We start from the raw sequence: 576,716 nt of genomic DNA on the forward strand, positions 1-576,716 counted from the left end.
ATCTAGCTACATGGTAGAAGGAAATAGAGTGTCTGGATATGCAATAGTGGATGATGAAAGAGTGGTAGAAAGTGGCCCCCTAGGAAAAGGACATAGCGCACAAGTAGCTGAGCTGTGGGCATTAATAAGAGCATTGGAACGGGCCGCAGGTGAATCCTTAAATGTGTGGACTGATAGCAAATATGCTTTTCTAACCTTGCATGCTCATGGAGCAGTGTATAAAGAGAGAGGATTTAGAGATTCATCTGGAAAATACATCTTGCATGGGCATTTGATAAGTCGTTTACTTGATGCTGTACAGAGGCCAAAGAAAGTGGCAGTCATGCATTGGAAAGGACACCAAAGAGGAGATGATAGGATAACTATGGGAAATAGGGCGGCTGACTTAGAAGCAAGAGAAGCTGCCAAGCGTCACGGGCCAACCCCCGACTTATCAATATGTGTAGCTATGGATATGGGAGTGATACCACCTGAAATAAAACCTACCTATACCCAACAAGAGAGTGTAAAAGCAGTAACTGATTTACAGGCTACGGTGAAAAGTGGATGGTATGTGTTGCCAGATCAGAGAGTGTATGTGCCATCGTCCGTAGCTTGGACTCTGGCGCAATTAGCCCATGGGACTACTCATATGGGAAAAACAGCTCTGGAAGCAGCTTTAAAAAGAGACTATTACATTGATGGACTAGCAGGCATTGCTGCAGGGGTGGTGGCCAAGTGCATCACCTGTGCAAGGGTTAATCCTAGACAAGGACCCTTATTGCCCCCTGGAGCAATACCACGTGCATACATTCCTATGGATTACATTATGATTGATTTCACTGATATGCCAAGGTGTGGACTGTTTAAGGCTATGTTGGTTATTGTGGATATATATACTGGGTGGCCAGAGGCGTTTCCTACGAAAACCAAACAGGCGAGGGAAGTAGCAAGGCTATTGCTAAAAGAGATTATACCCAGGTTTGGGATGCCTACCAATATTTCTTCTGATAATGGTCCTGAGTTTGTTCATCATGTTAATCAGGCAGTAACTCAAGCTGTGGGGATTAGGTGGCGGTTTCACAGTGCTTTTCATCCACAGTCAGGAAGCGCTATAGAGAGATTGAACAGAACCCTGAAAGAAAGAATTACTAAGATTTGTACCGAAAGTCATTTGAAATGGCCTGATGCTTTACCACTGGCTTTGTACGCAATTCGAAGCTCTCCAAGAGGACAACACAAGTTGTCTCCCTATGAATTGATGTTCGGGCGACCTCCAAACCTTTTGAGACGACACCTAGCGGGATGGCCGGATTTGGGTCATAAGGGGGGCGTTTGGAACATGGAAATGGTGCAAGAACTGAGCAAACAGGTTGAAAAACTACAAAAATATGTGATGGAACAGGTACCCCCTAGATTAGTAACTCGCTGTCATCCCTTTAAGCCTGGAGATCGAGGGTGGGTTAAGCATTGGAAGAAAGAACAGTTAGAGGGAAGATGGAAAGGACCTTTCACTGTTGTTATGTCTTCCCCACTCGCTGTTAAGATTGCAGAGTCCAAATCGTGGATCCATTGGACACGAGTCAAAGCGGCAGCAGACAAAAGCTGGAGAGTGTCCATGGACCCGAGAAATCCAACCAAGCTTACCTTTAGACGCAACTAAATGATGTCTCACATATGTATATAGGTTATTTGGAGTGAATGCTGTATCCAGGTATGTCTGAGTGGCTGTAAGAAGGAAAGAACGTCTTGCCCTGCCGGAGCACACCGGAAGCTGCTTCCCAGCGCACGGCTGAAGATTGGCATCACTTCATGTGGGAGTGAAGAGGTTAAATCTAAGGTACATGAACATTCTTTGGTCTAAACCCAAAGCCTCAATAAACAGGCCTGAAACTTTGGTCAAGGTTAAATATTTTCTTTATGCCAGTAAGGAGTTGCTGAGATGACAGAGGGTATTTTTATCTGAAAAGAGCAGACTGACCCAGACAGATGCATCCGGTTGCTGACTTCTGTATTTCACCCCAAATGTCATGTATAACGTGTGCTATGTATACTTATACCCCAATATATTCATGTGATTTCCTCTTTGCTGTTATCTATTACTAAATGTCTGGACTAGGCATCTTTCGTTTCCTCTAAGACCAAATATGTCTTAATGCAACCTAGACAATGTATACGTAGTCTAAAAGTATAAAAGCAACACCTCTGTACACCCTTCGGGGTTCAGACAATTTGCTGTGTTAACTGCTGTTTGAACCTTTATGCATAAATAAACCTTTCCTGCATTGAAGAGCTTGGTCTGGTCCCGTGATTTTCCTACAACATAGGCTCCTGGTAGAGTAAATTAGAACTTTTTTCTGTATAGTCCATGTCAGATAATGACATACATTTCTCTTTTGACCAAAACAGAACTCAGAATAGATTTTAGAAGCTGCAGACTTATGGAAGGAACAAGGTGCATGTCACAAGTAAATGCCTTATTCTCCAATATGTAAATAGTATATGAACGGGATATCAGGGGTTAATTTATTCTTCACTTCTTAATGTATTCATACTTCACCACTCCCATATCTAGCTCCACCCATTGTATATATAAGGAGCTGCACGCACTCATTCCTCGCTTCTATCTGTGAATATTCAGTGAATATAGAATGCCTTGTGTAAATAAAGAGAGATATATTTGAACTATTAATTCTTAAATGATTTATTGAGTCTGATCCTGAAAACATTGCCACAGTGCATGCGAAGAAAGGCTTGACACATCATTTCCCTTTAGCTGTTTTCTGCTCAACCTGGACTCCTTCAGATGCTGTGTAGGCAGATGGGAGATGGGAAATAAGATCGTATACCTTCTCTTTAGATGCTGGAAAGCAAAGCGAGGGAACGCAGGATTTAGAGTTAAGATAGAGCAAGAGAAAAAATCACTTCTCAGATATTCCTTTATCAAAATATAAGACAGACGAAGTTTGCTTTCAGTTAGAAAGAAGCAAATGAAACATAGATTCTGTATGTTTTTAAAATTCCCTTTTCTTATGATTATTCTTATGAAAATCAATGCAAAGATAATTTAAAAGGTGCAGTGGATGTGGTCCTTGAAATGGTATTGTAGGAAGTCTTCCCACTCCCAGTTTAAAATATTAATCTGGGGGTGTTACTTGGAACCCTGATACTTTATTTTTAATATTAAAAAGAGGCAGGATAGAATATTTCCCCAAAGGAGAAAGGGAGAAAAATCTTAACAAAGGCAGAAAGCAGCCCCAGTCTTCCTGCCATAGAAAACAGCTTCAAAGAAGCTTGAAGTGGCTGACCTTTAGAAATGCAAATTTTATATCCATTCAGAAAGATTGGGCCAATCTATTCATAAACCAAATACCTTCAGCCACTGCTCCAGCCTTCTGTGGGAGCTGATGGGATTAAGGATTTACATTCCATCACCCAAATTCTAAGGACAGGACATGACCTTTAGGACATAATAGGATTAACCCACCACCATTGAAATAGTAAAAGACACAAGGCTGATTACATTGCACAATCCCCTGGAGCATCTCAATCACAAAACCCCAGAATCCTATAAAGATCCATCCACACACTCAGCCATTTTGTCAGCCACCCCAGAAACACGCTGCTGTCACTGAAGTTTCTGGAAACCAAATAAATAGAGACCTTCTTTCCTCGTAGCCAGCCTCCATTGACTTTTTTAAAAAATGTATTTATTTCTCCTGGACTGGATTTTTCTTCCAACAATATGCAGGAGCATTTAAATATATCTAGTCTTATATTTTAATGCTATTTTTTTCCATTCAAAATACCCTAAAAACTATAGTGACTGGGTGACCTTGGGCCCATCGCTCTTTCTCAGTTCAACCCATCTCATAGTTGTTGTGAAGAAAATAGGGGGAAGAAAGAGTACAGGTAGTCCTCAACTTACAGCAGTTCATTTAGTGACCACGCAAAGTTGCAACAGCATTGAAAAATGACTTATGCCCATTTTTCACAGTTACAACCTTTGCAGCATCCCCATGATCATGTGATGAAAATTCAGATGCTTGGCAACTAGTTCATATATATGAACATTGCAGTGCCCCAAGGTCATGTGATCACCTTTTGTGACCTGACAAACAAAGTCAATGGGAATCCAGATTCACATCACAGCCAGATTATTAGTGTATCAGCTGAGGGATTCACTTAACAATTATGGCAAAAAAATTGTGGTAAAATGGGGTAAAACTCACTTAAATATCTCACTTAGCAACAGAAACCTGGGGCTCAATTGTGGTCATAAGTCGAGGACTACCTATATTTAGCAGAAAATCTTCATTTCAAAGCCTCAAAGAGAAACACTATGTAATTCAGAATACTGTGAATATTTTATGTCTCACCCTCCCTCTCTCCCTCCCAGAAATAAAAAAAACCCTATCAGGTGGCTTTTCAAACCTGGCATTCAGAAGATTTTTAATATCCTTTAGATCACGGCAGTGGTGGGTTGCCCCCGGTTCGCACCAGATCTATTGTCTGCTGGTACTGAAATGGGTGGGGGAATCACTGTCCTGCAATCTCCTCATGAGAAGCAACCCTCCAGAGCACACATGGGTGATCTCATATCCTCTCCTTGTCCAGAGAGCTTCCGAAGAACCGGTCTAGTCACCAGACAGGCAACATATTAAACATAAGATAAGGTGCCACCTTCATCAACCAGAGAGCCCAGCATGAGGCAGACGCAAACTTTCTGGTGTGGAGATTAATATTTAAGAATGTGGTTTCAGTCGGCCTCATCTCCTGGTGTTTGACTTGGCCTGCCTCTTACTTGGTGAGGGATCAGATGGTCACCTGTACTTCCCCAAACAGAGGTACATGCAGTATGTATTGGTGCTGTGGACAATTTGGTAAGGAGCAGTGGTGGGATTCAAAAATTGTTACTACCGATTCTGTGGGCGTGGCTTGGTGGGTGTGGCGTGGCTTGGTTGGCATGGCTTGGTGGGCGTGGCAGGGAAGGATACTGCAAAATCCCCATTTCCACCCCACTCCAGGGGAAGGATACTGTAAAATCTCCATTTCCATCCCACTCCAGGGGAAGGATACTATAAAATCTCCATTCCCTCCCCAACCCACTAACCTGCTTTCCAGGTCTGTATGCAGGGCAACAAACGAAAACCCAGCTGATCAGCTGGGACTCAATCAGCTGGGACTTGGGAGGCAGAGAGTAGATTGGGGCAGAGCCAGTCAGAGGTGGTATTTGCAGGTTCTCTGAACTACTCAAAATTTCCCCTACTGGTTCTCCAGAACTGGTCAGAACCGGCTGAATACCACCTCTGGTAAGGAGGTTTAGTGAGGTGCCCGAATTTTCACCCCATGAACAGGTCAAAAATAATTCATTTCTTTTTCAACTTATCTATTTGTACTTGTACTTGTCCCAGTGTAGGAAACTGACCCAAAGCTGAATCGTCTACCTAATATTAAGATGCTCCCCAAAAGTAAATCTACAAAGACTCAGACATACCCAGATAATGATGTTCTTGTCATTTGGACTAAGGGAAAATGCATGATCAAAACAAAATATAAAAGTCAGTCAAGGACACCTGCAGATTGGGAAGGAGGGGTTAAGCGTAGAATGAGTTAGAAGGTTCTTCATTTAATTGGACCAGCTGGGGGTTGCCTTCTGCCTCAGTGGAGCCTCTGGCAGTAGAATGATTGAATATGTGCCATCAAGCCATTTTCAACTCCTAGTGACTACATAGATAGATTTTTCTCCATGATCTGGCATTAGAATGAGTATGTATTTGGCTGATATTTCCCTTATACTTCTCTGTGAGTACTTTAAGTTTTGTAGCAAATAAACATCCTGTCAGATGTAAATGCCTTATTCTCTAATGTGTAAATAGTATATGAACGGGGTATCAGGGGTTAACTTATTCTCCACTTCTTAATGTATTCATAATTCACCACTCCCACATATAGCTCCACCCATTGTATATATAAGGAGCTACATGCACCCTTTTCCTTGCTTCTATCTGTGAATATTCAGTGAATATAGAATGCCTATTGTAAATAAAAGGAAATATATTTAAACCTTTAACTCTTACTAATCTTATTGAGTCTGATCCTGAAAATATTGCAACAAGCTGGTAGCAGAGGATGGTTAATTGACTCAATAAAAACTTAAAAATGTCTAAGAAAGATAGGCCCAACACCAGGGCCTACAGCAAAGAAATGGAAACAGAACAAAAATAATCAACGAATCCACAAACGCAATTTCGAGAGAATCCGAAGAATACACCACTGAAGACGAAGAAATAATAAATGAAAATGATGACCAGGAGGAAATCGAGATAGAGAATAACGAACTCAGGTCAGAGATATTAAAATTATTAAAGAGCCAGAAGAATGATGAAAGCCTCATCGCGAACCTCCAAGATATGCTGAAGAACAGCGGAGCAGCGAGAGAGAAAAACATCACTAATGAAAAGTCTAAAGACCCAAAAATAGTGAGTGATATGACTGCAGAGAAAATCATTGCGAAGAAGAAAAACGGTGATCCCGCGCGAAATTTTGAATGGCAGCCATCTTGGTTTCAACAGGCCTCCAAGATGAGCGAAGCAGAGCCAATCAAAAAGCTCAATTCAAAATTTCTGGCGCGAAAAACATTACCAGACAACGAAAATGAAAAAGAAGATTCAAACACCTCAGAAGAATCAGAATCAGAAAGTGAAGGTGATTCAACAAACTACCAAATAAAATCAGCAATGAAAACGCTTTTTGCCGCATTTGGGCCAAAACTAAAAATTACTAAAAAGCTAACGAAGAAGCGAGCGAGCAAGCCAATGCCTCAAGACCTGCCCGCTCCCATCCTGACTACGAGAGCGCTGACGCCCGAACCCAGAGACCCTTGCCGATACCGCCCTACGCCACAGACCGAAGCAAGCACCAACGCCCTCAAAAGAAGAGGAAGAACAGCCGCCGTCGTCAGGACTCCCAAAACCGAACCAGAGACCAATTCGTCCGAGGAGGAGCAGAACGAGCGAGCCGCAATGGGGAGAACCTTCCACGACGACTCCAAAGAAGAAATGGACAACGCGCATGCGCAAGACTACGCAGACGGCCCGGGAAGACATGAACTGACGAGAAGACCGCGCAGACTCGTTGCGAGCATCCCCACGCCGTTTTGCAATTTTCTGCATTTACGAGATCACGGACTACCTCAGGTTGTAAGTAATGGACCCAATAATGTCGGAAATTTACCCAGTGACTTCCCGAAGCTAAGGGTTGATGGCATTAACTTGCAAGAATGGTATCAACAGCTCCAGGTTGTCTTTATGAAGGAAAGCTTACTATTTTTTATCACTAGTCCCCCAAAAAGACCTTGGACTATAAAAATAGATTGTTTACACCATAGAGCGTTTTTCTTAATAATATCTAGTGTGTCTCCTGCAATGTATCACAGCATTAAGCCAAATCTGACTGTTTCAGAAATTATTCAATGCATGTTTAATTTGTTTCACAGTGATAGTGTAGCTACCACCACAAGGATGTCTAAAGATTTCTTTTCATCTAGGATAAAACCAGGGGTTTCCATAAGTGAGCATTTAATATCTTTAAACAAAATAAGAGCTGAGCTGCATTTGAGGGGGGAGGTGATTTCAGACCAAACAATGAAAAGTGTTATTATCAACTCACTTGATCCATCATGGGACAATTTTATGTCACATTTAGACACAATCAATCTAGGATACTTATCCATAGAAAGTCTATCCAATAAATTGATAGCAGAAGACAATTCAAGAAGAAATCGTTCTAACAATCACACAGAACACAAACCATATAGGAAAGTAGCTTTCCAAGAAAAATATAATGAAACATTTAAATGTCACAATTGTGGATCCAGGGAACACAATAGAAGAGATTGCCCCAAGATTTCAAAGGAAAGACATAGGTCAGAATATAGGAACAAATACAATTATAGACAGTCTTCCATAGATAGACATAGATATAGAAGCCCACCAAATTACAAAGAGAATAGAGGGGGCAGAGATAATTCAAAGGATAGAAAATCTGGCTCACTGAATGGGTTAAATAAACAAGACAACACTAACATACAGCAAAATGAGAACAATAATTGGCTTATTGATTCTGGAGCAACTAATCACACCACTAATAACAAAAATATATTGTCTTCATTTACAGAAGATAAATTTGTAATAAAGGTAGCTAACCAAGAAAAGGTTCAAGTGTTAGGTAGAGGGAATGTAACCCTGCCTGGTCTAGGAAAAATAGAGGGGGTATTGCTAATACCTGAAATACCTCATAACATACTAAGTGCCATAAAACTAAGTAGAGATTCTGACATTAACATTGTTTTTTCAAAAGGAAAAGCGACTTTAGAGAAGAATAAAATAAATATAGGCACTGTGATGATTAAAGGAGGCCTACCTTATCTGATAACAAAGGAAAAATGGCTGCATAACATTGATTCAAATATGGGAGATTGTATTGAAGTAGATGATGAAAATATTAGCAACAGTGATAATGATGAATGTAAAATATCTCATGATCACATAGATGCACACAATGAAAAAAAACCAAAAATAGGTAAGCCAATTCATGATGAGTGTGCTCACATCTTACATAGGAAGTTAGGACATGCCAGTTTTCCTGTAGTACAAAAAATGACTGAACACGCAGAAGGTGTTAAAATAAAAAATTGTGAAAACTATTTGGAATGCTCAGTATGTAAATCTACAAAACTAAAAACTAGTCCCAGGCCAAGAAAATCTACTAGATCAACTAACAAAATTTTTGATTTAGTACACATGGACTTAGTTGGTCCATTAACTCCATCAATCACTTATAGAAAACGTTACTTCTTGACAATAGTAGACGATTATAGCCGCTATGGATTTGTTTATACATTAAAACACAAAGATGAAACCTTTCAAAAATTTAAAGAATTTTACAGACGCATAGAAACACAACACAATATCAAAATAAAACAAATCATGACAGATAGGGGATGTGAATTCATGTCTAAAGAATTCTCCCAATGGTTAAAAGACAAAGGAATGTTACATTACACATCTAGTCCATTTTCTGCGTTCCAGAACGGGATTGCAGAGAGGAAGAATTCAACATTACAAACCATGATTAGATGCACATTGGAAGATGCTGGCTTAAGCAAACAATTCTGGTCAGAAGCCTTACATTATTCAAATTACACACAAAATAGAACCTGGTCCAGCATTGTAAATAAGACACCATATGAAGTGATGTATAATAGGAAACCAAAATTAGCACACATGCACATATTCGGAGTCACTGCAGACGTACACATACCTAAGCAATTAAGAAGAAAGGGAGAAAACGTATCCAGAAGACTCAGATTTATGGGATATGAGACTGGCACTAAAGGGTACAGATTCATTGATAATAATAACAAATTTATAGTCTCCAGAACAGCTGTGTTCCATGAACAGGCCAACTGGTCTAAATTACATCTTAATGAAATATTTCCAAATAAATACAAAGATACAAAATCTCATGAGAAAGGGACCATAGAAAAGCAAAATATCAACAAATATAAAAACAAAACCAAAACTTGGACAAATAGCCAACACAAAATAAAGACAGACACACTAACAAAAAAGGAAGCAAGATATTTGCATGATAACGATAGTAAACCTGAAAAAACTATTAGAAACACCAGAAATCAAATGCCAAATAAATACAAGGATTATATAATGCACATGGATGGTGAGCCAACAACACCTAATACATATGAGGAAGTGTTAAAACTCCCTCATGAAGAAAAAGAAAAATGGGAATTAGCGATGAAAAAGGAGATGGAAAGTTTACAAGGATTAAATGTATTTACACCTGCAATTGCACCTAAAGATAAAACAATTATTGGTACCAGGTGGATATATAAAATTAAGAACTTAGAGGGAGGCAATACTCTATACAAAGCCAGACTAGTTGCACAAGGTTATGCACAGAAATATCCGGAGGACTATACTGACACGTATTCCCCCACAGTAAGAACAGAGAGTGTCAAAACAGCTCTAGTGGTAGCATCAGCACTCAATCTTGATGTATTTCAATATGACATACAGACTGCGTATCTACACGCAAAACTAGATAAGGAAATATACGTAAGAGCACCTCACAGTCAATACACAAACAAAAATGAGATTTGGTTGTTAAACAAGAGTTTATACGGGTTAAAACAATCTGGTAAACGATGGTATGATTGTTTAGTAAAAGTACTTAAAACCATGGACTTCAACGCTACCACTGCTGATAACTGTTTCTTTGTCAAAAAGGGTGATGATTACATTGAATTTGTATTGATTTATGTGGATGACATTTTATACATAGGAAAACATAAAGAGAGAAGAGAAACTTTTGTAACTAAGCTAAATGAACATTTCTCGTTAAAATCCCTAGGCAAAGTAAACAAATATCTTGGTGTTCAAATTAATAAGACTAGAAGGGGATTCAAACTTACTCAGAGAGATAAGATCATAGAACTTTTAAATAAATGCAATTTAAACAATGCCAAACCTTGTGATACTCCTATGCAAACTGATTTTCTAAGAAATACTGATGAATCTTCCCCCGAATTCAAGGATAACACATTTTATAGATCAATCATAGGTTCACTTCTTTATATATCTAATTGGACAAGACCAGATATCGCCTTACCACTCAATTTATTATCCAGACATGTCAGCAAACCAACAATGTATCACTGGGAAGCTGTTAAAAGAATTTTAAGATATCTGAAAAGTACACTAGACTTTTGTTTAATGTTAGAACCTAATGACAATAAAGAACCAAAGCTTACATGTTACGCAGATGCGGACTGGGCTGGAGACACCTCATGTAGAAAAAGTACATCTGGTTATATATTCCTCTTAAATGACTGTCCAGTTTACTGGTACACTGGTAAACAGGAACTAGTGGCCACTTCAACGACAGAAGCGGAATATGTTTGTTTATCCAAAGCTGCAAATAACCTTGTATGGTTTAATGATTTAATTTCAGATGTTTGGAAAAAACCTGCTTTGCCTTTTGTTATGCATGAAGACAATAAAGCAGCCATTGAAATATCTAGATCTGATGCTATTGGACAAAGGTCCAGACACATAGATATAAAATTTAAACATGTGAGACAGTTATCTCAGGATGGATTTATCAAAGCAGTGCATTGTGATACTTCAGAACAATTAGCTGACATATTGACAAAGCCTTTACCTTCTAAGCAACATAAATATTTAACTTCTAAGTTGTATGTTTTGTATTGTCCTGAATCTGAATGTAATTGGTGTTGCATAACGAATCGGCATTTAGAGGGGGATTTGTCAGATGTAAATGCCTTATTCTCTAATGTGTAAATAGTATATGAACGGGGTATCAGGGGTTAACTTATTCTCCACTTCTTAATGTATTCATAATTCACCACTCCCACATATAGCTCCACCCATTGTATATATAAGGAGCTACATGCACCCTTTTCCTTGCTTCTATCTGTGAATATTCAGTGAATATAGAATGCCTATTGTAAATAAAAGGAAATATATTTAAACCTTTAACTCTTACTAATCTTATTGAGTCTGATCCTGAAAATATTGCAACACATCCTAGTAGTGAATCCTCAAAGAACCTCTTAGCTTTGGTTGGACACGATGTACAGGCATACTATAAATAAAATATTACACCAATACAAAAAAGCTAAATATATCACTTTTTGCTTTCTCAACCCTACTTCACAAGCACAATAGTTAGCTCCAGGTTTTCCCTGTGATTGGAAGAGGCAGTATTTATTCCATAGCAACCAGCTTGTTAAAATAGCAGGTGAAGCCTATAGGTTGTGCTTTCATCCCATCCCATGCTGATGGATAAACGGAATGAATCTCAGCTTCTATTTATAACCCAAGCGGAACTGTACTCACAGTTTAAGCAAAGATGAAAAAAAATATATACAGATTCAAAGCAGCACTGTAATTTCCCCACTGTACCGTCAAAGGAAAGAATGGGTATGAATCAGAGATGTAATGACAATGCAAAATATGCTGCTGTAGTATTGTTTATTTCAACAAAGCTAAGACATGTGCATGATTTTGCAGTGAGGCTGTAGGGACTGACTTTGAGAACTTTTTATTTTGTTATTTTTGTTTCATATGGCATTTTGCATGATCTACTCCTGGGATGTCAAACTCAAGGCCTGGGGGCTGAATCCAGCCTGCGGGGTGCTTAGATTTGGCCCATAGGGCTGCCCTGGAAACAGCGAATGACGGGCCCGCAGTGCCTCTGCCAGCAAAAATGGAGCTCGGGAGGGCTGCATACGGCCCTCCCGAGCTCTATTTTCACTGGCAGACGGTTGCAGGAGGCCATCACAACTGGAAATGGAGCTTGTGAGCCTGTTTTTGCTGGCAGAGTGCTCGGGCCACCCCAAGCACCCCTGACATGAGTGATGTCAAGCTGGCCATGCCCACCCTGGCCACGCCCATCCCAGCCCCCCAAGGTCAAACACAACCCTGATGCGGCCCTCAATGAAATCGAGTTTGACACCTCTGATCTACTCTATACTGTATTTCTCTGTGATGCATTATATTAAGGCAGGGGTCAGCAACCTGCGGCTCTGGAGCTGCATGTGGCTTTTTCATCCCACTGCTGCGGCTCCCTGTTGCTGGTCGGCTCCACAATTATTAGGGCTTTCGGTTAGGATAGGTAGAGGAAAAAGGATGCCACGCTAGGAAGAGACTATGATGGGGGAACCAGACTTCCAGTCGGCTCCAGAATTGAATGGAGGTTTCCGATTAGGACCTTTGTGGCTCTTTGAGTGTTTAAGGTTGCCAATCCCTGTATTAAGGACTGGCTTGATGATATGTTGTGAATTAGCTAACATATTTACTTTCATAAGGAGGAAGCAAGGGGAACATGATATATGGTCAAACAAAGTATAACTGGTATCTTAGATAAGTGGCTGAAGATCAAGATTGTAAACACCTGCAAGGATGAAGCCGCCATGGGCAATATCATGAGATGGACTATCTTGAGGGCCTATGATAAAGGCTTGAACCAAGACTTCTTCCCTTTGCATCTAAGGACCTTCATTAAGATTATGTGAAGGGTGTTGTCTAAAAGGAAGGAAGGTTGCATAATTTGTGTGACGTGATTTTGAGATAAATAAGGGAGTGTGTGTATGTGGATCAATCTGGAGCAGGAAAAGCCTAGCTGAAGGAAGTAAGCACCAGTAGGAAAACCCAATTCCAAGGATGTGGTTAAATTGCTTGAATAACAAGAAAAGGCAACAAGACTTTGTAGGGTAGGGTGACACTGAGAGGTTCTTCAACACTGTCGTAATGTAAAATCTTGTCTAGCAATCTCCTGCTTCCTGCATCTTTAGCCTATCTCCTTGACAGACCAGAGGAAATTAAACATAGCATTGCAGAATCATGGATCTTATGGATTATGGATCATGGAACCATTTAAAATGTACCAAACCTGGTAAGACCATTCATCCAATGCAGGGGTGGGTTCTTCTTACCTTTACTACCGGTTTGCAATGGGAGCGCATGCACTTCTGAACATGTTCAGATCACCCATGATGACATTGTGGTGGGTGGGCGGAGCCTCCCGCTGGTTTTACTACCGGTTCTATATAACCGGACCGAACCAGGAGCAACCCACCACTGATCCAATGCTTTATTGGAGTGTTTAGCAGAGAGGAATCCTGAACAGATGCTCTGAATCAGGAATGAATGCAGGCTAATCCTGTTCTCTGCCAGGAATTCAATCCTGACCATTTCAAGGTTGACTCAGCCTTCCAAGGTTGGTAAAACGAGGATCCAAATTGTTGGGGGCAATAGGCTGGCTTAGAGTGTTGTAAAGCAGTATGAAGCAGTATACATCTAAATGCTATTGCTATCTGATACTATAAATTACTCATAAATTTAAAGGGATACAGAATGAGAACCAGATGTTGGGGTTTTAGTAAGGGAGCTCTTTGACCGAGATGTTGGCTTGACCATCTGGGCTTGTTTATTCACCATTTGTGGGGAAGCAGTAGATCTGTTGAGTTGTCCATTGTAATGGCAAATTATGTAATAAGCACAGGAATAAATAAACCTTTGGGATTATTAGACTCAAAAATAATGAAGGTTTTCTGAGTGTGTAATTCAGGATTGGGAATATTCCTGCGATCTAACAGGAAACACCTTTGGAAATGAAAGAGAAGAAGTCATGTGGCTAAAAAAGAAGGCATCTTATGAAGAGACTGATATGGCACTGGGAAACAAATCTTCTCAAAGCAAAACATCATGTTTTATGATGGCATAAATACTGAAAGTCACTCTGTTTTCCGTTTTCTACTCTCCTTTTAATATTTCCCTTAGAAATAACATCACCTTTGGCATTTCTGACTTTGCAGAACGTAGAACAAAAATAGAACACCGCTTTGAAGTTGATCAGATTAAGTAGGCCTAAACAATATGCCATGTTACTTATAATTGCATAGAACATAAGAACTTCCATGATGGATCAGGTTGAGACTCATCTTACTAGTACAGCATCTCCTTCTCATAGGGGCCAAAGCAGTGGTAGAATTCAAATATTTTACTACCGGTTCTGTGGGTGTGGCTTGGTGGGCATGGGGTGACTTGGTGGGCGTGGCAGGGGAAGGATACTGCAAAATCTGCATTCCCACCCCATTCCAGGGAAGGATACTGCAAAATCTGCATTCCCACCCCACTCCAGGGGAAGGATCATGCAAAATCTCCATTCCCACCCCACTCCAGGGGAAGGATCATGCAAAATCTCCATTCCCACCCTACTCCAGGGGAAGGATACTACAAAATCCCCATTCCCTTCCCACTTCTGGGGGAAAGGATACTGCAAAATCTCCATTCCCACCCCACTCTGGGGCCAGCCAGAGGTGGTATTTCTCCGAACTACTCAAAATTTCCGCTATTGGTTCTCCAGAACCTGTCAGAACCTGATGAATAGCACCCCTGGGCCAAAGATATCTCATGGTGCTTGTAAGCAAGAGATGCATCCTTTCCCTCGTTTGTTTTCCTGCATCTGGAATTCGGAGGCATCTTTGCTTCTAACCCAGAGGATACATTGAGTCTTTTAAGACCAGCAGCACTTCTTGGATTGTTCTTCAAGAGTTTATCCAAGTGCATTTGACAAGCATCCAAGTTAGTGACCAGAATCTTCCTTTATGGTAATGAATTCCAGAGATTAATTTTGCACTGTATGAAAAAAAAATGCTTTGTTTCTTTTAAATGTTCTCCCAGACAGACAGCTTTAAGATTTTGACAGAGAAAAAAAACCTTCATGACCATTTTGTCTATGTCATATGCATGATTTTTTTAAATGTTTCGATCATGTCTCCCTTCAACTATCTTATTATTAAGCTAGGAAATTCCTGCCATTCTAATCTTTTCTCCTAAGGAAAATATTCAGGCTGGCTGATAATTTTAGTAGCCCTTTTCTGTGCTTCCCTCCGCTCCACTTTTTTACATGTAGCCATCAAAACTATACACAGTATTCCAGATGTGGATGGTCTCCCATTGTAAGGGCATTACAAGGTTGGCATTTTAATTTTCATGCCCTTTCCTAAAAATCTCCAGCATGGAATTCACTTCCTTTTCCACAATTTGCTTTCTTTCTTATGTATTCCAGGACAGGATACACCCCTAGCATTCATCACTATATAGTTTGTTAAACTGTGGCTTGTGGGGAAAAAAAATCCCAATGGTTGAGTTCACACAACCCCACCAAGCCCAAATCAATCATATTAGGGCTCAGCAGATTGCAAACCCTGTCCATGCCTCAACTGCCATCTTGGGCAGGGTGCTTTGTCCTGCGATTTATTCAAATAAGGAGGACCTATTATATGGGGGGGGGATGGGCCTGACCAGGTAAGGAAACACCTGGATCCTCTCCATCCTCTTAGTGATAGGTTGAACACCTACACAGGTTCCTTCTTGGAACAGGATTCTGAAACGAGGGGGCAGAAAGCTGGAATAGAGGACCGCAGCCTTTCTCCACCTGCTCCTTTGGTTACAAGTGCGGAAAGAAAGATGCCCTGAAGAGGAGGAGGAAAAGGCGTCGCCGTCATTGGTCCCGCTGTCCTTTCACCCAGCCGTGCGTAGAAGAGGGAGGAAGAGGCCGGCGAGGCAACCAGAGGGGTTCTTGGATGGTCGCTTCCCTGCCTGCGCAGCTCTGTTTGGTAATAGGTTATCTCTCTCTCTCCTTCCTTCCTTCCTTCCTTCCTTTCCTCCCTCCCTCCATTCCCCTTTTCTTTCTTTCTTTCCTTCCTTCCCCCCTCCCTCCCTCCCTTCCCCCTTTCCTTCCTTCCTTCCTTCCTTCCTTCTCCTTTTCCTTCCTTCCCCTTCCTCCCTTCCTCCTTCTTTCCTCTCTCCCTTCCCCCTTCCTCTTCCCTCCCTCCCTCCTCCCTCCCTCCCTCCCTTCCCCTTTTCCTTCCTTCCCCCTTCCCCCTTCCTCCCTTCCCCCTTCCTTCCTTCCTCCCTCCCTCCCTCCCTCCTCCTTCTTTCCTTCCTCCCTTCCCCTTTCCCTCCCTTCCCCCTTCCTTCCTTCTTTCTTTCCTTCCTTTCCTCCCTTCCTCCCTCTATTCCCCTTTTCTTTCCTTCCTTTCTTCCTTCTCCCCTTCCTCCCTCTATTCCCCTTTTCCTTCCTTCCTTCCTTCCTTCCTTCCTTCCTTCCTTCCTTCCTTCCTTCCTTCCTTCCTTCCTTCCCACTCGATTTCGTGGGGACTAGGAGGCTGAAGCTGCACCATATATAGCCAGGGCTGCTGCTTTATTGATTGACTTGCATTTCCAGCATCTCCCCCGCCCCCTTTGGCGCTGCAGCGGCGGCGGCAGCAACAGCAGCAGCAGCCGGGAGAGGGAGAGAGGGAGAGAGGGAGGGAGGGAGAGCGAGAGCAGGTGGACGGCTGAGAGAGAGAGAGAGACTGCGGTGAAGCTGCCCTGGAGACATGGCGGACCGGTGCCTCTGAATAAGCAAAAATTGAGCGCGGGGGTGGGGTGGGGGAGGGCGGCGAAAGAGGCGCCCTCCCGATTTCTCCTTCTCCTCCTTCCACAGCGCAATTATGCTGTCCCTCTGTGGAGCGGCCGAAGGACAAATGGTGCAGCAGCCTTGGGGGGCCTCGGACTCCTTCCCCTTACACCTTCTTCTTCATCTTGCATCCCATCCTCTCCCTTGGCCTTGAGCTGAGGTAGCTGGCCGCTTCCCAACAGCATCCCAGGGCGAATTGCTGTCCATCCATCCATCCATCCATCCATCCATCCATCCTGTGGCTGCCTTCATCCCTCCCTCCCTCTTCTTCCCATCTGTCTCCATCCTTCTTTCTTCCTCTCATTCCCTATCTCTTTTCTCCTTTTCCTCCCTTCCCCCACGCCTCCCCCTCCCCCTCCCCCTCCCTGCTGCCACCACCCTCCAAAGCTATGGCTGCAGAAAAGATCTTGGAGACCCTGGATCACTATAAATCGGAGATCGAGCGGTTGACCAAAGAGCTGACCGAGACCACCCATGAAAAGATCCAGGCGGCTGAATATGGGCTGGTGGTCTTGGAAGAGAAGCTGACCCTTAAACAGCAGTACGATGAGCTGGAAACGGAATATGATGTCCTCAAACAGGAGCTGGAGCAGCTGAGAGAGGTGAGTTGGCTTGGAAAACCCGGCTGATCTCATCCTTCATTTTCCCCCATCTCAGTATGGTACCATCTTTTTTTCCTTGTTTTTTTTCTGTCTTGATTCCTGGTACATGTCATGTGTGGCTTAAAGAAAAGAAAGGGAAGGAAAATATCCTTCAGATCTCCATGCTTTGTGGTATGTTCTGAACCATTTCGTCTAAAAAGAAGCGTCTTGTAGGCCAAATGTAGTTCCTGAATCTGGATCTGTAAATGTGTGCTAAGACTGAAATGGCAGTGATTCATGCAAGATACAAGGACCAGCACTGGTCAACAAAGTTGTTAGGAATCTGATACTTTAAACGTATTACTGATCAAAATATGGCAATACACGCACTGCTTAATTATGTGTAGGCTCGACTTTGGTTTTTTGATATTTGAGGGTAAACATGTATATTGCTTGGTTTATATTCAGGAAAATAAACATTTAAAAAGAAACATGAACATCTTTACATTTTTAAAAAACCGACAATTCTTTGTTTGTTTTCTACATTTGTTTTCATCCTTTTATAATTTACCTGTCAATGGGATCCACCATAGGCAGCCATTTCTGCCTAGGAAGATGTATTTGATCTGGGTCAATCAAGTTTGCCTTAAAAAAAAAAATCTAATATGTATGTAATCTGTGCATGTCACTGAGCAATCTGTATTTTTGTTTTGGATATTATTGAAAAGATACAAGCAAAGATTAATAATCCCATAATGCAGATTGCTGATAAGTATTTATGATAAATTAATCAAATGGTGAATTCTAAATTCATATTTATTTGTGTTCATATATTCTATTTTACAAATAGTAGAAACCTAACGTGAATTCTGGTATGTATGAGTATGGGAATAAATATAGCACAATGAAATATATGGGCTCAATTTTGACAGAAGTGCCCATAGAAAACATAAGTAGTGACTGAAATGGCTGGTTTCTTCTCTGAATATTTATTTATTTAATTGATGTTTTTTTAATCCTGCCTTTATTACTTTATAAGTAACTCATGGCAGTGAACATATATAATACTCCTTTCTCCATCTGTTTTCCCCACAAGAACAACCCTGTGAGGTGGATTGGGCTAAAAGAGAGCGGTTGACCTGAAGTCACCTAACTGCCTTCATGGCTAACGCAGGACTAGAACTCACAGTCTCCTGGTTTCTCGGCCAGCACCTTCACCACTATACCAAACTGGCAATATTCTTTGGGTTGTGGACTCAAGTGAAAATTTGACCTTGTTCCCTGAAACCTTCTGGGTCCTGGCTTTAAAGTTTAGTAGAAATTCCTGTATGTGTCAGATATGTTGGACTACAACTCATAATTCCCACTGAAGATAGTGAACTTGTTGAAGAAAGTAACTATTGCTGATAGGAACAGAAATTCACCCACAGGGCTGTTGTAGGGAAAATAGAAGGAATAAAGCCTATTAGTCATGTTCGCTGGTTTTTTACTTCTTTATAAAAATAATAAAAGTGGGATTAAAAAAAAATCTTTAAAAAAGATCTAATATACATCTATGCCATGAAGCCAGCTAAATGACAGCATCAACCATATGGCTGATCTTGAACATTTAGCAGGATTGGCTTTGATCAGTACTTGATTTGGAGACCGCCTGGAAATACTAGGATCATAGGTGAAGCTGGAAGCTGAAAAACATTTTGCACATGATCAGTGGAAATGACTTCCCCACCGTGGCCAGGAAAGCTACATACATGGATTGTCCATGAAGTCATCATGAGTTGAGTTAGACTTGAAGGAGACTTTATGAAATAAAAGTGACATCGACGTTAGTTTCTATGGTGAAATGTATTAGTAGGATATCAAAGGATGGAGGGTTTTTTTTTTTTGCATACTTGCTTGGCAGAGTGTAGTCTGGATGAGAAAAGGATGAAGAAGATAAGTCCTACTACTAGGCATATGATAGCTCCAGGGAAAAACAAGGCCTTGCTGAGTAGCTCATCAGGAGCAAGAGAATGACTAGGCAGGTTGGCATGGAGGAGGATGACATATACAGTATTCATAAACCAGGAAGTGAAGATAAAGGAAGATCATTTCCAGTAGCCACCTGAGTATGTGAGTAATAAAGAAACTTCTCAATTGCTTGGAAGAGAGGTAAATCCAATGTGTTCACTGCTGATGTCCAAATATTCTAGCTGTAGCAATATATACTTCATTTGCATTCACGAAGAAGCATCAGGGTGGTGCTTGGAAGCCGTTACATAAAGAGATCTCATTGCTCCTTTTTTAGAAATGGCAGTGGTAATTTTATAATTTTACAGATAATTCTCAGCATTTTCATAAAATAGTACAGATAGTCCTCGACGTATGATCACAATTAACCCCAAAATTTATGTTGCTAAGCGAGACAGTTGTTAAGTAAATTTTGCCTCATTTTACGACCTTTCTTGCCGCAGTTGTTAAGTGAATCACCGCAGTTGTTAAGTTATCAGCACAGTTGTTAAGTGAATCTGGCTTCCCCATTGACTTTGCTCGTCAGAAGTCGCAAAAGGTGATCACATGACCACCGGAACACTGCAACCGTCATAAATAGGAGTGTTAAGGATGTTGTTGTGTTACCAACCAGCAGAATAAGTGCACAAAGAAACGGTACTGAGAGCAATGAATACAATACATACAAACTGGTTTAACAAAGCTTTTACTTTGTAGTGAAAAACAATTGCATAGTCTTTTAGTCAATCCAAGTCTTTAGCCATTCAAATCAATCCGAAGTTACAGATATCTTCTTACCAGACAAACAGCAGTCGGTAATAAACAGCAATTCACGCTAGTAACAAATCCAGCATATGGATATGGTAGCATATCCATCCACGTCTTCACACACGACAGTAACAGTTCCAATCAACAGTTCCAGTCAAGCAGCAAGTCAAGCAATGATGAGAGCAGGCCCAACAATGACAGTTCCAATCATGGAGTCAGTTGTCAAGCATCTGAATTTTGATCATGGGAAAGATGCAATGGTTGTAAGTGTGAAAAATGGTCATAAGTAACTTTTTTCCACGCCACTGTAACTTTGAATGAACAATTCACTGAAGAATTGTAAATCATGAACTACCTGTAAATTCTGATATTAAAATCCATCATAGCAAAATAATGTATATAAATAGGATAGACCATGAGTCAGCAACCTGCAACTCTGGAGCCACATGTGGCTCTTTCACCCCTCTGCTGCGGCTCCCTGTCACTCAAAATAAACATCACAACTGCCAATGTGTAATACCCGCAGGCACACGATTTAATAAGCTTTTCGACCCCCAGTAGGCCAACCATGGATAAATCCAAGAAAAGAAAAGTTTCAGAAGAAAACAGAATGTTTAATTCAACTACATATGCTAGTTCTGTGGCCGCTCAGGAAATAGTCAGGCATGGGAAAGGTTTTGTGGCTCCCGGTGTTTTCTTTTCTGTGGGAAATGGGTCCAAATGGCTCTTTGAGTGTTTAAGGTTGCCAACTCCTGGGATAGACCAACTAATGTTTTGCTTAAAACATGCCCACAGTAAAGAGACATGCAAGAGACTCAGCCTTCCATCCTTTCGAGGTAGGTAAAATGAGGACCCGGATTGTGGGGGCAATAAGCTGACTTTGTATAAAAAAAGAACACCGCTTAGGGGGGACCGAAAGCCCTACTAAGCAGGTATATACAAAAGTATGAAGGCTATTGCTTAACGCATTGTAAGCCGCCCTGAGTCTCCAGAGAAGGGCGGCATATAAATCAAACCAATAAATAAATAATAAATAAATAAATTGGTTCAGTGCAAAGTGCAAAAGAAAAGTTACTGAGCCTATTTTGTAAAGTGACACTCATATTTCTTCTAAAACATTTTCTCTAAACACAACAGCATCTCTTAAAACAAAGTGCTTTCTTCATGTCTTTGGGTAAATCCCATGCAGATACATTTACATTTACTCAAGTGATTTGCTTAAAGCCCGTAAGATTTCTTTAACTAACTGATAGCCTTATTTATATACACTAAAAAAAAAAGCAATGTGCTATTTTTTTAGTTGAATTGATTGTGTTAAAAATTAACTGGTCTGAAATACAACCAAATAAAATGAGTTTGAATTAATAGCTCGATAAACCTTATCAGTTTTGGAAGTAATCTCCTAATTGGATTTACCCTGCGATAATCCAGTCTTAGCATTGCGTCTATACAATGTACAATACACACAAACCCTGTAAAGAGTGCAGGGAGAATTTGTACAGCTTTTTAGTTTTCTACCGCTTGTAGGTTTTCTATTGGGTGAAGTACTTCTGAATATATAAAGCAAGGATGTCCAATCTTGGCGATTTTAGGAATTGTGGACTTCATCAACTCCCAGAATTCCCCAGCCAGCCATCTCCTGAGACTATATTTGCATGTGTATGTTTGCACAGCCACTTTGTACACACTGCAGAGGCAGCTAGAAGTAATTTAAGAAGCAGCTACATTAACCAGGAAAAAAAAAAAGATACAGCTTATTTTTATTGGCGTGAAGTAATTCTGGTATTGTTGCCATAAGGCTGTTCACTTATTTATTCATTCATATGTTTTGTAAGACTGCCCAACTCAAACAATGAGGCTCTGGGTGATACCTTTTTTTTAGGATAATCTTCTCTTCACCTGCTGCATTCTTGTGTCTATTTATTTGTATACTTACAGTCCATCACGAGAATCCTGGGGCCTTCCTGGATCTGTTACTTCCTTGAGGCTGCATTCTTCAGCCCCAGTGAATTCAGCAGGACCTCATTTTGTATAGAAACATCTACAAACATCATTTTTTAAGCTTTCTGGGGAAAGCAGAGCAAAGGGCTGCTGGTGCTGTGTCAGCATCTATGTCATTTTGTACGGGGATAGAAAGTGGTTGATTTTATTGGGTGCACTGTGGCTTGCTGATTGAGCCTCGACACAGTGAACTCCGGTTGTTGAGTTGGTCTTATAGTTAGTGGTTGCCATTTAGCCTTGGTACAACAAAGTCCTCAATTTTGTTGCCATTCCTTTTTTTTCTGATCAACATGAAACTCAGCAGTGTCAACACACTCGTGTTATATCAATGTTGTTATGATAGAATTTTACTCTTATATCATACATACATATACAGATGTATATATACATACATATGTATATAGGGATGAAATCCAGCAGGTTCTGACAGGTAGTGGAAATTTTGAGTAGTTCAGAGAACCGGTAACAGAAATTTTGAGTAGTTCGGAGAACCTGCAAATGCCACCTCTGGCTGGCCCCAGAGTGGGGTGGGAATGGAGATTTTGCAATATCCTTCACCCCTGGAGTGGGGTGAAACTGGAGATTTTGCAGTATCCTTCCCCTGCCACGCCCACCAAGCCACGCCCACCAAGCCACACCATGCCATGCCCACAGAGCCAGGAGCAAAAAAATTTGAATTTCACCACTGATATAGACATGCACACGCACATATAGATACACACAAAGACATATACACCACACACATATTGATTGATTGATTCATTCATTCATTCATTCTTAGACTTTTAATGATTATACTTAGCAAAATTCTTCATAAAAGTTGTGCTTTGAATGAAGAAAGCATCCACCTTAGCCTGCATAGAAAGTTTAACTTCAAGTAACCTCAAGGATATATACCTACTCCCTAAACCACAACTTCTGTTAGAAATGTTTAAGCAGGGAGTATGCAGAAGCTTCATATTGTGATAAGGAACACCCAAGTTACTCGAATGTGCGTATGTTCTAAATGGAAAACTGCCAAGCTATATATGGTAACATATACTGTATATTAGCAAGCTAATGAATATGGATCTCTCTCTTTCCTTCCCTCCCTCCCCCCTCCCCCCCAACACAAGCAAAAACATACAAACATACAGACACATTATTCATTGTTCAGGACACTTTGCGGGATGTGCCTCAAATCATAATGTAATAAAGTTTATAACACTCTGCTCAGCATGTTAACCATTTCCAATATGTTTTGACCTCTGGCATTTCAGTGTCCGGAGAGGTCTCCCCTATTGATGTACTACGCACAACTTGTAATACTGTCCTCGTGTATGGGTCTCCATACTCAGACTACGGGATAATTTTGAAGCAACACGACTGGTTGCCAGTACAGAACAAGTTTATGGCTGTAGGAAAAATACTATGCAACATCTAATTCCAGTAGTTAGGTCAATTTAAGACAACACCAATTAAAAATACATGAAAATATAAACGCATCCAAATAATTTGGGATGAAAATGATAGCATAGTAATTAAGGTAAAGTTCCCCTCTCACATATGTGCTAATTGTTCCCGACTCTAGGGAGCGGTGATCATCTCTGTTTCAAAGCCGAAGAGCCAGCACTGTCCGAAGACCACATCTCCGTGGTCATGTGGCCGGCATGACTAAATGCCGAAGGGGCACGGAACGCTGTTACCTTCCCACCCTATTTTTCTACTTGCATTTTTACGTGCTTTCGAACTGCTAGGTTGGCAGAAGCTGGGACAAGTAATGGGAGCTCACCCTGTTACGTGGCACTAGGGATTTGAACCGCTGAACTGCTGACCTTTCGATCGACAAGCTCAGCGTCTTAGCCACTGAGTCACCGCGTCCCTTCAGCATAGTAATACTTCCCCTTTAAAAAGTCATCACAGGTCACCATGGCTTAATGATGATAACTGGGACTTCTTTGTTAAGCTATGTGGTCATAAAGAGAAAAATCACACAACCATGCCCACTTACAATGGCAATCCCACCAACTTTGGGGACAGTCCCTTTGTCTGATCCTGTTGTAACTTTGAATGGTCATTGAATTAATGATGTTAAGTGAAGATTTCCAGGAAAAAATCTTTTACAGATTGGAAGGTCCTGAAAGTAACTAGAACATACTGTAGCATGTATTGAGGCTAAACTAGGTCTGATGTTATATGCATTGATTAAATTAGTATGCATATTAAAATGCAGCCTGTAGGGGTTTTCTCCCCCCCTTTTGCAAATAGGATTTTCAGGATTTGCCAGAATTTGCTGTAGGAAAAGTTAACTCCACCTTTTAACCTAATGCTGTTTTGTCCTTCTTTTAATTGCCACTTATATTTTTAAAACTTCAGCTTTGGTTCTAGTCATATGGTTGACATGTTTAGTTTTGCTTTGGATTTTTTCAAAAATATCTGTTATTCAAGAATGGATACTTCCTCCTTATGCCTATTTATCTAGGAGGTATGGTTGTGTTTTTCTTAAGTCTATAACAGGGGTGGTATTAACTTACCTTCGCTACCAGTCCGCAGATGTGAGCACGCACGTGTGCACACTTCGCTCACATGTGCCACCTGCGTGCATGTGCAGAGCATCAAAAATGGGATGTGATGACTAGTGGTGGGCTGCTCCCGGTTCAGACCGGTTCACAAGAACCGGAAGTAAAACCAGCGGGAGGCTTCGGCCACTGACCCGGACGTCATCATAGCTTCTGCGCATCTGCATAAGAGTGTGCGTTGTCACGATGCGAACTGGTAGTAAAGGTAAGTAGAACCCACCCCTGGTGATGACGTCCGGGCGGGTGGGCAGAGCCTCCCACAGCCGTCGCTACCAGTTCACTAGAACTGGCTGAATAACACCACTGGTCTATAAATGATATCCCCCCTCCCTCTCAAATCATACAGCTTCAGGGACCTTTCTTCTATTTTTGGTTTCTATTATTCCTTGCATCAGAGACTGGAGTATACAGGTAGACCAAGTTTAGTGATCACAATTGGGACCAGCAACTTCATTGTTAAGCAAAGCAGTTGCTAAATGAAACCACAACTGTGCTTGCAATCTTATTTCAGCTTTCCTTAGCTTTGCAGACCTGCAAAAGTATAAATGCAAGGCTTGATAACAAAGTTGCGTTTTCATCACCATCGTAACTGTGTAGGTCATCAAATGAGGCAGTCGCTAAAGGAGGACTACATAGAAGAAATCTGGATGCAGAGGGCAAAATATGCAGTGCAGATGGCCACATGCATAGCACCTACCTGGAACACCTGAAATTAAATATGTGTTTCCCCAGGATTTTACAGGAACTGCAGAAGACAGCTGCATAGGAATAGATTAGCTGTTTTAAACTGTTCCTGCTAAATGTTATGGGCATACCCACAAATCACATTTTGTCCTTCAAATCTGGATTACTGCACAGCCCTACAGAAAAATATCTAAATAAAGCTAGATATGTGTCAGCAGTTCTCTGAACTAAAATTGTTGACTTGGGAGGCAATATATTTAGACTGTGGAATGCCATTTACTACACAGCTTTGGGTTTCTGTATAATGAGGCAACTGATGTATTCAGCCTTTTCCCTTGAAGCCTAAGGAATGTTCTGTTTTAAATGAAAGGATGCAGTTTCTAATTTTTCAGGGGCAAAATCTTCAAAATTGTGTAAGATTTATGATTGGGAGCAAAACTGCAGTAATTCTGCCAAATTCCTGCAATTTCAGGCAGGAAAATACTTTATTGTGCGCTGCCTCTGTGTGATGTTTTCAAAACTGAATTACATAAAAGGAAAGTGAGTTTTTAAAAATCCTGAACATTTTAAAAAGGATTTAGATTACCTTATGGAGGTGGTTTTGTGCAAAGATTACATGTACATATAAATCTAGTCAAATTTAAGGAGGTTTCTCTGAATAAATGCTTTAATGCTTTTAGCTTATTATAGCATCTGCAGCAAATGGCAGCATACTTGATCTTTGTTCATTAAAAAAAAAAAAAGCTAAGTCGGATCATATGTGGCTAATTTTTGGGTGGGTGACTACCAGCAATTCCAGCTCTGCAGTATTTGGATCTTGAAGCAAGAATGCTTAACATTTTGCATAGCAGATTTTCCTTAAAGTTGCAGCTTCTTTATAAAACAGCTGACTGATAGAGAGGATGCTCACACTGGATTCAGAGTATTAGGCTTACCTCAATTAACAATATAAAAGAACTCTTCACAAATAGATTACCAAGGACACAGCCTCAATTGGCCAATTAGTCAATTTATTTTGTTCATTGACCAGCAAAACAGGTCTTTGAAAAAAGAGTCAGATTTAACTCACTGAATATCAACCTATAGGCTATATATAGTACAGAAACCTAGTCTAAATTCTAATAAACCTCTGGATCCTAAAGTGAAATGCTTTGTGGCATGTTGTCTGTTCAATTTCTACTGATTGCAGCTTTGTTGCTAATAAATTTGGATTTTCCCCTGACTGTTATCTTCTTTAGCCATTATCTTTTAGAAGCTCCTGGCCTAACAACAATATATATCTTATCTAAATTTGTCTAATAATCCTTTAAAGATCTTCAGATTACAGGCCATCAATACATTTGGTTGAGTAGGCATAACTTCTTTTTTACTTTATCCTAATTATTTTATCATTCCGTTTCAGAGTTTATCCTATGCCATGCAATGGTGGGTTTCAAATTTTTTGAATTCTGTGGGTGTGGCTTGGTGGGTGTGGCATGGCTTGGTGGGCTTGGCAGGGGAAGGATACTGTAATCTCCATTCCCTCCCCACTCCAGAGGAAGGTTACTGCAAAATCCCCATTTCTTCCCAATCAGCTGGGACTTGGGAAGCAGAGAATAGATGGGGGCGGGGCCAGTCAGAGGTGGTATTTACCAGTTCTCCAATCTACTCAAAATTTCCGCTACCGGTTCTCCAGAACTGGTTAGAACCCGCTGAATTCTACCTCTGGTGCCATGGTATTATGATAAATATTTTTCTGTCCTTTGCTTTATTTCTATTAAATTGAATCATTTTTCTATAACTTTTGTTGTCTTCTATATCCTTTCTAGCAATCTCTTTTTTTGAGAGATTGATTGACTACAACTCTCTACATTCTTCTCATATGATGTTTAGGCTTCTATTCTTCAATCAATCCTCCTTTTTTTCAGTGATATGAACTTTTCCAGTTTCCCATTCATGTTGGGATGGTACATGAAAAAAATAAACGTGAAAGAAAGAAATATGAAAAAACTTCACCAAACCTAGTAAAATATCTATGTTTTGAGTACCAAACAGCTATTATGAATATATTCATTGATAATTAGTTTCATAACTAGTCGTAGCTTAATAAAAGAGTTATGCTAAAACGATCCATTTGTTTGTAAACATCAATAAGGAGTCATGTCTCAATGAGCAGGAAAATACTCCATTCTATACCAGTGATTTATTTTATTTGGTTATTTGGTTATTTATATCCTGCTTTTATTATTTTTACAAATAACCTAAGGCGACTAATATATCTAACACACCTTCCTCCTCTTATTTTCCCCACAACAACAACCTTGTCTGGTGGGTATGGCCTAAGGTCATCCAACTGGCTTTCATGGCTAAGATGGGACTTGAACCAGAGGTGGGTTTCAGCAGGTTCTGACCAGTTCTGGAGAACCGGTAGTGGAAATTTTGAGTAGTTTGGAGAACCGGTAGTAAAAATTCTGACTGACCCCACCACCATCTATTCTCTGCCTCCCAAGTCCCAGCTGATAAGGGAGGAAATGGGGATTTTGCAGTAACCTTCCCCTGGATCGGGGAGGGAATGGAGATTTTACAGTATCCTTCCCCTGCCACGCCCACCAAGTCACACCCACCAAACCATGCCACGCCCACCAAGCCACCCAAAGAACCGGTATTACAATTTTTTGAAACCCACCACTGACTTGAATTCATGGTCTCTTGCTTTCTAGCCTGGTGCCTTAACCACTAGACCAAACTGGTGCTCTCAGTGATGCCCCATCAAAAGTGGCTGGGAGGACATGAGAAATTAAAAGTTTATTTCATTCTGTTGTTTTATTAGACTAAACCTATCAACTTCAAGTACACTTGGACTGTCCAGAAAAACACAGGATAGGATGATAGACATGCTTAGTTGTCTCATTGTCTTGTATAGTTAGTACCAGGATAGAACGGAGTACTAGATTTCATGTGTTACTATATGTAGCAACATATGGCCATATGTAGAGACCCACAGTTGCATAACTGTGATTTACGGCATTTTTGCTGAAAACCAGTGGTTATGCTCCATAGCAAATAATGGGTTTGCTTAATGACTGCGAATTCACTTAATGACTATTAAGTGATAGACTTAATGGTGATAGACTTAACAACCAACACAAAAAATCGGCTTGGTTATGTAATAACCTGCTTTGCATTTGGGAATATTTTGACATTTTGGGAATATTTTGACTATGTATTACATAGTATGGTAATATATTATCATTGTTGGTCTTGTATTCTCATTCATTGCTTTTATTGTTCATATTTTGTTTTTTTGAAAGCATTTGACCCTTGAAGAAATGAGATGCAGTTCTTAATTACATTGCTAATGTCTACTTTAATTTCTACCATTTGAGGGTTTCAATGAACTTTTCCTAGTAATTAGGATCTATTTTCATCTGACTCATGAATCACAGTTACAAAAACTTGATCAAAAATTCTGTTTTGGCAACTGGCATTTCTTTATGATACTTATTTGATACGAGAGACATCTCATATTGAGGTCATCATGTTTCAGGAACTATGATCTGGCTCAGTGTGCGAAAATTATATGATTAAAGATCAGTAAATCAGTAGTGAGTCTTAAAAATCTATGACCTGGGAGGTTTATTTAGAGAGCTTTTTGCTTTTTTAAAATAATGAATGACAGTAAAACATAATAATTTGCATTTACTGTGGGTTTTTTTTTAAAAAAATTGGGTTAATATCCTGTTTCCTCCAAAATAAGACATCCCCTGATAATAAGCCTAATTGGGCTTTTGAGTGCATGGCAATAAGGCCAAGCGCTTATTTCAGAGTTCAAAAAAATATAAGACAGGGTCTTATTTTTGGAGAAACACGGTATTAAAAACAAAGCATAAGAATACATAGATTACATTCAAAAAAATTGCTAAAATGTTCCCACCATAGATGCATGGCTGCAAAAATTGATGGATTTAGCAGAGATGGCTAAATTGACTGTTTTGATCAAAAAAAGTACTTTTGTTTCTACTTGGAAACCACTTCTGGACTTTCTGCTTGAGGCGGGAAAAAAATGAAACTTTGATTTTGGGTTTTACTAATTAGACTGATTTGTTGTTATAGACATGGCTAGATTGTACTATTATGGAAAAGTAAAAACTTGAGGTTCGATGTTAATGTCTTATTCTACTGCAATAGAGAGAGTTGGGAGTCAATGCCTTTTTTTTTCTTTTCTCCCTCTCTTCCACACTTCTCTCTTCTCTTCTCTTCTCCTTTCTTTCCCTTTTGTTTCTTACTACTTGCTTTTGTATTTTTGTATTTTATATTATAAGCTAATAAAGAAAATGCATTCTAAAGAAAAATAAATAAATAAATAAAAAAATTTAAAAAATTGCTAAAGTGGAAATCAATGAGAAAATGGCTGTTAATACATGCCCACAGGTACTTATGCTCTTCTTAGCAGTTTTCATAGTTCATTGACTATTTATTTATGTTTATTTAATTTATTTTTATCCTGCCTTGATTATTTTATAATTAACTCAACGTGGCAAATGGAGATAATACAGGTAGTCCTCGATTTATAACCACAATTGAGCCCAAAATTTCTGATGTTAAGTGAGACATTTGTTAAGTGATTTTTGCCCCATTTTACAACCTTTCTTAGATTGTAAACAACAATTCAGTTGTTAAGTGAATCCCTGTAGTTGATAAGTTAGTAACTTGGTTGTTAAGTGAATCTGGCTTCCCCATTCTCAAAAGGTGATCACATGACCCCAGGACCGTGCAACAGTCATAAGTATGAATCAGTTGCAAGCCTCTGAATTTTGATCACATGATCATGAGGATTCTGCAGAGGTTGTAACTGTGAAAAACTGTCATAAGTCACGTTTTTGTAATTTTGAACAGTCACTAAGTGAACTGTTGTATGTTGAGGATTACTCTAGTAGTGGAATTCAATTTTTTTTACTATCGGTTCTGTGGGCGTGGCTTGGTGGGCGTGATGTGGCTTGGTGGGCGTGGCAGGAGAAGGATACTGCAAAATTCCATTCCCACCCCACTCCAGGGGAAGGATACTGCAAAATCCCCATTCCCTCCCCACTTCTGGGAGAAGGATACTGCAAAATCCCCATTCCCTCCCCACTCCAGGGGAAGGATACTGCAAAATCCCCATTCCACCCCACTCCAGGGGAAGGATACTGCAAAATCTCCATTCCCCCCACTCCTGGGGGAAAGATATTGCAAAATCTCCATTCCCACCCCACTCTGGGGCCAGCCAGAAGTGGCATTTGCTGGTTCTCCGAACTACTCAAAATTTCCGCTACCAGTTCTCCAGAACCTGCTGAATTTCACCCCTGCTGTACTCCTTCTTCCCCTATTTTCTTTACTACAACAACCCTGTGAGGTGGGTTGAACTGAGAGAGAGTGATTGGCTCAAGGTCACTATAGTTTTTAGGGTATTCTGAATGAAAAAAATAGCATTATAATATAAGACTAAATATATTTAAATGCTCCTTTTATCAGAAAATGTAAAACAACAAATGGCAAAGCTGAATATTTTAGAGTTTTTGTGAGTACAAAATGTGGGGTCATATTGACTTATTGAAGCATCTGCAGCTCCTAACATGAAAAATAACAGTGGATGAAGGGGAATCTACTTCAGGAACATCCAGAGGGCTAAGTGATTTGTAAGAAGAAAGATCTGCAGTATTTAATGGCCTTTTAAATGGAAATCTAAGTCTTGAAGAATGTGGGGGATTTTAGAATGAATTATTGTCTCTTCTGGAATCCATCACACTGTCTTCCTCCTCTGTGTCTACATTTCTATTTTGATGTCCTCATTTTTGCTTTGGTATTTGTCTGAAATTCTTCTGTAGTTGATTCTGACTACAAATCTTTCATTGCCTACGCATACATACGTGCAAAAATGATTAAAATTCTGGTGGCTTCATAGAGCAGGGAAACAATCTATTTCTGATCTTAGCGCACATTGGTATTAGCATCTCTTAAAGTAATAGAGATAGTTATGTAAATTAGTATGGAGTCCTCTGTCTTTATGAAGGTCTGAAGTAAACCTGGACTTCCAGACAGTATTTATTTATTTATTACTGTATGTCTTTTTTTAGCTTAGTCATCTGACTCTACAGGCAATAACATACAAATCTACAATATAATGTGAGAAGACACCCTTTCTAGAAGAATGAAATATTTTAAGGGGTATTTAAAAAAAGGCAGGATAAAATATTTCCCTTAAAAGAGAAATAAAAAATCTTAAGGGAGACAGAAACTCAGAGCCCCAGCTCCCTGCCCCCAGCAGATATTTTGTGCCCATTAAGAAAGACTGGGCCAGTTTATCTACAAAACAAAAAGACCTTCAGCTCCAGGGTGAAGGGTTTAAGACATCACCCTCCAGGACATATTAGGATTAACCCACTAAGACACAGAGCTCACTACACTGCACAATCTCCTAAGGACATTGCATCACCCTCAGAAACATCAAACTTAGCTCAGACAAACTCCTAGGACTGTGATGGCGAACCTATGGCATGTGTGCCAGAGGTGGCACACAGAGCCCTGTCTGTGGGAACATGTGCCATCGCCAGCTGCTCTTCTGGGTTCCATCGTGTGCAGTAACCAGGAAGAGAGCAGCTGGCCGGTGCACATACGCACCGGCTAGCTGCTCTCTTCCGGGTTCTGCTGCTCCAGAAATTGTGGAAAACCACAATTTCCTACTCAATTTATGGGTCTAATTATCTGATCCATCTGACGCCCCTCCTGTCGATACTTTTTCAGATAGTATCACAGTGAAATTGATCAATCTTTGACCTCCACTCTCTGGAACATGAGTTGGGTAGGAAGAAATCAGCAACCTGTATAGAAATTGTGGAGAATATTTGTAGCTCAGGTTTGTCCTCCGAGTTTGCTGCTTGGCTCCCGGATGTTTCATTACCAAACTCGGTAACATCTTCAGCCGTGGTTTTTTTTGTGTGGGGGAGGTGAAGAGTCTTGCTCATTTATATAGGTCCTGGGCAGGGATGGGCTTCAAAAATTTTAGCAAGGGGTTCTCTGCCCGGTTGCTGGGTGGGCGTGGCCACGGTGCGTGGCCTAAGTCGGCCTCCTGCAGCACAGTGGGAGGGGAGCATTTTTGCCCTCCCTGGGCTCTGGAGGCTTTCCAGGAGCCTCCGGGAGGGCAAAAACAGCTTCCCCAGGCTCCGGAGGTCTTCTGGAGGCCAGAAACAGGCCCGTTTCCGGTCTTCCCGAACTTCTGGTAGGCTCGTTTTTTTTGCCCTCCCCGAGCCTCCGTGCACGACCTGCACTTACCTGCATCCAAAATGGGCCACGTGGGGACTCCTGGGAGGGGTGGGGTGGGGTGGGAGGAGCCAGCCAGGAGTGGGATTTGGGAGTTCTCCGAACTGCACAGAATCTTAGCCACAGGTTCTCCCCAACCCCTGTGAACCTCCAGCAGCCCACCCCTGGTCCTGGGTAATCGGTTGATCTTGTGACTGGATCTACCAAGGGGTCCATCAACAAACGTATTGACGTAGAACCAGTGTATGAACCAATAAGGAAGCGGACCATCCGAATCACCAGTCGATGACAGAACCAACCACCCCCTTCACCAGCTGAATTTCGCACCTCACAGCAAGCAGTCACAAGTCATAAGACCAGAACCAGCCTTGTGAATCAACCAGCCTTGTGTTTCAGTCAGTCTAGTGATTCAATCAGTCCTGTGATTCAACCAGTCGCAAGGCCAACCACCCACCCAGGTCCTATATAAATGAACAAGACACTTCACACCCCCTCCAAAACAGAACAACCCCCCCTTCTCCGCTGAAGTTGATACCTAGTTTGGTAATGAAACGTCTGGGAGCCAAGCAGCAAGCTCAGAGGACAAACCTCTGCCTAAATCAGCAACCAGTATTTCTTAATTAACATGCTAATTATATCGCATGAGGTAATTCTCCGCGGGTTGGTGTTTGTCCTCTCCATTCACGTTAGCTCAGATGGGCTTAATCTCTCTTCTCCATGGAAACAGTTGCCTAGGCCAAGGCTTCTGTGTTTTCATTTTTTTTTTTTTTAGAGTACATGTAAGAGGCACTTTCAGTTTTGAAGAGGATTTGATGTGTGCCTCATTATCTGCCCAATTTATAGTCAATATAAATGGGGTTCAATTCTGGTATACAAGTGGTCTTTTTAGAGAAGCATCTGAAAGATTATCTTGAACTTAAATGAAGCTATAGCTTATTTCTCCAGAAAATGACCATGTAAAGAGGTTGGTAAATATACTAAGTAAAAAGAATTATACATTGCTCAAGCATGATTTTTTTTTTTAATAGACCTTTGGGAGGCTTCAAGATATTCCATGACCAATAATGAGTAATACAGTAGTGAGTGAATGACCTCATTCAAAATATTTACCTTTCTCATTGGCATATATAAAAACTAGATAGAAACCAGATTACTGGGTCTTTATATCACTAGTTGGGGCAGGACTGAGGATGTCTATTGTTAGCCAGGAAAACTTTTAATTGCATGGTGAGTTATTACTGTGTCAGCCCCCAGCAATCTGCTGATAGCCAGTCTTCAGTATTCAAAACACGGCCAGTCTTGAAATAATATAACTCATTAATGTCAATAATGGGAAAACAGGAACTTCTCAAGGTCTTTCTCACTGATGTTCTCCCATGGCACGCTGGGTCCTTTGCACTGGCATGCAAAGCCAATTAAGCACGCGAGACCGGAAATCTCTTTAAAAACTTTATTCTGAAGAATAAAGGATATTCCTTTCCAAATCAAGCATCCGATTTGTTTTAAGGCAAGGGTTTTAAAAGGTTTACAGTAAGAAATCACATTATTGACAACTGCAGTTTCGTCAGCTAAAGGTAGATACTATTAATCAGAAGACGGGCAAATGGTTGCTAAGGAAATATGATCTGACTGGTTGGGAGTGTCTTGTTTATTCTGTTGCTGGCACAGTTAACTCTTGTCTCATTCTGTTCTGCGGGGGAGATTTCTACTGTCCTTCGGGTTTCAACTTCCACTAATTAAACTTCTCACTTGGTATAATTTGTACTGATAAGGTGCTCTGGGAAAGGAATTTGGCCACTGAATTATCCGCTTTCATCCCAGCAACCCGTGAAGGTCAGCGGGACCATGCGTAACATTTCTGAAAACAAAGGAATGTGATGTATGGTCCCACATTGACCTTCACTATCTAATTTTATATCCCCCTCCCTATTCCATCACTGATAAACGTGATTGTTTATAGAATAGAATAGAATAGAATAGAATAGAATAGAATAGAATAGAATAGAATAGAATAGAATAGAATAGAATAGAATAGAATTATGGTGGGACAGGTAACAAATAAAATAAAATAAAATAAATAAAAACACGGATCCAGTTAGATAGTCACTGAAGGGCCCTCTTTGTTCTTATTATTGTAAGAGAGAAATTGCTTGCAATTATATTCAGAACACAGGCAAGGACATTCTTTGCCAGGATGCTTACTTCAAGGCCTCTCAGTTGTCACAGATAAGAACAGTCTACGTGATTTACACCTTGAGGTTAAAGTGACAGAGATGTCCACTTTGTTGTTTCAACAAAAGATAAAAGATATGCTTCAGTAATCTACAAAAAGAATTATGACTGTTTTGCAAAGAAACTCTGTAATGTCAACTAAAATTGATAAATGTATAGGACCATATGAACTGCTGACTTCAAAGAATCCTTTGTTTGAAAATGTATAAAACTGGAGTCTCAGGATCATAACTTGGTTCAGATCTTGAGGTATCAATACCTATCTGATCCTTTATTGCAATAAATAATTAAACTGATTCTGTCTGCCCTAATTGGGATGTTTTCTTAATTCCTCATCTCCACAAAACATCTCTACAACAGAATAGAATAGAATAAAATAGAATAGAATAGAATAGAATAGAATAGAATAGAATAGAATAGAATAGAATAGAATTCTTTATTGGCCAAGTGTGATTGGACACACAAGGAATTTGTCTTTGGTGTATATGCTCTCAGTGTACATAGGGAGAATAAAATGCATTCATTGAGAATAAAAAGATACAATACTTAGTGATAGTCAAGATTACTAATAAGCTATCTAATTGTACTAGGAAACAAGTAAAAACAATATAAATTGAAAGATAAAAGCACATGGTTATAGTAATAACTGGGAAGAGATAGATACTAGTAAGGAAGAGAAGATTTATAGTAGTGCAGACTTAGTAAATAGTTTGACAGTGTTGAGGGAATTATTTGTTTAGCAGAGTGATGGCGTTCGGGAAAAAATGTTCTGGTGTCTAGTTGTTCTGGTGTGCAGTGCTCTATAGCATCGTTTTGAGGGTAGGAGTTGAAACAGTTTATGTCCAGGATGTGAGGGGTGTGTAGATATTTTCACAGCCCTCTTTTTGACTCGTGCAGTATACAGGTTCTCAATGGAAGGCCGGTTGGTAGCAATTGTTTTTTCTGCAGTTCTAATGAAGTCTGTGTCTGTCTTGTTTGGTTGCAGAGCCAAACCAGACAGTTATGGAGGTGCAGATGACAGACTCAATAATTCCTCTGCTGTATGATAAATTATCCTCTATCTATATCTATCTATCTATCTATCTATCTATCTATCTATCTATCTATCTATCTATGATAAATTATCATCTATCATTTAATTCTTTCTAATTCTCCACACAAAATAAACTTAGTTATGTTTCACAGCAGCAATGGGTGGGTGCTCACAAGTTAAAGTATCCCAAACAAATTATATTGCGGCTCCTGAAATGAACGAATAAAGGTTCTTCAACAGGAGATTGTGAGTCCAAGTTCTGCGTTAGACATGAAAGCGGATTGGGGACCTTTGGAACAATCACTTTCTTTCAGCCCAACAGGGTGATTATTGTGGGGAAAATAGGAGGAGGAAGGTCTGTTGCATATGTTTGCCACCCCCAGTTATTTTTAAAAATAGCAATAGCAATTAGACTTATATATTGCTTCACAGTGCTTTACAGCCCTCTCTAAGCGGTTTTACAGAGTCAGCATATTGCCCCCAATAATCTGGGTCTTCATTTTACCCACCTTGGAAGGATGGAAGGCTGAATCAACCTTGAGCCAGTGAGACTTGAACTGCCGAATTGCAGCCGGCAGTCAGCAGAAGTAGCTTGCAGTGCTGCATTCTAACCACTGCACCACCACGCTCAAAAAAATAAAGGTGAGATTACAAACAAGCAAACAAGATCAGAAAGCATCTAATATGGTTTTATGCATCACCTGCTGTTGTGGCTCCGTTGCCTGAGCCTGGGCTATCGACAGATGCAGACTCTGAGAGTGAGGAAGAGGAGTTGGCAAGGCCTCCCTCTCCAGGACCCTCCTCTCTGGCAATGCCTCCGGAGGACACCGAAGGCCAAACGTTAGACTCAGAGCCAAGCATGTCCCTGCAGCCACAGGTGGACAGCGACGAAGAAGATAAGTGCTGGCTGGACCTGCGACAAAGGCGCAGGGAGAAGCGTGTACAGCAGAAGGGAAGGCGTGCCAGAGATTAGCTGAGTCACTGGACCACACCCCACAGGGTATAAATGTGGGTGTGGTGGCCGGTTCAGTTTGTGACAAGCAAAAACTGGAAATACTCCATGATCTCTGCGTTACTGGACTTTGCCTGCTTTATCGGACTGCATTTGGATTAATCCTTGTATTGTTGACACTCTGCCTGTTTTATTGGAATGCTTGAAGTCTAATCTTTGTTTTGTGTGAGTAAAGTCTGAATTGGCAGCTAGCCACTGTGTTGCTGCCAGCTTTATCTTCAAAGAGTTTTGTTGTGTGGCTTATTAACTCCAGGCCGTCTGTGGGGGTGCGTGTGGGGTACGGGATCAGAACACCTGCAATCTAATTCTTTTGAACAGGCCTCTGCCACTGAAGCATGACCTCCATCACCCTGCTATGGTCCTTTCTATGTTCTTTAAATGCTTACATTTAAAGTAAAAATGTAATTAAATGAAATTAGCCATTAACTGACCATAACTTCTAGGCCAGTTTTTCCATCCCTGTCTGGAAATTTCAGGGATTGCATTTTGAATATTCTGCATGCAAAACGCACGGTCCATCAGTGTTCCTAAAATATAGAGAATATGGAACAAGCGTTTAGTAGTGATAGCCCAATCTGGCCCTAAATTCTGCCTCGGTTTACCTTCCCAATAAGCAACTGAGTTGGAAGATCATTTGAAGGCAGTTTATTAGGATACCCTGATAAAGTGGGATCTCTCTATGAAAAAGGAGCGAGAGAACCTCAAGCTCCATGTTTCACTCCTTTTTATAGTTAACACAACAAAGAAAATGCAAGAGGAAAGTTGATTGGACAGGATAAAAGTAACCTCCCCTTTGCATAGGAAATCAGTTACATGTAGTCAAACCTGTTACAAATTTGCATCCCATAATATCACACATGTTCATTAAAATGAGGTCTGACGTCAGAAGAGGCGTAAATTGTAAGGAAAAAGGTTGGTTGGAGTTCACAAAAGAGATAAACCAGACTCCAATCTGAACTAACAAACCGTTTTCTTATCTGGAGCTAATCTCCAGCCTGTTTATCAGTTTAGGAATGTTAAAAGCCGATAAACCTGGACATCTTTTTAAAAGAGAGTGTTAGAGGAAATGTGCATCTGGGTTCAGTTCCAAGTGGGGAGAAAGACACTGGAAACATGGAGACTGCTTGGAAGGTGGACAGGACCACATGGGTTTTTTGGATCCTGTGCAAAATGAGCACATGGGTGAGAGAGAGAGAGAGATTTATACTCTCTCTTGTGCCCTGCCTTAGAGCTTCCTGTTCCTGTGTAAGGGCAGGTATCCTGATTGGTTGTCAGACTCCCATGGGGCCATGCAGGGGTAACTTTTTAGGTTGTCTTGAGTCCCAGGCTTGGTTGAATCTTGCTGGGTGATGATGTAATGAAGAGGGTTTTGGGCAATTCCTATTATGGCTGAGGGCTAATCCTACCTTTGTTGGATCTTGGGTGAGGGTATTTGCTTATGAATAGACCTAGCCATCTCTTTATCTCTTAAGTGCTGACATCTGCTGTGGGCTATTGAGGAGGGTGGGGCTATTAAGAGTGAGTCTGCTTTCTGCCTTAAAAAGACATGTTTCTCCATTTCTCATCCAGGGAGGTAATAATATTCTGCCTTTTTAATATTTCCTAGAATATTTCATTCTTCTAGGAGAGTGGTGGGTACTAACTTCCTACAATCCCCCCTTTTTGCCAAAATATGTGAGTGGAACAAACATGTTATTGTTAAAAGATTAAAAATTGATCAGATAAGGAAGACTTGATGGGTGCTTTTAATTTTTCGGATGCAAAGGGGAAGGCATTGATAGAGGCAGCAGAAAAGGTTTCCTTCAGTGGCTCCCAAAAGGAGAGCTTTCAACCATGAAGGTCTAGCAGCTAGGGCAAAAATTCTGGAAAGAAATTTACAGTATCCAATTTTCCATGCCAATTATTTTATGATGTTAGATATCCCTTTCTGCAAGCTTCCAGTCAGGTTTCAAGCAAGCACAAGTCCCAAAATTCTTCACAGCCATGGTTTTCTTTTAAATAACTACAGGCCAGGGGTGAAATCTAAAACTTTTTGCTACTGGTTCTGTGGGCGTGGCTTAATTAGTGGGCAGGGCTTGGTGGTAAGGTGACTGGGTGGGCGTGGCCAAGTCAATGTCACTTCTTTGCCCTTTTTTAACCTACAAAACAAACACAACACAACTGGCTCACCCCCAATGTAAAAGCAGCTGTGCTAGACTTACAATGGCCCCGCAACAAGCAGGAACCTCACACAGCCACAAAAAGCCCCAAAAAACAACTTTCACACTTTACATATACACAACACAACACAACACAACTGGCTCACCGACAATGTAAAAGCAGCTGTGCTAGACCCAAAATGGCCCCTGCAACAAGCAGGAACCTCACACAGCCACAAAAAACAACTTTCACACTTTACACACATAAAATTCCACATACAGTTTTGTGAGATTTTGTGTGTTTGTGCAGTTAGAGTGAAACACTACAGAAACACACTAAATCTCAGAAAGCTGCACAAATATTATTTTATTTTAATTTATTTTTATTTTTATATAAAAGCAGCTAAATTTAAAACTTCCTAAACTTTAAATGGCTAGGTCTAAAAAAAGAACAACTAAAAAAAACCCCAATTAACTATTTTTTTAAAGCTCCCAAAGGGAAAAAAACTTATCCAATAGAACTGAGGTCTCCAACCTTGGCAACTTTAAGACTTGTGGACTTCAACTCCCAGAATTCCTCAGCCAGCTTTGCTGGGAGTTGAAGTCCACAAGTCTAGGCAGGAAGGCAGGCAGGCAGAAAGAGCTGCTCATCGATGAGCTTGATTGCAGGCAGGGAGATTCAGTTGCTTGCTGATGCATGGATTGCGATCGTCATGCGATCAGCAGCTAAGGTAAGCAAGCTGGAGGCTGGAGGGGGGGAGAAAAAAAGAAACTTTTTTTCTTTTACATGGCTCTGGCAATCCAAGCTGAGTTGCCTGATTAGCAGGCAACTCAGCTGGGATGTCAGAGCTTGGCTGGTCAGAGCCATTTAAAAGAAAAAAAAATCTGATGATCGCGGGGCTCAGCTGGGCATGGGGGGCGGGGGCAGGGATTTTTTCTACCGGTTCTCCGAACTGCCCACCGCCATCGCTACCTACTCGCCCGAGCTGATCCGAACCGGGAGCATTTCACCCCTGCTTCACAGGCTGCCCATTTCCAAGAGTTGGTTACTGAACCTGCCTTAGTTCTTACTTTAGTGCATCCAAGATTTGTGAGTCCAAATTGAGGTTAGCCATTGTGCAATCCAGGTTATTTAGTATTTTTAAAATTACACACAATGAGCCTTGGGACTCCTACTAATGAGATCATCAGTGCAACATATCCTGCTTTTACTGGGTAGCTGGGCAGCATCATTTGTGAGGCACAATCAGGGCTTGGGGTTTGGAGATCTTTTTTCTGCTACTTCTTCAGTGAGGGAATTTCCTGAAGGGGATCCCCCCCCCCGTGGAATTAGCAGGGAGATATGACTGTTTGGGCCTTAGTGCTACAGAGCAAAAAAAACAAAAAAACAAAAACAAGCTAGGAGAAGCTTTGTATGGGGATAGGTGAAGGGGATAGCCTCAGTCTAATTCTGAATGGAGTGTGTCTCTGTGTCTCTGTGTGTGTTGTGGCTCCGTTACCTGAGCCTGTGTCATCTGCAGGAGAGGACTCCGAGAGTGAAGGAGAGGAGTTGGCAAGGCCTCCCTCTCTAGGACCCTCCTCTCTGGCAATGCCTTCGGTGTCCGCCGAAGGGCAAGAGATAGGGCTGGGGCCAAGCATGTCCACGCAGCCACAGATGGACAGTGATGAGGGTAATGAGTCTTGGCTGGATCCACGCCAGTGTCGCAGAGATAAGCGCACGCAACAGAAGAAAAGGCGTGCCCGAGATTAGGCTGAGTCACTGGACCACATCCCACAGGATTTAAAAGGGAGCGGGTGGCCAGTCAAACCTTGTGACGAACAAAGCTGAAAGCTTCCATGCCATTCTGCATTGCTGGACTTTTTGCTATAGACTTTGCTGGATTATCTCGGGACTTGATTGACTCCATAATTATTGAGCTGTTTCTTTTGATGTACCAGGAGTAGGGAGAAGTTATCTCTCCTCTTTGTAAATAATAAACTCTTGGCAGGCAGCCACTAGGTTGTTGCCAAGTTCCGTTATCATAAGGAAAAGGATTTTGCCGGCTGGTTTGGTCTTTAACTCTTGAACGTCTGTTGGTGTGTGTGCATATATGTAGCCACTTTTACAATACAGGCAATACGAACATGCTGGACAAATTTCCCTCCCACCAGACAGAAGTTGAAGGTGTTGCCACAGAACTTGCTGTGGCAACCACTCCCAAATACAATTCCTACATGAGTCCATTTAACTGATTACAATATACTTTTTTTCTTTTTCTTTTTTCCTAACAATTTAAAATTCTTGTCTCTAGAGATCAAATACATTTAACAGTTGCAAGTATCTTAAGGACACACAAAGCCTTAGACACACATATACACACAAAGACAAGAGAAACAAAACAGAAAAGGAAAACAGAACCCTCAGGTTCACACACACCGGCCATTCCCACCATAAATCTTAGTTAAATTAGAGACGGCACAAATCTTAACAAACATATCATATGGTTGCATGGAAGACAGAGAGGAAAAGAGAGAAACAAACAAACAAACAAACAAACCCCCCAACATTCCTATTTATATATTTCCCTTTTCTTTTAAGTACCTTTATTTAGCCAAATTGCTTTTCCAGCCTCATCCCTGAGCAAAGCCCACTCTTTACACAATTTGCTCACAACCTTTTCCTAAATCTCCTAGGGGGGTTCCTGTCACTACCCTTGAGCTACAGCTTCCCATGTTCCCTCTCAGATGTGGGGTTCACTTTGACTTATCCGGGCTTGCCGCCATCAGTTTTCAGACAAAAAAGGTCTGCGAGGACTCTGGTTCCCTCGCAGAATACGGGCACCTCATTTGTAGGGAACACTGCCATTGGTTTTTGGACAAAAAGGGGCCCGGGAGGACCTGCTGCTTTTCCTAAGCAGTCAAGTATGGGCACCTCTTATCCGCCGTCAGTTTTCAGACCCTTGAGGGTCTGGGAGGACCAGCTGCTTTTAAGCAGTCAAGTACGGGCACCTCCTAACGCACAGGGCTTTGTTCAGTGACTTCCCAGCTGGTTACCCAAAGTTCAACTCTCTCATTCATTTTTTTCCCCATTCCATTTTCACACACTCTACCCTTTCCCTAACAGAAGGTCCTGTGTTCTGGCAAATCCCCCATGCTCTCCAGACTCTGTTGGTAGACCACAGCATTTCTGTAGTTAGGAAATGCACAGAGGGAACAAAATGCAGCTGTGATTGGGAGAAGGGCCCTCTCTCTCTCACACATACACAGGCCTACACACATTTCCCACGCTTTTCTGGGCTTTAAAAATTAAAATTTAGAGGTACTCACCTTTTTTTCCAAGCAGCCTTTAAGATCAACACTCAAAACCCCTTCAAAACCTTTGTTCCAAATGGCCAAGGTCCAAGAAAACTCACCCACAGACTCAATGGGTCTGCTGCCGGCAAGGGAGGCTTACCTGGACCAGGTCCATTGGTCAGGGTAGCTTGGAGTCCCATCTTTGGGTACCAAATTGTTGGAAGAAATGTCCATCTGGGTTCAGTTCCAAGTGGGGAGAAAGACACTGGAAACATGGAGACTGCTTGGAAAGATGCTTTAATGATGAACAGGACCACATGGGTTTTTTAGGTCCTGGGCAAAATGAGCACATGGGTGTGAGAAAGATTTATATCCTATCTTGGGCCCCGCCTTAGATACTGTTCCTGTGTATTCTGATTGGTTGTCAGACTCCCATGCAGGGGTAACTTTGTAGGTTGTCTTGAGTTCCAGGCTTGGTTGAATCTTGCTGGGTGATGATGTAATCAAGAGAGTTTGGGGCAATTCCTATTATGGCTGAGGGCTAATCCTATCTTAAAAAAAACTTAAAAAAAACATGTTTCTCCATTTCTCATCCAGGGAGGTATAATATTCTGCCTTTTTAATATTTCCTAGAATATTTCATTCTTCTAGGAGAGTGGTGGGTGCTAACTTCCTACAAGAGAAAATAAATCAAATTAAAATAAAAGTAACTAAGTTAGTTAGCAAGTTACAAAATCCATATCATGTACTCCTCAGTAGGTAGGCATTCTCTTTGTTGCTGTACTATTCTATGCTTTAAAGATATCCTCTGTTTTATATATATGTCTGCTAGATAAGATGGAATTATTTATTAAACCTCCTCTGACTTATCTACAACTCTGCCATCAAGATTGTTGATCTCATGATTTGAATGATACGAGCCTAAAACTCCTGACCCAACCACTTAGTTCGATTTCTGGTAAAGGTATTAGCTCTTTAGAATGGACCTATTTTAATAGGACTGTCTGTATTAAGAATATGGATAGCACCATCTAGTGGTTGGAGTCTTGCTTATTTATACATCATTTTACAATTAAGCACATGCCACATTTTTAGAAGGATACATAATATACCTAGCAGAAAGGTTTTATAAATATTTATAAATATATTATTATAAATTATACACAGCAAAAGTATTTGTCACTGATAAGTGGAACTGGGTCATGAGAATACCCTGTGTCCATTCTTTGTGGAAGAATTTTTGTCACTTCCCAGTGGAATCATCTGAGGTTTTCCAGGCAGTTTGTCCCCCCAAATTGTATTCACTTGAAGGGCATAAATGCGTGGTACAATATCCTCTCCATCTCTTCCTCTCTGGGCAGTTTCCTTTTAGTTTTCATAAATCGATGCATCAATTCAGCATCAGCTCTCCGTACTACAAAAAATCTTCTCTGTTCATTATCGCCATGTTTGGTTGCAAGATTTTGTAACCCTTGTATAAGGCTATCCTCAAAAAACCTCTTCTTGTCAAACGGATGGATGGACACAAGGGGACATAATAGATAAAGATTCTAATTCTTATTATGCAAACTCCATTATTAGCAAACGAGAGTAGTGCAAATAGTTGAAGGGAATAACAGGAATTTTTTGCAGGTTCAAGGAAGTGCTTCAATTATGTAGCTAACTGTTATAAAATATCTGCTTCTGAAATATAAAACTAGGGCAATCACAAGGGAACAGAGCAGCTTAAATATCACATAGAATAGTATAAGGAGTTAGGCACATATTGTACAAAAACACCGGTGCTACCAACAGGAAGGGTGTAAAAACCTGCTAATTTCTGTTATTACTCACTGCATATTGTAACAAAATTGCTTGCCAGTTGGTTCTATAAAAAGGTAAAGGTTCCCCTTGCACATACTGTATGTGCTAGTTGCTCCGGACTCTAGGGGTCATCTCATCTCTGTTTCAAAGCCGAAGAGCCAGCGCTGTCTAAAGATGTCTCTGTGGTCATGTGGCCGGCATGACTAAACGCCAAAGGCACACGGAACGCTGTTCCCTTCCTACCAAAGGTGGTCCTTATTTTTCTACTTGCAATTTTTACTTTCGAACTGCTTTCGAACTGCTAGGTTGGCAGAAGCTGGGACAAGTAACCATTACGCGGCAGTAGGGATTTGAACTGCTGAACTGCCGACCTTTCGATCGACAAGCTCAGCGTCTTAGCCACTGAGCCACCATGTTCCTTTTAGTTGGTTCTATAAAAACTTCATATATACTGAGCTGCGGGGTGGCTTCCATTATTTGTAGAATGTAATTTTATTGCCATAAGAGAATAAAGGAACTAAATTTACCAAATTTAGTCTGGTTCATTCTCCAGGCTAATGGGCCAACTGGCAAAACTAGAGTTAGCTGCTCCCCTCACTCAAAGCTAGGAGAAATCTGATTACTGGGACAGCAGGGGGCCTGTCTTTTTCTTCCAGGGGAGAATCCCATTCAGGTTTCCTAGATAAATATACAGATAGTCCTTGACTTACAACAGTTTGTTTGGTGACCGTTGAAAGTTACAGCGGAACTGAAGAAATGAACTTATGACTGTTTTTCACATTTACAACTGTTGCAGCATCCCTGTGATCATGTGATCAAAATTTAGATGCTTGGCAACTGGCATATATTTATGACAGTTGCAGTGTTTGGGGCCATGTGATCACCTGACAAGCAAAGTCAATGGGGAAGCTTGATTTGTTATAGAAGAGAGACCACACCAGCTCTTTGTTGAAGGGAAAGGTTTATTGCGCAAGGTTCAGCAGCGATAGCTCAAGCGAAGTCTGAACCCCGAAGGTTTGTTACATACAAGCTTTTATACTTTTTCAACCAGGATGTAAGTTCACTATCATGAGTACCATACAAGGATATAACATACCAGTTTCTTTGTTCCTGCCTGGTGAAGCAGATAAGGTAATCTGTTTTATGCCACGTAGTTAACCCGGGTAGGTGTGGTCACCTTGGTTTCTTTTATCTTATTGTGCCTTTCTGACTTTTCTCTAAATAATGACACAAGTAATAACTTATGTTTATTGAACATGGTGCTGTTCAGGGGTGAAATTCCTTATTTCTCTACTTTAGATTCACTTAACAATCATGTTACCAATTTAACAGTTGCAGTGATTGACTTAACAACTGTGGCAAGAAAGGTCATAAAATGGACAGAACTCACTTAACAACTGTCTCACTTAACAACATAAATTTTGGACTCAATTGTGATCGTAAGATGAGGACTACTTGTATGCTTTCTTTAACCTTGTGATTGACAAAGCCTAGTGGTTAAGGCAGCGAGCTCTATTCCCACTTTAGCCACAAAGCCAACTGGTTGACCTTGTCACTTTCTCTCTCAGCCCTAGAAAGAAGGTGATGGGAAGCTGTGGGCTGGCCTCTAAGTAGAAATAATGGCAGTAAACAAATAAATACTTGTTTTATGGCTAGCGCTTTAATTTTATCAAATGACTATTTGTTCCTTGCATGCTGATGTTAATTCTTTGGTAGTTCTATTCTGACTTTGAATCATTGTAGAACCCCATTGTAGAGCCCATCAAATATTTATTCCATGTTTTATGAATGCAATATAATGTAAATAGGTATATATTACTCCTCCTCTTCCATTTTTAAACAGTTTAATGAAACAATTACTAGCTCTGAAGAATGTGAAGAGCATTCATAAACCCAAGAAGTGTTTAGCAGCATTGAAACATTCAAGCAAATGTGGCAAACATTTTTTCCTTGTAGTTTAGCTCCTCTTAAATTTGGTGTTGTCCTGATGGAAGTTCATAGCTATTAATAGATGATGCGCCTCATATCTTATTCTACATGTCTACTGTAGTGGTAAACAGCTGCCTTAAACTCTCATTTCTTTAGTCTTATGTAGTAAATGCATGTCCTCATATATCCATTCTTTACAATTCATTCCAGAATTCCAGAGCAATACAGAATAGAATACTCCATCAATTTATTTTTCTAGATGTGGCTGGAGATGTTAGTATATAGTAATTGTTTCAATATGAATTATTCTCTTTATTTCCAGTGGCCCTTATGATATCTGAGCATATCTTTTATATCTTTGTCCTCTCATAAACAGCTACTGTCCTTTTTGAAAGCAATGAAACATCATTTATTTTTCCTTAATTCTTTTTCAAAGGAAAACAACCATTTTTTTTTTTAAAAAAAATCAAGATGCTGATGAGCATAGGTCCAGTTGAGCCTGAAAGAAAGGTCAAATGTGATATGTTATTTGTGACATTGAGCCTAAGACTGTAATGGCGAACCTAAGGTCATATTTCTGGGCACGTGAGCCATCACCCATTGCTCTTCCGGGTTCCGGTGCGCCAGCCAGCTGATCTTCACACATGCGGGAGCACTGGAAACCAGAAGAGCAGCCGCCCAGTGTGCATGCATGCGCCGGGAAGATGATCTTCCGGTTTCCAGTGCGCATTACGCACTGGCCACCTGGTCTTTCAGTTTCTGGTGCGCATGTGCATGTGAAGACCAGCTGGCTGGCACACTGGAGCCCGGAAGAGCAATGGGCGGCAGCTCGTGTGCCTAAAGATATGGAAAGGGGCTTCCCTCCCTCCCTGCCTGGAGGGCTTCTTGCATGGCCCCAGCCCTACAGCCCATGACACTGATGCATGTCTGCGGTCCAGACTGCCTGGCACCCCAGAAGAGCAGCAGCAGCAGTGGCAGTCGCAGGGTGAGGGGCAGGAGCGACCGGCCGACCCCTGCAGCCGCTCCCCCACCAGCGAGCCGGGCCCTCGGTGGCGTCTCCATGCGTGAGGAGCTGCGCTCTCCTCCGGCCCTCCTAGGACAGCTTGCCTCCCCGACGGTGGTTCCTCAGCCTCCAGCATCCCAGTCGGAAGTGACAGCGTGAGAACCACCGCCACCCCCTCGCCCCCGGCGGTGGCAGGAGCAGCAGGTAGGGCGGCTGGGCCTTGAGTTTGACACCCCTGATTTATTCCTTCTTTGTGGACCAAGTGAAATTTAGCTCAGGATTTCATGGCTTGTCCCACGTCTTCAGTGTCTAATTCATATAGAAGGCCTTTGACTTGATATCTCCGAGCAATCTGATGTGATGGAGACAGGAACATTGTAATCAGCTGTTTATCATGAACAGATCACTTTCTGGTAACTATAGATTTGCTGGCATCACCAAATACAACATGGAGACCAAACCCATTATGATGGTCCATCTTTAGAAACTGGATACTTGGTTTGGAATCCTCCTCTTTGTGTAAGCTTTTCACATCATTAATAAGTCATTCTGAGCATAAAGTTCAGAATAAATTCTCTTGCTGAATTACAGTGTCCAGTTACATTAAGCATTACCTTGTATGAACTGGAATACTGCTTAATAAACAGGGATATTCTACTCTCAAATGACAGTACGGAAACACATTAGTAGAATCAATATTCCATTAGCAATAAAGACTCCATCTATAATACATCATTATGATAAATTATTTCCCATCAGTGCTCCTTCGCAGTTCATATTATTGGATACATCATCTCCATGCACAAATTGTTTCTTTTATGGTGCAGAGAAGAGGCAGAATCATCTGATCTTCATTTTCCATCACTATCCTTCTATTGTTACAAAAGGGCTAAGGTTGGAATAACAAAAGGTCACCCTATTTGGTATTGTCCATGGTAATTACCCACAGTGCTATTTCCAGTGGTTTTGTGGAGCAGGGATCGGGTGTGGCTCGATGCAAACAAAGAGATGGAATCCAGATCTTTTTTGATAAAGGGATACATTTATTCAACTGAACAAAAGTAGGTCCTCCCATAAGATTTGGAAGAACCCCAAATGCAACTGGAAGCAAGTGTATATAGTGTCAGGCTTCGATGCTATCTCAGAATAAATGAACTTCCAAACTGCCAATCCTTAAGGAAATTTTCTCTTTATTTGAGTACGGCAACCGGATCATGACTCTGCGCGGTCAGTACTGACCTTTGCCCCCTAATCCCTCCCTTTCCGATCCCCAATTTTCTGCTTCTCATTGGCTATCTTCCAAGTCACTCTCCTGATTCCTTTTCCTGTCAGTTCACAGGAATGTTCCCACCCCCCTCTTCATCTCCAAGGAGACCGAAACTTCAAAGGGATTTAGCAGGCAAAAGTTCAAGCTTCATCCTCCCTTTTCTATGTCAGCGCTGAGACGCTGACATATAGATTTCTTACTTTTGCTTGGTTACATAAGAAGTAGTCAGCACACAGTAGATAAGGTATAAATTTATAAAAAATACTCATGTATGCCTTCTGTGGTTTCAATAACATGTTTAACCCACAGCTTTGTGGTTTCTTATGAAACTTTCCACAACTCTAAAGTCTGGCTAAGGCCTGATCTTTAGTTTTGTCATTTCAACATGAGAATCTTTTGATCAATTGTCAGAATGATCAGAATCCTGATCCACAGTTCTGGAAAGTTCCGTGATTTGAGATAGATCAATGATAGATTGATGATAGATAGATGATAGATAGATAGATAGATAGATAGATAGATAGATAGATAGATAGATCAATAGATAGATAGATATTAATCAAATTTATATGGTTGCCTATCTCGCTGAAAATGATTGTGGACAGTGTACAACAATCCAATAAAAGTCAGCTGGGTGACTATGGGCCAGTCACGCCTCACAGAGTTCTTGTTGTGGGGGAAAATAGGAGGAGGAAGGTATGTTGGATATGTTTGCCGCCTTGAGTTATTTGTAAAAGTAATACAGGCGGGATACAAAAAAACCAAATCAATAAAATAAAGCCAGCTGGGTGACCTTGGACCCATCACTCTCTTTCAGCCCAACTCGTCTCACAGGGTTATTGATATGAGGGAAAAAGGAGGAGGATGGATTATTAGGAATGTTTGTCACTTTGAGTTAACTGCAGGGATTGCCACAGCACATTGCTGCTGATTGCCGCCTCTGCACGTTACGTTTTCTGCCTCTGCGCATTGCGTTTTCAGCCTCCCCACGCCCTGTTTTTGGCCTCCGCGCATTGCGCTTTTGGCTGGTTCCATGCAGCGGGGATCGAAACGTCTTAACTACCTGTACATCAGTTACCTCACCATTATAGTTCTCATAAACTCCCCCTCTCCCAGTGAAAAATGGAAATGATTAGAAGGACTGAACAAAAGGAGGAAAAAATTGACAAAGTCATTGAGCAGGAACAATCTGATAAAATGTGGTGACATTCGGACATGCAGTACAAGAATGCAGTCGTTTGAATGAAAGCTTCATCTCAAGATCATCTTCAGCACTAAGAGCTACAGTCCAATGATCATTATCCCAATTAGCAGGTGGAAAGAGGTCTTCAGGTGGTTGCATTGGATGCAAGTCTGGATGCCAGCAACTGTGACTATGGTGTGTGTGATAAGAAGAATGAAATAGGGGGCCTTCTCAGAAAGCACATTGTCAGTAGCCCAATAGTCTACTAATACCCAGTCTCCAGGGAAGAATGAATGTTAATGGATGATCTAAACCTAGAGGATGGACAATCTGAACAGCATCAAGGTAAATGAGGAAAGAAAAAAACTTTACAATGAGTTTCCAACCCCCCCCGTCTTTCCCGCTGTCTTCTGACACTTTGAAAAGAGTCATTCAGCCTCCACTTGTCCATCTCAGGGTCTTTTCAAGTCTGCTGGATGGCGTTAGACTTGGCTTGGTGGTAAGGCTGGTCAGTCAGGCTTGGGAAGCTCTGTTCCACTCTGGTTGCAGTAATGACTCTTTTGTTAACTGGATCCAAATTCAATTCCCTTGGTTCGAATGGGACGGAGGGTCTCTTCTGGAGGCAGCATCTGGATCAGTGTGCTCCGTTTCCAAAGGTTACAGAATTGTCTGTGCAGGGCTGAAAGACATAAGGCCAAGAGCACCTCCCTCCTTTGTGGGTGACCCTCCCAGGAAAGGCATTGTTGGAGGATAAGAGATGGAGAGGGAGAGTGGGGGTGGATAGTAGCTTGCAGGCAGAGTTTGAAAAAACATTAAAAAACAGATGTTAAATAGATAGATAAAACCCACTTGAACACATAGAGTAAACTGTATATATTTCCCAAAAATATTTCATTCTTCTGGGGGGAGAGTCTTCCCACAAAACAAACAAACAAACAAACAAATACAAAACCCCGTACCAAAACATGCAGTACAAGTTACTGTATATAAATATGGAGCAAACCCTGATGTTGCTTCCTTAGGTAATGGAAGCATATGCAAGCAAACAACCGATCTCGAAGAGGACCTAAAACTAATGAAATCATTTAATACTAATGCATTTTCTTGCTTCTATAAAAATATTGAGGGTGATCCCTCTCAGAGTTTTTATTGTTGAGCCAAGTACTGCCTGTTCTGTATCTGTGCATTTGTTTTTTCCTGCCCAAGTGCAGGACCGTTACTTTTTTCACCAATGAACTGCATCCTGTTGGATAGGATCCAACACTAAAATCTGTCAAGATCCTTCTGACTCCTGAGTTTGTCTTCCAAAGCGTTAGCAATGCTACCGAGCTTGGTGTCATCTACAAATTTGATGAGTGCCTCTTTTATCCCCTCATCTAAGTCATTTATGAAGCTGTTGAAGAGCCCAAGACTGAACTTTGAGATATCCAGCTGCATGCTTCTCTCCACCTAGTTGTAGCTTCATTAAAGACCACATGCCAACTGCAGATCTATCTGGTGGTGGTACTTCTACCCCACATTGTTTATCTTACCAAGAAGTAGACTGTGGTCTACTTTTATCAAGTGCCTTACTATAGTCTAAGTATATTACACTCACAGCATTTCCTTGATCCACTAATTTAATCACTTTATCGAAGAAAGTAATAAGTTTTGTTTGGTAAGACCTGCTTTTAACAAACTCGTACAGGCTTTTAGTAATCATCTTGTTCATTGATAAGTGCTCACAGATCTGCTACTTGATTATCTTTTCCAGAATTGATATCAGGCTGATTGATCTGTAGTTTCCTGGATCCGTTTCCCCTCTTTTTGAAGACTGGAACCACATCAGCTCTTTTCCAGTCTTCTGGCAGTTCCCCATGCTCCAAGACCTCTGAAAGATTTCATTCAGTGGTTCCAAGATCACATCTGCCACATCACTTCAGAACAATGTAATGTAAATGGTTTGTTCTGGTGATTTGAATTCGTCTAAAGTAGAGAGATGATCTCTTATCAAATTTTTATCTATTTTGACCTATTTTCCTACTGTTTCCTACAGTGATGTCTTTTCTTATGTCTAATCTAATCTTTACTCTAACATCAACCATCCTAACCAGTCTATATTAATGGCCATTTGCAGAGCCTTGCAGACACATGACTGCAATTTATGACAGTTTTCCTGGAAACTGGTATTTACTCCTGGTTTACTGCAAAAAACAACTCATACTGAACAATATGTTTGCTTAATAACCCCAGTCTCTGCTTTAAGATCGCCGTGTTTGCTTTAAGACCACATACTTAATGATTGTTGCAAAAAAAAATTCATAAAATAGGTTCGGTCATGTGATGTCCTGCTTTACGACTATCATAACTTATGGCTCTAATTACAAGGCTCAATTATCGTTATAAGCAGGGGTGAGTTCTACTTACCTTTACTACCGGTTCGCAACGGGATCGCACACTTGCTTCACTCGCATGCACGCCTAGCTTCTGCCCATGCGCAGATCACTGATGATGACATCCGGGGCTGTGGGCGGGGCCTCCCACCGGTTTTATTACTAGTTCTTGCGAACTGGTCCGAACCAGGGGCAACCCACCACTGGTTATAAGTCAAGGACTGTCTACTGCTTGGAAATAGTCAATAAAACCATTTAAAAATCTGCTACATATTACGTCCTATAGGCCTATTTCCCTTTTACTTCTTACAATTTTTCCCACCCTAAATTGGAAATAGATGGTAATTATTGAGAAGCTGATTCATATAGATCAAACTGATTTAATTTGAAATAGAAATTTGACTGATTTGATACGTCTATATAGATTGGGAGTTTTGAATAATATTCTTAAGAAATTTCAATTTGACCTTGCATTTTTAAACAGGAGAGTGGTGTTGGATAATTTTCCTTATATGTTTACAATAAGTTTAAATTGAGTATCGATGAAATATTGTAAAGGCAGTAGTATTGTCATTCTATAAAAGGAAAAGGGTGGATCCTGCCATTAGTAACAAACAATCACATAGTAAAGCCTATGTAAGGGTATTCATATAGCTTATGCATAAAAAAGCATAAGTAATACATATTATGTATGGAAAAGATAAAATGCCCATTAATGCCTTTCTGTTTTAACTCTCGATAAGGAGCCATCTGTTTTGATGATAAATCAGGAAGCTTCTAGTTTAACTCTAGATAAGGAAACATTTGTTTGTAAGTGTCAAGAGTACGCACAGTGTGACTATTTTGAGGCAACCCCGGAGCAAAACACAGTAAACAGAGGTTTGTCTTTCAAATAGTGGTTTATCCACAAGGAATATATACATACATGTACTAGGCAAAGTTAGGCAATCTTATTTATTTATTTATTTATTTATTTACTTATTTATTTGAGATTCAGGGTAGCTTACAATGCGTTAAGCAATAGCCTCCATACTTTTGTATATACCTGCTTAGTAGGGCTTTCGGGCCCCCCTAAGTGGTGTTCTTTTTATACAAAGTCAGCTTATTGCCCCCACAATCCGGGTCCTCATTTTACCTACCTCGAAAGGATGGAAGGCTGAGTCAACCTTGAGCCTGGTGAGATTTGAACTTGCAGTAATTGCAGGCAGCTGGCAGCTAAGTGCTACTTAACAGCACTTTAATCTGCTGCGCCACCATGGCTCCTTTGGTCAATCAATCATCAACTATAGCACAGAAGCACACACGGAGAAACAGAATGCCCTGACTGGGCCTCTCTTATAAAACAGCCTCTTAAAGTGATAACAGTTGAATAACCCTGCTGACTCATTCTCATTGCATCATCATTTCAGTACTACAGCCTTACAGCAGCTGTTCAGCTATTAAATCATTACCTTAACAGTAATAAATGGTATTTGACTCCATTAAGATTGTCATTGATGGATAAAAAAATTAGTAAACAATGTTGGAGATGTGATATGGAATTAGGGACTTATGAACATATGTGGTACAAATGTGATAAAGTTAAAAAGTTTTGGCAACAATTGGAGGAAATGATATTTGAAATGATGGGGAAAGCAATAATATTGAGACCAGAAACTATATTACTGTTGATAATTAAGGAAATAGAACCAACAAAATATGAGAAAGAATTGATTAGAATTATGATTATAATGGGTAGAATTATAATAGTCAGATATTGGAAATTAGATGTGAATTTTAGAATAGAAGAATGGTATTGTGAAATGTGGAAATTAGCTTTAAATGATAAAATGACATGTGATATTAAAATTAGAAATGGTGACTATAAAGAAGACATTTTCTGGAAAATTTGGAAACCATTTGTGGACTATGCGCTGGGAAAATTGGATGCTTCGGTACCTGTACCCCGAGAACGTGGATTTTGGCGATCATGAGGATATATCCGAAGAACCAAATCTTCCTTTCTTATGTATAGCACAGGGTGAAATATTGTACATGTTGTTTGTAATGTTAGTAATTTAAAATATAAAATGTTAAAATTAAAAAAATATATAAAAAAAACAGTAATAAATTAGCACATTCCATTCTAAAAGCATTCCATTTTCAATGGTTCCCCAATAATGGGGTTATATGGGTTCCTTAAGAGCTTTTACAATCTCATTCTGATAGCTTTTACTGTCTACAATTATTTCATGCTGGTATTTTTGCTTATAGTTAATGGGTACTTAGTTTTCCAAGCAGAACTATATATTTCCATTTATTTCTTTTTCCTCTGGGAGAGAGTGGTGGTCAGGGAAGCCTGGTGTGCTGTGGTCCATGGGGTCATGAAGAGTCGGACTGAACAGCAACAAAAAATCATTTTCATGGAATAAAGACTTTCAATTGAACAGAGACTTCTGTGCTTTTGTGAATGTGTGATCCTACGTATGGGAGATGGCAACCAGTCAAATGGAACCCTCTAAAACAGGGCTGTCAAACATGCAGTCCGCGGGCTGGATGTGTCATGCACTGGCCACGGCCACGCCCAGTTTAGCAAAGGGAGAAAGGTCACAATATGTCACGTAACACTGCCGTGATGCCCCGAGTTTGACACCCCTGTTCTAAAACATGAAAAAAGATTGCCGGAATTGGGTATAGCTAGTCTAGTGAAAAGAAGGACTAGGGCTGGCATGATAGAAATGTTCCAATATTTGAGGGGCGGCCTCAGAGAAGAAGGAGTCAACCTATTTTCAAAGCGTTAGAAGGCAAGATATGAAGCAATGGATGGAAACTAATCAATGACAGAAACAACTTAGAACTAAGGAGAAATTTCCTGACAGTGAGAAAAATCAACCAATGGAGCTGCTTGCCTTCAGAAATTGTGGTTGCTTCATCACCGAAGGTTTTTAAGAAGAAATTGGACGGCCATTTTCCTGAAATGATATAGGGTCGCCTGCTTGAGGAGAGGATGTTGTCCAGAAGGTCCCTTCCAACTCTGATGTTCCGAAGTTTTTTACTCTAGCCTGTCTACAAGCTGAGGAAATTTTAGGCCTTCTATTATTGGATTATGTTTACAACAAGGAAAGGAAGATCTGTATCTTATATAATAATGACGCTTCCTGTCAGTAACTGGCTCCTGATTAGACAAATGAGTGTGTCATGTAACAACGGAATGCATGTAGAGGAAGGGTAAAATGCCTGTTCGTGTTTTTGCTATAGATAAGAGACTCTGCTAACCATAAATAAGGAAGTTCAGTGTAATTTTGAGGTAAGAAAACATTTAAACAGGATACCCAAAAAAATGTCCATGCTAAGAGAAACAGGATATGCAGACCAAGTGTTCATGCTGATAGAACAAAAAGTATTGAGATAAGCGATGCATTCTGATTGGCTAAATTTTTACTAAAAGATATAAAAGAATGGGGGAAACTATTTCTTGGAGCAGCCTCCAATTCAAAGAAACTTCAGGCAGTGGTGGGTTGCTCCACCATTTCGGTCTAGTTCTATAGAACCGGTAGTAAAACCAGCGGGAGGCTCCGCCCACCCGCCACAACATCATGGGTGATCCACGCATGCGCAGAAGCGTGTGCACGTGCTCCCGTTGCAAACCAGTAGTAAAGATAAGTAGAACCCACCCCATTTATTCGGGTGAATAAATATATTATTTATTCTCTCTACTGATTGTCTGTTGATTTCTATTAGATTTCCAGCTTTGGAACGAACAGAGAAAAGAATAGAATCTCATCCTTCTAACACAAGTATAAGGCCTATAGCCATGAGGCGAACCTATGGCATCGTAGCCATATCAGTGGGCACGTGAGCTCAGCTCCGGTGGGACCGGAAGTTGTCAAAGGGCCCATTTTTGGCCTCCGGAGGACCTCCAGGGGGGGTGGGGAAGGCCGTTTTCGTTCTCCCCAGGCTCCTAGAGTGGCCCTGGAGCCAGGTGAGAAAGAAAAACAGGCCTACCAGGCCATCGCATGCCAGGAGCGGGGGGAGGGGGTCACGCACGCATGCGTGGGGGCGGGGCACATAGAATTATGGGTGTGGGCACGTGTGTGCGCGACCCCCCCCTTCCTGGCACGCGATGGCAAAAAGGTTAGCCATCACTGGCCTATAGGATCTTTTTTAAATCTGATTTCTTTTGATGAGAAACTTTTCTGTTTTATAATTATTCAGTCAACAGTGTCTGGGTATTGAACAAATGATGTCATTCATTCTAAACCATGCATATTGTGGGACTCCCTTTGATCATACTGAAAGTCTTATCCATATGCAAATAACCAAGATGTTTATGCTTTATAATGGTTTCATCTTAATTACCTTTTATGCTTCTTGTTCAATTGTTAGTTTTACTGTGGCTTTATGTGCTGTACATTAAAATAAAATGTATTATTTTTATTGGTTTTATTGAGCTATTATGGTGTCGCTTTTTATTTGTTTTCAGTTGTATTTTATAAAATCGATGACAGAACTTTGTTTAGATAATAAACAATGCCATAAAGTTTATTTAATTATACTCAATCATGAAATAAAATGCAGCTCATCAGTATTTTGTGTCGCCAGATAGCCAGATTGTCCCAACCATTTGGGACAACAATGACCTAGATGACTGAGAATCACCATAGACATATAACCTGATGTTTTGCTGGAGAAACAATTAATATTTTTTTAAAATTTAAAATGGCATATGTTGTTTTAAAATTAACATCCAGCATACTTGCTGACATTGGATATTTTAGCAGTCCTTATCTCGGGGGTGTCAAACCCAAGGCCCCCAGGCCAGATCTGGCCCACGGGGCCGACCTGAAAACAGTGAAGGACCGGCCCGTAAGCAAAAACGGAGCTCGGGAGGGCCACATGCAGCCCCCCTGAGCTCCGTTTTCACTGGCAGATGGTTGCAGGAGGTTGTCGCAGCCGGAAACGGAGCTTGGGACCCCTTTTTCGCTGGCAGAATGCTTGGCCAGCACAGGCGCCCCCAACATAAGTGATGTTGAGCTGGCCACACCCACCCTGGCCACACCCACTCCAGCTCTCCGAGGTCAAACACAACCCTGATGCGGCCCTCAATGAAATCGAGTTTGACACCCCTGCCTTATCGGAATCTAGTTGCTGTGTGTGATTTAAAGTTTGGGGGGTTGAATTCCAAGATTCTAGGAGGATCACACCAATGAAGTCAATGATTAGGATTTGTTGCTTCTCTGTAGACCTTGATGGCAGAAAAAGGTTTCAAATTCCTAGTGTAATTTAAGCAGAAGCAACGTACAAGATTAACTTGCTCTTGTCAGCAACAAAGCACAAGGATAAATGTAAGAGACTACATGAGACAGAATGATGAAGTTGTGGCCCTGTGGATTTTTATTGTTAGTTCTTACATCCAGTTGATATGGCCAGTCACGGAAATAAGAGCCGCGGTGGTGGCACAGTGGTTAGAGTGCAGTACTGCAGGCTACTTCTGCTGACTGCCAGCTGCCTGCAATTTGGCAGTTCGAATCTCACCAGGCTCAAGGTTGACTCAGCCTTCCATCCTTCTGAGGTTGGTAAAATGAGGATCCAGATTGTTGGGGGCAATATGCTGACTCTGTAAATTGCTTAGAGAGGGCTATAAAGCACTGTGAAGCGATATATAAGTCTAAGTGCTATTATTGCTGACTTGCCCAAATTTAAAGGAATTTGGTCAGTGAAACTGTTGCTAATATTCAGCATATTTTTTTGCTCTGGTCTTAATAGCTCCCACAGTTCATGAATACATTATTTACTTTCTTTTAAAATAGTCAACATGAGTCTAAGGCAGGGGTGTCAAACTCACGTCGTCATGGTGGCATCATGTGACGTATCAGGAATTTCCCCCTCTTTGCTAAACTGGGCGTGGGCATGGCCAGCGCATGATGCATTCAGCCCACGGGTCAGGACTTTGACAGCCCTGGTCTAAGGAGTAAAGATAGTCCTTGACTACAACCATTCCAAGTTACAACTGAGTAAAAAGTGACTTACGACTAATCCTTGCACTTATGACTACCAGCATCCCCATATGATCAAAAATTTGGATGCTTGGCAATTGGCATGTATTTATGACAGTTGCAGAGTTCCAGGCTCTCATGATCACTATTTGAGACCTTACCAGTTGGCTTCCAACAAGCAACACCAATGAAGGAAGCCACATTCCCTTAATGACTTTATGATTCATTTAACTGCAGTGATTCACTTAAGAATGGTGGCAAAAAAAAAAAGGCTATAAAATCAGGTGCCGCTCACTTAACGACTTCATTGCTTAGCAACAGAAACTCATAAATCGAGGACTAGCAGTTTGCTTGTAGGTTTACTTATTTATTTAACAGGCTCTTATTTTAACCTTGCAGGCATTTGGACACTCATTCTCAGTCCACCGTAAAGTAGCTGAAGATGGTGAGACCAGGGAAGAGACGCTCCTTCAGGAGTCAGCATCCAAGGAAGCTTATTACCTTGGGAAGATTTTGGAAATGCAGAACGAGCTGAAGCAAAGTAGAACTGTGGTTACCAACGTTCAAGCAGAGAATGAACGACTGACAGCAATTTTGCAGGACTTGAAAGAGGTAAATCAGATTAAGAACATGTGACAAGGGAAACAGATTTTAATTTAATGTAATTTGGAAATACATGATTGAAAGATAGGATCAGTGGTGGGCTGCTGCCGGTTCAGACCGGTTCTAGCACATCGGTAGTTCCGACGATCAGGTGGCCCCGGCCACTCATCCCTGCTCTATATTGTCCTATATTTCCTTCTTTCCGGCTCAGCTGATTCGTGCGGCACAGCTGATTTCTGTACCTCCGCTTTTCTGTATGCTGTACTGGGGCTGCCATAGAAGGTAAGCAGCTGAGCTTCAAATTGCTGTATTTTGAACATTGCCTGCACGCGCGTTAGGCGTACAAGTGCGTTAGGCGTCTGTGCGTGTTAGGCATGCATGCATATGAAGCGTGCATGTGTGCGTGAGTGAATCACGCCGTCACAGAACTGGTTGTTAAACCAATTGCAGCCCACCACTGGATAGGATGCAGACGTTGTCTGAACTGGATTTACTCACATATTCTTGTTTCTCAAAAAGTAGCTACAGCTTGACATAGTGACCATTGGGGGGACAATGGATCCCCCCAAAATATACTTATAACCCAGTTCCAAGGTTTGATGGCCACCTACAGTCATGTGACTGTACTTTGGTCACTTGTCATGTGGCCTGCATTTATAGTTTGACACATCCTGTGGTCACAGGATAACGATTTATGATGTTTTTGCAGAAGTTTGGTGTTTTATGGTAAAAAAATGCACCATAGCAAACAATGGGTGAGCTTTCTTGAATATTTTGGTCAAGCTGACACATAATAATTAACTTTTTTCCGTTTGTGGCTTTTCCCTTTGCCTTGTTACTGAGGCTTTGCAATAGAGCCTTTATAATTTCTTTTATGCAATTAATACATTCTATAAAAGAGTAACTTTTTATCTTTTCTTACACGTACATAATCATGTTTCAAACATCCCTTATTGTCTTCTTGTTGTCACACAGATAATTTTGCTTTTAAATCTACAGACAATAAACTGGAGAAGGACCAGAAACTAATTAATTTCTTGCTTTTAAATGACCTAATTTTTCAATGTACATAAAATGAATGGGTCAGAGAAGCTAAAGTTGTCCAAAGGAGGCAGGTTTAATTAATTATTTTAAAATGATGTGAAGGCTGAAGTACCCAGTTTGGACAAAATGAGAACTTCTGGTTTGATTAAAATGGAAGTAAATTCTTCAATCTTTTTTTCCAATCTTTGCCTAGAGGTTTTTTGGTATTTTTCCATAACAGTAAATCATGTTTAAACCGGGCAATTAAGAATGCCTCTAACTGATAAGATTATAAGAATTCCTCTGGCCTGGTCCACAAAAGAAAACATTTCAGGTTACACACAAAGCAACTGTATTTTTTGAGGAAGGTTAAAAATACAGAGAGGAAAGTTGTATCTCCCTTGCTCCACGGCGGCTGGTACTGACAGCATACTGCTATCAATTTGGACATCACATCCTATCATTAAACTGTCTAGCTGCTTGAATTTATCTAGTTCTTTTTTAAAACCATTTAAATTTATGATCAGGAGCATTTCTGCTGGCAGCTAATTCCACAGTTAACTATGTGTAGTATTTCTTTTATTCATCCCGAATCTCCATATTTAGTGTTAATTGATGGTTTTGAGTTCCAACATGTATATGAGACATAGATTTCTGTTTAGTCACATATCTGTATTATGCATGGTTTTATCTGTGAAAAGACATTATTCAGTGATCTTTTGTGGAAGAAGGAAAAACAGTGTCAAGCCTGAATTTGATTGGGGTGTGGGATTGTTTGTATCGTTGGGCATCCTAGCATGAATTGAGTTTGACACAGCTTGGAACTGGAGGGGGATGGAGCCTTCAGTCAAAACATCATTCCTAGCTGATGAGTCAACCACATTCCACCTCTGGCTGAGAGATGTCGCTGAGCAACCAGTTCCTATCTTGGTTGGACAATGTGACAGTTGTTTTGGAAACTTGAGAAACTGAAACTTATATGGGGCGAAAAGCCTGGGAACTTTAGTACTGGCTTTTCACCAGTAGCACCAAGATGATGTATCTAAATAAATTTATTCTTTGAGGAGAAGCAATGCCTTGGAGTTCGATTTGTGATGGGTGCATTACTTGGAGCCTGACAAACAGTAGTTGGTAATCATGGAAAAATACAAATAAAAGCATGTTGAAGAAATTGTCCAACATTTTTTGTTAATTAGATATTAATCATCCAATTAAAATATCTTATTGGGACTTAAAAGTAAGAAACATCTCAATCCTAATAAAATAACCCGAACCAATTTTATAAGGATTTCTATTTATCTTCTGATAATCTTATCTGCATCCAGCAGATCTGGCCTCATGTCCTAATTACACCCAGAGTAGGCTACAGCAGGGGTCCCCAACCTGTGGGCTGTGGCTGTGAGGAGTTTGCAACTGGGCTGTGGAAACTGCTGGCGAGCACATACGCGTACACACGCATTCTCACTTCCGCAAGCAGCGAGTGAGCCCGTGTGCGCATGCTCCATTTGTGGGAGCAGCAGGTGCACATTCACAACACTTGTGCAAATGGAGCCTGTATGCATGCCTTTGCTGACCACTTGCATGAACCATCCCTCTCCCCCCGCCGCCAGTCCACAAAGCCAGAAATGTTGGGGAACTCTAAGCTACAGTACTGAATCTTTGTTTAAAAGGCTTCCTACTAGGTTAAGTTTCAGATGTTCCAACCACTTACAAAATGTCAGTTATAAGATAGGTGAAGGAAATGTTATACCTATTTATTGCTCGGTTGAGTCACTGCCCTATCATCTCAAAATATTGAGTTTTAAAACTCAATAGCACTAAAGCTCATTTGAATGAGCACCTATGATTAAGGCATCGGGATAGAAGGGCCTGGTGGCTCAGCAGACTGATAGCATTGTGATTAACACCAGCTGTCTGCAATTACTGTAAGTTCGAATCTCACCAGGCTCAAGGTTGACTCAGCCTTCCATCCTTTCTAAGGTAGGTAAATTGAGAACCCAGTTTGTGGGGGCAAAAAGCTGACTTTGTATAAATATACAAAAGTATGAAGGCTATTGCTTAACGCATTGTAAGCCGCCCTGAGTCTCCGGAGAAGGGCGGCATATAAATCAAATTTAAAAAAAATAGAAACTGGGAGACAGGGAGTTCTAGTCTCATCTTAGGCACAAAGCCAACTGGGGGATCTTAGGCTAGTCACTTTCTCTCACTCCTAGGAAGGAGGCATTGGCAAACCACTTCTGAAAAATCTTGCCAAAAAAACTTCAGGGACTTACCCAGGCAGCTTCCAAGAATTGGACACGACTGAACAGAGGTTAAAAGTACAAACTGCACTGTTAGTGAACTATTACAAATTTATGAAAATAACTTTACTTGCTTGCATTGATAACATACAATGAAGTATGCAGTTCATAACATTTTCAGTGATGACCTTTGTCTTCTGGAATTTTCTCTGATTCTTATCACTTTCAATTTTCAAGTTTGGCCTTTGAAGACTTTTGTTAAAGAGAATATCAGTCCATTAAGTTGATGTTGGAAGAAATATCCATCTGGTTCAGTTCCAAGCCGGGAGAAAGGCACTGGAGCCAAAACGGAGGCTGGAGGCTGATTGGAAAGAGGATCCATTTATTGATGAAGCAGAAGTACATGGGTGGTTCTGGGCAGCTGACCACATGGAGTTGAGAGTGAGGGGTTTTTATACCTTCTCTTGCGCTTTGCACTTGAACTTTATGTTCTTGTGCAAGAACATGTATTCTATTAGCTGTTGTAGTGGTCATAGCTAGCTCTGTAGGTAGTCTGAGAAGGTTGGTTGAAGTTTGGACTCTGATGCAATGTCATTAAGAGATTGTGCAATGTAGTGAGCTCTGCTGCTAGTTGTTGTTGTTGTTAGTTGCAAAGTCGTGTCCGACCCATCGTGACCCCATGGACAACGTTCCTCCAGGCCTTCCTGTCCTCTACCATCCTCTGGAGTCCATTTAAACTCACGCCTACTGCTTCAGTGACTCATCCAGCCACCTCTTTCTCTGCCATCCCCTTCTTCTTTTGCCCTCAATCTTTCCCAGCATTAGGCTCTTCTCCAGTGAGTCCTTCCTTCTCATTAGGTGGCCAAAGTATTTGAGTTCTGCTAGTGGGTTAATCCTATTATGTCCTGGAGGGTCATGTCTTAATCCCTTCATCCTGGAGCTGAAGGTCTTGTTTTGTAGATAGGCTGGCCCAATCTTTCTCAATGGGCAAAAAAATCTGCTGGGGGGAGGGAGATTGAGTCTGCTTTCTGTCTTTTAAAAAAACCATGTTTCTCCACTTCTCATCCAGGGAAATATAATATTCTGCCTTTTAATATTTCTCAAAATATTTCATTTTTCTAGGAGAGGGGTGGGTGCTAACTTTCTACACTGAGTTTATTTTTTGAATTTTTTTAATGGAATGTTTTAAACATTATGTTTTTATTATCACTATGCTGCTGATTTCAATATTGTGTTAACTATAATTTTTTTTACAATCTAATTGGCTTTAGATAATTTTATTTTACAAATTAAATGATAAATTGGTTTTCCTAAATTGAAAATATAGATTTAATCTTGCCTATTCTTTTGGCTACCTTTATGTCACTTTATTGAAGAGAAAATAATCATCTGAAAAGACATACAATGGAGATCATGCTATGCATTATAATGAATGCCTTTACTTATCTACTTGTTTCCCTGGAGGTTAATTTTGAACCTTAATTCTCTTTTTGACTAAAATCCCAAACCTCATTATTAGTGCAAACAAGTTCTTGGCTCTGGTTTTCTGATTTAATGGGTTCTTCTGTGACTTGCCCTACCAGTCTTCAGAGAAAAGGAGAATATGGAAAGGAGGTGACAGTTACTTTAATTGCATTATTCTGTGCTAGGCAATCTGTTTATTTATAGTAATTCTCAACAGTCTTCCTGTCATCATTCAGGAAGGGGATACAAAGGTTATTTGGAGGTCAAACAGCAGTATGACTTTTTCATTGTAATGGTCAAACCCACTGTTAAGCTTTAGGATTGTGGGTGTTTGGTTCTTTTAGCTGACCAGTGCTTTAAATGCTTCAGATATGTAGGAGCTTATCTTTAATTGCAACTTGCCTATGTGCTTCTTTAATCAAAGAAATAATACTGAATGGACATCATTGAATTGTTTTGTTAATCTTAGCTTATAAATATGCATATTCTTCCTTGAGGCCAACATATTACCGTATTTTTCGGACTATAAGATGCTCTGGACTATAAGACACACCAGCTTTTGGGGAGGAAAACAAGAAAAAAAAATCTGCCTCTGCCTCCCAGCATCCATCCGGTATTCATCTGACTCATTTGCCACTGCCGCTGCGGCCCATTCTAGAACAGCTGATCAGCGCCGCACCAACTCCCCTCTCCCCCCATGCCACAATATTCGCTGTATAAGACGCACAGACTTTTCCAACCACTTTTTTGGAGGGGAAAAGTGCATCTTAGACTCTGAAAAATATAGTACATATGTTCTTTTCAATAATATGTTAATTGTTCATTTGATTTTTATAAAATTATTATTGTTCGTCGCACAATCAGCCAGATGTTCAGACCAGATTTGGCATTTTTGTCCACCTATCGAGTCCTTCCCAAGGACCCGGGATAGGCATTATTATTATTTTTATTATACACTACAGTGTGAAATCACACTGCCAATCAATTCTTTGGCAGCTGATGTTGGCCTTCATTTTCATCAAGGTCTTCCCCAAAATCTAGAATATTGTAATGTATCGGTCTGTCTGTTCGGATCCAAGTGCTAGCCCAGCCCAAGACTGTTTCTGTTACACGGCACAGTATGCCAATCAGAGGTGGGTTTCAGCAGGTTCTGACCAGTTCTGGAGAACCGGTAGCGGAAATTTTGAGTAGTTCGGAGAACCGGTAGTAAAAATTCTGACTGGCCCCAGCCCCATCTATTCTCTGCCTTCCAAGTCTCAGCTGATTGGGAGGAAATGGGGATTTTAAAGTAACCTTTCCCTGGATTGGGGAGGGAATGGAGATTTTACAGTATCCTTCCCCTGCCACGCCCAAGCTACGCCCACCAAGCCACGCCCACAGAACCAGTAGTAAAAAATGTTGAAACCCACCACTGATACCAATGAATTAACACAGGATAGAGAAAAGTAGCGTTTAAACACTTTATTTCTGCATAGAACCAAATGTCACATTTGGGACTAAAGTCCAAATCAAATGTGCCAAAATACAGCCTGGTACAGACGTTTATACTGTTTTGAAATAAAACAATTTTATTGGTACATGTAAGCAGGTTCCTTACACAATTGCTTACTAAAATCCTACTGCCCATAATGTGTATAAGGGTGTATTTCATTAATTAAGCTCTCCATCTCTGGATATGCTTTTTAATTTGTTAATGATAAAAGTTTATCACACTTCCAGACTCATGCCCAGATGTCATTAATCACAGTTTAAGCTAAATGTCACTTTACCTTCCTGTATCCTAATAACGGGTAAGTTTTTAAGCAAGATAGCAAGACCTGCATTCCTGTAGGCTTGTAAGATCATATCTCCTTATCTTAACCAACAGTTCTAGCTTGTGGTCTCCACTGGTGAGCAGCTGAGTTTATCTAATCTTAACAGCTAATCTTAACAACATTTATCAAGGGCACAAATAGAATAAATAATATAGAATAGTTTTAACTGCAGCGGATTCATGATTTATTGGGAAAGGCCCTTTATAATTTGTTTATAGGTTAATAGATTCATAGGTCAGTCCTCAGTCCCTCACAAGCATTGTGGTCTTTTGTATGGAAATGTTGTCAATATAGAGGTTTTCCAAGTGTCATTCAAGACTTTTTGGTATGGCACCCAGTGTGTTGATGACCACTGGGACCATCATTGCCAATTTATGCCATACATTTCAATTTTTAGATCTTGATACGTTGTCCCTAATTCTTTGTCTTCTATTCCTTCCAGAGTTGTTTGGATAGTGAGATGGGGAGCATATAAATTTAATAAAAATAAATTAATTGAAAATATTCTGCTATCTCCTGATGGGGGCAGCGTGGTGGCTCAGCGGTTAAGATGCTATTTTAAGATTGTATCAAACTCTGGTATGGTAAATTATAGTTTACTGAATAAAATGTAATTGGCTGTCTTGACTCAGTGCACCAAGATGCAAGCTAGGGTTTACAAATAGCCAAGGAAGGCTAGGTTCCTACTTTATACTAAGCCATTATCTTGTCGGCTGGAAAGACGGCAGCCCAGGTTCAGGACTCAAGCACCACATGATGGGTTAAGCTCCCATCCTCATCTCAGCATGTGCATGCATGAAAGCATGCAAATTCGAGTAGATAAATAGGTATCACTTTAGTGGGAAGGTAACAGCACTCCATGATTTCATGCTGGCCGCATGACTGCGGAAATGTCTTTGGACAGCACTGGTTCAATGGCTTTGAAACAGATATGAGCACCGCCCCTAAAGTCAGCAATGACTAGCGGAGTAAAATCCATAGGGATTCCTTTTTTTTTTTTTACTATCTCCTGATATTGCCACATCAATTATCTACATTTTCTTCTCAACCACAATTAAATCTTGTGAATTATGCACCAAGACTTTATCAGTTTGTATTTGGAAATATTTTAACCTGCTCATTTTCAACTACTTTTTCAACTATATGTTCCCACCAATTTTTCTTTACTAACAAATGATATTTTTCATAGTTGTTCAGTGAATCATTTTGATGACAGTGTATGATCTGCTATTTCTTCTGCTTTTTTCCACAATCTGCACTTTGAATCATTCCATGGTTTTGTTTTTTTTTTCAATTCTGGTCTTCATTGCATTTGTTTGGATAGCCTTCTCTTGAGTAGCCAAAAATCAAGCCTTCACTTTCTTTTTTTAATATTCCAATTGTAAAACCTTGCCAAATATTATCTTTATTTACCTTCCCTTCAAACTCATTATTGTTCATCACATAGTCAGCCAGGTGGCATTTTTGTACACCTATCAAGTCCTTTCCAAGGACCTGGGTTAGGCAGATGTGGATGTTTGATGGTTTACAGATCTCATCACAGGATGTAAGCTATTCCAAGTAAAGCTACCTTTTGCAATTGACTGAATTTTTCAATGACAGTGGTGTTCCAATGATGTTCCAATTGTTTTGGGATTGCACCCAGGTACCTATTATTATTATTTGAAATTAATTGGTTGCCCAACTCTAATTTTAACATTAGTCCATGAGCTCTAAGTGAATAATAAAAATACAAGATAAAATTCCAATGTAATGGTATACACTGTAACAAAATGTTAATGACACAAACATTATTTTAGTTGCTTAATTGTTTAAAAGTCCTTTTAGAAAATCTAAATTTAACATGTTATCCAAAAAGCCTTAAGAGTGAGGGTCAAGGTCTTTGCAGAACTCATCAAGTTAGTAGAGATTTTCTTAATGACATATTTGGATCATAGCCAGTTTTAATAACATGGTTTCAAGGAGAAAATACATTCTTTAAATAGAAGATGAGTGACAGGTTGTTACTCCAAGAAAGCATATTACAAAATGTAAAAAAGTATTTTTAAAAAAAATAAATGCAACTTCAGGAATGTCAGAAAAAAACCATATACTAAAACTTTTATGAAAGGGATTCTTATGAAGTTTGCAATCATTCAGACGAAAGACTATAACGGGCTTAAATTACAATTGGAATTTAAAAAAAAGAATTAGAACAAATTCATAAAACTAATCCAAAGTCCACAGACAGGTTCTGAGAGAACTGAATAAACAGCAATTAGATTTACTAAAAATGGAAGAACTCCAAAAGAAGATAAAATGCATCATTTTGAGTATGCAAATCAGGAAAAAATGGTGTATGAAATTAGAAAAAAAAAGGAAAAAATGCAATAATAGTAATAAAGAAAGGGAACAAATTGTTATATATGAAATTGGAAATCATGGAAAACTTGTAGAATTAAGAAGAAAAACCAAGCACAATATTAACAAAGAAGGTTTGGATGCATATATTGATGATTCAGTTTCCAAGAATTTAGTGAACAAAACAACATAAACACTAAGAAAATCCAGGAGACTAAAGAAGCAAAAAAATAAAAAATAAAAATGAAATAAAACCGACAGGACTGACAACCCAATATTAAAAAAACATTTTGTTTCTCATCCAAGAAGCTTTTTTCAGTTCTGGCTGATTGATGGGGGAATTGAAGGTTTTATATTCTTTGCAGTCATATGGTTGTTAGTTATCTGAGATTTTGAAAGAGGAGTAAAAGAGGCCATCTATGTTAAAATTGAACAGCTCTCTCACAATTGAAATTAAAATTGAACAGCCTTCCCACAACAGAGGTGGAGTAATATGATATACTTATCTCCTGTTTACAAAGCAGTCCTTTCAACAGTTCCAAGAAGGTCCCACACTCATTTGCACTCTGATTCGGGTGACTCTTGGGACACGCATAACTCCCCAAGAGACCCCAGTGACTCTCAGAGTGCTAATGACCAAATGACTCCAAAGAATATAAATCCTTCCATTCCCCACCAGTCAGTTAGAACTGAAGAAGCTTCTTGGATGAGAAGTGAACCAATCATAGAAACCCACATCATTATAAACCAATCATTAAGAGCAGCATTATGTATACATCATAGTATAGGCTAGGACTTTTCTCTTATTAGTAACATTCTACCGTACTTAAAAAAAATCTTTGAATTCAACTCCAACTGTTTTGGAGGGAAACTTAGAACATTCATATTTGGGCAGGCTTTTTCAAGGATTATGATTGATTAAGGCCCTGTGAGCCTAGAGTATAAATTACAGGCATTTGCCTGCTGTTCCTCAGTTCCAGTTTTGAGTCAATAAATGCTGTTGTGGCTATGCTGGTTTGCTTCTTGCCTACTGAAGCCCACTACACAATATGGATCTTGTCCATCTCCTTAATGGCCATCTCTGCCGAACCAAGCAGTTCATACCAATAGATACAAGGCGTCATGGCCATAACAAATAGTCAATCAGCACATAAATAAAATTGAGCTAAATGAAGTTTAGCCTAGATTTACAGTAAAGGTATTGTTGACAGGGGTGAAAATGGTGTTAAATAACCACTTGTACTAAATAAGGCCATAACTAACTGATTCCTATGACACAAGGGGACAAGTAAGCATGGTCTGCTACAGGGGTGGGTTCTACTTACCTTTACTACCAGTTTGCAACAGGAGCGCATGCGTGTGTCGCTTCGCTCTCGCACGTGTGCTTCTGCACATGCGCAGATCACCCATGATGATGTCGTGGTGGGTGGGCGGAGCCTCCCACCAGTTTTACTACCGGTTCTATAGAACCGGACCGAACCGGGAGCAACCCACCACTGGTCTGCTATCTTATGACATCAACAAGCAGTGTTTCACAAAAGAGGGTTAGCAGTGGGATCTGAGCAGGCAAACAGCATATCCTTGTGAACGCAAAAGACTGACAAAAATGGTGGTGGGACAGAGTAATATGGGCAAAGTAACTCTTGTTGGGATCCAAAGGATTTTGTAAGCCCTGGACCCAAAAATCAGGCCTAGTAGGCACATGTTTATAATACATTAGCAAGCACACTAATAATAGAAATGGGGATGGGAAGTGAGCAACACATGGCTGGCAAGACCTTCCCTGCTGATTTGGCAGACAAAGAAGGAACAGTTGGGGAGGGACTTGCTAAACAAAAGAGTTGATGGAAGCCTCAGGCTATTTCTCAGGCGTAGACCCAATTACAACAGAAGCAAGAACAAATGCGTTAAATAATGCTTAGACAAAGAGAATTCTCTATCTTGAATGAACACTCTGCTTTTTAAAAAAAATACTGTGTCTTCAAGAACATAGACTATAATCAAAACATCCCCAGGCAGTTTGAGTTGTCAGCTGACCAGAATGAACCATGAACTGCTTCTTAGAAAAGTAACTCTAACTTTTGACAATGATTTATTGAAGTCGCAGTTGCAAGATGCAGGTTTTTAAACAATTATTTCTTAGATTAAATTATCTATTAACTTTTTGAGCCCTCACCCTTCATAATAATTCATTGTTTTCAGCATTGTTTTCAGCAGCATGCACAGTCAATATCTTGCTAAGTACTAAGGTTTATTTTGATTACTTGTGGAAACATGTCTTCAAGGTTGTCCCTGTATGGTATTGATTTTTTTAAAAAAATCCAAAACGAATGCCTTGGCATTCATTTTGGTACTTTAAAAAAAATTGCTTTCTCTACATTGGGTGTAGAATTGTTGTTCTTTAAATCAGTAAAATAAAAGCTGAAGTATTAGTTTGGTATTCTAAAATAACTGATGGCCGTGTTGCTCATGAGGTAAAATGTAGGGGTTTTTTCTCTCGTTGCCATCTATGGAACTGTTCGGAATGACTCACTAGACATATTTAATAATATGTGTGTGCATGAATGTGTTCTTGAGGCAGACACAGTACTGAAAAAGGAAATGCTATACATTTATTTATTCAGAAAATTTATATGGCCGCCCAACTCATTCATGGTAACTCCAAGTGGCTTACAAAAATAAAACCCCAATACAAAAGCCAGCCCCTCTGGCAACAACAATCAAACTAGCCACTTGGTGGTTCTGGCCAATGTTTTTTCCACAGGGTTGATGTTCCTGTTGTGGCCCGCCAGCTGGCGGCAGAATCGGACAATGAGGATGTTGGGGAGGAACTTGGGCCAGTTCTGGAGTCTGGGGAAGGCTCTCACGCATTGGACGCAGAGATAGAGCCAGGGCCGTCTGACATTCCCCAGCCACCGGAGAGGCAGCTGTCTAAGTTTGGAGGCTGATATGAGTGAGGAGGAAGAACAGCTGGGGCCTGTTCCAGATGCACATATGCGCAGAGCTGTTAGGAAAGGTGAATAACGGAGGACAACGAATCGACTCGGGAAGCAAAGTACACGTGGATGCTGAATGGCCCCTCCCTGGCTGGGGAATAAATAGAAGGAAAGGGGAGTGGTTGTTGTAGAACACAACAGTTCATATTTCTGAAGATTTTGCTCATTGTGTTTCATGCCACAGAGACTGCTTGCCAGAACTTAATTTGCAACCTTGCAAGGAACTGATAAGGTCTGTTACTGCAGTTAACTCTTTGAAGGACTATTCCCTGGACTTTTCGGTGGGTGAATGCAATTAATTCACAAGAGGTAAATAAAGAGGGGGGGTTTGTGATAAGGAGTCTGTTTCTTGCTTCTGCTAAGGCTGGGTCAGAACAGTTCCACAGAGAGAGAGAGCCCCTACAAAGAAGGCCCATCCAGAACACTCAGGGCTGACGGGGCCTGCAGCATGCCTCCTCTGCAAGCATGGGTTGGACAGGCCAATCCCATTGGGATGAGAAGTATTTGATCCACATCCATTTGGCACTCATACATTATTGATCCTCTCGCTTCTTGTTCCACAGCATACAGTCCTTTCTCACGCGATTGTCCCTGCACTTAACTTACAAGCATAGCCAATCATATTAATGACTAGAAAATTCCCATCTAGCTTAGGTGCTTTCCTTGATGACTAGACTGGAGCCAAGTAGCAGAGTGATCCACTTCTCCTTTCTTCAGTCATCTTTTGAAAATATCTAACTTTATGTTAAATGCTTTTAGAGTCTCCTGACATACGGCATTCTTGCATGGTATGGGAGCAGCTTTGTAACGGACAAAAAAGCTCTTCAGAGAATCATTAAAACTGCCCAGAATATCATTGGGCTCCAGCTACCAGCCCTGGACGACATCTTCGAATCTCACTGTTTGAGGGAGTTGCATAACATTCTCAGAGACTCTTCTCATCCTGCTTACAATCTTTTTGGACTGTTGCCTTCTGGCAGAACATACAGAACAATTAAAACTTGGACCGCACGTCTTCTGAATAGTTTTTATCCCAGAGTTATAATTGCACTCAACAATGAACTAAAGGGCCACCATCAGTGAGCTGTTGGACAGCATTCCTTGGTCTGTTGTGTGGATGTTTGGGTGATTTAGGGGTGGGGAATTGGGGTGGGTGGGAGTGTGTTTGGGGATTGTTATGTGTGTTGGACCTGGTCTTTGGATGTTAAGTGAATTTCGTTGTATGGGTATAGAGTGTACACACGTACAATGACAATAAAGTTAAAGTTAAATTACTGAATTATACATTTTAAAGATTAGGTGATCTTTTCCTTGAAGTTGCAGAGTCACATTAGTTAGGTGATATTTAAAAAGAAAATTCTTCCATTTTTCATCTTTGAGCTCTTTGAATTTTAATAATATAATAACAGAGTTGGAAGGGATCTTGGAGGTTTTCTAGTCCAACCCTCTGCTTAGGCAGGAAACCTTACACCACTTCAGACAAATGGTTATCCAACATCTTCTTAAAAACTTGCAGTGTTGGAGCATTCACAACTTCTGGAGGCAAGTTGTTCCACTGATTAATTGTTCTAACTGTCAGGAAATTTCTCCTTAGTTCTAAGTTGCTTCTCTCCTTGATTAGTTTCCACCCATTGCTTCTTGTCCTGCCCTCAGGTGCTTTGGAGAATAGCTTGACTCCCTCTTCTTTGTGGCAGCCTCTGAGATATTGAAACACTGCTATCATGTCTCCCCTAGTCCTTCTCTTCATTAAACTAGACATACCCATTTCCTGCAACTGTTCTTCATATGTTTTAGCCTCCAGTCCCCTAATCATCTTTGTTACTCTTCTCTGCAGTCTTTCTAGAGTCTCAACATCTTTTTTTACATCGTTGCGACCAAAACTGAATGCAGTATTCCAAATGTGGCTTTACCAAGGCATTAAAAAGTGGTATTAACACTTCACGTGATCTTGATTTTATCCCTTTGTTTATGCTTATTATTAGAAATTTATTTATTATAGAAATATAGAAATTTATTATTAGAAATTAGAAAATTAGCATATTAGAAATAGGTTTGTTTCTTGGTTCATATACAAGAAATTTTGTCTTTTAGTATAACAAAATACTGAAGCACCTGACCTTGACTCAACGGTTTTTCTTTCCATTCTATTCGATTTCTCTTGAAGAAATGTTTGGAATATCTTGCTGTGTTTTAGTCTACCACTGTGCAGATAAGTTAACTGTGGAGGTGTGGGAAGAAAATCAAACCTTCCCTGTCAAAATCAAGTAGTTTCCCTTGTTTCTCAGGCAAGGGTGCCTCACACTCATTTCCAGGAAAAAAAAGGGGAGAAATTATACAAAAGCAACAAAAGGCAACAAACGTGACAAAGAGATTGAAGTTGGCCAAAGGTGATAGCTCATTCAGGTGAAATGGCCAGAGATTCTTCCCATTATTAAAGGAAATCTCCTTTCTTTCATGAAATTGGCCATTGCTTTTTATAATGCTAATCAATGGGAAATTAGCAAAAAAATAAAGCTCAGCAGGGTAACTAACCTTAGAGGTTACCTGATCTAGAGTGTCCCCTTTTGGAGAACTGATCAATTACACTTTTTAAGCATTCCTAACGAAAAATGCAGTAGCCACATGTTATGCAGGCTTGGACAAGACATACAAGGAAAGGAGAATGGAGGGAAAAGTCAACCACTTCATGATAAGATGAAAGAATGTTTTGTTGAATTGCTGAGTTTATGAACATTTGCCATCTCTGCCAAGTGCAATTTCCGGCCTCATAATGCATAAAAGGTTATGCCTTTGTATTCCTCTTTGGAAACGATCCAAAGGGAGAGTCTGTGTATTCTTGGCTCTTGGGAACAACTGCTGGCCAATAAGTCAATCAAACCGAGTTGAATTGAAGCATTTTTCTTCCACACCTGGAGGAGATGGTGGGGTCTGCCAGGAGGTATGACATTCCAGCCAAAGATGAGCCCTGTTGCACTTCCCTTCCCTTCCTTTCCCTTGTTCCCAGGGTACCCAACGAGCAAAGTTCCCTGATAGGGAGGAAAAATTAAGATGTATTTTTACTTTACAGTAAATTAATAATCATGGTCTTTCAATTTATAGAACATGTTTTGTTTAATTGAAGTAGCATTGCTTATAGTAACTCTGAAAGATAGGTCAATATTATTTATTGGAAGAGATGGGGATCCCATAATAGCCTGCTAAAAGCTGTAACTCTTATCACTTTATATAGTCAAGAAGGTCAAGTGGAAATGATGTGGCTACAGATCTTTGGCAGTTTGGCGTACAGGTAGTCCTCGACGTACGACCACAGTTGAACCTCAAATTTCTGTTTCTAAGTGAAACAATTGTTAAGTGAATTTTTGCCCCATTTTATGACGTTTCTCGTTAGTGTTGTTAATCGCTCCAGTTGTTAAGTTAGGAAGGCAGTTGTAAAGTGAATCTGGCTTCCTCACTGACTTTGCTTGTCAGAAGGTTGCAAAAGGGGATCACATGACCCAGGAACACTGCAACCGTCATAAATAGGAACTGGTTGCTAAGCGCCTGTAAGAAGAAATATCCTTCTGGGTTCAGCTCCAAGTGGGGAAAAAGACACTGGAAACATGGAGACTGCTTGGAAAGATGGTTTAATGGTGGACAGGATCACATGGCTTGAGTTCCTGAACAGAAAAGGGGGCGAGACACAGTGAGTCCCCGGATTTTATGCCCTCTCTGGCTTTGAACTTCCTGGGGCCCAGAAAGAGTATCCTGATTGGTTGTCAGACTCCCAAGGGGTGGGGGTCTTAGCTAGCCTTGCTGGCTGATGTAATCTTCCCAGGTGCCATGTGGTGAGTTTCTGTTGCTAGATGGGTCCTATTGTGTTGCAGATGATGGTCCATTGACAAAGACTGAGTTTCTGCCTCTGGCCCATTAACAAAGGGTGGGGGCAGGAAGATGGGAGCTGCTTCGTCTTTAAAACATGCTTCTCCATTTCTCATCCAGGGAAACATAATATTCTGCCTTTTTAATATTTTCCAAAATATTTCATTCCTCTAGGAAAGGGGTGGGTGCTAACTTCCTACACGCCTGAATTTTGATCATGTGTGTCCATGGGATACTGCAATGGTTGTAAATTGAAAAGTGGTCATAAGTAATTTTTTTCAGTACCGCTGTAACTTTGAATGCTCATTAAACAAATAGTTGTTAATGAAGGACTATCTGTATTGATTAAGTACCAGGCTAGAAACCAGCAGACTATGAAACCTTGGGTAGAAAGCCAGCTGGAGACCTTGGGCTACTTATTCTCAGCCATAGGAAGGATAAACCATTTCCAAAAATATTGCCCCCAAAAATTTAGGGACTTGTTTGCCTTGAAATTTTGCTACCAAATTGTAACAGGAAATCAAAAATTATTCATGCCACATGACTACATATGTGTGTTCAAGGGAAAAATTAAGCTTGCAGTTATTTTCCACATGTGATATATCACTGATTTAATTCAGTGATATAATAAATAGTAGCAATGGAAATGGCATTTTGATTACATATTTGAAACAGATTTTGTTTTTGTGTCTTTTTTGTTTCTTTCTTTCTTTGAATGGTTGAATGGAAGTGGAAAAACTAATACGTGGAATTGTTTCCTGTTTTTCAGAACAATGAAATGACAGAGCTGCAGAGAATTAGGATGAAAGATGAAATCCGAGAGTATAAATTTAGGGAGGCGCGGCTTCTTCAGGATTATACTGAACTTGAAGAAGAAAACATTACTTTGCAGAAGCTGGTTTCCACACTGAAGCAGAATCAGGTGAGCAGAAGTGGAATTTTCAATAAAAGGTTTAAAAAGTAGTAATGTCAAATTCTCAGATGCAGTATGTATCCTATTACAACAGAGGTGCTGTTTCAGGAAATTTTCTAGCATTCAGGAACTATTGTAAGACAAAAAACCCATGTGCCACCTGGGTCACCCCCTTGCCATCCATTTCACAGGCGAAAGCCTCTCACAAACCTAACAAGCCCACATATAAACTTACAAAAAACCCACTTACAGCCCTTTCATCCTATGTAGGCTAAAACTGACAAAGTGCCTGTCCCCAGGGAGCCAGCCCGCAAATCATGTAGCAAAATCTTCTCAAGATAGAGAAATCTCTTAATCACAATATTACACACACACACACCCATGCTAGACCCCTTCTCTCAAATCCCAGACCCCAGATTAAGGTAATCTGCAGGGTGAGAGAAAACATTTCCTCGATACATGGTTTAAATACATTTTCAGGCAATCAGGAAAACAATTAAAACACCCCCGCTTGTCATTGTTTTTCGGATGTTGCATAACATTTTAGTTTTCTCAGCAACATTTGTTCCAACTTGGAATTCCCTTCCAGAAATACCCTTTCAATATGTCCTTAACTAAAACAATTAATTGGAACAGGTATCTTCCTTCCTTCCAATTGAGTCAGCCTGGCCCAACTCAGAATGTACTAACACATTATTTCCTCAGAACAGGCGTCATACACACTTCCCTTTCTAAATGTCTTACTCAGCTTAATAGCTTAGGGTTAGCTCAGGTTACATGAAGGGTAAATATGGAGTCACTCAGGTTATATTCTTTACAGGAATAATTCCATTTCTCTCAGACCCACTTAGATCTAAACCAGAGGTGGGTTTCAGCAGGTTGTGACCAGTTCTGGAGAACCGGTAGCAGAAATTTTGAGTAGTTTGGAGAACCGGTAGTAAAAATTCTGACTGGCCCCACCCCATCTATTCTCTACCTCCCAAGTCCCAGCTGATTGGGAGGAAATGGGGATTTTGCAGTAACCTTCCCCTGGAGTGGGGTGGGAATGGAGATTTTAAAGTATCCTTCCCCTGTGACGCCAACCAAGCCACGCCCACCAAGCCATGCCATGCCCACCAAGCCACACCCACAGAACTGGTAATAAAAAATTTGAAACCCACCACTGATCTGAACCCAGAACTTTCTGACAATATGTTGACCCTTAAAAAGCATACTTAATGAGGGTAAAATAGGTTTGTAAAACATTATTTACTGACCTCAGAAGGATGGAAGGCTGAGTAAAACTTGAGCCGGTCAGGATCGAACTGCTAGCTGTCCGGAGAATTAGGCTGCAGTACTGGATTCTAACCAGGGGTGGGCTTCAAAAATTTTAGCAAGGGGTTCTCTGGTTACTGGGTGGGCATGGACATGGTGGACGTGGCCTAGTCGACCTCCTGCACCATGGCGGGGAAGGCATTTTTGCCCTTCCTGGGCTCTGGAGGCTTTCCTCGAGTCTCTGGGAGGGTGAAAATGGCCTCCCCAGGCTCTTGAGGCCCTCTTACGGCCTTCCCAAACTTCTGGTAGGCCCATTTTTTGCCCACTCTGAGCCTCCGTGCACGGTCTGCACTTACCTGCATCCACAATGGGCCGCGTGGGGCCTCCTGGGAGAGGCGGGGCAGGGTGGGCGGGCCCAGCCAGGAGTGGGATTTGGGGGTTCTCCAAACTTCACAGAATCTTAGCTAGAGGTTCTCCCGAACCCCTGTGAACCCCCAGCAGCCCACCTCTGATTCTAATCAGTCCACCTCCACAGTTCCTTATGCATTCATCTTTTATATTTTTAAAATATAAAATGTTTCCATCTTTTTTTTTAAAATATACTTTATTAAGTTTTATATATATACAAGACAAAAATTTCATTTCTGTTAACATCGGATCTGCAGTGTTTATACATATATACATAAAATGTCTCTGGTATCACTTAGTCAGTTTGTCACTACTTATTTATCATACCTTATACTCCCCCTTTAATTCTGTTGTTCAACCATTCGTACCACCTTTCCCACACAGTATAATACTCGGAGTTCTCATCGTTGTTTATTTCATACATTAATTTACTCATCTCTGCGCACTCCAGTATTTTCCTAATTATAAGTTCTTCTGGTGGCCGAGTTTTCTCTTTCCAGAGTTGTGCATACGCCAGTCTAGCAGCTGTGGTTATATGTATTATCAGATGACTCTCTTTCTTTCCATACCCCTTCTTTACTATTCCCAGGAGAAATATTTCCGGTGTCAATTCTGTATCTTCTCCAATTATTTCTTGTATCCATCTCCAAATTCTGTTCCAGTATCTTTTCACTTCGGGCCATGTCCACCACATATGAAAGAAGGTGCCCTGACCATGGCCGCATTTCCAACAGTTGGGGTGCATATTGGGAATGTTTCCATCTTTCATTCATCTTTTATATTTTTCTCAGTTACAGTCATCCCTGGTAATTCTGACTGCTTATATTTTCACACTTTGTTCTGGCCTTGTTTCTTTCTTTCTTTCTGTTTGATATATTTAGTTTCTTTTTCAAGGAAATAAAGCAATAACGGCTTTTGTTTATTTGTACTAGCCATGCAATTCACATTAGACAAATGTTTCCTTTAGTGTCTGTTATCAGCCCTGAAGGGTGCTAATTGAGGTTACATCTGCATTCTTCAACTGTTTTATCTTTCCTCTTTCTCCTTTCCTTTCCTTTTGGCACAGCCAGTGTCAGAAAACACATAAAATAAATCATGCAGGGAACAGAATGTAAAAAATAAAGGTACTGTGTAGAGAATGGAGGAAATCTAAATTGTTAAGAATGGACAACAACTTGATGGCACATAACCATTTTATCAAATGCAGAGAATACAAAAGCTAGGGCTGTTCTGCTATAAAGAATCAAGAGGCAAAGTCAAAATTAGGCAGTGTTGTAGTTAAAATGCAAGAAAGCAAACAACAAAGAAGAGTGAGCTTTTGTCCTTATGCCAGAAAAGGGATTAGGAACTCTCAGCAAGCACTTTTTATAGGTGCATCCCTGAATATACTCTTCTTATGCAAGGATCATCTTGGTCCTCCTTTTAAAAATCTGTAATTTAAGCTTTGGCCTGAACAGCACAATTAGAAGCACTTGAACTATTTGTTTTTTTTTAAAAAACGTCTTCCTATTGAATGTGATGGGTATACTTAAAGGTCAGTTCATTTTACTGAGAAGTGTGCATCATGAAATGGGCTTGATAATGTTCATTTCGGTGACGAGAAAGGTGCAAATCTCGGTTATTCTTACAAGTTATGTTTTATTAGATAAAATATAGTGTATAAAATTGTCATATACTAGTGGAGACAAAATTTAGTGCCAGAATTGCCATATATTAGCAGAGATAAAATGTAACAGAATAACAGAGTTGGAAGGTACCTTGGAGGTCTTCTAGTCCAACCTCCTATACCAGGGGTTTCCCGACCTCCGAGCCATGGACCGATATCAGTCCGTGGGCTGTTAGGAACTGCATCACAGATCTGGAGATGGACGGCCAGCGATTGAGGGAAGCTTCATCTGTAGTTGCAGCCACTCCCTAGTGTTAGCATCACATCAGCTCTACCTCAGATCATCAGGCATTATATTCTCATAGGAGTACAAACCCTATTGTAAACTGCACACACAAGTGATCTAGGTTGCATGTTCATCCTCCACACACACACACACACACACTCCACACACACACACACATATACGGTCCATGGAAAAGTTGTCTTCCATAAAACTGGTCACTGGTGCCAAAGGGTTGGGGATCTCTGCCTTATACCATTCCAGATGAGAGATTGACTAGTCTGTCTGAATAGCTCTAATAATGGAGCACTCTCAACTTCTGGAGGCAAGTTGTTCCACTGGTTAATTGTTCTTACTGTTAGGAAATTTCTCCTTAGTTCTAGGTTGCTTCTCTCCTTGATTAATTTCGTCATTTCTTGTCTTGCTTTCTCGTGCTTTGGAAAATAGATTGACCCCCTAATTCTACTAATACATTTTAACTCTGCTAATATATGGCAGTTCTGTGGTGATACAATTACCACAGAACGTCTACCACATAGCTCCCAGCGACCGGTAAGATCCTACAGAGTTGGTCTCCTCAGGGTCCCGTCAGCTAAACAATGCCGGCTGGTGGGCCCGCAGGGGAGGGCCTTCTCTGAGGCTGCCCCAGCTCTCTGGAACCAGTTACCTGCTGAGGTCTGGACCATCCCCACCCTATTGGCCTTCCGAAAAGCGGTGAAGACCTGGCTCTTCCAGCAGGCCTGGGGCCGTTGATCTCGCTGTTGCGATCTGGAGAGATCCGGCCATCAATGGTGTGAATGAGTTTTAATTGTTTTTAATGGTTTAACTTTTAATGTTTTATATATGGTTTTTAAATGCATTGTAAGCCGCCTTGAGTCTTCAGAGAAAGGCGGCATACAAGTTGAACAAATAAATAAATAAATAAATTATTAATTATTCACAGAGATAAACTATAACAATAGAATTACCATGACTTCACGGTGCTAAGTTCATTCAATTTGTAATGTCTCCTTTGCTTAACCCTTTGTACAATGCCTCATTTGTAGATGTTTATTTGAAGACAAGCGGCAAATGGCAGATTGTGTATAAATCCAACTTTTAGCATTATGAATCTTCTTTATTTTATTTAATTCAGGTTGAGTATGAAGGCTTGAAACATGAGATAAAACGATTTGAGGAAGAGACGGTGTTGCTTAATAGCCAGCTAGAAGACGCCATCAGGTTGAAGGAGATTGCAGAACATCAACTAGAAGAGGCTTTGGAGACCTTAAAGAATGAAAGGGAGCAGAAGAACAATCTGAGGAAGGAACTGTCTCAGTATATCAATTTAAATGATAGCATGTATAATAATCACATTAATATCTCAGTAGATGGATTAAAGTTTGGAGAAGATGGGAATGAACCTAATAATGATGACAAGATGAATGGACATATTCATGGACCTCACATGAAACTGAATGGGGATTTTCGGACTCCCGGCGTTAGGAAAGGAGAATCTATGCACCCGGTCTCTGATCTCTTCAGTGAGCTGAACATCTCCGAAATGCAGAAACTGAAGCAGCAGCTCATGCAGGTAACATGGAAGATTCATCTTACTTACAAATGTTCATATGGTGTGGAAAGATACCAAAAGCATTTGGTATCTTTTTCTTCTTTTTTTAAAAAGTTTTTTTATTTTTATTTTTCATAAACATATTTAAATGTACAGTCTCTTATCCCTCATTGATCATTAATCCTTCATCTTGTCCTTCAACTTTCATTTTTTAATTATTTGGGACTGCTCTTTTACCATTTCCTCTCCTTTATTTTACCACAACTGTAGGCATATGTATACGTGCAGGAATGTTCCTATCTTGGATGGCAAACCTCAGATAAGGAAGGTTAAATACACGGTAGTAGGTGCCAGGAAATGGCATTAGAAAATAAGACCCTAAATTTGTAGATAAGAGGAACAGGAGAAGAGGAAGTAGGACATATGTTAGACTTTAACTAAAGATAAACATTATAAGCGCTTAAGCAAGCAGTAGTAATGGTCAACCAAGGATCTTATGGCTTTAGTGTTGTGGCTCCGTTGCCTGAGCCTGGGCTATCGACAGATGCAGACTCTGAGAGTGAGGGGGAGGAGTTGGCAAGGCCTCCCTCTCCAGGACCCTCCTCTCTGGCAATGCCTCCGGAGGACACCGAAGGCCAAACGATAGGCTCAGAGCCAAGCACGTCCCCGCAGCCACAGGTGGACAGCGACGAGGAAAATAAGTGCTGGCTGGACCCTCGCCAGAGGCGCAGGGAGAAGCGTGCACAGCAGAGGGGAAGGCGTGCCAGAGATTAGCTGAGTCACTGGACCACACCCCACAGGCTATAAAAGGGAGTGTGGTGGCCATTCGGACTCTGAGATGGACAAAACTAATCTCTGGCGAGGCACTTTGCACCTTCGGACACAACACCTATTTGCTGTGGATTTAATTACAAACTGGACTATTCAAACTGTGTGTATTTTTGTCTGTGTTATCGGAGTAAAAGCTCTTGGCAGGCAGCCACGGAGTTGCTGCCAAGTTCCTTATCACTGACGTTGAGTGTTTGAAGAGTTTATTTAACCCTCGGCTGGCTGGTTGGGTGTGTGCGTGGTACAGGGACAGAACATTTAGTTGTTTGAAAGACTTTGTGAACCAATAAGATGCTGACAAGTACGCTGTGGCTGAAGGTAACAAACTATATAATGTCACTCTGTAAAGCAATAAACACCACATATATCCTCAACCTTTCTGTGTGTGGTCATTTGATTACAACACACAACCTTTTCTCTTCCTCTTCCCTTCCTTCTTCTGTTTCTTTCTATTTTCTTCGTTCCTCCTCTCCTTCCCTTTCCTACTTCCCCCCATCCCCTACTTCTCTCTTCTTCCTCCCTTTCTAACCCTCTCTCCTACTCTTCTTTCCCCTCCCTTTTCTTTCTCTCCTTTTCCCTCTCTTCTATCCCTCTCTTTTTTTAAAAAAAATAATTTTTATTTACATTTTCTATTAAAAACAAAGGAAGAACAACATATCATATAAATAACAAACAAGACAACACAACAGCAACAAACAAAAAAAGAAAACAAAACAAAAAAAGCAAGCATACCTATAAGCAGTACCTTAATAACCTAGTATTCGGTACTGTATATCTATATCATAATCCGGAGAAGACAGAACATCTTGCATATCTTTATAAAACAATTAGGTCTATCTGACCTCACTTTACTTGTATAATATAAATTTCTTGATAGATATAATTCCTCATCTAATTTGGGTTATATTTTTTCTTCTCTAGCCACTTATAGAATTTTTCCCAAGATAAACATATTTGTGTTCGGTCTCTGTCTTTTAATTTTTTAGTCAATTTATCTGCTTCCACACAGTCTAAAATCTTCTTTATAATAGCTTCCTCTGATGGGATATTTTGATTTTTCCAAAGTTGAGCATACGCCAATCACGCTGCTGTGATGATGTGTAATGCAAGATACCATAAGTCTCTTTTAATACTTTCTGGTTTGGAGCCGAGCAGGCATGCCTCTGGTCGCCATTCGATCTTTTGATTTAAAATCTCATTCAGCCATTTTTTAATTTTCCCCCAGAATTCTACTGCTTTCGGGCACATCCACCACTGATGGTAATAGGTGCCATGCTCAAACCCACATTTCCAGCATTCCGCAGACTGTCCATTGAACATTTTAGCTAGTCTATCGGGGGGAAGATGCCACCTGTATATCATCTTGTAGGTGTTTTCTTTGTATGCTGTAGAGACTACTAATTTCATATTCTCCCACCAGATCTCTTGCCATTTCTCTAAATGAATTGAATATCCAAAGTTTTTCCCCCAGGCGATCATTGTATCCTTAATTATCTCATCACCTATCTCTATTTTCATCAACAATTTATAAGTTTTCGAAATCATGCCTTTTTCTTGGCCCATCAAAATTTTGTCTTTTGTAACTCACCGTTAATATCTTTCCTATCTCTTGTCTTTTTTGTATTTAGATTGGATCTGTAGATAGGTCCACCAGTCCACTTGTGCCCCTTGGGAGTTCAATTCCTGTTTAGATTTTAATTTCCCTTGTACATTCAGCAAATCCTTATATGTAAATTTTTTCGCATAGTTAAAGAGTTTGGGGTATGTCAATGCTTCTAAAGGTGATATCCAGCACGGTGTTTTAATATAATATTTTTTACTAACTTTTTCCCAATTTCGAATTTAATTTAATTTATTTAATTTAATTTCGAATTTATATACCGCCCTTCTCCCTGAGGACTCAGGGCGGTGTACAGCCAAGATAAAAAACATAGAATACAAATATTAAAACATTTAAAAATATATATAAAATTTGGCCCAAAAAATTAAAAATCACAGACTAATTAAAAGGATTTAAAAGTTTTAAAATTTCTTCTTAAGCCAACCCGGCTTGCTGGAAAAGATAGGTTTTCAGGGAACGACGGAAGGCATTGAGGTCCTGGATTCTTCTTATCTCCGGGGGCAACTGATTCCAGAGGGTGGGAGCCCCCACAGAGAAAGCCCTCCCCCTGGGGGCCACCAGCCTACATTGTTTGGCTGATGGCACCCTGAGGAGGCCCTCTCTGTGGGAGCGCACGGGTCGATGGGAGGTCATCGGTAGCAGTAGGCGGTCTCGGAGATAGCTAGGCCCTATGCCATGGAGCGCTTTAAAGGTGATAACCAACACCTTGAAGCGCACCCGGAAGACCACCGGGAGCCAGTGCAGCTCGCGCAGGAGTGGTGTTACATGGGAGCGCCATGTTGCTCCCATCACTACCCGCGCTGCTGCATTCTGGACCAGCTGGAGCCTCCGGGTGCTCTTCAAGGGGAGCCCCATGTAGAGAGCGTTACAATAGTCAAGGCGAGAGGTGACGAGGGCATGAGTGACTGTGCACAGGGAATCCCGATCAAGAAAGGGCCGCAACTGGCGAATCAGGCGAACCTGATAAAAGGTCCCCCTGGTAACAGCCGTCAGATGTTCCTCCAAAGACAGCTGCCTATCCAGGAGGACTCCCAGATTGCGAGCCCTTTCAGTGGGGGCCAAAGACTCGCCCCCAATAGTCAGTGATGGAGTCAACTGACTATATCGGGATGCCGGGAGCCACAGCCACTCAGTCTTGGAAGGGTTGAGCCTGAGCCTGTTCCTCCCCATCCAGATCCGCACAGCCTCCAGGCACTGGGACATCACTTCAAGGGCATTGTTGGGGTGGCCTGGGGTGGAGATGTACAGCTGGGTGTCATCAGCGTACTGGTGGTATCTCACCCCAAAGCCACGGATGATCTCGCCCAGCGGCTTCACATAAATGTTGAACAGAAGGGGCGAGAGGACCGATCCCTGCGGCACTCCACAAATGAGAGGCCTCGAGGTCGACCTCTGCCCCCCTGCCAACACAAACTGCGACCGGTCGGAGAGAAAGGAGGAGAACCACCGTAACACGGTGCCTCCCACCCCCAACTCTTCCAGCCGGTGCAGCATGATACCATGGTCGATGGTATCAAAAGCCGCTGAGAGATCTAATAGGACCAGAACAGAGGAATAATCCCTGTCCCGAGCCCTCCAGAGATCATCAACCAGCGCGACCAATGCCGTTTCCGTGCTGTGCCCAGACCTGAAACCTGACTGGAACGGATCCAGATAGGATGTTTCCTCCAGGAATTGTGGAAACTGTTGCGCGACCACACTCTCAACAACCTTCGCAATGAAGCGAAGGTTGGAGACAGGACGATAGTTAGCCAATATTGCTGGGTCCAGGGACGGCTTCTTGAGGAGAGGCCTCACCACCGCCTCTTTCAGGGCAGCGGGGAAGTGACCCTCACTCAAGGAAGCATTAATAACGCCCTGGAGCCAGCCTCGTGTAACCTCCCGGGAAGCCAGTACCAACCAGGAGGGACACGGGTCCAGTAAACATGTGGCCGCACTAAGTCTCCCCAAAATCCTGTCCACATCATCGGGAGTCACAGCATCAAACTCCTCCCAGATAACATTCTCAAGACTGTTCCTCGTCACCCTGCCCTGATCTACCCAGTCAGAGTCCAAATCCCCCCGGATCTGAGCGATTTTGTCATACAGGTATTGTCCGAAATCCTCCGCCCTGCCTTCTAAGGGATCCTCCCGCACTCCCAGATGGAGCAGGGCGCGGGTCACCCTAAACAGGGCGGCCGGACGATTCCCTGATGACGCAATAGAGGCGGAAAAGTAGTTAGACTTTGCCGTCTTTATCGCCACTAGGTAGGTCTTAATATGCGACCTTACCAGTGTTCGATCAGATTCAGCGAGACTGGCCCTCCCACCGCTCTCCAGGCGTCTTTTCCGGCGCTTCATTTCCCTCAGCTCCTCAGTAAACCAAGGAGCCACCCGGGATCGGCATCGGGTCAGAGGCCGCAAAGGCACAACTCGGTCCAAGGCCCCACCAGCCGCCCGATCCCAGGCGGCTACCAGGTCCTCGGCCGAGTCATGTGCTAGATCCTCAGGAAATGGCCCAAGCTCCGTCTGGAACCTATCAGGATCCATCAGGCGCCTGGGGCGGATCCATCTAATTGGATCCGCCTCCCTGCGGCGAGGGGTCGCGGTTCGAAGATCTAGGCGAAGGAGTGAGTGGTCAGTCCATGACAAGGGTTCCATGTCTATATCCCCTATAACAAGACCACTCAACCACTGGCCAGAGACAAAAATCAGATCCAGAGTGTGACCTCCCCTGTGAGTAGGGCCATGAACTAACTGGGTCAGGTCCATGGCCGTCATGGAAGCCATGAACTCCCGAGCCACCTCAGACGTTTCACCGACAGATGGCAAGTTGAAATCACCCATGACTAAAAGCCTGGGTGTATCTACTGCCACCGTGGCTATCACGTCGAGTAGCTCAGGAAGGGCTGTTGCCACGCGGCAGGGAGCCAGGTACGTAAGCAACAAGCCCATCTGAACCCCACGGCCCCACCTCACAAGGAGGGACTCACATCCGGCTATCTGAGGCACAGTGGTCTCCCTCGGATCCAGATCCTCGTTAATAATAACCGCCACCCCCCCGCCCCTCCCCTGGGCCCTCGGCTGATGGAATGCTCTGAAGCCTGGTGGGCACATTTCAACCAGAGGGACGCCACCCTCCGGGCCCAACCAGGTCTCCGTAATACCCGCCAGGTCCGCTCCTCCCTCCTGTATAAGATCGTGAATGAGGGGGGCCTTATTAACCACGGACCTGGCATTGCATAACATCAGCCGAAGGCCCAGATCCTGAGTATCTAAGCCACCTAGTCTCCAAGAGGAGCCATGGGGACCGGGGCAAGCAATTGCTCTCAAACAGCGAATTCTATCCCTCTCTCTCTTTTCCTCCCTTCTTCCCTCCCTGTACTCCTCTCTCCTTTTCTACTCCCTTGTTGTTTCCATTTTCAATTCAATCCTATCTAGAATGGTATTCAAGCAGCCCCGATTTTCTATTTACATGCATCTTCATTTCAAATTCTTTTTTGTTTTGTGATTACATCTATTTTATCATTCCTGTACATCATTAATCAATCCGTGTATCATCTGGGTACAACATTTTTGTGTCATCATCGTCAACATTTCTCATCATTTTCTTAATGTATACATTTATCTTTCCAAAAGCATTTATTTCTCTGAGAAAAATTATTTGGAAAAAAGAAGTAAACATGCCTTTAAAAAAAAAAAAAGCTGTTGCATCTCCATTTCAAATGTACTTTTATCTTAACAGCGTGGTTTCTTGTTTTGTGTATTTTTCACTTTGGGGTCCTTAGTGGTCCCTGAGATTAGTGGTTTTCTTGCAGACATTTCATTACCAAACTCGGTAATGTCATCAGGACTGTTGACGTTACCTAGTTTTTTAGCGAAAAGTGAGCAAGAAAACCACAAAGCTCAGAGACCGCTAAGGACTCCACAGTTCAACCATCAGCTACACATATTCTCTTCTATCAATTACTTCCTTTGTCAGATTCAGTTTTGAATTGCTACTGCCATTTACTTCTTCTTTTTTTTTGGTAGCCCACCTAACATAAAAATAATCCTGCTTCATTGAGCTAAGGTCCACCTAAGCCTAGCATTTGCTTTTCATAATGGCCAGTAGAGAGATCATGAGCTGGAGAAGGTGACATACCTTCTCCCACACTTATTCCCTGCAGCTGATATTTAGAGGTAAGTTGTTCCCAACCAAAGAGGCCCCAAGAACTGCTCGCATTGCCTCACTCTGCAGTAGTTGTAGCTTCCGAAATATTCTCCAAGAGAAGCCCCATGTAGACCACATTGAAATAGTCCAAGCATGAGATGACGAGGGCTTGAATGACTCAGCATGTATTAAAGTTGGCCATTTTATTTGTATTAGTGTTACATTTATATCTATCTTAATACTTCATAACTTTATATTTAATACCGCCCCATTCATTTGGGAAAGGGAAGGGAGGTCACTTGTAGGTTGTTAACCAAACTGAATGGACAAGTGCCCAAGTTATGGCTTCCTGATGCTAACAAAGATCATTGCTGGTTTTGCTTTGTTTACTGGAAGAAGACAATTGTCATATTGCCCTCTATCGCCATCTGAATGGGTTGCCCTCCTTCAAGAGAAAGCAAGAGCTTATTTACTTCCTGTTTAACAGAGATTTTGATTAACATTGTCTTGTTTTTCTGATGTTCTTTACTGAACCTAATTGTCTTTCTAATGGAATACTTTACGGGTCTATTTTGCACTATAATACAATTTATCCTGTCCCATCTTCTGCCCTTCTGTTTTCTGCCCCATAATTTACATGACTAAATATAGGATTTTCTGTACCTGCTGGGAGTAGGCAGGCCCAGTACTGTGAACCAATGAGATTTTATGTTTTCCTACTGTCCGAATGTATAAATTGTGATGCTGAAAGTATTGCGAAATTATTCCCGAGCATCCTTTTCTTCCATATGGAATGAATTGGGAAAAGAGCTCTATGTCTTTTGTGTTCTGATTGGGTGTGGGAACGGCAGGCTAAGATGCCAGACTTCCTGGTATAACAGGTTCCCTTGTACAGATAATCAGTTTAGTGGCAATTGCCATGTCTTATGTTAATGCATTCCTCAAGTTAATTGCTTGTTCCAGCCAGATTCATTGAATGACTTGTGGTCTCAGTATTTGCACAGGGAAAGAAAAAAAAATCTTCCTGTTGATTTTCTCCATACCATGTACAGTAGTGGCCAAAATTGTGGAAACCTTTTGAGAAAAGTGTATTTTTGAGGTTTGATGGTTAATAACACCACTTTTTTTTTTTAGAGTTTCAAGATAATCATAGTCTACTGCTGGAACGGGCTGGGAATAGCCCAGACCTGAACCCAATTGAAAATCTATGGAGCTGACTCCATAAACTTGTTAGTCAGAAGCGACCCAACAATAAAACCCAGTTAATAGAAGCAATCATTCAATTTGGTTTCACAGCTGCAGAACTAAAAGACTTGGTTCACTCTAATGTGAATAAAGTAGGAATCATACAGGGTCAGTTACATGAACACTAAAGGACCCTCTCTATTCACATTATTATAAGGGAGAAATGTGCTTGTTTGGAGATTAGATTAAAAATCAGCTAAATTATTGGTAATATATCTTCTGATGAGGTTTAGCTGTCACAGAAGGACAGCCATATAGAAAACATCTGAGGGGCCTCACTATCAAAGACACAAGGACATGTATGTTACAAAGAGTGACTTATTGCCTAAGGACAGCAATAAATCTCCCGTATTAGTAATTACAGAACTAATTGTCTGGCTAAAGATAATCTTATAAACTAGACAATAATGGTTTAATAATTAGGAAATGTCAATTATCATATAACAAGTGTATGTTAACCATATATGGAAAAATGCATGTGCTCACCAAACCCTTTGTCTTGGAAACATATGTAAGCAGTTGTATCAGAGCTTTCCGGGGTTCAGAATTTCAGGTACAAATCTGGCTCTGAACTTGCGCAATAAACTGTATCTGGCTGACCCAGGAATGTTTTTCAGTCTTTCGTTCCATAACAACTCCATGGGAAGCCGTTGTAAGGGCGTAATTCATGCTAAAGGTTACCCAACTAAGTATTAACTGACGTGATAATTTTTGTATATCTCATTTTTTCTATGGTGATAATTTTTGTATATCTCGTTTTTTCTACGTGTTTCATTTTTCTTCTTTATACTGTAACTGTTATTCTAATAGCAAATCCTTCAAAAAAGTTATTGCATTACATTCTTAATTAAATTATCTTTCCATTGATATATAATTTTATGGTACTACTCCCCCAAAAAGCTATGTTATTAGCTAGTTTTAGAAAATACACTTTTCTCCCCCTGAAAGGTTTCCACAATTTTGGCCACTACTGTATAATTCTTATACTTTGAACATGCAGTCCCTCAATAACTATTTTTCAAACCTAAAAAATCACAATCATTCTTTTTTCTTGTAGGCGAAGGGTCCAGCCCCTCTATTGACTTTGGTTGCCCTCTTTTAGACTTTTTCCAGCACTGTTTTATCCTGAAACCAGAATTGTACATCAAGTTCTAGAGATAACTATAGCACAGATTTTATAACGGCATCTATGATCTTGGTGGTTTGATTTTCAATCTCTTTCTTAGGATGGGCTTCACAGATTTCACACATGCTGCATACTAAGTGGCCATTACGAGATTGCTGCAGGATATAAATTGAATCACTCAATCTTCAGCTGTGTGCTAATTATATTTCCATTAAATGTTTTCATAAATTATTTTGTATGCATCAAGAGGTTTGAAATAGTAATGACTATACAGCAGTGAACTAAGTTTAGCTTCATATCACTCATCAAACAAGTTAAAATGTTTACATTTGAAATGATTGGTTTTTGTCACTCTAAATTTTATAGTTAAATTGTTAGATTTTTTTTTTTTAAATGCACAAAAATATGCATTTGAAATTGTACATTGAAGTTTTTCAAGTTTGGAAAAATCATAGGCAATGTTTGATACCCCTTAGTCTGATTTTAATAGCTAACTGTATTCACGAGGAGGTAAGGTAGTCCTCGATTTACAACAGTCTGTTCAAAGTTACAACGGCATTGAAAAAGTGACTTATAACCATTTTTCACACTTACGACCGTTGCATCATCCCCATGGTCATATGATCGAAATTCAGATGCTTGGCAACTGATTCACACTTATGACGGTTGCAATATCCTGGGATCAGGCGATCACATTCTGTGACCTTCTGACAAGCAAAGTCAATGGGGAAACCAGATTCACTTAACAAACATGTTACTAATTTAACAACTGCAGGGATTCACTTAAGAATTGTGGCAAGAAAAGTTATAAAATGGGGCAAATTCACTTAAGAAGTTTCTCACTTAGCAACATAAATTTCTAGCTCAATTGTGGTTATAAATTGAGGACTATCTGTATTAGAGGGTCCCTAGCTCTTGCAAATCATCCCAGATTCTTTCTTGAGATATTTACATCCTTTTTCTGGGTTATTGCAGGTGGAGCGTGAGAAAGCTATTCTGTTGGCTAATCTTCAGGAATCTCAGACCCAGCTGGAGCACACCAAAGGGGCTCTTACCGAGCAGCACGAACGGGTCCACAGGCTCACCGAACACGTCAACGCAATGAGGGGTCTGCAAAGCCACAAAGAGCTGAAAGAAGTTGACTTTGAGAAAGGCCGAGATTCTGGGGAAGAAACCCATGATTATGAAGTGGACATCAATGGCTTAGAGATCCTAGAGTGTAAATACAAGGTAGCTGTTACCGAGGTGATTGACCTCAAAGCTGAAATCAAAGCCTTAAAAGAGAAGTACAATAAGTGTGTTGAAAACTACACCGAGGAAAAGGACAAGTACGAGAGCAAGATCCAAATCTATGACGAGCAGGTCTCCAGCTTGGAAAAGTCAATGAAGGAAAGCCACGAGAAAATGGTACAGATGGAAAAGGAACTGCAAAGGATTACAGGCGTTGCCAATGAGAACCATAATACCCTCAATGCCGCTCAGGATGAGCTGGTGACTTTCAGCGAAGAGCTGGCTCAACTCTATCATCATGTCTGTCTCTGTAACAATGAGACTCCGAATAGGGTTATGCTGGATTATTACAGGCAAAGTCGAGTTACTAGAAGTGGGAGCTTGAAGGGACCGGATGATCCAAGAGGACTCCTATCTCCACGCCTTGCCAGGAGAGGAACGGCACTCCCCGTAGAAATCAGGGTGCCAACTGAACAGGGTTCAAAAGAGAGCACAGAAGCCAACAAAGAGCCAAGTCCAACAAAGACCCCCACCATTTCTCCTGTCATTACAGCCCCTCCTTCCTCCCCGGTTTCTGATACCAGTGACATTCGGAAAGAGCCCATGAATATTTACAACCTCAATGCCATAATACGGGACCAAATCAAGCACTTGCAGAAAGCGGTAGATCGGTCACTGCAGCTGTCCCGACAGCGTGCAGCGGCCCGTGAACTGGCACCTCTGATTGATAAGGACAAGGAGGCTTTAATGGAAGAAATAATGAAATTAAAGTCCCTGCTGAGTACGAAACGGGAACAGATAGCAACCCTCAGGGCAGTGTTGAAAGCCAACAAGCAGGTAATTTGGAAAGTGTAATTTCCTTTTTTTTAATGAGGTGTATAATTTATGGGTTTTAAAATTGCTTAAAGGGCAATTTTACAATTGATTTTACATCTGTTATTGCTGTGTTTACTTTTGAGCTTCTTGTAAAATTAAACAGCAGGATATTCTTAGGTTTGTATGAAATCCCAGAAGACAAAAAACAAGTACATTTTGCTAATTACTTTTCAAATCAACTTGGATTAAATTTGTACCCTTATTCTGATACTGTTAGAAAATTCTGGTCCGGTTTCAAGCTGGATCATGAAAGAAATATGGTATAGGGTCTCCTGCTTGAGCAGGAGGCTAGACGAGAAGACCTCGAAAGTCCCTTTCAGCTCTAATCTGATTGATTGATTGATTGATTGATTGATTGATTGATTGATTGAAATGCACTGGATGAGGCTGCTTGAAAAGAAAGTACAGGTATACGACCACAAATGAGTCCACAATTTCTGTTGTCAAGTAAAACATTTACTAAGTGAACCTTGCCTCATTTTACAACTTTTCTTGTCACAGTTAAGTGAATCACTGCAGTTGCTCAGTTAATAACACGGTTGTTAAGTGAATCTGGCTTCCCCATTGACTTTGCTTGTCAGAAAGTCGCAAAAAGATGATCCCATGACCCCGGGACACTGCAACTGTCATAAATATGAGTCAGTTGCCAAGCATCTGAATTTTGATCATGGTGTGACCATGGGGATGCCGAAATGGTCAGAAGTGTGAAAAATGGTCATAATTCACTTTTTTTTCCAATGCCCTTGTAACTTTGAATGGTCACTAAATGAACTGTTGTAAATTGAGGACTAGCTGTAGTTTATTTGAGAGCATAGAATTCAACAATTGAGGTAGCTACAAATTTGGGGTGTTGAGATGGGTCATATTATAGGAAAATTGGTCCTTTGTGAGGTATGTGAATGTGTCATTTGAAATCTTTATTCTGGTGGCCTTGCAACTCCAGTGGAGGAAAATGTCCTTATCTTATTTCACTGTGTATATAGATCTTTTCCCTTTTATGTGCACCTATAAGCTAATCTTGGGGCACCACATTTGTGTATCCATGAAAACTCTGTACATTAAAGGGATTTTACCTGTTTGCTGTTCTTTATGTGAGAGACGGTTTTATCAGTTTCAGCCTGGCTGAAAGTATCTGGCTGTTAAATATTGGCCGAAAGAAGTTTCTCTTTTCATTATTTCTTCTTGCAATCTGGTACGATCCGGCTTCAGGTGAGGCTGTGAGTTTCATGAATAGAGAGATTGACAGGGCTGGCATATGAATATGATATTTCATCCTATAATACTATTTCATGAAGTTCCTGATTATGGGATTGTTCATATTTAAAAGGTCTTACATTTCAGACATTAGAACTCTATAGTTTACAGTAGTGGCCAAAATTGTGGAAACCTTTTGGGAAAAGTGTATTTTTGATGGCTAATAACACCACTTCTTTTGGGAGTTTCAAGATAATCATATTCCACTCAGGGGTGGGTTCTAAATTTTTTTACTACCGGTTCTGTGGGCATGGCTTATTTTGTGGGCGTGGTTTGATGGTCATGTGACAATTCTTTAGGATTTAGCAGAGGTACTGGTCTACCAGGCTTTAACTGCTTACAGAGCTGTACCGGTCTACCCATTTGTTTTTCGAGCACACTGGTCTACCACCACACTGTCTTTTAACACTGATCAGCTGTAGGGTGGCCCTTTGAAGCCCCGCGGCAAGAGTTTAAACAGTTTTTTTCCTTCTAGCTGATCAGCTGGGACTCAGGAGGCAGTGAAAAATTGGGGGCGGGGCCAAATAAAAGGTAAGAATAATGGGGGGGGCAGGAGGGCCGAGCTCCCGAACAAAGAGAACTGATTCGGTGACGTCATATCGTCACTGCTACCGGCTCGGCCGAACCAGGAGGAACCCACCACTGATTCCATTGCTGGAATGGCCTGGGAATAGCCCAGACCTTAACCCAATTGAAAATCTATGGAGCCAACTAAAGAAACTTGTTAGTCAGAAGCTACCCAGCAATAAAACCCAGTTAATAGAAGCAATCATTCAAACTTGGTTTCACATTATAACAGCTGCAGAACTAAAAGACTTGGTTCACTCCGTGGGAAGATGTTGTAAGGCCGTAATTCATGCTAAAGATTAGCCAACTAAGTATTAAGTTCAGAGGTGGGTTTCAGCAGGTTTTGACTAGTTCTGGAGAACCGGTAGCGGAAATATTGAGTAGTTCGGAGAACCAGTAAATACTATCTCTGACTGACCCCGCCTCCATCTATTCTCTGCCTCCTGAGTCCCAGCTGATCAGGAGGAAATGGGGATTTTGCAGTATCCTTCCCCTGCCACGCCCACCAAGTCACACCCACCTAGCCATGCCACGTCCACCAAGCCACACCCACAGAACCGGTAGAAATTTTTTTTGAAACCCACCACTGATTAAGTGACTGTTGTGGCCCCGCCCTCTGAGCCTATCTCATCGGAGGAAGAAAGCTCCGAACATGAGGAAGAGGAGTCAGCCAGGCCTCCCTCTCCAGGTCCCTCCCCTCTGGCACTGTCTCAGGTGCCGGCCGAGGGAGAGGAGGTTAGCCAGGAGCCAGGTGTCTCGGATAGGAGCGAAGGAGAGCCGTCATTCCTGGATGCACGCCAACGAAGGCATGATAAACAGTTGCAGCAGTTAAGGAGGCGTGCTAGGGATTAGAACTGAGTCACTGGACCACACCCCAGAGACTATATAAGAGAGGGTGGTGGCTGGTAAAACTCCGTGACGAACAAAAACGAACTCTGGCTAGTTACTTGAACAACGTCTGAAGCTGCCGAAAGGAATATTGTTTTGCTGGACTATTTGCAATGCGTATGTAATTTTATGTTATCTGTTGCAGTAAAAGCTCTTGGCAGACGGTGATTATATTGCTGCCAAGTTTGAGATAACGACCTGTGTGCGTGCCAAGTACTTTCTTAACCCTCGGCTGGCTGTGTGTGTGTGTGTGGACGGGGACAGATCAGTGACTTGATAATTTTTGTATATCCCGTTTTTTCTATGGTGATAATTTTTGTATATCTCATTTTTTCTACGTTTCACTTTTCTTCTTTATACTATAACTGCTATTCTAGTAGCAAATTTTTGCATTATATTCTTGATTAAATTATCTTTCCGTTGATATATAATTTTATGGTACTACTCCCAAAAAAAAGTGGTGTTATTAGCTAGTTTTAGAAAATAAACTTTTCCCAAAAGGTTTCCACAGTTTTGGCCACTACTGTAGATATTTTGAGATATTGTGACACAATTTGATTTTTTTTAACACGTCATGGATTGTTGATCGTTGAAATATGTCTTGGATATTTGTTGAGATATTTCTCAGGAACCTTATATTAATTTCCAATATGAAAATAATGCATGGATGTTAAAATTGAAAAGATAGCGTCTCTTAGTGAAAAAGAACCAATGTTGCAGCCAAATATACAGTTCTATGATTAACTGGAAAAATTTACAGAGCTGCCAACTCGAAAGTAAAATCTAAGAATCAAAACGAGTCACCTTATGCTATCTAGTGGCCAGTAGAAGTGAAAACTCGGTATTGCTTTTGCCAAAAGAAATCAGAAAATAATGCTTTGATATTAATTTTTAATCAGTATTTCTCATCTATTTTATGCTTAGTTCATCTGGTTTAAAGCTATACACAGCATATATATATATAATTAATATGATTAATTATGCAGATTGACCTTCAGAACTCCTGGTGTTGTATAATAAGCAAATGCTCAAATATTTAGTATACTTGTAGTTGTATTCTGATCAGAAAGGTTTACCCCTGATCTTGTAGTGCCAATTCTACTCAGAGTGGGTAGTCCTTGACTTATGACAATTGAGCTCAACATTTCTGTTGTTAAGTGAAACATTAGTTAAATAAGTTTTACCTCATTTTATAACCTTTCTTGCCATAGTTGTTAAGTGAACCACTGCAGTTAAGTTAATAACACGATTGTTAAGTGAATCTGGTTTCCCCATTGACTTCGCTTGTCAGAACACAGCAATGGTCATAAATATGAATCATTTGCCAAGCATCTGAATTTTGATCACGTGACCATGGGGATGTTGCAATGGCTGTGTGAAAAACGGTCATAAATCACTTTTTTCATTGCTGTTGTAAGATTGGATGGTCACTAAAATGAACTGGTGTAAGTCGAATCATCTATAATAGCGTGATTTAATGAAAAGGAGTATCAATTTATTTCTTTTATCCAAATATATGGCTAGTTGCTGATCAGCTTAAATTCTGGGCTGATCTATATTTTGCATACGTTTATACTGTCATAGGATAAATTGTTTTAATTTTCTCTTTCTTCAATGACAAATTTGTCTATTTTTAAAAATATTTTTTTATCTTAATATCATAGGTAAAACATTTCAGAAAGCATATAACTTACTTTTTCCTGTATTACTCAATATTGTCCTAATCCCATAATTATGAAGGCCTAAATACATACCTCAATCCAACACATTAGCACATATTATGTATTGAATGTTGGTGTAATTCTTACAGTATAGAGGTTTCCATAAAACAGCTTTCCCAGCCTGATGCCCTCCAGATGTGATGGGAGAGAAGGCTAACTTAAAATTATCTTCCTTTTAACTGTAGTATATTGTTATGGAATGATGGGACCAAACAACATTCCTGGGTCAGCCAGAGACAGTTTTATTGCACAGTTTCAGAACCAGATTTGTATCTGCAATTCTGAACAAAGAAGAGCTCTGATACAACTGCTTTTATACATCTCCAAGACAAAGGATTTTGCGAGCACAGCAGTTTTCCATATATGGTTAACATACATTTGTTACATGATAATTGACACTTTCTAATTACTAAATTCTTTCATTATTTTCTAATTCATAAGATTATTTTAGCTAAACAACCTTCCTCAATTCTGTGTTTGCTGATGCGTAGATTCATGACTGCTTTTGGATAATAATTAACTTCTAGTTTCAGATGGATGTCTTTGCATCCTTGACAGCTAGGCCCCTCAGAAGATATATATTTACCAAGAATGGAATTTAGCTGACCTAGTGTAATTTCTAAACAAGCACATTTCTTTCTTATAATAATGTGAATAAAGAGGGCCCTTCAGTGTTCATATAGCTGACCCTGTACTATTCCTACATCATTCACATTAATATGTCCTTCAAATTCTCCATTCCAATACATAAAATATTTTCCTAAAATCTTCTACTGTAATCACAAGTCACTAAAAAGTTCCTTCCATTTGAAATTTCTAAACTTTATTCTCCCTCCCAACCTTTTAATCTCTTAATGGAGAAAAAAAAGAAGGAGATTTTCTCAACATTTGTCTCCTTCTAAATCAGTGTTTTTCAAACCTGGCAACTTTAAGATGTGTGGCCTTCAACTCCCAGAATTCCTTACCCAGCCGGCATGCTGAGGTATTCTGGGAGTTCAAGTCCATGCATCTTAAGGTTGTCAAGATTGAAAAACACTGTTCTGTATTGTTCAGTTAAGGAAGTCTTCTTGCTTCCTTTTAGGCACTATATGATGAATTATATTAGGGTTACATTTCTTTCCAGCCAAGAAAAAAAAATCCAAGTTTTCTTTTAAGTGCAATCCTGTACTTGTATCAACCGGATGAAAATAAATGCATGTATTTAATGCCTGTATTTTTGTTTCAGACAGCAGAAGTGGCCCTGGCGAACCTGAAGAATAAATATGAGAATGAGAAAGCCATGGTAACAGAAACGATGACTAAACTGCGCAACGAATTAAAAGCTTTGAAAGAAGATGCAGCAACCTTCTCATCCTTGAGGGCCATGTTTGCAACGAGGTACAGAAACCAACTGTTAAGGCAGGAGTTTAGCTGGTTAAAGCAGGAGTTTAGGTTTGGCTCAGCGCGGACAAAGAGGCAAGGACCAAGCCTCCCCGAGTCACACTTTTATTCAGATTTGAACAAAGATGGGTCTTCTCATAATTGGAAGAACCCAGAATGATTTCAACGGCAAGCTTTTATTCTTTACTGGGTGCCATAAAAAGGAAAGGGATAAGTGGTATAAGTGGTTAGAACAGAGAAACAAAAATGTATAGAAATAAATGTAGATAACTGTAAGAGGCACATGACATAGTACTGTTAAAAATGCTTATTGTTATGTAAATTAGAAAAATGGGAAATAATTTTTTTTTAAAAAAGGAAAGGGATGCGGTGGCTCAGTGGCTAAGACGCTGAGCTTGTCGATCGAAAGGTTAGCAGTTCAGCGTTTTGAATCCCTAGTGCCACGTAACGGAGTGAGCTCCCGTTACTTGTCCCAGCTTCTGCCAACCTAGCAGTTGGAAAGCACCTTAAAAATGCAAGTAGAAAAATAGGGACCTCCTTTGGTGGGAAGGTAACAGTGTTCCGTGTGCCTTTGGCACATGGAACTAACAAAAAAATAATTTTAAAAAAGGAACTAACAAAAGTCTACTCAGCAGTAGGTAAGCAAAGTATCCAGAGGCCCAAACACTCTCCTCCTAGCAATCAGCATTTAAAGAATGTTTTTCTAAGAATTCCTGTGGTTTTGCTTATCAGTCTTCTCTCCATACCCAGGACAAATGCTTCCCATTTCAGCCAATTAAAACATACAACCTTTCCTCATCAAAATCCTGGTCAACAAGATGGAGGGGAAAGGCATTGCATTGGGGGTGCTGACCTACAAGCTCTCTGTGTATGCAATGCCACTCCATGGGAGCAGAATTTCTGGGACATGTTTATGAGGTATTTTATGTTCCTAGCAGTATTCAAACCATTGTCTCAGCCAACTAGCAAATATTCTTCAGAGCTTCAGGCAAGGGTTGATTTTAACTTTATCTGCAGAAAACTCCTCCAGAACGATCGGTTCCTAATTATATATTAACTCTATAGATCCGTATCCCTAAATAATTTGTCCACGAGATTCTGGTCTGTTCATAGTATTAATTTGGGAAAGTCACAGTAACGTCAGTAGGCATGATTCCTTTCCCTTCTGTTTTTTTTTTTTTAAAGAATAATAGAATTGTTAAAATATATTCATTAGACATTTATTTAGAAGATTAAAAATGAGCATAACTTGGACTCATGAAGCTGATAAGAAATTGACTTCAAAATGCATTGGTGGAGAAAAAAAATCATTTAAGAATACACTAGCGATTGGAAATGATCCAAGAATTATTTTATTAAAACTAGCAAGTTACAATGAGTCTTTGTTCTTCAGCTATCAAGAGAGAACAACACCAACCAAAGAGTTGCAGAGATTGAGCATATTACACATTTGGCTATTGACAAATAATTGTTTTAGCCCTGATAAGGAAGACAGATAAGGGTACAAAGGAATCTGAGTATTCCTGTGAGAAAGAACAGTTTGTTATGCTGAATACTTAGCCTGTGAGAACTTGAAATACCAATTAAATTGATGGTTAGTCTAATGATCTGACTCTCTCCCACTTTGAATATGGGAAGCTGTAAACACACAGATAGGCGCCTACAGAATAATAAAGATATCCTCCACAATATTTAAATGTTAGGATTTCTTAGTTTAGAACGAAGACGAAACATATGATTTTTTTAAAATCCTCAAAAATGTCAACTTCTTTTAACCTGATACTTTATAGAATTAAACAAGTAATTTTTTAAAAAAAATGTTATTTCTTTTCTTGGTTCATTGTTAACTTTAAACAAGCTTTACGAGCTCCATGTGGCAGCTTATAAAAGAAGCCGCTGCCCTTTGCTTTTAGTGAAAGGAAGTCATAAAAAATGTAAATTAAGCTTTCAGAAGAAAGCCTTCACTTATACTATTTAGTATTATTTTCCAATTCGGTTGATTCTGTATGTTGTGTGCACAAAACTACCATTCTTATTTCTCATTAGTTTTATTTTATAACCTCTTGCTTAAATTATCCATCAAAACATTTATAGAATTAAGTTTGAACCCTTGATAATATATAATGGGGTCAGACTTCACTTAAATGCAGCATAATGTGATTTTCTAAAACTTGGCTTGTACACGATATACATTTCTGTAAGCAAACAGGCTCTATTTTCAATAAAATTACAGATGCTTCACTCAGTGACTAAAACAATAACACAATATTTGACTCTCTGGAAAAATGCTGTTTTGGTTTCATGGATAATTTTTGCTTTAATTCGTAAATAATCATTATATCAGACATTAAGATATAATTTTTTTAAAATAGTCATCCTCCTATCCGGAAGACAGCCTATGTTAATGTAGCAGCAGAAGTCACTTTCATAGTAAGAACTATAGTAGCAGCAAAAACCAAGAAAAGAAAATTACTTTCAGTAGCTAGCTGGTCTATGAATACAAGGAAACATGGAGAATACTTTTAAATAACAGAATAACAGAAATAAATAAATAGAAATAGAAATAAATAAATACCATAAATAGAAATAGTGCAAAATATCTCTAGGCTTCATTTCACAATTGCATTTCAGAATAGTTCTTTTTAAATATTTTGCACACCAGTGTCTTGTTTTAAGAAGCACCTCTTGATGTGTCTTGTCCATTCTGGTAGTTTCTGACCTGTTGCAGAAGCTAATGTCTAATATAGAACAATTCTTTGGCCTTTATGGACTGCTTTGAGATGGTCTTGCACATTCCATATTCATAAATGTTAATTGTGAAGTTTCCGAAAGATGCCCTAATTAATTCATGAGCCATGAGCCGAACTTCAAAAGAAATAGTGTCATTTATTAGGAGCACCATTTCGGCAATATTCGGATGCAGTTAGAACTAATCCCACGTATATTTACGTTCCCCTATGACCCTGTCTCTCCCCTCCTCTCTGGCCATGTCATAAATCACATTCTCCAATTAACCACTTTGGCTGGCTATGAAATCCAACACCCTCCTGATTGCGGTCAGGAAGAATGTATGGAATGCACTTCAGTTAGGGAAATCAATCAGCTCTATCAGTTCTCCCTCCCTCCTGCTCATGGCAACTTGAAAGCTTTGCAAGTTGACATTAATACTTTCACATTAATACATGACGCAGAGGGAGAAGAGAGGGCAAAACACTTATTAGTCACAATATATAATATATAGTATATTGGTAGCAACATGACAAAATGTTAAGAGTACAGATAGCCCTGACTTAGTGACTGCAATTAGGACCGGCAATTCCATGTCTGAGCACCACAGTCACTAAGCGAAGGATCATGTGACAGCAACAGATTTATGATCTCACATCCCCTTTGACCATGAAGTAAATCATCATGGTCCTTAAGTAGTACTTAAAATGATTTTACTTTTGCTTTATCTATTAACTGCTTGCTGCAAGCCAGTTGCAAAGCACACCAATGCAATCATGTGGCTGTGGGATGCTGCAACAGTCATAAATACAAGGTTGCAAAGCTTTTCTGTTAGGGTTCTAAGTAATAAATCCATGACAAGCAAGACTCCCAGGCAACTAAATTCCTCAAAGAATATTTTTACTGGAAATATCATATTGGCACATATCTGGTGAAGGCCGACTCTGAAAACTCCTGCGGTTTTCACCTAATTAAAAGTAAAAGATTTTCTACTTTCTCAAAACAATCAGTCACATGGTGCAATCACTGTGCAGTCTGATAACTGGATAACATATCTCTGCCTTCCTCCGACCAGGTGTGAGAATGTCCTTGGTTCCCAAGAGAAAGTATTTTGTTTTGGCTACAAAATCCCATCTATCTCAAATCCTCCCTCCCTATCCCTTAGCTCCAATGTGGCAACACTGAAGCAGTCAAAATGGCTTCAATCAGGCCCGCTTCAGGATTGACTTTTTTTTTTTTTTTTACACACTGTCATAATTTCAAACAGTTCTTAAAGGACACAATTGGTAATCAAGGACTATATTTTATTACAGTGGGTCTCCCGGTGTGCTCTGCCTTAGGCAGCTCTTACTGTTATGGATCTGTGTCCCCAAGTTATTGTTAGTTCAGTTGCTTTGAAAGAAGACTAGATAGATTATCTCCTAGGTAGAGATTAGGCAGAAGCTGTGCCAGAAAGAACAAAAGCTGCTCTAGAATGTGTGGAGGTGTAAAGCACTCTTAAAGAAATGTCCAGTTCAGGGGTGGGTTCTACTTACCTTTACTACCAGTTTGCATCGTGCCCGCGCCTTTGCTTCGCTCGTGTGCATGCACGCTCTTCTGTGCATGCACAGAAGCTTCTGTGCATGCACAGATCAACTTTGATGACGTCCGGGTCAGTGGGCAGAGCCTCTCGCCGATTTTACTACCGGTTCTTGCGAACCGGTCCGAACCGGGGGCAATCCACCCCTGGTCCAGCTGCTTTAAAGAGTTGCTGACAAATGGCAGGTTTGCAACTTTCGCCACTAGGAAGCTCCTTTTTATCTTGAATCTGAAGTGCCTCAAAGGAATGTTGATGCTGCTGAAACCCAGAGGAACTACTTTTGAAGACCCCTCTCCCCACTTAGAAAGGGTTGGTGCTGATGTCCACATGGTTCATGTTTGCAAAAGAAAAAAACAACAACCCAAGGCTGGCCAGGACAGTTGCGTAGACAGCTTGATCTGTTCCTCTTTCCTTCTTTCCCTCCAGATGTGATGAGTATGTCACCCAGTTGGATGAGATGCAGAGGCAATTGGCAGCTGCAGAAGATGAGAAAAAGACCTTAGATTCTTTGCTGCGGATGGCTATCCAGCAAAAACTCGCCCTGACTCAACGCTTGGAAGACTTAGAGTTTGATCACGAGCAGTCCCGGCGGAGCAAAGGCAAATTTGGAAAAACCAAGATCGGCAGCCCTAAAGTAAGTGAGGAGGCATCAGCCACCGTGTCAACCATAGACACTTTCCTCCTGCATAGTCAGGGCCCACAACCACCAAACATACTGGTCAGCAGTGGCACCCAGAGGAAAAGGTATGCATGCAGTCCTATTTATAGTACAGTGCAATGGCCTGACTTGACTTAAGGTCATCCACTGAATTGCAAATACATTATATATTTTATGAGAAGAGGTTGGGGATGGGGAGGAGAGAAGGAATGGCTTTTCAAACTGTAAACGTGGGCTGTTAATTCCATCTGCCATGGTATTTTCTTGTCCCTTTTGATACGGTCGTGGTTCATGCCTTCTTAGCATTTTCAGCATATTCTGTATGTCTTGAATGCCTCTGTTTGGATAGAACTGACTACCTCAGGTGCAGGGCTGAGCCTGTGTTGAAAAAAAGCACATCCACCAAAAAGGGAACATTCTAATAAACTTTGGTGCTAATATATTTCCCTCAGTGGGTAGAGGTGTTTTCATTCCCATGTGTCAAAAAAGCACAAAGAACGAACGAACCTCCAAGACAAACCCATATATGTCTACCCTGCTAAAGGCCACACCACTGTAAGGCACCATTTCCAAGAACCACTTCAAGTGTGTATAGGTTTAGTTCTGTTCGGTGTAACTGTTAACTACAACTATGTAAATATGTGTGAAGTCTACATTCTAAGCAAAGAACAGCCGGTGACCCACCAAGCCATACACGACAATATATTTATGATGTTGATTTGTAGTAAATTTATGTTGCTATGGAATTATGTTGATTCCTGGCAACATTCACAAACCATCTCTAGCGATGGAGGGGCAGATGCTGTCCCTGATGTGACGAGTGGCAGCAAGAATAGATGGTATTGAATGCATGCCGAGACATCACAATATTGACTTGGCTTGATTGATCACTCAAGTTGAACCCTTTACCTATTATTTTTCCTCAGAATATACACACACCCCCACCTATGGGGTGGTAGCACACTATTACGGGGGTGACAGCAATTGTAGAAGATGTTAGCAATATTTTGGGTGATTTCTCAGGAGGGTGGGTGATGTGTGATATTTAATTCCAAAGGGGCCATTGCTCAGTAATTAAAGTAAAAACTCTTTTGTTTCCGTATGTATTTTTTTCTTGGATCTCCTGCAAGACAATTCTCACCTTCCCCTTGTGATCAGAGCCATTCCAGGACTTCAGGGACCTATCTACTGCCTTTATTAAGAACCCCCCCAGATCACACCTCCACAGAGTCATTTCTTCTGAGGGGCCCCATTTCCATGAATGAATCCTTCCATGGGCACCGTCTCAGCAAGGAAAAAAGGTTAACCGTAGCCATCCCAGGTAAACATTTTTTCCTTGGGCGCACGTAGTGCAAAATGATTAGCTTAGGTAGAAGGGGAATCCTCTCCAAGTTGCTCTACATGCCATCTTTAATTTGGACATATGCTCACCTCTTTAGAGATAAGTCATCTTCAAACTACTTTCCCAAAGCTCATTTTTGACTAAGCAGATGGAGGGTTTAATAGAAAGGGTGTTCTGCTTATTTAAATTTCTACTAAACAAAAGATATAATGGTTCATATTTCTCTCTGGTGAAGGGTTAGATCAGTGTTTCTCAACCTTCGCAACTTTAAGGTATGTGGTGGAATTCTAGGAGTTGAAGTCCACGTAGCTTAAAGTTGTCAGGGTTGAGAAACACTGAGTTAGATAGTGATATAAAAGCATCTCAGTGAAATAAGCTTCCCTGGCCCTTCTTCTCTCATTATGAACTAAGTAAATTGTAGCTTTCTAGCTCATATTAAGCCAAAGTTATGTGTTTTGCCTGGATTAAATAGCAAACATTAAAACAGATCCCCTCCCCGCTCCCAGTTCAGAGGTAAAAAATACTCTCTGGATAAATACTGAAGGCTGTCAACCATAGGAAAAATGACAGATAAGATCTTCTGCCCCAACATTGTTTCAAAATTTGTAAAAATGGTTTATGACGTCTCATGTAATGTGACCAGTGCTCATAATACTTTAGCCACTATCTTTTAAATTTCCTTTATATATGTTCGTGTATATAACATATGGGCAAAGCAAAAGAGAAATACAGAAAAAAATAAATCTTTTGCATACATAAACAGATAGAATATGATGGATATATTTTTATACAGAAATTAGTGTTAGCCTTTTTCTCAAATTGCATTCTGTAGGAATGTTTTGATAAGAATAAGTCCTTTCTTTCCCGGTGAATCATGATTAAAAATGCACATTTACAGAAACTTAGGAAAGTACTGCACACACAAGGCAGAACCTAAATTATTAGCTCTAAAAGAAATATCTTTTTCTTGAACTGATATTTGGAGGGCTTTGGCTGTTCTATACCTATAATCAGCTTTGCTAGTTCAAAGAGGGTGAAAATATAATCAGTCTTTAAACATTAGTGTAAATATTCAATGAAGCCATGGATTTACCGTCAGAAATTACTGACTCCCAAACAAAATCTTCCTATATTTTTTTTTGCAATTATTCCCAATCTGTAGCCATGATTTAAACTTAGTTTAAAATGTCAGTGTCCTATGTTTTATTATGTCCAAGATTATAATCCTATCTTATTTCTAATTGGTTTTCAAGTCTTGACCCTTGCTAATTTGTAAAACTATGAGAATAGAAAAGATAAAAACAGGAAAAAAATGTTGCTTAGGCTAAATTGCTTTTTATTGCTTCTCTCATCCCCATTTCCCCCCTTTTCATCCTCTCTCAACATTCAAGTTTCCTTGCTCAACCCTCTCCTTATCTAGCATTTTGGCAATGTTGGAATGCTCCTGCCTTTTTTTCTCTTTTGCTGTTGCTTTTCATAGAAAAAAAGACTATTGTTTTGAAAACGTAGATAGTACTCATTTAGTGCAAAATGAAAAATTCTTAAAGGGAGCAAGTGTTGATACCAAGTATTGATTGCAGATTGTTTAGGATGGGTTAGATTTTTACCAGACCAATTTATTTAATATCAACAAAATTGGGATTCCTCATCCTTTTTGACCTGGAGTGCATTAATCAGTTAGATAAAATACCAGAAACATTTTCATAAAGCGACTGCCAGGCCAATCAGAAAATGAACTGCTGTCTACAGAAATATCTGTAGTGATACATAGACAGTCAAAATATAAAACAGATTTCTCGTTTCAACAGAACCAGTTTTTTTTAAAATAAAAAAAATGGTTTAGTTACAGAACATAAATAAAAGACAGGGCTGAAGTCTGTTTTCTCTCCTTGTTCCGCAAAGCATAACAAATACCATTTTCACAAAAGAGAACTTTGTAGTACTTAAGCCACCCTCCTGTACAACTTTAAACTGTTGCGTGGGAATGCTGAAGAGGAGCCATTTTATGATACAAAGCTGCCCTACTCCATCTTGGAACTCAATGGAATTCACTTTGTGATAGAACTACAGTCTAAACTACTGTATCGGATATGAAACTGAATAATATCAACTTGTCTGTTTTTCAACAGTCTCAAAGAACCCAGGTTAAAAATTGTCTAAATATCTTCTAGGTGGAGACCACAAAGAACAAGATTAAATATAGTTGTAGGTGCTTGCTTTAAAGAAAAATCTTGCCGTAGATTTCCAGATCAAAGCATAGTTTCAGAGAATACTGGATGTGGAGCTCAAGAATAATTAGTTTAGAACAAAGATAGATGTTAACTAATTAGTATAAGTAAAAGCTGAAAACTCATATTGGCATAGTTCCTTAATCGGAGAATCTTGACACATTTCAACCAACCACAGTGGTGTCACTCAACCTTTTTATAATTTCCACATTTGAAAGGAAGTTCCCGCTCCTTGACTGTTGATTACAGATTTATTATTATATTATATTTTGTACTGTGTTTGATTTTGTATACTTCTAAGAATATGAGGCAGTTTATAAATCTTAAACAAACTATAACCCAATATATAATTTTATGGCTGGGATTGTACTCCAGAAAATTCCACAAGCATCACCTTTATGAGCTGGTGAGTCAGACTTGACTCTTGGGGTCTAAATGCAAACATCCATGTTAGTGTTTTGGTTTTATGCAAGCAGTTTGCCATTGCCTTTAAAAAACAAAAACAGCTGTAGATTTCCTATCTTGTCTGACTGTTCAGATAATCCTCGACTTACAACAGTTCATTTAATAACCATTCAAAGTTACAGCAGCACTTTAAAAAGTGACTTATGACTGTTTTTCAAACTTACAACCATTCCAGCATCCCCATGGTCATGTGATTAAGATTCGGACACTTGGCAAAGGACTCTTATGTATGATGGTTGCAGTGTCCAAGGGTCATGCGATTACCTTTTGCAACCTTTTTACAAGCAAAGTCAATAGGGAAACCAGATTCACTTAACTACCATGTTGCTAACTTAACATCTGCAGTGATTCACTTAACAACTGTGGTAAGAAAGGTCGTAAACTGGGGCAAATTTCATTTAGCAAATATTTTCCTTAGCAACAGAAATTTTGAGCTCAGTTGTGGTCATAAATTGAAGTCTACCTGTACTTGGTTTTTTCAACTAGATGCTGCCATTTGCTGTGTCCTTCCAGAACCTACTACTATGATTCCCCCAAAATAAGACCCATTTGGAAAATAAGCCCTAGCATGATTTTTCAGAATGCTCATAATATAATAAGCTTTAGTTAAGATCGTCAGCCAGACAGATGCATTTAGAACCGTATTTCCTCAAAAATAAGACCTAACCGGAAAGTAAGCTGTAATGTGTCCTTTGGAACAAAAATTAATATAAGACTCAGTCTTATTTTCAGGAAAACACGGTATCTCTATAGAACCTAGCAGATATGTACTGCAAAAAGTCCTTCAAAAAAAATCTCCCATAACTTTCGAAGCATTCAGGAAAAATATTCTTTTATGACTACAGTCCTGGCTGAAAAATGGAAGAAAAATAAATCATAAATTGATCAGCCTACCTTTGATGATGTTACTTGATCGAGGTTCTAGTGAACAAGATAAGATGAAAACAAATGGCATAGCATTGCTCAACTCCCAAACCACTGTATGATTTCACATCTAGTTGTGAGAGGCAATCAAAATAAATCATTGTTAATGTTACCTTGACAAAACCATCTCTCTTGTACCTTATTTATTACTTACAAGTTCCTCTCTTCTACCTCTCTAAAGTCGTGGCTCCAGTGGAACGTTTCCAAGTACAGGACATCTCTCCTGAGGAACACTTGAGAGCCATTTTGATGGATTTGGCATCTAGGCCCAAAACATGTTACCAAAAACAAGGTGGGGGTATTTTTAATCCTATAAATAATTCTACCACCACTAATAATTACTTTGTTGGATGTTTGGCTAAAGTTGGTCCCAAAATACTGTGTCTTTGGTGGAAATAGGTTAAACTGGTAAATATTTTTAATGTTAAATGCAAGAGACTAATAGCCCAACAACACCCCTTTTCCAAGACCCTCTTGTAATTTCTTATAGTCCATATTTTTCCTTTGTTGTTCCACTCAAAGGTAGAGAGGTTTGTTTGAATACCCTTTTAATGTCTCTCTTATGGAATGAAAGACTGAAAAACATTCCTGGGTCAGCCAGATACAGTTTATTGCGCAGGTTCAGAGCCAGATTTGTACCTGAAATTCTGAACCCCGGAAAGCTCTGATAAAACTGCTTATATATGTTTCCAAGACAAAGGGTTTGGTGAGCACATGCATTTTTCCATATATGGTTAACATACACTTGTTATATGATAATTGACACTTCCTAATTACTAAACCATTATTGTCTAGTTTATAAGATTATCTTTAGCTAGACAACCTTCCTTAGTTCTGTAATTACTAATACGGGAGATTTATTGCTGTCCTTAGGTAATAAGTAACTCTTTATAACATACATGTCCTTGTCTTTGACAGTGATGTTTTCCATATAGCTGTCCTTCTGTGACAGCTAGGCCTCATCAGATATATTACCAATAATGGGATTTAGCTGATTTTTAATCTAATCTCCAAACAAGCACATTTCTCCCTTATAATAATGTGAATAAAGAGGGTCCTTTAGTGTTCATGTAACTGACCCTGGATGATTCCTACTTTATTCACATTATCTCAAAGCAACTTAACATAGAATAAAATGTTCCAGGGAAATATTATCTATACTATTTTTCTTTATGAAGGAAAATAAAGGAGAAACAGCCTTTTCCTTATTGCTGTCCATTAAAAATGCCTGTAGGAACAAAGAAAATGAAATACAGCGATTCTTCCAGAGAGATAGAGAATCGAAAATAACATCTTTTACAACACTGGCATCACAATCTCTGAGACTGATTCATTTGCTCATTTTTCCTTTTCTAAATTACAGATGCAAGCATCAGCCAAGAAAAACAAATTACAAATATGAAAGAAATCAGACTATTCCAGCATTTTTCAATCTCACCAAATTTAAGATTTGTGGACTGCAACTCCCAGAATTCCCCAGCCAGTATGGGAGTACTTCAGTTCTGGGAGTTGACTTTACACATCCTACAAGTTGCTACGGTTGAGATACTCTGCTCTATTCAGTTACACTCTACACAGAATAGATATGGGGAAGCAGCAGCAATAGCAACACCAACATTTTTTTTCCTTCTTTCAGATTGTGTGGGAGGACCATCTTTCCCCTAAAGAGTGGCCGTTGCAGTAATTGGGGTCAATAGCTTTAAGATGACCTCATAATCCCCATACAAGACTATGATGCTAAAAACACTCAGCGTATATGTTCACAGCAAAGTCTTACACAAGAACTCCTGACTTATTCCAGTTTGTCTGTCTCTTTATTGAGGCTGTTATCCAGAAGGCTCAGGTTGTTCACCCTGTTCCCAGGCTGATAGCCAAATCTGGCCCTAGGTTCTGCCTCACTTTACCTTCCCAAATGATCGGAAGATCATTTAAAAGCAGTTTGTTAAGGTACCCTGATAAAGTGGGATCTCTCTATGAAAAAGGAGGTAGAGTAATTCAAGTCCCATGTTTCACTCCTTTTTATAGTTAACACAACAAAGAAAACGCAAGAGGAAAATTGATTGGGCAGGATAAAAGTAATCTCCCCTTTGCATAGAAAATCAGTTACATGTTAGTCAAACATGTTACCTGTTTGCATCCCATAATATCACACATGTTCATTAAAAGTCTGAGGTCAGAAGGGGCTTAAATTGTAAAGAAAAAGGTTGGTTGGAGTTCACAAAAGAGTTAAGCCAGACCCCAATTTGTACTAACAACCTTTTTCCTATCTGGAGCTAGTCTCCAGCTTGTTTATCAGTTAAAGGGTAATAAACCTGAACATCATTTTAAAAGAGAGAAAATACATCAAATTAAAAGACAAAGTATCTGTGTTAGTTAGCAAGTTACAAAATCTATGCCATGTGCTCCTCAAAGCCCAAATAAATCACACCACATAGGTGGAAAGGATTAAGATTTTTATTTGAAAATAAAAGGAAGTTTCAAAGTGAGCACAACTCTCTTCATTCATTCTTTAGTGGAATGAACCATTTTTATGAAATTTTGAACAGTGTACATATTGTAGTTATAAATCAATCATGAAAACCAACTTCATACATACATTCTCAGCAATCATAGTAACATACTATAGGTCAACTAAAGGTTGAAGGTAAGAAACATTCCTAAGTAACTTGGTGCTAAGGTGTAATTTATCACCTTCGCAAGCAGGCATTAACCAGTGGAATAGATACAAAATACCATGGCCACAGTTATGTAACAAATAATAAGTAATACATGATTAAACATGATTTATCAATACATGAATACATGAATAAAAACATAAATAGGTTAAAATGGGCTGTCTCACTAAGGCCAATCAAATTAAGCTCAAATTATATATTAAGCTAAATTTGATTTTACAAAAGGAGGCTTAACCAGATCATATGTTTTAATGGAGAAACACATATATAGGAATTCCTTATAATTCTCCCTTTTTTGCAAAATTAACTCCAGTTATCACAACATACTGTACATTTTAAAGTGTGTGTGTGACCTGAATTTTAGCTCATGCAGCACAAAGCTATTTACACTTAGTATATTATTTAATTTCTTTTATATGGTTTTCAATGTAGAAAGCCAGTTTGCTATAGTGATTAAGGTTCTGGCATAGAAACCAAGGCACCGTGAATTAAAGCCCCATTTTAGGCAGGAAAACTGGCTGGGTGACTTTGGGCCAGTTACTTTCTTTCAGTCCAACTCACCTCGCAGAATTGTTGTGGGGAAAATAGGAGACGATGTACATCACCTTGTGAGAAACGCACTCACTACTCAGAGATTTGACAGAGTCATAAAGTGAAGCAGCAAACAGTTTATTTTCAAATATGTTCTTGCAAGAGGGGTGACACAACAAGCAAGCACATCGAATAATAGATTCCAGCAACATTTTATTCTCTAGCCCTGAGCGCAGCTCCCTCCCTCGTCCAATTTTTTTCGGCAGTCCTTTCAGCTGCTTCAGTGGTCAGCAACACTTGGAAAGGATCTTCCCACCCAGGTTGTACTCCAGGATTTGATCAAGACCCATTCTCTAGGCTGGATGCTGTGGACTGCAAACTCTAATAGTGGCCGCTGAGCAAGAAGTCCTTGGTTTATGGGAAGAGACAAAGAAGAGGACAGCCCCTGTGTATAAATCTTAAGAAAGACATATTTGATCTCAAAGTGGGGTATTTCTCCTGTCGTAAAAATATTCCAATAAAAGAAGCAGGAGACAGCAATACAATAAACAATTCTTTCTTTAAGATTCAGAAGTTTATTTCATGAGCAATTTGGAACATGAACAGCCATCCTAACATTACTTAAATAATCCATTGCAGTGAGGTCCAGAGACGATAGCTATGTCCAGCAAGGAATAGCTATGGTCAGTGGCCCTGATCTGAGACCCATCTTCCTTTATACCAGTAATGGGTTGCAAATCCTGTTGCTACCGGTTCACTCATGGCTGTACGCGAACTTGCACACGCACACGAACTTGCGAGTGTGCGCAATGCTTCACATGCACAGAAGCTTCTGCACATGTGCAGAAGCTTCCAGGCAGGTGGGCGGAGCCTCCCGCTCCCGCCATTACTGGTTCACCGGATCCGGGGTGAACCGGTAGCAACCCATCATTGTTTTATACCCTTATTCTGACAGTCCCTCAGTAAATGGAATTTTATTGAAGTTACTTCCTTGTACTCCCATACTGACTGTCAGTTAGCACATTCTTGCGTGTACATGTGAAATCTCCTGACATCTGCTACTTTCAGTTTCTTATTTCCCAACAGTTTTAATGTTCCTAGTCCAAAGTAGCTTCTGAAACTATCTACTTTGCAAATACATGTTATAAATTTGCTCTAGCACAGCAGATTACAAATACCACGTTATTCTTAGGAAATCATTCTAGCTGGCACTCTGATATATAGTAATTTATTTGAGGCCTAGTATCATTTTGAGGCCTATATAAGTTCGGCAAAAATCACAACCCAATTTTCCTTTTCTCACACTCCAGTTCCATCTGTGAAAGGTAGGTCAAATAACCTTTCATAGGGAGATACTTCCAAGTCTTTTGTGGGAGCACATCAAAGAAGCAACAGGACAGTTGAGAAAACAAACAATTGCCTCCCCCAAACCTGGCAGAGTAAAAATAGTTTATACAAAATCCTTGCTTTTAGAGAACTAAAACAACCCTAGCATAAAACAGGAGCATAAAAGCATAAAACAGGAGGAAAATTGCCATAACGCTTACAGAAGTGGCTTACCAAAGCCTCTCTCCTAGGGCTGAGGAGAAAAAATGACCAGCCCAAAATCACTCATCTGATTCTCATGGCCAAAGCAGGATTTGAACTCACAGTTTTGCAGCCTTGTAGCCTGTGGCTGCAACCACAAAACCAAATTGGTTCTCCATAAAGATTTCCCTTCTCCTCCTTGGCTCCAAGGAAAAGGATAACAAATTGAGCACACACATTAAGCAGCAACTAATTACCACTTTTGCAGTAGCAAGGAGTCCCAAAGACACCTGATGTCTTTGTCTGATGTTAAACAAAACTTCATAGGATTGTTCCTTCGACTAGAATGCCCTCAAATGCATTATTAAGAATATATCCAGTCTGAAATGCAAATGAAAATCACTGAAGCATGTCACACACACAAAAACAGAATATCAGAATTAGATGGGATCTCCAAGATCCTTTAGTCCCATCCCCCTATTGAAGCAGAAAACTTTAAGGTTTATCGGGGGTTCTTGAAAAGCTGGACCAGAAAACAAGCGCATCCCAGAGACCCCTAATACTCGAAATCCATCAGTTTAACTAATTCTTCCCCCTCCTTCTTCTTAGGGCACTCATTTTTCCAGTGCCCTCTTTCTTTACAGGTGGCATATTGATCCCATCCTAACTGAGCCATCATTTTGACTTTTCTCTTGTCTCTCGCCTCTTCTCATTTGGAGTATACTTTTTAAGCTTCTCCGAGGAGATCCTCCATAGTTTTGGTCTCCCACTCAGCCAATTTCTACAATTTATGCCTAATGTCCTCCCATGCTTTTCCCACAAATTGATGCTTTAAAATCATCTGGTGCCCTGGATTGTCAGGGTCCATTTGTCCATATATCTATTTTTTATAGTTGACTGTTTAACCTATCTAACCATTCAATTGGTGTTTCTTCCTTCCCTTGTTCTAAAGCCAAAGCCTTCTGGATATTCAGACTTTGGGATATTGCTGTTTTAATAACCTCTATCAAATACCCTCTATAGTCTGCCATATCCTTCCTGTCCCTGGTCCGATTATCATCACACCTAGGGTCTACCTCTGGGACTTCTAATGTTTCATCCCTTTGGGGAAATCTTTTCTTACACTGTGTTCTGGCAGCCTGTTTAATCATGCCATTCTCTGGGGTAAACATTTCCTTCTAATAAATTCCTGGTTTCTAGCTCATTATGGTATCCTGAGATCACGGTCAGTTGGAGGAGCTGGACTACCACTAGCGGCACTTGGGACTGTTGAAATCAATGGGATGCAACTTCCCAAGTCCGGCGTGGACATCCTCACTCCCAATGATGTTAAATCCAGGACAAGCCCCCAATTGTGACAAATGCACTCTCCGCTCAGAGATTTGACAGAATCATAAAGTGAAGCAGCAAACAGTTTATTTTAAAATATGTTCTTGCAAGAGTGAATGACCAATTTCCTAAAACTTCCTTTCCATTTGTATAGCATGTTGGGGGGAATTTTTTTTCCCCCTTTACTATTGATTTTTGTATTGTTTTTCTTTTTTCTTTTTTCTGTTATTCTTTAACAATAAAAATACAATAAAAAAAAAAGAGTGAATGACCAACAAGTAGGCAGATCCAATAATAAATTTCAGCAACATTTTATTCCCTAGCCCCGAGTTCAGTTCCCATTTGTCAAGGACCACAAGGTTTACAGCATATCCGAAATGCCTAATTACCCCATGTGAATCTCCACCCGTTTACATCTCCCCTCAACCTTTATTCAGCACCCCTTCCCCTTATTTGCTTTTGCCCTTTTTAGGCTAGTTTCTTATTTACAGTGAGTGCATGAAGCTTGGCAAAAACCCCAGGGTCTGTTTCCTGTTATTTGTTAGCTGTTCTGTCCCCCGTACCACGCACAGACCCCCACAGACGGCCCGGAGTTAATAAGCCACACGACAAAACTCTTTGATGATAAAGCTGGCAGCAACCCAGTGGCTAGCTGCCAATTCAAACTTTACTCACACAAAACAAAGATTAATCCAAATGCAGTCCAATAAAGCAGGCAAAGTAAAGCAGAGATCATGGAGTATTTCCAGTTTTTGCTCGTCACAAACTGAACCGGCCACCACACCCATATTTATACCCTGTGGGGTGTGGTCTAGTGACTCAGCTAATCTCTGGCACGCCTTCCCCTCTGCTGTGCACGCTTCTCCCTGCGCCTCTGTCGAGGGTCCAGCCAGCACTTATCTTCCTCATCGCTGTCCACCTGTGGCTGCGGGGATGTGCTTGGCTCTGAGCCTATTGTTTGGCCTTCGGTGTCCTCCAGAGGCATTGCCAGAGAGGAGGGTCCTGGAGAGGGAGGCCTTGCCAACTCCTCCCCCTCACTCTCAGAGTCTGCATCTGTCGATAGCCCAGGCTCAGGCAACGGAGCCACAACATTAGCATAGACAGAAGAAGATAAGATAAGCAGATAATATCTTTACTATGTGTGCTTTCCTACAAGCTAATGTGGTTAAACCACCCATTCTTAGGGCTACAGGTGTTTCCTGTTGCTTAACCTTTGTTCTTTTAATTGCTCTTGGTCATGTACATGTTCCTAAAGGGTGTCAGACATCCTTGGTGCAAAAACAATACTTTACTATTTTCCACCACCATGAGTAATTTATAAAGTAATAAAGGTAGGATAAAACAAACAATGCAAAAGGCATCGCAAAGCAAATGAACTCTAAAAATTGGATTATGTATGCAAAGCATACATATTCGCAATAAGTAAAGCATTTACTGCAAAATGTTTTAAAAGAGTTGAGAGTGGGGGAAAAAGCTAGCATTTATAAAAGTGCTCACACAAGGTAAGACCAGGTAGGATTGGATGAAGGGATGACTTTTAGCATTCCAAAATAAGTGCCTTGTAAATGTCAGCAGAAAAAACAACAATATCCCCTAGCTGATGCATACCTCCACTGGTGTGTAAATCCACTTGTGTGTAATTGTTGCAGGAGATCTGCAGAATCTGTAGCAAGGATATTTGTGATTGTTCAGATCTGTATAAAGCGAAAGAAGATTGTAGGCAGCTTAGACAACGTTGTTTAGAATGTTATTCGCGCTGCTAATAAATGAATGGATTTGGTTTGTGTGCACGTGTCTTTTCCCATTTATGATTGTAGAGCAGTATTTTAAACATAGGTACAGCTTCATAGTTAAAACTGTTGCCTCTTTCATGTGATCCATAGGATAGAGGAGAACGTAAATAAAACACACAGGCTTACAGTATTTAATGCAGTTATCATTTTCTTAGGCAGGAAGTGCTAAATGCATTTTTAAAATGCAATTTGACATCTTTACACGAACATTTAAATTGCTTTGTACTTTATTAAATAAATACAAGTTTTTGTTTCATTCAATGTGCTGTGAAAGGACAGCAATGTATTAAAGGAACTCGTAGAACAAGCTAATACAATCGGCCAGGGGCACAGAAGGGTTGATGCAGCTACTAAATCAGTGGAGGAACATTTCTCAATCTTGGCAACTTTTAAGATATGTGGACTTCCACTCCCAGAATTCCCTATCCAACATGATGAGCCCTGGAGTTGCATGGTCACATGAACTATATCTTTCAGAGAAATATATGTGGAAAGCACACACTGAGTGACTGAAAGTATGAAATACTGAATAAATAAGTGTATGTGACATAATTGAAGGAACAGAGGGAGTAGTGTCGCCCAAGTATTCATCCATGTTCACGGGTCCATTTCACGCAACAGAAATTGTAGGGAGTGTATTTGATTGTTCCTCCTTGGGAATTATAGTCCTTCCTTGCTCCTCTCTGACCTATGAGAATTAATTTTCACACTGCCAGTAATAAAAATAAAACAAGATATGAGTAAATCTGACCACTGTAAAAACAAGGAGCAGATGGAAACAGGCCAGTCTGCTTAAAAGAAGAGGCCATGTAGTCCTTATAAAGAACAGAAGGAAAATGAAATGCAAGAAGATTACAGGGTTGTTAAAGGGAAAAAAAAGTGCCATTACTAAAAATGGCTAACTTGCTTAGGCGTGCTAAAATTCATGTTATTCTTTTGGTACCTGGGATATGAAATGTACATCTTATCTTCCTAACTAATTTATTTTCTGACTATAATCCCTTTTATGTCAGTCTAACAGTATATGGTTTTGCCATCTGCAACCATTAATCATGTCTGACTGACTTAGAGGAATGTGTTTTCAGCAAATAGTTTTATTATGATTAAAATTACTAGTAGTATTGTCATCATTTTCTGATCATTAGATATGATCATACGATATTAAGGTTTTATGGGCCAGCAAATTAGCAGCTTTATGAATGAATTTCAAAACAAATTTATCAACCTGTTGCTGAAGATGGATGAAGGTAATTTATCTATGCCACCTGGTATTTTGTTTCCTCTAATGCTGGGGTGTCAAACTCAATTTCATTGAGGGCTGCATCAGGATTGTGTTTGACCTCGGAGGGCTGGGGTGGGCAGGGCCAGGTTGGGTGTGGCCAGCTCGATGTCACTCATGTTGGGGGTGCCTGTGGTGGCCTGAGCGCTCTGCCAGCGAAAATGGGCTCTCGAGTTCCATTTTTGCCTGCGACGGCTTCCTGCAATCCTCTACCAACGAAAAAGGTGCTTGGGAGGGCTGCCTGCATTTTTCGATGGCAGAGGCACCGTGGGCCGATCCTTTGCTGTTTCCAGGGCAGCCCCGCAGGCCAGATCTAAGCATTTGATCACTTTAAGCTTACTTGAGATAAACTAAGTTCTTTTTTCATGGATGTTCATAATGGAGATGAAGAGATGTCCCAAAGAAGATGACACAACAAAAAATTATTAGAAAATTGCCAGTAGTTTCTTTGATACTACTTTGAAAACAAATATTACATACATATTAAGGGGGACTTAATTAGAATAAGTTATGTAACAGTTGCCAGCAAATCATGCATCTGGAAAGAAACTCAAATGTTGCCCCTTCATTTCAACACTATATTTGACCAGCAATCCAGAATAGAATATGATAGCAAATAAGGTTTCTAAACCAAGCCATGCTATAAATTGGCTTACAGACTTATGCTACATACTGCTATGACTGGATTAATACTTCTTCAAGTCCCATCATCAGAAAACTCCAATGATACATTTGTTTTATTAACAGAGTCAGGAGAACCAGAGGGTATTGAGATTTTTGTGCACCAATTTGGATTTGGGTTTCTATACTTGTTCTCTTCACTGATACTGCCTATCAAATGAAGCTCCTTGATACCATCTTTAATGACTCTCCACAGACACATCTCAAACTGATTATCATTGCCATAGCATTACAATGAATTACTCTGATTTACCAGGGAATAGAATATGTGATAGCCATAAGCATATAATACTATACATGTTCTGCAAAGAAGTACAAGGCCTACCCTGGGATTAAAACCAGTAGTGGGTTTCAATTTCGTTTGCTACAGGTTCGCTCGTGGGCGCGTGCGTGCGACACTTTTATGCATGTGCGGAAGCTTCTGTGCATGCGCAGAGATGTCCGGGCGGGTGGGCGGAGCCACCCACCCCAACCACTACCGGTTCGCCCGGTAGTACAAACTGGTAGCAACCCATCACTGATTAAAACCTGTCAACTTTAGGAACTATGGGACAGGTTTCCTTCTGTTATGAACTCCTGGCTACTTTCCTTTGCAACCAGTGGCAAATTTGCCTGACCAATGACCAGCCAAGACACAGTGAAGACCTTTTGTTTCATTTATTGCAATAAATGGAGAAGCTTTCAAAGCTTGGTTCTCTCCAAAGTTCATCATCTCAAATCAACATCTTTATATATTCCTTGCACTGGCTGCCCATCCATCCTCATTCCCCATTGGCGGAGGTACTATGAGGTTACATTCTTTCTGACCACATTCTATATATTTCCTGCTACTGTCCCCAATCACACAAAAACATACATCGCATGTGCATTTAAATGAGCAGATAATATATGCAAGGTGTGTCAGTTAATATTCAATACTATATTGAGCATGCTCTTTTAACCTGTTTTCGAGTTCTTAGTTATTTTATGGATTCTTAGAACAATAGGTTATTTCTTTATTCAGTATGTTTAGTTTCGTCTTTCCTATTTTTCAATTCATTTTGCTTTGTCTTTAAGCTTTCCTCTTGCAGCTACTTCCTCTTACAGTTACTTCCTCTTACAATTTTAAATTTTGAAGATCTTTCACTTACTCCTATCACTTCCATCCAAACATTGTTTAAAGTTGCCTACAAATGGTTGGGTTAAGCTGCCACCCAGTGTCTAGAACAAATTCTTGAAAGAATTAACTCATTCTCACATCAATCAGTCAAGCCTGTCCATGCTACCTAGATGTCCAGATTCACTTCTATGACCTTTTAAGTAAAATACATAAGATATTATTATGGTTTGTTGCAGTCAGGCAGAGATTTAGACAGAATTTAGCATTTTTGTCTACCTATTGAATCCTTCCTAAGGACCTAGGCTAGGCAGTTGTTGTTTAATAGTATTAGAAGTGTCATTGAAATGTATTTGAATATTAGTAGCTCGGGTTACTTGTTAGGCTGTTGTTCTGAGCTGCAAGCTTGGCAATTTGGTTGCAAACATTTCATCATCATTCGAGGAGACATTATCAATGCGCTTTGAATTGTGTTTGTCTATCAGAACACTGCAGTGTCATTGCAGGATATAAATTGTTCCAAGTACAGCTGCCTTCTGATGGTGACTGATGGTGTTTAAGTGGTGATCTAAATGTTTTGGAATTGCACCCAAAATGTCTATTACCACTGATACCATTGTTATGGAATGATGGGACCAAACAACATTCCTGGGTCAGCCAGAGACAGTTTTATTGCGCAGTTTCAGAACCAGATTTGTATCTGCAATTCTGAACAAAGAAGAGCTCTGATACAACTGCTTTTATACATCTCCAAGACAAAGGATTTTGCGAGCACAGCAATTTTCCATATATGGTTAACATACATTTGTTACATGATAATTGACACTTTCTAATTACTAAATTCTTTCATTATTTTCTAGTTCATAAGATTATTTTAGCTAAACAACCTTCCTCAATTCTGTGTTTGCTGATGCGTAGATTCATGACTGCTTTTGGATAATAATTAACTTCTAGTTTCAGATGGATATCTTTGCATCCTTGACAGCTAGGCCCCTCAGAAGATATATATTACATATGGAAGTTAGCTGACTTATTGAAATCTCTAAACAAGCACATTTCTTTCTTATAATAATGTGAATAAAGAGGGTCCTTCAGTGTTCATATAGCTGACCCTGTACTATTCCTACACCATTCACATTACCATCTGTGCTTTCTTTTGCCTCAGTCATTCTACCTCTATTTCCAGGTTATTTTTATTATATTTATATATTTTGTTATTTTCTCCAGATCTTTCTCTTCTATTCTGCTGTCTCCAGGTATTGCAATGTCCAATGTTCAGATTTTTTAAAAAAATCTTTCTTATTAAGAATTGTTACAACTGGAGTGTTGTGATTGTGGTAGTCATATATTCAGCCAGATGTTTAGACTGGATTTGGCATTTTTATCCACCTATCAAATTCTTCCCAAGGATCTAGGATAGACAGATTTTAATTTTTTAATTAAACATTAAATTAAAGTTTTAATTATCTTGCATGCTGCCTTAGTGTCAACAACAGCTCACAACACAACACAATCAACGAAAGGAGTTTCAGTCAAATCAGATTAGGTGCTTTATACTAAATTGATTCTTTACAATGGTAGTTACAAATTCACATCTCCTAATCCAAAGAAGAATCCAAATTCACATCTCCTAATCCAAAGAAGAATGGTGTAGGTAGGCTTAAGCTAGAAACCAGCTAGTGTAAATTCTACTTTGGCCTTAGGCATGAAGTCAGTTGGGTGATTTTGGGCCAGGATCTCTTATCTCAACTCTAGAAATTTCTGAAAATATTGGCAATCAACTGCAAGGACTTGTCCAGTTGCTAGGAATCAATCCTGACTTGAAGACACAAAATTAATTTAAAGAATGGAATTAAGAGAAAGGGTAGGAAGAGACAGAATGACAAAGTTAAATCCTACTAGAATCATAGTAACCACGGGGTGTATTCTTCTACATTTCCCAGCCTCTTAACTTTTCGTTTTAAGGCTGTTGACCTCTAATTTATGACAAAGGCCAGGCTCAGGCAAAAAGAGGAAGCAGAGGGTGGGCTAGAAACTTAAAAGGCTGGTACAAGGTTCTTTCATCTTTTGAATTCTTCCCATCTCTTCCTTTTATCCCTGCTTTGAATTCCACCTTCCATCACACCTTCCATCACAATGGATCCATTCCCTTTATTCTTTATTTGTAAATAATCTATGTTTCTGAAGGCTTTAATTCTATAGTTTGAAGTTTTTTTTTCCTTTTTATGACCCTTGAATATTCATTGCTAAGCTAAACTCCTTATTATTAACCCTTCGAACTTAATGGTTTTAACTAGCATGTTCATTGCTAACCTGCCTAACATTTTCAACTGGTATTTTAGGTAGCACCAAATGCATCTTCAGGGTATCCCTAATTATCAATTTCCTCACAAAGCCATAGAGAGGAAACTTATGGCAGGAATGATAAAGGTGGACCCATATATATGCTAATATACAATATATGATAAAAAAAAAAACATCTAATACACCATTTATATGTGACCCAGAAGTACCTCCTTCGTATCCTTACCCAGGCCCACTGCTGACATACACAGCACCCTTGTGCAGAATTCCACTTTGTGTAATCTCCCATGCCCCCTCCCCAAGTTATAAAGCATCAAAAAATTTTAAAAAGTTAAAAAGTCCCCTTCCATGTCCTCCTCCTCTTTTTATATAACTGTGTCATTTAGCTTTTGATATTTTTGTTTTTAAAAATGCAACTGGTGCCACCAGTCATGTGGTACTCTTATATGGTGCACAATCTCCATACCATTTTGTGGCAGACCTGTTCCCAACATGCCTCTAACACAGGCAAAGATCTACAGCAGAGGTGGGGAACGATGCCCCCATTATGACTTGTGGATTTCAACTCCCAGAATTTGTGAGCCAGGCTGAAGAATTCTGGGAGTTGAAGTCCACAGGTCATAAAAGGGCCGTAGTTCCCCACCCCTGATCTACAGTAATTCTGGAGCTCTGTAGTAAAATACTTGTTATTCTAGTTAAAGAGAGGATGGGACAATTAAGGTCCTTTCACTGGCTCTGCAGTTTTCATAACTCCTGCTCTGGCCATGGAACACAACAACAAGCCAGCCAACTTTCCCACAGACCTGCCATATGTTCAGTATTTTCACATGCAGCTTGTATATATATATATATATGCCTTTCAGGCAACAGCTAGATAATTGTTTTAGCGGAGTTTGATTATTCAAGGGAGTGAAAATTTCAGAGCTTGGGTTTAATCAAGAATGCAAGAACGCACTCCCACCCTTCATTCTTTTATTGCAGCTGCCCCTGTGTATCATAATAATAATGTTCTAGCAGTCATAATTATAGCTAAGAAAGGCTGAATTTGATTGCACTATGTAGTTCAAACAAGAAGACATTATAAAGGTGTCCTGGTTGATATTTGATAGCTAACGGGAATGTGATTATGGCTTATGTATGCCCCGTTCATTACAGTATACAGAAAAAAACTTGAAAAGAGCGTGGCATCAGATAAAAGTAGGGAATCTTATTTGCACATGGAATTCACCAAAGTAGATGGATAGGAAAACTAGAAACATCTGCATTCTGGTTTTAGGCAATTAATTCTGCTGGGAAATGAAAAACAGTATTCCTTATCAAACCTATTTCCATTTCCTTAAAGTATTCCTTTGTTTCCGTGATTCCTTGTTTTCTATTTAATATACCTTGTCTTTTTCTGTGTCTGTTTCATCATTATTTTAGATCAACCACGTTTGGATAATATGCACTGAACTAATTCAATGAGCATTGTATATGCACAGAATCATTCCAGAGGCGGTACAATTTTATGTGAATCCTATTCCAAATCTGGAAATAATTTCCCCTCAAGGGAAGGGGAAGGAATTCAAGGATATTATTTGATTTAATCTATTTAACAAACTAACTAATTAATCACACTTTACCTCTTGGTGCCACTGCTTTGAGCTGTTTACTAAGGTCTGCTTATATTTTTGTGTCCTTTAGTCAAGTCTGAGAAGTTACATTCCATAATAAGAAATATGTTGTAAGCATTTGTGATACTACAAATTATTTTTTCACGTATTTTCTTCAAATCTTTTTATCTTGCATGTGGCAAAGTGCATGATGTTCCCAATTGCAGTGATTTCAACCAGAGCAAAGAAGCTTTTGATTCATAAAGCATTCCGCATAAAACTGCTGTTGCACTGTCTCCACAATTTTTTAAATATTTATTGAAATCTTTTAGGAATTCCAGAAATGAACATTACATGATGATATACACATTATGGTCACAGACCAGCAAATTAAGCAGTTGACATGCTCAAAGAATAAAAAACAAAGTGCGTGAAACCATGACAAAAAGAAGAAAGTATATACATTCTTTAACATTTTCAAAGCTATCAATGCATATATTTAGAAGGTTTTTTCTGAAAGGCTTAATGAGAGCTCTATGTGTAGCCTGTTGTTTCTTAACCCCATTTGAGCAAATTATATTGAGTTATTTATTTGTGGCTCTAGATATAACGGTATATTTATCAGAAAAACAGTTTCACATGAGGTTGCTCTCTTTTTCATCCTAAAATAATACAAATGTTAGCATTTGCAATTACAAAATAGTCAAATAGCCAGTTGTACCCATCTTTACAGGTGGAAAATAACCATACATTTTTTTAAAAAAACATTTGTATGGGAAGATCAAAAATGACAGATAAAAAACTTTGAGGAGCTGTGCTTACTTTTTCTCAAATCTGGATAATTGTTATAACTGCTATATAAATTGCTATATATCTGCTAGTAGCTATAGTGCTAAAACAGGGCCTCTGGAATCCAGAACTTGGTGTAAATGTAAACATAAACTTGGGGAAAATCTGTGGAGAGACCCCAGAATTGGTCAATTATAGACCAATGAGCATGAATGCAGCAGTTGGGTATTAGTTCAGTCATCAGGAGCTATGGCTTTTTTACAACCGGTAGACTTCAACTCCCAGAATTCCTGAATCAACATGGCTGGCAGGTCATGTCCGCAGGTCACAAAGTGGGCCATAGTTGCCCATTCCTGTTTTAGTTGGAGGTTGTGACTGAGAATAGAAAAAGAAGAATGAAGAAAAGAAGAAAGAAATGAAGAGGCAGGATTGTCTAGATCCTAGACCAGTGATGGCGAACCTTTTCGGCACCAAGTGCCCAAATTGGAATGCGTGTGCATATGTGTGGACGTGTGCGCACTGGAGCACCGGAAACTTGAAGACCAGCTGGCATGTGGCTGTTTTTGGCCATTTTTTGGCCGTTTTTCGGGCTTGTTTTGGCCTGAAAAATGGCCTGAGTTTTGGCTGTTTTCAGGCTGTTTTCAGGTACTCTGGCACCTGCGAAGACCAGCTGGCTGACGGACATGTGTGCGCCGGAAACCAGAAGAGCAGCTGGCAATGGCGCGCGTGCCCACAGAGAGGGCTCTGCGTGCCACCTCTGGCACGCATGCCATAGGTTCACCATCACAGTCCTAAACAATCTCCTAGACTCTAGGAGAAACCCTAATCGTTCCCCGATATTTTGTGAGAATGCACTGCAACATTGCAGCTGTAACATACTGATTCCAATCTTCCTTGCAGACCCTCTCTACCTTGCCACAAAATGTCAGGTTTCCGCACCATGTAGTTTTAAAGGTTTCATTAAAACAAATTGCAATTGGATAGAAAGCGTTTCGTCTGCATTGAGCAGATTTACATTCATTTCTGAAATTGTGCTCACATCTGAATGGTGATCCGTTTGGCACACGCACCGTTGCAGTGAGAGCTGCAAAGAAACAACTGTCACATACACAATGAACGTACTTTCTCTTTTTAACTATCTAGATTTTTTTTGCTGTAAAGTGTTACTGTCTCACTTAGTCGGATTGTGTCCGCAGTTACTGTAATTTTGCAGAACATCCTGCCATTTTGAGAAATATTCAAAAGCTGCAGGGTAAGCCTTGAGGTAAGATGAATGTAGTTCAAAAAATTCAGAGACAAGCTCCCCTCAAAATGCTCTCTTCTGGAAAATGCTGCTCCCATCCTCTTAGCATGATTACCCTTATTCCCATCACCTAAAGGTTACCCACACCTACCGGTGTATTACTGAATTTATTATGGGAACAATTTTGGAGTTGTCTTTAAATTTTGGTCCTTAGACATTGTAAAAATATAGTAAACAAGAGCAGCAAGCTATCTCTTTCTTCAGAGTTATGTTCTGCAAAATGATACCTTGACAGTTTTTTTCCTGTTGAATCTTAAATTTACATGCTATGTATTTAAATGAGCAGGTACAGTACACTAATTTAAGTGTTGCCCATTATTTCTATGTTCTGTATGACTGAAGGAAAGAAAGTGGGGAAAATGTTACTATTTCTGTCTTTCTGTGTCTGCTACTTCACTAACCTGCTGGCTAATCTTTCAGCTGATTTAGTGAGGAATGACTAAAGTATTTTTGCAGAATATCTCATTCAGTATTTAAAAAAATTAAGCGTAGAATCCCATGTTGTAATCTGCATTCAGTGTCAACATATGCGTTGTTTAGTCTATTACAGTGTTTCTCAATTATAACAACTTCAAGGCACACAGCTTTAACTCTCAGAATTTCTCAGCCGGCATGGGAGTTGAAATCCACATATCTTGAAGTAGGCAAGATTGAGAAACACTGGTCTATGATATTGTTTAATTGTAACATAAGAACATTTGTATATATTAAATGTAAGAGTTGAATGCTTGTTTTCTTGCTTCTGAGCAAGCCAGAATGTCAGCTGTTCTGTAGGGGAGTTACACAAACACTACAGCTTCCCAACAGATGCCGTCCCATTTTTACTAGAATTTACAGTGCAAAATCCAAGATTCAAAAATATGTGTTTGTTAAAATTGGACCCCTTTTCGTACAATGGTAAGGAGACAAAAGTCTCCAAAAAGTCCATGGTGATGCTTACAAATAGGATGTGAAGGCAAAAATCTTCTTCATTCTTTAAATTCTAGGGCCTATTTCAATGATATAATGTCTTTGAATACAGAAACTCTATTTAAACACCGCATGATGTGTTTAATACCCTTTTTAAAGTTAGCTAAATCAATGAAAATTTCCACATCTTGAGGCCTGATAGGTATATATATGAAAAACTATTTTGCTTTTCCCAAATCTGCTTGAGATACTTAACCCAAATTTACCCTAGATTTTAACCATATTCTAAAATGTTAATAATAAGCACATCTATATTATTATATCAAGCATTAGCAGAATGTGATCCCACTTCTTGCTGTTATTTATAAATGAAGATTAGGTGGTTGCCCCATGGAGCAATAGCTAAAATGGAGTAAATACAGACAGATATATTCCTTATGAAATTGTTTAGTTCTGAAAGCAAATTGATAGAGGCACAAATAATATGCTGTAGTCTTATTCTGATACTTCTGATACAAGAGAATATTCTTTAAAATCTATTAAACAGATTTTAACACAATCTGCATAATTCAAATCTCCACATTTGTAGGAAAACAGAGATATGGATAACTTCAAAAGATACTTCGATATATATATATATATAATTATATATATATAATTTACTTATATATTTGGAACAAGAACAGTTTAATTCATGTTGATAGCAAATGAAATTTGAGAACCAATGCTCAATTCTACTGGTATCTCAAGATCAATTTAGAAAGTTTTGATTTGCATCACAGTTTTCAGCAGATTGGTGTATAGTCACTGTAGTCACTACTATCTCTAAGCATAAGAAAAAATTGTTTACTTCACAGACTTTGGATCTGCATATGTATGATACCGTGTTTTCCCAAAAATAAGACCCTGTCTTATATTTTTTTGAACTCTGAAATAAGCGCTTGGCCTTTTTGCCATGCGCTCAAAAGCCCGATTGGGCTTATTATCAGGGGAGGTCTTATTTTGGGGGGGGAACAGGGTACATTGATAATCACTATCTTGATGGTTCATTAATTACAAATTTATGTAGGACAAAATTTTCATTACTTACTAGCTTTGACTCCTAAGCCGAACATCATGTTCAAAAGAAGTATAAATATTTACATGCCAGATATTAGTGATACATCATAAAAGATAAGCTTTGTGGCCATGCTACTATTATGGTGACTGCTGTTAATGCAGTTTGGCTGCTAGTCAGGATTTTATTTATTTGATTCTTTGTTTATTCATTAAATTTAGAAACCACTCATCTCCTTCAATTGAAGGTGTTGTATTAGGTGGATTTTTGCCTTAATATGACTTGATATTTTAAGCAATAAACTGAGGTGACCATTGCTAGGTCTATCAAGAAACAGGAGGAAAAGTATCAACTGTTCATAAAACATTCAAATTTGCATCCTCAGGGACCTTTAGAAGTCATAGAAGCTGTACAGCTTAGCTGTAACAAACAAACAAAAATAGAAAGATAAGTAGACTATCCTGTTTATCCTTCCAGGTTAAGAGAAGACTGACTATGAGCAAACTAGTTAGATGATGAGAAGACACAGTGCAACCTTTCATTGTAAGCCTGAAGTCTTTCTCGTGTTTGTGCATCACATGTGGCCTTAATGCATGATGACTTAGTCATGCAACCTGATCTTGACATCCAACTATATAGGATAGCAATCTGTGTGTTAGGAATGGAAATGAAGCAAGTGTAAAAGCATACAATATTTTACAGAACGTGCTTCAACGTATTTTCTTTGAATAGCATTATTAGATCATGTACTGTAATGACTTCCAGCATAATTGAGCTAAGTGTTAAAAACATTGCGAACGACATCACAGTTTGACTCTTAACTCTGTAAAAGAAAATAGGAATAATGCAGGAAGGAACTCTGACTTGTTCTGAGAAAGGATTTTGCACCTCCTCATCTCGGTCATTTTTCTTCTGCTGTGATCTCAGCATGTTATTAATTGTTAGTGCCAATATTTGCTGTGGTTTGGAGACATAAATAGCATCTGTTGGGATGCTTTGTTTGAGAGGGTTTTAATTATTCAAGATACAAGATTTAATGAAGAAGCAGATGAACCTAATCACCTGTCCTTCACCAAGAAGAACATAGTGGCATTTCCATCCGTTCTAATGAAGAAGTAGAATTATTGGGAAAAAATGATACATGGCAAATATGGGGAAAAACAGAAAGAAAATGGAATCCTGAACAATAGTCTTTTAGTGCTACTACAATGGAACATGGCGTGTGCTACTACTCCCTGATCCTTACTGTTAACGTTAAGGAACGTTGCTGCCATGCTGGTTAGACTGAACAAATAAATGTTCAGCAAATAGATATGGCTCATTTAAATTTCTTCAGATTCACACTTTCATGTGAGAAACTGGGCAGTGAAGATAAACTCCTAAAACCACTGGCTACTTAACAAATGCATGTCAGGCTGAAGTCAGAAGGTGATCCAAGGTACTTGATGTACAATGGAGCTATCTGTCAACATACGTATGGAGTGATTCCTTGGTTATCCCCCCAGAGCCACCTTGAGACACTGATGTGGATGAAATGTCAGGTATAAGATTTAAGATTTAAGCTGGTTTGCACAACACATTATAATATGGTTTGTCTGACTTTAGTTTTGCATGTTGTGTGAACCTGCCAATTATGGGTTATTGTAATTCCTTAATCCTTGATTAAAGTACAGTATCACATATGCAAGGGTGGGATTCAGCCGGTTCGGACCAGTTCGAGTGAACCAGTAGTTACGGCCAGCGGCTGGGCCCACCCACCCGCCCTGGCCCTATCCTGTCCTATACAATCGCCGTGTTTTTGACACAGCACGCATGAGCGCACTCACATTTTCAATTCTGGGTGAACCGGTTGTTAAATTATGTGAAGCCCACCTCTGCACATATGTGTGAACCCAGTTTATAAAATTATACACATACTCACTGGGTTCATATATTGTATTAAGACTTACTTTAGAACTTTTCACAATAAGGCAAAACCAAATACAACACATATTATTTTGTCCAGTGTGTCAATCCACAAAAGTGAAAGGATGAATTTGATGGAAGGTGCTGGGAAAATTAGGAACATCTTTAAATTACACACACGCACACTTACAAATCACACACCTATCACAAAGATGCACACACATAAATTATATACACACATATTTAAATTGCATACATTAAATTGTACACACACAAACGTTTATTAAACACAAGTACATAGTCCAATTCATTGTATTTTGATTCAACAAATTGGAGTAGTATGAAGTAGCTAGAAAATTACCCAGAATGTAAAACTTTAGCTTTGTTGACAGCAGAAATAAAGACACACCCATCTTTCAGGCATCGAGATATAATCCATGGAGGCAAGTTTTAATGCCTTTTGTATGTATACATGCCTTTCCTCTGGTTTGTGGGAGGGCGGAAATGGTTTCAAATTATACTGAACCAAAGTTAAAGAAACAGGGAACTTCAGACAAGTTTATAAGTGATAGGTTCTTAGAAGAAGAGGTCCATATTTTATTTATTAAATTTCTAGGCCACCTATCTCACTAGTAAAGCAATTCTGGGTGGCTTACAAGATAATTAAAATTTAAAAATCCTAAAAAAAAAAAAAGAATAAAAAAATTAAAAGTGAAGAACCAAGAAGATCGGCAGCCTGGGGGTGAGCATCTTCACCCATCAGCCACCCCCAAATGTAACACCAGAAGATGGCTTCCAGGCCTGACATCTGTCTTGGGACCCTAGGCCAAGCAGCAGATTAAAATTTTAGGCTGTTCCAGATGGGGTAGATCTCATCTCTGACAGGAGAACATTCCAGAATTTTTCCTTATTTGACAGCTGGGATCTAGGTTCCAAGATGCAGGTTGATGCTTATTCATAGGTTTCAAAATAACTTGGTGGCTCCATTGAAAAAAACACCCCATAACTTTAGCGATAATCCCTGGCATTATGAGAATGTAAGAATTCCACTACTTTGTCTTTAATATGTATTAATATATTATATGAAAGAGGATTATTGGTGTTTCATATATATATTCATATATAAATTCATCATTTGTATCAGTTTACAAATTCAAATAATCTTCCAGCAATCAAATTATAAGAAAATCCTAAAATCACGAAATCCTTTCTAAAAACCTTCTCACATCACTTGATGGAGTCCTAATATATATAAAATGCCACTATTTATATATTTTCTTAAAACACTGGAGCTTGCTTTTAAATGCTTCTTTAAAAAAAAAAAGTAGAAATAATCATAAATGAATTGCCTCTTGTACTCCATGTAGGTTATTCTCCAACTACTCTAGAACTTATTGAGATAAAGGTGGTTGAACACATCCATCTAAATTCTTGAATGCAATTATACTTTTTAAAGTAACCAGCAAGATTTTTTCTGAGGGAAATTCTCCCATTTCCCTTAACTGAGCACTGAGTTCAGACAATGAAACATTTTTATCATTTTAAATGTGCCGTGTTTTTTTCCCCAGGCATTCAGTATATAATTATAAGTACAGTTACAAATCTTAAATGACTTTTCTCAAGAGAATTATTCACCTTTTTTCCTTAAGGTCATTTAAAACTCCACTGCATCCTATTTTACCATCATAATTTGCTTTAACAGGCATACCACATATTTACCATTGGAGGGCAGTGTAGATCTTCACAGAATATGACAGTGTTCAGATATGCTTAAAATATATATATATTTATGGCTAACTGAGATATTGGATTAGGAACCTGGAACCTGGAAGAAATTGATAGCCTGATTCAAGTATAGTTGAAATTAATCCCAGTCCCTTTGCCCCTAATATAATCATGGTGTTTTTTTTTTCCAATCCAAATATAGCCATTTTTCTACTAGATTTTGCAACGAGTAGCAAAACCAGTTTCTAAACTGAAGTCACTACCCAAATGATCATAGTCAAGGAGCAATCTTCTTTTCCTTCTGTATCCCATACCTATTTGAGGACCCCAAAATATGACAAGAGTAGACACCATTTAGATTAGCAAGTGATCTTTTGCGAATACACTGTGAACCTACCCAATGGTTTTAGGCTGTTAACTCAGATCAAGTCAGGGATACTTTTAAAATAAGACTTTGAAACAATTGAGTGTTTCTGTCAGCATTTATCAATGCTTCAACCGTTAACCCTCTTGACTTAGAGCAGGCATTCCTCACTAAATCTCTTCCACCACCTGCCTTGTGTGTTTATTACTTACTAACCTTTTGTGTCATCTCTTTGTATATATGCCTAATTTATCAGTCTCTTGTAGATTGTCAGCAGCCTGCTGCCTCACTACCGCCACACGGCTCACAACTAAGCAGGAGGCAACGCTGTCAGACTGTCAGGTAATGTTCTGCTAAATCTCCTTTCTTCACCTTTTGGCTTTCTTTGCATGCTATAGTCGGTTTCTCATCACCCCACTTCCTTTGTATCTGTCATCCCCAACCCTAATTTCTACTCTGTCCTCCAACTGGCTGCTACCCGTATGTCTGGCAGACCCTTATCTGCCTTTAAAACAAACAAACAAACAGAAAAAGCAAATTAAAATTGAATCAAATTTAAACTTTTGTAATCGATGTGGAAAGATTCCCTGTATCCAAGCAGTTAATCGTATCTGCATGACTGCAGGAATCATGCAACAATATTAATATGTCATATTTAAAGAAGATAGTACCACTGGACAATAGATATAACATTGCAAAACTTAACCCATTTCTTCTGTAGATCTGCCTGCACCACTACCACAATCCCATGCAGATTATCAGATCCAAAGATTATAACAAACAAATTATAGGCAGTCATCAATTTATGACCAAATTGGGACCAGAATTTCTTTTTGCTAAGCAAAGTGAGTTGCACCCTATTTTATGAGCTTTTTTTTTTTTGCCACAGTTGTTAAATGAATCACTGCAGTTGTTAAATGAATCACATGGTCTTTAAGTGAATCTGGATTTCCCCAGGGACTTTGCTTAACAGTAGCCAACTAGAAAGGTCTCAAATGCTGATCACATGACCCTGGAATGCGGCAACTGTTGTAAATACATGCAGGTTGCCAAGCAACTGAATTTTGATCACATGATCGTGGGGATGCGAAGACCAGTCATCAGTCACTTTTTTCAGTGCCTTTGTAACTTTGAACAGTCGCTAGATGAATGGTTGTAAGTTGAGGACTACCTGTAAAGCTTAGGGCCCTAGGCAAAAGTGTTTTTTTTTAAAGAAACAAGCACTGCTAAGTAAGCAAATAGGAATCTTACAGGGATTAGATCCATGTTTCTCAACCTTGACCATTTTCAGATGTGTGGACTTCAACTCCCAGAATTCCACAGCAAGGCTGCCTGGAGAATTCTGGGAGTTGAAGTCCACAGATGTGACCAAAGTTGGTCAAAGTTGAGAAACACTGGATTAGATCATTAAATAAACGTTTAGTTTAAGAAACTATTTAAGTAGCATCTGTGGTGAATCTGGAACTGAGCTGAGTTGAGGAGTGAAAAAGTTGGCTAGCCTTGAATTGCTGATGGGGAAGAAAATGGCAGAAAAATTATCTTTTCAAAGTTTCTCAGGGTGTATCTAGCAGTTCTGTAGAAAATACATTTGTCTGGCAAGATTCCTATCAATAGGTAATAAATACCACTCTGATCAGCTCCTTGAGTCGCCTCTGACAGCATCTTTCAGATTTCGTATATTTTCTTCTTCCTTTATAGGAAGGGCTGTAACAGAATGGAAAAGGAGATGCTGTGCCAATAAAGGAGAATATTTGTAGCTCAGGGTTGAACTGTGTGGTCCTTGGTGCTCTCTGAGCTTGTTTGTTTCCTTGCAGATGTTTCATTACCCAAACATCAGGTAACATCATCAGCATGTCGGCAAAAAAACAACCAAGGATCCCTCAAGATGCTATGCGTGAGAAGGCTCTAAGTTCTAGGCTCATCCTTTCCCGATAGAGCTGAGCCAGTGAAATTGTGAAAAGCTATTGAGAGTCAGAACAGGTATGGTTTAGATTAGATGGACCAGTTTGAGGTGGTATTAGGCAGATTCCTATTTGCATAACACAAAGCAAACGTGGAAAGAGTCGGGTAGGGATTGCACCATGAGAAAGGATGTTGGCTTTTCCAGTTGCCCTGGCCAAAATAAAGAACTGATAAAAATCCTCAAGGGCTTGTTTGTTCCCAAATAACATGGGATGAAAAGATTAATCCAATTGCTTCTGTCCCCTCTGGGCTATAATTTTAACTGGAACTGGACTCCTTGTGACTGCTTTAAATTGGTAGGCACACCTAGATCCAGTGGTGGGATTCAAGTAATTTAACAACCGGTTCTCTGCCCTAATAATTTCTCCCAACAAACAGTTTGCCAAACTGCTCAGAAAGTTAACAACCGGTTCTACTGAAGTGGTGCAAACTGGCTGAATCCCACCACTGCCTAGATCGGAGCATGACATTTAAATGTACTACAGGTAGTAATCGACTTACAACAGTTCATTTAGTGACCGTTCAAAGTTACAAGGCCATTGAAAAATGTGACTTATGACCATTTTTCAAAGTTGCAACCTTCGCAGCCTCCCCATGATCGTGTGATCAAAATTCAGACGCTTGGCAACTGGTTTGTATTTATGACTGTTGCTGTGTCCCAAGGTCACGTGATCACCTTGTGTGACTTTCTGACAAGCAAAATCAGTGGGGAAGCCAGATTCACTTAACAACCGGGGTACTAACTTATCAACTGCAACGATTCACTTAACAACTGTGGCAGGAAAGGCCGTAAAAAGGGGAAAATCTCACTTAACAAATGTCTCACTTTTGGGTAATACGTTATCCTTTTGCCTAATAGATGCATGAGACAGATCTTTTTAAAATTCACGGAGAGTTCTGTAACTTACCTGCCGGACATAATTGGCTTGAAAGGAACACAGGTGCACCAACCTGTGAGTTAGAATGTTAGAATTAGTTAGAATGATCTGTTCCTGTTTACAACAGACCAAAAGGGAAGGAAGGCAAAGCCCAGTCCATTGGTTTCCACCCATCATTAATCTTAAGAAATAACCTCATGCCAGAAAAAAAAAATCTCCAATCTTTAGACAATAGACACTGTCCTTAGTGATCCATTAACTTCACTGCTTTATATATTTTCATAACAATTAAATTAGAAAGAATGCACTGATGATATTATCTAGTTTGGTAACGAAACGTCTCCAAGAAAACCACCAAGCTCAGAGAGCACCAAAGATTCCACAGATCAACCCTGAGTCACAAATATTTATTTCTATAAGCAAAAATAATTAATTTGTTAAATGTTCTAACAAATCATAAATTCTCTCTCTCTCTCTCTCTCTCTCTCTCTCTCTCTCTCTCTCTCTCTCTCTCTCTCTCTCTCTCTCTCTCTCCGTCTGTCTCTCCCTCCCTACCTCTCCCCCCTCTCTCTCTCACACACACAAATTAAACACTGCAGTCACAACAAACTCATTTTGTTTGGCAGAGCTTGCTAGGAGAATTACAATGGTACCCAAGGAAATGAATACCAGGCCAGAACTGTTCGATTCATGCCACAACATCAAGCATAATTCCACACATATTCAAACATGGAACGGTGGTATTATACAAAAATGGATTCTAGCTGAAAATTAAGGGGGGGGGGAAATCTAATAATATGGAACCAGTGACAGAAAAGTGGTGGGTTCCTCTTCACTGGATAAATTCAAACTGAAGCTGGAAAAGCCATCCGGGATAGTATTCCAGAGCAGGATTAAAATAAAAAATAAAAAAAATCATTATGTCAGAATGGGAAATTAGTATTGCTCTTCTCTATTTCCAGCTACCTGATCAGCTAATCAAAAAAGCCACAAATTTTGTAATCTAAAAATTCAGTTATCTTTATTCTTATTTATTAATTCAAATATTAAAAGTAAAAATAAGAATATGGTGTTTAGATGAGCTACACAGCAGTCTTCAATCTATTGTACTTATTTCTTAACACCATACTAATTTTTACCTAGAGATTATGGAAGTTGAAATTCAAAACATCCGGAATGCATTGGTTGAGAAATACTATAAGATGTATCTTCTAGTGTTCTCTCCCTGGCCAGAGTTTATGTTTCTTCTAACTTTGTAAATAAATGATACAAATTAGGTGCAACTTCAGGGTACAGTACTAGTTAAACATTTTATTGCTTACTCACTTTTATGAACTTGTTTTCAAAGATGCAGTGAAAATGATATTTTTTTTGTACATTCTCTAGTTAATGAGTTGGAAATCTTGTTTAGAAATACTTGGTTCTTTTCTAAGATAAAGTAGTCCCATCATAATCCTTGAAGGGAATTGGACTGATGCATTCCTTTCCTTTTGTAGTGAATCAGATTGTTTTGTGCAATGTTCTTGTTTAATGGTGGGATAGGAGATACTTTATGGATAGTGACTCTTAACTATTTCCATGCTTATACACCATTCCATAAATGGGATTGATTGATTATACCCCATTAAGTTGTTGTTGACTCTTGAAAACCACATAATTAGATTTTCTCCATTATGATCTGTCCCTAACCTGATTTTTTTTCAGGTCTTCCCATACATGTAAAATTCTAGAATACTTCAAAGGATTATCTTATTTATTTATTTATTTATTGGTTCGATTTATATGCCGCCCTTTTCCGGAGACTCAGGGCGGCTTACAATGCGTTAAGCAATAGCCTTCATAATTTTGTCTATACCTGCTTAGTAGGGCTTTCGGGGGCCCCCCAAGCGGTGTTCTTTTTTATACAAAGTCAGCTTATTGCCCCCACAAACCAGGTTCTCATTTTACCTACCTCGAAAGGATGGAAGGCTGAGTCAACTTTGAGCCTGGTGAGATTTGAACTTGCAGTAATTGCAGGCATCTGGTGTTACTTAACAGTGCTTTAGTCTGCTGCGCTACCAAGCTTTTGTTAGTGCATTTGCTTTGAAATGTGATTTTCTAGCATGAGCTATTTCCTGCAATTTTGCATGAATGCTCAGGGAAGTTTATTGCTCCAAACGTGGACAATATTGCTGCTTCCAAAATGTACCATACTTATTTATTAGATAAATGGCACTGATAGAACTCCAAGCATGATACTGAACTGCAGTCTCATTTGAGAATTTCAAAACAGTAGATTGTAAAACTGTGATGGCGAACCTATGGAACGCGTGCTGGAAGTGGCACACAGAGCCATCTCTCTGGGCATGCATGCTGTCGCCCGTTGCTCTTCTGGGTTCCGGTGCACTGGCTAGTTGGTCTTCACACGCGCATGCATGCCAGAAACCGGAAGACCAGGTGATCGGTGCACATGCACGTGTTGGAAACCGGAAGATCATCTTCCCGGCGCATGCATGCACACTGGGCGGCTGCTCTTCCAGGTTTTGGCACACATGGGCGAACACGCGCATGTTCCTGTTTCAGCACTTGGTGCTGAAAAGGTTCGCCAACACTTAGAATAGAATAACAGAGTTGGAAGGGAGGTCTTCTAGTCCAATCCCCTGCCCAGGCAGGAAACCCTACACCACTTCAGACAAATGGTTATCCAACATCTTAAAAACTTCCAGTGTTGGAGCATTCACAACTTCTGGAGGCAAGTTGTTCCACTGATTAATTGTTCTGTCAGGAAATTTCTCCCTTAGTTCTAAGTTGCTTCTCTCCTTGATTAGTTTTTCACCCATTGCTTCTTGTTCTACCCTCAGGTGCTTTGAAGAATAGTTTGACTCCCTCTTCTTTGTGGCAACCCCTGAGATCTTGGAACACTGCTATCATGTCTCCCCTAGTCCTTCTTTTCATTAAACTAGACATACCCAGTTCCTGCAACCGTTCTTCATATGTTTTAGCCTCCAGCCCCCTAATCATCTTTGTTGCTGTTCTCTGCACTCTTTCTAGAGTCTCCACATCTTTTTCACATCGTGGCGACCAAAACTGGATGCAGTATTCCAAGTGTGGCCTTACCAAGGCATTATAAAGTGGTATTAACACTTCACGTGACCTTGATTCTATCCCTCTGTTTATGCAGCCGAGAACTGTGTTGGCTTTTTTGGCAGCTGCTGCACACTGCTGGCTCATATCTAAATGGTTGTCCACTAGACAACCATTTTTGTGATGTCCACTGTTGTAAGACATCCTATTGCTTGGCAAATGCTTTTTATTTTTATCTGCACAATAGCTATATGATTGTATTCCATAATTAAACTTCCAGAATCTTAGCTGTTATATAGGCTCAATCTGAGTCAGTCACCAGACCAAAGGTTTATTCTTCCAAGCTTTTAGGCTCGTGATGGAGCCCAATCTCAGAAAACTTCTCTCTCCAGAATGTGTGCACTGTGCTGTTCTACACATTGTATTTATATGGTGCCTGGTTGTATATGGCTTTTTAGCTGTTATGTTTATTATTTCAAGATATTTGTTCAAAATATTCTAAGGAACTACAAACTAGGTTTTTTAGCCTATCTTGGATATGATATGACCTACTGAGAGAAGACTATGTTCCTTCAAAATAACTTTTGCTTCAATAAGGAATGGGCAGAGCCTCTTTCAATTGTTCGGCGAGATGGCTATTGCTCTGGAGTCACTCACCAAGTAGCTAAAATATTAAACATTGATGGACATTTCATCACTGTAATTCCATCCTTTAACACTGTATATCTGTATTTGAGAAAACCATATTTCTGCACATTGCACGGTTGTTAAGGGACAAAAATGTACGTTGTGGGAAAAACTGGAAGATGCATTTTGAAAAGAATTTTATTTTGCACTGTAAAATTGTTAATTGGTTATGTTGTTCTTGATAACTATCCTAAATTTTTATCTTCATCCAGTTGATTTAGATTATCCATTAGATCATCCTTAGATAGCCATTAGATCATCCTTTTATCATTTGGACAAAAGCAAACTGTTACACTAATGCATTTTTAATTTTTCCTCTCTATTCCTTTAAACTTGCAACTTTATGGCATGATAATTTTAGCTCTGCTAATTGTTATGTTTGTGCTTTAAAAATATTAAATCAGTGGGAGCTTGCTCCAGACTGCTAGTTCTCTATTGATACTAGCTACTAAGAAGCAGCAATCTATTTCCATCCTCCAGTGATGGGCTAATCATAGAAAAATAATGGGCAGGGGTCTCACCTTGGGAAGAAACAAGGGTCAAATGCAGCCTGGGGATTGTTTACCTGAGTCTTAAAATGGTGTGATCCATGATGTCAACTGGTCTTTCTAATGGTTAGATTTCCTTGAAGCAAGTTTTGCTGCAATAGATCTATGTATTTGTATTGTTTTTACTATGTAAGCAAGAAAAGAAAAAGGAAAGACAAAGGAGGGAGAAAACAGTCCACAAAAATATGCTAAACAATATTTCAGATATATTATTGTCATGTTGCAGGATTAACATTTTGATGTTTTTCTGTAATAGAAAAAAAGAAATTAAGTTTTTAAACTCAGACATACAGTCTACACTCCAAAAATGCTCTAAATAGAAGTCCTGGTGGCAAAATGCTTGTTGAAATATAAAAGAGAGTTTGTCAGATCACTGGATTAATCATTGAGAATTTGTTTCATTTCAACTTTGTAGTGAAGATAGTTTTGTAGTCATAAATTATCTATTTCTGCAATCCTGTTAGTTCCTAACCCATTGATACACAGTTCAGAATTATAAAATTAGGCTTGGAAATCAATGAATTTTGCAGAACAAAATTAATATGTGACTTAATTGCTTCCAGAAGATATTCCTGCACCCATAAATGTCCTTCTGAAAAGCTATGCCCAATAAATCCAAAATAATGCGAATAATTTAAAATGCCTAGAAGTATAACATACAGATCTGAAGCAGACATTTCATTTCCATGCATCTTTGTACCTTTAACATCTAATTTAAAATGTTTTAATTGTCTCCAAAAATAAAAACGTTACAGCTATATTTTTTTGTGAAGAACACGCTAAATCTTTTAGGGTAGAGCAGGGTCTGAAGAGTTCTGCCCAAAATCTATACGTCAACAGGTGTTTCAAATAAAGCTATTGCCACTTCATAATTTTTGGCAATAAATGATTCTTGATTGCAATATATTGATAATAGATTTCAAAATTGTTGATACTCCTTGGAATTCTTGGAACAGCAAGAACAATAAAAACGCTTATTTACAAACAACTAATTTTGAATGTTTGGGCTAAGTGACGGGTGTCAAACTCGCTGTGTCATGTTGCCGTCACGTGATGTTTTGCACTGTTTTCCCCATTCGCAGAGATGGGGTGGGTGTGGCCTGTACATAATGCATCCAGCCTGCGGGTCGTCAGTTTGACATCCCTGGGCTAAGTCAACCTTCCCATCTATCCCAAGATGGTTTAAATTAAGTTTACAACATATAATTTCTTCTGGTTTCATTGTAAATATGGCGCTGATGGCTTGGTGTTTGTCTTCTACCATATTTTCCCGAAAATAAGACTCTGTCTTACATTTTTTGAACCCTGAAATAAGCGCTTGGCCTTATTTTCAGGGAGGTCTTATTATTTTGGGGCGCGTGGAGCAAGACAGGGCTCCTGTTGCCATCTTATCTGATTTCCAGCTCTGTCTCCCTAACCCTAACCAGAGGAAATGGCGGGGACCGGCTGCACATGCAGTTAAATATTTTCGGGAAGAGTTTATTTTCAGGGGGGTGCTTATTTTAGTGCATGCGCTCAAAAGCCCGATTGGGCTTATTATCTGGGGAGGTCTTATTTTCGGGGAAACAGGGTATGTGCACGTATGGTTACTTCCATATAATTTAAGAATTACAGCTATATGCAGAATAATTAAAATACCAGGAAGGTGCAGAGCATCAGCTGTCTCCATGAAAAGAGTTTTCTTCTTTGCACCTTTCTTACTTTGACGTGTATTTTAAATAGCTACTTTTTCATTCCAGTCCTGATGTAGCTCTTCCAGAAGAACAGCCACATTCCAGCTCTCAATATACCCCTCCTGTCAGCTGTCTACTTAAGCCTCCTCCTTAACATCATGCTTCATATGCAACCTAAGAGTTTGGGGGAAATCTCACCACATGGACTGAATTCGAGTTCTTACAGCAAAGGAACAGTTTGTATCGAGCATGACTGCCTTGTTGCTGCTGCTGAGTCCAAACACCATCTAAAGGAAGGCATGTGGAAACGCTTTAAAGCACAGTGCCCAGACTGCTGAAAAATCTTCAAGGTTCCTCTGTGTGCATCATCTGATCAAAACTACACAACGGAAGTCAGACTTGTTCCTTCCAGTTGTTTGGCTAGGACTACTAATGTGCTGGGAACCTAGACTCCTACCGAAGCAAAGCAAAGAAAGTATGCTACCAATCTTATTTTGCCCATTCAGCTCAAGCTACTGACTCCATATTTCTTTCTGTGGTTTAAATGGCATTATATATATTTTTTTTTCTGACATATTTGCACCAAAAAGTATGGTTATTAGAAATGATGCGTGGATGGGTTGTTCCACTTTTCTTTTTAAAGTAATACAGAGATAATTTACCTTTGAGATTTTGTTTTGTTCAGTTATGATTTGTTTTTATTTTTTTTAAATTTAAAAATGTATATATATATATATTATTTGGAGATAGCTCGCCTTGGGCAAAATGCAGCCTGGTGTTTTGTTTTATTGCACAACATTGTAGAAGATACATTGAAATGAATGTGTACTGGGGGGTGGGGGGGAATTGCAGAGGAAGTTGGGTGTGCCAAAATTGCATCAAATTAAATAGGCACACAGTGAAGCACTTAAATTGCATTGATTTCAAGAGAATTCTGGCATGCCTGATTTTCTCTGAACTGTGTCTTTTTGACTGGTGGTACAGAACTCTGCTGCACTGGTATTGTTTACACAGTTGTTTTATACAATACTGTATTAGCTGCTGGTTCCTTTATACCTTCAACCTGATTAAGCCTGAAAAAAGGGTTTTATTGAATAATATATGCATAATTATTTCCTTGTGCTTATTTTTGTGTTTCAGGGTATCGTTTTGTTTTAAGGATCTTTTCCTTTTTTTTTTTCTGGGCAAGCTAATGACTTGGTGCTTTTGTTTCAGTTTTACTGTTTGGTATCCAGACCAAAAAAAAAAAATCAAATGAACTTGAAGTAAACATACTGAATTTTATGATAATTGAAAAAAAATGCAGGATACGTTTCACTTTACTCCCAAATCCAGTATTATCAGACTAGGGCCTTCCTTTGGTAAAACCAAGTGGTGGTAGGATATCAGATGATCAAAATTAGTGCATTTACTGGGGAATTAAGCAAAGGAAGTGGGATTGATATGTTGGATTGAAGAACATAGGTTTAAATTCTTGCTTTAAGGGATTGTCTGAACTGTCAGCTGTTTTTATTCTAGCCCATTCCATAACAAATAACTCAGGTCAGGGTACACAGGTTGTTCCTGCATTGCTTGGCATTCTTCGTTCAAGAATTTTCCCAATAAATTTTGAGAAATGCTGGGTATGAAAGAAAATGAAGGATAATTACATTGTTTTGCACAATGCTCAGAAGCAAGATGGCTTACTTGCAAGATTTCAAGTTATTATTTTGGGCTTTCTGCTGGGTCTCTCAGTTATACTGTTAACCATTTTTCTCCTGTTAGTGGAATTCTTATTCTGAGTCAGATAGCCTTAATACATTATAATAAGGAACAGCGGAGTAGATCCAGGTCCCTTGGTTCCATCTCTGCAGTGGTGATATGAATTACAAGACAGAAATTGTAAGATATCTGGGGAAATTATCCATTCTGAAAGATATCAGATCAGCTGGAATAACTTGACATCATCCCCCCTGAATATTAAAGAAAATGACCCTTCTTAGAATAAATACCAAAAAGAGGAAGGAGGAAGGGGGGGGGATCCTCAGCCAAGGAAACCATGAAGTTTAAGTGGTCATCTTTGTGCCTAATAATAAGTATCATTGAAAAACAAGGTGCTAAAAACAGGACAAGCCTAATCAGCAATCGATTTAATGTGGAACAGCTGATGTTTTGCCAAGAAACAGTGGTTTAAGTTACCAATGAAATCCACAAACTTGAAAGCAACCACCAGTGTCCTAGTGACAAGTAGTGTGGTAGGGAATTGATTAGATGGAAATAACCATTGAGTTTAAATGACCTCTATGTGACAGTCCAAATCATATATAGCTCTGTTGCTAGAACCGTAGGAGCTAATGGCTCTCGTTTAATGTGTTTCCATGTTGCTTATCTTGTGCTATACTGAACATTTCAATGCTTCACTTCATATTCATATCTAGCGAGGGAATATTTCTGCAGCTCCTAGGGTTGCTGTTGCTAACTTTACATTGGGTTACATTGACCGTTAGCCGTCATGCAGACGTTTCTGGCTGAATTGAGTGTTCCTCAAGAGTGCCAGGAACTTCAACCATTCATCTCATTTTAACAGTCATTCTAAACTCAATAATGTTGTTTTTGAACTGGTGGGATCTCCATCCAGGAGTAGAAGTTGCAGCTAATGTGGGTGAACAATGAAAAGAGTCCTGTGGAGAGTTTCGTGGTGGTTTTGCTTGTGGATAATGTAAATTAATTGATGCATATTGTTTTGCAAGAGAGAAGCACATGATTTCTTAGCCAGTGAAATCAAAAGGCCTTAAAAGTGCTTAGAAATGATTGGATCATACCTTCGCTTTGATTTGTATTCTATTAACAAATGGTTTCAACTGACCTAATGTATACCTCAGAATATCTGTTAAATCAAACTGTCTGTGTAACTGAGCTGTGACTATATAGGTCTTACAACATATGCTATGCTACAGTGGCAAATCTCATTCTTGCCATTTTTGGTACTAATTTTGCAAAAAAAAAAAATTTAAATAATTTCAGGCTGCAGTCCTATGAATGCTGACTTCGGGAAAAGTTGTGCTGAACAGTAAATAAATAAATATGGAATTGCTTGGACATAAATTTCACTTACCGCTGTACAGATTGTGGGCTCATACCTGAGTAACTGTGCTAAAATTTCACATTTTTTAAAATATAGGTTATACTTCATAGCTGGAAACAACACCTCTATTATCTTAATGAAATGTCCACAGTATTCAAAATACTGGAATATACAGTACAGTCAGCCATGTCTCCCAAGCCTTTCTTTTTTAAATTTTGGTGAATAATTTTAAACATTTGAGTATCAAAAGTATGGGTCTAGTCCAGACACAGACAAGCATGCGTTTTCCCACTTAAATCTAAAAACAAATGAGAAAGAATGTACACAGTACATTCACAATACGAAGAATAATGAGGGGAGAGAGTCTGCTCTGTATTTTGCACATATGTGCACATATTTAAATTGGCTTAGCTGGACATGGAAACATCCAACATCAATCTTCACATTTAAGATGTGGTTTTTTGTACAGCTTCACTTTTTTTTCCTGTCTGTAGCAGTGGTGAATTTGTGTATTAAAAAAAAGAAACATCCAGATTTTTACTATATGTCAAGTGATGAATTGCTTAAAACTCAAGATCTAGAAATTCCTTAAACTAAATGAGAAAAATGACAGAATATTACAAAGAAAATAATGGTATTCAGAAGGCCTTTTAGTAAAAAAAAATCATAGTTATTCATTCTTTGGAAAGAACCTTTTAGCAATGAAAAAGTCCAAAAGGGAATGTTTTCTAAACACGATTATACTCTACCCAACCTTTTTTTGATTAATTGAATTTTACTGGAATTAATAACATAGGACTAAGCCTAACTGCACAACTGGAGAAGAGTGAATCTTTTATTGTTAGGGTCTAATATTATCCTTTTATCAGTAAAGCCAATAAAGCCTCAAGTTGTTATCTAATCTCTAACAAAGGTACATATGATTCTAAAATTGGTTCTTATATTTCATGATTTGTACAGCTATTCCATTTTGAATTATTTTTCCTTCGTTATGAAATATTTGTTTTAATGTTCCAAGTGCTGAGATGCTACATTAAAAGCACAGTGATTTCCCTCCTTATATCTTGTCTTAAAAATCGTGTTTCGTTCTTCAGCTTTTTCTCCAGTTTTCTATCTGTTAAAGCTACATGAGGCAGAATATTCAGAAATTTTCTGGAATTTTACTTTTTTTTTTTTTTTTTTTGAATAATCCTGTGTGTAAAATTTTAAAAAAGCAATTAATTGCATTGGCCTCAGGGCAGAATGCATCTGAATATGCAATATAATAAAAAGCTTGCATGACATAATTTCATATACCCTTTTCAATCATCTATAAACTAGAGGATTTTTATTTCATGAAGATTCCTCTTTCCCTTTGGAAATGCAAGGCCAGTATAACTTCATCAAGAGCCATATTACCTAAGACTTCCGTCTATTTTAATTTCCCTTGTACAGCTCTTGAAAATCCTCTCTATTAAATTTGAAGGCAACATGGTGATAACTGACAATATAGAAATGAGGGGGGGGGAAATGTGTATTACTGTGATTGTTATGTTAATTTGCTATAAGACTCTGGATGTATAGGGGCCTTGTTTTTCAGATAGCATCTTTACCTGAAAATATATCTGCTGCTCATTATTATGAGGCGGTGCGATGACTCAGCAATTAGGACACTGGGCTTGTCGGCTGGAAAGCCAACAGCCCAGGTTCGAGACCCGAGCATCGTGCAATGGGGTGAGCTCCCATCTTCGCCTAGCTCCTGCCTACCTAGCAGTTCGAAAGCATGCAAATGCGAGTAGATAAATAGGTACCACTTTGGTGGGGAGGAAATAATGCTCTGCGATCTCATGCTAGTCTTTGGACAGCACTGGGTCAACAGCCCTTGAAATGGAGATGACCACCAACCCCTATAGTCAGTTATGACTAAGGGAGTAAAGTCCGCAGGGACTCCTTTCCTTTCCACTATTATGCACTAAAAAACAGCAGTGGCAGTTTTTATATTTTGCAACATAAATAATTTGTTTTGTTGAAACTTTGACTTCATTATTAAAACTGTTTTGAAATTTGTCACAAGTGTTTGATACAAGTGGAATAATTCTGCTAACCAGCTATGTGAGTTTGGTGAGGGCGAGAAATAAAAATAATCTAGCTTTTAAAACTTTATTGATGGATATGGCTTTGTGTACCATGTCTCTGAATAAATACAAATGCACCTCACTAGTTTTGGATCTTGTGTTTCAAACCTTTTGGTTTGACTGTTAAAGGATTAATTCATCTGATCCTTTGTTCAAAATACTTTAAATCCTGATGTTTTGTGACTTTTGTAATCTCTGAATGTTTCCCTTTGCATGAATGTTTCCTTAACTAATCAACCACAAAAAAAAATGTCTTGTGTTATATTCCAAATGGTTTTGAAATGCCGGTGAAGTTTGTGTTAAACATGATTGTATACTTACATCTGCCTGCTGTAAAGGTTGGCTATTTCTAAACGGAACTGAAACTGTTATAAAATTTTGAGGTTGAATGATTATTTCTAGATGGTGAAGACAATAGATGTGCTCAACGATTTAAAGACTGAATGTTAGGAATTCTTGTGTTGCAACCACTGGTTTTAAGGAAAGTATATTGACTAATTCTCAATTCCAGAACCATGTGATTATGAAACCTCTAAAATAATTACCATGTTAAACCCTCTTCCATTCTAGTCTTTATATCTCTAGACAATCCTAGATGAATTGTTCTGAGAGACAGTCATATGCTTGTACATGTTTGATATAATTCAGCTTGAACGGTTGGAAATTAAGACACTCCAGAACAGAATAAATTAAATTAGGAACTTATGACTCTTACTTACATCATTATGTCCAATTAAAATTATGATGTAATGCATAATTATCCCACTAAATAAATGGGCCATCTTTTGTTCACTGAACTGTGCTGTCCCTGCTTTAATGAGTTCCTACATATTCATGAACTAGCTCTCTGCCAACAAAGAAAGGGAAGGAACATCTATGCAAAATCCATGGGACATCAGAATTCACAATATATTTGCAATACCTCACTAGATTATTTTATGTAACCAGAAAAATATATAGCATATATTTAATTGCTGGATTTTTCAGCTGATAGACCGATAAATCAAGCAGGGCTCTCCAACCTTGGCAACTTTAAGCCTGGCGGACTTCAACTCCCAGAATGCCACAGCCAACGGAATTGAAGTCCGCCAGGCTTAGAATTGCCAAGGTTGGAGACCCCTGGTTTACAGAGTCAGCATATTACCCCAACAATCTGGGCCCTCATATATTCTTAACTGGTGAATTACAGAGCAATCAGCAAACATGGAAAAATATGGACATATAAAGCAAGACATTAAAATGTTAAACTGCACCCATTCAAAATCAGTGAGAGTTTATGTATCAAAAGGATTGGAGTGAAAAACTGACTCTATCATCAGTAATTGGTGAACTGCTGACAAGGCAGGTCCCACCTCCAAGGGCAGAGAATTCCTGCTGAGTCTGCAAAAACTGAGAAGGTTCTTCGAAGGTAAATATTTCTGGGACCTTACCTGCTGGTGTTATTATATGAGAGGTGATGGTGATGGATACTTGACATTTATAAGGCCATTTAGAACCTTACAAATAAAAAAAGGTACTATTATGAGTACTTTAATTCAAAATATTTCAGATTACTAAAGTATATGGCTTATTTTATGCCACAAGATTGTAGATTTGCATTTAAAAGGAACAGAATGGGATGGAAACAGAAAAATAAAATAGTGATGGTTATTAGGTTAGCTATGGATCAGTGTATTCGGAAAACTGAATTATTTGAATAGAACAAATCATTGTGTTCAATGTAATTTAAAACCAAATAAAGCCACAGCCGATGCATTCACACAATATGCTAAGCCTGTGTTAATGTTAACTTTGGATAGCTTTCATTTAACATGTATGAAACCAACAGTTTTGTTAGTTTATGATTCAGTAGCCTCATTCCATAACCATCTTAACTCACAACTAATGAATCTTCCCCTTATCATAAAGACAAACAATGCATGTATCTATACTTATTGTTTTAGTTGATGTAGATGAAATTATGTCACACCATGTTTCTGTCTACTCTGGAAGGCAGGAAACTCTCCAAGAATTGTTCAAGTATGAATATTATACCAAAGATTTCAGGTAAGGAACGAGTTCTAAACAAGGGTTTGTGAAGACAGAATCTATATTTAAAATAAGAAGAAAGCCAATAATGGGGGAAAACACTATGAGACCGGGGTTGGGAAAATGAATTATTATCTTTTATTTGGGTGTGTCCCACAAAAGTTTAACAGGTTGAAGCATTATTAGAATGCTAGCAATAACCTGGTAGCACAGTCATTATGTGCATATTTCAGGTAAACTCTGCTTCAATCCTGAGGAAGCGTAAAATTAATTCAGCCTTCCATCTTTCGGAAGTCGGTAAAATAAGGACTCCGACTGTTGGGGGCGATATGCAAATAATGCCGACATTGTACACCACCCAGAGTGTGCTGTAAAAATGCTATGGGACAGTATATAAGGCAACATGTTATTGTTGTTACTATTCTAATAAATTTCCTAAATTAAAAAACCAGTAATCCATCCCAAGGGACGTGGTGGCTCAGTAGCTAAGATGCTGAGCTTGTTGATCAAAAGGTTGGCAGTTCAGTGGTTCGAATCCCTAGTGCCGCATAACAGGGTGAGCTCCCATTACTAGTCCCAGCTTCTGCCAACCTAGCAGTTCGAAAGCACGTAGAAAATGCAAGTAGAAAAATAGGGACCACCTTTGGTGGGAAGGTCACAGCGTTCCGTGTGCTTTGGCATTTAGTCATGCCGGCCACATGACCACGGAGACATCTTCGGACAGCGCTGGCTCTTCGGCTTTGAAACGGAGATAAGCACTGCCCCCTAGAGTCAGGAACGACTAGCACATATGTGCGAGGGAAACCTTTACCTTTACCTTTAATCCATCCCCGAATCATGTTCTTAAGCTTCAGAGTTAGAATTGATTTCTCCAATTTATGAGGTACATTCTGAAATTCTGCTAATGAACATTCTCTTCATTGTCTCTTCAATGCATTTATAAACTCAGTAAAAATTCCATGCTGTAGAACAGGGATCCACAAGCCCCAGGCTGCAGCCCACTACCAGGCCGAGGCCTGTTCGGAATTGGGCTGTCCAGTTGGGCTGGCTGGAGCACGCATGAGCGGTGGGCTGGTGGGCACTTGGTGCGCACACGCCGGCCTGCCATTCACACAAGTCAAGCTCGTGCACACTGGCCCGCCACTGGCGCAAGTCGAGCTGCATACATGCCGGCCCACCACTCACGCAAGGACTAGGGGCCACTGCTGTAGAATATTGAATGTGTGCATATTACATTTATTAAACATATCTGCATATTTTTAATTTCATACTTCCATTGTTGTAAGCTACTTTTGGAATCACAATGATAGAAAAGCAAAGTATAAATTCAATAAACAAATACATATACGTAAAATATTCTGCTAATTAGAATTAAAGATTCAAAGACTATTAGAAAGCATAAAGAACAACAGTCTAGGAATTTTGCTTAATTACCATTTTGGCTTTTGAAATGTCACTTCCAGAGTAGGAAATCAGAGACAGCCCTAGAATGGAAAAATCAATGAGACACACCACGAATTCAGCAAAAAGGTATTTACAGGTATCATGAAATAGTTGTTCTATTGGGTGAGAATTTATCCTAGGATGCAAACATAATTGTCATGTAGTTTTCTTGTTTTGGCCAGTGCCAGATTGAATAAATTTGGTTTACTGGTTTACAGATCTAATTTTGGCTTACTGTTTCATAAATAACTTTTACAAAACTTTTATGACATTGATTCTTTATCCCAATATTTCTGTTCCATCATAAAAGATTTCTTCTAGGCAATGACACAAGTAGAAGTGTAGCTCTGCTAATATAGGAAGTCCTCGTCTTATGACCACAATTGAGCCCAAAATTTCTATTGCTGAGACATTTGTTAAGTGAGCTTTGCCCCATTTTACAACCTTTCTTGCCACAGTAGTTACTGTATTTTTCGGACTATAAGATGTACCTTTTTTTCCCCCTAAAAGGGGGTGAAAATTTAGGTGCGTCTTATACACCGAATGTAGCCCCGCCCACCCACTGGCCACACCCTTTGGCCTCTGCCTCCCAGCAATTTACCTCCTTGCAGCAAGCAGCAAGAAGAAACAGCCCGTTTCAGCTTCAGCACAGCCTAATTAGCACAACTTGATTGTCCCTTGGATTGGCCTCTGAGCTGTTGCGCAGGCCTTTGCTGCTTGCTGCAAGGAGGTAAATTGCTGGGAGCAAATTTTTTTTTTCTTGTGCTAATCAAGCTATGCTGAAAACGAAAATGAAAGTAAAGCAGGCTATTTGCTCTTTGCTGCAAAGAGGCAAAATTGCTGGAAGGCAGAGGCAGATTTCTTTTTCTTGTTTTCCTCACCAAAAAAGGTAGGTGCGTCTTATAGTCCGAAGCGTCTTATATTCCAAAAAATACGGTAAATGAGTCATTGCAGTTGCTACATTAGTAACATGGTTAAGTGAATCTGGTTTCCCCATTGACTTTGCTTGTCAGGAGGTCGTAAAAGAGGACAACATGACTCTGGGACACTGCAACCGTCGTAAATATGAACCAGTTGCCACGCATCTGATTTTTGATCATATGACCATGGAGTTGCTGCAACGGTCATAAGTGTGAAAAATGGTCATAAGTCACTTTTTTCAGTGCTGTTGTAACTTTGAACAGTCACTAAATGAACTGACTACCTGTAATATGTGAAATCTTTTTGAAACTGCATTTAACTATGGCTTACCGAATAAAATTAGCTAATCTAAACTATAATAATTAGGCTGAATAGATGAAGTTAAACTGATATTAATGTGACATTCCAATATATTGTAAATTTTGTCATAGTCATGATTATGGATGTGGAGTAGTAATATTCATCATTCTAAAGAGAGATGATAAAAATGTTTTCAATTATACATTTATTAATTTCTGAGTACAGAAAATAATACAGTATGCTGTTGAAAAATTACAGCTTAAGTCATTTCCATAAGACCCTTAAATATTCCTGCCATAATTTTGGGAATATTTATACAAGTATGGGTAAAAACTCCCTCTCTATAGAACAAGACCTGCGTGGACAACAAATTTGAATCTAGCTAAGTTTTCCCTACTACTCATGAAATATACTGAGTATAACTTATGAAATTGTGTGTTTGGCACGAGAAAACCAACCAACCAAAGTTTATTGCACTAATTATTTTGGTTAGAATTCTCACCATCTGTATCAGTGTTTTTCAACTTCAGCAACTTTAAGATAACCTTGATACATACTTAGTGGTGAATTCTGGTAGTTGAAGTCCATACATCTTAAAACTTGCTGAGGTTGGGAAACACTGATCTATATGATTATTATGATTTGTCTTTTCCTCACTCTTTTGTTTTGCCCCATCATATTATGCCTCAGCTGGTGGATTTGAACAACATAGCAAGTCTTTACATGACCTGGGCTTTACATCAATCAGGCCTCCCTTTCTCTGGGCCTCTGTGACACTTGGACAGAATCAGGCTGGGAAGGGTTGAAGGAAAAGATGGGGGATGTACTACTGTGGGATTCTAGAAGAAAGTGAAGCAATAAACACTTGAGAACCATTTTTCTGTAAGGCATTAGGCTAGAAACCAGGAGACTTGTGAGTTCTAGTCCTACCTTAGATACAAAGCCATTTGGGTTGACCCTTGGGCCAGTCACTTTCTCTCAGCCCTAGTTAGGAAGCAATGGCAAACCACTGTTGAAAAACCTTGCCAAGAAAATAGCAAGGACTTCTGTAACTTATAGTTTGGTACATTTTATCAGCTCAGCTAATTGTGGATTAGTTGATAAACCAACATTAAACTATCATGGCTTAACATAAAAGTACACAGCTTTTGCCAATTCAAGAACTATCTCTGGCTTTGCTTACACTGAAAGTGGGTTTAAGACTACAAATTAACTCCTTAATTCCCAACTGTGCAACTCTGCCCCATTCCACTTTTTTTTTTTTTTTAAATAGGACAGTGTGAACCCAGGCAGAAAATCCCTGTCAGTAAATGTATACCGCTCCTCCCTCAAGCAGGATAAAGTAAATACCTAACCCTATTAAATACTTAACCAGTAATCTCATTGCACAACTTCCCAATAAACGTCAGCCTTTCTTAGAGCTGATGACTACTATTAAATTTAAAAACTGTGTTCCAATGACACATTCGGCTAAAGTACAGGTAGTCCTTGACTTAAAACAGTTCATTTAGTGACTATTCAAAGGTACAACAGCCCTGGAAAAACTGACTTATGATTGTTTTTCACACTTACGACCATTGCAGCATCCCCCTGGTCCCATGATTAAAATTCAGGTGCTTGGCAGCTGGTTCATATTTATGAATTTATGATGGTTGCAGGCACTTAGGGGTTCAAATGATCCCTGCGCAAATCAACAGGTGGAGGGAAGCAAAGCCAAGTAAAACTTTCCTAAGTTGAGGTGGGGAAGCAGCGGGGCCGGCTTTGACCCAACCTCCCCCATGCCAAACTGAGAACCCTTAGGAAGTCTGTAGAGATTCTCAGACATCCAGGTCAAGAGGCAACTGGAATTTCCTGTTTTTTCTTTTGAAGATGTTTTGCTTCTCATCCAAGAAGCTTCTTCAGCTCTGACAGGATAGAATTTTTTATTGGCCAAGTGTGATTGGACACACAAGGAATTTGTCTTGGTGCATATGCTCTCTGTGTACATAAAAGAAAAGATACGTTCATCAAGAATCAATAGATAGTGGGGAATGGAAGGATTTATATTCCTTGCAGACAGCTGGTCATTTGCATTCTTTTAGAGCGGGGGTCTCCAAACTTGGGAACTTTTAAGTTTTGTGGACTTCAACTCCCAGAATGGGCAACTCCCCAGGTGGCTGGGGAATTCTGGGAGTTGAAATCCACAAGGCTTAAAGTTCCCAGATTTGGAGACCCCTGTTTTAAAGGGTCCTTGAAGCACTTGGAGATTTATCTGTGTCCTCAGGGTCACCTGAGTAGTGCTCCTGGGTTCCTGTAGTCTGCAATTTCCCCCCCCCTCTGCAAATCCATTCCTATTCCCACACCATTCAAAGGGTGTTCATCCCAAATTGTCTAGCTAAAAGTCTGTAGAGATTCTCAGTCAATATAAACCAGGGGTGAAATCCAACAGGTTCTGACACGTTCTAGAGAACTGATAGCGGAAATTTTGTGTAGTGTGGAGAACCAGTAAATGCCACCTCTGGCTGGCCCCAGAGTGGGGAGGTGAATGGAGATTTTGCAGTATCCTTCCCCTGGAATGGGATGGGAATGGAGATTTTGCAGTATCCTTCCCCTGCCACGCCCACCAAGCCACGCCCACAGAACCGGTAGTAAAAATAATTTGGATTTCACCACTGATATAAACCCTTCCTTCCCCCACTATCCCGTCAGAGCTGAAGAAGCTTCTTGGATAAGAAGCGAAACGTCTTCAAAAGTTAAAAAGAAAAAACCAAGAAAGTCCAAGTTGCCTCCTGAAAAAAAAGCGCCTTTGGGACAACCCTCCGGAAGGCTTAGAGCATGCGCGCAGGTAACCCCCAGCCAGGTACGCGCTTACCTTTGGCGCAGGCGGCAACTCCGAAGCGCCCGCCCCGCTTCCACCACCCGCCGGGAGGGCGGGATCTCTCCCTCCCCCCACCTCTCTCTCTAGGGCAGAGTCGCTCAGCTCAAGGAGACTTCGCGGATGACCGACGCCAGGCGGGGCAAAGAGCCGTCTGCGGGCGTTGAGGGGAGGGGAGGGGAGTTAAAGCGAGCTCAGTCAGCCGGCCAAGCGCGCGTTGCTGGGCGCCGGTAGGATGCGGTCCGAGTAGGGGCTGAGAGGAACGGGGACTTTCTGCGCGGGGAGAGAGAAGGCAAGATGAACGGGGCCGAAAGCATCAATTTCAGGCGGATGGCCATCCGCAGGAAATCCAGCCCCACCTTGCACAGTTCGGCCTTCGTCTTCCAGAGCCCCGCCGCCGCCGCTGCTTCGCGCCTTCAGTCCCCCTCGGCGCCCCCGAGGGAAGTGGGACAGGCGGAGGCGGCAGCAGCAGGTACCTTCCTCAGCTTTCCCGCTGGCTCTCCGCCAGGTTTTTCTCCTTTGCTCTCCCCTGGAGTCCTGCCCTGCACTTGGCGGGTTTTAAGGTCGCTTTGCGATAAGAAAAGAAAAGTCGCTGAGGAGGAGAAAGCGGCCCCGGGGCGAAATGCCATCGAAGTCTTTTTTCCTCCTTGGCTTCCTCCCCCCCCCCCCCCACTGCCTTTTAAAAGCGGCTGCAAACAGTCGGAGCGAGCGCCTTCTTGTAGCAACTCCGAGGATAAGTTCCGCCGTAGTTTTAAAAACCAAGCGAGGTATTGTATCAGGGATGGAAATAAGGACGGTTACATAAGAGGGCTTTAAGGAGCTGCACCGAAAAGCACGCAGGGATTGTTTTGTCACCTTCGAGTGAGGATCGTGTTGGCGTTTAGGCAGCCAGGTGCGTTTTGCTGCAGTGGGTAGCAAAAGGTGACCGTCAAACTTGTTTAAATTTGTGTGTGTGTGTGTGTGTTTTGCTACACTTCAAGCAATAAAATGAAGGGCACTAAACTGCCAATCTGCTTCTTCCTTCCCTTGATCCTGTCCATTTGGATCAACCTGCTGGCTGGCTTCAATGGGAGAGGCCTTTTGAAAGATGACGATCTCGGCAAGTAATGTAGTGTAAACAACCAAAAAATGCTTTGTTAAGACTTCCTCATGCTCGGTATTTTTATATATATATATATATATATATATAACTCTGGATAACACTCTGGATCACAGTGTGTACTTTTGACAGAATGGATTAGGGGACCTTTGAAAGTTTAACAGTAACAGAGTAACAGAGTTGGAAGGGACCTTGGAGGTCATCTAGTCCAACCCTCCCCCTGCTCACTCAGGAGACACCTGTACTAGGGATTCGAACTGCCGGCTTTTCTGATCGACAAGCTCAGTGTCTTAGCTACTGAGCTACCTTAAGTTAATGGATAGGATTAGTATTGTTTTAGTGTTTCTCCAGTACCACCAAATTTTATTTTAATCATAGGGTTAAAATGGCTCTCTGGTGCATTCTATTATATGAGATTCTTCCTACACTTGTCATCTCAAAGAACATTTTTTTTTCCTGATTCTGTAGGATTTACCTTTCTTAGTAAGGAATGCTGTTTAAAGTTTTTAAAAACTTCCTCCTACACTTTGGTGATCAAACTAATGGTAACCTAAACCAGTGTTCCTTAAATTACTTGACCCAATTATTCCTTTCTCCGGATCTGGAATAATACCCTTATCCCTACAAACCAAAAACCAGCCTCTTGTTGTTTTATATAGGTGTCTTAGCAGCAACAGTAATTCCAAACTGGATCATCAACTCACAAATGAGCAGATACAAATTACAAGCAAGCAAATTGCTCCATTACCTACAGGATATGCCCAACTTACTCCCAATTTAAATAGCACTGATCTGAGCCAGTTGAAAATAAGGATGCATAACCCACCCATCCATCTCCCTGGTCTCACTTGTTCTTAAAGAAATAGGGATTTAATTTCTGTGCCAAGCTTTAACAGGTGTGTCCCATCAAACTTACAGATAGTGAACTTATGCAAGAAAGGTGAAAGTTGGAAACTGCCCTAGGTTGGTTCTAAGTTTCCAACAATTATCTAAATGTATCACAGAGAATAGCACAGGCTTATACAGGTAGTCTTCGACTTATAACCATTCATTTAGTGACCATTTGAAGTTGCAATGGAATGAAAAAGTGACTTATGACCGTTTTTGACACTTATGACCGTTGCTGCATCCCATAGTCATGTGATCAAAATTCAGATGTTTGGCAACTGGCATACAGTAGTGGCCAAATTTGTGGAAACCTTTTGGGAAAAGTGTATTTTCTAAAACTAGGTAATAACACCACTTTTTTTTGGGAGTAGTACCATAAAATTATATATCAATGGAAAGATAATTTAATCAATGTAATGCAATAACTTTTATGAAGGATTTGCTATTAGAATAGCACTTACAGTATAAAGAAGAAAAGTGAAACACACAGAAAAAATGAGATATACAAAAATTATCACGTCAGTTAATAGTTGGGTAACCTTTAGCATGAATTGCAGTTTATGTCTTCCCATGGAGTGAACCACATTTTTTAGTTCTGCAGCTGTTATAATGTGAAATCAAGATTGAATGATTCTTCTTCTATTAATTGGGTTTTATTGCTGGGTGGATCTGACTAACAAGTTTCTTTAGTCAGCTCCATAGATTTTCAATTGGGTTCAGCTCTGGGCTATTCCCAGGCCATTCCAGCAGTGGAATATGATTATCTTGAAACTCCAAAAAAAAAAAAAAAGTGACGTTATTAACCATCAAACCTCAAAAATACACTTTTCCCAAAATGTTTCCATAATTTTGGCCACTATTGTATGTTTATGAGGGGTTGCAGTGCAGGACACATATGTTCACCTTTTGCAACCTCCTGACAACCAAAGTCAATGGGAAAGCCAGTCAATGGGAAACATTTAACAAGTTACTAACTTAACAACTGCAGTGATTCATTTAATTATGTCAAGGAACGTTGTAAAATGGGACAAGACTCATTTAAACAACTGTCTTAGTAACAGAAATTTTGGGCTCAATTGTGGTTGTAAGTCGATGACTACCTGTAAAAAACTGAGGCAATGGAAATTAAGACTAACCAGCTGTGCTTCAATTGATTTATAACTGTGTTATGAAAAACTCCTAATATGGGAGAGAAGTAATTGTAAAATAAGATTGTAGAATTGTATGTAGAACAAAAATGTAGAACAAAAATATCTATTTTTAGATGTGGGAAAAATAATTTTCTTTGAAAGGCACTTTATAGAATTGCTAAATTCCGTTGTGCTAGAAAGTACTTCCCCAAAATCTCTTCTTAGTAGTTGCTAAACATCAGTTTTAGTCTGTAATTATTTCTTGTATGGTTAGTTGGGTTATATTGGATGAGGTCTATACAGCTTGTACAAATCTTGATTTGTTGAACAAATCATAATTGTTTATTTAGTTTGAGCAGAACTGTAAGCTCAGTGAGAGAATTTACATCTTAAACTAAACCAAACAAATGATGTGGAATTTGCAATTAATATGGCTGAATTAAGGGATATTTTGACTAACTGCTGGTTTCTAATAAATCAAAGATGCTTGTAAGATAAAAAAGCATTTGATCAATTTTATCAGGTTGAAAGAGAAATTGATTTTTTTAAAAAAGAAATGCACACATCAGAATTTTAGGATGTGCTAGTGGATGTGAACATTTTATTATTAATCCAGTGTATGAATATTAAAGATTCTGCGTACCCATAGAGATAAAATATATATCTAGTAACAAATGGAAATATAGTCATGTTAGAACTGATATTTATGGTATTTATTATACTTTTATTATACAAGACCCATGGAAAGATCAGAAAATATTGTATTTTACTTAATAAGAACTTTTTAAAAAAGTTGTAAGGATTCTTATCTCACTGATTTACAAAAGATTATTGGAAATTATAGCTTACTCAGAGAGTTACAAGTAGTTCTTGCTTTGTGATAGATCGTTCGGCAACCAAAGTTGTGACGGCGCTGAACAAGGAGACTTACTGCAGGTTCTCAAAATTGCAGTTGTTGCAGCATCATTGGGGGTCATCTAATTGTGATTTGGATGCTTGCCAACGGGCTCGCAATTCCAGTTATGACAGTTGCGGCATTCCACCATCATATGATTGGCATTTGCAATCTTCATTGCTGGCTTCCACCAAGCAAAGTAAAAAAAGTCGACAAAAAGTTGCAAGTTGTAGTCATGTGACATTGCCCTTAATGACCAGAACTGAGTCGCTTAATGACTGCAACTGGAAGTGCTATCATAAGTTGGTACAGTCACATGGTTTTTTTGCTTTTACAACCATGTTGCTTAGCAACAGTGTTCCCAGTTCAGCTATAGTGCAACTTTCTGCAGTATATTTTCCTTTGGGAGAGTAATTCAAGAGTTGACTAAATCTAGTTGATTAGCTATAGGAACATTGGCCATGAGAAATATTCTAAGTGCTTCATGCAACACTTTTAGCCATCATTGCAGTTGCTTTGAGTTTAGCATGTTGTGTGATTTTAGTAATTTAGTAATTGTGGTTTATAAATAGCATCTTACGGATCAGCATTTTGTATGAACCCAGCCCAACCATGAGTTGTTCAATAAGCTAAGAGCTGATTGTGGCATGTGAACATGTGACATGTAAAAGGTTGAAAACAAAAACAGTATCAATTAAGGTTGTATCCTAGTGAGCTCAGATTTCTGATGCGAGGGAAATCTGGAATCGCAGGAGGGAAGGGCTCTTTCCAAGAGGGCAAAGAGACAGTGGAACTTGGAAGGTTTATGTCAAGCGCTGGGGAAATCTAAAGATTCAGGCAGTTCAAATGAGCATAAAAGTTTATTGCAAGCTTAAGATCTCTACAAGAATCTGAGCTACTAATGGTCAAGGGAAATTAGCAGGAGTTAAGAAAGGAATTCAAGGTGGGCTGGACTTAATAGCTCTTGTGGACAAGTAGGGACTCATGACTGATGACATGTTTGACCCCTCCCTCATCTCCTGCAGTCTGGTTGTCAGAAAGAGGGTTAAAAGAGGGTTGCCTCTCCCTAGCAATTCAAAAGTATACCTAATAATTATGCAGATAAACTGCTTTAGTCTGGCAAGATTTCTGTTTTGTAGGTGAACAGCTACTCAGAAGGAACTTCACGTGTGGTTCTTGGTTCTTTGGGCCTGACTATTTCTGAGTATTGTACATGCTGTTTTTCATTTGGGAAAGGTGAACAAGACCTTGGGAATGTCGCCCGATTTCACTGCTTTCTCCCTTTGTGCTCACTCACTTGCTGAACATAAATCATGTAAGGCGTTTGGAAATATGTTAGCTATTTGAATTATGGCTGCAGGGAGAGAATTTTTACAACTGCAGCATTATTGGATAGATAGCCATTATTCTGCTTCCTTCTTAAATATTCGAGTTGATCTGTAGTTTTTAAAAAAATTCAGCACATTTTTATAGCATGGGGTTGATTGTGACACTTTGCATTGCAACGAAAAGGAGTATGGAAGGCTTGTTGACACAGTTGAAAATGTTAGGAAGAATTCTAATATACTCCCACAATATAAAGCACTGTTACCATAAACAGGAAATGGGTGGTCTCCAGAAAAAAAAAATATCTTGATAAATAAGCTCTGGAGATACCTATCTTGGAGCATGATTGCCATGGTGTCAGGGTATTTATTATATTTTATACACATTTTTTACAATTATACAGGATTATTTCTTACGCAGGTAATGTACCTGTCTTTATCTATTTTCTAAACCAGGTCAGGATCCAAGAGAGAATATAAATAGAGACAAATGTATTCCTGAATAGGAATCAGAAATACCTTCCAACCAATTTTCCCATTTTTTGCTTTTCCAAGAAGGCACAAGAAGAAGGGAGTTTGGTCTTAGTTGTCACATGTGATCAGGTTCTTTTTTGAACTGGTCAGGTGTATTTTGCTTTGCAAGGTTGGCAACTGACGCAGAAAAAAACCTGCTTTTTTACTATTTACAATAAAGTTATTACAGAAGTTATTTACAACAGGTGCATACAATACAACACAACCCTAGTCTTCACCTGGAATCAGGTTTCTTTCTGTCTCCCTTCCAGAGAAAAATCTAGCTCTCCTGCTTCCTCCCTCTTTCTTGGCTTATTAAGAGTGAAAAGAAAAGACCGGGCTGGATTTATTGTGCTCAGCACACTTTCTTCTGGACTTGGTCAGCAAACACCTGCTGCTTCTCCATTGTGGAAAAAAACTCTCTCAAGGTTTTTTCTTTCTTCTGGCATGGAGATGTCCTCTGTCTGGGTTTTGATCTTTTGTCTCTCCAGGGAAGCCATGGCTGAACTTCATTTTTCCTCCTCCCTAACCAAGAATGGTCAACTGATCTGCATAGTCATATGTAAGGTCCAATAATAATATAATAAACAATAATAATATAATAAACAAGAAACTTAAACAGAGGCTTGAGTAAAATAGCATTTAATCTTGATCAAGCTTAAATGTTTAGCTGTTCCAAACACATACAAGACACATGCTGGTAACAACTACAAACAAGGAAGGAGATGTGAATCCTTTTTATATTGTTCAGAAACGTCATAAATCTCCAATTCTGGCATCTTTGATTTGTTTGTTTATCCCTGGAATTTGGTTTGTGTATCCCCCCTCCCCAACAGGGTAGAGCCTCTTAATGAGCATCATTAGCGTTATCTCTTCCTGATCATCTTCTTTGTGTTCACACTTGGCTATTTAGCCCCCTGGAGTGGAGGGAACTCAAAAGATCAAAGATGAGATAGGTACTTAGGCAGGAGGGGGATTGATAAGGCTCTGATCAAAAGGTGGAACATATAGTTTGACAAATGCCAGATACTTCACAACAGACCCCAATAACAGTCCAGGAAGTTAGTCAATGTGGCATGTTTGTATTATAACTACAAAGGGCATAATATATATGTCAGTGTCACAGGAAACAAATATTTACAGCATGCAGGTATATAAAGACATCATATATCGTACATATATATATATGTTGCAGGAAACAACAAGTTTCTACTAATTCTACTATTTCAGTATATCTATTTCCTTACAGTCACATAACTTTAATCTCCAATTTTTCTCTCCAGCCACTCTTCTTTGCACCATCTTTTTCTGTCCTCTCCTTCTCTCTTCTCCTCCTCTCTTTTATTTTCCAACTTTGAGCAGACTATCAGCCTATCCCGCAGTCACTAAGGAATTGTTTGACCCTCACTCTCACTCCTCAGTCCCCAGCACCTATATACTAGGCTGGACAATGGGATTGCTGTGTCTACAATTGCTCCACAACGGCTAAGAGTCAAATCATCTTATCAACCTTATTTGTGGCCAGAATTGAGCTTTTTCTCAAAGTTCTCATTCCATTTGCTGCCTCGTGCCAGCAGACTTCTAGCTACACCAGGCCACTAAAATCCACATGCCACATTAGGTGAGAACCAACTGGAAATAGAGGTCAGGGCAGTTTAGTTAATCACTAACTAATGAACTGCGTACAATAGAACAGTTCCAAAGTACAAAAATTTTCTGTTCACGAAGATCAGAACTTTAATGTAGTAAGTTTTTTTAAAAAAATTTTTTTTTAAAAAAATCCATTTATATATACTCTGGTTTTATTCCAGGAAGCAGACGATTCAATGTATGTTGTTCTCCTTTCCTTAATTTTCCATTGCTTCAGTCTTTTAAGACTGAAAGCAGTCAACTAATGTGCTTTATGAGTGAATAGGGATTTCAACCAAAGTGTTCTGGGTTTTGAGAGTTTCAGAAAGGCCTCTAGCTATGTAAAATTAATTTCCCTGCTATCTGTTGACCCATTTGTTTTACCTGAAATGAATTCTCTATACATTACTTTCTAAATTCTAGTTATTACAACTACTCAGGGAATAGAAAGTGACTAGTGTACCTTGAAACATAGAAATGTTACACCAAAAGATGTTTCTTATTTACTACTACTGGCAGCCCTTGTTTGCTTTATGGTTATATATTATTCTTTCTGCATCCTTTATTATTATGTTCTTTCTGAATCCTGCAGTGATCTGGTGGACTAAACGCTGTCTTCAGTGGTACAGTACAGGGTGCTTTATCATACGTTAATTAAAAAGTCTTCTGAACTCAGTAAATGATGCTGTCAGCCCCAGCCCTGTGACGGTACTTGGGGCCGCCATTCGTGTGGGGATCGCCATTCTGCTGCTGCACGCCTTCGCCGACGACCCTTACTGTGTGCCTGCTCTCCTGGGTCATCAGCCCTGAGGCATGCCTCTCACTTCGACTCTCCAGTCGCATGCTAGATGACGTCAGGATCATGCACTGAAGCAGTTTATCAACCTTATCACTTTAAGGAAAGACGGAGCAGCCAGAACAACTGAAGTGGCTTGTGATGGATTGGGGACGGAAAGGGAGGATACGGGTAATTGCATAATTGAGTGATTGCACTGGGGTGGAGCTGTATGCTGATTAAAAGGTGATGGGAGCACAGAGCATCAGCTCCAACAAAGATTCCTTTCTGTAACAATTTAAGGTGGTCAGTTAGTACCGATATCAGGATAAACAGACTTGGTTACTTCTTTTGCGTTCTGAGGTTTATTTTTCCAGTCTTTACGGAACCTGACAGATACTGTGACTGAATAGTTTCTTCTCTATATTGAATGGAATAAAAAACTTTGTAAGTTATTCAGTTGGGAAGAAATGCCATCCTCTTCAATATTATTAACTGAAGCAAAGGTGATTAATAATTTTGCTTGTACAATAGGCTGTATTGAAGATTCTTTTCTGGTGATGTGCCTTTGCGTATAAAATATAGGGTAGCCCTTGTTGATAGAACAAGCAACAGAAAGAAATGTCTATATTTAGCAGTCAAGTGTATGAATACAATAAAATTAAAGTCATGCTTAAATCCAACAAGGAACTTACAGAAATGCCCATTTTCTGATTCATTCTGAGATGAACATCAAATTGAACATGTAACTTCAAATGTGGATTGGCTATGACCACTGAGATAAAAGGGTCCTTAGTGCTGTCTGAACTTGATTGTTTTCTTGCAGACATTTCATTACCCAAACTAGTAACATCATCAGTGTTAGTAGGGAGTGGAGTTTGCTCTCATTTTATATTTTAGTGGCTTGTCCTCTTCAGTGTTGGTGGGTGTGGTCTTGGTGGTTCTTTAGTTAGTTCTTTAACTGGGCTGTTTGCTCATTTCAACCCTGAGCTACTGAGATAAGCCTGTGGTTGTCTTGGTGGCCATGAAATCCTTACCTGCTTCACAATGGAGAAGAATGTGAAGAAGTTGAATAGCACAATACTCTCTTCTTTCTCCTAAATGCATGTTGTTGTTGCGAAGTCGTGTCCGAGCCATCGTGACCCCATGGACAACATTCCTCCAGGCCTTCCTGTCCTCTACCATCCTCTGGAGTCCATTTAAGCTCACGCCAATGGCTTCAGTGACTCCATCCAGCCACCTCATTCTCTGTCGTCCCCTTCTTCTTTTGCCCTCAATCTTTCCCACCATTAGGCTCTTCTCCAGTGAGTCCTTCCTTCTCATTAGGTGGCCAAAATATTTGAGTTTCATCTTCAGGATCTGGACTTCTAAAGAGCAGTCAGGGTTGCTCTCCTCTAAGACTGACCAGTTTGATCGCCTTGCAGTCCAAGGGACTCAGCAGGAGTCCTAAATGCATATGAATTGATTTAAAATCACACCGTTAAAAGTTGCTTTTGAATTTAGGTAAAGCAGAAAAAAAAATTCTACGTGAAACAAAATCATATTAGATTCTGTCTTTAAAGCAGCAACTTTTTCTATTGGTTAACATGTAGTTTATTGCTGGATAAAAGTTAGGCCAAAGGACAAGGTCTGAAAAATTATCTGTGTTTCCCCCTTTACCCCTTAGCCTACTCTCTATATTAGCAGGTGAAAGAACCAATGCTTTTTGATGTCTTTCTGCCTAATTCTTCTTGGACATCCTCCAGATTTGTTGGTAGTGCAGTGTTAAGGCTCCCAGTTAAAAGAGTATGCTTACTAAGATTTTATGGATGATGTGGGCCCAATATATTTGAAGGATACCAGGTTTGGAAGGCTGCTGTAGGGAAGTGAGTTGCTCCCAGGGTGCTAAAGTTTAAGAGCTTTGATTGATTCACATCTTTCTTGGACCTTTCTTGATCCACATTCCTGGGTGGCTTTAAGCTGTCATGAGAAACAGTCTGTGCTTGTTTTGGTTAGCCATGACAATTCCCTTTCTTGGTAGGTTTAAAGCTATTTCTTTAAATCCACTCTGGCATGAGAAATGAGTATATAATTATGCAGCCATTTTTTGAACTCTTTGATGGGAGACCCAAGATAGGTCTGGTATCTACTGATGACAGTTTTCATGTATGGGTGTCTGTTACATATGGGGTTCAGAGCTTAAAATACACATGCACTTTTAATTCAACTTCCTAGCTCCCAAATGATCTTTTACGTTCTATTTAAAAGAAAACACAGCAAGCCAGTTCATTTATTTCAGCCATCTATGCTCCCGATCCTGTCTGTGCATGGTGTTGCTCCCAAGGATTCCAGTTTCGAGAATTGGTGTAATAGATATTTTCAGTCTTTAACATTATTATGTAAAACTACCTGATACAACCTCTGCATAACTTAATAAAAGTAATAAGTAATTCAATGCACATGCTGCCTGAATTTAGAACCACGGGTACTATATAATGACCTTTATAATTGAAGGGTATTTTTAAATAACAATAGCATTTAGACTTACAGTATATACCGCTTCACAGTGCTTTACAGCCCTCTCTAAGCAGTTTACAGAGTCAGCATATTACCCCCAACAATCTGGGTCCTCATTTTTCCGACCTCGGAAGGATAGAAGGCTTAGTCAACTTTGAGCCTGGTAAGATTCGAACTGCCAAATTGCAGGCAGCTGGCAGACAGCAGAAATAGCCTGCAGTACTGCATTCTAACCACTGCGCCACCGTGGCTCTTAAAGAATTAAAAATCTGTGAGTCATATCATAAAATCAATAGAAGCAAACTCAAAAATATCCCAGAAGTTCCTTATGCTTTTCCTAAACAATTTTTTTTTGCTAGAGACCTTTTATTATTTACCATATTAATTGCAGATTATCAAACTTCCCTTCTATACAACCCAGTTAACCAGCCAGATTAAAGGATCATAAGATTTGCCTATTATGTGTACATTTCACTTTTGTTGAATTTAAGTTCAGTTGATACAGATTACATTTCACCTTGAAACAAGTACTTGTCTTGGCTTACTCCAGGTAAGGTAAAATGAGGTCTGTTAGGAAAATCCTACTGTCCTGCATCTAGAATTGTGCGTGGTCAAGCCACATTTTCTACAGCTGTAGCTTTAGGAATAGGAACATCCAGTTCTCAAATATAGCAATAATTCTATAACTTCAAATATTTTGGTAGAATTTTCAATAGGGTGCCAAATTTCTTAGCTTTTCTGGCCAAAAGATTTGACAATCTGATAGTGTTTAGTTTTCAGATTGAAAAAAGAGGATTAAATAGTGCTGACATCTGATCTTTATTTCAATTGTACCCCCACCACTGCCTGTATATGTACTGTGTATCTATTTGGTCCAAATCTTATAATAGATTCTTATATGTAACTTGTACCATTCTTCTTTATCCTAGTAGCCTTGTAGATCTTGAAAGTTTTTGCATTAAGATTTGTCTAATGCAGTCAGAGTACCAAAACAATGTGCATTGGTCCAAAAGTGTCATTCTGAACACTTAATTTAAGAGTTGAACCCTAGAAGGTATGGTGGTAACACATCTTTTTAAAAAAAAATTGTCAGAAAAGAGGTGTTTATTTTGTTTAAATAGTTAAAACATCCTCAGCTGTGAGCATAATGTAAATAAAAGGATTGGAAAATATAATTGCATGCCTTTGGATTTGTAAGAACTCCTGTTATGCAACATTGTTTTCGAACCTCAGCAGGCACTGACTTGTTGGTAAATTTGCTTTCCCCTCTATAATATTCTTGAAATTTTAACTGTTTTGAGTTTATAAATATTGGCTTTTCCCCCCTCTTCTACTATAGAAGATTGTACGGAAAAGAAGATCTAGGAAGGTCCCTCTTGGTTTGGTTATATTTTTCTCTTTATCAAAACTTTATCACACTCTCTTCAGCTTGTTCGTTTTGTCTCAGTTTAAGCCGCATTGTGTCACGATAGGCTATGATACTCTACAGCAGTAATTTTAAACATGTTTTTCTCAGAACCCTTTTAAAAGTTATAGAGGACCCTAACAGAGCTTCTGTTTGTAAGGGTTATAGCTTATTTCCCAAAAATAAGACCCTGTCTTATATTTTTTTGAACCCTGAAATAAGCGCTTGGCCTTATTGCCATGCTCTCAAAAGCCTGATTGGGTTTATTATCAGGGGAATGTCTTATTTTGGGGGAAACAGGGTAATGTTTTATGGAAGTAAAGATGACACTGAAGCTGGAACTTGAATTTGTAAGAGGCAGCTTCTATTTAATTGTGTATTGCACAGATGTCAAACTCGATTGTGTCTTATGATGTAGTGGGGCGTTTTTTGCCTTTGTGGAGCCAAGATGGACGTGGCATGCATGTGTGGCATCTGGTCCGCAGGCCGCCATTTTGACAGGCCTGGTCTATTGGATTAGGAACCCTGGCTGACACCAAGCAAATGGTAAATGCACAACCTGGTTCCCAGAACCCAGACAGTGCTCACCCCAACTGAAACTTTTCTGGTTACAGTCCATTGTATTACAAAGAATAATATGAAAGCATGAATATATTACTCTAGATAGTATCTTTAAGGTGCCCTAAAATATTTGTGTGTGCTACACAAACAAACAGACAATGCTCTTGGAAACTGTTAAAACAGGCTGTCTGTACAAACCCTCTTCCTTTTTTATTGGAAAAAAGTACAAGACGAAACAAGCTGGATGTTAAGATAAATATTTACGGTACTTTTTACTATATTTGAACAATGTAGGAAGATGTTTTCTTCTTCTTCCTTTTTTAAAAAAAATACTTGCATTATACCATTTCACCCAATAGAGGTCACTGGAGGAAATGCTTAGGAAATTCCTTATTGCCTGTTTTACTTTTTACCTTGTGCAATTGCTCCAATAATAATAAAAAAACTCATATTTTTCTTTCTTCTTAGTATCTACTTGTATTTGACAATGGAAACATCTAGTAATTAGAGAAGCCAATATAAAATTATTCTGCCCGTTTGAGTTAAGTATGAAAAATGAACCCATTATAACAGAAACTTCTTGTTTTGGCTCCAGACTGTGGAAATATATTCTACAATTTAATAATTATTTCTTCTTCCAGTCCTTGCAGGTTTTGTTGATTATATTCCTGCTTGATTACAGATTGGCAACTTTTCTCTGTGGCTTGGTAGCTTTTGATTCCTGCTCCAAGGGATGGAATGCAGAAGTTTGCTATAAACACAGCTTTGTAGCTGAATTAGCCCGCTATAAGTTTACATGTAATTTCTGAAGGAGCTTCTGACGTGCACTGTGACATCATTCTCACAGATGGATAATATTTAGACTGATAACATGCTGCTGTGTTGGTTAGCATTGATTTTGCATTAGATGTAAGAATAGGATCCTGGAAAAAGCATATTAATTTTAGAAAGAAGGAGAATTTAGAAAGGAGAACATACTTGTTGCTTTGCCTAAGATTAAGTACATTTCTGATTTTTTTCCCCCATAAATATTGCAGCACAAATGAATACAGATAAAGATAGATAAATATGAAGGGAATATTCTTATCGTTGTTTTCCCTCCTTTTCCAAGATGGGTAAGAATTGCACAATTGAGCTTGTATTTATGTGACTGTAAATAGGAAGCCCTTGCATCATATCCTGCGGCAGAGATGGTTGGTATCTCTTTGACTTCACTACACTAAAGAGATGAACAGTTCAATATAAGAAATATCCCACTTTGTCACTTGGCTGTTTGTCTGTTTTCTGCTGAAGTGATCAAGCTATTGAGCTTCAGCTGGCTACATCATTTCAACTACCAGAATTCCCAACCCCCTCTCAATTTTTGGGTGTTTATTACCATGTTTCCCGGAAAATAAGACCCTGTCTTATGTATTTTTTTTTTTGCCTTCAAAAAAGGCACAAGGTCTTATTTTGGGGGGATGTAATCCACTGACATCCACTCATCCAGTGGTGAAATCCAATTTTTTTTACTACCAGTTCTGTGGGCGTGGCTTGGTGGGCATGGCTTGGTGGGCATGGCAGGGGAAGGATACTGCAAAATCTCAATTCTCTCCCCACTCTTGAGCGAAGGATATTGCAAAAATCTCCATTCCCACCCTACTCTGGGGTCAGCCAGAGGTAGTATTTGCCGGTTCCACTACTGGTTCTCCAAACTATTCAAAATTTCCACTACCAGTTCTCCAGAACCTGTCAGAACCTGCTGGATTTCACCCCTGCACTCACTTCACTTGTGTGTGTCGCCCCCAGCCTCCTTTTCACTGTCACAGGCCTTCAGGAACTTTTTCTTCTGTGGCCTGCAAAGCCAGCAAGGCTTTCCTGAAAGCTCTGCAGCCAATAACAGAGCTCCAGATCGACCCAGAGCTCTGTTATTGTCTGCAGAGGCCTTCAGGAAAGCCTTGCCGGCTGCAGAAGGAATGGGCCAGCAAGGCAGGTGTTGGGGTTTGTGAAACCTGCTGCAAAGGTAAGTAGTAGGGCAGCTCCACCCCCTAGCTTAATTTTTACCTGGAGTGGGCGGGGTTTTAATTAGGGCTTATTTTGGGGGTAGGGCCTATATTGGCTGCACGTGTAAAAAGCTAGGACTTACTTTCAGGGTAGGTCGTATTTTCAGGGAAACACGGTATTTATTAAATTTATGTAGCTTGCCACTTCACGCATGCAGCTTTGGATGATGCTTTGCGTTGAAGTCAACTCATCTTAACAGTTGCCAAGATTGAGAAACAAAGCATTAAATATTGCCCCAGCAAGGTACCAGACATTCAGACGTGTTCTGATGAGCTTAGAGTGCTTGAATGGCCACTCCTAATATTCCAATGGAGGCAGTTTCATATTACAAGCACTACATTTGAGACGAGGCACTTATAGGGAGTCCTCAACTTACAACTGTAATTGAGCCTGAAATTATAGTCTTAAATGATGCTGGTTGTTAGGCAGGTAACATGTGACTGCCCGATTATACAATGTTTTTTGTGGGGGTAGTTTTCGTGTGTGTGTTTGTGTTAATAGCTTTTTATTAGTTTATAATATAGCATACAAAGAAAATACAAAAATAGAGAAAATAATGAAGGGAAAGGGAAAGTGATAGATTAGATCAGGGGTCTGCAACCTTAAATGCTCAAAAGAGCCATTTAGACCCATTTCCCACAGAAAAAAAAACAAAAAACACCAGGAGCCACAATACCCTTCCCGTGCCTGACTATTTCTTGAGCGACCACAAAACTAGCATATGTAGTTGAAATTAAACATTCTGTTTTCTTCTGAAATTTTTCTTTTCTTGGATTTATCCATGGTTAGCCTACCAGGGCTTGAAAAGCTCAATAAATCGCATGCCGGCAGGTGTCACACATTGGCAGTTGTGATGCATGTTTTGAGTGACGGAGCCGCAGCAGAGGGGTGAAAGAGCCACATGCGGCTCCAGAGCTGCAGGTTGCTGACCCCTGGATTAGATAGATCTAAACCTATTAGATAGATAGATTTAGTGCTGCTGTGGTGCAGTGGTTAGAATGCAGTACTGCAGGCTACTTCTGCTGACTGCTGGCTGCCTGCAATTTGGCAGTTCAAATCTCACCAGGCTCAAGGTTGACTAAGCCTTTCATCCTTCCGAGGTGGATAAAATGAGGACCTAGATTGTTGAGGGCAATATGCTGCCTCTGTAAACGGCTTAGAGAGGGCTGTAAAGCACTGTGAAGCGGTATATAAGTCTAAGTGCCATTGCTATTGCTATCTAATCGGTAAAACCCAAAATCAAAGTTTCATTTTTTTCCCACCTCAAGCCCAAAGCCCAAAAGCGGTTTCCAAGCAGAAATAAAAGTATTTGTATTTTATTCCTTGATCAAAATAGTTAATTTAGCCATCTCTGCTAACTCCCATCGGTTTTTGCAGCCATTCATCCATTGTGGGGAACAAGGTGACCTTCCATTTCTGTGCATAAACTAATCTTTCTGTCATCAACATATATAACATCAAAGTTCTGAATTTTTTCTGCAAGTCTTTTTCCATTAAAACCATTAAAATTAATGGTAATGGTAGTAGTTAAGTGAATATGGCAGTCTTTCAATGAATCTAGTGTCCTCAATGACTTTGATTCTGGGTCGTAATTAGTCCTGGGGAGGTCCATTGTAACTCTGAAAGGTCATAAGTTGGATTGGTCTGGGTAGAAGTGTGGGAACTTCAGTCTAATACACACTGTGGACATCAGGCTGCATTCGTTTCACAGGGTTGTAAGGGCAGATGGCATAATGGCGTATAACAGCTGGACAGTTCATACTTTTGACTCAAAGGGAGTCTGGGAACATTACTTCATTCTCTTACTCCATCAAGCTCCATGCTCAGATTTTCCCATTGCTAACGTTGCTACTAATTTCTCTTGAACCTTTAAAGCCACAAAGGAAGTGAGATATTGTTAGCCCTTCAATATAGAACTTCTGTCTGTCCTCTGTATACTGGGGTTGAATATATAAACAGGAAGTTCACCCAACTAAGGAAACAAATTGAGGTTAATACAACAACGTGAACTCATATTTTTCTAAGCCAAAGTCCTTATGTTGGCTTCACTGGTGAGTTTTAAATACCTTACTTTGAACAGATAGTATGTATGATATCACATTTGCTTTTTACTTAGATTGTATGGTTCTGACAATTCTAAAAAAAAAGAGAGAATTGTACAAGTGATTATATTGGTGACTGTCCTCCTCGAGTTTCTTCAAGATTTGGATGTTCCAGCTACTTCAAGAAATAAAACTTATATTTAGGCCCTTCATTAATTGTGCACTTCAAAAAAAAAAAACTTTGCTTGGAAGTAAATTACATAACAGAGGATACACAACTGTGAAACTTTTGTCTGCAAACAAGAACTGGTGGGACCATAAAATATAGAAAAGTAATAGGAAATGAGGAACTAACTTGCTCTGGGACTTTAGAATTCAGACTGATAGGCACCTGTCACATAATAGTGCATATTTAACAATTGTCGATATAAAAGACAAAAAAAGTCTGGATAGTGGATATGGCAGTATCTGGAGAAGAGAGGGAACTGTAGAAGATAACAAAATAAGAAACAAATAGAAACAAAACAACTGTGGCAAAAGCAAGCAAAGTTAGTATCAATAGTAATAGACACCTTGCGTTCAATCCCAAAACATCTGGGATTGATATTCTTGAACTTGAACACCAGCATTTACAGAGTCACCATTAGTCAATTACAAAAGGCAGTTTTACTCGGAACAACTTACATCAGGGGTGTCAAACTCAATTTCATTGAAGGCCGCATCAGGGTTGTGTTTGACCTTGGGGGGCTGGGGTGGGCATGGATGGAGTGGGCATGGCCAGCTTGACATGACTCCTGTCGGGGGCACCTGTGGTGGCCTGACCGCTCTGCCGGTGAACACAGGCTCTCGAGCTCCATTTTTGGCTGCCACAGCCTCCTGCAACCCTCTGCCAGTGAAAATGAAGCTCGGGAGGGCTGCGTGCAGTGAAAATAGAGCTGCCAGTGAAAATGAAGCTCGGGAGCCTGTTTTCACTGGCAGAAGCACCGTGGGTCAGTCCACTGTTTCCAGGGTGGCCCCATGGGCCAGTTAGTACCCTGTGGGCTGGATCCGGGCCCCGGGCCTTAAGTTTGACAACCCTGACTTACGTCGTACAACAATACCTTTAATATCATCAAACATCCTCATCTCTCTATTCCAGATTGTTGGGAAGAAGCTGATAGGTGGACAAAAATTCCAAATCCAATCTGAACATCTGGCAGACTGTACTATGAACTATAGTAACCTACCAGTGAGGTACTAACTTGACCTGGTTGTGGGTCTTGTGTGCTCTGAGAATGATTAGAACATTTCAGTTAGAAGTATAAATAGAAACTAGACTAGACTAGACTAAATTAGACTAGGAATAGAATAGAATAGGAATAGGAATAGGAATAGGAATAGGAATAGAATAGAATAGAATAGAATAGAATAGAATAGAATAGAATAGAATAGAATAGAATAGAGAATCGAGCAGAGTAGAATAGAATAACAAGGTTCAAGGGACCTTGGAGGTCTTCTAGTCCAACCCTCTGCTTAGGCAGGAAACCCTGTACCGTTTCAGACAAAGGGTTATCCAATCTGTTCATAAAAACTTCCAGTGTTGGAGCATTTACAACTTCTGGAGGCAAGTTGTTCCACTGATTAATTGTTCTGTCTGTCAGGAAATTTCTCCTGAATTTAAACATAGGGAGGGAGCTATGGGGTGAGGCTAGAGGCTTTCAAACTTTTTCAGGCTTCAAAATCTGTTATTAAAGGTAGACAGATCTACTGAAACCACTCAAGAGGCAAAGCTCTGGAGATAGATCTTGGTTGTTTGAACTATTTCCTTTTAACTTTCACAGAAAGTCTTTAAATTCTTGTAAAACCTTAGGGCAGTGTTTCTTAATCTCAGCAACTTTAAAATGTTGGACTTTAATTCCCAGAGTTCTCCAGCTGTGGAATTCTGGGAGTTATAGTCCACACTTCTTAAAGTTGCTGGAGCTTGAGAATTCTGCCCTAGGCTACTGCAGAAACGTACAGTTTGAAAAGTAAAGTTTATCTGCTAATGAGATCACTTTGGTTTCTGTCTCTGTCTATACCAGTGATGGCGAACCTTTTTGCTGTCGTGTACCAAAGGGGGAGCGCAGGGGGGTCGTGCACGTGCCCAAACCCATAATTCAATGTGCCCTGCCCCCGTGCATGCATCCAATTGGCTGTGAGCAGAATTTGCCTGCAATATTGCATTTGAACCAGTGGTGAGTTGCTCCCGGTTCTGTCTGGTTCTTTCGAACTGGTAGTAAAGGCGAGAGGCTCCGCCCACCTGCCCGAATATCATAATTGACGATCTGTGTATGAGCAGAAGCTTCTGCGTGTGTGCTCCTGTTGCAAACCAGTAGTAAAGGTAAATAGAACCACCCCTGATTCGAACCCCTGTGCCACCAAGGCTTAAGACCTTTCTTTCTTAGAACTTTCTTTAGCCTTTATGCTAAACTGCTGCTAAACCAGTAAACACAATTTACTCAATAAGCTATTATTGACTAAATTCACACATTAGGTTAATCTATGAACTGCTAATTGGATCACAAATTATAAAGAGATGATAGTTCTGCTGTCTTCTCTGCAGATTTTTCTCTTGGTTTTCTTTATAGGCTCCAGTATTTGTTTTAAGGGATTCATTTGATTTGCTTTCAGTTGCTATGGCTACTGCTTATAATCATTTTGCCTGGGCTGTAATAAGCCACGTGTGCATCTTCATCTGGTTTATCTGTTCACACATGCTACAACAGGATGTAATGTTTACATGTAGATGGGACTTGCTGTAAGTAGATACTGTTCCTATTTGGCACTACAAATAAACCAATCATTGTCTGAATTTTATAAATATCCCAAATCTGTACCCAAATCATCATCGTCTTTTAATGATCTCATAATCCCTTGTGGGGTGGAGTCTGGGCAACTGAATGGAGCTGAATGTTTCCTGGCCGGATGCCCTTCCTGTCGCCAATGCAAAGTTATATTCAGCAGATAAATTCTCAGCGTGCCCAGAGAGAGAAATATCTGCCTGTACTTAGGATCGAACTCACAGCCTCCTGACTGTGAAGCGAGAGCTCCACCTCTAGGCCATCACACCACTCAAAACCTATTTCCAAATGGATGGAAAAAAAGTGACATGATCATTTTTCACACATATGAACATTGCATCATGGTCATGTGAACAAAATTTGGATGCTTGGCAAGAGGCATGTATTAATAGTAGTTGCACTGTCCTGGCAGCATGTGATCACTAAAGTCAATGGGGAAGCCAAATTCACTTAATGACCACATGATTCACTTAAGAACTGCAGTGTCCTGCTTAACAACTGTGGCAAAAAAGGTCATAAAATGGGGCAAAACAATTGTTACAAGTTGAGGACTACCTGAAGTAGTTTTATTACTATGTACATAGCTAAGCGGTATGCAAACATAGAATAAAACAGCAAACTGTCTAGTTTACAGGTTTCTTATTTTAAATTATAAAGTCCAATACCTATATAAATGTTATTATATACATTCAAGGTGACAGGTAAAAAAATTATATTTTTTTAACCAATTTTACAGAACTTAAGCAAAAGAAGAGCTTATAGTGCTATAGTATCTTTTTAAAGTTTTAAGTGATGCAATTCCAATTAATAATTTAAAAAAGTTTCAGGTGAAATGCAGAAAAGACAAAGAAACACATACTGCGAAATATATTTATTAAGAAATGTATTTATTGCCATCACCAGCAAAAGCCTTTTCCTACTCTTTTTTCCCCTCTAGTTAGTATATTGAATTTAGATATCAAGGAGGAATTACTGTTTACCAGGCTTAATTTTTAAAACATTTACTTTCTTTTTACTTCTGTACTTAGACTGTATCATTTGTTTTTTAAAAAATAACCTTTTTTCTTAATGTGATTTCCTTCGAGATTAGATTTACTAATTGGCCCAATTATTGTAAGTAAGAATTATTAGAGTCATTGACAAAGAGCAACTTATAAATCAAATAAATGTCCTCTTTTAAGTGAATTCAATTTAGTGAAATCTTGTAAAATAATATTTATTATTATTCAATTAAGTATCAAACATATCCACTATTCTGGAATATTAATCTGTTCTTTCTTCCATTATTCAGATATGGCTTATGTGTTTAGAACAGGTGCAGTTAGTGCAGTGTTTATGAGCTTCGTTGTGCTTCTAGACCGGGGTGTCAAACTCAATTTCATTAAGGGCTGCATCAAGGTTGTGTTTGACCTCAGAGGGCTGAGTGGGTGTGACCAGCTCAACATCCTGCAGTGAAGGATGCCCTCGTGAGCTCCATTTTCGCTGGCAGAGGCACTGCGGATCAGTTCTTTGCTGTTTCCAGGGTGGTCCCACAAGCCAGATCTAAGCATCCTGATCTGGCCCGTGGGCCTTGAGTTTGACACCCCTGTTCTAGACGCCTCTCTATGGAGTCCTATCTCAATCCTGAAAACATATTTTAATATATTAAACATTAAATAGGCTAGTTTCTAGTATCAGCTTGTTGCAGGAATACTTTTGGATCCCGTGCAATTCCAGAGGGAAGTTAGAGAGCATCTTAAGGATTGAGTTTAACTTCTTCTATCAGGTATCTTTGTCACTTGCCATGTCCACTATTTCTCCAAAATGTCTAATAAAATAACTGCCCCCCCCCCCCCAGATTTATAAAGGTAGAACTTGACTTGTTGCATCTATTGCAAAATTAAAATGCAGGCATGCCATTCTAATAACTGAAATGTCATTACTGAGAACAGCCTTATGCACTTTATGCAGAGGAGTAATAAGCAGTGAGCAAAATAATTAGAGGCATGAGAAATACAGCTAAAACTAATTTATACCAATGCAACTTACTATATATTTTTCTATACTTCTATTTTTGTTTCAACTGTATGGATTTACTGTTTTGAAGTTAGCATGTTTAAAATGTTTTTAAAAAACCATTTGTTTCGTTTTTAAGATCTCATCAATTCTATTTAATCATGACATTCTCAGTCTTCCTTCAGTTCATTTATTTTTCCTTCATAGATTTGTTTTGTGATTTGATCCTCAATTATTCTATCTACAAGATCACAACATTTCAGTGTACATCTCTTGTAACTGCTGACATATTTTTGTATTCAAGGCACACTTTTTCATCACCCATTCGTGCCTAAATCTATCTTTTCTTGATTGAGCACAATTACATCTGAAATTTCCCAGGCCCACTGCATTCAACTTCTATATTTTTCTATATTTTTCCTGGCATATTCAGTTCTCATATCCATAAAAGAACTTAGGCAGCAGCCTGGTCTTATCCACAGCCATTTTTGCTTCTTTTATAAATTTTTTTTATATATTCACTACTTCTCTACCAATATTTGCATCTCTTTAAATGCTTCCATGCATTTGTGAGCCTATAGTAAGCATTCTATCTGACTATACAAATCCATCTATTTGCTCTAGCTTTAAAAAAAAGCTACTTATGTATAACTTGCAATTACTCACTCTACTTTCCTTCCAAACATAAGTAATTGGGATATTTCATAGAGTAATTTTCAGATCCATACTTCTTGTTGCATCATACAATTTACTGTAGATTTAACAGGTTATTAGGCAATACTGTAGCCTCATCTCAAATACAAAACCTCATCTATGTTCTCAAGGAAACACTGCCAATGTTACCCAACCATTCCTTGTATGACTATCCATAAATACATTTAAACATCAAAGAGTTGTTTATACATCTTTGTCTTGCTTCATTGATGCTGAATTAGTGGCTAAGCATTGCATTCTCATGTACTACATGCCTTATCTATACCATATACAGTTAAAACAGTTCATTTAGTGACCATTCAAAGTTACAACAGCACTGAAAAAAGTGACTTATGACCATTTTTCATACTTATGACCATTGCAGCATCCCCATGGTCAGTCACTTGGCAACTGACTCATATTTATGATGGTCGCAGTGTCCTGTGGTCATATGGTGACCTTTTGTGACCTTCTGACAAGCAAAGTCAATGGGGAAGCCCAATTCACTTAACAACCATGTTACTAACTTAACAACGACAGTGATTCACTTAACAAATGTGGCAAGAAAAGTCGTAAAATGGGGCAAAACTCACTTAACAAATTTCTCACTTACCAATATAAGTTCTGGGCTTAATTGTGGTTGTAAGTCAAGGACTACCTGAGGTGATGTTAACAACCATTAACTACAGATTCCTCCAAAACATCCCATGATTCACTTCGTCATTTTGTTTTTCTAAGTCAATGTGCATTTTTCAGAAGAATAAAATCTGGCCTGCACACCTTGTACCCAACATAAATTCATTGTACTTCTAATATTTTGCAGTTGTCATCTCTTCTGTCCTTTTTGATCAGGATTCTGCCAGACGCCTTCCCAGCCATATTTCTGTTGTTTGAACAGAACAGAACAGAACAGAACACCCTTATTGTTCTGTTATGCAGGGGATCATAATACTTTTCCTCCAATTATCAGCACAAATGTTATCTTCTTACAGCATCCTTAACAAGTCACAAATGTCAGCAAACATCACTAACGTTTTAATATTTCTCAATTTATATGAAATATATCTGCACCCTTCCTGATTCTCATGGTATTTATGAGGGTTTCTTCTTCTTCTTTTTTCTTAGTCACTAATTGATAGCCTTCATTTTATTTCCACTTTCACTAGTGTTCTCCTGTAAATCTGCAAGGTGTTCCTTTCAGCACTGCTTCATTTAATCGGTATTATCCCGAATAATTTTTTCACTTTCATTTTTAATTCCATTCACTCTGCTGGAGGTGTTTCATTGTTCTCTCTTGCTTCCAGAGCGTATCTTTATGTTCATCCCAAATCACTCTCTGTTTCTCTTCTCTTTTAATCTTAACTTTTCCTTGCTCTCTCTGGCTTCATTTTAACTCTTTTTTTGTCTGTACATATTGCACAGTATCTGTTATTTGTTTCAAAATAGATAACTTTGTGGTCTGCAACTGAATGCCCTGGGAGGATGAAATGCTTTGATATTATTTTGTCCTTGATTTGAGTCCTGATGTCACTCTTGTGTTCATTAATTCTTTTCTGCAGTTTGATTTCTTTTCCTTATGTAGAATCCAGAGAAGCATTGTTGGTAGATGTATTTACTTACTCTACATGAAACAGTAGATGGCATATCTTTTTTAAATATTTGTAGAATAGAATATAATTCTTCATTGGCCAAGTGTGATTGGACACACAAGGAATCTGTACCCGGTGCATAAACTCACAGTGTACAAATGAACAGCAAGTAATAGATCATAGATCATAAATCATAGTTACAATCATTAATCATAAATTACAAACAACAATTGATAAATCATGAGAAACCAATAAGAAAAGATAGGAAAGATGAGAAGATGAGAAATGCGACAGTGCTGTGGGAATTAAGTGTTCAGCAGAGTGATGGCACGAGGGATAAAACCTTCTTTGTGTCTAGTTGTTTTGGCATGCAATGCTCCATAGCAGTGTCCTGAGGGGAGAAGTTGAAACAGTTTATGTCCAGGATGTGAGGGGTCTGTAAATATTTTCTCAGCCCTCTTTTCTAATCTGTACAGTATACACATCCTCAATGGAAGGCAGGCTAGTTGTAATTGTTTTTTTCTGCAGTCCTAACTATCTGTTGATGTCTGTACCTCTCCTGTTTGGTTGCTGTGCCAAACCAGACAGTTATTGAGGTACAAATGACAGACTTAATACATTGTATTGAGGATCCCTACATTCATGTAAGCCTCATATAGTTTTCATGTAGGAGTAGTAGTTTCTGTTCCTGAAGTTGAAGCAGTCTAATCCTCCCCCGTGTCAAAAAATTGGATCCGATCACATGAACCCTTGACTTATGACTACAACGTCTTATGACATTAATTCTGGGCTCAATACAGACATGTTCTAGACAGAACTTAAATACATAAGAGGTACATACCTTTTTAGGGTTCACCTAAATAGTGGAATTGAATGTTATGGTTAAGGAAATACAGGTGCAATCTAGACATAATTTAAGATGAATTTAAATAGATGGGTTTACATTTACATTTACAGTTTACATTCCAATTCCAAAGAAAGGCAATGTCAAAGAATGTTCAAACTATTGCACCATTGCACTCATTTCACATGCTAGTAAAGTTATGCTTAAAATCCTACAAGCTAGGCTCCAACAGTATGTGGATTGAAAACTACCAGAAGTACAGGCAGGATTTTGAAGAGGCAGAGGAACTAGAGATCAAATTGCCAACATATGCTGGATCATGGAGAAAACTAGGGAGTTTCAGAAAAAACGTCTATTTCTGCTTCATTGACTATGCTAAAGCCTTTGATTGTGTGGATCACAACAAATTCTGGCAAGTTCTGGGAGTACTTATTTGTCTCTTGAGAAACCTATATGCGAGTCAAGAAGCAATAGTGAGAACTGGACACGGAACTACTGATTGGTTCAAAATTGGGAAAGGAGTCTGGCAAGGCTGTATACTGTTACCCTGCCTATTTAACTTATGCAGAGCACATCATGAAAAAGGCAGGGCTAGATGAATCAAAAGTTGGAATTAAGATTGCTGGGAGAAATATCAACAACCTCAGATATGCAGATGATACCACTCTAATGGCAGAAAGTGAAGAGGAACTAAAGAGCCTCTTGATGTGGGTGAAGAAGGAGAGTGAAAAAGTTGGCTTAAAACTCAACATTAAGAAAACTAAGATCATGGCATACGTCCCTTTCAATTCCTGGCAAATAGATGGGAAAGAAATGGAGGTAGTGACAGATTTTATTTTCCTGGGCTCCAAGATCACCGCAGATGGGGACTGCAGCCAAGAAGTTAAAAGACGCTCCTGGGGAGGAAAGCTATGGCAAATCTAGATAGCATACTAAAAAGCAGAGACATCATCCTGCCAACAAAAGTGCTTATAGTCAAGGCTATGGTTTTCCCAGTTGCATTGTATGGCTGTGAAAGTTGGACCATAAGGAAGGCTGAGCATCAAAGAATTGAGGCCTTTGAACTATGATGCTGGAGAAGACTCCTGCGAGTCCCTTGGACTTCAAGGCGATCAGACCAATCAGTCCTAGAGGAGATCAACCCTGACTGCTCTTTAGAAGGCCACATTCTGAAGATGAAACTCAAATACTTTGGCCACCTAATGAGAAGGAAGGACTCATTGGAGAAGAGCCTAATGCTGGGAAAGACTGAGGGCAAAAGAAGAAGGGGACAACAGAGAATGAGGTGGCTGGATGGAGTCACTGAAGCAATAGGTGTGAGCTTAAATGGACTCCAGATGATGGTAGAAGACAGGAAGGCCTGGAGGAATGTTGTTCATGGGGTTGCGATGGGTCGGACATGACAAATAGATGGGGCCCTTGATTTTCAGCAAAAAGTGAAATATATGTTTGAATCAATTCTAAAATCAGAAATATTTGTCTGAATTTTGCCTTACAATCACTATAGCATTTATTCTTTCAGAATAAATACCTAGCATTCATTTTCCTTTTTCTAAAACAGCTGGTAGTTTTAAAATTCTTGCATGTTTCCTGACGCAAATCACACATGGTAATAATGATGAAAGTCAGCACTTCCTTTTTTGAAACTGCAGTAAGCGATTCTCATGCAAAGAAAAAAGCTGCAGTGAACTATGTGAAGAAAAGGATTAACAGCTTAGAAATGTCGTGGATACCTTCCTAGATGTGCATCAAGTTGAAATATGTTCAGGTATACTTGTAAGTAAATCTAGCCTGTTACTAATCTGGATAACTGTAACTGTCTTTGTTTTGAGTGATTGTTCTTTTGCTCTTACTTTGAAATTGGATAGTTAAGGACATAGTAGTACTGTGCAGGGGCAAAACACATCCTGGGAACAATGCACAGTTTTTTAAATGCAGTTATTTGCATTTCTGGAGGAATAATTTCATGCAGATTTATCATTAAAAGTTTTTACAGGCTGCATTTTCCTATCTTTAGTCTGCCATGTCATTTTTGTGTAAAAATATGCAGAAAAGCAGAATTAAGATTTCTAAGGTTCACATTGGAACATTATTGTTTTGGAAAGTTTGCTATTGTTATTTCAGTGGTTTATAACTATAATTAACCTCTAAAGGGTAAAAGAAGGGTAAAAGGAGACATGTGGGACAAAAACTGAAGTTCTGGGGGTGGGAGGTGGAAGCTGGTGATATGAGTTACATTTCTTGCTGTTGGGTTGATATTATGCAGAATCCATATATTCAGTTCATATTAGTGGTCAAAAAGGTTGATGATTTAAAGTTTCTATCTTGCTAAGGTCTAATTGGGATTTACCTTGGGGGGAAATGAATATTTATTCATTGTATTGCTTTATGAATTATCTTACGGGACATTAGAGCCATTCAGATGGTCTGCTAAATTTCATAAAAATGCAGTAGCAATAATGAATTTGATCATTGGATCACAATCCGATTCACATAATACTTTTCTGAAAGTGGAGCAATTGCACTTAATATAAAAGCATTTGATAAACGTATCAGTTGTTAAAGCAAAAAAAATAATGCAGTTTTTCTTTTTAAAAAATTAAAAGGTGAACTCCTCCTGATTTGCTGGCGTTTCCATATACATATTTAAACTTTTACATACTTGACAAAAACTATAGGCTTATTGCAACATTTCGGAAACAGTTTTGAAATGTCCAGGTCGTGTTTAGCAATAATTATTCTTGTTGTAAGAGTTTCTGTACCAGAAACCTCTACTAATTGTTCATAAGAAATCATACTTAATTGTAACATGATGGCTGCCTATCACAAGAAATCTGAATGCTGAGAGGAGGGCACTTCTTATTATTCCTAAAACCCTTGGGTGAAGTTCATTTCAGATCTAAATGATGCTCTAATTCTGTTATAACAATATTTTTCACCGTTGGGTGCTTCCAGATGGATAGACTCTCTAATGTTCTTAGCTAAAAGCCATTGCGTGGTTAATTGAAAATGACAGAAGTGTTGGGAAAAAACAATGTATATCCATCTTGATCAGTGGTGAAATCCACATTTTTTTACTACCGGTTCTGTGGGCGTGGCTTGGTGGGCTTGGTGGGCGTGGCAGGGGAAGGATACTGCAAAATCTCTATTCCCACCCCACTCCAGGGGAAGGATACTGCAAAATCTCCATTCCCACCCTACTTTGGGGCCAGCCAGAGGTGGCATTTCCGGTTCTCCGAACTACTCAACATTTCTGCTACCGGTTCTCCAGAACCTGTGAGAACCTGCTGGATTTCACCCCTGATCTCGATCCGTCCAGAAAAGTCCTCGAAGCAAGCAGGATGATTGCCCCATAAGAACCTTGTCTAAAAGCAGATTTAGAACGTTTTATTAAACTTTGGACAGTTTATTTATTTGGGTTCTATGGTAGCATGCAAAGAGGTTTAAATGCATCATAATAAGAAGACTAAACCAAAAAGAAAACCATTGCAAGCATCAAAAGACAGAAACTTCAATCATATCATATTCCAGTGAGTTCACAAATTGTCCTGGCCCAGTGCCTGCCTGGAGATTCAGATTTTTGAGACCTTCCTGAAGGCAGCAGCGCCAGAATCATAGAGATCTTGGGAGAACGCTGCTCCTGAGGCTAGTTACAGCATAGAGAAGACTAATCTTTTGAGCCCTATAAGATGACGTTATTTAGTTGATGGGACCCAGAGCATGCGGATCCTGACTGAGCTTACACTGTATATGCAGACTCAGTAAACTCATTAAAAAACAATCCTTTTAGATCATGTAAATGACTCATCTATTCAAGCGCTCTATGTATCCTAGTGACCAAACATCTGTATTCAGAAACTTCCCAACAGTGACAGGAGAACAATGGCCCACCTCCATTGTTACTGTGTCACAGCAGGCATTCACAATGCCCTTTGAAGGTTATCCCCACATCTAATGGCAACCAATTCCATATATTAATGATGCAACTGTTTGATCTCATCTAAACTATTAGTTTCACTCTGTGTACTTTTAATGCGTCCCTTTGCTTCTCTTTCAAACACCCCTTGGAGATAGTCCTAATATGCCATCTATAACCAGGCTTGACGGTAGCCTTGAGCATGTAGCCCTTCCAAGACAATAGATTAGATAAGAAGAAAGGGTTGCTGGGTGACATACTTCCATCAAAAGTGTGCATCTGAGTGCATTGATTATACACAGAGACACAGATTGCTTTAGGCAAGTATTAGTCCTTTCAGAATACTCCCTTTCACTGTGAATTGGATAGCTCACTCCTACAGAGATCAGTCACTGCAGAATAAATATTCCAGCTTTATTTCTTGGCAAACAAAACCTTATTGGTGAGGAATAAAGCCTTATAGTTGTGCTGGTGAACATTTGTTTAATTTGAGTTCACAATGTCCAGAAAAATACCATATAAGTATACTGCTAATGAAATAAAACAAATCCTCAACTTACAATGATTCATTTAGTGACCATTTGAAGTTACAGCACCACTGAGACTTTCAAATTTACAATGTTGTAGCCACTGGTGGGTTGCTACCGGTTCACCCCAGATCGGGCAAACTGGTAGTGGCAGGAGGGTCCGCCCACCCGCCCGGACACTTCTGTGCATGCGCAGAAGTGTTGCATGCACGCACAAGCGCCCATGAGCAAACCAGTAGTGACAGGTTTTGAAACCCACTACTGGTTGTAGCATTCCCATGGTCACATGATCAAAATTCGTCCACTAACATGTATTTATGAAAGTTGCCCTGTCCTGGAGTCATGTGATCACCATTGGTAACCTTCCCAGCCGGCTTATTAGAAGCAAAGTCAATTAGGAAAGCCAGATTTGCTTAATGACCGCATGATTCATTTAACACGGCAATGATTCACTTAATAACTGTGGCAAAAAAGGTCATAAAATGGGGCAAAACTTGCTTAACCACTGCCTTGCTTAGCAGTGGAAATGTTGGGCTCAATTGCGGTCATAAATCAAGAACTAACTGTATATTTTTACTCCAATGGTGGGATGGCAGTCAGGTCAATGTATAAAGGCATTTGACTGAGTAGATCAGTATACTTAAGCATGAAATTAGCTAGCACTTTTGTTTCACTTCGTGATTTAGAAATGAGTTCATTATTAATATTTTGCTATGTCCACCCCCCACTTCCCATGTTTCTATAAGATTGTCTCTTAAGAGAAATGCCTACTGAGAATCATTAACTGTAGTGTACAACAACGTGCCAGATATTAATTGGTTAATATTTAGTATGTAGATATTTTGTGCATCCGCCCCCCCACATGGTGTTCTGGTGGGTGGCTTTGATGCAGTTTCAGTTTTGCTGTAATCCCGCTGAGTTCCTTTTCCCTTCCCCTTTCTTTTGTACTGTGTGGGAACAACTTCCTCTTTAGACTGAATTGACTTGGCTCTTGCTATTAAACTCCAAAGCAGAATTTGTTTTGTGTTGACAATATGATGCAAATCTAAGAAAAGGGACTCTAAAACCAAGAAGAAGTGATTGGAACCGATTCCATATGCCAGGAACATTGAACTTCACTGTTCGCTCTCTTTCTCTCCTCCTGCCCCCCAAGTCCAAACAATTTATTGCACGAGCAAACTAGGTAAAGCACAGAGTTATGGTCATCAATATGCACCAACCACAATGCAATTTTGTTATTGACTGAACTGAAATCTGGGTGGCTACAGAGGGAGGTATTTCTCTCTCAGAAATGTGTTCATCTGAATTTTGGTTTGGAATCAGCCAAGGGAGATAGATAACTCTTGGTACTTGGGAGGCTCCTCTGGCAGAGACACTGCAGTGCAGATAACCAATAGCAATAGCAATAGCACTTAGACTTACATACTGCTTCACAGTGCTTTATAGCCATCTCTAAGCGGTTTACAGAGTCAGCCTATTGCCCCTAACAATCTGGGTCCTCATTTTACCCACCTCGGAAGGATGGAAGGCTGAGTGAACCTTGAGCCTGGTGAGATTCGAACTGCCAAACTGCTGGCAGCCGGTGATCAGCAGAAGTAGCCTGCAGTACTGCACTCTTAACCACTGCGCCACCGCGGTTCAACCAGATATGAGACTTAACTTTCTGACAAGAAAAGGCACTAAGCACCAGATACATAGAAGCAGGGGACTACTATGCTAGTAGGCGGGATACATGGTGCAGCCTATGAAGAGACATTTCAGAGATAATCCAACAAATAGTGTCAGGGTACAAGATGCAGGCAGGAGCTGTGTACGCTGAACAGCACAATCAAGTACCTGCCATTGTTTGCAGGAACATCTGCACAATGTATGGACTAGATTCTCCTATGTCCAGAAGGGAAGGTTGTGGAGAACAGCAGAGCTAAGACCTTGTGAGACTTCCAGACTGACTGACAGGCAAACATTGGCCAGTCAGCCAGATATTGTGGTAGTAGACAAGGAGCAGAAGACAGTGGTGGTGATATAGTGGTGCTAAGTGAAGCAGCATCAAGTAGGAGGAGTATGAGAAATTGGAGAAATACTGGAGAAGTACTAAGTACTAAAAGCTGAAGGAGAAACTAGAGAGGATACGGAAAGTAAAGGCCAAAATGGTTAGTAGGAGCACTGAGGTTGTGACTCTTAAACTGGGAGAGGGGCTCCAATATCAGAGCTCTCTCTCCAGAAGACTGCAGGGCTAGGAATACCTAAGGTACTGCACACAACCCTCAAATTCCCAGGCTTCTGAGATGGAGGAAGACACATAACACCCATGGGGTGAGAAGGGATTTATAAACACACACAAAAACTCACTACTTACTCACTCACTCACTCACTCACTTGCAAATAAACACAAAAACACACAAAACTAGATCACATCGTTCCATAAATATTTAAGGCTGACTAAAATGTAAAGTGATTGATGTAGAATCTCTTCAGTGCATAATAGTTTGATTGCTTATGTATTAAGATAAGGATATGAGTTTATGTGAAATCCATAAATCAGTTCATCTGGAGACCTGAACAATCCCAAAGAGTGCAAAGGAGAGCATTACAAAGGTAGCTGCTATTTATCACTATATAAATAAATAATAAAGGTATCAAGATGCAGTATTGAGAAACTTGGCAGCAGCTTTTATACAAATGAAAATTCTGGATAATTCCAAACATAGTTTGTCAACACATGTAGAAGAAAACCTAGTGTCTAAACTCAGTAATCCATGACCTCTAAATAAACATCTTAAACTCTCTATATAAACCACAGTTGGTTGGTTGAGCTGCTGAACACTGAGCATGACAGAGAATCCTTAATAGGTAGAATAATATTGTTATAGTCTTGTAAAACACCTAGAGTCATTTGCTTGTGAGGTGGACAGTTGTATTGATAGACAGTCAGACAGGCAGGCAGACAAACAGATGATAGACAGAGGTATATGACAGACAGACAGATGATAGATAGATAGATAGATAGATAGATAGATAGATAGATAGATAAATAGATATTGTAGATAGATGTAGCAATAGCACTTAGACTTATAGACCGCTTCACAGTGCTTTACAGCCCTCTCTAAGTGGTTTCCAGAGTCAGCCTATTGCCCCCAACTATCTGGGTCCTCATTTTACCCACCTCGGAAGGATGGAAGACTGAATCAACCTTGTAGATCTAGACGATAGATGGATGATAGATAAATAGACAGACAAGATGAACTGACTGACTTATAAAGTATGAAGTGAACTTTATTTATTTATTTATTTATTTATTTATTTTGTCAACAAGTACAAGGAAACAAGTAACAGTATAGACATAGACACATTTAAAAGAAAATACACAAAACATAGCCATAAACACATAAAATGAGTACATATAAATGGGAACAGTAGGACAGGGACGGTAGACACGCTGGTGTGCTTTTGCATGGCCCCTTAGGGACCTCTTAAGAAGTGTGAAAAGTCCACGGTAGACGGTAAAAGGTATGGGGGTTAGAGAGACTAACAACATCAGGTAGAGTGTTCCAGACATTTACTACTCTATTGCAGAAGTCATATTTCCTACAATCAAGATTAGAGCGAATTACATTGAGTTTGAATCTATTGATAGCCCTTGTGTTATTGTGGTTGAAATTAAAGTACTCATTTATAGGTAGGACATTATGGTAGATAATCTTGTGTACTAAGCTTAGGTCGGAAGGTAGACGGCGTAGTTCGAGACCTATCGAGGCCTAAAATTTCAAGCCTGGTGGTATAGGGAATTTTATTTCGAGCAGAGGATTTGAGTACTCTTCTAGTAAAATATCACTGGACCCTCTCTAATCTATTGATGTCTGAAATACAGTGAGAGTTTACTATGTCCCAGATTGAATTGTCAGGATTTATGCCCAATCAGATATATATTGTATGCAAGTTTGTTGCAGGCAAGAAGTTTCTTGTTCTTCAGGAGGATGTCACTGATGGGGCCAATGGTGGCTTTGATCTTGCTCTGCCAGTTGCTTCCTGTCATCTGCCCATGCATGTCCAGCCAGGCTTTGGAGTTTGTCTGAGACCTGCAGGACTGAAGCAACAAAATTATACTTCATCAAATCTCCACGTTGTTAGCTGCTGTAAAACAAGCAGTGCAATTCATGGTAGTTTTCCCTCCACCTCATGTTATAAAGAATGAGCATTTATTTCTCTGAGGCCATCAGCATGTGCGTGAACAACAGTGCTGTACATATGAAACTATTCTATTTTTAGAGCAGTATTTCTAATTAAAGCTGAAGACAACTGGGTGTAGCTGCTAAAACGTGCTTGAATATAATCTATAGATACCAGATTTATTCCAGAGTTCAAACTGTAACATAATTCTAGTACAAAACCATTGATGTATGTATGTATCATTTCATTAATTTATATCTATAAGGGTTGCAAACAAAAAACATTATTTAAAGTAAGCATGGCGTGGGTGTCATGAAAATAAAAGCAGATCACTTTTTAAGTCTGTAGCAAACATAACCTCAAAGGGAACTGAATATTATTTTAAAGTGCTGTTGTCTAACTGGGAAGAATAGCAATAGCAATAGCACTTAGACTTATATAGCGCTTCACAGTGCTTTACAGCCCTCCCTAAGCGGTTTACAAATCAGCATATTGACCCCAACAATCTGGGTCCTCATTTTACCCGCCTCGGAAGGATAGAAGGCTTAGTCAACCTTGAGACTGGTGAGATTTGAACTGCTGAATTGCAGGCAGCAGGCAGGCAGCAGAAGTAGCCTGTAGTACTGCATTTTAACCACTGCACCACAGCGGCACTAAATCTATCTATCTAATAGATTTAGATCTATCTAATCCAGGGGTCAGCAACCTGCAGCTCTGGAGCCGCATGTGGCTCTTTCACCCCTCTGCTGCGGCTCCGTCGCTCAAAACAAGCGTCACAACCGCCAATGTGTGACACCTGCCGGCACGTGATTTATTGAGCTTTTCAACCCCCGGTAGGTTGGTTTTCTGTAGTAATCTTCACATTTTTTGGACACTGTTCTGAGCTTTTCAGGTAGGTTTTTCACTGCTGATCTATCCAGTGCAGGGGTGTCAAACTGGTGGCCCATAGGCCGGATGCATCACGCACAGGCCACACCCACCCCAGCTCTGCAAATGGGAAAAACATTGCAAAACATCACATGACGGCAACATGACTCCATGAGTTTGATACCCGTGATCCAGTGGAAATCACTAGTGAGTTATTACGTATTTGATGTCTACCAAGAATTTGTAGAATTAGACTTGTAATGTGAAAGGAACAGGAGCATTTCCAGACTATAAAGACATAAGCATAAATAGCAAAACAAAAAAACCCCAAATATATGTGAATACAGATAGTCCTTCTTTAATGACTGCTCACTTAGCAACCGTTTGATATTATGATGGATCCTCAAAAAAGGGTACTATGACTTAATTTTCAAGTTCTGACTGCTGCAGGCACCTCCTGGTGATTGCATGAACACATTTTGTGTGCTTGGCAACAGCTTGCATTAATAGTCATTTGTAGCATGTGTGGTCATGTAACCACCATATTTGGCATTTTTTATTAATTTCCAATATACTTTCAGTTTCCAGCCAAAAACATTCACTGGGTATAATGTATTTGTTTAACAACTGCCCTGTTCACTTAACAACTACTGCAAAAAAAAAGTCATAAAATCAACAGCAGTTAAATGGTGACACACCTGAAGACTTGTCACAATTTACAATTGTAATTCTGGACTCAATTACAGTCATAAATAAATAATAATAAATAAATAAACTTTATTGTCTTTGTATGTGTATACACAGTATACACATACAACGAAATTCACTTAACACCCAAAGACCAGGTCCATAAGTATATATGTATGCATGCACTATCAATTAGGCCTCAATTCAGGGGTGAAATGCTTCCAGTTCGGACCAGATCCCCCGATCCGGTAGCGATGGAGGCGGGTGGTTTGGAGAACCGGTAGCAAAAATCCCTGCCCCCCCCATGCCCACTGAGCCGCGCAATCATCAGAGGCTTTTTTTTTATTTTTAAAAGCATTTTTTCTACAACCTCTTCGGCCAAAAATGCTTTTAAAAGTAAAAAAAAAAGAAGCCTCTGATGATCGTGTGGCTCAGCTGGGATCGTCAGAGGCTTTTAAAAGCATTTTTTCTACAACCTCCTCGGCCGAAGAGGTCTCCATTGCATGAGGGTATAAAACAGACATGCTTTGATTAGGCCAGCAGCCCCTCCAATCTGATGTTCTATCTCACAGTGGCCAGACAGATGCATCCAGGAAGCTTACAAATGGGGTGTGAAAGCAAGAGCTCTTGCCCATTGTTCCTTCCCAGCAGCTGGCAATTAAAATATATTGCCTGTGGCCACAGGTAGAATGCAACCATCAAGAATAGTAGCCATGAAAACACATCCTGTCATAAGAGTAACCATGAAAATACACCCTATTGTCAAAACATTGCTTGGTTGTCTTCAAAGACTGTCTAAATGTGTAACTGTCAATATACTGGACAGCATTGTATTCTGTCATTGAACTATGCGTGGTGTGAAGAATTATTCCCATTTATGGTTCAGAGCAAGAGGGAGAAAAAACCCCTATCCCAGTGGTGGCGAACCTGTGGGCATGTGAGCAGTCACCCCAGCTCAGGTCTGCCGCGCATGTGCGCATGCCTCCCACCAGCCAGCTGGTTTTTGGGTCTCCGCCATGCATGTGGGGGGGCACATGCAGGGGCTGTATGCATGTGTGGGGCGCATGGTTCATGCAGAGGTGCATGTGAAGGGGGCAGAGCACATGCGGGGGCGCACATGCATACACAGGTGGGGGCATGCAGGGGTCACATGCAGATGCATGGGAGGGCAGGACACATGCAGGGAGTGCATACACATGTGCGGGTGGGTGCATTGTATTTGGGGGGTTCGCACATGCGCGCTTTGGCCACTCAGTCCGGAAAAGGTTAGCCATTACTGCCCTATCCCCAAAGTTCTACAACTGCTAAGTGTAGAAAAAGTTGGTAATCAGAAACCCATGGTATTTACAGGAGGCAAAGAGCATAGGTTGTCTGAATTAAGGTCCTGGGTATTGACACTTTAATGAGCTAATTAATGGTTTGGTTTCCTTGATTTATAACAACAGATAGTTTATCTCTGGTTCAGCTGTTTTCACTTACTTAGAAAGTGCTTGCTTCAAATAGTTTTTAACACTCTTGTCCCGTAAACAAACAGCTCTGCTAAGAAAGGTAGTTGCTTCAAGGATAAATATTAGGTACATCAGACAAGACTATGAGCGTCATCAAAAGCAGAACTTTCCAAAACTCTTTTGGATCTTAGTCCACCAAACCCTTCCTTCTGTAACCCGATGACTGGAGATCTACATTAATGGTGACCGAGTCCTGGCATCGGAGTTCCCACATGGGAAAAGGAACTGAAAGTTTTGGGACCTCTTATAAGTCTTTCTTTCGAGAAGTAAGGGAATCACGTTTTGTTTCTTTGCAACAGTTTGTAATTATTTCTAGCTTCAACACCCTACTGTGACTTCAAGGTTTTTGCCTCTTAGACCTTGCTCTACAAATGTTGCAAAACAGCATTTTGTATAGCATTCAAACCCAAACCCTTGAGTCAAGGCTTAACACTGTAACCACACTTTTGTTCCTTCCCTGTTTCTTCAAAGCTGAAGAAGAGAGTTTCTATGCTAGAAGGTTCACAAAAATGGGACTTCAATTGTACTGTGGTTTATATTTCCATGGTTACATCAGGGTAGCCTTGGAGTAAAAATTGCTTGAAAAAGATGAGAAGTGGTAGCAGAAAATGACTAATCAGAATTTCCTTAGTCTACAAAAAGGTCTTAAGCAGGGGTGAAATCCAGCAGGTTCTAACAGGTTCTGGAGAACCGGTAGCGGAAATTTTGAGTAGTTCGGAGAACCGGCAAATCCCACTTCTGGCTGGCCCCAGAGTGGGGTGGGAATGGAGATTTTGCAATATCCTTTCCCCAGGATGGGAGGGAATGGAGATTTTGCAGTATCCTTCTCCTGGAGTGGGGTGGGAATGGAGATTTTGCAATATGCTTCTCCTGCCACGCCCACCAAGCCACGCCCACAGAACTGGTAGGGAAAAATTTTGGATTTCACCCCTGGTCTTAGGCAACGTCTTAATGAATCCTTAGTTAACGAAATGAGCAATTATTGCTTTGATTGTATGTACAACCCATGCAAGAGCCTATATTTATTCACATTTTATAAATATGCGTAAGTACTCAAATTGCCTTTTTTTTTTGCTAAACTGCTTTTAATTAGTAGTGTATCTAAATGTACTTCTACTTAAAAGTATTAGTGGATTGTTATGCAGCAATTCCATACATTATAGGTTTTTTTTCATTCTGTTAGGTGATATTCTCTGCTTTAAGAATACCCCTGAGCAATGTACAGGTAGTTCCCAATTTACAACCACAGCTGAGCTCAACATTTTCCATTGCTAAGTAAGACAGTTGTTAAGTGAGTTTTGCCCCATTTTAAGACATTTCTTGCCACGGTTGTTAAGTAAATCACAGGTTAAGATAGCAACACAGGTTCACATGAGCCCAGGACACTTCAACCATTGTAAACACATGCCAGTTAGCAAGCGTCCGTGTTTTGGTCACATGACTACAGGGATGCTGCGACAGTCGTAAGTGTGAAACAGTCATAAGCCGCTTTTTTCCAATGCCATTTTAACTTCGAACAGTCACTAAATGAATGGTTATAAGTCGAGTATAGACTTTCTCAAGATGATTTCCCCTTGAAAATTGAAACACAAAAATCCTGCAGAAATTCTGAGGATAATTCTACACCATCACTGTTGCCATCATAAATCCCTTCAAAGCATTTCAGACCGAATTGACAATCATCTTTAGTTTCATTGATGTTAAAATCCTAAAACATCAGAATCATCAAGAGTCAATTCCTTTTCCTATAGCCAAGCAAATGCAAAAATGATAATGGGAAAAGAGTATAAAATAAATGGCCAGCAAGTAACCAGCCCTTCCACATTGTCATGGTGGGAAGTAAATCATTTGTGAATATAAAGATGCAGTCCTCAATTTATGACCACAATTGAGCCCAAAATTTGTTGTTAAGGGAGACATTTGGTGAGTTTTGTCCCATTTTACGACCTTTCTTGCCTTGGTTGTTAAGTGAATCACTGCAGTTATAAGTTGATAAGTGAACCTGGCTTCCCCATTGACTTTGCTTGTCAGGAGGTCGCGAAACGGAATCACATGATCCGGGGACACAGCAAAGGTCATAAATAGGAACCAGTTGCCAAGCATCTAAATTTTGATCCTATGATCATGGGATCATGTAAAAGTCGTAACTCTGAAAACATGTAGTTTCCCAGAGCTGCAAGTTTTGCAAAGAGTTTGCCAGTTCTGCTTTGGTTGGTTTCAACTCCACTTTAAAAGATGCCAAATTATTATGAAGACTAGCCAGGAACATACATTCCCAAGTAGAAACCTGGGGTGGACGGGGGAGGGGATAACAACTGCAATTGTATAAAATAAATCCTTTAATTAGAAAATTGCACCCTTCTTCAGAAAAACATAATAAGAAATATCTTCAGAAACTATATTAATCTTCCCCCAAATAGTGGACTCTTAAGATATATTTTCATATATATCTAGATCAATGATGGCTAACCTTTTGGCTGTCATGTGCCAAAAGCGCAGGGGGGGGGGGGTTCGCGCACATGCGTGTCCACACCCATAATGCAGTGCGCCCCACCTGCCGTGCATGCACACAGACCCCCCCATGCAACTCCCGCTTTTGGCATGGTGGGCTCGGTAGGCCCGTTTTTCGCCCTCCCCAGGCTCTAGAGGCTTTCTTAGAGCCTGAGGAGGGCAAAAATGGCCTTCCCCACCCCTCCGGACGCCCTCCGGAGGTCAGAAACAGACATTTCCTGACTTCCGGTGGGCCCAGATGGCCTGAAAATCAGCTGGCCAGCGCATGCATGCATGCTGGAGCTGAGCTAGGGCAATGGGAATATAGAAATAGCATTTGAAATAAGCCTTTGGAGAGTACGAAGATGAGAAAGGCTGTATTAAAAGAATGAACATGACCACGTAATGTAAGCTGTCTTTTTAAATTAATTAATTTTGCCTATTACCTTGGAAACTAAGTGCTTTGTGCATTGGGCACAGAGTCTTTTCAACGGAAATGTTGGTTTTATATCTTGGGCTTTCTCATTTTCCCTTTTCTAGTACAGAAATGCATAGCCACGCTACAGGTGGCCCTCAATTTATGCCTACAACTGAGCCCTAAATTTATGTTGCTAAGCGAGACATTTGTTAAATGAGTTTTTGCCCCATTTTATCACCTTTCTTGTCACAGTTGTTAAGTGAATCATTTCAGTTGTTAAATTAGTAATCTGGTTGTTAAGTGAATTTGGCTTCCTATTGACTTTGCTTGTCAGAAGGTCGCAAAAACTGATCATGTGACCCCTGGACACTGCAATCGTCATAAATATGAGCCAGTTACTAAGCATCTGGATTTTGATTATGTGATTGTGAGGATGCTGCAACGGTCATAAGTGTGAAAAATGGTCATAAGTCACTGGTGTAAGTTATTGACTACCTGTATATTATATATTTACACGATGGCTCAGTGGCTAAGATGATCAAAAGGTTGGCAGTTCAGCGGTTCGAATCCCTAGCGCCACGTAATGGAGTGAGCTCCCATTACTTGTCCCAGCTTCTGCCAACCTAGCAGTTTGAAAGCCCGTAAAAAATGCAAGTAGAAAAATAGGGACCATCTTTGATGGGAAGATAACAGTTTTCCGTGCGCCTTTGGCGTTTAGTCATGCCGGCCACATGACCAAGGAGACGTCTTCGGACAGCGCTGGCTCTTCGGCTTTGAAACGGAGATGAGCACCGCCCCCTAGAGTCGGGAACGATTAGCACATATGTGCGAGGGGAACCTTTACCTTTTTATATTATAAATGTGATTCTTCTTTCATTTTTCTGTAGTGTTTGGTCAATATATTTTTTTATTTACTTACGGCCATGTGGATCACATGTGTTTTCTACGGAAATGCAAGTTTAAGAAGCGCGCTCCCAACTGGGTCTTGAGATCTTGAGGTCTTGAGGCATGGCACAAGTTTACAAGTTCATATAAAAATGTGGAAGTGTGCTTCAAACTTCGCTTGGGTTTGCTTGGTTTTAATTCGGATTGTTGTTGTCCTGTTGTAGCTGCTTACCCTTGGTTAACCACTTCAAGCCTTTGAAGCAGGGTAGCCAAGACATGTAAAATAAATGAAGTGAGTTTTACACAGCCTTCTGTGGATTGTACATGTAATATGCTTGAACCTAGCTGGTTTTTTTTCTAATTGCAGTGTTGTTTAATGTGCCAAATCACCTGTTCCCCTTGCCTCACGCCTGCTAAAACCTTCTCCGCGGTCGTCCCGTCCTCTGTTCAAGATTTGCACAGCCGAAGCACAAAGAGGAATTGTTACCAAATAAGCAGTAGTCACACACTTCTACCAATAGCCTTTGGAGGGCTGGTTACCATGGAATCCACCATCTGTTCACTCCCCACTGGAATGTGATTATCCTTGGTGTGTTGGGAACTGGGAAAAGCAGGGGTGTGTGTGTGTATGCTGCCTGCAATTATCTGCAATGGAGTGTGTTAATAGGAGGCTTAGACCAGCTTGCTGGAGAAACATGTAAATGTCTTTATTTATTTTTTTTCCCAAAAACAAAAGCAAAAACCGCAATTTTGCCACCCAGAGGAGTGAATTTAGCCGGTGAAAGGTAAGTGCTTAAATGCAAAAGACGTTTGGGTTATCGGTGGCAGCGTGGCTGATATGATATTGATGTTTTTATCAATGAGCTTTCATTGTCAGCCATTCTTTCTATAGATGTTGATCAGCCTGGAGGTTGTGGTGTGGGTGTTTCTGTGGAACAGAGCAAGAGGGAGGAAGGCTCTTTTGTCTCCTTTCCAGCGGCTTAATTTCGTATTGTTTTAAAGGGACAGTCTCAGCGGCAAGCCGTACCTGAATTTGCCGTCTTTTAAATCTCTCCTCTCTCTCTCTTTTTGTGTCTAATGTCCCTTTCTGCAGAGATGGAATCTAAAGAATATATATGGCACATTCACACGTTGGCTTGCCTAGAATAATAATGACAAAATCCATATTATAAAAGACCGTATTTGATGTTTTAGAGGAGCTGGTTGTTTGTGGGGGTGTGAGGAAGACAATGGATATTTGGTTTTGGTAAAATTGTGCACAAAATGCAGATGTTGCTGGAAACAGGTGACTGGAGATTCATCTCTCTGGAAACAGACTCCAGACCATTAGGGATTATTGTGCATTGACTTTTTGGATAAGTTTTCAGAAGATGAGTGCATGTGGGGGGGAAAAAAGCAACATGATTTCCTTGGCATTTTTCTTTCTTTCTTTCTTTTTGATAAAAGCTACAGCAGATAAGCAATGTTTTTAGTATTTTTTCCATGCTGCTTATTATTTTTTTTTAAAAAAAATCTTTTATAAATGCTGCTGAAGATGAACTTGGGTAGGATCGATCCATATTTATGATTAAACGCGGTTAAGTTCTAATCCTACATAGATTGATCGGGTGGGCTTTTGCTTCTTAAAACCATTTGTGAATAAACACATTTATTTTAAGATGAGCCTTACGAGATTTATACAAGATGGATTTTTGGGGGGGGGGATTTTCTGCCCTTCCCCTTTGCATCTCATGTGCTCCATTCCTTTTCCTAAGGCTTATCATTTTCATTTTACGTGGAAAGATGAGTCCCTTTTAATGAAACTATATCAGTTGGTTAATTCTACCAGTTGCCTGTATATTTCTCATCTTAATAGATCAGAAATGGGCAGATGGCTCATGAATTTCTTAGACTATACAGATACACATCAGGTAAAAATTAAGTACATAACATTTTTTTAAAAACAGCAGTAAATCCTAATCAGAGTGATGGGATGTAAACCTAGCTGACATTGGCAACTGCCTTCTTGAGAAGGTCCTTTTTGATCTCTGTGATTGTTAAAAGGTGACCTTTCCTTAGGAGCTCTCTATAGAGCAAGTATGAATGGAATAGTTTTCTCAGTGTCTGCTCCTCAGCTTTTAACTCCCTTCCCAGAGGGCTCTGCCAGAACTCGAGCATCTTCTAGGAGAAATGCAAGATTGCTTGTGTTGCAAAATAGTCATAAGTGAGCAGTAGATTTGTGCTGAATGATGAATTGTCCTGTAGGACACAATGAGAGTTATGGGGGTCTTCTGAATTTTTTTCTAATTGTATTATCAGAGTAGATATCAGATCTTTAACTTTAATGCAGATTGGATCATACAGTTTAAAATGCTTCTTGCCTTTGCTATGCTTCTGTTTTTATCCAGGTAGTCCTCGACGTCCAAACACATTTGAGCCCAAAATTTCTGTTGCTAAGCGAGACAGTTGTTTAGTGAGCTTTGCCCCATTTTACATCGTTTCTTGACACAGTTAAATAAATCAGTGCTGTTGTTAAATTAGTAACATGGTTGTTAAGTGAATCTAGATTTCCCCATTGACTTTGCTTGTCAGAAGGTCACAAAAAGGTGATCACATGATCCTGGGACACTGCAACCGTCATAAATATGAGTCAGTTGCCAAGGATCATGTGAGCACGGGGAAGCTACAGTTATTGTGTGAAAACTGGTTATAAGTCACTTTTTATTAAACGCCATTGTAACTTCGAATGGTTACTAAATGAACTGTTGTAAATAGAGGACTATCTGTAATGTGTTTCGTTGCCTTGCTCTTTGCTACCCAATGGTATCCTGTTGTCCAAAGCCATTCCATTCTCCCTTGCTGTCCCATATCCTTGCCACTGTTCTTACAGTGCATTTATCTTTTGCTTATATATTTATTCAGCTTCACCTTTCTCTTTTTCCTTGAATATTTCTTTGTTATCTGCTATGGGTAGGAACACTCTAAAGCACTAGGCTCAGTGTTGGTGCTGCATTATTGTTGCATTTATCAAAGCCTTGTGTTTGTCTAAATCGGAGGTGGGGAACTATGGCCCCTTTATGACCTGTGAACTTCGACTCCCAGAATTCTGGGAGTTGAAGTCCACAAGTCATAAAAGGGCCAAAGTTTCCTACCCTGGTCTAGATCATGAATTTCGAAACGTTTGGTTTGCCTGGATTTACATTGAGTGAGGAGGAATTGTCTTGGGCTACATATAAAATATACAATATAATTAATGTATATAAATCACATAATAATTTGCAATCTTGTGGAGCCGGATTAGTAGCTGTTCGGGACCGTATGAGGCCCGTGGGCCATGGGTTGGACATGCCTGATCTACATCAAGAATTCATACCATACTATGCTGATAGACCCTTTTTGGAATTACTTTTTAAAAAAATAGATTTGTACAGTGCTGCAATCAAAAAAGCTCCTGCAGGGGTTTTTATGTACCCTGTTTCCCCAAAATAAGACCCAACTGGAAAATAAGCCCTAGCATGAGTTTTCAGGATGCTCGTAATATAAGCCCTACCCCCCAAAATAAGCCTCCAGTTAATATTGCCAGACTGACGGGTGCATTTAGTACTGTATTTCTCTGAAAATAAGACATAACTGGAAAATAAGCCCTAATGCATTTTTTGGAGCAAAAATTAATATAAGACCTAGTTTTATTTTTGGGGAAACACAGGTATCAGTGGAAATACAAGTATACAAGTTATATTAAAAATAATAAAAAGCATTATCATCGATCAATCTGATGGTGCCAACTCTTCCCCTAAGACATCCCCCAAATAATTTAGGTTTTTAATAGCTAGTGGAACATAATAGAGGAGGATAGATTAAATTCCTTAGGGAAGGCTTTTCCAGAGTTTAGATGCATTTACAGAAAAGGCATATCGACAAGGCTGCACCTCCATTTGGGGGAGGAGCAGAAGAAGTTTCTTCTGGGATATCCACATCAGATAGGTTGAAAATATTCCTGTAAGTACTTCAAGATCAAGCTATATAGTGCTTTAAAGGTGAAAACAAGTACTTAGAAGAACTTGAAAGTTAATAGAGCCTGAGTGGTATAGGAGGCTAATGCCTCCTACTAAGGCAGCATTTAACATCCAGCTGCCTGCAATTATTGCGAGTTCAATTCTCACCAGGCTCAAGGTCGACTCAGCCTTCCATCCTTTCTAAGGTGGGTAAAATGAGGACCCAGTTTATGGGGGCAATAAGCTGACTTTGTATAAAATATACAAAAGTATGAAGGCTATTGCTTAACGCATTGTAAGCCGCCGTGAGTCTCCGGAGAAGGGCGGCATATAAAAAAAAAAAAATAGGGAGCCATTGGAAGGCCTGAAGCGTTCAGGATGGCATAGTAATGAATTACAGTCTTAGGCAAGAGTAGTAACATGAGTTATTGTCCTGTCACTCCATCTAGGCTGTCAATGGGACACTAGCAAATTGTGAGAATGTGTTATGCATAGTCTTATCACTATGAATTCCCAACTAGAATTAGTGGTATTAGTGACATTTCCCACTTCCTGGTATATTTACTCACAATTCAGTCTCTATTTGCTTATGGGAGATTAATACCTATAAAATATCTGCCCCCAGAGATAAGGAGAATCCAAGACCTCAGTGCCTTCCGCCGTGCCCTTAAAACCCACTTTTTCCAGCAAGCCGGGCTGGCTTAGGAAGAAATTTTTTCAATTTTTTAAATGTTTAATTGGTTTGTGGTTTTTTCAATTTTTGGGCCAAATTTATATAGATTTTAATTGTTTTTAATATTTGTATTTCATGTTTTTAATTCTGGCTGTGCACCGCCCTGAGTCCTCAGGGAGAAGGGTGGTATATAAATTGAAAATAAAATAAAAATAAAATAAAATAAAAAATAAAGGTAAGGTTATAAATATAGATACATGCATCCAACTAAATGTTATTTCCTTGGAAAACTGGAGGATGTGATGATAATGGAGGAAGCTATAGAAATGAATGGGCTTTGGTAAGAAGAGGTCAGGAGCAGTAGCTCTCTGAAATCACACTTTACTATCATTGATTAAAAGATTATATTACTGTTGTATTCTCCCAAGTAAATAGAAAAGAGACACTGGATCTTGGTCCAGTTGCAATTTTCTTTTGCAATACAATGGTGGTAGTAGCTTCTTGAATCATATTCCTCAGAAATGAGAATTGTTTCCCTGTTATTTCCACTTAGAACACAGGTATAAGTCAGAAACGTGTTTTAGGGCCAGAGATCTTGTACAGAAGAACTCTGTGTAGGATTGTTTACTAAATCAAATAAAATAAGAGATGTGTACTCTTCCTCTGAAATTAGACTGTTGCCTTGGGTAGTTAACGAACCATTCCCCAACATGCCATTTTCTTGATGAAACAAAATGCAGTACCTAAATGCCATTTTCCCATGAGGCTAACTATTCTCCATAATAGTAAGAATTGCCCAACTGGATCAGATTAGAAGACCCGTTACTCAAACATCCTTATTTAATTTATATTTGTTTAGAGTTAGTGGCAACTTTGACCCATGTTGGCCATTCTCTTAACTGCCATTCTTATATGAAACTTCTCTGGTGATCAAGAAATTCCATGTATTTTATCCCAAAAAGACATTAGCCCCCCCCCCAGTGTTAATTTATTGCATATTTCCATTTATTTTATTTTATTTTTACAAAAAATGAACAGTGTTAAGTATTTCAGAAACTGGAACCTGAGAAACCTGTATTTAAGATACAATATATACATGCAAATACCAACCTTCTGTTACATGGGGTTGAAGCATCAACTGACTTCATTATCTCAGACTAGTAAAATCTGTAGTACATTTATATTCACATACTTTAGTTAACTTATTGCATCTTGTACATTCACCTCTTCTTTTTACTAATGATGGTATGTATTATAATTCCCCTATTTCTTTATGCTCAAATGTATGCTATTTGTGTAGATGCTTCCTACTGTAGCTTTTGTATACTGTATAACTTTTGTTTTATCTGGTCATTAACTGAAATAAACATGAGCATAAGCTGATTTTGTGTGCTAGCTACCCAGTTGAATTCGGGCATTTAAATTTTTCATAAAGTTCAAATTTTGCTTTCTCAGTGTTACCTAGTTTGTGTAAACAATAGAAGATCTCAGAGGATCCAGTTGTTTAAATGAATGGAGATTGAGGCTTCATTCATGATTGTTGGATGGACCATTTCTGGAAGATGCGTTGCTAAATTTGTATCATCTTATGTTGTTTAATGGACCTGATTCTCATGCTAAAAGCAGTGCTTGTTTATATCTGTGTTATTGGAATCCCAGTTAGCTACAACTTATTTCACACCAGTGGTTAGAAATTTTGAGACAAGGTTGTCAGAATTCTCAAAGAAGGCCTACCATGGGGCAATGGGACCTCCAGTTGACTGCTAATGGTTGGCATGATATATAATGATGGGATTATCTCCAAGATATATTCTACTACTTCAATTTATCACTGTTTCCTTTTGTGGTCAGATGGGCACACATCTAGCATAGGGCTGAGATGCAATCATCCACCAACTCCTGTTTTCATATTGATGTGACCTATAACATAGCCATACAACGCAGACATGCAAGACAATACTAAAGTGTAGTGCAATAAGTCAGCTTCCTTTTTATAATCTTTAAAAAGTAAATATGGATAAAACATGGGGTGTATGTTTCTACATGGGCATCCCTTTTTTGTTGATCTTGCTCCGTATCTGTATTTATGTCGTTCAGAAGCAACTTGACTTAGGAAATTCCGTCTGGGGATTGCTAGAGGGAAATCGGAATTGTATAGATATTGTGCATCCATGCTACAATAGATGCCAGACTGAATCTTCGATTGCTTTCTGAACAGAAGAAAACATTACCCTATTGCTTTTGTTCGGGAATCAGAATGGTCACATGGGGCTCCACCACAGATGTTGTGTTCCCATATAAGTGGTTGGAAAGGAAACCTGGTATGGAGTAATTAAGTTTGACTCAATGTATAGAAGTCTAGATGAATGGCAATCAACTGACCCAATTGTTTCCTTCAAACAGAAAAGTCATTCTGCTTCTCTCTTTGACACATTATTCTGGAATGTTGATGGGACTGACTTAGAGCTCTTTTTGGCATTCAAGCCGATGGCCTGTAGATTTCATTTCATTTTTGTTACATTTTCAAGGTTCTGGTAGTATAAAAGATACTGTTAAAAAATCGGTGAATTCTAGTTTAAGGGAGCATCCGTGCCTCAAGGTTAAATATTGTACATGATCCAAAACGTTCCTGTTTTCAATCCCTTGCATTCAACTACTGAATAGTGAAGAAATGCTAATAATACTGCATGTGGGAAGGCAAGCCAGCTGACAAGGTTTGGCTATTGCTGGGCAACCCCAAGAAGTCAAAATGTTTTTTATCTTTTTACAGAAAAAAAAATGTGGATGCCTCACATTGCCCTCCATCTTCCTGTAAAACCGAAACGTCCCTACTATATATTAGGAAATAATAGTGAGTTGTTTCTAGCATTGGATTTGTGTGTTTATAAAATACCTTCATGTAAGGCTAGGCATTCTGCTTTTGTTCAACCTTCCCTGTCTATTGCTGCCCCCCCCCCGCCCCGGTACCATATCACGTCCTGTTCCAGAGGGGCCATGATTGCATGAGTAGGGGTTACAGTGAATAGCGGTCCATGTGTCAGTCAGCTTAGTACCAGGCTGGAAAAATGGAGGGATCCCACTGAGTGTCGGTGTGAGGTTATTATCTTTATATCATAATGCTGGTTGTTCATTTAATTCAGTACCTCGTTTTTCTGGTATTGAAGTCGAGTAGCCTGATGAGAAATGTTTGCACCAGGCAGTTCGATTAATTATATGGTTGCTGAAGAGTGAGTCACTTTCTCTTTTTTAATGGTAGAATGACTAGTGTGGGAGACCAAAGGACTGCCTGCTATGGATATAGTGTACTTTTGATTGTAGGAAAGCTTTTGACAAGGAATGCCATGATATCCTTGTGGACAAGAAGTAAAAATACAGGCGAATGGATTTGAGGTTGGTTGGACACACCAACAGCAATAGCACTTAGACTTATATACTGCTTCACAGTGCTTTCCAGCTCTCTCTAAGCAGTTTAGAGTCAGCATATTGCCCCCAATAATCTGGATCCTCATTTTACCCACCTTGGAAGGATGGAAGGCTGAGTCAACCTTGAGCTGGTGAGAATCGAACTGTTGGTAGTCAGCAGAATTATCCTGCAATACTGCATTCTAATCATTGCACCAAGGGCGTGGCTCACCAAGCACCAAGAGTGCTTATAAATGATCCAAAAGTGAAGTATTGAGTGGGTTACCCCATAAGTCTTTTATTGTTTCAGCGATATTCTCCCTATCTATAAATACTGTAAGTAAGAGAATGAAAAATTTATCATATCCGCACATGGCATGCTCGTTACTGATTAACATCTTGGCAGAAACACCCACCACCACCAATTTGCCTTAACAGATGGAATGTTGGCTATACCCAACAAGACAATACTATTCAGTTGTGACTGTAGGAGATGACTGGGCTGAGCTCGAGGGTCAAGCACAACATTAGTCGTGAGTCCTTTTGTGCCTACAAGAATGCCTGTAGTCATTTGAACCTCTTTGCTTCCTGATTTCTTGCGCCTGACAGTGACAAATCTAAGGTTCTACTTATGGTAGGAAAAGATGTAGGAGTGCTAATGGACCCCCAGATGAGTGGGACCAAGCAGTGTGACGCAGCTTCTAAAAAGGACAGTGCAGATGGAGGCTGCATTAATTCTAAGCATTATGTTCAACTCATGGGAAGCGATAGTTTTGTGCTAGTGCACTTTGCAGTATTATGTCCAGTTTTTGTCCAGCTTTGGGATATTGAAGTGCTGGAACCAGTTCATATGATAATGGAATTGGAAGCCAGGATCTGTGAAGTGTGTTTGGCTTGCCAAAAGAAAATAGGGGAGATACAATGGCGATCTACAAATATATAAGAGGGGACAGTTTTAATTTTGGTTTAAACCAAACACAGGAGAAATAATTGCTGGGTTGAAATTAAAAAAGGTTTTGGTAAGAGCTGTTAAGCCTTGGTGCAATTTGCCTCAAAAGTGGTCTAGTACATTTCTGTGCTACCAGGGTGTTAGATTAAATGACCAATAAAGATAATTTAAACTCATTCATTCTAGAATTCCGTGATTCTACAAATTGAAACAAGCATTATCCTTTTTAGGTGGGACAAATTCAATGGATCTTGTACGCTTCATTGAGAATTGAAGTGTCCTAAACATTTCAAGATTTTAATAGAACTTCTGAATAGCTCTTCTTAGCTGTAGCACAAATCCATCTCTTAAGAGGGAGTTACAAGAGGGAAGAGATACATCTAAGATCATTTAAATACATATGCATTGGTGTATCTGTTTAGATAGGATAGTATAAATCTGCTTTGTTGTTGGATAAAGGAATTATTCGACTTAATTTTATAAATATGTATGGTAACTATATAAATGTATGCATCAGTAGTGGGTTCCACTTACCTTTGCTACTGGTTTGGAACTGTGAGTGTGCATGCGTGCTTGCTTCGCTCATGTATGGTGCTTCTGCGCATGCATAGAGCTTCCATGATGATGTCCGGGTGGGTAGGCAGAGCCTCCCACCGCTGCCACTACCGGTTCGCCCAAACCGGGGCGAACCGGTAGAAACCCACCACTGGTATGCATGTGATTGAAGTATGTGCATGTGTGTGGGCACACACACACACACACAAATGTTCCAGGGCCTAATTGTGGAATGTAATACCTTGCATATCATACTAAAACTGGCTATTTTAGATGCAAAACAGGAATTGTTTAATTTTAATAAATACATTGTGTTAGGAGAAGATAAGAAAATAGCAATTGTTTTGTGCTCCTGTGTTTCTATTTAAAGGGGGAAAAAATGGATGGGCTCATAATGTGCTGAACTAAACAGGGCTTTCCAAGATTTTGGGTCTCTGGAAATAAAATGCTGCCAAAGACTAGTCAATTAGGTTTTGAATTGAATACCAAAATGTCCATGTACATAGATCATCTTTTTTTCTCATTTTGATGTGGCATGCTTTCAAAAAAAAAAATCTTCGCTCTCTAGTAATTCATTTTTGCTGTGCTCAGCAGACTTCAGAGCAATTTTTGCTGCATATTCAGGGCAATAGGAATTGTCACTAAAGACCTTTCTTATCTGCTCTGCAATGATAGCATTGTAGCACACGAGTCTAAATTTAACCAAAGTTTAATTATGTATTTAATTAAAACCCTTACACGGCCGTCCACAAAAACAATAGTAAAAACATTAAAAATATATATAAGTTCAACATCAAAAAGTAACTTCTGGTGCCCCAAAACAACACTCTGCCCCATATGTTAATATTCATACCTATTGGGCTCCAGCCCATATATACAGAAATGCTTGAAAGAGGTATTATACTAAAGTGCAAATTAAGAGACCGGTTTGAATGGATAATCAATATAAGCAGTGGTGGGATTCAAATAATTTAACAACCGGTTCTCTGCCCTAATGATTTCTTCCAACAACCAGTTGACCAAGTTGCTCAGAAAGTTAACAACCGGTTCTCCCAAAGTGGTGTGAACTGGCTGAATCCCACCACTGAATATAAGTCTATAGTTAGGTTTGCCTCTTTTTGGTTAGGCTCAATTTTATTTAGCTTTATTACTTTGTTTGTAACTCTTCCTTTCTGTTTATCTTTTTGTTGCCTGGAGGTAGGAGAGGCTATTGAATCCGCTGTAATAAGGTTTCGAGGTTTCATTATCCAGTTTCAGTAATGATAGAAGGTTTGCTTTATAGGGTGCTTTCTTCCTCTGAATAGTCTCACTTTTTAGGTACAAAAGATATCACTGCGGAAAGGAAAAAAAATAAGCATAATTGAGTGTCAGAGAGCTAAAATAAAAGTTAGGCCCTCATGGTTAGGTATCTAAATGGTTAGGAAAGTGGTAGGTTCTGCAAATTAAAACCTTGAAGGCATAACTGTACATTACTTGCTTAGCTTTTTGTTAAAACAACAGCAAAAGAGAAAAATGAAAATTACATAAAGAAGCACTCGCACACACATACACACAAACTCAAAGAGATAGAGAGTTCAAGACCAGAAAAAGAACCAACCTCTTTGTGGAAATCTTTATAAATGATGGAGAGGTACAGTAGAATTGCTTAATTCCTCTTTTGTTCACTCTTTCGACTTGGAATAAATAGAACAAATGATGCAACAAGGAAGTTGGAGCACAAGATATTTTTAAAAGTGATTAAAGAGGACCCAGATGCTGAATAAAGTTTGTAATATCTGAAAAATTGAAGGAACGTTAAAAATAACAGAATGTTCCTTATGAACAATGTCCCATTCCTAAAAAAGCTGGATTTAAAAACTATACATTGAGGAACTTGATGAAAAATTCTAAAATACATCAGGGAGCTCCTTGTGAGCACTTTGAAAAGAATGTATTAATTAACAAGAATCAATCTGAATTTTTTCAACCAGGCTATGCTAAGTAAACTTTATCTTGTTAAGGTTATTAGTCTTGTAGATCATGGGAACACCATGGATATAATGTGTTTATATTTCTGGAAGATACTTGATGTTTTCTTCTATGGACAAATGGCATGGTATTATTCTGAGATGATTCCCCAATGAAGGATTCAATCAAGGATAACAACCATGATTTGTTTAACAAGCCAGAACAAAGCACTGAATGTGTATACAGTGTAAGTAGTGATCTACAAGCTATAATGGCTGGATTAACGTACATGCTACAACTTCCATCATTATTTCACTTGTTATGCTTCCTAGGAAGATTGACACATAGCAATATTGGCTGTCTTTCAAGAATACAGTGGTTGCTTTGCTTGCTGTCTTGTATTTTATCTAGCTTGTTCAGCAAAGAATCTCCAACTACAGCTGAAAAATTATTTTGTTAAACTCTATAATCTACATGTGTTACATGTGTTTTAATTGGATTAATAAAATCTGGGATCTATATTAAAGATAAAAGGTAAAGGTTCCCCTCGCAGATATGTGCTAGTTGTTCCCGACTCTAGAGGGTGGTGCTCATCTCCGTTTCAAAGCCAAAGAGCCAGCGCTGTCCGAAGACGTCTCCGTGGTCATGTGGTTAAACGCCAAAGATGCACGAAACGCTGTTACCTTCCCACCAAAGGTGGTCCCTATTTTTCTACTTGCATTTTTACATGCTTTTGAACTGCTAGGTTGGCAGAAGCTGGGACAAGTAATGGGAGCTCACCCCGTTATGCGGCACTAGGGATTTGAACTGCTGAACTGCCGACCTTTTGATTGACAAGCTCAGTGTCTTAGCCATTGAGCCACTGCTTCCCATCAGAGATCTATATTAGAAGCAGCTAATTCTGCCTGGATAGTAATATCTCACTGTTAGTATGAAATAACCTGTTGTGGTGTGTATTTTTTTAGAGAGCATGAAATAATCTAATGCATTAGATGTGCTTTAAGTAGATGATCTCTAATCCTAGCATCTGGTCTAAAATATCTGGTTTAGGGAACAGTTGATTGAGCAAAGAATCAGAGGCTATTTAGAGATTATTCCTTCATAGATGCAGAGATTATTTCTCTGCTAAAGGCAGACTTCTTATGGTTATAATTGCCAAGCAGACTTTTTATTTATTTATTAAATTTATATGCCATCCATCTCATTGTTAGGTGACTTTGACATAGGTTGAACACCTGGGTTCAGTTGCCAACCTTTTAAAAAAGCCAATGCAATCCTAAATTGCATTAACGGAGGGATACAATCAAGATCATGAGAGGTACTAATACCAGTCTATAAAGCCTTAGTAAGGCCACACCTAGAATACTGCATCCACTTTTGGTCACCACACTATAAAAAAGATGTTGAGAGTCTAGAAAGAGTGCAGAGGAGAGCAACAAAGATGATTATGGGATTGGAGGCTAAAACATATGAAGAACAGTTGCAGGAACTGGGCATGGCTGGTCTAATGAAGAGAAGGACCAGGGAAGACATGTTAGCAGTGTTCTAATATTTGAGGGGCTGTCACAGAGAGGAAGGGGTCAACCTATTTCCCAAAGCTCCTGAAGGCCAAACAGGGAATAATAGATGGAAACTGATCAAGGAGAGATTCAACCTAGAAATAAGGAGAAATTTTCTGACAGTGAGAACAATCAACCAATGGAACAGGTTGCCCTCAGAAGTTGTGGGAGTTACATCACTGGAGGCTTTCAAGAAGAGACTGGACTGCCATCTTTCAGAAATGGTACAGAGTCTCCTGCTTGAGCAGGGGGTTGGACAAGATGACCTAAAAGATCCTTTCCAACTCTGTTATTTTATTATTATTATTCTGTTTTATTTTCTTTCCTATTCCTATACAGACTGCTGTGGCATATCTAGTCTCTCCATGGGGCTGTTTTGGGATTTCCCCTTCAAGTGTTTTATTTTTTCCCCTCCAAAATCTCTTTTCTTTCAATGTTTTTGCTAATAACTAAAACCCCAAGTTCAGTGGTGGGTTTCAAATGTTGTTACTACCGGTTCTGTGGACATGGTGGGCATGGCATGGCTTGGTGGGTGTGGCTTGTGGGCATGGCAGGAGAAGGATACTGTAAAATCTCCATTTCCTCCCCACTCCAGGGGCAGGTTACTGCAAAATCCCCATTTCCTCCCGATCAGCTGGGACTTGGGAGGCAGAGAATAGATGGGGCGGGGTCAGTCAGAGGTGGTATTTACCAGTTCTCCAAACTACTCAAAATTTCCACTACCGGTTCTCCAGAACTGGTCAGAACCTGCTGAAACCCACCTCTGCCCAAGTTGTATGCAGTCTCTGACAGCTTTGGACATATTCATTAACGTCCACCAAATGTCACTAATAAAATAAGTTTTTAATGTGTCAGAAGGAAGAAATTATTAAAATAGGGACGATCTATATTTACTTGGTTTAACTATCTAACTTTTATTTGATTTAAATTACACTGAGTTTAGCTTTGTCCTAGATTTAGCCATTTTTAGCCCTGAAAAACGTGAAGACCCCTGATATATAAGATAATTATTCCTTACGGTCGTTGAATTGTCTCATTGTGATTTCTTGTTCTAATTGTATACATTAATTACTTGGTATCAGAAGAACAAGTTCCTTTTCTCTAGCATAAATTTACCAATGGTAAATGCTATTGTTTCTCAAGACTTATTTTAAAATAAGGCTTTTCATAAAATTTTGTTTTTCACAAAATTGGTTAAAAACAGGAAGAAGATAGACACAGAATTTTTTCCCGCTCACAATGAAGGGAAGAAAACAGTACAGATCCTTTACGGAATCTGTTTTTAAAACATATTTATAAACATATTTATAAACCTATTTAAGAGATTAATAGCAAAGTAGCCAAAGTTATAGATGACCCCAAAATATTGTACAATCACAAACAGAACTGTTAGACAGATGAAATCTTCTATTGTACACGTTTCATATGAGAAGCAACTCCAGTGATTCAGAATTTCAAATTACCCCAACAGCCAATAAAAGTTTATGCAAATGTTACTGCTGGGAATTTATTTATTTATTTATTGGTTCAATTTATATGCCACCCTTCTCCAGAGACTCAGGGTGGCTTACAATGCGTTAAGCAATAGCCTTCATACTTTTGTATATACCTGCTTAGTAGGGCTTTCCCCCCCCCCCCCAAGCAGTGTTCTTTGTTATACAAAGTCATCTTATTGCCCCCACAATCCGGGTCCTCATTTTACCTACCTCAAAGGATGGAAAGCTGAGTCAACCTTGAGCCTGGTGAGATTTGAACTTGCAGTAATTGCAGGCAGCTGGCAGCTAAGTGCTATTTAATAGCGCTTTAGTCCGCTGCTCCACCAAGGCTCCGTTCTGAAAGGGAAGGAGATACTGTTGACTAATTCATATTTCCATTCTCTACTTTTCAGGAAAGACAAGGAGTTGAGGAATTATACTCCAGAACAGTCTTTCAGTTCTTTCTTGTTTCCCTGCCTTCTTCAGAGTATTTCAGCGTTCTGGATGGTTGTGTTTCTGTTTGCATGATGGTGCAATTTTTAACTAAGTGTAGAGCAATGGGAATTGAAGTAAATCAAAATTTCACTCAGATGGGACACTGATCAGGCGATATAACTTTTAAAAAATTAAGTTTAGGATTATAGTGCATAGCTCACCACAACTATTGCCAGTTTAGGCATGGTTAAAAAAGGCTTTGAAAACAAGTTGAATACTCACCAAAATACTATTATACTATACAAATCTATAGTATTGTTGGAAATAGTCACCTTATAGAATCAACAAAAGGGAGTGCAGTGGCTCAGTGGTTAAAGATGCTGAGCTTGTCAAGTGAAAGGCTGATAGTGCCACGCAATGGGGTGAGCTCTCGTTACATGCTCTAGCTCCTGCCAAACTAGCAGCTTGAAAGCATGGAGTAGATAAATGGGTACCAGTTTGGTGGGAAGATAACAGCATTCCATGCGCCTCAGCATATAGTTATGCTGGCCACAAGGCTGGCTCCCTCGGCTAAGAAATAGAGATGAGCACCAGAAATGGGGTGTTACTCATCTCTTTCTTAGCGAGGGAGCCAGCATTGTCCAAAGACACTTCCGGACATGACTGGACATGGGAAACCTTTACCTTTAGAATCAGCAAAGGATTGTTTCCAAGTTATAACCCAAGCTACTGCTGACTTGAAATTGTCCTGAAGTCTTAAACCATCTTAAACACGCTATGTTGGATATCTGCATGCATGATATGAAACACAGTACAGAAGCTTTTCTTTGCAAATTACTTAATGTTATGAAGGTACATCTTCAGAGACATGGTGGTAGAAAACTGGTTTTTATTTGGGCAAAGTTTCCTCTCTCTAGGAAGTTGCTAAAACTCCAAAATCTAAAAGTTTAAAAATTGTGGTCAAGATGAAGCATTCCTTATTCCTGCTAAGGCCAGAAGCTTTTATCCCAACTTTTCTGATAATAGAACCCTGTCCTTCTAGATGACTTTTGAAAGCAGCAGTTAGCTGTTCTTATAAATGCTTTTTTTGTTAGAGTCTGGAATAGAGCGGTTGAAAATCTTGCAATCCTCTTCTCCTTTAAACCGATGGCTTGTGGAACTAAACAATGTATTATTCTCATTGGGCCCAACTTTGGGGAATATTGCCAGAAACTCCTAGTTATCTGCATACATTCTGCTCACTGTATCTGCTTGCTTTGTTCTGAGTTTGACCTTTTTGTTGTAACAAGAAATGATGTTGATAGCATTTTAATAAAAGTAATAAATATATAGAAAGATAGATGCATTTTTAAAGTGGGTATACCAGCTTCTTTTTTCAATTGTTTACTACCATTTCCCCCAAAATAAGACATCCCCTGATAATAAGCCCAAATGGGGCTTTTGAGTGCATGGCAATAAGGCCAAGCGCTTATTTCAGAGTTCAAAAAAAATATAAGACAGGGTCTTATTTTCAGGCAAACACAGTATTAAATTCTGTACTATCAATTTTTGATCAAGTCTTTATTTAATTTTTGAGACTGGATTGTATTTTTGCTTGTTGTGTACTTCATTATAATTTTAATAAGAAACTTATTTTAAAAGATTGTATGTTGGCTACTGTACACACATCAGTCCACCATCAGCAGATAAATACAAGATAAAATGTTAATACAGTAAACAAGTACTTTAAAAAAGTGAAACCAGCTACTAACTATGAACCTGAGAATCTGTTTGGTGCAGTGGTTAAAATGTTGGCCTAAAAACCAGGAGACTGTGAGTTCTAATCCTGTTTTAGGCATGGAAGCTGACTGGATGACCGTGGGTCAGTCATTTTCTCTCAGCTCAATTCCCCTCACAGGTTTGTTGTTGTGAGAGAAATAGGGGGAGGAAGGAGTATTATGTATGTGTGCCACCTTGGGTTGTTTATAAAACATAAAGATGGAATAAAAAATACTAAAATAGTACAATACAGATAACATCTATCAATAACAACAACAACAACTTTATTGTCATTGTACGTGTATACACAGTATACCCATATAACGAAATTCACTTAACACCCAAATACCAGGTCCAACACACACAACAATCCCCAAACACCCCCCACCCACCACAATTCCCCACCTCTAAACCACCCAAACATCCACAAAACAGACCAAGTAATACTGTCCAACAGCTCACTGATGGTGGCCCTTTAGTTCATTGTTGAGTGCAATTATAGCTCTGGGACAGGGGTGGGTTCTATTTACCTTTACTACCGGTTCACAACGGGGCCGCACACAAAAACATTTTCCGCATGCACAGAAGCATTTTCATGATGTCAGGGTCAGTGGGCGGGGCCTCCCGCCGGTTTTACTACCAGTTCTATAGAACCTGTGCGAACCGGGAGCATCCCACCACTGCTCTGGGATAAAAACTATTCAGAAAAATTATCAACAGTAATAAGATCTGTAATATAAAGAGAAACTTAAAAGATTATCAAGGCATGAATATCTAATGAATATCTAGTTGATATTCAGAAATAACAAACTAAAACTAAACTTTCACAAATTTATAAAAGGTTGTAATTGGAAAAGCCTATAAATCCCTATAAAATAAAAGCAAGAACAAACCTTTAGCAAATCAAAATTTTCAAACATTATGTGTGCTAAACTTTATCTAATCTGTAAGACTGAGAATTATCGTCACCAGCGTATCATTGGCTAACCACACAGCAAGTTTTTGTGCTTGAAATTCTGATTGACTGTTTTGATCCTTAGGAATGAGAATTAAAACAACTACAACCTTGATTCCAGTGGTGGCTTCTTTATTAGTGAAAAGGGATGCTATTGATCTTTTTATACTTGATAAGAGGAGTTGACTTGAATTTAAGTTGGCTTCCTCTTGTTCCCACATGACACTGGAACTATTTGTTATAACTCCTGAACTTGGCTTGAGATCTGTTTACCAGCTAAGCTATAACACCCATCACATGTTCTTGATTAAAAACTTTGTATCCAGAATGAATAGAAACTTGCTGTTTCTATTAAGAGAGTACAGCTTTATCTCTCTGGATTTCTCTCTGTTTTTCAGACCTCATCCCTCAATCCTTCGATTTATATTGATTGTTTCCGAGGATGATTTGATTGCTTATTTGTACCCTATGACTATCATTAAGTGTTGTACCTTATGATTCTTGATGAATGTACCTTGTCTATTTATGTACACCGAGAGCATATGCACCAAAGACAAATTCCTTGTGTGTCCAATCACATTTGGCCAATAAAGAGTTCTATTCTATTCTATTCTATTCTATTCTATTCTATTCTATTCTATTCTATTCTATTCTATTCTATTCTATTCTATTCTATTCTATTCTTTCCAAGCAGTTTATAGGATCCAAATCATGAGTTATCAAGGAGACAACATTCTTCCTGGCATTAGTTCTACTTCAGCCCTCCTCAGTTTTTCCTCTCCGTCTTCCTTTTATGCAATCTTAAAGGCTGATAAGAAAAACAAAGAGAGTGATGAAAACACAGCTCAACAGAGGAAGTTCAGTAAAGTATTGCATAGTACAGGTAGTCCTCGACCTATGACCACAATTGAGCCCAACATTTATGTTGCTGAGACATTTGTTAAGTGAGTTTTGTCCCATTTTGCAACCTTTCTTGCTATAACTGCTAAGTGAATTGCTGCAGTTGTTAAATTAGTAACACGGTTGTTAAGTGAATGTGGCTACCCCATTGACTTTGCTTGTCAGATGATCACAAAAGATGATCACATGACCTCAGGACACTCCAACTGTCATAAATTAATCAGTGGAACAACTTGGCTCCAGAAGTTGTGAATGCTCCAACACTGGAAGCTTTTAAGAAGAGATTGGATAGCCATTTGTCTGATATGGTATATTGTTTCCTGCCTAAGCACGGGGTTGGACTAGAAGACCTCCAAGGTTCCTTCCAACTCTGTTATTCTATCCCAGGGGTGGGCAAATGTGGCTCTTTTACAACCTGTGGACTTCAACTCCCAGAATTCCTGAGATAGCTTGGCTGTTCTATCCTACTCCTATTCCTATTCTATTCTAAATATGAGTCAGTTGCCAAGCATCTGAATTTTGATAATGTGAACATGGGGATGCCATAAAGGCCATAAGTGTGAAAAACGGTCATAATGGTCACTTTTTCAATCCCATTGTAACTTTGAATGGTCACTAAATAAACTGTTGTAAGTCAAAGACCTTACCTATACCATCTACTTCCAAATAGACACCTTGGATCATCCCTTCTCCTTCCATTCAACTGGTTGTGAGAGCCCCTTGGATTTCCTTCCCTTTTGTCTTTTTCGTGCTTACCCCCCTTTCCTTTCTCCATCCTCCCTTTCAGAGAAGTCTTCAGAATAAAAAAGACAAAACAAAAATGTAGGTTGCTGACTTTTTGAACAGCCTGGAGAGCAAAGGGGAACCACATGTGGTAGAAGAAATTGTACCTGCGAACAAAGACATTATTTCAATGGTTGCAGCAAGTGACACAAATCAAAGTGTTAAGAGGCAATGCAAATGTAATTAATCTTTCTCAAAATTACCGGTTATGGCTATACTGTAGAATAGGAAATGAATAAACTGTGCTGTTCAATTAACAGTGTTGTAAACTGCTGCTCCTCCCTTGAACATTTTGATATTGTTTTTCTTTCATGAATGGTGAAGTGAAGTGATCCTATTCCTTATCATGGACGTCACAAATAGCCAACTTCTCTGTGCTATGTAAGAGAATAGGATGCCAGTATAGATAGTCCTCGATTAAAGACTGTACAGTTATAACCCCAGTTGAGCCCAAAATTTATGTTGCTAAGTGAAACATTTGTTAAGTGAGTTTGTTCCATTTTACGACTTTTTTTGCCACAGTTGTTAAGTGAATCATTTATTAAAGTTACTAACATGGTTGTTAAATTAATCTGGATTCCCCATTGACTCTGCTTGTCAGAAGGTCGTAAAAGCGGATCACATGACCTCAGGACACAGCAACCGTCATAAGTATGAAGCAGGTGCCAACCATTGGAATTCTGATCATGTGACCAAAGGGATGCTGCAACGGTTGTAAGTGTGAAAAAACGGCCACGAGTCATTTTTTTCAGTGCTGTTGTAGCTGTCAGCAATCACTAAATGAACTGTTGTAAGTAGAGGACTACCTGTAATTGAACCTGGCAATTAGGTCATAGGACATGAAGGCCATAAAGCTGGTCTTCATGTGAGTGACCAATTTTATGACTTTTTTGCAGTGGTCATTAAGGCCAAGTATGTCTTAATATTTAATGTAAATTTCTTTTAGTAGTTACCTAATAGCTAATTTGATAAGTTTTTGTAGGACAGAGAAAATCTTTACAGATACTATAGCAGTGATGACTAACCTTTTCGGCACAGAGTGCCCAAAGTGTGCACGCGCACAAAGGCACTTGTGCACATGCAAACACTCATAAAGCAATGCGCTCACCCTGCGCCCCCGTGTGCCCCGCCCCTGCGCATGTGTGCACGCCCCCCACCCTTCACACATGCCGCATGACTCCCATCAGTGCGCATGACCCCACCCAGGTGCGCATGACCCCCCCACACACCCTGCACATATGCACGCATCTCCTGCGTGCACCCCGCACACTGCGTATGCATGGCAGAGACCCAAAAACCAGCTGGCTGGTGGGAGGCGTTTGCATGCATGGTGGAACTGAGCTGGGCGACGGCTCGCGTGCCTGCAGAGAGGGCTCTGCATGCCACTTGTGGCACGTGTGGCATAGGTTCGCCATCACGCTGCTATAGTCACTGTTTCCCCCTAAATTTGAAAATATTCTGGATAAACTATGAATTTTCTTTTACAATGACAACATACTCAATCCATGTTTCATTTAGGGGTGTGAGTAACATTCTGAATTGAAGTAGACAAAAGAGATTTAGTTAGGTATGCCACAAAATACCTAAGTCTTTTATATTTACCATGCTCTTGATATAGAACTATTTAGAAATGCCAGCCACTGAGCTGGGTTTTGTTTTTAAGAGTCTTTATGTGGATTAAACAGTCTCGAAGTAGTGTAGACATATTGGGCTGTGCATCTTCCATTCTGAGGCCAGATTACCTCAAATGCACCTTTACTCCACTATATCCTAGGGCTTTGCTGTATTATGTGTCCAGGAAACAGAATATAATACAGAAGCAGATTGTGAGGTACAGGATCAAAAAAAAAAAGTTGATTATCTGTCAGCTGGCCTTTGTTTTCCTTTCATGATGCACTACAGCTAGATTGAAGCATACATTGTGCGAATATTAGCAAACGCGGCATGTGACAGACCAGTATGAAAAATATATATTTTTTAATTTAACTAAGAATACAATATTTGGTTCTTATTTATTTTATTTATTTATTTATTGAATTTATATACCGCCCTTCTCCTCAGGACTCAGGTTGTAATGATTTTAGATTACCTAAAATCATTACAGATTTCATTAAACTAATTTCAATGAAACACATTTTAAAATTTTATTTGTCTTATTATTTGCAAGGAAAATTGGGATCTATTCCTGCTAATACTCAGTGCACATCCAGGAAGAAATTTACCCTGGAAATACATAATACGGCTCTTCTCTCCTTGCTAGTTACCCCGAGGTACAAGTGATAGCAATAGCAACAGCTCTTAGACTTACATATCTCTTCATAGGGCTTTACAGCTCTCTCTAAGAAGTTTACAGAATCAGCATATTGCCCCAACAATCTGCATCCTCATTTTACCGACCTGGGAAGCATGGAAGGCTGAGTCAACCTTGAACTAGTCAGGATCGAACCCCTGGCAGTGAGCAGATGTAGCCTGCAATACTGCATTCTAACCACTGCGCCATGACAGCTCTTCAGCCTTTGCTTCCAATGTTTAGAGTCATTCTAAAACATTCGTTGCTGCATATTCCAATAAAGAAACATCACAAGGGGCTGAATCACCCAACAATGTTTACTTATAGTCTTAGACTTCAAAACTATTTGTTAAAATTATTTCTTTTATGAATTCAGTTGTTCCCTACTTAAAAGAGGCGAGTATGGTTTGCACCTAAGTTACATCTTTTATTCTGAAGCCTCTTATGTATGGCATTAGATACATTTTTTAAAAAAATTAAAAAATGTCTTGAGTTGCAGAAAATCAAGTTTAGGATTGGTGAATTGGAAGGTGTAGAACTGCTCACTTTCGGGAAAAAAAATATTTGGAAATTAAAGGGCTCTTCACGACAAGGCCTTGCAAACGAGTCACCTCTGGTTTTGGTAGTTATTGCTAGAGAATCAGTTTGGTCTAGTGGTTAAGGCACCAGGCCAGAAAGCAAGGGATTATGAGTTCAAGTACTGCTTTAGCCACAAAAGCCAGCTGGGTAACTTTGGGCCAGCCGCACTGTTTCAGGCAGCCCTACTAACTTCATAACGTGGTGGTGTGGGGAAAATAGGAGGAGAAAGAAGTCTTAGATACTTTCGCCGTCTTAAATTATTTGTAAAAATAAGAAATATGGGATATAAATAAATAAATACTCCCTAATGCAGTGGTTCTCAACCTTCCTAATGCCACGACCCCTTAATACAGTTCCTCATGTTGTGGTGACCCCCAACCATAAAATTATTCCTAAAACTATTGAAAATATATGTTTTCCGATGGTCTTAGGCGACCCCTGTGAAAGGGTCATTCGACCCCCAAAGGGGTCCCGACCCACAGGTTGAGAACCACTGCCCTAATGGCTCCAGTAGTTGCTCTGCAGGGCACTGCACAGATAGCTCCATTCTTAGAAGGGAGGGCCCTCAAGATAGGCAGCAGTCTTCCAAGGCTGCATGATACCCCCATTAATTGTTAAAGTACATAATTCATAATACTAAAAACATTTAAACAGCACACTTGTAAAAAAAAACCTCCAAAAGTTATATTCTAGGCAAGCAATATGGCTGTCTTGCAATTATTTTATTGTGGTGAAATGGCTATATGTTTAGTCCAGTCCAATCCAGCACATTGTCACATGCCAACAGTTTTCTTTTCAGGCTTCACAACCATTTATGCTGTAATTAAGCTTTCCTACTAATTTGTGCATAGCCACCATTCCTGGTGCCATTCTTCTCTTTAAGTTTTCTATTCCTCTCTAATAAGCTCATAGAACAAGATTTGTATGTTAAATACTCATGGTGAAAGCTCAATAGAAGTGGCACCAAGAATGCGCCCAGCTTAAGAAGAGAGAGGGGAAAAAAATTATAACCGTTTACAAAAATGCCTATTGTATTAGGTAACCTTGCTTGGCTTTCTCTCTTAATACAGAGTTTGAAGAATTTAAACAGATGTAATAACTGTTGAAAACCTTTTAGCTTCCCCTTGCATTTTCCTTCAGTGGTTTGAAAGCTTAAACAACTAGTTTTCCCTTTCAGCTATTTTAACTGAAACAAAATCGATGCTTTTTCTGCCTTCCCACAATTTCGAGCTCATTGGTGTGCTTTGTGATGCGTTCTCTGCAGTGCAGAGCCCTTAGGGGAAGCCAGGCAATTTGCTTATGATGCTTTTGAATTATAAACTTGCCGAGTGCAGAGATGTGGAGCTCCTCCTAGGTCTGCTGGGCTGGAGAGAATCTAAGCCTATCATATGATCTTGCCATTGCAAAACTGAATTTTGTCAACACAACAGCATTAGATCGATGTGGGTACCAAATCCATGATTGCCATGGCATCTGATTTAGGTAAGGGGAAACCTGGTGCTGGTTGCTTCTGTTCAGAGGATTTACCACAGTCTTCTGAATTCAAATACTCTTTGCCTGCATGCTTTTCATAGTTTTGGGCATTATTCAAATTAATTTAAAATACGGATCTCTCTCTCTCTCTCTTTGGTAATTTAAAAATGTGCAAAATCCCCCTTGGAATGCTGTCATCTCCCCTCTTTGTTCCAAATTCGTGCTTTGTTTGGCAAGCAGAAAGTTTTGGCTAATGCCTCATTAAAAAAAACCACTGAATTAGTTTTGGTGTTCTTGTTCAATTGCTTTAATTTGCTTTCTGATTGAATTAGCTGTAATCTTAAGTGATTTTTTTTATTTCACGTTGTCTACCTTGCACTTGTACTGTTCTTGGTTCCTCTTGCTATAAATCATTGGAGATAGTGCTGAGTGATTCATTTATTTGTGCATTAACCCATACGTCTTGGAATCAAATGGTGAAGATGAAGTTTTCTTCCGAATATTATATTGCACAACAGCACCAGTCCTTAATTTAAGCAACACCTTTAAATACGTGTAGTAAACTGATGTGAATTGAAATGCACATTTGAATTCAAGCATCCAAGGTTTATAATAGCTGTCAGTTATATTTTAATTTAAAGGTACCTCAGAGCACCCATTTTACAAGCGCACATTGCAGGATGAAAGTCAAGAAATGTAGCTTAAGCATATTTTGATACAAAGCATATTTTATTTTAAAATGGGATTTCATATACATACCCAGTAACTTTTTTTTTAAGAGAAAGAAGCATAGAGAAGTATCGTTTGTGCATCTGTGTGTCTCTTTGCAGGCATGGGTGCAGTATGTGGGCATTTGGGTGAACCACCATAGATGATGCAAAGTGACTCATTTAGGAACAGCTAATGCTATTAGCTGTTTATGAATACTGCAGATATCAGCATTTAAGAAAATGCTTGATATGAATAGTATGCATCATATTTCTTTGTCCACTGTTACCAGCTTTTGTGCAGAAATTAAAAGACTTGGCTTACTCTGTGAGTAAAATCTGTTGCATTCTCTTTGATAGTTTTTCCCCCCTTCCTTTTAGTTTGCCATAGCATACTCCCCTATTACATTTATCAAGTTTTTTGCTTCTAAGAACTTGCTATAATTGGAGAGACTTCCTTTTTGGTTTCTGCTTTAAATCACTTCTTTCACTTCATTGCCTCTAAGTAGCAAAGAGACTGCAAGTAAATTGTGCCGTGTGTTTTTAGCAATTAATGTCTGATCTAATGGAATCCATCCAGGATTAGGCAAATCCTGGCAGGTCAGCCTCAGATGGGTACTGTAGTCCCTCTCCCCAAAGAAGAAAAGTATTTGTCCATTGTTGTGACTGATGGAAGTAATAAGCTTAGAGATTCAGTGGAAAGATGACTCAAAGATGAGTTAGGATATGGAGGCAGCAGATCAATGATAATCCTATTTATTCTTATACACAGCTGCTTATAGTAACAAGATGAGACAAAGTGTATATTCAAATATGTGTATAATAACAAATAGTGACTTTATCTTTCAGTGCCAACGTGAACCTTAACTGTTGTCTGTTGAGCTCTGACCATCTGGACTATATACATCGTGGTAATACTCAATCCAAGCCAATAATAATTATTTTCCTTGCAGTTTCTTTTTCTTCTAAACAATTTATGGTTCTAAATAGCACCCAAATGTGTCTTCGAGTCAATCTTGTCTCCTGGTGACTGCTTGGGCTAATCCTTGCAGTTTTCTTGGCAGGGTTTTTCAGAAGTAGTTTGCCATTGTCTTCTTTTTAGGGCTGAAAGAGAGTTACTGGCTCAAGGTCATTCAGCTGGCTTTGTGCCTAAGGTGGGACTAGAACTCACAGTCTCCTGATTTCTAGCCTGGTGGCTTAACCATTACACCAGACTGGCTTTATTCAGTGTAAATGTGCAAATCCAAAAAATAGTTTCTTCATTGACAAAGTTACGTTTGTTTTGTGAACAGTTAAAGTGTGCCTTGATTGGAGCAGGCACAGGGATACCCAATGTGGCCATTATAGAATACGTATAATTTCCATATGTGCTGAGTATGTCCAAACTCTGAAATGTAATGCAGAGTAGAAGTGATATGGTGGAGTGTCAGGACATAACCGGAGCTTAGAATTGGGTTAGTGGATTGCTGTTTGTTTGTTTGTTTGTTTGTTTGTTTGTTTGTTTATTTATTTATTTATTGGTTCGATTTATATGCCGTCCTTTTCCGGAGACTCAGGGCGGCTTACAATGCGTTAAGCAATAGCCTGCATACTTTTGTATATACCTGCTTAGTAGGGCTTTTGCCCCCCTCAAGCGGTGTTCTTTTTTATTCAAAGTCATCTTATTGCCCCCACAAACTGGGTCCTCATTTTATCTACTTCGAAAGGATGGAAGGCTGAGTCAACCTTGAGCCTGGTGAGATTTGAACTTGCAGTAATTGCAGGCAGCTAGTGTTACTTAACAGTGCTTTAGTCTGCTGCGCCACCAAGGCTCTTTCTGTTTCTTCCCTCTTCTCCTTGTGGATGCCAACAAAAGCCCCTTCTTTTCTGAAATGGAACATCCGGAGCCATGAGATACTTATGAAGTGAATATCCAATCTTTCAAGAAATCCACTTATATTTGCTCTGATAATATTTAAAATCTGTCATATAGTGGACTTTCTCTTCAGTTGAATTTTGTTACTCAAAAAAGTTATGAGTAAGGATCCAACCCATCTCAGCTTTGCCCAATACACACAAGGAAGGAAATCTTGTGTGTGCAAGTACAGGAGGTGGATGGTGTAGATGGGTGTCCATAAAGAAAGGTTGGAAAGATGATGTAGCGGGGTCGGATGCGAGTGGAGGAAGTTCAGAGGAACCAGAACAACTTGCAATCATTCCTGCTAGATTTCCCGTTGACTTTGTTTGTGGGAAGTAGGCAGAGAAAGTTGCAAATGGCAGTCTTGTTGCCATGGGGCAACACTACAACTGTTGTAAATGCAAGCAGTTTCCCAAGCACCCAAATCATGATACATGACTGTGGGGACGTGGCGATGGTTGGAACATCAAGAACTGGACATAAGTACCACTTGGTCAGTTCTGTCACAACTTCAAATGGTTGCTGAATGAGGTTGATAAGCATGAACCACATGTTTATCTAGTTTTTCTGAACTTGGGTCTATGACAATTCTCTGTGGCCAACGCTCCATGGCCAACTTGCCATGGCCAACCCGCTGCGGGACAACTTGCCACAACTTTAAGTGCCATTAAAATATTGATATTATTATTGTTGTGGTCCACCAGCAGTCTGCGGAGCTACTTGGGCCTAGGTCACAACAATTATTAAAAAGAAGCTAAACAAGAGTTTTGGATGTTATGAATAGTAGAGCTCTTGATATGATAACAGAGATGATAATAACTAGAAGTTTGGTGCACAATGAAGAAGTCAATTGTTGGCAAAGGGTCCATATTAATCTCTCTGGACCTTCATCCTTGCATCCTAAACTCCCCAGAGAACCAGGTATGACAAGGACAAGACAAATAATCCATAATACTGGAGGAACAATAAAGGTCATAATCTCCTGCATAAAAGAATCCGGTAGATTTATGTTAATATTTCTTAATTCTGTAGAATCCTTCTACGGTAGAAAAACAAGCAATGGCAAGTATTTCCTACAACCTCAACTATCGCAGGAATAGAAAACTGAAAAGTCCTGAAACATAATTTTGCTCTGACAAGAAGTCGGGGAATAACAAGGAAAAGGGAAAGAATACAAAATGATGGCCAGAATAATTGGTAAATTTATTTGGGGGATTAAAGTTGATTTAGCGTCACATACATGAAGCAATCAAGAGTTGCATGAATTCCCGGAGAATTGGTTAAAATATAGTTAATTCATGTTTGTCAGAATTCTACTCCCGCAGTATTAGTTCCGGCTTGGGTAAGATTGATGAGTGGATGTTTTTTCTAAATATTATTATTATTTAGTTACCATAATTTTTATTTCCATCTTAAGGGGATTAACAGGAGAAAAGAATGTTTAATGACTTCACAAGGCAGAGCTGGAATCTTTTCTGGCTTTGATTAAAGGCTATTGGACCTGTCCTAAAGAATTCCAAAGGGATTAGGAATAGGAAGTGCTGTTCCTCATAAAAAAGAAACTTTTTGAGTGAATATACAGGAGGAGATAGGCTGCTCTTTCCTCTGCACTTTATGAGCCTGAGGCTAAACTATAAAATGAAGTTGGTGAAGGTTGTCACACGGTGGAATATTGTAGATGATCTGCTGAAGTTTTCTTTTAAGCTCTAGCAATGCATTTCTCATTGTAAATTCATCATTCTCCTGTTCAAAAAAATCCAAGGGATTTTGAATTTCGCTTTAACACATCTATACGTTTGAAAAACATATCTAGCTTTCTTGGCAAGATTTTGCATACTATTAAGTAAATATAGAAAATGCTTTTTACAGTAAAGACACATACTAGAAACTAGGAAGCTAATATTTTTAGAAACAGGATGCAACAGCTCTGACAAATACCGAAAGTTTAAACTGCCCACAATATTACCTATAAGTTAATTATCTAAAGGTCATCATGAATGATACTGGGATACAATACTGCTGTCTCAAGTTTTCCCCATAAAGTACTGCAAAGCTTAATTATTATTCCTTGAAGATAGTGGAACTCAGAAGGCACAATATGTCTCCTTTCTACTCATTTCCAGAACATTTAGTATCCTTCCTTTTCCTAATTTTAACAGAGTAAAATTCCACCACCAAACTCATATAAGGGAAAACAAGGAGAATCCAAAAATATACTTAAAGCATTTTGTGTTAATTATCCCCTTAAGATAAATCTGCCAGACTGGTATAGCTTTTTTTCTGGCAAATGGTCTATCAGGTAATATCTATCAAAATACTAAATTAAAACAAAATCACAGTAGTGTTCAAAGAGAAAAATTGTGCATTACAGTAAAAATTGTGATGCAGAATAGGAAAATATCTATTTCTACTTCTACCTTCTCTATAGGTTGGAATTTAAAATAAATCCCCTCCCTTCCCCTTCCCTCTCCCTCTCCCTCCCCTCCCCTCCCTTCCCCTCCCCTCCCGTCCTGTCCCGTCCCTTCCCCTCCCCTCCCCTCTCCTCTTCTTTCCTCCCCTCTCCTCTCCTTTCTTTCCTTTCCTTTCTTTCTACATGCCTGTCACTATTATCAGTTTAAGCATGGTTTAGTCAGGGTAATATTTCCTTTGTGGCTAACTTTCTTACATTTTGAGGTTCCAATTTCAATATGACTAACATTTCATTTAATCTCCTTGCTGCCTATTCAGTTTTTATTATTAACTCATAGTCATTGACATGACACATTTTTTTGATGTCGCTGCTAGGAAATATGAGGTACATACTGCCCTGGCCTTTTGTGACTCTCATTAGCCAAATTCTGCAGCTGTAATCCCACAGCGTCACATGGCAAGTCTCATCTCTGCTTTCACAGCTGTATTTGTGTTTTGTTTTTTCCTTAATAACTGGCAGTCATTCGGACTTCTTAAAAAAATTAAGTCCTCCTCCTTAAATAATGTTAACCCAGCCAAATATACAATATTCCCTTGGCTGAACTGAGGTAATGGTTCCTTGGCTTGCTGTCTGAAAACCTTTGCAAGTTGTTATGTGTGGCTTTGGAGCCGAGACAAAAGGAAGTGAATAGTTTAGGATATAAGCAATTAAAATTGGAATTGGTGACTTTTAGTTATGCATTTAGATATTTAGAACAAAATTAAGACTGAAGTTTTTTTTACATCAAAATAATATTGATTACTGGGATTTGAAGGCATAAGTGTTAACTGTAGTAATGTTATATTAGTGTCATAAATTCATAAGTGGATAAACTTACTTCTGCTGGTAGCTCTGTATTTTTGCTCATCAGAATGTTTAGGCATGTTGTGGCCCGAAAGCGGCCTGCACGAATTGTTGCTGATCCTGACGACGAGGAGGCTGATGTGGTGCTGCGCCAGCAGCCTGTGCAGCCGGCGCTCGAGTCGGACAGCAAGGAGGCTGAAGAAGATGTGGTGCCAGAGGCAGGGATTCAGTCAGGGCCTTCAGAACCTCCAGAGGGTCCTTTAAGTATAAAGGATGAAGAGGAGGAGCCTCTTCTCAATGCATGGGCATGCAGAGCTGCCAAAAGGCAGGAGGAGTTCCTCAGGAGGAAGTCTCCTCGGGAGTAAGGCTTGGGGCTAATTGGCCACTTCCTTAGCCTATTTAAGAAAGAACACAGCTTGCAACAAGCTGCAGGAAACAACTTTAGTTCACTAATCATCGCATTGGGATGTCTCTGCAAACTTGCTTCTGGGCTTTTTGCCAACTCCAGTAAGACTCTGACTATCTTATCTGTGGAATTCTGGCAGGCTGTTAAGAAAGCTTATTAACAGCCGGCATTTGCTAAAACTGCGTTATTTGAGTAAATTAAGTTTTGTTCAGAGTTTGTGTGTGCTGTGTTCTTTGGGATCCATAGCTGGAGAAGAACAAGGCAAGAGAGAATTGCATTGATGATGATGATGATGAACACTTTGCTATGGACATCCCTGAATAGAAAACACACTTACCCAGTTGCACATTTGGTTTATGCAATGTATCAAAAAGATGGTCTTTATACTCAGCCATGTTTACATCGGCTTTTTCTATTTACAGGTGGCAGTAGGTGTCCAAAGATCTTAGTTGCTCCAACCTGCTCTTTAAACAGTACAATTCGGCTGTACAAGCCAAGCATCTGCAATGAAGTGGTTCAAGGAGTAAATGGAAACGATCCAGTTAAGTATTCTCCGTGGCCAGCTTCAAACTACAAGCCACAAGGTAAGTAGTATCTCAAACGTATACCTGACTTTCTATTTGAGGATCCTGTGTCAGTTCCTTGAATTAATAATACATCACATTTTGCAGCAATAAAACTGCTGGCTTGCTTGGCTGAATGAAGCTTTAGCCAGGAATTGTGGCATTATGAGCAGACTAGATTGAAAATATGAGAGATGAATATACTGTAGTTTGGTCTAGTGGTTACGGCACCTGGCTAGAAATCAGGAGTCTGGGAGTTCTAGTCTCTGCTTAGGCATGAAAGTCAGCTGGATGACCTTGGTCCAGTCACTTTCTTTAGTCCAACTCCACCTCACAGGGTTGTTGTGGGGAAAATAGAAGGAAGAAATATTGCGAGTGTTTGTGCCACCTTGAATTGTTTATAAAAATAATAAAAATGGGATAATAAATAAATAATGTCATTTTAGTATTAAAAGATTATTTTATTTAGCAGCTCAATAATTCTTTTTCTGACTGAAGCAATTCTATACTGCAAATCGGCTTCCAAAGTTCTTTAGAAGAAATTGAGGTAGAAATAATGAGTTGGGGGAAAAAAATGTGTTTCCTAGATGCTTAGTTCTGTTAATTGGGCCTTTTGCTGCTTAAAGATCACATGCCAAGTTTTTGGAATCGTTTCCACCCTTTTAACCAGAAGAGGCCTGAAGAGATATCTGTATATTTTCTGTGTGTATTTTCATGTTACTGTACATCTGTCTAGATTTCACTCTCCCCTTGTGTTGTGTTGGTGTGTGTGGTGCTTGTGCATTGGAAGGCATAGGATGGAATGGGTGTGATTGGAATAGAGCAGAGTTCCCCAATCTTTCCAGCTTTGTGGACCGGCAGGGGTGGGGGAGAGGGGATGGTTCAGTGTGAGCAGCCAGTGTACACATGCACAGCTCTATTTGCATGAGCTGCGTGCACACGTGCCCATCATTCACACAGATGGAGCATGCATACATGTGCTCGCCTGCTGCTCACGCAAGTGGGGATGCACATGCTTGCCCGCCATTTCCACGGCCCTGTTGCAAACACCCAGGGGTTGGGAACCCCTGGAATACGAGCACTTGCCAGCATTTTGAGCAGCTGCCAAAGTGCCTCTCTTACAGGGATTTATTGGGAGGATTTGGGGGAAATCCTCCTCAGCTTCCTCTAACATGAATCTTTTCATAAACTTTATTTTATTCATTTATCAAATTGATACACCACCCATCCAGAGGTGGGTTTCAGCAGGTTCTGACCAGTTCTGGGGAACCGGTAGCAGAAATTTTGAGTAGTTCGGAGAACTGGTAAATACCACCTCTAACTGGCCCCGCCCCATCTATTTTCTGCCTCCCGAGTCCCAGCTGATCAGGAGGAAATGGGGATTTTGCAGTAACCTTCCCCTGGAGTGAGGTGGGAATGGAGATTTTACAGTATCCTTCCCATGCCATGCCTTCCAAGCCACGCCCACCAAGCCACGCCCACAGAACCGGTAGTAAAAAAATTTGAATCCCACCACTGCACCCATCTCACATAAGTGGCTAGTTTACAACTAAAAGCCACACAGCTTTTAAAAGAGACATAGATAAAAACGAAGTTAAAACTGGAATAAAAAGTTAAAAAGGCGGAGGGAGCGCCCTCAAGTCATCAACTAGCCTTAGGGTTGCATCAGTGGTGGGTTGTCCCTGGTTCGGGCCGGTTTGCAAGAACCGGTAGTAAAACCGGCGGGAGGCCCCACCCACCACCCTGAATATCGTCATCGGCGATCTGCGCATGCACAATCCCGTTGCGAACCAGTAGTAAAGGTAAGTAGAACCCACCCCTGGATTGCATGCCACTTTTACATTCCCATGCCAGTTGGCAGAGCCAGGTCCTGATCCTCTTCCATAAAGTGAGCTGAGTGGGGGTCCACCTCACCACCAGGAACAAAATATTCCATAGGGCAGGAGAAACAGCTGAGAAGGCTCTCTTCTTAGATCCCAAGAATCAAAATGCTTTGATTGACAGGGTCTGCAACATGTCCTCCCTGCCTGATCAAGTGGAATGAGTTGATGTAATTAAAACAAGTCAGTTCCTCAAGTAACCTGTCCCATGCCATATAAGGCTTTAAAAGTAGTAACCAGCACCTTGAATTGGATCTGGAAGTAAACTGGCACTCAATACAGCTCGTATAGCAGAAATATTATATATATAACCCCAGATGAGCCCCAATACTGCCACATGTCAGAGTTTGTTGCAGAAATCACTTCCAGAAAGCACACACAGATAACTGATGCAGCAGGATTCATTAGCTTCTTTTTATATACAATAAAACACATGAAATGTGTACAATACCAATATACAATGCCAATGGCAGTTTCTTCCAACATGGTAGCAGTTACAAGCAAAATACAAGCAGAGTACAGCAGACTAGTTTTGATTCAGAGAGCAGACAAGACCAGACTTGTTTAGTTCTCAGCACAGACCTCGGAGCTAAAGAGCCACACCCAGGCTCCTTCCAGTCTCCGCTCCCAAACAGTCCTCATTGGCTGACTTAGTTGCTATGCATTGGCTGGCCTTGTTACCATGTCCTATTCCAGCCAGTCCCCAATGGCTGACCTGTTGCCATGTCTATCCCAGTTCATTAATATTCGGAAACCACATTCAGCACCTGCTGCTTCTTCCGGATATTCTTTAAAGATAGCTCCATGTAGAATGTGTTGCAATAACATACAGTACAACCCTATGGTATTGTTCACAGCTAGTACTCATGTGTATCAGTTAATCCTGAAACATCTCTACCTGTGGTAGCTGTTCTCATTTTCATATTGCTGGCTGACCTTAAAAGCTAAGCAGAGGGAGACATACCGTGTTTCCCTGAAAATAAGACCTTGTCTTATATTTTTTTGAACCCCGAAATAAGGGCTTGTCCTTATTATCGGGGGGGGTGTCTTATTATTCTGGGGGTACAGGAGACAATGAGCGTGGCCACCTCATGGCTTCTGATGTGTTGAGCTGCTGTGGCAGTGCAACACAGCTGCTTGTCAGCTGTTCGCTAGGGCAACCTAAGGTGAGAATCTCCCCAGTGTTCTCGGCACTTGCCTGCCTCCCATCCATCCATCCATCAATCCCCCTCGCCTGCAAACTCCCGCCCCGCTCCCACCTCTCTGCTGGGTGACCCCCCCGGCAGCCCCAGATGCCCAAAGCCTGCGCCCGCCTGGCTCCCTTTTCCACAGCACCCGGCTCTTTATTGAGGGGGTGCCATGTGAAGTGGGGGAGAAGCAAGACGCGTGGAGTGAGATGGGGCTCTCTCCTCTTGCTGTCTCTTCTCCTCCCCCATCACCAGGTTCCAGGGAGATACGAGACACGCATCATAACTGCCTTGCAGCTCTGTCGCATGTCTCGCTGTTGTCAACAGGCAAACATGTAGGGTAAAACCAAACTTCTAGCGAGTTTGAGAAGTTTGATTGAGCTCGCAAGGGTTTTTTTACCCTACGTGTTTGCCTGCAGACAATGTCGAGACACACGACGGAGCTGCAAGGCAGGTAAGACGGCTCCACGCACCCCAATGGTACTGTAACAGCAGCCTGGCTGCTGCCCTTCCCCGCCATCTCTTTGTCGAGGGGGGTGGCAGGTAGGGCAGGGGAGAAGCGAGATGTATGGAGTGTGACGGGGCTCCTCTTGCAGTCTCTTCTCCCTGTCTCACCGGGCATGGCAGGGCTTCCTGCCCCTGCCCAAATTGGATGCAATTTGGGGTGGCAGGTGGGGAGGGGTGGGGCCGGGGAGACACGAGATGCATGTCTTACCTGCCTTGCAGCTCTGTCGTGTGTCTCGCCGTTGTCTGCAAGCAAACACGTTGTAGCGTAAAACCAAACTTCTTGCTAGTTCAAGAAGTTTGATTGAACTTCTGAGGTTTTTTTACCCTACAACGTGTTTGCCTGCAGACAATGGCAAGGCACGCGATGGAGCTACAAAGCAGGTAAGACACATCTCACGTCTCCCCAGCCCCGCACCGCCCCACTTGCCACCCCCAAATTGCATCCAATTTGGGCAGGGCCAGGAAGCCCTGCCATGCCCAGCGAGAGGGGGAGAAGAGACGGCAAGAATAGCGAGCCCTATCTCGCTCCATGCATCTCGCTTCTCCCCCACCCCCCTCAATAAAGAGCCAGGCACTGTGGAAAAGGGAGCTGGGCGGGCACGGGCTTTGGGCGTCTGGGGCTGCCAGGAGTCACCCGGCGGAGAGGCGGGAGCAGGGCGGGAGTTTGCAAGCAATCGATTTCCCTTTGCCTTCTCTCCCAAAAGCGCTCCTCGGATGCAGCCACTTCTCCAGCAGGAGACTCGCACCTCGCAGTGGCCTACCGAAAGATACCATAGCAGCAGCAGGTATCCACAATTTGTTAACCCTTATTTCGTCCCGACCCACGTGGCCCAGTACGATCGGGATGAAATAAGGGTAAAAAAATTGTGGATAGCTGCTACTACAGTACCCTTTGGAAGGCTGCCGTGAGGCACATGGGGAGCATCGCTTGGTCTCCTGCTGCAGAAGTGACCGCAATCCATGGCAAAAACAGCCGCGCTTGCTGGAGGGCTTATTTTTGGGGGAGGGCGTATATTTACGCCCACCCCAAAAATCAGGCTTGGCCTTATTTTCAGGACATGTCCTATTTTGGGGGAAACACGGTAGTATTTGGGTAAGAGACCAACAGGAAATCCCAGGGATGTAAGCTAGACAGGGAAGTTGAAATAACTTCTCAGAAGAAGACAATGGGAAACCACTTCCATGTTATTGCCCAGAAAAATACATGGTTATGTCAATGCAATACAATCATCTGGAGTTGACCTCAGGTCAAAGAAGACTTTGTCTCTACTCGTTAGTCTTAATGGATTATTGCTGTTTAGTGTGAGAACAAAAAAAGTGTGTTCCCAGTAGGCACAATCACCACAGTGGCATCAGTTTATTGAATTAAAGTTGTTTTGTTAATATATTCCTCAGTTCCAGCACAACTAATTAGAAGAACACAGCATTGATCAGCATAGTTTTTCCAGGTCATGTAAGCAGAGGGGTTGTTTAAATTAGTGATCAGATGGTTATCAAAAGATGTAATTCCCTTGATGTAATTCCAAAATTTCTCCATGGTGGAGAAATTAGCAAGAGAAGTAGCAGCAAATAGAAACAATAGAATGGATAAACTCTCCCAGATATCCTTACACACTTCACATACTTCTCACAGTGTTCCTTTTCATCTCTTATTTTATAACATAAAAGTATTGGATTCTAAACAGCTGGTTTTCATCAGTCTCATCATGGAACATTTTTATAGTTTAGAGGACAATTTGGAAAGTGCCTAGGTTTTTTTGTCTTGATTTGCAGTATATTTATTCCTCAATCATACTTCGATTTTCTCCTGGTGTTTTGGCATATCATTGTTTTAGTTGAACCTAACATTTCCATGTATCTTTAGAGCCTTCCTTAGATTTGAGTCTTCATCATATAGCTCATTAAGTTCGTTATGCATCATGATTACTAGAAAATATTATTTGCTGGTCAAGTCTGCAGAGAGGTTATATTCCATTCAAACATGGATTCTATATTGTTCAGCTAGCCCTTGAAGTTCTCCTTGCCTCCTGTTACTTGGAAAAGTCAGAAGTGGCTTTGTTTTATTAAGTAAATTTTGTTAATTAAATAATGTAATACCCACAGCAAGCACTGGGTTTGAACTATGGTAGTTACAGAAGAGGCTAAACTCTTATTGTGGCACAGTGTAATAACCTATTTTAAGTGGAAATAAAGATAATTATTTTGCTTTGCTTTGTTGAATGTCTAAGTCATTTTAAAGAACAGAGCTAACATCATGGAACTTAGTTTCTAACTATGATCTTCACTGCTGTTTTCTGAATCTGTTTCAATTATTTCTCTAAATCCTTCCCACGGCTGGTGCCCATATGTGAACATAACAGTGGAGGTGGGGATAAAGCTAATGCAGAAAAAAATGGCTATATTTTTAAAAAATGTTTTGCAAATTATATTTCTATTAATTTTGTTTATGTTGATATTGCACGTTAGTTAATGTTTAATATGAGGGTCAGTCTTGCAATAAGATGGTATTGATTACGTGTTTATTGTAGTGCAATAAGTAGAAGGCATAGACTGTCGAATGACTCCTGCCTGGGTGAATTCTTTCCAACCCATTCTCTGCTAAAGACTGCTATTAGTACCATAGTCCTACATGGAGATGAATTCATTCTTTCAAGTTTCTCTTGATATCTTGAGGGTACAATATTACACTGAGAAATCTCATCTGCCTCTTAACTTGCTATTATAGCTGCCATAGCATCACGTGGTCCCAATAGTGCAGGGGTGTCAAATTCGCGGCCCATGGGCCAGATACGTCACGCGCTGGCCACACCCACACCCGGTTTAGCGAAGTCGTGATACGTCACATGATGCTGCCGTGATGACGTGAGTTTGACACCACTGCAGTAGAGCATCTCTGGAAATGTTCTTGGTCAGCGCACATGTGATTTTTTCTGAATTTGTTTCTTTCCAATACAAGGCAGCAGGGTGGATAAAAATCAATGATTTTTTTTAAAAAATCAAAAAAATCAGATTTTTTTGATTTAAATCCAATTTTTTTGATTTAAATCGGATTTTTTTTATTTTTATCATTTATTTTAATAAAAAACTTTTGGGGTAAAAATCTATCGTAAGATAGTTTTCTATTTAAGATACATAAATAATTTAGTTTATACAGCATGAAATGGAGCTTAGTTATGTAGCATGAGGCTGTATATTCTGCAACACTGGGACTATCGGTGAGTCAACAGTAGGTCAAAGGAGTAGCAGAGATGACAGTTGCTCTTTAAAAATTATGATTTAAATCAAGTTGATTTAAATCAAGCCTTTTTACTAGTGATTTAAATCATGATTTAAATTGTGATTTAAATCAACTCGATTTAAATCAAATCCACCCTGCAAGGCAGTGATTAATGGAGAATAACAGAGTGAACTTCACTGGCTGAATAATTTTGAACATTTAACCTCAGATCTTTACATTTATGCTATGTAAAGAGAAACCTTGCTCCTTGAATTTAATTGAGAATGATGTTTGCTTCTCCTATCATCTTTTGGGATATTTTGCTTTATCCCTTTCTTGAAGCTTTGAAGGTGAATTGTCTTTATTACAAACTGTGTAAGGCATTGATCTGTTGAAGAACATTCCTGTGCTGTTGGTTTTAGTTGGCTGCAGTTATTAAAAGAATGGATAAAAGAAGATAATAAAACTATGTATGATATTGATAAAGCACTTAGATCTTTTCCTTTATTTAGGTTGCTTACATGTGATCCAATAGAATAGAGATAGAATAGCCTAGAAGCATTATTAATATGGTTCAACATATTTATGATTTATGTTCTTACTACAATATGCTGCTTTGAATAATTAATTAAGCACATGAATTTCAAGATTTAAGTGGAGGTGTTATGACAAATGGTCTCATCATCTATTTTTTCATGCTAGATTCAGAATTTATCTAGATAGACCACAAGGTAATTGAGATTAAGACTTTAGCATTTATTATAGTTTGCAAATAAAACATAATAAAATGATAGTTTGAATGACAATGGTCCTAAATATTTTTAAGAGAAAATCCTTTTGTTTCTGTTCTGGATTACAGGACAGTGGTTTATGCATTTCAGATAAACCAGATACACAATAGCTATATATTTTCTGGAAATGGAAACAAATGTGTGAAGTTGTTTCAATTGAGATTAAATTTGATATAATAGCAATACAATGTACATTGTATAACTGCATAGTAGTAAAAATATTCTAATTCTGGTTAGTCACATAGTCATCCAGATGTTTAGACTGGATTTCATATTTTTATCCACCTATTGAGTCCTTCCCATGACCTGAGATAGGCAGATGTTATTCTTTGAAGGTGTTAAAGGTATTGTCCCTGGATGTAAGCTGTTCCAAGTAAAGCTGCCTTTTGGAATTGATTGAAGGTGATTTTGTTAATGCCGATGATGTTCATGTGGTGCTCCAGATGGTTTGGAATTTTACCCAAAGCCCCTATTACTATTGGTACTATTTTTTGTTTTCTTTTGCCACAGTCTTACTACTTCCATTTGCAGGTCTTAATATTTTGTGATATTCTCCAGTTGTTTCTCTTCTACTCTGCTGTCTCCAGGAACTGCAGTGTGCACTATCCAGACTTTTTTTGTCTTTCTTATCCAAAGTTGTTAAGTCTGGGGTGTTATGTGGCAATTAGTTGTTTGTTTGAATGCTAAAGTCCCAGAGCAATTTAGCTTCTTCGTTTTCTATTTGTCTATTTTGTGATCCCTTCAGTTCTTGCTTGCAGGCAAATAATTTTACAAATAATTCAGTGCACCATTGTTGCTATTTTCTCATGCCGTTGTTTATAGTCAGTCTGTATGATCTTCTTACAGCAGCTAACCAGGTAGTGCACATTTTGTTCAGTTTCTTTGCAGAGGAGACATTTGCAGAGGAGACTGTTTGCTGTCTTCTAAATTCTGGCTTTATATGCATTTGTTCTTAATGCTTGGTCTTGTGCAGCCAGAATTAGCCTATATCCATGATGGCGAGCCATCTCCATGGGCATGCAAACCGTCGCCCTAGATCAGCTTCACAGTGCATGCATGCATGCCTCCTGCCAGCCAGCTGATTTTCAGGTCTCTGCCGTGCATGTGGGAGATGTGCACACATGCGCAGGGGCCGGAGGGTGCGGTGTGCCCCCCCTGCAACCCGTTTTTGGTCCCGGGGGCTTCAGGGAGGTCTGCTAGGCCAAAAACAGGATTTGAGGGTGCATACGCACATGTGCACATGGGGGCGTGGGTCGCATGGGTGTGTGTCATGCACATGCGCATGCGCAGGAGGGCAGAATGTGCAGGGGGCATTGCATTATGGGTGTGCGCGCTTTCGGCACCCGAGGAAAAAAAGATTAGCTATCACTGGCCTCTATATCTTTCTTCAAAAAAAATGTACTAGCCATATAATACTTTGCCTTGCCATATCTCTTTTCTATTTTTCATTTGGCCTTTCTTGTAGGCCAGTTTAGCCTATATAGAGTACTCAGTAAACCTTCCTGGTATTCTAGCTTCGGTGAATCTACCTCACTGTCCTTCAGATATTTTTTCAACGGCCTTTTTATCACAATTATTAGCAGAATACTTTCCCTGGTGTACAGTGTGATTGTGCATTCAGAGATCTGTCTTGAAAGATGTCTGTCCTTAATGAAGTGGAAAATATTCGGTCTGTTTTTGCTGCTTCTGATTTGTATGCTGGCAGCCAGCAGTAGTCTCTGACCTGGTTTTCAACAAATGCTATTTGGTGCGTCCTTGCTTTCTGCAAAATTGCTTTAATTCAGGCAGTCCCTAATCATCTGGAGTGACATTTTGGGTAACATAGAAGAGTGGGGGTGGGGAGATGGAAAATGTTTTTCAGTATGCCTCACCTTAGTTTCAAGGCCTTTGTGTTCAACTTAAATATATATATAATGAGTGATTACTGTGTTGGCATAGCCTATAACTGGCTGAATATCATATCTAAGAAACTTGCTGGGAGCACTTCTGGTGCATTTAGTCTGTGCTGAAAAAAATTATTTAACCAAAATTCTAGAACAAGATGCACTTTCATATTGCATGTATGTAGCAATTACAGATAGTCCTTGATTTAGGATCACAATTGAGCTCAGAATTTATGTTGCTAAGTGAAACATTTGTTAAGTGAGTTGTGCCCCATTTTACAACTTTTTTTGGCACTGTTGTAAAGTGAATCATTGCAGTTATTAAGTTAGTAACACAGTTATTAAAGTGAATCTGGCTTCCCCATTAATTTTGCTGGTCAGAAGGTTGTAAAAGGTGATCACATGACCCCAGGACACTGCCACCGTCATAAATATGAACCAGTTGCCAAGTGTCTGAATTTTGATCACACTGCAACGGTCATAAGTCAATTTTTTCAGTATCGTTGTAACTTTGAACAGTCACTAAATAAACTGTTGTAAGTCGAGTACCACCTGCACTGTAAAGTACAGGAAATATAGGAAATAATATTGCTTGACCAATGAGGATGAAATCTATTTTAGAGCGGAAGGAGTCTTTGTGGAACAATGACATTAATGCAGGGGTGAAATGCTCCCGGTTCGGACCGGATTGCCCAATCTGGTAGCGATAGAGGCGGGTGGTTCGGAGAATCCGTAACAAAAATCCCTGCCCCCCCCATTGCCCAGCTGAGCCGCGCAATCAGAGGCTTTTTTTTAAAAAATTTTAAAAGCATTTTTTCTATAACCTCTTTGGCCGAAAAAAATGCTTTTAAAAGTAAAAAAAAAAGCCTCTGATGATCGCGCGGCTCAGCTGGGATCCTCAAAGGCTTTTAAAAGCATTTTTTCCACAACCTCTTCGGCCGAAGAGGTTATAGAAAAAATGTTTTTAAAAGGAAAGTCAGCTTGGATCGTCAGAGGCTTTAAAAAAAAAAAAAGAAAGCCTCTGCCAATCAGGCAACTCAGCTGGGATCGTCAGAGGCTTTTAAAAGCATTTTTTACAGAAAAAAAATTTTTTTGTAGAAAAAATGGTTTTAAAAGTAAAAAAAAAAAGCTGTTGATCGCGCGGCTCAGCTGGGATCCTCAAAGGCTTTTAAAAGCATTTTTTCTACAACCTCTTTGGCTGAAAAAATGCTTTTAAAAGTAAAAAAAAAAAGCCTCTGATGATCGCGTGGCTCAGCTGGGATCCTCAAAGGCTTTTAAAAGCATTTTTTCTACAACCTCTTCGGCCGAAGAGGTTATAGAAAAAATGTTTTTAAAAGGAAAGTCAGCTTGGATCGTCAGAGGCTTTAAAAAAAAAAAAAGAAAGCCTCTGCCAATCAGGCAACTCAGCTGGGATCGTCAGAGGCTTTTAAAAGCATTTTTTACAGAAAAAAAAATTTTTTGTAGAAAAAATGGTTTTAAAAGTAAAAAAAAAAAGTTGGCCATACCCACAAAGTCATATTACCTCCCCCCCACCAAGCCACGCCCACAGAACCAGTAGTAACAAATTTTACATTTCACCACTGCACTAATAGTTGTTTTACACAGAGCCAACTGATACTATTCCTTTATTGTCCCCGGTTATTTCCAAACAAAATGCTGGTGTGGTTTAGTATGCAGTGAGACATCAGTAGGAACACATGTGAGCTGTGTTTTTCCTCATAATTAATTATTGGAGTTCTGTCACTTTATTCTAAATCATACTCTCTAACCAGGAAGACACATTAGGAGCAGGGAACATCACAGCTGGGCTCCACTTAGAGTAGGTGGTACTTGTTCAGTGTTATTTGAGAAACACTGGTCCTCCCAAACTGGCAGTTTTATTTCCTTTCACCATCATTATACTTTCTGGCACAGCAATCTGGTTGCAGGGCTGCGTGTTTCTTGGCAAGGAAGCGAATCTTTAAACATGTACTATTTTTTCCACTTATTCAGACTAGTACTTCTGGCGTTTCTTATGGAAAGAGGCAGATACAGTATCTGATATTTGCCTTTTGGTTTTAAATGCGATCCGTTAATTCATTTAAGCTGCTTCTTCCTCTTCCTTTGGACATTTGAGTGCTTTCCTTTTGCCTTGCAAATTGGTCTCAGTTTCTCCCCTTCCCTTCAGAAGATTTATCATCTCTGTGAGTTGTATATTCCAAATTTCAACCATTGTCTGTTGTTCGTTGATCTAGATCAATGACCACCAACCTTTAGGGCACCAGGGACCTGTTCCGTGGAGAGAGTTTTTTCCGCGGAATGGAGGGGGCGTGGTTTTGCATGCTGCCTGCATCCCGCGGATGGGGCTTCGCTTGGTTGCGCAGCCTGGTTTCTGGCATGCTGCGGTCTGGTGCTGATCCACTGACTAGGGTTTGGGAACCCCTGGTCTAGATCTCCCAATCTGTTCTAGAGGAAAATTGAGAAAGTCGAGGGTAGTCCTCAACTTGTGGCTGTAATTGAGTCCACAGTTTCGTTTGTAAATCTTGATTATCATAAAGCGAGTCATCACGTGATTATGCCCAATTTATCACCTTTTCTGCAGTGTTAAGCAAATACCATTGTTTTCTATGGGGCGTTTTTTGTCAGACGCTGGAAATAAACATCAGTTTCGGGGGGGGGAACCCATTGTATATTACAGTCACATGACCACTAAGCAACCAGTCGTAACTCAGTTGTTATGGCAGTTCCAATAAAAATAGGGTAATTGTGAAAATTGCCCTTCCAGGAGTGATCCCATCGTTTCTGTTGGGAAGCACCCAAACTGGCAGCGGAATGGGACAACTTGCTCTTGCCAACTTGCCGCAGTAAACAGCAAGCTCACCATGGCCAACTTGCCAAGGGGCAATTCTACAATTTGATTTAATTATTTAAAATAATTAAAAATATTTTAATTTTTGTCTTTCACATTTCATTTTGCCCCTCCTTTGATATCCTTTCTTTTATTATTCTATTCCACCATTTAACAGATGAACAGAGTTAGAAGGGACCTTGTAGATCTTCTAGTCCAACCCCCTGCCCAAGCAGGAGACTCTACACCATTTCTGACAGATGGCAGTCCAATCTCTTCTTGAAAATCTCAAGTGATGAAGCTCCCACAACTTCTGAAGGCAACTTCTGTTCCATTGGTTGATTGTTCTCACTGTCAGAAAATTTCTCCTTATTTCTAGGTTGAATCTCTCCTTGATCAGTTTCCATCCATTATTCCTTGTCTAGCCTTCAGTGTTTTGGGAAATAGGTTGACTCCCCTCCTCTCGGTGACAACCCCACAAATATTGGAACACTGCTATCATATCTCCCCTGGTCCTTCTCTTCACTAGACTAGCCATGCTGAAATACTTCTTGATATTAGTATAACTCTGGTCCCACAGTGAGTTGTTCAGCTGTGAGTTGGCCATGGTGAGTTGCAGCAAGTTATCCTAGAATCACCTGGCAGGGAGGAGAGCATAAGCATGAAGTTAGCCTGGAGTCACTGCGCCATCATGAAAGGGCTAGGACCGATCCCCTCTCTCCCCCTTCCTCTAAGTTCCTGGAACATTATCTATTTGTTCCCAAGATAAGGCTGCCAGTCTGAGGACATTTCTGTATTAATAGTAAAAAGGTAAAGGTTCCCCTCGCAAATATATGCTAGTCATTCCCAACTCTAGGGGGCGGAGAGCCAGCGCTTCTGACGATGTCTTCATGGTCATGTGACCGGCATGACTAAACGCCAAAGGGGCACGGAACACTGTTACCTTCCCCCCAAAGGTGGTCCCTATTTTTCTACTTGCATTTTTTACGTGCTTTCGAACTGCTAGGTTGGCAGAAGTTAATACTTAAAGTTGGCAGAAATTAATAGGCAGAACATAATAAAGTAGTTAGCTTGAACTTTATATGTGTTGAGTCTGGTTGTTCGCACCTGACAATTTCCTTCCATTTTCTTCTCTGAGTTTATTACAGAAGAGGATCAGCTGAAATGCTGCTGTGATTTTGTTGTTACAATTGATTTTACTCCGTTGTGTGCAGTCCTTTACATCCTGGAATAATTGATTTATAAATCTCTATGCGTTTCTGGTTTTGTGGAGCAGATTTGTTGGCTTGTAGATAATTTTGTTTGCGACAACTTCATGTGTTAGAATGATCAAGTACTGCAGCAATGGTCCACAGCTGAATTAAAGTTCTTAATCGTTGTTGGTGGCATCGGGATAGCAGTAGTAGCAGTAAAGCCTTTACTAGCTCCTTTTCTATTGTTTGTAATCTGCCTAACTATATGGAAACTGCAGCTTTTGAAGATCCATTTGTATGGTAGCCCTGATATCTACAGCTCTTTCACCTAATTAGAGAAATCTGATAAAAAGCAATTTGTAGCTTCTCCATTCTCATTAAATGCTGGATTGATAAAGCATTTTTAGCTGCGATTGTTCTCTAATGTTGACAGTGTTAAAAGCTTGCTCACATATTCTGTAATTGATAGTTAGTGTGGCATTAGAAGTAGATTGTGTTTCTGAGGTGGAGAAAGAATCAAATAATCCACATCACCAGGCCAGTCTTTAAATATGTACATTCTTCTTGCATAAGCCTATATCTGTGATAGATCTAGTAGTATCTAGTAGTAGATGTAGTAGCAACTGCTGGCAGGCCATACACTAAATAATAATAAATAATGTAGTAGATTTAATTTCCCTGTTCTTTATTCTATGTTGGAAGTCATTGCAGCTCCCTGCCTTTCTAGCCAGGTTGTATGAAATCATGTAAGGCACGGGTGTCAAAATCGTGGCATCATGTTGCGGTCATGTGACATTTCGCAATGTTTTTGCCTTCATGGAGCTGGGGTGGGTGTGGCCTGTGCGTGATGCATCTGCTCTGCAGGCCGCCAGTTTGACACTCCTGATGTAGGGAGAAAGTTGAAACTGGGCCTTAAAGAGCTTTGAAATAGGACGTAGGGGTGAAATGCTCCCGGTTTCGGACCAGATTGCCCGATCCAGTAGCAATGGCGGCGGGTGGTTCGGAGAACCAGTAGCAAAAATCCTTGCACCCCGCCCCCATGCCCAGCTGAGCTGCGCGATCATCAGAGGCTGTTTGTTTTACTTTTAAAACCATTTTTTCTACAACCTCTTCAGCTAAAGAGGTTGTAGAAAAAAGAAAGCCTTTAAAAGCCTCTGGCGATCCCAGCTGAGTTGCCTAATCATCAGAGGCTCCTAAAAGCATTTTTTTCTGCAACCTCTTAACCTCTTAAGGTTGTAGAAAAAATGCTTTTAAAAGTAAAAAAAAAAAGTTGGCCACGCCCACCCAGTCATATTACCCCCCCCCCACTAAGCCACGCCCACAGAACCGGTAGTAACAAATTTTAGATTTCACCCCTGATAGGATGAATTGTTTTTGAATAGCCCACATAGGTAGTCCTAGTTTAGCAATCACAATTAGGACCAGCAACTTGGTTGTTAAGCTTGGTTGTTGGTCATTAGTTGAAACCATGACTGTGCTTACAATTTTTTTTCAGCTTTCCTTTGCTTTATAGATCTGTAAAGGTAATTAATTGGCCATAAAGTTACTTTTTTCCCCATCCCTGTTGTAACTGCAAATGGTTGCTAAATGAGGCAGTCATTAAACAAGGATTGTGTGTTACATTTTATATTTTTGAACATTTGACACAAGAAAACTAATGTCTGATTATATAAAGGGCTTCCCCTTTGATGATACGCTTCTTTAATGAGCTTTAATATGCAATGTTTTCAGATAAGGGAAAATTATTGATACTTCAGACATCTGAGAAAAATCTAAATGTTTTCAATGTGATTACAGTTCATTTCTAGAAAGAGAAGTTGGGATGCTCAGAATAAGTTGGCTAAATTCATATCTGGTAACAATCTTATTGATTTCCGGATAATAATGAAAATAACTTAGGTTCATGATCTTTTGGGTGGATTATTGGTAGAATGAACAGTAGAGTGCTAGATTCAGGGATGAAATCCAGCAGGTCCTGACAGGTTCTGGAGAACTGGTAGCGGAAATTTTGAGCAGTTCGGAGAACCGGCAAATACCACCTCTGGCTGGCCCCAGAGTGGGTTGGGAATGGACATTTTGCAATATCCTTCCCCCAGGAATGGGGAGGGAATGGGGATTTTGCAGTATCCTTCCCCTGCCACGCCCACCAAGCCACACCCACTAAGCCATGCCACGCCCACAGAACCGGTAGTAAAAAAAATTGGATTTCACCACTGGCTGGATTGCAAGTATATCTTTGTCTTTTTAGATATCTAGGATGTAAAAAAAAATAGGCCAAAGCATACCCACAAGACATATTAATGTATGCCAGATAGTAATAAGAGTAGGCATTGCTTTCTATTGAACTGTTCCTAATCTACCTTTAGGCAATCCAAGAAACATCCTTCAGCAGGGCATAACGTTGACTGATACAATGTTAACTTCTAAATTATTAGAACATCAGTTATGAATCTATAGTAATGAAAAAACTTGCCTTGAATATTTTGTAAAAGAACTCCTGGCACTCTTGACTTGAAGAATGTGAGTGTGGTACTTCAAAAGATTTTGAGGGCATCACACTGAAGAGGACAAGTTTTAAAGTCACTGCTTTGAATAGCACTGGTGTGTGAAATTCCTACGAATATGAAAAGTAGTGTTGCTTTTTCTTTGCAGTGCCTCCAAAGCCATTACATCTGCAGAATTCACAGCCATCCATTACCCACCAAACCCCTAAGTCTAAAGCTTTGTATACCACGAAGCCAAGAATGGAGGAAATTACACCTATCTCTTCTTGTGTCTCGAAAGAAAAATCTAGTAAAGTGTCTGATCTCATCAGTCATTTTGAAGGAGGCAGGTAAACACATTTCATTTTATTCAAAGGTTGCAGATTGAAATGAGCATATGTGATGATAATAAATGAAGAGGAAGAACATATTCCAATTTTTAATGGCGAGGACAGACAGTTGCTATGGTTGATTTATTAAATTGCACAATTTGAATGATGATGCATTATTGATTGGACCGGATCAATTTTAGCCGGAAATGAAAACCAATATTATCACGACACACAGGAGTGTGTGTGCTTACATACAATGATCAGAACTTAAGCAGAAATAATACCTGATCTCTTTTTAAAACTGCCTTCAGCAGGGATTACTTTTAGGGAGTGATACATGAAGAGTGAGTAAATGTAAGAAATAGAGAAAATCGCCCAATTTCTTTCTTTTTCTAACCGCCTACATTTCCTCTCTTACTCATTATCACATCTCTTTTTACTTTCTCTCCCCCTCAATGTGCAGCAGGCTAGGACAGATTTCACTTGGATGGAAATCTAAATTAATTGCTATTAGTAGACTTATGCAATGAGGATGAGGGTCATATGAGGCCCCAGGCCTGCTCATGATTTCTAGCCCTGGCTTAGGTCAAGCTGTGTTCATGAAGACTTTTGATAGCAAAAAGATGAAAAGCTTAGTTAATTTTAGTAATGTTACCAAATTAGTATAATATTGCTGCAAATCTCCTTTTCCCCTGTTACCATTTTCAGTATAAGCCAAAACCATGATTATTCATTTAAAAGAACTTTGTCTTTCGTTTGAGGTTTTAGAATTGGTTGTCCTTTATTTTTCAAGAGTTCTTGTCTGTTTTAAACATCAAGCCAATACAGGTAGTCCTCAACATACGACCACAATTGAGTCCAACATTTACGTTGCTCAGTGAGAAATTTGCTAAGTGAATTTTGCCCCATTTTACAACTTTTCTTGCCATGTTTGTTAAGTGAATCTATGCAGGTGTTAAATTAGTAACATTGTGGTTAAGTGAATCTGGCTTCCCCATTGACTTTGCTTGTCAGAAAGTCACAAAAGGGGATGATCACATGACCCCGGGACACAGCAATGGTCATAAGTATGAGCCATTTCCCAAGCATCCAAATACAAATCAAATGACCATGGGAATGCTGCAACGTTCATAAGTGTGAAAAATGTCATAAGTCACTTTTTTCAATGCCGTTGTATCTTCCAACGGTTACTAAATGAACTGTTGTAAGTCAAGGACTACTTGTATTTCTTGTTTGCATCCCACCCATTTGCTCTTTTTAAGATTTCCATCCCAACAGGTTGCTAACATCCATGCTTTTCTCATAAGTCATGGTTACATTGTTCCTCTTATTTGTTCTGGTATATAATTTTTTTTCTTCTGTCCAATTCAGGAAAAAAGATCTGGTCATAATGAGATTCTTACTTCAGAAAGCATATTTAATATGAGCATCTATAGTAGCAGATTTCCATTAGCACTGTGTTTTATCTTTCTTTGTTCCTTTCCAAACTTCGAAGACTCACCTGTGTCTTTTCTAAGGCGAAACATCCTCTTGATAGCAGTCCAAGAAGAAGTTGGATAAAATCTTTCTCTGAATGAGATAAGTCTTGAGAAGAATAGGTGGTTCCATATAAATACTACAGAGTTAATTTACTAATACCAGATAGCCTTTGTATTGACGTGACTTTCTTGATCGGCTAAAAGTGGACAATGTCTTGGTGGCAGATGGTCCAGCAGCTTCATGTAATAACCCCACTTCTTCTTGATTGAAGCATCCTGCTACTTATACTATCTAGATTTAGCATCTCTCTTATTCAGACTTACAGTTGCCAACTTATTATAAGAAAGACAAGATGTAGGTTCTATAGTTGCAACTTACTTAAATGTTTTTATAGGAAGTTCATCATATGTATTGAATGATAAAACATTAGATATCTATACATAAATCTTCTGGGGCCTCCATGTTGGTTAGCTTCATTCCAGAACAAAAATGTGTTGTCTTTTCATTCTAGAATTTTTTCCCTTGGTTTGTGGGTCTTATCTGCTGAGTGATCTAAGATGCAGGTGACTGGGAAATAGAAGATAAGGAGTCCTCATGCAAATGAGCTGGCAGTTGCAGTTTAACCATTTTTAATCAAAGGTAATAAAAGGGCACCATTGCAATAAGGAGTTGGGGATGATTGAACTCCATTAAATATTTGGAGTCTGGTGAAGTTAATTAGTCCAGCTGTTGGGTTCCATAAAAATTATCCTAGGGCAGGGGTGTCAAACTCAAGGCCCAGGGGCCAGATCTGGCCCACGGGGTGTTTAGATCTGGCCCACAGGGCCACCCTAAAAACAGCAAAGGACTGGCCCGCATCTGCCAGCAAAAACGGAGCTCCCGAGCTCTGTTTTCACTGGCAGAGAGTTGCAGGATACCGTCGCAGCCAAAAATGAAGCTCATGAGGGCCACGGGCAGCCCTCCCGAGCTCCATTTTCAGTGGCAGAGGGTTGCAGGAAGCCGAAAATGGAGCTTGGGAGCCTCTTTTCCCTGGCAGAGCTCTCGGGTCCCCACAGGTGCCCCCGACATGAATGACATCAAGCTGGCCACGCCCACCCTGGCCACCTCCAACCCTGGCCTCCCGCAGTCAAACACAACCCTGATGTGGCCCTCAATGAAATCGAGTTTGACACCCCTATCCTAGGGAGAAGCAAAGATGAAAGTATACACATGGTAGAGAATATCTTGCAGAAGGGAGTAGTTACTTTGAGCAAAGTGATAAATAGCACTGATAAATTGGAGTGGTGCAGAAAGAGGCACTAGTAGATAAAGTCAACGCCATCTCACACTGCATTTTGGGTGATATAAAAAATCAGCATGCTTCATTAAAGTTAAATTAGGGCTTTGAACATACAATCTCGCTGTCAGAGCTGTTGTGATCCCATTACCTGCAAAGATAGATGACTATTGTGGGGTTGTGCTTCTGAGAGAAGAGGAGAGAGAGAGAGAGAGAGAGAGAGAGAGAGAGAGAGAGAGAGAGAGAGAGAGAGAGAGAGAGAGGAGAGAGAGGAGAGAGAGAGAGAGAGAGAGAGAGAGAGAGACTGAGAGAGACTGAGACTCCTTCTGACTGGCAGATTGTATGAGAGAGCTAGATTGGAAACCAATTCCTTTTGTCTCCTGTCTTTTTCATAGTGAGCAAAATTAATGAGGATTAAGCCAAAGTTACAACTCAGCTCATACATCATGCTAAATGTTTAGTTTGGTTTTGGCTAGGGCTACTGTATTACATCTGGACTGAAAAATATCTAGATTACTATTAGAAGGCAGCAAAAAATTAGAATTTTCTACAAGTTTTTTTTTTTACCTGTGCATGGTCATCATGATTTTTCCAATGCAGACATGGTAGCCCTAATTTTGGCTCAGCAGGTGTGAACTTCAAATGTGGGTTATAAACAATGGCTTAGCACATTGTATGAAGCTAGCAAAAAACACATCATAGCCCAAACATAGCCATGTTGTTAAAACTATTATTATGTGGTTGCCCCCTTATTATGGAAATGCCCTTAGAAGCCACACTGGTGCCACACACTGTCTTCAGGAAGATGGAAAAGGTAGGTTTTCGCTGGTATCTGGGACCCAAGTTTCTTCCCTTGTTTTATTTTGGAATTTTATGGGGTTTTTTCATGAATTTTTAAATGTCCAAGTGTGGTGGTTGAGGACACTATATAAATCATAGTTGTCCAACCTTTTGGCTTGCCTGGGCCGCATTGAGTGAAGAGGAATTGTCTTGAGCTGTATAATATATTAACTATATAATATAGGTTATATATAAAAATAAGAAACTTCCTTTATGTTTTAATATTTTTATTATCTTGTGGGTCTGCATTAATAACTGTCCAGGGCCTCATGAGCCCATGGGGTTGTGGATTGGACACACCTAATATAGATAATTGTAATAATGGAATAAATAAATTGGAATTTGTAATCCACAAATCATGGCTTTTTGCAAAATAGACCATAGTTTGATTAGCTTGAGAATTACACAAATAATAATTATAATCTGTTTTAGCATTAGTGATTGATATAGCTGCAGTAAATAGTGCTGGTTAAATGAACAAGTAGCCCGACTCTGTATAAGAGTTTCCTATATTTGTCTGCATGCTTACAATGTGGTATATTTCAGATACAAATCCAGTATAAAGAATATTATATTGGGAAAAGAATTAAAATGTATAAAATTAGCGCCAGTAGTATGTGAACTGAATAGCTTCATTTAACATCAATATTAGTATTTTTTAATAGGCAAAGGGTGTGTACATATGTGTGCACATCTTGAGATGTATCAAAAAGTAGAAATAAAATACCCAGATTGCATCTTTTTTTATGTAAAAGGAATGTAATTATTAGGCTTTTTGTTTCACCATTTATGCTGTTTGTTATGGTGATGGAACTGTGTGTTGACTGGAACAAGAATCTGCATAAATTTGCAATTGAGTTGTTGCCTGATACTTTCCAGAAATTTGAGGAGGGAAGGTCTGGAAAATTACTGCAAAGACCTTAGATGAGCAAATATTATACCCATCCTTAGAAAACAATTGTTGATTGGGGGAGGGGGGAGAAATGACGACAGTATTTTTAAGAAAAATATGTGTTCGTTTATTTGATTTATTAGAGTAATAAAGTTGTTTTGATCAAGAGAACAAACTAATCTACAGAGGTCTCCCCTATTTTCTTCTACAAGCAATCTGTTTCACAGAAGAGAGAACAAGACCTTTCCCCCCTCCCCCCTCCCCAGTTTCAATATGAGTCTATCCCACCTTTATACTTCTGCCTTTCTATTAAATGTACACAGTGGTGGGATTCAAATTTTTTTACTACTGGTTCTGTGGGTGTGGCTTGGTGGGCGTAGCCGGGGAAGGATACTGTAAAATCTCCATTCTCACCCCATTCCAAGGGAAGGTTACTGCAAAATCCTGATTTCTTCCCGATCAGCTGGGACTCAGGAGGCAGAGAATAGATAGGGGCGGGGCCAGTCAGAGGTGGTATTTACCGGTTCTCCGAACTACTCAAAATTTCCGCTACCGGTTCTCCAGAACTGGTCAGAACCTGCTGAATACCACCTCTGAACGTACACAAAGATTAGCCTTTTGGTTTTCTTTAATCTACTGCTGGGAAAAAAGGCCAGAAAATTGTGCCACTTTAGTCTGTGAACTTCCTGTCAAATTCAGTGGTATGATCTTGGAATATTTGATTCCCATGAATTGGTGCTTGATTAAAACCATCACATCTTGGGTTACAAAGAAGAAAACATTTGACACAAAGAAGGGGATAGATTTCTTTCTTTTAACCCATGCACATGCACAAGCAAACCCACCTCCCTCTGCATAATACCTAACAATCTTCTACTTTGTCAAGACATTTGAAGCTAAGGTTCTTACATAGGACTAACAAATAATATCTTTTCTTTTGGGTCCAGCATGGTGTTTGAACCTATTTATTATAATTTCAGTGGTTATTTCTCCTTTATTATAAAGGACAGTCCTTTATTTCAAAAAGCTGTCCTTTAGAATTATTGAATTTAATTTAATTTTTTGTTTTTCTCTTGAATTTCCTTTGTAAAGCAAAGTTATAAACAAACAGTTTAAAATGTGTTAGCCATACAAACCACTATCAGATTTGCCCCTTTTCCAGTTCGTTCTTTATTTTTTTTCCAAGAAAATAATGATAATGCACATACTGGAAAGCATTTCTGGGGAATATTTAAAACCAACAAAGAGCTAAAAAGAAACAAGCCATTTTTATAAAAATCCCTTACTAAGTTGCTGACCATAGTCTGAGCGCTAACTACTTTCGCCATGTTTTTATTATACCTCCTTTCCATCCTCAAATGGCAGCCTCTCTACCTGCCATTTGACCCATTGAAGACTTCCATTCATTATTCTTGGCTTTCACTACAGAGGAATCCTGCATACCTTCTTTCCTACTCTTTCTCCCTCTCATTCCCTTCATCCCAATCAGTGTCATCATTATCATCCTCATCATCCTCATCCTCATCCTCATCACATCTTCAGTTGCTTAGGCTCTTTTGATTATTACTTAATTCCATTTTGGACACTGCCTGACATTGACTGACTCTAGGCCATGCACAAACAATAACATAAAAAGCAATAAGAAACAAAAATAATGTGGAATCTGAGCACGTTAAACAAGCAGAAAAACAAAAATAAAAACACACCCAACAAAAGACCCCATTGGTCTTTACCCCAGGCCTTGGGAGTACAAACAGGTCTCCAAGACCTTATGGAATGTCATAGGGGCAGGTTTCAAAACCTGTCGCTACCGGTTCGCTCATGGGCGCTCGAACGTGCAACACCTCTGCGCATGCTCAGAAGTGTCTGGTGGGTAGGCGGAGCCCCCACCGCCGCTACTGGTTCACCTGATCCGGGGCGAACTGGTAGCAACCCACCACTGGAATGTCAGTAGGGTAGAAGCCACACCATTTCAGGGGGGAATCTCATTCCAAAGGGCAGGTAGCACAACACCAGCTGTTCCTGACACAGGAAGCCTTTCTTTGATGCTATAAATATCTTCAAGTGTTCAAAACTTCTACCTACAAACAAACTATTTAACTTAGGATATGCTTCTGATATGTTGTTTTCTATAGATTTCTTTTTTCTTTTTCTTTTGCTGCTTACATCAAGAAAGTTTTCAGGTATTAAAAAGTAGCCAGTTTGATAGAGCAGGAAGGATAGAGTAGCCAGAAGATCCAAGTTAGACCTCTTTCATTAATAATAGCAGAATCTCAACCCTTTCTCCAATCTCCAGCAAAAATGGGAGCATGTATGTATGTATTTATGGATGGATGGATGGATGGATAGATAGATAGATAGATGATAGATAGATAGATAGATAGATGGATGATAGATAGATACTGTAGATAGATAGATAGATAGATATAGATAGATAGATAGATAGATAGATAGATAATAGATAAATACTGTAGATAGATAGATAGATAGATAGATAGATAGATAGATAGATAGATACCATAGATAGATAGATAACATAGATAGATAGATAACATAGATAGATAGATACCGTAGATAGATTGACAGATAGATAGATAGATAGATAGATAGATAGATAGATAGATAGATAGATAGATAGATAGATAGATAGATGATAGATAGATACCGTAGATAGATAGATAGATAGATGATAGATAGATAGATAGATAGATAGATAGATTATCTCTGTCTGTCTGCCTGCCTGCCTACCTACCTATCTATCTATCTGTCTATCTATTTATCTACGGTCTATAGATAGATAGATACCGTAGATAAATAGATAAGACAGACAGACAGACAGATAGGTAGGTAGGTAGGTAGGTAAGCAGGCAGGCAGGCAGGCAGGCAGGCAGGCAGACAGGCAGACAGACAGAGATAATAGACATATACAGACAGATAACTTGCGAAGAAGGCCAGGCCTGCAAGTAAACACAAAGCCAGGCTTTCCTCACTTCAATCTAATCAGCAATCTCAGTCCTCGACTCCTTATTAATCTTTAATAAGATTATTGTTGTGATTGAATCTCTGTCTCACAGTTGCTTTTTATACTCTGGAGTCCTTGGTGGTCTCTGAGCTTGGTTGTTTGCTTGCAGATGTTTCATTACCTAACTAGGTAACTTCATCCGTGCAAGTGGGTAAGGAATTGCTCCCTGTTTTATATACAGTAGCTTGCTCTTTCAGTTTTGGAGAGGTGTGGTTTTCTCCTGGATGGTTCCTTGATTAGTGTATTGTTTTAGTTTTTATGCTAATTTTGCATATATGTTTACACATCAGGATTCAGTTTCTGTGTTTTATTCTTTTTAGCACATCCTTTTCCAATGAGCTGAAGAAAGACTCTTCTGTTTTAAATGTTGGTAAACCTCAAGGAAAGTATGGACCGGTGCCATCACCTCAGCCAAAATTCCTCATCCAGCATCCCCTACACGAGCAGGGAAACAGTAGAGATTGGTCTCAGGATATACAGAATCACACAGCCAATGGCATAATAGCACAGAATCAGTGGGACTGCCAAGATAAGTGGTCTGGCCACCGTGCCTGCAGAAACATTCAAAATGACTGTGATGCAGTTGATAGCAGTTTGGTAAATGGAGAAAGAGGAAACACTAGTACGGACTCATTGCCAACCACAGCAACTTGCAAGGGGCAGAAGATCAAGAGCCATCACTGGGCTCCGGGTGCAAATTCATTCCCATCTGTAAAAGAAGCTGGAGAGATGATTGCCAATAAGGAAGAGAAGCGGGTGGAGCAAAGCAGTCAGCGAGACCCTAACACAGAGACAAAGGTAAGAAGTCTAGATTATGCAGAATAGTGATTTACACACGAGTAAATAACGTTTTGTAAAGAAGCTTTTGATCGTCATGAGAACCGTTTTGGTACGGGTTCCACATATTCTTAGACTTGTAGAAATTTGATACGACTTTTGATTAGATTGCATTAGATTGGAGAGCCTCTTGAAATGGGGGAGCCTTTCCTTTACCGATAATCCTGTTCTACCAACCACTTGTTCAGAGTACAAATTTGTAGTGGTGCTGAAAAAAAAGATTTACAACTGGTTTTTGAAGTGGCATCCGACAGTCACATGATTCTGATTTGAGCACTTGACAGTTGGCACACATTGATGACAGTTACAGCCTCCCACGGTTTATGTTTATGTTTATTTTTTTAAATTTTATTTATTTTTAATTTAATTTAATTTTTTTCATTCATTTATTTATTATTTATTATTTTTGTACAGTTTTATTTTTTTATAATTATAAGAGTTATCCTGAGGTAAGATGGGCAGCCAATAAATGTTATAAATGAATAAAGTAAAATAAAATTTGTGACACTTCCCAGCCAGCTTCTGACAAGAAAAACTCAGCGGGAAAACCAGCAGGAGATTGGAAGTTATGGTCACTTGATGTTGCGTTTAACAGACCATGGTGTTTCCTTAATGATTGCAGCTGGAACTATTATAAGTTGGTGCAGTCACATGACATTTCACTTAATGACCGTGCTGTTTAGCAACAGTTATCATTCCCAGTTGCCCAGTCAGTAAGTGAGGGCTACCTATATTTCATGATGTAAGTCTAGGTATTAGGGCAGTGATGGCTAACCTTTTTGCCATCTCGTGCTAAAAGCGGGGGGAGCGAGTGGGAGTCACGTGCATGTATGTCCACACCCATAACGCAATGCACCTCACCCCCTAGAAAGCCTCTGGAGCCTGGGGAGAGCGAAAAATGGGCCTTCCCCACCCCCATCCCTGGAGGCCCTCTGGAGGCCAGAAACAGCCTGTTTCCCAACTTCTGGTGGGCCCGGAAGGCCTGAAAATCAGCTGGCCAGCATGCACATGTGCACTGCAGCTGAACTAGGGCAATGCTCGGGTGCCACTGATATGGCTCCATGTGCCATCTGTGGCACGCGTGCCATAGGTTCACCATCACGGTATTAGGGCCTTTCCAGACTGGGGGGCTGCTCCTGGATCATTACCATACCTCTGTAATGACATCTTCATGGGTCACCAATTTAAAATTTTTCAAAATACTGAACTCCTCCCCCTTTGAAGCAGGGAGCATCCCATTGGCTGAGGCTCTCCCCAGTGCCTGCCTCTCTGTTGATCTCCTTTTCTTTCCTTGTGAATAGACACACAAGCAAGTCAAATCCAGGATGCAGTACTTGTTGGTCAGAGGCAATTATTGTCTTCTGTTGTAGGTGAGCTGGAGGGAATAAATGTCATCTCTGGCTCCACAGTGGCCACGGTCAATAAAATTGTGGGTTTTTGTGAGAATTGCTCTGAGGGTTTAGGGTTTATTGCTCTGTGTGAAATTGCCCATTTGTTTCTCTGTCTGCGTAGGAGTACACTTTCTGTTCAACAGGGGAAGCACTCTGGAGTAAGCGCCCTTCCTGTGAAACTGGGAGGAATGATAATACACTTGGTATCACTATTAATCTAGATATGAAAGCAGCTGTTAAGGAGTAATCCTGGGGGAGGTTGTTATGAAGTTCCCTTCTCAATTGGAGTGGGCATTCTTGCTCAATTTAAAAACTTCTCCTGATTTCTCTAAATGGCCAGAACGGTTCTTTTGCCATTCTGAAGCAGTGGTGGGTTGCTCCCAGTTCGGTTTGGTTATATAGAACCGGTAGTAAAACCGGTGGGAGGCTCCACCCACCCACCATGACATCATCATGGGTGATCTGCACATGCGCAGAAGCGCTTACGCGCCCACTGCGAACCGGTAGTAAAGGTAAGTAGAACCCACCCCTGTTCTGAAGGTATTAATATTGGTGCTTAATGCTAAGTGCAAACTAACCCAAGAAGGTGGACCAAATAAATGAATTATTATTTGATAATAATAATATCCAAAAAGCAATTACTGGGTGCTGATACAATGATATATAACAAACTGGGGGTGGATATCTAGAGAAGGTGATGAAAGGTATCCACTTAGTCTGATCTCACCCTCTGAATCCCTGAATTAATGTTACAGCATATATCCTTTGATGGCAGCTAATATAGGTAGTCCTTGACTTACAACAGTTCACTTAGTGATCATTTGAAGTTACAAGGGCACAGAAAAAAGTGATTTATGACCATTTTTCACACTTAAGACTGTTGCAGCATCCCGTGGTCATGTGATTTGTATTTGGATGCTTGGTTCATATTTATGACAGTTGCAGTGTCCCGGGCTTATGTGATTACCTTTTGTGAATTTTTGACAAGCAAACTCAATGGGGAAAGCCAGATTCACTTAACAACCTTGTTATAACTTCACAACTGCAGTGGTTTACTTAACAAATGTGGAAGAAAACTCATAAATAGGACAAAACTCACTTTAAAATGTCCCATTTAACAACATACATTTTGGGTTCAATTGTGATCGTAAGTCAAGGACTACGGTACCTGTACCATGTCCTATGAGAGATTTTTTTTGACAATACAGTCCATGGTTCTCCCATAATGGCAGGTATATTTAGGCTAGAAATAAGCGTATCATGTGGGAATGAGCACAACTTGGAAAAATAGCTTCATCAAGGTAGCTATAAAACAGAAAAGACATGTAAGAAGAAGTCAGAAAATTGGGAAAAATACTCAACCTCATAAAAATAGTCCATTCTGCAATACAACAAACAAAGCAAAGGATTCATGAATGCATTTATTCCATCCTGATTTCAACTGTAATTTAGAAGCAATCGGATATGGTTTGCCTTTGTGGAATTTAGAACTAGAGTTGGGTCCCAGTTTTTAATCCTAGCCAGCATTCTTGAGTATTTGCATGCAGTTCAAATAAAGTTTACAATTTGTACTGGGTGAAGTTCTGCTTTGGAAAGAATATGGGCGTATAATACTTCGGCCTGCATGTCTTGTCCAACATAACCAATACCAGCTTTAGAGTGAACTATTTGCTTCATGTAAATTGCATTATAACACAAAATGTGTACCGGCCTAGACAAAGTTGTTTAAGGGAATTTGATTGCATTTGTAACAAAGATTTTCTTTGGTGGCATAATTTGTGTAAAGACTTTTAGATGGAAAATAAGGTATAATAGAATAATGGATACAGGAGCTGTTTGTTCACTTATTTCCTATTATATAAATCTCCTGCTCCAAAGCAACCTTTCATTACACATTCCCAGCTGGCTTCTGACAAGCAAAGTCAATGGAGGAAGCTGGATTTGCTTAATGACCACGTGATTCATTTAACAACTTCGATGATTTTCTTAACAACCATTAAAAAAGCTTGTAAAATTGGACGCAACTCACTTAACAACAGCCTTGCTGGAAATTCTATGGTTGCGAGTTATAAATTGAAGACTATGCGTATCTGCTGTTTATATATAAATTACTGTTGGCCGGTGACTGCAGAGTTGGCTCAGTTGCTGTCAAAAAATGGTGGCTCCAGATATGATCAGAACAACCATCATATCCTTATACATATAAGATCTTATTGACAAGTCCCAAAGATATCGCTTCACATATTACAATTTGAGGTTATATATTTAAGAAAAAGTTGCAACAGTCAAAAGCATCTGGGAAAGTAAGAAATGGATAAAGCTTTCATGCAGTGATGTCAGATGTTACTTAAGCTACTATATTAGGATTAAACACATATAAGTGGTCACAGTTGATAGAAACACCTCTGGTGAGTTTATCTGAAATGGAAAAAAACAAGCAAGCAAAATAGTAAGTTTTTGCTGAATAAATTGATACTATTAGTTAGCACTTCCAATGTTAATACTAGCCCCTCAAAACCCCTTTGTTGTTGTTAGTCATGAAGTCGTGTCCGACCCATCGCAACCCCATGGACAACATTCCTCCAGGTCTTCCTGTCCTCTACCATCCCCCGGAGTCCATTTAAACTCACGCCGACTGCTTCAGTGACTCTATCCAGCCACCTCATTCTCTGCCGTCCCCTTCTTCTTTTGCCCTCCATCGTTCCCAGTATTAGGCTCTTCTCCAGTGAGTCCTTCCTTCTCATTAGGTGGCCAAAGTATTTGAGTTTCATCTTCAGCATCTGGCCTTCTAAAGAGCAGTCAGGGTTGATCTCCTCTAGGACTGACCAGTTTGGTCGCCTTGCAGTCCAAGGGACTCGCAGGAGTCTTCTCCAGCACCATAGTTCGAAGTTCAAAGTTCATTCCTTGCTATGAAAACCTCATGGACAGTACCAAAAACCCCTAGGCCACATTAAAAAGCATTTATGCTTACTTTTTTTTTTTAAACATAGCTCCTTTTGTCATTTTATTTCTCACTATAAGATAGACCTTGGATTGTTTTTGTGCCATTCTGATTTTTCATATAGTTTTCTGTGTTCAGTTGAGTTGAGTTCTGAAAAAAAAATCTTTGCTTGATAAACACAGTAACTGATTGCAAAATTTTTTTTAAATGTAGGAATTACATTTTTAAAGCTTTCTTCTAAATGTAAAATTGGTTGTATTTCCAGGAAACAAATGAAGAAAAATGTTACAAAATTGCAAATGAGCTTTTGCACACTGAAAGAGCTTATGTGAGCAGACTTGCTCTCTTGGATCAGGTAAGGGTTTTTTCCACTTCCTTGTTTTTTGTGTTGTGAAGAAATGTTTTAATTCTGTATAAGAAGAAATTCTTTTGCTTGAGTCACATGCAATACTAATCCATAATACGGTGAAAAACCTGGTCTTAGAGTTATGTATGAAGTAAGTCATGTACAGGAAAGCTTTTTATCTGAATCTGTTTTGAAATTAGCTTGAATTAAAACTAAAGCATATTATGTATATTTTCTCAAACAATCCCCAAACATCTACATATCACTCTTTGAAATATGCTATGCATTCCACAAGCATTTCATTCTTCTATCTCATCTTCATAAATGTATTATCTTCTACCAGTGTTTTCTTTTCCTTTAATGTAATAATCCTGGATTATTACATTATTATCAGTAGCTTTTGAAGATCAGCACTCAACTCCAAAGTCAGTAATATAGAACTACAAGCATTATGTCAAACCTGCCCCACCAATGGAATTTGCAGGTCTCCTATTTTAAATAATAATTCATTTTTAGTGGATTCTGATCAAATGGCCAAATCATGAGATACTGAAATTAAAAGTAAAGGTAAAGGTTCCCCTTGCACATATGTGCTAGTCATTCCCAAATCTAGGGGGCGGTGCTCATCTCCGTTTCAAAGTCGAAGAGCCAGTGCTGTCCGAAGATGTCTCCATGGTCATGTGGCTGGCATGACTAAACACCAAAGGCGCATGGAACACTGTTACCTTCCCACCAAAGGCGGTTCCTATTTTTCTACTTGCATTTATTACATGCTTTCAAACTGCTAGGTTGGCAGAAGCTGGGACAAGTAACGGGAGCTCACCCTGTTTTGCGTCACTAGGGATTCGAACCCTGAACTGCGAACCTTTCGATCAACAAGCTCAGTGTCTTAGCCACTGAGCCACCACATCCCTTTTATACTGATATTACTGCCAAGATATTGGACAATATATAATGATTTCCCAAGTTGTGGGTCATGTATATTTGTAAATGTATACAATCACCTATCCTTGTGGACCATAGATGGGGAATTAATGTTTTAGAGTACAGCTTCCTGTGCCATTCTTTCTCTGTCGGAAAGAGAAGAGTTATCTAAGTGATTATGGTTAGATATTTCCTCCACTGTCTTATTTTTCTCTCAGCAATGGGGTCCATTTTCTCCCTTTGGCAAATGCCACCCTATGGCTAGTTGGTCACTCCTAATAACCATGAGACCCATTTAATTTTGCAACTAAGAAAGGGAAAATCCACGTTCATCTCCCAGTTGAAATGATGACTAACTACAAAATAATTAGGAATTACTCATATCCCTTCGGAATAAAGTTCCATTTAAATTCCACAGTCCAAAAAATGTAAATGTCACACAGCCCACGAGCGTTGATTTTGCTCTCCTGATTCACTAGCCTGTTCTTTTTGTTTACAGTATAACTTTTCTCAGTAACCCAATACTGTATCTGAACATTTTTCATCATGGGAGTCTGCCTTTTGGATTGCCTTCTCACCTTCATTCTTTGCATAATTATTTTCCCCCTTTCTGGGTTATTAGACCATAAATTGAGTTTTGAATATAATCTTTTTTTTCTTTTTCTTTTTTATCTTAGCTAGCTTCCTTTTGTGTTGATTTGGATTTTTCTCTCTGACTTGAAATATAAGAAGCACTGCATATTTGCCAGTTTTGGAATAGAAATTAATCATCTCTTATTACCTTTAAATTTCTAGTGGTTTATTATGACTACTGTCTTCTTACTGTAGCTATTGGCTACACTAATGCATGCAATTCCTTTCAGTTTAATAAGGAGCTGCTTTGCTATGAAGTGATGTGCAAGCCTGGGAGTTGGCAGCCAAAGAAACAGAACAAAATAATAACAAAATAATATGATTATAAAAGCAAGCAGGTACTTAATTAAGAACCCTGGTGCTGCAGTGATTAGAATGCAGTATTTCAGGCTAACTTTACCCACAGCCAGGGAGTTCGATCCTGATTGGCTCAATACTGACTCAGCCTTCCATCATTCTCACGTCAGTAAAATGAGGACCCAGATTTTTTGGGGAAATATAGTGACATTTGTAAACCACATAGAGCAGGGGTGGGCAACTATGGCCCTTTTATGACTTGTGGATTTCAACTCCCAGAATTCCTGAGCCAGCCATGTTAGCTCAGGAATTCTGGGAACTGAAGTCCACAAATCATAAAAGGCCCATACTTGCCCACCTCTGACTTGGAGAATGCTGTAAAGCATTATGGAGCGGTATATAAGTCTAAGTGCTATGGCTATTGATAATTAAAGCAGTACAATTAAGATTAGTGCCTGTCATTCATTTGCAATATTGAACCTGCCTTATCTTTTTATTAACAATTCATGGATAATGCAGGATTCCTCTTTGTCCCTATGCTTCAGGCCGAATTCCGTTTTTGCTTCTTTGTTTTGTAGTTAGAAGTCCCATCTTTCTATCCTTGTTTCAGGATGCCCATCAATCTTCTCCCATGTACCTCATCTGTCATTTTCTCATATTTCTGCATTTCTCATTAAAAGTTTTTGTCTTTTGCCTAATCCTTCATTCTCCAAGTCCTGTCCAAAACTTTTTATCTTTGACTGATACTCTCATTTCAAATTTCTGACACCTTTGCTGATTTTCTCCAGCTATTCTTACTCACCTGCCTTTCTCTTTAATTGCTTCTTTGTTTTTTTTTTAGCCAACCATAGTTTAATGAAGTCTTTTTCAAGCTGCACTCTATAGAAGAAGGGTCTCCAACCTTGACAAGTTTAAGCCTAGAGGTCTTCAACTCCCAGAATTTCCCAGCCAGCTTTGCTTTGCTTACTGGGTAATTCTGGGAGTTGAAGTCCACCAGGTTTAAGTTGCCAAGGTTGGAGACCCCTGCTATAGAAGTGCTAGATTTGGGAGATTCTGTGAGTTAGCCCTTACATACCTGTTTTAGCCTCTTTGAAATTGTTGGAGAGAAAAGGGGGTGACACGGACCCCTGAAGTTTGCTTGTTTTTTAAATATTTTTTTAAATTTTCCCTAAACTAAGCCCTATATTTTGTCTTTTATAGAGAATGTATAAGCAAATAGCAACTGCAAGCCACATTAAAAATATATTGAGGCGTGTGAGCAAGTTACTCTGTGTAGTTACAATTTGCCCTTTAAAAAGAGCTATAAATTTTATATTACATTTTCCAAAATTACAAAACATAATATTGAGCAGCTGTGTGGCAACACCCAGTTGACTTTGGCTCATCTTAAAAACCTAATCTTGGGTGGACCTGGCTATACTTTAATGGAAAACTACTAGCAAATCCTTGAGCTTCAGGCTAGACAGGGAATTTAAAACAAAACAAAACAAAACAAAACAAAACAAAACAAAACAAAACACCAGAAGGCAGCAGTAGCAAATCACTTCTGTATTGATTCTAGGAAAACCAGATAGATGTGCCCATAAAATCTCCAGGAATCTAAATGGACTACTAAAAAGGAAATTTTACATCAGTGAAATCAGTTTCCTAATTGCAAATCTGTTGGCTTATAGTATTAGACCTAAATTGTTTGTTTATTTGTGTCAGAAGCATCACAATTAAAATAAGGCATACTATTTGACATAAAATTTAAGGTACAAAATACAAGATTAAAATATGTGTATAAATTAAACATGTTGCCAGAAACTAGCAACATTAATTGGATTCCGACACACGGCCATGGGATCCTCAAATGTACACTGATCAGGACCCAAATTTATAACTTTGTACTCATTAGTAATATTGGTGGGAAAAAATACACTCTTTGTGTGGCTTTTGTAAAGGTTAAGGCTGTATTTTGACCTGAAAGTTAACTCTCGTTTACGTAAGAATGAGTCTTGAGGTTGCACATTCCATTTCATGTTTCTCCTGAGTTAGACAACTACAAAAATAACTTCTTCCCCTGGCAGAAAAATATGTTTGGATTCAAGTGTGCTTGGGGTTTTAATTGGTTAGTGTTTTTTTTTTCTAAAAAGACAACGATTTGAGAAGTGGAATTCATTTTATTTCATAAAAACACTTCATCTTCCATTATAGGTTGGTCACAAGTGTCAGTCTGTAGTAGACTATGTTGTTGAAATGTTAACAGAGTTAATGTTGAATGAGAGACTATAAGGGAACCGTAAACTTACAAATTTACCTCCACAAACAAATTGTAAAAGAAGACAAATCCCTTTTGTATTGTTGCTAAGATTTTAATTATGTAACCTCCAAATCCAGATAAAGTGTGTTGCTCTTGTTTTGTAGTTAGATTAATTTCTTTTAGCAAGCTCATAGCAAGACTAACTACAGTCAAGTCTTGTGGTGGTCTGATGAAGGAAGCAATAAGGCAGGCCTGTCAAACTGGTGGCCCGCGGGTCAGATATGGCCTGCGCAGGACTCGCCCACCCCAGCTCTGCAAAGGCAAAAAAATCCAGATATGTCACAATACAGCCTGATACGTCATGACACAGACAATAATGTGATCGGGTTTGACACTCCTGCCATAAGAGATCCTATGGCATGCGTGCCAGAGGGGGCATGCAGAATGAGCATGTGCGCCATCGCCAGCTGCTCTACTCGTTTCCGTCGTGCATCTTCGTAGGTGCCGGAGCACCAGAAAACGGCCCGAAAAACAGCCAAAAAACAAGCCCTTTTCCAGGCCATTTTCTGGGCCATTTTTGGATATGGCCCAAAAAATGTTTTTGGCCTGAAAAACGGCTGAAAAAAGGCCTGGAAATGGCCTGAAAACAGCCTGAAAAACAGCAAAAACCAGCAAAAAACCCAGGCACGTGCGCGTCAGCCAGCTGATCTTCAGGTTTTTGGCGCTCCAGCGTTCCGGTTTGGGCACTCGGTGCCAAAAAGGTTCGCCATCGCTGTCCATCACAATGTGGCACCCAGTAAATCGTTATAAATTTAGAATACAAAATGACAGAGTTGGAAGGGACCTTGGAGTTTGTCTAGTCCAATCCCCTAAAACCTAAACCATTTTAGGCATTCAGAACTGTTTAAAATGATATGTCCGAGGGCCATGTAAAAGTGAGATGGGCAGGTCTACAAATCAAATAAAGAAATAACGAATAAGTGAAGGTTGTCACATCAATCTGTTTCTGTGTTCAGTAAAAACAGAATACGAAAAAGGTTCGATGTGATGGTTCATCAGTGTAACATGGGAGTGAATATTTTGACTTAAACGAGCAGCAAATGTGAAGGAAGACGACTTTTGAAGGAAAGAGGGAGGGGGGAAAGCAGCACATACATCAAAAATCTGCTGGCTCAGAAGATTGCACAGCTTTCCTAGAATAAAGACTGACACGTTTGAAGGTCATTTCACAGTGTGGTGTTTTGGATTCACAGCGGAAAAAGGCTTTTTGGAGATGTGAATGTGGTATCCGTCAGCAACTTTTTCTGTGAGGGGATGCAGATACTTTAAGAAAACGCAAAGGAGTGCAACATGGGTGCCCCCATTACTTCTGAAATCCATTTATGCCTTTGCACTGCACAGCCTTGCTTTTTGCAAAGAAACCATTTTGAAGGGCAAGAATAGGTAGCTCTGTATTATCTCATTAAAACAAAGTGAAGCTATAACAACAGGGGATTGTTAAAACATTATTATGGATGGATTACCTGATATAACCAATAAACACCAGAGACTTTTTATCTTGTGCTAAAGTGAGAGGAGCAGGAATGCATTTATGCGTAACTCTGTCTTCCATTCTTTGCAGGTCTTTTATTGCAAACTAATGGATGAAGCTAACCGGGGATCATTTCCAGCTGAAGTCGTTAATAAAATATTTTCCAATATTTCATCCATAAATCAGTTCCATAGTCAGTTCTTGCTACCTGAGCTTGAGAAAAGAATGCAGGAATGGTAAGCATGGTTGCAAATTGTTGAAGGACAGTTTGAAAAATAACGTGGACATCATCCCGCCCCCATAGGAGATTATGGGGATTCCCCCACCACCACCAGCCCTGCTCAAAGAAGCATTTAACTTTGTGTAATTGAGATCCTTAAAGATTTTTGTGCAAAAAACCCTGAAAATGTAATATCCCTTTGCCTTAAAACATGTCCTCCCATATGTGTAGATATCCAAAATATATAGATTGCAATATTGGAGCAGGTGAGATCAATCTGTATTTGTACAATAAAAAAGATCAATTAGTACATCATGAACTGGATGTTTGTTTAAATATGTTAAGAGAAATATATTTGGTCAAGCTGTGAAATGAATTTTCTTTCTTTTTAAAAAAAAACACCACCTATTTTCAATTTCAGCATTGTGCTGCAGTGAACTGGTTTTTTTAAAAAAAGGGAAGTCTTGATTTTAATGAGTAGCTATTATGACATGGAGTTATGTGCATTTTAATTTATTTAATCGCTGTTCTTTCTTTTGTTTGTCTACTTATCTTGTTTGTTTTCTGAACATCAGAAGAAAAGAGAAAAGATAAGAATTCCAGGGATGATTATTAATTTTTTTTAGCAATATTTAATACTGATTTTAAGATACAAAAGAAAAGGATTTCTGATTGCAAAATATCTGCTACTGTGTTTCCCCCAAAATAAGACCCTGTTTTATATTTTTTTGAACCCTGAAATAAGCACTTGGCCTTATTGCCATGCACTCAAAAGCCCGATTGGGCTTATTATCAGGTGATGTCTTATTTTGGGGGAAACAGGGTATTATCTCAATGCCTTCTCAGAACCATCCAAATCTTAACTCTCCCCTCTTATTTTATATTGTACAAGAAATTCTGAAATTTATTTCTGCTTTTTGACTAGCTTAAAGCTATGTCTGGAATTAAGACAGATGTTAAATGTAATTGTGATTTAAGCCCAGGTTGCTTCGTAAAAAAACAGAATCATATTTTTGTGAGTTTGAATGTAGTTAATTACTATCATGCACTAATTTACCCCAGATCAGATTTTAGGAAGAAAGGGATATATGGCAGCTGTGTTCCCAAACCTTAACATGTGGAGTGAGAAAACTCTGGGCCCATAATCCATATATACCACTCTAAATTCAACTGTCAAAGTTCTCAATATACTTCAGTCCACTGATTCCAGTATGTTAATGGACACTCCATTGAGTAGAAAAACACAGAGGTGGGATGACTGTACCGATTGTCCTTGTGTAGTCTTTACTGTTGTAGAATATTAGTTACAACTTTGAGAATTGCTTGTGTCTCCCTTACGAATGATCAGTATGGAGGATAAAATATTTCATAAAATATAGGCATTGGCTCCTGAATAATTGGAGTCTTCTACTGTGGGAATCTAATTAATTGAAAAAACGAGTGCTTTTCGTGATAGGCACCTGTAATAAATTGTAATCATCACATTAGAGAATATGAGTTTGAGTCTGAAAATCCTTCAGCTAGATTATGGTTGTCACACATAAATAGGCATTAAGGCAGGCAAACTAACCCAATGACAAAGAATTTACAGTACTGAAAGGCCAATGGTAAGTACTACTACTTGACTTTCAACACGTTATTCATGTGTCGTTGCTTTTTTTCCTCCTATTTAGGGACACCAACCCCAGAATCAGTGATATTCTGCAAAAACTGGCTCCTTTTCTCAAGATGTATGGAGAGTATGTGAAGAATTTTGACAATGCAATGGAGCTGGTGAAAACTTGGACTGAGAGATCCCCTTGTTTCAAATCCATTATTCAAGATATTCAGGTAATGCGTGTGTGTATGTGGTATGTGTGTGTGAGTGAGAGAGAGAATGATTTCATTACACACACATATACGTCAATAGCATTTAATTTTGTTACATGGTATAGTGCCTTCTGGAAACAATTTGGAAGCGCATATAAGTGTCCAATATTCTACTCATGAAATGGTAAACTTAAGTTGTCTGAAGTGTAGGTCATATGTGGCTAATAAAAACTAGAGGATCTAAAATTCCACAGAATCAAAATGATTAAAATTGAGGACTACCTGTTGTGTATAAGATGTATATTAACAGTTTCTTTTTTTCTCTCTCTTCTAGAAACAGAAAGTTTGTGGAAATCTGACTTTGCAGCATCACATGCTAGAACCTGTACAACGAATCCCAAGATATGAGATGCTGTTGAAGGATTATTTGAGAAAATTACCTGCAGATTCTCTAGATTGGAAAGATGCTGAAAGTAATATTTGTGGGCATTGTGCATGAAGAAAAAGAGGAACTATTTTACAGCTCGCTATTTTCTTTTCATTGTCGGGATGGAAAAAAAAATCTTATTTTCTCTTGCATTTCGGTTGTGTGCTGAAATGCAAGAGAAAATAAGTACATCAGTATGCACTTTCTTGCATACTGATAAGCTGTAATAAGTTTTAAATTGTGATGAGTATTGCTCTTGTCATTAACTAGTTGTAATTTTAAATGTATTCTTTTTAAACTGTGTTTTTCAAAAAGGGCTTTCCAGTCCACCCCCCAAATGATTTCGTTTATTTCATTCCATGAATGCTCACGATAGTTTTGTGTAAACATTTAAATAAGGGATTGGTTTGTTAAATCAAACCACAGAAAGATATATGTTATGATTATTTCTCCAAAAGTCTGTTTCCTCAATTAAATTAATAGATGCTTGTTTTTCTGAAATTTGAATAAGGAGATTAAGATTACTTTTCCTTCAGCATAGCAGCAGGGCTGGTCATACCCTTGCCTTCAATTGACCTCCGCAGATTTCATTTAGTATCAAAAAGACAAGCATAGCAGTCATTTTCATACATATGTCAGTTTGAAGTGACTGAGCTGGCAATGACAAGTTGAATTAATAGCTGGATTTGCATTTTACAGAGCAGAAAAATTATTCTGCCAAGGGCTTGTTTTATGCTTCATTTCAGTAAAAGATGCATTCTCATGACCATTTAATATTCAAGTTTAACATACCTATATTGGCTGCAAGAAGTCTTTGTTGCTCTGGCTTTATATTTTGTACTTATATGAAAAGCTAATTCTGAGGAAACTTGCTATGCTGTACAGTATGTGGCTACTTAATTTAGTTTGGCAGCTTTTTAAAAAAAAATATTAGCTAAAATTATTTAGCTTTTAAAATATTAATTTACATATTAGGAAATGAGAATTAATCTTTTTTATTTACCATTTCTTCCCTAGAGTCCTTGGAAATTATATCCACAGCTGCAAGTCACTCTAACAGTGCCATCCGGAAAATGGTGAGTAATTTATTTGTCATTTTCTGTTTGCAGAATATGCATTTTAGTTATTATTACAGGTGGTTTTCAACTTACAACCATAGCTGAGCCCAAAATTTAATTGCTAAGCAAGACAGTTGTTAAGTGAGTTTTGCCCCATTTTATGACCTTTCTTGCCATAGTTGTTAAGTGAATCTGGCTTTCCCATTGATTTTGCTTGTCAGAAAGTGACAAAGGTGAGCATATGACATAACCCCAGAACACGCAACTGTCATAAAGACAGTTTTGCCGAGTGTCCGAATTTTTATCACGTGACCGCAATAGTCATACGTGTGAAAAACAGAGATGAGTCTCTTTTTTCAGTGCCATTGTAACTTCAGATAGTCACTAAACAAATGGTTGTAAGTCAAGGACCACCTGTATTTTAATCGTATGGACAACTATCAATTTTATGGATGCCTAACTGAGAAATACTATTTGTATTAAAATATTACATTTGTTTTCCCAAAAGTCTCTACTCTCTTCACAAGGGTAATTAATGCAATTGCCTTTTGTTTTGGCAAGCATGCTTGCTTCTGGTTTTGTCATGGATGATTGCCCCCAGTGAAACTGCTTCGTTACGCAATTCTTCGAGCACTTTTCTTGTTTTTGTAGGTGACCAATATTTTGGCTTTTCTAATCTTGAGGAAACATGATGTTCTTTGGCCTTGGCTTTCAGGAGAAAATTATATAACTGCTATAAGTGAACAGAGTAGCTACACAATATGCACGATGAAACATCTTTTTAATGTGTTATATTTATAGAGCATGTTTGTGAATTTCTGAATTGGTCTATATAAATCTGTATAAATAAAGATTCTATATAATTCAATCTATATAAATAAATGAATGCTTTCTTCCTTGTTTCATCCTCATGATAACCTGTAAGGCTGTTGGTGTAGAAAAAGAGCAGGCAGAGCTGGGGTGGTGGTGGCATTAAACATGTTATCAGCTTAGAGTGCTTGATGTTTATTTATTTATTTATGTATTTATTTATTTATTTATTGGTTCGATTTATATGCCGCCCTTCTCCGGAGACTCAGGACAGCTTACAATGCGTTAAGCAATAGCCTTCACACTTTTGTATATACCTGCTTAGTAGGGCTTTCACCACCCCCAAGCGGTGTTTTTTTTTATACAAAGTCATCTTATTGCCCCCACAAACCGGGTCCTCATTTTACCTACCTCGAAAGGATGGAAGGCTGAGTCAACCTTGAGCCTGGTGAGATTTGAATTTGCAGTAATTGCAGGTAGCTGGTGCTATTTAACAGCACTTTAGTCTGCTGCGCCACCAAGGTTCTCTCTTGCCACAAACAATCCAAATTCAGCCCCTCTTGAATTCCGTTGATCCTTATCTGATGCCAATTTAATATTGAACTTTAGATGATTAGATTCTTATGTATACACTTTTCATAAAACAGTTGCAAGCAGCTTGAATCAATGTTGTCATTTGTTTTATTTTGATGAAAAAGGAAAATTTGAAGAAGTTACTAGAGGTGTATGAAATGTTAGGAGAAGAAGAAGATATTGTCAATCCTTCAAATGAACTGATAAAAGAAGGGCAAATACTTAAGCTTGCTGCTCGCAACACATCAGCTCAAGAAAGATATCTCTTCTTAGTAAGTATTTTCTTTTGACTTGGTACCATTTTAAATGTCTATAACCTAGATTTCTATGTTTGTGCAGTGAAGGGGAAGTGCTATTTCAGTGCTGTGGTTTTTCCTACAAAGAAGGATTTCCAAATTGACTTTCTGTAGTTCTTTTTTTGAGTACAATGTTCCTAATTGTTCTTAACATAACTTGTGAAGTAATGCTAAACATGAACATACCCTTACACTTCAGACAGGACCAGGAGCCATGGTTGATCCTAACTAGGACTAATGTTGATGCAATAAAAGGCTGAAACATGGTTAAATGATAAAGGGCACTTATGTATAACTGAGAAAGGAGACTTGTTTGCAAGTGGAAGTTTACAAGAAAGCAGTGTGGAGCATTTGTGTGGGGGTCAGAAATGCTAATACATTCAAATACATAAATCCTAGATTAGCAAAGGGATTCCCTTGTAATTGTCCACCAGGCTAGCTTTTCTTAATCCTGTGTCTCCTACCTTTGAATGGAGAAGTAATGAATGGTATGTTTAAGTAGTACGCCTTGTCCCATAGGAAGAAGAATGGCAGAATCTGGGGGCAGAGTTAAAAAGGGGGATCAACCTAGAATCCCTATATAGCCACAGACAGACTAAGTCCAACCTCCCCCCTTGAATTCCATGGATCCTTATTTAACTCCAAGCAGATGCTAACTGTTAGTTGAGAAGAATCCTGTGCATAGGCACATGTAGCAATAAATCAATTTAATTGGACTTTCACATCTGGACCCACACCTGATATGTGCCCACTGAAAACACTTAAATACCCTGTTAGTTTCAAAAGTATTTTTCTATTTTTTTCTGTTTTTGGTGAAGAGAAAACTATTTTTTTACATTTTTATTCCAACCTTCTTCCTAAAAGTCATATTTATATTTAAAATGGGATCCAACTCAAAGTCAGTCAATTTGTAGAAAAAGCTCATATAACATAGATGAGGCTTAAAATCCTTAGAACAATCTTTTTCTGTACTTAAAACTGTTCTCAGAAAATATTTCATACACTCTACACCCAAAATCGGCTTCCAGGCAAGAAACTTCTTTCTGTACTTTCAAAACCAAAGAAGTTTTGTTTACTTTTTAAAAAAGTAAACAAAATAAAAAAAGCAAAATAAAAATGGCTTCATTTCTTTAAAGGTTTAATCCTTCATGAAATATGTAATTAGTTCCCCAAACTCCTATTTTACACACTGGCAAATGTAACATTTCTCTCAGGTTGTACTATACTGTATGTTGAAAGTGAACTATAACTAAGTGAATATCCTGGGAGGATTGTAGCAAAGTTAGTTGTGCTAACCACTTATTAATCTTTCTTATTTTTCTTTCGCTAAGATGCAACTTTCATATTGGAAAGTGAATGTTTTTGTTTAATAGATAACCCACTAATTATAATTACGGACACTAATGTCTTTTGGTGTATTGGTTTTTTCCCCCCAGTTCAATAATATGTTGCTGTACTGTGTACCAAAATTCAGCTTAGTAGGATCTAAGTTTACAGTCCGGACAAGAGTTGGCATTGATGGTATGAAGATTGTAGAAACCCACAATGAAGAATACCCACACACTTTTCAAGTGTCTGGGAAAGAACGAACGTTAGAGTTGCAGGCCAGGTAAGAAGTGAGTTTAACACTGTTACTTGAAGTGTAGTCACAATAAAGTAAAAGCTTAAAGTCCTGGAACAGAGATGTTGAAAACTGGCATATATCTGATTTGCATTTGGAAAGCACTGGTTCTTTTCACTCTTGTTAGTGAAATTAAAAATGCTTGATTGAAAGGACGTAATGGGTTTTAAGCCATCATTTTCAAACTTGGCAACTTTAAAAAGTGTGGACTTCTAATTCCCAGAATTCCTTAGCAAGCATGCTGGTAGCATTCCCCAGCTGACTTTTTGTTGATGCTTGACCTTTCCCCTAATCTCGCCAGGTCACAGTTAGATACAGTTCGTCTTCGTCTTAAAACCATTTGTTTAATGACGGTTCGAAGTTACAACAACAATGAAGACAGTGACTTATGACTGTTTTTCACACTTACAACTATTGCAGCATCCCCATGGTCACATGATCAAAATTTGGACACTTGGGATCATGTGATCATCATTTGTAACCTTCCCATTCAAGCAGAATCAAAGGGGGAAACTAAATTTGCTTAATGGCTGTATAATTCACTTAATAACTGCAGGGATTCACTTAAAATGTAAAATGGGGGAAAACTCATTTAACAACTGCCTTGCTTAACAACAGAAATTTGGGGCTCAATTGCAGTCATAAGTTGAGACATTCCTGTACAGTTAGATGAATGTCCAATTTCAATGGAAATGTTGAGCAGAAGTGATCAAGTTTCTTGCTTGAGAATCTAGAGATCCCAGAATAACCTGCATTAAAATTAGAAAAATGACTTGGAACATTCCACTTTTGAAACCAAATAAGTCCTTCTGGTAGATTGAAGAAATATACTAGATGCAGTTAATGCTGTTAATTGAATTCCATTTGTTTTAAATACCATGGAATAATAGTTAATAGTCATGTTTGTTTGTTTATAATTAGTGGATTGCAGGATGCTTGTCTCTATGATGTGAAGAGTTTCTTTAGGGTCCTTCCCGTAGTACATAATTGCTTCTGCTTTTTAATGAGCATGAATAAAAATGCTAGATAAATGTTTGTAACGCCAGCTACATCTACCTTCTTATGTTATTGAGTACATGCCTTATACTGATAAACAGTAATCTTCATCCCCATAAAAATTGCATTAGTTTGCCCTAAGGATTTTCTTTACCAGAAGAATTTGTCTTTGTTTGATTTCACTAGAGTGCAAATTGATGCTTGTGGTTATAAGGTCCATTTTGTTATAGAGATGATTGCTTCCTGGTGATCTCATAGAGCCATTACTGCAACCCTGTGAGAAACAGAGTTTAATGTTTGATTAGATCAATTTATACAGTCTCTGTCTGTAAACCTCCCATGTTCTACCAGTTGACACGGATGATAAGGCTTATTTTTATCATGCAAGCTACACAGTCTGGAATCATGGAACGGAACCATTGGTCTGTTTAGTTGTTACTCTGATTCCATGAGCAATGAAAGTAAAGGCAAGTCACAGCCTTGGTTTCCTTCTTTGATGTTCTAGAAAATATGACGTCCCGTAGGCATTCCTATAAACGTAGGTATCCCTTTGATTATATGAATATTTGACGGCAAAGCTATTATTTGGAAGTAGCAGGGTGCAACTCTATAAAGCAGCTACTATGTGCAACTATTTGGATCCTTGCATATTCCAAACATCTTTTTGCTTTCAAATCTGCACAGCCCTAGTAAAAAAAATCCTTTCATTCTGCAAACTGAACGCATCAGAGCACTAATTTCCAGGGAGTGCTATATTATATTAAGTGTCCTGCAGTGGAACTGTTAATGTTTCACTACTGAAGACTTAGATAATATGGAAGCAATCGCTTGAGCCCAAGCTTGTATACAACTTAGAGAGGGGACAGGAATGGAAAAGAAACTGCTAAGTGGCTTTTATGTAAATGACCTGCTGATGAAAATTATGGAACTTCTTTTCCAGATCAGCTTTTAGAAGCGATTTGAACAATGCACACTTAGGCAGTGTACAAATTCATGAGGTTAGGTTTGGTTGTGGAGTTCAATTTGGCAGGAAAATGTTATATATTGTATGGGTTGACAGTATTCACTTCTCAGTACAATTCAGATCCAATAGCTACAGCTCTAAATGACTTTATTTCTGGAGGGTATAAGGGAAGATCAGAGAGGAGAGAAATAAATCCAGCCCTGAAATAACCAGAACAATTTGCAAAGCCTAAATGGAATTTGCATTCACACATGCAGAGTGCATTAGAGACATTATTCTGGTATACACACATGTGAAATATTATTCTAACCTCATTTCAGACGTTATATTTCCACAAAGGTTTAATCATGCGCAGTTGAAAGGCATCAGTTTTTGAATCCAGAATCCCAATTCTTTTTTTCCCCTTGCAATTAGACATTTTTAATGTTTTCAATAGGTGCCTTTTTATATGCTTCAGCATTTTCATGCCTTTCCATGTAAAATGGCTTTACAGCTTATTAAACAGTTTCTGAACATGCTTTTAACCATTATCTCCAACTGTGTTCTTTAGCTCTGAACAAGACAAAGAAGAATGGATAAAGGTAAATAAACCTGGCTTGTTATGTCCAAATATGCAATAAATGTGCTAAGATTGATGCTTTATATGCAACTAAGCCACATGGCTACTGCTCTGCTGCTGCTGTCATGATTCTTTTGAAATTTAACTTCCAGTGTTTGTTGATTTAAAAAGTTAGTTACTGGAATCAAGCATGCATCTATCTCTAGTGTTCATTTTGGTCTGACATTCAATCATTTATTCTTCCGTTAAACTTGATCTTCTTTTTCCATTTCATTGATTACAGGCTCTTCAGAGTACTATAGATGCTTTTCAGCAAAGAAATGAAACATTCAGAACTGCAATTGCAAAAGAATATGATGACATGCCTATTGAGGTGTCTGTAAGTTGAGTGTAACTTTTGGGTTGTGTATACTCCTGTTGGTTCGGATTAATTCAAAAATCCATATCAGAAGCATGAAAATAAGTCATGAAACGTATTAGTTTGCCATTAGAATGCCCTTTCAGTCATGTAAATGCTCATATGGGCCTGTTTTTATTCACAGTACTGTAATGTATCAATATGGATAGACCTGTGCAGTGATGTCTATACGGGAGATGGTCTGATTTGCCAAAAGAAAGAGAAGAAGGGGGTGGATGGAAGCAGGCATAATAGGAGAGAGAAAAGATAACTGTGAGAGGGATCTTGGAGTCCTAGTGGATATTTAGATATGAGCCAGCAGTGTGCAGCAGCTGCCAAAAAAGCCAACACAGTTCTAGGCTGCACAAACAGAGGGATAGAATCAAAATCACGTGAAGTGTTAATATCACTTTATAATGCCTTGGTAAGGCCACACTTGGAATACTGCATCCAGTTTTGGTCGCCACAATGTAAAAAAGATGTTAAAACTCTAGAAAGAGTGCAGAGAAGAGCAACAGAGATGATTAGGGGACTGGAGGGTAAAACATATGAAGAATGGTTGCTGGAACTGGATATGTCTAGTCTGATGAAAAGAAGGACTAAGGGAGACATGATAGCAGTGTTCCAATATCTCAGGTGCTGCCACAAAGAAGAGGGAGTCAAGCTATCCTCCAAAGCACCTGAGGGCAGGACAAGAAGCAATGGTAGAAACTAATCAAGGAGAGAAGCAATTTAGAATTAAGGAGAAATTTCCTGACAGTTAGAACAATTTATCAGTGGAATGATTTGCCTCCAGAAGTTGTGAATGCTCCAACACTGGAAGTTTTTAAGAAGTTGTTGGATAATCACTTGTCTGAAGTGGTGTAGGGTTTCTTGTCTAAGCAGGGGGTTGGACTAGAAGACCTCCAAGGTCCCTTCCAACTCTGTTATTCTGATAGTAGTGTGAGTCAAATTCAGCAGAGCAAAGTGGTATTTGTCATCTACATGGGAAAGGTATTTATTTATATATCATTTCAATTTATGAAGCTGCCCCAACTTCAGACTAACTTGAAGATTTGTTACATCTACCAAATTTTTACCTCTAAGAAAAAGATAGTATTTTATAGGGATCCTATTGAGTATGATCAAACAATTGCATTTTGTTATCCAGGGCTTTACCAACTCACTCTCTTTCTTCTCGGACTGTCTATTCTCTTGGTTGCCTCTATGAACCAGTTTGCTCTGAAGTAGATTTCTCTAAAATGATTTCTTTGATGCTCATATTTGCATGAATTCATATTACAAAGTCTTTGTCTTGAATTGTATTTATTTTCCCCCTGCCTAGTTTTTATGGTACAGAATTATTCCCCAACTTAATTAAAATAGTTATTTTGAGCAAAGAACATTTCTTTTGCTCAAAGCGGGAGAGTTATCATTAAAAAAAAACCAGTTAAAGAAAGACACCAAGTAGAGGAAAAAAATAGGATATAATCTTTGAAATGCCTCCGACTATAAATGGATGATGGAGGGAATGGCTGCTACAAGGATTTTTAAATTGTAGCTGTGATCAGAAGCAATTCAAAATGATCATTCACACAATTTCCCAGTTTGCATATGATTTTATTATATGAGGTGAAAGTCAAGACCGTGAGATCAGACAAACATGTATTGTGTGACAGTCTGCTGTTAACAGGCACAAATAAGCTATAAATCTTTTGTTCTAATAACTGTTCAGTCATGATAAGAGTTAACAAGAGTTTTGTCTTTTAAAAACTCTGTGTGACTTCCTGCTCAACATTTCTTACTCCTTTTTCTATTGCACATTATTAAAAAAAACTAAATCAAAGGATAGTACAAATGGTAATATTTGGAAAAGAAGCATTTCTTTTAATAAAATTGAAAGAATTGCAGTGGGAGACATAAAGAAATGCCAGAGAGATACATACTATAACCACAGTCTATTCTTTATTCAGTCAACAAACAAAACATAAAAAACATTTAAATTTAGACTTCATTTCTAATTATCATATAACATAGCTGTCTTTTTGGTTAATCCGTTTATTCTGATCTTTGCAGAAATTCTCTTCATCCCACTTCATGCACACATAAAGAGTGCTGTGCTCATTTGAATATCTTTCCTTGGTTTAAAGTCTACTGTAGTTTTGAGATTGAAGCCCAGCTGCCGTGAAAGTTAGGAACCAAGTATCTACTTCTCTTTTCTTTTCTTGTAATTGCTAGCAGAGTTTATTTGCTATTTTAATCTTTGGCATTCCCTGCCTTTTCCTACATCACTGGATTTGATTATGGCTAGCAAGGGAAAATGCAAAGCATCAAACTAATCTTGAATATCTTTCAATCCTAAAAAATATGCAGCTGTTGTTTATAGTAGCCTCCACACCTGTTATTTAGTTTTAAGATTAGCCTGTCATTCCACTGGCTTTTCAGAGAGGGCGGGGGAAGAGGGAGAGAGAGAGAAAGAGAAAGAAAGAAAGAAAGAAAGAAAGAAAGAAAGAGAGAGAGAATTACCTTTTCTTCTAATAATGTTCCACAATTTATTTATTTTTTCCTCCTCGGAGACTGCTGAGCTCGGGAAGAGAGCCCCAAGATGGATCCGAGACAATGAAGTGACTATGTGTATGAAATGCAAAGAGCCATTTAATGCACTAACAAGGAGGAGACATCATTGCCGAGCTTGTGGGCATGTAAGCACAAAGCCACATCTGCTGGTTAACAGTTGCTGAAGCTGCCAAAAACTTGTTCAGAAACTCCATCTGGTGATTGCTTTTAAATGCTGTTTTGTTTCAGCTGACACTTGCCATGGCAGAAAGTCAGAATTTGTGAACCAAGTCTGCACCCCCTTACGGCCAATGCAGGAAATATTTCTGTAAATGGTTCCCTTTAATAACTGGAATGTTAAATTAATTTTACATTTCATTTTATTGCATTGCTGGTGTCCTTTATAAAATATCTATTCTGAGCTGCCATAGGCTATTTGTTCCTCTATTGCAGGGCTGTCAAACTTGTGGGCTGCTGACTGGATTCGTCACGCGCTGGCCACGCCCACGCCCGGTTTAGCGAAGGGAGAAAAAGTCCCAATATGTCATGTGACGATGCGAGTTTGACACCCCTGCTCTATTGGAATCTCTAATTATTATCCTTTAATGATAATCTGCAGTTCAGCTGGTTTCAGGTTATCTTTGGAGATATTTTTCAGGGTACCAATTTTAATTTCTAGTTGAAAGAATTTTATTTCGGATACGTTTAATTGTGTAATTCATAGATGTTAAATTACATATTCATATTTTTGTGCACAGCACTTGTGATATACAGTATATGTTTTGATTGCCCAAGTCTAGTGATACTTTGGTGAACATGTTCTTATGCTCAGAAACAAGCTTTTGGATTCCTGGATTAACCACAATACAGCTGTTCATGATATCTAACAAAATGAAATTCAATGGTGAAAAAAGTAAGGTTCTACATTTAGGCAAGAAAATCAAAATGCACAGGTACGGTATTTGTGGTACCTCGTTCAATAGTAGTAACTGAAAGGGATCTTGGAGTCCTAGTGGACAACCATTTAAATATGAGCCAGCAGTGTGCTGCAGCTGCCAAAAAAGCCAACACAATTCTAGACTGCATTAATAGAGAGATAGAATCAAGATCACATGAAGTGTTAAAACCACTTTATAATGCCTTGGGTAAGGCCACACTTGGAATACTGCATCCAATTTTGGTCGCCACAATGTAAAAAAGATGTTGAGACTCTAGAAAGAGTACAGAGAAGAGCAACAGAGATGATTAGGGGACTGGAGGGTAAAACATAAAGAACGGTTACTGGAATTGGGTATGTCTAATCTGATGAAAAGAAGGACTAGGGGTGACAAGATAGCAGTGTTCCGATATCTCATGGGCTGCCACAAAGAAGAGGGAGTCAAGTTATTCTCCAAAGCACTTGAGGGCAGGACAAGAAGCAATGGATGGAAAGTAGCGGTAATCAAGGAGAGAAGCAATATAGAAGTAAGAAGAAATTTCCTGACACTTAGAACAATTAATCAGTGGAACAACTTGCCTTCAGAAGTTGTGAATGCTCCAACACTGGAAGTTTTTAAGAAGAGATTGGATAAGCCTTTGTTTGAAATGGTATAGAGTTCCCTGCCTAAGCAGGGGGTTGGACTAGAAGACCTCCAAGTTTCCTTCCAACTCTGTTATTTTGTTATTCTTTGAGTGATGGTACTAAATGCCTGAAGAGTCCTGTTTTAGAACATTGGATGGATTTCATGTTTGGTTACTATCGTCGTAAAATAAATTAATCCTTTATTAAATATTTCACCATGGCAAATGGTTTTTGGAAACGATGTTTGGAAGCAAACTGATGTTCCAAAGTAACTCAGTTTTTATTTTTCTTAAGGTGGTTTGCTGGAAATGTTCTGATTACAAAGCTCATCTTGAGTATGATGGCAATAAGCTGAACAAAGTTTGTAAAGATTGCTACCACATTATAACAGGGTGCACTGATAGTGAAGAAAAGAAAAAAAGAGGAATCTTGGAGGTATGAAATTTAAAGAATTAAAGTGTGTTGGGTCTTATTTATTGCTTATTTCACATTGCTTTTTTTTACATTGCTTTTTTTTACATTGCCTGTCCTAATATTATTAACCTAAAATATTTTAATAAAATGATTTATTAAATTAAAAGTAAGATCACACATATTTTAATACTGCATCCAGTTTTGATCACCATATGATAAAATAGAGACTCTGGAAAAAGTGCAGAGAAGGCCAAAAAAATGGATAGGGGACTGGAGGCCAAATCATACAAAGAACTGGGAACATAGGCAATATAGAACATAGGAACTGGGTATGTCTAGTCTAGTGAAAAGAAGGACTAGGGGGTGACATGATGGCAGTGTTCCAATATTTGAGAAGCTGCCACAAAGACGAGGAAATTAAACTGTTTTCCAAAACACCAGAAAGCAAGGCAAGATGCAATGGATGGAAACTAATCAAGCAGAAAAGCAACCTAGAACTAAGGAGAAATTGCACCAATTGCAACAATTGACCAGCTTGCCTTCCAAAGTTTTGGGTGCTACATCAGTGAAGGCTTTTAAGAAGAGACTGGACATCCATTTGTCTGGAATGGTATAGAGTCTCCTGGTCGAGTCGGGGGTTGCGCTAGAAAACCTCCAAGGTCCCTTCCAACTCTGTTATGTTAAAATGACATTGATATTTCTCATATTTATTTAAAATTGCATGCAATGAGGAAGGCACTGATGAGAACTAACTAGCCAAAGGCTAAATTTATGCATGCAGAAAACTGCACATGATTCATTCATTGTGTGCCAACAAACCATTTTAAAACATTCTGTTTCTGGTGGTATCCATGATATCGGCCTATGTAATTTGGACTAGCTAAATCTCAGCATCTCTGACTATTGGTCATGTATTGAAAATGATAGTATTTCTTGGATTTTCAGTGGACATACAGTAGTTTTGTCTGCTAAAGATAGTAAAGAGGAAGGATAGAAAGAAAAGTGACAAAAATTTAGCAGAGATGGGCAGACTTTATTAAAACAAATCCATCCTTCCAATATTGCAAATAAGCTTTTAAGTTTAAGTTTTAAAATTAAATTGGAGTTTCCAATGTTGCTTGTTCTATCAGCTATTTTTAAAAGCCCATTGTTGCTTCTTTATTATATCCAATGATTGTTTTGATGCAACAAACCCACACCAACTGTTGTTTAGAGGCAAACCTACTCATAGAAGTTTGTTTATTTTGTTCCAACTTGACATAGCTACTTTCTTTTTTCTTTTCAGTTTCAATGTCTATATAAATTGTGTTGTCTGGTTGCAGTTAGTTTGAGCAACATCATCATCATCATAAAATTCATTAGTTTTCTCGTCATAATATTAATTCTTGTTGATTATCGATATTAATTAATATTAATAATAAACATATAATAAGCCATAATAAAATTAATCCTTCTCTTACAATTTTAAACATTCTAACTTCTGATTCTATTAGTTAACCATTGATAAAACAAATCCAATATTTCAAAATATTCCATGTTTTCCTTCTCTTTAATTTTAAATGTTAATCTATCCATTTTTGCACATTCTAGTATTTTTTTTTATTATCGTCTCTTCTGTAGGGATCTCCACACTTTTCCAATGTTGTGCAAATACAATTCTAACCACTATTAACACACGTAGTATTAGATACATAGTCCTCTATTATATTTTTCTGGTATGATACCCAACAGAAATATTTCTGCTTTTAGATCTAATGTTCCTATATGTTCCTTTATTATTTTTTCTATCCAAGTATTTATTTTTGTCCAGTATGCTTTTGCTTGTGGGCACACCCACCACACTAGCTACTGGTAGTAGCTACTTTTTCAAGAAGCATGTTGGAAGAAGTCAGAGGGGGAAAAAAGCCTTTTGTTATAAGCTACTTTATGAGTTCCCTTTCTGACTTCTCCTTTGAGAAGGCACTTTGAGTTAAATGAAGAAAATGTTCCCTGGAACTGATTGATTATTAAATATTTTGTAAAAGGTCAGCAGTTCTTCCATTTCATTCTATTTCTGCAAGATTACATTGCTTCCATCTCATGCTTCTTTGATGAATAGTAAAATACCAAGCCATCAGTTGGATGTAAGATCATTCTCTTTCATTTTTATTACTTAATTTGCTATGATTTTATTCCTTACCAATTATTGTCTGAGAAATGATAAACAATTATAATGATCTTTTAGAATTCTTCAACCACCTCGTTTTATCTCTACAGATTGAATCAGCAGAAGTGTCGGGAAATAGTGTGATATGTAGTTTTCTGCAGTATTTGGAAAAATCTAAAACATGGCAAAAGGCTTGGTGTGTGATACCTAAACATGAAGCCCTTGTTTTATATATGTATGGCGCTCCACAGGTATGTAAAAATGAATGGTTGCCAGACCATAGCAAAGTTCCTTTTTCACCTTAGAATAACATGATATCATGCTTACCTTTAATTTACATTTTTGCAACTGTAATTCCTACTCTTTCTGAATTGTATTCTTCCCCCCACTGTATGTAAAAGAAGAGCTTACACAATAACAATCAGAACTGGCTATGACCACTGTGTATCTCTCCTCACCTTCTGTTTACAGAGGATGATATGTGATACAAGTAGTCCTTGACTTACAACCATTCATTTAGTGACCGTTCAAAGTTACAACATTACTGAAAAAAATGACTTATCACCATTTTCCATACTTACAACCATTGCAGCATCCCCATGGTCACATGATCAGAATTCAGACACTTGGCAATTGGTTGTAGTGTCCCAGGATCATGTAATCTCTTTTTGCGACCTTCTGACAAGGAAATCGTCAATTGGGAAGTCAAATTCACTTAACAACCATATTGCTAAGTTAACGACCACATTGCTTCACTTAACAACTGTGGCAAGAAAGTAGTGAAATGGGGCAAAACTCACTGAACAACTGTCTCACTTAGCAACATAAATTTCGGCTGAATTGTGGTCGTTAAGTTGAGGACTATCTGTACCAGGTTTGGGTTTTATCAGCCTGCAGAGCCTCCAATAGTAACAGTAGCTTAGATTTTTTTTTCAGGACCTCTTATCTGCTAATTTGTGGGTCATCTGGATTTTTGCACTTTGATGTGGTAGCCATAGGTGGTGAAAGGGCAAAGAGGGAATAGATCTGATCCCCTGGTGGCCTAGGAGGCAATTTTCTCCAGTTTTGCATTTTTCTTTTTCTGTGGTTGCACGTTTGATCTTGCTGTGGTCTGTCGGCCGCCAGCCCCTCCAGCAGCTAAATCAGAGGAGGGGGAGGTGTGGGAGTCAGGGCCAGCATCAAGGCAACCTCAGAGCTCCAAGGGGGAAAAGGGAATGGAGCTGTCAGAGACAGAAGTGGAGCCTGGGCCATCCATCAGCCCTCAGATGGAGAGTCAACAGCCCCCAGGTCTGGAAGTGTCTGATGAGGAAGAGGAGGAACAGCGCGCAGAAGGCAGAGGAGAAGAGAGCAGTGGAAATCTATGGGCTGATCCTTGGGAAGGAAGAGGCACCACTGCTAGTGAAGCCCCACCCTAGCTCTGGGGATAAAAGGCAGTGGGCAGAGATGAATAGGTGTGGTAGACAACTATTCATCTCCATGCCGGACAGACTTGTTAGCCTGCTGTGTGTGAGAGAGAGACTTTTTGCTGGGGCTGCTAGCGCTCCTAATAAAGGCATCATTTACTTAACTACAGATCTATAAAATTTAATCTTGATAGGAATGAGAGCTTTTCCTTCCTCTGTCACCCGTTTTCTCCTGTTGGAAACCTCCTCACATCCTCTGTAGCCCAACCTCTATAATCAAGACACTTCTTTTTGGGGACTCCTCTCAAATGTTGCCTTTTTAAAGTGACTTCATTTCTGTTTCCATAGGATGTCAAAGCCTTGGCTACAATCCCACTTTTGGGCTACGCAGTAGATGACACCCCAAGAAGTGCTGACCTCCCGCATAGTTTCAAATTGACTCAGTCCAAATCTGTGCACAGTTTTGCAGCAGATAACGAAGAGCTGAAACAGAAGTGGTTGAAAATCATCTATTTAGCTGTTAAAGGTGAAACACCAGATTGCTGCAACGATTCACAAATCAGTTTGGAGGATCAGCAGGAAAGCACGGCCAAACTGGAATCCACCAATGGTCTGTAAAGCTGTATTTGTCCCATTCCTATTGGGGTTGACACTACTTCCTAAAACAAATTTGAAAAGACGCCAGCCTTTCTGCCATGTTTCTTAGCACTTTATGTTGGAAAAGAACAAAAGAGTTCATATCGTTTTAGAGAAATTGTCCTTAACGTTTATGTTATGTCAATAAAATTAATGTACAGAAGCATTCCATATTTTCTTTTTATTCAATTAATGTCTTAGCCAAAAAGTCATCAATATTAACCTAATGCTGTTATTTCCAAGATTGTTATCGTACAACATAATACTATTGGGGATGGTACAGCTTTTTCATAATGAAGTTGATCTCTTGGTAATTTTCTATGAATCATACATGTGTGTTTTTAGATATACCTCCACATTGCCAAATAGATGTGTAGTGAAATTTAAAGTTAGATTAGCTTACTGCATCTAAATTTTCGCACTATTTACACTGATGTGTATATAAAAACTATAATTTTTTGTTTGTGAACCAAACAATATCCAGAGTATCTAAACATTTCAAATGATCTATTTAAAAAGCTAAAACTTTCCTGTTAAATTTTTTTTATTGAACAATAAGAACATTATATACTGTTTGCAGGGTATGTTTTTACAGGAAAATGTACTATACTCGATTTTGATTTATCTTCATGATACTAAATCAATGCTTGCCTATGATTTTTAAAAATGAAGCATGCATCCTGTAGAGTTTAAGCAGAGGATTCTGAATTTAAGAGACAATTGGTGGCTTGTTTATATAGAATAATATTGGTATTTTTATACATTAATACAGAACTGGAAAGAGTAGTAAAGGCATGTACTGGATGTATAGATTCTAGCTGTGGTTTGAAAAGCATAACTTCTCAGTTCTGTTACCTTTGGAAAGTGGTACTACATTTCTAAAATTATAAGTGCTTTAGTAATATTATCAGCTTAATCTTAAACAATGTCTTGTGATATCTCTTTTCCCTTTATATTAGGATTTAATACAGAGATCTGAATATTATGAATCAGTTCGGACTTTGCATCAAATCATGATTAAAGAAAATTAAATACCAGTACATGTTGAGTTCATACATTACACTAAGCCATAAAGTAGTTTGTTTGTCTTATGTGATGTGTAAAGCCAACTGTAAACCATGATTTATGGCTTAAGATGATGTGGGAACAAGGTGTACTCAATAAACTATGGTTAAAACTAACCATATCTTAAGAGTTACAGTCAAATCATGCTTTGTGCAAAGAAAAGTCTGGCTTGACATTTTAAATTAACAAACCATAGTTAAAACCATTAATCTTCATTTAAAGACTAGCGCATTGAAGAAATGCTGAATGGACTAGTAGTCTTTATGTATTTTGAGGTTACATCAGTGGCATGGGTTCTAACATAAATAATTACAACAGATTATGTGATGATAAGATATTTGAACTGACCACTTATAACTCTTCATCAAGCCATACACATGTTGCTGCAATTAATGTCACTGCATTATGTGTCCCAAAACCATAAAAATGGGAAACAGATTGATTAATATGCACCACACTTACCATGCATGATCAGGCATTTTATAGAATAACAGAACATGATTTTAAAGTTGTGCAAAGAGTAATGTTTCTGCAAAGCTGGGAAATATGTGTTTATACCTTACTTTAAAAACTTTCTTGAAGAAGTACTATCTTTATGCTGGAATTTCCCATTTCTTCTTGGCACTTTCCTGCAAGTGTGCTTTTTTCAGATCAATCAAATGCCGATCCACTGATTGACAAGAATTGATTGACCAGCTTGTCAACCAAGACTGACATTTTGAGCTGAAAGAGAGTGACTGGCCCAAAGTCACCCAGCCAACTTTCATTGGCTAAAGCGGGATTAGAACTCACAGTTCTCTGATTCCTAGCTTTGCGCTTTAACCAGTAGACCAAACTGGCTCTCACATCTTATGCTGTATTTTATACTTTTTGTTTGGGAGTTAGCTTTAATTCAGCTTAAATTTAATTTAATTTAATTCTGTTGGAATTACTTTCTAAGTAAAGATGCATAGAATTGTACTGTTGATTTAAGCTTTGCAATATCGAACTAATAATTAAGCTAATATATAATAATGGTATTATTATATGTTACTAGTTATTCAGAACATTTATCTTTCATTGCTGGAGTGGTATGCATGCAACAATCATAAGCCAGTACTGTGGGCAGTTAAAACTACAGGTCAAACAGCCAATTGTCTAACTGGAAAAAGACATAATTAGTTGAAATTTTCCACATTTTTAAATACTCCGTAATATTAGATGGGAAAATTGTGATCAAAAGTTTTATATTGTACAATCCCTTTTGCTAAGCATTAAGTGTGTAAAAGGCCACAACAGATGTAACATAAGCATGGACAGCCATTCAGCATCTCTCTTGCATCTTCTCCAGATAACAACCAGTCAGATTTTGAAATTTGGTGGCCCAGATGCTGATTGATAGCAGTGCTGTTCCTTTCTCCAACATACAATTTTTGTGGGGGGGGGAGTGAATACAAACTTTTAAACTATCCTTTTTATTCTTTAACTAAAGTCTACTTTGAGTCAAACATAATTTCTGTTGTCAAGAAAATTTTAGATGATCATATCTGTAAATTGCCATTTTTCAATTTTCTTCAATTTTTCTAATTTATAGCTTCTATTTATTCCTTGGGGTTTATGCTTAATCCTTCTCCCTAAAAGTAGTCCAAAAATTGGCCCTCTCTTTAGGGTCGCATTGTACCCTTGTAGATAGGATTTGCTCTAATACGACACATGCTTGCTCTAATAAATAAAAAACAGGGTTTGCTTTAATGTAGATTAAAGGTAGAATTAAATGTAGAATTAAAACACATATCCCCACAGCCAGGGCCCATCTTTCTGAGTTTGGTATGAAATTAACTAATTCACTGTTGTTTTGCTTTTGTAGATGGGAAAGATATAGGTATACAGAAAATCTATCCTGGTTTATACTATTGTGTAATTTGATGATCTATGGTTTTACCATATGCCCAACACCAGAGCTGAGAGATTTTGCAGATCTGGAACAATTACATAAAAGTTAGTTTTTAGAGAAGTTAATGGTTTATATTCAGTTTCTCGTGTGCATGGTTTTGAAATGTTATTTGAAAATATAATCAAACCTTAAGCATATGACAGAAAGAAAATTGAATCTACTTTTCAACTCTTACAACTTCTGAGTCTTTGGGGGTTGTTCCAAAGTCTTAAGCTCATGGTAACATTCCTGTTGCCTCTGAATGGAATTGTCCACCACTCTTTAATTCAAATGTCCTGTCTTCTAAAGAATATTCATCAATGTTATATTGCTTATTAAGATGCAAATTTTGTTTCCCAACAAATAATATATTGACCCAATGTCTATGGAGATTTTCAATCATCCAGGTCATGGTTACCCCAAAAGTGTTTTTCCAAAGGCAACTAGATTTTCTTGGTTTTTCTTTGAAAATGACTTGTTTCTCATCCAAGAAGCTTCTTCAGTTCTGAAGAATGGATGAAAAATGAAACGTTTTTCAAAGAAAAATCAAGAAAGTCCAGTTGCCTTTTGCAAAGCAGTTTTGGGACATGCTAACCCAATATTATTTTATTCTACAAAAGAAAGTGGTTTTTTAAAAACATGACTTACATAGTTATTTAACAATGGGGTTTATATGGAGCAAAATGCTCACGCACATATATAAGTATTCTATGTTGTAAAATAAATGATAGGCAACCCTTTGTAACCCAACTATGTATTTCTCCTTCCTTTGAAATATTTTCTTGATAGAAAACGTGCAAAATACAAAGCAATTCTAACATGAGTTAAGTGCAAATGTTAAAAAGCTCTCAATTACAAAGCTAATGGCTCTCAGCGTTTGAACTCAATCTATGATTTGCATGTAGCAACTTCATTCTATATGTACTTGTCTCAGAAAATCAACCTGGAGGGTGAACTTTGGGCTTCTAGTTATCTTTCAGAAAATAGTGTGGCCTGTCTCCTGGGAATCATATTTGAAAGCAGGCTTTCTTATATTAAGATAAGTGATCTCTTAGAATTCACATTGATCTCAGTTATGCAGCATACTACCTCATATGGGTTCCATTTGAACCCTTGAGGAGTGGATAAGGGAGAGATTTCCTTTAACCTCTCCCTCATAGATGAATAATAAAAAGCACATGATTAGCACTTAGGAGAGAGTAAAGGTGGTGTAGGCTTCAAAAATGATGTAGAAGTAGTGTTTCGGAACTCGGGTGGGACGGTGGTGTGCTACTACTCCTAAAAAATACCCCAACTTTTTTCAAGCTTCTCATGAGTTTGAAAAAGATGTGCCGCTGCTTTAAGAGTTTCCTTAGCCTTAACCATGTTGGCTGGGGAATTCTGGGAGTTGAAGTCCACATATCTTCAAGCTTCTAAGGTTGAGAAATATTGCCTTAAGGAGAGGATTCCTTAAAGGAGCAGCACCATTTTTTTTTAAGTTCAGGGTAAAGGCTGCAAAGTCAGTCTACTTTAATCAAGAGCTGAGAAATAGTGCATTTCTTCAAAATAATTTTCAAAGTGTGCATAGTCCTAAGAGGGAGCACTTTCAGGATGTTGAACTTCCTAAGCACACTCTCGGATAAAAAGTTTGAAATAAATCAATGAGATGTATAGTACTTGAATGTTATTGCAATGTGATTGAAGTTGTTAGATTCTAATGTAAAGCACAATTAATGGTGATTTGAAATGAAGATATGATAAAGCTATAATCTAATTTTTGTAGTTTAATCTGTCTCCAAAATCTTTTAAATTGTGTTTTTTCCACCTGAAGTATTTGGAAAGATATGAAGATAGATAATTAATATTGATATTACAAACTAGTTGTACAATTCCTTCCTTTTTCTTACCTGCTGACTTTAATTTCTCTATTTCTATTTCGTTCTACATAATATTGCTTTCCCTGAAAATAATGTACATATGTAAGTAAGCATTTAGAAAATGATGATAATACTAGGTTTTTTTCTCTCAACAATCCTACAGGGTAAGAATGATTTTACCCTAAATAGGTTTAAAGATATTGTATCGCTAGGGACAATTGGATTTTGTATTTATTTTTTTTTGGATGTGTCTTGTTGCTGATTAAGTCGCTATTTCTTCACATGGAATCTCTGTTTACCATAGTTCCTTCAATTCATAGTCATCTTGTAGCAGGAATTATGAATGCAGTGGGTGGATCTGTGTATGTATAAGTTAAGGCAGGGGTCTCCAAACTTGGCAACTTTAAGACCAGAGGTGGGTTTCAGCAGGTTCTGACCAGTTCTAGAGAACCGGTAGCGGAAATTTTGAGTAATTCAGAGAACCGGTAGTAAAAATTCTGACCACCCCCGCCTATTCTCTGCCTCCCAAGTCCCAGCTGATCGGGAGGAAATGGGGATTTCGCAGTAACCTCTCCCCTGGATTGGGGTGGGAATAGAGATTTAGTGGTGCCATGCCCACCAAACCACGCCCACCAAACCAAGCAACACCCACCAAGCCACGCCCACAGAACTGGTAGTAAATTTTTTTGAAACCCACCACTGTTTAAGACTTATGGAATTCTGGGAGTTGAAATCCACAAGTCTTAAAGTTACCGAGTTTGGAGACCCCTGAGCTAAGGGATTCTTTTTGGAACCAACTCACCCCTTTGTTTTTCCTGGTACGCTTGTCTTTAAGTAATACAGTATGATAGTCAGAATATCCTATTTTTAAATTAAAGTGTGCGTTAACAGAAAAACCAATTTTCCGTAAAAATTCAGTAGTTAAACTAATCTGGTTTAAAAGCACACATATAACTTCCTTCTTTACAACCTTTTCTAGATTAAAGCTCTTTTTAAATAGGTTGGTAAAACATTTCAGTTCGTATTAATTGCCAGTGAAGTTTCTATGAACTTGGTTTGGGTGCTTTTGCAGATGTGAGTTGGTGCTCTTTCTGTGAAATTCCCAAATCTTTCATTTTTATTTAATGATCTATCATTCTGATATGCCTGGCATTTAAATGAGCAACCTTTATAATTCACTGTGCACCTTGGTCAACAGCTGAAAGGGATACTTTTAATGTCTTTTTGCTTTCAGTTGTTAAGCATTTCATGAACATGCTCTGAATTGCAATTGAAGATCTAGCAGAAATTTCTCTTAACCCAAGAACTGAAGTCTGTCTAAATGGCAGGTGTGGATACTAGAAGAAGGATCAGAAATAATTATAGTTAATGTCTGTAACACTGCTTAACAAGGATAGTGGAGAAGGGGAGAACGTGTTCCATGGAGTGACATTCATTAATAGCTGAGGCTGGCTCCCAGTTTGCTCATTATTTAGCAAGGAAACTTATTTTTGCATAGGCCAATTACAGAATTTAGTATGAATTCCTGACTATTTTTATGTCAGCTACTTTGCTATTTAATAAATAATTGTTGCATAATGATAGGAAGGAAACCCAACATAAATTTATTTCAGCGAATGGATTCCATAGCAGAATATAGTAACCAGCAATTCTGAATATTTCTACTTTCAGTTTTTCCTATTCCCAGCCAATACAGTATAAAGATGGAACATTTCTGGAACATTTTATATTATCACAGCTAATTATAAAAAAAAGATGAGTGTGCATGTGGTATATGATGAAGCATGTTTTTTTAGTGCATTATTTAAACATTTTGCTCCCTGCATTCGTGGAAATGTTTCTACTATCTGATTATTATTGCTCAAGTACAAACGAATTGCAAGCTATATTAATTTTCTCATTTCAATGTATTCAGTGTGAATCTACAGCTGACAGTCAGATTGATTTGATGTAAATTAAGATAAACACTGGATATCATCTTGCCAAAGTTAGGTAAATGGCTATCAATGAGAAAGCCACTTAGGTTAGGTCAGTCTCACTGAAAAACAGCTTCTGTGTCACAAAAGAAGTTATTTAAGCACAGGGATACCAAATGTGACTATCACTTTTAAAAATAGCACTTCTGTTCATATTCTCGGGTGTAAATAAATAAAATGGTCTGTAACGCAATGCTTTTTTTGATAGCTTTAGCACTATTGATTTATTATTCTTGACCTTTAAACAAAGCTATGATCTTAGTGGTACTGTTAAAATTTTCATAATTATCGTTTTGATAGGTTTGTAGTACATCACATTGCATGTACAAGTCCTTTCCCTTCTCTGGAATAACTCCTTTCTTGACAAGGCTTGATTTATGCTAATATTAAAGAATCAAATAAACTGGAAAGTGAGTAACCAAAGCAAGTAATTGATTTGCCTGTAGAATAGACCATTGTTATATGTGTCCCTAAAAAAAAGTGCATAAAAAGGTAGACATGGGAGCCCAATACTCATTAATAATCTCATACTAAATTTTGGAGCTGCCCATCTTCTGCAGTTCTTGGCACTCAGGAGGAGCTGGCAAGATCCCTTTGAATCCTGCCAGTCTTCTCTTAAGGAACAGCCTTCCACAACACAGGTGGGTGATCTTATGGCTTCTCCTTATCCAGAAAAGTCCCATTCATTCATTCGCAAGCATTGTCTCTGCCATTAGACCAGGGCTGTCAAACTGGCGGCCTGCGGGCCAGATATGGCCTGCTCAGGCCATGCCCACCCCGGCTCCGCAAAAGCAAAAAAACATAGTGATAAGTCACGATACGGCCCACGATGTGATTGGGTTTGACACCCCTGCATTAGACAAAATCATGTTAGTTTTCCATTTTTCTATCTGGAAATGCCACAAGTGTTAAAAAGCAAAGGCCAGTTACCCTAAAAAAATATGAAGAGAGATTGATTCACCGCTTCTCTTTAAGCTGTTTCTAGGATGAGAATTTAAAACTATGTTCTCTAGTCGATCCATTAATTTATTAAATCAAATTATAATGAGCAGCTAGCTGTTGTAAAAGTTGACTTCCTTCAGTCTCCCTTGCCCCACAAGCGAGTCTGGAATGCATGCTTCATCTGAGGAAGTTGAAATCGTCTTTTTCTTCAAGGCTGGCCTTCAGCTTGGCTTCCCAGTTCACAGCCCGTTTCTGGAAGAACAACTTAGTTCGCCATCAAGAAAGGGAGCTGTTTCAAGGCTAGCCCTCTTTCAAAGGGGGAAATAGAAGACTGGCAGAATTAAAAAAGAGATCAGCATAGAATCCCTATGTAGCCTCAAGCAAACTAAGCACAAGCCCCCTTGATTTCCATTGACTCTTACTTAATTCCAAGCAGGTGCTGTTCGTTGAGTATATTCCTGTGCATAGGCATAAAAGGTAAAGGTAAAGGTTCCCCTCACACATATGTGCTAGAAGTTCCTGACTCTAGGGGGTGGTGCTCATCTCCGTTTCAAAGCCGAAGAGCCAGCGCTGTCTGTAGATGTCTCCATGCTCATGTGGCTGGCATGACTCAATGGCAAAGGCGCACGGAACGCTGTTACCTTCCCACCAAAGATGGTCCCTATTTTTCTACTTGCATTTTTACGTGCTTTTTTTGGCAGAAGCTGGGACAAGTAATGGGAGCTCACCACATTACGCAGCACTAGGGATTTGAACCACTGGACTGCCGACCTTTTGATCAACAAGCTCAGATCTTAGCCACTGAGCCACCATGTCCCTTCTTGTGCATAGGCATAAATAGCAACAAATCAGTTTAATTGGATCTTCCATATGTGGATCTGTTTTTTTTGCCATGGACAGGGAAGGCCTGAATAGAGAAATCCAGAAAGTATTTTCCAACTTTTCCTTCTACCTGTCGTCAACTGTTATACCTAGCATTAAGGTTTATACATATCTGGGCTCTGAGTTGGGTTGCAACTGTATTAAATACTAAACAGCTGGATATATTATTTCTCTCTCCCCCTCCCACAGCTTAAGCACATCAGGCACCAAATGTGAAAATACTCCCTGATGATGAGGATTTTCCTCTGATGGATGAGGTGCCAAGTCAAGCCTTCCATGCTTAAGAATTATTGCCATTGGCAAAAAAAAGGATCTTATTTGTCTCTTTATGGAAGAGACACCAGAAAAAAAATATGTGAATTCTAGGACATGCCATTGTTTTACATTATGGTAAATGCACCCACCTATTTAATAACTAAACATTTCCTCCTGGCCCATACATGCATTTTTAAAATCCTTAATTTGTATTGCATGCTCATGTATGTTGGATCCGGAAGTTATCACAATGCTATGATTTATATATTGATATGGTAGAAATGAATATAAAGTATTTTTATGTTTGTTATGGCCAGCATTGAGATTCATTCATACTTGAGCTTTAAATTGGGTGGCAATTGTATTAAATAATAAATAGCTGGATATAGGAGTCAAGAAAACAGTGCTGTCTCTGAAATCTGCTACTCAAATGATTGCTTCAAATTGATTTATAAGAGATATCCTGGTATCTCTTTTTTTCGCCATCATTCATAGTTCTGCCCTCTGTTAGCTTCCGGTAATACAGTAGATGGTATATCTCAGTCTGATGGAATATTTTGATTAAATATTGCTTGGATATAGAGTCTTGCACATCATTAAGCCATTGTTTGGTTAAACATGGTTTACTGAATCAAACTATAGTAGCTGGTTGCACAAACCCAACCGTGAATCATATAAACCAGCAGCCTGTTTTATACAACATGCTAAACTGAAACTAAGTACTATCTGGCAACATGATGGCAACGTTCCAATGACTTGAAATCAATGTAGTTTCAGATTAGAGCCAACCTGTGTTAAGTAAATGGGGCCCTGTTGATTGGGCAGTTAAAAGACCGTGAGCTTGTCAGCTGGAAGCTGACAGCCTGGGTTTGAGACATGAGCGCCACGCAATGGGGTGAGCTCCCTTTACTTGCCTCAGCTCCTGCCAAATTAGCAGTTTGAAAGCATGCAAATGTGAGTAGATTAATAAGTACCACTACGGTGGGAAAGTAATGGTGTTCCATGTTCCTCAGTGCATAGTCATGCTGACCATATGATCATAGAATCTTCGGACAACACTGGGTCCCTCTGCTAAGAAATGAAGATGAGCACCATCCCCTAGAGTCGGAAATGACTGGACAAGGGAAATCTTTACCTTTACCTATGTTAACTAAACAGGTTCAGCTTTAATGTTGAGATGATGGAATAAAGCACCTAGATGGTATGTATGGTTTCCTTATAGAAAAAAGTACAACAAAAATAATCAGTTGTTTCAGCAGACACCATACTGTTGTTTTTCGAATATACTGGGGCATTTTTCCTGTCTCTATCTAAGGAAAAAGTTATTTAGATGAGTATTTCTAAATCTCAGTCACTTTTAAGCTGTGTGGACATAAACTTCTAGAATTCCCTCAGCCAGCATTGCTGAATTCTGAGAGTTGAAGTCCACACATCTTAAAGTGACTGAAGTAGAGAAGCACTTAGATTGCCACCACTGGTCAATCAGAGAATAATTGTTAGATTTCATCCCTTTCATTTCACTCTTATTTCTTGGTAATTTGATAAACTGAAACATTCATACATACACACACACACACACACACCTGCTGAGGAATCAAAGTCCTTCTTCCCGGTTGTATTATATGAACAGATGTTAACAGTATTATAATTTTATAATTATTTGGAGAGAGAATGTTGGTTAGCATTAAATATTTTACAGACAATATTTTTTGCAGCATATTTAAACATTAATCAGCAAGTCCCCATTGTATATATTTTCAGTGTCACTTTTGAAACTGGCTTGAAGAGCTTGCTTAATTTGTTCTGCTCCCATTACTAAAGAGTAGAGGTACAGTTTTCGCTAGTTCATTGTTGAAGCAATTGCTTTTGAATTTTTAGAGAAAAAAAAGTGTAGATATATGTTTTTTTGTCTTCGATGTGGGATTCTATCAGATGCATACAATATTTGTGGTAAACCAACAGAGAAGTAGATTTTCTCACAGTATCCTAGCAAAGAACAGGCTGATAGTGGGTAATTTGTAAGACCCACTATAGCAAATCTAACTTACCTTCACCCCAAAAAATACTCAGCTCATGTTTTATACTGAGTGGCGATAAAGGTAAAATCCTAGATTTACAACCATTCGTTTGGCGACTCTTTGAAATCACAATAGCACTGAAAAAAGCGACTTGATATTTTTCACGATCCTGGTCACGTGATTGAAATTTGGGTACTTGGCAACTGGCATGTCTTTATGACAGTTGTATTATCCTGGGGCCTTGTGTATTACAATTTGCAACCTTTGCATCCAGCTTCTGACAAGCAAAGTCAATAGGGAGAAGTCAGATTCACTTAACAACTGCATGATTCACGTAACCACTGTAGGGATTCGCTTAATGGCGGCAAAAATGAGATGCAACAACTGCCTCACTTAGCAACGGAAATTTTGAACTCAATTGTGGTCGCAAGTTGAGGACATATTGCATTATAAGCAGGGAGGGCCTGAGTGGGAGAATGGATGTGTATAAAAGCTATTAACTATCTTATTCCAAACTCACAGAGGTGTTCTGAGTATTGTAGACTTAAAGGTTGTGGGAATTATACTTTGAATGCTGCCTGAATAATAATCAAGTCAAGCTTAGGTGACAATATCATTACAGACAATGCTTTGGGATATATGTCTATTTATTCAAAGAGTGATTTCTAGAAGGGCTTTTTCACTTTTTTCTTTACCACAAATAGATTCTAAAATATATGAAAAAAAGAAAAGAAAAAGTAATATTTAAAATGGTGAATGTGTTTAGCTTTACCAGTTGATAATATGTACATGTATGTAAAATATTTGCAGATATTTGTATACATTTCTGTAATATATGTATATTTGGTTAATAATGGTGGGAGCTGGACTACTGTAAAATTACGCACTTTAATTTCTGTTGAAAATTTTAAAGAAATTTGTAATCCTGTAAAATAAAAACAACAATCCATCAATAATTGTTCTGCAAGTTTCATATTGAGGAGTTTGTTTATGATATTTTTTTAAAAAAAATAAGACTGGCCATATTAATGGTGGAAAAGAATCATGTGTAAATTGCAGGCAATGTTATAGTTTGCTTTCAAAAACAATTAAGGAATAATTTGGTCTGTGTAAAAGACACAAGAATATCTTATTTCTTAAAATCATATTCTGTATAACAGCAGCATCAGTGTGGTCTAATAATTATCGTTATTGGACTAAGACTGGGAAGGCCCATATATAAGATTAATCTCAGGAAAATTCACCTCATAGAGTGGCTGTTGGGAGGACAAAAATGGATGTGTTGGGGTTCCAACGGATGTCCTAATTAACTTATGAGTCTTGAGCCAAGTTTCAAAAGAAATCCAGTTATTTATGAGGAGCAACATGTCAACAACTTCCCAAGTGAAGTCAACTCTGCCGCACATAATTTATGGCTCAACTCTTGACCCTGTTTCCCCCCTCCTCTCAGTCTGTGTCATAAATCACATTCTTCAATGAAGCACTTTCGCACTCTGTAGAAACCACGCCTCATATGCCGGCTCTGGTAAACTGAGATCCAACCTTGAAGAAGATATGTGTGGAATGTGCTTTTGAACGTGGCTGCTGAACTGCTCTGTCAGTCCTCCCCCCTTTCCTGTACATGGCAGCTCAAGAGCAAACCAGGAATGCTTTGTGAGTTGACAATACGTTTATGTCATACAATTTCAATTGAGATGCAAGAAGCTTTGACAATTATAAAATTACAAATCTGATCACTGCCATGTTTTTTTTTTTCCTTAATTGGGGCAATCTACAAACTTGGTTAAAAAAAAAATGCAATGATTTTACCAGACAGGATTGAGGCGTTGCAAAATGTACTTTAGAAACCAAATTGTAAGTAGCAGAACATGCAATTAGGTTGTTGTGTGAGAGATGGGAAATATGTGTTACATTCCTTCCTCACATACACTTTAGTATTCCCAAAATATTTTTCACAAATTTGTCATGGATTACTAGACCTCTGTTTGAAATCCAGGTAGATCTCCGTTTACGTATCCTTGAAACTGCTCTGTATGAACCTTCTCTTCCTCTTCATTCTCCGAACATCTCTTACTCATACATTGATTTTCCAAATCAGGAACCCTTCCCAGCCAACTTCTAGTTCATCTTCATTCCAGTAAGCTCCCAGTCCTGTAGTGCCTTTGTGACTCTGAGAGTATTTCCACATAGGGAGTGCTCAAAAGCAGCTCTGGGTTTTAACCCCTCCATAACTGAGCTGAGTTTTGAATCAGTTTCAGAACAACACAATCGCATGGATTTTCTGGTTGTCTCTGGACACCAGTTAAGTTCTGACAAGATTGAGGACAGATAATTTCCCGATTGTGACAATACTTCCCTTCTTACAGGTGGCAGTTTCAGCTTAAATTAAGGGAAATAGATAAACTGATAGGAGTTTTATCTCTTGTCCTCTCAGGAGAAAGCAGGCATCCTAAGTACTAGCTATCTGGACATTTACATGTCTTGTGTAAGAGGTGAAGGTGGGATTACTCCAATTATGATGTGGAAATGCTTCAAAATGAGTTCCAATTCTTGCAGCCTAAAAAGCACGAATTTTGTTTGGAACTTGTCATTTCGGTCAATGTTGCAAACGATAATCATGTTCTTTCAAGGCATTCAGAAAACCCCCAGTAGCAAAGAAGATGCCACGTAGTCTTCCCAACTCAATTCAGATCTTTAATAAAAAAAAGAATGATTATGTAGCCGGGTACCTTCACCCATTGCAAACATTTATTTTGGGACAAGTCAGCCCACAAATACATTTAAAGAAGAAAGAAGTCCCTAGCATTCAGGGTTGGAATTAGTGTGAAGAGGTTCAGCAGGCCTACTTCAAATTATTTTGAACCAGCATTTATTCAATGGGGTTGCTGATTTTCACTAGATAAAGAAGATGTACGAGGCTATATTTATTAGCCAAACGGGGCACATTCCATTATTTTGAATTATTTTTCATTTAATTGCCAAGTCTTGTGTATCCAGTTTAAAACAAGTATTATAATATTCAGTATAATCAAAGGCCTTGATTTCAAAAGTAACTTTGTTCCATTTTCTGGGTTTCTGGCGGCCATTGGGAGTTTCCAGCACAAAATTTTTAATGGCCAACATTGGAAGTGTGAAATCCCGGTAGATCATTTCCATTCCCCAAATCTGCAGGAACACAAATACAGTTAGCCTCTTTCCCAGCTTAAGTAAGTCACAAGCATAGATTTCCACCTTTGGGGAAAATGTCAGTGAACTATAGAAACATTCATGTCCCAGTGTTTGAGCTGCCCTGGTTTTACCAAAGAGCAGAACAAAAATAATTCCTTCCAGAGCCTACAGATTGACTGCTAGAGATTTTCTTCAAGGATACATAGCATTTAAAAGGACAGATGTTCTCTGCCCCTACCCCATTTTTTTTTATAGTCTGAAAGTTACATGTTATGCTGATCATAGTTTCTTGGATAAACTAGACTTTCTGGATTCACCCAAGATGACAAGCTAAATCAAAATAAAATGCATTATGGCTTTAAGCATAATCTGAACAAGAGGCTACCAAATAATTATCTACTGAGTTCTTGTGCCAAGCTAAGACCATGTAAAGCTTTCCTAAATGCACAACCATCAAGTTGTGGAAGTTTACCTGAGACCCACTGTGTTATTTGAAACCTTTGACAAGCTTTGGCTTCACACTCTTGATTTCCACAGATCAATAAAGACAGAAAAAGCCTGTTAAATTCCTATCCTTGATGAACACATTCTGCAAAATCCTTTACAGAAGCCCAAAACAACAACAATAATAGAGGGAACAATCATCAGAGGGAAACTTGACTGAGGTCTGCCATGAAACAAATTAAGGTCTGACTAAGGAATGGAATATTTACAGAATCTGAACAGTGGTGAAATCCAATTTTTTTTACTACCGGTTCTGTGGGCGTGGCTTGGTGGGCATGGTGGGCGTGGCTTGGTGGGTGTGGCAGGGGAAGGATACTGCAAAATCTCCATTCCCATCACACTCCAGGGGAAGGATACTGTGAAATCTCCATTCCCACCCAACTCTGGGGCCAGCCAGAGGTGGTATTTGCTGGTTCTCCGAACTACTCAAAATTTCCGCTAATGGTTCTCCAGAACCTGTCAGAACCTGCTGGATTTCACCCCTGATCTGAACCTTGGGATTTTAGAAATAAGTCTGATTTGAAAAATTAAATTCAACGTCCATCTGCCTAGTCCTTCCCACTGGCCTGCCACTTTCTCCTCTCTAACATCTCTTTCTTCATTAAAAACTAAGCAAAATAAGTATATTTAGAAAAAAAATGAATTCAAACTGTGCTTACCTGCCCACATTTATCACAACTGATGGAACTTCCTGGCTTCCAGTCTTTGAATTCGCGGGAAAGTGCCACACAATTGGGTGACTTTTTGTAATACAGGCTGCATAGAGAACAATTGGGCATTCTGTAATCTTTCATTCCTAAGGCGATTCTTGGAAAAAAAGCAAGACCTGACTGACAATTTTTGGGAAGGGGCTTCTTTGCTGACCTTTCTCTTCCTAGGTTGAGAGTAGTGCCTCTGTACACATATGGAATTACATATGGATAACATTTATTATAGTTGGCCTCAGTCAATCGATGTTCAGACTTCAGTATTTGGCATTTTTATAGACGTGAGATAGGCAGATGTTGTGTTAAAGGTACCATGTTTCCCTGAAAATATGACCAGGTCTTATATATATATATATAAGTATATATATATAAGGAGCGCAGTGGCCCAGAGGCTAAGACGCTGAGCTTGTCGATTGGAAGGTCGGCAGTTCAGCGGTTCGAATCCTAGTGCTGCGTAACGGGGTGAGCTCCCGTTACTTGTCCCAGCTTCTGCCAATCTAGCAGTTCGAAAGCACGTAAAAAATGCAAGTAGAAAAATAGGGACCGCCTTTGGTGGGAAGGTAACAGCGTTCTGTGCGCCTTTGGCATTTAGTCATGCTGGCCATATGACCTCGGAGACGTCTTCAGACAGCACTGGCTCTTCGGCTTTGAAATGGAGATGAGCACCGCCTCCTAGAGTATATATGTATTTGCCACCAAAAAAGGCACCAGGTCTTATTTTCAGGGCGGGTCATCCACTGATTCACTTCACTTGTGCACTTCATCCCCAGCCTTCTTTTTGCTGTCAGAGGCCTTCAGGAACTACTTCTGCTGCCAGCAAGGCCTTCCTGAAGGCCTCTGCAGCTGATAACAGAGCTCCGGATCAATCCGGAACTGTTATCGGCTGCAGAGGCCTTCAGGAAAGCCTTCCCGGCTGCAGAAGAAATGGGCCAGCAAGGCAGGTGTCGGGATGCAAATGTCCAAAGGTAAGTAGTAGGGCAGCTCCACCCTCCCATTCCCACCCTAGCTTAATTTTTACCTGTGCACCCTGGAGCGGGTGGGGTCTTAATTAGGGCTTATTTTGAGAGTAGGGCTTATATTGGGCACACGTGTAAAAATCAAACTAGGACTTACTTTTGGGGTAGGTCCTTTTTTCAGGGAAACACGGTATGTAAGCTATTCCAAGTAAAATTATCTTTTGCAATAAACTGATGGTGATTTTCCAATGCCAATGATGCCTTTTTTATATAAATGGGGCTGTACACATATTTTATTAGTTACTTGGATTGCAAGCACCTTTTCCTTCTAGAAAATTCCTGGGGAATGGTCAACCAGACTCTTGACTGACCTAACTTCAGTGTGTGCACATACATAGAAGAAGACCTCAGGAGGGCCGCAAAGAGAAAGAGCTAAAGTGAGTTTCTTTCCTAATTCTCTATACATTAAGCAAGAAGTGTTATTTCTGAAACTGAATCACAGCACTAGCCTTCTCCACCCTAGTGCTCTTCAGATATTGGATATCAATTCTTATTTCTCTCAGCTCTCATTCATGAGAGGTAATTCCACAATTTATTTGGAGGGCATCAGCTTGAAGAAGGCTGCTGCAGAGTTGAGACAAACTTGTTATTGAAATGGAGAAGGTAAGACATGTTTCCCAATAGAACTAGCACTTAAGACATATACATACACACACACACACATACATACATACATACATACATACATATATACCATTTCATAGTGGTTTACAGTAATCTCTAAGTGGTTTATAGAGTCAGCATATTGTCCCCGACAATTTTATCGATCTTGGAAGGATGGAAGTTTGAGTCAACCTTGAGCTGGTAAGGCTTGAAGGAACTGAATTCCTGGCATGGCAGAATTAGCCAGCAATGCTACATCCTTACCACTGCGCCACTGGCTCTTCCCAATGTTATAAAGAATAGAATAGAATAGAATAGAATAGAATAGAATAGAATAGAATAGAATAGAATAGAATAGAATAGAATTTTTTATGGCCAAGTGTAATTGGAAATAGAGTCCAAAAGCACAGAGCAACTCCCTCACCTGAAGTTGGAATTAATGTTGATGTGGTGCATATTCTCTATTTTGCGCAGGTCACTGGCACGGCAGACGGCCAGGTTGCAGTTTAGGCAACAGAAACGTACACTGTCTGGGTCGTGTAGCTGGCGCTGCTGCTGAAGTTTCATATCCCGCAATTTCCTGCTGATCATGGCTTCATGCTGCAATTTTGCAATCTATTGGAAAGAATCAAAGAATCTGTGTCCCATGCATATGGTATATTGTGACTTCATTCTGCAGGTATGCAAGATTGCTAAGTGATGGCAAGCCTAGTACTCCCGGTTACTATTGTTAAGCAACAATCATGGGTTGTTATGCAAGGACCTCCTTGCAATTTCTTTCCAGCTTCCAATGAGCAAGATCAATGGGGAAGCCAGCAGGAAATTTCAAGCGCCAGATGGTTGGCAAGGAGACTGACATAAGTGACTGCTGCCAGGTGCAGGTGAGTATGCAAGGGGCTGGTGTTGCATGCTGAAAGCAAGATGGGGCTTGGAGTGGCTGCTGAAGGAATGCGTGAGGAGCTAATGTAGCATGACATGAACATGGGATGACTGTGGCAGGATGTACAAGGATGCACGACAAGCCAGTGAGGCATTGCATCAGTGGGAGGGTGGGGGTTGGAGGTGGTTGCTGCAGAGTGGGAAAGCCTTACTCAAGTGACTTGTGATTTTCCCTGCTGGCTTCCCCATTGACTCTTCTCGTGACTGTGGGATGCTGCAACCATCATCAATAAAAGTCAGTTGTCAAGCATCCAGATTGCAATCATGTGACTATGGAAATGATGGAATGGCCCAAGACCCAATTGTAAATATGAGTTCCGTTGCATCAGGGGTGGGTTCTAAATTTTTTTACTACCAGTTCTGTGGGTGTAGCTTATTTCATGGGCGTGGCTTAATGGTCATGTGACAATTCTTTAGGATTTAGCAGAGGTACTGGTCTACCAGGCTTTTAACTGCTTGCAGAGCTGTACTGGTCTATCTATTTATTTTTTGCAGACACTGGTCTACTCATGTATTTTTGCAGGCACCGGTCTACTCATTTGTTTTTGGAGGCACCGGTCTACCACCAAACTGCCTTTTACCACTGATCAGCTGTAGGGTGGCCCTTTGAAGCCCGCAGCAAGAGTTTAAACAGTTTTTTTCCTTATAGCCTATCAGCTGGGACTCAGGAGGCAGCAATAGATTGGGGGTGGGGCAAAATAAAAGGTAAGAATAACGCAGGGGGGGGGCAGAACCAGTTCAGTGACGTCATATCGTCACCGCTACCGGCTCGGCGGAACCGGAAGGAACCGGGAGGAACCCACCACTGCGTTGCATCATAACTCTGAACAGTCACGGAATGAGGGGTTATTAACTGAGGACTACATGAATTGGAAACCTCTCACTGAACCAGTAACTTCTCAAACTCTGGAAGAAAAGACCCTATAACAGCTTTCTCTTAAAAGATTCTTTAAAAATGGATAGTGGTTGTAAAATCAAACAACTCTCCAATCTTCTGGCACGTATTGTTTCAAAATCCATGTAAGTAGCTTGAAGTTCATCCTTAATGTTCCATAATGCTCAACTGGTCCACGTTCAGATAAGAACTGGAACTATCTAAAAATTCCTGCAATTTATTTTTTTTTACAAGTACCCAGCTAAGTCCCTAAGATAACACTGAAACCAGGCTTCCAAATTAGGGATTCCATAAGTCCCAATCCTTAACAATTAGCTCAAAGTCCTCCCCCCACTTTAGAAGACTGTAATTTGAGACTATGACCTACGATTATGGTGATGTACAGTGGCAGCAAAAGAATAAATAAGAGCACATTCTCACAGCATGTCAGAATCTGGCTTGCTGTGTTTCCCACTAAATTAGTACTTTATTGTTATTCTTTCTTAAAGCCTAAATATCAAAGGCTACTTTCTTGGCCTTTCCTGGAAGTTCTTTTACCTTTTGGTGGTATTCTGTCTCCGGCATCTCCTGCACCCATTTTATGGCACTCTCCATCAGGATCTCCAAAGTTTCATTAAGCCTCTCACGGGCCACCTCCTTGCTGTTGGACTTGGCCAAAACAGAACAGATGCTGTTTGGGGCACGGGCACGGCCTCTGGCCTTAAGAAAGAGAAAGAAGAGCACCTGCATTCATCTCCAAAGATCAAGCCCACTAGTGTTCCACTTGTCCTCAAGAACATACATGGATCAATCAAAAACCACCCTTCAGTTGAACTCTTATTGTTCTCAATGACCCAGCATTAACAACACTCCTCCTTTCCTTTCCAGACACCTTCTGCAGGTGTCAAGGTGCATTGGAATAAGGTTGTCAAAATGGACTGACCTGCATCATGCCAATTTCATTTGTCATCAGCCCATAACGGATTATGATATTACACTCGGGGATGTCCAGCCCTTCCTCAGCCACGCTGGTGGAAAGAAGAAGGTTGAGTAGCCCCTTTCGGAAGCGATGGAGAACATCTTGTTGTTCTTGCTGAAAGAAACACCCAAGACAAAATTAGAAAGCTTGTTAATTTGACCATGGAGTGAAACTGGGATGCTCAATCCCAGAAGGCAGAAACGGGCTTCCTTTAAACACTCTTACCAGACCTTATTCAACTAATCTATAGACCAGAGGTGGGGAACTATGGCTGGCTGGCTCAGGAATTCTGGGAGTTGAAGTCCAGAGGTCATAAAGGGGCCATAGTTCCCCACTCCTGGTATGGACTACATCTGGCAAGGCCTTTCTTTTTTCTTAAGGCATTCTGTGCCGTAGGATTTCATTGCAGTGGTATGTTTCTGTCTTGCCAAAACAATAGCATGTTTAATTTGATTTAAAATGTCATTTTGCATTACTGTATTTACTCTTCTTTTGTAGTAACCTAATAAAACAAATCAATACTATCAGTAGTATTGTATAGTAATATAATGTAGTAAAAAAATGTTATCTGGCTGCACTTTGCTATGATTTCCTGTCCGGAGCCACCCGAGGCATCCTTGGTGAGCAGAAAATCAGGTTTAAGGAATGACTATTTAAAAAGTTGATGTGTCCCCAGCAGTGCTTATAAATCAGGGCTGTGCAAGATTTTCAATTCAAAGGCAAAAAGGTGCTTTAAAGTATGGGGAAGTGCGAATGTAACTTCTTGACTAAGTTACATCAAATGATAGCTTGTACATGTGACCCTACATTACAGATTAGTTGTCATAGAAAGAACTTTAGTTTCACCGAACATCACTTCTAACCAAGGGTGAAATCTACATACGTTCCTTACCGGTTCGGAAGCGCACATGCCCCGCGCATGCGTGCTTCGCTCGCATCACATGTGCACACAGACCTTCTGTGCATGTGCAGAAGGTAAAAAATACATTACGTCCTGGTTAAAACCAGGAAGTAATGACACCTGGGCGGGTGGGCGGAGCTTTGCTCCGCCATCACTACCGGATCACCGAACCACTGGCCAAGACCACTACCGGATCAGGCGATCCAGTCCGATCCGGGAGCATTTCACCCCTGCTTCTAACACTGATCATTGCTGCTGGAGTTCCTTGATATATTCAGCTACCAGGCCACAAACCACGAGAAATCAAGTCATCTTGTTTGTGAGACTGCTGATATTCAAAGAAGCTCTTTTATGTATGTAATGGTATGTGAAAATGACCTTGGGAGACTGGGCAGCAATCAGATAATGAAACACCATAGCCCAAAGCTGGCTAGTGGATGAGGCAAAGACCCTCTCTAGCCCCTTGGGCTGTGAAGGAGAAGGGAAAAATATACTTTTTAAATTTGCAGGATTCTGTCACTGTAGCACTAAAGTAAAATTAATTCATCTGGTTGTGTTTCCTATGAATGAACTTCAGAAAACTGCAAAATATAGTTACTATATTGTTTTGAAACAAAGTTCCCCAAGTCATGTGTTTTTTGGGGCCCTAAATAGTTTTTTCCCCTGTTTAAATAATGTTGGAGTGAAAGGTTTCTGTGTATTTACTCAAAAGGGCTTTATTCCACACCAAAATAAGGAAGGCATTTTTTAAAAAATAGCTTGGCATGACACAGCACCAGTGGTGGTATTTAGCCGGCTCTATCCGGTTCAGGTGAACCTGTAGCGGCGATGGCAGGAGGCTCCACCCACCCGCATGGAGGTCATCACGTCCCGATTTTGACACTCTGCGCATGCGCGGAAGGTCCTACGCTCACATTTGTGAACCGGTAGTGAAAATAAGTGAATACCACCCCTGCACAGCACAGAACTAATGCATTAAAACTTAGCTAGCCAGAGTCCATTTGAAACATGTACAAGTAACAAAGGAATTGAGCTGTCCATTGTGGCTTTAGCATTAATTTCACTTTCGGAATTAAGATAAGGAGTAAAGGTTATTTCCTATCAAATTAGCTGTCTGTTTCAGACCAGATTCCTGGCTTGGTCATACCAAACCAAATTAAACACAAATAATTTTTCTTGGATATTTTCTATACTTTGATTTGGAAAAGAATATTTACTAGATCAAATGAATGAAGGCAAAGGATAACGTTGCAGGTTCCCATCTGAGTCGGTCGCCGGGATCAGAGGTTTGTTTTTCCAAGCTTTCGGACTTGTGAGGGATTCCTGAGGATGGGCTCCAGCATGAGCCCAAAAGGCTTGGAAGAACGAACCTCTGGTCCCAATAACCGACTCAGATTGGATCCTGCAAGATCAAATGAAATTATGCCTGTGGAATGTCCTTTGTCACCTTGCATACCCTTATGAATTGGCTTTCAGTCTTTTTTGGGGGGTCTCATCCCAATTAGACTTACAGTAGACCTGGGAATGGGACAGAGCAGTGATGGCTAACTTTTTCCGGACCCAAAGTGTGTGCGAACCCCCAAAATGCAATGCGTGCGGGGCCCCCGCACATGCGCCCTGCATATGCATGCCCCCATCCCGCATGCACCCCACCCCAACATGTGCAGCCCCCTGCATGCACCAGCCCCCTGCACATGTGCCCCCCCCCACATGCACGGTGGAGACTGGAAGACCAGCTGGCTGGCAGGAGGCATATGTGCATGCACAGCAGAGCTGAACTGGGGCGATGGCTCACATGCCCACAGAGAGGGGGCTGTGTGCCACCCCTGGCACGCATGCCATAGGTTCCCCAGCACAGGGATGGAGGCTTTTCCACATTTTTTGTAGACTTACCTGCGTCATGTGTTTCGTCTGACTGCTGGAACCAGCCCCAGTTAGAACATCAGACTTGATCCCAAGTGCACACAAAGCCTGGTTACCCAGGACCCACTCATGTAGTGAATAGGCACTCTGGCGTGTCCAGGTAAACACAATGCCCCGTGAGCTCTTCAGTTCTTGGAACTGGTCTTGCAGGACTTGTTGCAGCTTGCCAAGTTTGGGATTCTCGTAGCGACTGTCTTTAGCAAGGCCCAAGAGAGACAACCTGTTCTCTATAAACCAAAAGCATGGTGTGGTCTCAAATAAGGATGAGCAGCAAGGGAATCATCCCTGAATCTGACGTGTATCTATAATACTTCTTGATCCTGTATCTTGGTTAGCATTTAACCCAAAAGATTAACGTAGGTAGCAGTGAATAAGAAAATCAAAATCACACGAACAACGACAAGAAAAAACATAACCTAACACTAATATAGAGTGCGGTAGATTATATCACAGTAATAGCCATTACAGGGAGACTTTGACTTACAAACACAATTGGAACCAGAAGGTGCTAAGCAAGGTGGCTGTGTTGCGTATCCCATGTTATGACCTTTCTGCCACAGTTCTTAAGTGAATTACTGTAGGTGATAAGTGAATCATGTGGTCATTAAAATGAATCCGGCTTCTCCCATTGAGAAGAATCAATCTTATTGGAAGCTGGCTGGAAAGATCACAAATGGGGATCACATGACCCCAGAACACTGCCACCGTTGTAAATACATGCCAGTTGCCAAGAGACTGAATTTTGATTACATGACAGTGGGGATGCTATGACAGACCAGTCATAAGTTACTTTTTCCAGTGCCCTTTTAACTTGGAACAGCCACTAAACAAATGGTTGTAAGCCAAGGACTACCCATAATTAAAATGCAGGCAGTTCCAGCACTGAAAAATTCCTTTGAGTTTTTAGTTGCGTGACCTGCATTTATCCTTCTCCTATGTCTTGTCTTTCCATTGTTGTTCATTCTTATTTTATTTAACTTCTCCAACACGGTTTACAGTGCCTAATACTTCCAACTATCATGTTTAGTGTATCTGGAAGTCCACAAGTTGTGGAAGATGCTCTTATTTCTAGATTTGCCTTCAAAGATTTCATCTTTGATAACCCTGTTAAAGTGTTCCAATATCTCAGGGGCTGCCACAAAGAAGAGGGAGTCAAGCTATTCTCCAAAGCACCTGAGGGCAGGACAGGAAGCAATGGGTGGAAACTAATCAAGGAAACAAGCAATTTAGAACTAAGAAGAAATTTCCTGACAGTTAGAACAATGAATCTGTGGAACAACTTGCCTCCAGAAGTTGTGAATGCTCCCAACGCTGGAAGTTTTTAAGAAGATGTTGGATAACCACTTGGTGTAGAGTAACCTACAGTGGTATAGGGTTTCCTGCCTAAGCAGGGGGTTGGACTAGAAGACCTCCAAGATCTCTTCCAGCTATTCCATTCCATTCCATTCCATTCCATTCCATTCCATTCCATTCCATTCCATTCCTCTCCTCTCCTCTCCTCTCCTCTCCTCTCCTCTCCTCTCCTCTCCTCTCCTCTCCTCTCCTCTCCTCTCCTCTCCTCTCCTCTTCTGGTCTCTTCAAAACAGAAGGCACAGCCTGAGGATCCTTTTGCCTTTCATCTCTAATCCAGGAGCCCTCAAGCAGTCGCATTCACGACAAACCATTTTATTCTAAATTTATATTTGCTGATAAAGAAATAAAGGGAGACTAGTATAGATCTATTTCAAGCTATTTAGCTCTCATCAGCTAGCCATACCCTTATTCAGATTCAAATTTGGGCTGCCTGCATATTAGGCAGTTGTGTTCACCTCTGAGCCACAGGTTTTCCTCCCTTTATCAGCTTGAGCCAGGGGAGAGAATAAGTGTTTAATTTTAAACATTAAACATTAATTTTAAAATTAAAATTAATTTTAATTCAACCTACCATGCATTTTGTGTGTGTATATGTCTGTCTGTCTGTCTGTCTGTCTGTCTGTCTGTCTGTCTGTCTGTCTGTCTATCTATCTATCTATCTATCTATCTATCTATCTATCTATCTACCTACCTACCTACCTACCTACCTACCTATCTATCCACCTATCTATAAATTGGGGGTGTGTGTGAAGCTAGTTTGCCCTTTCATGATGCATCCTGGATAGTGCAACAGTGTGAACAAAACCTAAAAATCTAAAAATCTAAAAACCTAAAAACCAAACCTAAGCCTAAGCCTAAAACTAAACCTAAAACTAAACTTAAATGAACTAGTAATTGCTGGCAGCCAGACTACTCTGTAGACATTCCTGGCTTTCAAAATACATGGCAGGTTGAATTAAAATTAAAACCTGAATTAAAACCTTCTAGTTCTATAATTCTATGAATTTTTTGGCAACCATGTTGTTATTTATCACGTTAGGGACAAATGGATATCTAGGAATTCACTCTGAATCAAAAAAAGAACCCGACACCATCACCTCCACCAATGTGAGACTCCCCCATCCCTTCTCTTTCTCTAGCATTTCCATTACTGACAGACACTTACCATCGAAGAGCTGGAAAAGATATTGTTCGCTTTTCTGTGTTAATTTCTTAGTAGCACGTTCTACGTGGTAAAACTCATCCAGCATATTGAAGGCATCAATCATGCGCACAGTTTCATTGGTCAGCAGGGCGTCATTGTATTTCCGAAGGTGCAGGGCACAAACCCGGGTTTTTTGGCAACATTCTTTTGCTCCTTAATACCACAAAGAGAGCAAATGTCATGATAAAGGTCTGTCACATTATCTTTCCATTGATCTGTTTCAGTCCATCTCATCTATAACCTCTTCACTTGTTCTGCATATGTAAAACAGAACATTCTTATCTAAGTAGAGTTGGTAAAACTAATAATAATAATAATAAATAATAAATAAATAAATAAATAATAATAAATAAAAAAATAAGGTTTCTAGTTTAAAAGTTGAGTAGATGAGGCTGTAATTTCTTCTCTGCAGCTTGTAGTTCATTGCAGCACATTAGCCAGGGGTGGGGAATAACACATCCAAAGAAGCCATAGCTAATTTATCTTCTGTAAGCTTGTACTCACATCGTGAAGATTGAATCCATTTGCTTCTTTCAAACCTTAATGCTTTTCAACTGGCCAGTGAACGGGGGGGGAGGGAAATGGAAATGTGGAGAATGTATGCAGAGATCTTGAGAGCATGGCAGCTATCAAGGTCACCACCGCAGGTGCTTGTTCAGATGGACTGTTCCCGTAACAAAAGAACATCTCATAATTGGAAAATGTGATTATCCAGGGTGGGGAGAAGGAGAAAGTATTGTTTCACTGGGCAAGCATTTGTGCGGGAAACCAGAGCTGGTTTTGTTTCTTTAGCACCAACATGGTGTATCCAATACAGTTTTACTTTTGGGAAGTCAATTTTCTCAAGAGCGTTTCCTTATTTTGGGTTCGCTAATTGGATGGTTGACACACATGTATTCTAGGTAGTACAACTAACATAGGGCTGGAGATGGGAAAAAAATCAAGAAGATATTCAATCTGTCTCTGAACATTTCTGAGCCTGAGTGGCGTAGGAGGCTAATGCCTCCTACTAAGGCAGCATTTAACATCCAGCTGCCTGCAATTACTGCGAGTTCAATTCTCACCAGGCTCAAGGTCGACTCAGCCTTCCATCCTTTCTAAGGTGGGTAAAATGAGGACCCGGTTTGTGGGGGCAATAAGTTGACTTTGTATAAAATATACAAAAGTATGAAGGCTATTGCTTAACGCATTGTAAGCCGCCCTGAGTCTCCAGAGAAGGGCGGCATATAAAAATAAATAAATAAATAAATAATAAATAAATAAATTTCTTCCAAATCCATGTATTCAGGTAGTCCCCAACCTGCAACCACAGTTCAGCCCAAAATTTCTGTTACTGAGACATTTGTTAAGTGAGTTTTCTTGCCAGAGTTGTTAAGTGAATCTACAGTTGAATCACACGGTTGTTAAGTGAATCTGGCTTCCCTATTGACTCTGCTTGTCAGAATGTTGCAAAAAGTGATCACATGACTCCAGGGCACTGCAACCACCATAAATATGAGTCAGTTGCCAAGCATCCAAATTTTGATCACATGACCATGGGAATGCTGCAATGGTCATCTGAGAACTGCTCATAAGTCACTTTTTTCAGTGCCATTGTAACTTCGCACAGTCACTAAATGAACTGTTGTTAAGTCGAGGACTACCTGTATTACAAAGCCTCCTGTGGGATTCTCACCTTTCATTTCAAGCGCCACAATTTGCTGCTCAAAGACCTTGGTACCAAAGTTTGCAGTAATGTCAGGTACATTTAGGTAAGTATAAATCTGGGTCATTATCTCCCTGAGCTTTTCTCCAAATGGGTCCTGGAGATGATAAAAGGAGAAAAGTGGGGTGGGAGGAAATGTTAACCTTCTCATCTACACTGCTCATTAGTTTTTTTTCCAACAGATTCCTGGTGATCTTACCTGCAACCTTGGTTCCGCCAGATCGTACTGTTTCTTGGGACATGGGACATGATCATCCAGATTCTGTTTATGTGTTGACATAATTCTTTCAGCATCCAGGTTAGCACAGATCTGGAAAGAATGATCACAGCTGTGTGACTACTTCAGGAAATAGGCCTAAGCCAATTGGTCTTAAATGCCAGTTGGAATGCCTTTAAGTGATGGGGTGGTTGAAGGAGTCAAAAACAAATTTGCCTGTGTATTTATACATGCAGTGAATTATAAGCTGCCCGGTTCACAAGGACTTGAAGTGATTGACAGTAGTAATCCTTATCAATAAAAACAACCGATATCCCAACCAATCTGAATTATATAATTAAACTAATTAATCTAATTAATAGATCAGACATCCAGCCCTTGCTTATCAATGGAGACCGAGTGGAGCAAGTGGCCAGTTTTAAATTTCTGGGTGTTATCATAAAAGAGGACCTGACCTGGGACACTCACATTGCAGCACTGGTCAAAAGGGCCCAGCAGAGATTAGACTTCCTGAGACTTCTCAGGAAACAACAACTGAATGAAAAACTGCTGGTGACCTTCTACCGCTGCACCATAGAGAGTATTTTAATTTACTGCATCTGTGTATCGTTTGCCAATTGCATGGTGGCAGATAAGGCAGCAATCCAGAGGGTCAACGTCATTGCCCAGAGGATCATTGCTTACCCTTTCCCCTCTTTGGAAGAGCTTTATAGCTCCCGCTGCCTTAAGAAAGTTCAAAACATTCTTAAAGATGCATCTCATCCTGGGCACCCTTTTTTTTGAACTATTACCATCTGGCAGACGGTACAGGTCAATAAAAACAAGGACAAATAGGTTGAAAAACAGCTTCTATCCCAGGGCAATAACCATATTGAATTCTACGGTATAGTGCAATGTTGGGTTTTCAATTTCAATTATATAGAATGTAAAGGATGTATGTTTGTCTTTTTATTTTTATAGTTATAATGTACACTGAAGACGGCATTTAATTTCATTGTACCATGTGTAATGACAATAAAGTAAAGTAAAGTAAAGTAAAGTAAAGTAAAGTAAAGTAAAGTAAAGTAAAGTAAAGTAAAGTAAAGTAAAGTAAAGTAAAGTAAAGTAAAGTAAAGTAAAGTGCCCAAGTACCATCAGCAACCAAATGCTCAGGATGCTTCTTGAAGCCAAGTTGTTGGAGGCATTCCTTATTTTGGAGGTTTAAATATTTCAAAGAGCAGGAGCAGCCAGTGAGGAAGAGTTGTCCTGGATCCTTATCTTCTTTTTCCCAGGGAAAGCACTTGATATGTCTTAACTGGAGATGACAAGGATTCAGGTTTTTATAAGACCCTGTCTTATTTTCTTTTGGGCCCCAAAATAAGCACTAGGGCTTATTTTGGGGGGGAAACATGATTTCAGAGTGATCAGTCCGGCTGGGCGCACCACCCTCTCGGCACGCACACACAAGAGCCGTCAAGCATGCTGGGACCAATGGTATCTGGCAGCAGCTGCAGCCTGCCGGTCCCTTGGCGCACTCTGAGGCTGCGCAGAGCATAAGACACGGAGTGGAAAGCAGGTGATCCCGACATGCGGAGCTGAAGGCAGGGGATCCCGATGCGCAGCGCAGACTGCAGGCAAGCCAAGAGACATGAAGATGAGCCTCCCGCGGCAACCCGCTGCTCCAGCCCACCAACACTTGGCTTTCCTGCAGCCTGTGTGGCGCATCCAGATCACCTGCTTCCCCCTCCTGCTTCTGCTCCCTCCTGCCTCTGCCACCAACGCTTGGCTTTCCCACAGCCTGTGTGGCGCATCCAGATCACCTGCCTCCTCCTCCTGCCTCTGCTCCCCTCCTGCCTCTGTTCCCGACATGCGGAGCTGAAGGCAGGGGATCCCGATGCGCAGCGCAGACTGCAGGCAAGCCAAGAGACATCAAGATGAGCCTCCTGCGGCAACCCACTGCTCCAGCCCACCAACGCTTGGCTTTCCCACAGCTTGTGTGGCACATCCAGATCACCTGCCTGCCTCCCCCCTCTTGCCTCTGCTCTGCTCCTGCTGCTTGCACAGGTAATGTGGTGCATGGGCTGCGGTTGTTGCCACACTGTCGGCCCATGCACGCTCACCGCCTTTGCTGGCCACGACTATCCACCTTCACTAGGGCTTATTTTTGGGGTAGGGCTTATATTAGGCACACGTGTAAAAAAAACAGGCTAGGGTTTATTTTCTGGATAGGTCTTATTTTCAGAGAAACATGGTTTGCTCTTTGAAAATCCCACTATCAGTATGAAAGAGAACTGTGTTTGCAATGCAAAGCAACTTCCAAACTTATGACTATACGGGAAAAAAAGAGAGGAACCCAGAATGCCACCAAACTTGAGCCGACTGTCTTCTGTCAGACTCACCTCCAGAATGTGGGCCTTAGCTGCTTCCAAGGTATTTGAACTTCCAGTACCTAGAGAGGCTGTGAGTCCCAAAATCTGAGGTAAATCCTGTTGGCCTTTCAGCTTGCGGTCCAAGTAGTTCTCCATAATCTTGTTATAAACAGTTCCTTTGTGAGTGTGGTGACACTCGTCAATCACCAACAGAGAGAAATCTGCACAAGATATAGAAAGTGATAAATCAGCTTTTATGCTAATTATAGTGCATTCTTCTTTTAATAGACTGCCTGTGGGAAGGAAATGTCGTTATTCAGGAATATCTGCTGAATTGGAGAGTACAGGTAGTCCCTGACATACAACAGTTCATTTAGTGACCGTTCAAAGTTACAGCGGCACTGAAAAAAGTGATTTATGACCATTTTTCACATTGATGACCGTTGCAGCATCCTTATGGTCACCTGATCAAAATTCAGATGCTTAGCAATTGACTCAAATCTATGACGGTTGCAGTATCCCAGGGTCATGTAATTGCCTTTTGTGACCTTCTAATAAGCAAGTCAATGTGGAAGTCAGATTAAGTCAGATTCACTTAATAACCATGTTACCAATTTAACAAATGCAGTAATTCACTTAAAAACTGGGGCAAGAAAAGTCATAAAATGGGACAAAACTCACCTACCAACTGTTTCACTTAGTAACAAAAAAATTGACGCAATTGTGGTCTTAAGTTGAGGATCACCTTTACATAATTTGTGTTGATAGTGCATATTAAGGTATTTATTTATTTATTTATTTATTTATTTATTTATTTATTTATTTATTTATTTATTTTTAAATTTATATACCGCCCTTCTCCCTGAGGACTCAGGGCGGTGTACAGCCAGAATTAAAAAACATGAAATACAAATATTAAAAACAATTAATATATATATAAATTTGGCCCAAAATTAAAAATACAAACCAATTAAAACATTTAAAATTTCTTCTTAAGCCAGCCCAGCTTGCTGGAAAAAGTGGGTTTTAAGGGCATGGCAGAAGGCACTAAGGTCTTGGATTCTCCTTATCTCTGGGGGCAACTGATTCCAGAGGGTAGGTGCCCCCACAGAGAAGGCTCTCCCCCTGGGAGTCACCAGCCTACATTGATTGGCTGATGGCACCCTGAGGAGGCCCTCTCTGTGGGAGCGCACGGGTCGATGGGAGGTCGTCGGTAGCAGCAGGCGGTCTCGAAGATAGCTAGGCCCAATGCCATGGAGCGCTTTAAAGGTGATAACCAACACCTTGAAGCGCACCCGGAAGACCACTGGGAGCCAGTGCAGCTTGCGCAGGAGCGGTGTTACATGGGAGCGCCATGCTGCTCCCATCACTACCCGCGCTGCTGCATTCTGGACCAGTTGGAGCCTCCGGGTGCTCTTCAAGGGGAGCCCCATGTAGAGAGCGTTGCAGTAGTCAAGGCGAGAGGTGACGAGGTATAAATTTGGCCTGCAGCAGACAAAATCCACTGCTTGGAGATCTTCAAATGGTGGTTTTGATGCATTGTTTATTTCAATGGCAGATTAAAGCCCAACATGGAAAGGAAGATACAGATAGTCCTCGACTTACAACAGTTCATTTAGTGACCATTTGAAGTTACAACAGCACTGAAAATAATGACCATTTTTCATGCTTATGACCATTGCAGCATCCCCATGGTAACATGTTTTACATTCAGATGATTGACAACTGACTCGTATTTCTGACAGCTGCAGGGTTCAGGAGTCATTTTGAGACAAGCAAAGTCAACAGAGAACCCAGATTCATTTAACAATCATGCTACTAATTTAACAACGGCAGTGATTCATTCAAATGAGGCAAGAAACTTTGTGAAATGGAATAAGTTCACTTAGCAATTTTTTCACTTAACATTTTGGGCTCAATTGTGGTCGTACGTTGAGGACTACCCGTACCACATATTCAAGCTGGTTTTAGAATATCAAAAGATATTAATGCTGACACACACGCTGGATAATTGGGAAAAATCAGAAATATGTCATTATGTCCTCCATTGATTGTAGAAAGGCCTTTGGATGTGTCAATCATATTAATCGATGAACAGGGTTTAGAAAAACAGTAATCCGAGAACAAACTCGGAAAGTTCTGTAAAGCACTACGAAGAACTATATAAGTCTAAGTGCTATTGCTATTGTTATCTCTTTGTGCTTATGTGAAACCTAAACATCGGTTAGGAAGCCACAATCTTTGTGGTACCTTCTTGGCAGCAAGAAGTGGGACAAGGCTTTATAATCTGTCCTATTTATTCAAACTGTATGCTGAATATCATCTCCTTTTATTTACCCCATTATCCCTTGTGTTGGTGGAGTCTGGGCAACTGAATGGATCTGAGTGTTTACTGGCCGGATGCCCTTCGTGTCGCCAATGCGAAGTTATATTCAGCAGATATATTCTCATCGTGCCCAGAGAGAGAAATATCTGCTCTACCCAGGATCAAACTCTGGATCCACCTCAGTGATGGGTTGCCCTCGGTTCGGACCGGTTCTATAGAACCAGTAGTAAAACCGGAGGGAGGCTCCACCCACCGACCCCGACATCATCAGAACGCTTCTGCGCATGCGCACGGCCCTGTTGCAAACCGGTAGTAAAGGTGAGAAGAACCCACCCCTGATCCACTTAGGATCAAACTGTATGCTAAATATGCAATTGGCTACGACACTGAGCTTGTCGATCAGAAAAGTAGGCAGTTCGGCAGTTCGAATCCCTAGTACAGGTCTCCTGCGTGAGCCGGGGGTTGGATTAGATGACCTCCAACGTCCCTTCCAACTCTGTTACGGTTCCTGAAAAGCTGGATTGGAAGAGTATGGTTTTAAAATTGGACGAAAACAACAACTTGTGCTTATGCTGTACCCAACACAGTTTAATAGCTGAAAATGGAAATGATCTGGAAGCTTTAGTAATGAAAGTCAAGGAACACAGTGAAAAAAACTGGGACTAAAACACAAAGAAGGCCAAATTAATGACAACTGGAACAGCAACTAGTCTTGTAATTGATAGTGAAGAGGGAGATAGCTTCTGCCTTTTAGGACTGATTATCAGCAGTAAAGCACCAATAGTCAGGAAATAAAGCATAGACTAGTATTTGGTAGAATAGCAATGAAAGCCTTGGAAAAAACTGTCAAATGCTATATTGTGTCTATATTAGGGGTCCCCAACCTGTGGGCTGCAGCCCACTACTGGACCGTGGTCTGTTGGCCACCGGGCTGGGTGAGTGGCTGGCAGGGACACGTGTGTGTGCATGTGCACACACACCCCACTCATGCTAATGTCAGGAAATAGCCATATTAGTCCCTGCATTTTTCTTGGCAATATTTTCTGAAGTGGTTTCTTATAGTCCCTTCTTTCTAGGGCTAAAAGAAAGTAACAGGCCCAAAGCAGTGGTGGGTTTCAAAATTTTTTACTACTGGTTCTGTGGCCGTGGCTTGGTGGGCATGGCATGGCTTGGTGGGCGTGGCTTGGCGGGTGTGGCAGGGGAAGGATACTGTAAAATCTCCATTCCCACCCCACTCCAGGGGAAGGATACTGCAAAATCCCCATTTCCTCCCGATCAGCTCGGACTCGGGAGGCAGAGAATAGATGGGGGCAGGGCCACTCAGAGGTGGTATTTACCGGTTCTCCGAACTAGTCAAAATATCCATTACCGGTTCTCCAGAACTGCTCAGAACCTGCTGAAACCCACCTCTGGCCCAAAGTAACCCAGCTGGCTTCCTAGCTACAGCAGAATTAGAATTTAGGGGTCCCCAACCCCTGGTCCGTGGACTGGTACCAGGCCACGGCATGCTAGGAACCGGGCCACACAAACAAGTGAAGCCCCCATCCATGAGATGCAGGCAGCATGTGAAACCATGCCCCCTCTGGTCTGTGGAAAAACCTGTCTCTATGGAACCGGTTCCTGGTGCTCAAAAAGTTTGGGGCCGCTGTATTAGTTTCTTCACATTTGGGATTCTATAACATTGGGAGGATTGTCAAGAGGCAGAATGTCTCTATTGCAAGTGGATTGTGGCTGTCGAAATTCCCCCTTGGCTGGGGCTCCAGTTAAAACCAGTTCTTGGTTTTGTTTTTTTTAGCAAAAACCAAAGTCCACGGAGATGTCACTAGGCATAACAGAGCTTTGCAAGTGTGTGGTGTAACTTTTCGGTTATAGTACTAACTCTAAAAAGCCACTTGGCAATTGGATTTAGAGAAGAGTAGACATACAATGTAACATGGAAGGGGAAATGGAGAGATTCCGTTCCCAATTATTCTTGATCAAACTTTGCTAACCATGGAAAGGAATCCCTTTCCATTTACTTCATTATCCATCTTACTTCCCAGAAAAATTACCGGTAGGTCAGTTACTGGTCACAGAGTTCTCAGTGAAGAGTGCGACCTGAAATGTGGCTAAATTGAAATGTAATTTGTGTTTCATTCTTTGCTAGGGGTCTCCAAAAATTGTGATATTCAAATATGATTCACCTCCATTTTCTTTAATACTAGGACTTTGATAGTGAAGAATTATCCCCCAAGATTGTGGAAGATTCCACAAAAGCGGTTTCGAACTTGGATCTTCTTTCCCTGCTCTCAGAAGGAAGATCTGCTAATTTCTGGATGTTCCAATTGCTCTATCAGTGATCAAAGGGCAATGTTCAAAGGAGACAATAGAGATGATACAAAACAACCACAAGATAAAACACCTAGACACAAACTGAGCAACGTGGTATATGCAGTGAGCCATGTGCAGATCTGTACATTGGGGAAACAAAACAACCACTTCATAAACGCATGGCACAATACAGGAGAACAAACGCATCAGGACTAGATTCAGCAGTCCATCTGCATTTAAAAGACAAAGGCCACTCTTTTGAAGACAGCGAAGTCCACATTTTGGACAGCTGGTTTGAAAGTGGGGTCAAAGAAGCCATCTATGTCAAAACTGAACAGCCTTCTCTCAACGACATCATCTATCTCCAATCTACAACAGAGTCCTTTTAACAGTTCCAAGAAGTTTCCACACTCAATTGCACCAGGTGGCTCAGTGGCTATGACACTGAACTTGTCGATCAGAAAGGTTGGCAGTTCGGCAGTTCGAATCCCTAGTGTAGGTCTCCTGCGTGAGCAGGGGGTTGGACTAGATGACCTCCAAGGTCCCTTCCAACTCTGTTATTGTTACTCAGGTGACCCTGATGACACAGATAAACCTCCAGGTGACCTTAACGACTCACTAAAAGAATGCAAAGGACCAGCTGTCTGCAAGGAGTATAAATCCTTCCATTCCCCACCATCTAATCAGAGCTGAAGAAGCTTCTTGGATGAGAAGCGAAATGTCTTCAAAGAAAAACCAAGAAGTTCAGTTGCCTCTTTAAAAAAAAAACACCTTTGGGACAATAGAGACAACCGTGAGCTTGAATGGGGGATTCACAGCTAAAACTGGATTATTATTACTGTATGCTGCTGCTCCCCTTCCCTGAAGAGACTGTGACTGTTCCAGTAATGGTCTACTGTGAATCTGCTATAACCTGCTTGGAGAATGAACTAAAGTTATTCCCTACAACTTGCTTCAGTTGGCGTTCCTCCTTAAATAGGCTAAGGGAGTGGCCAATTAGCCCCAAGCCTTACTCTCGAGGAGACCTCCTCCTGAGGAGCCACTCCTGCCTTTTGGCAGCTCTGCGCGCCCGTGCATAAAGAAGAGGCTCCTCCTCTTCTTCCTCTTCACTTAAAGGAGCTTCTGGAGGTTCTGAAGGCCCTGGCTGAATCTTTGCCTCTGGCACCACATCTTCTCCAGCCCCCGCATTGTCTGACTCAAGTGCCAGCTGCACAGGCTGCTGGCGTACCACACCAGCCTCCTCGCTGTCAGAATCAGCTACAATCTGCACAGGCCGCTGACGGGCCACAACATGGTCTTACTCCTTCCAGAACACTTTTTTCTATAGGCTCTAATAAATAGAAGCTCTTTCTACGTACAGGGAGTCTTCAACTTACAACCATTCATTTAATATCTATTCAAAGTTACAGCGGCACTGAAAAAAGTGACTTATGATCGTTTTTCACACTTAAGACCTGTTGCAGCGTCTCTGTAGTCACATGATCAAAATTCGGATGCTTGGCAACAGGTTCATATTTATGACGGCTGGGTTGTCTTTTTGCAATCTTCTGACAAGCAAAGTCAATGGGAAAGCCAGATTCACTTAACAACCACGTTAGCAATTTAACAACTGTGGCGATTCAACGGTGGCAAGAAAGGTTGCAAAATGGGCAAAACTCACTCGACAACTGTCTTGCTTAACAATGGAAATTCTGGGCTCAACTGTAGTCGTAAATTGAGGACCACCTGTATTCCAAGAAATAAAGTGATCTGGTTGTGGAACAGGAATCTGGGGCAGCTCCTTATAACTTGATTGCTATTTGTAGTCCAGATACAAAAAGTTCATGTCTCTAGAGTAGATAGGTCTTAAAAATGATTCAGTAGAATGCCGAGTATAGATTGTGTGAGAGCTTGTATTTAATTATTATGCAATTACAAAACAAGAGCATATTTTGATAGGTTGTTATATTAAGTGATTAAATAATTCTGATTAAATATATTTTGATCAAAACAATGAGCAAAACTGTTAGAATGAGTCACATTACATCAATATCAATAGCACTTAAGACTTACATATTGCGCCATTGTGCTTTGTAGCACTCTCTGGCTGCTATAAAATGTCAGCATATGCCCTCAACAATCTGGATCTTCATTTTACCGGCCTCAGAAGGTTGGAAGGCTAAGTCAACCTTGGGCCCCATCAGGATCGAACTCCAGGCTATGGCAGACATTATATCTCTGTGCATCACAATACCCTTACCCTTACCCTACCACTGACTACTCACCAGTCAGTTCCACATGCATTTCTTCTTCTTGGTTGCTGAGGGCATTATACAGGATTTGGGCTGTGCAGATTATCAGGTCGTGGCTCTTTACCATATCTGAGAAGAATAGCTTCTGGATACTATCACCACAAATAGATGTAATTTGGAATTGACTTTGTAAGAAACTGAACTCATTCTTCAGATGTTGGTCGACTAGAGGTACCTGCCAGGACAAAGGTGCTGTAGTGAAATATTTTCCAGGGGATAAAACAGACACCATTAGGCTGTGTACGTTTCCAAAATATTTGGGAAGAGGCGTTTTTGAACTGGAAAGAGCACAACTCTTTTCTGTTAAAGCAACTCCTTTTCTTCAGACGTACGTGTGCCTGAAGACAAAAAAAACCCTGTTCCTTTGTTTTAACTTGTTCAGAAACCTGGAAAAGGGGGTGCTTTTAAAATTAACAGAGGTGTTGTACTTGTTTATTTATTTATTTATTTATTTATTTATTTATTTATTTATTTATTTATTTATTTATTTATTAGTTCGATTTATATATGTCGCCCTTCTCCGGAGACTCAGGGCGGCTTACAATGCATTAAGCAATAGCCTTCATACTTTTGTATATACCTGCTTAGTAGGGCTTTTGGGGGGGCCCTGAGCGGTGTTCTATTTTATGCAAAGTCAGCTTATTGCCCCCACAAACCGGGTCCTCATTTTACTTACCTCAAAAGGATGGAAGGCAGGGTGGATAAAAATCAATGATTTTTTTTAAAAAATCAAAACAATCAGATTTTTTTGATTTAAATCGGATTTTTTTATTTAAATCAGATTTTTTTGATTTTTATCGAATTTATTTTAATAAAAAACTTTTGGAGTAAAAATCTATCGTAAGATAGTTTTCTATTTAAGATACATAAATAATTTAGTTTATTCAGCATGAAATGGAGCTTAGTTATGTAGCATGAAGCTGTATATTCTGCAACACTGGGACTATCGGTGAGTCAACAGTGGGTCAAAGGAGTAGCAGAGATGACAGTTGCTCTTTAAAAATTATGATTTAAATCGAGTTGATTTAAATCAAGCCTTTTTACTAGTGATTTAAATCATGATTTAAATTGTGATTTAAATCAACTCGATTTAAATCAAATCCACCCTGATGGAAGGCTGAGTCAACCTTGAGCCTGGTGAGAATTTTGAGGTCCAAAGTGTTTCGTCTCTAAGATGTTTGTAATCCAAGAAGCCATGGATTTTGGAAAACGATCTTCCACCACCCTCTATCTACTGGTACTTACTGTGTTGACTAACACAACCACCTTGTTCTTATCTTGACTCTCCAAGTGCTTCTTGCAAACGTAGACAGCCGCTCGGGTCTTTCCAGCTCCTGTTGGCAGCCATATGATTATATTCTTTCCTTCCAAAGCAGGCCCAATCACCTCCCACTGATAATCACGCAGGTCCATTGGTTCGCGTTTAGAAAACCTGAACTATGATAAAAAAAAAAAAGAAAGGAAAATAATAATGAAGGCATGCAAACCAATTCAGCCCAATCTTCTAAATTAATTTGTCTGCCCACCTCTTGCTGAAAAAAAAAACCATTTTCCATTTTATAAACCCTGTGGCATGCGGAAGGGCACAATCAAGGTCATTTAAAAAAAAACAGAAGAAGGGAAGAGATTTGACAGGGATAAGGAGAAGGCAACAGTTTAATCAAACGTACAAGAGAACTAAAGAATTAAAAATACAGTGAAGACAAGGTGAACAATACAGGTGGGAGTTCATTCTTTGCAGCTACCTGTGTAACTATTGATCAACCCCAGTCTAGTTTCCTTTTAGTTAGCTGGACCACCTCCCCATAAGTTGTCAAATTCTGGCTAGTGACAATAGAAATTAAACTCCAGCTGGAAAACACCATACTGTAGACCAGTGATAGCGAACCTTTTTTTCCTCATGTGCCAAAAGCAAGCACACACGCACGCGCAACAGCACACACACACGTGCCAATACCCATAATGCAATACCCCGCAGACCCGCCCCCTGTGCATGCACATGTGACTCCCCCGTGCTCCCCCACTCCCTGTGCATGCACATGTGTCCCCCCCACGCCCCCGTGCATACGCACGTGACCCCCATTTTGGTGCTAACAGGCCTCCCTGAAGCTTCCTGGGACCAAAAATCGGGGGGCATGCCGCACCCCCTCACGCCTCATTTTGGATCCCAGGAGGCTTTAGGGAGGCCTGCTAGCACCAAAACGGGGGGGGGGGGGGGCGCCACACACCCCACGCCTCGCTTTGGTGCTAGCAGGCCTCCCTGAAGTCTCCTGGGACCCAAAATGGGGCACCGGGGGGGGGCACCGCAACCTCCATCCTTCCCCCACGCATGCACGTGCAACCCCCCCACATGCAGAGGGCCGAAAATAAGCTGGCCAGTGGGAGGCGGCAGGCATGCACGGTGGAGCTGACCTGGGCGTCAGCTCGCGTGCCCCCAGAGATGGCTCTGCATGCCATCTGTGGCACGCGTGCCATAGGTTCACCATCACGGCTATAGACAAGACGGTCTAGAACTGTTAGAAACCAGTTCTTGAAGGTGGAGTAACCTTTACAAAAAATATCCTATTATTTGGATAAAGTATTTGGTTTGCTGGTTTTGAAAATCTTACCATCTAGTTCCACTTTATTTTAATTTACTAAATTACACTTTCATGCCTATATTTTTCCACTTTCTGTACAGGCAGCCTTTGACTTACAGTAGTTCGTTCGTGACCATTCAAAGTTAAAACAGCACTGAAAAAAGCAACTTGTGACCATTTCACACACTTATGACCATTGCAGCATCCTGTGGTCACGGGATCAAAACTCAACCGCTTGGCAACTACCGGTAGCTCATATTTATATGTTGGTTGTAATGTCCCGTGGTCAACTGATCGCCTTTTGCAACTTTCTGACGAGCAAAGTTAATGGGAAAGCCAGATACACTTCACAACCCTGTTACTAACTTAACAGCTGCAGTGATTCACTTAACAACTGTGGCAGGAAAGGTTGTAAAATGGAGCAAAACTCACTTAACAAGTGTTTCGCTTAGCAACAGAAATGTTGGCTTCAATTGTGGTTGTAAGTCGAAGAGTTTCTTGTGTTGCCTTGTGTTATCAATGCTTTAGGAGTCAATTTTAAAGGTTTTGGGGACTGACAGGGAAAGAATCCATGAGCTATTCAACAGAAAACCAAAAGCATTCTTTATATATCAACATTATCAGTTATACATCATATATAATGGAGCTAACTCTGGAAATTTGAAAGTATATTTGGGTGACCATTCAACAGAACAGTTATAATGGTGGGTATGGCTTTAATTAAAAGGCAATGTAATAAGTTGCTCTCCCAGAATATTCTCTTCCACATTGCTCTATTTTTGTTTTAACAAGTGGACGTACTTCAGAGCACTGAGTTAACAGCTATGCTCTTATTCCCTCCATCCCACCCCCCATGGAAGTGGTGGGTTCCAACCGGTGTTACCACCGGTTCGCTTCGTGCACACGCTTTGCGCACAATTGTCATTATGATTGAAAAAGAGTAAACATGGTTGATTGATAATAAATGGTCTCAGCCAAACACTAACCATGAGTGAAAGAAAAGTGTTTGTGTTATCATTCATATTCTCTGAAAAATGGCCAAGAAATCATAAATTCTGCCAGGATATGTAAACTTATGAGCACAACTGCATATACATACATATATACATATACATATACATACATACATACATACATACATGTATGTATTTCTCTTTAGCCAGGTTCTTCCTACGTAAACCAAGATTTTTAGGCAGCCCTAGTTCAGTGAAATCCCAATCCACTGGTTTCTAGGCTTTTTTTCTTCAGGCAGCAGCAAGCACTCTGCTGCCCTTGGGAGACTAAGGAGACTAAGATAGATCTATTTCGGATTTATAAACCCTCATCAGTTGTATGTATATATATATATATATATATATATATATATATATATATATATATATATATACACACACACACACATACACACACATAGTATAACATAATATGATGTATAATGTATAATATATATGTATATATATGTGTGTGTGTATAATATATATATATATATATATATATATATATATGAAAATAAACAGAAAAAAACAACTAAAAGGAATTACAAACTATCAATACATATCACATATCCATTAAATATTTAAAAGTATTGAAATTAAAGAAAAAAAATGGTAATACTCAATTATTGTAAAAAGTCATGAAATCTATGCAAAAGGAAAACATACTACATCCTTTTTTGACCAACAGATAACATTTCCTTTTTGAACTAAATAAATTAAACATCTCTTGAATCCAGTCGTTAATATCAGGATAATATTACATTCAGGTTTTTCAAAACATTCTCTTAGCAGCATCCCAAGCCCAATGTCACCATATCTCCTAAAAGTCTATTAAATTATTCCAAAAAGTTGTCAGTGACTTTATGTATTCTGTATCTAATATTAAGCATAAATGGAAATAACATGATATGCAAAGAAACCCAATGTATTATAATACCATAAACAATTAAAATATTTACAGCCCAGAAGTGAATGAACAATTCACTGCAAACCATCTCAAATTATATACATACCCATTCAAAAGCCTGTCCTGGATGCAACAGAAAGGGCTTCGGCATAGGAAGTCACGCTTACAATGTTTTCCCTTGCATAGCTTTCTGTTATGCCCAGTGAGAGCTTGAAACGAAACCAAAAATGCTCCCGTGTTAGATTGTGGAGCTCCAGCCAAGGGGGATCTCGACAGCCACATAAATAGGCTTGGCAAACCACTTACCTTCCAGACACTCAACTTCTGCACAACCTCCCCTCAATACTACTGAATCCCAAATGAGAAGAATCTGGTAGATTCTTCCTTTTTATGTTCTGGCTGACTTTATTCCTGTTTTTAAAAGGGAAGTACGTGTAAACAGAAACCCTGCCTTCTTTGAATGTCAGTAATTAAACTATCATGACTTTTAAAAGCACAGGAGTGATTTGTCTTTTTGTGTAACTTACTCTCAAATCAAACTCTTCTCAGGAGAATTGCTAATTGCAATACTCATTTGCACTTGGAAAGCAGAGGGATGTTGGGGGCAGGGGTCGCAGGCTCCAATAAGCGGGGTCCCTACATCCTCTCCCCACAACCTTCCTCCACCGTCTGCAACTCCCAAGAGCCCGTATGATGAAGCAATTGGGGTGCTGTACAAGGACTGGAGGAATAATCCAAGTCCAGCCCTGGAAGTTACACAGCAATTTTTGGCCAGTTAGTTTTATCCCAGCCTACCTCACAGGGATGTGGTGAGGAAATAACTGAATGAAAGAGTGCTGGGATCATTGCCTTCAGTTTCTGGATACAAAGTGGGAAGAAGAATTGCTGCTACTATGCTAGGCAGCTAGGCTAATTGGTAAATAATCCACCATCTGCTTTCTTCTAGAGAATGTCTTCTCTGCCCTGATTTAGCCTTCTACTGCTCTGTTTTCTATCCGTACTTTTAGGCATGGCAGCTAAGACGTATGATGAAAGCCAAATTCCCTATTGGCATGAGAGGGCTGGCTCAATAAGAAATGTAAGATTTTATTATGCGGATCAAGGTTCTGGAACGGTACCAGAACTGAATGTTAAAGAGAAAGGCAAATAAAAGATTGATGCCCGCAGGGTTTACCTCAGTGACTGTTCCTCCAGACAAGAATATACAGACCAAGAAAAGCTAAAAGGCCAAAATGCAGGCCATTTCTCTGAAAATATCAAGAACCTAATCCTCACCTTTGTTATTGGTTTCTTGCAACCTCAATTTCAGTTCCCCGCTTAACTGACTTTAGAAGTAGCAGATAAATAGGTGCTCCTCCTGGGACATAGAGGGACACAAGGATGCAAATTTTATTTTATTTTATTTTATTATTTTATTTTATTTTTTATTTTTTTTATTTAATTTTCTTTCTTTATTTTATTTATTTGTCAAGAACGTATTAGGTAATTTATATAATTATAAGCATTAATTGAATACATAAAATAGATACAAGTAGAGGAAACATTAGGTCAGGAGTGGTAGGCACGCTGGTGCTCTTATGCACACCCCTTACAGACCTCTTAGGAATGGGGTGAGGTCAACAGTGGACAGTCTTAGGTTAAAATTTTGGGGGTTTTAAGATGAAACCACAGAGTCAGGTAGTGCATTCCAGGCATTGACCACTCTGTTGCTGAAGTCATATTTTCTGCAATCGAGTTTGGAGCGTTTCACTTTAAGTTTGTATCTATTGAGTTCTCCTCCCTTTTTAAAAGCTGTGTTAAAGAAGTTTCTTTGCTCTTGATTAGCAATTTAATAGGAGGCTTTCCAGGGTTGTTTCTGTACAGGACTTAGATTAGCAGGTTTAAAGTTTGGCTTTCCTTTAACTCTTTTGGGCCTGAATTTTTTAGAACGAGGTTCCTCTCCATTCATTACACTAAATGTTTTATTTCCTGTTCAAATGCCTATTATGTTTCTTTCAACTTCTCTATTAGGGCTTGCCTGTGTAGACCAAAAATTTTGGTCCTTCTGAGAAATACCCACATCTTTAAATTTAATCAGCAACACTGGGAAAGCATAGTGTCACAAGTTTTGTCCATGCGTCCATTGGTGTCAGAATTCACTGTGAAAGTTTGTGGGAAATACAGGAACTATTTTCTATGGATAAGTTTACACATGGCAAACACAAATGTAATTTGCAATTAAGTATGTTGTGTGAACCTAGTCGATCAGTTTGTAAACCAGAATATAAGGATTGGGGTGTTGTGTAAACACAAACCCAGTTAAACCTTTGGGTCTAAAATGCCGCCTATCCTACTGAAGTTAAAGTCTACTTCATATTTTAAAATTTACTTATGGCCAGCCAGATAAAACTATTATAGACATTGTATCAGGGAAGCTGTACCTACATATTTTATTAATAGGCATATATTTGTGAACTACAACTTTTTTCATCGAATATGATTTAAAACTATTATGCTACAATATTCAGCTTGCTTTGCTTTTGTAAATTTTGATTATTTTATTACAATATAATACTTTTATTTATCATTAAATATTTTAAGTTTACATAAATTTGTTTTAGGAAACTGCAGATATTTAATTGGCAAAGAAATAATATCTCTAGGGTTAAGTTGCTTCCTTACACTTTCAGTAAGATACTCAGTTCTGATCCGTGCTAATTCAGTGATGGTTCAGCCATGATACAGGTAGTCCTTGACTTATGACCATAGTTGAGCCTAGCAATTATGGTTACAAGTTGTGACTGTCATAAAGCGGGTCATCATCTGACTGACCCAATTTTGCAACTTTTTTTCATTGCGGTCATTAAGTGAATACAGCAGTCATAACATGAATGTGGCAGTTATTAAGCAAACCCACTGTTTGCTATGGACCAGTTATTGCCGCAACTTTTGGCAAAATCATCGGAAATTGCAGTCACATAACCACAGGACACTGCAAACAATTGTAAATGTGGCCAGTGGCTGAACATCCAAAACACTGTCCTGTGACTGCAAGGGGGGCGATGCCCAGCTGTCAGAACTTTGAAACCAGGTGATGAGTACCTTTTGGGGGGGACAGCAGTCTGGTAATTCAATAGATGCTATGGCTAAGGAAAATCCTGCCTTGGCAGAGAAATAATAGCATCAGACTTATATACTGCTTTAGAGTGCTTTACAGGCCTCTCTAAGCACTTTATGGAGTCAGCCTATTGTCCCCAACAACTTGGGTCCTCATTTTCCCTACCTCAGAAGGACGGAAGGCGAGTCAACCTTGAGCCTGGTGGGATTTGAACTGCCAAAATTGCAGGCAGCTGGCAGTCAGCAGAAGTAGCCTGCAGCACTGCATTCTAACCACTGCGCCACCCAGGCTCTTAAAATGCTTTTGAAAGTGATCACAATCCAGTTATGAAATTTGTGTAAGTTAATCCCTCTCAATTATTTGGTGAAAGAAATTTCTATGAGAATATTTCTTTTGGGGATATTCAGTTATCAAACTTCTTTTATGTTTCTAATTTTTTTAAAACAGAGGAATCTAATAAAATAGAAAAAGTTCCTTTTAAAGGTTCCTTGTAGTGTTCTTAGCAGCAATAAGCAGTTTGCCATTGCTTTCAAATGGTCCATAAAAATAAATGAAGCCATAAAATTAATTGTACTGCAGATTTTGGGATAGTGTTGCAGCAAGAACAAAACAGCTTTCTCTTTTTAATAACATAAATACAATTCTTATGAGTTCTTATTATCAAGTTGTTACCATAATATAAAGATTGCTACTTAGTTTTTCTTCATTTCAGTGGGAACTGTAGAGGAATAGTTCACAGAGAGTATGAATGATTTTATTTTTTAACGTGGGGGATTTGTTGCCATTTCTCTTTCTTTTGATTAATTTTATAACCTTACTGGTATCACAGGAGTCGGTAAACCCTGCTTTGAATGATTACAGTCTCCCTCAACATTCCAATCTAGATTTGACCATTTAGTTGTCAAACTATAATATGAAATCATCATCTTCCTTGATAATTTTCTTTGGACTCCTTTTCCCCGTCTTTATAATATAATTGGACGATAAAGATTTTGCTACCTGAACACTTTTGGGTACCGTATTTTCCGGCGTATAAGACGACTTTTTAACACATGAAAATCTTCTCAAAAGTCGGGGGTCGTCTTATACGCCGGGTGTCGTTCTCCTGTAACCAGGCAGACCAGCCCGAAAGGCTCTGACGAGCCTTAAATGGCTCTGACGATCTGCTAATCAGGCAACGCAGCAGGGATCGCCAGAGCCATGTAAAAGGAAAAAGTTTTCCCCCTCCAGCTTGCTTACCTTAGCTGCTAGTCACAATGCTTGCCTTGCTTCGCTTGCCTGAATCCATCAGCAAGCCACTCCCTGCCTGCAATCAAGCAGGCAGGGAGTTGTGGACTTCAACTCCCAGAATTCTTCAGCCAGCAAAGCAAAGCTGGCTGAGGAATTCTGGGCGTTGAAGTCTACAAAGTCTTAAAGTCGTCAAGGTTGGAGACCCCTGTTCTATTGGGTAAGTTTTTTTCCCCTTTGGGATCTTTAAAAAAAATAGTTAATTGGGGTTTTTTTTAGTTGTTCTTTTTTAGACCTAGCCATTTAAAGTTTAGGAAGTTTTAAATTTAGTTTTCATATAAAAATAAAAATAAAATAAAATAATATTTGTGCAGCTTTCTGAGATTTAGTGTGTTTCTGTAGTGTTTCACTCTAACTACACAAACACACAAAATCTCACAAAGCTGTATGTGGAATTTTGTGTGTGTAAAGTGTGAAAGTTGTTTTTTGGGGCTTTTTGTGGCTGTGTGAGGTTCCTGCTTGTTGCAAGGGCCATTTTGGGTCTAGCACAGCTGCTTTTACATTGTGGGTCAGCCAGTTGTGTTGTGTTGTGTGTGTGTAAAGTGTCAAAGTTGTTTTTTTTGGGCTTTTTGTGGCTGTGTGAGGTTCCTGCTTGTTGCAGGGGCCATTTTGAGTCTAGCACAGCTGCTTTTACATTGTGGGTGAGCCAGCTGATGTTTTTTAATTTTTATTTGGTGTGTGTTGGAAGAGGGGTAGTCTTATACACGAGTATAGCCCAAATCCTATATTTTAACAGGAAAAGTCGGGGGTCGTCTTATATGCCCAGTCGTCTTATACGCCGGAAAATACGGTATATCTTACAGATTTTTGGCTGCCAATCACAAAAGCAACCTGTAATTTAACCTATCATGTTCCTTTTTATATAAATTGTCTGTTTTTACACAGTAGACCCCTTCAGGAACTTTTGGCTATGCTGTGCACATGAAAGTAACATATGACGACATGGAACAGTTGTTGAAACTCATCCAGCATAGCAAGTACAACTGAAATATCTGTGGAGATCTCAAGCAGTGGCTCAGCTGTTTGGAATGTAGCTCTGATACATCAAGTACTATATGTGACTCAGGGGTGGGCTTCAGATCCTTTAGCAACGGATTTGCTGCCCCATTGCTGGGTGGGCGTGGCCATGGTGGGCGTGGCCTGGTTGGCCACCTGCACCATGGTGGGGGAGGATGTTTTTCGCCCTCCCCAGGCTCCAGAGGCTTTCCTCAAGCCTCCGGGAAGGCGAAAACTGCTTCCCCCGGGATCCGGAGGCCGGAAACAGGCCCGTTTCCAGACTTCTGGAACTTCTGGGAGGCCTGGTTTTTGCCCTCCCAATGCTCCAGAAGCTTTTGAGCTTCCGGGAGGTTGAAAATAGCTTCTCCCGGGGTCCGGAGATCCTCCGGAGGCCAGAAACAGACCCGTTTCTGGACTTCTGGAATCTCCAATAGGCCCTTTTTTTGCCATCCCAGACCTTCCACACGACCCCTGCATTTACCTGGAATGATGAACGGGCCGTGTGGAGACTCCTGGGAGGGGCGGGGTGGGCGTGGCCAGCCAGGGATGGCATTTGGGGGTTCGCTGAACCCTGGCGGTCTCTGGCTAGAGGATCGCCCGAACCCTTCCGAACTCCCAGGAGCCTACCCTTGATGTGACTTCAGGAAATTTATAAGCGGGACTACAGCTTCAAGTGCTGAAAAGCATACAGTGCATTCATAAAGTAGTCATACCCCTTTCACTTTTGTCAATTTTGTTGTGCTGCAGCCTGATTCTATAGTTGTTGAAATTCATTTTTTCCCCCTCATTAATCTGATGGGCTGGCTGCTAAAACAAAGCAAGGTTATGGCCTAACTTGAAAGGAACTTGGGAAGCCTGTAATTGTGGAGTCCGTCTGGCAAGAACAAAGAATATGCTTATTCACAGAGAATATGCATGGGTAACATTTGTAGCAATTCTAGGTGATTAGAGGACTGATAACAGTAACAAAGAGTTAGATATCCTGCATAGCTAAGCTAAAAGTTAGGAGTAGAGACGGCCTGGAGCAAATAGAATGTGCATTAGATAACTCCTGGAGCATTCATTAGCCAAGGTTTAGGAATACGGATGGCTAGAGACCAATAGAACAAATTGTTAGATTATTACTGAAATGTTTATTGAATGATGTGACTTATTATCCTGCCTTGTCCCACCTTCTTATGGGAAGTGCTTGTCAGGGCTGCGACCTGGAAGAGGAGCTGCCCAAGGCTCATGCGCGCACCTGAAAATGAACTTCTGGTTTCCGGCGCACGTTATGTGCACTGGCCAGCTAGTCGTCCAGGTTTCTGGCGCTCATGTGCACATGACAATCAGCTGGCTGGTGAGCATGCTCACGCAGAAAATGGAAGACCAGCTTTTCCAGTTTCCGGCACTGCCGCACACAAGAAGGCCAGCTGATCGTCATGTACACATAAGCCCGGAAGAGGAACATGCTACGCCACGTATGCCAAGCGACATGGCTCCACATGCCACTTCGGGCACGCGTGCCATAGGTTCGCCATGACGGGGTTAGATGGAAGCCACTCCTCTGTGCAAAACACATGAAAGCCCCCTTAGAGTTTGCAAAAAAGCACCTGAAGGACTCTCAGACTGTGAGGAACAAACTCTAAGGGGGCTTTCATGTCTATGGAGATTCTCAGTCATCCAGAGGTCATGGTTGCCCCAAAGGTGCTTCTTCAAGAGGCAACTGGACTTTCTGGTTTTTCTTTGAAGACGTTTCGCTTCTCATCCAAGAAGCTTCTTCAGGGCTGTCATGTGTTTCATACTTTCTGAATGCACTGTAAATCTTCAATACAGGTAGATCATGATTAATGGGATTAATGAAGCTCATAAATTCAAATTATTCAAATTTGTACTATTCAAGCGATAGGTCTAGGGAAAATAGAGCACCGCACACCAGAACAACTAGACACAAGAACAGTTTTTTCCCAAACGCCATCACTCTGCTAAACAAATAAATTCCCTCAATACTGTCAAACTATTCACTAAGGCTGCACTACTATTAATCTTCTCATCGTTCCTATCACCCATCTCCTCCCACTTATGACTGTATGACTGTAACCTTGTTGCTTGTATCCTTATGATTTATATCGACTGTTTCCTAATATGATTTGATTGCTTATTTGTACTCTATGACCAGTGGTGAATTCCAAATTTTTTTACTACCGGTTTTGTGGGTGTGGCTTGGTGGGCGTGGCAGGGGAAGGATACTGCAAAATCTCCATTCCCACCCCACTCCTGGGGGAAGGATATTGCAAAATTTCCATTCCCACCCCACTCTGGGGCCAGCCAGAGGTGGCATTTGCCAGTTCTCCGAACTACTCAAAATTTCCGCTACCGGTTCTCCAGAAGCTGCTGGATTTCACCTCTGCCTATGACTATCATTAAGTGTACCTTATGATTCTTGACGAATGTATGTACACTGAGAGCATATGCACCTAAGACAAATTCCTTGTGTGTCCATCACACTTATAAAGTCCAATAAAGAACTCTTTATCTTCTAAAAATAAGGTAATTTTTCTGGCTTGGGGGAAATACCCAGTAAAAACATTTAAACGTCCCATTTTGACGCTTGGATGTTTCGATTTTGAAAATACACCAGCAAAAATATTAGAATACACTTATTTTACAATTATTATTTTTTTTTTAAAACTAAAGCCGAAGTAGTTACAGAAAGCAAAGCCAAAAACCAAAGAACTCTGAAAACATTATTCCTCAGGTAGACAAACTCCCTGACCGACCTCGCCCTTCATTTCAAATAAGTACATCCAGGGAACTAACTAACTAACTAACTAACCCCAAGCGAGATGGATAAAAGACATACACACCCTAAAGCGCTCCTGCACGTGACAAATCTCCGGCAGTTTTTTCCGCCCCCAGGAAGGACCCTTACTACAATACCCGTCATGCTTTGCGCCCACGCCGGCTCCCATCTGGAGACGGGAGAAGCGCGCGCAGGGCCTGTTGGGTCGGAGGGGGGGGGGAAGGGAGCGTGCGCGCGCTCGTGTGTGTGTGTGTGTGTGTGTGTCTGTATCGGCGGCCGGGGAAGGTGGCGGAGCGAGCGCCCTTCCCTGGCGCCTTCTCCTCCTCTCTCTCTCTCTCTCTCTTCCTTGCCCGTCCATTCATTGCTGCTCTGCGGGACCGTCCGCGCCCTTCTTTCCCGCCGGCCGCCGCCATGGAGGCGCTGATTCCGGTCATTAACAAGCTGCAGGACGTCTTCAACACGGTGGGCGCCGATATCATCCAGTTGCCGCAGATCGTGGTGGTCGGGACGCAGGTAAGGCAGGCAGGCAAGCAGGCAGGCAGGCAAGCGGGGCCTGAGCCAGGGGTGACCTCCGCCCGTGCTGGAGGCGAACAGATGCCCTTGGGGGAGCCCTCCAGCCGGGGAGGGGGGGGGAGCGGAGCGTTTCAGTATGCGGGTGCTGGAGAGATGGTTGTTTCCTTCCTGATCTGGGGGTGGGGGGTGTTTGAGAGGGAAGGAAATATTGGCCGGCCAGTGCGAGTCTTGCAACGGGTTGGAGGGGTGGTGGTTGTTAATTCTCATACACTTAAATGTATATGCCGCCCAAACTCCCAGCCAGACTGGGAGGTGTGCAAAAATTGTAAAAAAAATGCATTTATGGCTATTGCAGTTGTGATTAGCATGGGCAGCCTTCCAGGGGTACTAGGGTCTGGAAGTTGAGCTTTATTGTAATTGTATTGAAGTATTTCTTAGAGGCTTCTTGAGGTGTAGGGTTAAGTTTTATATAAATAAATTAAGCGGTCGGGATGGGTTTATTTAGTGGTATTAAGAGCTGCATTGACATAAACACCTTTTCTTTTCTTTTTTTTGGAACCGCCTGTTATTCCCTTCCCAGAATGAAAGAAGCCACTCTCAAATAGGAGAAGCATGCCGGAGAGACTCTTTCCAGGCCTGACTTAATAATTAATATTTCCCCCTTTGCTAGCAAATTAAGGGGAACGCAACAGGCCTGACATCCTGAAGGCTGCATGTAGGCAATATAAATTTTTGGGATAGCACCCTAAAATCCTCCAATTCTTCAGCTCATTGAACCCTTCAGATTGTTCATCAATTCCCAAACAATTGTATGAAAAAAATTAAATAAATTCTATTTGAATAGCACCGCTACCAACAATAATAACAGTAACCCCTTGGATAGTGCCAGCCATCCTTGACGGTTGATACTGACCACTTTAGGGAAAGCTGTATTAAGGCTATATTTTAAGGTTATCAGAAGGCCTCTGGTGGTTTGTGTTGCTGTTAAATCCTAAGGATGGGATTAGTCAAGTTTGTTAAACCGTTTACGGTAACTAACATTTAAACTGAATGGGAGAAGATGCTTGGATATTCTGCAATGGTGCTAAAAGTTAATGTATTTAAATGTTGAGGGGGGGGAGTCCTGAGCTTGTTAAAGCTAAAAAGAAAAATGGGAACACACTCTCCCTCTATACTAAGGTAAGAGAAATTTGTAGGTCTTTTGTGTCTGGCATACTATATGCTGTCTGGAACTACTATGCACAAAGATTTATCCTTGCAACAACTGTGTTAAATAGGTTTGTATCCTGTCACTTTATAAACAAGGAAATGCACATTGTAAACACATGCATTCTTATATAGACAGTATAAGGTCCTATGGAGGGATTTCGAAGTGATAATGAGAAATATTTTATTCAGAGAACAATTTGGAGGTGATGCTGTAAACAGCAATTATTCTGTCAGTTGCAGAGGTGAGTAGCTAGGGAAAATATGAATGCCACACCCTGTTCTTCAGAGGACAATATATGTATAAATTATGATTGATAAATAAGGGTTAAAACTGTAGAAACCACAAGAGATCAGATCTCAGTGGTAAGAATTCAGGGATATAATATTATGAAAATTAGAGAATATGAAAATCAGAAGGTTAAGTTAATATATTTCTTTGTTAAATTTAGTTGTCACTCAACCTTCTCTAAAGTGACAGTTTAAATTTTAATATATGTTGTTCTTGTTAGCTACAAAGTCATGTCTGACCCATCGCGACCCCATGGACAACTTTCCTCCAGCCCTTCCTGTCCTCTACATTTTAATATATACAGAAATATAAAATTTATAAATATAAAAACAAATTGACAAAGGATCAAATACATGGATTGCATTTTCCAGGGGGAAAAAATAAGAGCATTTCAGTTAACAGATTTGTATTATTTTTCTATAATACATTCAGACCTAAATTTACTGAAATCTTGCTCTGGTGCTGCTAAACTTGTACAGTGAAAGGTTGAAGATCTCAATCTTCCTCTCACATAAACTGAGGGAACAGAGCAGGGTAGAATTAGTAGAAACTCTATGGAGATAGTCAGTCATCCAGGTCATGGTTGCCCCATAGGTGCTTTTCCAAAAGATGGCAGGATTTGATTTTTTCCCCTTGAAAAAAATCAAATCCTGATTTTGTTTTGTTTCTCATCCAAGAAGCAACTTCAGAGTTCTTTGAAGGCTTCAAATTATTAAAAGTCATAATGCAAAGGAAGTAGAGAAAATGTTTCTCATTTATAGGCTAATGGCTCTGTCTGTAGGCACTTCTCAAAAGAAATGAGTTCTGTATAAATTGAATATTTCCATAATTTTTTATAAACTATTTCACTTGTTTGTTACGTGTGCTGGTTCTGGAGGAGAAGAATAATATATTTTAGTGACTGCCATTTTCATTTGGCCTTGTCTGTTAACTTCCAATTGGTATCACTTAAATTCCTTCAAGCATAACTTTGTACCTATAAAGACAAGAAACTTGATTTAAAAAAAAAAGTTGGAATCTCACAGAAAAAAGATCTATGTACATAATAACAATCTTGAGTTTTTTCATTGCATGTATACAGGCTTTATTAGAAGTATATTGTAATGTGTCATTTTTTCCAGGGGGGGGGAAAACAGTTTAGAACATTTCAATGTAAGAGATTTATACATTTTTCTATAATAAATTCAGGACTAAATTTACTGAGATCTTGCTCTGTCACAGCTAAACTTGTACAGAGAAAGATTGGAGATCTCAGTCTTTCTCTCCCAGAAACTTTCTAGATTCATACCTACCTTGACTTGCCTTGGTATAGCCCTTTAGTAGTTTTCTTGCTCATTCATTCATTCATTCATTCATTCATTCATTCATTCATTCATTCATATCAATTGGTCGATCAATCAGTCAATTTCTATAGTTGTCCATCTCAATCAATGATTCTGGGTGGCTTACTGTTCAAAAATATATTACAGTTAAAACATTAAAAATATTTTTGAACAACAAAAACCAATGAAAACATCCAGAATAAATATACAGAGCAGTTATTGCTGCCACCTATCTTCCTTTACCTGGCACCCTTTCTCCAACTTTCTGCACTTCTACATTGAATGCTTTCATCAATCACCAATGAAGAATTCACCTTATGCAACATTCTTAGCAGAGTAGGAAAAGATGCCATTTAAGGTTTCAAGTATATCAATTACATCACTCTCAGAGAAGCTAACAAAGATGGGGTTGTTGTCCTTATGACTGTGGTGGATTATGTAAAGGAAGACAACTTTCTAATACAGCAGTCTATCAACTAACACCTTCATCATATTCCACACCTTCATACCAAAGAAAATTAGGCAATGTGATGAAACATACAAGACTGTATCTACATGAAGATATCCTAGGACCTAGGATCTCCCATTAGGCAATTTCTACTTATTTCCTAAAATGCATAAGCCAGGCATCTTGATCATTCCATTGTCTCAAGTTGTAGAACTATGATAATTGGAATATCAGACTTGGGAACAGGTTATCTGATGGACCATCTCTTGCCGCTCACATCCACCTAACCCACTAGAGCGGGGAGGCAAGGAATGTTGCGGGTCCTGTCCCCTAAGGAAATACGTCTGGCATGACCCAGAAGAAGGGCCTTCTCTGTGGTGGCTCCCTCCCTCTGGAACATCATCCCTCTGGAAATTAGATTGGCCCCCACTCTGACACTCTTCCAGAAGGTCCTGAAGACATTCTGGGTTTGGGGAACCCAGAGCGGGATGGAGCCCATTAAATGGCTGTTACAAATGTGTATTGTCGCCAGGGTGGGAGGGTTATTTTATTATTTTAATTTTTTATTATTTTAATATCTTTTATATTGTGTTTTTATTTCCTGTAAGCCGCCTTGAGTCTGCGTGAGTGAGCAGGCAGCAATATAAATAAAATATTTCCAAATGAAATAAAATAAATAACGTAACAATGCATTATATTGTACACTCCATATAGCAAAGATTTTGGGTTCTGTTATGCATTCTAAGTGGGAAACAAGTTTATGTGCATATAAATATGCATATAAATATATTTGATAAATATATCTTTTTAAAGAAGTTATTAATGATAATTCCATGCCATGGTAGTTCTGCTAAGTCACATTTCCCAGAAGCCCTATCATCAGTGGTGAATAATGAGCACTATTGGAGTTGTAGGTCTGAATGTAAGTTCCACCATGGATATAATTGGGATATGTGGGATTTAATTCAATGGAAACATATTTTAACTGTAGGATATAAATTTAATGAATAAATAAATGTATCTAAAGCATACCATAAAATACAGATCTTCAATTCCCTTGTTTTCTCTCTTGTCTAATAAGGCCTGCATCCTGACCACCCAATCAGAATCAGTTAGATGAACCCTTAACTTTGATTCCTCTTATCTTTGGTTTGTCTTGCCATCCTTTGCTGCCGCCATATATTGGTGTTGGTAGTTGGTTGCTTGCTTTCTTCCTTACAGTCTTACTGTATTATCAAAAAAACAAAAAACCTGTAATTATTTCCTACAGATTGATATAATTTGGGGGATAAGAGCTTCTAAATATTTTGCCATTGCCATCTTCTGCGTCTTTCCCCCCTGTTTTTTAGTCCGTTCTGGAGCCTGGGTAATCTTGGTTATTTCCCATCCTAGATCTTACCAAGTCCAATTCTGCCAAGCTTTTTCTAGATAACTGAAGGTTGGCTAGGTTCCATCAATTCTATGATCTTGTTATAAAGGCTGTTCATCAAATGTGTTGCAAGCATAGTAGTAACCTGGTTCCAAAAGTTGATTTCCCCAAATATACCAAAAAGTAATCAGAAGTGTCCCCGGCTGAGCAGCCTAGAAATTTCGGAGATTGAAGTTGAATACATTTAGATATAACCAGATTGGAGACAGATAGTTTATTCAATAAATAATTTCAAGCAAGATAAAATTGGTCTTTATTGAGAAATTTCTACCACCATTAGAAAAGCATGGCACTATTTGTGCTTATGTAAATAGGAAAGCCTGACTTATCGTCTAATCTTATAAAGTAAAATTAGAAATAGGATTTGTAGGCCTCTGAGATATAATTTTAGTTGGGTGAGGCACTTTTAATCCTTTGCCAAATATCCCAAAGGTGCTTTTTCAAGAGGCAACTGAACTTTCTGGTTTTTCTTCAAAGACATTTCACTTCTCATCCAAGAAGCTTCTTCAGCTCTGACTAGATGGTGGGAAATAGAAGGATTTATACTCCTTGCAGACAGCTGGTCATTTGCATTCTTTTAACGAGTTAAGGCCACCTGGAGGTTTATCTGTATCATCAAGGTCAGCTAAGTGGTGCAATTGGGTGTGGAGCCTTCTTGGAACCATTGAAAGGACTGTGTTGTATACCCGAGATAGATGATGTCATATATCTCCTCCTCTGTTGAGAGAGGGCTGTTCAATTTTGACATAGATGATCTCTTTGACCCCTCTTTCAAACTAGCGGTCCTCTCTGTCCAAAATGTGGACTTTACTGTCTTCAAAAGAGTGGCCTTTGACTTTTAAATGCAGATGGACTGCTGAATCTAGTCCTGATGCATTTTTTCTCCTGTGTTGTGCCATGTGTTTATGAAGTGGTTGTTTTGTTTCCCCAATGTACAGATCTGCACATGGCTCACTGCATTGTGCTGCATATACCATGTTGCTCAGTTTGTGTCTGGGTGTTTTATCCTTGGGGTGGACAAGCTTCTGCCTTAGTGTATTCTTGGATTTGAAATGTGCATTGTGTTGGCTGAAGATCCTCCTGAGCTTTTCCAATATTCCTGCAATGTATGGAGTGACAACATTGCTTTGTTTATTGTTGTCTGTTATGGAGAAGCTCCTGTAGGGTCTTTTTTGAGATTTGATGAAGGCCCACTTGGGATAGCCACAGGTTCTGAGGGTTTCCTTTATGTATTTTAGTTCTTTTTCCTATTTCTTTCTCCATACCAGTGATGGCGAACCTTTTAGACACCGAGTGCCCAAACTGTGCATGCATGTGCATGCCCAAACTAAAAGTATGTGCAAACGTGCGCATGTGCGAACATGCATGTATGCATGCACACATGCGCGGATCAATGGGGTGGGAATGGAGATTTTGCAATATCCTCCCAGGAGTGGGAAGGGAATGGAGATTTTGCAGTATCCTTCCCTTGCCACGCCCACCAAGCCACACCATGCCCACCAAGCCACGCCCATAGAACTGGTAGTAAAAAAATGTGCATTTCACCACTGAGTCTTAAGTATAATTGAAGAACCAATTACTAACAGAAAAATGCCAGCAACTTAATTCAACTATCAAACTCTCTGTAGCTCATAGTTTTAATGAAGGGATCTTTTTTAGGCTCCTTATGTATGTATGGAGAAAACCAAATCCATTGAAATCTTTAAATGTTACATCAATTAACTTTTAAAAACTGAAATGCAAAGCAATGTATGTCAGTTATTTGAGTTAATTAGGATATGTGTTTATTCAGAAAATTTGTGTAGTGTATTACAGAATGAAAAATAGTTTAAATCGATGATGTATTGTAATCAAATGGGAACGGTGTTATTATATTTATTTCCGGCCTTTATTATTTTGATAAATAACTCAAGGTGGCTAACATATCTAATATTCCTTTCTCTTCCTATTCATCCATCCTGAAGGTTATCATTACAATTTTCTGACTCCAGCCTTTGTTTATATTAGTTCAAGCATGCTAGTTAGGATGATGGAAGTTGTAATCCTCCAACACATGTGAAGTTGTAACCCAAAGCATGTGAAAGTCACAGTTGAAAAAGGCTACATTTTGATTGACAAAATTAATCAGACAGAGGATCACACCACACCTTCTGATCACACCCTAAATCTAGTACATTACGTAAGTTCTCATATCTTGTGCTTTCTAGATCAAGGAAACAATACAATAGTTGAAATATTTTTCTTAAAGTGGTTTCCTGGTCTTGTGAAGTATAGGCATAATGTCCAAAGGTTCCTGCTTTTCCTTCCCTTTATCGGAGATAGACCAATCTCACATAAGAAAAACAACATTAAACTTAATTATTTTAAAAAAGAAAGAAAATACAATGTTCCAGGTAGCATCTTTTTCTTTTTCTTTTTTTACAAATAGAGTTTTGTTTGTTAGGATGTCTGAGAAGATATTAAATAAGTTTTAAATTAATACTGCATATTACAAGAAAATTGTATAGAAATCTAACCTCATTTATACAGGACAGGGAAGGACTGGGGGATATTCCACTTTGTTTGTTACCCAGAGTCTCTCACCCTCATAGAAATGGGCCTGTGTCATTGCTGGTTACATCATTTCCATCCAGCAGATTATTTCTTTAATGTGCAGAGAAGGAGAGGGTTCACCTGGTATTCTCCTAAAAGGGTTAAGGTTAGAATAACCCAAGTCTTTGGATTATATGTGCTAATTACCAATAGCACTGTTTCCAGTGACTCTGGAAAGTTCTATACTTGTTCTACGCAGGGGTGTCAAACTGGCGGCCTGCGGGCCGGATGTGTCATGTGCAGGCCACACCCACTCCAGCTCTGCGAAGGGGGAAAATGGGAAACGTCATGTGATGGCAACATGATGCTGTGAGTTTGACACCCGTATTCTACTATGGTATACTGTACTTAATGTAAAGTGTTGCCTGCTATTAGTATCTTTCTCTGCTCTGGCCTGCTTTTTACTTCAGGCGTGCCAGTTAACTTTTTAAATGTTCATTGATGTTTAGTAAATAAATATTGGATGATAGTTTTGCTAATTGAAATGAAGGATGTGTGCGGTTGCTCTGAGCTGGGGGTTTCCTGGGAATGTACTTAACTGGAAATTACCCATAATAATTATCCAAAAAGCATGAAAGGCTAGTAAGCAAGTAGGGTACTTTCACAATGTTCTCTCAGGCCAGTATCATTCTATGAAGGAAAATTCTTTGTACAGAAGGTTACAGTATCTTTTTACTAAACTGCTTTTCTTGGCTAGCCAGATTTGGTGCATTTATCTTTTATAAGGCACTTTCTAGCCTGTTTTCCCCAAAATAAGACATCCCCTGATAATAAGCCCAATTGGGCTTTTGAGCACATGGCAATACAGTCAAGCGCTTATTTCAGGGTTCAAAAAAATATAAAACAGGGTCTTATTTTCGGGGAAACATGGTATTGTAATAACAATAGCACTTAGACTTATATACCGCTTCATAGTATAGAATAGAATACAATTGCCAGCAATTCACGCAGAGAAACATGAGATCCTTGTCCAACAACAGCATAGTCTTTGCTTAATGACTGCAACCGGGACTACTGGACTATTGAAACTGCCATTGCTGAGTAGTATGGTTACATGATGTTTTGCTTAATGACTGTTTCACTTAGTGACAAAATTCCAGTCCTAATTTAGGTAGTTGAGTAAAGAATACCAATAATGGATTTAAGATAATGCCTTATTGAAGGTTAAAGATAAGTGTTGATTTGACAATAAAACAAATTACCCAGAGAGGTCATAGTCTTCTATTCAGTACATACAGGTGTTCAGGTGAGGTGACACAGCCATCTGTCAGGGATGCTTTAATATGAGTCCCGCTGCTGTTTGAATCTGATGGCGTAAATGCTTCCTCCAACTTTGTTCTGTGACCTGTTTATCGTTCTATGACATAAAGGTGGTAATTCATTAACAAAAAATGTAAAGTGGGAATTGGATCTGAAATGATAGCACTCTTGTACCTTGAATCTGGATTTAAATTTTCTTTGTGATGTACTTACCATATTTTTCGGACTATAAGATGCACCGGTGTATAAAACACACCAAGATTTTGAGAGGTAAGTAAGAAAAAGCCTCCCAAACCTTCTGCGTGCCCCGTTTTTTGCAAAAATGGGTGAAAAACGGGCCATTTTTGTGAAAAACTGGGTGTGCAGAGGGTTTGGGAGACTTGCAGAGTGCTCCTGTGGGCTGGGGGAGGGCAAAAACGCCCCTGCTTTTGTGAAATTTGGGCGAAAAACGGCCCTGTTTTTCGCAAAAATGGAACAAGCGAGACGGGGCTTCGGGAGGCCAAAAATGGCTGTATTCAGTGTATAAGGCGTACCAATATTTCCACCCTCTTTTGGGGGGGGGGAAAGATGCGTCTTATACTCCGAAAAATACAGTAGATCAGGGGTGTCAAACCTGCATCATCATATAACATATCACAACTTTTCTCCCTCTTCGCTAAACCGGGCATGGCCATGGCATTCAGCCCATGGGCCGTGAGTTTAACACCCTTGATTTAGATTAACCAGCAAACCACAAGAATATCTGGTTTACCACTTAGCAATTTTAATGAATAATCACTATTAAATAAGTGCCTTTGCTTTTTGAGACCACATAACCCCCCTAGTCTCTGATACTCCTATATTTTTGTCTCAGGATTAGATATCGTTTATCTAATCCAACTTGCTTGCAGTCCATAAATCCTGTGTCCCAATACAGGCGGATGGTGGATTATTTTTTTCCTGCAACAGATCAACATGGCTACTCTTATTTCTTAGGCAGAAGAAATTTCTTATTTCTGTCTATATCTGGTCTCTGCGAGATAGCTTTGTTCCTGCTCTGGTCTATGTATTGAGAAAGAACAGATAAATGAAACGGACACTAATTAGTTGTTGATTCTTTACATCCCAGAGAATACTGAATGAAGAAATTTGTAATGGATGCAGTTAAATTGTGTTTAATATTATACTGCAGGGCTGCATAAGCGTTGCCTTGTTAAGCATAAATATTAAACACAAATATTTATTTAGTTCATTACTTATTAAATTAATATTCTTCCCATCTCACTGTCAAGCGACTCATTGTGGCTATACTCCAAGAATGTGACTTCTGCTTTCTCTTTCCTCCTGGTATGGTTTCCTTACTAATAGTGAAATCTGCTTTCTGAAACTGGTTTTGTTGATAACTATTTGGCGTTGATAAAACAATGGTTTATCCATTCATGCTGCTTAAGATGATCTACTTAAAAGAGTCTTATATGGTGGAGTAGTGACTTTAGTTCCAAATGTTCTTTTTTACATAGTTGCGAGTAAGTAAAAATTCAAAATTTTAAAAAGAATATTTAAAGGAAGGGGAGTTTACTTCAAGGAATTATATTTTTAATGTGTTACTTTTCTGTAACTAGAATGCCCACATCAGGGGTGGGTTCTAAATTTACTACCTGTTCTGTGGGCGTGGCTTATTTTGTGGGTGTGGCTTGGAGCTCATGTGACTAGGTGGGCATGGCTAGCTGGTCAGAGTCATTTCTGGAAGGTCCTCGCACTTACGACCAGTCCTCACACTTATGACCAGTCTTCGCACTTACGACCCGACTCATTTGTTTGCTTTTAACACTGATCAGCTGTAGGACGGCCCTTTGAAGCCCCGCAGCAAGAGTTTAAACAGTGTTTTTCCCTCTAGTCATCAGCTGGGACTCAGGAGGCAGCAATAGATCGGGGGTGGGACCAAATAAAAGGTAAGAATAACGTGGGTGGGGGGGTGGGAAGGCGGGGGGAAAACCGGTTCGGTGACGTCATATCGTCACCGCTACCAGCTCGGCCGAACCGGACCGAACCGGGAGGAACCCACCACTGGTACACATGGCTCAAACTTTGCAAGTCACCTTCTCATTGAAGGTCCAGGTAAGAGTGATATTTAGGTATCAGTGATAGCAGTAGGGAAGTTGTGTGTGTGTTTTTGTGTTCTTATATGCCAGGCAGATTTAAATAGACAAGATACACTTAAAAGCAGTCAAAGGAACTTGGTACAAGGCATATTAAAATGGTTCATATCAGGGTGGATTTGATTTAAATTGAGTTGATTTAAATCACAGTTTAAATCATGATTTAAATCACTAGTAAAAAGGCTTGATTTAAATCAACTCAATTTAAATCATAATTTTTAAAGAGCAACTGTCATCTCTGCTACTCCTTTGACCCACTGTTGACTCACCGATAGTCCCAGTGTTGCAGAATATACAGCCTCATGCTACATAACTAAGCTCCATTTCATGCTGAATAAACTAAATTATTTATATATCTTAAATAGAAAAGTATCTTACAATAGATTTTTACCCCAAAAGTTTTTTATTAAAATAAATTCAATAAAAATAAAAAAAATCCAATTTAAATAAAAAAAATCTGATTTTTTTGATTTTTAAAAAAAAATCATTGGTTTTTATCCACCCTGGTTCATATCATTATGAAAATCAACAAATACACAATCTCAAAGTCCCAAAATATTTATTCATTTTGATTTATACCTTGCCTTCCCATCAATGTCGACTGGTGGTTCCCAGGGAAAGAGCCTTTTCTGTGGGGGCACCTACCCTTTGGTAACCTGTTTACCCCCAGGGATACGAATGGTCCCAGATCTTCGTACTTTCCGTCATGCACTTAAGACCTTTCTATTTCACCAAGCCGGGCTGGCATAAATCTCTTCTAATTGTTCTAAATCTTTATGCTGCAAATTCTTAACCGAAGAACCAAATTGGCTTAATCATCTTATATTCACATTTTATATGTATGTTATTTTAACTGTTCACCGCCCTGAGTCCTTCGGGAGAAGGGCGGTATAGAAATTGAAATTGAATAAATAAAAATGAAAGGCACCCAAGATTCTTTTCCAAGTACAGATAAAGTTTTCGTTCTCCTCTGAAACTCAGCAACATAATATTAACCATACATCACCAGGAATGTTCTGCAACCATTAGTTAGCAATAGATTCTGATCTGATATATTCATACTTTGTACTGAAAGGTAGGTAAGTGTGTGTCAGCAGGATTCAACATGAGGATCCTGTCCACTTCACGTCACCTCTCCCCCTTTGAATCTGGATTTCCCAGGACAAATCCACCTCACTGGGAGTTTATTTTGATGATTGCTTGAGAGGCAAGAAACTCTGTTCAAAGTCATTGGAATGGTGGCATCAGTATTTAAGTCCTCTCTTCTCATTTTCAGAGCAGTGGCAAAAGTTCTGTACTAGAAAGCCTAGTGGGGAGAGATCTGCTCCCAAGAGGCACTGGGATTGTTACTCGAAGACCCCTCATCCTGCAGCTGGTACATGTCACGTCAGAAGAAAGTCGGAAAACTGCTGGAGATGAAAACGGTAAGACCTGCCCTCTGTGAGATTAATGGATATTTATATGGCAATAGGTGATTGTGAGGCTTTGTCATGCAGTCAGCCACAGAAAAGAAACAGAACTTAAATTTCTCCTGTGCCTTAGGGTTGTTTGATCATTTTTCTCCCTTTATGTATTCTGATGTTAAAGTACAGTAGCAAATTGCAACAGGAATTCAGTAATTTTATGTCTAAGGGAGTCTATATGTGTGTGTGTGGGGGGGGGGAGAAAGATCTAATGGAATATATTTATATTGTATATGGATGTTCTAAAATTTCTTTTTGGACATGGAATATTGGGGGAATCAAAATTGGGCTTAGTATTTTAATAGTATTTTAGATTAAGGGTTCTCAAATGGTGTTCTATGGCAGGGGACTCCAACCTTAATCTCTAACCTTAACCTCTAACCTTAACCTCCAACTTTAAGACTTGTGGATTTCAACTCAGCAAAACTGGCTGAGGAATTTTGGGAGTTGAAGTCCACAAGTCTTAAAGTTGCCAAGGTTGGAGACCCCTGTTCTATGGAACATGGCGGTTCTGTGAAAAATTAATGGTGGTTCTGTGCAGCTGAGAAGATTCATTTGCAGCCAATTTTCTATCACTAGATTTTGTCTCTTGATTAGGATTTTGGGAATGAATTTTTTTAACACGTTCTACAGCCTGAAATAGTTTGGAAACTCCTGCTTTAGTATGTTCAAAGCACTTTATTGACAACTTTCACTATATCCGACAGCAAGTTAGGGTATATTAGTATTATATTGTATTATATTCAGAGCTCCAGCATCTGGGGACACTTTCCCATACAAAGAAGGACCTGTATGTGTATATCTCTACCTTCAGTTCATGCAGATAGGGGGTTGGAAGTATCGCCAACCTTGTTGAAGGTAGGATTATGGGCTTTGGCCCTTTTACGTACAGCTGAACAAATAATTTTTGGAAGAATAAGGAGACTAATTTTGATTAGTACTTTCTAAAGCTCTAGGAACATTTATTTACTGTAAAAGCAGGAGTTTGTCCTCTTGAAGAATCATCCTTTGGCTTAATCAAATGATGCCCCAATGCCCCATGCTTAATCAGGAGATTAAGAAAGTGTAATTTTCCCTTCCGGGAAAATGATTTTAATTGGGCAACAGGGGAAGTGGAATATATTGGACCTGTTCTTATTATGGAAAGAAAAAATATCAAGAAGTTACATTATTTGCATGACTAGTATCTGCACTTTTCACATATATTTCTCTTGATGAAAAATACCATGAAAAGTGTACTGAAATTGAAAGGTTTAAATGATGAAAGAAAGATAACATGTTTTTGCCATCTTTACAAAACATATTTAATTGATTGCTGCTAATTTGACTGCTGGAGGAAAAGTTTGTATAAATGCATGTCCATAGTAAATGTATTAGAGGCCCTGAAAAAATATTGTTTGTTTGTTGAGTTTATTACTTGAAAAGAGATAACTGGTGGGCAATAACATCTGCAGACAGTTGGGTTTTTACTAAAATGTCCTTTAATAACAACTGGGATTTGGGGAATTGTCTTGTCTGCATAAATGCTTTTAACCCCCATTTAGAATAATTGCTGCATATGATAGAGTTTCACAAAATCCTTGGCTGAGATCAAGCTGTACCTGTTACATTTTGCGTTGGTTTTTAAAGCCTCTCTAGTTTAATTTTAATTTTTAATTTAATTTCCAATTTATATACCGCCCTTCTCCCTGAGGACTCAGGGCGGTGTACAGCCAAGATAAAAAACATAGGATACAAATATTAAAACATTTAAAAATATATATAAATTTTGGCCCGAAAGTTAAGAATCACAGACTAATTAAAAGAATTTAAAAATTTTAAAATTTTAAAAATTTCTTCTTAGGCCAACCCGGCTTGTTGAAAAAGATGGGTTTTCAGGGAACGACGGAAGGCATTGAGGTCCTGGATTCTTCTTATCTCCGGGGGCAACTGATTCCAGAGGGTGGGAGCCCCCACAGAGAAGGCCCTCCCCCTGGGGGCCACCAGCCTACATTGTTTGGCTGATGGCACCCTGAGGAGGCCCTCTCTGTGGGAGCGCACGGGTCGATGGGAGGTCGTCGGTAGCAGCAGGCGGTCTCGGAGATAGCTAGGCCCTATGCCATGGAGCGCTTTAAAGGTGATAACCAACACCTTGAAGCGCACCCGGAAGACCACCGGGAGCCAGTGCAGCTCGCGCAGGAGCGGTGTTACATGGGAGCGCCATGTTGCTCCCATCACTACCCGCGCTGCTGCATTCTGGACCAGCTGGAGCCTCCGGGTGCTCTTCAAGGGGAGCCCCATGTAGAGAGCGTTGCAGTAGTCAAGGCGAGAGGTGACGAGGGCGTGAGTGACTGTGCACAAGGAATCCCGATCAAGAAAGGGCCGCAACTGGCGAATCAGGCGAACCTGATAAAAGGTCCCCCTGGTAACAGCCGTCAGATGTTCCTCCAAAGACAGCTGCCTATCCAGGAGGACTCCCAGATTGCGAGCCCTTTCAGTGGGGGCCAAAGACTCGCCCCCAATAGTCAGTGATGGAGTCAACTGACTATATCGGGATGCCGGGAGCCACAGCCACTCAGTCTTGGAAGGGTTGAGCCTGAGCCTGTTCCTCCCCATCCAGATCCGCACAGCCTCCAGGCACTGGGACATCACTTCAAGGGCATCGTTGGGGTGGCCTGGGGTGGAAATGTACAGCTGGGTGTCATCAGCGTACTGGTGGTATCTCACCCCAAAGCCACGGATGATCTCGCCCAGCGGCTTCACATAAATGTTGAACAGAAGGGGCGAGAGGACCGATCCCTGCGGCACTCCACAAATGAGAGGCCTCGAGGTCGACCTCTGCCCCCCTGCCAACACAAACTGTGACCGGTCGGAGAGAAAGGAGGAGAACCACCGCAACACGGTGCCTCCCACCCCCAACTCTTCCAGCCGGTGCAGCATGATACCATGGTCGATGGTATCAAAAGCCGCTGAGAGATCTAATAGGACCAGAACAGAGGAATAACCCCTGTCCCGAGCCCTCCAGAGATCATCCGCCAACGCGACCAATGCCGTTTCCGTGCTGTACCCAGACCTGAAACCCGACTGGAATGGATCTAGATAGGATGTTTCCTCCAGGAATTGTGGAAACTGTTGCGCGACCACACTCTCAACAACCTTCGCAATGAAGCGAAGGTTGGAGACAGGACGATAGTTAGCCAATATTGCTGGGTCCAGGGACGGCTTCTTGAGGAGAGGCCTCACCACCGCCTCTTTCAGGGCAGCGGGGAAGTGACCCTCACTCAACGAAGCATTAATGACGCCCTGGAGCCAGCCTCGTGTAACCTCCCGGGAAGCCAGTACCAACCAGGAGGGACACGGGTCCAGTAAACATGTGGCCGCACTAAGTCTCCCCAAAATCCTGTCCACATCATCGGGAGTCACAGCATCAAACTCCTCCCAGATAACATTCTCAAGACTGTTCCTCGTCACCCTGCCCTGATCTACCCAGTCAGAGTCCAAATCCCCCCGGATCTGAGCGATTTTGTCATACAGGTATTGTCCGAAATCCTCCGCCCTGCCTTCTAAGGGATCCTCCCGCACTCCCAGGTGGAGCAGGGCGCGGGTCACCCTAAACAGGGCGGCCGGACGATTCCCTGATGACGCAATAGAGGCGGAAAAGTAGTTAGACTTTGCCGTCTTTATCGCCACTAGGTAGGTCTTAATATGCGACCTTACCAGTGTTCGATCAGATTCAGCGAGACTGGCCCTCCAACCGCTCTCCAGGCGTCTTTTCCGGCGCTTCATTTCCCTCAGCTCCTCAGTAAACCAAGGAGCCGCCCGGGATCGGCATCGGGTCAGAGGCCGCAAAGGCACAACTCGGTCCAAGGCCCCACCAGCCGCCCGATCCCAGGCGGCTACCAGGTCCTCGGCCGAGTCATGTGCTAGATCCTCAGGAAATGGCCCAAGCTCCGTCTGGAACCTATCAGGATCCATCAGGCGCCTGGGGCGGATCCATCTAGTTGGGTCCGCCTCCCTGCGGCGAGGGGTCGCGGTTCGAAGATCTAGGCGAAGGAGTGAGTGGTCAGTCCATGACAAGGGTTCCATGTCTATATCCCCTATAACAAGACCACTCAACCACTGGCCAGAGACAAAAATCAAATCCAGAGTGTGACCTCCCCTGTGAGTAGGGCCGTGAACTAACTGGGTCAGGTCCATGGCCGTCATGGAAGCCATGAACTCCCGAGCCACCTCAGACGTTTCACCGACGGATGGCAAGTTGAAATCACCCATGACTAAAAGCCTGGGTGTATCTACTGCCACCGTGGCTATCACGTCGAGTAGCTCAGGTAGGGCTGTTGCCACGCGGCAGGGAGCCAGGTACGTAAGCAACAAGCCCATCTGAACCCCACGGCCCCACCTCACAAGGAGGGACTCACATCCGGCTATCTGAGGCACAGTGGTCTCCCTCGGATCCAGATCCTCGTTAATAATAACCGCCACCCCCCCGCCCCTCCCCTGGGCCCTCGGCTGATGGAATGCTCTGAAGCCTGGTGGGCACATTTCAACCAGAGGGACGCCACCCTCCGGGCCCAACCAGGTCTCCGTAATACCCGCCAGGTCCGCTCCTCCCTCTTGTATAAGATCGTGAATGAGGGGGGCCTTATTAACCACGGACCTGGCATTGCATAACATCAGCCGAAGGCCCAGATCCTGAGTGTCTAAGCCACCTAGTCTCCGAGAGGAGCCATGGGGACCGGGGCACGCAATTGCTCTCAAACAGCGAGTGCGAGCCCCCAACACATGATATGGTCCCCTGCTCCCGCCATATCTGCCCCTCCCATCTACCGTGCAGATGGTACAGACCTCATAGGTATCGTCCCCCATCCCTTTCCCAGTCCCTCGACCAACACCTCCCAAATCGTTACCCTGTGCCGGGCTCGGCTCTGACCCTGGTGGATTTCCCCCCCCATCCCCCAGAGTCTTCTTCCCAATTTCTCTAGAAAGATCATTACAAACCCCCCTCCCAGAACCCCTTAAAATCTTTAAAAAATTCCCTAAAAAACCCCACAAATTCTTCCTTGCTCCATGCCATCTCTCTGGACTCCAAAGTCCGTCATCGAGATAGGCCCTCGATAATGTGGAGGGCCAAACCTGCGAGAGGGGAGAATCTCGCAGGGCAAGGAGTTCCGACACCGAATACATATAATCATCAGGGGAGACAAAGTCCAAGGGAAGGGAGTACTGCTGATGTTACAGGCATAGGGAAAAATTCTAGTCCATGGTTAGGCCATCAAGCCCATAGTCCTGCCTTTTTTCATTACTCAGGATGTATTTGCAACCCTTGATTGTGGGCTTAGTAAAAAGCAATACACCTTCCTCACCCAATTTATATATTCTGAAGATATTGAATACATTGGTTTTAATGGTGGCTTTTTAAATTGAATATGAAATCATGGCAATCTAGTTTCCTTTTCCTTAATGGAGAAATCTTTGTATTACTCTGTTCTTATTAATCCTATTAATGACGCCTGCAAAAGATAAGGATTATAGTTAATACTTATACCTCTACTCTGCTCCCTGGATAGCCCTAGACTCTTCTCTGTATTACAATGTTGTGATGGAATAGCTTACCAAGTATGCATGTTCTGTCTCCTTTTTTTATTTAGGCCAACAAGCTAAGGGCAAGATACCTTAGTTTATTGGTACATAGGCTCTGATCTGTTTTGTCTTAAGGACTGCTGAACTTTGTCAGGCTGAATAGCATTTTGTAGAACCATGTGGGAAGCCAGTTTTAAGGGCAGTGTGGTTTGAATGCAGAAAACATGATATGATTCGCATTCTTGGCAATAATAAATAATCTCTTCAGAGCTCAAAAAGCTTCTTGGATGAGAAGCAGTGGTGAAATCTGAACCGATTTGCCACCGGTTCGCTGGCTGCCCATGCGCGCTGCGCGCCAAGCACGCGCTGTGGGAGCATGCATGCACAGTGCATGTCAAATGCGCTGTGTGTGTGTGCATGCACACGTGCGCATGCACAGTACATGCCAAAAGGAGGCTTGGGAAGGTAAGTAGAATAGCGAGGGGGGGATCAGCTGTACCGCGCGATTTAGATTCACTAGAAAGCAGGGTTTCCTGCTTACTAGCGATTTTAAATCGCGCGGCACAGCTGATTGTCGGAACTACCGGTTCACTCAAACCGGTAGTTTTTATCATTACCGGTTCACCTGAACCGGTGCGAACCGGTAGCATTTCACCACTGATGAGAAGCGAAACGTCTTCAAAGAAAAACAAGTAAGTCCAGTTGCCTCTTGAAAAAGCACCTTTGGGACAGTCTCTTCTGTTGTTTTCCATGGCATTTCAGAGTCAAAAGAGATAACAATCGGGAATTGGTTAGGGATGATGGGAGTTGTGATCAAATGTATCAGGTGTACTGCATATAGGGAAGCTGATGTGAACCCACACATTGTCTCACAGGACAAATCCTAAAAGACATCTGAACAAGTCTGTAACTATCACAATTTTAAAGCCCTTTCTGCATCCACCATTGAAGACACTAGGCATTGAATTTAGCCGGATTGTGATGTTTTAGATGCCTGTTTATTTTATAATTTGGGGAAATTTATAAAGAAATTGAATAAGAAGAGAATAAAATACAGTCAGAACCGACCTCGTAGAACAGAGCAAATAATCCTAGTTACTGCATTTATATGAAAAAAGGATGATTCTGAATTTAAGATTTTTTTTCCAAAAAGGAAAAATAGAAGGAAATCAAATATAAATCAAATATAATTTAAAAATATACCATGTTTCCGCGAAAATAAGACCCTGTCTTATATTTTTTTTGAACCCTGAAATAAGCACTTGGCCTTATTGCCATGCATTCAAAAAAAGCCCGATTGGGCTTATTATCAAGGGATGTCTTATTTTGGGGAAAACAGGGTAAATTCTATGTAGTGCCTGGATTTTCCACTTTGTCAAACAAGGGTTCCCAAGCCAGCTGAGCTCTGTCCTGCAAATTTTCCTGTCATTGCAAGTAAGGGTTTATGTGGGTGTTTCATATTTCTGTTTGTAAGTACGTGTGTAAGTCTCAATCTTTCTCTCTCCCTCTCCCTCTCCCTCTCTCTCACACACACAGAGCTATGAGCCTCTCGGACTGAGCTATGACAAAAAGTAAAGTTCCCTCAATGGTGGATGCTTATATAATCTGACAACTTTTATTGATGACATCCTGTTCTCTCTCTCGTGTATCTTGAGGCAATATTGATAATACGCCCATCTCTTATTTTGTCCGCCACAGCAATGTTGTGAAGAGGGTTAGGTCAACAGAAAGTCTGACTAGCCAAAGCTTTCATGCTAAGGGAGGACTGAAACTCATAATCACCAGTTTCTAATCCACCACTGTAACCACTATGTTAATGGCTTTAGTGTTAAAACTTACTAAGGTTAGTATATTGTGTAAATTGCAGCCACCAATTTTTTAATTGGCTTAATTACATGGGTTGTGACAGTGATGTCTCTAGATGACCAATCATATGATTCAGTCTTATATCGCAGTTTTCTGGTGTAGGCAGGGAATTTTAGTAGTGTTCCTAAGATATACAAGTATAGGTAGTCCTTGACTTACGGCCAAATTGAGCCAAAAATTTATGTTGTTAAGTGAGACATTTGTTAAGTGAGTTTTGCCCCATTTTATGATCTTTCTTGTCACAGTGAATTGCTGCAGTTGATAAGCTAGTAACACGGTTGTTAAGTGAGTGTGGCTTCCCCATTGACTTTGCTTGTCAGAAGGTCGCAAAAGAGAATCACATGACCTTGGGACACAGCAACAGTCATAAGTACGACTCAGTTGCCAAGGATCTTATTTTTGATCATGTGACCATGGGGAGGTTGCAAAGTGTGAAAAATGATCCTGTCACTTTTTTCAGTGCCATTGTAACTTTGAACGGTCATTAAATGAACTATTGTAAGTTGTGGACTACCTATAGTCCCTGCTTGTCAACTGCCTTGTTTAACGGTGGCTTGAGCTTATGATAGTGTAAAAAAAAAAAAACACATTGCAATCAATTCTTGCATTTATGATGCTGCCCTGCAGTCACAGGATTGCCTTTTGGATGCTTTGTAACTGGAGCACATTGATGACCATTGCAGTATCCCCTGGTCACTGGATCTCCATTTGTGTGCTTTGCAACTGACTTGGAACAAGCAGTTTATTTATTTATTTATTTATTTATTTATTTGTCATCTTTATAAAGAAGATGACAGTAAAATAAAAAGTTGTGGCCATGTGATGTTTCATTTAACAACCAAAGGGGAAGCAATGTGGTAATCCTGTTGCAGTCACATGATTTTCCCCTCAGTGAACATGGAACCGAATGATCTGATTGTGGTTGCTAAGAGAGGACTACCTGTACAGAGAATCTCAGGCCGAAGCAGCCTGTAATAGAGTTCATATAAACATGTTAATATATGTGTATATATGTGTGTATATATGTGTGTGTGTGTGTGTATATATATATATGTAGGTCTTTGGTTATTCGGGTCTTCTCCTACGTAAAATTGGAAGTGTCTTGGCGACGTTTCGACGAAGTCTCATTCGTCATCTTCAGGCTGGTGTTCTCGGCTTGTTCTTCAGGCTGGTGTTCTCCTGGAAGCACGAAGCCGAGAACACCAGCCTGAAGATAACGAATGAGACTTCGTCGAAACGTCGCCAAGACACTTCCAATTTTACGTGGGAGAAGACCCGAATAACCAAAGACCTACATATATATATATATATATATATATATATATATATATATATATAACAGGATTGTGTTTGACCTTGGGGGTGGGGTGGGGTGTGTGTGGCCAGGGTGGGCGTGACCAGCATGACGTCACTCGTGTCAGGAGCACCTGTGGTGGCCCAAGCGCTCTGCCAGTAAAAACGGGCTCCTGAGCTCCATTTTCAGCTGCGATGGCCTTCTGCAACCCTCTGCCAGCAAAAACAGAACTCGGTGGGGGGGCATGAATGGGCCTCGTGAGCTCTGTTTTCAGCTGGGACGGCCTACTGCAACCTTCTGTCAGTGAAAACAAAGCTCAGGAGTGCCGTGCGCAGCCCTCGTGAGCTCTGTTTTCACTGGCAGAGGCACCGCGGGCTGGTCCTTCACTATTTGCAAGGCGCTGCTGGGAGCCAGATTAAGCATCCCGTGGCCCAGACCCGTCCCGTCCTGTCCCCCCGGGCTTTGAGTTTGATACACCCAGTAACATGAGCATGTCGACTTCTATACCCATTAATCCAAATTGGGCATTAACTCTGTATTCTAAAAAATGGATGGTTGTGTTCCCAGTGTGACTGTTTTCTGGTGCTTAATTCTGCTTTTGGTAAATGGAGGTACCTCATGGTATAATAGTCGATTGATCATTTCAAAGTCAGCAAACCTTTTCACCTCTTTGATGATTATCTGCTCGATGCCTACAGCTTTTCAGTTGAAATCTTGATCGCGTTGATAATTTCTTAAATCAGCACGTTTGTCTTTGTGCATGCTGTGATTTTTGCAGAACTAATAAAAAACTGCAACTTGAAGTAACGCATAGTGATCTGAAAGGGGTGGGGGGAGGGGGGGCAGACAAGACAACCCTCTGTAGAACTAAACCTTTGATGCTGTTTCTTTTTAACTGCAGACCCTGCAACATGGAAAAATTCAAGGCACCTTTTTAAAGGTTTCCTTTTCACTTCTATTCCCACTACACAGAATTTGCATGCTTATTTCTGTAGTGTAGCCACCAGCTTTCCATGTCACTTCTATTGCTGCCTGCTGTCTGTATTTGCACATTCACACGCTGGCTGTTTTGCTAAATCTCTGGTTTTGGTTGGCTGCCTTAATCTGGGCCTTTCCATCTCTCTGCCTGCATCTGTGTCAAATTAGAAACCTTAACTGGAAAACCTATCCTTTTTCTGGAAAGTGGTATAATGCTTGAACTTAATTGTTTATATAATTTTTCTCTTTTTTTTCCTTGAAGCTATGGTAGTGTGCATTTCTTGGAAGTAGTAAAATGGTGAATAATTGCAATAAGTACTGGAAAAAGAACACTTGTCTAGCGTCATGGAAATGTGACATAGGCTATGAGAGGGCTAATTTGAGAAATCATCTGTAAGCAAATTGTTTTGCGCCTGCCAAAGTTTCTGGAAAAGCTGCTTGGTCTCACAAGAGATCTGCAGGCCACCCAAAAACTGGCTTACTCTTTAAAAGTTGCTTTAAAGTAGAGTCACAAATTCAGCATGCTTTTCTTGTTAAACAAGATTCATCAAATCAGGATGATGAATTTTGACCATAGGTACCAGTGCCTCCAAGCTAGTGTTTTCCAAATAGTTTCCCCCCCAGATGTTTATATTATTTTATATGTATTATAGAATATACATATTATTATATTATTTTTATTTCTAACATTTATACGGGCACCCAATTGAAAACGACTTTGGACAATTGGGACTATAAATCTCAGAATTGTAATTGTAATTTGTTTTGAACATTAAAAGCTGAGAATTCTGCTTCGGGCAAGAGGATTTTGTTTTTTTTAAAGAAAAAGGGATATCCATTCATGGATTATTATAAGGTAAATTCTGGATACTCATCATTCTGTGAAGAGAATATTCTTAACTGTTATCCCAGGAAGCCACAGTTATGGACAATATAGAATAAGGATAAAACTGGGCGTAGAATTGAAATGAGTCAGGAGGTAAGGACATTCCTTGACAGAGATATTGGCTGCCTTTTAGACATCTACTCAATACTTTTATAGTTACCCCTTTTTAAAGTTTGTCCCTTCATTGTACTTTTTCTCCCCTGGAAAGTTTATGCTAACATTCTTCTTGGCACATAAAACAAGGGAATGGTAGAAGATCCTGTATAGATAAACAGGGTAACAGAAGCATTCTCTTGTATGGCTAATTGTTATAACGGCCCCAATTCAGTTGTGGTTGTTTATGACCAAGTTACATATTAAGCAACAAGATTTTGCCTAGTCGGTATTAGTTTTATGATTTTTATCAGCCATCTCTTTAAGGCCATTGATGATATGGAAGAAAAAAAGTGCACCCACAGGTGTACTTACTTGCTCTGTAGCTGCTTCAAAGACTGACCAAAACGGATCTAAATAGAAGAAGCAGTTACCGTATTTTTCGGACTATAAGACACACCTGATTATAAGATGCATCTAAATTTAGAAGAGGAAAACAACAAAAAGTTTTTGGCCTACCTTTTTTGGGGCCTTTTCGCAGCCCTTTTCCAGTCTTTTTTCGGCCTGTTTTCGGGGATTTTCCAGCTCGTTTTTGAGGCTTTTTTCGGCCTGTTTTGGGGGCTTTTTTTGGCCCATTTTCAAGGCTTTTTTGGCCCATTTTGAGGCTTTTTTTGGCCCATTTTTCAGGGCTTTTTTTGGGGGAAGTTTTTGGGCTATTTCCAAAAAAAAAAAAAACAGGCTGAAAAAAGCCTCAAAAATGGGCTGAAATAAGGCCCGAAAACAGGGTGTGCGGAGGCCAAAAAATGGCTAGTGGGTAGGCGGGGCTTTGGCAATATTCGGTCTACAAGACACACACATTTTCGCCTCTTTTTAGGAGACAAAAAAAGTGCATCTTATAGTCTGAAAAATACGGTATATACCAGGATCTGGATTCTTAGCCATTTATGGTATTACCAGTTCTCAGCAGAGTGCACATTATTTGTTAATGCTAAAAAAAATTTTTTTGCTTATAGTTGACTAATGTTGCTTGTTTTTAGTTTCATCTTGAATAGCTGAAAGAGCTCAAGAAACTATATGTATAGATGGACAACTTTTGTTTGTGTTGCCCACCTCTTTTCTCATGCCACGATGATCTCTTTGCAGGGATTGATGCTGAAGAATGGGGAAAATTTTTACACACCAAAAACAAGGTAAGCTTTGCTCTTCATGATCTGTAGTAACAGAGGATGGCCAGCACCTGCTGTGTAAGATGGCTGAATGCTATCATTTTGATTCCTCTACAATCATCCATAAGCATTCAAGGGCATAATGAAAAAGAAATAGAAGATAGAGATGGTCAGTGGGTGCAGCTCAGAACAATGTTCCAAAGCAGCTTTTTAAGCATTGAGAGTGAAAATGTAGTTCCTTGAAAGCTCTAGGGTTTTCAAACTAGCCATGTATGTGTGCAAGAGACACATTCTCAGTGTGATACTTGTAATATGTAAATGTGATTGCTTGCTTCACATGCAAACATGATTCACACTGTTGTTTTTGATTCTGGCTGGATCATGATGTATACCTAAGCCATAGTTGTTTTAATCATAGTCAGTTGAATAAGCAAAGTTCAGTCTTGCAATCAGTGCTTTTCTTGCCGACCAGCTAAGCTGGCTTCTTCAAAGATTTCCTATGTTTTCCCAATTTCTGTCTATATTCAGGAGAAATGGGCAATTTGCCAAAACAAACGAGTTCCAGGTCCCCATGTCTATCCTGCATCTATATAATTACGTTGCTTTGTTGTCCTGTTAGATAGACAGTGTCATAATTATATATTTCAACAATCATAACACAAGATTTGGATGCAAGTATTGAAACACCTTTCTTTAAGACTTGCATGAACGCTTGTGAGTACTTTAGACAGGAAGATGTTGTCTTAGCAAAATTTGCAGACAGGGCACCCTGTTTTCTCAAATCGCTCCTCTGAGTTTTGCAGAAAAGCTGCAATATGGATGGTCCAGGGATCTATACCCATTTATTTAACAAACATTTAAAATTGCAACTGTGCTATAAAAATGACTTGTGACTGGTGCTCGCACTTAGGACCGTTATAGCATCCCTGCGATCACATGATCAAAATCTGACCGTGATTGCCATTTGTTACCTTCTGAAGAGGCTTCCAACTGGTTTCAGTGGGTTAAGCTGCATTCGTGTAATTACTGTGTGATTCATTTAACTACCACGGTGATTTGCTTAATGGCCGTGACACAAATGTCATTAGATTGGCACAATTCACTTAATAACAGGGTGGATAAAAATCAATGATTTTTTTTAAAAAATCAAAAAAATCGGATTTTTTTAATTTAAATCGGATTTTTTTGATTTTTATCGAATTTATTTTAATAAAAAACTTTTGGGGTAAAAATCTATCATAAGATAGTTTTCTATTTAAGATACATAATTTAGTTTATTCAGCATGAAATGGAGCTTAGTTATGTAGCATGAGGCTGTATATTCTGCAATACTAGGACTATCGGTGAGTCAACAATGGGTCAAAGGAGTAGCAGAAATGACAGTTGCTCTTTAAAAATTATGATTTAAATCGAGTTGATTTAAATCAAGTCTTTTTACTAGTGATTTAAATCGTGATTTAAATCAACTCGATTTAAATCAAATCCACCCTGCTTAATAACTGCATTGCTTAGCAACAGAGGTTTCAGTCCCAGTTGTGGATCATAAATTGAGAGCTATCTGTAATGCACGTAAAACTGCAACCAAACTACATCCCCTAGCAGAGGAGAAAAAAGTGAAACAATATGAGCTTCAGAAAACTGCCTTTCACTTTCATGTGTGGAATAGCCATTCTTGGCCTTGGAAGTTGTTAAATAAAGCTGCATCTCTCCAATCCGCACCCACCTTACTTTCAAAACTGACGAGATTGAATAACACTGTTTCTGGCTTCCTTGTGCCATGGATTTTCCTTCTGTAGTTCAGATCAGCCAAGGGGGCCTTTGCCCAGATTGATATGGAGTGCCCGTTGTGTTATTGTCTGGAATAGGAGCCCATTGTCATAGTCACTCAACCCACAATCATCTTGCACGTGGAATATTAAATATACTCTTCATCTGGCAGCCTTTCATCATCACTAAGAACCTTCAGTTGGTCCAGAATAAAGCAGAATGGGCAGTACCAATAAAGGAGAATATTTGTAGCTCAGGGTTGAAATGAGGGGGTCCTTTGGTGCTCTCTCGGCTTGCTTGTTTTCTTGTAGAAACTTTCTTGTAGTGCTAGACTAGTATTGATGATGTTACCTAGATTGGGTAATGGGATATCTGCAAGAAAACAAGAGACCTGAGAGACCATCAAGGACCCCTCAGTGGGCAGTTTTGCCTCTGTGCTGCACGAACTCACTGGTTACCTTCAGTTTCCAGGTGCTGGTTGTCACTTATAAAACTTTGATGGCATAGAATGTAGTTATCAAATGTTTTCCCATTGTTTCTGTCCATCCAGAAATGTAAAACAAGTGGGCAAGTTCCAGTGATACGCAATGGTACCTAGGTGGCATGTCTCCTGTAACAATACTTGTCCCCTGGAACACTTTCACCTGGAAATTTAAGTGGTGCTGACCCTGTCATCCTGCCTGTCAATGTATTAGTGCCTGGGTTATGGCTTTCTTTGTTTTTATTGTATTGGATATGTTTTTAACTTGTTAAATAGTTATTATGAGTTAAGTTGCCTGTTAGCATTCTAGATAAATAGGCTGACAAGAATAGATTCACTTGCAAAAGACTTTCAGTTCCTTTTCTTTTTCATTATTATTTCAGCTCTACACAGATTTTGATGAAATTAGACAAGAAATAGAAAGTGAAACGGAAAGGATTTCAGGAAATAATAAGGTAGGCAATAATAACTCACAGTTATTATATTTTATAAACAAGGATCGTTTCAATTCATGAACTGGAAGCTCCCGTTGGTCAGATAGTCACACAAAGTTAATCTTGATGTCTGTGTTCAAGCTTTCTTTGTCCAGAAACCAAATGTGCCACTGATTATGATGCTCATAAAATCTAAGATAGTAGCTTCGGATGTCATCCCAGACAGCTTGGCCTTGACAGTGCAAAGTTTTGCATTGTTTTTCCTCTTAGCACTTTTTTTTTTTAAAATAGGCATTTTTGTCAGTCATATTTTTAAGGAAAATAGCACATGAGCAAGTTTAGGAAAAAACATATATTTCGAATATCAAATAATGTACTCAGAGTATATAAGCTTGTGTGCTACTTTATGAACAGCTGAGATCTAGAAGTGCAAACTGAAATAAATGGGAGCTTGCTCAGTAAAAAATGACCTTACCTGGTACTACGGTTCAGTGCCTTGGAACTCAACATTTGTTTAGAAATTATTCTTGGCTTCTTTTTCCATTGTTTCGTAGGGAATCAGTCCTGAACCTATTCACCTAAAGATTTTTTCACCTAATGTTGTCAACCTGACCCTTGTAGATTTGCCAGGAATGACAAAGGTAAGAATACATTAACTGCACTTTTGGGTTTGCAAAATTACAAGATAGCATATTATACTGTATTGCACTTACTTTCAAAATGATTCTTACCTGGGTCCTAGCTGTGTCTACCCCATTCATGGATTACTGCCTTGTCGTGGCGAAAGCTATGGCAAATCTAGATAGCTTACTAAAAAGCAGAGACATCACCCTGCCAACAAAAGTGCGTATAGTCAAGGCTAAGGTTTTCCCAGTCGTGATGTATGGCTGTGAAAGTTGGACCATAAGGAAGGCTGAGCGCCAAAGAATTGAGGCCTTTGAACTTCTCGCTGGAAAAGACTTCTGCAAGTCCCTTGGACTGCAAGGCCATCCAACCTGTCAGTCCTAGAGGAGATCAACCCTGACTGCTCTTTAGAAGGCCAGATCCTGAAGATGAAACTCAAATACTTTGGCCACCTAATGAGAAGGAAGGACTCACTGGAGAAGAGCCTAACGCTGGGAAAGATTGAGGGCAAAAGAAGAAGGGGACGACAGAGAACGAGGTGGCTGGATGGAGTCACTGAAGCAGTAGGCCTGAGCTTAAATGGACTCCAGAGGATGGTAGAGGACAGGAAGGCCTTGAGGAACGTTGTCCATAGGGTCGCGATGGGTGGACACAACTTCACAACTAACAACAACAACAAGCTGTGTCTACATCATCACTTTGCACTGTCTTCTGTGGAAGTATTTCTTAACCTCAGCAACTTTAAAATATGTGGACCACCGCTCCCAGAATTTCCCAACCGCATGCTGGCACACATCTTAAAAATTGCCAAGAAACACTTTTCTATGAAGCCTTTTCTTCTAACCTTGCAGCACAGATCTCTTCAAATAATCATCTTGCATTCATCCTCCACATTCCTTGAAGTGTAACTTTTATCATTGCAGTTATACTAGTTCGGGACTTGGGGAGTTTAAATAAACACTTTGACTTTCTTATGTGACTTTAAAGAAAAAGATTCATAGGGATTCTTCCTACTCAAGTTGGTTTGGTTTTTTTCCCCCCCTCCTAGGTACCCGTAGGTGATCAGCCAAAAGATATTGAACTTCAGATCCGAGAACTAATCCTTCGCTTCATTAGTAACCCCAATTCAATTATTCTGGCAGTCACTGCTGCCAACACAGACATGGCCACCTCTGAGGCACTGAAAATAGCCCGGGAGGTAGATCCAGATGGTAAGTATAAAAGGTGTATTCCAGATAGTCTTGTCTATCTCCAGGAAATATTATTTGAAAGCCCAATTGATGGTTTGATGTCACTTTGTCATAACATCTGTTCTTAGAAAATGCATATTCTCCATTGGAATGAGTCAATAAGCCTTCTGATTGGAGGGTTTCAGACAAAACACAGGGCTAAATCCCATAAATTAGCAAGAACAGCTGGGAAGGCATACAGTTAACTGTTCAGGGATTACTACAGAATTATATATAAAACGAGGGAGGCAGAATACTCTTCCCCCATGGCTCCCTGCTTGTTTTATTAACTTTATTGACAGTAACTATAGTATCAGGTTAGAGTTCACCAGTTCAGAGCCCTCTCTTAATGCAAGCCAGATTTGACGTGCTGAATGGTACTTGGGAGCAGAATAGAATAAATAACAGACTAGGAGGAATGCTTAGCCATGAAGTTTGTTTCACTTTGTGAATCCTTGTTTATGAAACCTAGAACAATTGTCTCAGGTGCTGAGGTGTTTTGCTTTGCAAATGTATGCTGTTGTTAATTTCTTATGTTTGGATTTATTTCTGCTTCCATGTTCTGGTTATGTTTCGGTTTTGTTTTAGTCATTAAGCTTCAAAGCAACAGAGATTTAGTTGCGATGCTTTGCTCTGTACAAACTTACTGCAAATCATCATCATTAGCTTTTTTATTGAAATTTCCTTGAGAGAGAGAGAGAGAGGGTTTTGTTTATATTGTTCATGGTAACACAAAGGAATTAAAGTATATCTTTGTTTAATAAAGATAAACAATTTATACACAATGTACATCACCAAGACTGAGCTAGTATCAAACCAAAAAGGTCCCAGTTCAAATGCGTCCGGAATTCCTAGTTTGCTTGGCAGTTCCTATAGGCAGAACAAGCCAAGAGGTGGTGATTCAGCAATGAGTACATTAGCTGGATTATAAGAAACTACAAGTCAGAAAAACACTGACGTAGCACTATGCGTGAGGCAGCTTAGAGTAACTTCACAATTTGCATTAAATCAGAGAATAGCTCAACCTTTAAATAGTGAATTTCCCTTCTGCATGGCCTTGTTTAATGGGCAACTTTGCACCTTTTTCACCTTTTTCCCTTTCCTTTTTGTTTTGTTTTTACTTTGGGTAGATATTTCCTAGGCTTGAAAAGTTAAATAGATGACCAGCTTAATGTAAATTACAGTTTTCCTGCCGCTCTGATAGGGCGGCGTACCCTTGCTGTGATCACAAAGCTGGATCTCATGGATGCTGGCACAGATGCCATGGATATACTTATGGGAAGAGTAATACCTGTGAAGCTTGGCATCATTGGTGTGGTCAACAGGTGAGTGTGGAGTGGCATGAGAGTTTGATTCCCAAAGAATTCTTTTTATTCCCACACATCCCAAATTTAAAATTCTCAAACTTTTATATTGTGTAAACTAGAGGTTAGGAGATATTTCTTTTCTGCAGTCACTTTGAAACAGGAAACACCTTAAGATGGGTCTCCCAAAGGTGCTTTTTCAAGAGGCAACTGGACTTCAGCTCTGAAGAAGCTTCTTGGATGAGAAGCGAAATGTCTTCAAGGAAAAACAAAGAAAGTCCAATTGCCTCTTGAAAAAGCACCTTTGGGACAATTATGACTTGGTGTCAACTCGCAAAGCATCCCTGGCCTGCTCTTGAGTTGCCATAGGCCAAGGGGGATAGGAAACCGGCAAAATGGCACGGCAGCCATTCCATGTTTATCTCTCTCAAGGCTGTATCCCAGAGTTACCCACAGCAGCCGGAAGGGAGTGACCTCTACAACCCACTAAATTGCTCCATTGACGAATGTGATTGATGACAGACCCTGGGGGGAGGAGGGAGAACAGGGTCATAATTGGGGCGTAAATTACATAGGGTCAGAGCTGGCTTCACTTGGGAATGTGCCAACATGAAGCTCCTAATAAATAACTGGATTTCTTTTGAAGTGTAGCTCGAAGCTCATGATTTAATTAGGTCATCCGTCGGAACCCTGACACCTGGATGACTGAGAATCACCATAGACATATAGGATGGGTCCCAAAATAGAAATAATAATAAATAGCAAAGACCATCCTCCCCTCCCCCCTTTCCAAACTTGAAGAAACTGGGCACAAACATGTCCTTGCCCTGCACACAGGGTATGCTTTTCCTGTTCTCCACACTCTTTATCCCTAGAAGTGCCTATTCCTTTGCTTCTGATACAAAAAGAGAGAGAGAGAGAGAGGGAGGGAGGGAGGGAGGGAGGGAGGGAGGGAGAGAGAGAGAGAGAGAGAGAGAGAGAGAGAGAGAGAGAGAGAGAGAGAGAGAGAGAGAGAGATGGGCAACATTTAACAGGTTAGGTGGCAACTTGGCCTTCCTGGAGAAGGCAAATGATGATTCACTGGGAGGGATGGAATCAGAGTTTGTCAGCAATGCCTTAGTGCTGGTAAACCCCGCTCACTTCTGATATAAATAGTGTGTTCCTATGTCTGGGAAGTCTGTTCCTATATCTAACGAAAAGACATGGGAAATTGTGATAAGATGAATGAAAAAACAGTTAGAATTTGGCATTATTGCAGAACCTGTATATTGATACACGTTTTGTGCCAGGTCTGCATCTTGTCATATAGGCAAAGCAATAGAAGTGGTATTGTGGTTGCACTTTTGCATGGAAAGCAAAAAAAAAAAAAGAGAGAGAGACAAAATAAATCCCAAAATATATATAAAAAAAACCTCTGTTGGTGGGCCATCAACAGGAAAAGAATATGAATAAGATCTAGTTCATATGCTGCGGATGGTCAATTCCCATTGGTGATGAATAAGATGTGAAGTCTTTTATTACAGAATTCACAATAAGTACTTAAAATCTCATTAACCTGCAGGAGTCAGCTGGATATCAACACTAAGAAGAGTGTGGCTGATTCGATTCGTGATGAGTACGGTTTTCTCCAGAAGAAGTATCCCTCTTTAGCCAACCGCAATGGGACAAAATATCTAGCTAGAACACTTAACAGGTACAGGATGTTGCTCTGAGCTTAAGTTGCAACTTGATTTTTTTCCTATTATTATTATCTTATTTTTTATTTATTAAATTTGTTTGCTCTCCCATCTCGCCACAACGCAACTCTGGGCAGTTTATAACATTAAAATGAAACCATAAATATATATATATATATAAATGTATCAAATCCCATTAAAATTACAATAAAATACAAGTTATAATTAAAGATTGGGAGAAAGTGAGGAGAATGTACAGGGGGTGAGGTGGGAACCTCTATTAGCAATAGCACTTAGACTTACATACCGCTCGATGGTGATTTACAGCCGCTCTCTAAGCGGTTTACAGAGTCAGCATATTGCCCCCAATAATCTGGATCCTCATTTTACCAACCTTGGAAGGATGGAAGGCTGAGTCAACCTTGAGCCAGTCAGGATTGAACTTCTGGCAGTGAGCAGTGAGTTAGCCTGCGATACTGCATTCTAACTGCTATGCCGCCTCCTGTAAGTCAATCAACCACCTCCAGAGTGATATTCCCCCATCGGGCCCCTATTAGAGATTTTTTCCCCCTTTGCTGACGAGTAATAATAAGGGATGCACAAAGTGTCAATTCTAGGAACACAATGTTCTGGGAAAATCTTGAAGAGTTTGTTATCAGTGATGTCCAGAGGTAAAATAATGTTCTGAATACAGAATTATTTTTTGCAGTTTTGATTCTCATATATACAGGAACACTTGGATAACTGGCATTTATTATGGGTTGATTTGATATATGGGATTAGTTTTGTGAGGTAAACAAATTGCCAGTTTTAATTTGATTCCTCCCTGTCTTGGGAAATTATTTGCTTATAAAGGATAGATTTTGAAATCTATTTAAGTGCTAATTCTGTATGATAGATTAACTAACATAATTTAATGGAATCCTTACTGATATATTTCTTCATGTCAATCTTATTATACTGTAACTTGGTTTATTTGATACTATCTTCACTTCCAAACCAGCTTGGTTGCTAATTAAAGAAATAAACAATTGCAAGGTCCTCTAATTACAGCACATCAATACCTGGTTAAGAGTATTACTTCTGCACAATTGTGCTACATTTCATTGTTTGTTGCCACCCAGTAGATCCTCAGAGACTTACCTAGTTGTACCACATCCTGTAAATACTCACTTGATAATCTCTCTAGAAGGACGGCTTATAAGCAAAGGCCATCAGCACCCATTATTTGAAATAGCCTTTCCCTAGAAAGAAAACGGGGACGCGGTGGCTAAGACGCTAAGCTTGTTGATCAGAAGGTTGGCAGTTCGAATCCCTAGTGCTGCATAACGGAGTGAGCTCCCGTTACTTGTCCCAGCTTCTGCCAACCTAGCAGTTCGAAAGCACGTAAAAAATGCAAGTCGAAAAATAGGGACCATCTTTGGTGGGAAGGTAATAGCGTTCCGTGCGCCTTCGGCATTTAGTCATGCTGGCCACATGACCACAGAGACATCTTCAGACAGCGCTGGCTCTTCGGCTTAGAAACGGAGATGAGCACCACCCCCTAGAGTTGGGAACGACTAGCACGTATGTGCGAGGGGAACCTTTACCTTTACCTAGAAAGAAAACATGGACTATCTTTGAATTGTTTTAAAGATTAGTATTCACACTGGCAGCTGGGTAATGATCACTATTATACTGTGCATTTTGTTATTACATTTATCTATTTTTATCATATGTTATTGCATTTAAATATCCTGCCTGGAGATTGAAAAATATTTTAAATAATTAAAACTAATCAATAATGTAGTTTATATAGCTGAATACTGTTAAATCTTTCAAACTGTATGTCATCTATTAAAATTAAAGTATTTGAGGAATGGTCTGGAACATCTCAGTGAAATACTTTAGCCTACTATAAATTCATTGCTTTTTCATTCACAAATCTCAGTTAGTTTTATATATTTTTCAATCAAAAACTGCTGGTATTCAGGCTCCTAGAAGTTCATTTGTTTAATAGCCAAAATGTGGAATGAAAACTTGAATAGATTGCATGCTTTGATCATCTTTCTAACATTTTCTTTCCCTCCCCTCCAAATTTTGCTTTTAGGCTACTCATGCATCACATTAGAGATTGCTTACCTGAACTGAAAACTAGAATCAATGTTTTAGCTGCCCAGTACCAGTCTCTGCTCAACAGTTATGGAGAACCAGTAGATGATAAGAGTGCCACATTATTGCAGCTTATTACCAAATTTGCCACTGAATATTGCAACACCATTGAAGGGACAGCAAAATACATAGAGACTTCAGAACTGTAAGCAAATGTTACAGATTTTGCTATAGATGATAGCTTTTCTAAGATCAGGCCTGTCAAACTGGCGGCCCATGGGTTGGATACGGCCCGCGCAGGCCACGCCCACCCCGGCTCCACAAAGGCAAAAAACATTGTGATATGTCACAATACGGCCCACAATGTGAGCGGATTTGACACACCTCTTCTAGATCAGGGGTCTCCAACCTTGTCAGCTTTAAGACTTGTGGACTTCAACTCCTAGAGTTCCTCAGCCAGCAAAGCTGGCTGAAGAACTCTAGGAGTTGAAGTCCACAAGTCTTAAAGATGCCAAGGTTGGAGACCCCTGTTCTAGATGATAGAGGATACTTACCTACAAGTAATTCTTGCTCAATGTCCACTTGTTTGGTGACTGTTCAAAGTTCAGCAGCACTTAACAAGAGGTAATTAGAGGTAGTCCTCAACTTACAACTGGTTGCTTAGTGACTACTCAGAATTAAGATGGGACTTGACCCAGATTCAAAGTTTCAACAGCTCTTCCCTCCTCCCTCCCCCCAGTTGCATTATCACAATTTGGGGGTGGGATGGGGTGGCAACCAGGCCTCATCTGCAGATCCCATAGCCATATGGCCATAATTTTGATAGCGTTTTTTTTTTTGCTAGAAACTGCCATTTACTTCCAGTTTCTAGCAAAAAAAAAAAAAAATGCCCATTGTAGAAATGGGTTTGCTTTACAACCATGTTATTTACTTCACGACTGCCATATTAGCTTAATGATCCCCACAAAAAAACGTAAAAACAGGTCGGTCGTGACTTACAATCATCATGATATATGATGGAAATGCCAGGCTTTGTTATGTTCATAAGTTGTGGGTTGCCTATACAGCTGGTCCTCGTAGTTGTGGCTGTCTCAGTGTCCGATGGTCACATAATCGCCATTTCCAATCTTCAGTGCCAGCTTTTGAGAGGCAAAGTCTGTGGGGAAGCCAGCTAGAGCTTGCAGATGGCAATCAGGTGGCCGTGGGGCACTGTGACTTCACAGAATGGATCTAACAATGGCAGCTGAGAGTGCTGGAACTGTTGTTGGTACACAGACATTACACATTAGAACTGTGTCGTTGAGCAACAGAGTTCCCGGTCCCAATTATCGTTGGTGAGTAGGTCCTCATTGGTAAGCTTACCTGGTTAGTAAGCTTTTAAAACTTTACTTGAAAGGTGGATTTTTGCGAGGACAACACCTTTGTCCTCACAAAAATCCATGTACAGGTAGTCCTCGAGTTACGACCACAACTGAGCCCAAAATTTATGTTGCTGAGTGAAACATTTGTTAAGTGAGTTTGCCCCACTTTATGACTTTCCTTGTCACGGTGGTTAAGTAAATCATTGCATTTGTTAAGTTAATAACATGGTGGTTAAGTGAATCTGGCTTCCCCATTGACTTTACTTGTCAGAAAGTCGCAAAAAGTGATCACTTGACACGCCCCCCTCCCCCCCCTCACATCCCCACACACCCCCGGAACACTGCGGCTATCATAAATATGAACCGGGTTGCCAAGGATCTGAATTTTGATCATGTGACCAAGGGGATGCTGCAACGGTCATAAGTGTGAAAAAATAAGTCACTTTTTTCAGTGCCGTTGTAACATTGAACAGTCACTAAATGAACTGTTGTAAGTTGAGGACTCCCTGTACCTATAATGGCTCCACCATGACTCTTCTGGGGTATTTATTTATTTATAGAATTTATTGGCCTCGAGAATTGAGGAAAAGCACCATTAGTGTCAAAGGTAGGAAAATCAAGAAATCCTGGCAGTTTTAAAATGAATGTAGAGGTTTATTGCAAGCTTTTGTTCTCTACAACAATCTGACCTACTAAGGGTCAAAGCAAATTGGCGATAGATAAGAATCAACAGAATTCAAGGTGGGCTGGATTTAGATCTCTTATGGGCACAAAGGGTCTCGAGTCTGATGACGCCTTTGACCCCTCCCTCGGTCTCAGCCTGGTCCTCTCCTACAATTAGACTCACCTTGGCTTACTCTTTTCCCATCTTTTAGGTGTGGTGGAGCTAGAATTTGCTACATTTTTCATGAAACCTTCGGGCGCACCTTAGAGTCTGTGGATCCATTAGGTGGCCTTAACACCATTGACATCCTGACTGCCATTAGAAATGCTACTGTAGGTATTATCCTTTTATAACTACTCAGTGAGATACTTTTTCTGGTTAAAATAGATACTCTGTGGCAGGGTGGATTTGATTTAAATCGAGTCGATTTAAATCATGATTTAAATCATGATTTAAATCATGATTTAAATCACTAGTAAAAAGACTTGATTTAAATCAATTCGATTTAAATCTTAATTTTTAAAGAGCAACTGTCATCTCTGCTACTCCTTTGACCCGCTGTTGACTCACCGATAGTCCCAGTGTTGCAGAATATACAGCCTTGTGCTACATAACTAAGCTCCATTTCATGCTGAATAAACTAAATTATTTATGTATCTTAAATAGAAAACTATCTTACGATAGATTTTTTACCCCAAAAGTTTTTTATTAAAATAAATTCAATAAAAATCAAAAAAACCTGATTTAAATCAAAAAATCCGATTTAAATAAAAAAAATCCTATTTTTTTTTGATTTTTTAAAAAAAATCATTGATTTTTATCCACCCTGCTCTGTGGTCAGGGTGGTGGTGTTAATAATAGAATGATCTGCTCAATGTTTCATTGCCCTATTCAGTAGTGATAACAGTATGGTGTTTTTGTGATAACAAAAAAAATAAAATAACTTAATTGCTTTCCTTTTGATCAGGGCCCCCGGCCTGCGTTGTTTATACCTGAAGTTTCATTTGAATTGTTAGTAAAGAGGCAAATCAAACGCTTGGAAGAGCCCAGTTTGCGATGTGTGGAACTCGTTCATGAGGAAATGCAGCGGATTATTCAACACTGTAGCAATTACAGCACCCAGGTAAAAGAAGCAGCTGGTGGGTAGAAGTTGTTGCTGATAGAGCTTGACATAATGTGGGCAGGCTGGAAAATTCTCTGCCAAGGCTATCAAAATAATGCAGTCTGTAAATTATAATCTCCTTGGAGATGAAGGAGAGCTCTTCTCATTCAGGAAAAAAAAAATTAAACAAACAGGTGTTGGAATAATAATAGATTCTTCTAGTGGGATATGTGCATACTTAGACACAGGGGGATCTTTTTAGTATAGACATGCAAGCAAATGCTTTGCTTCACCATCTCTTACACAGTGTAGTGCCCCAGAGGATTCTGGACAAATTCCACAATTTGTCCAGCCTGGTTGGTGATAACATTGGCTGAAAGTCAAGAGAGTATAGTCTAAAACATCATAATGGGAAAAGGCTCGTTATCTTAAATATGTGCCTAAGGAAGCTTGAGAAGTGCATTGAGTAAGAGTAGAGTCACAGAGGTTCTCTTTTACTTTATAGAGATAAAAGGATGAGCATTTCAGGAGTCATACTTCCATGTTCTGCTCTGTTGAGATAATTAAAGAAGAGTGATTGACACCAGTATAAAGGGATGGATTCCTCTTAAGTCAGGGGTGTCAAACTCGATTTCATTGAGGGCCGCATCAGGGTTGTGTTTGACCTCTGGGGGCCCAGGGTGGGCGGGGCCAGCTCGACGTCACTCATGTCAGGGGTGTGGTGGCCCAAGTGCTCTGCCAGCGAAAACTGGCTCCCGACCTCCATTTTCAGCTGCGACGGCCTCCTGCAACCGTCTGTCAGTGAAAACTGAGCTTGGGAGGGTTGCGCACGGCCCCACTGAGCTCTGTTTTCTCTGGCAGAGGCACCAGAGACTAGTCATTCATTGTTTCCAGGGCAGTCCCGCAGGCCAGATCTAAGCACCCCATGGGCCAGATCTGGCCCACGGACCTTGAGTTTGACACCCCTGCTCTAAGTGGAACTCAAGCAAAACTCCTTTGGATTTGCTATTGAAATGAAGTCCACAACCAGGAGGGTAGAGATAGCTTTTGGAATTGGGATGGTCCTGGGTACACTCAAGTGGTCTCTGCTGATTTATAGGAATTGTATCATTTATGAAGACCAGCTTCTTCTGGAAACTAAATGTTCTAGTTCATTCATTTTGACCATTCTGTTTTTGATTATAGCAAATGAAATCCTGTGCTGTTTTGCTTGTATTCAGGAATTGCTGAGATTTCCTAAACTCCATGATGCCATTGTTGAGGTTGTGACCAGTCTTTTGCGCCGAAGGCTACCAATTACAAATGAAATGGTAATCAGGGTGGAGATTCTTGTTTTGTGACACTTTTGATTACATGAAAACATGAGACAAATATGATGAGATAATCACTAGGGGGTTTGTTGCTAAAAAATTTTGGTGATTAAATAGCAGTTTTGCATGTGACACCTGCAATTTCTGATAGAAGTACGTAGAATAAGCTTCCTTTATAGGACTTAAGCTTCAGTTTGTTATATATTTATACGGTAACAAACTCCATTATATTCAGTATATGGGATCACTTATAAATATATGGCTTAACTCTGAATCAAATGTTCATAAGAACTTGACTTTCCATTTTATTTAAAAAAAGTGATCTACATTAAAGGCTGCAAAGTATTGAAACATGATACATGCGGCATAAATTTTGAGAACTATAAAATCACTTTGAATCAGAAAACAAGCAGCTTACAAAAACCTAATATGAAAAATTTGCTGAGAAAAACTATTTTTGTTCTAGATGCAGTGTTCAATGCCAGCTGAATTTTGTTGTTTTTTCACTGGAATTAAAGTTTTGATTTTTTTTCTCTCTGTTATTTGCTTCCAGGTTCACAACTTAGTAGCCATTGAGTTGGCTTATATCAACACCAAGCATCCAGATTTTGCAGATGCTTGTGGGCTAATAAACAATAATATAGAGGTAAAGGAGAAAATCTCATCTTCTCAAACGTTTACGATACATTATTAAACTTACTAGACTTTCATATCAACTGCTGAGGATGGATTCTTTATTTGCCTGATTGGGAATGTAAACTCAAACATAAATTATCAACTTGCCTGTGTGACAGAAACATCTGTGCCTCCAATTCTTGGAGGTAGAACAGGCTGCAAGACTTCCTTTCGTTAGGGGAACATGCTTTAACTAGTTAGAATGCAGTATTGGTCAGTAAAATGAGGACCCAGATAGTTGGAGGCAATATGCTGACATTGTAAACTGCTCAGAGAGTGCTGTAAAGCACTATCGAGCGGTATATAAGTCTAAATGCTATTGTTGCGCTTGCTATTAACTCATCTTTAAACATATTTAACTCTTACTGAGTTTGCAGAAATCAGGCTTAGATACGTGAGCATTTGAGTCAGTATGGACTCCTGGAGACTACCAGAGCTAGTCCCTGCAGTTTTCTTGGCAAGGTTTTCAGAAGTGCTTAGCCAATGTCGTCTTCCTAGGGCAGAGGTTGGCAACCTTAAACAATCAAAGAGCCACAAAGGTCCTAACCAGAAGTCCTCCATTCAATTCTGGAGCCGACTGGAAGTCTAGTTTTCCCCACTATAGAGTCTCTTCCTAGCGTGGTGTCTTTTTTCCTCTGCCAACTTAAAGTCCTGTTCCCTCCCCTCCCCCTCCCCCACCCCCACCCCCCGCCCACCATAGAGTCTCCTCCTAGCACTGCTTTCTTTTTCCTCTACCTGTCCTAACCGAAAGCCCTATCAATTGCGGAGCCGACTGATAACAGGGAGCCACACCAGAGGGATGAAAGAGCCACATGCGGCTCCAGAGCTGTGGGTTGCCGACCCCTGTCCTAGGGTTAGGAGAAAATGACTGGATTAAGGCCAATCATCTGGCTTTGTATTTAAGGCAGGACTAGAATGTCAAGTCTCCCAGTTGCTATCCCGATGCCTTAAGAATCAGGATTTGATTGCTGTTTTGACAGCTAATTTCTAATTCTGCATTTTTTTTTTCTTAAAGGAACAAAGGCGGAACAGATTAGCTAGAGAGATGTCTTCTCTTGGATTACGGGACAAGGTGAGTGTGTGTTTGATATTCTTCATAAAACTGATGGAAGGTTTTGTGCCAAACAGCTTGCTTTTTAAAAAAATTTTAAGGCAGTCCAAATTGCTGTTTAGTGTACCTCTTATTTCCGCGACTCAGCAAGTAAAGGGGATAAAAGAGCCTGATTAAACTCAATGCATGAGGTATTGTCAAGCAATACTGATATCCTTCTCTGCCCTTCTTGCCTTTTTTTAGTCTAATAAGCCTCCTGGTGTTATGGCACCATCTTCCCAGGAGACTTCTGCTGCTGGTTCTGCTGAGGTTGACGGCAAGGTCTGTCTCTCTTTCTTCTAAGCACTGCATGCTTAGTTATTTTGTGCTGTACCTTGGTCAATGGCTCTCAAAGACAGCTGATGTGATGGCTCAGAATTCATCGTTCAGGTCGATTGTGTGTCTTCAGGTGTTAGCTTATTGAATGGCCTTGAGGTAAAGGGTTTCATCTTGGGGTTCTAGGCAGCTCTGAGTGTTTAGTGGGTTTAGTGGCTTTGTTGCATGAAAGCTAAGTAGGATTGGATCTAGGAAGTAGTGTATTTGGATAAGAGGTTATCAGAAAAACAGAGCCATGATGGTGAATCTATGGCACGCATGCCAGAGGTGGCATGCAGAGCCCTCTCTGTAGGCACGCGCACAGTCGCCAGCTGCTCTTCTAGTTTCTGACACGCGCATGCACACCGTCCAGCTAATCTTCGCGCATGTCAAAGCCCAAAAACGCGAAGACCAGCTGGCCGGTGCTCTGGCACGGGTTTCTGGCGCATGTGCATGCCGGAAACCTGAAGACCAGATGGCCGGCGTGCACATGCGCACCAGCCACCTGATTTTCGGGTTTCCGGGGCTGCAGTTTCCGCACGCGTGTTCCGGTTTGGACACTCGATGCCAAAAAGGTTCACCATCACTGACATAGAGCTTCAGACTAAATTAGGAAGTTAAAAAACAAAACAGGAAGCCTGGAATATGAAAATACTTCCACATTGATGTCAAGAAAATTACGTGAATGTCTCTAGGCTCCAGAAGTTGATTCTGACTCAAGAATCTTGTACCTTTTTACCTCAGTGTTTACATCAGAGTGAAGTTACGGTGACCATACGGGTAGTCCTTGATCTACAACAATAATTGAGTCCTAAATATCCATTGCTAAGCAAGATAGTTGCTAACTGAGTTTTATGATGTTTTTATGTCATTTGTTAAGTGAATTAATGCAGTCATTAAGTGAATCATGTGATCCTTAAGCAAATCTGGTTTTCCCCATTGACTTTTGCTCCTTGGAAGCTGGCTGGGGAGGTACCACATGGTGATCACATGACTCCCAGGACACTGCAAATGTCATAAATGCATGCCTATTGTCAAGTACCTGAATTTTGATCATGTGACCATGGAGATGTTGCAATGGCCGTAATGGTAAAAAATGGTCATAAGTCAAGTTACATTTGGATATTATTGGGAAAGTGATTTAATTTTGATCCTTGTCATGAGAAGCTGACTCTCTGCGATAAATCTTATTTAAAAATGAGAAGTAAAATCTGTAAAAGAAAAATTGGACTAAAAAGGAGTTAATAACCTGTATCATCTTATTGCTAATTATACTTTTTAAAGAAACTCTGAATAAGAGCTGCCTAAAAATGCTACGTGGCAATTTATTCAATTAAAACATTAGTTTTTCAGTTTGGACCTAATGCGTCAGAAGCATCAGATCATCTTAGGTTTTTTTTTAAAATGGCTAAGACAACAGTTCATCTTTATCAGCAATTGAAGAATCATATTGTTATAAATATTGACAATTTATAAGAAAGAATTAGGTAAAGATTTAAGGTATCCAGTTTTAACAGTCAATGCTCTTAACTTTTAAAGAACATAAATATATCTTTTATGAACTTAAGACTAATTCATTAAAAAGCACCAGGAGGGTTTACAAGACACCTGAGCAGATAGTTAAAAAGGGATGGTTATCTACCATTATCTGTTGAAAAGGTAATAAATTCAAAGACAGTGGTTGAGAAATTCTTACAAATCTATGCAGTTAATGAAAAATTTAAGAGGGGATTTTTTTTAAGTTGATGTTTCGTTAATTAGAGATCAGATGTTGAGCACTTGGAACAAAGAATGGAAATGAGTTTTAAGAATTAAAACATGGGATTGCTAAAAGTGTAGACAAGTCACGTTTATCATGTATGTGTAAATCTGTGTGAGTGCATGTTCAAGTTAAATCATACTTTCTAACTTATTGGAGACAATATAGATTTGAATGGTGAAACAAAATTAGTGGAGATAATTTATTAGCCTTTTCTTGGTAATTATTCTGGAGAAATTAACTGTGTTAAGATTATTCTAGGATTTAGGCTAAATTTTCCATGCATTTCCACTCTAGCCTGACAATAAATTATTGTAGTTTCCACTTACAGGTGTACAGATTTGCATGTTAGGGAATGTTGGTTGCACTAAAAACTAATTGTACATTTTCAAGGATCAGTCTCAGCCTTCGCCTCTTGTGTGTGTTTTTGGTGATACTATATTTGTCTTCCAGAGGACCATAGAGACCTGGCTCTTCCCCAAAACACTAGCCTAGGATGGGACTTCAGCTGGGAGGCTGTTTGATCCAACTTCTTGGGGTGGGTGGGTGTACTTTTGCTTTTAGTTATTTTTTAATGGATGTTGTGGGCTGCCTAGAATCATTATTTGAGCTAGGAAGCCATATAAGTCCCATAAAATAAATAAATAGCACACCTCTGTTACATTTACCTGTCAAGAGAGTTAAAAGGCTAAAATAATAGGGGTAGTGGGAGGACTATATGCCTTCCATTCTTAGTGATGGAATAAGAAAATTGAATAAATTGACTGAACAAAATTGGAGGAAATGTTCGGATAAGCACTTGTCTCATAAATAAGAAATTGAATTTGTATATTCTATCTTTCCTCGAATTAGGCATCTCTTGCTGCCGGAGAAACAATTCCAGAATCTGGAACTGGCAATTGGAGAGGAATGCTGAAAACATCTAGGACGGAAGAGATATTAGCAGAGGAAAAATCCAAACCAGTAACAATTCTACCCGCCAGCCCTCAAAAAGGCCACGCTGTAAACTTGCTAGATGTGGTAAGTACCTAGAGGAGCCTGACTGAGCAAAGCTAGTTTGGTAGAAGATAAAGAACAGGTTATTGAACACAAACAAGTATTCTATTACAATGAAGAGAGCTCATCTTTTGAACTATTTCTAAGACTAAAGCTGTAAGTTGCTTTGACTCTTTTTGATTTGGCAATTTTATGAACCAATTATACTAATTTGTCACAGAAATGTGATTTGACAAATTGGCCATCAGTCAATTGCAAAAGGCAGCTTTACTTGGAACAGCTTACATCCTGCAATGGTATCTGTCACACCATCAAACATACACATCTGCCTATCCCAGATCCTTGGAAAGGATTTGATAGGTAGACAAAAAGGCCAAATCCAGTCAGAACATCTGGCTGACTCTGCGATGAACAATAACAACAGCAACAATAATAAATAGCAGTATCCTATTAAAAAATCAGGTTAGCATTTATTTACAAATGTTGCTTAATCTATTACACGTAACATATTTGTGATTTTTGTTTTCCTGTTACACTCCTTCTAGCCTGTTCCTGTTGCACGCAAGCTTTCAGCCCGGGAACAAAGAGATTGCGAAGTGATAGAACGTCTCATCAAATCCTATTTCCTAATTGTGAGGAAGAACATTCAAGACAGGTAAGATACATTAAAACCCCAAGAAGCTTGCATGGTGACAGTTGCAGCTTGCATCCATGATCACATGGATGTTCTGATGGCAGTCTTTTTCTGCAGACTTGGATACAACTGGGTTGATTTGAATGTAGGCCTTCAGTTTGCTTCCATTTTAGTTCCTTACGCCAACTCAGAATTTAAGCAAACAATGATTCAAAAGCAGGAGTAAGCCAATCTTTGGGAGAGGATGGAGTTAGCAGGGAAAACATTTTGAGAGCACTTACATTTCTGCCACCCTTTGACTTTTTTCCCCGAAAAGACATTTAAAACAAGTACCACATTTTTCGGAGTATAAGACATACTCCCCCCCCCCCAAGAGGCTGAAAATTTGGGTGCATCTTATATGCCGAATGTAGCTTTTTCAAAGCTTTTTTCCAATCCTAACGAGGTGCTAGTGAGTTAAGCGATCTCTGTGCTTTGTTTGCTCCCTCCGACTCAGCTGTGCTTTAGAAGCTTTTTTTTAGTGAAGCTTCCGTGCTTTGCCTGTTCTCTTCCACTCTCAGCTGTGAAGCTTTTTTTCAGCCCTAACGAGGCGCTAGCGAGTGAAGTGATCTCCATGCTTTGCCTGCTTTTCTCATTGCTTCTCTCTCCAAAGATCAATTGTGCTTTAGAGCTGTTTTTTAATCCCCAAGCAGGGGATAAAAAGTGCTCACTCACTCAAAACCAGCAAACTAATGTGCTGAAGCTGACCAGACTAAGGACGCTAGCCAGATGAATACCTGGTTGGCAGATTTTTTCCCCTATTTTCCATCTCTAAAACTAAGCTGCGTCTTATACTCCAGTGCATCTTATACTCTGAAAAATATGGTACTCATCTGCAGCCTCCTGCCAGTTTTAGCTTCTAAAAATCTTCATGGAGCTTGTTTTGAGGCTCAAAAGCCTTGCCCTGCTGGAGGCTGGTGCTTCATTTTATAGCATGTCAGTTTCTAGTGCTGGGCACAAGCATAATGTGATTCAGTGGCCAGGTACATTGAATAAATACATAAAAATAGAATCTTAAAGCAACTGTCATTTTTCCCCCCCTGGGTCACACAGTTATCTTCCGCAGCTTTTATAGGATTCCAGAAAAATGTGTTTTTGCTTTAAAAAGTTCCTGGCTGGTAGGATATGCATGCCAGCACAAGCTCCAATAATAGTTTGCCTCTCAGATCTGGATTGCTGCACAATTCTTAACTATTTTTTGGAATACAGATAAACTGGTAGACCCAGTTAGAAGAGTGAGGCAAGGAATACACCATCATTAGTCAAGGATGTCATGTTTCTGCAATGCCATGCTTGTCTCTACTTCAACTCTCCCCACTTGGCTATTTTATTAACCCCCCCCCACCTTCTTTTGGCCATGTTGTGCTCAGTTGCCCTATCCCCAGCTGACCTTCACCATCTTCATCCTTCCCTTGCAGATGAAGTGTGCCTAGCAAGATAGCTGCTAAATTGATGATGACACACCTCATCATGGAGAAAGTCAGCTGAGAGCAGCAGGTGGTAGAGCACAGGGCAGCCAAAAGGGCCGAGATGGAGAGAGATGGGCAGGTGGGGGGAGTTGAAGCAAACCCTGAGGTCATAATTATGGGCAAATTGCCAAGTGCCTGAATTTTGATCATCTGACTACAGAACTGGAATGGCCACACTACAGATGACATCTCTGACTTTTCTTGAGTTTTGATTGTTCGCTTCTCGGACTGCAGAAACACATGTAACTGTTTAAAGAGAGATTTCCCCTTTTTATCCCCCTAAGCTTAAAGCAGTTTATCTTCAGAAAGGTGCAGTAGTATGCTTGAATTGTTGCTGTTTGCTTTCAGTGTGCCAAAAGCAGTGATGCATTTTCTGGTCAACCACGTGAAAGATTCTCTTCAGAGTGAGCTAGTTGGAAAGCTGTACAAAGCTTTACTGCTGGACGATCTTTTAACTGAATCGGAGGACATGGCTCAGCGCAGGAAGGAGGCAGCTGACATGTTACAGGTACAGAGACCTTTTGCTGAAGGTTTAAATCTGAAGCATCATAAATCCATATACATTTTGTTTTGTTCTACATACATTCTAGATCAGGGGTATCAAAACTCAAGGCCCGTGGACTGGACCCGTTCCACGGGGTGCTTAGATCTGGCCTGCGGGGCCGCCCTGGAAACAGTGAGAGACTGGCCCACGGTGCCTCTGGCAGCGAAAGCAGGGCCTAGGGGGTGCGCATGGCCCCTTAGGCTCTGTTTTTGCTGGCAGAGGGCTGCAGGAAGCTGTTGTGGCAGAGAACGGAGCCTGGGATGGCTGCGCGTGCCCCCCCACTTCCCCCCAGCTCCATTTTGCTGGCAGAGGGCTAGCAAAATAAATTAAAAGCAAAACAAAAGGGGGAAATTTTTCCCCTTTTGCATTTGAGCATCCAAGAAGGGACAGGAAAGGAGAAAGGGAAAGAAGAAAGAAAAAGAAGTAAAGATGGGAAGAGAGCAAGGAAGGAAAAATAAGAAAAGGGGAGAAGGAAGAAGAAAGAAGGAAGGAAGGAAGGAGATTATAATAAGAGTGAGTGAGGGTCTGAGGGAAGTCCTGCCTTAGCACTTAGCCATCACAGGTGCCCCAGACTCGAGTGATGCCAAGCTGGCCATGCCCCCCCTGGCCCCCCCGAGGTCAAACACAGCCTTGATGTGGCCCTCAATGAAATTGAGTTTGACACCCCTGTTCTAGATACAAGGGTGAGCAAAGAAACAAATTCTTTGGTAGTTCAGAAAAGGGGCAAAGTAGTTTTGTAATGTAAAATCTGTTTTCTGACCCAATGCCTCGAGCATGTTTTCCCAACCTTTTTACCCTGGGGGAACCCTTAGAATAATTTTCAGGTCTAAAGGAACCTCTCCATGAAAAGTATTATAGGAAGTCCTTGACTTACAACTGTTAGAAGTTATGATGGATCCGGAAAAAGCTACTAATGACCTGGATTCGAAGTTCCAACATCTGTTCCCCACCCTCCTCCCCCTCTTACAGAACTGCATTTTGGGCATTTAGGAACCAGCCCTAATTTACCACTGTTTGCAATATCACATGACTGCGATTTATGATATGGCATTTACTTCTAGTTTCTGGCAAAAATGCCCCATGATGAACTATGGGTTTGTGTAATGACTGTCACAAAAGCCATAAAATTGTGGATGATAGCATGATCTGCTTTATAACCATCATCGCTTACAACCAAAATTGTGGATTCAGTTACAATTGTAATTGAGAACTACTTACATGCCTATAGCTAGCACGCCTTGGCATATGAAGATCAAAAAAATGAATATCTTTACTTAATCCTATTTTTCCTGTAAATGTCCTGCAATGCAGGAAGTATGTCTGTATCTCCCTGGCTCTTGTAATTTTTATTTCTATTATTTACTTTTACTTTGAAATAAGCATGATATAACTGGAGTTTCTAGGACAATAATAGCGAAGTAATTGCTGTTAAATGCATTTATGACCCATAATGCTTATGGAGATCAAAATTGAGTTTTTATTAAACAAATCAACTCTCCCCTAGCATTGGCTTCTTTAAAGTAACCTAAATAACCCAATTGAGCATTTGAATCTATAATAGAGGGCAAAGTCTATACTAGAGGGCAAAATCTACATAAAATAGTGGGCGGATTTTGAGAGCCAGCATCTCCCTCCTTCCCCCATGTTCAATATCTTTCCTTCTTTCTAGAAGTGTCAGTGAAGATACAGTAACATCACAGGAAAAACCTGAACCACAATTCTTTGTGCTCAAGCCTTTCCACCATTTTACAATGTTTAATATACTCCTTTTTCTTTTAAAAAAATTGCAGAGCAGAATGATTCAGGGTGTTCCTAAGAGTTGTAAATTATTGCCTGACAAGAAGCACTTCTGAATTGATGCCCTTTGCCCTAATTGGTATATGATTTCTTCTTTTTTTTTTTTTCAGGCCCTGCAACGAGCCAGTCAAATTATCGCAGAGATTAGAGAAACGCATCTTTGGTGAACAAACAAGAGACTTGAAAAGGGCTAGGTGTTATATACTAATGAAACTCCATGTGTACTGCAGCATGTAAAGTCTGCTTATATCAAGAAGTTTGGTTCAGTTGTCTATGGACAGAAAAACATCCTATACTTTGCAAAGCAAATAATATTTAATCATCATTACCCCCCAGCTGTTTTCTGATGCAAAGAACAACCTTGTTTTATGTGGGACTGAATTAAGTTAAAATGGAGGGGGAAAAAAGCTAGGTTAAAATCCCAGTGCCTGGTTTGGTTAAATTAGTTGCCTGTGAATAGGATGAGCAGTGTAGTATTGTGATGTAGCTTTTTCAGCTGCTTTTGCAATATAAGTTTTTAACCATGAAAGAAAGACCCTACAATATTTAATTATGAATTTAATTGCATGCCCTTGATCTCAAGCAGATGGACAAGTACAGGAGAAATATTGCCTCTTAGCCATGTGATATGTAAGCTCAAAGATAGTTGGTTTAACTTCTGGTATTATTGAACTTTTCTTTGTTATAGAAATATGGAATATTTGATTAGTCAGCTGAGGAACAATAGAATTGGCAAGAAATGTCCATTCACCAGCTTCCTCTGGATGGGACCAAAAACCTGGGACCATTCCCTTAAAATACCAGGCTTTAAAAAAATAAGTGGAAATAGTATGAAAGATCATGTCTCTCTTAAAAATCTTAAAAAGAACACTGAAGGCAGCTGTCCATCACATCAACTTGGATCACCAGAATGTATTACTGCCTTTAAAAAAAAAAAACCAGTGATACAGCCAATTTGTTTGACTTCTCTACGATGACCAGCAAAAGCAACAATGGCATACTGATCCCTGAATATTTTATTATTTTAAAGCACAACACCTCTTATCACAGATATTTTTTTTTCCTTTTTAAAGGAAGCATATTAACTGTCGCGTTTGAAATGAATATTTCTAGCTTCCTTTGAGCAGCACACATTGGGAAGTAGGCAGTGCTTTCTTCCATGCATACTAGTGGAAAACCAAATTTTGGCTGATAGCGTCAACGTAACAGGCTAAAAAAGGAGTTGACCTAAATCATTTGAGACCGGACATTTTTAATATTCAGTAAGTTTGAAAGTATATGAGTTATTTTACACTGAAACATAGTTGCATTTACTGCTGTTAAATGTGTCTCTGCGTTCAGAATTATTACAGAAATTCACACCCACGTACAGGTTAATCATATGAAAAATAAAATTGTGTTTGAATCTCGTTTGTGGCCTTTGCAAATCTGTGGAACTAGATGGTCTTGAATTTAAGAACTGCTATGCCAGGATTCTGGCAGAATTCAATGAATTGCATTAGTATATGAGTTAGAAGTACTATAGTATTTTATCTCTGCCCAGTCATTACCCCATAAACACACACAAGCACACAAAACCAGACTGCTGTTTTACACAAATGTCTTGACAGCAGTATCCCCAACTCACAAACAAGCAACACATTATTCCATTACTCCTAGGATATGCCCAAATTAACCCCTGGGGAAATTACTCTGTTTTAGAGGAACTTTGGAAGAAACATTGTTTTCTTGTTTATATTAATTTCTGATTGGATCCTGCCTTTAAGAGCTGTGGTGGCACAGTGGGTTAGAAAGCAGTACTGCAGGCTACTTCTGCTGACTGTCTGCTGCCAGCAGTTCGATTCTCACCAGCTCAAGATTGACTGAGCCTTCCAAGGTGGGTAAAATGAAGACCCAGATTGTTGGGGGGATGCCATCTCTGTAAACCACTTAGGACTGTAAAGCACTGTGAACTGGTATATAAATCTAAGTGCTATTGGTGTTAAGTGGGAACATCCAACTGGATTTAAAGATTTTTCATTGCATAGGTAATGTTGCATGTTCCTGATAATTTTTGCATTGATCCGTGACTGAGAGATGTGGATGTTGGAAGTTTCCATTGCATCTTCAAAAGTAAACAAGAACATGGGTCAGACTAAACATGTTAACCTGTCATTGATAAAAATCTGTCTTGCTCTAAAAGTAATGTGAAATATAATTTTGAAGGCAAAACTCATATTTCTTGCAATATTTAATTGCCGTTTGTCTCTGAAGTAAGTTGTTCTAAATTACATCAATACAGGCAGTTCCAAGAACTAACAACAGCTTTGAATCAAATCAAGTGGAGTAATATGACTACTTAGAGATGGGCCAACACAACTGTTTTGTTTGGGCATATAGCAACTTTCTTCAGATTACACTGATCCATTTTCTGGTGATGGTCTCCTAAATCTTGAGAAGTAGCTCTTTTGGAACAGGAATTGTTTCTGATGTTCCAAGTAAACCCCTTCTCTACTAGGGAAGATAAAGAAGATGGAATGGTTCCCAAATTGTTCCATTCCCAGTACATGTTTTACACTCGTCCAATTTCTATAATTTTCAATAGTCCTGGTACAATAGAAAGTATGAAATGTATATCAAGGCAAGGTGCTTTTTAGTATTCTAGTCCTGGATCAGATCACAGTTAACTTTTACAGAAATATTTCTTCTTTAATAGATTTTTTGGGTCTAAAGCAATGTAAACCTCATCTGCCATAGCAAACATTGCAAAGATAAATCATTTGCAGTTTGAACCTACGAAAACTGAAGATTATGCATAGACAATTTGTCAGTTGCTAAAGTTATAACTGTAACTAACTCTGTAAAGTTGATAGTTTTTTACCAATAAATCACCTTTTAAAGTATGATCAGTTTTAATAATCACTTGTCAAGGCAGCTGAGTGAAGTTTCAGTAAATGCAAGTATTTTAATTGCTTTAAATAGTTGTAACTACGATAATAGTAGTTGCTTAGATTTATTTAAAAAGAAGTGTAGCCCAATTTTTTCTGCTACTACTGTTTTTCAATCCTCCTTTATTAATGAAGTGTCTAAGAAGGATAAATTCATGAAGTTAATACAATTATAATATAGCTTTGTGAAACATTATCCTAGTAAATATGAAACAATATATCAAATGTACTCACAAGATGTGGACGTTGGCAATTCTGGTTCTTGTAGACAGTAAGGCCAATCAAAGAAATATTTTAATTGCCAGCATATGATCAGCACACCCCACTATTACAGACTGGGCATGTCAGATTAAACTACAAATCTGATTCCAATTATATAAATGCAATTTATGGCTACAGCCCAGCACTACTGTTGATGAATAGCAATTTGATAGTAACTAGATTCAGAGAAAACTAAGCTTTAAACAAAAGCAAGCTGGGAAAGCAGTAAAGGCAGCATTTGGTTATTGCAAAATATCTGTAATATCTTACTTGGAAAGCATGGGATATATAAAGCTGTTGCTGATATTTGATAATTTAAAAAAATTAGACTTTTCACTTAGATTAGATCTCAAAGCTAAATTATAATAAAATTAACATTTCTCACCTATCCCAGTATTTGTTTTGAAGCTGAAACTACTGATGTTTCAATAATAAGAAACTTAGCTGCATTTTTCAAGGCATTCTTATGTTTTTGTCCAAACTGTCCACCCCATAAAATGACACTAAATAGAATTCGTTATTGGCCAAGCGTGATTGGGCACACAAGGAATTTGTCTCAGGTGCATAAACTCTCAGCATATTATCTTAGAAAATAGTGAACAAAATTAGTTATAGTGTTTAGAATAGGCCATTTTACCTAGAGCTTGTAATTCAAATAATGATGCAACTAGTAAGTCTTTGAAAATTCACTTTAATGTCCTTATTGCAGAGAATATTTCCACAATGATTTATATATTTAAATTCCATTATAACTGAAACCATTACATGTACCGTGTTTCCCCGAAAATAAGACCCTGTCTTATATTTTTTTGAACCTCGAAATAAGCACTTGGCCTTATTGCCATGTGCTCAAAAGCCCGATTAGGCTTATTATCAGGGGATGTCTTATTTTGGGGGGAACAGGGTATTTCATGACTGAATGATGAAATAAAACACCATCCATTTTCCAAATGATTCTGTAGGTAAGCAGGTCTCACTCAGTGAGAAAAAAACATTTTACACAACTGCTCCACTGTCCTTGATGTGTACTTCTGTATGTTATGCCTTTCTGATATCTTTGAAGGAAGGTGACTTTCATAACTTACTACAAACCTTAATATTGTCATTCTTCATGTGACAACTGAAGCCATTTTATAATATAATAGTTCTTCTTTCCAATCTTCAGTAGTGATAAACCATTACTGAGAATATGTTGTCCAAGAATAAGTACAGCTTCAGGATTAGTTTCTGTAATATGGTTTATAGAAACCGCACCAACTGTTATGTCACGGTATCTGGAAGAAGAAATTGTACAGTTGGACTTATTAATAAATCTCAAATGGTTTAGAAGCAATGAGCATTTATCAGGAACATTAAGTAGGGCAGATTTGTTGTTTTTAAAACTTGGAAAAAGCAGACACCCTATATTCTGATAGAATTGCAAGTATCTCCTGCCCACACATGACCATCACCTCTGCTAGGCTCCCAGGCTGCCTGCAACTCCTGCATACCATCTGGAATGAGCTCCCCCCGGAGATACGGAGGATCCCGGATCTGCGCTCCTTCCGCCGTGCTGTGAAGACCTTTTTATTCCATCAGGCGGGCTTGGCCTAATTTTCTTCCCTTTTTAAATATGTAAATTTTAATCTGTTTTTAAATTATTGGGGTGTTTTAATCTGTCTGGGCCAAAATGATTTAATTTGATTTTATCTGGTTTTTAAATTTTTTGTATTTATGTATTTTATTGTTGGCTGTTCACCGCCCTGAGTCCTTCGGGAGTAGGGCGGTATACAAATCAAATAAACCTAAACCTAAACCTAAACCTAAATCAAGGATCCCTGATTTCTCCTACCTATCTGTGACACCCCTTCAGTCTTTATCTAGGACTCACAGTGTTTCCCACTTAATGACCCCTATATCTTAGGCTTATGACAGCAACCAGGATTGCCATTGTTAAGCAATGATGCCATCTGATGTACTTTATCATCCCTTCACTTAAGTGATAGCAATCCCAATTCCAATTGCCATTGTAACCTGAGGACTACCTGTATATAGGATTCATGGAAAATAACTTCTACATCAAGGCAATTTGTAGCATATCCTATAGAAAGCAGGAGTACAAAGAGACAAAAACACGTCCTAACTTACCCCTTTGGTCCATCTGCAATTGCATTAGTTTTCCGACACAAATCAAGTACTGTTGTTCCAGGTTCAAGTAGCATTTCTATGTAAGGTGCTTCTCTAAAGAGCTCCTGTAGCTCTTCGTCAGACATATTTTCTAATGCATCCACATTGCTGTAATAAAAGGCCTTTGTACATCTGGTAATAAAGAAGTAGGTATCAAAACGCGCACTGCACCAATATTTGCTATTCCAGTTTTTCTCAATTTAGGAAGAGCACTTGTATGCTTCAATGTGCTCTAGCGTTTACAATCACCCTGCTGGAAAAATACCATGAATAATGACAGCTTCATGTCTTCTCCCTCACTTTAGAAAATAAAATAAACATCTGCTGCTCCCAGTGGGAGAAACTCTTCATTTTGGGGATAGAGTAGGTTTAGAGGACTGGAAAGGATTCAGTTCCAAAGTTCCTCTGCACCAATCGTGTGCCTCAACATCCCTGCACACCATTTGTGAAATAAATGATGAGAAAGTGTCTTTACATTAGATTTTCCTTGGTTTGGAGCAGGGGTGTTAAACTCAAGGGCCAGGGGTTGGATGCGGCCCACAGGGTGCTTAGATCTGGCCCGTGGGGCCACCATTAAAACAGCGGACTGGCCAGCAGTGCCTCTGTCAGCTAAAACGGAGCTCGGGAGGGCCGTGTGTGGCTCTCCCTAGCTCCGTTTTTGCTGGCAGAGGGTTGGAGGAGGCCATCGCAGCTGAAAACAGAGCTCACAACGGCTGTGTGTGACACTCCCAAGGTCATGTTTGCTGGCAGAGGGTTGCAGGAGGCCGTTGCAGCCGAAAATGGAGTTTGGGAGCCTGTTTTCGCTGGCAGAGCACTTGGGCCACCACAGGTGCCTCCGACATGAGTAACGTCGAGCTGGCCATGCCCACCCTGGCCACACAGACCCAGCCCCCCCCCCAAGGTCAAGCACAACCTTGATGTGGCCCTCAATGAAATTGAGTTTTGACACCCCTGGTTTAGAAGTTTCCAACTTGGGATGGAGAAATTAAGATGGGAAATCCAGAATTTAATTGCCTCTCTTTTTGCTATGTGTAAAGCTACAGCCTTGTTTATATATCCATTAACAGAACTTTTGTCCACCAAATGAGATTTAACAAATTCAATCTGTCTTTTACCTCTTGGCAGATTCCAGACCATTCCTGCCATGAACAAGCTTAGTTACTTCAGCAGCAAGCCGCTTCTGAGGTCCCCGCTTCTCAGGTTCTTTAGCATGCACTTGCATGATATGATCAATTTCCATATCAGAAAGGAAAGTAAAAAGCTTCAAATACCTTAAAGAGGAAATAGCATTATTTTGCTTCAGTGTCACATAATGCAGATTTACAATTTTTTTTGAAAAAATGTACATAATTTAAAAGTGGGACAAATACATTAATGTTTCCTTTTCTAGAAATATTGAAAATAAAACCTGACACTAGCAGTAATTGTTTCTGATCAGTTAGAGCTAAAATAATATATGACAAACTAACCACAGTAAATTCAGAAACATTCAGCTCTGAAAGTTGGGAGAAGTTTTGAAAATCAGGAATGTATTATCTGTAGTGTAATTTAAACAGCAAGCAGTGGAGTGAAAGCAGTGAACTTTCTTTGTTATTCATCAACCCATAAAATTGAGGATGTGTTTTAAGTATTTAATTTTAAAGTTTATCGAGTATCCAGTTGATCAGTTTGAACAGAGCTAGGCTCTTTGGGTGTCAAAAGTACTACTTCCTGAAGTTTGAGATGGCATAAACCAATTGTGAGGAGTGCTCTAAGCATCATTAAAAAAAAAAAACCTACCACATATATTCTAACTTCTAGGGCCGTGATGGCAAACCTATGGCACGCTGGCCAGAGGTAGCACACAGCGCCCTCTCTGATGCCACGTGAGCCATCGCCCCAGTTCAGCTCCGCTGCGCATACATGTACATCTCCCACCAGCCAGCTGATCTTTGGGTCTCTGCCGCGTATGCACGGGGGGGGGGCACATGTGTGGGGGCGGGGTGGTTTTGGGAGTTCATGCGCGCTTGGGCACTTGGTCTGGAAAAGGTTAGCCATCACTGTTCTAGGACATTCAAGATGAGTATTTTTTTCTCACTCCAACTTGATTGTCACAATAATTCTGTAAAACCAGTTAAAGAAATGGAGTCTTCTGCCCTTTATATACCAACATTATCGAAAATGTAAATAGAAACAATTAGAAAGCATCTGGGTACCTATTTGTGCTAGACTGAAAGAAAGTGAGCTCTATGGCTATAAAACTTTGAATTCTGCTTTCCCCCGTTGATAGTCCAGCATCCTACAAATCATTCTAGCAAACTAGTCCTTTTGTTCGTAGCAGGAAAATAACTTTCCATGTAGAAATAGACTTGCCTTTCAACAGTGGCATCTGGCTGTCTGACAAAGAACTGATAGAGTTCAAAAGGAGAAGTCCTATTTCTGTTAAGCCAAACTGCATTCCCAGCAGATTTTCCCAGTTTATCTCCAGTAGTACTTGTAATAAGAGGCACAGTTATTCCATAGACATCTTTGTCAGTTACTCTGAAGAGAACAAAAATGGAAAGTTAATTGTCAATAGAGCTTGATATATATTTGATACTATCTAACTGATCACACCTAACACTGGACACAACATGGACGAATTCATGTGTAGTATTTCAGAAGTCGTATGCTGTTGCCTTCTTCCAAGGCCTTTAAAACCTGATTAAAACTCAAGTTTCCCTGCTCCTAGAGTCTAGACAGTGCCTTAACCACTAGATCAAACTGGCTCTTAAGTTCTTAGGTCATATTAAATGGCCAGCATATATTTTTTAAAACCCAACCATTTACAAACCAAATATATTTTAAGTTTTATAACAGTGTCCCTCAGCCTGACATCATCTTGATATATAGAGACTTGATATATCAAACTACAACTTGCTTTATTTTATTTTCAATCACCTATGTATATGACAGTAGCTATGCTCTAGGACATTGGATGCACATTAGGTTGTGGAAGGAATGTATGTCCAAGAGAGAAGAGCCGAGGTGAATGTGCAGTACTGCAGGATACTTCAGCTGACTGCTAGCTGCAGTTCAACAGTTCAAATCTCACTGGCTCAAGGTTTCCATCCTTCCAAGGTGGGTAAAATGAGGATCCAGATTGTTGGGGGCAATATGCTGACTGTAAACCGCTTAGAGGGCTGTAAAAGCACTATGAAGCGGTATATAAGTGCTATTGCTAGTCCAAATGTAGACAACTTACTTTCTTCAAATATTCTGGACCAACTCCCATATTCAGCTCTACCCAGAATATCCAACTGCAAAGAAGTGGTGAAATGTAGTCCACAATTTTGAAAAACACTTCCACTAATAAAAGTTCATTAACACTCAGCTCAGTTCCCTCCCCAAAAGACACTGGGAGACAAATAATATTCAATTATTTTCTTATGGTTCTGAAATGTATTATTAGACAGAGCAGACTTGAAAACCCCCAAAAACCCCAAAGGGGAAGGAGACTGAAATAAAATTATGGCCCTTTTTCTAGTGTGAAAAGAGACACTACATGAGTACAATAAAGGACAAAAAAGGACAGAGTTGAAGGAAAAAAACCCAGAAAGTCCAGTTGTCTCTTGAAAAAAGCAAATTTGGAACAACCATGACCTGGATGACTGAGAATCTCCATAGACATTTAGAAAAAATAAAGGACATTGTTTATGTTAAAAGATGCTAGTATCAGTAGAAGAGGTTTGGAGTCTTTATAGAGGCTCTGGGTGAAACTGCAGTAAGGGCATCCTATAGTATTATCGGATGTTACATTCCAGCTACAAAGATGATAAACTGATTTACACTGCTTTCTTAACCCTGGGTCAGTTCTGGAAGTATATAACCCATAACCTTGAATAGTTTGGGATTCTTTTACATTCTTGTGGCCAAGAGATCACTGTAGTCTCCTCCCTTGTGACTGCATGATTGTAACTTGTTGCTTATATCCTTGCAATTTATATTGATATTGACTGTTTCCTAGTATGATTTGATTGCTTATTGTACCGTATGACTGTCACTGGGTGTTGTGCCTTGTGATTCTTGACGAGTGTATCTTGTCTTTTTATGTACACTGAGAGCATATGAACCAAAGACAAATTCCTTGTGTGTCCCATCACACTTGGCATCCCATCCCATCCCATCCCATCCAGGGGTGAAATGCTCCTAGTTTGGACCGGCTCGGGCGAGTAGGTAGCGATGGCAGTGGGCAGTTCGGAGAAGCGGTAGCAAAAATCCCTTCCCCTGCCCCCCATGCCCAGCTGAGCCGCGCGATCATCAGAAGCTTTTTTTCTTTTAAATGCCTCTGACGATCCAAGCTCTGACGATCCAAGCTCTGATGATCCCAGCTGAGTTGCCTGATCGGCAGAGGGTTTTTTAAAAACCCTCTGACGATCAGGCAACTCAGCTGGGATCGTCAGAGCCTTTTGAAAGCATTTTTAAATATGGTTTTACATGTAAAAAATGGTTTTAAAAGTTAAAAAAAATGGCCACGCCCACCGTCACATTCCCCACCAAGCCATGCCCACAGAACCAGTAGTACAAATTTTAGATTTCACCATTGATCCCATCCCATCCCACCCCACCTATTCCTATTCCTATTCCTATTCCTATTCCTATCCCTATCCCTACCCCTAGTCTAGTCTGATAATAAAATATGCTTTGTTGCATCTAACTTCAAACACTTTGGTTCCTTGTTTAAGGCAGGCCTTGTCCCACAACACCTAGTCAAATTAAAGCTTACCTCCCATGGAACCCACAAGAGAAAGACCAAGGGAGTCAAATAACAAAAAGTGTGACATCATCTCACAATATCCATGATTTACATACTTGCACCAGATGCAAGTATGTCATAGATTTTGTGTGATGAGATCACTTATACAGTGGGGCAAAAAAGTATTTAGTCAGCCACCAATTGTGCAAGTTCTCCCACTTAAAAAGATGAGAGAGGCCTGTAATTGTCATCATAGGTAGACCTCAACTATGAGAGACAAAATGAGAAAACAATCACATTGTCTGTTTTGGAAAGAATTTATTTGCAAATTATGGTGGAAAATAAGTATTTGGTCACCTACAAACAAGCAAAATTTCTGGCTCTCACAGACCTGTAACTTCTTCTTTAAGAGGCTCCTCTGTCCTCCACTCATTACCTGTATTAATGGCACCTGTTTGAACTTGTTATCAGTATAAAAGACACCTGTCCACAACCTCAAACAGTCACACTCCAAACTCCACTATGGTGAAGACCAAAGAGCTGTCGAAGGACACCAGAAACAAAATTGTAGGCCTGCACCAGGCTGGGAAGACTGAATCTGCAATAGGCAAGCAGCTTGGTGTGAAGAAATCAACTGTGGGAGCAATAATTAGAAAATGGAAGACATACAAGACCACTGATAATCTCCCTCGATCTGGGGCTCCACGCAAGATCTCACCCCGTGGGGTCAAAATGATCGCAAGAACGGTGAGCAAAAATCCCAGAACCACACGGGGGGACCTAGTGAACGACCTGCAGAGAGCTGGGACCAACATAACAAAGGCTACCATCAGTAACACACTACGCCGCAGGGACTCAGATCCTGCAGTGCCAGACGTGTCCCCCTGCTTAAGCCAGTACATGTCCGGGCCCGTCTGAAGTTTGCTAGAGAGCATTTGGATGATCCAGAAGAGGATTGGGAGAATGTCATATGGTCAGATGAAACCAAAGTAGAACTGTTTGGTAGAAACACAACTCGTCGTGTTTGGAGGAGAGAGAATGCGGAGTTGCATCCAAAGAACACCATACCTACTGTGAAGCATGGGGGTGGCAACATCATGCTTTGGGGCTGTTTCTCTGCAAAGGGACCAGGACGACTGATCCATGTACAGGAAAGAATGAACGGGGCCATGTATTGCGAGATTTTGAGTGCAAACCTCCTTCCATCAGCAAGGGCATTGAAGATGAAACGTGGCATGACAATGAGCCCAAACCCACTGCCCGGGCAACGAAGGAGTGGCTTCGTAAGAAGCATTTCAAGGTCCTGGAGTAACCTAGCCAGTCTCCAGATCTCAACTCCATAGAATACCTTTGGAGGGAGTTGTAAGTCCGTGTTGCCCAGCGACAGCCCCAAAACATCACTGCTCTAGAGGAGATCTGCATGGAGGAATGGGCCAACATACCAGCAACAGTATGTGCCAACCTTGTGAAGACTTACAGAAAAAGTTTGACCTCTGTCATTACCAACAAAGGATATATAACAAAGTATTGAGATGAACTTTTGATATTGACCAAATACTTATTTTCCACCATAATTTGCAAATAAATTCTTTCCAAATCAGACAATGTGATTGTCTGGCTTTGTTTTCTCATTTTGTCTCTCATAGTTGAGGTCTACCTATGATGACAATTACAGGCCTCTCTCATCTTTTTAAGCGGGAGAACTTGCACAATTGGTGGCCGACTAAATACTTTTTTTGCCCCACTGTATACCTTAGACTTATATACCGCTTCACAGTATGAATGTGATTTTGTGTGATGGCATCACTTACATACCTTAGACTTACTAGACTTATATACCGCAAATATGTACCGTAAATGTACATGACATGCCAACGCATCCCTTTGCCACATCAAGAGTTGCTGGGCGCCCTGCAAACCTCCCCAACTCCTTCCTGTCTTACTTAGAGACGAGGTCGTAGCCAGACATGATGTTGCCCAACTGGTCGGCTCCGCCCAGCTGAACGAGGCAGCCGTAGCCACGGTACAAATGCAGGAAGTCGTAAGCTTGAAGGGCCGGGTAGAGAAACTCGGCCAAGCCCATGCCTTCGGGGCTACTCAAGCGGGCCTTGCAGCTCTGCCGGCTCAGCAACGTGCCCATCCGGAGGTGACCCCCGACTCCGGCCAGGAAGCCGATGACCGACTCGCTCTCCAGCCAGCTGGCGTTGTCCAGGAAATGGACGCTGCCCAGGCGGTTGCCTTCCTCGGCCCAGAAGAGCTCCCGGTGGTTCTGGAAGAGCCGCTGGAGCCCCTCGAGGAGGCCCCGCGCGCGCTCCCGCACCTCCTCCGCCGTCAGCGGCTCCCGGGCTTTGGTGCGGCCGCTGGGATCGCCCAGCCGCGCCGTAGCGCCGCCCACCAGGGCGATGACGTCGTGGCCGGCCCGTTGGAAGTGCAGCAAGCCCAGCACCGCCAGCAGGTGCCCGACGTGCAACGAGTCGGCCGTGGGGTCGAAGCCGCAGTAAGCCGTCACGGGAGGGCGGCCGGGTTGGAGGAGCTCGATGAGCTGCTCGTCGGCGGGCTGAGGCGGGAACACCTCCTGGAACAGACCGCGCTGGTACTGGGTGGCTAAGAGACCCTTCGCCACGGGAGAGGCCGGCGTCGGACGGGCGTCTGGCTGCTGGTCGTGACGCTGCCGCCGCGTCTGCGAAACCAGGAGTCGGGGCGGCGGCGGCGGCGGCCTCCGAGCCGAAAGAAACCATAGGCGCCCGGCCCGGAGCGTGGGCGCCGCCATCTTGCCTACGGAAAGTCCGCTGTGCTTTGAGCGCGAGGCATGTCGGGATGGGGGCGGGGCCAAAGCGTCCCATCCCTCTAGCGCAGGGGTTTCCAACCTTGGCCACTTTAAGCCTGGCGGACTTCAACTCCCAGAATTCCCCAGCCAGCTTTGGAATTCTAGAATTCAGCATAGCTGGCTGGGGAATTCTGGGAGTTGAAGTCCGCCAGGCTTAAAGTGGCCAAGGTTTGGAGACCCCTGCTCTAGTTGCAGCAGCGGCAGGGGGGAGGGGGGAAGAAATCGCTGCCTCCAGAATCATCCGGATTGGAACGTGAGGGGCAAGCGATGCTTCCTTGAGATTTCCACGTTTCCAAATTTGCTGGCTTGAAGGTGGTGGGGAATCGTCCCCCAAAGCAGCGGCCTTAAGCTTTAGACATGCATTTCAGAATGGGCTGCAGCCTATTTCATTTCCTGTCGGATGAACTTCCAAATCGGTTGTGAAGAGGGACTGTTGGCTGCTCACCCAGTATTGGTTGTGAAGAGTTTGGATTCTTCTGCATCCAAAACTGCTTACATTCTGTCCACCCTAGAGAAAAAGAGCTGTTCCTTTATGTTAAATATAAGCCAACCAATCAACGAATTGCTGCCATGTGGAATGTCATGCTCTCCTCTTCCAGAATATTTATGCATCAAAATATAGACAGTAAACGAGGATAACACAGTAGAAGCATCAGAAATGGGATCTTTTTCCTTTGAAGGATAAAGACGGAAAGAAGCCTGGTTCACCCCCAAGACTAAAAGAAAACACACTCATAGAAATAGAATAGAATAGAATTCTTTATTGGCCAAGTGTGATTGGACACACAAGGAATTTGTCTTTGGTGCATACGCTCTCAGTGTACATAAAAAGACAAGATACATTCATCAATTATCATAAAGTACAACACTTAATGATAGTCATAGGCAGGGTGGATAAAAATCAATCATTTTTTTAAAAAAATCAAAAAAATCAGATTTTTTTTATTTAAATCGGATTTTTTTGGTTTTTATTGAATTTATTTTAATAAAAAACTTTTAGGGTAAAAAATTTATCGTAAGATAGTTTTCTATTTAAGATACATAAATAATTTAGTTTATTGAGCATGAAATAGAGCTTAGTTATGTAGCATGAGGCTGTATATTCTGCAACACTGGGACTATCGCTGAGTCAACAGTGGGTCAAAGGAGTAGCAGAGATGACAGTTGCTCTTTAAAAATTATGATTTAAATCGAGTTGATTTAAATCCCTTTTTACTAGTGATTTAAATCATGATTTAAATTGTGATTTAAATCAACTCGATTTAAATCAAATCCACCCTGGTCATAGGGTACAAATAAGCAATCAAATCATACTAAGAAACAATATCAATATAAATCGTAAGGATACAAGCAACAAATTTACAGTCATGCAGTCATAAGTGGGAGGACTTCCTCTCTAGTTTTTCCTCTCTTAATTAGTATCTACATTCATTTTTTAGAAGGATGTAGAAAATCTATTATGTATCTCCAGAGTAAATATGGGTACCTCACTCCCAGCAGGGATGGATGGAGTGATGTTAAGAATGAAGAATGAATGTTTGATGTATGTGAGGATCTTGTACATTTCTTTGATCTTAAAAGAAAGGGTCATGCAGATTTCCACCATAGCATTTTTTGAAACGATCAGGTTAATATCATAGAATTGGAGTTGGATGGCGTCCTAGAGAACATCTAGTTCAAACCCCTGCTTATTTTTGTATCCATTACAGCATCTCTGACAAATCATTCATTTAACCTCGGATTGAAGACTTCTAGGGCGGAACGCACCACACGACAACCCATTCCATTGGCTGATAGCTCATACAATCATACAGTTCCTTTTTGTTACTTACAACTGGTTTTAGACGTTCCGGCTGTCACACCGTTCACATGATCACAATTCAGGCACCACACAACAGCTGTACCATCCCACAGACATGGAATCACCATTTGCAATCTTCTCTGCCACAAGCAAAGTTAATGGGGAAGCCAGCAGTAAGGTTGCAAGTTTTTATTTTATTTGTATCCCACCTTTATTATTTTTTACAAATAACTCAAGGTGGCAAACATATCCAACATACTTCCTCCTCTTATTGTTCTCACAACAACAACCCTATGAGGTGGGTTGGGCTGAGAGAGAGTAATTGGCCAAGGTCATCCAGTTGATTTTCAGAGTTAAGGCAAGACGAGATATCCTGGTCTCTTTCTCTCTAGCCTGGTGCCTTAAGCACTAGACCAAACTGGCTCCGGCAAGTCCCCTCAGCCTCTCTTCGCTCCTGTGTGGTGCACTGCACCCTGCTTCCCCCTCACATGATGTCCTTACCTCCTTACTTGGGACACCCACTATTTCCCGCTTTAGGACCCACATATCTTGGGGTTACAATGGCAACCAGGACTGCCAGGATTGTCGCTAATCAACACAGTCATGTGATGTCACGATCTGTAACTGTCAATTAGCAAGGAGGCAATACCAGTCCTAATTGCCGTTTAACCTGAGGACTATTTGTTTAAAAATCAGACTATAGTAAAAACTAACCCATTTTTTTACGGTTTACCAAAATTGGCAACTCTTTCCTTTTTGTAGAAATTAATCCTTTTAATTCTTTTAGTACTGGATATTTATTTATTTTATTTTATTTATTTATTTATTAGTGATATTTCTATGCCGCCCACTCTCCGAGGACTCTGGGCGGCTTACACCAAAGACAGTATACTAAATAGCATATTGCCCCCTAACAATCTGGGTCCTCATTTTACCCACCTCGGAAGGATGGAAGGCTGAGTCAACCTTGAGCCGGTGAGATTTGATCCGCTGATCTGCTGAACTAGCAGTCAGCTGAAGTAGCTGCAGTACTGCACTCTTAACCACTGCGCCACCTCGGCTCTTGTTTAGGATTGTTTAGGGTTGTTTATCCTCACTTCCAAATTTATATGTCAGGGTTCCAAGTAACACCCCCAACTAAAGAAGATTCTGAGGCTAGCAATTCCTCAAAAGATCCATTTTATTAGAGATGTCATACTGGCACATCTGGGAAAACCCGAATCTGAAAATTCCCGGGTTTCCCCCACCCAAAAGAAAGTCAAAGACCCATCCCCTGCACCCACATGTCCGTCACATGATCCAATCAATCCACTGTCCAAACTGGAGACAGCTATCCAGGTGCAGGCTGAACGTCCTTGACTCTCAGAGAAAAGAATGTTGTTATGGCTATATATCTTCACCAACTCCTTGTAAATCCCCTCTCCCGTTTTCCCAGGCACTAAATGTGGTAGCCCTGAAGTTCGAAGGAAAAGATGGTCTCCAGGGTTGACGTTATATTCTTTTACCTTTCCATGTTTATGTATTTATCAATCCAATTTGCATGCTGCCCATCTAAGGAAACTCTGGGTAGTGAACTAAAAAAAGCAAAGCATTTCATTAAAATTAATTTTAATTATTAAATCAAAATCATTAAAAGAGAGTCAGTTCAGTCTAGTAATTAAGGCACGGGTGTCAAACTTGCGGCGTCACGTTGCCGTCACGTGATGTATCACAACGATTTCCCCCTTCACAGAACAGGTGAGCGTGGCCTAAGTCTGACACATCCGTCCCACAGGCCGCTAGTTTGAAACCACTGAATTAAGGTGTCAGGCTAGAAGCAAGGAGTGTGTGTTCTAGTCCCACCATAGCCATGAAAGCCTGCTGAGTGACTTTGGGTTAGTCACTCTCTCAGCCCAACTCACCTCACAGGGTTCTTGTTTTGAGGAAAATCGGAGGAAGGTATGTTGTATATGTTTGCTACCTTGAGTTATTCATAAAAATAATAAAGGCAGGCAATAAATAAATAAAAGAAACCAAGCCAAGATCCAAAAGAAGCTCAGTGATCATTGACCACATATACCCATACCAGAGCAACTATGATTGACATCCCAGCACTAATACCTAGGGAAGAATCAGGTGTTCAAGCCGCCTGAGTGGTCAATACAGTTAGGGCCACCTATTTCTCGGGCTTGCAAAGGGCAAAGAAGCTATACTTTTTGGACCTACCACTTGACACTTTCACAATGAAGACTCAGAGCATCGTTGTGACCCAGGCCCAAGTAGGTAGTATTCGACGCAAACAGTTCCAAAACAAACAGCCTTTATTAGAACAGCTGAGAATTAACTCATTCTCAGCGTAGTCCAAACTAAATCAAAACAAAGTCTTCATAACACAAATTCTTCAGTCTAATCACCAACCTTGGTATAATTAGGCAAACTGCCAAAGGCTTCTCTTGGCAAAAGTTCAAAAGCAGAAGACGCCGACGAGATAAGTGCAGCAAGACTATCAATGTTGTTTTTTGACAAGAGCCCAAAAGCCGTTGCTGGTCTTTTTTAAGTCTTACGGGAGGGTCCAATCATCTCTTGGCCCTACTCCCGAGTCATCCTCTTTGCTTTAGCTGCTCTTGCCTTCTGGCAGCTCTTCTCATACATGCACTAGGAACAGGCTCCTTCTGTTCCTCTGACTCTCTACTGTCAGCCTCTGGAGGCTCCGGAGTCCGCACATCACTCCCTGATGGCCCTGGCCCCATCTCTGCCTCCAACGCAGAGCCTTCATCCGGGCCTTCCCCAGCCTCCAGGATGGGCCCATGTTCTTCCTCAGCCTCATCGCTGTCCGACTCCGCCGCCAGCTCCACAGGCTGCTGGCGAACCACAACAAGCATGCTTCATACCAGCTTGAACAATTTATTTATTTAAATCTTAAATTGATAATACAAGTCCAACTCATTATAGCAAAGCACTATCTAATTAACTTCAAAAGGTCTTAAAAGTTGCCAGACTTGAAAAACACTGATCTAGAGACATTCTTCTTCTTGTGCCATATCCGTCATTGCACGTTGGCGACCATGATGGCAATCCTATTTTTATCAGCAGCCGCATGAAAAAGTGCTGCTGAGTTTTGTCCAAACCAGTCCCTTAGATTTTGAAGCCATGATGTTTTTCTTCTGCCTGGACCTCGTTTGCCTTCAATCTTTCCCTGGAGGATTAAGTGAAGTATGGCAAATTTTTCCAGGTGTCACATCACATATCCAAAATATTCTAACTTTCACTTTTTAATGGTTTTGATTATTTCCCTTTTCTTTCCCAGGCTGCTTATCACCTCCTCATTTCTGATTTTGTCAACCCAGCTTATACATAACAGCCGCCTGTAAATCCACATTTCAAATGCTTCTAGTCTCTTCTAGTCTCTTCTAGAGACATTCCAGCCTCCAAATCACTACAATCTCTCATTCCAGGAGATGGCAGCATTGTACTTAGCCTCTAATTATGCCACTATAGTTTTAATGGACTCTGATCACAGAATTTATTATATAATTTCAATCATTCAGAATAGAGTTGGAAGTGACCTTCGAGGTCTTCTAGTCTAACCCCTGCTCTAGCAGGAGACCCTTTACCAGGGGTCTGCAACCTTAAATACTGAAAGAGCCATTTGGACCTGTTTCCCACAGAAAAGAAAACACTGGGAGCCACAAAACCTGGGTGGGCGTGGCCAACTCGATGTCACTCACTTCCACCAGTCACATGATCCCCCCCTAGCCACGCCTACCCAGCCGGTCATTAGGGCAGAGAACCCGTTGTTAAAAAACACCAGGAACCACAAAATCCTTTTGACATCTCTCTCTCTCCCCTCCCTTCCTTCCTCCCTCCCTCTCTCTCTCCCTCTCTCTCTGTATCTCTCTATGTCTCTCTCTCTCCCCCTCTCTCTATATCCCCCTATCTCTGCCCTGGTCACTTCTCCATCCCCCACAATAATCCTTACCTTCTCTGGCCAGGCGAGGAGTGACTGGGAGGGGAGGGCAAGTGGTGGGGCCAGCCAGTGGTGGGATCACCTGATAGGGAGCCACAGCAGAGGGCCCAAAGAGCCGCATGTGGCTCCGGAGCTGCAGGTTGCTGATCCCTGCCCTATACCATTTCAGATAGATGGCTGTTCAGTCTCTTCTTAAAAGCCTCCAGTGATGAAGCACCTACAACTTCTGAAGGCAAGCTGTTCCACTGGTTATTGTCCTCACTGTTTGGAAATTTCTTCTTAATTCCAGGTTGCTTCTCCCCTTGATTAGTTTCCATCCATTGTTTCTTGTCTTGCCTTCTAGTGCTTCGGTGAAATAAATTAGTTGAATTTTTGGAAAAGGTTATAAGTAGCATATTGTAAGTGTGTCAACATGCCTTTTATACTCTACTAATGTTGAACCATATTGTTAAGAACTTCATTATCGTTCACTGCCCAGAGTCACTTATCTGAAATGGGCAGCTACAACTATAGAAAATAAATAAATAAAACCATTTTGTTCCACGAAGAATGCGGAATAACAGAGAGTACAGTATAATACCCAAAAGGCTGTGCAATACAAAGAAAACTACTATGTTCTCCAGTGCAATTCTAAAATTTAGAATTGTGGCTGAAAGTTACATCTAGAATTTTTTGGTTAGGAAACGGGTGTCTTAGTGTGACTTTCTGTTTGCTTGTTTTCTGAGAATGGTTGAGATAAGATCAAGCCAAGATATGCTACTTTGTTGTGTGAAAAGGAAGAGAGTTAGAATCTGAACAAGGGATGGGATTGTCTTCATTTATCTTTTTTTGCATGTAATTTAAGATATATACTGTCTAGTGTGTGTGGTTGTGTGCACACCTTCAAAACAGTATCGACTTCTAGAGACTGCCTGAATTAGTACCTGCAGTTTTATTGGTAAGGTTTTTCAAAAGTGGTTTGCCATTGCCTCTTTCCTAGGCCTGAGAAAGAATGACTGGCTGAAGATCACCCAACTGGTTTTGTGCCTACAGTGCAGGGGTGGGTTCTAAATTTTTTTACTACCGGTTCTGTGGGCGTGGCTTATTTTGTGGGCGTGGCTTGATGGTCATGTGACAATTCTTTAGGATTTAGCAGAGGTACTGGTCTACCAGCTTTTAACTGCTTGCAGAGCTGTACCGGTCTACTCATTTATTTTTGCAGGCACCGGTCTACTCATTTGTTTTCTTTTAACACTGATCAGCTGTAGGACGGCCCTTTGAAGCCCCGCGGCAAGAGTTTAAACAGTTTTTTTCCCACTAGCCATCAGCTGGGACTCAGGAGGCAGCAATAGATTGGGGGTGGGGCCAAATAAAAGGTAAGAATAACTGGGGGCGGGGGGGCAGAACTGGTTCGGTGACGTCATATCGTCACCACGACCAGCTCGGCGGAACCGGAAGGAACCCACCATTGCTACAGTGGGATCAGAATTCATGGTCTCCTAGTTTTTAGTTTGGTGCCTTAATCATTACACCAAACTGGCCCTCTATTCATCGGTAGCAATAGCTAGGTTTTTAAGACAATAATAAAATACTACATGGTCTATGGAACTGTTTTTTAAAATCTAATTCCAACTAAAAATGGAAAAAGTTCAGCAACTCTATAAAATATCTGAGGTGTGAGATGCCAAGAACAAGGGAAGAACATAGAGTTCATGGATTTTGATTGGTACTTTTCAAAGTGGTTCATTTTCCATTTTGAAGAGGTCTCAAAATGGCCATTGCTGAGAATTCTGGAAACTGAAAATCAGATTTTATATATTGGGGAAAACAGGAGTGAGTAGGCTATTAGTGATTAAGGACTATATGCTAAAAAAAGATACCTAAGGATCTCGGGGACATAACATCCTCATAATGATCTCACAGAAGGTAAGGGCAAAATCGTTTTTTAAAATGAAGTATTTTTTAAAAAGACAAACATCGATACACTTAATTCTACTGGAAACAAAAGTATTTTAAGCCTCACTTGTCAAAAACATTACAGTTAAATTGTAAATCTTATATTTCTGAAATCTACCTTTGAGTAGATTTAAAGTTATGAATAGACAGGTTTATTCTATTATAGACAAGTTGGTTTTTTTTGTTTATTGAACTATTTTAAAAAGTAAAATGATGGCCTTTTCATTTCATCTCAATTTAAGTTTCTATTTAGTAAGATTTTTTTTTTTAAAAAATGTGTACGAATGGATCTGGGTGCTTGTGGAATGAGCTAATCTCTGTTCCAAGTATCTTGGGGTCAAAATGTCAAATCTTTTAAAATACTGTTAAATTTATTAAATGCTTCTTTAGACAGATCCAACCCTTTGTTTGAAAGTTATGCCAAAACAGATTTTTTTTTCAACTGACAAAACATTGCCTGTTTTCACTCTTACATTCTGATTTTTCCCCCCCTGCTTTTAAAAGTACCAATTAGCTCCTCTCAGACCTAATTTTGCATACCTGGTAGGTTTTGTAAGGTAAACATAATGCAGACTTTATGTTTTTAATTCCTGTAGAAGCATTCTGGAAATATAACACTATTTTGTAATTACTATTTTTTGTTCATCAGATCAGTTTATAGAGCTGTCAGAATGAGGTGTGATTGACAGGGTAATGTACAAAATTGAAAACAACAAATAACAATCGAAATCATTACATTAAATCTCACCCGGGCAACTTCAAACAGCAAAACACACAGCAGAAATCATTAGAGACTGTCAAAATAAAGAGTTAAACCTCCCAAGCCAATGCCTAGGAGAAAAAAAACAGATCTTCAGCGCCTTCTGAAAACCAGGCAGGGTTCAGACCATCTGAATGTTAGCAATGCTGTTGTTAGCAATGTTGGCAGACATGTTGACAGAGAAGAGTGTCTCCTGGGTTTCACCAGACAGGATTATTGAAATGATCTGGAGATCTGGAGCATACCCAACTTGTCAGATTTTATTGGATGGGCAAAATTAATTGGAGACAGGAGATCCCACAGATCACTACATCCTGTGCCACGAAAGGGAAAATTCAGCACCTTGAACTCCACTTGGGAGCCCATTGCAGCTTGCAAAGCAACATTGTCGCTGTTAGCCTTTCAAGGTAGTCCAGCCAAGAAGCACAACCATGAATACTAACTCCTATCTTTATTATAAGTTACATTAACAGATTCCAATAAAGGAGAATATTTGTAGCTCGGGGTTGAAATGAGTGGTCCTTGGTGCTCTCTCGGCTTGCTTGTTTTCTTGCAGATGTTTCATTACCCAAACTAAGTAATTCTAGCACTGATGATGTTACCTAGGTTGGGTAATGAAACGTCTGCAAGAAACCAAGCAAGCTCAAAGAGCTCCAAGGACCGCTCATGAACAGATTCTTGCAAGGCTGATTTCTTTTTCTTCCCCATAAAACTAGAGAGAGTGTCTTCTGAAACCCCTCGTGCCCCATGTCCTTCTATGGACTGAGACTTTTTTTACATGCTGATTTCCTTGCCTGTAGTTCTTGTCAGTTAAGGTCATTCCCAGATGCCATTTCAGGGACATGGATGCACTCTGGACTAGCTGTAACATCTGAATAATACCCTCTGGAATTATTTCTAGGATGTTAGTAATGTGTTGTTGTTATCAGCAGCTGACTGTACCAAACAAAACTCAGAATTCTCATTGGAGGCACAAATGACCGAGTTCAAATTATCCTACTTTGGACCAGGGGTGAAATGCTCCCGGTTTGGACCGGATCGCCTGATCCGGTAGCGATGGAGGCGGTGGTTCGGAGAACCGGTAGCAAAAATCCCTGGTCCCCCCCATGCCCAGCTGAGCCGCACAATGATCAGAGGCTTTTTTTTTTTACTTTTAAAAGCATTTTTTCTACAACCTCTTCTGACGAAAAAATACTTTTAAAAGTAAAAAAAAAATTGGCCATGCCCACCCAGTCACATAACCCCCCCACCAAGCCACGCCCACAGAACCGGTAGTAACTTTAGATTTCACCACTGCTTTGGACTCATGAAAAGACTCAGCTCTCTGGAAAAGGCTTTAATGCTGGAAAAGAAGGAAGAAAACAAGATGATGACCAGCTGCAAGATGGATGGATTCCGTTACTGTGGCAATGAGTGCACCATTAGAAAACCTGAAACATTAGGTTAGGGGCAGATAGTCATGGAGAAAATCAGTGAGTCACTAGGAGCTGAAAACAACTTACTGGCTACTCTTCTTCTTCTTCTTCTTCTTCTTCTTCTTCTTCTTCTTCTTCTTCTTCTTCTTCTTCTTCTTCTTCTTCTCCTCCTCCTCCTCCTCCTCCTCCTCCTCCTCCCTCTCCCTCCCTCCCTCTCTCTCTCTCTTCCCCCTCTCTCTCATGTTCTATTTATGGTCTGTATCTGTCTGTCTGTCTGTCTGTCAGTCAGTCTGTCTGTCTGTCTCTCGCTATCTATCTATCTATCTATCTATCTATCTATCTATCTATCTATCACCTACCTATCATCTCTCTCCCTCTCACACCCTCCCTCTCCCTCTCTCTCATCTATATATATAAAAGTAAAATACCACTCATGCATCATCACAAAATCTCCAGAACAGTAAAGCCTACAAACTTGAAATTTGCCACGTATGTTCCTCTTGGCTTCCAGGTGCTCACTAAGTAAGGATTTTTCAAAATGATCATCAGAGCATTAGTATTTTCTATATTATGATTAACAAGCTCTGATGCTAAGGAGTTCTACTCCCACTCCCCACCTGAAAAGAAATATGTTCCAAATGCAAAACACAAGCAGAGGAGAGGAGTTTCTGTTTCAGTTTTACTTTCACAGCAGCAAGCAGGGAATAGGATAAGGGAGGCTTCTGTGGGGCAAGGCTGAGGGAGAGAAGGGGATAGGATAGGGGAGGCTTCTGTGGGGCAAGGCTGAGGGAGGGAAGGGGAGAGGAGAGGCTGATCATAACTACGCATTAATTTTCAAGCTGTAGTGTCGATTTATCAAGCTCGATCACATAGTTTCGTAGCGGAACATGGGTATTCAGCTAGTTTACTTAATATTCTTATGTTACCTTTTGAAAAAAAAGAGATAATTTCCCCTCTCCCCCGAAACATAATCTCCTTGACAAAAGCACTTTCTTTCCTCTGTGTTGTGGCTCCGTTACCGGAGCCTGTGTCATCGTCAGGAGAAGATTCCGAGAGTGAAGGGGAGGAGTTGGCAAGGCCTCCCTCTCCAGGACCCTCCTCTCTGGCAATGCCTTCGGTGTCCGCCGAAGGGCAAGAGATAGGGTCAGGGCCAAGCACGTCCACGCAGCCACAGATGGACAGTGATGAGGGTAATGAGTCTTGGCTGGACCCACGCCAATGTCGCAGAGATAAGCGCACGCAACAGAAGAAAGGGCGTGCCCGAGAATAGGCTGAGTCACTGGACACACCCCACAGGATATAAAAGGGAGTGTGGTGGCCAGTCAAACCTTGTGACGAACAAAGCTGAAAGCTTCCACGCCATTCTGCATTGCCGGACTTTTGTTTTAAGACTGGATTATCTCTGGACTTGATTGTAATTATTGAGCTGCTTTCCTTTGATGTATCAGAAGTGGGGAAAAGTTATCTCTCCTCTTTGTAAATAATAAACTCTTGGCAGGCAGCCACTAGGTTGTTGCCAAGTTCCGTTATTATAAGGAAAAGGATTTTGCCGGCTGGTTTGGTCTTTAACTCCTGAACGTCTGTTGGTGTGTGTGCGTGGGGTTGGGGATAGAACACTCTGCTTCATCTCCAAATTCTGCATCTCAGAACTCACACAAGCTAAAATTCTGCAGTGCACTTCCAGTGATTGATTGTCCATTATGTTAGAGAAGGACTGGTCCCAGGGGCATGAAGGCATCCATTTGACAATAAATACATCCCTGCATAAATAACACTACTGAACTTTAACCCCAGGAAAAAGAAAATCACTTCTGAATCTGCTTTAAATCCCAGTTTCAAGCCCTAAAGGAATTTCAGGAGAATATGTCTCTACTGGAGGAAAAGCAAAGATAAAATGCTTATGATAAATTAGAAACAAGCTGAGTAATCCAAAGCAGTTCAGTTGAGATAACCGAATTTAAAGTCCCATGTGGGGTTTTTTTTCTCAGAGTCCTGCATCCCATATCTGGTGTTTACAGCAATAGATCAGCACCAATCATATTAGAGAATGTTTACATATAGTGTTACTTCAATGGTGCAAAAGTATTAGTCTTAGATCCTACTCATTTTCAGCGCTAAATGCATTTTCACATCAGAGGGTGCATTAGCAAATATTTACAACACGATAAGAAAATTGAATAGAGGGAAGATTTTGATTGAAAGCGATACAAAAGCTTTCAGTCTTCCTTTCAATTTGGGGAAAAAACCCAGCTTGGGAGCTTGCCAATTTGTAGTTATTGGTAGGGAAAGTGTTTTGGTAATGTTTCTATTATTATTTTGTAATCCAGAATAATGTTTTGTATGCAGTCACAGGCTGCATTTTGATCCCAGGGAAATGACTAGGAGCAAAGGAACATCTAGCAAGCCTATCTATTTACACAGGAATCAAACTGGGAAAGTATATTAGAAACAGCAACACTGCAGATATCACCCTTTGGGGATTAATATTAATTGAATAACACTGCAAAGCAGAGTATCGATAATTATTTTTGCACAATGATGTCTGCTAGCCACCGAATGATAGGTAATATCTTTTTCTGCAGCCAGCTCTAAAGAACACTAAAGCAAATGGAATGATTGAGGTCACTGATTAGATTGCCTGTTGAGGAAAGAGAAGCTATGGGCTTTAAGAGAACATTTGCCTCACCTTTCTGTTACTCATTATTTTTCCCTGTTCTGAAAAAAAGGTGTGAACTCCTGAAATCCTGGAAACATGGATCAGGAAGAGAAAATGCAGTACTTCTTTCCTTTTTACAACACAACAAATGCAGCATGAAGAGAATTTGGGCTGATAAAAATGCAAAATGTTTGAGGAAGGGGAATTGGGAAGGAAGAATCCTCCTCAAATTGAAGTTGAAGTATAGGTAGATTTTAGCAATGTCTAGTGATCTCAGTGGGATTATCCCAGAGGTGAAATCCAGCAGGTTCTGACAGGTTCTGGAGAACCGGTAGCGGAAATTTTGAGTAGTTTGGAGAACCAGCAAATACCATCTCTGGCTGGCCCCAGAATGGGGTGGGAATGGAGATTTTATTATTTATTTATTTATTACATGTATTTATATGCCACCATTCTCCCGAAGGACTCAGGGCGGCGAACACAAGTTAAGAAACAAGTACAATAAAATCTCATTTTAAACCAAATAACTAATTAATAGTAAATAATAAAACCCGGAATCAGAGTCAGCCTATTTGTTTGAACAGCCAAGTCTTCAGGTCCCGACGGAAGGAACAGAGATCAGGAGCTGTCCGGAGCTCGGTAGGTAATTCATTCCAGAGGGTGGGAGCACCCACAGAGAACGCCCTACCCCTGGGCATAGCAAGGCAACATTGGCTCGCCGTCGGAACCCTGAGGAGAGCAGCCCTATGTGAGCGAACAGGACGGTGAGAGGCAGGCAGGAGAAGGTCCTGCAAATATCCCGGACCTAAATCATGTAGGCCTTATAGGTGAGAACTAGCACCTTGAAGCGGACCCGGAGAACCACTGGTGCAGCTCATACAGGAGGGGTGTTATATGGTGTTATTTTGCAATGTCTTTCTCCTAGGAGTGGAGAGGGAATGGGAATTTTGCAGTATTCTTCCCCTGGAGTGGGGTGGGAATAGAGATTTTGCAGTATCCTTCCCTGCCATGCTCACCAAGCCACACCCACCAAGCCACACCATGCCCAAGCCACGCCCACAGAACCGGTAGTAAAAAAATTTGGATTTCACCAATGAATTATCCCCGTGGTTCCTGTGGTCTACAAAGACAGTTCTAGTGGTCTTTAACAGCGTAATGCAGCTCTCTCTATAGATGTGGTCTATAATTTCAGGTAAATTTTGTGGTTTACATAATACCGTTGGAATATCAATTAAGCCCACCGCATAAAACTGTGGTATATAAATGGTTGCCAATGTGCTAGAAATGCAAGTTGCAAAAGGGGTCATACTACCATCTCTGGTGGTCTTGTAGAAAGGCACAACATTACTGGCAAGAAATTAAGAGAATGATCAAAGAAATAACCAAACAAAAAGTTGAAATGAAACTGGAATTTTTTTCTATTTGGAATGACTACACCACAATATACTAAGGAGATAAAATACCTTATCATTCACATTTTGACAGCAGCACGCATATTGTACGCCCAAAATTGGAAATCCGAACTACTACCAACAGAAGCAAAAATAATTGCAAAAATAACCGAATGTGCAGAAATGGATAGACTCACTAAAGAGCTTCAAGAGAAGGAAGATACCGATTATTATATAGTTTGGCAAAGATGGTACTCATGGCTGGAGGGAAAGATAGGGCCAGTAAAATAAAATGTTAGGAAAACTTAAATAAGAGTACAGAAAGTGGCACATGAGGAAAACAGTAGGATGATAGTTATGAATAGTTAGTACGAATTGCAGAAAACTACGCTTAGAAATGCACAATTATGTTAAGGCACAAATAAGCAGAAATGCAAACTTTTAAATAAAGAAACAACAGGTAAATTAGAAAACAACCACCGATATGATAGCTTCTTAGGATAGTTTTTTTTTCTTCGTGTGTGTATTGTATGTGTTTGTATTGTACATGTTTTTACATGTATTTACGTTGTACATTTGTTTGTGTTTAAAAATTTAAAAAATTTTTAAAAAAAGGTTGCTAGGAGAAAATATGCATGGAATTTGAACTTCTTGGACACAGGAGAAGAATGAGATAAAATGCAGTGATGACAATGTGATGGTGCTATTGTGTGTGTGTGTGTGTGTGTGTGTGTGTGTGTGTGTTTGTGTGTGTAATCAAAGCAAAAAGAAGTAGTTCCTCTTGATACTTGTAGTTTCACTGTTTATGACACAGTTATGTGTCAATTCCAGCAATTTAAAGCCATACGTTTGGGTGGATACCAACATGTACAAAGGCTAAACTCAAGGAGCTACAACTTTATGATTCTATGTGTGATTTTAGATGCAGCATTAATGTTTAGAAAGGTTAGTTCAAGTCAACTGGCTTCCTCAAAAGCTACTAGAACTGGATTATCTCAATCTACAGGCTGTCAGTAGGAAATCCCTTTACTGTTTGGGTTATCCTGTGTATTTAAGAGTAATCATTTCCTGCATAGCTCCCATTAGCTAAAGAGAAAAATAATTCACCAGAGTCCACTGTTGCAGGGGTGGAAAACCTCCTATATACCCTTCCAGATGTTACTGAATTACAGCCCCTTAGAGTCGTAATCAGTATGAGCAATAGTGGGAAATGCTTTGATTGAATATTCAGCAAGAGGCTGCAGATACTACATTCTTAAACAGGAGACCACATCCGCAAGCCAACAGAGATATTATTGTGGACACCATATTAGTTTCTTCATATCTTTCCTTTAAAATACTCAGTGTGAGATGGGAATTGTCTACTTTTTTCTTGAAAAGGAGTATAGAATCATGAAGTTGGATGGGGCCATGTAAAATATTAAATCCAATCCCTTGTCAATACAAGAATCCACATGAAAGCATTCCTGAGCGAGGGGGAAATTATGATCTACCTTAGTGGTTGGTTCTATTGTTTAACTGTTCTTAACACTTAGAAACTTTTTTTTTAAAGTTTCAACTGGATTTGGATTTCCTGTAATTTAAATCCATTACCTCATGTCTTGCACTATTTGCAATGTGAAAAGATCTAAACTTTCAGCATAGTATTTTTTCCTTCAAAGTTATGTTTCTTGATTGTGCATCTCTCTCTAACCTGGAATCCTGCTCTTTCAACAAACTTTTTACAATGGGATTGCCTATGATCTTCTTAGAGAAGATACAGAATCAAAATAGAAGCAAACTAGTTCTAATTTTTACTATTCAATATCTTTATTAGACAGCTTGCATATTATTATTTCCCATTTCCTTGACATTCTGAGCTCAGTCTAAATATTCGCTTTGCTGACTCCATCTTTACAAATCTTTGTTAGGTTCTTCCTTGGTGAAGAGCTGAACTCTTGCATTATTCCATTATGCTCAATTGCTTCAAGCGTTTTTCTCCTTCTAGCTCAATTCTGAGCTGAGAAATTGATCTCCCTTTAGTTCAGTTTTCTGCCTTTAGCTCAAGCCTGTGATCAGAAATTGATTCGAACCAAAGAGATCTCTGCAATGAGAGAGGCTGTGCATGCATGGTATGTTTACCAGTGGTTAGTCCAGCTATAGTTACACTAAACAGTAAACTAGCCATATAGGGTAGATTCACACCCTACCTCTGGTAGGTCAAACCTAGGTCAAATTGCATTGTTTCTTGTTTTGGATCAACTAAGTAATTTTGCCCTGTTTTCTACATTACAACCTTTCTATTAGTTGAGAACAACTATAACAACAATCTTTTTTTTCCCAGGCTAAACATACACAATATCTCTAATTGTTCCTTAATTATTTTTCCTTCCAGGTTCCTTATCATTTTGACTGGGTCTTCTGGGTCACACTCCAGTCCGTTAATGTCCTTCCAAAAATCTGGTGTCCAAAACCAGATGCATTATACTGTACTGTAGATCTCACTAACAGAGAGGAATATTGACTTCTTTTGATCTTAATATATTTCTGTTAATACATCCTAGGTTTTCATTTGCATTTTTTTGCAACTGAATCACCTACTTGGTTTGTGTAAAGTTTGTTCCAAGATGCCCTGATTCTATTTGCATGTACTCTTGCCCACTGTAATTAAATAATTCCTCTCCAGATATTAAATTGCAAAGTAAAATATTGTAGGAATCTTCATGAAATTTCCTAAGAAGTGAATCTCCCAATAATACCATACTTTCTACCAAAGACATAGGAAATGAGTCATCAAAAACTAGAGGTTTCAACTACTACTGGTAGCTTCCACAGATGATCCATAAGAGGAATAGTCAACAAGAAGAATATCAGCATGGCCCCATGGATGTCTCAATGCCAAATATGAATCTCAGTAATTCTTTATGACAGTGATGAAAAAAACAATATTTTTAATTCCATATTGCAGATATTAGAGGACGGATTGTCATTTTAGGGACTGGAAAAGAGTGTCTAATCTCAACATTATTGGGACTACCTGGCATTTTCAGGTACATGATTTGGGTGATATATGTGAGATCTGAAACAATCTGAAAGCTCATAGCTAATAAAAAAAAATTAGAACATATTCAAGCTAGCTTCATTGACTGTATTTAGGATCATTCTATTGAGAATAGTAAAGTCTGAATCATGTGCTCAAAATGATAAAGATTTCCCTTTTTAAAAAAATGTCATTAAAAAACAAAAATAGATTTTGGGATTAACTCCACTGCCATATTTTCATTTTGGTTGCAAATGCAAGATCCTACTTTGAAGAAAAATTGATACATGCAAATGTGAAGATAAAACTTTTTGTTAAGAGCAGTGGCTTCAGCCACCCACCTTGAGAAGTAAAACATATTTCAAAAACTTTAAAAAAAACCCTATAAAAAACCATCTCAATCTGGGCAACGGATCCTGAAAAGGCAGTTTTGTGAAAAGTAGTTTTGCAATAGCCCTTAAACAACAAAATCAGATTTGGGGCAGTAAATTGACCCACAACACCTCTTTTATGGTCTGTTGTGTCTAGATCAGATAAGAAGCTGGATTTTGAGTAATTCCATGTTAGTACCTATGACTATCTCTTTATACCGGGATTTCTCAACTTTGGCAACTTTAAAATGTTGGACTTCAACTCCCAAAATTCCCTGGCCAGCATGTTGGGCAGGGAATTCTGGGAAATGAAGATCACAGTTGCTGCAGTTGAGAAACAATGCTTTATGCTGTAGATTTCCTCATTTCTTTAACTTTCTAATTAATGAAAGTTCCCCTCCTTGGAAAATTCCCCCTGATTTCTTAAATGATTATGAATATAGATCACTTCCATTTCTTTCTTTCTAATATTTTAGACTGATACCTAATGAAAGAGAGAAGAACTAGGAAATAATTGGAATACTTAACAAACCCTCATCATCCTTATTTATTTATAACCCATTTGTTCCCCTAACCCCACAGAGGCTCTTAGCAGTTTACAAATAATTACTTTTGTTACTTTACAATAGAATAGTCATGTGTGAAAATAACTAGAAACCAGGATGGGTGAAAACAGATGGAGATAAATATGCAGGCTCCAAATTTAATTTGATTAAATGCATGTAACTAAGTGCAATGAATAATTAAATGTAACCCATGTTTGCCGTTGGCTAATCCCTTAAAAAGCTTTGTACTTATAGAATGAAAACAATTTAAGTTGTGAGTTGGCACTTTTAGTGAAATATTTACACCATTCCTCAGAGTAGGGTTAGTTGCTGCTCAGAGTACATCTCTCGTTTCAAATGGTGAATCCATCAACGAGATACAATTTTTTATTTTAATTTGCTATATGCTGAGTTGGCTAGTACCAGTGGTGTTTTTATTAAAACCACATTATCTTTCATGACCATGATTTCTCTGAGACACTAGAAGGCATTTTGTTGCTCAAAGGATAGAACTTTTAAAATATTAAAGATATACATAGGTATTCACATCATTTTTCTTGCTTTTTCCATGGCTATACCTGGAAATATTTACCTATTAAAAGGTAAAGGTAAAGGTTCCCCTCACACATATGTGCTAGTCGTTCCCGACTCTAGGGGGTGGTACTCATCTCTGTTTCAAAGCCAAAGAGTCAGCGCTGTCTGAAGATGTCTCCGTGGTCATGTGGCCAGCATGACTAAATGCTGAAGGTGCACAGAACACTATTACCTTTCCACCAAAGATGGTCCCTATTTTTCTACTTGCATTTTTTACGCGCTTTCAAACTGCTAGGTTGGCAGAAGCTGGGACAAGTAACAGGAACTCACCCCATTACGCAGCACTAGGGATTCGAACCGTTGAACTGCCGACCTTTCGATCGACAAGCTCAGCGTCTTAGCCGCTGAGCCACCGCATCCCCTTAATGTGTTAAGGACACACTAATATAGTTTTCTTTGTACTGAAGTCACCACATCTTGCATGTATGTGACTATTACAAAATGTATTTAGGCCTGATTGTGGGCTAATTAGGGCTATAACCATTGCAAGTTTTCTTTCTATTTTTTTTCTAATCACTCTTTTTTATTGGGAGACAAGCAATAAAACTCAATAAACTGGGTTCAGAAGAACATGACTCTTATACCGGAAGCCTGGAAGCCCTTGAGAAAATATAATGTACTGTACCTTTATGATGGATGCCGCTTAATTTACAGTCTGTCACAAACTTTATTTGCTCTTCTAAGGAAGTAATTTGTCAGTTCAAGTTTCCCCCCCCCCCAAAAAAACCAGGAGAGTGTATATTGCTGAACTTCATACAGTATAAAATCCTAAGGAATTTTTTTTTCCTAAAAACTTTTTGTGTGAGAGAGACATGATGGCTTTCTCTTCGACTTCTGCACATCTCAAACGTAGGTGTTTTTTAAATTTATTTATTTGATTTTTTTATCCCACTACTATTACTTTATAACATAACTCAGCAAAAATACTTAATGCCTTATGAGCCGCCGTAGCAGTATTACAGGCTAACTCTGCTCGTTGCCAGAAGTTCAAACCCAACCATCTCAAGGTTGACTCAGCCTTCCATCCTTCTGAGGTCAATAAAATGTGCTTTATAAATTAGGGTGGTGAACCACAATCATCCACATTATGGCTTGTGGAATTAAAAGTTAAAATAAGTAATAAATTAGCAGAAGGTGTGAACCTAGCATACATTTTGTATTTAGTTTTTCTTTCCTCCAAGAACAATTAAGACTTTTCTATTTTGTAATTTTTTAAAAACAAAATAAACGGTGACAACTGTGAATTCTGTTCAAGTATTCTGTTGAAACATAATGCAAAACAGCTGGGTCTAGTTTAAACCCAGCCTGCAGTTCTTAGTGTATGAATTTTAGCCAGCCATGTTACTGAAATCTCTTACATATAGGTTTATACACAGGGGGAATCATTTTTGATCATCAAATATGGATGAATTGGTCATTACAGTTTTATTTCTGAGCACAAAATCCATGAATACACAATGCAGAAAAATGAGCTCATAACACAAAGTGCGATACTGCATTCCAAGGATAAACAGACACTCAAGTGTTTTTCTAATAAATTCCCAGCTAGGATGAGCACAGATGTTGCTATATTCCCAGGCCCTTGGGGAGATTTTTTTTTATTATTCTAAACCAGAATTTAACTGAATTCATGCGAGATTTATCTTTTCCTTATTGCTGTAGGAGACAGTTTGATTTGTCTTTCCTGTTTTGAAAAAAAAAAAAAGCTCATATTTTTGCATTGAAGTGTGCCTATAAAACATGGTTTTACAAGCATCCAGTCTAATATATTTGGGGAAATTTAGTGTTGATATATTGGTCTGTCTGTGCAGACAATTTGCCTAAAAGATGAAGAATATAAGCAAGACAGAAGTGGCCCAGTATTCAAAAAGAGAAATAAGTGGATAAAACATGTTGCGAATCTGCATAGATTGCTGGCTTGTGTTACGCCGTTCAGAGTGGATGCGCCAATAACAAAATCAAGACAAAGCTTCTTCCCTTAGGCTGTTCAAAGGTCCAGTTTTGAGACACACCCTGTAGCAAAGCTTTTCTATTAAAAATTCTTAATGGAATTGTGTGGTGCATGAACAGGTGTTGGATCAGATTCTGAGCAGCCAGATAACCGCCTTGGCTGATGATTTAAGCAAGTATGAGCTTGGTGTTATCTGAAATGTGTCCTCTTCCAAATCTGAAGTGGAGATTATTAAATCCCTCTTTACATTGGTGAACAGAAGGAACCGAGCAGTTGTAAAGTGTGTGGACAATGGGCTGTATGAAGTGATCCAAATTAATCATTAACCAGGTCTCATTTGTTCCAGAAACAAATTTACTTACCAGTTATAAATTGTGGCTATTCTCTAATGTAAAGCTTATTATGGGTAGAAATCAGAGGTGGGTTTTAGCAGGTTCTGACCAGTTCTGGAGAACTGGTAGTGGAAATTTTGAGTAGTTCGGAGAACCGGTAGTAAAAATTGTGACTGGCCCCAGCCCCATCTATTCTCTGCCTCCCAAGTCCCAGCTGATCGGGAGGAAATGGGGATTTTGCAGTATCCTTCCCCTGGAGTTGGGAGGGAATGGAGATTTTACAGTATCCTTCCCCTGCCACACCCACCAAGCCACACCCACCAAGCCATGCCACGCCCACCAAGCCACACCCACAGAACCGGTAGTAAAAAATTTTGAAACCCACCACTGGTAGAAATGTCAAAATTGTATCTGCAACCCAGGTTTTTTTCCTACATAACTTCTAGCATTAAATGCAGCTATAAAAACTGACCTGGTTAACTCTGAGTCAATTTAAGGAAGAGTTAAGTCTGAAGGTCCTTAATTCTATAGGTAACCGAAGATAGATATCCCAACTCTGATATCTGAAAAATGCAGTAAGTTAATCCACCTTTTCCTACAGGTAACCAAAATTTGCTGAAAGGATGCCTTTGACAATTTATTATTATTATTTTTTAAATGTCCCATCCACTTGTTTAAAACTGGGGAATACATGTAGAAGGCCTTTCTACATATAAATCAATATCAGAATTAAATCAAGCTTAATTAAGTTTATCTCTCCCCAAACTTTCAAAGGAATTCTAGGCTGTTTAGCTTTTCATGAATTTGCACCAAAGTGGGATAAATCCAAAGGAATTCTTTGGAAATACAGTGAAAATGACAGCTAAAAACAAAAGAAAAACCAAAAGGCTACAAAGAAAAAACATTGTTTGCACAATCTTTGGTTCAATGGCATTCTTGGAAATAAATACAGTGCTGGAAGGTGGAACTTTCATTTCAACTTTTCTCTTATTTTTAATTAAAATAACCTGAAAGGATGTCTGATTGGCACAAAGGGTAATATTAATACGAATCTGGGTAATCAGTGGCATCAGCAAGCCATCCCTTTAAAATATAGCTAGTTTTTTTTTATTTATTTAAAACTTTGCTGCAGGTCACCAGTCATTTAAATCACCAACACCAAGCCTTATTTTCACCAGCCATTCTTTCTGCAAAGGTGCAAAATTTAAAGCATTTTAATAATTAAGCACAGCTCAATTCCTTAATAATTTTCCATCAACAATTGTTATTGGTCAATAAGCTGCCTGCTATTTTATATCTGTCTGACTCCTACAGATATCCAGGTTGGAAAACCTTGAGGACTGGTTTCATCTACATAAATTATAGCCAGTGTTGAAACTTGTGACTGCTAAAGAATGCAAGTCTAATGAGCATTGTCATACCACCCCAATTTCTATTCCTTGGTTCTTCAGAAGCAGATGGATGGCAATTCACAATGATCTTCAAAATCTGCATGCCTCAGAACAAAGAATAAAGAAGGCCTGCTTGTCACAAGATATTATTCACCTCATTCCATGTACATTCCATGTACTGTAAAAGGGACCTAAATGTTTGATATCAGATTTGGTCTCTATAAAAGGTGAACTTATAAATCAGTGGTGGGTTGCCCCTGGTTCGCACTGGTTCTATAGAACTGGTAGTAAAATCAGTGGGAGGCTCCGCCCACCGACCCCGAGGTCAACAAAACGCTTCTGCGCTTGCGGCAGGGGTGGGTTCTAAATTTTTTTATTACTGGTTCTGTGGGTGTGGCTTATTTTATGGGCGTGGCTTGGTGGTGGGGGGTAATGTGACTGGGTGGACGTGGCCAACTTTTTTTTTTTTAACTTTTAAAAGCTTTTTTTCTACAACCTTAAGAGGTTGCAAGAAAAAATGCTTTTAAAAACCTCTGACAATCAGGCAACTCAGCTGGGATCGCCAGAGGCTTTTAAAGGCATTTTTTTCCCTACAACTTCTTTGGCCGAAGAGGTCATAGAAAAAATGCTTTTAAAAGCCTCTGACGATCCCAGCTGAACCGCACGATCATCAGAGGCTTTTTTTTTTAACTTTTAAAAGCATTTTTTGGGTTGAAGAGGTTGTAGAAAAAATACTTTTAAAAGTTAAAAAAAAAGCCTCTGGTGAGATGGGTGGGGTAAGCGAGAGGCGACTGTGCCAGGGACCGGTTCGGGGGCGTGGCCAGCCAATGTTATTACCGGTTCTCCGAACTGCTACAAATTTTTACTACTGGTTCTTGCAAACTGGTGTGAACTGGGAGAAACCCACCACTGGCTTGCGGCCCCGCTGCGAACTGGCAGTAAAAGTAAGTAGAACCCACCCGTTATAAATAAATTCCCTTTCTAAGCCTTATTCATTTTGTGTGCATTTGTCAGCCAAACATCCATCCGGATGATGAGCTGCTGAGTCATCAAGCCTTTCTTTTCTCTTGAAAGAATTGCTTGCACATCTGGAGTCCTGGTGGTATGAAATTTCCCATTTCTGGAAATGTGGAAGTCGACTGCCTACATACGCTATAGAAGTTCAGTATTTTTTTTTTTAAAGGCTACCTTTGCCACCATGTCAAATACACCACCACTGAACCAGGATCAGTTTGGGCCAGCTGCCAACATAGATGGCATAAGATCATGCCAGTGAAGAGCTGATTTTAAATCATGCAAGGACTACCATGAAGAAGTGTTCAGATATAGACATACATGGCATTTCAGTAACCCAAGTCAATATATTTTGCTCCTCTCCCAAGATAAAATCAGCTATAAACAAACCATAAATAGGTTGTGGAGAATGGAAAGGAGAGGAAAGGTGTCCAGGCTGAACTAAAAATTTAACTATACTGACCAAGTAATAGTTAACCAACGTTTACTGTGGTCTAATAAATCTTCCTAGACTCAAATATTTTCCCTTCTTTACAGATGGATTTAAAGATGGTGTTTCCTCCCAAAACTCTGCTGCTTATGGTATGTTTGCATCTGTTTAAATCCTTTGGAGTCCAATGATGACAACAATGATGGGTCATGTCTATGGAGATTCTCAATCATCCAAGTCATGGTTGTCTCAAAGGTGCTTTTCCAAAAAGCAACTGGACTTCGTTGATTTTTCCCCCCTTGAAAACATTTAGCTCAGAGGTGGGTTCAGGCAGGTTCTGACCAGTTCTGGAGAACCAGTAGCAGAAATTTTGAGTAGTTCAGAGAACCGGTAGGAAAAATTCTGACTGGCCCTGCCCCCATCTATTCTCTGCCTCCCAAGTCCCAACTAATTGAGAGGAAATGGGATTTTGCAGTAACCTTCCCCTGGATTGAGGAAGGAATGGAGATTTTATAGTATCCTTCCCCTGCCACCCCCCCAAGCCACGCCACCCCCAAGCCATGTCATGCCACGCCCACCAAGCCACACCCACAGAACTGGTAGTAAAAAATTTTGAAACCCACCACTGGAACTTTAGCTTCTCATCCAAAAAAGCTTCTTCAATTCTGTAATCTTCAGCTGTAGTTCTTTAAAGCTATCGGTTGCATGATAATTATATTACAGATGAGATGATAAAATAGCCTTTGCTATAAGCCTTTGATTTACTTTGAATATTCAGCTTGAGTTGAATGACATGATTGAGTGATGTTAGGATCTGCCTTTGACTTCCCCAGTTTTAATTGGCTACTACTTGACAATTTGAACATGGTTTATGTGCATAGGGAGCTGCCTTATCCTGGGTTCAACAATGCCTGGGTTCTCATACTGTGTTAACTCAGAATTGGTATAACCCTGTTGAATAGAACAAGCTAAGTCAAAACTTAAGGTAGAGACACAAGTTGGCAGCTCAAATGATGGGGAGGACTTGGCTGAAGTTGTTGGCTGTATGAATATGCCTCAACCGAGATATTCTTCCTAGCTTCAGCAGAACAAAGGAACTTCACATATTAATACATTTAAATTATGGTAATGTTTTTTTTTTTAAATCTTCCCCTGCACCTGTGAATATAATTATATCAGGTTAAAGCTTTGTCTGGCTTAGGTTCAAAAGTGAAAGCAGGGCCAATAGAAAATAAATCATTTACAAGTGTGGGCAGATTAAAGCCATTGTCATTATTTCCAGGACTGGTAAAACCAGTTGGTTTGTTTTCGTAGAGTATACAGAAATAAAAGAACATTCTGGGTACAGGTAGTCCTCAACTTACGAATATAATTGAGCCCAAAATTTCTGTTGCTAAGGGAGACATTTGCTATGTGAGTTTTGCCCCATTTTATGACTTTTCTTGCCACAGTTGTGAAATGAATCACTGCAATTGTTAGGTTAGCAATCTGGCTTCCCCATTGACTTTGCTCGTTGGAAGGTTGCAAAAATTGATCACAAGATCCTGGGACACTGCAACCATCATAAATACGAATCCATTGCCAAGCGTCTGTATTTTGATTACGTGCCCATGGGGATGCTGCAAAGGTTGTAAGTGTGAAAAATGGTCATAAGACTATTTTTTTCAGTGTCATTGTAACTTCAAACAGTCACTAAGTGAACTGTTGTAAGTCAAGGACTACCTGTATTGAGATCATAACTTTTCCCTAAGAGTCAAACCAGACACTCTTTTCTTTATATCTCTTAATGCAGGATCCAGGCTCAGCAAGAGGATCAGGATGACCAGGTCAGGATTGCAAAAACAATCCAGAAATGATGACATCACAGCAGGGGTGGGCTTCAGATCCTTTAGCAATGGGTTTGTTGACCTGTTGCTGTGTGGGCGTGGCCATGGTGGGTGTGGCCTAGTCGGCCACCTGCACCGTGGGGGAGTGAGGTGCTCTGGAGGCTTTCCTCGAGTTTTCGAGGGCGAAAACAGCTTCCGGAAAGCCCGTTTTTTGCCCTCCCAAACCAGTGGTGGGATTCAAAATTTTTTATTACCAGTTCTGTGGGTGTGGCATGACTTGGTGGGTGTGGCTTGGTGGGCGTGACAAAATCTCCATTGCCTCCCCACTCCAGGGGACAGTTACTGCAAAATTTCCATTCCTTCCCGATCAGCTAGGACTCGGGAGGCAGAGAATAGATGGGGGTGGGGCCAGTCAGAGGTGGTATTTACCGGTTCTCCGAACTACTCAAAATTTCCACTACCGGTTCTCCAGAACTGGTCAGAACCTGCTGAATACCACCTCTGTCCCAGACCATCTACACGGCCTCTGCACTTACCTGGAATGATGAATGGGCCGTGTGGAGACTCCTGGGAGGGGTGGAGTGGGAGGGGCGTGGTGGGTGTGGCCAGCCAGGGGTGGCATTTGGGGGTTCATCCGAACTCTGCCGAACCCCCAGGAGCCCACCCCTGCATCACAGGAAAGAGTTTTCTACGATTCTTTGCTGCCAAGTAGCGGCCATCCAGATTTTTAAAGCCGGGATGTGATAGACATAGTAATGACCTCAAGGACTTCAGTGCAGACATTGCATTCACTTCTACTCAGGGGGAATCCGAGGCTCATCAGTCTTTGCAGAAAAGCCAGATTCTTGTCACGTCCACTTCTGTGCAAGGTTTAATAAGGCATTACATCCATAGACTCTCCTGGAGCCTGAGGGCTACTCTAAAGAACTACTAATATATGCTACTGGTCAACCCACTGATTACTTGCAGCTCCTCAACATTGTTCTCTCTTCGGCCCTTTTGACAAAACTCACTGTGACTGCTCTATTTTTGTCAGATCCTCTCTGTCCCCCCATACTTGTACATTGTTCCAGTTACCACTCCCCTCTTCCTGGTTTCGCCAAAGCTGCCCCTGCTCTTTCCTTGCCTCTTTCTGCCCTGTTTTTCTTCTGATCTCTTCTGATCCTTTTATATTGAAGCTGCTGCAGACACTGTTGTTGACTTGAAAAGCTGCACGTTCAATTTCTGGCATGTGGAAATTCAAGAAAAATGTCTGTAGGGCTTAAAAGTGTAGTAATTCAAGTCTGTTTTTTCCTCAGGAAATCAACCACTTCCTACGAACCCATTCATTTTCTTCTTGCCCTTATTTATTTTTAACATAGGACACTGACCCTTCTACAGATAGTCCTCGCCTTATGACAGTTCATTTAGTGACCGTTCAGTTACAATGGCATTGAAAAAAGTGACTTATGACCAGTGGTGGGATTCAAGTAATTTAACAACAGGTTCTCTGCCCTAATGATTTCTTCCAACAACCAGTTTGCCAAACTGCTCAGAAAGTTAACAACCGGATCGCCCGAAGTGGTGCGAACTGGCTGAATCCCACCACTGCTTATGATCATTGCAGCATCCTCGTGGTCATGTGATTTACATTCAGATGCTTGATAATTGGTCCACACATATGACAGTTGCAGGGTCTCGGGCAGAGGTGGATTCTACTTATCTTTACTACCAGTTCGCAACGGGATTGCCTCCCACGACAACCAGCCTGACCCTGGGCAAACCGGTTGTTAAATTATTTTAATCCCACCACTGCTTTAAATGATCCTTTTAGTAGAGAATGAAGGAGAAGCAAGTGTCCTGCAAAGAAAACTACTATCTTCTAACTTAATCTGCATTTCTAACAAGGCCCGAGCGTGCCCTGCCCTTTTTCAACTAGAGTCGTTTACTTAATGATTACAGGGTCATAAACCCAACAGCAAAGGGGTAATTATAAACACAGTTAAACTTAAAGAGGAACAGAGTTTCTAGTTGTATCTGAAGGCCGTGGGGCAAAGCAGGAGTTTAGTTTGAGTCAAGCTTCACAATAACAGCTGCAATTCGGTTTTAAATGCAGGGGTGGGTTCTACTTACCTTTACTACCGGTTCGCAGTGGGGCCGTGCGTGCGCGCAGGAGCATTTTGATGACGTTGGGGTTGGTGGGTGGAGCCTCCTGCCAGTTTTACTACTGGTTCTATAGAACCGGTGCGAACTGGGGGCAACCCACTACTGACCTACATGTCCTTGAGATTTCAGAAACAAACAAACACCTGGTTCCATATTGGATGGAAAACTATCAGCAACGCCAAGGCTGAAAGATAAGATACATAGCTCCCCCTCTCCATCCTGTCCTATCATCCCAAGCAATAGCAAACCCCTTTTGTAACATTGTCAGGAAAACTGCTCTTCTTCTTCCAGGTCATCTTTAGAAAATTGGTCCAAACATCAAGAATTTATTCCAACATCAGGATGCACTCAGCTGGGAACTTGAATACTGGAAGCTCTCAGCTTCCACCTAAATGAGAGCTGGCACCTCTCAATCCTGATTTCTAACACCAAACTGCTAAGATGCTTCTGTTTGCAGGAAAACTCTCCTCTGTTTGCACCCCTATTTTCTGATTTTGGCATTTCCAATGAGTTAAGATTGATTTGAGCTGCGGAGGCGCAGTAGTTAGAATGCAGTACTGCTGGCTACTTTTGCTGCCTGCCTGCTGCCTGCAATTTGGTAATTTAAATTTCACCAGGCTCAAAGTTGACTTGGCCTTCCATTCTTCCGAGGTGAGTAAAATGAGGACTCAGGTTGTCGGGGGCTGACTCTGTAAACCGCTTAGAGAGGGCTGAAAAGCACCGTGAAGCAATATATAAGTCTAAGTTCTATTGCTAGTTGTACAATTTCTTCTCAAAAAACGATTCAGGTCTGAGAAAACAGAGAGTGCTTTAAGTACATCCAAATGGCTCAGATATTGCTGGACTGCAAATCCTATGATTCTCAATCAACTCAAACAGAGGGATGATGGGAGTTGGGATCAGCATTATCTGGACCCCGGATGAGAAATTCAGCTTCCTGAGCTACAATATCCATATTAACATTAACTGTTTTTCAAAGAATGTGCTGATGGTGGCAGCAAGCTTCCTTTTGTGGGCCAAAATGATTTTTTGTACGTGGAGTAAGATTACAGAACTTTATTTTTATGATCGCATGTGGAATCATTCCGTATTTTTAACTACACACCTAAATCTACAATGCAGGAATAATACAAGGATGTATTTGGAACACCAGGCAGGAATTTAACCCAAACAAACCAAGTTTATTTTTCAGAAAAGCTTCCCTGTCGTGTATCTTGCATGTTGTGTTTGGTTTCTAGGTCCGTCTAGATCTGATGCTGTGTTAAAATCACTGCAGAGACTAAAGTAAAAACATTACACGGAAAAGAATTGGCAGTTGGAAAGTCTGAATGGATTTAACACATCCTCTCTGCCATTCACAAGCAAAGAATTTTCAGCATTGCAACAATAAATAGAATTTCACAGTAACACCGAGAAGGTCACACCCTCTGGTGAGTCTCTTAGCTTCTCCTAGAAAGAATGCATTGTTGAGATGGGTGTGGGAAGGCTAAATAAATATCTCCTGTGCACGTATTCCTAAAAAACGATTGTAAAGTTATTTCAGTGGAGAGGGACGGATTCCATTTCTCACCAGCCACATGAAACAAGTTGCACTGAGCTGTTAAAGAGAGCGAGCAGCATGTACACGGTCTAAATTCAATTTAAACAATAAATAAGGGCATTTTATGACTGTGTGGGTAACATAAATAATTAAGCCACTCTTAATGTGTGCTACTATTCAGCGCTCTGTCAGGTATTCTGGAGTCTTTCACCTTTGCTTTTACATGCAGTGCAGACCCACAGTATCTTCTCATGCCTATATTATTTTTTCATGTGTCTGAACTTGTAAATGGAGTCTTGCCTGTTGCTTTGGCGAAAGAGAAACTGGCCCACACAGCCCATCTCACAAGTATTTAGGATAACTAAGGGAGGACATCACCAGTCCTCAACTGAGTATGTGCAATGCATCCCCTAGGGAGGTACACCTGGTGGGACCCAGAAAAAGGGCCTTCTCCGTGGTGGCTCCCTCTCTCTGGAACATCATTCCCCCAGAAATTAGAACAGTCCCCACTCTAACACTCTTCTGGAAGGCGCTGAAGACCTGGTTCTGCCAGCGGGCCTGGGGAATGCAGAGCGGGATGGCGCCCATTAAATGGCTCATGCGACGTGTTGTTGCTGGGACGGGGGGTTATTTTATATAGAATAGAATAGAATAACAGAGTTGGAAGGGACCTTGGAAGTCTTCTAGTCCAACCCCCTGCTTAGGCAGGAAACCCTACACCACTTCAGACAAATGGTTATCCAACATCTTCTTAAAAACTTCCAGTGTTGGAGCATTCACAACTTCTGGAGGCAAGTTGTTCCACTGATTAATTGTTCTCTCTGTCAGGAAATTCCTCCTTACTTGTTGAGTTGCTTCTCTCCTTGATTAGTTTCCACCCATTGCTTCTTGTCCTGCCCTCGGGTGCTTTGGAGAATAGCTCGACTCCCTCTTCTTTGTGGCAACCTCTGAGATATTGAAACACTGCTATCATGTATCCCCTAGTCCTTCTTTTCATTAATCTAGACATATCCAGTTCCTGCAGCCATTCTTCAAGTTTTAGCCTCCAGTCCCCTAATTTTTATTTTATTTTATTTTATTTTGAATTTGTATACCGCCCTTCTCCCTGAGGACTCAGGGTGGTGAACAGCCAAGTAAAAACATCAAGTACAAATATTAAAATACAATTAAAAATATATATAAATTTGGCCCCATTAATTAAAAACGATAAACAAAACAATTAAAAACACTTAAAAAAATTAGGCCAGCCCGGCTTGCTGGAAAAGGAAGGTTTTAAGGGCACGGCGGAAGGCACTGAGGTCTTGGATTCTCCTTATCTCTGGGGGCAATTGATTCCAGAGGGTAGGTGCCCCCACAGAGAAGGCCCTCCCCCTGGGGGTCACCAGCCTGCACTGTTTGGCTGATGGCACCCCGAGGAGGCCCTCTCTGTGGGAGCGCACAGGTTGATGGGAGGTCGTCGGTGGCAGCAGGCGGTCTCGAAGATAGCTAGGCCCTATGCCATGGAGCACTTTAAAGGTGATAACCAACACCTTGAAGCGCACCCGGAAGACCACCGGGAGCCAGTGCAGCTCATGCAGGAGTGGTGTTACATGGGAGCGCCATGCTGCTCCCGTCACTACCCGCGCTGCTGTGTTCTGGACCAGCTGGAGGCTCCGGGTGCTCTTCAAGGGGAGTCCCATGTAGAGAGCGTTGCAGTAGTCAAGGCGAGAGGTGACGAGGGCATGAGTGACTGTGCACAGGGAATCCCGATCAAGAAAGGGCCGCAACTGGCGAATCAGGCGAACCTGACAAAAGGTCCCCCTGGTTACAGCCATCAGATGTTCCTCCAAGGACAGCTGCGTATCCAGGAGGACTCCCAGATTGCGAGCCCTCTCTGTGGGGGCCAACGACTCACCCCCAATAGTCAGTGATGGAGTCAACTGACTATATCGGGATGCCGGGAGCCACAGCCACTCAGTCTTGGAAGAGTTGAGCTTGAGCCTGTTCCTCCCCATCCAGATCCGCACAGCCTCCAGGCACTGGGACATCACTTCAAGGGCATCGTTGGGGTGGCCTGGGGTGGAGATGTACAGCTGGGTGTCATCAGCGTACTGGTGGTATCTCACCCCAAAGCCACGGATGATCTCACCCAGCGGCTTTACATAAATGTTGAACAGGAGGGGCGAGAGGACCAACCCCTGAGGCACTCCACATATAAGAGGCCTCGAGGTCGACCTCTGCCCCCCTGCCAACACGAACTGCGACCGGTCGGAGAGAAAGGAGGAGAACCACCGTAACATGGTGTCCCCCATCCCCAACTCTTCCAACTGGTGCAACTGATACCATGGTCGATGGTATCAAAAGCCGCTGAGAGGTCTAACAGGACCAGAACAGAGGAGCAACCCCTGTCCCGAGCCCTCCAGAGATCATCAACCAACACGACCAATGCCGTTTCCGTGCTGTGCCCAGGCTTGAAACCCGACTGGAACGGATCTAGATAGGATGTTTCCTCCAGGAATTGCGGAAACTGTCGCACGACCACACTCTCAACAACCTTCGCCAGGAAGCGAAGGTTGGAGACAGGACGGTAGTTGGCCAATATTGCCGGATCCAGGGATGGCTTCTTGAGGAGAGGCCTCACCACCTCCTCTTTCATTTCTGTTGCTCTTCTCTGCACTCTTTCTAGAGTCTCAACATCTTTTTTACATCGTGGCAACAAAAACTGAATGCAGTATTCCAAGTGTGGCCTTACCAAGGCATTATAAAGTGGAATTAACACTTCACGTGATCTTGATTCTATCCTTCTGTTTATGCAGCCGAGAACTGTGTTGGCTTTTTTGGCAGCTGCTGCACACTGCTGGCTCATATTTCAATGATTATCCACTAGGACTCCAAGATCCATCTCACAGTTATTACTATTGAGCAAGGTACCACATATACATGTGCATTTTGTTTTTCTTTCCTAAATGTAGAACCTTACTTTTTTCACCATTGAATTTCGTTTTGTTAGATAGCGCCCAATGTTCAAGTCTGTCAAGATCCTTCTGTATCTTTTATTAATTTATTATATGATTCTTTTATTAGTTTTACTGTTTTTTATATGAGGTTTTTATATTCTTGTAAGCTACCTTGAGTCGCCATGTGCGAATAGGTGGCAATATAAATTTTCCTACGGTAAATAAATAAATTTCCTAAATAAACGCCATTTCTATAGTCGAGTTGTCAGGCAGGAGTTACATGCACCGTGACAGAGTTTATTTATTTATTTATCGTCTTTATTAAATTTCTACACCACCCATCTTACCTAAGTGACATAGTGATGCAAATGATGCTAATTATGCAATATGCATTAATTGCGTCTTTTGTATGACAGCATCACAAATGATCTCTTTCTCACACACACACATACACGCACAGCAGATGCCCATTGATATTGTTTCCTGATTGCTTATTTGTACCCTATGACTATCATTAAGTGTTGTACCTTACGATTCTTGATGAACGTATCTTTTCCTTTATGTACACTGAGAGCATATGCACCAAGACAAATTCCTTGTGTGTCCAATCACACTTGGCCAATAAAAAATTCTATTCTATTCTATTCTATTCTATTCTATTCTATTCTATTCTATTCTATTCTATTCTATTCTATTCTATTCCCAATGAATGTTATAATTAAAACCATTAGAAACATTTGGTTCCTCTGGTCAAAATGATCATAAAAGAGACCACACTCTAAGGTAGCAACTTGGCATTGTTAGAACAAATTTTATACAACAAATTTTGAAAAGTCTCCTGCACTGGTAAATTCAGGGTGTAAGTATAAGGAATTTTAAAAATATCTTCAACAATACTTCAGTTAAAAAAAAAAACCCAGTAACCATACATGCAGGATTATACTGAAAAATTACAACCTGGGAAAATATTATTTAAAAACAGATTATACAAAAGTCTGCACTTTCATAAAATGATAAGAGGCAGTTTTGCATGGAGCATTCACTCACTATAATAAGTTTAGCAAAAAGAAAACTAACACAAGACTTCAGCAAGAATCCCCACATCCCATCTTCTTTGGTTATTACTTTCCCATAATACAAAATGAAGACATTGATGTGGACAATTGCCCTCAAACTGACCGAGTATAATGTGTGCAATGGTTGTGTTTCAGGCTTGAGATTAAAATTATTTGTTAGGCTTCAGCTTGGAATTCATTATGTTTATAGACGAGTCTTGATTTTAAGAAGAACAATAAGCATGGCTATAATGACAGATAATATGGGGATCAGCACTTTATTCCAGACACCCGTCGTAAATATAAAACACTCTCTCACTTTTTCTCCGTTCTTGGCACTAAGTGAACGATGCTAACATGTCTGTATTGTTTTTCCACAAAAACAATAGGCCTGTCCAGGTTTTCAGTCTCTCAGTAAATTATAGGCTCTTAATGTTCGATTGTTGATGAAATCCGTTTTCTTATATCCAGCCTTTAAAGTAAAAATAAAAAAAATAAAAGGAAATGTAATATAGTTAATTACAATTCCAGGAACACAGAGGTAAATTCTCATTGAAAACATAAAGGTAAATTATTAAACATTTATTAGGAATGAGATTGCACATCCTATTGAAGCTACTTTGGGAGCCTAGAAAGGATATCAATTCATTTTTTTTCTAAGATTGGATTGAGGTTGGTTTAATTGATTTAAATTAGTGTGGATCTGAAAGACACTTAAATGAGGTTGGGACTCAGGAGGGTGTAGGCCAGAGATCTTCAAACTTGGCAGCTTTAAGACTTGTGGACTTCAACTCCCAGAATTCTCCAGCCAGCATAGCTATGCTTAAAGCTGCCAAATTTGAAGACCTCCGGTGTAGACCAACTATTCATATCTATTGGCCTCTATTTGTTGGTCACGCTGCCTAGTAACTTGGAGACCTGCAGTCTCAACACTTTTGGGAGTACTAGACAACTAGCCTAGATCGTTATCATGATCATAAACAAATATATAAAAATATGTATTTGTCAGGATTGTGACGAGGTAGGGAGGAATGCACTGTGATCCCTATGAAAACAACCTTCTGTAGTATTACATAAAAAAGTAAACATAGAAGTTAATCATGCAATTAAAATTACATTTAATTTGACACCGATTGATGGTGTTTATTGAATTTACACATGTGAAAAATTTCTATTAATTTAAATGGGCTTGTAGCCCTTGACAGAAACAAACTGAATGTTGCAAATGAAGCAGGAACTTGCAACCTCTGTTGGGCCAATTAGTTGCCACAATTAATTTTTGATTGGTATGCCAGAGGCTATGTTCTAAAATTGGTCCAGGGCAAATCAACATTTCTTTTTCAGTTTCATTCACACTTAATTGATTTTTTTTTTTTTTTTAAATTTGATTTATATGCCGCCCTTCTCCGGAGACTCAGGGCGGCTTACAATGTGCTCAGCAATAGCCTTCATCCTTTTGTATATTTATACAAAGTCAGCTTATTGCCCCCACAAACTGGGTCCTCATTTCACCTACCTTAGAAAGGATGGAAGGCTGAGTCAACCTTGAGCCTTGGCGAGATTCGAACCCTGCAGTAATTGCAGGCAGCTGGTCTTAATAAGCTTAATAACAGGGTGCCTTAAACCCCTGTAGTACCAAGGCTCTTAAACATATTTGATGGAATTACTTCCCTGTGGTGTATTTAATGGTTTTCTCTTTTGGTAACATTACAAGTGACAATTTGATCATTCTGTTTTTGAGACTGACCCTAAAACTTTTACAGCTAAGTGCAGCCCTGGGAATTCAGCTTGTGGTCCTCTGATTTAAAGGTGGGATACTTGAGAAGCTTAATGTAGAAAGGAATACTTTCTTGCTCATTGGGAAGAGCCTTGGTGGTGCAGCAGACTAAAGTGCTGTTAAAGTAGCACTTAGCTGCCAGCTGCCTGCAATTACTGCGAGTTCAAATCTCACCAGGCTCAAGGTTGACTCAGCCTTCCATCGTTCCAAGGTAGGTAAAATGAGGACCTGGATTGTGGGGGCAATAAGCTGACTTTGTATAAAAAAGAACATCGCTTAGGGGGGGCCAAAAGCCCTACTAAGCAGGTATATACAAAAGTATAAAGGCTATTGCTTAATGCATTGTAAGCCGCCCTGAGTCTCCGGAGAAGGGTGGCATATAAATCGAACCAATAAATAAATAAATAAATAAACTTGGAAGCCTTTGGGGCCTGTGTTGGTTGTGTTATCTCTAGGAAACTTTCCCATTGTTTGAAAAAACAAACAAACAAAAAAGGGTTAAGGGGGAAAACAGGTGTTACCTGTCTAAAAGAATGCAGAAGCAGAAAGTGTTAGTAAATGCTACTTTCCAGTAGAAAAAATGTTTTGCGTACTCTATTCATAAAAATATTTTCTACAGTGAGTATAGCACCATGGCAAACCTAACAAAAGTACATGAATTTCCATCTTAATTAACAATTCCAAATCTCTAATAGGGTTAATTAGGATTCAGTTTTAAAATATTTCGAATAACAAAAATAAATTAAAGTATGACATTCATTTAAAAATGAAGAAAGCTGACACCAAGGAAGAAAAATAAAACACTGCATGGGTCAGGTCTTTAGATTGAAAAGGCTTTGGTTGAGTTGGTCAGAATGTGGATTTTTTAACAGGGACCCAGAAAAATAACCCAAAGGTTTGTAAAGCATTTTCAAAAGATTCCCATCTTGTCTGTTAGCTTACCTTTTTGTAAGCACTGTGGAGATCAGCATGAGACCACAAGGAATACAAGAGGATTGAGGCGGCTCTACCACTTTTGCTGAGAAAAATAGTAAAAAAAAGAACTTTTAAAGCAGTTCAGCATTGTACCAGCATTGAGAAGAACAAAATGTTTCACAGAGTTTCAATTTTAAAAAAACCTAGTAAGGGAAAATAAAAGATCCAAATGAAGGGCACAGGAAAAGGACAGGCAGAAGAGATCAGAGGCCATAAAAATATGTATTTTCAGACTCCCTTTAAACATGTTTTTAAAAAACAAGAACAGAAAAACTCTCTCCTTCATGCAATTTTTGGCTGCAAGCTTAAGTATTACAGATATTCATTTTAGGAATGGATACCTACTTGTCATTTGTGCTGATATTCATAACCTTTGAAATGCCATCATTGTTCAAGAGAAGCCGAGCGTTTGAGGAATTGTTTTGAGTCAGGTTGTACAAAGCATAGCAAGCAGAAGCCGCAATCTCATTTTCCACATCGGACGTTGGGACGTAATTTGGCAGCATGGCAATCAATTCTGGCAATAGTACTCTGGCTGAAAATTAACCAAGATGTGCCCTTATTTTAAAGGTTAAATATACTCGGCCCACGTTCTTAAAAATATGCTTGTATCTAACTAAATGGTACCATATTTAGTTCTAATGAAAATTTTCAAATTCCCCCCTCCCTTGCAAATTTACTCCATGAAAATGTTGGGATTTATGGGTAGGCATGTAGCTGGATAACAGCATTGGCCTGCAGATTATATTTCATAATCTGAAGCCCTCCAAATTTTGTAGGGCTTGCAAAATCCCAACATTTCAAATGGCTGCAGATCTTCTGCAATTTGGACCTTCAACACATTTGGAGCTTCACAATTTGGCAAAAACTAGTGGATGCCACTATACCTGTACAATTCTGATTCCCAAACAACTAAAATAGTGTCTTGTGGCTAGCCATTACATTATCAACCTTATCACCTCAAAAAGATTAAATTGGATGCAATTCACTCTCAGCCTTGATAGCATATTGAAGAAATAGTGGGAATCTTCTGCTAAAGGTCTAGTTCAACATCATTAACATCCTATCATGCAATTAAAACCCATGCAAATAATCTTCATTAGGAGTGTGTATTTACCTATTTCATTTTGCAGCAAGGTGTTACGAGACAAGTTCCTGAGGAGGGAGATTGCTGTTTTCCTGACGCTTACGTTGCTCACATGTAGCATGCTTTGAATATTTGGGAGGCCATTGACCTTCTTGACAATGATATGAGCCACCCCAAATGGCATCTGTCAGGAAACACATACAGCTTTTAGATTTAGGGAATTCACCCCTCCATATTTATTTATTTATTTATTATTTATTTATTAGTTCAATTTATATGCCGCCCTTCTCCAGAGACTCAGGGCGGCTTACAATGCGTTAAGCAATAGCCTTCATATTTTTGTATATACCTGCTTAGTAGGGCTTTTTTGGCCTCCCCTAAGCGGTGTTCTATTTTATACAAAGTCAGCTTATTGCCCCCACAATCCGGGTCCTCATTTTACCTACCTCGAAAGGATGGAAGGCTGAGTCAACCTTGAGCCTGGTGAGAATTGAACTCGTAGTAATTGCAGGCAGCTGGCAGCTAAGTGCTACTTTAACAGCAGTTTAGTCTGCTGCGCCACCAAGGCTCCTAAAATCTTGTATACAGTGCATAATTTTCTTCCAGAAAGAGGATTGTTATTATTGTCAGTCCCCAAGCAAAGGCATTTCAAATATTAAGAAAATATCCCCTCCTCCAAAGAAGATCAAAATTCTGTGGCAGGCGATACTGATGGTTTCCTTAGAAAGGAAGGGATGCTAGGAGAACAGACCTAGAAATGTCCCTTGAAGACTTTAACCCAGACCTGGAGCTGTACAGGAATTCCTTCAAAGTGTTTTGTTTTTAAAAGGAAAATAAAGAATAAAAGCACCCACCAAGCAACACCCCAATTATACAAAGTGCTTTTGCAAGAGGATGGTGCTTTGTCAATTTATGCTTTTTCAAAAATGGTGGTGGTGGTTATTGGTAGAAATGTCTGACTGAAGAAGCATCACAAGTTTCTGCTACTGCTGAAAGATACAGAAGGCCATACTCAAATTACAGAAGCATGGTGAAAGAAAAATAAGTGAGACCCAACTTGGTACAGCAAATTTTGGTGCTGGTAGACCTCCTTAAGATGTCCTGTTAACTTCACTTAGTTGCAAACTCTTCCCTTATTCTCTTTGTCTTCCTTTCCAAAGGCTAGTGTGAGGGCATCCATGAACATCGAGCCAGGTTTCAAAAGAAATCCAGTTATTTATTAGGAGCAACATATTGGCACTTATCCAAATGGAGTCAGCTCTGCCCCACATCATTTATGGCCCCACTATGACCCTGTTTCCCCCCTCCTCCCTGTTGGTCATGTTGCTTCCTCATCTCACTATGCTAGTCACTGGGCCATGGTTAATTTCATGCTTCCCAAATAACATGGGTTCTATCCTTTCCTTTTCATCCTCCTTGTCTAGGAGCACCTCAAAATGAAATAAATCAGGTATCTTTGTTACAAAGGTAGGCATTAATGTTCCCTAGACATTCGTAACAATTAAAAGACAAACAGCAACTAGAGACCAGCTCTTCCTTTGTAGTCTCCTCTAGATAGTTGACCCACTCCCAAATATTAAAATAAAATGAGACTAGGTACCAGCAGGGCAATTTGTAAATTGTCTTAGTCGTCTTTATTCAGTGGTGGGTTTCAAATTTTTTTACTACCGGTTCTGTGGGCTTGGTGGCCATGGCAGGGGAAGGATACTGCAAAATCTTCATTCCATCCCCACCCCACTAACCAGCTTTCCAGCTCCATTCTCCTGTGCAGGGCAACAAAAGACGACCCAGCCGATCAGCTGGGACTCAGGAGGCAGCGAATAGATCGGGAGCGGGGCCATCCAGAAGTGGCATTTGCCAGTTATCCGAACTACTCAAAATTTCTGCTATCAGTTCTCCAGAACCGGTCAGAACCGGCTGAATACCACCTCTTTATTGTTGACCAGATTAATGTTATACTGGTTTAACCATTCTGTTCTATTCCCTGTGGCTCCATTATAAGGTTTTTTTTTCTCTATGTGCTGCTCTGAGCTTATCCAAGAGAAACAACAGTAAAATAACAGTATTAATACCAGCCACATCTATTTCCTTTTCAGATACTTACTGGTCCACTGCCAGCAGTGAGGTTCTGCAGAGCGCCCAGAGATGCTTCTTGAGTGAAGTTTCTAGTGCTTTCTGCTATTAGGGACAAATATATCCTGATCAGTGTGGAATGCCAGAGCTTTTCAACGCCTCTGGGGTTACTTTTTTCTTCTGGCAGAGGCGTATCTTGTTGCTTCTAAAAAGGCAAACAGATTAATATTTCAGAAATGAAGTGAGAAAGAATCAAAGTCTTCTTGGAGTACAGCTAGTCTAGCTCCTTAATGGTAGCTAGTAAAATACAGAGACCAACAGTCCTAAATTTTGTGAGCTGCCCCGAGTCCTTCGGGAGAAGGGCGGCATATAAGTATAAGAAAAATAAATAAATAAAATAAATAAATTTTGATGAATGCCTACGTAAATCGTTGTTTGGGTTTAATAGTGCATAAACCCTCTGTAACTCCTATTTCAGCAGCCACGTAAAGATTGATCATTAAGAACAATCAGGGAAAAGAGATTATTGCTGCATCTGCTGATTATTTATGATTATTGGGGATGACCAGTTTTATTTTCATCCAAAACACAGTATACTTCAAAGAGGAAAGAAATTCACATCTAATGGCTATATTTTTCTATAAGTTAGAGATCTATCTTTAGGTTGTGTTTTTAACCATTTAGTTGTGTCCGACTCTTGGTGACTTTATAGGCAAGTGCTCTTCATGCTACCCTGTCATGCACAGCTTCTTTCAATTTTATGTTCAACTTTGCATCATATATGATGTTATCAAGCCAGCGTGTTCTTTGCTTGCTCCTTCTTCTCTGTCCACTAACCATTCCTAGTAACATTGCCTTCTCCAATGAATTCACACACATAACATGGCCAAAGTAAATTAGAAGTAGTCTTATGATTTCAGCTTCCAGTGATGTGTCTGGTTTTATATGATTTAACACCTCTCTGTTAGTTTACACTGGCTCCATCTTTATAATCTTAAATAATTGTTAGATCCACAGAACATCTGGGGTGAGGAGACATCTCAAAAACTAGATTAACAAATTTGTCTTGAAATCTTACAAACTTGGTCACAATTTCATACCTTAAATTTTATACCATCGGACATGATGAATTGTTCTATAAGATTAGCAAGTTTTCTATAGCATTCTGGTTTAGTCCTAATAAATATGTTTAATCCTGGAGAAGGTCTGTCTATGTTGCTGCTAAGAGTCAATGACAATTCGATGGTACATAACGCATGCATGAATGCATCCATCTGTCCATCAAAATAATCCCCATCTGTACTTTTTAGATTTTTTTCTCCTTACTGTCAAGGACTGCTTATCTTTATGTTATGAATATTGTTTAATATTTAAGGAATCTTTTTCACCCAATATATTTGCAAATTTCATATATATTCTACATTAGTCAACCTTCAAAATATTGCCCATCTATTAGGATTAAAATTCCAAGCATTCGCAGTAGGATCCTTCTAGGGATATCTCATTATGGATAAGTGTGAGTTTCAGACAAAGGTTTCTCCGAGAAATTGGGCTGTCTATTGCAACACTGTTGTTCCCTCCTTACATCTCTGTTACCTGCTTTGCTTTCCTGCTCCTTGTTCCAAAACATCCAATGTTGTTCCTGGATGGATCATCTCTTTTTGGCACATAAAGTCTCTCAGTATAATTATTAGGGAGTTCAGCCTCTAACTGGTAAGAAAGATTATGAAGAATGCACACACAATTCTCTGTAGCCTGGAAAAAATGAACCAATACATTACTCTGATTGTGTAAGTAATAGGGGGAAAAATCTGAAATGTACTGTAGATTCAAGCATTCAGATAATCATTGGCCTTGTTTTATAGTTCTTAGCAGATTGTGGATAGCAGCAGTACTGCAAATTTTCAAATCAGCTCTAATTCCTTATCAGGTAAACAACAGAGTTCTGGAATGAATGAATGGAGTTGTGTGTTTAGCTCACACAACTTAGAGCAACTAGTAAAAGATGAGAAATTTTAATACATTTCATACTTGAATAATCTGCCAGATAGTTAGGATTGAATTTAAAGTATTAAATTTTACTTGTTTAAACCTTACATTTAGTTAAGATAAATCTATTAAGTCAAAGCTTAACCTATTTCAGTTTCTATTGTTTTAGAACTGGAGGATGGATGCCTTATACTTAATCAACTCTTCTAAACCTTTTAATTCAAAGAGAGGAAGAGAAGACAACATTGGAGTATGGCTGAGAACATGGGAGCAGCATCTGGAGGATGCAAAGATCTCCGGTAGTATTTTAGCATATGTTGTGTTTGTGCTTTGTAGTGGTGTTTTGGGTAATCTCAAACAAGTTGTTTTCAGCAGAATATATTAACATGGGGCTAAGACTTTTATAGCTGGAGATGGATTTGTTATTCATATATTTCAGCAGCTGCCTGATTCCAAACAACTCTGGTCAGTTTTCCTTTTAAAAGCAAGAAATAATAAAAATTAAGAAACTGTTCATGGATGTCCAGAGGAGAAAATCAGAATAAGTACAGTGATTCAGCAATCACCCTACCTCAAAGCCTGAGAAAACAGCTAGATTTTCAAAGACTTTTAAAACATCAGAATGTCCCCAAAACTCACATCATAAAGTCATTAGATGATTTATAAGAGGGGGTTGAATATTAACACACTTTGGAGACAGTGCCAGAAAGAAATGCTCTCTATCTTAATCCTAGAGATTTCACTGGTTTGGAAAAGTTACCTTATCATCTGGTTTACGATCTGCAGTTGTTCCTTGTATATAATACACCAGTGAGTCAATCAATCCATCACATTCCCTCATTTTCTTTCTCCCTTCGGGGCCAGCAGAACTCATGTTTCTGTAAATAATGTTATAACATTGATCACAAGAATATTACACATCAGTTTCTTAGCTCTGTTTTTGTGAAGCATTTTATAACAGAAGATTCCACTTTTGTGTTTAGCGCTCCACTTACAAACATTGCATCTATGTTTGAGTTTATTGTTCATCCATGTTTAATGTCAGCATATAGACAGTCCTCACTTAATGAACAGCCATTCAGTGAATACTCAAAGTTATGATGGCGCAAACAAATGCTACTTATGGAAAGTCCTCAAATATCAATAGCACTTAGAGTTATATACTGTTCCATAGTGCTTTACAGGATTCTCTGAGCAATTTACAAATATCAGATACTGCCCACCCCAAATATCTGGGTCCTCATTTTACCAATGCCAGAAGGATGGAATGCTGAGTCAACTTTGAGAGAGTCAGGATTGAACTCCTGACTGTGGCAGAGTTAGTCTGCAATACTGCATTCTAACCACTGTGCCACCATAGCTCAAAGTTACAGCTATTGCAACTTCCCTATGGTCAGGTGATCAAATTTGGGTGCTTGGCAACCTGTCCACATTTTTGACTGCAAGGTGTATTTCACCCCTCTCTTGCCTATCTCCCTCTTACAGGGTCTCCTGTGCCACTGCTTACCACTACTGGTCCTAGGAGTATCTTCTGTCTCCCATACCATTGAGGCACTTCCAGCCAAAGCAACTGGTAGCTATTAGTGAAGCCTCAGTGAAGCTGGGCGATGCCACCATGTAGGCACTATAGAGGCCTCACTAAGGGCCAGCAGCTGTTTTAGCCAGAGGTGTCTTGTTGTCAGCAGGAGGAAGAAGGTAGTGAAGGTAAGCCAGGGATGGGGATGCAGTAGGGGTGGATTTCAGGGTGGCCAACAGGTGGGTGGAAAAGTTGAAGCAGAGATGAGCACAGCAGGGTAAGAGAAGCAGGAGGTCCTTATCTAATGACTGTAATCAGGACTACCGTAACTGCCCTTGCTATGTGATGCAGTCACATAATGTTTCATGTAATGACTATTTCACTTAGTGATTATAATTCTGGCCCCAACTAAGCAAGGACTACCTTAACCTTTATGGTGTGTTTACTATTTATAATACTATTAATTCAGCCATAAAATATTATACCTATTGCAATGCATAGGCCAATATGGGGGGAATATGAAACATTTATACAATCAGAATTATAATTATATTATTTATCCCTACTTGACTCCAATATAGGGAGGAGTGTAGTGGAGGTTTTCCTCCAGGATTTTGGTTTTTGGATAAAATACATTCTCAGTCTTATTTGGAAGCAACGAACACACTTTTATCAAACTGTAACATTCCTAGTCTGAGATACATACAACGGCCTTTATCATTTCTATAGTCTAGCTGTGCCTACATTCTCGACTGAATACAGATAAAGCCCCCCCCCACCATATTAAGAAGTAATATGGCCAGTGGTGGGTTTCAACCGGTGTTACCTCCGGTTCGCTTCGCGCATGAAGCAATTTATACAATTTTTCCTAAAATACGTTACAAAGCACCATATACATTATATAAAATACCTACTTGCAGAAAACAAATCTTTGACTTAGGATGCCATTATAAAATGCACTTAAAATTAGAAACATAGATTTAGAATATGACTGAAAGGTGTTTTTTTTGAAAGGCAACTGAACTGTTTTTATCTTGAGGAAGAGGAAGAAGACGTTTTGCACAACTGATGAAGCTTCTTGGATGAGAAGCAACATGTCTTCTTCTTCCTCAAGAAAAATCAGTCCAGCTGCCTTTCGAAAAAGCACCTTTGAAACAATTATGATCTGGATTACAAAACAATTACAATTACAAAACAATACAAGAGCACACAATAGATACAAACTCATGGTAAACCGATCCAAAGTAGACTGCAGAAAATACGACTTCAGTAACAGAGGTGTCAACGCCTGGAATGCACTACCTAACTCTTGTGGTTTCTTCCCCCACACCCCAAAACTTTAACCTTAGACTGTCTACTGTAGACCTCACCCCATTCCTAAGAGGTCTGTAAGGGGCGTGCATAAGCGCACCAGCGTGCCTACCGTCCCTGTCCTAATGTTTTCTTTTATTCGTATCCTTTTCATGTATTTATAATTATGTTTACACTTGTATCTGTCATAAAATACATGCTTGACGAAAATAAAATAAAATAAATAAATAAATAAATAAATAAATCTCCATAGACATCTAAAACATGAATGTTTTTTTCCTTCCATTTGCATGGTATGAAAAAGAACAACAACAAAAAAGAATGTCAGCATTACCAAGCAGATTAAGCTATCAAATTTCTTTCAACTGTTCTGAATGCCTGTTTGGGTGAGAAGGATTTTGGTATAAAACTCATAAACTACTAAAAATATTTTTTTCTGAAAGTCCCCACCAACCGATGCAGTCTCTCAACCTCCAGATCAACATCTATTACTTTAATACTTTACTCTTATTTAACACAATGCTTCATCCTCTAAGAACAGTGTGGAGTGCATTTAATTGAGAAGTATGTTCAGTAGAGATTTATAACCAGTAAGGAGACAGATTTCTGCTGGACAGTTTTGCTTAATTTACAGAAAACAGATTCTATGATTAAAAAAAAATCCCATTTTATTTATTTTTCTTCTCTTGTAATTAAACTGTAATTCTATATATGTTGAACAGGCAGTAAATCAATGGGGCTTTACCCTCTGAATAGACAAGTATAAGATTGCACAGCCAGACATTTATTCCTCAACAGAAAATCGTTCATTGTACATTCTGGCAATTATCTTAAGCAGAGAATAAATAACATTTGCTCGTTAGCTCCAATTTATGCAACAAGGAAACCACTTCGATAGTCACAGGGGAAAGCACATTTAATGCTTTTCTTGCATAGTGGCAACACCAACTACAAAATGACAGATGCGTGCACCCTTACTAGGCAGCCCAAATCTATATAGAATTAGATATACCCAAGTTAATTGACTTAGACGCATTTAAAACCCATCTGTTAAATATATTACAGAACAGGCAGTAACGTTTGAAAGTGTTGCTGTGTTCTGCAGAGGGAATATGATTATTCTAAAACACAACTCAAATAAGAGCAGCTGTTTCTACACTGTATAACTCAGTGGTGGGGTGCTCCCGGTTCTCTCCGGTTCTTGCAAACCAGTAGTAAAAGTGGCGGGAGGCTCCGCCCACGCACCCACCCGGACGTCATAATGGATGATCTGCACATGTGCAGAAGCTTCTGCACATGCATGAGTGCTCCCGTTGTGAACCGGTAGTAAAGGTAAGTAGAACCTACCCCTGGTATAACTGAAGATCACATTCCCTTATAAATGCCCTCTATGATTAGTTTTTCATTTCTCCCCTCCCAAATCCAGAGGATCGGTCTCTCTGGCTATCCAGAGCAAAAGAAAACATGCCAGGGCTGCTATTCAGCAGGTTCTGACAGGTTCTGGAGAACCGGTAGCGGACATTTTGAGTAGTTCGGAGAACCAGCAAATACAACCTCTGGCTGGCCCCAGGAGTGGGGAGGGAATGGGGATTTTGCAGTATCCTTCCCCTGCCACACCCACCAAGCCATGCCACTCTACGCCACACCTACCAAGCCATGACAGCAGAACCAGTAGTAAAAAAAATTGAATTCCACCACTGGAACATGCATGCAGGAATAGAATAGAATAGAATAGAATAGAATAGAATAGAATAGAATAGAATAGAATAGAATAGAATAGAATAGAATAGAATAACGGAGTTGGAAGGGACCTTGGAGGTCTTCTAGTCCAACCCTTCTTAAAAATTTCCAGTGTTGGGGCATTCACAACTTCTGCAGGCAAGTTGTTCCACTTATTAATTGTTCTAACTGTCAGGAAATTTCTCCTTAGTTCTTCATAGTACACCTAAGTCTTTTATATTGTGACCTCTCTGGCTCATTGTTACAGCAGAGATAGACAATCTCCCAGCTGTTCCTGAACTAAAACATCTATCTTCCCTCACCATTGGCCATACTGTTTGGGGTTACTAAGAATTGTACTTCACTAAACCTCTGGAGTGCCAAAGTTTCTTTCCTTGGAACCGAGAATTCCCATTTTATTTACCATATTTTTTGGACTATAAGATGCACCGGAGTATAAGACCCACCAAGATTTCAAAGAGGAAAACAAGAAAAAGTAGTTTATGCCCTCCCTGGCCCCCAGGAGCACTATGGTGGGAATTCCCCGAAGTTTCAAACAATTTTTTTTTCTCCACAACTGGGACTGTCCTGTTGCACAATCAAAGCAGGACTCTGTCCTTGAACAATGGAGAAAGAGATACGATCAAAACTCTATCCTTCTGTGTGAAAATGCACTCACAATTTAAATATAAAAGAAGCAAAACAAATCAAGCAACAAGTAAGTGAGCCGCCCTGAGTCTTCGGAGAGGGGCGGCATACAAATTGAATAAATAAATAAATAAATAAAATAAATAAGTGTTCAAGCAGCAGCAAGTTAACATCTTACAAGAAAGATAAAACTCAAAACTCCACAGGATAAACCACCTTCTTCCCTGTATACTGAAAAACAGGCATGGTGATGATCACAGAAAGTCCTTTTAATCTATTACTTTTTGCAGTACAAAGGATCGCTTTTTAGTTGGGATTATTGGAGGCTGGGGAGAACGTGTACCAGAACCTCAATAAAAACAGCTTCTGGTTTTGGGTTTCTCCTGCCTGCTCCAAAGCGGTTTCCTCTTGCTCAGCTATCTCCCAGCTCATTATGAATGTGGAAAAAAAAAATGATTATGCGTTTTCACAAAGCTATGACTACACTTGAAAGGGCACGTTCACCCTTATGTCAGTTTGCAAACACTGTTGACAGTGGCTTGTTTGTAACAGCTTTTCTTGTGCATATAGAAATAGCTGTGTGGCGAGTGCTAAATAAAACAAGGGAGATAAGGGTGGAATTCTGAAATCCACTGCTTGGGTTGGAGCCCACTGAGTGCATTTCAAAACTAACCTCACAGCTGCAGCCCTAGCAAAAAAGGACATTATTTGATGTTGGATAAACAAAACAGGATTGCTGCTTTGTGGTCTTAGCAGCCGTGGAAGACTGTCATGCTAAGTCACAAATTTCATTTTTCAAGGATTTTAAAACATTAAAAATGTGTCCGTTCCCCACCCCGCCCTCCAAAATGCTTTATCCCTTGAAGGGATGCCTGAAGTGAGGGCTGCATACCGCTCTTTATATTACCTTTTAAGTTTATCTCACCTAAAATGCAAGCTTTTTTTTTTTTAAAAAAAGATCTGAATGACATATTTCATAAACAGAACAATAAACTATAATTCTGAATATGGTTTGATCTGAAAAAAATCACTTGGCTGAGATGGATGGGTATAAAAATTAGAAAGAAAGAAAGAAAGAAAGAAAGGAAAGAAAGAAAGAAAGAAAGAGGAAGGAAGGAAGGAAGGAAGGAAGAAAGAAAGAAAGAGGGAGGAAGGAAGGAAGGAAGAAAGGCAGGAAGGAAGGAAGGAGGGAAGGAGAGAAAAGAAAGAAAAAAGAAAGGAAGGAAGTTTTAGTAGGCAGAAGTTCCTTACTGATCTTGCCTGGACCTGAAAGCTAAAATGGGGTGGCATTCTTAGCACAGGTAATCCGTGATTTACATCCATTTTTTAGTGATCGTTCAAAGTTACAATGGCACTGAAAAAAGTGACTTATGACCAGTTTTCATATTTACGACTGTTGTAGCATATCCAGGGTCACATGATCAAAAGCTGGGTGCTTGGCAAGTGGCATGTATTTAGCACAGGGAACATTTGATCACCATTTGTAACCTTCCCAGACGGCTTCCAATAAGCAAAGTCAATGTGTGTGTGTGTGGGGGGGGGGAATAAGAAATAAGAAAATTCCACTTAACAATGGAAGTGATTCGCTTAACAACTTTCACTTAGCAAAAAGTTATAAAATCGGACTAGCCTCACTTAACAACTGTCTTGCTTAGCAATGGAAATCTTTGGACTCAATTGTGGTCATAAATTGAGAACTACCTGTATTCAACTGGGGGTTCATCTGAGAAAATGAGAACTATAGGTTAGATCAGGGGTGTCAAACTCGATTTCATTGAGGGCTGCATCAGGGTTGTGTTTGACCTTGGGGGGAGGGCGTGGCCAGGATGGGGATGGCCAGCTTGATGTCACTCATATCGGGGGCACCTGTGGTGGCCCGAGCGCTTTGCCAGCGAAAATAAGCTCCCGAGCTCCATTTTTGGCTGTGACGGCCCCCTGCAACCGCCCTCCCAAGCTCCGTTTTCACTGGCAGAGGCACTGCAGGCCGGTCTTTCACTGTTTCCAGGATGGCCCCATGGGCCAGATCTAAGCATCCCGTGGGCCGGATCCAGGCCCTGGGCCTTACACTTGATGCCTGGGTTATATTGAGAAAATATCCTGTTACAACGCAGTGAAAAATCACTTATGTGCTACTTTGCCAATGGTTGAATCCCTGAAGAATATGGATATAGGGGATAGAAAAATAGTGCTTAATCTCTTGCACTAATTCTCACAAGATACCCTTATGTTGACTCCACCCATTGCAGATTATCTGTCAATATTAAAGAATGGGGAAAAAAAATTGGAATGAAGGATAGGGCAAATTTTAAGAACAGTAGAGCATTCCAACCATCAAGATATACCATCAAGGAATGACAAAACCAGTAACCCAGGATTTCTGAGAGTCAGGAAGTATAATTCCATCCTTCTTAGTTTCAAATGCTAATAGTCTCTCATTCCACCTAGTTTCATGTCTTTCTTTCGTGACTTGATTTTTTTTCTTGATTTTTCTTGATTTGTCAAATACAAGGATTCTCAACTATTTTGAGCCAGTAAGCAGAGTTTGAATTTTGAAAACAGATCCAAGAATTCTCTCAAAAGGGCCTTTGCTTCTGTTCTCAGATGTGATTCCCCCACCCCTGACATCTGTTTCTCCCCTCTTCCTTTGTACATGATTAAGTCTCTTTCTATTAAGCTTCTTTAATTAAGCCCCTGGCTTCTGCTCCCATTTTTCAACCTGGTTTTGAGGAGGAAAGCGATCTGATAGCACTGGGTCCCTTGATAAATAAATAAAACAATAATCAAAGACATCAATAGTAAATAGTTGTACATTTACTACTACATTTACACAACAGTAGTACACTCAAGACCCTGTTGTTCTGCCAGGCTGGGTTAGCAACATAATTTTAAATTGGATGTTTTAAATTTTTGGGGTTTTAAATTAAGCCAAATTTATTTAATATTTTTAAATTATTTTAAATTGATGTTGATTAAATAGGCTGTACACCGCCCTGAGTCCTTCGGGAGAAGGGCGGTATAGAAATAAAATTATTATTATTATTATTATTATTGTTATTGTTGTTGTTATTATTATTATTATTATTATTATTATTATTATTATTATTATTATTATTAGAAAAGATTACGCTGGTTTTCCCAAAGGTGCTTTTTCTCAGAGCTGAAGAAGCTTCTCGAATGAGAAGCGAAACGTCTTCAAAGAAAAACCAGAAAGTCCAGTTGCCTCTTGAAAAAGCCCCTTTGGGACAACCACGACCTGGATGACTGAGAATCACCATAGACATTACACTGATTTGTTTACCATGGAATGCTGGAATAAAAAAATAACCGAAAGTAAAGTAACATAGTACAATCATTTTACTTTGCAGACTTATAATTTGCCATGATTTAATAACCTGTAGTAGTAAATCTTTATCTCTGAGAGTAAAATACAGAACTAGAGCTTATCCATTGTCTTCAAACCCCAAAACAGACTTAAATTGACTGAACCAGAGTTGCTGCTGTAACGGAAAGGTTTGGTTCTATTTTCTTCACTCACAGTAACAAGAGACAAATTATGAATGTGGAAAGTACAGTATGAAGAAACATACAAAAACCCTGGCTAAAAAGATGCCTCAATCTAATACTAATCCTTAGCTCTACACCAGGGATGTCAAACTCAATTTCATTGAGGGCCGCATCAGGGTTGTGTTTGACCTCAGGGGGCTGGGGTGGGCGTGGCCAGCTTGGTGTCACTCGTGTTAGGGGCATCTGTGGTGGCCCAAGCGCTCTACCAGCGAAAACGAGCTCCCAACCTCCATTTTTGGCTGTGACGGCCTGCAACTCTCTGCCAGTGAAAACAGAGCTCGGGAGGGCCCTCCTGAGCTTTGTTTGCTGTTTCCAGGGCATCCCCATGGGCCAGATCTAAGCACCCCTGTGGGCTGGATCCGGCCCCTGGGCCTTGAGTTTGACACCCGTGCTCTACACAGTGTTAGTCATCCAAAGATAGATGGTTTGTAGAAACTCAGATTTTTTGAGCAAGTCAATTTTAATGGGAATGCATCATTTATGAATTGGTTATGAATAATCCTATTGGTTAATATCTATGATGTCATTGATACCGTTTTCGTTATTTCCATCGTAGCTGTTGCTTTTTTTCCCCAAGTCTGAGCATTGCACTAGAATGCTTAATTTACTAATATGTGTATCTACCATAAGGTTAGAATGCTTGACTTATTTCTAAGATGAAGAATCAGCCATGAATGTTGCAAAATCTTACAACCGAGCAGCTGGAAGATGGCATGTGATTTCCAATATGTCCTGGTACTAAGAGGATTGTTGGGTTGCAGAACCAAGAGGCAACTTCTGCACATCAGACAAAGAGCAGGATTTGTATCCAGCTGCTTGTTTGATAGCTGTAGTTGAGAACACAACAGCCAACAAAGAACAAAAAGAAAAAGAAACCAATTCTTGTAAATGGATTAATTCATGTTACATGCAAAATCAGAGCTTTTAGTGTTCACAACACAATAGGAGGTCCTGTCCGCTGGGTGGTAATAAACACAAATGTCATACAAGGATGTAGTTGGTGCTGAAATATTTCAGGGAGATGTGTTTTATTATTACTCTCAAGTGGTGAAACCAATGGAAGATTAATATCCTGTCGTCTCAGTAGCCTAATTAGGCTACAACTAGCAATCTAATGATTGCTTGTTCATGTTATTATTGCTTGAAATAATGTAGAAGATTGTAAATGTATGTTGAATAATGGGCTGAATTAAGTGATGAAGGAAGTTAATGTCTGGAGACCAAGGATTGCACTTAAATTTGAATAGTATGTCAGATAGTACATTTATAAGGCAGTAGGCAATTAAATTACTTTTCACTATCATGTATTTAATTATTTTGAGCTTCCATCCTATTATTCCTGGGTAGCAATTTTTTTATCCTATAATTTGTTACCCCGCTTCAAGGTTTGGAGATGCTATGATCTAGGACATGGGTGTCAAACTCACAGCATCACGTTGCTCTCATGAGACATTTTGTGACGTTTTTCTCATTTGTGGAGCTGGGATGGGTGTGGCCTGTGTGTGATGCATCCAGCCTGCGGGCCACCAGTTTGACACCCCTGATCGAGGACATCATACCTGGGCCGCAAAAATCTTAGATGGAAGCAAAGCATTCGAGTTTTCAGAATCTCACTGGCTTCAGCTACTGTCATGGTCCTATGGATTTTTGCTGCCCAGATATGAAAATCCTACTACATGCAGCCCTGATATCTTGGATTATGCATCAGGGAAATAAGGTAAGTGAGACCTGGGGTAATCACAATTTAATTTAGGTAAATGAAAGAGGGATAGAAATAGAGCCCATGTTTTTTTTGGTACAGAGGGCTTCCCATGATCAGACCTGTAATCTCCCCATAAAAGGTTCTAAAATCAGAGGTAGAACATTTGTTCTAGACAGCCACAATAATTAGAATGACCACTCCTGAGTTGAAGAGTAGTCTGGTCAAGATATTTTAGACTTTCTATCGCAGTTGCCCACTTGAGGGGACTGAAAATCCCCATGGCCAGACTGTCTAGAAAGGACAGAAAGTGGAGGTGGAGCAATGCAAAGGATGATGATCTTCTGCGTAAAAGAAATACAGTAGAACCTCTGGTCACGAACGCTTCTGACCATTACCAAATTGGGTTCCGACCCAAAAATTCACAATTTTTTTTTCGCGGCCAATTTCCCCTTCTGCGCCATTTTTTATGTAAGCGCCAAATTTCCAAAATTAGGTTCGGGTCATGACCAAATCGGGAATGAATTATGGAATGAATTATGGTCGTGACCAGAGATTCTACTGTAGTCTCATTTTATGTTCCGTCCCCCCGATTACTATTACAATATTCTACTTCAAGTTATTTTCCCACATCTGATAAAAAGGCCTGAAACCCACCTGAAGCAATGTTGAGAGTCTTTTACTGCTATGGAATGGACATCTAGATGGATAAGATATAAGTCCTAAATGGCAATTAAAAACTAGCTGCAAGGAACAAACTCAATAAACACTTTGTCAAGAGATGGCATATAGATATTACTTTCTTTACAGACAAGAGAGTAAATAAGGCCTACTTAAATGGATTACGGGAAAGCAAAAAACCGAAATATATTACTCCTTAATCACTGAATAGTCACTATCTATTAATTCAATATATGTAATAATTAAGAATAGATTCAAACTCTTCATTATGACCTTTACTCAGAAACCAAGACATGTGCCTAGGATTTATGGAGATTAAATCCACAAAATTGAGGAAACCTATTGTAAGGATTTGAAAACCACTGTAAAGAGTTGCTTGGATAAAATATGCCTATATATTTCGATCTCAGGATTAAGAACTGCTAATTTATATATATACAGAAAATTATATATAAATTTATATTTAAAGTCATACACAACGGACAGGAAAACTTTACCTTTAATTTATATTAAATCTAATAGAAATAAAAAAGTATATAATTCTGAAACTTATTTCTGCTGCAGACAGAACAATGTTAATATGGTAATAGTCCAACAGTCTCAAACTTTTCTTCACCATGAACCCCCTTTAAATATCTTTTGTGGCCATGAATCATGGCCATGGACTCCCAAGACTTAACTCATTATTTAAATCAGAACATTTGTTCGATCCTTTGTGGACCCCTGTGATGATATAGCGGCCTGTCAGGGGTCCATGGACCACAGGATGAAAACCACTGATCTATAAAAATGATAACAGTCTACAGCAGGGGTGACAAACTCAAGGCCCGGGGGCCAAATCCGGCCCACGGGGTACTTAAGTCTGGCCTGCGGGGCCACCCTGGAAAAACAGAGATTGGCTCATGGTGCCTCTGCCAGCAAAAACTGGTTCCCGAGCTCTGTTTTCAGCTGCCACAGCCCCCTACAATCCTCTGCCAGCAAAAATGGAGCTCAGGAGGGCCGCACGCCTGGGGAGGAGGCGCATACTTAGGAGGGCCGCACGCTTGGGAGGGCCACACGCTCAGGAGGGCCATGCTGGCAGAGTGCTTGGATACCCACAGGCAGCCCCGACACGAGTGACGTCGAGCTGGCCACACCACCCTGATGCGGCCCTCAATGAAATGAAGTTTTTTTTTTATTTATTTATTTTTTTTTAATTTGATTTATATGCTGCCCTTCTCCGAAGACTCAGGGCGGCTTACAATGTGCTCAGCAATAGCCTTCATCCTTTTGTATATTTATACAAAGTCAGCTTATTGCCCCCACAAACTGGGTCCTCATTTCACCTACCTTAGAAAGGATGGAAGGCTGAGTCAACCTTGAGCCTTGGCGAGATTTGAACCCTGCAGTAATTGCAGGCAGCTGGTCTTAATAACCAGCTTAATAACAGGGTGCCTTAAACCCCTGTACTACCAAGGCTCTGGTCTACCCTGTACTACCAACACCCCTGGTCTACAGAAACTTGCTCCAGCTACGTCAGAAATTCAACTGTTAAGAATGAAGTTTCCGCTATAGCTAACAGGAAGAAAATATGGTGACAATATGCTCTCAGGAAAGCTCTCAAGATAAAAAGGATAAGCTTGTTGCCGAACAACCGAGTGAAATTGGCTTTATTATTTAAGGAGATCATCTAAAGCTTAGGTAAAGGTTAGGCACAATGAATGGCATATGCTTATATCTATCTATGCTAGCTTCCATGGAGCTCATCTACAATCTCAAACAAAGTGATAACCTTTTAATTACAGGTGCTAAACCTGGGACCTCTGACATGCAATCAAAGTACTACAAACAAGGCTAAAGGTTAGGATGAAGCAACATGAAGAAAGTACTTCCATCAGGAAATTCCAAAGAAAGTTTTCATGATTCCTTTGTTTGCTTATTATCCTTTTAGGCAGTGAAAAAGGGGAGCGAGGAAGTGTAGAGAGTTGGCCTTGTCTTAAGTAGATCAAGGCAACTGCCTCAGGTAAAGAGATTAGGTCAATTGAAAGGTCTTGCCCTGTATCTCCTTAGCTTTTTAGTTGTCCTCAAATGCTGTGAAGAAAGTTCTCCTTATATCAGCACTGAAAAGTTTCAATTGCAGGTCTACTGAGTTTTTCTGTGTGATCTCTCTCTCTCCCTCCCTCCCTCCCTTTGTCCCCCCTTTTTCTCTCTCACTGTTCCCCCTTCCCTCCATCCCCCCTCCCATATACACAACCATGCCCATGTTGGGAAGATTCACTCACCATACGTAACACTATGTTGGTGCCCCCCTCTTTTTTTTTTTAATCAACCATAGGTCATTGTGTCAAACAGGACATATTAAAGTGACAGATGGAAATCACAGGAACTACATTAATTAAATTTAAATCTGATTTCAATTAGATTAGCTTTTGCCACAACACCATTCATCCATCAAAGGTGAACTTCATTAATCACTCCCTGAATATACCATATTCCTACACAAACTCCACTTTTAAGATTTTGCTGTGTTTGGGGGCAGATATCTCCCCCCCCACCCCATTCTCAACTTTCTCAACTTTAAGATGTGTGGACTTCAGCTCCCAGAATTCTCCAGCCAGCATGAAATTCAGGCATCTTAAAGTTGACAAGACTAAGAAGCACTGTTCCAACCAATGCTTCCTTCTGTCACCATGTCCTTTGAAGTAACACTAGAGTCTCTTCTTTCCACCAGCATATTTCATAGAAGAATAAAAAGGTAAAGGTTCCCTTCGCACATATGTGCTAGTCGTTCCCGACTCTAGGGGGCGGAGCTCATCTCCGTTTCAAAGCCGAAGAGCCAGTGCTGTCCGAAAATGTCTCCGTGGTCATGTGGCCGGCATGACTAAATGCCAAAGGCGCACGGAACGCTGTTAGATTCCCACCAAAGGTGGTCCCTATTTTTTTACTTGCATTTTTTACGTGCTCTCGAACTGCTAGGTTGGCAGAAGCTGGGACAAGTAACGGGAATTCACCCCGTTACACAGCACTAGAGATTTGAACCGCTGAACTGTCGACCTTTTCGATCAACAAGCTCAGCATCTTAGCCACTGAGCCACCACATCCCTTAGAAGAATAGTGACACATTATTTATTATAGCTGACCTGAGTTTTGGGGCAATGTCAAAACTTAATTTAAAGAGTGAAAGGGATTTTATATGAGTCTTGCTCACATTGTACAAAATCAATTGGAATAATTTGTGAAGTATTTATTTATTAGATTTTTATCCCACTTAACTCAATGTGGCAAATATACCTAATACTCCTTCCTCCTTCTATTTCCCCCACCACAACAACCCTGTGAGGTGAGCTGGACTGAGAGGGAGTGACCAGCCCAAAGTCACCCAGCTGGCTTTCACTCCTAAAGTGGGACTAGAACTCATAGACTCCTGATTTCTAATCTGGTGCCTTAACCACCAGACCAAATTTATGAAGTATGGTATTGTTTAGTATATTGTGTCAAATTCAGTGGCGGTTTATTCAATAATAATATTCTGGTGGTTAAGGCACCAGAATAAACCATAGCTTGGTATAATGTTCTTCTGAAACAGAGGAAAGAGTGTATTAAAATCTTATCATTTTCTCTTACCGTATTCTATAAAAAAATTATTAAGATTTTATTGTTATGTTTCGCAGTGAGACAAGTCTTTGGTTAACCCTTGTTTGCTTTCCCCAAAGCATCACAAGAGTCAATAATTTCTCTCAGTTCTACTGTGTTTCCCCGAAAATAAGACCCTGTCTTATATTTTTTTGAACCCTGAAATAAGGGCTTGGCCTTATTGCCATGCACTCAAAAGCCCAATTGGGCTTATTATCAGGGGATGTCTTATTTTGGGGGTAATACTCTTGCAAGTGCTATGACTCTACTAAAAGTATCAGATGCGTATTATGTATAAATAATGACACACCAAAACTTTCTTTTCATATTTCAGGCTGCAGGCTGCATTCCTTGAAGTGCCCAAGCCATCAGCATTGTAAGATTTGCAAAAGGAGAAAACAAATTAGGCTGTGTAAGCTGGCAGATGTACAAGCATTTAGGCAAATTATTTTCCCAACTGCCCTGTTAGTGGCCTCACTTTACAATAACTTGCTCTTCTTCTCTACCCAGAAGGAAAAAAATCCTGCAGGGAAAGAAGCTACCTGTGAAGACAACAACATCACACAAATTGGCATATGGAATAATCTAACGAACAACCAGTGTTGTACGTTTACCTTATTACTCACAGCACTGTTTTTGATTTTGAAGTTATACAAACAGACTCTTGTAATGTCGTAAGAAATTTTTGCTAGTTAATAGCAAGAACATAAGCAGTGCTCCACTAGGATGGACCCCTGGCTCATCTAGTCAAGCAGTCTGTTCTCATAACGGCCAACCGATTGCACAAGGAAGCCCACTAATCTCCCAGCAGATGGCCTTCAGACGAAGTCACTCTGCTATGAAGGCTAACAGCTGTTGATCTCCAATCACAGGCTTTTTAGCCCCACCTTTCCCTTTGTCTCTCTTAAACAGACAAAAAGAAGCAGGAAAAAAAAAACAAAAACAAAATATAGAATTACAGAATAACAGAGTTGGAAGAGATCTCAGAGGTCTTCTAGTCCAACTCCCTGCTCAAGAAGGAGACTCTATACCAGGGTCCCCAAACATGGCAGCTTTAAGACTTGTGGACTTCAACTCCCAGAATTCTCCAGCCAGCTACGGTGGCTGGAGAATTCTGGGAGTTGAAGTCCACAAGTCTTAAAGCTGCCAAGTTTGAAGACCTCTGCTCTATACCATTCTGGACAAATGGTTGTCCAACCTCTTATTAAAAACCTCCAGTGATGGATGTTATTTTTTTCAAAAGGCAACTGGACTTTGTTCTTCCTTGAAGACATCTAGCCTCTCTTTCAAGAAGCTTCCTCAGTTCTGACTGAAGTCAGTCTGTAGTCAGAACTGAAGAAGCTTCTCTGATGCGAAACCAAACATCTCCAAGGAAAAACAAAGTCCAATTGCCTTTTGAAAGGACACATGAGGGGTCCTTGGTGCTCTCTTGAGCTTGGTGGCTTTCTTGCAGATGTTTCATTATCCAAACTAGCAGGGTGGATTTGATTTAAATCGAATTGATTTAAATCATGATTTAAATCACTAGTAAAAAGGCTTGATTTAAATCAACACGATTTAAATCATAATTTTTAAAGAGCAACTGTCATCTCTGCTACTCCTTTGACCCACTGTTGACTCATAGATAGTCCCAGTGTTGCAGAATATACAGCCTCATGCTACATAACTAAGCTCCATTTCATGCTGAATAAACTAAATTATTTATGTATCTTAAATAGAAAACTATCTTACGATAGATTTTTACCCCAAAAGTTTTTTATTAAAATAAATTTGATAAAAATAAAAAAAATACGATTTAAATCAAAAAAATTCGATTTAAATAAAAAAATCTGATTTTTTTGATTATTTTTTTTTAAAAATCATTGATTTTTATCCACCCTGCAAACTAGGTAACATTATCAGTGCTAGCAACCAAGCTTGGAGAGCACCAAGGACCCCTCATTTCAATCCTGAGCTAAAAATACACCTTTCAGATATTTTTAAATCTTTGGCAATGGGAAGGACAACCCAACATATACTTCATTTCTGTCTCACTCATTTAAGGCACTTCCAGGTTGAAAGGATTAGCCAGTGTTATCACCATTGCTCCGGGGACACCCATGGGGGCTCCTTTCACATCCCCGTAAAGGAGTTGGAGTGAATGATAGGAGCTCACCCAGCCCGCAGCAACACTCGGGTCTCAAACATGGGCTTGCTAACCTCCAACACACCGTCCTAACCACACGAGCCACTGCACTCCTTATATACTTCATTGTACTTCTGTTATTCTTCAGGATTTATAATAGCTTCTTTCAGCATACTGTAGTGTGGATGCTGACTGAAAAATTCTGGGAATTGAAGTCCATACTTCTTTAGGTTGCCAGGGTTGAGAAAAGAGGCCTATTGTTTTCAAGATAAGTTTAGTTTCTAGAACCCCAATTTACAGCTCAGAAGGCTTTGCAGAAAGCTGGTTCATAGTATGGATTCTACAATGATTTATGCAATTTGGTAAGGCAGCATCATTTAAATTAATTTTATTTCTGAAATGAATTGTTCTGAACTATTGTGATCATATTATATATTATTCCTATTAATTCTGTCCACTTATGGAAAGTGGAGATGTACTTGCCGGACACTGTAAAATCAAATATTTTATGATACAAAACCAAAAGATTAACCATTTAAAACACATGTCATCTGTTTTACATTATTCTTCCTTTGTTTTATGGGTTAGAGTTGCAAGTGTGACCACATACCACAAAGCAATTCAGTAAATCAACACCTCTTGTAGATATAAAACACAGGTCAAAAACTTTTCAGGAGCCAAACTTCCCTGCACACTTTCACACAAGTGTTTGGGCACTCTTTCAGATTTTAAAGTTATCTAAAATCTGACATCCCAGATCTTTGCCTTGTTGAAAAGAAATACAAATTTAATTTTGGAGACTGTTGATGCTATCTAAGTGTATTACAGATGCCATGATCCCAATGCCTGATGTTAAGATCAGGGGTGAAATCCAGCAGGTTCTGACAGGTTCTAGAGAACCGGTAGCGGAAATTTTGAGCAGTTCGGAGAACTGGCAAATATCACATCTGGCTGGCCCCAGAGTGGGGTGGGATTGGAGATTTTGTAATATATTTCCCCCAGGAGTAGGGAGGGAATGGGGATCCTTCCCCTGCCACACCCACCAAGCCACACCATGCCCACAGAACTGGTAGTAAAAAAATTTGGATTCCACCACTGGTTAAGATCCTCAGTTTTGCTACGCTTTGTACCAAGTCTTTTGATCTGCTATGAATTTTCTATTGGTGCAATAGAAACAAACAGGAGAAATTTGTAACAGTACCTTTCGGACTGTAGGAAATAGTCCTTGAATGATCTTTGGAATCTGACATGGCTACACTTAAACACCCAGGAATATATGATGTATTTCTCTGTTCTTGCAAAGCTCCGTTGTGTCAAGGCTATTATTTAATTCTGTCAGGCCCCAAGAACAAAGAACAGGTGGAATTAGGTCTGAGTACTAATTATTGTTTTTCTTGTATTATTGTTTTATAGACTGGATTTTGCCAGACTTAAAAAACTATTTGCATAACTACAGATATACACTAGGGAGGATCTGCTTTAACCCTCTTCCTCTTGATCAAACATTCCAAACTCTGCATTCTCTTTGCCCTCTGGAATGCAGCCCCTCCTTGCTGGGAAACCAGACTACATTCCCACCACATATTCCCAGTAATTAAGATAGGTGGTCATAACTATTTTACCATCATAAACAAAGCTCTCTTATTTTATCTAAGTTCATCAAAACTAATTTTCCTGGGGCTTCTGCTGTGAGCCATGGCTGATTGAAGACATCTTCCATGAATGAGTGGAAATTACTGCTAGATAGAACAAAAGATCAGGGAGTAACTCTGTCCTTCAAAGCTCTCTGGAGAAGGAGAGAATGGAAGATTGCCCACAAGTGCTCTGACAGTCAGCTTCTTTCTTTTTTTTTTTTAACAAACTTTATTAAATTATCAAACAATTATAAAAACAATTAAAACCATAATAAGATATTCATATACATAGATCATATATTTGACATTTCATTTCTATTCTTTTACATATCTATATATATTCTTCTCCTCTACACATTATATATTTCATAACCTAGTCCCATATTCATTCTCCTGACGGTGGGTCAGCTTCTTTCAAGGAGACTGTAAACCAGCAGTCTTCCATGAGTCTGAGTATCAGGAATTGAGGGATATATTTTTGTTTTCAGTAGAATCATAGACTTTAATAAGAACACTAAGCCAGCCTAACTCACTTTCTGATCACATTTGGAAATGTTCAATTTAACCACTTGGATCTAGGTTGCGTCTCCACCCCCAGTCCATGGAAAAATTGTCTTCCATGAAAGCAGTCCCTAGTGCCACTGGTCTAAAGGATCGACTGAGATGCCCGTCTTTTCAAGATCTGCGTAGTCCATGGAATGTATGATAATCCTTCTTAATGACAGCTGCTATACTCTTCCTTCAGAATACATTCAGCCTTTCTTATATTTTGCGAACAGGTAAAATATATTCTAACATGATTTTGGTGCTAGTTGACTCAGTGTCTTTCGTAAGAATGTGTATGATTTAATTTGTTAATGTTTTGTTGTTCACTGCCCAGAGTCCACTAGAAGACACTAGGGGGTCTTCAAATATTGAAAAACCAAGAACTACGTGTGAAACAGTGGTGACATTTAAATTTTTTTACTACTGGTTCTCTGGGCATGGCTTGGTGGGCATGGGGTGGCTTGGTGGGCATGGCAGGAGAAGGATACTGCAAATTCCCCATTCCCTCCCCACTCCTGGGGGAAGATATTGGAAAATCTCCAATCCCACCCCACTCTGGGGCCAGCCAGAGGTGGCATTTGCCGGTTCTCCGAACTACTCAAAATTTCCACTACCAGTTCTCCAGAACCTGTCAGAACCTGCTGGATTTCACCCATATTGCTGTACACCTAAGGACAGAATCTTGCCAAACTAAAGCAATTATCTGCAATAACTATAGTATGTGAATTTCTAGGGAGTGTCTGAGCTTGCTCTCTTTCTGCCCACCAGACATTCCAAGCTCTAGGATCTTTTTATCCTCTTGGAAAGAGACCCAACTCCAAACTACATTCCACCACAGCCTTGCAACTGGATTACAAGGCACACACAATAAACAACTCACCTCAGGCATCCTGTAGCATTGTAGAAGATATCAGGGTCAGGGATGATGCTTGATTTTGGATAATCTCTATCTGGCCATCCAGTATAAGGAATGAGGACAGTTTCTGTCAACGGCTGCAGGGCTTCCCTGATCAATAAATTTTTCAGCTGGTCATTGGAGGAGAGATTCCACAACAAACCTGCAAAGGCCATTAAAGGAACAGGATGATAAAGAAGCTCTTCAGGGAGTTTTGTCAGATAGATAATGAATGGATTAATGGAATTCATTGAATTCTGGATCACAGACTTATTTTATTCCCGTGTTTCATGTTTCCTTAATCATAAAGTGCAAAAATATATTAGGTCTATAAAGAATTCCCTTGGCATATATTTTGCCAATACTTGGATGGTAAATCTAAAGTTAATATATGTAGTTTCTCTATCAAAACTTCACCACTTGAACTTCTACTTTTAATCTTATTACCTTGTTTCCCCCAAAATAAGACCTCCCCTGATAATAAGCCCAATCAGGCTTTTGAGCGCATGGCAATAAGGCCAAGCGCTTATTTCAGGGTTCAAAAAAATATAAGACAGGGTCTTATTTTCGGGGAAACACGGTATCTATGGCACATGCTGGAAGCCTACTTTGCCTATACAAACTTTAGAATTTAGAATAGAATTTAGTATAACAGAGTTGGAAGGGACCTTGGAGGTCTTCTAATCCAACCCCCTGCCCAGGCAGAAAACCCTACACCACTTCAGACGAATGGTTATCCAACATGTTCTTAAAAATTTCCAGTGTTGGGGGATTCACAACTTCTGCAGGCAAGTTGTTCCACTTATTAATTGTTCCACTTATTAATTAACTGTCTGGAAATTTCTCCTTAGTTCTTCATAGTACACCTAAGTCTTTTATTTTGTGACCTCTCTGGCTCATTGTTACAGCAGAGATAGACAATCTTCCAGCTGTTCCTGAACTAAAACATCTATCTTCCCTTACCATTGGCCATGCTGTTTGGGGTTACTAAGAATTGTAGTTCACTAAACCTCTGGAGTGCCAAAGTTTCTTTCCTTGGAACAGAGAATTCCCATTTTATTTACCATATTTTTCGGACTATAAGACGCATTGGAGTACAAGACCCACCAAGATTTTGAAGAGGAAAACAAGAAAAAGTAGTTTATGCCCTCACTGGCCCCCAGGAGCACTCTGCAGGCCTCCCAAAACAGAGGTGGGTTTCAGCAGGTTCTGACCAGTTCGGGAGAACCGGTAGCGGAAATTTAGAGTGGTTTGGAGAACCGGTAAATAGCACCTCTGACTGGCCCCAGCCCCGATCTATTCTCTGCTCCCCGAGTCCCAGCTGATCAGGAGGAAATGGGGATTTTGCAGTAACCTTACCCTGGAGTGGGGAGGGAATGGAGATTTTACAGTATCCTTCCCCTGCCACGCCCACCAAGCCATGCCATGCCCACAGAACCGGTAGTAAAAAGTTTTGAATCCCACCACTGTCCCAAACCCTCTGCGCATCCTGTTTTTCACCTCCCAAACCCCCCACGCATTGCATTTTTGCCCTCCCCAGAAGTTCGGGAGGCCAAAAACGGCTGTATTCGGTATATAAGAGGCGCCAACATTTCCACGCTCTTTTTTTTTGGGGGGGGGAAGTGCGTTTTATATTCTGAAAAATACGGTATTTCACTGAGACCTAAACAGAATCAGATTTACTATTAAAGGCATTATTATAATTGGGCTTATATTTCTGAAGAAGTTCAAATAACAAAGTGGTTTTTTTTTCTTAATAAAATTTCTGGGCTAGTTTTAATTGCACAGGAGTCCAGCTAGATTAGCCAATTCCTAAAGTTTTGCCAAAATGTAGCCCAAGTTAGAAGCAGAGTAGACAGGATGGGGTCATTAGTGTAACTGTCAAATCTAGGGCTGTATGCAGATAGGAGTAGTCTCAGATCTTTACCGCTGTAGTCACCCAGGTAAGTCCTCATCTCATGATGTCCTGTGTTCTACAGGACTGAATGGTGGCTATTAATTTTTGAGGGGGGTGGGTGGGAATAAATTACAACACAGAGGAGAAAAAACTGCTGTAGCAGAGGATTTTTCTCTATTTTTGTCAGCTTCTCAACAGGAATTCTTTCAATAGGAACAGTGTCTTCCCAACAGGGACCCTTTATAAGTTGTAGAACTTAATGGGCTTGTAGATATGAAGCCCTCCCTTCTGGAGTTCTTCCTGAAATAATAACCCTTTGGCAGTGTTTGCAATAATTAATCTACCAGTTACAACCCTGAACTTTTGCTAGCACTATGATAAAAGTAAACTTACTTTTGGGGTTATGAAAAATTTATTAACCATGTGATCACTTTTGTTCTTCCTTTTAAAAGATACTAAAAAAAACTCTAGTCTGGTGATTTAATAATTCAAATTAAAAATGTGCCCAGGGAAGGGATGTCTGGATCTAATTTGGAATTTGATGAATCTGTAAAAGTTGACGGTAAGAGTTTAAAAGCATCATTTCCCCCCATTTTTTTAAAAAAAAGAGGATTTGTAAGTATCATCTGACAGTATATCACATGCACGCTGGATCTGTTGTACAAAGAGAACAATTGTTCAGCTCACTGCTCTGAATCCCAGAACACATCTTTTAAACCTTAGTTCAGTGCAGATGGCATTTAAATCTCCACACGATACTTTTCATTCTTGGCTCCTGAATAATCATCCTTTTGAAAACTGCCAATATAGTAGCTATATTGTCATGTTAGGAAGGCAGGGGGATAAGCAATATGTAGGATTTAGGCATTATTGCCATATTTATTCTCCTACCTAGGAGAAACATTTTTTTTTTTAAAATAAGACTTTCTGAAATAAAGAGATTAAAAAGAGACAATCTGGCAATCTTTTAGAAAAAAAATGAAATTATCAAATCTTAATCTGCACTGATCTTAGAAATAGTTGCACTGGGCATGTACATATTTCCGTAATAGAAAGTGTCAGCTTGATAGAATCTTAGTGCAAGAGAGGTGTGGCTGCTTTCATATTTATGTTCTTCTCATGACAGGCCTGCCTGCCTGTCCTATAATCCTTCCTGCGGAAGGAATGTTCTTTCATTTCTTAAGATGTATGTTCTATGAGACGAGATCAAGTGCAGGTTAGATGTTCCCCAAAGGCTTTTTGGCTTACCTTCAAAAACTAGTTTTGGCTGCCTGAGCTTTGCTGCTCTCTCTCTCGCTACCAACTTTACATTATAATATAAAGAGAATGTGGGTTTCTATTAATCTGGCAGTTATTCTTCCAGAGTTCTCTTTCAGGAGACTTTCATCCTCTGTCATAAAACATGAGCAGTTGACGGAACAGCAAATGCAGCCAGTTCTTACAAAGCTATGTGAGTTTAGGAAAGATGCTTAAATAATCTCATAAATTAAAAAAGGAAAGGAGTCCCTATGGATTTTATTCCGCTAGTCGTTGCCGACTATGGGGGGGGGGGGATGCTCATCTCCATTTTAAGACGCTTCAGCACTGTCTGAGGACATTTCCTTGGTCGTTTGGCCATTATTTAAAGATCCATAGAAAAGCAAGTTTTCTTTATTTTGGATTTGAAAGTACAAATAGTCCTTAACTTCAACAGTTCATTTAGTGAAGTTACAATGGCGCTGTTTGGAGTTACAATGGAACTGAAGAAAGTGACTTATGACTGTTTTTCACACTTACGATGGTTGAGGTATTCCCATGGTCATGTGATCAAAATTGAGATACTTGGCTACTGGTTCGTATTTATGACGGTTTTGCAGTGTCCCAGGGTCATGTGAACCCCTTTTGCAACCCTCTGACAAGCAAAGTCTTTTATTTTAACTTTCATTTTTAATTTTTACTTTCTCATGGCTGCTCTTTTATCCTTTACCTTTACTCCAAACTTTCTTCTTCTCCTCCCCTTCCTTCCTCTTTCTCCTCTTACTTCCTTCGTTCTTCCTCTCCTTCTCTTTCCTACTTCCCTTTCTCTTCCCCCACGCCTCTCTTCTTCCCCCCTTCTAACCTTCTCCTCTGCTCCTCTTTCCCCTCCCTTTTCTTCCTCTCCTTTTCCCTTTCTTCTTTCTTCTCTCCTCTCTTCTCCCTTCCGCTCTCTCTACTCCTTCCCCTCTCCTGTTGTTTCCCTTTTCAGTTCAATCTAAAGTGGTATTCTAGCAGCCCCGATAAAACAAGCAAAGTCAATGGGGAAGCCAGATTCACTCAACAACCATGTTACTAACTTAACAGCTTCAGTGATTTACTTAACAACCGTGGCAAGAAAAGTTGTAAAATGGGGCAAAATTCACTTAACAAATGTTTCATTCAGCAACAGAAAGTTTGGACTCAATTGTGTAAATTGAGGACTATTTGTATTTAATCCCAGATTAAATATGGTGGGATAAATGAGAATGACACTTTCCGAATCTGTGTCATCAAATGCTGAAATCTACACCTTTTTAAAGTTTGCAGTGCATTGTAACAGTTCACAAACATACGCTATACACAACAATGCAAGTTAGAAAAAATACACACAAAATGCATAGGTTAGGTGGAAAGGCACAGAAATGTGCACAGACTTCCATCTAAGATGGAGACTGGATTCCAGGCACCATAAAACAGAAGCTTTCTTAGATGTCTAACTGACCATAATGAGAAATATTATGGTGGATTATAGGACCCTGTAATAATTGTACAAGTTCTTCCTTGTGTTCTTACATAACAATGTCAAGATACAATACACCACTATAAACGATTAAGAAACATTGATAAGAGAAACAACCCACAGTTTTGAGAAGGAAATTTCACCAGAAAAACTGGGGGCTATTTTAGATAACCGGGAACAAGTAACCATTGTATTTCGAGCATTTTTATTGTGCAAGATTTTAACTCTACTGCTAAACCTCTAAAATGCAGAGCCTCGGATAACAAGAGACTTCTTCCCACCACCTAACGATAAGATTTTAACATGACTCAAAAACATCTCTAATGGCGAGAATTGCAAAAAGAGCAATCTCTTAACAGGATTTATATCTGTGTTCTGCCAGTCTCCAAACATTCCTGAACAATGACATAAGGGCTACACAATCTATAGAGGTGTTAATCAAATGGTAATGCTATCAACCTTTCTACAACTTTCCCGCCCATCCCATCACCATCACAGGCTGCCTAATTTGCAGTTGTGATTAAGTTGGAAAGAGGTTGTCATCATTCCAGAGAGTGGGATGAAGTTTGGCTTGAACTTTGAGCCTGGCGTTTTCCTCTGCTTGTTACTGCTGCATTGCAAAGCCATGACGTTACAGTCATGGGACCCTGCCTCATTGTCTGTGGTTGATGGCTAAGGCATGTAAGGGCATTGTTCTTCTAGCCTTTGCTGGATTTAGCTTCAAAAGAAGAAATGCAGTTTCAGGGAAGACCACGGTTAGCCTGCCAATAACAAGACCTTTCTGTTTTCACTGTAGTTCGTCTCTTGGGCTATTTTGTTTCCCCTGAGAAAAATGCATACCAAAGGGTGAATGGGCCTGAAAATCAGCAGTGTGTGAAGCCAGAACCAAAAGTGATGGTCTAAATTTTTCTCTGACATCTTCTTCTCTTTCCCAATCAATTCCGCCCAGGTCAGTAGACTGCCCAGAAGGAAGCATATTATTATTGCCAGATATATGAACTCCTGGAATTACTAGATAGGATGGCGTAAAACCATGGGAACCGCAACCCCCGCACATCTGGAAAAGGCTAGAAGGCAAGATGGAATAGGCTTGATAGGAGGAACTGACATAGCTCTTCAGTCTTCCATTATCCTAGCAGCCTACATAGGATCTTGTCAGTGGTGAAATTCAATTTTTTTTACTACCGGTTCTGTGGGCGTGGCTTGGTGGGGGTGGTGTGGCTTGGTGGGCGTGGCAGGGGAAGGATACTGCAAAATCTCACTTCCACCCCACTCCAGGGGAAGGATACTGCAAAATCCCCATTCCCACCCCACTCCAGGGGAAGGATACTGCAAAATCTCCATTCCCTCCCCACTCTGGGACCAGCCAGAGGTGGTATTTGCTGGTTCTCTGAACTACTCAAAATTTCCGCTACCGGTCCTCCAAACTACTCAAAATTCAGAACCTGCTGGATTTCACCCCTGGATGTCGTGTTTTCTTGATTTAGAAAAATGAGTACTTAGGAGGGACATTCATCCTGGAATTATAAATTCTGTTCATTTAATGGACTGACTCTACGCATATATATTTTGGTATTCCACCCCACTGATTTAATAAAGCGGCTTACTTCCAAATAACTATTGCAGAAATAAAAGTTACAGAATAAAATACACAAGATATACATGCATTAGATGATTTTCAGATGGGGTTTTTTTTGAAAAGCTAAAATCCATTGTATGGTTATGTAGTTACACAGGGTATTTTAAAAAATAATAAACTATTTAAAATGCAAACAAGACGGATAAGTCACGATATAAAAAATTGTTCTCCCAAGCTTTATAAGATACCGGAGAACCCCCCATACTAAACCCAGCACAACATGTGTGTGTAATAAACCAGGATATCAGCTTTACAATCTGTATTGCACTATGAAACCGTTTCTCATTAGTTACCTGTAATTTGCTTTTTAGTCTCCACATCTCTGGTTTGTCGCAGTAATCTCAGCAGGATTGAAATGCCTTTCTGCTCGGACACTTCCAATTTGTTGTCATTGTCTTCATATACCAGGTTCCTTAAAGCTCCACACGCTGCCCTCTGTACTTCCTCATTCTGCACATTCAGAAGCGCTAAAAGTTTGGGAATACCAACTAGGGAATACACCTGTGAAGAGAAGGTCATTTATTTTTAAACAGGTAAGTTTTTATCTCAAAGGTTTATTTGGATGAAATCAGTGTCTCGAGTTAAGGATACTATACTGCCCAAAAGTTTTCTTAAAAAATAAACTTGTACCTGAGTGACAAAACTCATTCAAGAAAAAAACCATCTGAGATGTTCTAACAAAATGTGGCTTAGTAAAGGTTCCCCTTGCACATATGTGCTAGTCGTTCCCAGCTCTAGGGGGCGGTGTTAATCTCTGTTTCAAAGCCAAAGAGCCAGCGCTGTCCGAAGACGGCTCCATGGCCATGTGGCTGGCATGACTAAACATCAAAGGTGCACAGAACGCTGTTACCTTCCCACCAAAGGCGGTCCCTATTTTTCTACTTGCATTTTTTACGTGCTTTCGAACTGCTAGGTTGGCAGAAGCTGGGACAAGTAACGGGAGCTCACCCCATTATGCGGCACTAGGAATTCGAACCACTGAACTGCCAACCTTTCGATCGACAAGCTCAGCGTTTTAGCCACTGAGCCACCGCGTGGCTTAGTACATTTCCCCTAATCATTAACCATGCTTGCAGGAGAGTCTGGGCACCATACTCTAAATGTTTAAAGGTAGTTCTTGCTTAATGACCTTAACTAAGACTGGCAACTCCACCACGAAGCAAAGTGTTTGCTAAATGCACCGAAGACAAATTCCTTGTGTGTCTAATCACACTTGGCCAATAAAGAATTCTACATTCTAAATAGGAAATTACATGACCTGAATGAGTTTTTTGGCTGGAACGTGATAAGATATTGTTCTCAGTTTCACACCTTTGGCTTTTGTTTGCATCTTAACCACTCTCCCACCTTTTGCAATGTTTGAGTGCTGCTTACTTCTCTTTGTACATAACAAAAGCAATGCAATCACACCTGGGACTGGTAGCTGCAGGCCTGCTGTGCAAACAGCTCCCTTGAAATCTCTTCCTCTCCAAACTGTCTGCTCTATGATAGGGTGGGGTGAGAAAGGTCAGGCACAGGACAACATATACTGACTGTAATGGTGGTTAATTTTTTCAGCACTTTCATAACTTCATAATGGTTGGTAAGCAAGGACTACCTGTATTGCATATCAGTTTGCCTATCCCTGAGATAACTTATTCACATCGATTTCCTGAGTTGGATGAAAAGAGAGCACATCTTTCTCCTTCTGTCCTGGTCACTTTTTACAGAGGCACGACTGAGAACGTTTTTAACAAACTGCCTCACTGTTTGGTTTGGTGGCAGCAGTGCCTCAGATAGAAAGCCCATACAGAAAGTGGTAAGGACAGCTGAGAAGATTCTAGGAAGCTTGCTTCCCGTTTTTCAGGATACTGCTTATAAGGACCCAGTTTGTGGGGGCAATAAGCTGACTTTGTATAAATATACAAAAGTATGAAGGCTATTGCTTAACGCATTGTAAACCGCCCTGAGTCTCCAGAGACGGGCGGCATATAAATCAATTTAAAAAAAAAAAAAAAAGCACTACTGTATGTGCTTAGAGCTCAAAGCATTGTTAGAGACCCCACACGCCCACTTCACAACTGGTTTCTGTTGCTCCCCTCTGGGAGGAGGTTTCGAAGTATTTCTAGCAGGATACCAGAATCTGTAACAGCTTTGTTCCCTATGCCATCCTTCTGGTAAACTTGCAAGATTCGTTCTTCTTGCCATGTACATGTATACATCTGAACTAGACTGTGTTGTTTCTCTGTGTCATATAATATATATGAGTATATACATAATTTTGTATTTATTTATTTGTTTATTTATTTAGTTAATTAGTTAGTTAGCCATGTTTATGTAGTGTATATTGGAGGTGGTAACCCTTTGAGAGCTGTATGCAACAAAATTTCATTTTAATGTATGCTGATTAGTGTACATTCAAAGTGACAATAAAGTTATTATTCTATATTATTCTATTCTATTCAATATGATTCTCTTCCTTCCATTCTGTAGGTCTTTTGCTGTGCAAGATCATAAGGCAACCCATTGGCTCCCATGAAAGATTATTAATATATGTTCAAAGACAAGAATACGTCTAATAGTTTGGATCAGAGTTAGCCAGCTTAACAAAATAAAGGTGACATTAGTTCATAAAGTGAATATTTAAGTCACAGGCTATCCCACAATACTGTAGTGCCTCATTCTTCATATATGAAATCTATGTGCAATGCTATTTTAAGAAAAAAGCAGGGTGGGGATGGTTTCTCAATATTAATTTAATAATCATATACGATGTCATTAACTTATGAAACTCACCGCACAAAACAAATTGATGATTACTAGCTGCCAAACTCCTCTTAGCTTGACTTACTAAGAAATCAGCAAGATACAACTAAGCAAATGAATTCTACTGAATGCTGTACAGGTAGTCCTCAGAGTATGTCCACAATTGAGCCCAATATTTCTGTTGCAAAGTGAGACATTTGTTAAATGAGCTTTGCCCCATTTTACAATCTTTCTTGCCACATTTATTAAGTGAATCACTGCAGTTGTTTATTTAGTAACAGGGTTGTTAAGTGAATCTAGCTTCTCCATTGACATTGCTTGTCAGAAATACGCCAAAGGGGATCACATGAGCCCGAGACATTACAATTGTCATAATTATGAGTCAGTCAGCATCTGAATTGTGATCACATGACTATGGGAATGCCTAAACAGTTGTGTGAAAAACAGTCATAAGCAGAGGTAGGCTTCACATAATTTAACAACCGGTTCGCCTAGAATAAAAAATGAGAGACCACGTGCCTTGCGCACATGCACACTGCATCAAAAACATGGCAGTTGCATAGGATGGGATAGTTTTGCTCACGCGTGTGCCTTGCACACATGCACGCTGCATCAAAAACACAGCGATTGTATAAGACGGGATAGTGCCACGGTGGGTGGGTGGGCCCAGTCGCTGACCGTAACTACCGGTTCACCTGGCTGAATCCCACCCCTGGTCATAAGTCACTTTTTTCAGTGCCATTGTAACTTCGAACAGTCCCTAAAGAAACTGTTGTAAGTCAAGAACTACCTGTAGTTCCTTCAACCAGTTGATTGCTCTCTGATATTGAGCTGCAGTCCACATCTTATGTGCCTATGAGTTTAAATTCAGCTCCTTTTCATTATAAGGTTTCCACGTCCTCAGTAGCAGGCTACTTGATACTTCTCATATTCGGTACTAGATACCGTGTTTCCCCGAAAATAAGACCCTATTTTATATTTTTTTGAACCCTGAAATAAGCGCTTGGCCTTATAGCCATGCGTTCAAAAGCCCGATTGGGCTTAGTATGTTTTATTTTGGGGGAAACAGGGTAGCAGTTTTCTATTTTGATTTCAACATTTCCATCCTGGAAAACTCTTTCTCCGAATATATCTCCTATACCAACTTGGATGGTTTTAGATAGCATTCTATCAGCTTTCTCCAATTTAGCTTACTCAGCATATTGGACTCAATCCCATCAATGTTAGCTACCATAAACAATGATTGAAATCCACAGAGAACCAATAGACTGAATTCAGTAAACCATCAAGTTTCAAATAAATTGGCAGACAATTAACACAAATCGTTCAAATTGTTATTTTATGTAATGTTAATTATAAATCACTCTTCTATTGATTAGAAACAAGAAGAAGAACACATACTTTAAAATAAAGGCCACAAAATAAGGCCTCACGGAACATACACCCAGGAATAATTAACACATAGGAAGTTAACAACTGTCCGGACAGATCGTTTTGCTGGACCAAGATTGCTGAATAGTGAAGATTGCAGAAGTAGTGCAGAGCCTTGGTAGTACAGTGGTTTAAAGCACCCTGTTATTAACACAGCTGCCTGCAATTACTGCAGGTTCAAATCTTACCAGGCTCAAGGTTGACTCAGCCTTCCATCCTTTCTAAGGTAGGTAAAATGAGGACCCAGTTTGTGGGGGCAATAAGTTGACTTTGTATAAATATACAAAAGTATGAAGGCTATTGCTTAACGCATTGTAAGCCGCCCTGAGTCTCCGGAGAAGGGCGGCATATAAATCAAATTAAAAAAAAAAAAAGTACATCTAATGCTTTTCAGTTTTGAATGAGGTATTATGAAAGTCTAATTTATCTAGAGGGCATGAAGTATGGAATCCTTGAATTAAAAAAAAATACTTTCTGAGCCAGATTTCTGCTAAATTATATTACAGTAAATGGTCTGCATAAATAGTTTTCTGATTGATATGAAGTGTTCAGTGCAAAGGAGATAAAGAGGAAGGAAAGAGAATTTGTTTTGATAGTTTGGGGAATGCTCAACACTTCACTATGATCAGTATTTACTCTGTGTTTATCAGTTGTTGAGATATGAAGGCAGTTCAGGCTTTATTAGGGCAGGATATTGCTGCTAAATAACGTTAAGCCCTTGTACAAACAGTTTCATAACACTCTTTTAAAGCTGTTGAGGTGCCAAATTTAGAACTGAAACAAGAGGTACAGAACCGTGTGGGCTGAAAGTGCCTCAAAGATTTCCAGCCCAAAGTCCTGTGGGAAGGTGAGGGCATTTTTTATTTATAAAGGAGCAATAGAGAGCGCTAGACGTTGTCTCCTATTATGGCAGGAAACTGATAAATGAAAACATGTTTCAGTCAAGAGCCCGCGGAGCCCAATCTGATGTCCTTCAGATCTATTAGAATTCACAACACTAGAAAACTCAGTCAAGTTGGCGAAATAGACGGATGCTGGGAGTTATATTTTCTAAAAATTAGAGGACACTAGGAAAGACTAGGAAAGATGACCTTGCTTCAAGAGATATCTACCATGTAGGATAAATATACAGGCTGTTCTCTGGGAAATCATGTGGCAAAACAGATGGCCATGGGCTCTTCTTGTTATTGTTCATAGTCACTAGAGTAAAATGTTGGTTTTTGGGGTAAGACCAAACTTATTTTAGTTTTTATATCTCATTCCCCTTTAGACACTTTATGCGAGACTTTCCCTCATGCTATTCTATTCCTACCACAACCATGGGTACTAGATTACAATAACAAAGGCTGATAGGCCTTAAATCACCTAGTGAGCTCTGTGGTTAGAATGGATACTTGGATCTGAAACTCCCTATCCAAATCCGAATCGAAATACACTGGCTCTTTCTTAAAAGTATGTCTTTTTTAGTTTGAATGTATTAAGGAGGCCTGTTTTTTATCAATTAATTAAGCTAACCAAAAGTTGATCTTAAAATCCATGTAAATATATTCATATGAATCTATCTCTATATTTGTTGCTGTTAGTAACGAAGTCATGTCCGACCCATCACAATCCCATGGACAACGTTCCTCTACCATCCTCTGGAGTCCATTTAAGCTCACGCCTACTGCTTCAATGACTCCATCCAGCCATCTCATTCTCTGTCACCCCCTTCTTCTTTTGCCCTCAGTCTTTCCCAGCATTAGGCTCTTCTCCAGTGAGTCCTTCCTTCTCATTAGGTGGCCAAAGTATTTGAGTTTCATATCTCTATCTTTATCATCTCTCTCTCCCTGCTCCCTCCCTCTCCCCATAAACACACACACACACACACACACACTGTATACAGTATATATTGGATAGACCTTACAAATAAAGAGGTAAAATCTCCTTCAAGTTAGCCTCCTATAAATTCTTGGCAACAAGTAATTTGCTAAATGCCTTCCTCCACAAAATATCTATCAGCCTGTCTGTCTGTCTGTCTACAGATAGTCCTTGACTGACCATTAAACTACAGGTCAAACTTACAATGTTGTTGGAGAAATGTTACTTTTGACCTGTACTGTCACTTACAACTCATTTACTCATTCCACCATTGCTGTCATCACCCAAACCCAATTTGAGTGCTTGGAAATTGGCTCACATTTACAACTGGCCACAGCCTTCCGCAGTCATGGGATTATAATTTGCAACCTTTTCTGTCACTTTCCAGCAAAAAATTCCCATTGGGGAAGTTGGATTTGCTTAACAACTGCATGATTCACTTAGCAACTGCTGTAAACATGGCTGTAAAATTGGGTCTAACTTGACCTACCGTGCAACAACTTACGTTGGAAATTTCTGTACCAAATGTGGTTGTAAATTAAGTACTACCTATATCACCAATCTAGCCTATTATTTTGATATTTTGTGGCAACTGTTCCATCCCAATTATCAACCATATCCAACACTGTTTAGTTTTCTGAAAATAGCCAAGTTTGGCTAGGCATCAATATGGGCTTATTTCGGTTGACTGCTCCTGAAAATTAATTTTCTTGTTTGTTTCATGTCTGCTCCTATCTTCCCTTCTACATGCATTCCTTTGAAAAAATGGGGCTCATCTGGAGCTAAATGAGTTAATAGCCACACAGGATTTCATCCAGGATGTTTTCCCATTCCTTTCGGCCCATTATTTTCCTCTACCAATTTCATACACAAGACTTTATATGCAAGAAGTATTGAAAATCTGAAGAAAGGAAGAAAAAATTATCACTCACTTTCCTTCTGGCTTCTGCTCTCTGAAAACTCTCGTGCTGTATAAAAACAATTGCTGCAAGAACTCGAGAGGACAAAGGATTTTCATTTTGCAATATATTTACTGCACGCTCCAGGTTCATCTCTCCTTCTGGATTCCTGGATGAGTTAAACACAAAGAGATACCAAATCAATAGGAGAAGGCAAAGATAAACTCTTTTTGAAGAGGAGTCTGACATAATTGTGTCCATGTAGCTATCTTGGTTTTTCTGGGATATTTTCTTTAGTTTCTACTGCTTTGGGGTCTCCCATCCAAGCAGACCTGAACCTGTTTAACCTCTGACCCAAACAGAACCTACAGTGGTTAAAAACAGCTGGTTTTGTGGTATTTTAAAAGGCCATCAGATTTTTTACGAGAAACTTTAGCAAAATAACTGCTTTGTCATTAAATGTCATCTTCAGGGGACAAAGGATGATAGATTTATGATATTAAAGTTCAAATTAACAGAGGTAAAGGTTCATTACCCATACATAACTGTTCTTTCCTTTATAACTTTCCTTTATAATGTGGGCATTCAGTCAATTCAAGACCACATTGGACTTGAAAAATATATCAAGAACCACAATCTCCCTAGGACCCAAAGTGTATATGATCCGGATATGAATGGGGTTTTACGGGTTCAATGAATGTTTGAGTCCCAACATCACACTGAACCAAAACTAACCAAAATTCTAGACAATATATAATAAAGCAGAACCATTTTGCACTTCAGACTGCACTTGATCTATCCCTTCATAGACCACTCTTGTATGAAGTCATTATATACAACATACATACTTTTCTATAAACTGTTGTCCAATTTCATACTGCTGTAGCCTTTCAAACTTGAAACTCATTACAGTAGAGGCATTGAATTTAACTCCCATAAGCTTCCAACTACTTGGAAGGTACTGATGCCTCTAGCTAGCAAGAAAGAGGAAAAATCCTTTGGGTGATTTCAAGAAGAAGAAATCCCCACACGCTAACTATCTTGATGGAGCATTTTATAATAACCAGCCTTACTACTAGTCAAAGCATATTAGCTATCTCAGAGAGCAGGTACAGGTGTAGGATCAGTAGTATTCTCTTTCCCATGGTTTCTCTTGAACCTTCCCAGCTGTTCTCTTTTGAAAGGTAGACCTTCAATTGCCATAGGGCCAGCTCTGTGCATTTAAACTAGCATGATGTCCCATTGCAGATCCATTGCATAAGGCAATGTGATTCTGTCTGTGCCTATGGAAAACTATGATGATAATCTATGCACTACATTGTTATATAAGTCAAACATGAGTCTGTTTTTCCAGCCACTCTCAATTAACATAATTCCCGAGTTTAGTCTGAGGTCTACAATTGCCAGGATCACACAGATATACAACAAAGGTTTTCTTTACTTCCCTGAGATATTTTTGATGGCCTTTCATCTATCGTGTATCAGTTCAGTCTTTCTATTTGCTTCTTATCAGTGAATAGCAATCTTGGAACATAATTAGACATGATGGCAATATTTGCCTTTAAAGTTATCAGCCTTGCCCACAGTTTGCTTCTATGGATGGATATAAACCAAGCTATAGAAACCAAACATTTAACAATTCTTTGCTGCACAGAACAAGTCCTAACAAGCCTATCAAGAAGCAGAATCCTTCTGAGATTTAGCAAGATGTACCATAAGTTGACTTCCATGATAGACAAATTATAGATTCAGACCATGAATTATTCTAACAAATCTCCAAGCCATTTGTCTAGCCTCTTGACTGGACTATTATTAATCCAAATAAGTGTGTTATTTACTCATTGCTACATTATATTACATCCTTCTTTTAAAGGATTGAAAGTGCACAATGATATCTTTTTTTTATTCTCATAATTATTATATGTGATTGCTAAAGAGGAACAGTTTCAATTATTCCATGGCTTCTCCTGCTTAGTTTCAAATATATGTAAAATTTAGGGATCCTTAGCTCTCTAGATGTTGTTAAACTTAGTTTTCTCATGCAACTTACTCTAAAGCCACTCCTGTTATTTACCTGGGTTTGATTAAATACAATTCTCTTTATTTAATGGGTGGGTTCATACATGATGTGCCAACCTAAATATATGACATAACACATGGAGGAAACACAATCAGAAACATACTGAGAAGTGGGATTTCCTCTTTCTTAAAGGAGAATGACTCTTCTTCTGTTAAAAATAACTTTATAAAAATAAATAAAGTATACTAGCAAATTACTTGATTAAAAAAATAATTTATTTTTATCTATCTGATTGGTAGATTCAACCCCAGTCATTTAGGCTTTGCAGCCCTGATAATTATGCCTTAGTTGCTTTATTTATCACTCCCTATTTAGAACTGCCAAGAATAATTTGTAAAGAAAAATAAAGGCTATTTCAAGAAACATTTTTTAAGGTGTACTCATCTTTTTTCTACGTGTCTCAAATTTATCAGCTGTTTGTATCTGGATTGAGATACATGGCTTCTATCTTGAGTCAGCAAACACTGGTATCGCCAAGAAGATTCAGCTGTTACCTTCAATCCAGTTGTTGCCATAGCTGGAACTAGCTCACTCAGTAAACCTGTTCTGACCTGATATTACATGAATAGCCCCCTTCTATCTTCTTTGTTTTAAATATTTTTTATTGTTTTATCCCCTTCTATCTTCTTGACACTGTATATCTTAACAGCTCCAAACTTAATTCCAGGAAATACAAAGTCAATCACTAAGAACCAGTAGAATGCAGCAGGAATTCCAAAAGTGAGCAACTAAACTGATAATTAGTGGTTAATCATGAATTAAAATAAAGTCTAACATTCTGCCTTTGGAAAATGAACCAATTCTAACAACACATATTTATCAGAATTCTGTCTGATTTAGTTCAATGGGTCTCATTACAAAGAATATTAGCTGGCTTCCTGTAATGTACTAAATTATAATTTCTGCCAGCCATTCTTTGTTGAATAAGCCACAAACTCATTAACAAAAATTGTCCAAAATCAATCTCTCTGCATTATCAAAAATCAGAAAAGAAAGTGGTGGCACAACGTTTAGAATGCAGTATTGAAATCTAATTCTGCTGGCTGTCAGGAGTTCAACCCTGACCGTCTCAAGGTTGATTCAGCCTTCCATCCTTCCCAGGTTGTAAAATGAAGACCCAGATTGTTGGGGGCAATATGCTGACTCTGTAAACCACTTAGAGAGGGCTGTAACCCACTACAAAGTGGTATAAAAGCCTAAATGCTATTGTAGAAAAGTCAGACTCACTTATACTGTGCATTTCAAAAGTGAAGATGAACGAAGGCAGAAGCAAGGATTGTGGGCATAATTCTGCTGCCCAGGGGGATATAAAATGTATCATATGCCAGATAGGTGGAGAACATCTGTGGTCCTCCAGATGTTCCTGAACTACATTTCCTAGAATCCATCACTATTGGTCATGGGAACTAAGCTTCTGGGAATTAGAGTTCATAATTCTAACTAACATAGTGTTCAACATTTGGAGGACTAAAGGACCTTTATGTTCTACATACTGTCTTGCTATGAACCGAAAATACTACCGCCAGGTGAATAGTCTTGGGCAGGGATGTCAAACTCAAGGCCCCTGGGCCAGATCTGGCCCACAGGGTGCTTAGATCTGGCCCGTGGGGCCGCCCTGGAAACAGCAAAGGACTGGCCCGCGGTGCCTCTGCCAGCAAAAACGGAGCTCAGGAGGGTCACCCTCCCGAGCTCCGTTTTCGGCTGTGGTGGCTTCCTGCAAACCTCTGCCAGTGAAAACGGAACTCGGGTGCACCCGACAAAAATAATGCCGAGCTAGCTACTCCCACCATGGCCACGCTCATCAACCCCCCCTGCCCCCGAGGTTAAACACAACCATGATGCAGCCCTCAATGAAATTGAGTTTGACACCCTGGTCTTGGGCATTGCTAATAGTGGTGCATCTTCAAAGACATACCCTATTTGAGATCTGCTGGCAGATATCCTTTCATGCTCAACGATGCCATTTGCTCCAGCAGCAGCCATAGCCGCTGTCATTGTCATCCTCTTCCCATTTGCCTCAGCGAATGAAGTTGCCAAGGAGGCTTCCTTCGTGCTCTGGGTTCTGACGGTGTTCTGCTGCCAGCTCGAATGCCTATGCTGGGTTCCAACTTGGGAATGCAAAGAAGATCTGGCTTGGCCCACCGCAGTCCCAGAAGTGAGATAATTCTCCTTCTCCAAAAGATTGCTCAGACTCCGGCTATTCCCCACACGCTGATACAGTGGCATTCCTGGACTGAAAGGTACACAGTCCACCATGGTCTCATTGGTCGGCCCAATGTAGAACTGCCTGGGCCCTCTGCTTGAAGCAATGCGGCTTGTGTAGCCAAGGATTTCAGAACGAGCATATCTTGGTGGCAAGGCGCAGGTTCTCTTGTTCTCATTCTGTCGAACTGTTAAAGCTCTGTTATAGCGCATGTCAGTGTGGAAGAGAAGTGGCTTTTCGGGACTGCTCTCAGGAGAAACCTCCAATCTCTTCAAAGGCTGTCTGTGGAACCTCTCTTCCATTGCCCTGTAGTTGTAAGGGAGGCTGCGAGGACCCCAGCCATTTTCATAGCTACTTTGGGAGCCAATCTGTTAAAGTAAACAAAGTAAAATTAAACAAAACCAGGGAAAGCACAATCAATTGGAAGTGTCTCACGAAGGAGGAGGAATATTTTTGGAAACTTGTCTTTTTTGTCTCAATCTGTGGAAAATATTCATTTCAAGAAATACATAGTTGTATAGAATTTATTGTTAATATAACGAATAGGTACAGTACAAATAATCTTCGATTTACAGCCACAATCGAGTCCAAAATTTCTATTGTTAAGCGAGACATTTGTCAGGTGAGTTTTTTCCATTTTATGACCTTTCTTGCCATGGTTGTTAAGTGAATCATTGCAGCTGATAAATTAGTCACATGGTTGTTAAGTGACTCTGGCTTCCCATTGACTTTGCTTGTCATATGGTTGCAAAATATGATCACATGACTCTGGGACAATGCAACGGTTATAAATACATGCCAGTTGCCAAGTGCAACTGGCGCTTTTGATCATGTGTCCATGGGGATGCTGCAATGGTAGTGTGAAAAACGGTCATAAGTCACTTTTTTAATGCCATTATAACTTTGAGCGGTCACTAAACAAATGGTTGTAAGTCGAGGACTACCTATACAAACTAAAGTATGCAACCAGAATAGATGCAATGAGACCCCAAGTTATAATTTATAACTTTCCTGGTGATTAAATCCAAAGAAAATACACACACACACACACACACACACACACACACACACTTTATTTGCACAGACTTAGATATGCTAAAGTATATATGTGTCTTTTCATTTCTTCTCCCATTTAACATCTAAATATGCATAGAAAGTGTAAGTCATTGTGTTGCCTTAAAATATTTACAAATATCGCAATGAAACTATTCCTTCTTAATGTGTTTGAGATCACATATTCAGGAATGCTTCAGTATGGTTCCCACTTTGTTCACGATCCATTTTTTTGTTCTACAGAGAGGAACCAAGATGCAGATGAAACATGAAATGTGTTTCCAAATCAGGAACTGGGTTGGGCAAATCACAGTTGAATGAGCCTATTCATTGGCTCAAATCTCAAGGAAGTCTTTGAGTGAAGTGTGTAGGTAACAGGCTCCCACTGAGAACACAACTAAAAACTGGATAGGTGTTTCAGGAAACAGTAGTCATATAAGATGGCTGGCAGTTTTATTAATGAGTGGGAATGGGATTTTATATGGTGGCTGCCTGTTTTATTAATGAGTGGGAATGGGATCTTAGAATTTACATCCAATCAGTTCACAAAACTTTCCTTCTCATTAAGGGAAGACTTGGTATTAGGCTTCCCAAAGACTTAAACATTCTAATAGTTTGAGAAATATTTTTTTCTTTTGGGTGGGTGACATTTGTGTGTTGTTACTGCAATAGACTTTTCTAGTCTCAGGCTCTTTGTATTTGACCTTGGTCATCCTAGCCCTTATTCTTCCATTTCTTCTTATTTCAAATCCTCATAGTGTCTGTTGATACTTGTTTACATTATTTTCCCTATACCTTCTCCATCAAATTAGGCTGGAATCTTCCAGACACCATCTATCTATCTACCTCAATCTCTCTCATCTTCCATTGGGAATTTAGATAGTCTCCAGTTTGTTATTTCCATATTCTAGTCGCCCAAAACAGAAGGATCAGTAGCCTCAGCTCTCTTTAGTTCTCTCTCTCTTGCTGAAAAATAGATTCCTATATTGGCACAGCAACACAAAATCCAGGCTTAAAGTTGGGAATTTCTGGGGTTTCTTTTATTCACATGATTCTTGGCTAATATTTCTGGTTTAATTCTAGTGTTGATATTCTGCTGGTCTCTAAGACCCTCAGGACAATACTCACTTGAAAACTCCCTTTTTAGGAGCCCAAAATTGTTTGAAATTGATTTTTTGAGAGATAACGGCTACCCCAAAGATTTCTATCAGGTAGATGAAAAGGAAACCAAAATCCAGCATTCCTCTGAATATACAAGTGTAGGACTGTAAAATTCATTGATCATCCTATCTTTGATTCCCATTTTACTTACATTCAGCTTTCATCATTCCATATGCAGTGTTTCTTTCTGGAATATGATTACATGTGAGCATCATGCCTACAAGATTAAATTACTACTCTCTACAAGCAGCCATCCAGTTTTCAAGGTTATTTCAGTTACCTTGTACCAAACAGAAAACACGGTTTGCTGTTTCCTCACAGGCTTATATTACATTCCTATTCTTCCCTCCCCAGTGTAACCTAATTGTTGTAACCTTGCATGAAAAATAGATGAAATAGTTTTTAATTCTACATGAGGAATTAGGCAGGTGCAAAGTAGATTACCGATAGTGGAGAAATGACAAGGCAAAGCAAGCAATTACATAAATGCAGACATTGTAATTAAAACCAGGGCAGACAATGTAATCCATGCAAAATGTTTGAGTCTACAGGATCCACACTATGCCTTGGAAAATATAACAACAAAGACAAATTTCTTTTTGGCTTACATGCAATCAGAAGCCCGAGAGTCTGATATGAGGATTAAATTCCTTCCTGGTAGGGAGACTGTAAGGGGGAGCAGTTTTTACTCTTTAAAATATTTCTGTTTTGATTCTACCTTGGTTTGACAATATAGCTAAGATTCATTTGTAATATTTAAAATGATTATTGTTATAAAATAATATTTCTTTCTGTCCTTTAATCACAGCATGTACTATTTGCCAGTAATGAATACATGGAGTCAGCATTGGCAAGCAAAGTAGGCAATTAACAATGCAGTCCTATATGTGTTTATTCAGAAGTCAAGTATTGTATTTTTTGGAGTATAAGACGCACCGCAGTATAAGACGCACGTTAGTTTTTCGGGAGGAAAATAAGAAAAAAGCTGATTGATGGGTGGATCGGCCTCCGGGAATACCCCCAATCAGCTGTTCCCAGAAGTGAATTTAAGCAACAGGTTCCTTGGTTGTGAGCTCTGTGCCTTGCTTTTTTTCCTGCCTCTGAAACTTCTGAAACTCCATTTCAGAAAAAAAACTTTTTTTTCTGCCTCTGAAAGCCTCCAAAACAGAGCTTCAGAAAAAAAGGCTTTTTTTCAGAAGCTTCTTTCGGAGGCTTTTATCCTGAAGAACTATCTGTACTCTGTTCAGTCTCCTTTCTTTGGTATTGGTATGTAGATTAACCTCTTCCAATCTGTTGGTTATTGTGTCATTCTTCAGATTTGTTAGCATAGTTTGGTTAGAACTTACTGATTCTTCTTTTGTTGCTTGCCATATTATTTTAGATAAAAGCCTTTCAGAGCCTTTTTTTCTGAAGCTTCGTTTCTGAGCCTTTTTTTCTGAACCTTCTTTCAGAGGCTTCTTTCAGTCTCTGAAATCTCCATTTGCAAGGCTGGGCAGGGCTACATTCCGAGTATAAGACGCACCCAGATTTTCATGCTCTTTTTTGTGGGGTGGGAAAAGTGAGTCTTATACTCCGACAAATATGGTATGTTGTAACATTAAATAAGTGCGTATAAGATTGCAACCTGAGAAACCAAATTTCTTCAATGTACAAATAAATCCTCGATTTACAACCATAATCGAGCCCACAATTTCGGTTGGAAGTTGTGACGGTCATATAGTGGATCACCATGTGACCAGACCCAATTTTACAATCTTTTTGCAGTGGTTATTCAGCAATCCCATTGTTTGCTATACAGCGTTTCTGCTGGAATTTGGAAGTAAATGCTGGTTTCGGGAAAAATCTTCATAAATCACGATCATGTGACTGTGGGGGAGCTGCTACAAACAGCTCTAAATATAGCCTAAAATGTAGACATGTGACCATGGGAGGAGGGGTGGACATCAGAACTTCAAATCCAGGGAGTAAATAGCTCTTTTGGGGTCTGTTGTAACTTGGAATGGCTGCTAAGCAACCAATTGTATGTTGAGGACTATGTGTACATAGCTACTAAATTTATGTCTTTCTACTCTAACAGCAAACATACCCTTGACACAGTACTGGGTTTCAAATCCTGTCGCTACCAGTTTGCTCGTGGACGTGCACGTGATGCTTCTGCCTAAGCGCAGAGACGTCTGGGTGGGTGGGCGGAGTCTCCCGCCACTGCCGCTACCAGTTCGCCCGATCTGGGGTGAACTGGTAGCAACCCACCATTGCCTTGACACAAAGACATGGTATCAGTAAACTGTTTAGAAGATGCTACTAGAACCAGAGATATTTCTCTTCCCCTTTTAAAACCTAAGTCTTCCCCTGCGCTGCAGTGAAGCTTCAAAATAGTTTCCTCTGATATCAAATGGAGGCAAATTTAATATTTTTTGAGCAAAGATAAGAGCCTTTAGTGTTGCCAAGCCTACAGGGAGAAACAGGGGCTGAGAGAGAAGGAATGGAAAGAAGAGGAGACTGGATGAGGTTTAGAAAAAAAACCATATTTTTATTTCACTGGCTGGGGAATTCTGGGAGTTGAAATCAACACATTTTAAAGATGCTAAGTTTAAAATCGAGAGATACTAAGATAGACGTCTACCATGCCTAGTTGTTGAATTTATAATAATGGTGAAAAGATCTTTGCACTTTAAATGCAAAATCCGAGAAAAACTCAATAGGCATTCTCACTAATAATAAGTAGTTATTCAAGCAACCAAATAAGATCTAATCTACATTCATATAAACCTTCATGTATTAAAGCCTTCTTACCTGATGAGACTGATAATATGAAGTTGCAAAAGATGGTCTTGAAGCAAAGTCTGTTTCCACTCCATCTAATTTATATACATACTCTGGAACACTGCTAGCCCGATGCAAACCTCCTGTAGAAATGCAGGAAAAATAAGCTTTCAGTAAATCACATAATACAAGTGGTCCTTGACTTACAACCAGAGGTGGGTTCCAGCAGGTTCTGACCAGTTCTGGAGAACCGGTAGCAGATATTTTGAGTAGTTCGGAGAACTGGTAGTAAACATTCTGACTGGCCCCACCCCCATCTATTCTCTGCCTCCCAAGTCCCAGCTGATTGGGAGGAAATGGGAATTTTGCAGTATCCTTCGCCCGGATTGGAGAGGGAATGGAGATTTTGCAGTATCCTTCGCCTGGACTGGAGAGGGAATGGAGATTTTATAGTATCCTTCCCCTGGAGTGGGGTGGGAATGGAGATTTTATAGTATCTTTCCCCCGCCACACCCACCAAGCCATGCCCATGCCATGCCCACTAAGCCACACCCACAGAACCAGTAGTAAAAAATTTGAAACCCATCACTACTTACAACAGTTCATTTAGTGATGGTTCGAAGTTACAACAGCACTGAAAATAGTGACTTGTGACCATTTTTCACACTTATGACCGTTGCAGCATCCCCATGGTCACGTGGTTTACATTCAGATGCTTAACAACTGACTTGTATTTATGACAGTTGCAGTGTTCAGGAGTCATTTTGCGACCATCCGACAAGCAAAGAGAATGGAGAACCCAGATTCACTTAACAATGGTGTTACTAATTTAACAACTGCAGTCGTTCACTTAACAGAGTTGTAACATGAGACAAATTCACTTAACAGCATAAATTTTGGGCTCAATTGTGGTCATAAGTTGAGGACTACCTGTAAAAGTAGACCAGAGGCTGCTGAATTATATCAGATGGAAAGCCAAACTAGGATTAATGAGAAATAAAAAGAAGAGTAATCCTCAATTTATAACCGTTCATTTAGTGACCATTCAAAATTTCTACAACTTTAAAAAAAAGGTGATTTATGACTGGCCCTGATGCTTAAAATAATCACCACACTCTCCACACTCACATGATCAAAATTTGGGCACTTTGGGTGAAAATTATTTCTGTGTCCCACCTTTGCAAATAGAATATTAAACAGCATTTTATCCATAATGATTGTAGGATATAGGCAAGGCCAGGGGGTAATTTTGAATGGCTGTAGAAATCGGACACTGTATTCACTAGGGCACTTTCCAGGTTCATGTAATGTCACATCTTTGCTTCACAGTTTCATGTTACGTTCATTTTATCTAAGTTCAAAAGCCACTTAAAACCACTTTAGTGATACGGACTTCGAACTTCAGTAGTGGAACACACTATCTTTTCTGAACTAAAACTGGGAACCCTGTACAGTTATAAGGAAAAATACAAGAACAAACATCAAGTAACACTTTCAAAACGTTTCTGCATAGTAAAACTGAAGCACAGAAGTTTATGGCACTACTTTTGAACATTTAATATTACTAACAGCATTCAGAGAATCTGGAAGCCCCACCAGATGGGTTTCTGTCAATGAACAAGAAATGATGATTAGACTGTTTTTATGCTTTATTAGTGAGATCAGAAATAACAAAGCAACCATACTTGGAATACTTTCCCTACAGCATTAAACAAAAACTCGTGTAAAATGTATCTCAGCCTATTTCTATAAATGCAAATGTAGAAACCATAGTTGATTCGTTATAATAGAGAAATCATTTTACATATAACTTGTTTGCTGTCCAGAACAACTGTGTCCAAGAACTGCTTAAGGACAATTTTAAGATTCATATTCTTCCTTTTATGTTTATTTTAAAGATTAATCTTGGAGCGCACAGCCCTTCAAAGTAAAAGAAATATGTACAATTATTTTAGGATTGCTGCTCTTTATTTTAGCTGCCCTTGATTCTTGAATTGCCTGTTGGGAACTTGAATTCAAACATGGCAAAAGCTAAATTTGATTTAATTGTTTTTTTTTAAATTACAGATGGTAGCCAGTAGCTAACCAGATCACCACTCCTGCCATATACCAATCCAGAAAAGGTGAAACAAAGCTACATTCTACCATGTGTTCTTTGCAGTTATTTCATTTGTGAAAGCCTTGTCAAAAGATTTCCTCCCTTTCTCATCAATAGAGAATTGATTTGGATATCAAGATGGGTGGCATATAAATTTGATAGACAGGCAGGCAGGCGTAATTCAATTCTATGTTTGTAGATGCCACAGCGATTCTACATTCCAAGTTGGTTTGAGGATATATCTCAGGATGTTTGCCTCTTACTTGTAGGGAAAATGCCTTTCTTGTCTATCACGGCAAAAAAATTTTTTAAAAAAAACCCACCTAATTTTCTCTATCATGCATCATCAGTCTTGGGAAACTGATTACATCAGCATTAATCAGGTTAAATCCTTTATGAGTTAAGTTTCTTCTTAGCCTTAACATCCTGGAGTGGGGGGGCATCATTTTGCAAATGCTATTTTGCATGTTGCAGTGCTAACAAGCATGGCAGTTATTAAGATTTACAGAGCAAAGGTCATGTATTAAATGATCAATGGTGCCTACGTTTGTAAATACTGTACTGAAGTCAGCTCTGTTAGATATACCCCATTGTGTATCCAACTATTAAGACTAGAGCCTAATCTCCTTTGAGGATTGTATACATCTTGGCCCCTAAAATATTGGCATAAGCTCATCTATTTTGAGGGTCCTCTGTCACCCCAACTCTCTGAAATCTTCTTGGTTAAATATGAATTTAAAATTCAGTGACCCTTCTGCTAAATATTTGAGCTCAATCTCAGGGAGTCTGAATGGACATGAAACAATGGTATTTGAATTCAGACCAGTAGATAGTTCACAGCTTTCTCACTCCTAAGATAAATAATGCCATCAGTTAGAATTCTGCAGCATGGTTAAACAGGATATAAGCCATCCCCAAATAAGATGCATCATTATCTTTAAACTGAAAAAAAAAAAAAACCTGTTCACATAAGAATGCGTCTGCCTGCTCTTGCATTATGGTGCAGCCTGGCTGTCTGTTGTATCAATAAACTTTTGCTTATTCTACACTGACTCCAGCTATTGATCCCCCATTACTTTCCCATGCTCTGGAATCTTTCAATTACAACCAGAGCAAGCATTCCTTAATCTCCCTCCCCTGTCTCCCCTGAGACCACCAGCAAACTGCGTAGATTAGAAGAAACATATGGCAGATAAAACTGTAGGGCAGAATTGTGGATTAATGAAACTCTTTACCCATACCTGGAAAGTTAAGCATTTCTGCAGAAAATGTGAGAGGCAGGGACCCTGTTTTGTCTTGCATTCCTGAAAGATTGAGTTATTTGAGCTGTCCTATTTCTTTGGTTACAATCGGATTTCTGTTCTAATTTATTTTTTAATCATTCTCTCAGGCTGGGTGTTTCACCCTAAAGTCTCCAGCATATCAAATTCAGTTGATTAAACTGGAATACTGTTGTTTACGTGAGTTGTGAAATTCTTGAACGCAGGTAGCAATATGTCCAAAATATATAGAAGAAGTGAAATAAATTACTTGATTAAAAGGTTTGGATAAGATTAAGTACTACGGTGATGTCATTTCCCTCACTAGATATTTTAGTTTTAATTTAAACAAGAACATAAGAAAAGTTGAAGGTCGTAGCACAAGAGCAGAATTGTTTTACATATATATATATATATAAAACACTTCTCATATATATAATATAAATTGCTGTAAATTTTGCCATTAATGGTTAATGCTGGTATTATGATGATGCTTCTGAATTTTTGGGCACCAGATCAGAAAGTAAAGATCTTTGAGAAAGGTTTTTAACGGATAAGTAGTGGTTAACTCACTCTGCGCTTATAAATTTACAGTTCAGAGAAGCTACAAACTGTCTGCTGGTGGCTCAGCAGACTAAAAGCATTGTGATTAACACCAGCTGTCTGCAATTACTGTAAATTCGAATCTCACCAGGCTCAAGGTTGACTCAGCCTTCCATCCTTTCTAAGGTAGGTGAAATGAGGACCCAGTTTGTGGGGGCAATAAGCTGACTTTGTATAAATATACAAAAATATGAAGGCTATTGCTTAACGCATTGTAAGCCGCCCTGAGTCTCCAGAGAAGGGCGGCATATAAATCAAATTTAAAAAAACAAAAAAACCAAAAAAAAAAAACCCAGGAAATTTGGAGGCGAACTGATTTAGGTTCCACTAGTGAAAAATAATATCTACATTTAGAAATTAATTAACAACATTTTGGTGCTAACAAACATCAGTCCAAGGCAATGCTTTACAGATTAAAGTAGAAACGTTTTCCAGTGGTTGGTTGTAAATTCTGGATTCAAACAGCATAGCACGATAATTTGACCTTAGCCTAGATTGTTGTAGCTTGGCTTCACAAATCGAAGTGACCACTAAATGGCAATAAGAAAATATTTTTGCTATGTAGTAGCCATTTGGCATTCTGCAGTTTGGATATGGACCTACTACAATCACGTCAATGGGTTCCAGAGCATTCCCGTTTACTTTCTTGAACTCAAATCAAGGGTGGATAAGTTTTTCAGGTAGTGGTCATCCAACCTTATTGGGCATGGGGAATGGTGTGTGTGTGTGAGAGAGAGGGGGGAGGGGGGGAGAGAATAATTGAAAGTGGTTGAAATCTAGTGAGATCTGCAAGAATCTAGAAGAAATCTAGAAGATTTGGCTCTTTCATGAGGGTTCTTTTATTTTCACTTTTGTGTTTTAAAAAGTTTTAATTTGGGTGGCAAGATGCCCACCGACATTGTGTCCTGATCTACCACCAAAGTCCATGCTGTCTTGCCATTTAGTTCTAGGCACAACAATGTTTGCCTCTGGTAAGTCTCCAGTGATGCATTGTTGTTGTTGTTTTGTCTTTCTGTATCTTAATGTCATACAAAAGTTTGCAAGAACGTCTGCACATAAACAGTATTTAAAGTTTCAAGGAGTGCCTGAGATACAACTGCTCCCTTCCTTCCATGACATCCCATTGCAGTGAGGATTATGTTGCTGATCATATGCAAGTGGACATCCGCTGTTTTTGCAGAATGCCCGAATTCCTTTTCACAAGTGTTATACAATCTCCCGATCTGGTTACCCCTAATTAATGAAGGTGGTCAGTGATGAGACTGAGTAAACCTGCAACAACAGGGAAAATATTCCATGTTGTTGGGGCAACTACTTAAAGGACCCATTAATTATTCTTAAAAGAATTTGAATCTCTTTGCCAGTACACAAACCATATGATTTGGGTGAGAGGCAATAGAGTGCATCTCGATGGAAACTCCCTTATGAAAATAAAGGTCAAGGAAGCCGCATATTAATTACTCAAATAAGCCTTCATAGGAAATACTAAAAACAAAACAATCAAGATGCTTTATCTGCATTGTTTCAAGGTTCAACCATCAAGAGACTCTTGCCACAGAAGTCTCATTCATCCTTCAATCCATATTCTTCCTTCTCTGCATAAAACCACACTGATCTAATTTAAACATAAGCGGATGTGTTTGCCTACAAATACGCCAAGGCTTTGCCTGTCTTGATACAGTTTAGCCACTCCAGTTTAGCAATTAATTTACAAATTAGTAGACAGCTTCTCAAGGGCTTACATCTGATCTAATCATTGGGTTACCCCAAACTCACCTGGGTTCATACCATTTAGCCAGTGGTAGGATTCAAATAATTTAACAACCGGTTCTCTGCCCTAATGATTTCTTCCAATAACCAGTTCACCAAACTGCTCAGAAAGTTAACAACTGGTTCTCCCGAAGTGGTGCGAACTGGCTGAATCCCACCACTGCATTTAGCATCTGGTAAGTGGGGTCTTGGATGACTTCCTTTGCATAAAACTTGGATAACTTTTACATAGTAACAATAGTAGTACCAATAGTATCATAGCACCAATAGTAGTAACATAGTACCAATAATATCTCCTGAATACTTTTGGCAGACTGAAGCACTGTAATTTGTTATAGCAAACTCTCTCACACACATACAGACATTAGTACAGCATCTTAGAAATCAAACTTTTTGGGGGAGGTGGAAAGGCGAGGACTAGTATCTGCCTCATCAGATGAAGTAGCTTCCACTCCTGGAAAGTTTGTGTCACCATAAATCGGTTAGCCTTTAAGGTGCCAGACCCCCTTCTTTTATTTGTTTTCCTCTCACTCAGAGGAAAAGCAATTATTTAGAACAAAGGATAAGTAGAGAGATTAGATTTCAAAGTAAAAAGGAAGGGATCTTATCAGTTTAAAGCTGGATGCCTCTTCTTCAGAGTTAGAAAACCAGCAGTCTATCATTAGGATCACAAAATGGTTAGTTTATAATATTTCGCCAACAAGAAGCAGCACTTGGTGAAATCAAGTAGTCTAAAAAGGATTTGATGTTGGGATTTTGCATTAAGTTCCAATTTCAGGAGCCCAACTTTGTCCAGGTTTCAAACTTTGCTCATTAAACTCACAACAAAACCAGATCCATTATTTTCCAGATGTTGAAGGTCTTCAATAATATTCAATATTCAATAATATTCTCTCCTTGCTTTCATTTCATTCATCCTTCTTAGATCATGTATTTGAGATCAAGAAACTAAATCCCTTGACCCATAATTCTATATAAACAGCAAAACATATTTTTAAACTATCTAGGGCCATTTTACCACACTTGTTTATTCAGTTACGGATTTGTTGGCAAAAGATATTATTTATTAATAATTGGAGCCTGGTTGATCTATAAACATTCCAGTGTTCCAAGAAAAATAAGGCAACATCTTATATATCATCTGCAGTTTATTTAACATAGTAAAATATATTTAAAACACTCCCTTTAAAAAAATAATTTTCGACAGAGAGATATTGGAAGAGAAAAAAAAAATCTGTACCAAGGAAAACAGAGCAACATCCAAAATAATTGATGTAATTAATTCCTTAGTTGCATAATCCCCATGGAATTATATGTCCTATTTGCTCAAGGAAATTTGAAATTAATTGTTCATACAAAACAGAAACCTTTTGTTCTGTATATAGAAAATGAACAATGTCAGATATGTAGTCCAGTGTCACACATTTAGAATTGAAGAACTCTGCAGGAGACGAACCGAAGAACGGTGCAGAATTATTATTTTTTTAAGTGTATGAAAATTCATTGTTATATAAAGAAATCCCTGAAACAGACTCCTATGTACGAATGATCACTTTTGAGGATTGCAGGTCTTATGTTGCGATCAAACTTCTTTTAACTTCAAATGAGTGCATGTGCAATAAAGCATACTTTAAGCTATAATTATGCAGTTCCTGTATTAAGGAACTTCAATCGCTACACAGTTCTTTAAACATTTACTCTAGCATTTAGAGGAATTACTGTATGGCTATTATAGTTCTCCAGAAAGCAGTCTCTCAACAATGCAAAGCCATCTGAAATTAAAAGGTAGAAAAAGCGACAAGGAAACAAAAAGCTGTTGCCACTAAATGTAAATTGCAAATGTTTCACAGAAAATTAAACTGCTCTTAGGATTTCTCAGTTACAGGTATGTTCTAATAAGAGATTTATACTACATCTTTCTACCAGGTTTATTTCCGCCTATGGGCCCAATGCCAATTTTCAGCCAAGCTCATTGGCCAGCCTCAGATAAAGTCATGTTTTTCAATGATCTTTACTCTGCAGTCTGCAAACAATGGAGAATTATTCACAGTTACATCAATGCACAATAATCTAAATACCGTATTTTTCGGAGTATAAGACACACCTTTTTCCCCCCTAAAAGGGAGTGAAAATTTGGGTGTGTCTTATACACTTATACACTGAATGTAGAGGCCCACCCACTGGCCCCCACTCTTTGGCCTCTGCCTCCCAGCAATTTACCTCCTTGCAGCAAGCAGCAAGAAGAAACAGCCCATTTCAGTTTCAGCACACCCTAATTAGCACAAGTTGATTGTCAGTTGGATTGGCCTCCTGACTCTCAGCTGTTTCAGGCTGCAGGGATTACCATTGCCTATTGCTGTGCGGGCCTCTGCTGCTTGCTGCAAGGAGGTAAATTGCTGGGAGCAGATTTTTTTTTTCTTGTGCTAATCAAGCTATGCTGAAAACAAAAATGAAAGTAAAGCAGGCTATTTGCTGTTTGCTGCAATGAGGCAAAATTGCTGGGAGGCAGAGGCAGATTTCTTTTGCTTGTTTTCCTCACCAAAAAAGGTAGGTGTGTCTTATAGTCTGGAGCGTCTTATACTCTGAAAAGTACAGTAAATGTACTTCTGTTCTCTTGATTGAATTGATTGACAATTATACCCTCGGGATGGCACAAAACAGGGAACTTATTTTTCTTTTCTACAGCTAGTTCTCAACTTATGACTACAGCTAGTCCTCAACTTGTGACCACAATTGAGCCCAAAATTTACGTTGCTAAGTGAGAAATTGGTTATGTGAGTTTTGCCCCATATTACAACTTTTCTTGTCACATTTGTTACGGGAATCACTACAGTTGTTAAATTAGCAACAGAGTGGTTAAGTGAATCTGGCTTCCCCATTGACTTTGCTCGTCATAAAGTCACAAAAGTTGATCACATGACCCCGGGACACTACAACCATCATAAATATGAACCAGTTGTTAAGCATCCGAATGTTAAGTCGCATGACCATGGTCATAAGTGTGAATAGTGGTCATAAGTCACTTTTTTCAGTGCCGTTGTAACTTTGAACAATCACTGAACAAACTGTTGTAAGTCGAGGAGTACCTGTATTTGTTTTCTTTATTAGCCATTCAAAGAAAGTGATTTATGATTTAGTTCTGAGAAATATGACCATTGCACTTATCCATCACCATCACAGCATTCTCACAGTGATGTGATTAAAATTTAGGTGCTTGGAAACTGGGTATGTATTTATGACAATTGCAGCATCCTAAGGGTCACATGATCGCCATTTGGTGACTGAAGTTCTGGTCCCAGTTGTGGTCTTAATTTAATGACTATCTGTATCAAGGTTTGTAGGAGAGAAGAATCTCCTGGCCTGAATAGGTTTTATGGGTTAGTTTTTAATTGTATAGCTTGGGGTTTTAAATTGGGAGGCCGATTAATTTAATTTATTTTTAGTTATCTTAACTTTTATATTGTATGTTATTTTAATTTTCGGCTGTTCACCACCCTGAGTCCCTTCAGGGAGAAGGGCAAGATATAAATTCAATCAATCAATCAATCAATCAATAAATCACAAAGAATGCCAATACTGAAACGTCTCAGTGCTTTCTAGAGCAGGGGTGTCAAACTCGATTTCATTGAGGGCCGCATCAGGATTGTGTTTGACCTTGGAGAGCCTGGGGTGGGTGTGGCCAGTTTGACATCACCCGTGTCAGGGGCACCTGTGGTGGCCCGAGCACTCTGCCAGCGAAAACAGGCTCCTGAGCTCCATTTTCGGCTGCAATGGCCTCCTGCAACCCTCTGCCAGCAAAAACGGAGCTTGAGAGGGCCGCACACAGTCCTCACAAGCTCCATTTTCAGCTGCAATGACCTCCTGCAACCTTCTTTCAGCGAAAATGAAGTTCAGCTGCATGCAGCCCTCCCGAACTCCATTTTCACTGGCAGAGGCTGGTCCTTCACTGTTTTCAGGGTTGCCCCACGGGCCAGATATAATTATCCCATAGGTCCCGGGCCTTGAGTTTGACACCCCCGTTCAAGACAATATAGAGCTTTGATGATAAAGTTGCACCCTTAATCTTACAGAATTGGATCTCTCTCTCTACAGATTCACCTGAACTTATCATCACTTAATTAATTAAAGTAACCATGTATTTACTTTCCTACCTAAATTAAAAAAAAAACTTAGTGGAAATCTTTGCAGATGCAGATAAAACTTTTGAGATCATGTCTATAAGCCCAGTTAATATAGTATATTCTTGAGTCACTGTAACATTAAGCTTGCCACTTCTGTTGTTACTTCCAGGATCTATTGACATTTATTATTAATATTTATAGTTCTTGCCTTCAGGCAGCTACTTGTTCCTTTAAGAAATCCACTGGTGGATAGGCCCTGTGCTTCTTAAACACTCACACTTTCAAATATATCCACTGGGAAATGAGCCAATAGATAATCCTTTTGCTTAAAGCACTTCCACTTACTGATGCAGTAAGAAATGCACAATTCAAAAGCATAGTATTAAATAAAAGGTAAATAAAGGACCGACTACTGTAAAAGCTCAGGAGAGAGTTGATAAAAGCTCAGTGTTGTGCATTTCTTTTCTTTTTTAAAAAAATGCTTTTGTGAACCAAATGCTGGCTGAAATACTTAAGGTAGTAGACCTACTGTCAGTGAAGAAAGAAGGTAAGCTTCTTCCACTAAAGCAACTGTAAAAAAAGACCTTCCCATACAGTATTTGATTGCCGGTGAGGACAAATTAAGAGCCTTTAAGAAATCATAGTATGTATTTTTACAGTGGATTGAGTATCATACATTAGATCAGTGGTGGGATTCAAAATTTTTTACTACCCGTTCTGTGGGTGTGGCTTGGTGGGCGTGGCAGGGGAAGGTTACTGTAAAATCCCCATTGTCTCCTGATCAGCTGGGACTTGGGAAGCAGAGAATAGATGGGGGTGGCACCAGTCAGAAGTGGTATTTACCGGTTCTCCAGACTACTCAAAATTTCCGCTACCAGTTCTCCAGAACTGGTCAGAACCTGCTGAATACCATCGCTGCATTAGATCCATTCATTGTAATGTACATGGCTTTGAATTAACTATAACGTATCATTCAAATCCTAATATTGGATCAACTACTGTCTAAAAACTAGTTACTGAAACCTCAGCTTTAAATTTTTTAGAAAAACATTTAGTAGCTCAACTTTCTTCTGAGAACCTCTGATCATAATCATGAATCCTACTTTGTTCTATGTTTAGAACAAACACTATAATGTAAGTTAACTTAAGAGATAACTTGGATCACGCATTGTCCTAGGTCATCTTGTCTTTAATCCTACAGTATTTCATTAAATAAATCATCCATTAGAAGAATTCAAACAACATCCTGAATCTGAATGATTTAATATGCACTGAAGCTAAGTGAAAATTGTCCCGTGATTGGGTATTTAAACTAGGATAAGACTAATGGAATGGAATGGAATGGAATGGAATGGAATGGAATGGAATGGAATAGAATAGAATAGAATAGAATAGAATAGAATAGAATAGAATAGAATAGAATAGAATTCTTTATTGGCGAAGTGTGATCAGACACACAAGGAATTTGTCTTAGGTGTATATGCTCTCAGTGTACATAAGGAAAATAAAATACATTCATCAGGAATAAAAAGATTCAACACTTAGTGCTAATCAAGGTTCCAATAAGCTATCAAATCGTACTAGGAAACAAATAAAAACAATATAATTGAAAGATACAAGCAACATGGTTATAGTCATAAGTGGGAAGAGATAGATACTAGGAAGGAAGAGAATCTGACATTCAAATGACATACAAGCTAACAATAAGAACCAAGAAGGAAACTTCAGTGAAGAACCATAACAATCCAAGTCCAGTTTGCAAAATAGTAAAAGCAGAGTCACTTTCTTTGCAATATTGTAAAAAGAATGGAATTCTTCCTACAATCTGGAATAATCTATATCAATCAATCAATACGGCTTTATTTTGGCCAGTGACTATATCATACACACATACAAAATAACCCCAAACCTAAAATCACAAGACAAATTTATCTCAACTTTACAATTAAAGGGAATTAGGAAACATGTCTTGTTTCAGTCAGGGGGCAGTGAGTTTTGTCATCTACTGTATTTTTCGGACTATAAGACGCACCGGTGTATAAGATGCACCAAGATTTCGAAGAGGTAAGCAAGAAAAAAAAGTTTTTGCTTTCCCCAGCCCCCAGGAGCACTCTGCAGGCCTCCCAAAGCCTCTGCGCACCCTGTTTTTGCGAAAAACAGGCCCGTTTTTTACAAAAATGGGACACACAGGGCGGGGCCTCGGGAGGCCAAAACTGGCTGTATTCGGTGTATAAGACGCACCAACATTTCCACCCTCTTTCTGAACAAGCAAGGAAACACAAATTGCAATGTTTCATAGCAACCCTGGGAGGCTGATAAAGCCAGTGGAATAGCCTCTACACCGGAAGTGGGCAACTATGGTCTCTATACAACCTACAGACTTCAATTCCCAGAATTCCTGAACTATCATCCCAGGAATTCTAGGAGTTGAAGTCCACAGGTCATAAAGGGGCCATAGCTATCTACCACCGCTATGTACTATGCAGAACTCTTACAATTACCTATGTTGTAAAGAGATAAAACACGAGGAGAAAGAGAGGTAGGTTAATTTATGGTTGGTACCTTCAGGCCAAGGAGTGTATCAAAGATATACTTGGATTGACTGGAGAATTATCTAGTGAAAGACATTAGTCATATGCTTGTCACCCTGGGGGAACATTCAGTCTCTACGTTTAGAGAAACAGCTAATAGAGACAAGCTTCCATTCTTGAATGAAAGAGCCAGAGCTTCAAAGAGTTTGAAAAAAAAGTCTTCAAACATTTCAGTAAGAAGGAGTGAGAAATATATTTGTTACTCGACTATTGACAAATCATGCTTCATGCAATTCTATACCGTGCATTATTTTTAGTGGGTTATGAAAATAGCAACCTCCAATTTCTTCATTGAAGCATTCATACTAAATACATACCAAGTATCAAAAATAATACTTGCCAAGGGATAATAATATGGACGCTGAAACAACAGCTCCAAATGAATTTACCCTCAAAGGCCTGGTTCAAACACATATCACTTGACTTCTCAATACTAAAACGTCAAGGCAGTTTGGAAGAATCTGATGACTTAGTTGATTAGTAATTGGTCTCTTTTTGAGTAGTGGGGTGCACGTAAGATCCATACACAGCCATGGAAAAGAGTAACAGGAAAGGCTCAACAAGGGACATCAAAAAGTCAAGAATGTGCTCACAACTGCACAAGTGAAGGCTCACTTGAGGATGCCCCTGGGAGAAAGCACACAAGTCATCCCCAATTTGGGTGGTGATAAAAGCAACTTTATTGAGGGGTGTTAATATGGTTCTGCTGTTCTAGTCTTTTTCAACTTAATATCAAAGAACTACCAGCATTCCCAGGGCTCCATGACTAGATCTTTGAAATATGGATCTCTGTAATAACAGTTAAAATTATTAATATACAAGTAGTCCTTGACAGTTCATTTAGTGACCATTCAAAGTTACAACGGGATTGAAAAAAGTGACTTATGACCTTTTTCACACTTATGACTGTTGCAGCAGCCGTGTGGTCATGTGATCAAAATCCAGATACTTGGCAACTGGTTCATATTTATGACGGTTGCAATGTCCTGTGGTCACATCATCACCTTCTGTGACCTGCTGACAAGCAAAGTCAATGGGAAAGCTAGATTCCCTTAACAACTGTGACAAGAAGTCATAAAATGGGGCAAAACTCACTTAACAAAATGTTTCATTTAACAACAGAAATGTTGGGCTCAAATGTGGTCAAGAGTCGAGGACTACCTGTATAGAATTGGAAAAGTGAATGTTTTAACGATTGTGTAAAAGCCTAGGCTGAAAACTTTTTATGTTAATTGTATAAAGCTTTTGATCACAACAGATAAGTGATATTATGGGGACTCCATTCCAATAATAGTAAAATAATATTTACTTCTGATATTGTATTTACCATATAGCATAATGTAATGTGTGATGAAACATTAAAAGTGAAATATTTTTTAACACTGAGTTTTTTTATTTCATGTATTATAAAGATGGGCACAGATTTTCAGTATCTCTAATTTTGACTTCTCTTTTAAATATATATCAGAGAAAGCAGTAAAATTTGCAATGCGGTGTGGCTGTATGTATTCTACAACAGATTTTTATCAGGTGACCTTATGCGAGATGAAAGTCGGCTGTACTATAAATTTGAAAATGGTCTATCCTACTCTATCTAAAAAGGTTATTTGCAATGACCTAAATAACCCATCTTAAATTGGGGTGGTTTGTATGGACATTGGCTCCTTCCTCAATGTTAATAATAATGAATTATTAAATTTATATGCTTCCCAACTCCCAGTGACTCGCTTTCTGACAAGGCGACTTAGTAATATATGTGAAAGGAGGGAGGAACAGGGGGAAAAACAACTTCATAGTTTGTACTGTTAATAGAGATACAAACTGAGAATAATGATCTATTCTAGTGAGATCCAGGTTCAAATTTCTCCACTCAGCCAAGAAGCTCATTGGCTAACTTGGATCAGACGCTCTCTCCCAGCCTGACCTATCTCACAGGCTTGTTGAGAAAGGAGAACAATGGGAAGAAGATAGTAATCTAGGCCAGGGGCCTCCAACCTTGGCAATTTTTAAGCTTGGTGGACTTCAACTCCCAGAATTCCCCAGCCAGCAAAGCTGGCTGGGGAATTCTGGGAGTTGAAGTTCTCCAAGCTTAAAAGTTGCCAAGGTTGGAGGCCCCTGATCTAGGCTATTTTAAACTTCTGGAGAGAAGGTGGGATAGAAATTATGGATTCATCTACCTAGAGAATTGGCTGCTTTATCCACAGCCTAGACCACCATAATGTTCCCCTAACATTATGACACATATAGTATATCTCAAGAAAACAGCTTGAGTTTCCCACCAGTTGACATACTATATATCCTATGGTTTTGTTAAAAGGACAATTAGTAGCCTTGTCCTCCATTCACATCCCTCTGTCATTTTCTCCGCAGTTTTCTTGGCAAGTATTTTTTTAAGAAGCTGCCAAGAAAACTGCACAAGTTTTAGAAGTCTAAAAACTTTTAGAAGTTGTTTTTTTTTAAGAAGTTGCCTAGGAAGGAGACCATTGCCTCCTTCCTAGGACTGGGAGAGAGGGGGTCACCCAGCCAGCTTTGTACCTAAAACAGGACTAGATTATACCTTAACAGCTACACCACATACCTTTCCTCTAAGCCAGTGGTTCTCAACCTTCCTAATGCTGCGACCCTTTAATACAGTTCCTCATGTTGTGGTGACCCCCAACCATAAAATTATTCCTAAAACCATTGAAAATATGTGTTTTCCAATGGCCTTAAGCGACCCCTGTGAAAGGGTTGTTCGACCCCCCAAAGGAGTTGCGACCCACAGGTTGAGAACCACTGCTCTAAGCCTATTTTAAAGCAACGCAAGATGAGCTGTAAAAGTTACCTGCTAAATTGCAGATTGTACCACATTATAAATTCCCTGTAAACAAGAGATTGCATTACAGGTGCCTTTGCTAGTTTTAAAAACCTCTCTCTCCAGTCCAGTATAAAGTTAAAAGTTAGAAATCATAGATTAACAGAGTTGGAAGGGACCTTATAGGTCATCTAGTCCCACCTCAAGAAGGAGACCCTACACAATTTCTGACAAATGGCAGTCCAATCTTTTCTTGAAAGTCTCAAGTTTCCGAAAGTTAGTTAGTTTGTTTGCTGCAGGAGGCTAACTCAGGTACTCAACTGGATTACCCTGCCCACATCAAGAAAACTCTTTTGTAAACACTTTTGTTCTCACAAAACTTTCCCTGAAGTTTTAATCCGGATTCTTTCCCTGGCCCTTTGTGGGGGAGTTTTACAAGGGCCCAACTTAAAACTCAAGGAGATGTTTTTTTTAAAAAAATTCTCACACTGCCCGTGAAATAAAGGAGGAAGCGGAGGCTTATAAAAATTGTTTCTCGCACCTTAAGGGCGAAGGGAGAGGAAACTTTCAAGAAAACCTGCACCGAAAAAAGCTTGGAGGGAGGCGGAAAAGGGCCCAGGGAAGCCGTTTCCCCGCCGACCCGAGGCACTCACCGTTGACCAGGGAGCTCCTGCTCTTCCGGGCCAAAGTCTGCTGGATTTGCCGCTGGATGCGGAGCGACTTTTGCGCTTCGGCTCTCCCGCCCGACAGCTTCGACGGCAAGGCGAGCGTGGAACTGTCTTGCTCCTCCAGACCCTGCTGGCCCAAGACGGTGCGGATGTAGCCGGAGTCGGAACCGGAGAAGGGAACTGCCATGGTGGCTGGGCGAGAGAGAGCACTGACCTCGGCGACTGGCGGGCAGTTGTCGGCCGCGCTCCGGCCGGGACGGACTGAACTGGGCAGGGCTGAGGGACCTGCCGAGGGGTCGAGCGAGTCTCCACCTTCTGGCGGAGGAGCGCGGCGGCAACAACCGGGCCCCTCCCTTCCACCCACCTACCCAACCACCCACCCCGCGGGAATCTGCCGACCGCACCCGCGGGGCAGCTCCGCCTCCCGCGCCTCCTGTTTGGGCCCGCGTCACCTTTTCATTCAGCCGGCCCGCCGAGTCGCCTCGGGCGTTCCGGGAACTGCTGTGAAATTCTCCTGAGATCTAGTGGCGGGGCAGGTGGTGGGAAAAGCAAATTGCAGAAGAAAGCCAGAAGATCGAGGCCGGTCGGGACTCGAGAGTAAAAGGGATAGTGGGCTCGTTGTGTCGTTAAACTCGGGAGTAAGTCCCGGAGTAAATCCCCGGGGTGGGGAATAGTGGGGGGGCGGATGGCGATTAACCCTTTGCTGGGAAGGGTGAGGAAAACTGGTCCTTGAAACGGGATGACCTGAGAATCCACGCTAAGCCCAGCAGGCCTTTTACGGTTGTGTAACTACAGGCAATCCTCGATTTACCACCACAATGGAGCCCAACATTGCTGTTGCTGAGTGAAACGTCTTTCTTGCCACCGCAGTGGGTGAATTTAGTAGCGGGTTTGTTGAATGACTCTGGTTATCCCAGAGGTCAGCAACCTGCGGCTCAGGAGCCACATGTGGCTCTTTGGGCCCTCTGCTATGGCTCCCTGTTGCGTGATCCCACCACTGGCTGGCCCCACCCCTCGCCCTCCTCTCCCAATCTCACCTCGCCTGGCCTGAGAAGGTAAGGGTGATGGTCAGGGGTGGGTTCTACTTACCTTTACTACCGGTTCGCAACCGGGCCGCGCGCCGTTCTATAGAACCGGTGCGAACTGGGGGCAACCCACCACTGGTGATGGCAGATGATGGAGAAGCAGCCAGGGCAGAGACAGAGAGATACAGAGAGAGTGGGAGAGAGGGAGGGGGGAGGGGGGAGAGAGATATTCAAAAGTGTTTTGTGGTTCCCGGTATTTTTTAACAACTGGTTCTCTGCCCTAATGACCGCCTGGGTAGGCGTGGCTGGGGGGGGGGTCCTGTGACTGACAAAAGTAAGTGGCATCGAGTTGGCCATGCCCACCCAGATTTTGTGGCTCCCGTTGTTTTCTTTTCTGTGGGAAATGGGTCCAAATGGCTCTTTGAGTACTTAAGGTTGCAGACCCCTGGGTTATCCCATTGACTTGGCTTGTCAGAAGGTCCCAAAAGGTGACCACATGACCCCCCCCCAAGGCACAGCAACTGTCATAAATATGAATAGTGGCCAAGCATCTGAATTTTGATCATGTGACCAGGATCAATGATTGTAAGTGTGAAAAATGCTCGTAAGTCATTTTTTTTTCAGGGCCGTTGTAACTTCAAACAGTCACTAAGTGAACTGTTGTAATTCGAGGACTACCTGCAGTGGCAGATTAAGGCTCACTGGCATCCTAAGCACTGACAAATCTTGGTGCTTTTTTTTTTCTTTTTACAAATCTTCATTGTTCTTTTTTTTCTTTCTCAACTTTGTGGTGCCCCCTTTGGGCCTGGTGCCCTAAGCACATGCTTAGTCTGCTTAATGGTTACTACACCACTGACTACTCTCCACTTCCTCAGGAGCGCTTTCGTTTCTTCACCGGGTTGATTTCATCCTCTCCCCCCCCATTTTAAATTTAGGGTGGTGGGGGGAAGGGATGGGAAGACAGGCTAGCTGCTAGTCGAATCCCTCTATGTATCTGATGAAGTGGGCAGCAGCTGTCCAAAACCGTAGCTAAGGGTTGAATTGTAAGGTCCTTGGTGCTCTCTGAACTTGGTGGTTTTCTTGCAGGCATTTCGTTACCAAACTAGGTAACATCAATGCACTGATAATGTTACCTAGTTTGGTAATGAAATGTCTGCAGGAAAACCTATAAGCTCAAGACAGCACCAAGGATCCCACAGCTAACCAAAGTTTCGGCCTTTTAATAAATTATGTTATTTGGGAAAGTTGCCATCACTTTTTTTTAATGCTGCCATAAAGTTGCAGGGCCCTCCTCTTATAATAACCTCTTTTCCAAAAGTTAGACCTTACCCTGGTGCTCCCACCTTTCTCTGTGAGCATTACAAAATGCAGAGCACCCAGAAGTTAGACGAACAGGTCTCCTATAATGAAGCTCTTTTCCAAACCCTTCTATAAATCAGCTGGCCTCATCACTTCTTGTGTAATGGGATCTCACGATCCACTTACTGTATAAACTGTCAGTCCCGAATCCACTGTAAACCTTGACCTTTGGCTGCTGACTCAGTAGCCTTAACTCTTCAACTAAATTCAGGTTTATAAATAATCTGTTAAATCAATTTGATATGAAAGAGCAATTGATAGATTTGTGCCAACCTCACTAAGTAAAATGCCTTAGGAAAACTTTAGAGCAATTACCTATTAAAATGACCAGAGATTAACACTAAACCAACAATCAAGGAGAAACAATACTCTAATCAAGAAACTACCAATTCAGACAAACAAGCTAACAGTAAACCCAATCAAGGACCTACTAAAACTACTCTCACCAGCACTGACAGAGCAAGCAACTAATGTATAAAATGTGAGCAAATCCTATTTCCTTACTGGCATGGATGATGTTACCTACTTTGGTAATAAAATGTCTGCAAGAACGCCACTCTGCAAGCTCAGAGAATACCAAGGAACCCCACAGTTCAACCCTGAGCTAAAATAGTATCTTCTATAAGTACCTATTATAATTCTGCATTGACATTGTAAGAAACAGTTGCCATTTTTTGAGCTAAAATGGTTTGAGGAGGATATCAATTTATTCCCCAGGCTGTACAGGGAGGGGAACAATTCTTATTATGTTCATCTTTTCAAAATAACACTGATGAGCTTTTCACTCTGGGATCTTTAACATTTTTTCTGGATTAAAAATTAACATTTTCAGTAAGCTCTTATCTGCTGTCTTGTGATGCAATGCTTACACACTGTTTTTTGTCTGTGACTCAGGAAGTTTCAGGTGAATGCTAATCCATGTTTGGAAATTTTCCAAGATGGTGTCAATCTCTTCCCTGCCCAAAAAGGAATAAGTGTTGAATTATTCCTTTTTTTGGTCGCGTTCTATGGATACTCTTGCATACCTATTGTTGGTAAACACTATTTTTTCTTGAGAGTTGCAGAAAGTGGCATTATGACTGAGTGAAGGAGGACTTGAATAGGATGTGATGGCCTTTAAGAGCAGGAAATGTGTTCTTTTTTTTATTTCTGCAAGTTTTATCTTTACATTATCTCCTTTTGTGAATTTACACAATAGCTGGTTTTATTGCTCTTTTAGATATCGTACCTGTATTTGATTGGATTTTATACTTCCCACCTTTTTTCTGTAAACCTGCCAGGGAATCTTTGGTTCTTGCAAAGATGAACTTTGCAAATAAGTACAATTTTGAAAGACCTGGAAACTAGTCTTCTCTTCACCAAGACCTCTATGGAAGAACAGAAAAACTGTGGATATGGAGCATATATTCATTGTACAAATCAACCCAGAGGTCTCAGTTGAGGCACAAATGACCAAAGTCAAATGATCCTCCTTCAGACGTTATGCAAAGACCCAGCTCTCTGGGGAAGGCTTTAATGCTGGGAAAGGTAGACGAAGGAGAAGGAGAAGGGGAAGAGGAAGAGGAAGAGGAGGAGGAGGAGAAGGAGAAGGAGAAGGAGAAGGAGAAGGAGAAGGAGAAGGAGAAGGAGAAGGAGAAGGAGAAGGAGAAGACAACTAGCAGCAGGATGGATGGGTTCATTACAGGTGGCAACAGAGGCACTATTGGAAAACCTGAAACCCCAGGTTAAGGGCAGATCTCCATGGAGAAAACCTATCTGAGGTTGTTAAGAGTTCAGAATGACTTGATGGCATATAATCAATCTTCATTCTTTGGAGAGGAGTTTATAATGTTGGCAAAGGATGATACAGCTCTCCTAGTGTTGTGGAGAAAAAATATAGAGTGAATAGAGTTCAATTCCTGAAGGAAAGTTGAGATGGAAATACAGGTGGTCCTTGACTTGCAACCATTCGTTTGGCGACTATTCAATGTTACAATGGCACTGAAAAATGTGACATACTTATGACCGTTGAAGCATCTCCATGGTCATGTGATCAGACATTTTGCAACTGGTTCATATTTATGACAGTTGCTGTGTCCTGGGATCACATGATCACCATTTGTGACCTTCTGACAAATAAATTCACTGGGAAACTGTTACTAATTTAACAACTGCAGTGATTCACTTAGCAGGTATGACCAGAAAGGCTTCCAATGTTATTCACTATGTTTTATATATAAATATTATGAAGATCTCTCAAATGTTCACTGGTGTCTCACTTAAGTAAAACAAATTGCTTTTCTAGAATTTCTTGCTGTTTGGTGTAAAGAAGAAAGAATGGTAGTAAATTAGATACGCATTTCAGAACTTGACTTTAGTCACATGGGGGTGGGGGCAGGGGTGAAATCCAGCAGGTTCTGGAGAACCGGTAGCAGAAATTTTGAGCAGTTCGGAGAACGAGCAAATACCATCTTTGGCTGGCCCCAGAGTGGGTTGGGAATAGGGATTTTGCAGTATCCTTCCCCTGGAGTGGGGTGGGAATGGAGATTTTTCAGTATCCTTCCCCTGCCACGCCCACCAAGCCACACCCACAGAACTGGTAGGAAAAAATTTGGATTTCACCACCGGGTGGGGGTGGTGGGGGTTTCTATTTATTCCATAAATAGAAAGGAGAAAGAGGAAGCCTGCTTTGCATTGCCCTGAGCCATATTCCTGTCTGTTTGCACACCACATTATCAGAACCAGTCTTGGTAATGAACCTTTCACTGACACCACGCAAACAAAGGAAAAGCCAGCACTGCTGAATTTGGAAACCACCTAAAGGCAAAAGGTTCAACTCCAAAGCGCAACTATACCTGAATGCTTATGAACAATTCTTGAGACTAGAGTATCTGAGTATCTAATTAGAGAGACTAGAGTATCTAATTACTGACAGCTATTAGAATTCTAATAATTCTTAAGTTACTAACTCAGTGGTTGTGGTTGACCAATATAATGCCGGTTTTATGATAGTTCCTGCTTGTATTTTGTTAGCTAATGAGTTCCTGCTGGGATTGGAGTAGCGTAGCAATAGCAATAGCACTTATACACCGCTTCACAGTGCTTTACAGCCCTCTCTAAGCGGTTTACAGAGTCCCCCAACAATCCGGGATCTCATTTTACTTACCTTGGAAGGATGGAAGGCTGAGTCAACCTTGAGCCTGGTGAGATTTGAACTGCCAAATTGCAGTCAGCCAGCAGTCAGCAGAAGTAGCCTGCAGTACTGCATTCTAATCACTGCGCACCACAGCTCCTTAAGTAGGAGAATACCTTCTATGTCTTTGTGATTTTATGGATGTACTACATTCCTTTTTTTTCTTTTAATAGAAGAGAATATATAGAATGTAGAGACATAGAGATAAACCACATTTAAATATAATCCAAAAGAGACAAAGCTAAGAAGAAAACAAAAGGAACACATCCTCTCCAGTAGTCAACATCCACATAAGCAGGGATTAACACTGGACAAAGAAGCAGAAAACAATAACTTAATCAAGGAACCATTAAGGAGAAAAGCACATCCCAATTTAAAACTGGCAGGACAAGCTACTTTATATAAACAGGGAGCAAACTCCACACTCAGTTGTGCTGATGATGTTACTTAGTTGGGTGGTGAAATGAATGCAAGCAAACAACCAAGCCCAGACAACACCAAATGCTATCTCTGACTGGCCCCAGAGTGGGGAGGGAATGGAGATTTTGCAGTATCCTTCCCCTGCCACGCCCACCAAGCCACACCCACCAAGCCCACCAAACCACGCCCACAGAACCTGTAGTAAAAAAATTTGGATTTCACCCCTGCCAAAAACCATAGAATTTGATGTTCAGGATTGACTTTGCAAGGACCCCATAGATACTGGATATCTATTGGATATCAGTTTAGGATTTCTACAGCCTGTCAGAAACAGCCCAAGGTCACCCAACCAACTTCTATTTCTAAAATGGGAATAGAACTCATTCCAGCTTCTGGACTGGTGACTTGACCAACTAGACTAAACTAGTACACAGACACACCGAGACACACATGCACGCGTACACACACACACACACACACACACACACACATTTAAAATAATAGCAGCTTTAATAAAAAGGTCAAGATAAGATTTGCCAAGGAGAGATTTTAAAAAATCTCCTTGAATAAGAATTGAGATTCAATTCTTTGAATCTCCAAAGAATAGGACAGTATGCAGTAGTGGTTTTCACTTACCTTCACTACCGGTTCGGAACTGTGAGCGCGGGTGTGCATGTGCTCACTTTGCTTGCGTGTGGCGCTTCTGTGCATGTGCAGAACCTGCACATGTGCAGAACATCTGTGATGACGTCCGGGCAGGTGGGCAGAGCCTCCCGCCACCGCCGCTACTGGTTCGCCAGAACTGGGGTGAACCGGTAGAAACCCACCACTGACAGTATATTTCTCCCTGCAGGCAATATTCCATGCAAACTCAAAGAGGATTTAGTCCTGTCTTTGCATTCAGCTGGAAAAAGCAGGTTGTTCATTCTCACTTTATCTGAAGTGAGGAACCTGCACAGGCAGAATGCTGATTTTTGCACCTAAGTTTTTAAGCTCTCTTAGCTGGCAAACTTTCCCAGTTCCCAAGAACTAGCGAACAAATTCCTAGTTTGAAAGATACCTGTATTGGCTGTAGATAGTGTCTAAACTTTTTTTCCCCTTTTATTGTCTCCTTTCAGCTAATTTTATTTCACAATATGGTGCTAGTTAATGTTTTGCTATTATTTTTTTGTTGCTTTGTTTGATCTGGAGTGTAGAGTGTAGTGAAGGAACAGGAAGCTCTCAATGTTGCTGCTGTGTCCCAAGCAGTTTTGTCATCATCCATGCTGGAGGGGCTGTTGGAAATTGTAGACCTGCAACATCTGGAAATGCAGAGGTTCCTTACCCAGGTGGAATATCCAAGAGGCTGAATTGCAAAGCATGAAAAACCTGTTTTGAATCTCACCTCACCCTTGAGTTCTCTGAAAACCTTTAAGTAAGATTTATGCAGCTGCTGTCCCTTGATCTACCGGTATGTTGGAAAGTAAAGCTAACTTAATTTTTGGAGCTGCTATACAGATTCTAATTAAACTAGTGCCCTTCATTTAAAGTGTTTAGAATTTTAAAAAATTATTCAGATATTACTATATAAATTTGTTTTTGCTGGTACATTCCTTAATTCTATTATATGAAAAAACTGAAAGGGAACACAGGATAAAAAAATATCCTAATAAACTAAAAATAGAAGACTCTACATGAAGTCTCTGTCCACCCCCATAGTCTTAAAACTTTTACAAGCACGGATGTCCTTAGTCTCAATGAAGTAAATATGTACATTTTAGCCTTTTCTCGGTCTGCATTCTTGAAAACAGCAGCAACAATTTTATCTTCCAAGACAGTTGTACTTCCTGTTCTGCAAGAAATAATGGACAAGGGGGAAAAGAACAAAATAATATCTACTTGTAGATGATTTATGTGGATGCATGCATTATATTTCCACAATCCTGCAATCTGCTCATAGATGAATTTTATAAGATTAGTGAATTAAATCTACGTTTGGAATATCCATTATATAAAGTTGGTATGTGAACATATATATCCATTTTACAGGAAAAAAAATGGAAAATGCTTTGCATGATATGAAATTCAATAATCACGCCCATTAAATTCAAAACTCAAACCACAGCATCATCAACATATATATCAAGGTTTTTCAGTTGAATGTAAATTTCCCAGACTTCATTGACAAGAACACATGGATTCACTTTTAGGATTTTACACTGTGAAAATACAGTCCAGGGTGAACAAAAATGCTTTTGACATACTCCCAGACTAAAGTCTACTGTGAATATTGATTACATGTTTTTTACTAATACTGTAGTGTATGAGGAACTTAAAAACAGAAAAGAAGCTCTATTGGCACCTTGTGGCTAACATGAGGAACAGCAGCCATGAAAAGTGGAATTTAGAAGCCTGTTACTATAATATGGTGATTGAATCAAAGTATTATTTATATTTGTTTGCTCAATAAAATTGTTAATGTAGTACATTTAAAGATAACAAAGGGCAATGCAGAGGAAGGGGGAAGAGCAGCTTTGCACTCCAGGTCTTGTATAGCTTCTTCTCTGGTAATATTGTACTACTAACTAGAGCATACAAAACTTTTGCCAGACCAATTCTCAAATACAGCTCATCTGTCTGGAACCTGCACTGCATATTGGACATTAATACAATTGAGAGAGTCCAGAGGTATTTCACGAGAAGAGTCCTCCACTCCTCTGCTCACAATAGAATACCTTATGCCACCAGGCTTGAAATTTTGGGCTTGGACAACCTAGAACTACGCCGCCTTCGGTCTGACCTAAACGTAGTACATAAAATTATCTGCTACAACGTCCTACCTGTGAATTACTACTTCAGCTTCAACCACAACAATACACGAGCACGCAACAGATACAAACTCAAGGTAAACCGCTCCAAACTCGATTGCAGAAAATACGATTTCAGCAACAAAGTGGTCAATGCCTGGAATGCACTACCTGATTCTGTGGTTTCTTCCCCAAACCCCCAAAACTTTAATTTTAGACTCTCTACTGTTGACCTCACCCCATTCCTAAGAGGTCTGTAAGGAGCATGCATAAGTGCACCAATGTGCCTACCATCCCTGTCCTAATGTCCCTTTTTATTCGTATCCATTCATAATTGTGTTTTTACTTTTACCTGTTATATATGCTTGACAAATAAATAAATAGAAATAAATAGAAATAGGTCAGGTTTCAAACAAGGCAAAGGAGCTCCCTCTGCATCGCCCTTTTAACACTTAACCCTTCATTGTTTCTTTCTGTCTCACTGCACCAGGTTCCTGTTTCTCCCCCTTCCTTTTAAAACTTTTTTTTCACGAGGAAATATAGAAACTGCAAAGCACAAACTGTGGCTCATTATCCTGTTTTGAGTTAAAGAGGCCATGTAGAAAGGCAGAAGGTGGGGGAAATGCTTTGCTGATGGCTGCTCCACATGGCCCAGTAAGAGCAGCCAACAATACTGGAGTTCTGCAGATCTCCAGAAGGTAAGCAAGGCATTGTGAGGGGTGGAGATGACTGTGGGGACCCCAATGAAAGGAAGCAGAGCACGGAGGTGTCTCGGGGTGAGAGAGGCCCTGGGAAGCCCAAGGCAGGCATCCCTGAGGCACCCCATGTGCATATAACTACTCCTGCATACACCTCTACATTTGTTTAACATGCATTGGGATAATCCAGGATAAGGGCTGTTTTACTTAATGATTTTCAATTAATGTCCTCCCGCTTTATGACCAAAATAGGCAGGCTCCATTATTGTCGTAAATCGAGGATTACCTGTACATGACTTTTTGAAATTGGATTACACCCTAACTTTTGGAAAACTATAGATAAAGCAATGCATATCCCATGGCTTCAAGTCACTTCTATGCATTTAATAAATGTGCATAAAAATCTCAATAGAGCCAATTTATCATAAGTATATGATTGGCAAGTTCTTGCAAAGGAAGTTAATGGTTGAAATATCCTGATTCCAAAGTCCAGGGGTATCTTTTTAAAGTCTGTTTTCTATAACAATAAGAAATCATTCCAATATCTCTTAAACTGATTATTTTTACCTTAAAGTCAGATTTTTTTCCCCCAAGAAACTCTTAATAATAATTTTATTAACACTTACATTTAAACATATAAAAACTAATACAAACTACAAAGAAAAAAAATTATAATAATAGAAACTCTTAAAATAAACATTTGAGTCTATTGTTACAAACATCCTTCATTGTATCCAAAGTTAAGGTGTCTTGCTCCATTCTGTATTAGTAAGTCAAATGCTTCCCTCTATCTGGTTCCCTCTAACATCCAACATTCAAATTTCTATCCAGATGTGCAGTACTTGAGTATGAAGCATTTTCCCATAGGAAAATTCTAATAATTAATTTCAAATTATTATTTCAAATTCATCTGGTCCCCTAGTCTGTTTGTAAATTTCTTAAGTCAATCACCCTTTTGCTCTTTATTTAAAAAAAATAAGTCCATAAATTTATCTTTTAAACTTCTTTCAGTAAAGATTAAAGGAAATTTAGCCAGTACTATGAAACTTGCTGGTCCAAAAAACTCCTTAATAGTTGAAAAACAATTAAGAAGCAATTTCCAAAAGTGAGTAAGAAACAAAATTAGTCATACTTTGTGTTCTTATAGGCTAAATTGCAGCTAAAAGCTGAGTTGAAGTCAGCTCCAGCCACTCGAATTATGAGCCAGCTGCATAAAACTTCCTGCAGTTTACTCATATGGAATGTCTATCTAGAGTGAAGTGGGCAATCTCATGACCTCTCCTTTATCTGCAGAGATTTTTGCATCCAGAACTCACCGTTTGATGCCAGTCTCCATTGCTATGCTATCCTTTCTCCTTCAGAGATATCTAGCTCACCATGACTCTTCACTGGAAATCTTCAAGAAATTCTTTATGTTTGATTCAGCAGAGCCCTTTGTGCGGCTGTTTATCAAGATACATAAAAGGGAGGGTTAATATTTCTTCCATAAAATTGTCACACCGTTTTTGATGGCACTGTAGAAATGATAAATTATAGCGGCAAAGACAATTAGATCAGATCGTCTCATTAGCCCAATATCACAGACTGGCTGTTTAATGATGGTAGACAATAAATTCCCATCAGAAATAGGACTGGGTCCAATTAAAGTCCAATCTTGGGAATTTGCATTCATGACAGAATGGATACTTATACATATGAATCTTATAAAATGTAACCATGGCTTTATCCCATGGAGACATTAAATAATCATTTGTTTTCAATGTTTATATCTTTCATTGTGCTAGATACTTTACTTTACTTTAGTCTTCTTAAATTTCTAGAATAAATATCCTGAGTATTTGGGTAGGTTTGCTTCCTTCTCCCTATAGGTTGATGAGATGCAGGCAATAGTATGTTGGCCTGTAAACTTGTCTTTAATTTAAATCAAATCAAATCAAATCAAATCAAATCAAATCAAATCAAATCAAATCAAATCAAACCTTTATTGTCAATGCACAACATGTGTACAATAAAGATATTAGCTTGCATAAAAAAGTATTTGCTATGGTTGCATCTGTGATATACTCAACACATGTGCCCAAAGTACTGTTATTACTGTTAGTAGTGCATGGTCCATGTGACATAGCAACAACTAAAGCAGGTAAATAAGTCTGTACCTTTCTATGATTCTAAACAATGGATGGAAACTAACCAAGGAGAGAGCAACCTAGAACTAAGGGGAAATTTCTTAATGGTGAGAGCAATCAACCCATGAAATAGCCTGTCTTCAGAAATTGTGGGTGCTCCATCAGTGGAGGCTTTCAAAGAGACTGGACAACCATTTGTCTGAAATTATTGAGCAAGATGTTGGATTAGAACAGTGATGGCTAACCTTTTGCCATCGCGTGTCAAAAGCAGGGGGAGTGCAGTGTGGTCGCACACGTACGTACCCACACCCATAATTCCATGTGCCTTCCCCCCCCCCGCATGCACGTACGACCCCCCCCGTGCTCCTCCCGTTTTTGGCATGTGATGGCACGGTTGACCCAGTAGGCCCATTTTTCGCTGTCCCCAGGCTCCAGAGGCTTTCTAGGAGCCTGGGGAGGGCAAAAACAGCCTTCCCCACTCCCCCCGGTGACTGGAAACAGCCCATTTGCTGACTTCTGGTGGGCCCAAAAGGCCCGAAAATCAGCTGGCCAGTGCCAGTGCATGCATGCTCACGTGCCCACCAATATGGTTCCGTGTGCCACCTGTGGCACGCGTGCCATAGGTTCGCCATCACGGGACTAGAGGATCTCCAATGTCTCTTTCAACTGTATTATTTTATGCGCTATGGTTTAAAAATATTATGTAAAAGCTTTGATTTATCAGAGCCATGATGGGTGGTGGAAATCAATATCTATGGACCCATCTAGTAATAGCATGTAGAAGATTGCAACTTGGAATGCAAGAGGAGTAAATGGCAAAGACTGTAAATTAAAATATAAGAAATAAAAATAGTTATTGTATGTGATGGCTAAACTAAGTGAATGGAGAATTACATAAGTAAGTAAGTATAAGTATAATTTTATTTCTATACCACCCTTCTCCCTAAGGACTCAGGGCGGTGTACAGCCTATTTAAAAACACAAGACAAACATCAATTAAAAATTTAAAATTATTAAATAAATTCGGCTCAATTTAAAACCCCAGAAATTTAAAATACCCCAATTTAAAATTATTATGTTGATAGCCCGGCCTGGCAGAACAACAGGGTCTTCAGTGCACAGCGAAATACCCGGAGGTCGGAGATCTTACGCATTTCCTGGGGCAGTTCATTCCACAGGGCTGGGGCTCCCACAGAGAAGGCCCTCCCCCTGGGTTTCACCAGCCAACATAACTTGGCCGATGACACCCTGAGGAGACCCTCTGTGGGAGCGAACTGGCCGGTGGGAGGCTATTGGTGGCAGAAGTCGGTCTCGAAGGTACCCGGGTCCTATGCCATGGAGCGCTTTAAAGATGTGAGTGTAGGTGATCTATTTTGAAGTGAAGTTGAAAAAGATATGGAAGAGGGATTGTGAATGTAATAGCTAAAATTTCACTGGCAAGTATTAGCTGCTGTTTTCTAGGCTAATGTAAACGGATATAAAAGTAGGAATCTATATGTTGCATTTAATGCTCCACAATGAAACAACCAGAGATGAAGTTGAGGAGGAAATCGTGCAATAGCCTGATAAATGTGCCAAACATAACACTTATTATGTCAGATGAGGGAAAAAAATAATCGAGACATTTGGCGATCCGTAAATAAATAAGAATGGTAACTGTTCAGTAATTATTTGATTAAAAAAAGTGTGTTTCAAATATGAGATTTACTTCTGTGAGTTTTCTGTAAATTCAGCAGCATAGACATGTTTTCTTGGTACAATCAAGATGTCAATCAAATGTCTTCGGAGAAAGAATTCAGAGGCTGTTAGGGTAACACCAAGTGCAGATGAAAAAATGTTAAATCCAGAGAGATGGGGGAGTACTGCAAAGAGGACTAGCAACTCCTTCCTTCTCCCCTGACTCTCTGAGGTGTAAGAGGGAGGGAAAGGAAGACACGGGCAAACTTGCCATATTGTTATTGTAGTCCAGTGATGGTGAATTTGTGTGCGCACTTGTCTGGGCCACAACCCGGAAGAGGAGCTGCCCAGGGTGCATGCACGTGCTCGAAAATGAACTTTGGGTTTCATGCTGGCCAGCTAGTCTTCCAGATTTCTTGCATGCATGCGCACGATCAGCTGGCCGGCATGCATGCTTACGCAGTAAAACGGAAGACTAGCTCTTCCAGTTTCCAGCAATGCTACACAAAAAAAGGCCAGCTGATCATCACACGCGCATGTGCACCAGAAACCTGGAAGAGGAACGGGTGATGCCGCACGTGCCAGGCAACATGGCTCCGCATGCCACTTCGCCATCATGATTATAGTCTATCTCAATATGTAGTTCTATTCTTCTCATGGAGTCTATTTTCTGATCCGGTCTATCTTGAAGGTAAAAGTAAAGGTAAAGGAATCCCTGTGGATTTTACTCCACTAGTCGATGATATGGGACGGTGCTGATCTCTGTTTCAGGGCCATTGAGCCAGCATGTCCAAAGTCATTTATTTATCCAAATAAAATCATTGGACTACTTTGGGTCAGTCATCCATTTTCATTCTTTCTCACAGGATTGCAGCTGTGAGGAAAAATTGAGGGAAGGAGTACTATATATGTCACTTGGTCTCCTAAAGGAAACATGGGTCACAAATAAATACAAAATAAAAATAAATATATCTAGGCATAAGGCATGTAAACATGCCAAGAGGAGGATGAATATGTCAGTATCTTCAGACAAAATGGCTGACAAAATATTTAGTCTGAATCCGACATATCTGGCACACTTTTGGTTTTGTGTTAAAAGTAAGCTTGTAATGCTGCTTGTTAATTCTTTCTCAGCCAAGAAAAAATAGAGTAGGAGTCCACGCAAGATGTCAGGACCATGGATAGCTCCAAGAAAAGCCGAATCATCAAGATGCATACAATGTAATAGATCCCAAAAGATCTTCTGGAAACTAAAATGCTGCTCCAGGAGAGGTCTTGAAGAATTCACCCTGAAAGAATTCAATGGGGCTTAATTAGGCATGCACATCAGAAATCCATGATCCATCCTTCTGTAAAACTTAGTGGTGGTTTATTCTTCAGGGCTGGAAAAGAAATAGTGGGCTTTAAGAATCAACATTGTAGCTTTGCATTTAGAGAGATCCATAACCACCTTTTCAAATTGCAAGAGTCAAAGCAGGGGTGAAATCCAGCAGGTTCTGACAGGTTCTGGAGAACCGGTAGTGGAAATTTTGAGTAGTTCAGAGAACTGGCAAATACCACCTCTTCCTAGCCCCAGAGTGGGGAGGGAATGGGGATTTTGCAGTATCCTTCCCCTGCCACACCCACCAAGCCACACCACGCCCACAGAACCAGTAGTAAAAAAATTTGAATTTCACCACTGAGTCAAAGGTTCTTTTCTCATGGCATTGAAACTGAGCAATCATTTCTATAATTCGTCAAGAAGCATTATTATCTTTGGGATCTTCTATTTCTTTTTATTGAATAATAAACTGAAGCCATTTCTGAATAATGATAGTCACAGTAAATCTTATTTCTCTTCAGACCTTCTTCACAAACTGCTATGACATGTTGAGAGGCTTCTGGCCTTGTCTTTTTCTACTTGGGTATGCATGTTGATGTATGTGAAAATATTTATTTATAGATTTATATCCCACCATTATTTTGTACAACTCAGGTTGCCTAGTACTATTTTTTACTGTGCAAGTAAGTTTGTAGTAACAAAACCTTGCAAGGATGAATGTATTTTTCCATTCCTTCCTTTTATCTTTCAGAGAACTAGGGAAGGCCTTGTGTGGGAGGTTTAGCTACTATTAGCAGTAGCACTTAGACTTATATACCACTTCATTGTGCTTTACAGTCCCCTCTAAGCAGTTTATAGAGTCAGCATATTGGTACCAACAATCTCAGTCTTCATTTTACTGAAGCTCGGAGGGACGGAAGGCTGAGTCAACCTTGAGCCAGTCGGGATCAAACTGCTGGCAGTCGGCAGAATTAGCCTGTAATACTGCATTCTAACCACAGCTCTTTATTCAGGTTTATTCAGGTTAAACTCCTGCCTCAGATTCAGTCCTTTTTTATCTGACCATTTTCTTCCTCCTATACTTCAAGGACACTCCCTCTTTCCTCTACTTCACCTTGGACAAATTTTTGGTAGTTATCTGGCCTGCCTCATGTTATCTTGTCATCTGCCCATCTTGGTTTATTTAATTTTGCTTGTGGGGTTGACTGTGTGCACCCTGAGAGTTAGGAATACACTTTTACATGATAAAATAGTGCTATGACTTTAGATAGGCCCTAGTTTGCCCATATCTGAAGACTCTTCCCTGGATTGAAAGGATTTCCATGCTAATTCCTGCCCAGACACAAAGTCTCCATTGTTGCATTGTTGGAAGAAATGCCCATCTGGGTTCAGTTCCAAGTGGGAAGAAAGACACTGGAAACATGGAGACTGCTTGGAAAGATGGTTTAATAGTGGACCACATGGTTTGAGGTCCTGGGCAAAAAAAGAGCCCATGGGTGAGAGAGAGAGAGAGAGAGATTTATACCTTCTCTTGGGCCCCACCTTGGAGCTTCCTGTCCCAGTGTAAGAAATGTATTCTGATTGGTTGTCAGACTCCCATGAGGCCATGCAGGGGTAACTTTGTAGGTTGTCTTGAATCCCAGGCTTGGTTGAGCCTTGCTGGGTGATGCAATCTTCCCAGGTGTCATGTGGTGAGTTCTGTTGTTAGATGGGTAGAGGGCTAATCCTATTATGTCCTGAGGGTGAAGATCTCTTGTTTTCTAAATAAGCTGGCCCAGTCTTTTGTTTTGTAGATAACCAAAATATTTGCTGGGGGCAGGGAGCTGGGGCTGAGTTTCTGTCTTAAGAGTTCTATTTCTCTTTTACGGGAAATATTCTGTCTTTTTAATATTTCCTAAAATATTTTGTTCTTCTAAGAGAAGGGTGGGTGCTAACTTTCTACAAAGGTGAAACCAACATTCAAAGTATTTGGGTATTTTTTATAACAAGCATTGTTATATGAAGGAAACCGAGATGGATCATACTCTTTTTCTTGAAAATAACATTTAAAAAGTGTTATTTTCTGGGTTTCTTTTTTTATTATTATTTGATTCTGCCCTTCTCCAGAGACTCAGGGCAGCTTACAATGCATTAAGCAATAGCCTTCATACTTTTGTATATTTATACAAAGTCAGTTTATTGCCCCCATAATCTGGGTCCTCATTTTTACCTACCTTAGAAAGGATGGAAGGCTGAGTCAACCTTGAGCCTGGTGAGATTTGTTTAAAATCCTGTCCTTTTCCTCCTTCCTGTGGGAGGAAGAGTGATTTAAAAATAATATTAACCGTTACAGGAAAACGAAAGAGGGTCAGGTGATAGGGGGATGAAATTGACTAAGGGTAATATTATTCGTGATGAGACTCAAGTTCACACATGATTTGAAATAAACTGATCCTAACATTGATTATGGGTCTCCATATTTGATGTGAGAAACATCAGCCTAACCATTTAGTTTTCTTTTTCCATAATTATATGGCAGCTGTATATCTAGAAGCCAGAGTAATATTAGATGAAAGGCTCTTAATAGAATGTGCTCTTTCTCGGGCTCTTCGAACTCAGGAGAAATTATACAAAGTAGAATTAGGTCACAGTGACCCCTCATCAGTGTTTTCTCAAAAGGCAGAAGTTAATCACCGCAATCTTAGGCTATTGTTGTGCTAGTAATAAACGGACCTGTCCTGCAGGCTGAATTCTCCTCTGAGATAACTTGGTTTCGTTTTCTAGCTTGTGGGCATTGTAATATAGGATTGTGGACTTCTTTAATACAGGATTTTAAAGTAGGATATAGCTTTTCTCAGTCTGATGCTGTCCAGCAAGGCTAGGAACTTTGGAAATGGTATTTCCAATACATTGCGTTAAAGTTTGTGGATTGTAAATAAGGGCACGCCTGAGAAAGAAGTACAGGAAGTCCTTGACTTATGACCACAATTGAGCCCAACGTCAGGGTTCCTAATTAAATCATGAGCCTCAGGCCAAGCTTCAAAAGAAATCCAGTTATTTATTAGGAGATTCATGTTGGCACATTCCAGGTGAAGCCAACTCTGAGCCCACGTAATTTACAGCCCCAATCATGACCCTGTTTCCCCCTCCCCCCAGGTGTGTCATCAATCACATTTGCCAGTGGAACAATTCCCCTCTGGCTGCTGTGGGTAACTCTGGAAGAGAGCCTTGATAGAGATATGTCTGGAATGTGTTCCTGTTTTTGGCTGCCTTGCTGCTTCATCGGTTTCCCATCCCCCTTGCCTATGGCAACTCGAGACTAGGCCAGGGATGCTTTGCGAGTTGACACGTTTCTGTTGCTAAATGAGCCGGTTGTTAAGTGAGTGTTGCCCCATTTCACAACCTTTCTTGCCACAGTTGTTATCAAGTGAATCACTGCAGCCGTTAGGTTAATAACACAGGTGTTAAGTGAATCTGGCTTCCCCATAGACTTTGCTGGTCAGAAGGTTGCAAAAAGTGACCACATGACACACATGACATAAATACATACCACTTGCCAAGCTTCTGAATTTTGATCACATGTCCACGGGAATGCTGCAAAGGTCATAAATGTGAAAAACGGTCATAAGTCTCCAGTGCTATTATAATTTACAACTGTCACTAAATGAACTGTTGTAAATCAAGGACTACCTGTAATACATTGAAAATAAAGTCAACCCAGAAATTCAGAGGAAATGTAATTTTTTAAAGCAGTTTAAAAACTGTTTTTAATACACATACACTAAATGCAACTGTTGTAAAAGAGACTTACAGTGCCTGAGATGAAGTTTTCCCGCAAGGAACCAGCTCCTAGATTCCCACTATCCATGGCGTTTTTGCAGTCTATGAGATGGAGAACTATTTATTATTTAACTCGGGCAATATCGAACTGTGCTGTTGAATTCATTAAAGTAATGGACATTAATTTTACTGGTTTTTAAAAAAAGGCCAGTAACACATTGTACTCCTGTCTGTCAATAATATTTAGAAGAAGATCAAATGTAGAGAAAATAAATTAAACAATCATGACCATCAATGTAATACAGGCACGATCTTAGAAGACTGAATCCGTAGCAGAAGAGTGTCACTCGGGGTGGGCTTCAAAAATTTCAGCAAGGGGTTCTCTGCCTGGTTGCTGGGTGGGCGTAGCCATGGTGGGCGTGGCCAAGTCGGCCTCCTGCACCATGGTGGGGGGCGTTTTTGCCCTCCCTGGCCTCTGGAGGCTTTCTTTGAGCCTCCAGGAGGGTGAAAACGGCCTCCCAAGGCTCCGGAGGCCCTCTGGAGGCTGGAAATGGGCCTGTTTCCAGCCTTCCCAAACTTCTGGTAGGCCCGTTTTTCGCCCTCCCCAAGCCTTCGCGCGCACCCTGCACTTACCTGCATCCAAAATGGGCCACATGGGGACTCCTGGGAGGGGAGGGGAGGGGAGGGGTGGGTGGAGCGGGGCCAGCTAGGAGTGGGATTTGGGGGTTCTCCGAACTGCCCAGAATCTTAGCTAGAGGTTCTCCTGAACCCTGTGAACCCCCAGCAGCCCACCCCTGGAGTCACTTATAGTATAGCTCTCTAGTGCAGTTTTGCTTATTTTATTTCTATAATTGGGAGATTCATATCGACTGGAATAGATAATGTATTGCCTGAATCAGATTCCCATCAGCTCTCAGTGATAGCACCAATAGCCATGCAAGTCCTACAGCACTGAGAGTTACATATTACTCAGCTCCTCATTTATATATACAGTAAGTCAGGGGTGGGTTCTACTTACCTTTACTACAGTTTCGCAACGGGTCCGTGTGCACACGCTTGCTTTGCTCACACACACACACTTTTGCGCAAGCACAGAAGCTTCCTGATGATGTTGGGGTCGGTGGGCGGAGCCTCCAGCTGGTTTTACTACCGGTTCTTGTGAACCGGTCCGAACCGGGGGCAACCCGCCACTGCAGTAAGTGCCATACCTGCTACTAATAGCTATTCATAAAGCAATCATGAACTTTGACTTTTAACACCCAATTTGTGCCTATAGCGTCCCACAGGTTCACAAGATCTGAGTTTGGCAGTTCACCAAATATGAGAGTAAATTTTAAAAGAATATTGGCATGATCTTCCTTTATTTTCCAGATCTTGAGAGAGAAGTTGGACTTCCCCTATTAAAAGTAATTACAGGTAGTCCTCGACTTACAACAGTTTGAATGACCATTCAGAAATACAACAGCACTGGAAAATGTGACATATGACAATTTTTTATAGTTACAAACTTTGCAGCATCTCCATAATCATGCAATCAAAATTCAGATGCTGGTTCTTATTTATGACCTTTGCTGTGTCCCGGGGTCCATGTGATCACCTTTTGTGACCTTCTGATGAACAAAGTCAATGGGGAAGCCAGGTTCAATTAACAACCAGGTTACTAACCTATCAACTGCGGCGATTCACTTAACAACTGTGGCAAGAAGAGTCATAAAATGGGGTAAAATTCACTTAAATGTCTCACTTAATAACAGAAATTTTGGGCTCAATCGTGGTCGTAAGTCAAGGACTACCTGTATTTGTTAAATAATTAAAAAACAGCTCCAGCCAAGAGGGCTCTCAAGACATTCTAGGGCAGGGGTGTCAAACACAAGGCCTGGGGCAGGCCCGTGGAGTGCTTAAATCTAGCCTGCAGGGCAGGCATGGAAATATCAAAGGACCGGCCTGCGGTGCCTCTGCTGACCAAAATGGGCCGTGTGTGTGTGTGCCCCCCCGGTCCATTTTTGGCCTCCGTGGCCTGCAGCGCACTGCCAGCCAAAAACAGGCTGCACGGAGGCCTCACGAAGCCTCCACGTGGCTCATTTTCAGCCTCCCTGGCCTCCAGCAGCATTCTGCCAGACAAAAAAGGGCTGTACAGAGGCCTCGCATGGCCTGTTTTTGCCTCCCTGGCCTCTAGCAGCACTCTGACGGCCAAAAACGGGCCACATGGAGGCCTCACAGGGCCTCCATGTGGCCCATTTTTGGTTGGCAGAAAGTTGCAGGAGGCTGTCCTGGCTGAAAACAGGGCAGAAGGGGCTGCACACGGCTCCCCCATGGCCTGTTTTGGCCAGCAAAGTGTTGTAGGAGACCATTCAGGCCAAAAACGGGGCAGAGCAGATGGCCCCCTTGCCCCTTTTTGGCTGGCAGGGTGCTGCAGGGGGTATCCGCCCTGTCTCCCTCCCACTTCCCCCCCCCCCCCCCCCCGCTGGCCCGCAGAGAACTACAATGCTGATCTAGCCCTCAAAGAAATCCAGTTTGACATCCCTGTTCTAGGGCTTGGTGTGACTCCTATCTCTTGGAATCTTCTCAGAGATCATGGAGCATCATGAGAAAAAGTTCTGGTAAATTTAAACATTACTGTATAACCTATCCACATGACTTTATGTCTAAACATTGGTTCTTCAGGGAACACATTTCATCTTGCAGGCTGAAGATTATAAGGTCATACTTCAACTCCAATTGAAATTGACTAACCAAAGAAATATTTAAAAGCAAATTCTTAAAATGTCTCACTGAAACATAATGCCATAAAGGTGAAAATCTGAAACCTGATTATTGAAATGTCATGTCATTTACTGTGTCTATTTTTCATTCTTTTTTTAAAAAATGCCAGTAACCTTTGCAATATATAAGGCTTCAAAAAAAAATGAATCTGACAGGCAAATAAGCACAGTCTTAGCTAGTTAAGACTCTTCTCAATTTTTCATAAGAATCAAACAAGTATTTTTTAAGGAACAGAACATAGTATTTGCTAGGTTGATAAAAAAAAGAAATACAATCCTTGAGGGAGGAATTGCAGACGTGAAAGAATATTCTAGGGAAGAAATGTCAGGTATTAAAAACAGCAGGAAGACTTCATGTAGTAAAAATTCCAGTAATTATAAAAGTAAGTAAGTAAATGAGTATTTATTGCAGTCTTTGACCAGCTTAAGAAGATTTCAACAAAGTGATATGAAATAGTAACATTGAAATCCAAAATAAAAACTATCAGATTAAATTTAATTGCAGGACTTTCTGACACAACAGAGGAATGTTTACCTTCATATATAAGGGCTGAAGTTCATGAGAAGGAAATCTATATACAGTATATAAAAGCGAAAACCACTCACGCAGTAATCACGAAATCTCCGGAACCATATAGCCTACGAACTTGAAATTTGCCACGTATGTTCCTCTTAGCTTCTAGGTACTCACTAAGAAAGGATTTTTCGAAATGACCATCAGAGCATTAGTATTTCTTATATTATTATTAACACACTCTGATGCTAATTAGTTAGACGTTCTACTCCCCCTCCCAACTTGAAAATAACTCTGGAGAGAATGGGATAGCATAGGACAGGGTTCTGTGGGGCAAACCTGAGGGAGAGAAGGGGCTAGAAAGCCTGAGGGAAAGAAGTGGGTAGGATAGGGGAGGCTTCTGTGAGGCAAGGCTGAGAGAGAGAAGGGGAGAGGATAGGAGATGTTTCTGTGGGGTAAGGCTGAGGGAGAGAAGGGGAGAGGAGACGCCGATCGTAACTATTCATTAATTTTCAAGCTTTAATTTATCAAGTCCCATCACATAGTTTCGTAGGGAAGCATGGGTATCCAGCTAGTTGTTTTATAAACAAGGGGCAAATGGGAGAAACTGTCAAGGTTTGGAAATAAATAACAACCCAATGAATATGTCCTGAAAATGGAAGAAGCCCAGAATTTAAATCAGTGCAAATTCCAGGTGGTGTTAAGATGGAGACCTTCATAAGCATGGCTTCCCTGCAAGGAATCTACTTATCTACTTATTTAGTTAAGTTACTTATTGTCAGCAATACTAGGTAGAGCAGACAATTACTCTACGGGAAGGCTAATTTTTTTTATTGTGATTGGCTATAAAGAGAATCTTTTAAGTCTGATTATGCCGCTCGTCCTCTCCTTCTTATACTTCTGTGAATTAGAGAAGTTTCTGCCTGAGCATCTTCAGAATATTATTGGTCTGTTGTGAACTTCAGAAATGCCACTTCTTGTTGCTTTGATTCTGGAGCTTTCATGTCTCTGTCAAGGTCATTTTCTTTACTTTCTACAGTTATTGAATATCTCTAGCACTTAAGATCATCATTTTGAGGCTGTTTTTGTCTTGACAACCTGCAGAATCCTGGAATTGCGGTATATATAATTCAGTCTTCTTGACAGTCCTTGAATACGTTTAACTCTGACTCCAATTAATTATGAACCACATGGCCAACATGTTTGGGAGATGACAAGCTGGGAAAGCTAATTAAGTGGCCTTAATTAGTCCTGTGTTGTTTGGTTCTATTATCAATTTACACCGTGCCCTAAAACTTTGACACTTTTGGCTGACTCTGTCAGAGGCTGGGTATACAGTACAGAAATCATAGATTTAAAAAGAACACTCATCAGCATACCTTTTGTGTTTTAATTTTTCAGATTCTGGAATTAGTATAGTTCTAGTGTTACTCTAAAATATCCAGTCCATAAAGCCAAAAATTAAGGTGAAGCAGGCTATGAATATTAATTATTTGCCTGTTAATTTGCGTTAAATTTTTTCTTATTTTTCATCTTTCCTTTCTTTTAATAAGAAGCATTCTGGCCAGCCTGAATGGAAGGATAGAATACGAAGAATGAAATGAGAATAATTGGAGCTTGTTGCAGGGCACTCTAAGGGGATGATTAAGGTGCAGAGTTTTTGTTTTATCGTTTTATCGTTTTATCGTTTTATCGTTTTATCGTTTTATCGTTTTACTATTTTTTATTTTTGGTTGTTTTATAGTTACTGATTTTACTGTTGTGAGCTGCCCTGAATTGATGACGATGGGCAGCTATATAAATCTTTTAAATAAATAAATAAATACATATATAAAATAATTGCACCGCCCTGAAACAGAAAAATGTTATGTATGACTGTCAAGATCAAAGTAGTTTTCTTTTTCTTTTTAGTAATCTGATTGTCAGGGGTATAACTTGGGCATGTAGACAGTTGCAGAAGAAAGAAAACGGGTGGGTTCTATTTACCTTTACTACCGGTTTGCAACGGGATTGCGTGTGTGTGCGAATGAAGCGACTGCGCGCGCCTTAGCAGATCGCCGATCACGACATCTGGGGTGGTGGGTGGAGCTTCCCGCCGGTTTTACTACTGGTTCTTGCGAGCCAGTCCGAACCGGGGGCAACCCACCATTGAAAGAAAAGTCTAAACTCCTTAGAATTACTTGCCATGTGGCCGCAAAGGATTAAAAATAAAGAATAAAAGAAGCAATAGCAGCTAGAAAGAAGCCAGGAAGAAGACCCAGGAAGCAGCTTGAGGAAGCTAAAACCAGAGGAAGAAAAAGAAAAGAAATAGCACAAAGGAAAATGCCACCTTGGACTATGGAGAACAAACTCAAATGGTTCAAGTAATGGATAACTGTTATTCTTTCTATGAATAACAGATCCATCCCATCAAGTCCAGAAAGATATAGGATAGCAGGGGGTTGGACTAGAAGACACCCAAGGTCCCTTCAAACCGTATTATTCTATGTTCTGTGGAGGGATGGGATTCAGCCAGTTCGGACCAGTTTGAGCGAACCAGTAGTTATGGCCAGCGGCTGCCCCCCCGTATTATACTGCCTTATACAATCGCCATGTTTATAACACAGCGTGCATGTATGCAAGGCACGTGCGCAAGCGAAGGGAGCGTGCACCCTCAAATTTTCAATTCTGGGCGAACCGCTTGTTAAATTATGTGAAGCCACCTCTGGTTCTGTATATTGGGCAAACATTAAGTATCAAGAGAAGATGTTATTAGCACTCTTCAGTCTTTGCTGAAGTAAGTCATTAGGAAGGAAGCTGAAACTGGCAGCTAAATGTTTGCCTTATAAAGTATAGAAATTGAAGTCGTTTAAGTTCTGTTAGCATAATGGTTACTCACTAAAAGTCTTGTAAATACACATTGCAGTGAGCTTGTGTATAGCAATAAACAACATGGTATATACTTCATGTCCATGTATATGTTTGGTTCCATTCCTATCCATTCCCACCTTCCAAGAGCCAGTTTTGAGAAAATATTTTGTTTCTGAAACCCAAAGAAATTAAAAAGAGATTCAAGAGATTCACATATTTCTTTGGACAGATCAACAGGTGACAAATTTGGTTTGTGCATAAATGTATAGTTTAAACATCTCAAATTCAATAACATGTTTTTCCCCCCTCCTTTTCAAACTGGCACTACATTTTTCCTTGACAAATACTATCAGTAAAAAGATCCCCATACTGATCCATCTTGCATTGTATTTGCCCGCTTAAGTCTACAATGGAGAATATTTGAGCAATATCATATGCTATTATATGTATGCACACCATTTCTCAGGGGTGAAGCATATTGACATATCAGTAAAATGGATAAGACTTTTGTGATCTAAGATAGAAATGGTTGAGTAGGAAATGAAAGGTTCATATACTTCACACTTCATCTGATTCTAGTTTCCCTCTATTCCCAGAAAAGCTACAGAATTTCTTGCAGAAAGCTATGTCATTTTTTTTGTGGCTCAGTGGCTAAGACACTGATCTTGTCGACCAGAAATGTTGGTGGGTGGTTCAAATCCCTAGTACAGGTCTCCTGTGTGAGCAGGGGGTTGGACTAGATGACCTCCAAGGTCCCTTCCAACCGCCCCGCGCCCCCCCCCCCCGCGTTATTCTTACCTTTTATTTGGCCCCACCCCCAATCTATTGCTGCCTCCTGAGTCCCAGCTGATGGCTAGAGGGAAAAAAACCTGTTTAAACTCTTGCCACGGGGCTTCAAAGGGCTGCCCTACAGCTGATCAGTGTTAAAAAAAAACAAATGGGTAGACCGGTGCCTGCAAAAATACATGAGTAGATTGGTGCCTGCAAAAATACATGAGTAGATCAGTGCCTGCAAAAATACATGAGTAGATCAGTGCCTGCAAAAATACATGAGTAGATCAGTGCCTGCAAAAACAAATGGGTAGACCGGTACAGCTCTGCAAGCAGTTAAAAGCCTGGTAGACCAGTACCTCTGCTAAATCCTAAAGAATTGTCACATGACCATCAAGCCACACCCACAAAATAAGCCACGCCCACAGAACTGGTAGTAAAAAATTTTAGAACCCACCCCTGGTTCTAAATGACTGGTGGGAATGGATTCAAATATTTTAAAAAAAACCCAAGAAAGTCCTGTTGTGTTTTGAAAAAAAGCACCTTTGCGTTGCCTGTGACTGTTTAGTTTCAGAAATCTTGAATGACTGGGTTCAGACATTATGCTAAGAAGAAGGACCCATATGGTATGGTTAAAAAAATGTTTAAATGGTGATGTGATGGTGTCATCAAAGCACCAGCTGTGAGACACATAAAAGTTAGAGGTGTGTCACCTAATCACAGCTACCATATTGATATTTTACCCTGCTACTAAAAAAACATTGTTTCCAAGCCAGAATAATTGGATTCATACAATCCACTAAGCCAGAACCAAACAACGCCAAAAGGGTTTAACATAGAAACCCAACCACCATAACGTCAGCACTGGGTAACAAAACAATGACACACACAAGACAAAATAGGATAAGTCTATCTTAATATGCTATTCCTGGTATGTGATTTTTTTGTATACATACAGATAAAGAAGCACTCTTGTAATCTTTGACTTTTAGGCTTGCTGTCAAACATCAGCCGTAATACTAATGACTGTTTTGAACAATATGCAGGTTGTATTACACGAATGGCTATTTTATATGTGAAATTATGACTGAAATATTTCTGCACCTATATTGGTTCACACTGTCAGGAAGTTTCTCCTTAGTTTTAGGTTGCTTCTGTCTTTGTTCAGTTTCCATCCATTGCATCTTGTTTTGCCTTCTGGTGCTTTGGAAAATACATTGCCCCCCCTCCTTTCTGGCAGCCCCTTAAAAGCCTGTTGCCTATCACACTCTTGGGCAAAGCATGTGAGCCATTTCCTCCTTTCAGTGGTCCATGAAAGCGGTCTATAGTATGTAGATAATAAAGTTGAAAAAAGGTGAACAACATTTTTACAGAACTATAGGCTGGGTGTGACAAGGAATGGCTGGGAGGGGAGGGGCCAGGTGAGGCACTCCTTGACATGAGTGACATTGGGTTGGCCATGCCTACCCAGTCCCATGACCATCAAGCCATGCCCACAAAATAAGCCACGCCCACAGAACAGGTAGTAAAATTTTTTAGAACCCACCCCTGGATAATTTGGCCAAAGTTTTCTAAACCAGCTAGGTTTACATATTGTACTAACCTATGGTTTGTGATTACTATCTTGAAGAAGCCACAATGGTCAGGCTTGTTGTATTAAAGACATTGCATGAAGCTTAAATCATGACTCTCAAGTCCCAATGCTAGCGTTCAAACATTTTGCTATATAAATTAATATATTATGACCTGGTGTCAAGAATAAACCCAACTATTGTCTTCTAAAATCTGAAGTTGACTTTTATTATTAAAATCTGGAGTTGACTTTTATTATTAAAATTTGGAGTTGACTTTTATTCATATCTCACTCTAGGCATAGAGCAGACAAATATACGTATGAACAAGACTATCAATTTTCTATTGTGGTGAAGCCACCAAACCTTTGATGCCCTAAACACCATCTAGAATTAAGCAATATTACATCTGTCGCATTTGCCAATTAAGCCTTTGCTTCTGTCAGTTTTTTCCTGTACTCATTTAATTAAATAAAGCTTCAGCTGTGTCTCCTGGTGCTCATCAGATTAATTCATCACGTTTTTCATTAACGGAGAAATAATTGAATTAGAATATATGAATTGGCTATATCTAATTTAACGTTCTCTTGGAGTTCATTGATAAAACTGATCACAACTGATCACAGAAATGTTTATTGCAGCTCCCCATGTTTATTTGACAGTGATCCCTTGCTGAACTGCATTCAGGAAAATACTTTAAAAAATAGAAAGGGAAGAAGGAAGGAAGGAAGGAAGGAAGGAAGGAAGGAAGGAAGGAAGGAAGGAAGGAAGGAAGGAAGGAAGGAGCTTTAATCCAAGCTTTTCCTGGTCCTCCCCAACGGACCTACACGATCCAGTACATCTTGGGCACTGCTTGGGACAAGACTGAATTGCAAAAGCAGTATATATTCTTTAGAGATGGTTCAACCAAAGGTTGCTGAAAGAGACTATTTCCCCCTGGTATCTAATGTATTAAAACCTGCAGAGCAACTCCTTTATAATTCCAGAAATACCTGCCTGCTTACCTATCTATTATCATGCTATTCCATTTTTTGACTAAGCAGATTTATTCAGAGTGCAAAGGGACAAAGCGATATGAAACCAGAGAAATTAAAGATTTGAGATTAAAAAATGAGAAGGAAACGGCTAAAACTAATTTATATCAGCATTGCTCACTGGGCCTCCCTATTGGTTTCTATCCTTGCAAAACATATTTGATTTCACCTTCGCTCACCACATTTAGGTATCACTCCATACATTGACTGTTTTCCTTAAATTTCTTGTCTTTTTCTTTCTGATGGAGAATCAAATACAGTCTACTAGATACTGAGCCATTTCTTTCCCTTAATGTTCTTCCAGTTTGCAACCAGCTCTGGATAAAGGCACAGTCATGACAACCAATAGGGCAGAGCTGAAGTACTTAAGACTCCAAAGCACCTGAGGGCAAGACATGAAGTAACAGACAGAAGCTTATCAAAGAGAGATCCAACCTAGAATAAAGGAGAAATTTCCTGTCAACGACTATAATTAATCAGTGGAATGACTTGCCTCCAGAAGTTGTGGGTGCTTCAACGCTGGAGATTTTAAAGGTTATCCGATTCCATTTTTAAATCTCTTAAAGTGCTTTTCCCTTGGTTTATTTCATCAATCATTATTGTCTAGGGGTACTATGGAAAAGAATCACAGAGAGATAAAGTACCTAATGCAAGGCATATATGAGAAAATAGAAAATATGCTACAACTGTTAATGAATGAAGATCAAAGAGTCCAGGAAAGAGAGGAGATAGCAGAAAGAACGGAAGAAAAGACAGAACTGACAAACCAGCAAACAAAGCAAGAAGATGAGAAGGAGAAGACGATAAAGACAATGATGATGAGATTTTTAAGAAGAGGTTGGACAGCTACGTGTCTGAAATGTTAGAGGGTCTTCTGCTTGAGCAGGGGTTGGACTAGAAGGCCTCCAAGATCCCTTCCTAGTCCATTATTCTCTTATTATGACTGACTATTAGATTTTCTGGGGTAGTGTTGGCTTCCCATTGTGTCTGCAAGGACATAAACTGGTGGCCCCCAAGGGGAGAGCCTTCTCTGTGGGGGCACCTGCCCTTTGGAATGAACTCCCCCCGGAGATACGGAGGATCCCGGATTTACGCACCTTCCGCAGCGCCCTCAAGACTTTTTTATTCCAACAAGCTGGGCTGGCCTAACTCTTTTAATTGGTTAATTTTAATTTGTTTTTAAAAATAGTGGTAAGTAATAATTAGCATGGGCCAAATTTATTTAATACATTTTAAATTGTTTTTTAACTTTCATATTGTATGTGTTTTATCTTGGCTGTTCACTGCCCTGAGTCCTTCGGGAGTAGGGTGGTATATAAATCTAATAAATGAAATGAAATGAAATGAAATAAACAAGTATGCAACATATTGAAAAAGGGGGTGAGGCACTGATCATATGGATGAGGTTATCATCTTGACATTTTAAATGGTTCCCAGCATTAACTTTACTGAGCAAATTGAGACTGTTCAAGGGGACATATAAGACATTAATTTTGCAGAGCGTAAGTTCATTGAGAGAGTAAAAAGGGAAAGCAATGGTATGGTATAGGGCCGTGATGGCGAACCTATGGCACAGGTGCCAAAGATGGCATGCAGAGCCCCCTCTCTGGGCATGTGTGCTGTTGCCAGCTGCTCTTCTGGCTTCCGGTGAGCACATGTGTGCCTACCAGTTGGTCTTTGCGTGCACTGGAGTGCCGGAAACCCGAAAACCAGCTGGCCGGTGTGCATGCACGTGCCGGAACCAGGTGGCCAGTACACGCATGCGCCCCGGCCAACTGGTCTTCAGGTTTCTGGTGCTCTGGCGCATGCGTATGCATGTGCACACATGCACACATTCCAGTTTGGGCACTCAGTGCCGAAAAGATTCGCCATCACTGGTATAGGGTTGCCCTTTTGAGCAGGAGGTTGGACTAGAAGACTTCCAAGATCCCTTCCAACTTATTCTGTATTCTACTAAGCCCATTTCTATAGTATCATATCTGAAATTCTTACGTTGTTGGCTAATTTAGAATTTAGAAAATGGCTATTGGAGCAGATTAAAAGAGGTGCCAGAACTGAACCAAATGAATCATGTTTATTAAAATTGTCCTCATTATTTAGGGCACCAGGGATTCTTCCCTGATCTGCCACCGTGTGAGCCCAAGTAGCAGGATGTTGTCTGTAATTCAAGTCACCAAGGGGCTGCTTTTGTTGGGTGAGTTTCACAACCCTGCAAAGCCTCTCTTTCCACCTTCTGCCTCCAGAGATGCTTAGTTTAGGCATCAGCAAGAGAAGGTTACATATTAATGAGGATTAAGTGTATATCAGGCACTCAGTGCCTGGAGCAAAAAGGAAAAGGAAAAAAAATAAACAGCAAAAAGTTTGCTATCTCACAACTTGCAACAGTAAATAGGGAGCGATAGCTTGTCTAAGAAGTGTTTTTCAACCTTTACCATGTTTCCCCGAAAATAAGACATCCCCTGATAATAAGCCCAACCAGGCTTTTGAGCGCATGCGCTAAAATAAGCCCCCCCTGAAAATAAGCCCTTCCCAAAAATATTTAAATGCATGCACAGCCGGTCCCTGCCATTTCCTCTGATTAGGGTTAGGGAGACAGAGCTGGAAATCAGGTAAGACGGCAACAGGAGCCCCGTCTTGCTCCATGTGCCCCAAAATAATAATACCTCCCCAAAAATAAGGCCAGGTGCTTATTTTGGGGTTCAAAAAATATAAGACAGGGTCTTATTTTTGGGGAAACATGGTAACTGAACAGTGTGGGTCAGTCACAGGGAAAAAAGTCCACTTGAACTTAGGGAAAAAGAACAAAACAAAACAGAAAATTGCAGTCCTGCCAAGAGACAGGACATGCTCTTCCTTCCCTCTTGGCCCCAAAATATTAAATGCAGCCCAATTACCCTATAACTACACTCCTTTGCAATAAGAGATCAACAGCTACTACTCGCTGAATGTCCAGCCCAGTCTGAAAAAGAAGTTAGTTTAATAATGCGTTTTATGCATACTTCTCCTTGAGTTAAACCAACAGGGAAGGTAATTGGGTTCTCAGTATAGGCAGTGTTCATTGCTGCTGTCTCCCATGGCAACCAAACCTGTTTACTTTGGGGATTAAAAATGACACTTCGTTCTTCCTCTCTCCGTGAGGAAAGTGCGGCGAAGAAAACAGCAGTGTATAATGGGAGAAAAGTCCTGCTGTGGTGATGGGGGAAAAATAAATCCCCTTATTTTATCCCCTTATCCCAAAGTTAATTTTGTAACATGAAATCTTGAGCATTTAATACAGGCCGTCCTCGGTTTACGACCACAATTGGGGCCAGAATTTCTGTTGCTGTGCCTGTTTTTACAACCGTTTGTAAAGGTAAAAAACAACCGACTGGTTGTTAAGAGAATCACTGCATTTGTTAAATAAATCATGAAGTCATTAAGCAAATCCAGCTTACCCCATTGACTTAGCTTGTTGGAAGCCATCTGGGAAGGTCACAAATGGTGATCATATATACCTGGGTCACTACAAGTGTAGTAAATACATGCCGGTTGCCAAGTACCCAAATTTTAATCATATGACTATGGGGATGCAATGAGTGGTGTGGTGGCCAAGAGGTGGAGCTGTCACCTCGCAATCAGGAGGCTGTGAGTTCGATCCTAAGTAGAGGCAGATATTTGTCTCTCTGGGCACAGTGAGACTATATCTGCTGAAAAAAAAACTCTATTGGCAACAGGAAGGGCATCTGGCCAGTAAACACTCAGTTCCATTCAGTTGCCCAGACTCCACCTCGCAAGAGATTATGGAGTTCTTAAATGACCATGGGGATGCTATTGCTGTGGTCTGCCAGCAGCCTGCGGAGCTAGCAGCAGAGTCGGACAGTGAGGAGGCTGGGTAGAACCATGGGTCAGTCCTGGAGTCTGGAGAAGGCTCGGAGGAGGGCTCTGCATTGGAGACAGAGAAAGGGCCATCTGGGAGGTACGTGCTGCCTCCGGAGCCTCCAGAGTCTGACTTCAGCGAGGCAGAGGAAGCCTGTTCACAGTGCGCGCATGCGCAGGGCTGCCAGAAGGCAAGACAGCTAAAACAAAAGGGACGACTCGGGAGTAGGGCTGGAAGATGATTGGCCCCTCCCATAAGACTTAAAAGAGGAGCAAGGGCACGTGGGCCTTTGCAGGAAGCAATGTTTGTTCATTCGGTTCAGCTTAAAGCCTGAAGCTCTGTTTGATTCTGGACTCCCTGTGGCTTTGCCAATTAGGTCTTTGGCAGTGTGTCAAGGATGATAAAGGTGGGTGATTATCCCGAAGGACTTCTCTAGAAGGACTCTTTATAACTAATTGGGACTCATCTGTGAATGAACAGAATTCACAGCTGTTGCAATAAAAGAGGTTTTTGGGACTACTCCAGTGATGGGTTCCTCCCGGTTCGAACCGGTTCTGCCAAGCCGGTAGCGGTGATGATATGATGTCACCGAACCGGTTCTGCCGCCCCCGCCCCCCGCATTATTCTTACCTTTTATTTGGCCCCACCCCCAATCTATTGCTGCCTCCTGAGTCCCAGATGATGGCTAGAGGGAAAAAAACTGTTTAAACTCTTGCCGCGGGTCTTCAAAGGGCTGCCCTACAGCTGATCAGTGTTAAAAGAAAACAAATGAGTAGATCGGTGCCTGCAAAAATAAATGGGTAGACCAGTGACTGCAAAAATACATGAATAGACTGGTGCCTGCAAAAATAAATGGGTAGACCAGTGCCTGCAAAAATACATGAGTAGATCAGTACCTGCAAAAATAAATGGGTAGACCAGTGCCTGCAAAAAATAAATGGTACAGCTCTGCAAGCAGTTAAAAGCCTGGTAGACCATTATCTAAAGAATTGTCACATGACCATCAAGCCACGTCCACAAAATAAGCCATGCCAACAGAACTGGTAGTAAAAAAATTTAGAACCCACCTCTGGACTACTCGTGTGTTTTAATGACTCAGGAGGCCTAGGTCAGAACAGCTATGATGAATCTGTAAGTGTGAGGATCAGTTGTCACTTCTTCCTTTGTCAACTTTGAAGGGTCACTAAACAAATGACTGTAAGTCAAGGACTAGCTGTAGTTTGCTTCCAGCTATGGAAAACTCTGTCTACCCAAAAGGTACATTAATAATTTCTGCTCCCTATATAACATGCAGCATGTTTCCTTCATTGAACCGAAGAAGCACATTGTGAACCAGATGGATCTTGCTTGTGCCTGAAATTAAATTAAGAAGCCAAATGTTTCGTGCCTGAATGTAAAATTGGCAGCTATAAAAGGAAAAGTACATTTTTGTCTATAAGAAGGCATAAATGGAGGCCGTGCGGATCTGGATGGGGAGAAACAAACTCAGACTCAACCCCTCCAAGACCGAGTGGCTGTGGCTTCTGGCATCCCGGTATAGTCAGCTGGTACCATCACTGACAATGGGGGTGAGACCTTGCTCCCCACAGAGAGGGCCCGCAACTTGGGTGTCCTCCTGGATTCACGGCTATCTTTAGAAGATCATTTGACGGCCGTGGCCAGGGGTGCCTTTTATCAGATTCACCTGATCCACCAGTTGTGTCCCTTTCTGGATCGGGATGCCTTGCGCATGGTCACTCATGCCCTAGTCACCTCCCATATGGACTACTGTAATGCTCTCTACATGGGGCTCCCCTTGAAAAGCACCCAGAGGCTCCAACTGGTCCAGAATGTAGCCGCGCGGGTGATTATGGGCGCAGCTGCATACGCGAGCTGCACTGGCTCCCGGTGGTCTTCTGGGTGCGATTCAAGGTGTTAGTTATCACCTTTAAAGCGCTCCATGACTTAGGACCTGGGTACCTACGAGACCGTCTTTTGCCACCAATAGCCTCCCACCGACCAGTTCGTTCTCACAGGGTGGGACTACTCAGGGTACCGTCAGTCAAATTATGCTGACTGGCGACTCCCAGGGGGAGGGCCTTCTCTGTGAGGGCTCCAACCCTTTGGAATGAACTGCCCCCTGAGATACGAAATATCCCTGATCTCCGTGCTTTCCGCCGTGCCCTCAAAACCCTGATGTTCCAACAGGCAGGGCTAAACATGAGCATGTGAATGTTTTAAAAATGTTATCTAATTTTAGGTTCTATTTAATTGGGCCAAACTATGTTATAATAATAATTTTAATTAGCAATTTTATGATGTTTGTGTATCTATATTTTTCTTGACTGTACACCGCCTTGAGTCCTACGGGAGAAAGGCGGTATAGAAATATAATAAATAAATAAATAAATAAATAAATAAATAAATAAATAAATAAATAAATAAATGCAAATGGGAAGTCATCGTGCTTTAATCCAACCTTAACTTTGTTTAATGCAATTAGTTAAATGTAACAAGTTCAAAATTTCCAGCTATATAGCAACATTACCAAAGGTAAAAGAATATATATATATTTTAAAAAGGATCACATAAAAAAAAAATCAAGAACAGGCTCTGGTGGACTTGGATGAAAATTAGAAGACATCTTATTAAAACTAGTTTCAGTTTCATTCTGCAAACGTGATTATTCAGAAACATTTTACGTGTATGGTTAGTCACTGAAGAAGACAGCATGCTGGGTGAGCTTACTGTTTATCTACACTGGTTAAACAAGGCTAACTCAGCCAAACATTGAGATAAAGATAGGATGATGCCCAGAAAGGAAACCTTATGAAAAGGAAAGAGAAATAGAGCGAAATAGAAATAGAGTAGTATGAACTGGAAGGGACCTTGGAGGTCTTCCAGTCCAGCCCCCTGCTCAAGCAGGAGAACCTATACTATTTCAGATACTATTTCAGCACCAGTGGTTAGTTAACCGGTAGTAAAACTGGTGGGAGGCCCCGCCCACCGCCCCAGATGTCATCATCGGCGATCTGCGCATGCACAGAAGCTTCTGTGCATGCGCAGAAGCAAGGTGTGCTTGCTTCGCTTGTGCGCGCGTGCAATCCCATTGCAAACCGGTAGTAAAGGTAAGTAGAACCCACCCCTGTGGAGCAGCCATGATTTCTGAAGGCAAGCTGTTCCACTGATTTATTGTCCTCACTGTTAGGAAGTTTCTCCTTAATTCCAGGTTGTTTCTGTCTTTGATTAGTTTCCAACCATTATTTTTTCTCCTGCCCTCTGGTCAGTGGTGGGATTCAAGTAATTTAACAACCGGTTCTCTGCCCTAATTATTTCTTCCAACAACCAGTTTACCAAACTGCTCAGAAAGTTAACAACCGGTTCTCCCAAAGTGGTGCGAACTGGCTGAATCCCACCACTGCCTCTGGTGCTTTGGAGAATAATTTGACCCCTTCTTCTTTGTGGCAGCCCCTCAAATACTGGAATACAGCTATCATGTCAGCCCTAATTCTTCTTTTCTTTAGACTAGCCAAACCCAAATCCTTTTCTTCTTTTCTTTAGATGTTTTAGTCTCCAGGCTTTTGATCATCCTAGTTGATGTTGTGTAAGAATGGGAAGAAGCATCCCTCTGTTGTAAAAAGGAAAAAGATACGGAGGATAAGAACGAGGCATAGAAACATGGCTTGAAATCTTTGCCTCTTGGATGGTCCTCAGAAATGGACTTAATAGGACACTTGATAAAGCAACTGAAAATGAGGAAGGGTATTGCATATTCTGTTGAATTGATAAGCTTTTGAAGTTGGAGAATGTATAGATGGGCGCTTACATGTAGGGTTCTGAAAGCTGAAACAATGTCATATAAGAGCCAAAAATGAGGCATTCTTAGTTTTTACCTTCAAGTTTGAAAGCTCATTGATCTACTGATAATGCTTCCTCTTGCTGCAGCCATTTTGTTTTGTTTTTCTTTTGTGCCTCACTGTTGACTTCTTACAACTGCCTGAAGAAATCTCTGCAGTTTTCTTGGCAAGATTTCCAGAGTGGTTTGCCATTGTTTGCCTGCTTCCTAGGGCTAAGAGAGAGTTGACTGGCCCACGGTCATCCAGCTGGTTTTGTTCCTAAAGCAGGATTGGAACTCTCAGTCTCTTCAGTTTTTAGCCTGATATCTTAACCACTTACACCAAACTTGGCACAGAAATGGCTGTTGCTGAAATAATCCTTAGTAAGAAATTCAGGGTATTTCTTCTTCAGCCACTAGCAATCTGAATTTAAGGAGAAGCTATAGTTGTTCTTCTGGATGGTCTTTGAACTCTTCTTGGTCAAAGTCCATTCTGCTTCATCAGCAAGAACTGTTAGGGAGATACAGATTTTTCTGTAGTGACAGAAGCACTCTAGTGAAATAATTACTGTTTTCTCCTTGCTGTCATTGCAATAATTTTTAAAAGAATTTTGTGATGATTTGTGAGGCTGAAATCTGAGTAATTGAAAGAAAACCATCAAAGTTATTTTATATGATTCATTCACCCAGTTTAATTAGGTAACATTAGTTAACACCTGTGCTGATTTTGTTTTCTAACAATCTTTCGAAATACATATTTTTGTCAACTCGCAAAGCATCCCTGGCCTGCTCTCGAGTTGCCATAGGCAAGGGGGATGGGATAATGAACTCTGCAGCTGAGGTGAGACAGCACGTCAGTCAAAACAAAAGCACATTCCAGCCATATCTCTGTCAAGGCCATCTCCATGGTTACCCACAGTGGCCGGAGGTGAGTGATCTCTACAACCCGCTAAATTGCTTTGTTGGAGAATGTGACTGATGACACACCTTGGGGGAGGGTGGAAACAGGGTCAGAGCTGGAATATAAATTACGTGGAGTCAGAGTTGGCTTCACTTGGAACCTGTGGACATGAAGCTCCTAATAAATAACTGGATTTCTTTTGAAGCTTGGCTCAAGGCTCATGATTTGGCCGGAACCCTGACAGCTTTAGTGGGGTATTGTGCTTGTGGGTGAGAGATATATCTTATCATGTTCACTTATGAGGTACACAAAATAAAGCATTAGCTATTGTGAAATGTGATTATTAAAATGAGTTTTCATTTAAGTGTTTTTTTTCAGAAGCTACAGAATTGGGAAATTCATATGCCACCTGCCGAGTGAGGTCTTTGTCCCTGATATTGCTAAACTGTCAGGTGGATTAGTTAATTTATATCTTCAATTAAATAAAATATATCCTTATAGTTGCATAATCAAATTTCAAATTCAGAACAGCAATCCCAGTCAATTCTGAATGCATTTCCCATAAAACCAAATTCATTCGAACATAGTATTTTCAATTTTGTTTTTCCTCACCAGCAGAGGGCATCACTGAATATAAATATGTCTTATTTTAATGTGTATATAGAGACAGGCGATCTAGAGTTTATTTAAGGTGAAGAGTCTTAATGGTTTTTGTCTTTTTCTCAGCAAAAAGTATCTTTACATTTATTTATGCCATGGTAACACTCTTGGAGTAAAACATACATGACATTACACAGTAGGTGAACAAAACAAACTGTTAACAAGAAATAATTGCATGCTTTCTTGAAAGCTTATTGTTAATTTTTTCTCTCTGAATTAAGAAGTTTGGACTCAATGTCTAAACCAACAAGTCTCAGCTGGTTACAAGCAGCTACTAAAATATCAATTTCTCCTGTCCATTCACAAAACCAGCTGCTATACAGTACATATGGGCAATCTCCAGCTCTCTCTCTATTCCAGAGAGAATTTTGCTGTAGTGTTCTCCACAGAGTTGGAGAAAAAATATTTTATTTATTATTTATTTATTTTGTCACATTTCTATGCCGCCCAACTCCCAAGGGACTCTGGGCGGCTTACAACAATGAATAAAACAATGTGAATAATCCCATAAAAAATGTTAAAAAGAAAAATATTAAAACATTAAAAACTTTGTTAAAAGATGCCGGTGTTGGTTTGCCTCAACTCACCAGAAGCCAGGAGCTTCAGTGATCTTGAGGGTGCTATTGATGGGAAGATGTGTTCCAGGTAGGATCACCTCAAGCAAGGTAAGGCTACCCCATTCCATTGCTGGCTGGGAAATTCTTAAGAGGTGAAGTCCAACCATCTTAAAGTTGCCAGTGTTGAAAAACACTTACCAATAAGGAGTGAAGCTAAGCTTAACATATTATGAGGGTGAGATAGGGCTCTGCAGGCATAATGGAAGCCATACTACTTAGGAGAAGGAACACCAGTGGTGAAATTCAATTTTTTTTTTACTACTGGTTCTGTGGGCATGGTTTGGTGGGCGTGGCTTGGTGGGCCTGGCAAGGGAAGGATACTGCAAAAACTCCATTCCTTTCCCACTCCTGGGGGAAGGATATTGCAAAATCTCCATTCCCCACCCCACTCTAGGACCAGCCAGAGGTGTTATTTGCCGGTTCTCTGAACTACTCAAAATTTCCGCTACCGGTTCTCCAGAACCTGTCAGAACCTGCTGGATTTCACCCCTGAGGAACACCAATATTAAACCAGAAAGAAGTCAATGGCAAGCCACATCTATATCATTGCCAAGAAAACAGTATAAATATAGCTTAAAGATTAGGTGCCAGTGAGACTCCTAGGTTAAACAGAACTCCTGTACTTACTGAATTTTACTTACTTACTTTCTTACTTTACTTACTTACTGTACTTACTGAGCATCTGCCTGAACTGCTTTCTTGCCCAAGCAATGGAGTTTGCATATGTCTATCAAGGTCTTCTTCCTTAATCCCTACAGTTACCCGATGTAAAAAATGGTTTAGTATAATGGTATTCACTGAATTCAAAATGCTACATGATTATGTCAGAGCCTTGTATCAGTATGGCTCTAACCCTTCTCCTCCAATGTAAATCTCAAAGTACCAGTAGTCTATGTCAGGGTTCCAAGTAATACACCCCTAGCAAACAGAACTCTGAGACAGGTAGGTTCCTCAAAGAATAGTTTTAGTGGATATATCACATTGGCACAGGCTGGTGAAAACTGACTCGTAAGTGTTCCCGTGGTTTTCACCTAATTAAAACTAAAAGTTTTTCCCCTTCTTCCAAACAATCAGTCACATGGTCCAATCAGGGTGTAACCTGGTTGCTTGGGCAACATCACTCCTCCTTTCTTCAACCACCTGTGGGAATGTCCTTGGTTCACAAGGGAAACTATTTTGTTCTGGCTACTATTTATTTATTTATTTATTTATTTATTTATTTATTTATTTATTTATTTATTTATTTATTTATTTTATATGCCGTCCTTTTCCGGAGACTCAGGGCGGCTTACAATGCGTTAAGCAATAGCCTTCATGCTTTTGTATATACCTGCTTAGTAGGGCTTTTGGTCCCCCCTAAGCGGTGTTCTTTTTTATACAAAATCAGCTTATTGCCCCCACAAACCGGCTCCTCATTTTACCTACCTCGGAAGGATGGAAGGCTGAGTCAACCTTGAGCCTGGTCAGATTTGAACTTGCAGTAATTGCAGGCAGCTGGTGTTACTTAACAGTGCTTTAGTCTGCTGTGCCACTGAGGCGCAGTCTACTTATTAACATGTTGATTAGTTCTCCTCTGATTCCCCAGAGTCTGAAGCTCAGGGGTCCCATCCACTACAGTTGCCAGCCTCAGGAGTCAGGAGACAATCCTGACAATGATATGGCAACTAATCTGCAGTAGTAATAGTTAGTAGTTTACCTTATTGTCATTGTACCTCGTACAATGAAATTAAACGCCACATCAGAAGCAGATGTGAATGATGTCAGTGGGGTGGGGGAAAGATCCTGGCAGGGCACTAGAAATGTCAGCAGTATGAGAGAGAAAGAGAGGATCAAAGGAGATCTGCTCAGATTCTTTCCAACACCTTTAACTGAGCTGTACCTGCAGCTGATTTAAGAACAACTGCCAGTGACTGACCTCCATTGAAAATAAATTCCCAACATCATATCTTCTAGTATCCTTACTTCCTGCTCAGCTCCTTGATTCTCAGAATCACAGCTTGGACCAGTTTGATGACACTTCCTGTTGTTTGACTCACATGTCTCTCTGACACCTCAACCTGGTGGTGAAATCCAAATGTTTTTACTACCAGTTCTGTGGCCGTGGCTTGGTGGCCGTGGTGTGGCTTGGTGAGCATGGCAGGGGAAGGATGCTGCAAAATCTCCATTCCCACCCCACTCCAGGGGAAGGGTATTGCAAAATCCCCATTCCCTTCACACTCCTGGGGGAAGGATATTGCAAAATCCCTATTCCTATCCCACTGGGGCCAGCCAGAGGTGGCATTTGCCGGTTCTCCGAACTACTCAAAATTTCTGCTATCGGTTCTCCAGAACCTATCAGAACCTGCTGGATTTCATCCCTGCCCCAACCCATTTCTCTGGACCTACACCAAGTTCAGCTCTAAACAGAACTTTGTGCTGCCTGTATTGTGCCTGGCTACCAGACAAGATTCACCCCCCCCTCCCCTGTATTTTTTTGGAACGTACACCCACTTTTGCTCAGCTGGCTTTCTGTCTGCCTGAAGTACTATTTAGCAATAAAACACTTGTTTGCAGATGTTGCACTGGGAATTGCTGGTGCCTGGAATGCATTCAATTTACCTCATTTTAAATAGCCTCTCCCCCCCCCCCATCAAAAGAAATCTGGTAGCCTTTTATTAAAAGAAATAAGTTTTTTTGTGAGTGCAGCGCATTCATTGCTTCCCCCAAAACAGAGCTGCTTATTCCCAGTTCCAGCAATCTAAAAAGAAGCATTATAATACTGCAGATTTCAGATGGCACGATTAGTTTTGATTTCTATCAAAGCAAAAAAGACCGTGTAGTGGAGTTAACTTTCCAAATACATCCTAATACTGTATTTCCCCGAAAATAAGACCCTGCCTTATATTTTTTTGAACCCTGAAATAAGCGCTTGGCCTTATTGCCATGCACTCAAAAGCTCAATTGGGCTTATTATCAGGGGATGTCTTATTTTGAGAGAAACAGGGTAACTTTTACAACACAATATAAGCTAAAAGCACCTTCTAAAATCTAGGGAAACTCTGAGACAGAACTAAGGGAATTTAATTATAACTGCTAAACTCAAACATCGGTCTTGGGTCTGGCACTTTTAACTAGCCTCCTTGAGGACATAGGTTTGGTCCTATCTGCCAAATATTCAAATTATACAATAGTTTCATGATAGAAGCATTAGACAACCCAGCTGTAACTTATGTTTGAAATATTCTTCTTGACTAGTCTGTGGTCTAACTCTTAGGTCAAAGACCTGATTTCACAGTGAAAACCAGAAAAGTCCCAGGAAGAAATTTTATTTTCCTGGAATTATTAAAAGAGAAGGACTGATGACTCCAATGCTGGCGGTTCTGTTCATAGTAACAGCTCAGCATGTTTTCCTACTGATTAAAGCCACACTGTTTTTACCTTACTCTACAAAAATAAAGGAAATAGATTGTGTTTCTATTTCTATAGCAGATTGTGTCTGCTATTTCTATTTAGCAGCTTGAAGAAAGGTGGACTTCAACTCTCAGAATTGCTTTGATTTCTTGGTCTAGTGTACCTGGTGGGGTACCTGTTAAGGACATGCTGTGGGAGGTGGGCAGTGTGACTTCTTTCCAGCCTTGATGACAGAGGAAACCATGGCAAAGCAGCTTCTATAGATTAGCCCGTATTATTACCACCAGGTGATTGGAAGGAAAAAGTTGGAGAAATAAAGGAATTTAGAATTAACAGGAAGATTTAAGCTGATAAAAATAATAAATGCAGATTTCAGGTTAATAGAATTTTGTGAAGAGAATTCTTTGTTTATTGTATGCATTTGCTTCAAGGTACATAAAAAGAATACCTTGGAAATAAACTTGGACACCATCAGATGCACAACCCTTGAATCAAACTAATTGTGTAAAAGGAAATAAAAGATGAAGAAGTACAATCCAGTTAGCCAGCAATTGCCCAGATGTGCATTGAGGAACAACTATAAGATACAAGCTTTTTTCAAAATGATGTAAGGGTTTTCAGAACAACCTAGCAAGACCACCTAGCAAGACAACCTGTATCAACCTGTTTCAAGACAAAGACATTTTGCCTGTATACATTTGAATGTGTCCACACTTCCCTGAATGATCAAAAACTCTGCTTTGTAGCAATAACATTTAGACTTATATACTGCTTCATAGTGCTTTACAGCCCTCTCTAAGCGGTTTACAGAGTCAGCATGTTAACCCCAACAATCTGGGTCCTCATTTTACCAACCTTGGAAAGATGGAAGGCTGAGTCAACTTTGAGCCGGTGCGAATCAAACTGCTGGCAGTCGGCAGAGTTAGCCTGCATTACTACATTCTAACCACTGCACCATCATATGGATTTATACAATCCATATTATGACTAGAATTAATTATTAGAACTTCCCTTAAAGTCTTGTGCTCAAGAGGGATCTGAAGAGGTGGCTCAATCTGACACAATAAGACATTATTATGGTTTAACCGTTATGAATGGTCTCTTTTGGTTTAACATAGCTATTTCATATCTGCCATAATTCCAGATGGATGGATGGATGGATGGATGGATGGATGGATAGACAGACAGACAGACAGACAGACAGACAGACAGACAGACAGACAGACTATCTCCAACTGTTAGGAAAAGAAATCTGTTCAATGAACATACCCAGATTATAACCAATATGATGGGAGAGAGAACAATTTTCAAACTGAGCTCTTTCTGTTCACTGTTGCCATTGTTTAAATTCTAAACAAATATAAAAATGCAATTCCTTGAGTAGACAGCTACAAGAAGTGCATACTCTATGGAATATTTCTTTGACATTTGTCCCAAGGTCATTAAAAGAATCAGGAGAAGCATCTGGATAAATTAATAAATAAATGAACACTGATATTTGGCAAATGGAGTTCATTCAATATACTTGAGGGGAGGAGGAACAGAGGGGAACCTATTCTGAAAAGTATAAGAGTAGCAAAATTCATGGATGTCTGTTTTGATGTTGCTTGTATTCCATTTTTGGCATGATTTATTATTCTGATTTCTGTGAATGTACTGTTCTGCTTTAAAGATAGAATAAATCTTTCTCATTTTTAATTTCTCTCAGTGTGTTTACATACATAATTCTGAAGGCCAAGGATGTCGTTCGCCTCTGTGGGTGCTGTGTGCTGATCTCTGCAATAAATCCTGAATTTCTGTTAGAAAGCCAGAATTTCTCCTAACAGCGAGGTGAGTCTCCCAGACTCATTTCTGGTCTGAGATGTTAAACCTGAAGGCTGGATATATAAATAAATATATGATTTCCCTGTTCTCTGATGAAAAATCTAGTTTGGCCTTGAAAAGATTTGATAGACAGCCAACAGCCTTGGGATCCAGAAACTGTAGGAATTAGTCCAGTCCAGGGATGTCAAACTCAATTCAGGGCTGTGGTTGACCTCGGGAGGTTGGGTGGGTGTGGCCGACTGGGTGGGCGTGGTCAGCTTGACACCACTCCCAAAACTGCTGGCATGTTTCCTCTTTGAATTGGGTAAAGTGGGCCGAAGCCATGCTGGCCCAATGTTTTCTCTTTGCATTGGGTAGACCGGGCCAAAGTGACATGGGCTGGCTCCTTACAGTTTACAAGATGGCCCCTCAGACCCGATCCGATTACATCACAGGCTGGATCCGGTCTGCGAGCCTTGTGTTTGACACCCCTGGTCCAGTTGCTCACAGGCACATAACCAAAAGTAAAAAAGGTAACCAATAAACACACTTATCTTCTACTCTCAAGTTACAAGATAGGACGGTACCTCTTTTTATAGTGTATCCCTGAAAGTTTTTCTAATATTTTTTTCTGCTCTATTTTGTACAGTCTGTATATTTAGACAGATTCTGACTGACTTCTCAGTGAAAAAAAGAAAAGAAAAGTGAGCTAATGGCAATAAAAATACGGGAAAACTGAAATGATAAAACTTAATTTTTTTTTTACAAAGCAGCCTTAGCTGTTATCTTACCTCATTGATCAAGTGCCATTTTGGCTATTGTTCAGACTCTCAGATTCTTGCCATTCTTTCCGGCAATATCAATTCAGCATGTCAAGCATCATTTTCTCCACCCATATAATTGTTCCATCTTTTTAAAGCATCAATACTGGCAGAACATTTAATGAGCAGCAAAATCTAGACAAAACCTTGCTTTTAAAAACCACAAAATGATGAACTCTCTTTGCTAAATTAAATACCAAAGCAAGTATATTTCATGCATGTGATATGTGTCTTCCCTTTTCCCTTAAATAAACAAATGTATTTAAATTTATTGAATATAATTTACGGTTGGTTGAATAGTCAGCCCAATGTTTAGACTGGATTGTTATTATTAACTTAAATTTATTGGCTGTCCAACTCCAGTGAACTCTGGGTAGTATACAAAAACAAGGGAAAAACATAAAAACAGCTAAAAACATTGACTCAGACAGGCAGCCCAGATGAAAATAATCTAATAGACAGCAAAAACAACAAAACAAAATAGGGGTCATTGAACAAATCGTAAATATCAAATCCAGGCTGTTGCAGAAGATGGGAGCTGTGCGACAAAGAAGACACACTTCCTCGGTCCCATAAAATGACAGTGTTTAAAGGAGGAGACTTGGAGTGCACCCAGTCTTCTGAAATGCATTGGATAGGCAGATACAATTGGAGACAAGTGGTACCTCTATACAGTACAGAGCTTCAGAGGTAATCATAATAACCAGCATCTGGAATTGCATTTGGAACCCAACTGGAAACCAATGCAGCTTGTGTAGCAATTGTGATGCATGGGCACATTGAGAGGTGCCTGTTACACCTCATGCCGGTGGATGTTGAACCAGCTGTAGCTTGTGATGGCTCTTCAACGGCAGTCCCACATAGTGTGCATTGCAACAATCCAATTGTGAGCCCCACCAGGGTATGAGTGACTGTCTGAAGAGCCTCCCAGTTCAGGAATTGGTACAACTGGTGCACAAGATGAATCTTTACAAAGGCACTCCTGGCCACAGCTGCTAGGTGCACGTCCAGAAGGGCACCCAAATTGCACACCAGTCTTGACTGGAGGAATGCAGCCCCACCCAAGTCCAAAGATGGTGATCTCCACAACCCAATGTGTTTAGTCATCCAATCTTGTTAGGATTGAACTGAAATCTGTTCTGCCCCATTCCAGATTGGAACAGCTTCCAGATCTCGTGGCTTTCATCTAACCCCTCCCCAGGGTTAGGTTCTACTTACTTTTACTACCGGTTCGCAATGGGATCGCACGTGTGTGCTTGCTTCACTTGTGCGTGTGCCTTGCTTCTGTGCATGCGCCGATCACTGATGATGACATCCGGGGTGGTGGGCGGGGCCTCCTGCCAGTTTTATTACCGGTTCTTATGAACCGGTCTGAACTGGGGGCAACCCACCACTGCCCCTCCCCCCCAAGTTCCACTCATTACTACTAGAGAATATATAAGAAATAACAAATGGTAATAACTTATAACTATTGATTAAGAAAAGTTGCAGGAGTATCAAACTGGCGGTCCATGGGCTGGATGCGTCACAGGCAGGCAACGCCCATCCCAGCTCCATGAAGAGGAAAAACATCGCAAAATGTCATGTGATGGCAACATGACACGGTGAGTTTGACACCCATGACACATAGCACAAACCAAGGATAAGCAATTAAGTAGAGTACCTTTGCAATTAGCAAGCAGCAGATGGAAGTAAACACATATAAGTTTCACGCTTTTTCCAAGCATGAAACATCCAAAACATTAAAGCATCTTTGACCTTCATGCTGGTTGGTAATAATTGCTCGTCCTTGTCATTTCCTTGGTGATTACATGGAACTGGTTTGTTGTTACATTCTTCCGATTTTTGGTTTGTTTTAACTTCTTGGGCTTAGCTGCAAGTCTGAGATTCTTGACTTCCCATGATCCAAGTATTAATCAGGTCTGACTCTTTTCAAAATGGAAAAAACAAACAAACTACCAGTTCTCCTGTCTCCGCAGTAGAATGCCAAAGTGCACATAATAATAACAATAAACAGATGCAAGCACCGATATAATTTCCCTACTTTTTCTTTTATGCAAAATGGCATTCTTAGCTATGTTATCTGGAACAACTTTTACATCTAAGAACATGGTTAATTCTTATTGGACACCTTGTTGTTAGGTGTTCCGCATTTCATAAGTGGGAAATGCTGTGAAATGCTTCAGAATGGTATTGTCAGGTTTCGATGCTATCTCAAAATAAATGAACTTCCAAACTGCCGATCTTTAAGGAAATTTTCTCTTTATTCGAGCACAGCAACCTGATCCTGACTCTTCGTGGTCAGTAATGACCTTTGCCCCCCAATCCCTCCCTTTCCGATCCCCAATTCTCTGCTTCTCATTGGCTATCTTCCAAGTCACTTTCCTGGTTCCTTTCTTCGTCAGGTCACAGGAATGTCTCCCCCCTCCCCATCTCCGAGGAGACAGAATCTTCAAAGAGATTTAGCAGGCAAAAGTTCAGGCTTCTCCTCCCTTTTCTATGTCAGTTCTGAGACGCTGACAGGTATTGTCTTTGCATACGGGATGTAGGCTGCCTTTGTTATCAGGTTTTTGCCTGTTAGTTTTGTAAATACTTGTATTAAAGACTTAAAGGAGCGGCCCCCAGACTTTTGAGCACCAGGGACTGGTTCGGGGGCAAGAATTTCTTCCATGGACTGGAGGGGGTGTGGCTTTGCATGCTGCCTTCATCCTGCGAATGGGGCTTCACTTGTTTGCGCAGCTTGGTTTCTGGCATGCCCCAGCCCAATGCTAGTCCACCGGGGTGGGTGGGTGGGTGGGGAACCCCTGACCCAGAGTGCCATTTGACATCAAGTTCCCAAAGAATAACAAGCAGGGGTGAAATGCTCCCGGTTCGGACCGGATCGGGCAATCTGGTAGCGATCGTGGTGGGTGATTCGGCGATCCGGTAGCGATGGCGGAGCAAAGCTCCACCCACCTGCCTGGGTGTCGTTACTTCCTGATTTTAACCAGGAAGTAATGTGTTTTTTACCTTCTGCATATGCGCCGAAGGTTTTGCGCATGGAAAGAAGGTCTGCACGCACGTGTGACATGCGCACGCACTTCCGAACCAGTAAGGAAGGTAAGTAGATTTCACCCCTGATAACAAGTGTATGCTGCAGAGAGTTCTCATTTGTTGTACTTGGGACTCAAACACAACACAGATTGCTCTTCCCCCAAATCCCAGTGTTTCTTGTAAACCACAAATTAGCTGAAAGGTTCCTAAAGCAAAAGGTGAAGGGGAGAGATTCAGCCACTAAGGAACATTCATCTTCTTCGTTAAACCTCTGATAACTATTAGGTTATCCAGGAAAACAAACACTGCCATGAAATAGCCCTGGAGGCTTGGCAAAAAGGAGAGATTAGGACTGTAAAGTAGCTCCTGTCAAGACACTCTTTCCCCCCTCCCTTAGGAAAAACCACATTTTTTAAAAAATCTAAACAAATTAAAAAGTTAAGTGCCTCTATGACCCAAGTGTTCCCTCAAAAACATTGTTTTTCCCTTCAGTTTCACAACTCTGGGGAGCTTTTAGGACCTGGAGGCACGATGCCTTTTTAAAAGAAACCACACAAAGTTTCAAAAAAAGGAAATGAAAAATGCATAAGAGCAAAAATACAGTCTCTTTCTCTCTCCATATATATAGAGAGAGAAAGGGAGGGAAGGAGGGAAGGAGGGAGGGAGGGAGGGAGGGAGAGAGAGAGAGAGAGAGAGAGAGAGAGAGAGAGGGAGAGAGGGAGAGTTTTGCAATTTAAAACTAGGCAATTTCAGATGTTTTAAGAGTTATCTGTGTAGTCAATCTTGGCTAAGTAGTATCACTTCCCATTATGAATCAGAGCGTGAAATAAGGTTTTTTATTGAAAAGCTGATACTTAGAGGTTTCTCTGCAAAAGACAGAAAAAGGGACATACAGACATAGCTAACTATGACAAATCAATGTTTGGATACTAAACACAAGAGTTTTGTTTCTTTTATAATAGGGAATGAATGTATTTATTTATTTATTTAGATAGATTTATTTTAAATCAAGGAAATCAGGTTCAGATTTCCACTTACTCATATTCTCACTAGGGTAAATAGTCCCCTTTACTTTTTCTTGCTGGCTGGCTATGAGACAAAAACACAGGTAGTCTTCAACTTATAACTCTTTGTTCAATTATGGTTCTAAGCTACAAGGTTTGAAACTTCAACATTTAATTTATTCTACCTGTTTTGCAAATTCTTTAGTTCCTCCATGAAGTCACAAAAGTTATAGTCACGCCAGGGCTTAATCCCGCATCGTAAGATTTATTCAGATCACATACTGAAACACTTTCCTTTCTAATTTATGAACGCCGTGTGGTACTGTGTGCTTAAATTCATCTACAGCTCACAAATCAAAATGGACATTCGACATTTATTTTGTTCACTTAAAAAGTAGAAAATCAAAGTGGGCTGTGGCAGAACGTCAGAGGATGAAAGATTAAACACGGTGGTTATTTTAACTATTTGTCAGTTCTAACTTCTGAGACACTCAGTACTTGAATAAGTGTTCCCCACATGACATTTACACCTTAAGTTTAATTACTTGCCATAATCAATTCCTTTAAATATACTTCACATAATATTCTGCATTAATACATCAGGCACCTTTCCTATTTCAGCATGGAATAAAATAACAAAGCACAATTAATATTTTGAGGAACTCAAGTTACACAAGAAGAAAATGTCCTGCTCCAAGTGCATAAATCACCTAGCAATAACAATAGCAATAACACTTACATACCACTTCACAGTGCTTTACAGCCTTCTTTAAGCGGTTTTCAGAGTCAGCATATTGCCCCCGTCAATCTGGGTCCTCATTTTACTGACCTTGGAAGGGTGGAAAGCTGAGTCAACCTTGAGCTAGTGAGAATTGAACTGCTGACAGTCAGCAGAATTAACCTGCAATCTAATCTCTGCGCCACCACAGCTCTTAGACTACACCCAGATGACAACAGTGTAAATTTCAGAGAGTATTTCTGGCATCTTTTAAACTTTGGGGTTATTCTTCCCTTAAGATAACTAGATAAGGAAGATAGATTATAAGGCAAGTCCAATTTCAGTGATAGATCTTGACATCATGTGTCTGATGAGGATTGGAAAAGATTACAAGGTTTTCTTTGAGTTCATTGATATAAGACCTGGCATCCAATCAAGGAGAAGAATTTTCATCTCTCATTCTTTCTTATCCAATACACTAAAAATAAGTGGAAAAAGATGGCTCAGTTAAATAGCAACTTTTGGAAAAGAATCCAAAGTAATAAGTAATCCAGTAGCAAGATAAACCTGGGGAAAGGATTTCCCACTGAATGAAAGGTGTGAAGCTGAAAAAGGATATGAAGAAAGAAGTACTGTTTCCAATTTTTAGAGGCCCTGGTAGTACTCTACCAATTCGTACTCTGACTCTAATCCATTCTAAACCATTCTAAGGGAGGGCACCATTTTCATTTATCTGTCTCTGAGTGAGCAATCGGATTGTCATCCAATTGTCCTCTGTAGGACACTCTGGGACTGAAAAAAAAAAGATGTTTTAGTTCAGAGACCTGCTAATTTCCTGAAGCTAGTCTTAGTCTGAAAAAGTGAGCGGTTTCTGTAAAGCCATATAATATAAAGGGTTATTAACAAGATAATATGTGCTGTGTAAGAAATGGAATTTAAGAGTCTGTGATAATTTATCCCACAGTTTATGGCATCACAAGAACGTCAATAAGTAGAGATTCTCCCTGTCAGATAGGAGTCCTACTAATGGAAGGAACAAGTTCTGTGAGATAGTGTCAACAGTCAAAAGAGGTAGGATTAACAATGAAAGAGGACATGACAATAAAGACAATATCTGCAAATCATGCTGAAGAAACCAATCTAAGGGCAAAATTAGCTTTTATTTTCTATTTTCCTCTTGCGTGTTTCTACCCAGATTCTTAGATCAAGCATGATGGTCCTTCTCCATCCTCTGTAGAATCAAGTTAGGTTGGGGATTGTTGGAGGAAAGTGCTGTGAGTATCTCCTCAAGAGATTTATCAAACTCTTATTTTTGATTAGCAGAAATGAACTTTCTCCCATTTGTTTTAGGATTTAGAGAGATCTTTTTTTAAACACCTTGATGTGAGAAATTGTGGGGAGTCAGAGAAAGCTGAAGGAAATCCAATTAACAGATTACCTCTTAAATGGCAATTTGGCTTAAATAGGGGGATATCTGGCCAAAAACATTTCAGAGACATCCCCCCTTCCCCATTTAAAAGTCATTACAAAGGATGATAAGGAATCCAGAGATTATATAAATTGGATGCAACATATCAGAGATTATTTCAGTGGGATAGAGGCAATTATTGGGTGGATTAAAAATATGATAAGATTAATAAGCAAAATTCCAGGGAAGATTGCAGGATGCACAAATACAGTCCTCAATTTACAACCACAATTGTGCCCAAAATGTATGTTGCTAGGTGAGAAATTTGTTAAGTGAGTTTTATCCCATTTTACGACTTTTCTCTCCACGTTTGTTAAATGAATCACGGCAGATCTTAAATTGCTGACACGGTTGTTAAATGAATCTGGCTTCCCCATTGACTTTGCTTGCCAGGTGGCAAAAAGTGCACAAATGACTCCAGGACACAGCAACCGTCATAAATGTGAGTCAGTCCTCAAGCATCCGAATGTAAATCACGTATACTGCTATGGTCATAAGTGTGAGAAATGGTCATACATCACTTTTTCAGTCCAGTTGTAATTTCAAACCGTCATAAATGAACTGTTGTAAGTGGAGGGCTATCTGTACTCAATTCCACATTGAATTGTTACTTCTTTTATTAATATATTAGACTAGACTAGACTATAGAATAATTAAGGTTCTCAAAAGCTTTACCTGATGGACATATTTTATAAAGGAGAGCCCCCATATAATTATTATGGGTGTTCCACTTTGGATGGTTACTTGTTTCAAAACTGTTAATGTAGTTTTAGGATGACGGGTTGTCTTGCATCACTGGCTACAGAAATTTCTAGAAGTTTTAGTGGTAAGTAGTCCTAAATATACTGTTTTCATGCTTATTAGTGCAGAAACTTAATTAGCTAAATAGATAAGTGTTTAAATAAGATCTGCTTATCTAGCTGAGGTTTGTTTGGTAAGGTATATGCTATTTAGGCCCAACAGATTACTTCTAAACTGTACCTCATTTTCCTTGGTTAATTTCTAGCTGTGATTGCAGAACCAAGATTTAGAATCTAGGTCTCATCCATAAGGATTGATTCTTTGGGAAACATCCAGACAGGCAAGGAGTAGGAATTAGTTTTGAGTCAAGAGACCCAGAGCTAACCCCCTCCCCCCTCAAATTCTATGAAACTTGCAGGATTTGGGTTTGGCTAGTCTAAAGAAAAGAAGAATCAGGGACGACATGATAGCTGTATTCCAGTGTTTGAGGGACTGCCACAAAGAAAAAGGGGTCAAACTATTCTCCAAACCACCAGAGGGCAGGACAAGAAATAATGGTTGGAAACTAATCAAAGACAGAAGCAACCTGAAATTAAGGAGAAACTTCCTAACAGTGAGGACAATTAACCAGTGGAACAGCTGGCCTTCAGAAATCGTGGGCCCTCCATCACTGGAGGTTTTTAAGAAGAAACTAGACCCGTGATGGCGAACCTATGCATGCGTGCCAGAAGTGGCACGCAGAGCCCTCTTCTGCTCTTCTGGTTTCCGGTGTGCACATGCACACTGGCCAGCTGATCTTTGCGGGTGCTAGAGTGCCAGAAAACGGCCTGAAAATTGTCTGAAAAATGGCTCAAAAATGCCCCCCAAATACCCTGAAAACAGCTCAAAAAACAGCTTGAAAATGGCCCTAAAATGGCCCCAAACAGCAAAAAATCAGGCGTGCATGCGCCGGCCAGCTGGTTTTTGGGTTTCCAATGCTCCAGTGCATGCACACACACATACATGCACGCACATTCCATTTCCATTGTAAGTTGTAAAACCAGTCATCATGTGATTGGACCCGATTTTATGATTTCATTTTTACCATGGTTAAGCCAATCGTGCAGTTGTTAAGCAAATCCAGCTTGCTCAATTGGTGGCTTTTGTCAGAAACTGTGGTGGGGAAATTGCAAACCACGATCACCTGACCTTATGATTGCAACTGGCCATAAATGTGAACTGGTTTAATAAGCACCCAAATTGTGATCAGGTAACCCCAGAGGTGGTGCAATGGTCGTAAGTGCGAGGACTGGTAGTAAATTTACTTTTCCCGTTGTAACTTTGAACCATCATTAACACAAGCCACTGTAAATTGAGGGCTACCTGTATGTAATTTATTTCTCTATTGTTGTGTTATGTTTTCTAACCTTGTTAGCAGCCCAGGTTTTGCAAGTGGGTGGCCACATAAACTCAATGAATAAAATACATAAATAAATAAGTGGAACAGCCTCAACAGAAAGGGCACTGAGCATAAAAAAAGCATATTCCTGCACAGAAATTCATAAAGCAGAGATTTGAAAGCCTGTTGAGATTATTTGGTTATAAACATGAAAAGGAAAACAAGGGTTATTGTCATGGGAGCTTATTGTAAACTACTTAGACTGACAGAAGATGTGGAGGAGGCCTTTCTGTATTAGATGATCAATTCGATGACCAAAGAGGCATGTGAAAGGGACGAAGGGAAATTCAACTAGATTGACTTCTGATAGAAATGTAACTGCCAGTAGTCAAGGATCTAAGAAATTCAGGAACTGGAACAAGGAACAAAAGGGCACCCTTATCCTGCATTTAAATTTTTCAGTGTGTGGGTTTCTTTTTATTTTTTTGAAAGACTATTGTAAGGTTTGTTGCCATATTCAACTTGTATTTTTTTCCTTTTCAATTTTTTTTTTTTAGTATCATGGACTTTAAAGTTGTTGTTAGAGGTAAGAACAAGCCTTAGTGTTTTACATAATTAAATTTTAGGGGGATTTTTTTTGGTCTATGATCCAGGAATGCCAATTGTTTTATTTAGAAAATTATATATTTTTATTTAAATGATGCAATTATTGTATCATAGAATGTTAAAGATCTGGAAGGCATATGTAAGAGAAGAAACTTTTCAAGTGTTTGAAGACAAATTATTTCCTGAAAGAAACTCACATTCTTCCTGGTGAAGAATATATTTTACTTAGAAAGAGGGTGGAATCGATCTAAATGGAAATTCAAAAATGGCTTGAGGAGTGATAGTATTAAGAAAATGTTAAACTTCATAGAGGAGGAAGATACTGTCAAAATATCAATATGCATGTTGATGCATATTATATAATTTTGGTGATTAATAGTGCCTATAATTGTCTGGCTTAGATAAATGTTTATGGTTCAACTAGTTATTTTGTTTACAGTTGATTTGCAAATCTTTTTGATTTACAGGAGGACCAATTAATGGTAACTGGGGATTTTAATTCATTTTTGGATTTAATGAATAGAAATATCTATTACATATTTAAATATATGTCAACACTACTTATGCAGTCACCTATGTACAGTGGTGGGATTCAAGTAATTTAACAACCGGTTCTCTACCCTAATGATTTCTTCCAACAACCAGCTTGCTAAACTGCTCAGAAAGTTAACAACCGGTTCTTCCAAAGTGGTGTGAACTGGCTGAATCCCACCACTGCCTATGTAGCAATAAAGCAGGAATGACAAATAAATAGATCGCCAGTTTGCAGGCAATAACAAAATATCAATCTCATTTTATGTCCCAAGAAACAATAAAACCATACTAGTATTCCTTGGTTTACATCCTTAATGGTGCCTGCCCATGTCATGGACTCAAATTTTGTGATCTTCTTTGTGGTACTCTTTAAGCAAATCACTGCAGCCATTAAGCAAACCCATTGTTAGTTATGTTAGCATTTTTGCTGAAAATTGGAATGCAAATGCTGGTTTTTAACAAAAAACATAAATCATGATCACATGACCACAGGATGTAGAGAGAGACAGCTATTGGAACTGGGTTGAAAATTCCTTGGGAGCTGGCGGTTTGGCATAGTAATAGCAATAGCAATAATAACAGCATTTAGATTATATATACTCCATAATACTTTACAGCACTTTCTGGGCAGTTTATAATATTAGCATGTTGCCCCCAACAATCTTGGTCCTCATTTTACTGACTTTGGAAGGATGGAAGGCTGAGTCAACTTTGATCAAGTATCAGAATCGAACTGCTGGTTGTGGGCAGAGTCAGCCTGCAATACTGCATTCTAACCACTGTACCACCCTTCGGTCATAACTTTGGTTGCTAAAATCGTCCGACTCCCAACTACCTTTAAGGAGGCTCCCGTCAACCAGAACTTCCCATTTTGTTCTTGTACCCAATTTTATCGAACAAATTTTAGGGGAAAAATGAAACACATTGCGGCAACCGCTCCTCCAAGTCTACACTGATGAACGTAGCACTTCTACTGAACTTCAAGTGAAACAGGCCTGCACTGTTTCACAGCAGGGGGGAGATTTAGTAGTAGCTTGTTTAACCTTGGCAAAGACAACTGTCTTAGCAATTTAAAATATTCATACTTTTGGCATGATGTGAATTCTTCTGTCAAATGCTTTGCGCAATCTCCAAATGGATAGGCCTCACAATAAAAATTAAAAAAAGAGGCATGCTGATTGTGGAGGTGTCAGATGATCCTGTTGAAGACTCTAAACATTTCAATTGTGGCAAGATGACAGAGTGAGAATTAAATATTTGGGATGTGGTTGAAGGCTGCTAGACAGTATCTATAACACTGCCGAACCCTGCAGAACATTTGAAAGAGGACATTCTTTAAAATTAAATTATTCAGGTACACATTATGCAACATTTATAGTGCCAGCAACTCTTTCTTTTTTTGCTTTGGTTAAAGGCATTCTGTTTGAAATATTTGTTGCTAACATTTGTAAGAATGACAAAGTTGAAAGACTCCATTAATATGCACAGTTCCAAGGACATTGTAAATTGGTTGTATGTGAGAGTGAACAAAATTCATCAAAATGATAGATATTCCCACATTTTCTCCTCCCTAATCTTTCAGTGACCCTGCATACACTGGTTTCTAATGAAGCTGGAGATAGCCAACTCTAAACATTTAGATGTAATTAAAAAAGAAGATATATTGGATAATTATTCAAGGTATAGCCAACACACAACTAATATAATCAAAATAAATTGATTTAACATTTTTCTTTTCAGGTTTTGCAGTACTTCAAATAAAATGTTCTACCCTAAGTTAGAAAAAATGATCAAGTTAAATATACGAGAATAAACATTGTCAGTGTATTCATTATTCATTGTTTAGGGAAATTTTGAGTACACATATTTTCTTCAGCAACATTGGCGTACATTTAGTATTGAGTCTATGCATAAATTCTTGGGATTACATGTTGTATTCTGAAAGGATTAACTTTCAATGTGAATATTTTTGGAGGCACCTTGTCTGTGTACCAAACCTGCTATTGTATGCTATTCTGCAACATGTCCAATCAGCAAATGGACAGCTGTATTTTCTACCAAGGACCTTCAGCCAACAAATGGTCAGCAAACGGACAGCTGTAGTTTCCAAACAGCCTTCAAGATCAGCCTCATATATCAGCATTTCCCAATGTAGCACGTTTACGATGTGTAGACTTTAACTCCCAGAATTCTCTAGCCAGCAGAAACATTGCCATATAACCCACTGAAAATTTCAGATAATAAAGGCCCTGGATCACTTTTGTAAAATCTTAGATCATAATTCACAATGGCACACCAGCCAATGCTTCCATCTTTGAAAGAGATCATAGCCTTCTTCTTTTTAAGAGGTCATTCCTTTGACCTAGACCTTATGGACAACTTTTGGTTGTCTTCTTCCTCACCTTTCAGCTCAAAAATTCCTTTGAGGATGATAAAGTCATGTTTAGTTAGAATAACTATATTATATTGGGAGCTCATATCCATTTATATGGTGCTAATGTGTCAGAAAATGAAAATTTGATTTCAGGAGTGGATTGAGTGTCTTGACCTAGAAATAAACAATGCTAATTTATTCTCCTTATACTAAGGGTTTGTAACATTTTTAGTCAATCTTCATTACTAAATGAGGCTTCAGTTTATCTTTGTTCTGAAATTATGAAATGGCATTTCAAATTTAAGTCATCGTTAGTTATTTCTTTAAGTTCTTGTTGAATCTTGGAGATAATATTTTCTTTCTAATATATTGCTCTTGGTGCTACTGGTATTAAGACCTTTTTTTAAAAAAAAGAAAATGGCTCTTAATTAAACATTTATGTACTTCTGTAAATAAAGAAGTAAATAAATAAACTAATTACAGATAAAGAAATTTGTAATTTGTTTACAACTTTAATAGCTATACCCTTTCCTATTTTTCTTTCTTCTCCCTCTCTCCATTTTTCATTTCTCTCTAATTTGATCTTTATTAAAGATGATCCCCCCTTTTTTTAAAAAAACACAAAAATCCCTTTTTTCCCTTTCCTTTTCACTGGAATCAGATGGAGAACCTATTTTTAATAACTAAAGCACTTTAATGCAACTAACTCAGTAGGCATGTTCTAGATCTAGATGAAATAAACCTGGATCAGTTTTTTTTCCCCATCACTGAAATTATATTATTAGGTTCATGATACTTTGCTGATTACATGTGTGAATTTAATCCAGGGGTGAAATGCTACCAGTTCGCTCCGATACGGGCAAACCGGTAGTGATAAAAACAACAGGTTCGGATGAAGTGGTAGTAAAAAAAAGCTACCGGTTCCTCCGAACTGGTATTTTCGAAGATCAGCTGTGCTGCACGGTTTAGCTTTGCTAGAAAGCAGGAAATCCTGCTTTCTAGCGAAGCTAAATTGCACGGCACAGCTGATCCCCCCTCGCTGTTCTACTTATCTTTCCAAGCCTCCTTCTGGCGCGAACTGTGGATGTGCGTGCGCACACAGCGCACGTTTGGCACATAGCGAGCATGCGCGGCCAGCGAACTGGTAGCAAACCGGTTCAGATTTCACCACTGATTTAATCCCATAAATTTAATTTAAAGTAATCCTTCTATTTAGCCTACTGTCAATCCTCCTCAGTGCAAATATTTCTTACACATATAGAAATTTCTTTTAACTAGATTGTCTCCTGATTTTCTCATTTGTTGGTTTCTAAGTGATATAGCTGCTGTTATAATTTCTGATCATGTTCATGGAAATTTATTAATGTGTATGTGATGGAAATTGACAATAGATTTTTAAGTGGTCCCAGAATGCTAAAGGTTTGGTTCAACAAAAGAAATAGGAAATTTTATAGCTTTTGTTAGTATTAACAGGGGCTCATTTTCTTTGATAGGGGACATCATAAAAGCATTTATTTGAGTGCTTGTTATTATTTTCACAATTGGCTAAAGTTAAATTTTAGAGGAGATAATTAAAATCAGCATTATTGTAGGCATCCTATCTATCTATGAACTGACAGATATCTTTAGCTATCAATAAAGGAGAATGTTTGCAGCTCAGGGTTGAAATGAGTGCTCTTTGAGCTGGGTTGTTTTCTTGTAGACGTTTTGTTACCCAAACTAGGTAACATCATCAGTGCTAGTAAGGAGGAGATTTGCTGTCAGTTTATATTATGTTCTCAAAGAGCCTTGGTGGCGCAGCAGACTAAAGCGCTGTTAAGTAACACCAGCTGCCTGCAATTACTGCAAGTTCAAATCTCACCAGGCTCAAGGTTGACTCAGCCTTCCATCCTTTCGAGGTAGGTAAAATGAGGACCCGGTTTGTGGGGGCAATAAACTGACTTTGTATAAAAAAAGAACACCGCTGGGGGGGGGGCGAAAACCCTACTAAGCAAGTATATACAAAAGTATGAAGGCTATTGCTTAATGCATTGTAAGCCGCCCTGAGTCTCCGGAGAAGGGCGGCATATAAATTAAACCAATAAATAAATAAATAAAATAAATAAACAAGGACCTCTCATCTTTAGTTATTTCTAAATAACCTAAGAGGGGGGGAAATCTAATATTGACTTATAAATTTAAAACAAGTTAAACTACATAATATTGTACCATCTTTTAAAAGTGACTCAAAGAACAACAACAATTTGACAAGTGGTGTGAGCTCTCTTTATTTTGTGACAGGGCTACTATAGCAATTTATTGTTAGACCTTCTCTGTGAAGTCCTTTCTCCCTTGAACTAGGTTCACAACTATGCACTTTGCACAAGAACCTTCTCTGGTTCTCCTACATTGATGATTCTCACTTAATGACTTTCATTCATAGTCATTCAGTGACTATTCAAACTTGTGACAACGCTGAATGAATGGCACTGATAACCAGTTCTGAAAATTTTGGCTGTTGTAATGCGCTTGCAGTCACATGATAATGATTTGCAATGTCATGTCTAGTTTCCCACAAATAAAGTCAATGATGAAGCTGTCAGGAAGTCAGAAGTTGCAGTCACAACTTGAAGTCCTCCCTTAATGACCCCACAGTGATTCAATTAACGATGGTAACTGTGGACTACAACTCAAAGAATAGTGCAAGATTGGAAGACGTGAAGAGATGTGGCCCAAAGAATTGCCAACAGTTGGACACAACTGATTGGATAATGTCATCAACAAGAGGGGACTGCAGAAAGTGCTGTCACTGAGCAGCATAATCATGTGATACCACACTATACGACGGCAGCACTTAGGGTATTCTAATCCCAACGACCATAATTAAGGAAGGACTACCTGTACAGTAGCTCCATTCATGGAAGGATCCTTCACTTCTTCCACATAAGAGAAAGGGTCTTACATAAACATCTGAGTTTGGTCTTTAGAGCTTTGTGGGACAATACTCCATCTTTTGTTTCTTCTCTTATTTCTTGCATATACATCCTGGGTGATTCATATAGCCTTATTTTAAATTTGTTGTTTTTCCCATCAGCTTTTTCCCCAGTTAAGTACTTTTCAGGATCTGTCTCCTAGAAGTCCAGCATCAATATTAGAATCACACCCAATTTAAAAGGGCAAAGAAAGGGTTAGCAAACATATTTATTTCAGTTAAATGTACAGATGTAGTTGACCATGGCTTGTGCGATATTGCAAAACCTGATCCTTTACCAGTTAGGTACCACACTGACATTTATATTTTATTATTTATGGATATTTTATTTAATTGATTTTTTTAAAAAGCTGATAATTTTGGTAGGTATGATACTACATATTTAATTGGTTTTGTTGTTTTATTGATTGTGGACTCAGTTGTCTTTATTATGTTTTATAAAATCATTGTGTAAAGATCTATATTTACTGCATGTCTTTGACATTTTGATGTTTTTATTAAATTGAATTGATTGTTTTTATGTGCCATATGGAAAGTCAAATTGTAAATTAATATTTGTACGTTGTGGATTGAAAACTTAACAAGAAGAGATTGAGGGATCTGGATATATTTACCTTTTAGAAAAGATATCTGAAAGGAGATTTGATAGAACATTACAAGGTCTGGATCGTTTCTTTATTGAGTCAGAATTCAGAAATCGGATGAGTCCAACTTCTTACCACTGGTTTGTACTCAAAGATCTGCTTTTTGGGGAATCAGATATGATTAGTTTCAATTTTATGGAAGTTAATTGTATAAAGCAGTGGTGGGTTTCAAATTTTTTTACTACCGGTTCTGTGGGCGTGGCTTGGTGGGTGTGACATGGCATGGCTTGGTGGGCATGGCTTGGTGAGCATGGTTTGGTGGGTGTGGCAGGGGAAGGATACTGTAAAATCTCCATTTCCTCCTGATCAGCTGGGACTTGGGAGGCAGATAATAGATGGGAGCGGGGCCAGTCAGAATTTTTACTACTGGTTCTCCAAACTACTCAAATTTCCACTACCGGTTCTCCAGAACTGGTCAGAACTTGCTAAAATCCACCTCTGATATAAAGACTGTGTGGCATGGTGGCCTAGAGATGGAGCTCTCACCTCACAATCAGGAGGTCATGAGTTCAAACCTAGGTAGCGGTAGATATTTCTCTCTCTGGGCACAAAGCGAAAATATCTACTATGCCTCCACATAGGCATTAGGAAGAGCATCCGGCCAGTAAATGCTCAGATCCATTCAATCACTGTGACTCCGCTCTGATGCAAGAGATTATAGGGTTGTTAAAAGAAAAAAAAAGTGTATAAAGACTTAATGCCTCCTAGGAATGTTCTCAAATTCAATTCTATAATGAGAAATGGATATTTGAAGTTCTTTGTGAACCAGAAATCATTATATACTTACTAGCCTGAATCAGGGGAAGTTCAGCTATAGTTGAAACAGATTTGAACCTGCAACTTCAAGGAGTTTGTTCAAACCCAAAGCCATTACGAAAGGCTTTTATTTCAAAGTGTGTATTGTGGAAGGCAGTGAAAAAAGTACTTTTCAGCAGTGGGATGTCTTCATGAACACATGCTCACAATTCAACAAAGAAGACTGTTGCTATATAATTAAAATGAGTGAACAGCTCATTTTATTCATTGCAAATGCAGACTTACCCCAGATATTATGGGCTGGAATGTACACAGTTACAATAAAAGTAGGTCAAGAAACAATGCTTTGAATTCTATCCAACGAGGTGGGGAACAAATTGTCACCAGTACTGGTCTTCTTTTATAATTACTTATCTTGCTAGTGAGAAATATTTGTTCATTTTAACCAACTTCTTGTAAGCTAAGTTATCGTTTGAAAAATGCCATGGATAACAGTATATATAAAAAAGCAAGCAGAATCCACATTCACCAAAGGAGCATACAAAGAGAAGAGTTTACGTAATAATAATAGAATAAAAGAGTTGGAAGGGACCTTGTAGGTCATCTAGTCCAACCCCCCGCCCAAGCAGGAGACCCTACACCATTTCTGACAGATGGCTGTCCAGTCTCTTCTTGAAAGCTTCCAGTGATGAAGCTCCCACAACTTCTGAAGGCAAGCTGTTCCATTGATTGATTGTGGTTTATTTCTAGGTTGAATCTCTCCTTGATCAGTTTCCATCCAAGATTCCTTATCCGGCCTTTGGGTGCTTTGGAAAATAGCTTGACTCCTTCCTCTCTGTGACAGCTCCTCAAATATTGGAACACTGCTATCATTATCAGATGTCCATCTGACATAAAAGTGAAGGTACAGGAAGCACTTAAAAAGAGAGGGTCAGGATTCCTAAACTGGAAGAATGGATGGAAGGCAGAAAGAATTTCAACGGAAACAAATGCAAAGTCATACACTTGGATTGGACAAAAATCAAAGATGCTATTACTGGGATGATGGTTACAAACTGAGGCAAGCCACAGCAGCAATTCTTTTGGAACCCAAATTCTCTAAGTTATAAAGCCAGACTTATGTATTCCAGAAGTACAAAAATGAAACTCTAAATAATAACCAATCAATAGAACTTGTTAACTTGTTATTTGAGATGAATATGTATGGATTATCAATTAATAAGGATCTGACAATTTATGAGGAACAAATATATAGCACAAATAGCACAAATATTGAAAGCTTCTATATAAATTGAGGTAAGAAGAATCCGCTCCCTCAAGCACAGCAAAAAAGAAAGAAAGAAAGAAAGAAAGAAAGAAAGAAAAAAAAGAAAGAAAAAGAAAGAAAGAAAGAAAGAAAGAAAGAAAGATGATCCTAGGAAGGAATTATGGCAGATGATGCGTAAGGGTTAAAGTGTTTGTGTGGCTCATGGAAACCCATGTTCAGACATGTAGTCTTCGAAATACAACTGTTCTTTCAGCAGCCATTCAAAATTGCAGTGGTGTTGAATGATTTATTGCTGGTTTGCAAAGTTATAGCCCTTGCAGTGTCCTTGTGGTCATGTGATCATGATCTGAGTGTTCAGGGTTTCAAGGAACACCCCCAACTAAATAAAACTCCGAGGCCTGAGGTTCCTCAAAGTTCCAATTTATTAGAGATGTCATGTTGGCACACCTGGGAAAACCCGGACCTGAAAGATTCCAAGTTTTCCACACCCAGCTAACAGTTCACAGCCCTGCCCCACACCCAGAAATTCATCACATAGTCCAATCAACTCTTCACATTCAACTGGATACAATCTCCAGGCAGTCTCCAGCAGATGCAGGCAAAAGTGTCCTTGAATATGGAATGTTGTTATGACTAACTTTCTACCGCTCCAACAAAACTTCCCCCTCCCAATCTCCCAGGAAGCAAAAATGAAAACTGTTTTCCAAAACAGTGTGACACTGAGTGCTTGAATGTCAGTTTCATGATTAGGACATTGCAATGAACCGCGGTCATGTGATCATCATTTGCAACCTCTCCTGCTGGCTTCCTACAAGTCAAATCAATGGGGAAACATTCAGGCAAAATTGCAAATTGCTCCTATGAGTCGCCCTTGCTACTTTTTCTCCTGAGGATCCCCACTCTGAAGCACCCCTTGTCTACCCACATCCTATAGGGAGTGCCCAGCTGCAGCATTCCTCATATTCCCATATTCCCTAGTTGTTCCAAAGGTGCTTTTTCCAAAAGGTAACAGGTGTCAATGTTAGAAGCCATATTAGGCCGGAAGCTTCCATGCTGCCACCTTCTCATGTGTGAGAAAGTAGGAGGGGGGATTTACTGGGGGGGTTGTTTGTAGACATAATAGCATTCTTCCTGTCAGTCAAGGTCAGGGCAATCCAGCATCTGGAGAAGGAGTGGTTGGAGTGCTGAGTCGAGATGGGATGGCGGTTGATTGGAGCATGTGATCGACTGAGGAGTGAGGGGATGGTTTTGGGGGTTTTGATTTTCTGAGGGAAAACCTGGACCTTTCCAATTCGGGTTTTCCCAGATGTGCCAGTTTACCTATTCTAGTAAATAGAACTTTGAAAATGCTTGCTTCCGCGTCTTTACTCAGAGTTGGGGTTTTCTGGAACGCTGACAACCGGACTTTCTTGATTTTTTCTTTTGAAAACATTTTGCCAGTCATCCAAGAAGTCGCTTTAGCCTGCCACATTCCATAGCAATAGGAATAGTACTTAGACTTATATACCACTTCATAGTACTTTACAGCCCTCTCTAAGTGGTTTACAGAGTCAGCATATTGCCCCCAACAATCTGGGTCCTCATTTAACCACGCTCAGAAGGATGGAAGGCTGAGTCAACTTTGAGCTGGTCGAGATTGGACTCTTGGCAATGAGCAGGTAGTTGCCATGCAGTACTGCACTCTAACCACTGTGCCATCACAGTTCCGTAGTGCCTCCCTGCAACATTTATCACACTCCTTGCCTGGGATTCCAGACTTTTCCTGCTTAATGACTCAATCCTGGGGATTTTTGGGATTGCCATTGTAACCCAAGGACTACCTGTATTTGACTTGGACGTCACCATGTGACAATAAATTGAGGGAATTATCTTACCTAGGCAGTTTCTATTCAAGATCCATGATGTTTTTTTTTTTAATTATTATTTTGTTCCACAAGTCAACAATGTTTTCCTCACACAAGTGATAACGAACGTGCCTCTCTTGAAGAGTATTTCTCAAACAAAACAATTTTCAATGCATGTTTACTAACACCGCAACAGTGTCAAAATATCAAGCACAAGCATTACCAAACAAATGAATAATTGCAGCTAGCCCAAACTGCAATAGCTGTTTCTATTGTGAAACAACTTAATGGATTGTGAATTATTTTTGAAGCCAAAGACAAAGTGCTCGGTTCAGTGTGGTATACACTGGCACAATGTGGCATAAAGTCATTAGCAGGCAGCTTTAACAGGCTTTGCTATAGATGTAGGTTAACTACTGTTTCTTTTTTTCTTGGCAAAGTTAATTACAGGTGTTGAACCTGTCTCCTGCTTATCATAATTTAGAAGGTTGCTTGAAGTAATCCTTTTATTACTTACATCTTTTATTTCTATGTCCGTGAGCTTGAATATTAACTTTTTATTTTAAAAAAGAAGATACATTCATGTTATGGTCCACCAGCAGCCTGCGGAGCTGGCAGTGGAGGCGGACAGTGAGGAGGCTGGGGAGGAACATGGGCCAGTCCTGGAGTCTGGGGAAGGCTCGGACGAGGGCTCTGCGTCAGAGGCAGAGTTGAAGCCAGGGCCATCTGGGAGTTATGCATGGACTCCGGAGCCTCCAGAGTCGGACATCAGAGAGGTAGAGGAACAGGAGGAGCCTTTTTCTAATGCACGCATGTGTAGAGCTGCCAGAAGGCAAGAACAGTTAAAACTAAAGGAATGACTCAGAAGTAAGGCCTGGAGATGGTTGGCCCCTCCCATGAGGCTTAAAAGAGGAGCAAAGGCACATGGGCCTTTTGTAGGAAAACAATGTTGTTAATTCTGTTCCCAGTCGGCACCTCTGTTTGATTCTGGACTCCATGTGGCTTTGCCAAGTAGGTCTTTGGCAGCGTGTCAAGGGAGATAAAGGTTGGCGATTATCCTGAAGGACTTCTCCCGAAGGACTTTTTGCAACTAATTGGGACTCAGCTGTGAATGAACGTAATTCACAGCTGTTGCAATAAAAGAGGTTTTTGGGACTACTCGTGTGTTTTAATGACTCAGGAAGCCAAAGTCACAACAATTCATGATTACTCTGGTAGGGCATCTTCAGCTGAGACTATGGAGATGGGTCTGGGTAGGGTATCTTTTCCCTCTTCCCATTGCCAGCAGAACTCCTCCTGGGGCAAATGTCTATGAAGATTCTCAATCATCCAGGTCATGGTTGTCCCAAAGGTGCTTTTTCCAAAGCCCACTGAACTTTCTTGATTTTTTTTCCTTTTGAAAACATTTTGCTACTCACCCAAGAAGTCTCTTTAGTTCCTGGGGTTGCTACATGTCCAGTAGCCATCACAGGAGTCTTTTCCAGATGGGAAAAGGTATCTGAAAATAAAATATTTGGTCTGATAATGGTTTTTCAACATGCTCATTCACTATATTGCCAGACAGTTGTGCCACCACTGCTGACTTGATTTGATTGAGGAGGCAGTGGGTTTTGTATAGTCAATAATTACAGGGAGATGTTGCTAAATGGCAGCATTTGATTGTGTCCTGTTTAGAGAAATCAGCAGCTGATGGTGTTCATATGAAACATTACAGGAGTGAGAGAAGGACTTGGCAATGGAATGAAATGCTGCCCTCTTTGTACAATCCACCTTCAACATTGGCCATCCAGGAAAAACTCTCTTAGTAGCAAAAAGGAAGCAAAGAATTTCTGATGGTCTGACCTGTTTTTATGGGTCTACAGGGTGATGAGTAGGGCGGGACATGGTGGCTCAGTGGCTAAGAGGCTGAGATTGTTGATCGAAAGGTCAGCAGTTCAGCGGTTCGAATCCCTAGTGCTGCATAAAGGGGTGAGCTCCTGTTACTTGTCCCAGCTTCTGACAACCTAGCAGTTTGAAAGCACATAAAAAATGCAAGTAGAAAAATAGGGACCACCTTTGGTGGGAAGGTAACAGCGTTCCGTGCACCTTTGACATTTAGTCATGCAGGCCACATGATCATGGAAATGTCTTTGGACAGTGCTGGCTCTTTGGCTTTGAAATGGAGATGAGCACCGCCCCCTAGAGTCGGGAACGACTAGCACATATGTGCGAGGGGAACCTTTACCTTTAGGGTGATGGGTAAGCAAGGATTGGCCTCGTGCTCTAACACCATGTTGGATTGTTTCTTCAGAACTTTATTAAGAACATTTCCTGCTGACTAGTCTAATTAGATTTTACACTCATGAGTGATATGGTGAAAGGATCACCAATCAGGGGTGGGTTCAGTGGTGGGATTCAGCCAGTTCGCACCACTTTGGGAGAACTGGCTGTTAACTTTCTGAGCAGTTTGGTGAACTGGTTGTTGGAAGAAATCATTAGGGCAGAGAATCGGTTGTTAAATTATTTGAATCCCACCATTGAATTGAACCATATGTAAAAGTGGACTATAAGAAACCATTTAAATTGGAAGGATAAGATATTGTGTGTGTGTCTGTTGTACATTATTTATCTTATGAATTTATTGATGCAATTTTACTTTCAATATTTTTTTTAAAAATAAAGGTAAGTGGATTTTATCTACCTTTATATAGAAAAAGACAACACAAAGAAAATTATTTAAAAGGAACATTTAAATAAATATTACATTTTAATAAAGTAAAGCAGGGAAATATATTCCACCATATATAAAAATGACTAATTACTAATGTATTTGCCGGTGGATTCTTCTCCCATTCTTTAAAAACCTGAATGTATTCATAAAATATGTACATGCGTGGGTTCCACTTACCTTTACTACCGGTTCGCAATGGGGCCGCGCATGTGCAGAAGCGTTTTGATGACGTCAGGGTTGGTGGGTGGAGCCTCCTGCCTGTTTTACTACCAGTTCTATAGAACCGGTGCAAACCGGGGGCAACCTACCACTGTCACCAATGTCTTGAAAATGAGAGCTGTGGACACCAGGTGTAGCCTGTGTGCCCTTCACACATTCCTGGGACCAAAGTCTGTTCAATAAGGCTTCTGGGATTAATTCTGATGAAATCTCACCATGGAATGACTGGCCAATTTTAATATCCATGCCTGGCCATTGGACTCTACCTTTCCTGTCAGATTTACTCCTAACATGGGAGAGGACCAGGGGTGAAATCTACTTACCTTCCCTACCGGTTCGGAATGCGCATGCGCAGAGGGTCAAAAACAGGTTACTTCCTGGTTAAAATCAGGAAGTAATGATGTCCGGGTGGGTGGGCGGAGCCTCGTGCTGCCACCGCTAATGGTTCACTGAACCACGCACTGCTGCTACCGTTTCGCCCAAACCAGAGTGAACTAGTAGCATTTCACCCCTGGAGAGGACCATCCTTGAATATATCAGCAAGAATGATGACCAACAGTGAAAATGACAGCAGATGGCAATTTAGGAGTGGTGACAACTATTTATGGGTCTTTTATATACTCTTGCAATCCCAGTTGGTCTGATAGACCTCTTGGCTTTGAACAAACCTCACCACAAATTGACTGGTGGTAATAGCTGACGATTTTAACATTCATGCCTAGACATTAAAATGTCAACATGACCTATAGAAGGTTCCAATCTTGATCATACGGATTGTAGACGGGCATCTGCTGACACCATGGTTGGCTTCTTTTTGACAAGCTCCTGAAAGCAGTAGAATGCAGAATTGAGGACATGTGCTGATCATTCTATGGTGGAGTAGAACCTTGGAAGTGGATGTCCTGGGATCTTTCAAAATGCAGATTATATCCACTTGTGAGATGCAAGGATCACTCAAGTCCTCATCACATTTGCAGTCATGATAAGATTGTGGTGAGCATGCCGCCAAGGGCCACAGTGGTTTCATGGAAACTGTGATTATATATCAGGGGTGCTATTTAGCAGGTTCTGACAGGTTCTGGAGAACCGGTAGCGGAAATTTTGAGTAGTTCAGAGAACCAGCAAATACCACCTCTGGCTGGTCCCAGAGTGGGATGGGAATGGAGATTTTGCAATATCCTTCCCCCAGGAGTGGGGAGGGAATGGAGATTTTGCAGTATCCTTTTGCACTATCCCACACCCAGCAAGCAATGCCCACAGAACCGGTAAGGGGAAAAAAATGAATTGCACCACTGTTATGTATGTTTATTTTTTAATGGTCCTATACTCTAAGCAATCACCAACGTAGCTCAAGAGTCCTTGTTCATCCTCAGCTTAGAGCCGGCCAACTCTGTCTGATTTTGTGTCATTCCCTCTATGAAATGACATTTTATTTCTTTTCTCATGCTGTTTGATGCTATTGCATAATTGAGATCTCAGAAGTAATAAGGAAAATAGAATCCCTGAGAAACGTGGATGGAAACCAGGATTTTGAAAACTCTGACTTTTGAATCATTCTCCACTTTAAATAATAAGTATGACTTGTGTAGTATGGCTCAGTGGCAATATTTACAACCACAACATTTGTTGACATCCCAATGTGGACCTGTGGCATTTTCAGCTTTGAAAACACCTAATTTACTACAGGTGATAATTAAATACTATGACAGCGAAACCTGCAATTACACTTTATAAAATGCTGTTGCTAATGAGTCAAGTTGATACGTCAATTTTACAGGTTCAGTGGAATAAAAAATTAGAGATTCCTAATTTGCCTAGACAAGGGGAAAAAGAGTTAAAGCCAATTACAAGAACTTCAATAGATTCTAGATTGCATTTTATGCAATAAAAGAGGATATTTGTATTTAATGAACTCCTTTGCATCCTATTAGTTTTATAGACTGCTACATTTCTATTTTTCCCCCTTGATTTTATGGCCTATTTATTGTTATTTCTAGGTCACATTGCTTTATATAGCTTTAGATTTTAATAAGACTGTGAATGATTTAACTTGTTTTATATTCCATGTAAGCCACTGAGAATCAGTTGACTGTAGTGGGCTAAACATCCCTGAGAAATAAATAAATAGCATGTATACAGAAAAAGATTGAGGAAATCATGTTGATGTTTGAGAGGCAGTGAGATTAATGTTTCTTTTAAATTATATTTGTATAATCATTCTATTTGGGGGAGGTAGTTATTACATACATTGGCTCAACTTTGATAAGACTTAACATTCATACTCATTTGAACTATATTCCTCTTCCATGGAAATTGACCTTTGGTAGATTCTTTCTAAACTATTTGTAGCTACTCTTCCAGTGTTAGAAAGAGTATTGAACATTCATATTGAATGCTCAATACTCTGCTGAGTTAATGTTATTAGCAGTTTATGGCCAAATTACTCAGATTAATTTTGGATTATAATAATGAATGATGGCTAGCATTCATTGAAATGCTTTGTAGAATTTTGATATATGTATATCATGTGTGTGTGTGTGTAGTAAAGCAATAGCACGTAGACTTATATACTGCTTTACAGTGCTTTACAGCTCTCTCTAAGCTGTTTACAGAATCAGCATATTGCCCCCAACAATCTTTTTTACCGACCTTGGAAGAATGGAAGGCTGAGTCAACCTTGAGCCTGGTGAAATTTGAACTGCCAAATTGCAGCCAGTCGGCAGTCAGCAGAAGTAGCCTGCAGTACTGCATTCTAACCACTGCGCCACCACAGAGATTAATATTTCTCTTCTGTAGTTCACTTCAGTTTTTTTATTTCTTCATCAATCCATTTTTTTCCTATTGTTTGTATTCAATTATTAAAAGGAAAAAAAAGATGTTTGGTCAAAACATATTGGGTTTTTTGGTAAAACAAAGGACACTTTTCTGCCCCCTCATACAAAGTTTTCTTTCATTTTTTTCATCTATTTGGTTGATGGTTTCATCTATTTGGTTGATGTTGTTTTGTGGCTCCTATCTAGATCCAAACAGAACTAGAGATTGTGCTACATAACACATGACAATAGCATTAGAAGACTTGAATATCCAAAGCCAACCTTCACTAAAATGGGCAGAGGAAGGGTGATTCAAAATATCTATGCTGTCCTGCACATACCAGTGGTGAAATCCAATTTTTTTACTACTGGTTCTGTGGGCGTGGCTTGGTGGGTGTGGCAGAGGAAGGATACTGCAAAATCTCCATTCCCACCCCACTCCTGGGGGAAGGATATCACAAAATCTCCATTCCCACCCCACTCTGGGGCCAGCCAGAGGTGGTATTTGCTGGTTCTCCAAACTACTCAAAATTTCCACTACCAGTTCTCCAGAACCTGTCAGAACCTGCTGGATTTCACCCCTGGCACATACAGTTCCCTTATTCTCCTCATGTAACATGAATGCCTTACCTTGAAGATGGAGGGACAGGCATGAGGAGGTGAAGGACTGAAAAAGCAGTCTGGCTGGCTAATGTTGGTTGGCATACATAGGCATAGCCTAAGGCCCCAGGCACAGCAGGTGAAAATTCCTAGCCAACAATACTGGGACTAGATGGTGATGAAGAAAAGAACTAAAGTGTGAAGCACTAAAAGCAGAAGCAGCCAACCCAGATAATTTGGCTGGCAAATCAGCCAGCAGAGGTTAGTGAAATATCCAGACAGAGAAAATCTAGGCAAGCTTCAATCAATAAGTCCACAGGTGGTGTTCTGGAGTTTGACCAATACAGTTGGCTGGCAGAGAAACAATCAGCAGGAGGGCTACAGCAGGAGGAGCCAATGACTGAGTTAGCTGAGCTGGCAAGAGCCCTTCCGGGAACAGCTGAAAAGAAATGGGAAGCTGCTGAGGACATCACCTTAGCTGGTAGGAAAGACTGTGGGACAGCTTCAGCTAAGGGTAACAGCAAAAGTTTATAAGGGTAGAGAAGGAACCCCAATCAGGGCAGAAACCAAGTTAGTTAAAGGCAGCAGAAACATGTGAAAATAAGGCAAAAGAGATGATTCCATTAATTTATGTATCTATCAGAATAGATTCTATGGAGATTCTCAATCATCCAGATCATAGTTATCCCAAAGGTGCTTTTTCAACTGGACTTTCTTTTGTTTTCTAAAAATGTTTTGCATCTCATCCAAGAAGCTTTTTCAGTTCTCTGAAGAAGAGACATCGGAATAGTTTGTTAAGGAAAATTAGCAAGGCTGAAATCCAGCAGGTTCTGACAGGTTCTGGAGAACCGGCAGCGGAAATTTTGAGTAGTTCAGAGAACCGGCAAATACCACCTCTGGCTGGCCCCAGAGTGGGGTGGGAATGGAGATTTTACAATATCCTTCTCCCAGGAGTGGGGACGGAATGGAGATTTTGCAGTATCCTTCCCCTGGAGTGGGGTGGGAATGGAGATTTTGCAGTATCCTTCCCCTGCCACATCCACCAAGCCACACCACGGCCACCAAGCCACGCCCACAGAACCAGTAGTAAAAAAAAATGGATTTCACCACTGAAAATTAGTAATGTTTATGCTAACCACTTTAAAGTTAATTTTTTGAAGTGGCTTGGATCTGAAGGTATCCTTATGGATGAACAGATCTGGTTTAGATAGATCCAGATAGATGGGTTTAGATCAGGCTCGTCAGATCATGCTCTGGTGTTACAGCACTTAGTAAAAACCCTTACATCTGGCTTGTTACTTTCTGCCAGTTTTATTGGTTTTCGGGTTGCATTTGGAACAGGCTCTAGAGCTAATCAATGGTGGGAAGCCTCCCACCTTCCTAGAAGATTGAAATATTTTGGGAAATATTAAAAAGACAGAATATTATATTTCCCCAAAGGGAGAAATGGAGAAACATAAAGACAGAAAGCAGATTCAGATTTTCTTAAAAGCCCCCCTCCCCCCCCCAGGGCTGAAATGCTCCTGGTTTGGACCGGATCACCCGATCCGGTAGCGATGGTGGCGGGTGGTTCGGAGAACCGGTAGCAAAAATCCCTGTGCCCCCCCCACATGCCCAGCTGAGCCGCACGATCATCAGAAGCTTTTTTTTTTTACTTTTAAAAGCATTTTTTCTACAACCTCTTCTGACAAAAAAATGCTTTTAAAAGTAAAGAAAAAAGCCTCTGATGATCGCGCAGCTCAGCTGGGATCATCAGAGGCTTTTCAAAGCATTTTTTTCTGCAACCTCTTGGCCAAAGAGGTGGTAAAAAAAATGCTTTGAAAAGTCTCTGACGATCCCAGCTGAATTGCCTGATTGGCAGAGAGGTATTTTTTAAAAAGCTTCTCTGACAATCCCAGCTGAGTTGCCTGATCGGCAGAGGCTTTTCAAAGCATTAGAAAAAATGCTTTGAAAAGTTAAAAAAAAAAAAAAGCTGGCCACGCCCACCCAGTCACATTACCCCCCCAAGCCACGCCCACAGAACCGGTAGTAACAAATTTTACATTTCACCCCTGCCCCCACCCCATCAGATATTTTGTGCCCATTAAGAAAGATTGGGCCAACCAATCTACAAAACAAAAAACCTTCAGATCCAGTTTGATGGGATTAAGAAGAACAGGACATGAGCTTTCAGGACATAATAGAATTAACCCACTACCATTTAGCAGAAGACACAGAGTTCACTACATTGCACACTTTCTTAAGCGCATTTCAAACATTGCACAACCACTCTAGCAGCATCTCTGAAACTTATAAAAATCCATGTGCTCATCAAAACCAATTGTTCAGTTTACCCAGGACTGTTGTTGATTTTGTTCATTATTAAACTTTCTTTCCCATCAGCCACCATGTTTCCAGCGCCTTTCTCCCAGCTTGAATGAGATGGGTTTCCTTCCAACACAGTGATACAAGTTCTTTGATCCAACTGTAGGAAGTTAGCACCCACCCTTTCCTAGAGGAATGAAATATTTTGAGAAATATTAAAAAGGCAGAATATTATGTTTCCCTGGATGAGAGATGGAGAAGCATGTTTTAAAGACAAAGCAGCTCCCACCTTCCTGCCCCCCACCCTTTGTTAATGGGCCAGAGGCAGAAACCCAATCCTTTGTCAATGGACCATCATCTGCAACACAATAGAACCCATCTAGCAACAGAAACTAACACAATGGAACCCATCTAGCAACAGAAACTCACCACATGGCACCTGGAAAGATTACATCAGCCAGCAAGGCTAGCTAAGACCCCCACCCCCTGGAAGTCTGACAACCAATCAGGATACTCTTTCTGGGCTCCAGGAATTTCAAAGCCAGAGAGAGCATAAAACCCGGGGACTCACTGTATCTCGCCCCTTTTCTGTTCAGGAACTCAAACCATGTGATCCTGTCCACCATTAAACCATCTTTCCAAGCAGTCTCCATGTTTCCAGTGTCTTTTTCCCCACTTGGAGCTGAACCCAGGAGGATATTTCTTCCAACACAACCAAACCCAGCTCGGCCCAGCCCACCTGCCCAAAGGCCCAGTCATGTCACTTACCAACTCCAAGAAGACAACAGTGTGGGTTGAATGTGTGTGGGTCCTAGGTGTGGATAGAAAGACACTCCCCCGGGTTATAGGCTATAAGTTTCAACACATTCAACACCAGACCACCAGCAAGGCAAGGGACTTAAGGATCAAAGTTTGTTTTCTGTATTAGGAAATGTCAAACCAGATCTCTTGAGGTGCCCAGGAAAGTTGTAGCATTTCAGAACCCCCACCCCCCAAAGTCAGCATGAAGCCCTAGTGGCAGCCAGATGACCACAATGCACTGTCCCAACCTATGACATACTGTAATATTGTCTCAAATTCTCTCTTTCTGTCCATTCCAACAAAAGTGTATATAGTCCAGGTTATGGTTTTCCCAGTTGCAATGTATGGCTGTGAAAGTTGGACCATAAGAAAGGCTAAGCACCAAAGAATTGAGGCCTTTGAACTATGGTGCTGGAGAAGACTCCTGCGAGTCCCTTGGATTGCACAGCGATCAAACCTGTCAGTCCTAGGGGAGATCAACCCTGACTGCTCTTTAGAAGGCCAGATCCTGAAGATGAAACTCAAATACTTTGGCCGCCTAATGAGAAGGAAGGACTCACTGGAGAAGAGCCTAAAGCTGGGAAAGATTGAGGGCAAAAGAGGAAACGGGCGGCAGAGAACGAGGTGGCTGGATGGAGTCACTGACTTAAATAGACTCCGGGGAATGGGAGAGGACAGGAAGACCTGGAGCAAAGTTGTCCATGGAATCATGATGTGTCGGACACTAACAACAACAAGATGCAGAAAGGTGTCAAGGATTCAATGGTTTCTGTCCTTTCCCAAACTGTGTTTTAAGTTGTTTGAAAAAGAAGCATGACATTATGCTTTCTATTTTTAAAATTGTGCTCCAAAGCACACATTAACCTCTCCTGCTTTTTCCAGCAGAAGCTTTATGGTATAAGCTGTTATTTAGGATATACCTTCAAAGCACTTTAATACAAGCATCTCAGCAGCAAGCACCACTGGTAAAAAGCCCCACCTTTAAATAAACATCCACTGTGAAAAGAAGCTATGCAAAAGGTTGCCCAGCTGCTTTTTTGTGTTTCTATAAAACCATTAGCATGTATATATCACTTTAGAACATCACAAAAATACCCTCTTTTCTCTGTTGAAAATACATAATGGCTGTTATTACCTAGGATTAGAAAAAAAAGTTTCTCGGTGCAGTTAGTATAGCCCAGGTTTCTTTGGTGGCAATAGGTAATAGCCAAAAAGGACTGCAAATTCTTTGTGATCGATAAAGAAGGCAAGACAAGAAACAATGGATGGAAACTAATCAAGGAGAGAAGCAACCTGGAATTAAGGAGAAACATCCTAATAGAACAATTAACCAGTGAAACTGTTGGATGCTTATCCTACGGTTGGGTAGGTAATATATAGAAAACTATGTTCTGTACCTTTAACTGCTACAAGATGACTAATTGGCTGAGCTAAGCAGACATAAAAGAAGGCAGGAAGTTCATTCACTTCTGCTCTTGCTATTAGAAAGTTGAACTGCTGAAAGGAACCGTGTCTGTGTTACTGAAGAGAACTGGAATTGTAAGCAAACTATGTTTTTGTGTTGAACTGTGATTATTTGAAGAAGTGTTATCTTTGTTTTGAGAAGCCAAGTTTGTTTGTTTTTTTTACTACAAGTAAAGACTGTTTATTTTTCTTTAAACGTTCAGAGTCTGTGAGTATCTGTGTGTTTTGCTAAGCAACGTATCTATTCGCTGTCTGGTCCGTTGCACCACTTTGCAGAGGGCAGTTTTACCCTCAACAGAAACAACTTGCCTTCAGAAATTGTGGGTGCTTCATCACTGGAGTTTTTAAAAAGAGGCCACCTGTCTGAAGAAGAGCCACCTGAAGGAAATAGTATAGGGTCTCCTGCTTGAGCAGGAGGTTGGTCTAGAAGACCTCCAAGCTCCCTTCCAGCTCTATTCTACTTGATTGAAATCCTACTTCACAGTTTGCATGATGTATCAACATAGATCAGGATTGTATACTATAATTTATGACTTTGTGCATTATGTAAAACCCTTTAACTATAGTTTGTTTTGGAAATCAGAATTTAAGAATGTAAATCCAGTCACATATTTCATTAGAGATGTAAACTGCTCTAGGAAGAAAAGTTGGTTGTTAGTTCATTCCATTTCTTTTTTTGAATCCGTGAGAAACAGAGAAGAGATGCAGCTTTAAAAGACCAAGGCTGAATGTTAAGTGTGTGATCCAGATTGCAGCTACTGAAATTCAGCTTGAGACCACATCTAGAATACTGTATCTAGTTTTGGTCACCACAATATAAAAAAGATACTGAAACTCTAGAAAGAGTGCAGACAACAGAAACAAAGATGATTAGAGGATTGGAGGCTAAAACATGAAGAACAGTTGCAGAAATTGTGTATGTCTAGTTTAAAGAAAAGAAGGACTACAGGTGACATGATAGTAATCTTCCAATATCTAAAGGGCTGCCACAAAAAAGAAGGGGTCAAACTATTCTCAAAGCACCTGAAGGCAGGACAAGAAGCAATGGATGGAATCAACCAGTTTAGTACTAAGGAGAAATTTCCTGACAGTTAGAACAATTAATCAATGGAACAATTTGCCTTCAGAAGCTGTGGGTGCCCCAACACTGGAGGTTTTTAAGAAAAAATTGGACAACCATTTGTCTGAAATGGTTTGGGTTTCCTGCTGGGGCGGGGGTTTGGACTACAAGACCTCTAAGGTCCCTTCCAACTCTGTTATTCTGTGATAATTTCAACAAAAAGTTTCATTTGTGTTTCTTCGGGCGTCGTCTCTCAACTATGCATACGCTTACTTACATATAGAACTCATAAGACAACAAATGGGGATAACATTTAGATGAGGAAAACAAGTCAACTTGGTAAACTCCATAAATATTCTAACCACTATTCTCTAAATATTTGGAACTAAAGTCTTTTCTTACAGCTTTCTAATAATTTGAGATGGAGTTTAAAATGGTCTTCATGCAAAGTTTATTTTTATATGTGGCATAATCCTACCTAAATAAAGGCAATTTCATTTAAATATATGCAACAGAGTTCTCATCTTATTTATATTTATTTATTACATATCAACATTTTCTTTTTTCCATTTTACTTAGCATTTTATGTTGTTAAAGTATTCAGAGTAACCCCAAACCTTGTCTACTTCTGTGACCTAGTTAACCAACATTAATCTCTTTCCTCAAGTAGTCTGGCTTGGTAGAACCATACATTTGATCTCGACATGTCTGCCAATGGACATGTAGTCATCTGTTCTTTTTATAAACACTTGTTTTCTCTTTTGGAGTTTACTGTCCCAAAAAATGCAGCTGTTTCCTAGGTAACTAGTCATTACGTTCTCCCATTCCCTGAAACCATCTGAAATTTAGGAGAAAGACCTTATAGTATTCGGACCATTGCATCTAGAAAAACACCTAACCACGAGGGCTTGCTAAAGACTCTAAATAGAAGATTATGCCTTTTTTCTCTATAAAAAAAGAATTTAAGATCCCAAAGGTTCTCTTTTCTAATATCAAACTCTTGGCAGGCTAACCTCTCTCTGCTCATCACAGTCCAAAAGCTAACTGAATAAATAGAAAGAAATAGAAAACTATCAATCAGACCTCACTGCCTTGAATCAAATCAACAACTATCTAACATGCTCTACAACTTTCATAAGCTCGTCTCCTGAAATGCTCTTTAGAAAAGCCATCACCTTGCTCAGTCTTTTTGGTTTTGTAGTGTTCACCCCTTCCTCCTTGGTTTGATGAAAACTTTGCAGTGCATCTGCCTTTAAAAAACTTAGTTGTTCTTTAGTCTCTTGCCTTCAGCAGGCATCCAAACAGTTTCTTATGTTTTATCTTTATGAAAGAATGGAAGGCCAGCCAACTCAGGCTTATGTTGTAGAGGCTAGGAGGAAGGTAGAAGAGAGCACGTATCATTATAATACTTTATACTTCTGCATGTTTTAGGTAAGCAAAGTCCTTTACATGCATAAGGTAAAGGTAAAGGTTCCCCTCGCACATATGTGCGTTCCTGACTCTAGGGGGCGGTGCTCATCTCCGTTTCAAAGCTGAAGAGCCAGCGCTGTCCAAAGACGTCTCCATGGTCATGTGGCTGGCATGACTAAATGCCAAAGGCACACGGAACGCTGTTACCTTCCCACCAAAGGTGGTTCCTATTTTTCTACTTGCATTTTTTACGTGCTTTCGAACTGCTAGGTTGGCAGAAGCTGGGACAAGTAACTGGAGCTCACCCCGTTACGCAGCACTAGGGATTCGAACCGCTGAACTGCCGACCTTTCGACAACAAGCTCAGCATCTTAACCACTGAACCACCGCGTCGCACATATAAGTCACATGTAAGACTGACCAAATTCAGACCTATTCAACATGATTTCTTTCAGAGGTCATGGAACGGTGACTCCCAAAATTCCACAGCTTGAGGAAGATCAGCCTAATTCATGAGAGATATGAAATAACTTCCTGATAATTTAATAAACCAAGCTTTCTGTTGATGCATTTTATTTTTTCCAATCCAAAGGCCTATTGGCAAGCTTCTCTTAAAATAACAGAGTTGGAAGGGACCTTGGAGGTCTTCTAGTCCAACCCCCTCCTCAGGCAGGAAATTCTACACCACTTCAGACAAATGGTTATCCAACATCTTCTTAAAAACTTCCAGTGTTGGAGCATTCACAACTTCTGTAGGCAAGTTGTTCCACTTGTTAATTGTTCTAACTGTCAGGAAATTTCTCCTTAGTTCTAAGTTGCTTCTCTCCTTGATTAGTTTCCAGTGTTTCCTGCCCTCAGGTGCTTTGGAGAGTAGTTTGACTCCCTCTTCTTTGTGACAACCCCTGAGATATTGGAACACTGTTATCATACCACCCCTAGTCCTTCTTTTCATCAGACCAGTTCCAGCAACCGTTCTTCATAATCATCTTTGTTGCTCTTCTCTGCACACTTTCTAGAGTCTCCACATCTTTTTTACATCATGGCGACCAAAACTGGATGCAGTATTCCAAGTGTGGCCTTACCAAGGCATTATAAAGTGGTATTAACCCTTCACGTGATCTTGATTCTATCCCTCTGTTTATGCAGCCTACAACTGTGTTGGCTTTTTTGGCAGCTGCTGACACTGCTGGCTCATATTTAAATGATTTTCCACTTGGACTCCAAGATCCCTCTCACAGTTATGTGATTAAGCAATTATGGAAAGGGGCTTGATTCACTCACCAGCCTGACAATAACACATAATTTACATTGGCAAAACAAGTCACACGTGTGATATTAGTGTGATATTGTTTCCTGCCATTTGTCTCCTTCTATGCCGAGAAGATGACAAAATGAAGAAATGTGTGTTTGACATCACAATCCTCAGTCCTTTCTACTTGCATTCTGATATCATACACAAGAATGCAAATGACAGGGTTGGCGGTATGAGGTTATGATGCAAGTTTTGTCATGTGTCTGCTCTCCCCACTGCTGCTTCTGATATTCCCTTCAAGGAACACATTGTGGCCCATTAGGTTATTCTTCAGTGATATGGTGTTCGTAGCAATCCTGTAAGATGAATATGCAACTGGACCCCTCTCCTGCTCAGTTTTATGGATGAGGTACAGATGTCCATTGTAAGGAAGTTCATATCATATGATATGCCTTTTCTTCCTAGATTTTATCATTTTGGAAACCTCATGCTAAAAAGCTGGAGAAGCTTCTTGGATGAGAAGTGAAATGTCTTCAAAGAAAACCAGAAAGTCCAGTTGCCTCTTGAAAAAGCACCTTTGGGGCAACCAAGACCTGGATGACTGAGAATCTCCATGCTAAGAACTTACAGAAGTCTGTCCAATATATTTTGTGCAATAGCTTTTGTTTTCTCTGACTTCTGAGGTCATGCTCCTGTTGACTCATGGGTTTGCTTGGCAACCCTAGGCAAAGTATTGTCCTTTGCTGCATGACTTTCTCCTCTGTCTAACACATATAATAATGCCCTATCTCCCGGGATGCTGTATTAATCAGAGATAATGATGCTAAATTGCTGTATACACCAAATAACTATTTTATTAGAGTCCCGATTGGAACATTTCTAGGCAATTGTTTGTTCTTGGAAGGCAGTATATGTTGCTAGGCAGAGGCAGAGTTACTTTAGGACATGGAGGTGAGACCAAGTCGCAGGGTAGAGATGATGTAGCTTCAGGCACCCAATAAGTTGGAGGGAGATGGAGAGCTTATCAGATCTGCAGATGACACAAAACTGGATAGATAGCTTATGCTCTAGAAAACATAAACAACACTCAAAAGGGTTCTGACAAGGTAGAGAAGTAGATAGAAACTAACAGAATGACATTTAGGAGAATGCAAAATTATACACAGTAACAACAATCAAAGGCAAAGGTGAAGGATGGGGTGGTGGTGGTAGAAATGCTTGGCTTAACAATAATACATATGAAAAGGCTCTTGGAATTGTAGCTGGTTAGAAGCTAAATAGAAGCCAGCAGAATTGCTAAGTGTTCTCATCCTGTAATAATCTGTAAATAAGGTCTGCCCTTCCTCCCAACATTGCTCAAAGGATATAACATCCATGCATCTCTATGCACATGGTGGTATATGTTGAATACGCAAGTAGGAGTAAGTCTTACATCAGCCTTCACTCATTTGGAGGGGTATTGAATATGCAGGTAGGAGTGAGTCTTACATCAGCCTTCACTCATTGGTTCATTTTCCCGCCAGCGGGAAAATGAACAAGCATCAGTGGCTGACAAGCTGGACAGCTCCCGGTAAAAGGAGCTGCAGCCTTGGGCAGTTCTCAGTTTGTAGTTATTGTTTGTTGTTGTTCCCTGTTGCCTGCAATAAACCTTGTCTTCACTAAGATCGTCCTGCCTCTCTTTTCGTGTCCAGACTTAACAGTATGTGCATTAGTTTTCATATTATCAAGAATCATAGATTATCAGGTACTTTGCTTTTGTGGAAACAAATAGGTGAATGGTCATACAAAGGAAGACTACCCTTGATGTAAGTCTGCACTCAGCTATGTAAACTCTTGTTACTTGACCACCCCTTGAAATGGTGAGGTTCTAGAAAACATGAATAGATCTTATGTGGATACTTGCTGACTGAAACCATACATTGCCCTGAGATTGAGCCTAGCATGTTAGTTGATCTCTAACTTTTTTTGTTTTCTGTCGTTTTCATTGTCTTGTTTATTTTTAAATAATTTGTAAATTGCCTAGAGTTGCTGAGAGTCAGGTGGCATATACATTTAATAAATAATAATTGAGCCCAGTTTCTTAAAACAGTAACAATGGTTTAGGGTTTAATGAAATGTATAAACCAAGCCAATTATGGTTTATCCGTTCAACTCTTATTTAGCATAGTGTGCAGTCCTGGTCTAAGAGCTTCTTGAATTTCAGGACTAAAGGAAAATAGGTTATGATTGGAAAAATAACCAAATTATAATTGTCAATCAGCTATATATTTGGTGAGATGATTGGACAATAGTGCATTGCCTACATCAAATTAATTCTAGCTTATATGACAAACCATAACCATAACAATAAAGGAGATGTATCAATCAGGTCTATATGTTCTGCCTCTAAGAAATGGCAAAATATTTTGTGTGTGAAACACCAATCTACTAACAGATATTTATGGCATTTTTCCTCTTACCTATGCGTGTTGGGGCTAGATTGAAGCATACATCGGAAAGGTTAGGGGTGGGAAACTGAATTTTTTTAAAACAAATAAAGTTCAATTCTTCTGCTTGTAAGTAATAATGTAATGGATATTAATGCAAAAATGAGGGACTCTTCAAAACTATGGTTTCAATGTGGCATTTGACATGGTATAACTTTATCAAATGTCATGGGATAGAATGAGCATGTGGCAGTGAGTCAGGACAGCAAAGACCTTAGTTGCTTAATTTATTCACAAAAGTGTTCATTAGTCAGATAAATTTAGATACAAATCAGTATGCAATTATTCACAACTTCCTGCAGAACTGGAGTGCCAGGCCATTGCTATGCCATGCACTCTTTTCATTTTCTGTTGCCTTTATTTTAAGTAAGATTGGTAGGAGGGAGGTGGGGGGCAACCTATCACACGTCCCTTCACTTAGTTAGGAACATTTCATCTAGGCTCTTCAACTGAGTTCCATAGATAGCTGTTATGAGTCCCACTATGTAGTCCAAAAATGAAATCAACTCTAGAAGAAGGCTAGAACAACTTTATGTTGACTATTGGAACAGAAATGTGCAAATCTGACTGCACTTCACTTTCCTCCATCTTATAGTCATGTGAATTAGGGCATTGTCTGCCTACGTTGAAGCCCTTGGATGTTTATCTGTGTCCTCAGGGTCACTGGAGTAGTGCTAATGGTTCCTATAGTCTGCAATTTTTCTGGAAATCTGTTCATACTCCCACACTGTTCAAAGGATGTTCATCCTAAATTGCATAGATAAACATCCAAGTGCTTCAATGATCCTCAAAAAGGATGCAAATTACCAGCTGCCTGCAAGGAATATAAATCCTTCCATTCCCCACTATCTTGTCAGAGCTGAAAAAGCTTCTTGGATGAGAAGCAAAATGTCTTCAAAGAAAAAACAAGAAAGTCCAGTTGACTCCTGAAAAAGCACCTTTGGGACAATCATGACCTGGATGATTGAGAATCACTACAGACTTTTTACTATTACTGTCAAGGTCACAGAAATACTATTACTACTAGAATAAGAACAACTGTGGCAAAAGAAAGCAAAGATAGTACTAATAGTGATAGGTACCTTGGGTGCAATCCCAAAACATCTGGAACACCCCCCCGGTCATCATTTGAACATCATCAGCAGTGAAAAAATCATAAGTCAATTGCAAAAGACAGCATTGCTTTGAACAGCTTACATCCGTCAACAATACCTTTAACACCATCAAGTAACACCATATCTGCCTATCTCAGGCCTTGAAAAGGACTTGACAGATCGATAGAAATGCCAAATGCAGTCTAAACATCTGGCTGACTGTGCAACAAAGCAATACCCAGTCAAAAGTATCTGGGAGATTATGTATAAAAAGCAATATTTAGAAATTCTTTTTAAAAATTATTATTATTTTATTGATTTTCTATTAAATACATTTCTTAGTGCTTTATAAACACCGTGTTGTCTGGGTATTTAATTTACTTAATACAAATTACATTCTTAATCTCTACCCCTTTTTTCTAAAGTAAAGGTAAAGGTTCCCCTCGCACATATGTGCTAGTTGTTCCCGACTCTAGGAGGCGGTACTCATTTCCATTTCAAAGCTGAAGAGCCAGCACCATCCGAAGACATCTCCATGATCATGTGGCCAGCATGACTAAACGCCAAAGGCACACGGAACACTGTTACCTTCCCACCAAAGGTGGTCCCTATTTTTCTACTTGCATTTATTACTTGCTTTCGAACTGCTAGGTTGGCAGAAGCTGGGACAAGTAATGGGAGCTCACCCTGTTATGAAGCACTAGGGATTCGAACCGCTGAACTGCCAACCTTTCGATCAACAAGTTCAGTGTCTTAGCCACTGAGCCACCTCATCCTTCTTTCTAGCCATTGGTAAAATAAATTCCATGTTTGATAGTATTCTACATCCTCTTTCTGTTTAATTTTCAATGTCAATCTATCCATTTCTACAAAATCTAGTATCTTTTAACTATTTCTTCATTCATCTCATGGTATATCTTCATTTTTCCAATATTGTGCAAAAATAATCCTCGCTGCTGCTAAGACATGTAATATTAAATATATACTTTTCTTATCCAGTTTTTCTGATATTGTACCTAATAAAAACAGTTCAGGTTTAAAATCTATGTCTTTCCCTATCATCTTTTCTAACCACCTGTTTATCTTTGTATAATTTTTGTTTTGTTTTGTCAGAAGTCCACCACAAATGATAAAATGTGCCTGGTTTTTATTCATTACATTTCCAACATTTGGTAGACAGATTTTTAAACATTTTAGCTAATCTAGCAGGTGGTAAATGCCATCTATCAAACATTTTATATAGATTTTCTTTATAAGAGGTCGCCATATTTAGAAATTCAGTATGCTTTGGAAACCCCTTTGTCAATTCTGCAATGCTTCAGCAATGACAAGGAAATTTTCAAAAGTGTGGCTGGATGATTACAGAAGTGTAAAAAAAATAATAATGGGCCCTTGAGACATTCTCTGCTTTTCTGGTATGTGAACATAAGTAGGGGTGGGCTTCAAAAATTTTAGCAAGAGGTTCTCTGCTCGGTTGCTGGGTGGCAGGGCCAGATTTTCCTATAGGCTAACTAGGCTTCAGCCTAGGGCCTCAAGATCAAGAGGGGCCTACATTCAAATTGTTAGCAAAATTAAAATTATACTTTCACTATAGGTGAAAGGGCCTCATAAGTGGAATAGCCTAGGGCCTCTTTTCATCTAAATCCGGCCCTGCTGGGTGGGCATGGACATGGTGGGCGTGGCCTAATTTAAGGTGACCAGATTTTAACATTGGTAAAGAGGGACATTGTGGGCGTGGCTTATTTTGTGGGCGTGGCTAGCTGTTCATGTGACTGGGTGGGCGTGGCTATCTGGTCATGTGACTGGGTGGGCGTGGCTAGCTGGTCATGTGACCGGGTGGCCATGGCTATGTGTATAGGGTAAGGTGAACAGATTTTAACATTAGTAAGAGGGACACCATTGTGGGCGTGACTTATTGTGTGGGCGTGGCTTGGAGGCCATGTGACTGGGTGGGCGTGGCTAGCTGGTCATGTGACCGGGTGGCCATGGCTATGTGTATAGGGACTACTCAGAGGGCTGAAAAGTCATTTCTGACAGGTCCTCACACTTTTGACTGGTCCTCACACTTATGACCATCCTCACATTTATGCCCGTGCAGTATTCTTAACAACCATGTCACTCATTTCACAACTGCTTCTCTTCACCATGGTGACAAGATAGGGCAAAAATGTAAAATGTGAGGACAGTCGTAAGTTCGAGGACTGGTCAAAAGTGTGAGGACCAGTTAAAATAACTTTTTCAGCCCTCTGAGTAGTCCATATGCACAAAAGGATTAACCAGAGGGCTGAAAAAAGTCATTTCTGACAGGTCCTCGCACTTTTGACTGGTCCTCACACTTATGACCATCCTCACATTTATGCCCATGCAGCATTCTTAACAACTATGTCACTCATTTCACAACTGCTTCTCTTCAACATGGTGACAAGATAGGGCAAAAATGTAAAATGTGAGGATAGTCATAAGTTCAAGGACTGGTCAAAAGTGTGAGGACCAGTCAAAAATAACTTTTTCAGCCCTCCGAGTAGTCCATATGCATTAAAGGATACAGCAATAGAGAGGGATGAAGGAATGGAAATTAGAGTAGGAGTGAGGGTAAGAGAGGGAGGAAGAGAGGAGGAGGAGGAGAAAGGAAGAGGAAGTAGGGAGGAGAAAAAGAGGGTGGGGGGAAGAGAAAGTAAGAAGGAAAGAAAAGAGAGTGGTGGTAGGTTTGAGGAGAAAGATTGCTGTACAATAAAAAAGATGAAAGGGAAGAAAGCCAACCCCAAGCAAATATAAAGATATTAAGATTAAGAATGAATTGTTAAACTTTAAAGAATAAAAGAGAACAAATATGAATAAATAGCAATAATTAGAAACACACATACAAACATACAATGTATTTTCTTTGAACAGAATATTTGGCTGGTTCACAAATTTAAACAGCGTTTAGTCATTTCAATTAAATTTACAATTTCTATATTTCCTTTTTGCCATATTTATTCCTCATCTATTTTTTTTAAAAAAACAATATTACCCTTCATCCTCATCTCTAATCTTAATCAAATTCAATTTTTCCCTTCTATTCTATATTATACCCCTTCCCATTGTCATCTATTTTTATATCCATCCTCACATTGGTTAATTATGTAATTATGTAATACAGTTGTTTAATACAAATTCAACATTTTAATATAAATCAATTAGTTATATAACTATCTTTTTTGTATATTAATCAATATGAACATGAATATTCCAATTATTTCCATGCAATCCAATTTCTTACAAATCAATTAATTATATTTACCAATAATAATAAACCAAATAATTTCCCCCATATATTCCTCCAAACCACAACTTAACCATTTCTGCTTTCAACACAGTATACAATTATTAATAGTATCTCAATTATTACAATTCCCTAGTTAAATAGAGCTTTTTTTCTTTTGTGTTTTAAAATCTTGAACTCTCCTCTTTTGCCCAAAATTTCCCATTGTTTGCAGTTTTGTACCTACCTTTTTTGGTGAGGAAAAAGAAAAAGAAAAAGAAAGAAATCTCTCTCTGCCTCATTTTGTCACCTTGCAGGTTTAGTTTCGCTTTCGCCTTTGTTTTCAGTATAGCTGGGGGGGAAAAATCTGCTCCAGGAACTTTTTGCAGCTTTTTGCAGCTAATTAACCTAGCGGAAGCTGTTAACAGGGGCTGTTTTTTCTATTTTTGCAGACATGGGTCTATTCATTTTTTTTTAACACTGATCAGCTGTAGGTCGGCCCTTTGAAGCCCCGCGGCAAGAGTTTAAAGACTTTTTTTTCCCTCTAGCCATCAGCGGGGATTCAGGAGGCAGCCGGGAGTCAGGAGCAGAATGAAAAATCGGGACTTTTTTAAAACGCCGCGGGATGCGGGACAAATTGCTCAAAAGCGGGACTGTCCCGCCAAAAGCGGGACGTCTGGTCACCTTAGCCTAATTGGCCTCCTGCACCATGGTGGAGGGGGCCTTTTTGCCCTCCCCAGGCTCCAGAGGCTTTCCTCGAGCCTCTGGGAGGGTGAAAACAGCCTCCCCAGGCTCCGGACGCCCTCTGGAGGCTGGAAATGGGTCCGTTTCCAGCCTTCCCGAACTTCTGGTAGGCCCGTTTTTTGCCCTCCCCAAGCCTCCGCGTGCACCCTGCACTTACCTGCATCCAAAATAGGCTGTGTGGGTACTCCTGGGAGGGACAGGGTGGGGTGAGTGGGGCCAGCCAGGAGTGGGATTTGGGGGTTTCCGAACTGCACAGAATCTTAGCTAGAGGTTCTCCCAAACCCCTGCAAACCCCAGCAACCCACCCCTGAGCATAAGCCAGGGTGACAATGCAGCCATGTAAGGTTAGAAAACCTGTGATACAGTGATCTCATAAACCAAAGCAGATCTCAGGATGGTCTGTGTCTTGATGGAAGCCGTGTGCCAGTTGTCCTGATGAAAGATGAGACACAATATTGCCCATTAGTGTAACAGAATAAATGAATTGCCATGACACCAACATTTCCTATTCAGATAGCACTTTAAAAACAGTTGTGCTTCCGTAAATAAACTCTGTATGCACTTTCATTAGTGTGCAGGGCTGCTGAGGCCATCTGTCCCTTGTGCCTACAATATATTATTTTCAATCTGAAAAGTCAATATTGTAGCATTCTGATTTAGTGGTATTGATCTTATTGCACTGCCTGTCATTCTTGGGGTCAGGAAATATAAATGTTTGTAAGGTGATTGTCAATTTCATAAGCAGAAAGCTCAGTGAGAGTTTTTCATTGTACCTGTGTATACAGAAAGAGATGGGGTTTCACATTTTCTATTAAACCATGGTTTGTTTTCACTATCATTTAGTTTGGCTAAAGCAAAACCCAAAGAAATAGCTGGCCATGTGGCTGTTCTAATTTTTATGATCTTAGTGACCCACAGTGGACTGTCATGTTTGATTAGATTAAGTCTCCAAAATATAAACCTCATGTGGTGGTACAGATTCTTGTGGGGAATAAGTTGAATGTTGCTTAGTTGTTAACCAATGACAGCTCTAATAAACTCAAGAATTCTTATATAACATTTTCCTGAAGAATGCACTGGAGCAGGGGTATCTGCAGAGGATAGTAAAAAAAAGTCAAGATGGTAGAGTAGAGTAGAGTAGAGTAGAGTAGAGTAGAGTAGGATAGAGTAGAGTAGAGTGGAGTAGAGTAGAGTAGAGTAGAATAGAATAGAATAGAATTGAATTGAATTGAATTGAATTGAATTCTTTATTGGCCAAATGTGATTAGACAGACAAGGAATTTGTTTCCAGTGCGTAAGCTCTCAATGTATCTAGAGTAATTGTGACATCATTAACATAGTCATTGTAAAATACACTCATCATAAAACATTAGATACAACACTTAGTGACAGTCATGGATTCTAAATAAGCAATCAATATAAACTCATACTAGGATACTAAGTAAACAATATAAATCGTAAGATACAAGCAATGAAGTTATAGTCATAAGAATATAATGAGATAGGTAATAGGGAAGATGAGAATAATGATGGTAATACTGCCTTTCTAGATAGTTTGACAGTGTTGTGGAAATTAGTTGTTTAGCAGAATGATGACATGTGGAAAAAACTGTCCTTGGGTCTAGTTGTTCTGGTGTGCAGTGCCCTATAGCCTTGTTTTGAGGTTAGAAGTTGAAACTGTTTATGTCCAGGATGAGAGGGGTCTGTAGATATTTTCACAGTCCTCTTCTTGGCTCGTGCAGAATACAGGTCCTCAATGGAAGGCAGATTGGTAATTACAATAGTGGGATCAATCCTAAAAATCAATTGCATCATCAGTTGCCATCTTGATTTTAATGAGCACACAGGATTCTCTCTTGACATTTTTGACCCTTTGAGCCATTATTACATTAATTCTGGGTCCACACATACAGTCACATAAAACCATATTTGTTTTAGCCACAAATCTTCTATGGCTTGGTTCATACTGTATTCCGAGAACAGGACAACTTGCCACAGCCAACTTTGTCAATGTATATTCATGAACTGGAATAGGACATGGTAACAAGGTCAGTCAATGTATAGGCATAGCAACGAAGTCAGCCAATGAGGGCTGTTTAGGAGCTGAGACAGACTGGAGCCAGGGTGTGTCTTAGTCTGCAGCTTCTGAGTCTCTGCAGAGAAACTGAAACTAGTCTGCTCTGCTGAATGAAACTAACTGTTCTCTCCTGCCTTGTGTTCTGCCTGTAACTTCTACCACATTGAAGAATATACTATATTGGTATTGTACATTTATCTTCATCTGTTTTTTATGTATATAAAGAAATTTATGAATCCTGCTGAATCAGTCTGCCTGTGTATGCTTTTTGGATTTGATTTTTGCAAAAAACTCTGACAAAATTGGCTGCAGCCAATTCACCATGGCCAACTTGCAATGAGACAACTTGCTGCAGGACACTTTAATAATTCTATTTAATTATTTAAAATAAATAAAAATTATTTTAATTTTTACCATTCACATATCACTTTGTCCCTCCTTTTGCATCCTTTGTTTAATGAGTCTATTCCACCTTTTCTTTGATATTAGTGTAATTCTTGTCCCGCACCGAGTTGTCCTGTGGCGAAATGGCTCTGGTGAGTTGTCTTGCAGCGAGCTGATGGTGGTAAGTTGACTGTGGTGAGTTAGCCGTGGAGAGTTGGCCATTGTGAGTTGGCTGTGGCGAATTGTCCTAGACCCCTGTATTCCACACTAAGACACAAATCATGCTTTATACTGGCATGTGATTTGTAAGCAGACCTTCACATTTGGATTTGGTAAGATAAATCCAGTCTTTGCAGTTTAATATTATATGTACACTAGAATGCTAAAGCATGTTCAACAAATCAAGGGCAATCCAGAAGGATGCAGCTGAAGTTGGGGAAATTAGAAAAAAATGGTGGAAACAGGTCAAGATTTGCCATGGGAAGCAAGGATAACCTGGTTGCTAGGAATCTGGATGTTCAGGGCTTGTAATTAGCTGGAGGCGAAGAAACAGAGTGTAAAGGTAAACAAGGGGAATAGGTAACCTGATTACAGGATTAAATAAATAAGTTCTCACAAGGCAGTAGGGAGTCTGCAAGAAATTTAAATTGGAGCTTTCTGATGGGAGGGGGGAGATCGCTTCAATTGCTGAGAAGAAGAAACAAGACATAGAAGATGGAAAAGATATAAAGGGGCACAGTTTGATATACAGGGAATGCTAACAACCATTGGTCAAATTATTCATGCTATAATTATAATTCTACTGCAGAATGTGACTGTCGTCTTAGTCTAAAGTATGGCCAATGAAAAATTCTCAGTCATGGTAATGAGGGAAAATAAGCTTGTGAACTTTTCATGTTAGGAAAGCGAATGGCAAGGATTATTCTGCATTGGGTACTTCTGCTATTAAAGTAATTTCAGAAAAACTGAAATAAATATAACTGAAATTTTGTTAAGCCTTATCAAAGTCAACACTGAGCTCCTTTGAGCTTACAAAATTTATTAGAGCAATTCCAGAGTTCCTGATGCATTTTGAGTGAATTGCTTCTCTTCTGGGAACCAGCTAATAAAACTGAGCTCAGAAGAAAAAAAACATTATAAACACATATTCTTTCCAAAGCTAAGCCTGTTACAAACAAATGAACCAAAAAAGAATCTGCATTGATCCTCATGATTCAATATGAATGCTAAACTGCTACTCATCCTAGGAACTATCTTGATTTTCTCTGAATTTTTCCTGAAACAACAACTTCTTCTGGTATAGTGGAAGCACTATTATCATAAAAGTTGTGAGGTTTTTGTTGAAAAGCGAAATGTATCCTTGATAACGCCATTATTCAGGTCTAAATGAAAAGCTATAGACCGCACCAGAATATCAAATAAATGTTTCAAACAACTTGCTTTTTCAAAGAATGAACACTTTTTAAAACAATATTGTTTAAACTGTGGTGTTTGCAAGAAGAATCTCTAGATAACACCAATCTCTTTCAAAGGTAAATAAATGTATAGCTACGGGATTTACACATGTGGCTCCAGCAGTGTTAGGTAGATTTATCCAAAATTTAACTTCAATGGATTGATCAGCAAATGCCTGAGTTCCTACAAGCATCCTCATATGACTATGGCTAATATACTTATTTTTTAGGCAACAAATCAATATTCTCAAATAAATAGAGAGGAGTGAAAAGTGAATTCAGTATGAGAAAGAATTCTTTTCATTGCAAAATAGGTTTATATCTTGAATTATTTATTTATCTTTATTCTCTCTAGACTAAAGGGGCCGCATTTAGTGAGAGCCTTCTCTGTGGGGGCACCTACTATCTGGAATGAGCTCCCCCCGGAGATACGGAGGATCCCGGATCTGTGTACCTTCCGTCGCGCGCTCAAGACTTTCTTATTTCATCAAGCTGGCCTGACCTAAGTCTTTCCCCTTTTTAAATGGAAATTTTAAATTTGTTTTTAAATTATTGGGGTTTTAAATTTGTTCAGCCAAATTATTTAATTTGTTTTATTTTATTTTAAATTTTATATTTATATGTTTTATTCTATGGCTGTTCACCGCCCTGAGTCCTTCGGGAGTAGGGCAGTATATAAATTCAATAAATAAATAAATAAATAAAAATAAATAGTCTACAAAGTTTTAGCCTTGTGCTGTTTCTGTTACTCTCCTCCCCTCCCTTCTTGTTGCCTGTCTCTCAGCACTCTTCTTTCATTCCCCATTTTCTGCTATTTATAGTTGCCGTCATAAAGGTATATTAATTCACAGTAGAAAGTAACTTTAGATTTGGGGGAAGAGGCTTAAGCTGAGTTTCTTTGTTTACAAGTGTTCATTTTACCTGTCATACAGTCATCACATCGATCATTTAATTCTGGCTCCGAACATGAAAACTTAGCCTTTATTTGGCAAGCAGTAGTTAAAACAAGACAGGCATTGTTTAACACAATGTGTGAACTCGGTTTATTGCAACAAAAGGCAGAGAATGGCAGGGAAGAACATCTTTATGGAGAAGTAATAGTCTAATAGTCCTTACTGGCTTCTAGGTTTTGAAAATCTATTCGTTTATTTTTATTTTATTTATTTTATCAGATTTCTATACCGCCCTTCTCCTTTCGGACTCAGGGCGGTGAACAGCCAAAGTAAAACATTTGTACACAAAAGTTAAAATAGATTTAAAATAATTAAATAAGTTTGATCCTTCTTTTGAAAATGATTTCAAAACTCCAAACTTAATACACATAACCCTTCTGTTCTGTACAAGTTTTAAATGTTTATTTCTAATTGGGTACCAATAAAAACCTGGTGAAGACGTTAAGCCACCCAGAAACACATTGTACAACATGGCATCGCCAGGGAATTACCTTCTTCCTAGAAACACTCAAAGGTTGCAAATTTTTCTACCACTGATATGAAAGCCTGGATAGCTCTGCAGACTAAGCACTGTAATTTAACACCAGCTGTCTGCAATTACTGCAAGTTTGAATCTTGCCAGGCTCAAGGTTGACTCAGCCTTCCATCCTTTCTAAGGTAGGTAAATCGAGGACCCAGTTTGTGGGGGCAATAAGCTGACTTTGTATAAAATATACAAAAGTATGAAGGCTATTGCTTAACGCACTGTAAGCCGCCCTGAGTCTCCAGAGAAGGGCGGCATATAAATCAAATTTTTTTAAAAATGGAGATATTGTTACTTACAAAATAAAGTTGCATTATGTGTAGCTAGTTAGTGTACAGATGCTTCTTCTTCTTCTTCTTTTTTTTTGGTAGCACTCCTGTGTGGGGTAGAGCATACAACCCATTAAAGCAAAGACTTTTTAAAAATGTTTTATTTATTTATTTTATTTGTCGAGTACGTATTAGATAATATATATGTATAAGCATGAACTGAATACATAAAATGAATACAATTAAGGGGAACATTAGGACAGGGACTGTAGGCACACTGGTGCTCCTATGCACGCCCCTTACAGACCTCTTAGGAATGGGGTGAGGTCAACAGTAGACAGTCTAAGGTTAAAGTTATGGGGGTTTGGGGATTAAACCACAGAGTCAGGTAGTGCATTCCAGGCATTGACCACTCTGTTGCTGAAGTCATATTTTCTGCAGTCGAGTTTGGAGCGGTTCACTTTAAGTTTGTATCTATTGTGTGCTTGTGTATTGTTGTGGTTGAAGCTGAACTAGTCATCAGGAACTGGTTAAGAAGACTTTTAAAGGATTTTTTAAAAAGGCTCTGGCACCCAGATTTGACTAGAATAGAACGTTTAATCCAGGGGTGAAATTCAAAATTTTTCCCTACCGGTTCTGTGGGCGTGGCAGGGGAAGGATATTGCAAAATCTCCATTCCCACCCCACTCTAGGGGAAGGATACTGCAAACTCTCCATTCCCTCCCCTCCTGGGGGAAGGATATTTCATAATTCCCATTCCCTCCCCATTCCTGGGGGAAGGATATTGCAAAATCCCCATTCCCACCCCACTCTGGGGCCAGCCAGAGGTGGTATTTGCCGGTTCTCCGAACTACTCAAAATTTCCGCTAGCAGTTCTCCAGAATCTGTTAGAACCTGCTGGATTTCACCCCTGGTGTAATCCTTGTGTGCTCAAGTAGTATCCCTTGGATAGCTAAATCAACCACCATCTATTTCATTTCTCAAACATACCTGGAAGTAAAACCAGTTTCAGCAGTGAAATGTGTTTTCCTGTTCTTTTTAAAATCTGCACATGTTTTTTTTAAATCATAGATGATC

At 39.9% G+C, this 576,716-nt stretch overlaps 6 protein-coding genes and 1 long non-coding RNA gene across 28 annotated transcripts; 3 read left to right on the forward strand and 4 right to left on the reverse strand.

Annotated features, from left to right (window-relative positions):
• Nucleotides 1-16,535: 16,535 nt before the first annotated feature.
• On the forward strand, nucleotides 16,536-144,918 carry BICD1 (BICD cargo adaptor 1). 12 transcript variants are annotated; one of them, XM_034402859.3, is made up of 11 exons: nucleotides 16,536-17,654; nucleotides 58,528-58,740; nucleotides 75,236-75,388; nucleotides 80,066-80,503; nucleotides 90,410-91,501; nucleotides 97,196-97,347; nucleotides 102,083-102,400; nucleotides 103,445-103,635; nucleotides 107,455-107,565; nucleotides 130,399-130,474; nucleotides 139,010-144,918. In XM_034402859.3, exons 1-11 carry the CDS (start codon nucleotides 17,442-17,444, stop codon nucleotides 139,095-139,097), a joined length of 3,045 nt encoding a protein of 1,014 aa, XP_034258750.1. In that variant the 5' UTR covers nucleotides 16,536-17,441; the 3' UTR covers nucleotides 139,098-144,918. The 12 variants fall into 12 exon arrangements, with proteins under 12 accessions (XP_034258750.1, XP_034258753.1, XP_034258752.1 ...); XM_034402862.3 differs by lacking the exon at nucleotides 130,399-130,474; XM_034402861.3 differs by lacking the exon at nucleotides 107,455-107,565.
• A 6,907-nt stretch (nucleotides 144,919-151,825) lies between these two features.
• On the forward strand, nucleotides 151,826-275,948 carry FGD4 (FYVE, RhoGEF and PH domain containing 4). Of its 4 annotated transcripts, none has more exons than XM_060694501.2 (17): nucleotides 151,826-152,139; nucleotides 222,266-222,427; nucleotides 238,544-238,724; nucleotides 246,536-247,013; nucleotides 251,650-251,739; nucleotides 257,448-257,593; nucleotides 259,251-259,407; nucleotides 259,721-259,859; nucleotides 260,831-260,889; nucleotides 262,380-262,526; nucleotides 263,987-264,159; nucleotides 266,682-266,712; nucleotides 266,974-267,069; nucleotides 269,643-269,768; nucleotides 271,478-271,618; nucleotides 273,854-273,994; nucleotides 275,495-275,948. In XM_060694501.2, the coding sequence occupies exons 1-17, from the start codon at nucleotides 151,965-151,967 to the stop codon at nucleotides 275,762-275,764; spliced, it is 2,712 nt and encodes a 903-aa protein (XP_060550484.2). In that variant the 5' UTR covers nucleotides 151,826-151,964; the 3' UTR covers nucleotides 275,765-275,948. The 4 variants fall into 4 exon arrangements, with proteins under 4 accessions (XP_060550484.2, XP_087729225.1, XP_087729224.1 ...); XM_087873099.1 differs by lacking the exon at nucleotides 151,826-152,139 and adding an exon at nucleotides 178,087-178,176; XM_087873098.1 differs by lacking the exon at nucleotides 151,826-152,139 and adding an exon at nucleotides 192,442-192,658.
• On the reverse strand, nucleotides 263,324-269,701 carry LOC148112777 (uncharacterized). The gene is made up of 2 exons (XR_015728717.1): nucleotides 269,593-269,701; nucleotides 263,324-265,441 (listed from the first exon to the last, which is right to left on the reverse strand). It is a non-coding gene; the product is annotated as an uncharacterized LOC148112777 (long non-coding RNA).
• Nucleotides 275,949-288,338: 12,390 nt separating the features above from the next.
• DHX58 (DExH-box helicase 58) lies at nucleotides 288,339-324,907 on the reverse strand. Of its 5 annotated transcripts, none has more exons than XM_087873100.1 (13): nucleotides 324,764-324,883; nucleotides 313,302-313,493; nucleotides 312,030-312,231; nucleotides 305,160-305,350; nucleotides 302,764-302,874; nucleotides 302,535-302,661; nucleotides 300,821-301,012; nucleotides 298,273-298,529; nucleotides 295,443-295,592; nucleotides 295,058-295,219; nucleotides 293,111-293,301; nucleotides 291,020-291,116; nucleotides 288,339-289,380 (listed from the first exon to the last, which is right to left on the reverse strand). In XM_087873100.1, the coding sequence occupies exons 1-13, from the start codon at nucleotides 324,866-324,868 to the stop codon at nucleotides 289,375-289,377; spliced, it is 1,983 nt and encodes a 660-aa protein (XP_087729226.1). In that variant the 5' UTR covers nucleotides 324,869-324,883; the 3' UTR covers nucleotides 288,339-289,374. The 5 variants fall into 5 exon arrangements, with proteins under 5 accessions (XP_087729226.1, XP_034259585.2, XP_034259586.2 ...); XM_034403694.2 differs by lacking the exon at nucleotides 288,339-289,380 and adding an exon at nucleotides 289,407-289,853 and having other exon boundaries at nucleotides 324,764-324,907; XM_034403695.3 differs by lacking the exon at nucleotides 288,339-289,380 and adding an exon at nucleotides 289,407-289,853 and having other exon boundaries at nucleotides 313,302-313,488; nucleotides 324,764-324,865.
• Nucleotides 324,838-373,974, forward strand: DNM1L (dynamin 1L). Of its 4 annotated transcripts, XM_034403551.3 has the most exons (20): nucleotides 324,904-325,212; nucleotides 337,176-337,323; nucleotides 346,983-347,021; nucleotides 349,182-349,228; nucleotides 351,836-351,907; nucleotides 352,441-352,527; nucleotides 353,559-353,721; nucleotides 354,944-355,064; nucleotides 356,605-356,736; nucleotides 358,809-359,015; nucleotides 361,047-361,167; nucleotides 361,803-361,958; nucleotides 363,158-363,247; nucleotides 363,801-363,893; nucleotides 364,938-364,994; nucleotides 365,217-365,294; nucleotides 367,939-368,106; nucleotides 368,628-368,737; nucleotides 370,573-370,732; nucleotides 372,676-373,974. In XM_034403551.3, the coding sequence occupies exons 1-20, from the start codon at nucleotides 325,111-325,113 to the stop codon at nucleotides 372,730-372,732; spliced, it is 2,208 nt and encodes a 735-aa protein (XP_034259442.2). In that variant the 5' UTR covers nucleotides 324,904-325,110; the 3' UTR covers nucleotides 372,733-373,974. The 4 variants fall into 4 exon arrangements, with proteins under 4 accessions (XP_034259443.2, XP_034259445.2, XP_034259444.2 ...); XM_034403552.3 differs by lacking the exon at nucleotides 346,983-347,021 and having other exon boundaries at nucleotides 324,838-325,212; XM_034403553.3 differs by lacking the exon at nucleotides 365,217-365,294 and having other exon boundaries at nucleotides 324,857-325,212.
• A 2,454-nt stretch (nucleotides 373,975-376,428) lies between these two features.
• On the reverse strand, nucleotides 376,429-385,474 carry YARS2 (tyrosyl-tRNA synthetase 2). The gene is made up of 5 exons (XM_034402757.2): nucleotides 384,577-385,474; nucleotides 380,272-380,439; nucleotides 379,035-379,190; nucleotides 377,881-378,051; nucleotides 376,429-377,027 (listed from the first exon to the last, which is right to left on the reverse strand). Exons 1-5 carry the CDS (start codon nucleotides 385,401-385,403, stop codon nucleotides 376,856-376,858), a joined length of 1,494 nt encoding a protein of 497 aa, XP_034258648.2. The 5' UTR covers nucleotides 385,404-385,474; the 3' UTR covers nucleotides 376,429-376,855.
• A 32,763-nt stretch (nucleotides 385,475-418,237) lies between these two features.
• Nucleotides 418,238-485,385, reverse strand: PKP2 (plakophilin 2). The gene is made up of 13 exons (XM_034402680.3): nucleotides 484,719-485,385; nucleotides 468,860-468,972; nucleotides 463,565-464,220; nucleotides 459,603-459,738; nucleotides 452,928-453,135; nucleotides 446,350-446,527; nucleotides 427,175-427,292; nucleotides 426,022-426,180; nucleotides 424,457-424,630; nucleotides 422,383-422,536; nucleotides 421,611-421,800; nucleotides 421,233-421,308; nucleotides 418,238-418,985 (listed from the first exon to the last, which is right to left on the reverse strand). Exons 1-13 carry the CDS (start codon nucleotides 484,918-484,920, stop codon nucleotides 418,917-418,919), a joined length of 2,433 nt encoding a protein of 810 aa, XP_034258571.2. The 5' UTR covers nucleotides 484,921-485,385; the 3' UTR covers nucleotides 418,238-418,916.
• Between the last annotated feature and the right edge of the window lie 91,331 nt (nucleotides 485,386-576,716).

This window comes from Pantherophis guttatus, chromosome 7 (assembly GCF_059756535.1).
Source record: "Pantherophis guttatus breed Tessera chromosome 7, ASM5975653v1, whole genome shotgun sequence".
Classification (NCBI taxonomy): domain Eukaryota; kingdom Metazoa; phylum Chordata; class Lepidosauria; order Squamata; family Colubridae; genus Pantherophis; species Pantherophis guttatus.

What these genes read in the sequence shown, in the direction of transcription:
- BICD1 (XM_034402858.3), top strand. Translation starts at nt 17,442, where the DNA reads ATGGCTGCAGAAAAGATCTTGGAGACCCTGGATCACTATAAATCGGAG. An exon ending in TGAAGCAGCAGCTCATGCAG is followed by an intron (nt 80,504 to 90,409) that starts GTAACATGGAAG and finishes GGGTTATTGCAG; the next exon opens with GTGGAGCGTGAGAAAGCTAT. An exon ending in GTTAACCGTAGCCATCCCAG is followed by an intron (nt 103,636 to 107,454) that starts GTAAACATTTTT and finishes ACCTCTCTAAAG; the next exon opens with TCGTGGCTCCAGTGGAACGT.
- FGD4 (XM_060694501.2), top strand. Translation starts at nt 151,965, where the DNA reads ATGAACGGGGCCGAAAGCATCAATTTCAGGCGGATGGCCATCCGCAGG. An exon ending in AGATTGGAAAGATGCTGAAA is followed by an intron (nt 259,860 to 260,830) that starts GTAATATTTGTG and finishes TTTCTTCCCTAG; the next exon opens with AGTCCTTGGAAATTATATCC. An exon ending in ATATGTATGGCGCTCCACAG is followed by an intron (nt 273,995 to 275,494) that starts GTATGTAAAAAT and finishes CTGTTTCCATAG; the next exon opens with GATGTCAAAGCCTTGGCTAC.
- DHX58 (XM_034403694.2), bottom strand. Translation starts at nt 324,868, where the DNA reads ATGGGAGCCGGCGTGGGCGCAAAGCATGACGGGTATTGTAGTAAGGGT. An exon ending in AATGCATGTGGAACTGACTG is followed by an intron (nt 305,351 to 312,029) that starts GTGAGTAGTCAG and finishes TATCTTGTGCAG; the next exon opens with ATTTCTCTCTGTTGGTGATT. An exon ending in TCTTTTCCAGCTCTTCGATG is followed by an intron (nt 298,530 to 300,820) that starts GTAAGTGTCTGT and finishes TTTGGTTTATAG; the next exon opens with AGAACAGGTTGTCTCTCTTG.
- DNM1L (XM_034403551.3), top strand. Translation starts at nt 325,111, where the DNA reads ATGGAGGCGCTGATTCCGGTCATTAACAAGCTGCAGGACGTCTTCAAC. An exon ending in TACATAGAGACTTCAGAACT is followed by an intron (nt 359,016 to 361,046) that starts GTAAGCAAATGT and finishes CCCATCTTTTAG; the next exon opens with GTGTGGTGGAGCTAGAATTT. An exon ending in CTGCCATTAGAAATGCTACT is followed by an intron (nt 361,168 to 361,802) that starts GTAGGTATTATC and finishes CCTTTTGATCAG; the next exon opens with GGCCCCCGGCCTGCGTTGTT.
- YARS2 (XM_034402757.2), bottom strand. Translation starts at nt 385,403, where the DNA reads ATGGCGGCGCCCACGCTCCGGGCCGGGCGCCTATGGTTTCTTTCGGCT. An exon ending in CCAGATGCCACTGTTGAAAG is followed by an intron (nt 379,191 to 380,271) that starts GCAAGTCTATTT and finishes TTCCTCTTTAAG; the next exon opens with GTATTTGAAGCTTTTTACTT. An exon ending in GGTCTGGAATCTGCCAAGAG is followed by an intron (nt 378,052 to 379,034) that starts GTAAAAGACAGA and finishes CTTTATTACCAG; the next exon opens with ATGTACAAAGGCCTTTTATT.
- PKP2 (XM_034402680.3), bottom strand. Translation starts at nt 484,920, where the DNA reads ATGGCAGTTCCCTTCTCCGGTTCCGACTCCGGCTACATCCGCACCGTC. An exon ending in CAGGAGCTCCCTGGTCAACG is followed by an intron (nt 468,973 to 484,718) that starts GTGAGTGCCTCG and finishes GCATTTCTACAG; the next exon opens with GAGGTTTGCATCGGGCTAGC. An exon ending in TCCACAGTGCTTACAAAAAG is followed by an intron (nt 418,986 to 421,232) that starts GTAAGCTAACAG and finishes TTTACTTTAAAG; the next exon opens with GCTGGATATAAGAAAACGGA.